Below are 540,512 nucleotides of genomic sequence, written 5' to 3' on the forward strand. Positions count from 1 at the left end.
TTCGCAATCATTTCGTTGGCGTATATGCAGCCAATGAATTACCAACACATGTTCCACTACCTGCATCTCTCATCATAAATACAGATCCCTCGAACAAACTTGGCACACACTGGATTTCCGTATATATTCATACTGATGGACGTGCCCACTACTTCGATACATTTGGATTTCCTCCATATGTAATGCAACATATTCAAATTCTACGTAGAAATTCCACATCTTATACATTTAATAATAAACAAATTCAAAGTGTGAAATCGTCCCTATGTGGGCATTATTCATATCTTTTCCTATGCTTCAAAGCTAAAGGAAAGTCCTTAAATGAATTTCATTACACTTTCTCATCAACTCCAGAAAAAAATTATCGTCGCTTGCTGTATTTACTTTTACAGGTAATCATGTCTTCATTCTTCTTCTTCGTTTGGTTTGATTACTTTCTTTTCATATTATTGCAGGTAGCATTTCCTTTTCTTCTTCTTCTTTATTATAATGTGTTTGTATGTATTATCATTTGTTGTTTTATTTGTTCATGATTATAGATAAAACAAATTTTAAGTTTGTTTTTCATTTTTTTTTCATTTCAGAGAGTAAAAGATCGTCATCGTGTGTATGGACATCATCATCATTGTACACTATGACTTCTATCTACGTTTCATCACCATCATGAACAGCAGTAGTATCAATAATTGAACTGTGTATAGTCATAATCAGTGAACAGTATATGGCAGTTGTGAAGTTATCATCACATGAAAAATGAAAAAAATCTAAGGTTCTTTTAAAAAATGTACTATTCTTACCGTCGTTTTAATTGTGTAAATAGTTTTATCAGCATTAAATACTTTGTATTCTTTTTTCTCTTTGAAAACAAATGTTTTATCTCTTATTTTCTCCGGTTCCTAATAAATGAATATGTTTTATGATCAATTATGTAATTAAATACACATATCATAAAACATATTTTTAAGTCATTGAGTTAAAGAATTTCATAGTTTTTTTAAAAAAAAGATTCTAAAACTGATTTTTAATTGAATGATATAATCACATAAATACATAATAATAATAATGAATTCAAATACTCAATCAGTTATTCTTTCGTAAATTAATTCAAGTATTTGAATTCAATATTATTATGATGGTAGGACTTTTGTTTTTAAAATTTTAATATTAATTACTTTAGTTCCTTTTTTTAAAAAAATAAAAAGTCCTATCATACTTAAGACAAAGTTTATAATAATAATATAGTAATAATAATAATAATAATAATTTCAAATACTAATTTTTATTTTAACATTCATTTCAAGAATTTGAATTCATTATTATTATTATTATTATTATTATTATTATTATTATTATTATTATACGTATCACTTATACGAGGAAAAATATATGTTAGGATTTTTTCTTATAAAAAAATTAAAAATCCTATCATATTGAGGTGTATGAAACGAACACCAATCACACAAATAAAACATTTCACTTTCACTATATATATTTTTATTACATTTCATATTACGTTGATTAGTATACATGAAAAAAAATCAATTTTCTTCTTCTTCTTTATGTAGAGACGTCCACTTCATTGATACCCTCCGAAGGTTGAGTATCGGTTTCCCCCACCATGGCTGTGTCGATACACTATCAAATAAATCAGCCATAATTGAATTAATGAGTTTTTGTTTGCAAAATACTTCCATTTCCAATTTTATTCGATCACCATCAATGTTCACATCACTGTTCTTATCAAGAGAGACACTTGGAAAACTGATGTTCATACCATTAAGAATACTCTGTTCGTCTACACAGGTATGGATTCCGGCAAGTCCTCTGCATGTAAGACACTGCAATTGTACATGATTACAAATAGTATCTGTACACAAGTCAAAATATTCACGTAGCACAACACTACAAACTTTACTGTTTTTCACAGCATGTTCAATACACGGTAATATTTCCAAGAAATAAAGCCAATCACTTGAAGTTAAGTACACAGTGTTTCGAGGAGCATGAAGTGTTCCTTTCTTCTCTAACATCAGTAATTTTTCACCCATTAGTTTTAGCACCAACAGTTCGTTTTTTTGACCAAGAGATTTTATAAAAATGTAATTTCCACTTGAGAATTTAAATAGCGTAACTGAATTTAAATAGCGTCACAAAACCAGTGACCGTAACAAATGGGGTCAAATGTACAAGTTTCTAACACTCTGCCAAATTTAACTCCACTCCAAACGCAAGTCCTTTGCCAACACGAATCACTGGTTCAAATGTATCACTATCCAGTCCAATACAAATTAATTTGGTTTTCATTGAATTATGTCCATATTCAACATTTAACAAGTACTCTTTTTTGGTATCCATAGTTGATGCACAAGCACTCAATGACATGTTACTCCAGTCTCTGTCCAGCACAGAATAACGACACTATGCATACAGATGACTGTGTATGCATGAAGAGGAAGGGGGCGAAGAGGAAAATTCATGTTTCATCTTGTTTGTACATGCTGCCATACACTTACGATGAGTAAACCAGTTTAGTAAATTCAAGATCGTGCATGTTACGTCCAGATACATTAATCTTCATTCCTTTATATATTAAACAGACATTCCCACTTTGTAAATACGTTAATAATGCACCATTATCTGCTTCCAATTTTTCAGTACAACGTCCAAATAAAATCACTTTTTCGCCTCCTTCAAATGTCACATATGCCTTCCTGCCATATACCGTTGTAATTATCTCACAGTTTACAATACGAAATGGTTCAATCTCCAAATCTCGCATTTTGTAAAGGGTACCATTGATGGCTTACTAAGCTTATCTAATATACTCATTGACGATGACATCTTTAAATTTTCACGTTTCTTCCTTTGCAACTGCCCCTAACAGAATGACTTACAAAAGCACATACGTTCCGCTTACGCTCTTCGCAGGAGGGGTGGGGGCTTGGGGATTAGCCAATAAACGACACGAACACGAAAAAGGCATGTTTTATCTTGTTTTGTACATCTGGTAGTCGTCCAAGACTATGAGCATAGCAACAGCAAACCAACATTTCACCACGGCCTTCTGTGGTAGCCGTAAAAGGCTATGAACATAGCAACCGAAGAGGAGTAGGGGTGACGGGGGTTCAAATAAACCAAAATTTTCCCACAGGGTTCTGTGGTAGCCGTAAAAGGCTATGAACATAACAACTAAAGGCTTGTTGAAACTTGCCTCCCAATTCCAGGAAATGATATCGATTTCTAGGAAAACAAGATAATTTTTTGCTGACTCGGCCGTCTATACGCCGGGACATCTACTGAAGTGTAGAAATGTTTGTTGGATTATAAAGTTTTAAATGTGGTCCGCGTCCAAAGAATCCCTCGCGTGGTTACGCCTTAATTCAATCCATTTTGTATACAATATCATTTGTTGTTTACATTTAAAGTAAATGATTAAAGGAAAGTTTTAAAGTCTTCATATCATAAACTAAACATAAGTTATTAAGCTCAGTGCTTTCTATTCAATGTAGAGCAGTTCATCATTCACTTACATTGGTAATGTCTGTAGAAAATGTCAAATAAAATATTAAATACTTTCAGTTTCCTACCATATTCTTCTAAATTTTCTTAAGAAAGTATTGAAATGTTTGTTGCATTATAAACATTCAGATGTGGTCCGCGTCCAAAGAATTCCTCGCGTTGGTACGCCTTAATTCAATCCATTTTGTATACAATAGCATATGATGTTTTTCATTTAAAGTAAATGATTAAAGATAAGTTTTAAAGTCTTCATATCATAAACTGAAAACAAGATATCAAGCTTAGTCCCTCCTGTTCAATGTACAAAAGTTTATCATTCACTTACATTGTTAATGTCTGTAAAAATGTCAAATAAAGTATTGAATATTTTCAGTTTCCTACCATTTTCTTCTATATTTTCTTAAGAAAGTGTTTAAATGTTTGTTGGGTTATAAAGTTTTAAATGTGGTCCGCGTCCAATGAATCCCTCGCGTTGGTACGCCTTAATTCAATCCATTTTGTATACAATATCATATGTTGTTTACATTTAAAATAAATGATTAAAGAAAAGTTTTAAAGTCTTTATATCATAAACTAAACACAAGTTATCAACGCTAGTGCCTCCTGTTCAATGTAGAACAGTTCATCATTCACTTACATTGGTAATGTCTGTAAAAAAATGTCAAATAAAATCTTAAATACTTTCAGTTTCATACCATATTCTTCTATATTTTCTTAAAAAGTGTTGAAATGTTTGTTGGGTTATAAAGTTTTAAATGTGGTCCGCGTCCAATGAATCCCTCGCGTTGGTACGCCTTAATTCAATCCATTTTATGTACAATATCATATGATGTTTTTCATTTAAAGTAAATGATTAAAGAAAAGTTTTAAAGTCTTCATATCCTACACAAAAAACAAGATATCAAACTTAGTAACTCCTGTTCAATGTACAAAAGTTCATCATTCATTTACATTGGTAATGACTGTAAAAATATCAAGTAAAGTATTGAATACTTTCAGTTTCCTACCATATTTTTCTAAATATTCTTAAGAAAGTATTGAAATGTTTGTTCGATTATAAACTTTTAAATTTGTCCGTGTCCAAAGAATCCCTCGCGTTGGTACGCCTTAATTCAATGCATTTTGTATAAAATATCACACGTTGTTTATCATTTAAGGTAAATGATTAGAGAAAAGTTTTGAAGTCTTCATATCATAAACTATACACAAGGAATCAAGCTCAGTGCCTTCTTTTCAACGGGCGACAGTTTATTATTCACTTACGTTGGCAATGTCTGTAAAAAAATTAAAATAAAATATTAAATACTTTTAGTTTCCTACCATATTCTTCTAAATTTTCTTAACAAAGTGTTGAAATGTTTGCTGGGTTATAAAGTTTTAAATGTGTTCCGCGTCCAAAGAATCCCTCTCGTGGTTACGCCTTAATTCAATCCATTTTGTATACAATATCACATGTTGTTTATCATTTAAGGTAAATGATTAAAGAAAACTTTTAAAGTCTTCATATCCTAAACTAAAAACAAGATATCAAGCTTAGTCCCTCCTGTTCAATGTACAAAAGTTCATCATTCACTTACATTGGTAATGTCTGTAAAAATGTCAAATAAAGTATTGAATACTTTCAGTTCCCTACCATATTCTTCTAAATTTTCTTAAGAAAGTATTGAAATGTTTGTTGGAAGTAGGGGATACATGTAGGTTCTGCATACACTTTTCCCCTTCCACCCCCTAACTGTCAAAAAATATGAACCCACCACTGACTATTGTACTTTAACACAGAAGGATAACACAAAGTGAGATTGCATAGGCTTTTATGACATTTAAAATCAAACAAAATGAACTAACTATTTTGAATATTTTATATTTAATGTGTGTAATTTGTGGAGAATTAAAACAATTCCAATAGTTCGCTAGAAATGGAAACAAGAGGTCTGATAATTTTAAAAGGTGTTATAGAGCAGAGAATATGAATAAAGAAATTGAACATGGTTTAAAATATTTTGGACCGTTGTTAGATTATTCACTCTTATCAAAAGAACGAGTGGTTGAAATACATAATAAAATGTTAGAGCATAACTTTATAAAAGTAATGTATCTTTTCTTTAAGGACATAGACACGCGATTTAAGATTTTAAGACCAGCTACATTATCAGAATGTAAGTTTGTAGATCCAACATATAACCCCATAGGTTTTACATTACCAGCACCAAAAGTTATTTTATTTAAAGATATAATACGTGTTGGTTTCCCACCATGTTTTACTAGAAGGAACGAAACTACATCTTGTTATGACTTAACTAATGAAAGAAATATTAATAATAAATGTGTTGTATGTGGAATTCCTGTATATTATAATGAGAACTTTTGTTCCATATCCCATATAAAACTTCATGATTGGATACAAAAAAGATTGTCAGAATTTTAAGAAAAGGGATATATCATCACTAACTACAAATCACCACTAGATGACTAACGTAATTACTAAACACTTTCTTTGAATATTTTTTTTGCTCTAACATTAGCTGACCATATTTTTGGTATATGAAAATTGATTAAAGAGTTGTTTATGTATAGAACTTTATAGCATTTAACTATAAAGAACTTGTATCTAAAAAAAAGTTACATCTAAAACTTATAACTTATAGCGCTGCCTTTTATTGAAAAAATAGTTTTTGTTTGATCGAAATCGGTCTACTAATAGCTCAGTAATACAAACTTAAAGGTAAGTATGTTGATTTGCTGTTACGTACATATATATATATACACTTTCGCCACAGAGAAGCAAAGAGTATACATACATGTACATGAGATTTATAGCCTCTCTCTTTCTTTCTCCTCACACCAACGCCACTTCTAGCTAGCAGACGTGAGATGGAACTGTATACTAATGACGTCGTATAATACCTGTTAGACAACGTCATATATATACATATTCAAGCACTCTTTTTCCTTTACCAGAGAGCGCTGTACCGATGACGTAGTATAATAGCTGTTAGACGACGTCACGGAATCCACAACAAAATATCTCTCGAGTCTCTTTCTCTCTTTCCTTCCCAACAACACTCAGTGATAAACTACATGATATGCAACACAATCTATTGAGTAGGTGAGTAACTTCTTAAAATGCCCACCTAGCTAGCAACTATAGCTAAAACATTAATGTTCAAAAAAGAAAAAATGTCAGTGTTTTCAACTCAATATTTTTTTCGGAACGTTCCAGGATTTTAATTTTTCAAGATATCGCTTTAAAATATATAGGGATGATGAATTCACCCCGTTACTAATAAATATAAGTGTTAAAAGTGAGTTGGCAACACTGCAACTTCACCCCCAAATAAAGTTAAAATTCAATAGCTCTGTCCGTTAATAACCTATTTCAAAAATTCAGCCGGCAAAAGAATCTAATATCATAACCAATTTTATAAAATGCATAATTGTTTGCATAACCTTCAGGATTTCTCCCTTTTTCAATATCTCTACAAAGTTTCATTATGTCGAAAAAATAAATACAGCACCATATACCACATTTAATTCTAAGACTTTTTTAAAGAATAACATTTTCCCGAAAACTCAAAAATAAACCCGTAAAAATTCCCGAAATTTTGAATTTGTTATAACTTCTTCAAATATTAACCGATTTTCAAATTTCAAACGACTATCTAGAGAAATAAATTTACTATCTATCGACTGTCTTATAAATAGCATAACTCTAAGGATATAATTATAAAAAAAAACTCAAATAAATCCCTTATTTAAACATATATCTTTAAAATTCAAATGACATTATGTTCAGTATATCCAAAGGTCTTAGTTTTTTAGTCTTGATACTATAAAAACACTTATACACTTAAAACATACTTAAAATTACAATTTCGGATATTGATAATGAAACCATAAACACACATGTACGCTTAAAACGTACTTAAAATTACAAGTTTTATTTTATTTTTTGGAATCATTTCTAAAGTAAAACTGATGTATTTTATAACCATTATCTAAATCTTTTAAACCCTCATACTTAACAAACAGGTTATTTTTTTTTCAAATCTTTCAACACTTGCTCAGTTTCATCATTATATGTTTGTGGTAATAACGTCTTATATTTCTCATCTAAATGTACAAAAACTCTTTGATCATAACGCTGTGTTTGAATCAATTTCCATAATGTTATCTCGTATGCTTTACCTTTTTCTAACTCATCTATGCGAAGAAATCTCAATGCTTAACGTCATTTTTAATTTAAATTAGTAGCCATAGCTTATTTGTTATAAGGAAAGTGTTGGTGAAATTCATAAAACCGCTCCACATTTACATACAGAAAATTTACATAAAATTTACATACAGAATTCAACCGTTGGATAATTATCTTTTAGACCAGTGTATTTGATTTTTATTACATCTTTAACGATCTCATCAATCATTTTATCTGTTAAGTGTTTTGTAAATCTAGGTGGAAGAAAGACCTTAAACTTCTCACACTCAACTAAAATGCTCTTTCCAAACTTAGTTTTAATCTTTTCCATTTTCACAATCTTATATTGTGTATTTAACTCTAATTCTCTTAAACCAATAACTTGTTTTTGCTCAAGACTTCCATGTTTATTTAAAAGTTCAATATGACTCGACATCGTATTTATTATATAGAAAATCAATGAACACTCTTCAATTTTTACCTTCACCAAAAATATTTAATCATTTTTATCAATTTCGTTTATGGAAAAACTTCCATAAAACAATACAAACATACATTTAACTATTTAAAACTCTTCTACTACTTTCTCATTCTTGGGATCATATGTAAATTTCTTTTGTCCAATTAAAATCGCATGACATATAGTATTAGCAGCCACAGCTTCTGCAAAGTCTACTAAAATCATTATGTTTGTTCTCTCACTTACCGATACATTTTTCCTCTCATTTACCGATACATTTTTCCTCTTACTACAATTAATCACATACATTGGTCTGTTATCTATAAACTCGTTAGGATCATAGTACATTTCGGTATTGCCACATGTTATTCTCTTAAATGCAGTATAATCTTCGTACATCTTAAAATAATCCCTGTTAGCAATATTTAAGTTTCTTGATTCTTTTGGAAATACCTCATTCCTTCCATTCTTAAGATAAATATTCTTTACCTTACAATGATCGAACTTACTTGCATCTGCTGTTTGTTTACCGCTTCTATCAGTTTGGAACATTACAACTACGAAATCAGGCATATCAAATTGTCTAGAATTAAATTGAGTAGTAACATCGAACTCCAAGAAATACCTACAACAGTCTTCTGAACACATTGAAAAGTATGGAATGAAAACATGATTTTAGGTTCTTTAAGAATATTCAACTTTAACTTGTTTTCATAATTGGATTCGTATTCAACAATAGGCATTCTTATCTCCATACTCTTTATTGTTATTTTTCCATCATGAGGAGCTGCTGCACCTGCTCATGTTCCAACCCATTTGTACAAGACATCGTAATTTTTGTTAGCTTTTGTAAATGTTATTCTCAATCCACCTTTCCACATAACCTCTTTATAATCACTTAAAAAGCCTGGAATCTTAATGGGTACAAAGCACTAAAGTCCTCTCTTAGACCAAGTTTATCATCTGTTTCAAATCCTGCTAGTTTTGGATATTCAACCTCTGGTTTGGAAATCTTTAATGGTCCAATAGCTGTAGATGCTATTCCTGGTAGCTCAATCTTATCTATAACACCGCCATGCTTTCTAACCTCAATTTGAGTAAAGAACAATCGTAAGAAGTTAACTGCAAGTTTTATAGTATCATTTGCACCAAATGTTCCTCCAACTGATGCACCAACAACTTCAAAAGTCATATGACAATCTGCTTTCTGTGGATGTATGAACCCAACCCCCCATATCGAAATCAAATTCAATATCTTTGATAGCTTCATTCAAATTATTAAATGTTCTTGTGTTAGCTTTAAAACTCTGTAACTCGTAATTCTCAACACTATCCATTTATTATAAAGAAAATCTTGAAACAACGCTTTCATGGGATATACCCATAAAATAATAACATTTAATAACATTTAAAAACTTATAATCCCCATCCCAACTTAACCCTAGCATTCATAGCAGTACCAACTCCAAAAGCAGCTAATCGTTCACCAATTAATCCCCTAGCATTCATAGCAGTACCAACTCCAAAAGCAGCCAATCGTTCACCAATTGATGCGTCACAACTAAATGCTCTTTTCCATGCTTTAGTTTCTAGTTCCTTATCTGCAATATGTCTTGACTCTGTATCTTTATTGTCTCTGTAGTACATATCGTGTTCTTTACAAGCTTCATCTAATGGGTTAATACCTTCATCACCTCTCTCGAACCTTTCTTAAAGCTTCGTAAAAGGCCCGCAAAATCTGAAGCCTGGTATATGTAACTCTGGTATTCCCTTCATGTTTAAAATCTTATTCAATAGTCCTTTTCCAAGCTTCTCATCATTCCAGAATCGTGGTGGTAATATATTTAAGATCTTAATCAAATAACCTATACCTTTTGGATCATTAGGAATAAATTCTGAAAGCTTATTATTAATCATACTCACTATAAATATTTTTCATTACCAGCCTTTTCTTCTGCATCTATAACTATTAGCCGATCAATTAACTTTCTCACATCATCCATTCATATATATTCTTTAGGTATCTCTGTATATATTTTAATTCCTTCACCAGTACTTTTAGGAGTTGGGGATAAATTTGGCTTAATATAATCATCCCAAATAGCCTTGATAATATTAATGTATTTAGAACCTCTATTAGATGGTACTTTTTTATCTCGATTATATTTTTGGAAGGCAACATCTGATTCTATTATTATCTCCTTGTACTGTTCAAAATCGTCATCATCATAATCTTCAGTGGTTTTATTAGTATTCATCGTTAACAATTCCCCAAGGCTTCTTTTCCTTTATAAGTTTTACCATTAATTATCAAATCATCACCACTCACTTTAACTTCTGAATTTCCTATCTTAATTATTCTTCCATCTTCTACAGCTCTTATACCAAATACACTATCATTTCTTTTACTATAATATTTCGTTGCAATCTTACCAAATGATTGTGCTGTTGTTAAAGGCTCTACTCCTTCAACTTTATCTTTAATTTGTTTTCTCATTTGTTTTATTTCTCCTGTTATAGGCGTATCACTACTACTTGGAGAACTATCATAAGTTATTTTTTAGGTGTTCCTAGTAGACTAGGATCTATTGAAGCTGCCTTATGCACAGCTGGAACAAGTTCAGTTATTAGATTTCTATTTTGTTCTGCTACTTCTTTGATTTCACTTCCTAAATTTTGAATAGCATCAATTACAGGTTGTTCTTGTGTCTTCAATTTTTCATATATACCTGCTCTTTCTTTCTTCAAAGCCTTTTATCAAGAACTCCTTTAACTTAATATTCTTATTAATTTCTTTCTCATCCGTTTATTATATAGAAAAAGAACAAACGTTAATAAACATCAAAGAACGTCAATAAACATCAAAAAACGTCAAACGTCAAACGTTTAAGAAGTGTTTTATCTTGTTCCTATACTTACCATTGTTTACCTTCCTTGTCATATCAATTACTATAAAACCATAATCTTCTTGCCAACATTTTGAACATATTTCTTTAAATTTATCATAAGACATATCTCCTCAGACAAACTCATTATACACATGTTTAAGATTAGTATCATCTTGTATGAATAAGCATATGAAGTTAACGTTATCTCTGATAAGCTGTTTAGGTACTTTTGAATATGTTTGTGCAAGATGTCTAAATGTCTGTCTACATCTTGTAAAGTAATTTCTAACTTTATCTTGATTCTCTAAAATGTAATCGTCAAACACAACGACAGAGAATTTTTCACATTCATCAGTAGGTACAATAGAATCATTACCACTTAAGAACGTTGCTATATGCTTATTGAACTTTAGTTCTGCTTTTTCAAATCGATCTTTTAACTGGTCATACTTTGGCAGATTCATGCTTTTAGAATATATATAGAAGTAATTATTGTTTATCCAACCTGGCTGTAATAAGAAGTTAAATAATAGAAATATTTTACCACACCCAAATGGACCCACTATAAGGCATCGAATATCATCAGGTATAAGTTCTCCATTTCTTTTCTTAGCTGTTGTTTCTTTTATCAACTCTTTTACATCCCAATTAATAGTTTTCTTACTCATTTGTTATAGAGAAAATCGTCTCTTTTATGATCTTATATCTTTAAGTTGTTCTCTGATCTTAAGCAACGTATCTTTTATATATTGGTTATCCATTTCACCATTTAATGTTATTATCATTTCTAACTGTTCTTTAAATGTGTTAATACAAGTGACAATGGTTTTATATTCATCTTTTCTTTTGCTTATGCTTAACTTGGAAGACAAACCTGTTATAATAGCACTTCCAGTTGCAAGAGACGTTGTTCATATTGAGTAAATTGTTACAGGTATAAAAATATTAATAAACCCTGTTGTTGCAGAAAGTATAACCGATAACCTAATCAAAGTGTAGTATGCATATTTAACAATTCGTACTTTTCTCTTTTTCTTCTTTAAACTATATTCTAACTTTTGAATGATATCTTCTATTAACTTGATTACTTTCTCTCTAGGAATATCTCTAGGTAAATCAAACTCATTCATTTATTATATAATAAATGTCTAAGGTATTTAAGTTAACGAGTTATACTTCTGTTTTAAAGAAGAAACTCCATAATGAATTTGACAACAGTAACAACTATTTAAGCATAGAATTATTTGGGTTTTACAGTACATATCTAACTCCAAATAGAACAACAGAAAAAAGCAGTTTCTCATATGGTGATAGACAAGTTTTTATACCAGAAGGGCACTATAATTTAAAATCACTTAATTAGTATTTAAAATCTCAATCCATCAACATAACATTATCAGAAGATCATTTAAGAAATAGAGTTAAAATTGAAACTGATAGTAATGATGTTACAATTGGGGGTATAGCTACTGTCCTCGGGTTTAATGTTCTTGAAGTTTTAGAAAAGAATAAAACACATATTGGAAGTAAGTTGCCAAAGTTTCATCAGTTCGATACAATTAATGTTCACTGTAATATAGCAGATGGTGTGTTTGTTATAGATACGGAGTACACACAGAGAAACGGGAATTATAGCATTATTTAAAACAGATGCTGAGTTTAAACATAGTATTATTTATGAGTCTACTTATCCATTATTTTTTCCTATATCTAAAGACAAGGTTGATAATTTTCAGATAAGGATAACAGATGAGAATGATTCCTTAATTGATTTTGGTGGAGCTACAACAACTGTACTTTTACAAACTAAGATTTTCTCTTAAATAAATAGGAAGATATGTTCTATTAAAGGTTGTATGTTTAGTGTTCCTTACAACGAACTAAAGGATTTAAATATTGATAATTTATTAACACAGAAACAACATAGTGATAAATCTAACAAAATTAAAGAAGGTAAAGGAATGGATTTAACTTTAACTACTACACAAATGAAAAAGATTAAGAAAGAACATATGGGTGGTTTTATTTTTACAATTCCGGCCATTCTAGCAGCTTTAGGAGCAGTTGGTTCATTAGCAGGTGGTGCAGCTGCGATTACTAAAACTGTACTTGATGCTAGGAAGAATAAACAAGAACTTGAAGAACAAAAAGGCACAATATGGCTATGGAAGAAAAGCAGGGAGCGGGTAAACCAAAGAAGTCAAAAAACTAAAACCATTGACCAACTTCGATATAGAGAGGTTGGTTAAAGAATTAAAGATAAAACGATTTAAAGGTGTATTTATGAGTGATAAACTTCCACAAAGACCTTATGTAAATGAGTGTGGTGTAGTTAACCTCCATATATCAGAACACATTGGTACTCATTGGATATGCTATTGGAAAGGTAACAAAATAAAATACGTGTTCGATTCTTATGGTGGTGTTCCTCCTAAGCAGCTAGTACAGTATATTGGTACCAAAAATTTATTTTACAATGACAAACGAATACAAGACTTTAATTCAGTTATATGTGGTCATCTTTGTGTTAAGGTTTTAAATCTTCTAGATCAAGGGTATTCTTTTAGTGATGTTATGTATATGATTAAAAATGATTAAATATTATTAAGTTTCAGTATTTTTATGGTTTATATCCATAAAAGTTTTGTTTTAAGATAAATATGGAAGCTATACACAATAGATTTTAAGATTATTTTGAGAAGCATGAGGATGAACTAGATGAACTAGTTAAATATATATTTAATTTGTTTTTTCGGGATGTTAGTAAGATAGACTTAAAAGATAAAAACAACGTATATAATGTTACTGGTTTATGGAAAATGTTAATACCTAAATTTTTGTACACGGAAGAAGAGTTGGCAAAGTTATATCTAATCACATGTTATCAAATTATAGTTCTAGACCATTCAAATGCAGTAATTGTGGTAGTAAGTCATTAACAAAATGTAGGGGTACATACATTTGTGATGATTGTTCTGTAGCGAATGGTTTTGTTTACAGTACTAATGAAGGAATGAGAGCTGCTTGTGTGAGAAAACCATGGTATGATACTACAAAAAGATTTAAGTTACAGCTATCTCGTTTGCAAGCTTTACAGGATAGAATTATTCCCGAAGATGTGTTCAAAGTGTTAAATGATGAATTTAGAGATATACCAAAACATTTAATATCAACAAAAGATGTTCTAGAAGTACTAAAGAAGAATAAATACACAAAATATTATGATGATGTCTATTTAATACACTATCATCTTACCGATCAAAAACGATTAAACTTACGACGTATGGAAGAAACATTTATAAGCAACTTCGAAAACTTATACGAAACCTTTAAAGAACTCTATCCAAAAAGAGTATTGTTTATTAACTTAAAATGTGTATTGCACAATCTGTTGAAAAAGCACAATGTTCATGTTGATATTGATTTTAAACACTCATCTAGACAAATAGAGATGTTAAAGAAATGTTTTGAAAAATTAGGATGGGGATTTTCTGTATAATAAATGAGTATGGATATATTTGGTAATGGTAAAGATAGAAAAGATAATGTTGATATTAGTGAAGAGAAATTAAAATTGTTGGAGATTTTAAATGATGTTGTTAGCGTAAGTCAACTTAGGTCAATAGAAGCTCAATTAGAGAACGATAGAAAACGATTTGAAGATGCATTAGAAACGTTACAAGACACATACATAAAGAAAGAAGATTTTAAAAAGGTTAGGATGGATACTACTAAATTGATTATGCAGAAAGAAACTATACCTCTATTGTATCGATTGAGAACTAAGAATGTTAAATACCCAATCTTTAGAATATTTAATCTTTCTAATGGTTACAAATTTCTCTATAATGGAAAAATAATGCACATAGAATTAAGTTTGGATAAATACTTTCTAGAGATATATTTAGGTGATACTTTGATCGAAAATGAACCTTTTAACTTAACAAGAATGATATAATTACAATTAAACCAAATAAAATTCAGCTATGGAAGAATGTCAATTATTGTTTGTTGTAATGTACATAGAAAGAGAACTTTCCTAAGGACGTTTGCTATATAATAAATATGGATATTTTTGGTAACATTAAAAGTATAAAAGAAGAATCTAGAAAAGCTTTTACATCCTGGGTTGTTTTTGAGAATAAAATATTGGTTTATGTATCTAATGCTATTGATAAACAAGATGTTGTAACATTAGAACAGCTTGAATCAGTGAAAGAAGAGTTTAATTTACTTGCAAGAAAAGAAATTGTTGAATTACCATGTCGATTGGCAGAAGATGATCTTGGGAAACCAGGATTTTTTGTATATAATTTGGCTGCTGCCCACAAATTTATTTATAGAGGTAGGTTAATGGATATATAACCAAGTCTTAATAAACATCTTTTAGATCTATTTTTAAATGACGCTTTAGTTGAAAGTTTTCCATTACACTTTAATATAAATGATCAGTTAACAATTAGACCAACCAAAGATTCTGAATTGAAAGAAGGTAAATTATTATTGCTTATAATGTATATAGGAATAGAAGATGAAGGTGAAAACGAATCAAGCGATGATGATGATAATGTTAAAAGTATAGTATTAGGTAGTGATAAATTTTAATTTTATGTTGATTTTCTATACAATAAATAATGATGATGTATTGTGTTAAGTGTAAGAAATTGACAGATACGGAGAAAGATACCATTAGAATTGAACAAACAAAGAATAGAAGATATCTAAAGGAAGGTATTTGTTCTGTATGTGGTGTTACTAAAACTCAATTTGTTAAAAAGAATGATTGACTATATGATGGTAAATGTGTTAGAGAAGACATTATAGAAGAAATTCACAAACCATCTAGAAAAAACTTTGACAGATTAAGTGTAGTTATAAAAGGTATCGATGATATTTGGCAAGCTGATCTTGTCGAAATGGATAGTGGAGTATTAAAAGGTGTTTCCAAATTAAATAAAGGCTATAAGTATCTGCTAACGATTATAGATGTTTTCTCGAAATATGCGTTTGCTGTTCCTCTTAAAGATAAGAGTGGTAAAATTGTTACAGAAGCATTCGAATACATATTAAGAATGAGAAAACCTTGTAACTTACAAACTGATCAAGGTAAAGAGTTTTACAATAAAGAATTTAAGAAGTTAATGGGGGAAAATGAGATTAATCATTACTCAACCTATAGTGGTAACAAAGCTTCTGTTGTTGAGAGATTCAATAGAGCACTTAAACAAAACATGGTGAAAAGGTTCACAACACAAGGAAATTATAAATGGATAGAGATATTACCAACATTGGTTAGTGAGTATAATAGTAGAGTACATAGGACAATTGGTTTAAAGCCTATAGAAGTTAATAAGAAGAATGAGCGAACAATATTGAAGAAAGTGTATAACAAAGAATATAAGCGTGTTAAACCCAAATACAAATTAGGTGATCATGTTCGTATAAGTAAATCGAAAAAGTTATTTGAGAAAGGATAAACACCTAATTGGTCAACAGAAGTATTTGTTATTAGTGAAGTTATTACATATAATCCGCCAACATATAGAATTAAAGATTTAGAAGAAGGAGATTTTCAAGGTAGATTTTACGAACCAGAGCTATTAAAGACGAAACGTAAAGATGAATACTTGGTGGAAAAAGTGTTAAGAAAGAAAGGTGATAAAGTATATGTTAAATGGTTGGGATTTGATGAATCACATGATAGATAGATGAAAGTAATGTTGCAGTGTAAATATAAATGTGTTGTCTTTTATGGTTATTATTCCATAAAAGGCTAGCGAACCTTTACTCTCTGTGTTAGATGATTATGTAAGGGTGTAACGATCTCGAAAGAGTTAATACTTGATATGACAAGATGGTGAATGAGAATTTATTTGTGTGCGTAAAAACTCCGAAAATGATTAAATCAACATTTTTATATAATAAATATAAGTACTATGGATAATTCGTATAGTTTAAATGATATTTGTTATGAACAGATTAAGGGTAATTATTGGTATGGTATTTTTGGTGATTTTAAATTGATTATAGATAAGAGTACAGGATACTTCAATGCTATTAAACTGTGTCAAGATGGTGGAAAAGAATTTAAACATTGGTTAGAAAATAAAGAATCGAAAGAACTCATATCATATATTTCCAGGGTCGGAATTCCGGCTGTAGAAATTGTCAAAAGTAGCAGGAGGTAAAGGTGAAACATGGAACGAAATAAGAGGAACATATGTATGTAAAGAGTTGATTTTGGATATATCTCGATGGGTTTCTCCTGAGTTTTACCTTAAATGCAATCAAATCATTATCGAGTGTTACACAAAAGACTTTAAACAATACAAGGATGAACAGGAACAACTAGAAGCAAGACTACAAGAAATAGAACCACAAATGAATGATTTACATATAAACAATGAAAAACAAGAAAAGGAAATAAATCATCTTAAAACAATCGCAGCACCATATACAAACGATAATTCAAAAGATAATTGTCTAATCATATACAAGAAGAACAAACCTAATGATCCTTTCCCATATTATGCTATTCGCTGTCAGAAAAGAAGCCTATATAAGCCTCTTAATGAAGCAGAAGAAAAATATCCAAATCATGTAATAATATACGAAAAGTTTAGAGATCCTAACAGTATTAAACTATTCAACCTAATGCAGCAAGAACTAGATATTCGTAAAAGTAAGGGTAATGAGTTTTGGACACCCCTATCAGAAGAAGAATTGGTTAAAGAAATTGATGGTTTATATGATCAGTTAATATCTGATAATTAAGGTTAATATTTAATAATTAATGTTAATATTAGATAATTAAAGTTACAACTTTTATGATATAATAGTCATAAAAGATAATTAAGGTTAATATTAGATAATTAAAGTTACGACTTTTATGATATAATAGTCATAAAAGGTAATTAGTTAAACATTAAACAAACCATCTGTTGTAACATCGAATGCTAAATTCAATATACCACCTAAATCGGGATTATTATGATAATTTCTTATTATAAATCTCCAATCCACAAAATGTCTAAATAAATATATAAACTTTACAGAGAGGTGTTGATAAATTGAAATGTTATGCCAATGAACTGTCTTTGAACTCTGCAATAAATCCTACTGTTAAACTTTGAAACATTGAAATTATTTCCCAATCTACTTTGTCAGCATAATCTCTTAAAGGTTTTCTGATAATTTCTGATAATTTCTGATAATTATCTGCATGTTTTCGTATAAAGGCTTCAGAGAGTTTGCTTCCATAAAATATAACATCAAAATCAACTTTGTCTATAAACTCATTAATAAATTCTTCAGATAGGCTTTGATTATACGATACTTCTCTCCAATGAATAGGTTTTGATTATACGATACTTCTCTCCAATGAACTCTATCTGCAAATTCTCTTATAAAGTCTTCTGATAAGTCTTGGCTTTCCGAAATAATCTCCCAATCAACTTTATCAGCTAATTCTCTTATAAACTCCTCTGATATTTTTTTCCATGAACATATTTCACTGAAATTAACTTTCTCCTGATATTTGCGTATGAAATCTTCTGTAATGTGATCATAGTTATATTCTTCCTCATAATCATTATAACGTATAGATAACCATTGTTCATCAGTCAGTGAATCTAACACCTCATCAGACTAATTCATAAAGTTTGCATAGAGAATATTTTGTATAAGAAATAGGTTTTTTTCTTTATTGGCTTTCTTGAACAAATGATCTAACATACCTATGCACACGCTAAAATTTATTTTGTCTTCATCATTATAACCACCAACATCTAGATGTTTACATACACAATCAAATATAGGTTTGTAAGATAATATCTTCTTAGCACTAGTCACATTCTTTTTTATTCTTAGATTTTTAAAATTTATCTCATTTTTGTTAGTTTTCTATATAATAAATATGGAGAAAGAATATCATTTATTACATGATAGACTTAAAATAATTCATCATAATCTTAAACTCTTAGCAGCACTATTAGAGAAACAAATACTGTTAAAGGAAAAAGAATTATTAATAATGCATCAAAAACATATGATTTGAGTAGTGATGATGAATATAAATATGGTAGTGATGATTATGATGATGATGAATAAGTTTACAAAAATGATTTAATTTTAATATATGTATATGTAACTTTGATGCGTTATTCTCATCAAAGTCGTGTTCTAATACATCGCGTAATATGTAGACAATGGCAGGAGTGTACAATGTTAAGCGTTGTATTAGGATAAATGGAAGTAAAAATAGTACAAAAATGAACAGAAATAATCCGGCGAAGATAAAAAAGATACTGATAAAAATTTTCTATATGGTAAATAAGATGAGTAATTATAGTATATTTACTGTAAAGAGTTAAGACGGCAATGTAAGGAGAAGGGAATCAAAAGATATTCCCGATTAAGAAAAGCAGAACTAATAAACCTTCTTAAACAGTATGATGATGAACAAAGCAGAAGACAGATTAGAAATATATTCCCATTTAAAGAAGAAGTAATTGAAGAACCGAAACCAGCACGTATACCTATAAAAGTAGAATTAGAATAAACAGCACTCAAGAAGCGTTTACAAACTAATAAAGTTGAAAACAAATAAAGTTGAAAAGAATTTGAATGTAGAGGATCAGGATGGACATTGCATCAAATTAAATATTTACAAATCAGATTAAACAAGTATGTACCAGTAAGAGCTTCTTCCTATATTGAACTTCCTAAACCAATTAAGGATAAGAAAGCAGTGATTAATATTAAAAATAAAGACAACAGATGTTTCTTGTATTCTATTGCAAGCTATTTAAAACCTATAAACAGATGTTCTCAGTATCAAAGACCTTCACATTATAAACAGCTTGTTAATGAGTTGCAAAAGAAGTATTGTGATAACATTGAATTTCCTGTACAATTAAAAGATATTCCAAAATTTGAAAGAAAAAGTAATATTTCCATCAATGTTTACAGCTATGTCAAAAACTATAATATATATATCCACTTCAAATCACAAAAAATAAGCAGGAAACTCATATCAATTTATTATATGTAAAAGATGAAAAAAAGTCATTTTTGTTGGATAAAAAACCTATCACGATTAATAAGAAGTCAAGTGACAAAACATGATGAAAAACTATACTTCTGCGACAGATGTTTAATGAGGCACATTCGAAATGAGAAGCAGTTGCAAAACCATATGCTATATTGTAAAGAGCATGAGGCTGTTAGAATAGAACTTTGAAAACCATACGACAATCAAATAGAGTTTCAAAACTATAATCGATCATTAAGAGTTCCATATGTGATAATTGCAGACTTTGAAAGCATCTTATGTAAGTTAAAAATAGAGCATAATTGTAGTACAACAGTAAAATAGCAAAAGCATGAACCAATGAGTTTTTGTTACTATGTCAAATATTCAAATGGGAACTATAAAGCCCCTGTTAGTTATATAGGTCCAGATGCTGCAAAAGTATTTATTGAAATGTTGCAAAAAGAAGCAATAGAAATTATGGAAATATATAACAGGGTAGTTGATATGACCCCGCTTAGTGAGGAAGAAATAGAAGCTTATAACAGTTCAGATACTTGTCATATATGTGGGAAAAACTTGAATTACTTACTACCAGCCGTTGATAAAAAATAAAGAAGAAAATACAGTTCTACAAGAATAAAGATGATATGAGTGAAAAAATAAAAGAATGGAAATACGAATTAAGAAAACGTTTGTATCAGAAAAATAAAAATAAAGCAAAAGTAAGAGATCATGATCATTTAACTGGAAAGTTTAGAGGTGCAGCTCACAGTTATTGCAATTTAAACTATAAAAATCCCAACATTTTTCCTGTATTTCTTCACAATTTAACTGGTTATGATACGCATTTGTTTATTAAGGGGTTAGCTTATGATACGCAGAAAATTAAACTAATTGCTAATAATGAGGATAGGTACATAACATATGAAAAATATGTAAAAGCAGGACCAGAAAAAAATGGAATAAATTTAAGATTTGTTGATTCATTTAGATTTATGTCAAAGAGTTTAGCAGAGTTAATTAGTAATTTAAAACCAGAAGAATTTCGAGAAACATTAAAGTTTTTCCCGATTGATAAATTTGATCTAGTTAATACTAAAGGTGATTATCCATTTGATTATGTTGATTCATTGGAAAAATTAGAAGAATCTGTTCCATTACCTATAGACAAATATACAAACAGATTAACAGGAGAAAAATGAGTCCTGAACGTCATAAGCTTCATGTGCGAGTTTGTAAAGAATTCGATCTGAAGTTAGTGAGGGACTTAACTGAACATTGTAACAAAACAGATGTCCTTCACTTACTGACATATTGAAAACTTTAGAGATGTGTGTTTAAAGGCATGTGGATTAGATGCTGCATGGTATTATACAGCACCGATAATCGTGGGACGCAATGTTAAAGATGACTAAAATTAACTTAGAAATGTTAACTGATTATGATAAAATACTAATGCTAGAAAAAGGTATTACGAGGTGGAATCTCACAATGCAGTAATTGATATGTAAAAGCTAACAACAAATATATGCAAGATTATAATAAAGATGAGTGTTCAACACCTAGCATATCTAGACGCAAACAACTTATATGGATGGGCTATGAGTCAATACATGCCTTATAAAGACTTTAAATGGATTAAACCTTGCATAGATATAATGAACATTCCAGATGATTCAGAAACTGGTTACATATTAGAAGTAGATTTAGAATATCCGAAGTATTTACACAACAAACATTCTGATTTACCATTAGCTCCAGAAAATATGTGTCCACCAGAATCTAAACAATCAGAATTATTAACGACACTTTATAATAAGGAAAGATATGTAATTCACTATAGGAACTTAAAACTATATATGTCACTTGGAATGATATTAAAGAAAGTGCATAGAATATTAGAATTCTAACAATCCGACTGGGTAACGAATACATTGATTTAAATACAAATATGAGAACGCAAGTTATAAACAAGTTTGAAGAAGGTTTTTATAAGCTGGTGAATAACCCGGTATTCGGAAAAACAATGGAAAATATTCGAAAGAGGCAACCCATACAATTAGAATGTGATCCTGAAAGAGTAGAAAAATTAATTGCAAAACCTAAATTTGATTACAGAAGAATATTTACAGAGAATTTGTGTGCCATACATATGAAAAAAGAGCGATTGACATTTAATAAACCAATATATGTTGGTATGAGTGTATTAGAACTATCAAAACTGTTAATGTATTATTTTCATTATAACATGATGAAGCCGAAATATGGAAACAATATAGATTTATGTTATATGGATACTGATAGCTTTATATATGAGACTGAAAGTGATGACTTTTATAAAGATATAGCAGAAATAGTTGTCCAATTTGACACGAGTGAATACAAGGAAAATAATATATATGGACTACCACTAATAAACAAAAAAGTAATAGGTAAGATGAAAGATGAGAATAAGGGTAAAATAATGACAGAGTTTATTGGATTGAGATCAAAGATGTATGCTTATAGAGTAGAAAATAAAGAAGAGAAAAAGGCTAAATGTGTAACTAAAGCTGCAATATCAAAAGAGTTGCAGTTTAATGATTATAAAGAAAGTTTATTTAAAAATGTAAAAACATATAAAGACATAAAAGTCATTAGGAGTAATAAGCACGATATATATAGCATAACCGTTCATAAGCTGGCACTAGATTCCTCGGACGATAAAAGATATATATTAAGAGATTGTGTAAATACATTAGCTTGGGGTCATTATGGGATAGAGTAAAAAAGTGTAATTATAAGTAGTGTAGTGTAGTGCAATTTTAGATGTAGGTTTTTAGATTGTAAGTTTTTATGATTTTAAATGTTATAAAAGCTTGCGTGCAGTGCAATTACCCAATCTACTTTGTGCTATTCTTCTTTGTTAAAGTACTATGACTAGTGGTGGATTTGTAATTTTTGATAGTTAGGGGGTGGAAGGGAAAAGTTGTCTGCAGAACATACATGTATCCCCTACTGCTGGATTATAAAGTTTCAAATGTGGTCCCCGTCCAGAGAATCCCTCGCGTGGTTACGCCTTAATTCTATCCATTTTGTATACCATATCATATGTTGTTTTTCATTTAAAGTAAATGATTAAAGAAAAAATAAATCCTAAACTAAAAACAAAGAATCAATTTCAGTGCCTCCTTTTCAACGGACGACAGTTCATTATTCACTTACGTTGGTAATGTCTGTAAAAAAATTAAAATAAAATACTTTCAGTTCCCTACCATATTCTTCTAAATTTTCTTAACAAAGTGTTGTAATGTTTGTTGGGTTATAAAGTTTTAAATGTTGTCTGAGTCCAAAGATTCCCTCGCGTGGTTACGCCTTAATTCAATCCATTTTTTATACAATATTATATGTTGTTTACATTTAAATTAAATGATTAAAGAAAAGTTTTAAAGTCTTCATATCATAAACTAAACATAAGGTATCAACTCTAGTGCTTCCTGTTCAATGCGGAACAGTTCATCATTCACTTACATTGGTTATGTCTGTAAAAATGTCAAATAAAACACTTTCATTTTCCTACCATATTCTTCCAAAACAATTATTTTTCTTCTAATGCAATGCTACTTAAGCACCAGTTCCTTCATATAGCATAGAAACAACTACATTTTATTTCCTAATATCAATTTATTTCTTAAAATGAAAACAACGCATAACTGACAATTCAGTTTTTGGGTAATTCACTATTTTAGCTCTAATTATTATTTAGGTGTATTATGCACTGTTACAATACAGTTCTCTTGCAGTTACGATAATATGAAAGAGATGCTATATACTAAGAGATTCAACTTCTATAACAGTTCATATACACAACTACTGCATTAAAGTCATTCCTATTGTGGTTCGGAACCCATATTACTGTTTATATACTGTTCTTTGTATAAGCTTGTTGTTATATAAAACATAAAATTAAACAAATAATCCAAACAGTAGTCGAAAACCAAATACGAAATAAATCTCAACACCGCTTTAAAATATAATTTACTCATTTGTTTATCAAAAGTACAAGATACAGTTAAAATAAATCTTGGTCTGAGGAATAGAAATTCAGTTCGTTGTGCAAACTTTGGTTTTCGTAATGCTGTCTTAAATACAGGCTACTTCTCATCTGCGTAAAAGGAAGTCCAAAATACCCAATAGATATACTTTCACGTTACAAGCATTAGTAATGGTTCAAATTCTACTTTAACAACAGCCCTCCCAAATCACTCATAGAACCAGCGAAACTAACTAAAAAATCCAAAAATAGTAAATTCAGTATTTCAATCCAATACAATTGCAGTGGGTAAAAGAGCAAAACCACAGTTCGTCTTTAATTACCAAATTTAGCTTAACTGCTAACTGCTCAATATAATCTCTTTAAGGTTTACGGAAATCTAATTTTGTGAGCGCAACACTACTGATATGTTATAACTGTATGTCAAGTATTCACTCACAAAAATATCTGCACTGTATATGCAAACTAAAACATTAAAATACTATTTTCTTATGCATTCGTAACAATTACAATAAAGTTTAAAATTGTATAAATTCAAAATAGTTTTTATTAAAGTTGAAAATTGACAGATATATATTTCAACTGTAAAAAAGACACGTTAGCTATTATTTAGCTTCTGGCGGTCATAACAGCATTACAAGAATATTTTCTTGTTATTTCTAACTTACAAACAAGACCTATAAATAAAATAACATTTTAGTTCAAACAAACATTCATCACACCTCAAGTAAAATACAAAATAGTATTAGACTGTCTGTGAATATAATATGCAATCCTCAAAACATTTTTAACTTGCCGGTTGCATCATGTTTTAGGTGCCAAAGTCAAATAGTCATAATCATTATTATTATATACGCAAAATGTGTATGTCTCTGCAACACGCTAATTCCCACCGTCCACAGTCCGGCTAATAGTTATTGCCAATAGTGTTGGTTTCCTTGTACTTAATGAGTTCTAGAGTAAAGCCATTTAACCAAACTATACGTTCAAAGTGCTATCTCTTGTTCATAGCAACTGTTTCCATCTGCATATGACTAATCCTAATAAACCAGGCCCACAATTACTATCACAACCTGCGCTACCAAGTGATTGTCCGTCTCTTGAATTGCCTTAAAAGTGTCGTTACCTAAATGTTTAAAAATGTCAAAATTGTCCCTAACGTATATTACGTGTTATTAGATACATCTTCCTTATTGTATGTATGAAGTTAAATAAACATCTAGCTTTGTATAAAGAGTTTCAAAAAGTATAATTTTCCAATAACTGCTACAGTAAGTTTCTTTCCTCGTTCATAGACATTAAATGGCACAGATCATAAAAAAGTCACCTCTGAAACAAAATGCTTTCCCTCATTCAGAGTGTATTTCTACTTTAAACATTGTGTGTAAAGTTCCCCGTTTCCACCTAGAATCTCGTTCCACCAAATTAAAAATGCGTACTTTATTCATTACTCTTCTTTATCCAAAATAAAGAATATAAAAACTATGGTGGGTACTCAATACAGCGTTCACATCTGTAGCATGAGGTCCTTGATTCGATCCCAGCTTGGGCCAGTCTCTTCGACACGCTAATTTCCATAGTTCATAGTCATGTTAATAGTTATATCCACTTGTGTTGGTTACCTACACTGTCTAAATATTGTCAAAATGTCCTTAACTTACATTACGTGTTTATTAACTATACCTTCTTTACTAGTACGTAAGAAGTTACATAAACATCTAGTTCTTTTATAAACAGTTTCAAAAGTATAATTCTCCAATAACTGAGTAAGTTTCATTCCTACTTCATTGACATTAAATAGCGCTGATCATAAGAGTAAGTCACTTCTAAAACTAAATGCTTTTGCTCATTCAAATGTATTTCAGTTTAAACATTATGTGTGGAGTTCTCACGTTTCCTCCAACAATCCTCCCGTTTCCACCTAACTATAAATACGTACTTTATTCATAACTATCCTTTATCTAAAATATAATACATACAAGAGCTATGGTTGCTACGCAATACAGCGTTCACCTCTGGTGCATGGGGTCCTTAATTCGATGCCAGCTCGCGCCAGGTAAACTTTGCGCTAAACAAACATGCTGTACGTGGGTTTTCTCGGAGTTCTCTTGTTTTCCCTACTTTCTTCATTTCAGTAATTTATAAATACGTACCTTGTTTAACCGATTCCTTTAGCTTAGCAAGTATATTCATAGAATGTAATATTTTAGGTCAATATATCAGTATTCCATATTCGTATCAAAAAATATCAAATATTTTCCATATTTCATAAAACTACGATTCGAAGGTTTCAGTAAATCCATATTTTAGATCCTATCTGTAGCTCCTTTACGTTAAAAAAACCCTCCGCTATATTTCAGCAACGAACAATTCACGACAATAGGTTTTATTCTCCAGGGTTTCTATTGAATATAACAGATTCTATTTGCTTCATGACCTGCAAAAGAAAAACAAAACTGCAATTAGTTACCGTATTACAACATTTCAAATTACAGAAATATGATATTCAAGGTAGCACTAACGTTCTCAACCATATTCGCTTTGCATGTTAGAAAGTCATGGTTCGATTCCCGTCGGGTATAAGTCTACAGTGCAAGCAAAAGTATTACCGTACGGCAGTGGTATGGCTTCCTACCCATGATAACTTCCTTCTGAACATATAATTTATAATATCAGTTATACGTCTTACACAATTCATAGCTACACACAAGTAACAACACTACTAAACAAAAAGTTTATCGCACGTTTTTAATGTGTAAGAGCCTTGGTTCAATTCATAGCTATATATATGCAACAAGTTCGCACTGCAAGCAAAAGGTTTAGCGTACGGTTCTCCACCTGGGAGAATAGTAGTTCAAGTCACAATGCAATGTATAATCCCCATTCCCACTACCCTACGTATTTCATTATAGTGTATCGTAGTCAAATTATAAGGCCATAAAAGTACACCGAGTCATATGATATTCAATGCCGGAAAAACCGTAATCTATTCCCGATAAAACCAACACTTAAGTCCCCTTATACTCCAGACAATTACAAAATGTTTACATGTATTTCATTTTCCAATGCCTCTTTCCCATATATAAAACTAAGTAAAATACAAGAAAACTACAAACTTAGTCACTTCCAATAATTTTCTCTTCCAGTGCCTTCTATGTATCAATATTCTTCTCCCAAGAGTATACTTGCGTTCCTTATCTCTTATACGTCGTACAAATCATGCAAATAAATAGTTATTTTTCTATCCTTGAATCTTTCCAGAAGTTTCGAGAGTGTTCTTTCCCGTTTTCCAATGATAATAACCTTAAGAATAGACCTGGAACTTTCCAGCGTTTTCTTTCACTCATTGCAACGACCAACATTAGCTGCCGCATTACGCATCATGTATATAAATGAATCCAACAATATATTACCTTGTTCTGCGTGTGTGATCTGCATATTTTATTTCCGAAAGCTCTCTCTGTATTCTGCTTGTCCAATTAGCATTTTTTAACCGGAAAACATTTATTATGTTTCATGCTCTCTAGTCCCTTTACAATATCCGTCCGCAGGTGCATAGACTATTGTATTTTTCTCTGTAATTTACAAGATCATTACTATATGGAAAAAGGGTGTATCAATTCTTCAAACTGTCAACCGCCCGTACATTAGGAACTGCTGAAATGTCAAAATTGGCCACTTATGAATATTTATGAGTGTCGATAGTTGTCCCAGACTCTACTATCTGGTTGATGACTAAATGCTGCCAAACTTGATTACGCTCATTCGTTCGAGGCTTCCTCTTGGTGGGTACAGCAGTTTTAAAATGCCCCTGGATTAACCAGCAGCCGAATCACGAGTCGCGTGACGAAGCCCTCCTTCTAAACATCAGGAGCTTTGGAATACGGAAGAAGAAAAATTTGCGACCCGCATCAGCAACACAATCAAAGAACAACGCATCCCTGCCACAAACGTTGTGAACGCCGATCACAATGGTGTTCGATATGAAATGACAGGAAATTGCACTCTGGTGTTCAAAGGATTAGATAGAGTTGAAAAACTTGTGCAGTCATCAAATGTTACAACCCACTCTTTCACTATGTTGCCAATAGTTGGGATGAGTGGAGTTTTCCATGACAAAATTTTGGTAATACTCCAAAAATCTAGCGGAAAATTTGGGCCAACGGTGTGGGAAACATTGATCGAACCCGAAAATCTAGTGCTGGATGCATCAAAAAGTGGCATCATGACAAGGGACTGCCGCGACAAGTTTGTTAAAGACTTGCTGTTTGCAGCGATTTCACCGAATTAAGAAAATATAGTTTTACTTGACCATTGGGGTCCGTTTACAGACCACACGCGAATTGCCAAATGGCGGAATGTTAAAGGTTGAGAATATCCAGAGAAACTGCACACGATTCTGTCATCCGTTCGACGTTTATGGGTTTGCTGTTTGGAAATATTATTAGAAGGAACTTTAACACTATGTGAAACTCGAACTTGTGCGTGTATAAAATATTTCAACGAGACCAGCGCGTTATATTTGCTTCTATTCTACACAGTTAGATGAGTTCTCCAAGATACATTGGGTTGTATCAATATGCATTAATAAGACTGGTGAATATCCTGCTTTTGATTAGCCAAGCACATTTGGTTTCAGGTTTCGTGACGCCAACTGTAAGCATTGTGAGAAACTTACGAGAATTTGTTGCTCTTGATGTAAAGTCATTTTTTGCTGGAACCATTTTCTTATTGATAACCCTGATTATGTGCTGAAATATCATTACTGCACATCTTATGTCAACTAATACATTTGGTTCTGTTATGCTCCAAACGTTGTTTCCTCAAATATGAGTATCGAAAACATTTCCAAGCGATTTCTAGTGCGTGAATTAGTCGTTTGTATGAGCTTGGAAACGATTGGAATTGAAATGATGTGAAATAGTGTAAAAACTGTGGAAAGTGTCAAATCGACATTAGTCTTTAAATACATTTATGTGAAAACTTTTTATTACAGATTTTTAATCAGCCTCATTAGTGCTTTCGATTAATGCATCCACAACGGTCCAACTCGATATCAATTCTTCCTTCATTCCCTTGTTAGTGCTGCCGAGGATGTATGGATATAATCAAATAAATTTACTACACAAAGTGTGTCAATGATGAATATGTAGTTAGTGATGCATAAATATATGTCACACTGTTTCTTAGTACGGAATAGTAATAAAACAAAACATGTCATAATCAGCTATGAACTTGTTAATCGATAAGTTCTTTCATCGTCATATCCTACGAATCATATACACGCGTCAAGAGCAAATACGTTACGGCATGATGATTACTCTGACATCGACGTAAAGACTTCATAATGTCAATCAGAACTTATTCCAGAGACGAAAAATACATTGTATTACAAGCTCTAGTAGATTATTGCAATTGCGGTTTTTGAAATTTGATTTGCTCTTACTAGTGTTTTTAAAACTGTCTTTAAAGACTTCATTGGGTAAAATTTAGATCTATTTATTGACGATATTCACATACATAAGATATCGAATTTCATCTTTGGAATAACCTTTTCATCTTCTTTACAAATACGGAATAACTGTATTCTCCCGAAAGGCATATCAATTTACGAAGCGGACCAAATACTTATATTATGAACTACATGCTGGAAATATGAAATGGATCAAGGTCGTGTAAAATAGATAAAACTTTCTTGTATCTTTGAAATAAGAGTGCCTTAGTACATGTTATTGCTTATTTTCGTGTTATCTGCGTTTTATTAAAGGATATTCTAAAATGCTAAATTTTTTATTCAAAATTAAGTGAAGTATAAGCTGGAAAGGACAAAATAAGAAACATATGATATAATAATGGAAGACATAACACACCATGTACTTTCGTCAGCCATTCGTGGTACACGTCAATTGATGCTGTAAGGATGATAGTGTTATAATAAGTCAATATTCCAAAGATGATAACTTACTTCTTCTTTATTTTTAATGAGAGGAAAGTTCTTAAAGGGAATGTTCAAAGAGCATTGGATGTTGTCTTATCTGAATTGAGATGTATCTTTAAAGAAATTTTAGGGTTTTCCTGGTGGCTGTAGCCTAACATGGATCTTTGGGAATCATAAGCGGCAAAGAATATATCGATATTTATTAGACAAAATTAATTAATATGAGTTCCTTTATGTTCCTGTAGTAACATTTGGCAGATTAATCGTCATGCATATTCCATTTCACAAAATTTACATCATCATAAAGAGACATGAAGAATAGAGCAACCTGATGGGAGTGTAGTACACATAATTTAATTTCTGACGAGAGCCATTGTTTAATGAATATCTTCTGAAATTGCTAACAAGGGATGATAAATAAAGGGAACTAATTGCTACAAATGAAAAAAGGGAAACAGATAAAGGTTATTCTATTTTTAATTCAAGATTCAATAAAACAAACATACGGGTATGTAACCAGTGGTTGAAGAGTAGTAGTTCCCAAAGCAAGACTCAAAGTGTAATAAAATTCCATCATAATGAAGTTGTGGATGTTTAACATTCAGGAATGGCCGGCCCATTGATAACATTACTGAACGTTCTACTTGGTCAAAAAAGTTCGGAATAATTCGTAGATATGTAACAAAATGAGAAATTTGTCAGAGGATGAATCATATAAATTACCAATTGAAAACTATTCAAAAAAGTTGGCGCATCCAGCGCATACTTACTATTTAGATACTTAGTTCAATTACTAGTAATACAGGCTATAAATGTCTGCTTCTGCATATCTTAGGTTCACAATATTGAAGCCTCTATGAAATTTAAATCCGAATCTTATATGTGAAAAGCTAGCTAAAATTTTCCTTTCCTTTGTGTATTGTACTAAGCTTATCGATGACAAGGAAACCCACTTTATAAGTAAATTCATTAAACATGTCAATTTTAGCAGAGGTTCCTAACTTAACTACCTTTTGCATTGTAAAATAAAACGACTTATTCTTAGTTCATACGCAATGAGAACCAAACTAAACGTTTTAATATCGTATACCAAGTCCAGTACACAATGAATGTGTATGTAAACTCTGAAAAAGGTAAGAACCCAAGTAAGAACTTCTTCGGGAAGTTTATGTCCATCCCATACGGTGTTATTTAATTAATGGAACTAGAAGTTATAGAATCCTGAACAAATAAGGATGAATTGAACCAAGGTAACTGAACTAAATTGAGAAAGCTTGATCGAGGAAAGAAGATTTTTCAATAAACATTTAAGTTGCCAGTGGGCGAATTGGTTCTTGTGAATATGATATTATATTCCTTTAATTGCACAGTGCACGTTATATGTATGTACTACTGTTCTTTTGTTTTGTATTTCTGCAGAAATATCCTGTCCTTGTTCTGTGTGTTCTTTCCAACCACTGAATCTTTATTTATTCAATTGTACCAAAACTGAGGGATAAAAGAACAGCCGTTTATCTTGTCAACATTGAATTGAGAATTAGCGTATCAGTGAATGAAAATATCAAACACACTTGTTAAAAGATTCAGTACAATTTAATTTTTATTTCTAATTTACGAAAGAACTTATAGACTTCCTACAGATTATTCGAAAATGATATACACTGAATATCAATATGAAGTTCGCATGCTTGATCTAACCTAATTTAATTTAGAAATGGGTACTTGTTATGAAAATACTAAGTTCATAACGTTTACGGCGAAGCATAATATATGTTCATTTGTGTAAGCCTACCTGTTGCATTGTTAAACTTTCATTTTTTTTTCAAGATCGTTATATAACCTAGCTTGTAACAATTTGCGATTGAATATATTAGAAATATTATTTCTTGTCAGTAGAAGTTTCTGGCTTACGGATATTATTGGTAGTGCCTGAAAGTCATGTACATTCAGTGATTGGGCTATGAAAATGGGCATTTATTACAAGAAATGTGGCGAATATTAATATAGCTGTTTTCACCTGACATTTACGTAACTGCAGGGATATTTTTGCATGTCAAAATAAAAAAGCTGTGGTTAGCACGAAAGCACTTCAATAGTCTTTTATTGAAGATTATGGTTCTGTTAAGGTATATTGTGTATAAAATGTTACTATTTGTGTGCCTTCAACGGTCATAACTTGCGGTTCCTTCTTCGGACAAATCTTTCTAAATCCATTTTCTTATGGCTAGTTGACATAGCACATTGTAATCGTTAGTTCGTCATAACGAGGAAGTGTTATGCCAATTTCTAAGCAATTTCTTGAACGACTAATATTTACATTGTTTCCATTAATTCTATATTATCAGTTATTGCACGGTATACAAAGATCTTAACTGTTAGTCAATGTAACAAACAGCATTGAAATTTATTATAAAAATAGATGAAATCAGAATACAAGGGACTAGACTATGCTTTAGAACAACTAGAATACAAAATAGTTTTTCGTTGATAAACCTATAATATACTGTCAGCTTTCTATGATTGCATTTAATATCACATATCCCATATGAAGACGAAATGTTAACATGCAACATTTCAATCTATGTACTTGTCTTTGTGAGAAGGTACGAAATATTAAATATTGTAGCTTAAAGCAAATATGAGCATTTATGTACATTGTAATTATTGCTTCAGAAAATTATCAATTGTTTATCGAAATCTTTTTTAAAGTCATTGTGATTTATAACAATACGTGACTGCTAGTACCACCAAACCTGTTCCATAAATTCCTTTCTGAATAATAAACAAAGAAAATTGTGGATTACAGAATTGACAAGTACATTCGGGAATAATTCTTCTTAGTATCGAATATTGACTAAAAGAAAGTGTTAAATCTGATTGACAAGCTACTTTAACCTGACATTATGTTTTATTTAAGTCTTGCAACAATTTTGTTTCTGCCAGCTTTCAGTAAGTTTAAACTTGTTGAAGATATTTTAATACATAATATTAAACTGGATTACTGTATAATCTTAAACGTATTGAGTCAAAAAGTGCGAAATTGATATCTAAAGAAACCAGCAGAAGTTACAAAATAATACAATTATTTGGAATGTCCATAATATTACAAATAACTCTTGTTCACAAACGATCTGAATCAAAAATGCTATTTGTAAGTCCATTTGCATGATATCATTACTAATCCATCTAATGTTAAAACAAGGATTGAGATTTTGCCTTATTCTGTAATAGAACCGTAGAAAAAAGGTAAACCCAAAAAATGGTATAGAAAGAATTTTTGTCTTGTTTAAAAGGTTTATGTTTCTACTGCAAAATAATATAAATCCGCTAAAATCCCTCTCGGGAATATCAAGATATGACGTCAACAAAATGCCCACCCGTCAGTTTCTCCTGAGTACTTTCAAAAGAGCATAAAATCTTTACCGTCTATTAGAAAAGTTAAATTTTCTGTTCATTTTTAGAGAGTAGATCTCGTTAGATCTTGCCTATTTTATCACCATTTCTTAAATATGGCATCAAACAATAATATAAATCGACTTTCCTAAGTGTGTTTTATTAAGGAGCATTTCTTTACAATGCTACTTATCAGAAATATAGTGAAAAATTCGATGTAATTTTTCTGTTCGTCACCCTTAGCATACATGTTATTCAGCCAGCATGATCCTATGAAAAATTTCAAAGTGGCGGAATTTGGAACTTTTCTAATATTCTTAAAATCCACAACTCTTAACCATTTCCACAGTTATTAACTAAGCCAAATTAGTATAAAGATGGATACATACAATGTCTGAGTTGTGCGTTAAAATCAACATGATTCTACAAATCTTATAATAGGACAGCTGTTTTAAGAAATATAGCCTTTCTATTCTTGCGGATTTGTGTCAAAAGGTTTAAGGATAATTAACGGAAATATCTACAGTAGTTCTTCATCTCTACCCGACAAAATATCACATAAGCTTTTAACAGCTACAGTCAAAGTACATTACTTACTATCTCTTTATATGCGTGACTGTTTCAGGTTGAGGTAGAGATTCACCGGTTGCAATTATCTTCATGTTATAGGTTAAATCGCCGGAACATGGGTGTCTGAGGAGCTACTTCCATATAATTTAATAAGAAATATTAGGCCACTGGATGCGTTAGTTTCTTGTGTGGCGTTAACTTCGCCAATCTCTGCATTGAGAATTTGATGATCCTTTAATTGTGCGAGCATTTTTAAACAACTTCCTTTCCCACATCCAAAGAGAGTGCTCTAACGTTTGGCGAACACTAATATGATTAGTTTAACATTTCCGTCTCGTTCCAGACATAAAGTATTCATTATCCCTTTGCCATTTTAGACGATCAAGTACCAAAATGACAATATCAGCATCATCAGCTGCTACGTGTAGTTCATGATCTTCTAAAATTATCTGAGGTGAGGCTACAACGATTTTGGTTGTCAGCTTTATCAGTAGCTTGGTTGTCAGCTTGTTATTGTTGTCTGCAAGAATCTTCCAGAATATGGAAATAAAATGTATTTTGTTGTATGGATTTGCGAGGAAATCATTTTGGTTTGTTTAGATTTTTGTGTCTTCAGTAACTTTTACGTTGGCTGGTATGACTTTAGATGTTTTAGAAGAGCCCCATTGAAGTTTAGGGTGTTTAATGGCAGACTAGACACTGTAGCCATCAAATACTACTATACTTTGATTGAACCTTCCATGTGTGCAAAAAATGTGCTGTCTGTACTGTTGGCAGATGTCTAAGTAGGTTTCAGTTTTAGGGCATTGAATGTGATGAAGGAAAGTTCAATCATCTAAGACTTATCTGTCACTCACTTTAGGTTGTGGAGCATCAGCATGTTCTTCAGTAATATTATTATTATGTTAAACTTGCCGGGCTTTCTTATGTAGCCCTCTTTGCAGGATAAGCAGTAAACCGTGCTGCAGGATAGGCAGTAAACCGTGCTGCAGGATAAGTAGTAAACCGTGCTGCAGGTTAAGCAATAAACTCATATTTGAGTTGCTCAGCCACATTTCCATTTCGTTCATAAACGATAATAAGGGCACAAAAACAGTATGGACCCAACAATGTGGAGCATTGTGTGGCCAACATTGATTCTTTTCTGCGATGTTATTGGTGTTTAACTGTTTTTGGAATTGGTGCTTTGTAAAGTTTCTCGTTGTCCAACGTCGTCTGTATTCTTGTGCCAACATCTTCATCGTCATCGCAAGTAATCACATCTTCAAAAACAGCACGAGTACCTGATTACAATTGTCGATGTGAACTGGGTCACATGGGGTGTGACCTTCAAACCAATCATATGACATATTTAGATCAGTTGAATGAAAGTTTATTCTATTAGTCCTCATTTCAACATATTGTTCTCCGGAAATGTCACGATTTACGCTTAATGAAGTCACGGCAACTTGGACAGCGGAGCACATATGCATACTGGGGACACAAAGCAATGTTACATTATCAGAGAATCTCCCTCCTTGAGTCAGACCACCTCTTAATTCGCGTTTTTCAATGATAAGGTCTGGCCATAAAGATGCCAGTTCACAACTAGATTGACGGAGTGATATATTAACCGCTCATATAACCAGGGATGAGATGCCGTAAATTTGTACATGAAGTACAGGCAACCATATTTTGCGTATTGTACATGCAAAGTTGTTGCAAAGAGATCGAACATACGAACTATTATAAGTGTCAATCACCAATACATTCAGCATTAACAAATAATTTTACAGTTTCCTCATACTCGAGAAGCTGCAATCACACTCATGAAAAAAAATCTTTGTACTTCTGGAAATGCTGTTTCACTACGAGTACTTTATTGAAGTCATTTTCGCTTAATATTTTAAACAAGAAAATACATTTTGCCCTATAAAACAGCTTATATTTCCGCCTAACTTAACGCATACAATACTGGTCGTAGGCTCGTTTGAACATTCATGATAAACTCAAATTTTAATATTAATGTATTTGCACATTTATAAGAATTTTAGATTTTTTAACCATTAAGCAGTGTAATTCAAACTATTGACAACCTGGCATTGTGCCTTAGAATCGGGGACGCGTTCATTATTACACAAGGAAGCCCCTTCCGTTAGTAATCCGGAATGAACGAGATTTTCTATCTGGTTTTAATTAGTATTTTGCGAGAGGATAACTAAGAACCCCAACGATTCTATGAGATCTGCGTATTTTCATTATTGGAAAGATGTGTAATGTGACCTGTGTGTATTAGTGGATATGACTTAAGCCTTCAGATCACAGTAAAAACATATCTGAAAATCTAGCTTCTCATATTCTCTCACTAAGACTAACCGGCGTAAACGTGGGACATAAAACTTAAAAAGTTCATTTCAAGTCTCATATTTTTTTTCGGTTTAAGATATTCGAATCTTAGCTTTAAATATTTGCTTCGTCCTACTGAAAATTACATAGCCTTTAAAGTTATCCAAATCTCAACCCGTTATTCTTAGAATTAATCAATTTTGCATATTACTTATTATCTACATGAAATTAATCGGACCTACCTAGTTGTTTGAATTTATTATATCTAAAGTATCCAATTGTATCATTGAAAGAAATATTTTAATTTAACTAATGCATATTTAGAAATAATATACATTTTTCAAATTCCCTGTTTAATCACAAAATACATAATTATGATTTCTTATTAGTTTTGGCAGAAACAATTGATTGAAATTAGAGTAAATCAAATTATTAAAATGAACGAATAGTTTAAGTGACAAGTGTGTAATATTTATCCTTCGTATTATTATTACTCAATATTTTACAGTTTTATATTTTCATTCGTTTTCTCCCTCACTTTATTATTATGACTATTGCATTTTTACAGTATCAGAACAATTCAACTTCCTCAGTTTTGCTACACCATTTTATAAAGGGCACCACACTGTTAACAGTTATTTTGAGCTCCCTCTGATATCGGATTTTCGAAACTTGAGTTAATCATTTAGCATCTGGTACCTTAATGCCTGACAGTAAAATCATAGGTAATGAATGAATATTTTTTAACATATTCGCACTGGAAAGCTAGTTTACCTATTTTTTACTGGTCTGTTTTTTACTGGTTTATTTTAAGCACGAAAATCTCATTTACACGCACATCGCTCCGTGTGAACAGTACTCAGTGCTAGGTGTATTCTTTCCTTCATAATATATGTTATTTAAGTGAAATTTGAGGGCTTTTACTTACGTAAACAACATTTCCTTTCTGATGTTTTATTTATGTGTTTAAATTAAGATTGGTAAAACCTTTAGTCACAAACTTAACTAGGGTACGTTATCAGCATAAAGAATATCATGAAAAGAGTAGGACTTCACCCACACAATTATTAAATTGCAACAATATTAATAAATCCAGCACAGTGAACAACATTCAATTTCTATTATCTTTGACAGTAGTATTCATAAAAGCAATCTGGGGCCACTTCCTCAAACCAGGCTTTTTTATATATGAAATCCCCCAGCATAGAATCTAATTATACACATCGAAAATTACATCTTCCCCACATTGACCCCATACAGGATACATCTTCAATCTACTTTTATGATATATAACCATAAAAGAATTTTACACCTAAACTTACATCTAAAACTTATAACTAAACATTTCTTAAACTTTCTATTCTTCGCTTTTCTTTTTCTTGTCTCCCTTTGATATAGCTACCCATTAGTTCTTTTAGCTTTGTTAGTAAATCTTCTTTCCTTAAATCTATCGAATAATGGCCCCAAGCTAGAGTATGTATCCCATCTTCTAATATGTATCTTTTGTCATCGTAAGAGCTTGTTTCCTTCTACTGAATATACATTATGTCTTTTACTCCTAATAGTATTTTGCATTTTATATAATTCATAATCTTTTAAGACACAATCTTCGTAATCTTTGAAGGTTATTTCTGATTTAACAATATTCGATTTTATTCCTTTTGCCTTTTTACAACATTTGTCTTTATCAAATTTACTTTTAAAGTCTTTATCTTCGAGATCTATTTGAGGTGCTTGTATTGAATACATCTTTGATTTGAGACCTACGACTATGATTTCAGTTCATCTTTGAATTTTTCTAATACTTTCTTGTTAACTTGTTTTATCCCATATTTGTTATTATCTTTGTAATCAGATGTATCTAGATGCTCATACATAGCTTTCATATCCTCATATACATCTTCTGTTTCTATATATGCTATAACCGAGTCTGTGTCACTCATTAATAGTTTGACTTTATCTCCATATTTATTCTTCAACACATTGTAATAGAAATCATATAGATAAATTTTAGATATATCCAGAACTGACATCCCAACATAGATAGGCTTGTTAAAAGTAATTTTTCTCTTATACATATGAATAGCAGCTAGATCTTCGGAAAATATAGTTCTATCTTTAAAAGTAGGTTTAGATATTAGTTTCTCTTCTAATTTTACATTATGTGCTAGTCTTATATCTACTCTCTTTCTTATGTTTTCCATAGTCTTTCCAAACACTGCATTATTCGCTAGTTTATAGAAGTCTCTTTCAAAATCATTCCTTGCGTGCGATCTAAGTTCTGTATTTAATTCTATATATTTCTTTAACCAGCCTGATTTTTTAAATTCTAATATTTTATGTATCTTTTTAATTTTGAGACCTTGTGACACATAGAATTTTAAATTTTAATAAGGCAATATATAGTTTTCTTTATCGTAAAGTGTTGTTAATAATTTTGGAAGTTTCTTGTTGTTTATATAATTTTCAGGAGCTAATGGCAAATCTGAATGTTTATTATGAAGTTCTTTTGGATACTCTAAATCGACTTCTAGTATATATCCAGTATTAGACTCATCGTCTGTCTCTGATATTTTATTTATCCAGTATTTATCATTTACACCATTAATAATATTTTTCCATTTGAATTCTCCATAAGGCATATGATGATTCATAGCCCATCCATATTCGTTATTTGCATCCATGTACATTATGTAAGAAATTTTCTCTTTAGGATTATAATTTTCTAGATACTTATTATTAGCTACTGCATATCTATTTGAACATTGGGAAATTCCACCTCTTATACCCTTTTCTATAAAGAGCAGTTTATCATAATTAGTTAACAATTCTAATTTTTGTTGTGTCATCTTTAACATTGCATCCCAGAAGAAGCCTGGACTTGTGAAATACCATGCAGGATCTAATTTATATGTATTAAGAGCTGTATCTCTGAAGTTTTCAATAATGTCTGTTAATTGAAGTACATCTGTTTTGTTGTAGAATTGAGTATATTCTCTTAAGGTTTTTAAATAGAATATCTTACAGATTAATAAATGATGGTTATAATCCTCGTCACTTATATCTTCTCCTGTTAATCTATTCTTAAACTTGTCTCTAGATAGTGGAACAGGTTCATCTAGTTTTTCAAGTGAATCAGCATAATCATATGGACAGATACCTTTTCTTTTTACTAAATCAATTACATTTTTAGGAAAGAATTTTCATGTTTCTCTAAATTGTTCTGGTTTTAAATTTTTTGCTAATTCAGCTAGACTTCTTGATAAAAATCTAAACGAATCTACAAATCTTAATTGGATTGATCGTTCTTTATTTTTTTATTCTTGTATCTTATCGTTTTTGAGAATGTAATATACTTTTCTTCTGTGTTAGGTATTATAGTTATCTTTTCTTCTAATTTTCCGCCTCCTAAATTTTTATAAATAGATGTGTATCGTATCCAGATAAGTTATGATTGAACACAGGAACAAATCTTGGGTTTGTATATTTTATGTTACAATAAGAATGAGCAGCTCCTCTAAATTTTCCAGTTAAATGATCATGATCAGCAACTTTGGTTATACATGATTTTATATTGTTTATAGTCTTTTTCAATTCTTTAGTACATTCATCAAGTATAACTTCTATATCCTCCTTTTGCTCTTTTATATCCATTAACATGTCATCTATATCATCAATATCATCATCATCTTTTTTCATATACAATTCCTCGTCTAGATGTTTATAACCTTCTTCGATTTTCTTTTTTAAATAACTAGTTAAAATATTTAACCTCTCTATTTTCTTTTCTAATAAGCGTGGAAGTTCTTTAAAAGTTCTTTCACAAATATGACATCTTTCAGATGATTCAAATATATTTCTTTCTTCTTCTGTAAGGCGATTCATAGGTTTATAAGTATCATAAATCTTTGCAATTTTAATAGCTTCTTCTTTTAATTTTTCTACAAATACATATGATACATTATCTCCTATATATTCTACTGGTTTGCTTTTATAAGAATCTAAAGTGCTTTTGACATAGTATGTAAAACTATTTGGTTTATGTTCTTGATATGCGTTTGAATAAGATCTTTCTGGATCAGGTTGGCATGTAATAATTTCCTTTAATAGTGATTCAAAGTCAGCAATAATTGTAAATGGAATTCTCAAAGATCGTTTATAATTAATAAATTCAAGTACCTTATTCCATTCTTTTGGTGAAACGATTTTTGCAGCTGAATATAATCCACAGTATTTTTCATGCTCTTTTAATAACTCTTCTGATTTAAAATGCTTAGCTAAACATCTTTCACATAGGAATCTTTTATGAACATCTTTAGTTATTTGACTGCCTACAAGCTTCCACAAGTCTTTAATCCAACAAAAATGAGTTTTCTTTTCACTTTTAAGATATAACAGATGAATATGTTTTTCTTTCTTTTCTTGTGCGATTCGAAGTAGGAAAATTGAATAGTTATTATCAAAACTAAATACACTAATGGAAATATCAGTTCTCTTTTCAAACTTGGCTATATCAGTAATTTGTACAGGAAATGGGATATCTTTAAAAACATCTTTAAACTTATCTTCATGTTTTTTATATGTAGAGACCCTGTCTGCATGCTGCCCATGTTTAACTGGATATAATGCAGATATGACTGAGTATAGGAAACACTTTTGATCATTATTCTTTATATTAACACATGCTCTTCTCTTCTTAATCATGTATGGAAGTTCTATGTAAGAGTAACCTCTCATTGATACATACTTATTAATTCTTAATTCTAAAAAGTCTATAGAATGTAACATCCATCCAGATCCTTTACTTTGAAACTCTCCCATTTCTCTTATGAGTTTGTATGAAGCTTTTTTTACAAAAGTCATCTAAATCTGTAAATTCGAGTATTATTTCATTTGAAGTTTTAAAATTATGTTCTTGTATGGTATTTTCTTTTTTAAATTTACAAATAAATGACATATTAACTTTAAGCGCATTGAAAAGTTTAAAACTGTCCTTGATTTTATTTTTAACAATCCTACTACTTGCATTTAAGAATTTCAAAGGATCTTTATATCCATCAAAGTTTTCTATTCTAAATGTCTGTAATCTATATTTCAATGATGTTTCTTTCAATTCAACTTTTAGCTTAGGTCTTTTCGGTTTTGGTCTTTCAATTACTTCTTGTTTAAATGGGAATATATCTCTAATCTGTTTTCTGCTTTGTTCATCGTCATATTGTTTAAGAAGGTCTATCAGTTCTGCTTTTCTTAATCGGGAATATCTTCTGATTCCCCTCTGTTTACATTGGCGTCTTAACTCTACTACAGTAAATTTATTATAATTATTCATCCTATTTATTATATAGAAAATCTTTATTACTCTTCAATTTTTATCTTCACCGGGTTATTTCACTTCATTTTCATTTGTCCTAGTACAACGCTTAACATTGTACAAATCTGCCATTGTCTAAATATTACGCGTTGTATTCGAACACGGCTTTTATGGGATTAACCCATCAAAGTCACATAAACACATTTAAAACTGAATCATTTTTGTAAACTTACTCATCATCAGCATCATCATAATCATCACTACCATATTTATATTCATCATCACTACTCAAATCAGATGTTTTTTGCTGTGTTATTAATAATTCTTTTTCCTTTAACAGTATTTGCTTCTCTAGTAGTGCTGCTAAGAGTTTAAGATCATGATGAATTAGTTTAAGTCTATCATGTAATAAATCAAAATGTGCCTCCATATTTGTTATATAGAAAACCATAAAAGTTGTTACCTTTACAAATATCTAAACACACAACTTATTGTTAATTGTCTCTTATACTCAAAAACAAATCAACAACAAACTCGTCGTCTTCTTCTTCAATATCCACATGGCAACCATACGAAACAACACAGCTGTATTTTTCTTTGACTTTGTTTAGGAGGTTGACCGAGTTTGGATCTTTGGTTTCTGATAGCACTGACATTCTTGGGTACTTTTCTTTGAGACACTGAAGTCTTGCTTTGATGTTTCGCTGCTGAACCCTTCCAACCCAATATTTGTATGACTCGTAACGCCGAACCTGATGGTGTTTGTCTGTGTCGTACTTGTCTACTATGTCTTGAAGCTGACCAGCCGTGAGGTTCTTTTTAATAATAACTAGTTTGTGTACTTTCCCTGGATCTTCTGTATATGGTGCTGCAACTGTTTTAAGATAATCAACTTTGCTTTCTAGTTCTTGATTGTGCAATCGTAATTGCTCCATTTGATGTTCTATCTCTTCTACTCTTGATTGTAACTCTTCATTGTTTACTTGAAGCTGTCTAAAATCTTGTGTAAAGTAGTCTTCGATTATATCATAACACTTATCGTAAAAATCTTTAGACAGCCAATGAGCAATAGCAAGAAATATTTTTCTATATACGTATGTTCCTGAGATAATTGTATTTGTTTCTTTATCTCCTCCTGTTATTTGATATGTAGAGCGCCCGATGGGATTCCAGCTACCGGTTTTTTCATTATAGTATTCTATCAATTCCTTGGATTGTTTATTTTGAAACCAATTTTTAAACTCTTTACCACCACTCTGACACAACTTAGTAGCATTGAAGTACCTGTACTCTTATTTATAATCGACTTGAAGTCGCCAAAAATACCATACCAATGATTGTCTTTAATCTGTTCGTAGCAAATATCGTTTAAACTAGAACTATCCATAGTACTCATATTTATTATATAGAAAATGTTGATTTTTAAGTTCATTTTCGTTACCAGCTAGCCGGCGCCAGATATCCCGCACCGGCTTTGATTTATGTAAGAGATCAACTCTATGCTATGTTTGCTACATTTCCAATCTCTGAACCTTTTACCACCACTCTGACACAACTTGGTAGCGTTAAAGTATCCAGTGTTCTTATCTATAATCAATTTAAAATCTCCAAACAGACCATACCAATAATTGTCTTTAATCTGTTCGTAGCAAATATCGTTTAAACTAAGAGAACTATCCATAGTACTCATATTTATTATATAGAAAATCTTTATTTTTTGCCGAAGCATATCTGCTCCAGCTAATTTTTATGTAGAGCAACAGAGCAAAAGTGCTCCATTGCTTTTTTCCATTATGTTGTTAATTTCTAATAATTTCTACAGCTGGCTGGCCCTGGAAATATATGTTATGAGTTCTTATGAATTTTCAAAGTAGCCCGAATTCGGTCCACTAATTTTGTTATTGTAAATCTTTGATCACTGTTTGTACCTTTTTTGGCTCTATATAATACGTTGAGTTTTGCTGGCTTGGATGTAGGCCAGCTAATTTTTATCAAAATATTCAAGTAGTTTCTTACTTCTTTCTAATCTTAAAGTCATCCCTACGAATTCGGTGCGATCACTTTATATAAGAAATTAACTCTTTAGATTTTTTATTTCGTTACCAGCTAGTTTTACTGTGTAAGATGAGTTTCTGAAGTTCCTAGAATTTTGTCAAATCAGCCTTTTACTAGATACTTAGAGCGACCCCTCGTATATTAGGAGTCGGTTATTTTTTGAAAGATTTGATCGGCTCGCATGTGAGCCCTTGAAATATAATCTATTAGTTCTTTTGATTCTTTATTTCTCAACAGTTATCAAGTCTTTCTCCACCTTTGATTGTGTGCATAGGGCGGTTGGCGGTTGTAGATAATTTCTACAACTGGAATACCAGCGCTGGAAATATATGATTATGAGGGGTAACGTTTCGTTACCCCCTTATCTCGTTCAAACCAACCTTTTATGGGTATTATTCCATAAAAGACAAACATTTATATTTACACTACAACATTACTCTTATCTATCCATCTATTATGCGAATCATCAAAACCTATCCATTTGACATATACTTTATCACCTTTCTTTCTCAAGACCTTTTCCAGCAAGTATTCATCTTTGTGTTTCGTCTTTAATAGTTCTGGTTCGTAAAATCTACCTTGCACATCATCTTCTTCTAAATCTTTAATTCTATATGTAGGCGGATTAGATGGAATAACTTCGCTAATAACAAATACTTCTGTTGACCAATTAGGTGTATATCCTTTCTCAAATAACCCTTTCGACTTACGTATACGAACATGATCACCTAACTTGTATTTGGGCTTAACGCGCTTATATTCTTTTTGATACACTTTCTCCAATATTGTTTGCTCATTCTTCTTATTAACTTCTATAGGCTTTAAACCAATTGTTCTATGAATTTGATGATTATACTCTTAACTAGTGTTGGTAATATCTCTATCCATTTGTAGTCCCCTTGTGTCGTGAACCTTTTCCACATGTTCTGCTTAAGTGTTCGATTAAATCTCTCAACAACAGAAGCTTTCTTACCACTATAGGTTGAGTAATGATTAATCTTATTTTCATCCATCAACTTCTTAAACTCTGTATTGTAAAACTCTTTACCTTGATCAGTTTGTAAGTTACTAGGCTTTCTCGTTCTTAAAATGGATTCGAATGCTTCTGTAACATTCTTACCACTCTTATCTTTAATAGGAACAGCAAACGCATATTTCGAAAACACATCTATAATCGTTAGCAAATACTTATAACCTTTATTGATTTTGGAAACACCTTTTAATACTCCACTATCCATTTCTACAAGATCAGCTTGCCAAAGATCATCGATACCTTTTATAACTACACTTAATCTGTCAAAGTTTTTTCTAGATGGTTTCTGAATTCCTTCTATAATGTCTTCTCTAACATCTTTACCTTCTTCTAGTCAATCGGGCTTTTTAACGAATTGAGTTTTAGTAACACCACATACAGAACAAATACTTTTCTTTAGATATCTTCCATTCTTTGTTTGTTCAATTCTAATAGTATCTTTCTTCGTATCTGTCAATTTCTTACACTTAACACAATACATCCTGTTTATTATATAGAAAATCAATAACTATCGCTGTTTAATATCATGCTATCAACATTCTCACCATCATCATCACTATCTTCGTCTTCTCTTTCTACATGCATAAGAAGCAATAGTAATTTACCATGTTTCAGATCAGAACCTTTAGATGGTCTAACTGCTAATTTATCATTTGTATTAAAGTGCAATGGAAAAGTTTCAACTAGAGAATCATTTAAATATATATCTATATAATACGTATTGTAAGATGATTCTATATGCATTAACCTACCTTTATAAAGAAATTTGTATGCGATAGATAGGTTATGTATTAAAAAGAACGGAGTTTCAACATTTTCTGATATTAATCGACTATGAAGCTCTATAACATAACTCCGTTTGACGAATTTAAGCTCTTCTTTTAACATAGCAATATCTTTTCTCACAACTGTATTATCTAACTCTGATGTCATTTTAACATTACCAAAGATATCCATATTTATTATATAGCAAACGTCTTTAGGAAATCTTTCTTTCTATGTACATTACAACAAACAATAATTGTCCTTCTTCCATAGCAGAATTTTTATTTGGTTTAATCGTAATTATATCGTTCTTCTTAAAGTCAAAAGGTATATTTTCAATCAAAGTACCACCCAAATATATATCTAGAAAGTATTTATCCAAACTTAATTCCATTTGCATTATTTTCCCATTATAGAGAAATTTGTAACCGTTTGAGAAATTAAATATTCTAAAGATTGGCTCCTTAACGTTTTTAGCTCTTAATCGATATAGTAGAGGCATGGTTTCTTTCTGCATAACCAATTTAGTAGTATCCATCCTAATCTTTTGAAAATCTTCTTTCTTAACGTATGTGTCTTGTAACGTTTCTAATGCATCTTCAAATCGTTTTCTTTCGTTCTCTAATTGAGCTACTATTGACCTAAGTTGACTTACGCTAACAACATCATTTAAATTCTCCAACAATTTTAATTTTTCTTCACTAATATCAACATTATCTTTTCTATCTTTAACATTACCAAATATATCCATACTCATTTATTATACAGAAAATGCCCATCCTAATTTTTCAAAACATTTCTTTAACATCTCTATTTGTCTAGGTGAGTGTTTAAAATCAATATCAACATGAACATCGTGCTTTTCAACAGATGGTACAATACACATTTCAAGTTAATAAACAATACTCTTTTCGGATACAGCTCCCTAAAGACTTCGTGTAAGTTTTCGAACTCATTTATAAGTGTTTCCTCCATATGTTGTAATTTTAATGGTTTTTGATCGGTAAGGTGATAGTGTATTAAATAGACATCATCATAATATTTTGTGTATTTGTTTTTCTTTACTACTTCTAGAACATCTTTTGTTGATATGAAATGTTTTGGAATATCTCCAAATTCATCATTTAACACTTTGAACACCTCTTCGGGAATAATTCTATCCTGTAAAGCTTGCAAACGAGATAACTGTAACTTAAATCTTTTTGTAGTATCGTACCATGGTTTTCTCGCACAAGCAGCCCTCATTCCTTCATTAGTATCGTAAACCCAACCACTCTCTACAGAGCAATCATCACAAATGTAACTACTCATACCTTTTGTTAATGACTTACTACCACAATTACTACACTCTAATGGTCTAGAGCTATACTTTGACAACAAGTGCTTTAAGGTAATTATTGGGCGTAACTTTTCCAACTCTTCTTCCGTGTACAAAAATTTTGGTATTAACATTTTCCATAGATGAATAACATTATATACGTTGTTTTTATCTTTTAAGTCTATCTCGCTAACATCCTGAAATTACTGATAAAAATTATATCTATCTAGTGCATCTAGTTCATCCTCATGCTTCTCAAAATAATCTAAAAATCTATTGTGTATAGCTTCCATATTTATCTTAAAGAGAAACGTTTATGGATGTAAACCATAAAAGCACTTAAACTTAATCATTTTTGATCATATACATAACACCACTAAAAGAATACCCTTGATTTAGAAGATTTAAAACCTTAACACAAAGATGACCACATATAACTGAATTAAAGTCTTGTATTCGTTCGTCATTGTAAAAGAAGTTTTCGGTACCAAGATATTGTACCAGTTCTTTAGGAGGAAAACCGCCATAAGAATCGAACACGTACTTTATGTTGTTATCTTTCCAATAGCATATCCAATGAGTACCAATGTTTTCTGATTTATCGAGGTTAACTACACCACACTCATGTACATGGGGTTTTTGTGGAAGTTCGTCACTCATAAATACACCTCTAAATCGTTTTATCTTTAATTCTTTAGCCAACCTCTCTATATCGAAGTTGGTCAATGGTTTTAGTTTTTTGACTTCTTTGGTTTACTTGCCCCCTGCTTTTCTTCCATAGCCATATTGTGTCTTTTTTGTTCTTCAAGTTCTTGTTTGTTCTTCTTAGCATCCAGTACAGATTTAGTAATCGCTGCTGCACCAGCTGCTAATGAGCCAACTGCTCCTAAAGCTGCTAAAATGGCTGGAATTGTAAAGATAAAACCACCCATATGCTCTTTCTTAATCTTTTTCATTTGTGCAGTAGTTAAAGTTAAATCCATTCCTTTACCTTCTTTAATTTTCTTGGCTTTATCGTTAAGTTGTTTCTTTGTTAATACATGATCAATATTTAAATCCTTTAGTTCGTTATAAGGAACACTAAACATACAACCTTTAATAGAACACATCTTCCTATTTATTTAAGAGAAAATCTTAGTTTGTAAAAGTACAGTTGTTGTTGCTCCACCAAAATCAATTAGGGAATCATTCTCATCTGTTATCCTTATCTCAAAGTTGTCAAGCTTGTCTTTGGATATAGGGAAAAATAATAGATAAGTAGGCTCGTAAATAGTACTATGTTTGAACTCAGCATCTGTTTTAAATTATGCTATGATGCCTGTTCTAAATGATCCCTGTTTCTCTATGTGTGTATTCTGTATCTTTAACAAACATGCCATCTGCTATATTACAGTGAACATTTATAGTATAAAACAGATGAAACTTTGGCAACTTACTTCCAATATGTGTTTTGTTCTTTTCTAAAACTTCAAAAATATTAAACCCGAGGACAGTGCCTATAATCCCAATTTTAACATCATTACTATCAGTTTCAATTTTAACTCTATTTCTTAAATGATCTTCTGATAATGTTATGTTGATGGATTGAGATTTTAAATATTCATTAAGACTGTTTAAGCTGTATTGCCCTTCTGGTATAAAAACTTGTCTATCACCATATGAGAAACTGTTTTTTTCTGTTGTTATGTTTGCAGTTAGATATGTACTGTAAAACCAAACTAGTCCTATGCTTAAGTTGTTGTTACTGTTGTCTAATTCGTAATGGAGTTTCTTCTTTAAAACAGAAGTATCACTCGTTAACTTGAATACTAAAGCCATTTATTATATAATAAATGAACGAGTATGGAGATAAGAATGCCTATTGTTGAATACGAATCTAATTATGAAAACAAGTTAAAGTTGGATATTCTTAAAGAACCCAAAATCATGTTTTCATTCCATACTTATCCATGTGTTCAAAAGACTGTTACAGGTTCTTTCTTGGAGTTTGATGTTACTACTCAATTTAATTCTGGACAATTTGATATGCCTGATTTCGTAGTTGTAATGTTCCGAACTGATAGAAGTGTCAAACAAACAGCAGATGCAAGTAAGTTTGATCATTGTAAGGTAAAGAATATCTATCTTAAGAATGGGAGGAATGAGGTATTTCCAAAAGAATCAAGAAACTTAGATATTGCTAACAAGGATTGTTTTAAGATGTACGAAGATTATACTGCATTTAAGAGAATAACATGTGACAACACTGAAATGTACTATGACACTAAAGAGTTTATAGATAACAGACCAATGTATGTGATTAATTGTAGTAAGAGAAAGAATGTATCGGTAAATGAGAGAACAAACATAAAGATTGTTGTAGACTTTGCAGAAGCTGTGGCTGCTGATACTATATGTTATGCGATTTTAATTGGGCGAAAGAACTTTACATATGATCCCAAGAATGAGAAAGTGGTAGAAGAGTTTTAGATAGTTAACAAAATATCAAAAACAATTCAAGGATCTAAGGACCAGTATCACTGGCCCTTTATCAGTTAGCCATAGGCGACTTTAAAGGGTATCGAAAAGATACCCTTGCATCCTCAAACTGTTTTCATTAACGATTGTTTTATGGAAGTTTTCCCATAAAACGAAATTGATAAAAAAAATTAAATATTTTTGTTGAAGATAAAAATTGAAAAGTTTTCATTGATTTTCTATATAATAAATACGATGGCAAAACACGTTGATTTTTTAAACAAGCTTGGAAGTCTTAAACAAAAACAGGTTATTGGATTAAGAGAATTAGAAGTAAATACGGAATATAAGATTGTGAAAATGGAAAACATTAAAACTAAGTTTGGAAAGAGCATTTTGGTCGAGTGTGAGGAGTTCAAGGTTTTTCTTACACCTAGATTTACAAAACACTTAACAGATAAAATGATTGATGAGATCGTTAAAGATGGAATAAAAATCAAATACACTGGTCTAAAAGAAAACTATCCAACTGTCGAGTTCTGTATGTAAATCCAAAAAAAGAACAAAAATGAACAAAAATATGCCGTTAGAAGTAAAAAATGGAGTGGTTAGAAATGGATCCTCAAAAAAAGTTCATTCTTACTAATAACTTTAATGTAATTGTAAAAAATGTGCAAACCGAAGTTCAAGTCGTTTTTGATATTAACGGCTGTCTATTCAGCTTGAATTATGATCAGTGGACAGAGTTTAAGAAGTCATTGTTTCCTATTGAGAACGAGGTTACCAGAAGGTTCCATTATCAGTATCCGAACTTGTAATTTTAAGTATGTTTTAACTGTATAAGTGTTTTTATAGTATCAACACTATAAAAGCTAAGACCTTTGGGCATACAGAATACAATGCCGTTCGAATTTTAAAGATACATGTATAAATAAGAAAGTTATGTGAATTTTTGTAATTATATCCTTAGAGTTATGCAATTTATAAGACATTCAATAGATAGGAAATTTATTTGTCTATTGATTGTCGTTTGAATTTTGTAAATCGGTTAATATTTGACGAAGTTACAGCAAGTTCAAAATTTCGGGAATTTTTTACGGGTTTATTTTTGAGTTTTCGGGAAAACGTTTTTCCTTAGAAAAGTCTTAAAATTTTATTTGACTTATGGTAGTGTTTTTATTTTTTCGATTTGTTGAAATTTTGTGGAGATATTGAAAAAAGATTAAAGTATCCTTTGGGTTATGCAACCATTGATGCATTTTAGAAAATTGGTTATGTTATTAGTATTCATTTGCCGTTTGAATTTTTGAAATCGGTTAATTAGCGACCGAGGTATTAAATAATAACGTTATTTGGGGGTGGTACTTCCAGTGTTGCCAACTCATTTTTAACAATTATCATATTTATTAGTAATGGGGTGAATTCATCCCTATATGTTTTAAAGCGATATCTTGAAAAATTAAAATCGTGGAACGTTCCGAAAAAATATATTGAGTTGGAGACACTGCATGGTAAAAAAGATCTAGTGAGAACAGCATGTGAAATTTGTGAGTTGTGAATTTCTTTCTTTTATTTGAGGAAATCATGTTGAGGAAATCATGTTGAGCTATATGTAAGTCATTCTCTCTCTTTCTTGCTGAAGGTGGAAGGATATAATGACGTGTATCAACTAACATCATAGTTATTACGTAGTCCCATGCGGTGAGATTATGTCATAGTTATTGCGTAGTCTCATCTCGTGGGATCACGTCATAGTTATTACGTAGTCCCATGCCGTGGGATTACATCATAACAGCTCCATCTGGTGTCCACTGCTAGCTAGAAGCTCTGTTGAATTCAAGAGGCTAATGCATATATATATGTATGTTGGTGTGAGGAAAAGGGAAAGCGAGAGACTGTATACTCTGAATTGAAACTGGTTTGTAAGCTGATTATATGTATGTGCGTCTGGTGTAACCAGCGAATCAACATACTTAACTTTAACTTATAATCATTCAGCCATCTGTGAACCGATTTCGATCAAACAAAAACTATTTTTTCAATCAAAGACAGTAAGTTTAGGTGTAAAATTCTTTTATGGTTATATATCATAAAAGTAGATTGAAGATGTATCCTGTATGGGCTCAATGTGAGGAAGATGTAATTTTCGATGTGTATAATTAGATTCTATGCTGGGGGATTTCATATATAAAAAAGCCTGGTTTGAGGAAGTGGAACCAGATTGGTTTTATGAATACTACTTTTGACATTTTTGTGAACTAACAAGGAAAAATACCTGACAACAAAATGAAATGAAAAGTAATAATGTAATTAAACATTAATTTTAGTTTTCTTTATTTTAATGATCCTAATTCTCATCCACTTGAAATTAATAAAAGTTTCTAATCAAACGCGTATGAAACAGATTAAATTAAATCATCTTACCCATCAATGAACAGCTGCCAAATGCATCGGATATCACTTGAATTCAAAAAGAAAAAGATCATATTTTAAAGGCAAAATATTGAATACGTTAAACCACAACGAGACTGCTTATGTTTAGAAAGGGTTGTTTGTCATCTGAATTTGATTTGAATTGTATGCAAAATGCTGAATTTCTTGTAGAAATTTGGGAATCAGTCTTGTAGAAATTTGGGAAATATCATCGCAGAAGTAGAGGGACTTAAAAGCGAGCGGAGAAATGTTGCTTCTTCAAGTTGCTTCTTCTACCAAACAAAAAGAGGCTCTATCCACACAATATCAAGTATAAAGATTAAAAGTCAACTTTTATGTAGTTCAGTACTGGTAGACGTTTTTTATATTGATAGAATGATTCTTTCCTTTTTTGGCAGAATACAGCAGGCGTACTAATACGCAATAAACATTATAGGGATGATACTCTTCATGGTTCTGCAAAGAGGGTAGTGATATTGAAGGAACATGTAATAAATAATCGCAAAAAGTGTATAAAATGCTAAAGTTCTCAAAGTTTGAGTTTTTTGCTATTTTCTGGTGTCCTAGGGGATTCTGTTAGTAAAGAAATAGACCACTCCAGGTTAGCATTATAAAATGTAACGTCATTTTATAGTATGGAAGGCATTGTAGGAAGCGTATATACCTTTTAACCCGGCACCGGGCGCGTGGTTACTAGGAACGCACGTGGGCGCGTGGTGAGATTTTCTCTCACCTATGAAAGTAATGGAAAAATCTTTCTTATTAACACAGTTTAAGATTTAATTATGAATTTTATTGTACATTTACAAATTTAGAATATTTTAGTCATATATGCAGGGTATTTTACATTGTTTATTGATATCAGTACACAATTAAAAAAATCAATAACTTTTCAACACTGTATAATGCAGTAAAGCTACAGAATCACAAGAAACAAACAAATGAACAAAATGGTAAACAGTTTATTCAAACCGAGCAAAATCCTTTCGGAATGTAACAGTTATCACTCACTGTCTTCATGTTGTTCACGCCCTCGGCACCAGCAACAGAGGACAGCTGGTGCGTGCTCCTTGCACACTGGGACAAGACAGTCCGCACAACATGTTTTGGTGTATCGATTTTTCTTCCTGGGACAGAAGCCACATTTCCTTTTATCACTATTCCCTGCTGGTGCCTCGGAGTGCACAGGTGCTGGAGAGTCACCCAGGATCCTTCTTATTTGTGATCGAAAAAGTGTAGGCAAGCATGGTATTGTTGCTCTTCTAGTGAGGTATGGCTTGCAGAGTTCCATTGCTAACTTTTTCTGATAGAGTCTCCTTGCGTCAGCATTTTCACAGTTAAATCTATATATGATGTAGCTGTTTAGAGCACCAATATCAAGGAGTGTGTAGAAGATACGTAACAGCCACCTGTTGGTTTTCCTTGCAACTGTGTAGAGACTCTTCAGCCCATCCACACAGTCTACACCACTCTTCGTCATATTATAAAATGTAATGATTTCCGGTTTAGCCTGCTCCTTTGTTGCTTCATCAATGTGTTCTCCTTCATGCATTGTGGAGAGTAATAGCGCATTTTTTTCTGTTTGACACATATGAACAAAGTAACATTTTCTCCATGAGCAAACATGCTTGAAAATGGCGGTCTTCCCTTTGTACTCAGGAACTCAACCGGAATTTGAGGTTTGTTACTTCTTAGAGTTCCAACCAGTGTTAAGCCGTGATTCTTTAGAAGATCTAGCGCTAAAGGAACTGATGTGAAGAAATTGTCTGTTGTCACATTTCTGCAAGATTTAGTAATGGGTTCGATGAGACGTTTGACAACTGCGTGCGCACTGTTGTCCTGAACATATGGTCCTCGCGGCTGTTGTGTTCCCGGATAAATTTCTATTTTCATTGTGTAGTAGACATGTGCCCCCACTAAGGAATATATTTTAATGCCACATTTTGCCGGTTTATTTGGCATGTAACATCGAAAAGAGCATCTTCCCCTGAAAGATTCAAGCATTTCATCAATAGTTACATGTTCATGTGGTGTCCAGTAGGCCGCACATTTCAATACGAATTCTTCAAATAATGCCCGTATTGGAGCTAAATTGTCTTCTTCTTTTCTCTGCTGTCTGGTGTTGATGTCATCAAAACGCAGGGCGCGTAGAAGCATACGAAACCGTTTCCGAGACATGACCAAACGAAACAATTCTGGAGCTGTTCCGCCAGTTGCCAATAAGTCCTCCAGATTTAAACGAGAACTCTTCATCATACCCGATAAATACAGCAAACCTAATAGAGCTAACATTTCTTCATAATCAGTGTTACGAATATCTCTTTCACGTGTTATTCCTATACGAATTTCTGCTAATTTTAGATTCGTATATTCCAAAATTTGTTTTATAGTGTCTTCAGGGAAAAATAAATGCAATGTTTCTATTGGCGATTTTACATTTCGTGCTTGTCCTCTGACACTTGGTAAATGTCTCACGAGATTTCTATGCCTAGTTTTATGTGTCGTGTTTCTGGAGTGAACATTCCACGTTGTAACTTCATCTTTCGCTGTATGTATAGGTCTATCTCTCACAACTTGATCAGAATTTACAACATCGGGTTCTGTTTCTATTCCCGAAAACTCACTTTCACTACTTTGTTCAACTTGCTCAACGTTATCCCCTTCATTGTCACTGCAACTGTTCATTATTTCACTTGCACTTTCGTCTGCGTCTTCCCTTATGTTCATCTCCCTTTCCACCTCATCCATCCATTGTAACACTTTTTGTACAGTTTTGTCATCCATAGTTTAATATATTTACCTACAGTCAATGTATTTGTAGTATTCAACACTGCCAGAAATAGTAACGTAACAGGGCGCAAGGTGAGATAAAATCTCACTGAATTGCAAAGCTTCTAACAATGCACTGCTAACAAAAACAACGATTCTTCATCAACAAGCTGTAGTTGCAGATTGAAGCTAAAAATAGTGAACTTGGAATACATAGAGGATATACACGTGCGCATAACCATTGCGCAGTAGTACATGGGGAAAGCAAGGAGTGAGGGATTGCCTCACCACGCGCCCTGTGCCGGGTTAACAGATTGTTAAAATAGATTACATATTCAAAAATGGAAGCGGGAAGATAATGAGGTGATATGTAAACATTATGAGCGAGTAAGAAAGCAATATGCGGTAGTACTCTGTTCTTCTTCGGATGGGTTTGTTAGTTAATTTATATAAGAGATATCATCTCCGCACATCGAATTTATATACACCACTGAGAATTCTGATGCCTGACAGAAAAATCATAGGTAATGAATGAATATTTTTTAACATATTTTCCATTTCGCACTGGAAAGCTACTTTACCTATTTTTTTACTGGTCTGTTTTTACTGGTTTATTTTAAGCACGAAAATCTCATTTACACGCACATCGCTCTGTGTGAACAGTACTCAGTGCTTGGTGTATTCTTTCCTTCATAATATATGTTATTTAAGTGAAATTTAAGGAGTTTTACTTACGTAAACAACATTTCCTTTCTGATGTTTTAATTGTGTTTAAATTAAAATTGGTAAAACCTATCGTCACAAACTTAACTGGGGTACGTTATCAGCATAGAGAATATCATGTCAAGCGTAGGAGTATCAGAAGTGGATTAATTTTATCCTCCATTACATTCTTTGGTATACGTAGTAATTCTCTATACCGTATCCGGCTTCCAACCTAATGTGCTACTTATATTATTTTAAATGTTGGTGCAAGGGTTGCTACTTTTAACTTAAATGTGACGAGATTATTAACCTTGCAAGCATGTTTCTTGATGAAACATTAAATAGTGCCTGCGAAATATCATAGCCTGCATGTTTGTTTTAGACTAGTATAGCAATCACATGCTCATGTTAACTTTTAAACTACTAATACACTGATAGTATGTCACATATAAACTACTATATTTAATATTCGGGGATAAGAACTAAATGGAATTTCACTACTTTTATATATTTGGAGGATTTTTCTGATGCCGTACATCTTTAATATATTGATACACAATAGTGTTATAATACCTTTCACCCACACAATTATTAAATTGTAACAATATTAACAAACCCAGCACAGTGAACAACATTCAATTTCTATTATCTTTGACATTTTTGTGAACTAACAAGGAAAAATACCTGAGAACAAATTGAAATGAAAAGTAATAATGTAATTAAACATTAATTTTAGTTTTCTTTATTTTAATGATCCTAATTCTCATCCACTTGAAATTAATAAATATTTCTAATCAAACGCGTATGAAACAGATTAAATTAAATCATCTTACCCATCAATGAACAGCTGCCAAATGCACCGGACACCACTTGAATTCAGAAAGAAAAAGATCGTATTTTAAAGACAAAATATTGAATACGTTAAACCACAACGAGACTGCTTATGTTTACAAAGGGTTGTTTGTCATCTGAATTTGATTTGAATTGTATGAAAAATGCTGAATTTCTTGTAGAAATTTGGGAATCAGTCTTGTAGAAATTTGGGAAATATCATCGCAGAAGTAGAGGGACTTAAAAGCGAGCGGAGAAATGTTGCTTCTTCAAGTTGCTTCTTCTACCAAACAAAAAGAGGCTCTATCCACACAATATCAAGTATAAAGATTAAAAGTCAACTTTTATGTAGTTCCGTACTGGTAGACGTTTTTTATGTTGATAAAATGATTCTTTCCCTTTTTGGCAGAACACAGCAGGCGCACTAATACGTAATAAACATTATAGGGATGATACTCTTCATGGTTCTGCAAAGAGGGTAGTGATGAACATGTAATAAATAATCGCGAAAAGTGTATAAAATGCTAAAGTTCTTCAAAGTTTGAGTTTTTTGCTATTTTCTGGTGTCCTAGGGGATTCTGTTAGTAAAGGAATAGAACACTCCAGGTTAGCATTATAAAATGTAACGTCATTTTATAGTATGGAAGGCATTGTAGGAAGCGTACATACCTTTTAACCGATTGTTAAAATAGATTACATATTCAAAAATGGAAGCGGGAAGATAATGAGGTGATATGTAAACATTATGAGCGAGTAAGAAAGCAATATGCGGTAGTACTCTGTTCTTCTTCGGATGGGTTTGTTAGTTAATTTATATAAGATATATCGTCTTCGCACCTCGAATTTATATACGCTACTAAGAATTCTGATCCATCGATTAATTAATCGAAATCTAAATTTATGATCTACTTTGACTCAAGTATTAATCCTGTATTATGTTGAGCGATAGACGAAATAATTACTCATGACGGGTACACGAGAAATTACACAAGTTTATAACATTTGCGCAAAATTCTGTTTGTTATTACGAAGAAGTCCAGAAACCATTGACTGGCGTTCAGATCGTGTAAACTACCGAATAACACAGTGGTCAGACGGAAATATTTGTTATTGTGGTCTGTCCCGCTCCCAAGTAAAAACAAAGGAAGATAAATTTTAATTCAGGTTTTTCTATCCCAATTGTATTGAACCAAATGAATACAAACACATTAAACCATTCTATCACTTTATCAGTAGAGAGCAAAATATAATCCTCTATACTGCTAACATCATACATGCCGCATCACGTCTACGATCAGTAGTTTGAGCAATATTTAACATCAAAGGATGTGTTCCCACCTTAAAACACCACATCACAACACGTAAGCGACGCGTTTTCCGATCTTTCGAGCCATCTTTAATGGAATTATTGGTTGCTTTGCTCTCAGCAATCACTCCGTTGCTATTGCACAATGAAGTTAGCGCTCTACTATATTATTACATCCTTTTAAACTTATTAACTTATAAACTTAGATAGTTGTTCAGTGCAACGCAAATTTCCCTATCGGTTTTGTAGCAAGTGAAATGTTCGAAAAGACATTTCTTTGGAAAGGGAAATTTTGAGGCCTATTTTGCTTTACGAGTACATTTTAGGAAAAGAATGATTCAAACGTCGCTAGAAGAATATGCTTCTATTTTAGAGAGACGTCAGTGCGAAAAATGATTTTTCAAAAGTGGTTCAGCCGCTTTTGTTCTGAGTTGAGTTCATTTTGAGTTTAAAGTCTCTTTAATCAGCAAGGCGACGTGAGACGGTACCTGCTGATTAACGTTGAATCCGACCCAAATCAGCTCCCGCCGGGAATAGAAAGCGTGTCTCCCACGCAAAGGTGCGTCCGCTAACCGCTTAGCCAAGAAGGAACTCTGTTCTTCTTCCAATACGACAGCCTTGGAGACAAGCATCCTGTTGGTTGTCCATTCACCCTCGACAAAGTTAAGCTGGAACATAGAATCAGAAGAATCCTTACCAAGCTCTACAGGAGATGGCACACAGGATTGGAGTATCTGAAGAATCATTTCGATCTTATGTTCATGAGATGACACAATAGTGTTGACATGAGGTGACATATACCTTGAGATGACATAAAAGCGAAGCAAATGTTTTCCTCATGTCGTGTCCTAGGGAAATATGCTCAACGGTAAAAAATCTTTCGCCCCATAATAAAGACTGAACCAAATCTTGACATACCACGAACTATTGATCATATATGTCAACTGGAAGAAATAAGCAATTACACGACTTGTGATTCGATTTTATTGGCTGCTAAAAAGGATATTCAACAAAACAAGGATACCAAATACTATGTGTTTGGTGAACCAGCGATGTCAGACCACTATGAATATCTAGAGAGCAGAAGAAAATACTTCAACCGCGATGTAGTTGTCGCAATTGCAAAAGAGTTTTAGCTTCACTCCTCCAGAAGCTGCCAGCACTGGTCAACACAAAAGGAGTTCTCCTTTTCCATGATTTTGCAAAATCTCATACGTGAAAGGGAATTAAAGAGGTGATCGAAACATTGAGATAAAAAGTTCACCCTCACCCACCCTATTCCTCGGACATCGCTTAGTAGGGCTATTACCTGTTTTTAACCATGGATAAACACTTCTGGAGACAGCAGTTCCGAAAACCACTATGAAGTCACATAGGCAGTATAACAATCTTGGTCTCCAGAGAAAAATTATTTTATTATATCAAGAAGACATTTTTAAACTTCCGTCTTGATGGGAACATGTCATTGAAACCAATGATGATTATTTTAGATGATATAATGGGTATTTAGGACTTTTGTGGGCCGTGTTTGTGTAACGAAAACCTAACGAACTTCCTTTGGTACCTGATATAATGCAAGGGAAAAGGAAAAATAAGCAATTTTATTAAAAACGTACTCGTTTCGTATCTATTGATATTTTAGAATGTGAATCTTGTATTCATGCTAATAGACTGACGTAGCTGTGAACTACGTTATTGTAACAATACTAAATAATATTCTAGTACGAAGAAAATGTTACCGCACAATAATAATATTACAGTTATACTATTTAAGTGAGTACTAAAACTACCTAAATTTAAAAACTCGTATTACCCCGCTGAATACAAACTTTCATATTTCTAGGTATTCTTAGGTTTGAGGTTTGCCTTTCTGATTGTGAAAAAAAAACTTCGCAGTCCACCATCACTTTTGGAATTTCACAGGCACATTATATTATTCCATTCCTTTGAGCAATTTTCTAGCTACGTACAAACCTTCATCTTCCTATGACTTAGGGATATTGGTCCCTATGTAAAGGACAGTGCAAAATATCACTACTTAATTTTTCAATATAAATGTGCAAAAACCCCTAATCATAACAAAGATCCTGAAATAAGGTTAATATTATCATTACGTATATTATCATTAGTTCTGTACATTTTTATTGTTTGGATCAATATCAACTCCTATATAATAGGACAATACTTAATACAACATTTAACAGAATTTTGGAACGCAATTATTCAATATAATTTGTTTATACGGAAAAGTGTTTGCATCTAACACAAATCTGCTAAATGGTCTTATGTTGCAAGCGAGTCAAACATTAAACCTTTGCGCTTAAGGAGTTTGACTCCGGAATTGTGTGCAGCCAACACTCACGTCGCGTCGGGAATCAAGTATACCTTTGTATTAAGGGGAACAAGTTATTAGCCGATGAAGGACATTTTCTTGCGGTTAGCCCCAACTAGTGACATCTCAGTTTCACATACCTTCTGCGTATAAGTAAGGTATAAACGCGCCCTCCAACATTAGCATTCCACTTAAAACTTTCTTTTAATTTGCTGAAGACTCATCTCAAATTTCAGGATTGTTTTGAGGAGCAACTAGATTACTAAGCGAGATCATCCCGGTAAACTTTTCCGTCGGTGCTAATCCTCCAAGTGCATCAATGTTATGAGAGAAGCATTTATAGTGAAATCTCAATTATAGTCTTCTATATACAAGTCAAAGTAATAAAGGGCTACAATATAGTGAAAAGTAAAGTACGATTGCGAATATAAATAATTATATAACTAAGTGTTGTTATATTTTCTATTCGTTCTTCTTTTAATAGTATTCTAATAAATAAGTATAGTGTCATTTAACCCAGTGTGTTTCATTGTATGTCTGAATGATGTTTGTGTGCGTTATGGTCTCGACGACGGTCTGATCGTCCGTGAGAATTTCGAGACGAGACATCCGAACCTCTAGATGCCTAATGCTCATCTCATCATTTTTTCCAGTAATCTGACTTAAAACCAGTAATCTGAAAAAAAATTTTTCAGGTGATTTTAATCATGTTTTTGTGATAGTTTATTATATTTTGATCGTACGTTTTAAGCTTAGTTTTGTCCAAGATGGCAGAGCAGGAAGAAGATATGGTTACTAAGATAAGTTCACTTTTTAAAGTGAATTTTGCTAGATTAGAACAAAAAAGTAGGCAAGAACGAAGAGAATTTTTCTAAATCAGAAAAGGGAAATTGAGAAAAATTCGCTAGATTAGAACAAACAATAAATAAAAACGAGGAGCGATTCGATAGATTAGGACAGAGAAATAAAGAGAATTTTATTGACTCAAATTGCTAATTAGGTCAGAAGTTAGACACCGTGCAAAAAGAATGTGTCGAAAATAACGAAAAATTAGAGGAGAGTATTAGGATTGAGGAAGCCGAAACTATAAGTAGGAACGAAATCCTCGAACAAAAATACGACGGCATAACACTTAAGATTCATGTCAAGCTTCATGAAGAATGTTATGTACGAAACAGGCAATCGAATTCGCCACACAGACATTGACGAACTCAAGCAAGAAATTGAAGGAACATGTCATCGTGTGGACAAGTAGAAACAAAAATTTGTAAAATTCAGGACCACTTACAAGGTTTTCACGAATACACACAATCCATTCAAGGCGAGTGGGAATCAGACAGAGATGTGCGCCAGGCTAAAAAGGAACACTTCGTTAGTTTACAAGTACGTGCAGTCGATAGATTACATGAAATGCATGACCGTATTGAGGACATTTGCGAACGCGTAAGAAGGCAAGGAAAAGATATTAAGATGAAGTACGAACAATCGAAACTCATACATTATAATACAAAAGTAAAAACTGAATCTAACGCAGAATGTCGTGCTAAAATATGGTCAATAGATAAGAGTATGAAAGAAATTGCGCGTGATGCGATAGAGCTCGATCAGAGAATAGAAAGTACTGGATATAGAGCACCAGGATTTGAGCTACTGGTAGAGAGGGATAATCCTAAACAAGTTAGAAATAGGCATTATAGTGATTCGGCTTATTCGGAATGTAAGGACAGCATTAGTAGTGATAGTGCAAGTAATGATTCAGGTTGAATACGACCAAAGGCGTAAGCGTAGTAAAACTGTTACTTTCACGAATCATCGGAGAAAGAATTCGAAATTTAAAGATAACATCACGCTTAAAGGAATTCAGTGTTTTCCTAAATTTCAGGTTCACTCTTCCACAAAGGCTAGAGCTTACAGCTCAATTAGCTAACCTTTCTGATAAAGCTCTGTTTAAACTCATTCCACATTTATTGCAAGGAGTTTCATTAAGTTTTTTATAATATCAGGAAGGACGAATCACTAACTATGAGCAAATTAAGCAAGCGCTTATTGAAGCTTTCGCTGGAAAAGCTATAGTAAAACACAGGCTATAAACCTGTAAGAGTAATAGGTTTGATCCCAAGGTGCATAGTTCCGTACGTGATTTCGCGCTTGATCAATTCAATCAACTTCTTAAATTGACACTGTAGTTCCCTGAATTTCTCATATTTACAGACGTAGTACAGACTTTGCCTAATAGACTTAAAACTAAACTGTTCCTTCATTCATGTAACAATATCAGGGAATTTTTGACCGTAATACATACAGGGTAATAATTATAATGGTAATCAAAATCTCACTTTCCAAGGTAACCAACGAAATTTTTCCTATAATAAGAATAATAATTAATGGTACCAAGATCAGCGTGTAAATGACATGAGCGTTAACAGGAAACAGATCCAAGGTCGTACGCGACTTGACAATAGTAGAAACAGTAGGTATCGAATCTCGCGATCACGTGATGAGAGCAATAATGAGGAGCGAAACAGGAGTCACCACTCTCGCGGTAATTTTAACACTACACCTGAACCTGGCCACACGGAAAACGATTAGAAGGCAGTACTGTGGACAGGGTACCGGCCAACACATACTATTCTACTGTAGGTCTAACTAAACATTTTCTGGTATATCATACTCAGATTTGCTGTGCAAATAATCCCAATTTGGCTAGAAGTGACTGTGAATCGGACACCGACTGTCTAGACCATTACATCAATGCGCAACCCAACCCCATTTCTGCTAAAATTAGTTTTAGGTTGGAATACTGAAGTTGAATGTGTGGCGGACACAGGCTCCAAACACGTGCCTCGTGTATTTAACGCTTTGTAAACGCATTAGTGCAGATGTGGCGTCGCCCAAACTCACTCCAGCTGACGATGTACTTTTGGTGGATTTCAGTAGGTCAACTAGAAGAAAAGTAAGAGGTTAAACATTAATCACTATTCAAATTGATAACATTTCGGTTTATGTAAAATCTCATTTTAGGACTTGATGCAATCAATATCTCGTTTTAGGACTTGATTCAATTAGTGCCTTGAGAAGCCAAATTAATCTATCGGGGGGTACGATTTCAATGGAATATAATAACTTCAAAATCGTTCTTAATCTTTTACCAGAAATTTTAAATTTCAGGATATCTCCGAAGATGAAGAAAGAGATACGATAAATATTTTTTTTTCTGTTTCAGCTGCCACCTTTGTAAAACAATGTGCTACAGACGAACAGAGACGCTTTTAACCGCACTTATAATTTAAACAACCAACAGAAAGGGAAATTATAATCCCTTTAATCACAATATAGGGATATTTTTACAAAATACTCAGGTATTTGCAAAGACTTTGTTTACGAGATGAAGGTGAAAACAGACAATCCATAGTACGTAAATATTATCCCATCCCGCATAAGTATCTCCAAGATGTACGAGGTGAGATTCATAAGTTATTAGAATTAGGATTAATTTGTCATTCAAATTCTGTTCACAGCAATCCTATCCTTGTAGTTCCGAAGAAAGATGGGAAACCAAGGGTATGTGTTGATATCGGTTTGTATTTGTAAAGTTGTTCTCTTGTCTCCCCTGATTTGACCTTATCTTATTATTTAGAATTGGATGCATCCCGCCTGGCAGTCAGTGCAGTCTTATATCAGTACAGTAATGGGCTGAAAAAAGGTAATCCAATTCGCTAGTCGAACTCTAACACCTGCTGAATCTCGCTATAGTGTTAGTGTACTGGAGTAACTTGCGATCCTATTGGCAGTTTGAAAATGACGTCAATTATTAATTGCTCACTATGTTAGTTTTATTACAGGTCACAACAAACTTAGTTGGTTAGATAAGAACCAGCCTTGGAACACTCGTCGTTTAAGATGGCCTCTGGAATTACAACATCTGGATTACGAAATACATTTTCTGAGAATCTTTGTGCAGATGCGCTTTTATGAAAATTCCCTTCCGAAGAATTACCAACTAAACGTGTTCATCTTTTAGAGGCTATTCAAGACATTTCAAAAACATTTCACTTAAATGCACAAAAGGAAAATCCTGATTATTTCCCCATTGTTTCTTTTTAGCAGGCGAGCAAATGGAAGACCTCCCAAGGAATTCACGTAATGGGGATGAATTTCTAAAACTCGATAACGGTATTCTTTTGTACAGAGTTTCATTTTCCAGACTGATATAATATTTGCATTCCCAGGTCATCAATGAATAATTTTCTCACAGTTTACCAGGACGATGTAGATCTGCCAGGAGGAAGCAAAATGCTCCAGCTCGTTTCTTGTCCACTAATCTTTATTCTGCACCTTGAGCTTTATTAGCCCTTGACTTTTTAGGTCAATATCCAACACTAAAACATGGCGATCGCTTCGCACTGGTTACTGATGAAGTGTTTACTCAATATTGTACAGCTTACACTTTAAAGAACGCCAACGCTAATTCAGTTATCAAGTATTTCTTTGATATATATATGCTTCATTTAGGTATCGTGTAAGCGATGATGAAAGACAACGCTGCAGTGTTTCATATCTAAAAGGCAGGAGTACAATATCTATGTTCATCATACAACACCTTATCATCCCATGAGTAACATCACAATACACTCTAATAAAATTCATGTTTCTACCCTTAGGTTATTATGTTGCCAGTCATATAACAAATTGGTCGTAAACCTGTCGCAACCAGTTCTATTACATAACTATTCCATCGTTGAAAGTCTTGGTGTTTCACCAGCCGTTTATATCTTAGAATTCATTTCTCTCGTCCCATTTTTAAGCATCTTGATTTACAGGTATCTGAACATTTCGATAATGAAGATGGGTTGGTCAAACAAATTAATTAAGGTAGACCACAAAATAAAAGCCAACATTGGAAAAAGGAACGCACGATGGAACGAAACTCAACAGCGACGACAGCAACAAGGAACTTTAATTTTTCTAAAGCAGCGTAATATTAGTAGTCTCTTAAAATGTGAAGAATCCATTTTGAAAATGTGAAGTATTTTTTATTTGTACCGATGGTCCCTTTTATTTGCTAAGGTTATTAATGACCATGTTGTTGAAGTTGTTGACCCGTCCACAGGTGAATACTTAGGACTTCATTCCATATATAGGTGTAGGGCAACCTACGCTACAAACCCGTAAAATTTGGTTATCCTTGGAACGTCGCCAACCAGTAGAAGATCTTCTACATGATCTTAATTTATCATCTGTTAACGCAACTCAACAATCAATCCCTTTTTCCCCTAGTGGAGAAATCAACTTGTCTAAATCCGAAAACATCAAGTGATAAGAATAACTCGAATCCTTTACAGGTCAAAAGTTATCAACTACCCGTTTGTTATCTCTTTATTTAGGATATCCGTGGTTACATTATTACCTCCATTCACCATATTGGGAGCCTACATGTGTTCCATTGATCGCACCCAACCTTACCGGTGGACTACAATCTTATGCAGGGAGAAGAAATAAAATCAGATATTATGTGAGGTTCAGCTCATTACAAAGGGTATCCAAGACTCTGTACATTGATACAAATTTTTCTTCCAGGGAAGCCACGCATTTCTTCTATTCTTTCTTTCAACTGTCAGGTGATAGACATGTATTCATTTTTCTTCCTTTTTGATGTAACATTTGATCAGAACACATGGATGCGGAAAGATGAACTACGCATTTCTTTTAAACTTCTTTCTTTCCTTTAGCTTGTAACTCTTCAGCGAAGAGCAGTTATTGCGTTTTTCTTTCTCTTTTATTTTGATAAGATAGCCATTGGATTCTCGACCATCTGTTTATGCCGACGAATAACGAGCGACAAGCCACTGATTCTTTTTCTTTTTTCTATCTTCGCTCAGTGTCGCACTTCATATACTCAATTATATACCAATGTTGCAAAGCTTATTAATAATTTATTTTTAGTTTAATATTAATTTTAAATTTCATATTTTAGTACATATTAATCCCTTTTAAATACGCAGGGAAATTGCATTTCCCCAAAAGCAATTTTAAGCTAGTAACGGAGTTCCGTATCCTTAGCTAGAGGGAAGATATTTTGACATTATAATACATTTTATTAAACGTTTTAAATTTCTATATTCTTTTTTAGAATCCATTTCCACTTTCCAAATTCTTAAATATGTTACTATATGTGATCTACAATTAATGTTTGATTCTTTTTAGAATCTTTTAAAAATGTATCGTGACACTCAGGATGAGAAAATTTTAGTTGTTAATTGAATATGTATTTATGTATTTGCAATTGAAAATCAGTATCTAATCTCATGCGTAGAATATGAAATGTTACAATTATAATTAATGTAAATTTCTTTTTTAGTGTTTCTCTTAGATTTTGGTTTACATTTTGGTGTGTTTGTGGTAATTCTGTTGAATCTTATTTACGTCATTTACCTCATTTTGACTTATTTTAATTTTCAGGATGTGACATGATATATTTCCTTTGCAGAGAAGAGCATAGAAAGGGAAGTAGGCTAAGCCTTAAACGAGTGATAACAGGCATTTTCTTGTTGGTTAATAGTATGAGCAGGAATGTTGTGTGTATAGCATATTCTCCGAACCAGAGCAAAACCTTTTTATTTAAGAAGGAACTGTATGAACAGGTATTATGACAGTGACCTTGTGACTAACCAGCCCTTCTTTTCTTCTATTGAAATTTGTTTCATCGCTAAGGTAAGTATAATCTAGCTACCAGATGATAATTAGAAATTTAGAAACAAATATATATAAACGAATATATATTAAAACTGAATTTCGATAACCAACATATTAGGGGAAGCTGACCGTGCTGCCTCAAGAAGAGTTGAAGAGAGGGGATAGCACCAAAAAATGAAATTGAATTTTCGAAAAAAAATAAATATAAGTCGAATGTGTCGTAAATATCAAAATCGAGTCGAGAAATTTCAAAGTAAACGAAATTTTCCGAAGCACATTTGCATTAACTAACGAGAGAACAATATTTCTAGAAACATCATTTCTAATAGAACCTTTGTACCACATCAGAGGAGAAGGCAGTGTCTAATATTTTTATACGTCAAATAGAATAGATTGAAATACCAGATATATAAGATTTTATTATATAAAATGAAATAAACCAACAAAAAACTAAACATAGATACGTTTATAAATATCGATACTTATAATGATACATCATTATGCATATATATTTATATGTATATATATTATTGTTTGTAACTGGAACAACATTAATTACAATGTTAACGTTTATATAGGTTTAGGTACGAAATTTAAATATTCATATACATTCTCGGAATACCTTTTGATATTCTCCACATATTTTCCTTCATCTCCTCAATATATATATAATCACTTTGTCCCAATTCTCAATTTTCACTTTGAAAGTGATATGGAAGAGAAAATCAGGCAGGATCAATGCTGGAGGTTGGCTCAATACCTCTCTTAGCTTATAAAAAGATGAAAAAGTCTCTTTGTCGAAAACAATTTTGGATATTTCTTCAGGAATTCGTGTAATTTGGATGTTAATTCTGAAAGTTATTTATGTGTTCTCTCTTCCAGCTTACGACGCATAAATTTTTTCTCAAGATTTTTCTGGTTTTAGGCACTGGGAAACATCAAATTTCTTCGTTGTGTTTAGCATCTTCTTTAATTAACTTTCCACTATCTATGTGTCCCAGGAATTTGATTTCGCGTAGAAAGAAATTGCACTTCTAAAAGTTAAGTGAAAAATTCGCCTTCTTAAAAATGTTAAGAGGCTAAGTGGTTCAGATGCTCCTTTTGTCACTGACTTTTGAATAAAATATTATCTAAATACAAAATGACGAAAGACCTAGTGTTGAACCAAAGAACTGGTGCATAACATGTTGGAAAATTGCTGGTGCGGATTTAATCCCTGGAGATAATAAAGTCATCACATACTTTTGACCTTTGTAGAGAAAGCTACTACAAGCGTAAGATTCGGAAAGGAAACTAATACCATAGTATCGAACTATCAAAACTACTGAACCACTCGGCTTGTGCTACTCGATTTAGAAGTTCCGTGATCGGTTCCACCTGCACCTGAGGAGAGACTACTTTCGGATTCGTAGCTCCAAGATTTAAAATAGGGCGTACTCCACCATAGGCTTTTCTGACCACATGAATTGCGTTTCGGTACGGAGACATCTGTTCCTTGGGCACTTATCGCAAGTCGAAGCCACTTATGGAGTTCAACTTCGAACTCAGAATGCATAGTCTAAAGTACGGGATAATAGGGACCTACCACCGGTTGTTTGTCCTAGAGTTGAATATTGTAAGGTGACGCATTAATCCTTCTCGGATATTCAGAAAATAAGTAAATTTATTAAAAGGCTTCGAAGGTCATCTTTTACCCATTTACTTAAATCATCTCGTGTCTTTAGGTAAGAATCAATATCCTCCTCCGTGACACTGCCTGCAGGCCTGGGTAAGGCATCAGTATTGGTATTCTTATTTTCCTCCTCTTGTGAGAATAAGTTTGGCGTAGCCCTCTCACACAATACAATGGGTTCAATTATAGGTTTCACTGGCCGCTCCTGTAGACTTTCTCCAATCTCACTAAAGGAAACTGTGAAGAGAATAATATTCGTTTGATCCATTAGGACTATTACGAAATTTCCGAAGCTATCTTGAAGCTTGATTTCTTTACGATCTCGTTCAATGACGGCTTAGCTGAAGGAAAACGCTTTTTAACTCATTCCAAACCTCCCAATCCATTATAAAGACCTCCGCGCAGCTATCTATGTGACACTTTAAGGATACTCCCCCTACAGGAGATGTTGAGAAATATTCTTCTTTATCGACTTTGGGTCCTTCCACCACGAAATTCACTTTAAAGTGAAAAAACGAATCCAAATTTAATTTCGAAAGTTGGTTTTCCGAAACTGTATGTCTTTTTCCAGTATCTGATCTACCTCACTATTGTTAGTATTATCGATGGGGATACTTCGTTCAGCGTAGTAATCTTCCTCCATGGTCAACAGAGACTGTACCATTAGTTTGGCGACTTAATTGGAAATTCGCTTTCACTATTCATGATGGTAATTCTAGGCTCTTCTCGCCTTTCCCTTCTGAGGATTGATATCGAACCTCGTCCATTCGACCTATTGTTACTATCACCATTACTTTGTTCGGTTTGATGATCGACATTTCGTCGGTCGAATGGTTTTTCACTTCTTATAACCCTTCCTCAGTACGAATTGAAACGACCATTACCCCTATTGAAGTTCGGGGCCGGCCTCGATCTACTATTATTACGACTTCTGTAATTATTCTGATCAAGGCTGAAATTGGTAGGGTATCTCAAACCAGCTTGAGTGTAACTCAAGAAATCCGTTTGACAATTAGTTTCTAGAGTTGAAGATGGCGCTTTCATGACTTTAGCCTGTCTAGCATAATATCGTCTTGGTTGGGGTCTATTTTCGAAACCTGTTTTCTGAGGCGAGAGTGCTGCAATTCTTGATAACAATTCATTAATATCAATACAGAGATAAGTATATATATAGAGCGTGCTTCGTCAGGTGGGAAGCAGTTCAATAGGATATCAATAATCTCAGTCGGGTTCGGATTATCAGTGATTGTAAAGTACATTTCCACTAGCTTCCAAGCAAAATCTAACAGTTATGAATGTTTATTCTTTTCATATCGTTGGGACTGAAGAGTTCTTTTCTTGGAACGTTTGATATGGTCGTTACAATACATCTTGAATAATTTCACAAAGTCGTCATAGGTTTTAATCTTATATTTTACAGATTGAAACCAGTCTTCGGCATAACGTAGTAAACATTTCTCTATCGTCTGAATTCGTTCAGCATCTCAGCGGATACATTTCCAAACAACATTCTAGGTTGACGTAAAAATCGAATGGGAACACCAGGAGAAATATCCCCACTAAAAACACGAAACTTATCTAAATCCTTCAATCTTACAGATTAACCTGGGTATTTTCATCCTGTACCATTCAGATATAATCGAGGATACCTTCACTGTAGATTACCTGACTCGACTCAGGATAGTCAGCGTGTGAAACGGTACGCGTAGTATAGACCGGACCACAATTTGAAGATTTCCCAAAACTGAATACCGAAGTATTCACGCTATAATTCTCTAATACTGGAGCTTGATTGTGAGGAACAGTAGAGTGACAAGTTGACCACACTGGTATACAGTAGGGCAAGAGAGCCATTTTGGGAGTAACTTCCGTTAAAGTAGGAGTACTGATTTTAGTATTGAAAGGTATATTTACATTAGTAGAATCACTAAGATTCAGAAAGAGAGTTTAGTTCTCTAAAGAAATGACAGTAGGTTTGCTTACACTAAAATGTGCTCACTTAGGGCGAATTCCCGAATGTCCAACCCTCTCTGGGTTGCTTGTTTTGACTTCAAGTTCAATAACATGAATTTTCGTATTCAAATTAACAAATGCAACTTTATTCTTATCATCGGATTCAGCCAAATGTCTACATATATCTATACGTGAATCAACTACTGGAAGTTTATTATTTACATTCGTTATCTCTTTTGTAAGTTCTTCAGGTGTTTCAATCTTGACAGCCTCAAGCTGAGAAAAAAGTGTCTGGAGAGAGGTCGTGATCGAATCGCATTTGGTACTAAGATTAGCACTACCCGTGTTGAGATTAGCACTGAAAGTTTAATATTTTTCCTTGGCAGTACTAATGTCCTGTTTCAGATTAGTACTAATAGTGTTAATGTCTTGTCTCTGTTGGTCATTAGATGAGGCAATCGCTGCATTCGTAGCAGTCAACATTTGTGTTATTCTAGAAATAACAATTTACATATCATTTCCGTTCAGCTTAGAACATTGAGTGTGGATAGGAGTCGATACTGCAGTGGAACTCACTTGGTTCTCTAAAGCGCCTGTACGACCCTCTATACTTTTCTCAAGTGACTTCTTCCTACTAGAGGCTTCACATAGGCACCCAAAAGAACTATCCTCTAGGATCGCATTGATACTGTTGTGTTCGGAGATATCAGACAGAGGTAATGATACTAACACCTATAGTCTATACATTCCACTACTGTTCCTCTGTCTATTGTACTTTCTTCGTTGTACGGGACGACACAGCATGCGTGCCTCCTTCCTTCACTATCGTGAGTTTCCCTACTTCCCGACATGCTATTATCATTTATAGCCATTTTTTCTATTTAATATACACAATGACAAAACTTAATACTAAATTAGTATGTAAACCCACCTTTTACTTTCTCTTACATAAGTGCACCTCCCCAGGCATTTCGAGGTACGTATACCCATGACGCAGTCGCAATATAGCATCCACATTTTTCACGTAGACGTAAAAATTAACTTATTACTTTAAAAAGTTACGAATTCTCTAATTACGCAGAAATTTACGACACATTTCTAAGATTTTTAAATCTCTATTTCTTTTAAGCAAGGTGCCCGTTATTATAGTAACAAGCACCGTTGCTAAGGAATCGCGTCCTGTACACGGTTGCTAATTTTTGTGACTAACCTCCCCCTTCTTTTCTTCTATCAAAATTTGTTTCATCTCTAAGGTAACGACAAACTAGCTACCTAAGGATAATTAGAAATTTAGGAATATATATATATACATTAAAACTGGATTTCGATAACCAAAATATTAGGGAAAACTGACTGTGCTGCCTCAAGAAGAATTGAAGAGAAGAAATGTTGTAATGTGTTTAAATATGGACTAAGTCGAGCAATTTCTTTCACACCTTTCTTATTCGCGTTCGTGGTTAAATAATTGATTTTGAATTCCAGTGGGTATCAAAATAAAACAATTACAAAACCTGAAGATACCCACAGAATAAACGAAGTTTTCCGGAGCACATTGTCATTAACTAACGAGTGAACAGTATTATTAGAAACATCATTTCTAATAGAAACTTTGGCCGACATCAGAGCTGATGGCAGTGTCTAATATTATAAAGTCAAGTAAAATAGATTAAAATACAATATATATAAGATATTATTACATAAAATGGAATAAACAAAGAAAAGGTAAAGTTATAATATTCCATGAACAAGAAATGGAATATTATAGTATTGCCTTGTCGAGGTTAACTTTAAAACCAAAATAGTCATTTCTTCTCTCTAGTTTAATAGTGTTATTTTACGAATAATTGTATCATTTCTATGAAATACATGTGTACCTTCCCTTTTCGATTTCATTTCACAATTTTCCTTTAGTTGCTGACAGAATGACACGTGCTTATGGTGTGAAAGCATTGCGTTTCATTACTAGTTACAAAACAGTTCGCTGCTAACTAATTCAAAGCTGCTAAGTTTAATAATTGCAGTATCAGAAAAGGGTCTAGCTTCACAAAGTTGTAAAGTTTCATTTAATCTCTCTCTCTCTCTCTCTCTCTCTCTCTCTCTATATATATATATATATATATATATATATATATATATATATATATATATATATATATATATATACTACATAGCGATGGCTATAGTCGAGAGAGCAAAGACAACGTGGTAGAAAATCGAGAAACTCACTAGGATCAGGTCTATCATTACAACTTTGTAAGGGCAACACAGATAAAATAAGAACAACATTTACAAAAAAATATCTCCATTGAGGCACAATAATTTTACAATTCTTTCTTCGTATTTATAAATATATGAAATACTACCTAGCATTTATGTTTTATCATCCGTGACTATAAACATATGGAGTTTCTAAGGAACCTGCCATTTATTAAGCGCTCTCGAAGTCTAATTTCCATTTTCAAACAAATGCAAAATTTAATAAATTATCATAAAACCCAAGATCTCAGGTCGACACTATCTGACACTGAATACTTACAGTTTTCTATTGAAATAAACATTATACACCATTGAACAAATAGTTTCGCAAACAACAAAGTCAACCTGACAAGTAACCTATTTGTAACCATAATAAAAGAACTTTTCCAATCATAAAATAAAAAAACTAGATTTTTCTGGTCAGACTATTACTTGAATATCTTAATTCTTAAATGACTGGCTGAATATTCAGAATTAACGTTATTTAATTTTAAATCCTTCCTTTGTAACAGTTCTGATGTTCGAGTGCTAATGTAATTTAGTTCCAAATTAATGGGAAGAAAGTTAATGAATTATTAAGACGAAACAATAATATGATAGAGACAAAACAAAAACGGGGGATTGAAAGAGAACAAGTTTTAAGGAAGTTTACCCGTTTAGGCAGTTCCGGTATCTTGAAATTCTTTAAGCAAAACTGCTGGTGAAAAAGGGAAGAGCTTCCCTAATATTATACTAACGTTTCAGCCGTCATCAGAACATCTTCCATATGGATACTCTTGCTTTTATTAACATCTAATGAATCATATAAATCTAGGAACATTTCTGAAACAGAGTGGTTCAGTCAAATCGTCAAATCGTGGTTCAGTCTCCACGAGCTATTTTCAGTATGAGTCATCCAGCGGAAGCAATATATTTTAATTCACAGAAACCTAAGAGGGGAGGGGGATATGACGACAAGACCTTCTCACTATCGGGTTATCTTATGAGACCAGTCGCTGATCGAAACTAACAAAGCCAACACGTTTATACAACGTAAAACTAAAATAAAAAATTAAAAGAAAATACACGAAATTGTTAATAACTCCTCGAATAGAGAAAACCATTGGTAGGACTAGTACTAATACACTAGAAATAGTTAAGAGTAAAAACGCATTGTCATGCAGGTATCGACCAGCTCAATGGCAGTAAACACGAAATAAAAGATAACGTAAACCTTTATCCATGCTTGAAATCCGAACGTCCCTAAATTCTAAATATCACGTGTAGGATTTAATTTTTACCACTTTATACCTCTGTATGTGTAATCACGTTTTATTCGCCAAAAGTGAATATTCGTGGAAAGGAAAAATAACATGAAATATCCATGTAATGTGTGTAATGTTATGTAATTGTTATTTAAAGTGTATATGATTGTGTTAAAGTGTATGTATTTACGTATCGAATGAGAAGAAACTTTTGATGTTGGTGTGATACAGATGATGTGTGTGTTTATGTAGAGAGTGATGTTTTGATGAGTGTGTGACAATATTTATGTACTATACTCGAATAATAAACTAAAACTATATTAATTTCCGGGGCTCATCCCGTACGCATAAACCAGTTATCAGAGGCTTGAGGGAGATTAAAACAAGCAATCCACTCTACTTGAACTCTGGGTATATTAAAAACAAACCACAGGCAATAAGGGGTGTTAGGACTCACAGGAAGATATAAGCGCGTTTATAAAAAAAATAAAAAGAGTAGTACGTTGACACGATATGACGACGACGATTAAGGAAGAAACTCGCGCCTTCACATGTACGATGTAACTAGAATAGTACATGTACGAAGTAAACGAGTGAATGTATGTATCAGTATTTATATAAAACAAATACTCTTAAAAAAGAAATACACACCCTTTAAATCTAGTGGAGTAGAAGTGTAGGTAAATAGAGAGAAAATAAGGGGAGATACAGAGAGAGAATAGTTCGTTAAGTAAATAAATAAAGGACATGATCGTAACTAACATAGAATTACCATAAGTTTTATATTAAAACTAAATTAATGTCCCAAAATATTTTCTATTTCCCCTCACCTTCTATGCAATAAAGTATTTTTTCTGGGAGATACTTAATTCCACAGGTGTATAAACTTTTCATAATGCATGCACAAAGATATAATACTAAACAATAAAAAAGTAATATAAATTTAAAATATTTCCACTCAGCATTTATACAGTGCACTACAGTTATATCGGAATCAAGTATCTTTCTTAAATAGGTCGTCAGGCCTATGCCTAAACAGGGCCTCTCCAAATTTAGGTACTACTTTACTGAAAAAGAAATTAAAGACAGGATTACCATCTTCAATTTCTTCGTCTTTCTATATTTGTAGGACGGCGAACGAAAGTGCACTAACCGGAGGACGTTTAAGACAGGAACTAATGTAATTTGTTCAAACAATCCGAAATATTACGTATTCTTTGGTATTTCGATTTTATTAACATTATGTTACTAACCAAATCTACGGCTAAATATTATAATCGGAACACTAATAAAGAAAATAACGCATTTCCTTTGGCAATGCAAGCTCAATAGTTGAAAATACATACACGTATGTTCTGATATGTATGATGTAACGTTGCATGCATACAAATACAACCGTGGTCCCGCGATTAACTTGTCTACAGGTAAAAGTCAAACCTTGCCTAACAACCAGACACAATTTCTTCCTTTACCTGCATACAAATCAATCACAAGCACACTTGACGGGATAGCCGTTCCCCGATTCTTGTTTTGGCATTGCAGAGTAAATTCACTGAAAAATGATTTCTTTTTTTCTTGTAGCAATTAGGCTTAATTTTGTGACCAGGAAATACAGGTAAACTCTCAAATTCCAACTGGAACAATTTGTTACAAACCAAATATATATCCAACAATAACAATAAATATCCAAAACCCGAAGTAATTCTTTTTAAATTTCCAACCTCTTCAAAAACATTAAAACAAGTAATAACTTGAAAGATTAACATGAACTTCCCAAATATTCAATAAATATCCAAATAGTTAAGCATTAATTTACCCGAAAAATATTATTACTTCCGAAGATCCAAATTTTTCCCGTACACATTGACTTACCGTATCCCAAAACTGAAATTAAGCTCTTTACGGTACTCATTGACGAACTGTTTCGAAATATTAAAATTAAGCTTTTGACGGTACTCATTGACGAACTGTTTCCAAATGTTAATAATTAACTATTCTCTTTCCCAAAACTTACAATATTTCTCTGGTAGGTTAGGAATTACCAGTAATACGTCCACTCGTGTATTAACTCGAATATTCATTTTCTGAGAGATCCCAACTTTAAAAATGAGTTCTTTAAAAATTTAATCTCTGCCATACTAAATGATTATTGGGATCCGAACCCCGCGTGGGAGATTCGAACCAAATATTATGGGATCTAAACCTTAGAATTGGGGATCTTATGCACTGTTCTGGAAAATAATGAGAGGGCGAATAAATTTCAAATCTCCTTCCACTGCCAGAAGAGGTTAAATAATTCGTCCTCCCTTCATTCCTCAACACCGTACCAAGTTCAAGCCCAATTCTTCAAATAGGAAGAATATAGCACTCTACTCACAAGAAACTGCAAAAAGAAAGATCACAGAAATCAAGATTAATTTCCATATTAACAACTATCCCTTAGCCATTCGAGTCTTCTAGTGGCGGAGCATCCGAACACTCCCACTTAGCAAGCTATCGCTTGCAACCACAAGTGCTGCCATCTCTTGACATTCGAGGGAACTCCTCGTAACTAGCACTTATAACTGAATGGGAAGGACATCTAACGAGTAGAAGTCATTTTACTTAAGTCCTACCTTTACATCCAATATACAATATTTCAATTCCAACTCAAATCTTTTTTTTCGACGAAAACGCTAATATACATTACATATAGATCCGTCTGCCCAAAAATTTTATTTTACATCCTTCAAAAGTATATGCGTTAAGGAGAAGAATTCTGTACTTAATTATAATTACAAATTCCATGCATTGCATGCTTATACAAAAATTTTAGAACTTACTGACTCCATCCCTCTATACCTTGAGGACGTGCTTTATTACAAGGGTGAGACAAATCCGCGTACATATCTGTATCCAAATTCGGGTAAATGCTGGAAGGTCGTCTTCCCTCATTCAATCGGATATACCCACAAAACACATTTGGACCAAAACCACGGACAGCTCCTGCAGGATAAAAAATTTAAGCGACACAAACAATTCATACAAACATATTATATACACAAACAAGATAAAATAATCTTCTTTGCATTTTTTCCTTACGGGTTACCTTACATATTAACCTTCTAATCTCTAACTTGATTCACGGGTTGCGCATTTCTTACCAGAATATATCGTTTACAATGCTGAACATGTCTTTTTATCTTAACCTGAAGGTCGCCCACCTTCTCCAACCACAAGGTATTCATTGTAGGTTGACCGACTACAAAATAAGGACCTTCCCAAATTTCAGCAAGTTTAGGGTTAAAGTGTTTTTCCAATGACGCTTTCATGAATCTTTTGGTCAAAGCCTGATCACCAACCTTAAAATTAACTGGCAAATGCCTCTTAGAGTAAGTTTTTTCACATCTTTTCCAGGAGTTCTCTAAATTTCTTTTATGATTTCATACTTCGTATTCTTGTCTACTTCGTCGTCTAAAATTCCCAGATCTACTAGCCACTTGACATCAAGCGGACTATACATGGTTCTTCCATAGTAGACCTAACATGGAGAGACACCCGTAGTCTCATTAAGACTAACATTGATAGAGAAAGCGATTTTCGGTAACAATTGGGCCCAATTTCTTTGATTCTTATCAATGTATGCCTTCAATATCCCTTTCAAACTACGTATAGTTGTCTCACAGATATTCGGTGATGGGTTATACGGCGAGGTTTTAGTGTCCTGTATCCCTAGGCTATACAGGAAATGTGTAAAGTACCCTGATACGAAGTATGTTGCACAACCGTGAACCACTTTAGAGTAACCCAGTTCTTAAAAATATATCCATTAATTTCTTACATATAGCTTGACTAGATAATTTCCTTAAAGGTTCAAGAAATACAAATTTACTACAGACATCTACAACAACTAATACATACTCATACCCCTGACTACTTGGACATTTTCCTGCAATATCAATAAAAATTGTGTTATTTGGAGCTTTTACATGTCTTGTATAATAGTTCCCTTGAGGCAAGATGTTCCTATCGCGTATCCTTTGGCACTTAGGGCACGATCTTGCAAATTCATTGATATCTTTAAACATATTCTGCCAAGTCATAAGTCTAACTATGGCGGCAGTTGTCTTTCTTACCCCTCTATGAGCGCCACTTATCAATTGAAAATGGAAATAGTATAGTATAGTTGGTACTAAACTCTGTGGAACTACTACTCTATAACCATCCCCAATCTGGCATTTCTTTTTATTTAACAAGATACCATCTCTTAAAATATATGAGTCTACACTTTCTTTCTTTTGTATTTTACCTATAATTTCCTGAAGATCTTTATCTGATTGCCGATGTGTTTTTAATGGTTCGTTTAACAAGGGCAATTTCCAAAAATTTACAAAACTTAAGTTGACATTTTTACCATTATCTTTTATAACCTCAGCTGTATTAGGTTCATTTGTATAAAACTCCAGATGATTTCCTATACGCGACAGAAAATCTGCTGCTATGTTAGTACTCGTCCTAATATGGAGAATTTTAAATTTAAACTGTGATTTTTTTTCCATTAATGTACCATATTTCCTTTGCCGTTTGTGATTATGTAATAACCAAGATAAAGCCTTCGAATCAGTGTAAACTACAAAGAAATTATGCAAATAATATTCAAAGCGTTCTAAGGCCAAAGATAAAGCCTTTGCCTCTAACGCATAAACATTCTTGCTCCAATCTGATGGTGGTATGGCCTTTGAAAACATGTGTACCGGCATTAAATCACCGTCTTTATTATATTGAGATAATATAGCACTGTAGTTTTTCAAAGAAGAATCACAATGACTAACAAAACTCGAGTTTATATCAGGAACCTTAAAGATTACCTTATCACAAAACGCATCTTTAAGTTTTTGAAAGGCATCATCGTGTTCTTTAATCCATTTAAATGGAACCTTTGCCTTTTAATCCATTTAAATGGAATTTTATCGTCTAGTAATACTCAAGTGATTAATGTTTATGATTCGTAACTATTTGATGTGTATTGGTATGGTAATACTTTGGAATATTTTTCATATTAATTGTGAGAAAGTTGTATATTATTGACAGTATGTTCTAGAAACTATTTGAATTCGATATAGGTCCCGAAAAATAAACTTATTTTATATCTTTCCAAAAGCGTGATGCCATAACAATTTATGACAGTTACTTTCTGTCAATTATTTCATATGCTCAATGACTTTGAATTTTAATGTGTCACTAAAACAGTTTTGAATACTTTTGTAGCGAAGATGAATAAGAAAGTTTAATTCTTGTGGAATGACATAACTGTCTTACAGGGAATTTAATTTTAATGCTTCAGGCCGACCAGAAAGTAGCAATGTCGTTGACTATATTCTTGTGTTTGTATCCCATGATTTAGGTCTGATTTATTTTGTCTTATAGAAGAATATTTTACAATACTACGAGAGCATTTATTTTTTTTTTGTTTTCACATCTTGTTCTAGATGGAAGACGTACGTTATGTGCTAGGGAACCTACGTGTATTATACAGAAGATGAAAGTGTTTATAATTCAGTTACGTATAGAAACGTTTTTATAAGTGTCTATGGTTGCAGGTCTTTTCACGTTTCAAGTTTTGAATCGCAGGTGTTGATTGCTTTTTTTGTCTAATTATTACATATTTTCCCCCACCTATAGTTATGTTGAATTCATTTTCTGTCATTCATTCAATGACCGTTCATTTTCTGGAATGTTTGTACTAGTGAGTCAACTTAATCGATTCAGACCTTCGAGAAACTTAGATAAACACTGTATAGGTTTCAACGCTTAATTAATTTTTTGGCAGATAATACCCAATGTTCTGGTAACACCACAATATTTACAGCAGAAAGTTCCAGCACGTAAGGGTTTTCGGCGAGGCGCTGTTTCCATAATTGATAGTTTTGCTCACATATCTGCAAGTATACTGAATTTCAGTTGAAATACCTGGGGGCTTTGCTCTCAGGCCACCAAGTTTGTTCGGCCTATGGCCTTGCACCAGGGACGGCGCCAGGAACGCTTGATAGGGTGAGCGGAAAGAGGCGGACCTAGTTGTTGGGTGGGCGGACAACGAAAATGAGAACTGGGCAATGTAGACATTTTTTGACAATAATTAAATTTCAATTTTTATATGCTTTTGTTAGCTAAGGCTCAGACCGAAATAGGGGAGAAACAAGGATGTGGAAAACAGCTGTGTTGGCCTTATAGAAGGTGCCATTCCAACATTCACCTGGTAAGATTGAAGAAATGCAGGACTTAGGATGGGCTGCGGGAGTTCGTGGCAATATGCTCGACCTACCGAATTCCGCGTGGCACGCACACTACCTCTAATTTCAGCTTTTTAAACAATAATAACGGTATGTTCTGTGTAGTCGAAGAAGTTCAAGACTGCTTTACCTCCTCTCCCTCCAAGAATGCACATGAATGCATAGAAATAAAAGAAGGTTCAAACAACGCAGACTAACAAATAATACTCTACTTTTCGTTAATAACATAAAATACACAATAAGTAGGTGTAAATGAATAACTTCAGAAGCAATGCTGTCGTCTTCGCTCTCTCCAACATCTAGTTCATTTTCATATTCCTCGAAATCGAACACTTCAAATTGCGAATCCTGGTTGTCACATGTATTTGTATTTTTTGTCTTTTTCCCCATTGAACAAGAAGGATTATCACTAACATCAACGGACTGAAAATCGCGCTTCTTTGAACACGAGAAAGACACCGAGCCTGAGAAGAAATCGCTAAATTTTTTCGACATATTAGCTGAACAAGCACCGACTGCCAAGACTTCTGAACGCAACAGAGATCAACTCAACAATGCTATAATACGGGTTTTTACAAATCTGTTTAATGCCACACGGGTAAGACATGTGGTACATTGCTGTAAACAATTGCAAGTTGGAACCCTCTTATAAGAAGCTATCGCGCCAACAAAAAGCAAGGGCGCCGATTTTTCTGTAAATTGGGGGGGGGAGCATTCAGATGCAGAAGGCATGCATGAGGATTTAAAAGACAAATTGAAATGAAATTATGCCAAATATTGTATATTCATAAATAAAATGCGGGGGCGCACATGGGCTTTGGGGGAGCCCGGGCCCCATGGGCCCCCAGGATCGGCGCCCTTGACACAAAGCACTACTCTCCTCCCTCTCTTTCTCAAAATGAGACAATAGATAATACTGGCCAGCTCTGTCCATTATTTAGTTGGCTTTTTAAAAAGCACTTTTTTTTTCAGTGCAGCACATACAAACACTGGCGTTTCAATAGCACGATTATGCGTGTGTGTTAAACTTCAATTCATTAATCACGACTTTTGGCATCATTATATTACTACAAGTATCTGTCTTAAAATCATTGTCCATTGAAGAGTTAAACAGAGTCATAGAACCTATTACATTACAATCGAAAGTAATACTATTGCTTGTGAAGTACAGGATGTCACCTTCAGTGCCGGATAAGCTAAACAAGCTATAGCTCTCTTGGGGGCCCAAAAAACTTTAAAGAAAAAATGGCTGTAATGTCATTTCCAAATAATAAGAAAAAGCAAATAAGATAAAACTCACATACAACAACGGTGTTCTGTACTGTTATGTATTAAGCTCTCATGAAGCAACAAATAGGGCCCTGGATATCCAACCAGCCTGCAATGGGTTTTTTGTTGCCCAGCCCCGCTTATAATGGAACCCTCGTTTCCCAGCTCCGCTTGTAATGGGGATTTTGTTTCAGAGCCCCATTTGTAATCGGGACCCTTTTTTCCAGCCATTACACTTAGCTACTTTAATAAGACTTCACAGCATATGTGATACAGTATCTTGTATGCGGATAGAAATCTAGTTCTACCCTTTCTTGTACTAATTGGAATTCGACAAGAAATTGAGTCTGGTAACAGTGGATGCTTAAGAAGAAGGCATGAAACGACAAGCTCGCGAAATAATAGTAAAATATAAAGGAATTACAGCCCTAAGCGGCAATAATCTTTACATCGCGAAATTATAGCTATTTTATTTCGCTGTACGTAAGTATGAAAAGTAGTTTGCAGAAGTATTTTCATAACTTTCAGAACTTGGCACTGCTTTTCATAGTGATCTATAGAGTTGAGTTGATTTTGAGTTTAACGTCCCTTTCAGCAGCGAGGCTACATGAGACGGGACCTACTGATTAACGTGGAATCCGAACAACATGAGCTCCCACAGGGAATCGAACCCGGGTCTCCCACGCCAAAGGTGCCTACGCTAACCGCTTAGCCACGGAGGAGGTCATGTAGTGATCTATAGAGTGCAATAATGGATCACTAAAGGCAGGGGCGGATCCAGGGGGCAGGGGCGGATCCAGAATTGAATATGTTTTTATTTAAAAAATAAAACATATCCTAAGAATTTTCTCCTTTGTATTATAAACGTAAAATAAAACCTATTGACTTCGAACGACTGCCCCCTAAACATTCAGAATGGAACCGCCCCTGACTAAAGGAAAGAATAGGAGCACGAATCGTAGTGATTTCATCCATTCGTTCTAGGCATATGAGTCCTTCGTTTGTATATATTAACAGTATTTTATGTATTGTTACGTTCAGAACTGCCCAAATTTACCTGGTGTAAATTAGTATGCAACAGGCTGAATCCATTAGGTTATCGGCACTAGTTACTACCAGTGGCGTATTTACGATTTTGTTTCGGGAGGGGCTTTGCTAACTTTTGGGGGGGGGGGCTTTGCCTGGAAATGTGAACATTCTGCAAGATATTTCATTTACTTTACTATACTAAGTGATTTCGGGGGGGCTTAAGCACGGAAGCCAACCCCTAAATACGCCACTGGTTACTACATAGCAAGGCAAGGTACCAACATCTTTTCACGTCGCAGTAAAAGGATGCTACCTACATTTATAGGTCTTATAATAATTTTAGTGCAACAGTAAGGTTTTTTAACGATGTTCCTATATGATTTTCAGCCAGAGACGTATCTAGCCAGGGGCCGGAGAGGTCTACGATCCCAGTTGTTTGAGTGACAAAAATAATTGAAGCCATTACTTACATATTTTTGAAAGTTTAGAGTAAACTCACGATATATCTATCATAATCTGGGTTTTAGTTGCCCCTTCTCCAGTTTTAACCTTCTAAGTTCGCCTCTGGTTCCAGCGAATTTGTGTCGTATTACACCTTGTGTAATCTTCGAGGGTTGCAATCCATTTTGAGTCACTCCAGTAACCTGACCTGGAAAAAGCTCACACGATTAGTTGAGCTTCAGGCAGTAATTACCAACCCTGGATGATATTTAGATTGCATTTACTTACACGGATCCCTTGAAACGTTTCAAACTTTACCCAACTGAATAGAAACAACTTGAAATGAAAAATGATGCGGTCTCCACATATTGTAGAAGCATGGCGTGGAGCGTTGATCATAGTTGGTGCAAAAAGATCGGCAAGTTACTTTATTGGTACCAAATTAAACAACCGCTAATTTTACAAATTTTACAGTTTTTCTGTAATCTATTCAAAACAGTAAGTTAAGTTAACGAAATATACACGAAAACGTATTTACTTAGTAGATATGTATTAGGTCCATAAATTACCATATAGCATATATTCAAACAGAAAATGCGAAATTTTGTCGCTGAAAAAGAATGCTAGAAATAAATTGGCCCCATTATCTTCAATACCTTAGGGCCCCATCAAACTTAAATCCGGCACTGGTCACCTTCATTATTCTACTTCTGTTGCAGGGGTGTCATTTCAGACTTCGCTTGAGGGGGCAAGAACACCAACAACATAAGACTTTCACAGTTTGCAATAGTACATTAGTAGACAATCGATAAAGTATATGTATTCCTCAAAATCTTGCGGGGGGCAATTGCCCCTCCTGTCCCCCCTTAATGACACCCCTGTTCTGTTGGGGTGGGCGGATGGGTGGGCGAGGCCATCCATCAGGTGGGCGGTTGCCCACCCCCGCCCACCCTCAGCGCCTTGCACTTTATATATCAGAAAGCATACCAATTTCAGTTCAAATACCACGTTTCATGTCTTCAACTTTACGGGATCCCGAGATATAAACATCTTAGTATAAAAGTAATTGTAATATCCACCTTTATTCTCTTCCAATCCCTTTTCTTTCTTTCTAGATCACAATGAAAAACGCTGAAATATGTATCTAATTATTGGGATTACAGAGTAAGATTTATAATAATATTGTAGAGTTAGTACTTTGGTCCATCCCGTCCGTTAATCCGCACGAAACTCTTGAACGAAATTGAATTTGACTTCTTTTTTTTGCAATTGATAGCTAAAGTAATTATCTCGAAAGAGTTCGTTAGTAGAGGATCACAAACCAGGAGGTTGTGGATCAGAAACCAGGAGTGGTAGACATCAACCATTTTTGTCTTGAACGTTGATCCTGTAAACCAAAAAGGGTAATAAATAGCAAGAAATGTTTTCCGGCAGTCGATTTAGCATCCCAAGAATACCTTTCAACTCCATCCTTAATACTGTATTGAAATAGAAAGTGGCAGAAATAAACAAGTTTCCGCTTTAACATTGAATGGGGAAAACGGTAATAAATAGCGAGAAACAGTTTTGGGAAATCGACTAAAAGATTCCAAGAACACCTTTCATTAATATCCTTAACACTTTAATAAAACTAGAAGCGGTAGAAAGCAACAATTTTCTGTTTATTTTTCACTACTGTGGAGCAAAAGCTGCAATAGATAGCGAGAAGCTGTTTTCGACAATCGACGGAGCATCCCAAGAGTACATTTTGTCTTTCCATAACACTTTAATAAAATCAGAAATGACAGGGTGTCTACTAAAATTCCTAAATGAAATTTCATTACCTTTTCTTTAACAAACCACTAAATTTAGTAACATTCTCAAAAGCGAATTTTAGTGCGACTTGGGCCAATTTTAACGCACGTGATAGTAGCGTGCTTTACTTGTGATTTGGTAGCGTCTAAAACTATATGCGTTTTTGGTGGTGAATTTTGACACTTTATAGAACAACATTTACAAGTATGTACTTATATTTGTACAGATAAAATGAATCGTGACCCAAAAGCAAACTTTCTTGACTTCCATGACCATTTTCTGATTTTGTGACTTTCTTTAATCCTTTTTGTGACCGATAGACACCCCGGTAATCCAGTATGACTTCCAGGTTCAATGTAATATACATAGAACATGACCTATAAGAAACAGCGAAAAGAGTTGTTTTTAATTAGTTATCGTTCTTAAAATAGGTAGCGTTCTTAAAATACCATCTCATCTTTTACCCTGTAATCAAACGTAATTATTAGAAATCAACCACTTCCGGTTTTAAAGTTCATCGTTGTACAGTCTTGTTCAAGAAATCTTCACCACTCACCCTGCTATGAAAAATAATATTTTGCAACCGCAAAATGAAATTATTATGGTGTGGCTCTAAATAAACTTCTTAATCGGCCAAACAAAATTCACATTTATTTGATTTAATTCTAACTTTAGGTAAGACCACAGGCCTTTTCAAAGAGAGATGAATGGCAAAGTTTTCTTGAACAAGAATGTATATGACAAACGGCAATAGATAGGCACGGTTTTTGTATTCGATTTAGCGCCCCTAGAATATATTCCATATCCACTCTAATCACTAGTAAATAACACTAAGTGGTAGATATCTACTACAACTTCTGGTTTCAATTGTAATTGAAAAATATTGGGTGGTCCTGTTTACTGTCTTTAAGTGATTTTGTTTTAAATGAGAAGTCCTAAAGTCAAATTTCATGTTTGTAACTTTCAGAGATTCTGAGATACCGATATGCTATTATATGAGTAATAATTCCTATTTTCACCTTTTCCTTCTCCTTTATTACTAAGATATAAAAGAAATGGTGAAACATGTGTTAAATTATTTTAAATTGGAAATCCAAATACCAAATTTTAAGTTCCCAGTCCTATACGTTTCGGAGATGAGGGTATCTTATTAAAATAACTCTCACCACAATTCCTCCTCTTTTCGTGATTTTTCAAAAATTTTTCGTACTGGTACCCCACGTCACAAATCCTATGTAGGTGTAAATTCAAAGTTTCTAGGTAGTCCGTAGAGCAGTGGCTCCTAATCTAGGGGTGCGAGTCTCTGACAGAACTAAATTTAAAATCACAAATATTACGAATGTTGTAACAAACATTAAATTAAATATTTAAACACGAAATAACTATTCTGTAAGAACTGTGGTTTCATTGACAAAACTGGTAAAATATAATATTCCACTGCGCTACAATGCTTTGCAGGAATCTTGCTGGAAATAAATATAAATTTGTGAGAATATGGCTATTATTATTTACTATGATAATATGCAAGCCCGTTCTTCGTACGGGTAGAATAGGTTTATGGGAAATATTTGAAAGTTATATTTGATCACTCTTTCCCCATTACGTAACTTATTTGAACAAAAGTGAAATAAAACCCCTAGCTCGACCATGTTCAAAAATGTGTTTCATACGATGCAGTATTTATTCTTTGCAAGAAATCTAAATTCTCTTCTGCTTTTACGATTCGTTTATTTCGAAGTGAGTTGATAAAATAGAAATGTCTCACATGCTAAATATGTTTAGAAATTCATTTCAGACGTTTCAAACACTTTGCCACAGTGTAACCTCTTTTGGAAGCAGAATTTTCGAAAACGCTGGTTCATGTCCACATGATGACCTCGTTAAGTAAAAATTTATATACCTAGTTTCATCTCCTTGGCTTGGAAGATATTTAATTTTCGCCGTATATATTAACTCCTCCACTCTCTTAGGATACGAATTTTAATGAAACTGACATGGTTAAGAAATGGCTTCAGCCAAGTGCTAACTATGTTCTAAAATTCTCAATCATTTCTCATGAGATGAGACGGAAGTGGAATTTCCTAGAACGCTGGGTTGAGTGTCTACTTGGTTTTTATATTAAATTTCATCTTCATATATGATAAATTTGAAAGATACTGTATTTTTAGCAAACATTTTAGACCTTGACCCCTCCCCTTAGGATACGCATTTCAGTGAAAGCGATATGATGAAACCATGCTCTAGAGTAGTTCTAAATATGTTCAGTAATTCTCCTCGAACATTCTATGATGATGAGACAGCGAACGCCGATTTGAATATCGAGAAATAAGTAAATTAATTCCACCCTCCTTCTGCTTAAAAGGAGAATTTCGAAAACTCTGAAATACGTATTCCATTATTTTTAGTTCAGAGTTGGTTTACGAAATTTCATATGACGAATTTAAGCGTATTTCACATTTCATGACATTTTCTGAATAAATAGTGGTAAATTTTAATATTATAGAAATCGTCTCTTTTCTCCATCTTTAAGAGGGGAATTTCCGGAAACATACGTTCAATTATTTATAGTTAAGAAATCATAGACAAAATTTCACACCTCAAACGTAAGCAAATGCAGAAATTTTAATAGGTAGACACTATCCTCCATTCTCATCGTAGGACAGAATTTTCAGAAAATCTAATCATGTATTGGTTCGTTTCTAATTGAGTTTAATTTTGAAATTTCACGTCTCCAATATAAAGAATTCTTACATTTATCAAGAGGGTATTATGATGACAGTAGAAAATAAGAATGGGAAGGTAGTCGGTGAGAGAAATGAGGTCATAGGAAGGTGGAAAGAATACGTTGAAGACTTATATGAGAGTAGGAATAAACCGTGTAGCCTAAATGCTGAAGTAGAAAATGAGGTAGGCGAGGATGATAAAGGATTTAGTATTCTTCGGGATGAGTTTGACTAGGCTATATCCGAGATTAGAAATGGAAAGGCAACCGGAATAGATAACATACCAATCGAATTCATTAAAAATATAGGAGACAAGGGAAAGAAAGAATTGTTCGGATTATGCAATGAAATATATGAAACAGGAGAATGACCAAAAGACTTTCTGAAAACGATCATGATACCGATGGCTAAGAAATCGAACCCAAAGAGATGAGAGGATTATAGAACTATTAGTCTCATATCTCATGCAGTTAAAATTCTGCTACGAATACTGAACAGAAGGTTATATGAAAGAACAAATAAAGAAATTGAGGAGGAGCTGTTCGGGTTCAGAAAAGGCAAGGGCACAATAGATGCAATTGAATTATTAAGGGCGATCGGTGAAAGATTTATAGAAAAAGGGAAAGAGGTGTATGTTACATTTATTGATCTAGAAAAGGCTTTTGACCACGTGAATTGGGAATTGTTGTTGGGAGTTCTAACGAAGATGGGGTTGGAATGGAAAGATAGAAGACTAATAAGAAACTTATACATGAACCAACAAGTAAGTGTTAGGATAGGGGAAGAACTGACGGAAGAGAGTGCATATGGAAGGGAAGTTTCACAAGGATGCTGCCTCTCGGCAACACTATTTAATGTCTATCTAGAAGAGATAGTTAAAAAGAGTTTACATGATGATGATGGCATTTCGGTAGGAGGTAGAATGATTAAATGCATAAGATTTGCAGACGATATGGCGCTTGTTGCAGAATCTGAAAAGAAAATCATTAAAATGATTGAAAAAATGAGAAAGGGCTTGAAGAATATGGGATGAAAATAAATGTTAGAAAGACAAAAGCCATGGTAATTGGAACAAAGGCGTCTGTGTCAAATATAAAAGTAGGAGGGGGAGAAAATAGAACAAGAGAATAGTTTTCGATATCTGGGTAGTATTCTTAGTAATAGCATGAAGTGCGAACTTGAAATAAAAGCAAGGATAGGAATGGCGAAAGAAGCTTTAGGAGGAAGAAAAGTCTGTTTTGTGGGACCTTGAATAAAGAGTTGAGAAAAAGACCGTAAAATGCTTCACGTGGAGAGTTGTACTTTATAGGGCGGAAACGTGGACATTACGTAAAGGTGATGAAAATCGACTGGAAGCCTTCGAAATGTGGGTGTGGAGAAGAATGGAAAGAATTAGTTGGGTCGAGCGGATAACGAATGAGAGAGTGCTAGAAATGGTGGGTGAGAAAAGAACACTTTTAGATATTATTAGGAAGAGGGAAAGAAACTGGTTGGGACATTGCCTAAGAAGAGATTGTATCATGAGGGACGTCCTAGAGGGTATGTAGGCGGGAAAGAGAGGGAGGGGGCGAAGGAGACTACAATCAATGGATTATATAAAAACAGAAGGATCATACGCGAAGACGAGAAGGTTAGCGGAGGACCGTGGAGCATGGAAGCTTCTCAGCTGCGGCAAGTGACCTGCCAATAAAGGCAAAGTACATTTGATGACAACATTTATAATTTTCTAAAAATAAATGAAATAAAAGACAGTTGAAAAATTAATGTTATACGAATTACTCCTTTCTTGTTTAGGTGCGGAATTTTCAGAAATTGTGAGAAACATGTTCATTTATTTTTAATGGTTATTTTATATGCCTAGTTTCATCTTCCTTACCTCAGGGATTAGCAGATACACTATCCTATTTACGCCCCTAAGGATACATATTTCCAAAAATCCTTCTTTATCCCTTGTTTTCGTCAAAAAGAGTATTCTTGCTAATTATAGCATTATGGCTTGGTCGGTAATAAGTAACTCACTTATGTTGTCTTATATATAGTATAGGTTATTATTATTGTTATTTTTTTGTTGCTATTACTGATAATTTGAGAATACAATGCTAAAACTAAAATTGCAAAAACCGTCAAAGACATCGCGAATGATGTAGGCGTGAATTATGTAGGGTTTAAGAATGTGGGCGCTTGTTAAAAATGTTAGAACAATTGCCCTAGAAGATCCCAAAACTTTAATTTAGAAAACACAGCGTCTTGTATCATTTCCTACTTTATAACATTACAACGAATACTCTATAAGAACATTGTACCTATGTTAAATTACCTCGCTGAACAGTACTAAATGATCACCGAAGGCTAACATGAAATGGAGGATTCACACAACTAGATCCGCTTTTTCTTGAGTTAACTAAACATTAAGTATAATACCAAAGTGAGACTGTAGAAAAAATTAACCTTTCCTCTAATAGTTAAAAGAATAACAAAATATAGACGCGATAATAATAATAATAATAATAATAATAATAATAATAATAATAATAATAATAATAATAATAATAATAATAATAATAAGAGACCACGATAGCTGCTGCGACTAACTTACTGCGCACGATAGCTCTTGAAAGAAAGCAAACTTTTATTTTATTTTATTTATTTATTTATTTTTTTGCAAACTATGTGTAGAGTAAGTATTTCGGAGGAGCTAGTTAATTGCAGTGATCCATAAAACGAACGTGGTAGAAATCAACCTTTTCCAAGTTATAACGTTCACCACTATAAAACAAAAACGGTTCTCGGCAATCGATTAAGCATTTCAAGAATATTTTTCATCTCCTTTCGTTACCAACCGAAAGTGGTAGAAATAAAGCATTTCCGTTTTTACGTTGAACACTATAAAGCAAAATCGATAAATAGTTACGAGCGGCTTTCTGTAATGGCAAATCCTTTAGATTGGAAGTGACAAGAGATTACCGAGAAATAAATTACCACACGCAAATCAAGCCCAAAACTTGGCCAAACTCGACCAGCAAATGTAGAGATCTTAATTAGGTTGAGGGCTGCCCACCACCGAATTTTGTTCCGATTCGGCCAATAGTTATCAAGAAAATGCTGCTGGCTAATTAAGTAGTTATCGAGAAATAAGGTATGAAATGCAACTCGCGTCCACCCTGTTCTTGGCCGCGTTTGACCAGAGAAAATGCCAGTACTTATTCCTTAGGGAATGGGCTAGTATCTCACAAAATTTAGTGAACATCCGGCTAGTATTTAATTTAAAAATAAACTCTAGTAAAAACCGTAAAGAGGATTTTATGTAATATGTTCTCAATTATTATGGATACCGGAATTTGTATCGTATTTCTTTCAGTTCTGGTATTAATACAGATGTTACTGTCGAGATGCTATACACTCTTGTGGTACTTAATGAATTACATAAAATCCCTTCTAGGTCTCCAATCTATAATACTCAATTTATAACCGGAAATGATTGATATCTGCCACTTTGCTTTTAGTATAAAGGTTAGAGTCGAGATAGAACATATTCTTGGGACACTAAATGATTATAGAAAACCGCTTCTCCTTATCTGTTATCTTTTCTAATATATTGCGATTAACAGTAAAACCGGAAGTAGTTAATTTTGCTACTTTCGGTTTGGAGTTTAAGAGAGGTAATAACTTTCCTGTTTCCACAACGTTAAATTGATTCCAAAAAACTGCTTCTCCCTATATCTTATAGTTTATGCTCTATGTAAATTAAATTGAAACCGGAAGTTATAGCTGAATTCTACACTTCCTTTTTACTAGAGTGTTAAGTACGAAAATGAAAGTTACTTCTGGAACGCTTTATTGATTGCCGAAAACTGCTTCTTACTATATATTACCGTTTTCGCTCTGTAGTGATCAACGTTGAAACAGGAAATGGCTCAATTATGTTACTTTCAGAATTTACTAGCTTGTTAAATGTGAAGAAGGTTATCCTTGAAAAGTTTAATTGATTGCCAGAAACATCATCTCGTTATCTATTATCGTTTTCGCGCTATAGTAATGAGTGTTAAAATCGGAAATGGCTCATTTCTACCATTTCCAGTTCTACTAGAATGTTAAGAATAAGAATAGAGATTCCCTTGAAACGTAAAATCGATTGCCCAGAACCGCTTTTCGCTATCCATTATCGTTTTTGTTTTTTATTGATCAACGTTAAAACCTGAAAATAATCATTTCTACCATTTTGTCGAATCACCTCTATTAATGAACTCTCTCGAGAAAATCATATTATCTACTTATTGAAAATAATAATAATAATAATAATAATAATAATAATAATAATAATAATAATAATAATAATAATAATAATAACAATAATAATAATAATAATATTATTATAATAATAATAATAATAACAGAAAATTCGCATCCTTTCAAGTGTTATCTTTTGAAGTAACGGGCGTATGTATATACGTACGTACTAGCATTACGATATTACAAGTTCCACTACGTGATCATAATAATAATAAAATCTTAAAGAGGATCATGTTATATTTTGTGTAGTGGTTTGGGAACCAGAAGCTCTAGTATGTTTATTTCACGTCCGATTTGAGTAAAGGGATCACTGCCGGGATGGAATATACTCTTGGAGCACTTAATGAATTACCAAAAAAAACCTTCTATAACGCTCAATGTTATAACCGGAAGCGATTGATTTCTACCACTTCAAGTTTTAGTAGAAAGATTAGAGTCAAGATATAAGATATTCTTAGGACACTTAATTGATTACAGAAAACAGCTGATCGCTAGTTAGTTTCTAATCTATAGCAATCAACACTAAAACCGGAAGTAGTTGGGTTTTGCTATTTCCGGTTCGATTAGAAGTTTAATAGATATGATACCTGTTCCTACAACGCTAAATTAGTTCCCAAAAACAGTTTCTATAACTTATAGTTTTTGCACTATATAGATTGAATTGAAACAGGAAGTTATAGGTAATTTCTGCCACATCTTTTTCACTAAGGTGTTAATTATGAAGAAGAAGGTTATTCGTAAAACTATTTATCGATTGCCGAAAACTAAATCTTACTATCTATTACCCTTTTCTCTCTATAGTGATCAACGTTAAAACCGGAAATGGTTCATTTGTACCAGTTCATGTTTTACTAGAGTGCTAAGGGTGAAGACGTAGATTAATCTTGAAACGCTTTTTCGATTGTCCATTCTCGATGGCTCACTCGTTCCTCTTCCGGTTTTATTATACTATTAAGAATGAAGATGAGAGTTGGCTATGAAACGTGTGATCGATTCCTAAGAACCGCTTTTCCCTATCTATTACCGTTTTTGTTCTATAATGATCAACATTAAAACCGGAAATGACATATTTCTACCACTTCCGGTTGGTGAATCTTCTCTATTAAAGAACTCCCTCGAGATAATCATTGTATCTTTCTATTGCTAAAACAATTTAAAAATTCGCATCCGTCCAAATGTCATCGTACGGAGTAACGGACGGACGTATGTACAAACATTACGATGTTACAAGTTTCACTACGTAATCCTAATAGTAAAAACAGTAAAGATTTACGTAATATTTTCTCAATTGATTTGGAAATCAGAAGTTGTAGTATATTTTTTTCACTTCCTAATTGAGTAGAGTGATTACTGTCGAGATGGAATACACTCTTGGGCACTTCATAAATTTTTCATTCTATTCCTTTTTCGCTATATATTCTATAACACTCAATGCTTAAACTGGAAGTGATTGATTTCTGTCAATTCCGGTTTGAGTAGAAAAATTAAAGTCGAATTAGAAAATTCTTGGAACACTTAATTGATTACTGAAAACCGCTTCTCGCTATTTATTACGGTTTCTAATCTATTGTGATCAACACTAAAACCGGAAGTAGTTGGGTTTTGCCACTCCCGGTTTATTTAGAAGTTTAAGAGAGGAAACGATACTTATTCCCACAACACTAAACTGATTTCCCAAAACAGCTTCTCCCTATCTCCCTATGTAGATTAATTTGAAGTCGGAAATTATAGTTAATTTCTACTACTTCCGTTTTACTAGGATGTTAATGATGAATATGAAAGTTATCCTTGACACGCTTTATCGATTGCCGGAAATTGCTTCTTGCTATCTTTTACAGTTTTTGCTCTATAGTGATCAAGAATAAAACCGGAAATGACTCATTTATACTACTTGCGGTTTTACTATAATGTTAAGAATGAATGTGGGAGTTGTCCTTGAAACGTTTAATCGATTGCCGAAAACAGTTTGTCGTTATCTATTACAGTATGTGTTCTACAGTGATCAACGTTGAAACCGGAAATGTCTCATTTGCACCACTTTCTGTTGACTAAATAGTCTCCGTTAACGAGCTCCCTCGAGATAATTACTCTATTTATCTATTTCAAAAAACAGAATTAAAAAAAATCGCATTCTTTCAAAAGTTATCGTGCGGAATGTGAGGGTAAGTTCCACTAAGTGATCGTAATAAATAATTCATACCCCCGACCCCGCCGCACACATACACACTAACTTATGTACACACGAAAGTATACGCTTTCACAACGTGTCATACGCTTTCACGCAACGCTTTCACACCATAAGCACGTGTCATTCTGTCAGTAACTAAAGGAAAATTGTGAAATGAAATCGAAAAGGGAAGGTACACATATATTTCATAGAAATGATACAATTATTCGTAAAATAACACTGTTAAACCAGAGAGAAGTAATGACTATTTTGGTTTTAAAGTTAACCACGACAATTCAATATTATAATATTTCATTTCTTGTTGATGGAAATAAGTAAGGTGAACTACGGAACTACTTAGCCATCTTTTTATATTTTCAACTTCTACATTCTTTTGTCTTACCTGAGTGTAAATGTACTTAAAGTACGAGAAGTGGAAAGTGTGACTAAGTTATTTATAACATAATAAGTTTCAAGCTATTTCAAATCCTGAAGAATTTAATTTTTGATACATAATGATATTTTCTTCAGTGATGTGACGATATGTTATAACTTAGATTCAGACGTACAAAGTCATTCGTTTTAAAGCCTTTCCATCTTGATGAAGATGTAGTAAACCACTTTCATCGCTTTTGTGCCCCTGAAGTGAAAATAAATTGATAGTGAAAGGTGTCCCTAGTAGTGACAAATATTTTCCAATCTTATGTTTCATCTCTAAATGTTCCAATCTTATGTTTCATCGCTTTATGTTTCATGTTATTCAACCTACGGTGAATAAGAATTAAAAACAAATAATTGCGACATATTACCGTTATCGACTAGAGATACTATTAACTAGTATTATTCTACAACATCCTAATTATCATACTGGACAAACTTATTACTTGATTACAAATTTATTACTTGATTTTATAATATTAGACACTGCCTTCACCTCTGATGTGGTCCAAAGTTTCTATTAGAAATGATGTTTCTAATAATACTGTTCACTCGTTAGTTAATGACAATGTGCTCCGGAAAACTTCGTTTATTCTGTGGGTATCTTCAGGTTTTGTAATTGTTTTATTTTGATACCCACTGGAATTCAAAATCAATTATTTAACCACGAACGCGAATAAGAAAGGTGTGAAAGAAATTGCTCGACTTAGTCCATATTTAAACACATTACAACATTTCTTCTCTTCAATTCTTCTTGAGGCAGCACAGTCAGTTTCCCCTAATATTTTGGTTATCGAAATCCAGTTTTAATGTATATATATATATTCCTAAATTTCTAATTATCCTTAGGTAGCTAGTTTGTCGTTACCTTAGAGATGAAACAAATTTTGATAGAAGAAAAGAAGGGGGAGGTTAGTCACAAAAATTGGCAACCGTGTACAGGACGCGATTCCTTAGCAACGGTGCTTGTTACTATAATAACGGGCACCTTGCTTAAAGGAAATAGAGATTTAAATATCTTAGAAATGTGTCGTAAATTTCTGCGTTATTAGAGAATTTGTAACCTTTTAAAGTAATAAGTTAATTTTTACGTCTACGTGAAAAATGTGAGACTGGTGGATACTATATTGCGACTGCGTCATGGGTATACGTACCTCGAAATGCCTGGGGAGGTGCACTTATGTAAGAGAAAGTAAAAGGTTGGATTTACATACTACTTTAGTATTAAGTTTTGTCATTGTGTATATTAAATAGAAAAAATGGCTATAAATGATAATAGTATGTCGGGAAGTAGGGAAACTCGCGATAGTGAAGGAAGGAGGCACGCATGCTGTGTCGTCCCGTACAACGAAGAAAGTACAATAGACAGAGGAACAGTAGTGGAATGTATAGACTATAGGTGTTAGTATCATTACCTCTGTCTGATATCTCCGAACACTACCACTATCAATGCGATCCTAGAGGATAGTTCTTTTGGGTATGTATGTGAAGCCTGTAGTAGGAAGAAGTCACTTGAGAAAAGTATAGAGGGTCGTACAGACGCTCTAGAGGTCAAGTGAGTCCCACTGCAGCATCGCTCCTATCCACACTCAATGTTCTAAGCAGAACGGAAATGACATGTACATTGTTATTTCTAGAATAACACAAATATTGACTGCAACCAACGCAACGATTGCCTCATCTAATGGCCAACTAAGACAAGACATTAACACTGTTAGTACTAATCTGAAACAGGACATTAGTACTGCCAAGGAAAGATATTAAACTTTCAGTGCTAATCTCAACACGGGTAGTGCTAATCTTAGTACCAAATGCGATTCGATCTCGATCTCTCTCCAGACACTTTTTTCTCAGCTTGAGGCTGTCAAGATTGAAACACCTGAAAAACTTACAAAGGAGATAACGAATGTAAGTAATAAATTTCCAGTAGTTGATTCACGTATAGATATATGTACCGGTAGTATCTCTTCTTTGGAGGAAAATATACAAAAGGTAGAGAACGATTTCCTGCTACAGGCCGTACCCGGTAGGTTTGCAAACATGATGAGAAACTACATCAACATGAGGAATCAATTACTAGTTCAGGAAGACATTTGGCTGAATCCGATGATAAGAATAAAGTTGCATTTGTTAATTTGAATACGAAAATTCATGCTTTTGAACTTGAAGTCAAAACAAGCAACCCAGAGATGGTTGGAGATTCGGGAATTCGCCCTAAGTGAGCACATTTTAGTGTAAGCAAACCTAACGTCTCTTCTGTAGAGAACTCAACTCTCTCTCTCTGAATCTTAGTGATTCTACAAATGTAAATATACCTTTCAATACTAAAATCAGTACTCCTACTTTAACGGAAGTTAGTCCCAAAATGGCTCTGTTGCCCTACTTGTAAACCAGTGTGGTCAACTTGTCACTCTACTGTTCCTCACTATGAAGCTCCAGTATTAGAGAATTATAGCGTGAATACTTCGGTATTCAGTTTTGGGAAATCTTCAAATTGTGGTCCGGTCTATACTACGCGTACCGTTTCACACGCTGACTATCCTGAGTCGAGTCAGGTAATCTACAGTGAAGGTATCCTCGATTATATCTGAATGGTACCGGTTGAAAATACCCAGGTTAATCTGTAAGATTGAAGGATTTAGATAAGTTTCCTGTTTTTGTGGGGATATTTCTCCTGGTGTTCCCATTCCATTTTTACGTCAACCTAGAATGATGTTTGGAAATGTATCCGCTGAGAGATGCTGAACGAATTCAGACGATAGAGAAATGTTTACTACGTTATGCCGAAGACTGGTTTCAAGCTGTAAAATATAAGATTAAAACCTATGATGACTTTGTGAAATTATTCAAGATGTATTGTAACGACCATATCAAACGTTCCAAGAAAAGAACTCTTCAGTCCCAACGATATGAAAAGAATAAACATTCATAGCTGTTAGATTTTGCTTGGAAGCTAGTGGAAATGTACTTTACAATCACTGATAATCCGAACCCGACTGAGATTATTGATATCCTATTGAACTGCTTCCCACCTGACGAAGCACGCTTTATATATATACTTATCTCTGTATTGATATTAATGAATTGTTATTAAGAAATGCAGAACTCTCGCCTCAGAAAACAGGTTTCGAAAATAGGATCCAACCAAGACGATATTATGCTAGACAGGCTAAAGTTATGAAAGCACCATCTTCAACTGTAGAAACTATTTGTCCAACGGATTTCTTGAGTTACACTCAAGCTGGTTTGAGATACACTACCAATTTCAGCTTAGATCAAAATAATTACGAAAGTCGTAATAATAGTGAATCGAGGCCGGCCCCGAACTTCAGTAGGGGTAATGGTCGTTTCAATTCGTGCCGAGGAAGGCCTAGAATAAGTGGAACACCATTCGACTGACGAAATGTCGATCATCAAACCGAACAAAGTTCTGGTGATAGTAACAATAGGTCGAATGGACGAGGTTCGACATCAATCCACAGAGGGGAAAGGCGAGAAGAGCCCAAAATTACCATCATGACTAGTGAAAGCGAAACTCCAAAGTCGTCAAACTAATGGCGCAGTCTCTTTTGAACCTGGAGGGAGATGACTGCGCTCAACTAAGGATCCCCATCGATAATACTAACAATAGTGAGGTAGATCAGAAACTGGAAAAAGACATACACTTTCGGAAAACCAACTTTCGAAATTAAATTTTGATTCGTTTGTTCAATTTAAAGTAAATTTCATGTTGGAAGAACCCAAAGTTGACAAAGAAGAATATTTCTCAACATCTGCTGTAGGGGGAGTATCCTTCAAATGTCACATAGATAGCGTCTTTATAATAGATTGGGAGATTTGGAGTCAGTTAAAAAAGCGTCATCCTTCAGCTGAACTTATACCACACTCAGGCCTGACTATAGGTGCTTTCGCTGGAACAGAGAAGTTCGCTGTACTAGAAGTACAAAATTTCAACATTAACGTTCAAGATCATATCTTCGAAATTTCTATGTTTGTGATAAAACACTTGAGGACTGATATTTTAGGTTGTCCATTTCTAAATAAGTTCAAAGCAGTGATTGAAGTAGATCGTAAATAGATCAAGCTTCAAGATAGCTTCGGAAATTTCATAATAGTCCCAATGGATCAAACGAATATTATCCTTTTCACAGTTTCCTTTAGAGAGATTGGAGAAAGTCTAGAGAAAGGAGCGACCAGTGAAAAGGGAGCCTATGATTGAACCCATTGTATTGTGTGAGAGTGCTACGGCGAACTTATTCTCACAAGAGGAGGAAAATAAGGATACCAATACTGATGCCTTACCCGGGGCTGAAGGCAGTGTCACGGAGGACGATATTGATTCTTACCTAAAGACACGAGATGATTTAAGTAAATGGGTAAAAGATGACTTTCGAAGCCTTTAATACAATTTGGACTTATTTTCTGAATATCCGTGAAGGGTTAATTCAACTCTAGGACAAACAACTGGTGGTAGGTCCCTATTATCCCGTACCTCAGGCTATGCATTCTGAGTTCGAAGTTGAACTGAATAAGTGGCTTCGACTTGGGATAAGTGGCCAAGGAACAGATGTCTCTGTACCGAAACGCAATTCATGTGGTCAGAAAAGCCTCTGGTGGAGTACGCCCTATTTTAAATCTTCGAGCTACGAATCAGAAAGTAGTCTCTCCTCAGGTGCAGGTCGAACCGATCACGGCACTTCTAAATCGAGTAGCACAAGCCGAATGGTACAATAGTTTTGATTGTTCCTCTACGTACTGTGGCATTAGTCTCCATTCCGAATCTTATGATTGTACCAGCTTTCTCTACAAAGGATAAAAGTATGTGATGACCGTATTATGTCTAGGGAGTAAATCCGCACCAGCAATTTCCCAGCATGTTATGCATCAGTTCTTTGGTTCAACAACTAGGTCTTTCGTCATTTTGTATTTTGATAATATTTTATTCAACAGTCAGTGACAAAAGGAGCATCTGAACCACATAGCCTTTTAACATTTTTAAGAAGGCGAATTTTTCACTTAACTTTAAGAAGTGCAATTACTTTCTACGCGAAATGAAATTCCTGGGACACATAGAGAGTGGAAAGTTAATTAAAGAAGATCCTAAAGGCAAGGAAGCGACTCGATGTTTCCCAGTGCCTAAAACCAGAAAAAAATTGAGAAAAATTTTAGGCGTCGTAAGCTGGAGGAGGAAACACATAATTATCTTTTCAGACTTATCATCTAAGTTACACGAATTTCTCAAGAAAGATCCAAAATTGTTTTCGACGAAGAGACTTTGTCATCGTTTTATAAGCTAAGAGAGATAATGAGCCAACCGCCAGCATTGACCCAGCCTGATTTCTCTCTTCCATATCACTTTCCAAGTGAAAATTGGGAATTGGGACAAAGTGATTATATTATTGTGTACCACAATGTAAAGAAACATAATATTTAATTGGATTTTAAAATTTGTATAAAACAGGCAATGTATGAAGTGGAGGCAGTTTGAATATTCTTTAGGATTCATAATCCAATGGAAAATTTAGAGTGCCTTGACTTCTACAATGCAAATGACCGGCGATGACTTCTAGAACTAGGAAGACTCAGAAAGAATGTGGAAGAATGTTGACATGACGGAAAAATCATATAAATACTACCGGATTCTCTTCCGGGTAGGAGAAGTTCTATTTTGACGTCGAAACTCTGCGAGTCAAATTATTCATAATTAGTTTCTGTCACTCCGTCATTTTGTCCATCAGAGGTTCTGCTCGTCATCGTTATCAAAAGTAAGTGATTATGCATTGTCTTCTCTAGTCTTTAAGTCATACCAGTCCACATCATGCTCTGTAGTTTTTCAGTCATGCAAGATCAGTTCATTAAATTCTTGTTCTAAATTATTTCTGTGTTGTCGAATTTTATCTTTGAAATTCTACTCCCATGTTTCTAATTCTGAGCTACGCTATCTACGCCCCCAAGACTTGCATTAGTTTAAATTACTTCTTGGAGGAACTGGGTGGATGTTAAGGCCATTCAGTAGTTTTCATTGTTTGGGGTTTGCGACCCAGACAAGAGGTCTCCGTTCGACATGCCTCCAGAAGTTTCTAACTGCCTTTTACGTCACAAAACCGGTCACGTTTGAGGTAGATTGCAAACCTATTTTTAAGGTTTTAGCATGGTGGAGTGCGCGGTCTTTTGGATAGTGTTACAAGCTATTTTGTATGTTGAAATTCACTGTTCAAATTGATTTCGGTATCGTAATGTTTCACCAAGAGCGGGAGTGTGCAATCATATTTCAAAGTGTATTTAAACGTTTTAGAATTTAAGTGCTAAGGTTGTATTTAAGGTGGTTTAGGAATTTAAGGTTATATTACATAGAGTACAATGTTATATTAGTTATTTAAGTTAAAAGATTATTTTTCTTGCCTTATTTTGCTCATGCCCATTGATGAGTTAACAGAATTGTTAGATGACATACATTTACATGTAGTGAAATTAAAGAAAAAGTCAGCGCAAACGCAAACAAGATTTCCACATAAATATAATACGAGACTAAACAGCAAAATGAATCAGGGAACGAATACAGAAACTCCGGCAAACAATTCGGTTAAGGTTGAGATTGCTCGAGATTTGTTGCCTATTCCGAGGTTCGATGTCAAAAGTGGTGATGATATACGTTTATTTATGGAAGAATATGATGACGTATGTACGATCAATGGTTGGGACGAAACTAAGAAAAAGGAAATGTTACCGTTAGCATTTACAGGGCAATTTAGGAAAAGGTTACGGGTATTTTTACAGAGACAAAGTGAAGAGCCACAATCTTATGACAATTTAAAGACACTTATTTTTAAGGAATTTGGTAGATCTACACTAGGTTTAGACATAGAAGATCAATTGCGAGAAAGAATACAAAAACCTGATGAACCAGTTACGAACTTTGTGTATGACATGCTTTTGCTGATTCAGAGATTTGATGACAAGTTGTCAGAGGAAAGGGTGATTGCTCTTATAGCCTCTGCATTACAACCTTATTATTTAGAGCGCATTGGAGTATATGAATTTACAACTGTAGAAGAAATGTTAGGTGTTTTAGTTAAGCTTGAGAAAAATAAAGCTCGTGTACAGAGAAGGGAAAAACGCGAACGTAATACTTCCGTTACGAAACAATCTTGGAAGTCCGTACTTCCAAAGTTGAAAACTTCATTAACAGCAGATTCTTCCGAGGTCGAGTCAGATAGTGAAGTAGAGGTGAAACCGCTGAACAATCAGGAAAAAAGGAAGAAAAAGAAAAAGTTAGTTAAGCAGGAGGCTAGTGATCCGAAAGTGCAGAGTCAATCAAGTAATCAGGCACAAAGTCCAGTTAGCTCCGATCAATTGCAGTCGTTAGAGAAAAAGTTAGAGAAATTAACTTTACAGATTAGTCAGCAACAATCTGATCAGAATAACAGTAATAGTAGTAATAAAAACAATGGTAATAAAAACAGACAGAATTTTCAAGGAAGAGGGAATAACTTTTTCAGACAAAATAGAGGAAATCAGAATCATAACTCTAGTCAAAGAGGAAATTTTAGAGGTCGATTCCGTGGTAACTATAGAAATTTTAGAGGCCAGTCGAGAAATCAATTTTATCCTAGAGGTAATTTTCATAATTACCAGTTCCAAACACCTATGTATGGTAGTAATTATCAACATTATCCGACTCAGGCACAAACACATCCCATTTGTTCTGTTTGTGGTCATGGTTTTCACACAGAGGATACATGTTTATTGCGGAAGCAGTCTTTAAACGCGTAATGTCTGTAAATCTGGGAGGTACATTTACAGATAACGCAGTATTCGGGAACAAGGGTCACGTTGTAAAATCCTCCATTATCACTCAAAACAATATGATTTTAATGCCAATACTGATAGAAGATAAGAATGCTCATGCTGTGTTAGATTCGGCTTCACAAATATCAATAATTAGAGAAGATTTAGTTTCACCAAAGGCTAAGATTTTGAATATTGATACACGCATAAAAGGAATTACTCAAAATTCTCTTTTGATAAATAAAATAGCAATTGTTCGTTTTAAGATTAATGGGAGAACATTTCATCATGCTTTTCGCGTGCTAAACAATTTTTCCCAAGACATGTTGTTAGGGAATGACTTTTTAGTATCCCAGAGAGCACAAATAGTCTTGAATAGAAATGTTTTGTTGCTACGTAGATTTGGAAAACCTCCTAGGTTTGTTATAAGTGATAACAGGGATATTTCAAAGGAATTATCACCACAGGCTAATAATTTAGTTTGTAATAGTATGAACCCTGCGTTTGTTTTGGTTAATGATGTTACTATTCCGCCTCGAACGAAACAATTTGTTGAAGTAAAATTAGCGAATTCAAAGACAGGAAAGGAATGGTTACTTGAACCAAACAAATCGTTACAAGACAAGACAGGAATTTTGATTCCTAGGACAGTTTTATCTCCCAAACAACACTTTGTACAAGTTATTAATCCTTTTGTGTCTTCAATTTCGTTAGCGAAAAATGAGATTTTAGGGTATGCCGAAGATCTAGCATATTTAAGTGATTTTCAATGTTTCAATGTACAGTCAGAGAATGTAGATTCAGAGCAGTTGTTGAAAGATCAGAAATTGTTTGATAGTACAAAACTAGATGTTGGTACAGAGGTTAAACCTGAGATTAGAGAACAATTGATTGATTTATGCTATAGGTATGCCGACGTGTTTGCTTGGTCAGAGGATTCTATAGGGAGAATTAAGAATTATGAGCATGTAATAGAGTTAAAAACACAGGTTCCTTTCTATAGAAGACAGTATCCCATTCCTGCGGCCCTTAGACCACAAATTAGAGAACAAATCAATCTTCTTTTAGACCAAAAAGTTATTGAATATAGTGAAAGCCCATATAACTCGCCCGTGCTGTTTGTAAAGAAGAAAAATGGAGATTTACGTCTATGTTTGGACTCGCGTCTCCTTAACTCTCACGCAGTGTTACAATCCGTCTCTTTGCCACCAATACATGACATTTTATCTACTATAGGAGGAAGACTGTACTATTGTTCGTTAGATATCAAGAATGCATTTCATTGTGTTCCTTTGGCAGAACAATCTAGACCTTATACAGCTTTTAATTTGCCTCAAATCGGTTCATTTCGTTATCGTTCGATTCCCCAAGGTTTCTTAAATTCTCCAGCAATATTTAGTAGAATTATGTCCATGTGTTTAGCGAACGTTTATCCTGAACATCTGATGTGTTATATGGATGACGTCCTGATTTCAACGAATTCTCAGGAGCAGATGGTTGAGATTTTAGAAAAAGTGTTTCAAAGATTACGTAATGTAGGTCTGAAGCTTTCTGTTGAGAAATGTAAGTTTATCCACGATAAAGTAATAGCGTTAGGACATGAATTATCCAGGTTTGGTTACAAAATTTCGGACAAGATCATTAATTCAATCAAAACATTTCAGACACCTACATCAACTAAAAAATTGAAATCATTTTTGGGACTTACGAATTATGTTCGGAAATTCGTCAAGGATTATGCCGAAATAGTGGACCCTCTTCAAAAACTGACGAGAAAAAATGTGAAATTTCATTGGACAGACGAACACCAGAGAAGTTTTGATAGATTAAAATCGGAATTGATGAAGACACCCATATTGAAGCCGTACGATGCGAAGAAACCTCTAGCTTTGTACAAAGATGCTTCCCGAAAATCTGTGAGTGGAATTTTGATGCAATGCGATGAAGATAAGAAGTGGTATCCAATAGCCTACTACAGCAGGAATTTGCGAGACAGTGAGAAGAATTTGGACATTTATTCTTTAGAGTTACTCGCAGTGCTAAGTGCATTCAAAGCGCTTAGAGTATTTTTAATTGGTCGAGAGTTCAAATTGCTTTGTGACAATAGGTCAATTACCTACTTGAAAAATACTCCTAACCTACCATCGAAGCTAGCGAGATGGCAACTACAGCTAGCAGAATATCAGTATATTCCTATTCATGTTAAGTCTTCAGACAATGTGGCAGATGTACTTTCCAGGGAAACAAATAATCAACCAACAAAAGAGGACTTTGATGTTGAAGACCTGAATACATTCATTTCATTCAAGGAGGACGTTGATGTCGGCAAACTTCAGAGGGAGGACTCTTTTTGCGGTCCAATCATCCGAGTTTTGGAAGGAGAAGAACCGAAGGACGCGAAGACGGAAAGACAATCGTACTACTTTGAGATCAAGGACGGACGTCTTTTTCGTAAACAAAAACATCCTGGAGGAATTAATTATTTATTATGTATTCCTTCTTCTTTAAGAGACTATGTTTTTGACTGTGTTCATTCTTCTAATCTAGGAGGGGGACATCTAAGTTTTTCAAAAACGTATTCAGCCGCAGTTAAGAAAGTTTACATGCCAGCCTTAAAGCAGTACATACAGAAACGTTGTCAGCAGTGTATATCTTGTCAGGTGAACAAACGAAGATCTGGTCGAACACCTCTACATCCACAAACCTATCCAGCATACTCTGCTATGAGTACAATAGTGATTGACGAGTGCGGGCCTTTTCCCTTATCGGCTACACACAGACATAAATACATTTTAACAATGGTGGATGCTTGTACAAGATATTTGGTGACTAAAAGTCTCCCTGACATTACGGCAGAAACGATAACTAATGCCATTTATGAGGAAATAATTCTCAAGTTTGGTATTCCTCAATTAATTTACTTAGATAGATTGACATCTCACAAATCGAAGATCATGGAAGAAATGGCAGAACGATTCAACATCAAGTTGAAATTTGCGAATACAGCTAGTAGCTATACCATTGGATTAGCTGAGAAATTTAACGACAAAATACAAACATGCCTTCGACATTTTGTAAACAAGAAATCAAATGACTGGGACACGGCTTTGGCAAATATAACATTTTGTATTAATACCCACAAACATGAAGGTACCCGTTTTTCGCCTTTTTATCTTCTTTTCGGATTTGAAGCGAGAACGATGTTGGATGCGAAGTTAGATCTTGCATGCAAGTTCGTGGAGAATGAAGTCCGAATCAAGAATGTACAGGATGCGAGGGAGATTGCAGCGAAAAATCTTTCTAAGAGATTTGAGTCGCAGAAACAATACTTTCAGAGAAAGTACTCCGATCAAAAATTTCATTTAGGACAGAAAGTCCTAATCCAAGATGTTAACCCGCAGAAAGGAGTTCCGGCTTGCTTTGGAAACAAATTTAGAACGCAAGGGACAATTGTTGAAAAATTGAATGAAAATTCGTACCGAATCCGCTATCGAAATTCGAAAAATGAAGAAGTCGAGGATTCATTTGACATTAGAAGACTACGTCCGTTTTACGAAGATTGCAATTGCCAAATGAGAACGTTAGTGTAAAAAAAACAGTTTATGAAATATAACATTATCTAGTATAGGTATTAACTGGTGGTGGTCTATCTTATTACTTTGCGTTTTGATATGCTTCAGCGAATTCTGGACGCTGAACCTCAACCAAGTCCAGACAATCGACGGAAGTTGACATAGAAATATGTTAACATTTTCTAAATTTCAATATCAAAACGTAATTTAATAATCTTCAATTGTGTCGTTTTCTATTCTATCCTTTTGGGTTAGATTAGGAATTATGGATTTTTCTTACTCACTTAGAGAAACGAATCAACATTAGAAAAAAAAATGATCCTGTAAAGTAAACATTAGATTAGAGAACATCCTATAAATAAATTTTAAATCTGAGATTTCATTTTCAACAAGCCGCTTAGTGGAAATTTTTATTCATTTCAGATGAATTGGATTTCCATGACTCTGATTCTTGTATGGTCCATGAGTAGCTACTGTGAGCTAAATCTTGACCCTCAGCAACAAATTACTTTACCAGAACTAGGCATTGCTATTTCGCAAGCAGGCTTTGCAGTTCATGATGCAGAGAACATCTATACTACTCTTCGGATTCATTTGGATATTAATTTTACGTTACCACACAATGATAGCTGTACAGATTGGACTCAATTCAGGCAAGAATTATTGGAACATGAAAGAGAATTTTTTGCAGAAATTAGAGACGTTATACCATGTGCTTTCCAATTTTCGAACAATTCAGTTCATTGTGTACCTAAACAACGTAATCGGAGATCAATTGTATCTTGGATACTTGGTCTTACATCTTTAGGTCTTTCAGGTTATAATTTTTATCAAACCAGTCAATTAAAGGCATCTGTAAATGCGTTACAGGAACATGATCATTTGTTAACAACTGAAGTTCAAAATCTCAAGAAAGCTTTTAATCATGAAGTTAAAATTGTACAGAATGTAGCCTTAACAGTCAAACACACTATGCTGAAAATGAAATCACAGATAGAAAAAGGATTTTGTAAAGTAGTTAGCATAGAAAACTATTTGCTTGCAATGTTTACGTACTATCAATCACAGCAAAGGATTATGAAAATGGTATCCGATATTCTTCAAAATAGAGTGACTCACGAAATATTAAATTCAAAGCAAGTTTTAAGTTTAGTTAAAAACCATGCAATTTTAAAAGATACTTTGTATGTCCATGATATAGGTTTATTTTATTCAATTTCATCTGTATTTTTGGTTAACTTCAATTTTGAAACACTGAATGTTGATTTAGTTTTGAAAACACCAGTAGTAACACCAAACAAAATTTCAAAATTGTTTCAAGTTTCCAATTTAGGAATGTTACATTCTGATAAGCTTGTGAAGTATAATATTCCAGAACAGGTATATGAAAGCGACAACAAATTCATGGAAATCAATAAGTTGTTATGCAAATGGCATTCATTTTTATTTTTATGTGAGACGTCTAGTTTACGAGTCACTTCCCCATCGAAATGTTTAACGAACATGGTTTTCAATAAATCATTTACTGATTGCGATGTTCAAACTATTCCACATAAGCTTGAGTATAGTCATCTTTATACTCCCGCAGGACTATTAGTTAATTCTCTAATACCAGGACACATTACAAAAAGAACATCTCATAATGTTCTTCATACTGAACCATTAGTCTATGGTAACAACAAAACACAATTCATTTTGTATGAAAACTTTGAAAACATCTTTATAAAACACACTGTATTACCCTCAAGGCAAACTATTAATGTGGTCAACACGAATGTTGTTTTGATAATAAATATCTCAGCTCCACATTTAAATGTAACGTATGCAATCAAATCTTTAGATCAAATCAGTGCTGAATTAGAATCACTCAAACTCAATGAAAATAGTTTGCATATGCTACATTTTGACAACTTGCATAGCATTTTTTCAATTGTAATCCCGATTATGTTAGTTTTGTTTCTTGCTCTATTGTTGTATTTATTTTTTAAATTGAGAAAACTAGAGAAAAATTACGCTAACTCACATGCAAACAATCTTGAAGGTAGTAATCATTGAACTACTTACCGAACTATGTATATTTATTTTATCCTTATCAATATATTTATGTATTTAAGTTTATTATGTATATCAGTAACAGCATACATACCTGGAAAATATATTTAAAAAAAAGAAAAGAGAAACAAAATATTAGTTTTCTTTTACTTAAATATTTCCAAATATTAGTAGAAATAAGTTAGTAGTGTAAGTTAATAGAGATAGTTCATAGGAATGTGGGCATTGTACCTTGCATGATGCACAAAGTACACTTCCACACCTCATTCCAAAGTTCAGTATTGATTTTGAGAATTTTTTTTAAGTTTCCTTTAAATAATTTAAGATAGAATGACTATGATAATAATTCATATATGTAATTAATTTTTATTTGAATTAACTCAATTCATGATCTAAGGCTACCAAGGTGTGAGACGTCATGCTAAATGTGTTAGTCTTATTTTCATGCAATCATGTTAAGAGTATGTTATTTTTGGTCTGCGTATTAAAGCGCAGGGAACATTTAGTTTTTATTGGAATATTTTATTAAGGATATACAATATTAATAGTAATACTAGTGTATTGAGGCACGAGATTCAACCTCTCTCCCTATTTTACAGGCTTGAGACTGTTCAGGATTTACACTATCCTGAGCTAGGTTAAGATTGAATAACGTACCTTTTGTATATGATGTTTATAGAAACTTCATAGTTGATCTCTAAGGTTCAGACAGACGGAGAGAACACAAAAGAAAGTAGTTGAGAAATAGGAAATAAGTTTTATTATTGCTTGTAGTTGTTATAGATATTATGTTATTTTATTTCGTTATGGCCAAAATATTTAGTAGTCCCTTCACTCTCTTTCTTTTACAGAGAATGGACGGACAAATTATTTTTATCATCGAAGCCACGACATTAGTTTGTATAATTATTGCAGTTATATTATTTATAAGACTGTTGTTCAAATATGATTGCACCTTCTCGAAATGTTGTATGCGAAACTTGGCAACACCGCAACCCACTGGACCTCACGTACCTCATTATGTTTCTAATCTGTCATTCGAGTCACGTGACAATCAATTTGTAATTGCATCTACGTCAAATTCATTACATTTATATGACGATGTCAATATTTCTATTCCTAGTAATTATGTTTCTAATATTCCTCTATCCAGTAATAACTTTACTTCAATTTCTTTGAATAAAACACGTTTAGCCATTTGCGATATGCAAATGACTATTATCTAAAACAGAGCATCCCTTTACCCTATATATCCTTCCTAGGCAATGCAGGTCACGAATTTTTTTTAACAACTAAAGCAACATGACTGATTGATTAGAGGATGATTTCTACAAGATAATTATAGCAGGACTAGCTATGAAAAGAAGTGAGGATGGAAAAAGAAAAGGGAAACAGTGGTTTCACTTTGATGCACAACACTTCTGAACTGTAATTGAATTCACGATTTTTTTTCACTTTTGTTCACAATCCACTAGAACTTTAAAAAACACAAAGGACCCATCACTATATTATGTTGAAAGCACCAATAACACAATAAAATAAGAAACACCGAAAACAGAAACTATTGTTTTAACAAACTTTGTACTATTAACTGACTTCACACACAGACAAATAACGACAAGATGCATTCAGCATCTCTGTAGCATCTTACGAGGGGATTCTACTAATCAGTGTTATTCTACGCATCTCCAGTTTTCCCCTCCTGCTTCCGCTGTCATTGAATACTACTACGCTGCATTTCCGCTATCAACTGTGAATATTAAAGAGTGTTGCTAACTCTAAATATCCTAGAGTTACTGAGTGAAGTGATTTAATTTACTTTTTTGTATTATTTACACATACTTAGTGATGAAATAAGTGAGTGAGTGCATGTCCCTAAACAATATATTTTAGTGTTGTGTGCAAGCGCTTATTCCAGTGATTATATACTTCTTAAGTTGTGTATATCCACATACTTTGAGTGGTTAAAACTTGGTGAATTTAAATGCAGTTGGCAACGCGCTGTGAACATTCTTGAGAACTTGGTCTCTGAGCCAACAACAGAGAATGGTTGTTTGTTCCCACAGACATAAAGTGATAAGTCGACAGAAAAATAATCTGTTATCTAACATGACTTCATACCATCTTTGCTTATTCTACGTTCCTGAACTGTTATGTGTCTGCTTTTAACAGATATTAACTGACAATATTGCAAAGACTTATTTACCATTACAATAAAATATTCTTTTTATATATACAGGATAATCCAATGTGGACAATATTTCAGAACATTTTTTTTAAAATTTTAATCAAGCATTATTTTTCTTTTATTTATTTTGATGTTCATTTTATACATCATGTATTACGTATAGGATATTTTATATAACATATAGGGTGTTTCATAATTTATGGGTCAATATTTTAAGAAGAATTGATTATTATTACTATTATCATTTTATGTAATTTTTGGTTTTGGTTTAACTTTTTATTATTATTTTTTTCTCCAAGCTTTTCTTTCAACCACCAAAGAAACAAAATATTTAATTAAAGCACAGGGAATATTGTGTACCACAATGTAAAGAAACATAATATTTAATTGGATTTTAAAATTTGTATAAAACAGGCAATGTATGAAGTGGAGGCAGTTTGAATATTCTTTAGGATTCATAATCCAATGGAAAATTTAGAGTGCCTTGACTTCTACAACGCAAATGACCGGCGATGACTTCTAGAACTAGGAAGACTCAGAAAGAATGTGCAAGAATGTTGACATGACGGAAAAATCATATAAATACTACCGGATTCTCTTCCGGGTAGGAGAAGTTCTATTTTGACGTCGAAACTCTGCGAGTCAAATTATTCATAATTAGTTTCTGTCACTCCGTCATTTTGTCCATCAGAGGTTCTGCTCGTCATCGTTATCAAAAGTAAGTGATTATGCATTGTCTTCTCTAGTCTTTAAGTCATACCAGTCCACATCATGCTCTGTAGTTTTTCAGTCATGCAAGATCAGTTCATTAAATTCTTGTTCTAAATTATTTCTGTGTTGTCGAATTTTATCTTTGAAATTCTACTCCCATGTTTCTAATTCTGAGCTACGCTATCTACGCCCCCAAGACTTGCATTAGTTTAAATTACTTCTTGGAGGAACTGGGTGGATGTTAAGGCCATTCAGTAGTTTTCATGTATGAGAATTGTTTGGGGTTTGCGACCCAGACAAGAGGTCTCCGTTCGACATGCCTCCAGAAGTTTCTAACTGCCTTTTACGTCACAAAACCGGTCACGTTTGAGGTAGATTGCAAACCTATTTTTAAGGTTTTAGCATGGTGGAGTGCGCGGTCTTTTGGATAGTGTTACAAGCTATTTTGTATGTTGAAATTCACTGTTCAAATTGATTTCGGTATCGTAATGTTTCACCAAGAGCGGGAGTGTGCAATCATATTTCAAAATGTATTTAAACGTTTTAGAATTTAAGTGCTAAGGTTGTATTTAAGGTGGTTTAGGAATTTAAGGTTATATTACATAGAGTACAATGTTATATTAGTTATTTAAGTTAAAAGATTATTTTTCTTGCCTTATTTTGCTCATGCCCATTGATGAGTTAACAGAATTGTTAGATGACATACATTTACATGTAGTGAAATTAAAGAAAAAGTCAGCGCAAACGCAAACAAGATTTCCACATAAATATAATACGAGACTAAACAGCAAAATGAATCAGGGAACGAATACAGAAACTCCGGCAAACAATTCGGTTAAGGTTGAGATTGCTCGAGATTTGTTGCCTATTCCGAGGTTCGATGTCAAAAGTGGTGATGATATACGTTTATTTATGGAAGAATATGATGACGTATGTACGATCAATGGTTGGGACGAAACTAAGAAAAAGGAAATGTTACCGTTAGCATTTACAGGGCAATTTAGGCAATTTAGGCAATTTTAGGCGTCGTAAGCTGGAGGAGGAAACACATAATTATCTTTTCAGACTTATCATCTAAGTTACACGAATTTCTAAAGAAAGATCCAAAATTGTTTTCGACGAAGAGACTTTGTCATCGTTTTATAAGCTAAGAGAGATAATGAGCCAACCGCCAGCATTGACCCAGCCTGATTTCTCTCTTCCATATCACTTTCCAAGTGAAAATTGAGAATTGGGACAAAGTGATTATATATTCTAGTTAATGTTATTCGAGTTACGAACAATAATATATATATATATATATATATATATATATATATATATATATATATATATATATATATATATATACATGTATAATAATATATCATTTTAATTATCGATATATATAAACGAATCTGTGTTTACTTTTTTGTTTGTTTATTCCATTTCATATAATAAAATCTTATTTATCTTGTATTTTAATCCATTCTATTTGACGTATAAAATATTAGACATTGCCTTCACCTCTGATGTGATTCAAAGGTTCTATTAGAAATGATGTTTCTAAAAATATTGTTCTCTCGTTAGTTAATGCAAATGTGTTTCGGAAAATTTCGTTTACTTTGAAATTTCTCGACTCGATTTTGATATTTACGACACATTCGACTTATATTTATTTTTTTTTCGAAAATTCAATTTCATTTTTTGGTGCTATCCCCTCTCTTCAACTCTTCTTGAGGCAGCACGGTCAGCTTCCCCTAATATGTTGGTTATCGAAATTCAGTTTTAATATATATTCATTTATATATATTTGTTTCTAAATTTCTAATTATCATCTGGTAGCTAGATTATACTTACCTTAGCGATGAAACAAATTTCAATAGAAGAAAAGAAGGGCTGGTTAGTCACAAGGTCACTGTCATAATACCTGTTCATACAGTTCCTTCTTAAATAAAAAGGTTTTGCTCTGGTTCGGAGAATATGCTATAAACACGACATTCCTGCACATACTATTAACCAACAAGGAAATGCCTGTTATCACTCGTTTAAGGCTTAGCCTACTTCCCTTTCTATGCTCTTCTCTGGAAAGGAAATATATCATGTCACATCCTGAAAATTCAAATAAGTCAAAATCGGTTAAACGACGTCAATAAGATACAACAAAATTACAATAAACACACCAAAATGAAAACCAAAATCTAAGATTAACACTAAAAAGAAAATTCACACTAATTATAATTGTAACATTTCATATTCTCCACATGAGTTTACATACTGAATTTTAATTACAAATACATAAATAACAACTAAAAATTTTCTCATCCTGAGTGTCACGATATATTTTCAAAGGATTCTAAAAAGAATCAAACTTTAATTTAAATCACATATAGTAACATATTTAAGAATTTGGAAAGTGGAAAGTTATTCTAAAAAGAATATAAAAATTTAAAATGCTTAATAAAATATATTATAAGGTCAAAATATCTTCCCACTAGCTGGGGATACGGAACTCCGCTACTAGCCTAAAATTGCTTTTGGGTAAATAGAATTTCCTTGCGTATTTAAAAGGTATTAATATGTACTAAAATATGAAATTAAAAATTAATATTAAACTAAAAATAAAATATTAATAAGGTTTGCAACATTGGTATATAATTGAGTATATGAAGTGCGACACCTTCCGAAGACAGAAAAAAGAAGAAAGAATCAGTCGGAAGACAGTTACAAGCTAAAGGAAAGAAAGAAGTTTTTAAAAATGCGTAGTTTATCTTTTTGTATCCATGTGTTCTGATCAAATGTTACATCAAAAAGGAAGAAATGCGAACATATGTTTATAACATGACAGTTGAAAGACAGAATAGAAGAAATGCGTGGCTTTCCTGGAACAAAAATTTGTATCAACATACAAAGTCTTGGATACGCTTTTTAATGAGCTGAACCTCACGTAATATCTGATTTTATTTCTTCTCCCTGCATAAGATTGTAGTCCACCGGTAAGGTTGGGTGCGATCAATGGAACACATGTAGGCTCCCAATATGGTGAATGGAGGTAATAATGTAACCACGGATATCCTAAATAAAGAGATAACAAACGGGTAGTTGATAACTTTTGACCTGTAAAGGATTCGAGTTATTCTTATCACTTGATGTTTTCGGATTTAGACAAGTTGATTTCTCCACTAGGGGAAAAAGGGATTGATTGTTGAGTTGCGTTAACAGATGATAAATTAAGATCATGTAGAAGATCTTCTACTGGTTGGCGACGTTCCAAGGACAACCAAATTTTACGGGTTTGTAGCGTAGGTTGCCCTACACCTACATATGGAATGAAGTCCTAAGTATTCACCTGTGGACGGGTCAACAACTTCAACAACATGGTCATTAATAACCTTAGCAAATAAAAGGGACCATCGGTACAAATAAAAAATACTTCACATTTTCAAAATGGATTCTTCACATTTTAAGAGACTACTAATATTACGCTGCTTTAGAAAAATTAAAGTTCCTTGTTGCTGTCGTCGCTGTTGAGTTTCGTTCCATCGTGCGTTCCTTTTTCCAATGATGGCTTTTATTTTGTGGTCTGCCATAATTAATTTGTTTGACCAACCTATATTTTTTTATCAAAAAGGAGGTTGCATTTTTTCTTAGAAATGAGGAATACAAATTCGTGACCAATTAAAGAGGCCAATTACAGATTGTAAAAATTTAATATTGGTGGGTCTGGGTAAGTTACGAACCGCTTCTATCATTTTGAAACTTTTTTGATGCCTTTGGGAATAATCAAGAAACCTAGAAAAGATATTAAATTAGTACAAAAAAACATTGTTCAACATTAAGAGTAGGGTTGTGTTCTCTAAAAGTTTCAAAGATTTGTCTCAGCAATGCAAGATGTTCTTCGAAGGTGTCTGTAAAGCAAACCAAATCGTCGATATATCATTAAATTTTAGCATGTAGCTGTGATTCTAAGTCTTTTTGAGCATACTGTTTAATACACTGCTACCATTCTTGTTGCCAAAGCATGTGACTCGATATTGGTAATGCTCGCCTTCGAAATAGAGTACTGCATATTCATGTGACTTAGGAGTAAGTGAAGCTTGATTATTGCTACTTACGAGGTAAAAAGATATAAGGAAAGGTTTACATTTTAATTTTAATGACAAGTTCTGTATGCCCTCAGATTTTGTTTGGCAAAGTTCCCCAAACTGCTTCGAAAAACCGATATCAACACATACCCTTGTCTTCCCATCTTTCTTCGGAACTACAAGGATAGAATTGCTGTAAACAGAATTTGAATGACAAGTTCATCCTAATTCTAATAACTTATGAATCTCACCTCCTACATCTTGGAGATACTTATGCGGGATGGGATAATATTTACGTACCATGGCTTGTCTGTTTTCATCGTCGTCTCGTAAACAAAGTCTTTGCAAATACCTGAGTATTTTGTAAAAATATCCCTATATTGAGATTAAAGGGAATATAATTTCCCTTTCTGAGGGTTGTTTAAATTATTAGTGCGGTTAAAAGTGTCTCTAAGCATCTCTGTTTGTTTGTAGCATATTGTTTTACAAAAGTGGCAGCTGAAACAGAAAAAAATATTTATCTTCGGAGATATCCTGAAATCTTCATCTTCTCTTTCTTAATCTTCGGAGATATCCTGAAATTTAAAACTTTCTGGTAAAAGATTAAGAACGATTTTGAAATTATTATATTCCATTGAAATCGTACCTTCCGACAGATTAATTTGGCTTCCCAAGGCACTAATTGCATCAAGTCCTAAAATGAGATCTTGATTAAGAGATTCTGATATATAAGCTTTTACATAAACCGAAATGTTATCAATTGGAATAGTGATTAATGTTTAACCTCTTACTTTTCTTCTAGTTGACCTACTGAAATCCACCAAAAGTACATCGTCAGCTGGAGTGAGTTTGGGCGACGCCACATCTGCACTAATGCGTTTACAAAGCGCTAAATACATGGGGCACGTATTGGAGCCTGTGTCCGAAACACATTCAAATTCAGTATTCCAACCTAAAACTTTAAGTTTAGCAGAAATGGGGTTGGGTTGCGCATTGATAGAATGGTCTAGACAGTCGGTGTCCGATTCACAGTAACTTCTAGCCAAATCGGGTTTATTTGCACTGAAAATGTATGATATACCAGGAAATGTTAATTGGACCTACAGTAGGTTAGTATGTGTTGGCCGGTACCCTGTCCACAGTACTGAATTCTAATAGTTTTCCGAGTGGCCAGAATTCCGTTCATTACGTTGGTTTGACCGGTTTGAGTTGTTCCTATAGCTATGATTTTGCTTATTGTTGTTATTTCTACTGCTATTATTCCTCCTTTAATTAGTGCTACTATTGTTTGTTCGATTCATAGAAATATTGTTCTTTCTCCTGTTGCGACTCCTGTTTCGCTCCTCATTATTGCTCTCATCACGTGATCGCGAGGTTCGATTCCTACTGTTTCTACTATTGTCAAGTCGCGTACGACCTTGGTTCTGTTTCCTGTTAACGCTCATGTTATTTACACACTGATCTTGGTACCATTAATTATTACTCTTATTATAGGAAAAATTTCGTTGGTTACCTTGGAAAGTGAGATTTTGATTACCATTATAATTATTACCCTGTATGTATGTTTCCTCTCTACGACTAGGCTGATCATGTAAAGATTCTTATTTTTGAATTACGGTCAAAAATTCCCTGATATTGTTACATGAATGAAGGAACAGTTTAGTTTTAAGTCTATTAGGCATAGTCTGTACTACGTCTGAAAATATGAGAAACTCAGGGAACTACAGTGTCAATTCAAGAAGTTGAGTGAATTGATCAAGCGCAAAATCATATACGGAACTATGTACCTTGGGATCAAGCCTAGTACTGTTACAGGTTTATAGCCTTTTTTGTATTGTAGCTTTTCCAGCGAAAGCTTCAATAAGCGCTTGCTTAATTTGCTCATACTTGGTGAATTCGTCCTTTCCTGATATTATAAAAAGTTTAATGAAACTCCTTGCAATAAATGTGGAATGAGTTTAAACAGAGCTTTATCAGAAAGGTTAGCTAATTGAGCTGTAAGCTCTAGCCTTTATAAATAATTGTGAACTGATTCACTGGAAGGGTGACCCTGAACTTTAGTAAAACACTGAATTCATTTAAGCATGATGTTATCTTTAAATTTCGAATTCTTTCTCTAATGATTCGTGATAGTAACATTTTTACTACGTTTACGTTTTCGGTCGTATACAACTTCGAATTCTGAATCATTACTTGCAGTATCACTACTAATGCTGTCCTTATATTCAGAATAAGCCGAATCATTATAATGCCTATTTCTAACTTGTTTAGGATTATCTCTCTCTAACAGTGGCACAAAATCTGGTGCTCTATACCCAGTACTTTCTATTCTCTGATCGAGATTCACTGGGCGTGGAAGATTATGGGGAAAGTACTGGCAACACTGTTTTCGGTGAACACTAGTCGCAATCAATAATTGAAACAATATTGATTTCTCACTAAATCACTAGGGCTAGTCGTTTTGTTTCAAACACTGTTGATCTACGTGGGTGACTATCAGCTGATTCCAGATTCCATGAATGGTTCCTGAAAATTATATATCCAGACGTCTTCTTTCTTCTGTGGTGAGAGTTCCAATTGGTAAAATCCAGTTTCCTCGACAATTGGGGTTATGGGGTGCGAAGACATTCGTAGCATATGAGTGAAGGCCTTTTTTTAACACTGAGGGGAAATATTCTCACTTCACAGTAAACATTTGCTTTAAAACAAGCTTTGGTATATTCACTATTCGTCTGTGATGTGTATATCACGCTGGGCTAAACTGATTACGTGAAGACAAATACGTGGTTTCACCTGTATGTGTGAAAATGTTTATAGAGCTATATAGTTTTATTTCTACTAATTTATTTTTATTTATATTTTTGGTTCTTTAGTTCTTTTTTCCTTTTGTTCTTTTTCTTTTTTCGTTTTAAGCATTAATGTTTGAACGGTTAAATGTTTTAATGAAATTGACAAATTAAGATAAAATGTAGTGATATAAAATACTAAATATTTTCAAAATACTGGAATATATCGAGTGAATATGTTAACTTCAAACAGATTTACAAAAGAGTTCGTTTTATTAATCTGGTTAATAATCGTAAGAATATACGTTAATTCACCTGGAAACTCATGTTAATTCGTAATAACTCTGAGGATTTAGACGAACAAACATTCGTGAGATTAATTGTGTGTGAACTTACTGATAAACAAAAAAATTAAATTCCCAAATATGGGTAGGATACACATGTATACTTCCAACAAAGAAGAATTATTTTGAAAAATATTTACAAGTTAACTCTTCATCAAGGTGTATCCGAAACACTTCACGAATTCACATGCCAGTACACATATATATTGTTGAATCATTTTAACTAATCTCATCCATTAACAAACGAAGATGCCAGGTTCGAAGTAAACCGTTCTTTGGTCCTATTAAAGTGAAGCTGGTTAACCATTATCGAGGAATGCGTGTAAAAGAATATTTTTCTTTATGTGGTAGTGAGATGTTACACAAGACGTCTGTACAAAATAATCAAGTTCGAAACAAAATATAAGAATATAAAGGAATACTGATCTTGAATACTTCCAAAGAGATTCTTGAAGTCTGACTCTTAATGCTTATGATAGGGTAGTAAAATCTTGTTTATACAAAATAAATAATGCATGACAACAATGTATAGGCATATTTATAAATATAATCATCTCTTATGATGCAAAATTCTATCGTAAACAAATGGCTAGCCTTGGCGTAATGGTTACATCAACATGCTCATTTAACGACACATGTATATTTATCATAACATTCACATATTCGCAAATCTCGAGCTGTGACTTAACGTATGCCTAAAATAAAATCTTATTAGCAATTCATTGCAATGATCTTGCATAGGAGCATAGTGACAAGTAATTTCTTAGGATACCAAGATAAAGACACAAGACGTAAACATTCCTCAAATATTCATCATCAATGAAAAATGACGTCGTAAATTAGACACTCTAAAATAATATAAAGACTTTAATAATATTTCTCGGATGAGTTCTTTCACTCTTCAGCAGTAAATCCAAATAAATTGTTAACAAGAAGAATATTAACATTAATATTATTTCACATTGATAGATTTTAAATTTTGGCATCGACAAAAATTAATGGAATTAGTTGGCATGGTATGAATAATTCGTTCTTAAAATTATATGCGTTCTTGTTTCACTAAATAAACGAAAATTACAGTAACTGCATAAAAGAAATATTTAAAATATATTACATGCAAACATAATCTTAAATTGCATGAAGTAAAATACCAATACACAACATTTCACAAAATTAAAATATCAGTTATACAGAAATATTTCATATTTTCGTAGAAGTCTGTTGAATAATGAAAATAGCATCAATTCGTATTACAAATTCACAAATATTGAAATATTCTTCAGAGCATAAAATACATTATAATGGCAATAGAATGAAACATCATTAAATTTTAATATTCAATATATACAGATTCGTATGCCTAAAATACAGGATATACATACATAAGTTACATTGAAATTTCAATGTGTGCGTAAAGAAGGAGAAAATTTCCAACAATTTCCGAATGATGGGTTAATTATTGGGGTGTCCAAGTATTTCATGGTTCACCACGCCATGTCTACTTAGAATGCAGCTTGGAAAATAAATTTAATAATCTCTTATTAATATACCCTAGAATTCCTTCCCGAAGAATCAGTCGCATCAAGATGCTAAAGAAGCAAAAAGAAATGTTGTTGAGGAGCCGAAATAGTTTGGATAGTTTCCAAAAGAATTGTTTGGCTACGGTAACTACCGCAACCGAAGGATACGACGCATGTCCTGAATACATGTATTCTTGTGTTTCCTATGATAATGAAAATCTACATAAAATCTTAATGTAAAATATCTTGAGACTTAACAGTCTACATTGTTTGACAGAACTAGATAGAGAATATCAACGTACCATTCAACAATATATATGTGTACTGGCATGTGAATTCGTGAAGTGTTTCGGATACACCTTGATGAAGAGTTAACTTGTAAATATTTTTCAAAATAATTCTTCTTTGTTGGAAGTATACATGTGTATCCTACCCATATTTGGGAATTTAATTTTTTTGTTTATCAGTAAGTTCACACACAATTAATCTCACGAATGTTTGTTCGTCTAAATCCTCAGAGTTATTACGAATTAACATGAGTTTCCAGGTGAATTAACGTATATTCTTACGATTATTAACCAGATTAATAAAACGAACTCTTTTGTAAATCTGTTTGAAGTTAACATATTCACTCGATATATTCCAGTATTTTGAAAATATTTAGTATTTTATATCACTACATTTTATCTTAATTTGTCAATTTCATTAAAACATTTAACCGTTCAAACATTAATGCTTAAAAAGAAAAAAGAAAAAGAACAAAAGGAAAAAAGAACTAAAGAACCAAAAATATAAATAAAAATAAATTAGTAGAAATAAAACTATATAGCTCTATAAACATTTTCACACATACAGGTGAAACCACGTATTTGTCTTCACGTAATCAGTTTAGCCCAGCGTGATATACACATCACAGACGAATAGTGAATATACCAAAGCTTGTTTTAAAGCAAATGTTTACTGTGAAGTGAGAATATTTCCCCTCAGTGTTAAAAAAAGGCCTTCACTCATATGCTACGAATGTCTTCGCACCCCATAACCCCAATTGTCGAGGAAACTGGATTTTACCAATTGGAACTCTCACCACAGAAGAAAGAAGACGTCTGGATATATAATTTTCAGGAACCATTCATGGAATCTGGAATCAGCTGATAGTCACCCACGTAGATCAACAGTGTTTGAAACAAAACGACTAGCCCTAGTGATTTAGTGAGAAATCAATATTGTTTCAATTATTGATTGCGACTAGTGTTCACCGAAAACAGTGTTGCCAGTACTTTCCCCATAATCTTCCACGCCCAGTGAATCTCGATCAGAGAATAGAAAGTACTGGGTATAGAGCACCAGATTTTGTGCCACTGTTAGAGAGAGATAATCCTAAACAAGTTAGAAATAGGCATTATAATGATTCGGCTTATTCTGAATATAAGGACAGCATTAGTAGTGATACTGCAAGTAATGATTCAGAATTCGAAGTTGTATACGACCGAAAACGTAAACGTAGTAAAAATGTTACTATCACGAATCATTAGAGAAAGAATTCGAAATTTAAAGATAACATCATGCTTAAATGAATTCAGTGTTTTACTAAAGTTCAGGGTCACCCTTCCAGTGAATCAGTTCACAATTATTTATAAAGGCTAGAGCTTACAGCTCAATTAGCTAACCTTTCTGATAAAGCTCTGTTTAAACTCATTCCACATTTATTGCAAGGAGTTTCATTAAACTTTTTATAATATCAGGAAAGGACGAATTCACCAACTATGAGCAAATTAAGCAAGCGCTTATTGAAGCTTTCGCTGGAAAAGCTACAATACAAAAAAGGCTATAAACCTGTAACAGTACTAGGCTTGATCCCAAGGTACATAGTTCCGTACATGATTTTGCGCTTGATCAATTCACTCAACTTCTTGAATTGACACTGTAGTTCCCTGAGTTTCTCATATTTTCAGACGTAGTACAGACTATGCCTAATAGACTTAAAACTAAACTGTTCCTTCATTCATGTAACAATATCAGGGAATTTTTGACCGTAATTTAAAAATAAGAATCTTTACATGATCAGCCTAGTCGTAGAGAGGAAACATACATACAGGGTAATAATTATAATGGTAATCAAAATCGAGTCGAGAAATTTCAAAGTAAACGAAATTTTCCGAAACACATTTGCATTAACTAACGAGAGAACAATATTTTTAGAAACATCATTTCTAATAGAACCTTTGAATCACATCAGAGGTGAAGGCAATGTCTAATATTTTATACGTCAAATAGAATGGATTAAAATACAAGATAAATAAGATTTTATTATATGAAATGGAATAAACAAACAAAAAAGTAAACACAGATTCGTTTATATATATCGATAATTAAAATGATATATTATTATACATGTATATATATATATATAAATATATATATATATATATATATATATATATATATATATATATATATATATATATATATATTATTGTTCGTAACTCGAATAACATTAACTAGAATATATAATCACTTTGTCCCAATTCTCAATTTTCACTTGGAAAGTGATATGGAAGAGAGAAATCAGGCTGGGTCAATGCTGGCGGTTGGCTCATTATCTCTCTTAGCTTATAAAACGATGACAAAGTCTCTTCGTCGAAAACAATTTTGGATCTTTCTTGAGAAATTCGTGTAACTTAGATGATAAGTCTGAAAAGATAATTATGTGTTTCCTCCTCCAGCTTACGACGCCTAAAATTTTTCTCAATTTTTTTCTGGTTTTAGGCACTGGGAAACATCGAGTCGCTTCGTTGCCTTTAGGATCTTCTTTAATTAACTTTCCACTCTCTATGTGTCCCAGGAATTTCATTTCGCGTAGAAAGTAATTGCACTTCTTAAAGTTAAGTGAAAAATTCGCCTTCTTAAAAATGTTAAAAGGCTATGTGGTTCAGATGATCCTTTTGTCACTGACTGTTGAATAAAATATTATCAAAATACAAAATGACGAAAGACCTAGTTGTTGAACCAAAGAACTGATGCATAACATGCTGGGAAATTGCTGGTGCGGATTTACTCCCTAGACATAATACGGTCATCACATACTTTTATCCTTTGTAGAGAAAGCTTGTACAATCATAAGATTCGGAATGGAGACTAATGCCACAGTACGTAGAGGAACAATCGAAACTATTGTACCATTCGGCTTGTGCTACTCGATTTAGAAGTGCCGTGATCGGTTCGACCTGCACCTGAGGAGAGACTACTTTCTGATTCGTAGCTCGAAGATTTAAAATAGGGCGTACTCCACCAGAGGCTTTTCTGACCACATGAATTGCGTTTCGGTACGGAGACATCTGTTCCTTGGCCACTTATCCCAAGTCGAAGCCACTTATTCAGTTCAACTTCGAACTCAGAATGCATAGCCTGAGGTACGGGATAATAGGGACCTACCACCAGTTGTTTGTCCTAGAGTTGAATTAACCCTTCACGGATATTCAGAAAATAAGTCCAAATTGTATTAAAGGCTTCGAAAGTCATCTTTTACCCATTTACTTAAATCATCTCGTGTCTTTAGGTAAGAATCAATATCGTCCTCCGTGACACTGCCTTCAGCCCCGGGTAAGGCATCAGTATTGGTATCCTTATTTTCCTCCTCTTGTGAGAATAAGTTCGCCGTAGCACTCTCACACAATACAATGGGTTCAATCATAGGCTCCCTTTTCACTGGTCGCTCCTTTCTCTAGACTTTCTCCAATCTCTCTAAAGGAAACTGTGAAAAGGATAATATTCGTTTGATCCATTGGGACTATTATGAAATTTCCGAAGCTATCTTGAAGCTCGATCTCTTTACGATCTACTTCAATCACTGCTTTGAACTTATTTAGAAATGGACAACCTAAAATAATATCAGTCCTCAAGTATTTTATCACAAACATAGGAATTTCGAAGATGTGATCTTGAACGTTAATGTTGAAATTTTGTACTTCTAGTACAGCGAACTTCTCTGTTCCAGCGAAAGCACCTATAGTCAGGCCTGAGTGTGGTATAAGTTCAGCTGAAGGAAGACGCTTTTTTAACTGACTCCAAATCTCCCAATCTATTATAAAGACGCTATCTATGTGACATTTGAAGGATACTCCCCCTACAGCAGATGTTGAGAAATATTCTTCTTTGTCAACTTTGGGTTCTTCCAACATGAAATTTACTTTAAATTGAACAAACGAATCAAAATTTAATTTCGAAAGTTGGTTTTCCGAAAGTGTATGTCTTTTTCCAGTTTCTGATCTACCTCACTATTGTTAGTATTATCGATGGGGATCCTTAGTTGAGCGCAGTCATCTCCCTCCAGGTTCAAAAGAGACTGCGCCATTAGTTTGACGACTTAATTGGAGTTTCGCTTTCACTAGTCATGATGGTAATTTTGGGCTCTTCTCGCCTTTCCCCTCTGTGGATTGATGTCGAACCTCGTCCATTCGACCTATTGTTACTATCACCAGAACTTTGTTCGGTTTGATGATCGATATTTCGTCAGTCGAATGGTGTTCCACTTATTCTAGGCCTTCCTCGGCACGAATTGAAACGACCATTACCCCTACTGAAGTTCGGGGCCGGCCTCGATTCACTATTATTACGACTTTCGTAATTATTTTGATCTAAGCTGAAATTGGTAGGGTATCTCAAACCAGCTTGAGTGTAACTCAAGAAATCCGTTGGACAAATAGTTTCTACAGTTGAAGATGGTGCTTTCATAACTTTAGCCTGTCTAGCATAATATCGTCTTGGTTGGATCCTATTTTCGAAACCTGTTTTCTGAGGCGAGAGTTCTGCATTTCTTGATAACAATTCATTAATATCAATACAGAGATAAGTATATATATAAAGCGTGCTTCGTCAGGTGGGAAGCAGTTCAATAGGATATCAATAATCTCAGTCGGGTTCGGATTATCAGTGATTGTAAAGTACATTTCCACTAGCTTCCAAGCAAAATCTAACAGTTATGAATGTTTATTCTTTTCATATCGTTGGGACTGAAGAGTTCTTTTCTTGGAACGTTTGATATGGTCGTTACAATACATCTTGAATAATTTCACAAAGTCATCATAGGTTTTAATCTTATATTTTACAGCTTGAAACCAGTCTTCGGCATAACGTAGTAAACATTTCTCTATCGTCTGAATTCGTTCAGCATCTCTCAGCGGATACATTTCCAAACATCATTCTAGGTTGACGTAAAAATGGAATGGGAACACCAGGAGAAATATCCCCACAAAAACAGGAAACTTATCTAAATCCTTCAATCTTACAGATTAACCTGGGTATTTTCAACCGGTACCATTCAGATATAATCGAGGATACCTTCACTGTAGATTACCTGACTCGACTCAGGATAGTCAGCGTGTGAAACGGTACGCGTAGTATAGACCGGACCACAATTTGAAGATTTCCCAAAACTGAATACCGAAGTATTCACGCTATAATTCTCTAATACTGGAGCTTCATAGTGAGGAACAGTAGAGTGACAAGTTGACCACACTGGTTTACAAGTAGGGCAACAGAGCCATTTTGGGACTAACTTCCGTTAAAGTAGGAGTACTGATTTTAGTATTGAAAGGTATATTTACATTTGTAGAATCACTAAGATTCAGAGAGAGAGAGTTGAGTTCTCTACAGAAGAGACGTTAGGTTTGCTTACACTAAAATGTGCTCACTTAGGGCGAATTCCCGAATCTCCAACCATCTCTGGGTTGCTTGTTTTGACTTCAAGTTCAAAAGCATGAATTTTCGTATTCAAATTAACAAATGCAACTTTATTCTTATCATCGGATTCAGCCAAATGTCTTCCTGAACTAGTAATTGATTCCTCATGTTGATGTAGTTTCTCATCATGTTTGCAAACCTACCGGGTACGGCCTGTAGCAGGAAATCGTTCTCTACCTTTTGTATATTTTCCTCCAAAGAAGAGATACTACCGGTACATATATCTATACGTGAATCAACTACTGGAAATTTATTACTTACATTCGTTATCTCCTTTGTAAGTTTTTCAGGTGTTTCAATCTTGACAGCCTCAAGCTGAGAAAAAAGTGTCTGGAGAGAGATCGAGATCGAATCGCATTTGGTACTAAGATTAGCACTACCCGTGTTGAGATTAGCACTGAAAGTTTAATATCTTTCCTTGGCAGTACTAATGTCCTGTTTCAGATTAGTATTAACAGTGTTAATGTCTTGTCTTAGTTGGCCATTAGATGAGGCAATCGTTGCGTTGGTTGCAGTCAATATTTGTGTTATTCTAGAAATAACAATGTACATGTCATTTCCGTTCTGCTTAGAACATTGAGTGTGGATAGGAGCGATGCTGCAGTGGGACTCACTTGACCTCTAGAGCGTCTGTACGACCCTCTATACTTTTCTCAAGTGACTTCTTCCTACTACAGGCTTCACATACATACCCAAAAGAACTATCCTCTAGGATCGCATTGATAGTGGTAGTGTTCGGAGATATCAGACAGAGGTAATGATACTAACACCTATAGTCTATACATTCCACTACTGTTCCTCTGTCTATTGTACTTTCTTCGTTGTACGGGACGACACAGCATGCGTGCCTCCTTCCTTCACTATCGCGAGTTTCCCTACTTCCCGACATACTATTATCATTTATAGCCATTTTTTTCTATTTAATATACACAATGACAAAACTTAATACTAAAGTAGTATGTAAACCCAACCTTTTACTTTCTCTTACATAAGTGCACCTCCCCAGGCATTTCGAGGTACGTATACCCATGACGCAGTCGCAATATAGTATCCACCAGTCTCACATTTTTCACGTAGACGTAAAAATTAACTTATTACTTTAAAAGGTTACAAATTCTCTAATAACGCAGAAATTTACGACACATTTCTAAGATATTTAAATCTCTATTTCCTTTAAGCAAGGTGCCCGTTATTATAGTAACAAGCACCGTTGCTAAGGAATCGCGTCCTGTACACGGTTGCCAATTTTTGTGACTAACCTCCCCCTTCTTTTCTTCTATCAAAATTTGTTTCATCTCTAAGGTAACGACAATCTAGCTACCTAAGGATAATTAGAAATTTAGGAATATATATATACATTAAAACTGGATTTCGATAACCAAAATATTAGGGGAAACTGACTGTGCTGCCTCAAGAAGAATTGAAGAGAAGAAATGTTGTAATGTGTTTAAATATGGACTAAGTCGAGCAATTTCTTTCACACCTTTCTTATTCGCGTTCGTGGTTAAATAATTGATTTTGAATTCCAGTGGGTATCAAAATAAAACAATTACAAAACCTGAAGATACCCACAGAATAAACGAAGTTTTCCGGAGCACATTGTCATTAACTAACGAGTGAACAGTATTATTAGAAACATCATTTCTAATAGAAACTTTGGACCACATCAGAGGTGAAGGCAGTGTCTAATATTATAAAATCAAGTAATAAATTTGTAATCAAGTAATAAGTTTGTCCAGTAGGATAATTAGGATGTTGTAGAATAATACTAGTTAATAGTATCTCTAGTCGATAACGGTAATATGTCGCAATTATTTGTTTTTAATTCTTATTCACCGTAGGTTGAATAACATGAAACATAAAGCGATGAAACATAAGATTGGAACATTTAGAGATGAAACATAAGATTGGAAAATATTTGTCACTACTAGGGACACCTTTCACTATCAATTTATTTTCACTTCAGGGGCACAAAAGCGATGAAAGTGGTTTACTACATCTTCATCAAGATGGAAAGGCTTTAAAACGAATGACTTTGTACGTCTGAATCTAAGTTATAACATATCGTCACATCACTGAAGAAAATATCATTATGTATCAAAAATTAAATTCTTCAGGATTTGAAATAGCTTGAAACTTATTATGTTATAAATAACTTAGTCACACTTTCCACTTCTCGTACTTTAAGTACATTTACACTCAGGTAAGACAAAAGAATGTAGAAGTTGAAAATATAAAAAGATGGCTAAGTAGTTCCGTAGTTCACCTTACTTATTTCCATCAACAAGAAATGAAATATTATAATATTGCCTTGTCGTGGTTAACTTTAAAACCAAAATAGTCATTACTTCTCTCTGGTTTAACAGTGTTATTTTACGAATAATTGTATCATTTCTATGAAATATATGTGTACCTTCCCTTTTCGATTTCATTTCACAATTTTCCTTTAGTTACTGACAGAATGACACGTGCTTATGGTGTGAAAGCGTTGCGTGAAAGCGTATGACACGTTGTGAAAGCGTATACTTTCGTGTGTACATAAGTTAGTGTGTATGTGTGCGGCGGGGTCGGGGGTATGAATTATTTATTACGATCACTTAGTGGAACTTACCCTAACATTCCGCACGATAACTTTTGAAAGAATGCGATTTTTTTTAATTCTGTTTTTTGAAATAGATAAATAGAGTAATTATCTCGAGGGAGCTCGTTAACGGAGACTATTTAGTCAACAGAAAGTGGTGCAAATGAGCCATTTCCGGTTTCAACGTTGATCACTGTAGAACACATACTGTAATAGATAACGACAAACTGTTTTCGGCAATCGATTAAACGTTTCAAGGACAACTCCCACATTCATTCTTAACATTTTAGTAAAACCGCAAGTAGTATAAATGAGTCATTTCCGGTTTTATTCTTGATCACTATAGAGCAAAAACGGTAAAAGATAGCAAGAAGCAATTTCCGGCAATCGATAAAGCGTGTCAAGGATAACTTTCATATTCATCATTAACATCCTAGTAAAACGGAAGTAGTAGAAATTAACTATAATTTCCGACTTCAAATTAATCTACATAGGGAGATAGGGAGAAGCTGTTTTGGGAAATCAGTTTAGTGTTGTGGGAATAAGTATCGTTTCCTCTCTTAAACTTCTAAATAAACCGGGAGTGGCAAAACCCAACTACTTCCGGTTTTAGTGTTGATCACAATAGATTAGAAACCGTAATAAATAGCGAGAAGCGGTTTTCAGTAATCAATTAAGTGTTCCAAGAATTTTCTAATTCGACTTTAATTTTTCTACTCAAACCGGAATTGACAGAAATCAATCACTTCAAGTTTAAGCATTGAGTGTTATAGAATATATAGCGAAAAAGGAATAGAATGGAAAATTTATTAAGTGCCCAAGAGTGTGTTCCATCTCGACAGTAATCACTCTACTCAATTAGGAAGTGAAAAAAATATACTACAACTTCTGATTTCCAAATCAATTGAGAAAATATTACGTAAATCTTTACTGTTTTTACTATTAGGATTACGTAGTGAAACTTGTAACATCGTAATGTTTGTACATACGTCCGTCCGTTACTCCGTACGATGATATTTGGACGGATGCGAATTTTTAAATTGTTTTAGCAATAGAAAGATACAATGATTATCTCGAGGGAGTTCTTTAATAGAGAAGATTCACCAACCGGAAGTGGTAGAAATATGTCATTTCCGGTTTTAATGTTGATCATTATAGAACAAAAACGGTAATAGATAGGGAAAAGCGGTTCTTAGCAATCGATCACACGTTTCATAGCCAACTCTCATCTTCATTCTTAATAGTATAATAAAACCGGAAGAGGTACGAATGAGCCATCGAGAATGGACAATCGAAAAAGCGTTTCAAGATTAATCTACGTCTTCACCCTTAGCACTCTAGTAAAACATGAACTGGTACAAATGAACCATTTCCGGTTTTAACGTTGATCACTATAGAGAGAAAAGGGTAATAGATAGTAAGAGGTAGTTTTCGGCAATCGATAAATAGTTTTACGAATAACCTTCCTCTTCATAATTAACACCTTAGTGAAAAAGATGTGGCAGAAATTACCTATAACTTCCTGTTTCAATTCAATCTATATAGTGCAAAAACTATAAGTTATAGAAACTGTTTTTGGGAACTAATTTAGCGTTGTAGGACCAGGTATCATATCTATTAAACTTCTAATCGAACCGGAAATAGCAAAACCCAACTACTTCCGGTTTTAGTGTTGATTGCTATAGATTAGAAACTAACTAGCGATCAGCTGTTTTCTGTAATCAATTAAGTGTCCTAAGAATATCTTATATCTTGACTCTAATCTTTCTACTAAAACTTGAAGTGGTAGAAATCAATCGCTTCCGGTTATAACATTGAGCGTTATAGAAGGTTTTTTTTGGTAATTCATTAAGTGCTCCAAGAGTATATTCCATCCCGGCAGTGATCCCTTTACTCAAATCGGACGTGAAATAAACATACTAGAGCTTCTGGTTCCCAAACCACTACACAAAATATAACATGATCCTCTTTAAGATTTTATTATTATTATGATCACGTAGTGGAACTTGTAATATCGTAATGCTAGTACGTACGTATATACATACGCCCGTTACTTCAAAAGATAACACTTGAAAGGATGCGAATTTTCTGTTATTATTATTATTATTATAATAATAATATTATTATTATTATTATTATTATTATTATTATTATTATTATTATTATTATTATTATTTTCAATAAGTAGATAATATGATTTTCTCGAGAGAGTTCATTAATAGAGGTGATTCGACAAAATGGTAGAAATGATTTTTTTCAGGTTTTAACGCTGATCAATAAAAAACAAAAACGATAATGGATAGCGAAAAGCGGTTCTGGGCAATCGATTTTACGTTTCAAGGGAATCTCTATTCTTATTCTTAACATACTAGTAGAACTGGAAATGGTAGAAATGAGCCATTTCCGATTTTAACACTCATTACTATAGCGCGAAAACGATAATAGATAACGAGATGATGTTTCTGGCAATCAATTAAACTTTTCAAGGATAACCTTCTTCACATTTAACAAGCTAGTAAATTCTGAAAGTAACATAATTGAGCCATTTCCTGTTTCAACGTTGATCACTACAGAGCGAAAACGATAATATATAGTAAGAAGCAGTTTTCGGCAATCAATAAAGCGTTCCAGAAGTAACTTTCATTTTCGTACTTAACACTCTAGTAAAAAGGAAGTGTAGAATTCAGCTATAACTTCCGGTTTCAATTTAATTTACATAGAGCATAAACTATAAGATATAGGGAGAAGCAGTTTTTTGGAATCAATTTAACGTTGTGGAAACAGGAAAGTTATTACCTCTCTTAAACTCCAAACCGAAAGTAGCAAAATTAACTACTTCCGGTTTTACTGTTAATCGCAATATATTAGAAAAGATAACAGATAAGGAGAAGCGGTTTTCTATAATCATTTAGTGTCCCAAGAATATGTTCTATCTCGACTCTAACCTTTATACTAAAAGCAAAGTGGCAGATATCAATCATTTCCGGTTATAAATTGAGTATTATAGATTGGAGACCTAGAAGGGATTTTATGTAATTCATTAAGTACCACAAGAGTATATAGCATCTCGACAGTAACTTCTGTATTAATACCAGAAGTGAAAGAAATACGATACAAATTCCGGTATCCATAATAATTGAGAACATATTACATAAAATCCTCTTTACGGTTTTTACTAGAGTTTATTTTTAAATTAAATACTAGCCGGATGTTCACTAAATTTTGTGAGATACTAGCCCATTCCCTAAGGAATAAGTACTGACATTTTCTCTGGTCAAACGCGGCCAAGAACAGGGTGGACGCGAGTTGCATTTCATACCTTATTTCTCGATAACTACTTAATTAGCCAGCAGCATTTTCTTGATAACTATTGGCCGAATCGGAACAAAATTCGGTGGTGGGCAGCCCTCAACCTAATTAAGATCTCTACATTTGCTGGTCGAGTTTGGCCAAGTTTTGGGCTTGATTTGCGTGTGGTAATTTATTTCTCGGTAATCTCTTGTCACTTCCAATCTAAAGGATTTGCCATTACAGAAAGCCGCTCGTAACTATTTATCGATTTTGCTTTATAGTGTTCAACGTAAAAACGGAAATGCTTTATTTCTACCACTTTCGGTTGGTAACGAAAGGAGATGAAAAATATTCTTGAAATGCTTAATCGATTGCCGAGAACCGTTTTTGTTTTATAGTGGTGAACGTTATAACTTGGAAAAGGTTGATTTCTACCACGTTCGTTTTATGGATCACTTCAATTAACTAGCTCCTCCGAAATACTTACTCTACACATAGTTTGCAGAAAAATAAATAAATAAATAAAATAAAATAAAAGTTTGCTTTCTTTCAAGAGCTATCGTGCGCAGTAAGTTAGTCGCAGCAGCTATCGTGGTCTCTTATTATTATTATTATTATTATTATTATTATTATTATTATTATTATTATTATTATTATTATTATTATCGCGTCTATATTTTGTTATTCTTTTAACTATTAGAGGAAAGGTTATTTTTTTCTACAGTCTCACTTTGGTATTATACTTAATGTTTAGTTAACTCAAGAAAAAGCGGATCTAGTTGTGTGAATCCTCCATTTCATGTTAGCCTTCGGTGATCATTTAGTACTGTTCAGCGAGGTAATTTAACATAGGTACAATGTTCTTATAGAGTATTCGTTGTAATGTTATAAAGTAGGAAATGATACAAGACGCTGTGTTTTCTAAATTAAAGTTTTGGGATCTTCTAGGGCAATTGTTCTAACATTTTTAACAAGCGCCCACATTCTTAAACCCTAACCCTTAAACCCTACACCTTATCTATTCACCATGTGATACTCAACCTCAATTAAATTACCTGGGGTTTTCAAAAATTGACGCAGAACTGCTGGCATCCAAACTCAAGAAGTGGGGAGCTTATTCTGAAGATCTAAAAGTGTTCGTGCTTTGAACACGTCAGAATCTACAAACAGTATTTTCAGTGGAAAGTGACATATTACGTTGTCACTATGTAGGCCTAACTGGTCTTATGAGTAAACTTAACATAGACGATAATCTCAATGAATGGCGGCTATTCATAGACACATCAAAATATTCTGTGTAAACTTCCACAAATTGCTGAAACTCAAATCAGGTAAGAATCCTTATTGACACTCAAATTCGCTAACTCCTCAATGATCCTGAATTCGATGCAGTGTTAGAAAATGAAGAGTGGATTGCATGAACCACGTGACAGGCGGAGGGGGCGATTGTCTCCCCCCCAAAGGTCTTCTACTTCCAGCATGTATCGTTCGGGAATACAAATATGGTCTTTTACCGGCCGATCCAATCTGTGTACCAAGAATAGTAGAGTCTAATCAAAATGTGTGGTATTTCTGTCCCTAGTTCCTTGGGACGGTTACCATAAGCCGCAAACGAGAGAGAAAGATTCATACGTTGAACAAAGAGCTCACTCTTGTTGTTGAAGAAGGAAAGACGGCTCACTCTGTGAACTAAAAATATATATTTTAAAATTGTGTCCTAGAAAAAAAAAAGATGTGGGGATGGAATTCAAATCCTGAAACTTCAATTACCTTTACCTTGAATAAAGATAAATATAGAATATTCAGCACTCCTTACTGTAAAGCTTTCTGAATCTGAGATAAGGCCTTTAGGTTGGTTTGTTGATTGATATGTATTTACGTCGTTCGTAAAAAATGGTGCTTTACAGAACGAGGACTAGAGTTTAAAGTTGGATCTGAACCACTGTAGTGTGTTCGATGTTCACTCACCGGGTATCAAACCACAGAACCTCATGCATCAAAGATCAAAGGTGCTCCCACTAGATGCTACATCAACAAAGAACTGTGATGTTCGAAGAAATTGGGGGTCTGGGAGCGAAAACCCATGTAAGCCAAGGCTACTATAATATACTTTTATAGTTGTTGTAAGCATAACTATAATTATACATGTTTCTAAATTCTGCTTTTAAGAAATTACCTAATAGAGCCAATTTCCAACCCCCTGTTCCTAATCTGGTCTAATGTGTTTTTTTCCTTACGTACCCAATTATACCACTGCAAAAGAGGAGTATTTGGACAAAATACCCTATACGGTGCTTATGGTCCCGGGTTCTATTCCCGGTGAGAGTATAATTTAACGAAGAAGGTGGTTCGAATTCCACTGTGCACGTCTTCTTCAGCCGTCATGTCATTACCGTGGAACGTTAAACTCAACCAACAAATAAAAATACCCTATGTATAGAGGTCTAAACTTTTGTAATGATGTCCTATATTTGTCTTCTTGCTCTCTCCTGTTTAAGTGAAAAATTCCTGGATGTACCAGAAATTGAATTCCTTACACAATCTTCTTTAAATACATCAATTGAGTACAGTTGGGAGCTTTGCTTGAGAAATGAACAATTCCATTTGTGTCAAAGTTTATTAGTCAGTGACTCCCCAACTTCTCGTGAATCCTGGGTTCTATACCAATCATAGCAATATTTTCTTCACCTTTGATACATCAGAAGATTTTGGTACGATTTATGAAGCCGCAATCTTAACGCGCAATTAAGAAAATATCAACAATGTTGACAAACTGAAATCATGGTGAAAAACGAAACGTAACGGAAATTTAACATCTTGCCCTCAGGAGATGTTCTTCGCATAGCGCCAGAGATCAAAGATAATGTCCCTCTCAGATAGGCATTGGAAAAAAATGTCATGGATACGGATCGACGATCGGAGCATATCCTCGCATTCTATTGGATAATGAAATTGATAGATTTGTTAAGCTTCGTGTTTTCTTACGATCACTTTAGTGAAACAAAGGGAAGCTCTATTTATATACACAGAGGACAAATGGGACAGGCTCCGTGGCAGATAACAGATAACAGGGTAACTACCATCGTCAATATAGCACTTTCTTTTGTGTAAGTACTGTCCAATACAGCGCATCTGATAAATCGCGGTGACTAAGTGAGAAGTGAATCATGATACCGCCACGCCTCCGAAACGGAAGTGAGTATTTAATTTAAATCTAGAGAAAGAATATAATTTCAGTTTTAAAGAAACTTACAAATTCGGGTCTTAAAATATAATCTGGGAATCAAGTTTACACTCCCCTCCAGTCCCGGATTCATATATGTCGTCTTTTTGCAAATTGAAATTCTGGTCACTTTGAGGGTACGCTCATCTTCCAGGAAGCAAACCGCCCCCTCCAAATTATTCTTCTGGATCCGCTAGTGTTTCCGAGAAGTGGTGACGAATGTTTTGGAAAACGAGTGGTCTCAGAACTATAAGAAAGTAGAGTGGCACCTAATACCTTCTATAGTTTATTCAAGGAACGTTCAATACCTTATGTAAACAAATACACGTGGGGATAGTTTCATTTTATTGGTTAAAGAGCCTTGGAACATCCACGCGGCATGAAAAAATAGTCCATTGTCAAGTAAGCTATTTTTCAATGTTTCTGTTGCTTGTAAGGATCATTACTAGGGATACAATTTCCTTACAATTAAATAACATGAACAACATTGTATCTAAGAACTAAATTGAATTAATGCAATAAAAGAGAATACGCATGCGTGGAAAGTGCCTTTGACCCACCTTACACGCGAATCACAGTTTACAATATGGCCGCGTGCGGGGAATATGTATAACACTGGCAGGGTACAAACACGTGCTTCTCGAAAGAAGCGCTGAACGATCGCCAATCATCCGATGACTGGCGGAGTAATATCATTCTGCAATGTTTACATCAGGACCAGAAAGTTCGTTGAATGAATTTTACCAAGCAATAGGGTGTAATGTATCACTAAAAAAACACATATGTTGCACTCCCACATAGGTTTCTTCCCAGAAAATAGCGGAGCAGTCATTGATGAACACGGGAAACATTTCTATCAAGTTATATCTATGATGGAGAAACGATATCAGGGCTACTAGAGCAACTCTGCTCTTGCCGATTGTTGTTGGACGGAAAATTTCCAATTTTACCCTAATAACCCTTTTCTCGTACAACACACACACATATATATATTATCATGATACCATTTGAAAGCCTGTTTTATTCTGAAGAGAATAACGTATAAGTCATGATACTCAAATAAATAATAGGGCCGCGGTGGTTCAGTGGTGGAGCGTTCACCTCTGGTGCTTGTGTCCCGAATTCGATCCCAGTCCCCGCCAAATGAACTTTGTGGTGGACAAATACCGTGTGCGTGGGTTTCCTCGGGTTTCTCCCGTTTCCTCCCACTTTCTTCATTCTATCATTCATTCATTACTCATCATCACCGTCTCATTTAGCCTTACTGGCATAACAGTTGGACGTAAAACTCAGATTTCATTTCATTTGAAATAAAAAATAATCTTCGGATTCATTTGATTTTATAGTTATCTCACCTATATGAAATTTGGTATTGTCTAGCAGAACTGAGAAATATTTCTTCCGTCACAACTATTGTAGGTATTACAATGAAACTTGTCACATATATTACTTATAAACTACAGTCGTTTTAAAGGTATATTATATTTGGGTGCCTTTAGTTGGGGCCGTACCAGGGGGCGCTACATTTGAACAAAGAGACTTTTGGACGGGAAATTCCCAATTTTACCATGAATTTCCTTCTTCTTATACATCATGTACACATGCGCATAGTACCATTTGTAAGCTTGGTTTATTCTGAAGTGAATGGCATATGAACCGAGATAATCGGATGAACAGAATTGAAGCAATAGCTACTTAAGTGAAAGACCAAATAGGCTTGTTGGCTATCCAACAGTTACAACAAACATTAGTCTTTTCGGGTTCGATTCCCAGTGAGAGGGCATTAAAATTCAAACGTGTTACGTTACGTCTCATATAGCCTAAGTACAGCAATGAGATGCTAAACTCCAACAACAAACATCAGTAAACATTCATTTTGAAACATAATTGCGAATTTATAAAAGTAACACACATTAAAATTAAAATACCCTTTTCCGCTCTTTCATAAATTCTCCTTCTTCTTCTTCTTTGTAATACTGTGGGACGATGATTGAAGAATACATCTCAAATAAAATGATAGTTTGGTGACTTATCCATTGGTAGATTTGTCCTTTGGCAGATTTGGTAATTGGCGGATTTGTCAATTGGCAGATTTGTCCATTTTCACAATTGGCGCATTTGGACATTTTCGCATTTGGCGCATTTGGTAATTGGCAGATTTGGTAATTGGCGGATTTGTGAATTGGCACATTTGTCAATTGGCTGATTTGTCCATTTTCGCAATTGGCGCATATGGTCATTTTCGCGTTTGATGCATTTGGTAATTGGCAGATTTGTCCATTTTCACAATTGGCGCATTTGGTCATTTTCGCGTTTGGCGCATTTGGTAATTGGCAGATTTGTCCATTGGCGGATTTGTCCATTGGCAGATTTGTCCATTTTCACGATTGGCGCATTTGGTCATTGGCAGATTTGTCCTAGACCCACCCAAAATTATGAAACCTGCCGCCGGAAAGACAAAAAAAGTGAACCGAAGTGAATGACATTGTGCAAGGACATTGTAGACATAAAATGAGAGGATATGGGTTTGCTATTTTCCTGGAAAAAAGGGGTCGGTGCGGCACGGACTCCCCACTATCTTTTTATCACAAAATATCAAAAAGAAAATCGTTAAGTTTTACGTCCCACGGTTATGCCGGTTAGGCAAAAGGAGACGGTGATAATGAGAGATGAGTGAAATGGTGGAATGAAGAAAGTGGGTGGAAACGGGAGAACCCCGAGAAAACCCACGAGCACGGAAATATCAAAAAGAGCTATCACAGTATGTCAAATATGTGTCAAGGACATTAAGAATTGCAACATAACTCAGTGTATGGACAATACGCAAAAAGTAAACGAATACGGGTTTTTCTAAGTTCTGCGGGAAAACGGTTTTAAGGGGCAAAAGCTCCTACACTAAATTTTGAAAGTTGAGCCCGAAAGGCAAACAGAAGTGAACCGATGTGAGTGCAAATGTACACAGATATTGTAGATATAAATGTGGATACGGTTTTCATATTTTCCTGGAGGAAACCGTCGTGTGAGGCTCGGACCCCTCCAAACCAATGATCACAAACAATTAAAATGCTAATAACAGTATGTCAGAAGTGCATACAGGACATGAAGAAGTTTAACAAAACGTTTTGTATGGAGAATACGCCAGAAATAATGCAATATGTGTTCTTTTAAATTCTGCTGAAAAATGGTATTAGGGAGCAAAAGCTCACACACAAAGTTTTGAAAATTGACACACGAAAGGGAAAAAGAATAGAACGAAAGTGAATGAATCTCTCCACAGATACTGCAGATACTGTAGACGTAAAATGAGGGAATACGGTTTAATATTTTCCTGAAAAAAGGGTTGGGTGTTGAATGCATAATACGCAAAAAATAAAGGAAAACACGATTTTCCATGTTCTTCGAAAAGACGGTATTAGGGGGCAAGTTTTGCAATTGGACGCCCGAAAGGTAAGAAGAAGTGAACCGAAGTGAAAGAAATTTTGCACAGATATTGTAGAAATAAAATGGGGGAATACGGGTTTAGTATTTTTCTGGAAAAATCTGTTTGGTGGAGCACTAACCCATCCAAACCTTTGATCATGAAATATCAAAAGTGCTAGTAACCGTATCTGAGATGTGTGTAAAGGACATGAAGAACTGCAACGAAACTTTGTGTATGGACAATACGCAAAAACAAGTGAATATTGTTTTTCAATTTCCGCGGGAAAACTGTATTAGACGGAAAAAGCTCTCGCCCAAAATTTTGGAAGTTAACACCCGAAAGGCAGAAAAAGTAAACCGAAGTGAATAAAAATTTGCACATATATTCCATACATAAAATGAGGATACGAGATTCGTATTTTCATAGAAAAAAACGGTTGGATGGGGAACGGACCTCTCCAAACCTTTGATCACGAAAAATCAAAAGTGCTAGTCACAATATGTCAGATGTGTGTAAAGGACATGAAGAATTGCAACATAACGTAGTATAGGGACAACACGCAAAAAGTAAACGAATACGGGTTTCTTTAAGATCTGCAGGAAAACGGTTTTAGGGGGCAAAAGCTCCTACCCTAATTTTTGAAAGTTGAGCCCGAAAGGCAAAAAGAAGTGAACCAATGTGAGTGCAAATGTGCACAGATATTTTAGACATAAAATATGGAAACGGGTTTCATATTTTCCTGGAAAAAATTGTCGTTTGTGGCACGGGCCCCTTCCAAACCTTTGATCAGAGAAAATTAAAATGCTAATAACAATATGCCAGAAGTGTATAAAGGACATGAAGAATTGCAACAAAACTTTTGTATGGGTAATACGCCAGAAATAAAGCAATATGGGTTCTTTTATGTTCTGCTGAAAAATGGTATTAGGTTGCAAAAGCTCAAGCACAAAGTTTTGAAAAGTGACGCACGAAAGGCAAAAAGAAATGAATCGAAGTGAATGAATCTCTCCACAGATATTGTAAACGTAAAATGAAGGAATACGGTTTCCTATTTTCCGGGAAAAAGGGTTGGGTGGTTCATGGACCCCCTCCAAACCCTAGATCACGAAACATCAAAAGTGCTACAAACAGTATGTCAGGTGAGTGTAAAAGACATGAAGAATCGCAACGAAACTTTTTGAATGGAAAATACGCAAAAAAATAAAGGTATACGAGCTTATTTTATTTTCTGCGGAAAAAGGGATTTAGGGGCAAAAACTAGCACACAAAATTTTGAAACTTGACGTCCGAAAGGCAAGAAGAAATGAACCGAACTGAATGAAATTAAGCACAGATATTGCAGACGTAAAATGAGGATACGAGTTTCGTATTTTCATGGAAAATACTGTTGGATGGGGCACGGATCCCTCCAAAACTTTGATCACGAAAAATAAAATGTGCTGGTAACAGCATGTCAGATGTGTAAAAGGACATGAAGAATTGAATCAAGTTGTGTGTATGGACAATACTCAAAAATAAAGGAAATTTAAAAAAAAATCTGTGGAAAAACGGTTTTCAGGGGCAAAAGCTCAAACCCAAATTTTGAAAGTTGATGCCCGAAAGGCAAAAGGAAGTGAACCAAAGTAAATGAAATTGTGCACAGATATTGTATACCAAATCGGGGAATCCGCGTTTCGTATTTTCCTGGAAAAAACGATTGAGTGGGGCACCGATCCCTCCAAACATTTGATCACGTAAAATGAAAAGTGCCAGTTACAGTATGTCCGTCAGATGTGTGTAAAGGACATAAAATATTGAAACGAAACTTCTTGTATGGATAATACAGAAAAAATAAAGGAAAACATGATTTTCTATGTTATTCGAAAAGACGGTTTCAGGGGGCAAAACAATTTACCCCCAAATTTTGAAATTTGACGCCCGAAAGGCAAGAAGAAGTGAATCTAAGAGCAAGAAATTTTGCACAGATATTGTAGATATAAAATGGGGGAATACGGGTCTAGTATTTTTCTGGAAAAACGGTTTTGTGGTGCACCAACCCCTCCAAACCTTTGATGATGTTAGTAATCGTAGCAAAGGTGTTAGTAATCGTATCTGAGATGTGTGTAAAGGACATGAAGAATTGCAAGGAAGCGTTTTGTATGGATAATACGCCAGAAAGAAAGCAATATGGGTTCTTTTATGTTGTGCTGAAAATTGGTATTAGGGGGCAAAAGCTCCCACCCAAAATTTTGAAAATTGACGTCCGAGAGGTAAGAAAAGTGAGCCGAAGTGAATTATATTGTGCACAGATATTGCAGACGTGAAATGAGGATACGAGCTTCGTATTTTCCTGGAAAAAACGGTAGGATGCTGCACTAATCCCTCCATATCTTTGATCCCGAAAAATCAGAAGTGATAGTAACAGTGTGTCAGATGTGTGTAAAGGACATGAAGAATTGCAACATATCTTTTTGTATAGACAATACGTAGAAAGTTAATGAATACATGTTTTTTCATGTTCGGCGGGAAAACGGTTTTTGGGGGCAAAATCTCCCAAATAAAATTTTGAAAGTTGACTCCCGAAAGGCTAAAAGAAGTTAACCGAAGTGAGTGATATTGTGCACAGATATTATAGACATTAAGTGAGTGAATACGGATTTCGTATTTTCCTGGAGAAATCGTTTGGGTGGGGCACCGACCCCTCCAAACCTTTGATCACAAAAACTGAAAATTGCTAGTAACAGTATGTCAGATGTGTGTAAAGGAGATGACGAATTGCAACAAGACTTTTTGTATAGACAAAAAATAAAGGAATATGTAGTTTTCTTTTTTGCGGAAAGACGGTTTTAGGGGCAAAAAACCCAAAACTAAAATTTCGAAAGTTGACGCTTGAAAGGTAAAAAGTGAACTGAAGAGACTGAAATTTGGACAGATATTGTAGACAAAAAATTAGGGAATACGGTTTGCGTATTTTCCTGGAAAAAACGGTTAGGTGGGGCATGGAGTACTCCAAACATTTTATCACGAAATATCAAAATATCTAGTAACAGTATATCAGATGTATGTAACGGACATGAAGAATTGCATCAAACTGCGTGTATGGACAACACCCAAAAATAAACGAATAAATTTTTTTAATTTTGGTTAATAACGGTTTTGGGGGGAAAGCTCCCGTCGTAAATGTTGGAATTTGACCACAAAAGACAGGAAGAAGTGGACCGAAGTGAATGAAATGTGCACTAATATTGAAGAGGTAAGGTGTGGGAATATGTGTTTCGTATTTTCCTGAAAAAAAAAAAACTTTTCAGTGAACTGAGGCGTTGAGTTGCGGAGGAGTGGACCGAAGTGAAAGAAAAATATTGTATATGTAAAATATGGCCTTTCGTATTTGACAAGTGTCGTGCCTCCATCTGATTTCTTCAAATTTGGCAGATCAAGTAACAGCAAACACAAGGAGTGTAGCTTATTCTATAGTAGTTCAGGAGGCACCATTGATCCTTGAAATGTTTTTTCCGCATAAAGAAAAACACGTGTCGATTTATATCCAGTTTGCTATTGATATGCCAAATTTGAAGGAAAACCGATAGGAACACTTGAGAAACACGAGAGTCCTTATTTTACATATAATATCTACACACAATTTGATTAGCTTGGGTCCACTCCTTCCTGATCTATTTCCATTTTTTCGGATGGGAACTAGGCCCCAACACTGTTTTTCCGCAAAAATTAAAGCATGTTTCATATATCGTTTGGCAAATAGTCCCTTTACAAAGTTTCGTTGCAATTCTCCATATTCTTTAGGAACTATTCCGTATGCTTATTTGCACTTTTGATATTCCGTAATGAACAGTTTAGAAGGTCCATGTCTCACTCAACCACTTTTTCCAGTGAAATAGGAAACCCAATTATCTCATTTTTCGTCTACAATATCTGCGCACAATTCCATTCAATTCGGTGCACTTCTTCTTCCATTTTGGGCCTCAGATTTCAAAATTTGGGATGGGGTTTTCGCCCCCTAAATCGTATTTCCGCAGGAAATAAAAGAAAAACCGTATTCGTTTATTTTATGAGTATTGTCCCTACACAATGTGTCGTTCAATTCTTCATGTCCTTCAAGCACTTCTGTTATAAGTTATGGATGGGGTGTGTGTCCCACCTAAACGGTCTTTTTTTATCAGGAAAATAAGAAAAAGGTATTCGGTCATTTTATGTCGACAATATCTGTGCACAATTTCATTCACTTCGATTCACTTCCTCTGGCCTTCCGGGCCTTAACTTTCAAAATTTTGGGTGATGCCCCTAAAATAAAAAAATCCCGTGTTCCTTTTTTGGTATATTGTTCATACACAAAGTTTTGTTGCAATTCTTTGTGTTCTTTACACATATTTGTTACTATCACTTTCAATATTTCGTGATGAAAGTTTTGGATGGGTCCGTTCCCCCCTTGTCGTTTTTCCAGGAAAATACGAAACACGTGTTTCCTCATTTTATGTCTGCAATTGTGTGTAAATTCTTCGGTTTACTTGGTTTTACGAAAAAGTAAGTAAGCCGAATCGTTTAATTCGGCTTACTTACGAATAAGAAACACGTATTCGTTTATTTCACGTGTAGTATCTACCTCCCAAATTTTATCAAATCGGAGTGTTACACTTCAGAAGTGTTGCTTCTTAATAATAATATTTCTTTAAAATTTTGTGAGAAAATAGAGTGAATTAAGCGAAAAATTGGGATCAATTGGAACTTTCCCATTGTGACTCTAAATCTCCCGAACCGCCCCACTGATCTTAATCAAATATGAAGCATGGATGAGTTTTACGGATGGACTGGTTTTAGGCTATTCACTTTGATTGTAGAACTTAGGGGGGGTGTAAAAATAAATAAAATGTAATCATTCCTGAACCACTTGACCGATCTTGATCAAATTTTCAACATAGATGAGGCTCAGGCCTGGGATCGTGTTATTTAAATTTGACGAAGCAACGTGGGGGCGGAGAAGGAGGAGAGATGTATATAAAAATCTATTTATATAGGACTGAAAGCCACTATTTTTGTAACTTAATAACTCTTGAACTATATCTTGAATATCCGACCGATCGCAATCAAATTTTAAAGATATATGAGGTTTGGATCTGGAAATATTTTTGTAATTTCACTTTAACGGTACATCCTAGGGGGAGGGGAGGGGGACGTATAAATAGAAACTAATAAAACCTAATAACTTTTGAACCACCCAACTAATCTCGATCTAATTTTCAACAAATAATAGGGTCGGACCTTGGGTGTTTTTTTATCGTTTCACTTTGACGAGCCAACGTAGGGGAGGAGAGAGGGCAGATATATGTAGAAAAAAATAAAAATAAAAATGTCTGTCTCTGTGACTTCATCACTCTTGAACCACCTGACCGATCTAAATCAAATTTTCAATATACATGAGTTTGGGAGCAGGCACTACTTTAGGCTATTCACTTCGACGAAGCAAGGTAGAGGACGACGAGAGGGAGAGAAATTTAAAAATGATAAAAATGACCGATATTAATGTTGAATCCATAGTTTTCGTGACAGATGAGACAAACAGTGACACTTCTGATGCTGTTTCAATACAGTTCAGCCCTAATAGTTGGGAAGGGGGAGGGTACAATGGAGGAGAGGGGGATAAGCGTTTAAAAAAGATCGAAACTGAGTAATATTAGTGTCAAACCAATAGTTTTAGGAGTAGCTGAGATTAACAGTGACAATTCTGATTTCGTGTGCCGCAGCACGGGGGAGGGGGAGCTATATATAATAATAATAATCGAAAATGACCAACATTTGTGCCTAATCCATAGTTTTCGGGATCATTCTGATGAACTGTGACATCTTCGATCCGGTTTAAATGCTAAATCAGCTCCGCGACTTGCGGGAAGGGGAGAAAGTGATATATAAAATGATCGATAATGGCCACTATCAGTGTCAAATTTATAGTTTTCTGGGTCGCTTAGATGAACAGTGGTACTTTCGATCATGTTTAAATTCAAATTAAACTCCACAACTTGGGGGAAAGGGAGGAAGTGATATTTAAAGATAATGGAAAATGACCATTAATTAGTGCTGAATCCACATTTGTGGGTGGACGCTGAGGCGAACAGTGACACTTTTGTTGCCATGGCGCGCAACATAGGGGAGGAGGAAATATATATATATATATATATATATATATATATATATATATATTTATAAATGACCGAAAATGACCATTATTGGTCGCCGAGATGATCAATGATCTTACCGATGCTGTTTAAATCGATGCAATTAAAAACGAAAACAGCATATTTCACGGGTACTAAACACATGAAATAAGGAGTTGTGCTTTTTAAATTTTCATTTTAACTTAGCAAAGCGGGTAATATATGCTAGTAATACTAATAAAGCTCAGGTACTGTCCTTTCTCTATTTCAAACCCACATATTTTTTAAATCTCTTTGCTATAATATCTATTACTGGAGCTATTAGTATATTTTTGTTTTTCGTCCTTATAATACAACACTAAGGTTATAAAGGAAGGTCTTTTTAATGTGGGTTCGGAACTTGAATCTGATAGGTCGTTCCCAACCATACTATCTAGCCTCCAGAAAAACTGAATTACAGGGCAGAGTCTAAAGCAAGAAATTTCTCTCTCTTTTGCTAAAAAGAACTTTAGTACGCATACTATTCATAGCACATGTTTAGAGGTTTTTCAACGAATCTGTATGAGAAGAGACCTGCAAATGACACAGGACTGAAGGTTGAGCTTACACCAGGAGTCGAAATGGTATCTTCCTAAAAAAAATGCTAATGGCTGACTACTTTAATGCTCATAAATCATTCTAATGTAAAACTTTGGGTGAGCCCGTCCCCCTAGACTCCCCGTGGATACGAGCCTATGTGACCCCCCACCCACGAACACAATTTTCTGGAAGAAAGCCTCTATTCTTCCTCTTGTCTGTCTAGTTTACTGAAAACATGAAAAGCAAACTAGGTCACAGAGCATAGAGTTGGAAATAATGGACATGTTGCATTGCAGACATATTTCGTACCGTTGATGATTTTGGGAGATTTTCCAGGGACAAAACACACCTCGGAGTTATATCTCCTATGGTGCTCAATATTAGTTGAGTTGATTTTGTCGTCCCTTTCAGCAGCGAGGCTATATAAGACGGGACCTACTGATTAATTGAGAAACCCGAACTACATGAGCTCTCACCGGAATCGAACCCGGGTCTCTTACGCCAAAGGCACGTACGATAACCACTTAGCCACGAAGAAGCTCGGAGCTCATATTAGAAAAGAAGAAAGCACATTATGGGAATTTCAGTGCAGACAACTAAGTACGACTACTGTTAAATGAATATTTTTCATCTTGAATATATTGCAATAATGGTCAATCTTATTCGATAATGTCATTTTTAAAAAAAAAATCATTCTCTTTTCTGTCTCTTACTACAGTATACAAGTTAAATTTCACACAGTGTGCAAAAGAAGGTAAGGGATTACAACGTACGATGTGCTTCGTTCGCTTCCTATCCGATGGACAAAACCTTTCTTGTAAAATATAGCGTTTCAAGGAACCTGTGTGGTTGACTGAATACTACACATAAATTGACAGAATTTTAGTACTGTCTGCCTGAGGCAAAGTCTGAATTTTAGTACTGAAGCTACCTGAGGCAAAAACGTAAGCGCACCTCACATGTGGTGGCTTCTGTGCCTCGTAACATTGTGTTTAAAAAAAACAAACACAAGGTCACTTTTCAGTGCTTAGTTCTTTGTAAAGAAAAAGAAATGAAATCTTTAAGTTAACGTCCCACGATTATGCAGGTTAGGCTAAAGGAGACGGTGATAATAAGAAATGAGTGAAATGGTGGAATGAATACAGTGGGAGGAAACGGGAGAACCACGAGAAAACCCATGTTTGTCCATCACAATGTTTACAGGGCGCGAGCTGGGATCGAACCAGGGACCCCAAGCACCGGAGGTGAACGCTCTACCAATGAGCCACCGCGCACCACTGTTTTTTGCAAATCAACTGATAAGGCTTTTTTTCTTTTATACAAATCATATTGTTGTGTGAAGCCTCTTTATTCCTTACAAAAACAATATAACCAGACTCATGGGAACCCACAGCAATTGTAATAAAAGTTGAGAAAATATCTGTATCATTCAGATATTTTATTATTATTATTATTATTATTATTATTATTATTATTATTATTATTATTATTATTATTATTATTATTATCACATAATATTTTTCGTTAGTCCTCCCAGCAATACTTAGCAGCAGGGGTTAAAGTGCGTCAGAACGCGGGGGACTCTATCCCCACCTCCAAAAACTGTGTACGGTGTCCTCCCCTTTCCTAAGCAATTACAATGGGCAAAGATAGGCATGGGGGACGGCGTGACGGCATGCCGCTATCTACCGTGCCCCTACCTTTTCAGATGATTCCATCCCATCTAGCCTAATCCCACCTCGCCTAACAATTTATCAGCCACTTATATTTCCAAAATAAGAATGTCTACCATTTTAGGCGAGATGGGAATTCCCATCTTACTTAATCCCATCTCGCCTTAAATGGCGGTAGGATGCAAGGACGGAATTTCTGTACTGAAGAGGGAATTCCTCTGATAGAATTTTAACCCGATATTTCAATCAATATTGGCAATCTCTGTCAATTACAATATAAAATATATAATAAGTACTATACAAGAAGAAAGCATAGGGGGAAGCCGAATTAATGAATTTAGTTCACTTTTGGTTTGTTTTGGGAATACTGGAAATTGATTGGCAAACAGAAGCTAATCAGAAACAGGATAGAAATATAGAGGGCGTTTCAAACCAACACAGCGTTTGAGAGCTCATTCCTGACACGATGATAAGACAACCTGGGTGCACAATGCTTCCTTCTGGCGCAATGACCAGTCAAAAACCAGTCGGAAAAATGCCCAAAATAGCCGTAACTCGAGAACAAAATGTCGGGTCGAAGTCGGGGGAAAGGAAATGTATATTATTCTTAGCCATGGCTTCCACTAATGCACAACCCGATCTGGTACAGAGGCACCTCAAATAAATTGAAGAATTATGGGAATATTTTATGAAACGTTGGCCGAGACAAGTTAACTACAATTAAATACGATATTTCAACTAACAGGAATACGGTCAAAGTTACAAGAACATCATTAAGATGATAAAAGAGCTAAGATGAACACATTTGATTGATCTACTTTGTCTCAGTATAGAATTAGCTATCGAGAAGAACTGAAATTATTTGAAGTTCATAAAGTTTAAATGTTATGCCTTATAGGCTAATGAAGACAGAGAGATCACGTTTGGCTATGGGGTAGCGTCTGCGACTTTCGCATAGAAGACCCGGCTCCGATTCGCGTCGGGAGCGCAAGCAGTTTGTATCTCACGTTAATCCGTAGCTCCGTATATCATGTAATTTTGTTACCGAAGAGATGCTAAACTGAAATCCTATCCAATAATAAAGAGAGGTAATAGATGGAAGCTAATTTTTGGGTAATAATTTGTGAAATGAGAATGTAGGAAAAAACAGGAAAATTCCGAGAAACCTCACGGGTACGATGGTATCCACCACAAATTTTATAGTCTGGGATCGAACAAGGTCCATCCCACACCAGAAGTAAGCGCTCTTTCACTAAGTCACCTTCCTCTACTCTGAAGGAAACACTATGATTCTGACAGATGTATCGATATTCTAAATAATGTGTGTGATAAACCAACATACCAGAAGTACAAACGGTCAGAATGTGGGATTCGTGGAGTTTCCTTTGTGAGAAAATGGTAAGTGCGTTTTTACATGTCAGTTATTCTTAACTGGATGCCCGCCTCTCTTAGGGATTGGGGGAAGACAAGGTTACTCAGTGGTAAACACTTGCCTCTGGTTCGATCCTCAGCCTAGAAATTTTGTGGTGGACACCATCATATCGTGTGTGGGTTTTCTTGGGATACTTCAATTTCCTTCCACATTCTCATTCCATCATATCTTCCATCAACATTCACTTGCCTTAATCATTATCTCCCTTAGCCTAAAGAGCATAATGGTGGTTCATTAAACGAAATACTTCATATCATTTTACAGGGGTTGCTTACAGTTTGTCGGTGGGTTACCGTTAAGATACTTTTTAATATTTTGTATTATTGATACTAATATTTGTAAGAAAGAAGGAGTCTATAAGGCTCATAATTTTCGAAAGGCTAAGAACTACATTTGTACGTTGATTGTAAGAAATGCTAAAGGTATGAACTAAATTTGATTTGTGAGTCTTTTAGCATTATTAGTCGTATTATGGACAAGAAATAACTCACATATCTACAAACCAAGAATACTAACAGTAAAATTTGATATTCGACAGTGAAATATAATAATATACAAATAGGATATCAAATTACGAGGTTAGTTTTCTTGGCTTTGGACTTGTTCAACGTACATGTGTTTTCGTGATAGTTCAAACTTTCAACATACGAGTATCAGTCTCCTAGATTTTCGTAAATAACTATGAAGATTATCCTAAATCTAACAAATAGGTACAGATAACGATCAATAAAGTTCATAATTGACTTTTGAGAGCATGCTAGCCCTAATTGATATGCCACGTCACTACCTTTTCATTTCCAAAATTATCACATATTTCAAAATGACGGATTTCAAGGTGCCGCCAGAGGTTCGTGATCTACTCTGCCCATTCTTCTTCTTTCAATATGTCTTCTTCTGTCTTCTTTCAGCGTTCGCATTGTCTATCTCTCACTATTTTCATGATTCAACAGTTTATTTGATGTATTTCAATAACGTAGCATAGCTTTCCTACCCGTCAATTTTGACCCCCTCCGTTTCTTATGACGTTCAGCCCTTATAATTTGGCAAATATAAATATTTCCATATCCTCTATCAGTCGCACTACGTCTCATCCCGCAACTCGATTCATCCATTTGGACCCTTTACTTGTCAGACAATTTTTATTGATGGAGAAACAAGGAAAATAGTTCTACAATGACTGACAAGTAACACTTCCCAAGTGTAACACTCCGATTTTGATAAAATTTGGTAGGCCGATACTACACATAAAATAAACGAATAAAGTTGTTTTAGGGAGCGAAAAAAACAGACCCAAAATTTTGAAAGTTGGCGCCCGAAAGGTACTAACAAGTGGACCGAAGTGAAATTGTGCACAGATATTGTAGACATAAAATGATGGAATACTGGTTTCGTATTTTCCTGGAAAAACTGTTAGTTGGGCCACGGACCTCTCCAAATCTTTGATCACGAAATATCAAAAGTGCTAATAACAGTATACCAGAAGTGCCTAAAGAACATGAAGAATTGCAACGAAATTATGTGTAGTGAAAATATGGAAAAAAATCTAATGCGTTTTCTATTTTCTGTGGAAAAACGGTAAAGGGGAAAGGGCCCCCACCCAAAATTTTGAAAATTAACGCCCAAAAGGCAAAAGAAAGTGAACCGAAGTGAATGCAATTGTGCACAAATATTGTAGAAGTAAGATGAACAATACGTGTTTCGTATTTTCCTGCAAAGAAAAAACTTTTGGGTGTACCGAGGCGTCTGATGGCGGAAGAAGTGGGCAGAAGCGAAATAAATTGAGTTCAGATATTGGATATGTAAAATAAGACCTTCTGTGTTTCACAAGTGTATCCATCTGATTTTTCAAATTTGGAAGATCAACAGTAAGCACAAACAGTATATGTACTATTTTATAATATTTCAGGAGGCAGCTTTAACGCTTACAATGTTTTCGTGATCAAATGTTTGGAGGGCTCCGTGCCCCACCCAACCGTATTTTTCCAGGAAAATACGAAATACATGTTAGCTTATTTTTGTGTGTAAAATATCTGTGCATATTTTCATTCTCTTCGGTTCACTTCTTTTCTTTCTGGCGTAATCTTTCAAAATTTTGGGTGATAGCTTTTGCCCTCTAAAACCTTTTCCACAGAAAATAAATACCGTATTTGTCTTTCTTTAGTGCGTATAGTCTAATTTTTGTCTATTGTCAGCACGTAAAGTTTCGCAGCAATTCTCCATGTCCTTTACACACATTTGACCTAGTGTTACTAACACTTTTCATATTTCGTAAACAGAGGTTTGGAGAGGTCCGTGCACCACCCAATCGTTTTTTCCAGGAAAATACGAAACCCGTATTTTTTAGTTAGATGTCTGCAATATCTTTACGCAATTTCATTCATTTCGGGCTACTTCTTCTTGTCATTCGGGCATAAAATTTCAACATTTGGAGGGGAACTTTTGCCCCCTAATATCTTATTTTTCCACTAAATAAAAAAAACCGTATTCATTTATTTTTGCGTGTTGTCCATACACAAAGTTTCGTTGTAATTCTTCATGTCGTTTACACACATCTGACACGCTGTTACTATCACTTTTGATATTTCCTGGTCAAAGGTTTGGAGGGGTCCGTGCACCATCTAACCGTCTTTTCCAGGTAAATACGAAACCCGCATAAGCACATTTATGTCTCCAATATGTGCAAAATTTCATTCACTTTGGTTCACTTCTTATCTTTCGGGCGTAAATTTTCAAAAGTTTGGGGTGAGTACTTTTGCCTCCTGAAACCGCTTTTCCGTAGAAAGTTAAAAAACAATATTCCTTTGTTCTTTGTGTATGGTCTATACACGAAGTTATGTTGCAATTCTTGATGTCGTTACACACATCTGAAATACTGTTACTAGAACTTTTGATATTTCGTGATGAAATGTTTGGGGGCTCCGTGCCCCATCTAACCGTCTCTTTCAGGTAAATACGAAACCCGTATACTCACATTTTATGCCTACAATATCTGTGCAAAATTTGATTAATTTTGATTCACTTCTTCTTATCTTTCGGACGTCAACTTTCAAAAGTTTGGCGTGGGTACTTTTGACCCCTGATACCGCTTTCCCCTAGAAAGTAAAAACAAAACGGTATGCCTTTCTTTTTTGCGTATTGTCTATACCTGAAGTTTCGTTGCAATTTTTTATGTCCTATACACACATTTGAAATAGTGTTACTAGCACCTTTCACATTTCGTGATCAAAGGTTTGCAGGGGTCCGTACCCCACAGAACCTTTTTTTTTTTCAGGTAAATACGAAACCCGTATGAGCACATTTTATGTCTAAAATATGTGCAAAATTTCATTTACTTTGGTTCACTTCTTATCTTTCGGGCGTATATTTTCAAAAGTTTCGGGTGAGTACTTTTGCCTCCTGAAACCGCTTTTCCGTAGAAAGTTAAAAAAACAATATATCTTTGGTTTTTGCGTATGGTCCATACACGAAGTTATGTTGCAATTCTTGATGTCGTTACACACATCTGACATACTGTTACTAGAACATTTGATAGTTCGTGATCAAATGTTTGAGGGGTCCGTGCCCCACCTAACCGTCTTTTTCAGGTAAATACGAAACCCGTATACTCACATTTTATGCCTAGAATATCTGTGCAAAATTTCATTCATTTTGATTCACTTCTTCTTATCTTTCGGGCGCCAACTTTCAAAAGCTTGGAGTGGGTTCTGTTGCCCCTGAAAGAATTTTTCGGCAGAAAATAAAAAAAAACGTATTCCTTTTTTTTCGTATTGCCTATGCATAAAGTTTCGTTGCAATTTTTCATGTTCTTTAGTCACATTTTACATATTGTTACTAGCACTTCTCATATTTCGTGATCAAAGGTTGGAAGGGTCCGTGCCCCATAAAACATTTTTATCAGGAAAATACGAAACCCATATCCTCATTTTACGTCTGCAATCTCTGTTCACAATTTAATTCACTTCAGTTCACATCTTCTTGATTTTCGTGCGTCAGCTTGAAAAATTTTGCGTGGGGACTTTCGCTCCATAAAATCGTTCTTCCACAGAACACAAAAACCCGTATTCGTTAATTTTTTTTCGTATTTTCCATACAGAAAGCTACGTTGCAATTCTTCATGTCGTTTCACACATCTGACATACTTTCACCAGAACTTTTGATATTTCGTGATCAAATAATCGGAGGGGTCCATGCCCCACCTAAGCGTCTTTGTCAGGTAAATAGGTAACCCGTATACCAATACTTTATGTCTACAATATGTGTGCAAAATTTCTTTCACTTCAGTTCACTTCTTTTTATTTTTCAGGTGTCAACTTTCAAAAGTTTGGGGTAGGTACTTTTGCCTCCTGAAACCACTTTTCCGTAGAAAGTAAAAAACAATATTTTTTTGCTTTTTGCGTATAATCCATACACGCAGTTATGTTGCAATTGTTGATATCGTTACACACATCTGACATACTGTTATTAGAAGTTTTCATATATCGTGATCAAAGGTTTGGAGGGTTCCGTACGAAACCCGTATATCGACATTTTATGTCTACAATATGTGTTCAAAATTTCATTCACTTCGGTACACTTCTTACGTTTCGGGCGTTAACTTTCAAAAATTTGGGGTGGGTTCTTTAGCCCCCTGAAACCGTTTTTTCCGCAGAAAATCAAAAACCGTATTCCTTTGTTTTTTGAGTATTGTCTATTCCTAAAGTTTCGTGGCAATTCTTCATGTCCTTTACACACATTTGACATAGTATTACTAGCATTTTTCGTATTTCGTGATCAAAGTTTGGAGAGGGCCATGCCCCACCCAACATTTTTTTTCAAGAAAATTCGATACCCGTATCCTCATTTTACGTCTGCAATCTCTTTTCACAATTTCTTTCACTTCGATTTACTTCTTACGTTTCGGGCATCAGCTTTAAAAATTTTGAGCGGTGACTTTTACCCCCTAAAATCGTTTTTCCACAGAACATAAAAGCCCATATTCCTTTGGTTTTGTCCTATTTTCCATACACAAAATTTCGTTACAATTCTTCATGCCCTTTACGCACATTTGTCATACAGTTACTATCACTTTGGATATTTCATGATCAAATGATTGGAGGGGCCTTGTCCCTCCTAACCGTCTTTTCGAGGTAAATACGAAGCCCGTATATCCACACTTTATGTCTACAATATGTGTTCAAAATTTCATTCACTTCGGTTCACTTCTCTTCTTTCGGTCGTTAGCTTTCAAAATATTTGGTGAGGCTTTTACATTAAACCTTAACATTATGTAACTATTTTCTTTTTTACAAGATTATTTTTTGTTGCGGGGGAAGGAGATAAATGCTTTCCTGTGATATGTGTTTCTTGCCATTCATCTTGTTTGAACTGCTTAAGTAAGATCATGTTGTAACTTTTGATGTCATCCAACTCCGCCACAATAATAAAATTTTCATTTTTAATAATTCGTTTTATTCTGTTATTTGCAGTTTGCCACACTGATATATTATTTACTAAATTGAGGTTTGGTCCAACGCCTTTCGAATTCGCAACCAACCCAATCGCCTTGCTTTTAGGGTTGCCTGCTATTGTAGGGAAAGGAAAATCGCAGGTGGTAATGCACTTTTGTAGTCGTGCATACATAAAAGAGCTTAATGTGAAATCAGTGTGTGCAAAACGGATGACAGAACTCTAGGATATGCTAAACTTTATCTGTATTCTCTGATTAAAATGGAACGATCGAACGAAGTAGTAGTTCGTATTTAGAGATAAAAGATTCGGCAACACGATTAATTAATGCGGTCATTGTGTTAACACTATGGAAAACTTAGGACAGACTGAAGTAAATATACACTGTAATTAACAAATAAATTACGAGATTTCTGAGCCAAGATTTAAACTCTGCACCAAATAACTAATTTTTGGATGTCTATACCACAATTAAAGTAAATGTTACCTTGTTTAGTGATTGCACTTTTGTTTTAAAGCTCATGGTATAGGCTAACGTAATATAAATTGTTACTCATATAGTGTGTCTAATGTTTAGAAAAATGGATTTCATAAAAAAAAAGTATTTAAATGGTTATGGTGGTCTCGAAGTTCTGCGTAGAAGATTTGCAACTTATTAACCTGTCTTGCAATCCACTATTTTTCTAAAGTTAACTTATGCTCCGAACGTGCCTCATTAACTTGCTTATCTAATTATTAGTACGTTTCCACTTACATTTTTTCGCTTTTTACTTCTTTAACGTGATTTTCCAGTAACGTAGAACGACTGGAACACGCACACAAAAACATCGGGACAGTTAAATTTCGAAAGCACTCCCACACGGATTCGAAAAAGGGACCCCGTATACCAAAGGCTCACGTGCTAGCTACTAGATCAGCAGGGAGGATACCCACGCGGCAACGTAGTTAGGTTATGCTCTTTACACATTTTCATGCTATCTAAAATATAGGCTAATTTTCAATTCATATTGCCGATTTGGATTTTTTACGAGAATTGTTATATTGGAACTTAATTTGGATGTAGAGGGCCGCGGTGGCTCAGTGGTAGATCGTTCACCTCTTGTGAATGGTGTCCTTGGTTCAATCCCAACTCGCGCCAAGTGAACTTTGTGGTGGACAAAGACAGTGTGCGTGTGCTTTCTCGGGGGTACCCCCGTTTCGTCCACTCTCTTTATTCCACCATTTTCTTCATTTCTCTTCATCACTGTCTCCTTTAGCCAGCCGGCATAAACGTGGACGTAAAACTTAAAGATTTCATTTCATTTAATTTGTATGTAAAATCCTGAGTTAATTAGCATTAGCAAGGACTATTCTTACTATGTTGGTAGGAGATGAAAGTTGCTACTGATTTTTATTTTTCGTTTAGTCCCTCTTTATTTCCTATTACTTCTGCATTAACATTTCAAGAAATATTAGTTATTAACTTCTTTCTCCCAAGAACACTCAAACAAAAAATATACTTAACGAAACGAAGTTATTGTGCAAAAATATGTTACAGTATAAGAGCAAATTTTGTTTTTAACACAGTTGTACCTGGAAGATATAAAATAGTTCCCATCAACATCGATAAAATTCTTTCAGCGTTCTGGAAGCCCATGGATTCCTTCGCGGTAGAACTTCGCGGTGGTCTGTGAAGCGAAGAGGGTATCGAGTGCGTTTTGCAACTCTATTAAAGATTTGAACTAGCGTACTCTAGGGTGATTGTCCAAGGAAAAGTCCTACTAGGTTAATTATCATGTATTTCGGATCAGTACGTTTAATGAACACTGCCGAATTTGCAACCAAACCACGCAGAAAGCAAGGGTGTGTGCTGAAATTTGGCATGATCCTAGATGTGTCTAAATCCAAAACATCACCATCTTCGGTTACTTTCAAGTAAGTGGTCACGTTGTGGCCAAACGTAAGTGATTATAGGTTGTGCCCATTAAGAACGTTTCTCAGAATCAGAATATCTACAACATATCACATTTTCAGTCATTTTTACCGAAATCCAGGGAATCAACATTTTCGGTTACTTCCAAGAATGTGGCGAAACGGTCAGTAATGAGTGAGAGTACGCGTTATGACCTTTTCTTGGAATCACAATATCTACAGAATATTAGAGTTTTAGTAATTTTTACCGAAATCCGGAACAACACCATCTTCTGTTACTTTCAAAAATAGCCCTGTAGTGGCCAAACGTTCAGTAATTATTGATTGTGGCTATTAGGACATTTTCTCAGAATCACAGTATCCACAACATCTCGCAGTTTCAGTCATTTTTACCTAGATTCAGAACATGACAATTTTCGGCTACTTTTGAAAATATGGCCTCGTAGTGGTCAAACGGTCAGCGATTACTGGTTGCGCTCGTTAAGACCTTTTCTCAGAATCAAAATATCTACGACATATCACTGTTTCAGTTACTTTTACCGAAATCCAGGCCATCAATATTTTCGGTTTTCTTTCAAAAACGTGGCCTCGTTGTGGCACAACGGTCAGTGATTAGTGTTTGTGCCCATTAATACCTTTTATCAGAATCACAATATCTACAACATATCACAGTTTCAGTCATTTTACCGAAATCCAGAACATCACCATCTTCGGTTACTTTCAATAATGTGGCCTGGTTGTGGACAAAGGGTCAGTGATTAGTTGTTGTGCCCATTAAAACCTTATCACAGAATCACAATATCTACAATAAATCACAGTTTCAATCATTTTTACCGAATTCCAGAATATCACAATCTACTGTTACTTTCAAAACATTGTCATAGTGGCCAAACGGTCAGTATTAGTTGCTGTGCATATTAAGAACTTTTCTCCGAATCACCGTATCTACAACATATAAGAGTTTCAGTTATTTTTACCGAAACCCAGGCCATGAATATTTTTTGTTTCTTTCAAAAAGTGGCCTCGTTGTGGCCAAACGGTCAGTAATTATTGGATGTTCTCCTTAGATCATTTTCTCTGTATCACAATGTCTAAAACATATTACTGTGTCAGTTATTTTTACCTAAGTCCAGAACATCACCATTTTCAATTTCTTTCAAGTAAGTGGACATGTTGTGGCCAAAAGGTCAGTAATTATTGCTTGTGCCCAATAAGACCTTTTCTCACAATCACAATATCTACAACATATCACATTTTCAGTCATTTTACTGAAATCCAGGTCAACAATATTTTCGGTTACTTTCAAGAAAGTGGCCTCGTAGTCGCGAAATGGTCAGTGATTAGTGGTTGTGCAAATTAAGACCTTATTCTGAAACACAATATCTACAACATATCAGAGTTTCAGTCGTTTTTACCGAAATCCAGAACATCACCATCTTCAGTTACTTTCAAGTAAGTGGGCTCGTAGTGGCAAAACGGTCAGTGATTAGTATTTGTGCTCATTAATACCTTTTATCAGAATCACACTATCTACAACATTTCACAGTTTCAGTCATTTTTACCGAAATCCAGAACATCACCATCTTTGGTTACTTTCAATAATGTGGCCTGGTTGTGGACAAACGGTCAGTGATTAGTTGTTGTGCCCATTAAAACCTTATCACAGAATCACCATATCTACAACATATCACAGTTTCAGTTATTTTTACCGAAAACCAGGCCATCAATATTTTTTGTTTCTTTCAAAAAGTTGCCTCGTTGTGGCCAAACGGTCAGTGATTATTGAATGGTCTCCTTAGATCATTTTCTCTGTATCACAATGTCTAAAACATATTACTGTTTCAGTTATTTTTACCTAAGTCCAGAACATCACCATCTTGAATTTCTTTCAAGTAAGTGGACAAGTTGTGGCCAAAAGGTCAGTAATTATTGCTTGTGCCCAAAAAGACCTTTTCTCACAATCACAATATCTACAACATATCACATTTTCAGTCATTTTACTGAAATCCAGGTCAACAATATTTTCGGTTACTTTCAAGAAAGTGGCCTCGCAGTCCCGAAATGGTCAGTGATTAGTGGTTGTGCCCATTAAGAGCTTATTCTGAAACACAATATCTACAACATATCAGAGTTTCAGTCGTTTTTACCGAAATCCAGAACATCACCATATTCAGTTACTTTCATGTAAGTGGTCTCGTAGTGTTCAAACCGGCAGTGCTTACTGGCTGTGCCCATTAATACCTTCCATCAGAATCACAATATCTACAACATATCACAGTTTCAGTCATTTTTACCGAAATCCGGCACATAACCACCTTCGGGTAATTTCAAGACAGAGGCCTCGTTGTGGCCAAACAGTCAGTGATTGTTGACTGTGCCCATAAAGTCTTTTCTCAGAATCACAATATCTGCAATATCACGGTTTCAAGCAATTCCAATGAAATCCAAAATAACGTTATATTCTGCTGTTTCAAAATGTGGTTCTGTAATTATGAAAAAGCCAGTGATTGGTGGTTGTGCTTATTGAGATTTTATCTCAGGATCACAACATCTACAACTTATCATAGTTTCACTCATTTGCATTGAAATTCAGGATATTATTTTCCTTGGCTGTTTCCAAAAATGTGGCCCTGTAATGGCCAAAAAGTCAGTGATTTGTGTTTATGCCAATTGAGACTTTTTCTCAGGAACATCATATGTACAACATAACACGGTTCAAGCAATTCCAGCGAAATCCAATTTCCATAATTATTGTTTGGGTCTATGTCATTTCGAAGGAGCATTGCCTCTGCAAATCTTTTCTTTCAAAAGCGATAAAAAGTACTTTTTACTTTGAAATCATCTTTGCATCGTCAGAGTTTCGTTTCTTTAAACTGGTCCTTTTAAATCAAGGGGACCCTTTTTTTGAAAACGGACCTTTGCCCCCTTAACCTCTTATCCGAAAGAAACAAAAAAAAACACGTGTCCATTTATTTTCGGTCTAGTATATATGTGCCAAGTTTGAATAGAAACCCTTGTGAAGCTATCTCCTTTATACTTTCACTTTTTGGACTAGACGGGGTGTTTGCCCCAAAGTCTTTAATTTCTTTATTACATCTAGTTGCATTGTAAATAAATGCACTTGCAAATTTGCAATATTATATACTGTAATTTCTTAGCCGACAGAATTTTTTGTCACCGAAAAACAAGAAAGCACCTGTCATAAGCAATTCTTCCATCTTTCTCCTAGAATTTATCATAAGAAAGTTTTTGGTTCTTCTCTCTCAAAGATTTGCATCCCTTTTTGCTTTTAGGGCAACTCGTTGACAAAAAGTACACATATAACCGCTATATGCAGATATGCTCTTAGGTAGGGTCAGAGACTTGGAAAGTGAAAGATTTTCTAAAGATAATAATAATAATAATAATAATAATAATAATAATAATAATAATAATAATAATAATAATAATAATAATAATAATAATAATAATAATATAACAATAAAGTTTACAACTAGGGTCTCATCTCTTTATCTTGTATGAGAAGCCCACTAGTCAGCTAAGCGATAGGTGATCCTTATTCTGTGTTTGTATCTCTTGGCTGTTGGCTGTTGGGCTTTTATATTAAACCTTTACCTTTTGGAAAAAGGAAAGAAAGTGCTTTCCTCTTATGTCTGTTTCTCACCACTCACATTGTTTGAACTGCTTAAGTAAGATAATTTTTCAATTTTTATGTCATCCATTGCCTTCACGATAATACAATAGTAAGTCTTTACAATATATTTTCTATTTTATTTGCAGTTTGCCACCCTGATATGTTCGAAACAAAATTGAAATTTGGTCCAACGCCTTTCGAATTCGCAACCAAGTCAATCGCTGAGCTTTTTGGGTTGCCTGCTATTGTAGGAAGGGGAGAATTACAGGTGGTAATGCACTTTGGAGTCCTGTATACATTCTCAATTAAGTGCAATTTACAAAAATCTTTCAGTATTACCGTGGATTCGAACTGGTAATTGTCTAACGCTAAGAGTATTGGCAGAATTATTATCTCCAAATTCTACTTATCCGAAAGTCAAAATGTAAGGCGAAATATTCACTTGAGTCCAAGAATAACAATGTTTTCAGACATACTTGTATAACATTAAAAACTGTGCTGGTAATGTATTCTAATTGCCAAACCTTATGCTATTAATATATCGTTTGTTCTATATTTCCTAAAGTTATTATAACCCTACAACGGCCAAACTATTTTCCTAACATAAAGAGGCAAGGTGAGTCCAATGGACTCACACTGTTCATTATGGGTTATAAGACCTTATATTGTGATACGAAGTGTAATTTCGTATAGTATTTCTAAGTGTTTCTGACGGAGCATGTAAGTAAAGCAACCACATATTTCTACAGTTTTTACAGGCTCGTCAGTGTTGTCATTTGACGTAAAAGTTTGGTGGAAATTTAAATTATTTTATTGTATTGTTTAAAAGATTCTTGTATTGTTTAATTCTACATTTTAGTAGGGACAACTTTTGAAAACTAACGATTTTCAAGAAACCTCTTTTTCAAAATTCTGTAAGTTGTTAGAAACAATGTAAATAATGCAATTGTTTGTTTGGAATGTTCTCATAATCTTCTGGAACTATGCTTCGTTTTTCTTGTTTGTTAGTTTACATTTTTTGCAGTATCTCAGTACAACCGAATGTTCAGAAAACACATGCTTTCTGCAGGTCATGAATGCTAGGCATTGCATTCGTCCTTTTCGCACAGTCATTTGAAGAACTGAAAACGTACTCTATACACAAACAGTTAATGGTTCTGAACTCGGAAAGCCTGGTACTTCTGCTTGTCAAGGTCAAATAGTGGGAGAAAAAAGCACGTGTAGAATGTGAAGAGGGTGCAACAGTGACTGATACTTGTAAGAAACACATTCACTTGTAGTTCGTGCACATTCCGCCTGTAGTGCTACTGTGGCACAACGTATATTGTAACTGTATAACTCTTGTACACCGCTTGTAGGTCTATTGGCGTAAGTGACGACCGAAACTATGTTGTCAGCTCTGATTTCGATAAGGCACTGCTATGCTGCTTTTGCTTTTCTTTTTTCTCCTTTGTCATTTGTGAGACGCCAAACATGTTGTTTTTGGTTGTTGCACGCGCTGAACGGGTTCCTGCGGAGCGAAGTATTTAAGAAGTTGACTACATATTCTTGTTTACGATAGAAATATGGTAAGTACTTTGAATTATAATACGGTTTTAAATTGGTTAACTGTTGAAAAAATGCGAAAATAAAGCTGTGCTTGTAACTGTATATTAGTCGAGGACGTAGCTACTGACAGTGTTTATTACAGATTTTCTCGTGGAAGAATTTCATTACATTAGAGGTGAAAAGCAGACTTCCATTTAGACAGCCCCCCCCCCCAACTTTTCAGACTCAATCGGAAATGGTCTCAATGGTTTGTACAGAAATGTGCAGACGAAATTTTCGTTCGTGCACAATTAGGGGCGCCGCCAGGACGAACACAAAGGGGGGGCTCTCTAAGTAGTAGCCCCCCATCATGTTTAATTCGATCACAAATTGTCGCAATCGTTTGTACATCGTTTCTACAGACATGTGCAGGCGAAATTTTTGTTTGTTCACAATTAGGGTCACCGCAAGGACGAAGCCAAAGTGTGTGGGGCTGTCTAAATGTTAGCCCCTCCCCCAGCATGTCCAATTCAATCACAAATTGTCGCAATCGTTGGCACATCGTTTGTAGAGAAATGTGCAGGAGAAATTTACATTGCACTTAATTAGACGCGCCGCCAGAACGAAAACAAAGTGTGGTGCTGTCTGAATGGTAGCCCCTCACCATGTCCAATTCAATCACAAATAGTCGTAATCGCATGTACATCGTTTAAACAGAAATGTGCAGGCGAAAAAACGATAATCTATGGGCTGTCTAATTGATACCCCTCTCTCCATATCGAATTCTACCACAAATTGTCGCACTTGTTTGTATGTATTTGTACAAAAATTTGCAGGAGAAATTTTCGATTGTACACAATTAGGGGTGCTCCAAAAGATAACAAAGTATAGGCTGCCTAATTGGTAGCAAATCCCCACGTCCGATTCAAAAGAAAATTATCTCAATCGTTTGGGCATCCTTTGTACTGTAATGCGCAGGCGAATGTTTTGTTTCTACGCTATCAGAGGCGTCGACAGAACGAAAACAAAGGGGAGCTGTCTAAGTGTTAGCCCCACCATGTTCGATTGAACCACAAAGAAAGTTAAATTTGAATATAAATTTTCTATTTTGCAATCATTTATTTGGCTATCAGAAGTTAAAGATTCAAAGTAAATTCTATTTTAAATTGGCATTTCAAAAGTAAGAAATAATGCAGACAGACTAATTACTAAATAAGATTTCATTATGTTTATGTTTTGTTTCATGTATGAAGTAACGACACAGACACGAGTCTGCACGTGTCATCACAATGTCAACAAACATTGAGAAAAGATTAAATTGTAAAACTTTTATAAAATTTTGTTAACGAACATATTCTAAAAGTTGGACAAAATTGTTGAAATCGCAAACGTAGACTGTTTGGAAATTTTATCACTGAGAGACAATGTAGAAACCAATGATTTCAGCAAAGAGATGAAATAACACCAAAATTAAGTAGGAGAGAAAACCACAACATCATAGTCTGGAGTACGACATAAAAGGTTATGTCGGAGAGAATTGGGATCAGTTGCTGAAAGAGCGGGATCAGTAGGTCAGTCAGGGGAGGTCCATACGACGATCAGTTGGATCAACAGCGAGTCTTTAACGGTGGAATTCCTTCCACTGTGAATCAACGAAGTACTACAGCGAGATCCAAACTAATAACCTTCAAGGACGGAACTAAGAGACCATGAGTTCGCATCTAACCTCTACAGGTATATGGTGTTACATCTCGATTGCTCTCAATTGATTGAATAGCCAATAGTCTATTTTATGTGATCTGACAGTTTAACTAACTTTATCTTTTACACACTTTACAATACACATAAATCATGATTATCTACAATAAATTCCTAATTTAATAGTATGTGGTCAGATTCTAATTTACTGCGTAACCTGTCGCAGGTTAATTCTGTTATTCCTGTCTATTACGGACAACAGACAGAAGCAACCTTATTCGAGCCCTTAGAGCATCTACATCCCGACAAAGCACGGCACGAATAATGTGTGTTATGTTGGAGATAGCTGAGGTTGGAATCCCAGCACGAGCAAGAGTCGAGTACTGTGTTGTAATTCGGTTTTGCTGTGCATTTCGAATAATGAGTTGTTCTGGCGGAGATAGCAGAGTTTCGAACCCAGGATACAACGTCACACTCAACTCACGTGCAGTAGCTGTTAGTTTACATATTAAGCTATAAGTTAACCCGCACTGCCCGCCCTTACTGGATTATAGAATTAGGATTACTACTATTAGAAATGTCACGAACGCGTCATTGATGTCACCATTGTTATTTATCCAGCGAAATGCTTGGATGTTTTGACAAATACTCCGCGAATGTAGAGATGTAAATAATTTATGTTAAGACTATAAAAAGTAAATAATTTTAGTGGTAATAGTTTAGATTTTATTTTAAGAATATGGGTAGATATATTTAGACATGTATAGAGTTAAGCACATTGTATAGTTAAATAGGTTTAATATTTTAGAATTAAGATTAGGAATTACTATATAGGTTTTTGTTAAGTTAATTAAATGGTGATGATAGTTTTTTTATCATTATTAGTATATATATATATATATATATATATATATATATATATTACATAGAAGAGAGAAATAATATGACAAAGATGTAATAGTACTATGTCTTGGTGGCATAGGTAAATAAATAAATTAGATTGGATTAGTGAATTACCAACATAAATATATTAAACTCTAAGTAAATTAAAATAAGTTATAGTACTGAGAAATGTGGTTATGAAGAAGAATATGAAGTTTATGCTATCAGGAGAATAACACCAGGACAAATGGGAAGAGGCAAGATAGAATAAAACTAGAATGAAAGATGGAATTAAGGTTTATTGATTAGCATGATAGAAAATTAGTATAATTAGTGATTTGACATAGAAATTTGGATAACAGCTCAACGGATCAAAATCTAAGTAGGTAGGAAGTCACATTGTCTAGATGTTGAGATGGGTCAGTCCACACCTCTCAGAGAATTTTTATTTATAGAAACACATGTCTTCGGTGATAGGATGAAGAAAAGACATAAAGGATGCCTCGTCTATCACTTCGTAAGGCAGTGATATTTTTTTTGTGAATCTAACCTATTTATTGTAGAGTGTGGCGAGGACTAAATTCAGATTTAAATTAGATTTAGACAATAAGATTGGGTATATTAGTGAAAGAAATGCTAAAAGTAAAAGAGATGAGTTTTAGAATTTAAGGAAAGTAAATTTTAATAAAAAGAAATATAGAGAATAGATTGTCGATCTAGCATCATGTTAGATTAGCAAATACCTAGCAATAGGTTACAGAGTGAAAAAAGTTAATCACGAACACGTAATTAAAAAAGAATGAGAGAAAAGAGACGGAAAGAAGAGAAAAGGAAAGATCTGGAAAGAAAAAAAAGAGTAGGAGGAATAAATATAATAATAGAGAAATAGATAGCAAATTAATAGACAAATAGAATAGTGACGATCTAAATAAGGATTAGACATTTGATTATAACTGGATTTGAAATAATATATTATTACTATGATTATGAAGATTATTATAATTTATAAATATTAGTATGAAGAAGAATAGAACATATATAAGTCTAGCTAGTAAATGATAGATATAGAAATATAAGTAAGCGCTAAATAGTTATACATAAAGAATATTAATAGAAATAAGTAAGCTTACAAGTAAGAAATAGTTTTGGGGGAAATAAATAAAACGTGGATAATTTACCAGTATGCAAAATACCCTAAACAAGTGAGAACAATTCGGAGACGGGATATAACATCTAGTTAATATAAAACAGATGAAGATACCGTTTCAAAAGTTGGGCCATTTTGCATATACATACATATATATTTAATTATTAAGTTATTTTAAGATATTTATGATATAACCGATCTAGACGATAGCTTCAATCGTTTTTGAGTTGAAAAGCCATAGACGTAGAATATTTAAGTGTATTAGACATGATTGTGACGAAGATACCGGAAAAATGACGTAAATACTAATTGCTTGACGCAGCGATTAGCATTTTAATCTACATGATATAGGATTTAATATCTACATGATATAGGATATCAACTTCGGTTGACAAATTAAAAGCCTCAATTTGTCTGAAAAGAAAGTTACACATTTCGGAGTATAGAGAAGAATATTATTTTGAAAAAAGTAATCATAGGAGTAAATAAAATAATGTTTCAAAAATGTTTAGTATGTAGGAAACCTTAGTTAATTGTAAACAAAATGGGTTTATTGATGGACTGCGATCAGGGTCGCAGTTTAACAACAGAAAGCCTAATCCAAAATCCAAGGAAATGTGGATCTTCTTCAGTGAAAACCCCTGAATCAGTAAATGTGTTTTTGTTACAGTTAATAGTGATAGGATACAAAAACAATTAAATAATAATAATAAATGGATAGGTGTCTGTACATATAAAAATATTATTTTAAACATATAGTTAGGTAATAAAATATTTAGGCTTGTAAATAATCGTGTAAATAGTAAATAGTAGTAAAAAATAAATATAAAATTGTTAGGTACTTACCTAATGATATTTTGCGATGAGGTGGAGTAAAGAATTTAAAGAAAAACACTTAACACTTTCACACATATATAACATATTATTTCAAAACACAGTAGCACTAAAAGTAAAGACATATCACACAAGAGACTTTTGGTGTACCACGTTGAGAGTAATTTACATGGAAAGATCACAGGAAATTAATTGGGAGCCTGATGGATCCAGTGAAACCGAGTGATGAAGAGATTGTTAATATCAGTCGATCACGATAGGAAGTCGAAAAGTAAAAACCAGTGGAGTGATGAAAAACATCGGAAAGTGTTTTAAACGATACGTGATTAAAATATCACGATTTAGTTTCGTGAAGTGCGTGTATTTAAAAAAAACATTGTGGAAAGATCTGATTAGAAGAACGTACTCGCTTAGAGACGTGGACAGGAAATAGACACGTTCCTAAACAAAATTCAAGGTTAATCGGAAAGGAGAAAAAGAAAAAAAGTAAAAACTCTAACATCAGCAGTGACAAGGAAAAAGTTGACGCATAGTTGCCAACTATATAACTTGAAGTTATTCAAGACCATAATATTATAGTGCATGTTTACTGTTTGTGTTATCAACTACAGCATGAAAATTAAAATATAATCAAGTGTGTTTAAAAACGAAAAAAATATGTGAATATGAAAAGTTTTCTTTGGAGTGTGTTTAAAAATTTTCTAAGAAAAGACTTAGAGTAGTAGAAAATGGATCGATCTGGCTCACCTTCGGACAACATCACTCAACTCACGAGTCCCTCGGAAATTGAGCACCGTACACCGTGAACCCACGGTCTTTTACGACCTCCATTTAGGGGTGAATTTATTCCCTTTTATGACCACTTTTTAGGGGGTGTATTCGTTCTCTTTTATGAGCACATTTTAAGGGGTGAACTCGTTCCCTTTTATGAGTATATTTTTGAACCCCTATTTTAACATAGCATAAGACTACGTAACATAACAAGGGTGTACTCGTTCTCTTTTATGAGCACATTTTAAGGGTGAACTCGTTCTCTTTTATGAGCATATTTTTCAACCCCTATTTTAACATAACAGAAATTACACTGAGACTATGAATACATAGAAGAGCACATAAGACTACTAACACACAGCAGAGGAGAAGGCTACGTAAGATAACAAGGGTGTATTCGTTCTCTTTTATGATCACTTTTTCAACCCCTATTTTAACATAGCAGAAATTACACTGAGACTATGAACACACAGCATTTTAGGGTGGACTCGTTCTCTTTTATGAGCATATTTTTCAATCCCTATTTTAACATAGCATAAGACTACGAACATAGCAGAGCTAATAACCCCTATTATAACATAGCACAGATTACATAGCAGATCTAATACAAGAGTATGGCTTATTTTCCAACCCTTATTTTACCATAACAGAAACTACGAAACATAACGAACATACAGCAGAGCGGTACGAAACTCCACCCTAATTGAACAGCAGAAATTACACTGAGATTACGAACACACAGCAGACCAGAAAATACATAAGATTCATTCCCTTTTATGAGCATATTTTTAGGGGTGTACTCGTTCTCTTTTATGATTACTTTTCCAACCCCTATTTTATCATAGCAGAAATTACATAAGATTTTTTTCAACCCCTATTTTAAGACAATGAATACCTATGTAACATAACAAAGGGGGTGTACATAGGACTACGAACACACATAGTAGGGCTGTATTCATTCTACCCCTATTTAAACATAGCAGAACTAGTAAAAGAGTATGGCTTATTTTCCAACCCTTATTTTAACATAGCAGAAACTACGAACACACAGCAGAGCAGATAATACATTTCCGATTCGATACGCTCTTTGAACCGATTTGGATGAAACTCAGCATATGGGGGGTTTTCGACCATGCTGATTACGAATATCATACTTATTTTTACCTGGGTCCTATAGTTTATGTGGCATACGCCCTTTGTATGACAATTTTAACCGATTTGGATGAAACTCGGTATATGGAGGTTTTCGGACATGCTGATTACGAATATCATATTTATTTCCACCTGGGTCTTATAGTTTATGTGGGATACGCCCTTTGTATGACACTTAAAACCCAATCACTCGTAAACGAAGCAACATATTAAGGTTCTGTTTCCTCATTTAGCAATTGGTCATCAACTACTACAAGTTCCAAAAATAATGACCATCGAGGTCAAAGATCAAATACATAAAACATAATAACTCAGAAACGGAGCAACATATTGAGATGGTGTTTCCACATTTAGTAATTGGTAATCAACTACTACATGTCCCAAAATTAGTGGTCATCGAGGTCAAAGGTCAAAGTACTTAAAACCTTATAACTCGAAAATGGATCCACATATTGAGGTGCTGTTTCCACATTTAGCAAGAGGTCATCAACTAGAACAAGTTCCAAAATAATGACCATCGAGGTCAAAGGTCAAAATACTTAAAACCTAATAACTCGAAAACGGAGCCAAATATTGAGGTACTGTTTCCACAATTAGCAAGAGGTCATCAACTAGTACAAGTTCCAAAATAATGACCATCGAGGTCAAAGGGCAATATATTTAAAACGCAATCACTCGTAAACGAAGCAACATATTAAGGTTCTGTTTCCTCATTTAGCAATTGGTCATCAACTACTACAAGTTCCAAAAATAATGACCATCGAGGTGAAAGATCAAAATACTTAAAACCCAATCACTCGTAAACGGCGCCACATATTGAGATGGTGTTTCCATATTTAGTAATTGGTCATCAACTGCTACAAGTTCCAAAATAATGATCATCGAGGTCAAAGGCCAAATATTTAAGCCTTAATAACTTTAAAGAAAGCCTGTGTGACCTATTCAGTTTTGTACCAAGCAGAGAGAAGTGAAGAATGAATAAATATGACTTGCTTACTTCGAGAAAGAAAGCAAAGATATGCCATTTTAACTAGCTGAGAATTTTAAATCATCTTGTATTATTTAAACAAACGAAAGGATAAATTTTGTACCAACGAGAAATACACTAGTAGGCCGTCGATTCAGTAAAACTCGTTATGCTTTAGAAAACAAATTCTTTCTTCTACGGTCTTCGGCATGCATTTTATACCAAGAGCAGCAAGATTAATAATTGTATTCCCTTGCTGGATAGAAATTCGATACTTGGAAATTGACCCAATAAGCATCTGTTAACTTTATCCATATCTTAGAATTTATGAGGTTACAGCTATTAAAAGAAAACGAATAGATAATTTTGAGACAGTTCCATATGGGTAAATACTGTAGTAGTAGAAACGATAGTTTTTTTTAAATTAAGTAGAGATAAAGAGAGAGTGTGAAAAATGGATAATTAAATTTTAAATCATTATTATTATCATTTTAGAGGTCAAAGGGAAGAATAAATGAATTTGAGTGGCATATGTACGAACAAGATATGCCATTTTATTATATTATCGTGTGCTGTTTATACAAATGTAGGGAAATGCACTACTCAAATAAACGAAGGAATTTAGTTTTGTACCGGGCAAAAAAGGAGTGAAGAATGAATAAAATTTGAATGGATTATTTTCTTTTGTACCAGCTGGGAAAAGTGAAGGAATTTAGTTTTGTACCATTGTAACAAACTAAGTATTTTGTACTATTTGTAAAACATTCAAATAAATAAAGGTATAAATTGGAATAGAATATTTAGTTTTGTACTAAGGCTTAGTATTGTAATTTAGATATTTTCGGTTGGATTATGTTATACAACCATGTTTTGTTGAACACAATGCCCACTATAACGATGTGGTAGACAATTATTTGATGGATAGATATTTGTTTAATAGTCGCTGTTATTGCTTCTTTCCCTATGGGAGAACACAGGACACTTTGGATGAGCTACTACAGTTTTGGAATCATGGGTGCGAGTTCAGGCCATGTATCCAGATTGCAGATTTACTTGCTTGCTTTACACGATGTGGTAAAACTGGCCTTCTTGCGGTATCTCCTGATACCTATCTGTTGAACCTCGCAGTATTTGAAAACTTGGTGAAAAAGAATAACAAATGGTTTTTCTCACAATAAAGCTATACATACAGAATAATCCATTATGGCAATAAATACTACTTTTTCCTTATGCTTATTTGGAGTAGACTTAAGAGAATTTTGGTGGTATTACATTATACTTCGATAACAATAATTCCCCGATTACTAGTAGGTTTTACAAGAACGATACATTGTGTAAGAATTTCCAATTAATAGCGGTATTGCAATGTGCTTATAAAATAATAATAATCTGTAATAGTGCAGTTTATTTTTCGTATGAGAGTAGGTTTTACAAGAACATTAAAACTTTTTAAATAGGTTACATTGCACAAGAGTTTTAAAGGTGTATTGTAGTGTACATTTTCTAGTCTACCAGCAATAATGATCTCTGAGAGAGTTATTAGGTAAAGAAAAAACTTACCCGATAACAATTACACCACCATTCAGCGACACTGTACTTGGGGATTATGTTGCGAAGGACAAAGAGTTAAGAAGGAAGCTTGTAGTTTTTTAACACATTTATACCATCTAATTTCTCAGATTTAAGGCTAAATTAAATGGGGAAGAGGTGTACCACAAATTGTGGAAAAGTATGTGGGAGATATAAGTAAGAAGTACTAGGATGGAATTAGCAGATATGCCAATAGAAAAATTTCAGAACATCTACAAACAGAATATTACACACACAAGATTTTGCAGGTATTATAATTTTTGAATGGAAGGACAAGAATATTAACACTATTTGTAACAACGATCATTCCGTGGGTGTAGATTGTCTTAGATGGAATACAGGTAATTCTTCCATTAATATTTACAACAAATTTATTTGCCAAATTTTGTTCACTGTTCAGACAAGACTTTACAGGGTATTACGAGATTGGAAGCAGTTATCTTTAACTACTATACTGATGAGTTTATCCAATTTTACACACCAAAGAATATTTTACAGATATGGATAAAGTTAACAGATGCTTATTGGGTCAATTTCCAAGTATCGAATTTCTATCCAGTAGGGGAATACAAAAAATAATCTTGCTGCTCTTGGTATAAAATGCATGCCGAAGACCGTAGAAGAAAGAATTTGTTTTCTAAAGCAGAACGAGTTTTAGTGAATCGACGTCCTACTAGTGGGTTTCTAATTGTTGGTTCTCTTAAGTCTGCTCCAAATAAGCATTACAAGAGAGTAGTATTTTTTTGCCATAGTGGTTTAATCCGTATGTATTTGAAAATGAAAGTCACAATAATACCACATTGTTTTTATTTTTTTAATCTATGTACTAATTGATCAACTCGCAACAGGATTAGTTAAAATGACCCTCCTTCAAGTTTGTTCCTTCGTTACAAAAGGCACATAAAATGATCTCTCTTTGCTTTTCCTTCGTTTATTTGTACATCGCAAAAAGTAGCCGGAAAATCTGAATACAAAAGATAAAATGGTCTTTCTAAAAAAAAACCAACAAATTTTCTGCTTAGTACAAAACTGAATGGGTTACACAGATTTATACCTTTTTTATATTTGAGTACTATAAAATTAAATAAAATGGCCCTTCTCCGTTTTCTTCTGTAGAACATTCAATTTTATTCCTTCGTTTATTTTAGTAGTACAAAACTGAATAGGTCACCCAAATTTATTCCTCCTTCGGTTTCTCTTTTTTGTTGGTACATAAGAAAATAGTCCATCCAAATTTTATTCGTTCTTCACTGCTTTTTCTTATTTTGCTTGGTACAAAACTAAATATTCCTTCATTTATTTGATTAGTACAAAATGTTAGTTCTTTCCTTTTTCTTCTTGCTACAAAATTGAATAACCACTCAAATTTATCCCTTTGTTTGCTTAAATACTACAACATGGTCGAGAAATTCTGAGCTAGTTAAAAATGGCATTTCTTCGCTTTTTGTAGTTATTACAAATTTATTCCTTTGTTTATTTGGGTAGCTTTTTTCTGTTTGGTAGAAATATTACAAAAAAGGCATAAAAATCTAAGCCTGTTATAAATGGTTCTCGTTGGAACAAAACGAAATAGGAATGGTAAAAAATTTATAAAATGGTCCTTCGCTTTTTTTCGAATGAGTACAAAAATTTAATAGACCACCCAAATTTATTCCCTCGATTATTTGAATAGCACCAAAAGGTATAAAATTAACCTTCTTCACTTTTTTCTGGTTCGTACAAAGCTAAATAGCTCACTCATATTTATGCCTTCGTTTATTAGACTAGTTTAAAATAATATAAAATTCGCAGCTAGTTAAAATGGTCCTTTTTTTGCTTTTTTCTGGTTAATATAAATTTATTCCTTTGTTTTGTTGAAATAATACAAAATGGTATAAAATACTCAACTTCGGTTTTTCAAATTAAATAGCTCACACAAATGCATTATTTCGTTTAATTCATTTTGTGTTGACACAAATTATAAGTCCTTTGTTTATTTGAATACTCCAAAATGGTGCAATTTCTTTGTTTTTCTCGGTGGTACAAAACTAAATACTCCATTGTTTATTTGAGCAGTAAAATTATAAAATAGTCCTTCTTCGCCCTTCTTCTTAGGTTGGTACAAAACTAAATATACCACTCAAATTCTGAGCCTGTTAAATGACTTTTCTCATTGGTTCAAAATTGAATAGGTCACTTAAATTTATTCTTTCGTATATTTGATTAGTAGAAAATGTATATAAATTCTGAGCTAGTTAAAGTAGCTCTTGTTCTCTTTTCCAGTTGGTACAAAAGAAAATAATTCACCTAATCTTTGCTTCTTTTTTACAGGTATTCCTTCGTTTATTGGAGTAGTACATAATGGTATTTCTCGTTGGTACAAAATTGAATAGGTCACTCAAATTTATTCTTTCGTTTCTTTAAATAGTTAAAATGGCATATCTTTGCTTTTCTTCTGATTGGTACAAAAATAAAATAGACCACTGAAATTTGTTCCCTCTATTATTCGAATAGCACAAAAAAGGTATAAAATGACCCTTCTTTGATTTTCTTGTGATTGATACAAAAATAAAATTTCGTTTATTTGAGTAGTACAAAATTGTACAGAAATACTGAACTAGTTAGAATGGACTTTCTTCATTTTTTTCTGGTTCATACAAAGATAAATACTCCATCCAAATTTGAGTAAAATGACCCATGTTCGCTTTCTCAAATTTAGCCCTTCGTTTTGTTTAAATAATACAAGATGACATATAATTCTCAGCTAGTTAATATGGCATATCTTTGCTTTCTATCTTCTTAGTCCATCCAAATTAATTTTTGCGTTACAGAAAGTCTGCGCTAGTTAAAATTGTGTTTCTTTGATTTCTTTCTCATTAATACAAAAGTAAATAAGCCACTCAAATTTATTCCTTCTTCACTTTTTTTCTGCTTGATACAAAATTGAATAGATAACACAAATTAACTAAATGAGGAAACGTTATCTCAATATGTGGTTTCATTTACGAGATTGACTTTGAACTCGATGACCATTATTTTTGAAACTTGTAGTAGTTGATGACCAATTACTAAATGTGAAACAGCACCTCAATACGTAGCTCCGTTTAAGAGTTATTCGGGTTTAAATATTTGACCTTTGACCTCGATGGTCATTATTTTTGGAACATGTACTAGTTGATGTCCTCTAGCTAAATGTGGAAACAGCACCTCAGTATGTCGATCCATTTTCGTGTTATTTGGTTTTAAGTATTTTGACCTTTGACCTCGATGGTCATTATTTTTGGAACTTGTAGTATTTCATGACCAGTTACTAAATGTGGAAACACCACCTCAATACTTTTCTCCGTTTCCGAGTTATTAGGTTTCAAGTATTTTGACCTTTGACCTCGATGGTCGTTATTTTTGGAACATGTAGTAGTTGATGACCAATTACTAAATGTAGAAATAGCATCTCAATATGTGGTTCCGTTTCTGAGTTATTAGGTTTCAAGTATTTTGACCTTTGACCTCGATGGTCATTATTTTTGGAACATGTAGTAGTTGATGACCAATTACTAAATGTGGTAAAAGCATCTCAATATGTGGCTCCGTTTCTGAGTTATTAGGTTTTAAGTATTTTGACCTTTGACCTCGATGGTCACTATTTTGGAACTTGCACTAGTTGATGACCTATTACTAGATTTGGAAACAGCACCTCAATACGTTGCTTCGTTTTCGAGTTATTGGGTTTTAAGTATTTTGACCTTTGACCTCGATGACCACTAATTTTGGGACATTTAGTACCTGATGACCTATTGCTAAATGTGGAAACACCACCTCAATATGTTGCTTCGTTTACGAGTGATTAGGTTTTAAGTGTCATACAAAGGGCGTATCCCACATAAACTATAAGACCCAGGTAAAAATAAGTATGATATTCGTATTCAGCATGGTCGAAAACCCCCATATGCCGAGTTTCATCCAAATCGGTTCAAAGAGCGTATCGAATCGCTATGTTACATAGATATTCATTGTCTTAAAATAGGGGTTGAAAAAATCTTATGTAATTTCTGCTATGGGAAAATAGGGGTTGGAAAAGTAATCATAAAAGAGAACGAGTACACCCCTTAAAATGTACTCATAAAAGGGAATGAATCTTATGTATTCTCTGGTCTGCTGTGTCTTCGTAGTCTCTGTTATGGTAAAATAAGGGTTGGAAAATATGCTCATAAAATTGAATGAATACACCCCTAAAATGGAGGTTGTTGTGTTTATTATCTGCTCTGCTATGTGTTCGTAACTGCTATGTTACATATTCTTATGCTAAGGGGTTGAAAACGAATACACCTCTGCTATGTGTTCGTAGGGGTTGGAAAATATGCTCATAAAAGAGAACGAGTCCACCCCAAAAATGGAGGTTGTTGTGTGTTACGTAGTCTTATGCTCTGCTATGTGTTCATAGTCTCAGTGTAATTTCTGCTACGTTAAAATAAGGGTTGGAAAATAAGCCATGCTCTTTTATTAGCTGTGCTATGTATTATCTGCTCTGCTATGTGTTCATAGTCTCTGCTAGTTGTTGAAAAAGTAATCATAAAAGAAAACGAATACACCCCTTCTATGTTTCATATTCTTATCTGTTATCTGATCTTCTATGTGCTACGTAGACTTATGCGTTATCTGCTATGTTAAAATAGGGGTTGAAAAGTGATCATAAAAGGGAACGAGCACACCCTTAAAATGTGCTCATAAAAGAGAACGAGTACACCCTTGTTATGTTATGTGTTATCTGCTCTGCTGTGTGTTACGTAGTCTTATGTCTTATCTGCTCTTCGATGTGTTCGTAATTAACATAGGGGTTGGAAATATGCTCATAGAAGGGAACGAGTTCACCCCTTAAAATGTGCTCATAAAAGAGAACGAATACACCCCCTAAAAAGTGCTCATAAAAGGGAATAAATTCACCCCTAAAATGGAGGTCGTAAAAGACCGTGGGTTCACGGTGTACGGTGCTCAATTTCCCAGGGGCTCGTGAGTTGAGCGATGTTGTCCGAAGTTGTTCGAAGGTGAGCCAGATCGATCCATTTTCTACTACTACTTAGGATGGATAGATCGTTAAGACATTGAGAAGATATAACGGCTCACGTAGTTGTGTGTTTTTGACAGTAGATGGCAGCAGGTAAATGCTGTCAGGAACGATTCTTGTTAATGACAGAATAAAGAGACTGTATGAACATTAAAAAAGAGAGCATTAAATAATTAAAGATTTTTTATAAAGCGATTTTGACATTAAATTTTGGCATTTGCTTTGAAATTTCTACATGTGGAAAATTATATATATATAATCAGTGTTATGAAAATAATAATATCATTTATGTGTTAATTTCTTATACAGGGTAATCTCAGAAAGACGATCTTAGGTATAAGATCTAACCGTCATCGGAGATGCCTCAGTTTAAAGAATGGGCGTGTCAAAGAACGTTAAATTTGAATATAAATTTTCTATTTTAAATTCATTTATTTGGCTATCAGAAGTTAAAGATTCAAAGTAATTTTTTTTAAAATTGGCTTGCATTTCAAAAGTAAGAAATAATGCAGACAGACTAATTACTAAATAAGATTTCATTATGTTTATGTTTTGTTTTATGTATGAAGTAACGATGCAGTCACGAGTATGCACGTGTCATCACAATGTCAACAAACATTGAGAGAAGATTAAATTGTAAAACTTTTATAAAATTTTGTTAACATGAACATATTCTAAAAGGTGGACAAAATTGTTGAAATCGCAAACGTAGACTGTTTGGAAATTTTATCACTGAGAGACAATGTAGAAACCAATGATTTCAGCAAAGAGATGAAATAACACCAAAATTAAGTAGGAGAGAAAACCACAACATCATGGTCTGGAGTACGACATAAAAGGTTATGTCGGAGAGAATTGGGATCAGATGCGGAAGGAGCAGTGTCAGTAGGTTAGTCGCGGGAGGTCCATACGACGATCAGTTGGATCAACAGCGAGTCTTTAACGGTGGAAATCCTTCCACTGTGAATCAACGAAGTACTACAGAAAGATCCAAATTAATAACCATCAAAGACGGAACTCAGAGTCCATGAGTTCGCATCTAACCTCTACAGGTATGTGGTGTTACATCTCGGTTGCTCTCAATTGACTGAATAGCCACTTTATGTGATCTGACAGTTTATCTTTCACACATTTTACATTACACATAAATCATGATTATTTACAATAAACTCATAATTTAATAGTATGTGGTCAGATTCTAATTTACTGCGTAACCTCTCGCATGTTAATTCTGTTATTCCTGTCTATTACGGACAACAGACAGAAGCAACCTTATTCGAGCCCTTAGAGCATCTACATCCCGACAAAGCACGGCACGAATAATGTGTTGTTAATATATATATATATATATATATATATATATATATATATATATATATCGGGATTGCTCAAATTTAGAGATATGAATATTGTTATTTCGACTTCTCATTTCAAATGTTAAACTAGTGTATCGTGTTTTAACGTTTTTTGATACTTAACCTAGAAAGTAAGAAAGGAGGTGGGGCTACAGCGAAGTATTACCGTTTTTGCTGTTTAGCGATCAACGTTAATCGGTTTGAATAACGGTTGCTGAGATTGAAAATGGTACATATTACGCTAGTCGACAAAAAATCTTTTTCTGTGGCACACGGAACAAAATACTCGATTCTAAGCCCTTTTTAAGTAGAATTCGAATTTGCAATAAGTTTTTCTCCATCACTCCAGTTTTTCCGTGACAGAGGGCTTTTCCGGAAATTTCCCCTCAAATTTTCTTTTTTTTTACCATTTAAATACCTGTTGTCGGGTACCTTACATATATAAACGTACAAATTAAATTGTAACTTAGCTTGATTTATACCTAGTAAGCCCTGTAGGTTTCATAAGAATAGCCCCTAAGCTTTTAGTTTTTCTTTCTAGAGAAATAAACATATTTATATAAAAAATATGCTATGTGTACTGTTCGTTTTACCATATTCATTAGGGCAGATAACATCACATATAACTTCCACGAAAATTTCAATAGAAGCACGGTTTATATCTCATTGCATTTGAAATATACAGCGTGTCACCATTTTATATCTACTTAATAAGTAATAAAAAAGAAGTGAGTGGTATCTTCTCAATAAATGAAGACTTACTTACCTCAAGTAATATGTTTTAGTTGTTGGCTTTCTTCTGTGTTTGGCTTCTGTAACATCAGTTTTGAGTCCAACAGTAAACAGATAGCATTTGTGAACTCCACTGTCACTGGTATCTCTTCTCCATGGAGGAAATATCCTGATGAAAACGTTCCCCATACTCATCACAAACAGCACCAAGGTTTTCAGGAAAGAAATGGAGGTGGGAGTCTAGAAAGTGAACTTTAAGGGACATGATTCAACCCATTTCTTTGAATGATTGAAAAATTATCATGCAACCCATTTATTTCAACCCATTCTTTGAAGGAAATCACTCACAATTTCACGGTAATTTAGGGCTTTCTTGTTTCCTAGAAATTTCTCTTTTAAACGTTTAAGTGAACACCAAGCTGCTTTCTCAACCAGAGTTAAGAGATCGTCAAATATTTTGTCACGAATCAAACATCTTATTTGGGGGTCTACAAAAATCCCTAGCGTTACTAACCCGAGGAAATTTTTCCTTCAGGTAACAAAATCCTGCATTACTTTTGTCCATTGCCTTAACAAAGCTTTTGAAGAGCCCCAACTTATGTGAAGAGGAGGTAGAATTATCTTATCAGGGCTCACCAGTGAAAAATAAACAACATTCTTCTGTCCAGGAGCTAAGACATGCGTTGGCTATTCCTTCTTGATGTAATGTTCCGCTTTGTTCCTGCTGTCTCATTCGCAGGGGAAACAACAATATTTCGTATAACCAAGCACCAAACAAATTAACAAAGAAATGAGTTTTAAATCAGAGCAAACGGCCCACTTCTATTTCTCGTACTGAATTCTTTCTAACACTATTTCGATGTTTTCATACGTTTCCTTCTTATTAGTTGCATAAGCTAAAGGCACTGAAGGAAATTTGTTGCCATCTTGCAAAAGGACTGCCTTAAAACCAGTCTTGGAAGAGTGAATAAACAACCTCCACTCTGTACTTATATGTGCATGTCCAAGTGTATCCATGACAGCACAAACACTATTACAATACACTTAAACATTTTCTTGAGAATAATAGTTTTGAAACTTTGTATGAAGGCTTCGAAAAATACAAACTTTAGTGTCACGATGGAGCAGATTACAGCCTTTAAGTCTAGAAGCAAGAAGTTCTATCTGTATCTTGGAGAGTTTTATATCCCGTACGAAGTCATTTAGTTCACCCTGAGTTATCAGATGGGGATCCAATGTAGATGTGCTTCCTACATAAGTAGGACCATCTTCTTCATTTCGAACTTCAGTAGTTGTCTCATGTATGTAATCCTCATTTACCGTAAGATGAGGGGGATGTACTGGTACAGATAATTCTGCGCTATGTGGAACTGGTCTAATTGCTGATGGCAAATTAGGGTACATTACTGTGTGGTTAGATTTACTGGTTATTTCTGAACTCACCGACACGACAACTCTAACCGAGCTGATCCGAGTTGCCCCGAGTCACCCGACCCAATCGACAACCGAATCGAGTGACCTGGCCTTACAATCTAACCAGTTTGAGAGAACTAGAACCTTACAAAGCTACCACCAGAAAAATTGCTGTTCAATTCGTATGCATAAACAATTGTGTCGGCTTTTTTTATTTTAGTATAATTATCCTCCTCCTCCTCCTGCTCCTCAGTGTTCTGCCATTAATGACAGGCCAGTTTCCTTTAACTAGGTAAGAAGCTTATATTTTTGTGATTTCCCGTTAATATCTTCCTCGCAACCCAACATAATGTACCACCCTACTTATTACAATCTATCAATTGCAATCCAAGGTTAAAATTTACTCAATCAACTTCAAAGGTCAAAATAAAATTTGAAGTTCTGAAGACAACATGATTTTGTAGTAAGGAAAGTATATAGAACTTCTTTTACTAGTTTTGCTGTGTAGTAAACAAAAATTTCATCACGTTACCATTCTGATTTTTCTATTTAAAACAGCGTTGCTGTCTGATATAATTATAAGGAACTACTTGCACTGAAATATAATTATGTTAGGAATTACCTTTTAATTTTTTCTTGATTAATTTATCTAGAAGATATTTGCAACGTTATATAAAATCAGCGAGTAATTTAGCGCCGAGAAAGTCAAATCACTACCCCAGTAATAATAATAATAATAATAATAATAATAATAATAATAATAATAATAATAATCTGAAGGTTACCAAGAAAGTTCTGTCTCTTTTTGTGGAGGTTTTTTGTTTGATTGGCCCTCACACCGTGAGTTGAATGCGAATGGACACAAGGTGAAGGTCAGTTGTTGGACGAGACGAGACGAGACAGAATTTTCATGAAGGGGTAAGAGATAAGACAGAGTTGTTTCAATACAAACATATGTCATTTTCGAGACGATACTACATTCACGACACATTTTCGAGACGAGAATGCCACAAACCTGGTCTCGTGAGCAACAGTAGTAAGTATATCCAACCTACTACCTGGTTGTGCCTGTTCAGATACACCGTGAACGTGCGTAAGGACAGGGTGAACATGGGACCTTCAGAGAGCGTCATAAGGGCTTGTTTGCTGTGCGAGTTCAAATTGCAAGTTGTTGCTCCGCGGGGCGGAAGATATGACAGGCCTTTGTTGAGGGTGTCGTGACTACGCTGAGAGTGCACCGGTAGGACGGTTTGAGGACGGTGACGAAACACTCGAAGACACACCACGTGCCGGAAGACAAACATATGTTCAAAATAAAGATCTTCAGGAAGCAATTATGGCGAAGACACACACGTGAGGAGCTGGTACTACAATTCAGTGTGAGTCGAGAAACCATTTGGCAGCACCGCCATCAACTTGGGAAGCACTGCAAGTTGAGTTGATGGGTCCTACATGATTTGACTTGCGGCCAGAAGGAAAGGCGAGCAGTTACCTGTGATTCTCTTGTGTCTCGTCTGTGGAAGGAGCAATTTCTGGATAGGGTGTTGACGTGTGATGGGAAATGGGCCCTGTACGAAGCTCCACGGCGCCGTCATCATTGGTTAGCACCCCATGAACCGATAGAAAATAGCCCAAGCCAGCACTACTCCAGAATAAGTTTCCCCTGTGCATTTTGTGGACTGCTCGAGGCATCGGGACTGCTACCAGCACGTCACAGCATCAATGCAACGGTGTAGTGTCAATCTCTGGACCCAGCGCTTCTGAATCGCAAATTTGTCCTCCTGCTAAGCCCCACGTGATTAATCTGACCCAGGACACCATTCTGCGCCTTGGATGGGAAACACTATTGGATCCGCCATACTCCACGGCCATTGTACCGTACGATTATCAACTGTTCCATTCCTTGGACAATCACCTTGGAGAACGCTAGTTCAAATCGCTAGTAGACGTTCAATACACATTTGATACCTTCTTCGCTTAACATCCCACCAAGTTCGACTGCGATGGAATCCATAGCCTTCAAGAACGTTGGCAGAAGGTCGTCGATACTGACGGAGACTATTTTTGATATTCCAGGTTCGTCTTAGGTTACATATCAATGTTCGAAGGTGTTGGTGAAAATGCGGCGGAACTTTCTTGGTCACTTTTAAAGTAATAATAATAATAATAATAATAATAATAATAATAATAATAATAATAATAATAATAAAATTAATAATAATCTGTCCTGCCCAAAGGCAGATGTTTGACCAGAAGGTCCATGGGTATTGATTCAAGCTCGTACCAAGTAAGTTTTCTGATGGACAAACACCGTGCACATTAGTTTTCTCGGTGTTCTCCCATTTCCTCCCATTTACATAATTCAATCGCTTCAATTATTTCTCATCATCACTGTTTCTCTTAGCGTTGCTCCACAACGTGGGACGTTAACTAGATATTTCCTTTTAATTTTACTTAACGTGACATTTAACTTGACATAAAAACACTGAAAGGAAAAAGTCAGTCTTAATATTAATTACAATTACCATGCCAATTAGTTAAGATAGGGTTAAATTAAAATTTTATTACTATTTCAGCTACAATTAGTCACAATTATTATTCCCTCAGCAACTTTGAATTGAATTCTACAACAAAGCTGCTAATAGTATTTCAAAATAAGTGAACAATGTGACGATCCGAGCCGAGTGACCCGACCCGAGCTGACCGGACTGACCGACCCGACAACCCGACCGGAGCTCAACCGACTGACCCGACCCGACAACGAAACCCTAGCGGATTCGACCCGTTTCAGAGCACTATCACAGGGGTACAATTTACAGTACAATTTATTTTGTATGGTTTAGCATACTTTAAAGCTACCATATTTTTTGAAAACAGAAAAAAACGGGTCATCTTACAAATTAATAGTAAATAATTCCTTTTGTATTAATTTTATCTTTCGAACTTTCCTACAGCATCGCACTGATTACACAACTTGATATAATGTATTAATATAGTCCATACTTAGTCATTAGTGCTAAAAATTATTATAGAAGCTAAAAGCTGTTATACAATATAAAAGCAATCACTGAACCTACAATATTTAGGCAAAAATTATATTTTCAATATTATTACACATACCACCTCACATATTCTACATGTTTATAAGAAAAAAAAATCCAGAGTTACAAAGTTGTTTCCAAATTTCAATGGACTGATTTATTTTTGTTAACCTAAAATGCGAACTAAAAGAAAGCAATTTGATTAATTGTTTTTCTGAAGCAGAAACAACTGTTTTTTTTCGGTGCTGATCTGCAACGTCACAATAATTTGTTGCCACCTCAAAGTATACATTCTTACTTTTGGTGATAAGAGTGCCAGTTAGGAGGATTTAAACATTGCATTAATATCCGGGGAAGCAGCGATTGGATTAATAATAGATTAGAATGAAATTAGTTCCATAGTATTGTCGGAATAAAAAACAAAAGGATTTAGTCGGTTTTATTATCTTTTCAGAACCTTTGATAATTAATTCATAGAAACAAGAGGACAAGAATGAAAATCTCTGCTCACCGGAACTAATTTTTAGAAACCGGAACGTATCGTAGCCTTACATACTTATTTGCATGCGGAGTGTCAGTACAGATCCACTACGTAGCAGAGTTGAAACTTAACCTCGTAAATAGCTTTCCAACTCAGGAAAACAAAACTACCTGCACAACCTCAAAATTCTCCGTACAAATGAGAAACTGATGACAATATTGATCATTATTGTATTTACCAGCAATTGCCACTTCTTTAAAATTATCGAAACAGATGAATAAAACTGGATATTAATCTTTACGTAACAATTGTTGATTCACAAAATGAAATTTACTCTATAAACGTACATTTAAAACAAATAAAATTGTTTTAAAAAGTCATTTTGTACTTTCAATAAATGTATAAACTTCTTTTACAATAAAATCTAAGAGTTATGAAATTTCTTATGTTAAATAAAAAAAAATCCATAGATTAAAAAATATCGATAATGTATAATACAACGGAAATTAGTTTTCGTAAAGGCACTGTTGAAAAATTTCGATGTTTAATGTTATATTCTGGATTGCGGATTTCAAAACACCGGTCAGAAGAGGGCTAATAAAAAGTTTGTACCGGTCACCGGCATTAATCAAAATCACAGCAATATTCCGGACAGGTTGGGGAAATACCGAACAGTTAGAAACCCTACTCGTAAATCAGAATGCTGATTGCACCAAAATACTTCACCATGCATTCTATAGTTTCTGCAAAATGAGTTTAATAAAGATGTTCAAATAAAACAAAATACTGTGTTATAATTTTCCGTTTAACAGTATAATTTGTTTATTTGTTAAATCATCACTTATCAATTCCCTGTACGAGATAAGAATAACGGTTTCTGCGCAAGTTAGAAAGAAAAAAACTCATTTTTGTCACAACGATTCAGTTCACGTAATAATCAATAAGTTTAAAAATAAGAGGAGAGGAGTGATTAACTACCTCAGGAATAATGATTGTAAGTATAAATATAAATATAAAAACAAAAAAATAATTCCATCATCGTTAGAATAAGATCAATGTAGTGAATCACACGATAGTGTGAACCTACCATTCGACACAATTGTGTGTACAAAGTCTTGTTAGAAAAGTACTCCATAGTTTGTGACACATTTTTTTAATGTTTCTACCAGATAGACTGTCCCCAACATTGTTTTAATTCTGGCGGCGCCCCTAATTGTGCACAAACGAAAATTTCGTCTGCACATTTCTGTACAAACGGTGTATAAACGATTGTGACGGTTGGCGACTGAATTGGAAATGGTGAGGGCTACAATTTCGACAGCCTCCACTTTGCTTTCTCTCTGGCGGCACCCCGAAATGTGTACCACGGAAACTTTCCCCTGCAGATTTCTGTGCAAACGATGTACAAACGATTGCGCCGATTTTTGGTTGAATCTTGCATGTTAGGGGGCTACCATTTAGACAGTTCCCTAATTTTTTTTCGTTCTGGCGGCGCCTTTAATTGTGTACAAACGAAAATGTCGCCTGCACATTTCTGTACAAAAGATATACAATCGATTGCGAAAATTGTTGATTGAACTGGACATGTTGGGGCTACCTTTTAGACAGCCCCCACTTTGTTTTCGTTCTGGCGCCGCCTCTAATTGTGTACAAACGGAAAAATCGCTTGCGCATTTCTGTACAAACGATGTACAATCGATTGCGACAATTGTTGATTGAACTGGATATGGTGGGGCTTCTTTTTAGACAGCCCCCAATTTGATTTCTTTCTGACGGCGCCCTTAATTGTGTACAAGCGAAAATTTCTCCTGTACATTTCTGAACGAACGATTGTGATAGCTTGTGATTGAATTGGACATGGTTGGAGGCTATCAATTAGATAGCCCGCCCACTTTGTTTTCTTTGTGGCGGCTCCCATAATTGTGTATAAACATAAATTTCGCCGGTACATTTCTGTAAAAGCGATATAGAAAAGATTGCGACGATTTGCGATTGAATGGGATATGGCGGGGGCTACCATTTGGATATCACCCCACTTTGTTTTCGATCTGGCGGCGACCCTTAACGTGTACAAAGGAAACTTTTGCCTGCAAATTTCTGTACAAACGATATGCAAACGATTGCTACGATTTGTGATTGATTTTGACATGTTGGGTAGCTACCATTTGGACAGCCCCAAATTTTTTGTTCTGGCGGTTCCCCTAATTGTGTACAATCGAAAATTTTGCCTGTACATTTCCATACAAAGAATGTAAAACAATTGCGTCAATTTGTGACGAATTGAACATGGCGGGCGGAACATGGCGTATTATTGAGACAGGCACCTCCTTTTTTTCGTTCTGGCTGGGCTCCTAATTGTGTACAAACGAAAATTTCGCATGCACATTTCTGTGCAAACGATGTACAAATGATTGCTCCGATTTGTGGTTGAATTTGTCGTGGTGGAGGGCTACCATTTGAACAGTTCCCTCTCTTTTTTCGTTCTTGCGGCGCCTCTTCTTTTGTACAAATAAAGATTTTACCTGTACATTTCTGTACAAACGACATACAAACGATTGCGACAATTTGTGACTGAGTTGGACTCGGTGGAGGACTTCCATTTAGACAACCCTATTTCGTTTTCGCTCTGGTGGCTCCCCTAATTGTGTACAATCTAAAATTTTGCCTGCACATTTCTGTACAAACGATGTACAAACTATTGCGTCAATTTGGGATTGAATTGGACATGGCGAGGGCTAGGCTACTATTGAGATAGCCACTACTAAGTTTTCGTACTGGCAGCGCCCCAAATTTTGTACAAACGAAAATTATGCCTGGAAATTTCTGTACAAACGATGTACAAACGATTGCACCGGTTTGTGGTTGAATCTGAAATTGGAGTGGGGCTACCATTTGGAAAGTTCCCCACTTTTTTTCGTTCTGGTGGCCCCTCTAATTGTGCACAAATGAAAATTTCGCCTGCATATTTCTGTACAAACGATGTACAAACGATCGAGACCTTTTCCGATTGAGTCTTGAAAGGTGCGAGGGCTGTCTAAATGGACGTGGAAAGCAGTACAGCACAAATACATGTAATTCATATTGAACACGATAGGAGGCAATGTTCATTTCAGATTTTCCAGGGCGGGATAATTGAATTTACGATGGCTGAATATAGTGATCTTTAAATTCTAGTAACTCAGATTGTGCAGGCTCGAGAAATTCCATAGAGGGACTTTAGAAGCTCTAGGCCCAAGAGCCACCTCTATAATCATAACTGACCGCCATTTCAATAATGTGTTTTATGCTTTTATGTCTGTGTTCCCATCCTTTCCCTCCCCTCCAACTTGATACTTGATACTTTTTTCTATTGGAAACTTTTTGCTAGTTTGTTTGCCGAAACCATGAGTTCTGTACTCTGATCGGTTTCGAGTTAGTTTATTATTTAAGTTTAGGATTCCCTTTCTCCATCGAGGTAATATGAGACGTAGACTCAAAGATTATGATGAAATTCAAACCCAGTAATCGTCCAAATTTTGTAAGCTCTATAGTGATCAACGTAAAAATCGGAAATTATCCATTTCTACCACTTCCAGTTAGCTAATCACCTTCATTAAGGAACTCCCTCGAGAGGAATCGCCCTACGTATTTATTGCAAAAACAGAATTAAAAAAAATCGCATTCGTCCAAAGTTATCGTGTGAAGTAGCGGCCGCTCGTATGTACTTACTAATATCAATAAGTTCCACTACGCGATCCCAATTAATATTCCATATACCCCGCCACACAAACACACACTAGCATACCTGGTGGTATCCACACGATTACACCGGAAACTAAAAAACACACATTCAGACAGACAGAGGAAGAGAGAAAGAGAGAGTAATATTTTTGTAGCTTTGTAATGAATGCACTATTACTCTCGAAATCAATTTAAAAAGAAAAAGGGAAAAAGTTGGAAATGAAACTTTCAAAGATTGGTACCAGCGCTGCGTCTAACACATAAAATTGTTCCATAATGATTGATTCGTAATATGATGTATATGGGTTCCTTAATGGTAGTATAACAGAATGCCTTCAAATTGACCACAAAATAAAAAGTGAAATTTACTTCAAAAATTGTAAAACCGAAGTCGGTGGGCATTATGGGAACAGTCTACAATAACAATATATGCAAATAAATATTAATATTCTTCACGTTTTCGCGTGGGTGCAAGAAAGCTTCGAATAGTGTTTGGTTTCATAATCATTAGCGGATGTATATATATATATATATATATATATTTATATATATATATATATATATATATATATATATATATATATATAGTTATATATGTATATATCAAATTTAGAAAGTCGGTGTTTTTTTTTTTTTTTTGGTTTTATAATATCTTAAGCAATATCGGGTGAGACTGTACCGGAAATTACACAATATTCTATTCGGCTGGCCATAAGTCCCTGAATAGTGTCGCGATAGCAATGGGAAACGAAAAAGCCACGAGAGTAACCTAAGTGGAACGCTGCATAACAGCATGATGTTTGTAAAACTAAGTTCAAAAACAGTGGTTATTGTCATAATGCAAGTATATGTGCCAACAAGCTGTCATGATGACAATAAAGTAGAAGTACTATATGATGAGATAAGCGACATATTTCATCAGGAGGCAAGAGGTAAGTTCAAGGCCTTAGTAATGGGAAATTTCAACAGCGTAGTAGAAGAAGGAGCCGCAAATAAGGTGGTAAGAAAATTTGGACTTGGTAGAAGAAACTAACGAGGTCAAATACTTATCGACTTCTGTAAACAAAATGATAGGTTGGTGACGACCACGTGGTTTAAGAAAATAAATACCGTTGAGTGGAGATTAGTAGCGGAGTGAGAAAAGGATGTAGTATGTCGTTCAAATTATTCAGCATCTATACTCAATGGTTAATGAATTAAGTTAACGGAAATTAGAAATTCTCAGATTGGAGAGCAGATCATTAACAAGATCAAGAATATATATGATTCGGTTATTATAGCTAGAACCGTAGAAGAACAACATAAGATCATTGGGAAAGTAGTTGACACTGGGAAATTATATGAAATGGACGTGCACATCGAAAAATCGAAAGCCATTAGGCTATCACGTGAAAATTCTCCCTTTCGGGTCAGAGTAGAACAAAGAATACATGAAGAGGTAGACCAAATCTAATCTGGGACCAGATTTCAAATATCTGGGAAGTATTTCAAGGAAAGACATGCATAGCACCAGAGAGATCAGGGCGAGAATTGTCATAGCCAAAGAAGCATTTAAGAAGAAAAGGCCACTCTTAACTAGCAGCATTAATGTTGGACTAAGGAAGAAATTGGTCAAGTGCTATTTATGGAGCAATGGACTTTATGGTTCAGAGACTTGGACATTACCGAAATGAGAGAAGAAATATTTATAGAACTTCGAAATGTAATGTAGGAGGAAGATGAATAAGGTAAAATGGACAGAAAGAGTAACAAAAGAAGAGATTTTAGAATGAATAGAAGAGAAAAGGACGCTTCTAGCCGCCATCCATCGTAGAAAGACCAATTGGATTCGACACATCTTGCGGAGATATTTTCTTCATATCGCCATACAAAGAAAGATGACAGCAAAGGGAAGAGTAGGGTGAAGAAGAACACAACTGATCAGTAAATTTAACGTTTCATGAACGCATTGGAAATGGAAAAAATAAGCATAAAATTTAGAAACGTGGGAAAACATTTTCAGGTCCAAGCTGAAAATTAAGAACGAAAAAAGTCTCATTAGTCCCAGGAGCTGTGCGTGCGGAGAATACTTAATAATAAAAATAGAAGCGAAATCGTAGTGGCGTTAGAGGACACCTGTGTATGCACTATGATAATCTACGTGTTTAATAAGAGGTTTTCAACAATGACATTAGCTATGTCAGTGGCGAATTTATTAATTTTAATTTGAAGTTATCGCGGGTAACGATCTCCAAACATGCTGCAAAATTGCTTATTAAAAGCACATCTGCTTACAAAATAGGGGATAAGTGGATTATTATATTAGTTGTGCAGACACACACACACACACAGACACTCATATATATATATATATATATATATATATATATATATATATATATATATATATATATATATATATATATATATATATACAGGGTGACCGCGTGACTATGTTACAAAATTTAAGGTATGATTCCTGACACGGAAACAAGAAAAAAAGTTCAAATAAACTTTTGTCCAGCGTACATAATTTCGGAGCTACAACGTGCCGAAAGCGTGGGAAAATGACATTCAAAGCTCTATAGCTCGACTATGGTGAATGATAGAGCTAATGCGGCATGGTCAGGTCAAAGACACCGAAGCTGCTGTATTCAAAAATGCTTAGGTCAAGATCGTGCAATTTGTGCACAAGGGATTCCCCAAAGGAGCGTAGGGATTCCCGGATAATCTGTCAAGAAAGATGGGTCGAAAAGGATATGGATGAATAGCTGTCCAAACTGCTAGCAATAATGCGTCTGTACTAAGTCGATATCTCGCACAAACACAAAATGGCGAACAGTTTTATACCTGCCATGTGTGGTTGCATAACGCGCACTAAATAATAGTGGGAAAATAAAAAGGAAAATGTGAATAAATTGGTACAAATGGTAAATACATGATAGTACACTGTCCTGTTCATTGTACGTATAGACGCGTTTAATAAAGGGAATAATCATGAAAAGTACTAAAATGTTATACAAACATCACACTAACATTGTTTTCTTCCATGTAGTTTTGTCATTGAAAGCAAGTAAAACTAGGGGGAAAAACCGGGGGATATGGGTGCTTTCTTCCAGGCAGAAATCTTATTTTATTTGATGATACGAGCCGAGGATACTTTTTACGAGAGGGGGATTGTTCCGCCATCCCATGTTAATGTGACCACTGCCAGAGAACAACAGTAAAATATCCGTTTCTTATCATTAGCCGTAATGTGCGTTACCCGAACATTGAAAAAGAACAAGGAAAAACAATTTATCAGGACGTTTGTTTTAGTCGCTGCTTCCGATGTTTTGCAGGACTGATTCCGAGATTTTGTCTAGAATGCTTAGCATGTCGTCATATTGTTATCGTTTAGAAGATATTTTGTTTTCACAGACGGTGTTATCACCTGAAGTACGCCACAGTTTTCAGGTTCGATCACAGGCATTTGTTCTTCCTTCTGTCGTAGAAAACAATCGAAGGTAAGGAAAGTATAAAACAACCCTACTAGAAGGCGTTGTGGAAGGTGGAAGGTCATTCTTCATGTGGTTTGTTCGTAGCGTACGAGTTCCTTAGTGTAGTTTGTGCTTTGCTTGTTCGAATGTGAGATCAAATGGAGTATTCGATAGCAGAACTTGCGGACATGATATTTGTATACGGTCAAGCAAATGGCAACAGTCGAGAAGCTGATAGGTTATATCGACTGAAGTATCCACAACCCTAATATCAAGTTGGTTTGCAGCAAGTCTTTCACTATATTTGATTTTAACTTGCTAGACTTTCCGAGCACTGTACACCTGCTGCAGGCGTTTTGAAAGAGTTACCCGCAAATGTCGTAATTTGATTTTCACTTGATACATTTTACTTGCCTCTGAGGCTTGTTGCAACTTTGTAGCAAGTATGTCAGTTCTAGTTTCTACCAACAGGTGGCACAAAGTCTAATCTTAGACTCCTCGCCAGGCCGCCACTTGTAGTAAGTGCGAAGTGTGTGAAGCATTGAAACAAATGGATAATTAAGATAATTACGTAAGTATCAAGTATGTAGAGACAATTTATATTTTAAACGTGTATTGTTTGACAAAGTTGTTGAGAAAAATATACTGTTGATTATTCGTAAACAGTAAATGTTAGGTTTGTAAAAGGCATGAAATGCAATGCGAATATATACCTGCAGAAGACTTACTACACTCACTTGCTGAAAACCTGGTGTAGACTTGCAATGCAAGTATATATTTACGGAAGACTTACTACAAACTCGCTGTAAACTTGCAGTGCAAGTGGTATCCTTGCAGGGACTTGCGTCAAACCTGCACTAACTTGCTGCCGACTTGCTTTGCACTTGCACTGCAAGTGGAAACTTGCAGTAGAGTTGCTGTGCAAGTAAACCCCTTGCAGAAACTTGCTCTGCAAACTTACAATATACTTGCACTGCAGGCGTGCTGCAAGTTCGAAGAGCGTCAACTAGGAAGTTTGCATTAAACTTGCATCAAACTTGCAGACTTGCATCACAATTCTTCTGCAAGTTTGCCAGACTTGAATTGCAAATCTGCTGCAAGTTTATTGCAAGTCATTTTTGCTATCTGGGAAAAAAGACATCCAGCCCATACTATGTTTACCAGACTTTTTCAACGCTTACGAGACACGGGGAATTTACAACTTCAATACTACGACCAAGGAAGACGAAGAACCACAAGGACTCCGGACTTTGAAGAACAACTGCTTGATCGTTTCGCCCAAGACCCAACAGTAAGTACCCGGAAAGTAGCACGTGAAATGGGAGTAGCACAAGATACTGTTTGGAAAGTAGTACACGAGCAACAGTTACACCCCTATCATCCGCAGAGGGTTCAGGCCTTACGTCCAACTGACTTTCAACCTTCGTTCAGTTTTGTGAGTGGTTTCTCCAACGCTCTGTAATTGATCCGCAGTTTGCTTCCTACGTGCTTTTCACCGACGAAGCTTGTTTTACGAAAGACGGGATATTTAATAGTCACAATATTCATGTATGGGCAGACGAAAATCCTTATACAATTGTGGAAAGGGGTCACCAAGACCGATTCGCCATAAATATGTGGGCGGGTATCAGTGATCAGATAATAGGTCCATATTTACTACCACCACGATTAACTGCACCAGTGTATACGAGATTCCTACAAGACATACTTCCAGAGTTATTAGAGGATGTCCCTCTCGGTGTTCGTCAACGGATGTGGTTTCAACATGATGGCGACCCAGCCCACTTTTCAGCTAGTGCTCGAGAGTATTTGAATCAAGTTTCGTGACAGATGGATTGGAAGAGGCGGTCCTTGTAATTGGCCTTCACGTTCCCCAGATTTACTTCACTTGATTTCTTCTTGTGGGGTCATGTCAATACACTTGTCTATGAAACGCCTATAGACAACGCAGAAGAACTTAGCACGGATACTCGCTGTCTGTGATACTATAAGAACAGATCCTGGGTTGTTACAGCGGATGCGTCAGATCTTACTGCGACGCTGTAACGCCTGTGTTGAAGTAGAGGGACGCCATGTCCATCACCTATAGTAGGATAATTGGGAGATTTGTCTCGTTTACAGGTAATTGATGATGTTCTTGGCTGCATTCAATCCTGCTGTAAAATGTTGATTGAAGACATTATTCCCATTCTTGTGACTTTTGTTTTTAGGAAACAACCTCTTTTGCATTATGGTTGTTTCGCTCAGTTTTGTTTATTTGTTTTCAATGATAACAATACATGGAAGAAAGACTTTAATAGTGTGATCCTTTTACAACATTTTAGTAAGTTTCATGACTATTATCTTTTATTAAAAGCATCTGTTGAATAATAGGACAGCGTAATATCACGCATTTACCATTTGTACCAATCTATTCACATTTTTCTTTCATGTTTCCCACTCTTATTTAGTGCGCGTTATGCAACCACACATGGCACGTATAAAACTGTTCGCCATTTTGTGTTTGTGCGAGATATCGACTTAGTACAGACACATTATTGCTAGCAGTTGGGACAGCTATTCATCCGTATCCTTTTCGACCCATCTTTCTTGACAGATTATCCGGGAATCCCTACGCTCCTTTGGGGAATCCCTTGTGCAGGAATTGCACGATCTCGACCTAAGCATTTTTGAATACAGCAGCTTCGGTGTGTTTGACGTGACCATGATGCATTAGCTCTATCATTCACCATAGTCGAGCTATAGAGCTTTGAATGTTATTTTCCCACGCTTTCGGCACATTGTAGCTCCGAAATTATGTACGCTGGACAAAAGTTTATTTGAACTTTTTTTCTTGTTTCCGTGTCAGGAATTATACCTTAAATTTTGTAACATAGTCACGCGGTCACCCTATATATATATATATATATATATATATATATATATATATATATATATGTATGTATATGTATATGTATAAGAAAGCTGGATATTCATCCAGGTTTACTCGGACGTCATAATTTAAAGGAAAACTAAGTCTATTCACAATTTTACAAAGCTGACATGAATTAATTAGAAAATTATGGTAGTCTGTAATGTGTTCTTTCGTCAGATCGAACATCTTTGTATCTTATCAGAACATTTCTTCATGACTCCATTCAAATGATGGTTCGCTCGTAAATCAGTTCCATACTGCAACATACAAAAATATTGTCAATAATCAATGAGTAATTCATTTACTCTAATTAGCTCCAAGTGCATTGATCGTAAGACAAAATATTCACAACATCATGTTTATTGTTTAATGATCAGTAAAGGAGAGCGAGCTCAGTTACCTATGTCTTAAATGTTATTTTTGTTTAATGAACATCTTACTATCTCAAACACTTAATTCCCAATAATTTGTTTCGAAATCAAATACTAGCATTTTTCAACTTTCCTCTGTGTTGATATTCCTCTCTTAGTTTAACATGTCATGCTACTTAAAAGGTTTTATGCATCCACATTCAGTTGACGTATATGCTTAAATTAAAGTCAAAATCTAGATACTAAGATGAATTACATAGTATATATGTCAAAACATAGTTGCACAATATGACGAAGGTTCGTATTTTTAAATCTGACTTTTTCAGACATAAAAAAGAAATATAGTTCCACAGGGGAGTAAAAGTTAAATGGGCAATAATTGATCGTGTACTTTACATACATAATTTATTTTCTAGAATAAGTAACGAGTTTTTACATAGAATCGCCTGAACATACGGTTTAATCCTCAAAATACAAAAGGTTTCTCAACTGTTTTCTGTAGTATCAAGTGTGCTGAATGACATATTTACAGTTTACCAAATTTTGGCCAACGGAAAGGTTTAATTTTCAGGATGGCGTCTAAAAGTGTCATTTACACGTTCACAATCTTTGCTTTTCATTCAAGTAGCTACTGGATCATCACTATTTATCCTAGGATTATGATTTATCTTAGGTAAATCGTTTTCTTCACAATTCATCAAACATTCGTCTGGCGCCAAACAAACATTCGTCTGTCCATGTGTATATGAAGCACATAGAAAGTTACATTCAGAATAATTAGATAACGTTCCCGCTAAAAATCACTTTCCAAACGTTTTGAGCCTCTGTGGAAGCCCCGGATAAGAATACACGACCCAAATGATTTTAGGGAATTACTATGAAATATAGGTAATGTAGTGCTAAATTACATTGTGAAATCTTTGAGAGTTACGACGAAATAATACATTTACCAATATCCTACTCTGTGAATACACCTAACCAAATATATAAGTAGCCAATAAATAGGATAGAACATAAAATTTTTAACACAAAAAATTAGTATTAATAATACTGTCCGGGTATGAGCGCTCGTACTTCATTACACTAGTTAACAAAGGTTTTGTTACATAAAAGGAAATACCTGTTCTAAAAGGAACTTTTTGCGCTGAATTCGAATATGCACTCGGTTGTTTTCCATCACGTACGATTTTTCCGTAACAGAGGGATTTTCGGGAAAATCCTTCAAAAATTTCCCTTTTCGTTTATTTTACACCCCAAGATCTCGTCCCCTTGCATATATTAACATAGAAAGTATACCTAAGTATACTTTGATTCATATTTAACAAACCCTCCAAGTTTCGTAATAATCGCTTTATTCTTTCTAGAGAAATAAATATGTTTGTATGTATACTGTGTGTACTGTTTATTACACCTTATAGTAATGCTTTCAGATCTCTTAAGTTGAGGTAAAACGTTTTGCTTTATTACCACAAACATATATATAAAATATAATACAATATAATTTACAAGTGTGACAATTTACAATAAACAATAATACAAATGTACCAAAAGGTCATGAAAAGACAATCAAAACTATCACAATATATGAAACTTCCATTGGGTTACAAAAACGTACACTACTTCCTTCTTTTGTAAGAAATGTTACATTCTCTAACAAGATCCCAACAATACTCCCCCATCATTGAAGGATCCCATCGTCCCTGGTACCTTTTCTCCATTGCCATTATATCTTGGTGGAATCTCTTCGCTGAGAGCACCTAGGTTAGCAGGAAAGAAGCTGAGGTGGGAGTGCAAAAAGTGGATTTTTAAAGACATCCTACAACCCAACTCTTTGTATTTCTGTATCATGTCCTGTACGATTTCTGTGTAACTCTCAGCTTTGTTATGGCCCAGAAAGTTGCGCACAACACACTTAAATGCTGTCCAGGCAGCTAGCTCATCACTGTTTAACTTGCTGTCAAAGCTATCATCAAGCATTAATTTCCTAATTTGGGGACCAATAAACACTCCCGTTGAAATCTTAGTATCACTCAGGTTAGGGAACTTATCTCGCAAATACTTGAAACCTTCACCAGATGTGTCCATGGCTTTGACAAAGTTTTTCATAAGTCCTAACTTGATATGAAGTGGCGGTAGTAATATCTTATTAGGATCTACCAAAGGAGCGTATTTGACGTTGCATTCTCCAGGTACGTAACTCACTCTAGGTTCCCATTCCTTCACTTCATAATGTTTGTCATCAGCTCGGCTATCCCATAAACATAAAAAAACATTGGTATTTCGTGTAACCGCACTGCAGTCCTAATAAAATACCAACTACCTTGAGATCACAACATATTTGCCAACAATGGTCCTTGTAATTTATAAGATTTAGCAAAGTTGACATGGTGTCATAGGATTCCTTAATCTTCACTGAGTGCGCAAGTGGTATAGAAGGTTTTTTATTTCCATTATGTAAAAGGACAGCTTTAAGGCTGACCTTTGACGCGTCGATAAATAACCTCCATTCTTCTGGAACGTAAGGAATTCCTAGCTCCGCCATCAACCCATTTATATCCGTACATACGCACACATTATCTTGCATTGAGAAATAGCTTGAAAATTGAACATGCCTTTTCCTGTACAATGATATGTTCGTTTCTGCATCCAATAAGTTCCACTGCTGGAGCCTTGATCCCAGAAGTTCCACCTCTTGTTTTGTCAGGTGCAAATCACGGACTAGGTCATTAAGTTCACATTGCCGGATGAAATGTGGCTCGCGAACACAGTCAGGGCTGAACGTTGGATCCTTGGATGTACATGTTGATGTCGATGGTTCATCAAGATCATGATCATCATCAGAGTCTTTTGGCCATATCTCTTCCCAGTTGGTAGGGGGTTTGGGAAGTGGAAGTTCATCCCCGTGCGGAATAGGTCTAATTGCGGATTTAACGTTCGGATAACTTATTGTGTATTTGCTTTTTTTTAGAATGTCCCTTAACTACTGTGAGACAAAAATAACAATCATCCAGATGGTTGGGGGGTTCTCTCCACACCATTGGTACAGCAAATTTCATGAACCTCCGTTTCCCTTTGGCCCATGCAAGTAAAGTGACGTAGCACGACGCACAAATTATGTTGGGTGCCCAAGTTTTGTCCTGATCTCCCACACGACATCCGAAATATATATAATATGCTAGTTTCACCGATGGCGTAATGGATCTACACTGTCCTTTAACTACAAACTGGCCACACACATAACAAAAACTATTTGGTGAGTTAACACACGAACGCCGTCCTCATGACGCCATTGTACTGATCACAAACTAAACTTCTGGTCTTAATTGGGTATAATGCCGTTAAGATCAAACATGAAAGCACTCTTAGCAGCAAAGACAACTTTGAAAGTGAAGTAGTGTTAAACCACACGTCAATATAAAAATGTACAAAACTCCCTAACCAGGTGTCAAGAACACAAGAAAGAAAGAAATGCGCGGGGGAGGGAGGAAACGATACCGTAGTGGAAAATTCAGACTGCATTAGTTCATTGTTGTCAACAATGAGTCTGTATTCCATTCTTTCTTTCTTTTGCATTCTGTTACATTTGATAACAAATATTGATAACCATTTCATTAACAAAACGAAAAAACTTGGAGAATTGTATATATATGTATTAACATATACATATACTGTATGTTTAAAAAAATATACGTTGGAAGTACATTCTATTTTTATACACGTTTCTAATTTACAGAGAGCAATACAAGTGTGTTGTTGACTATTGTAATTATTCATTTTTATGTCTGTGTTTGTAGTAATAAAGCAAATCGTTTTTACCCCAACTCAGGAGATCTGAAAGCATTACTATCAGGTGCAATAAACAGTGCACACAGTATACATACAAATATATTTATTTCTCTGGAAAGAACAAAGCGATTTTTACGATACTTTTAGGGTTTATTAAATATAAATCAAGATATACTTAGGTATAATTTCTATGTTACTATATGTAAGGGGACAGGAGCTAGGGGAATAAAATATCTGAAAAAGGGAAATTTTTGAGGGAAATTCCCGAAAATCCCTTTGTTACGAGAAAACTGTACGTGATGAAGAGAAACCGAGTGCATATTCGAATTCAGCGCAAAAAGTTCCTTTAAGGTCAGATGATTTTTCTCATGCAACAAACAAAAAGTTTAAATTTGTTAACTAGTGTTATTTTAAGAATGAAGCAACCTTTCCTATTTTATCATCACCATGTGCGCATGTTGTACATGGAAAGGTAAGTTGTGGATAATTCGGAAAAATCCCGCCTAAATATCCTTTTGTTTGAAGTTTTAGGTCTACTAAAAGCGTACCCGGATAAGAGCACTTGAACCTAGCTTCTAGAAAATTACTATGAGCTTCTAGAAAATTCGGGTATGTGCGCAAGAAATTAGATTCCAAAGTCTTCAATAGTTACAAGAAAACAAAATATTTACCAATATCCTACACTGTGAATATGCATACCCGAACCTATAAGCAGACATTAATTAGCACATTCTACAGTTTTTATCTTAGAAAATTTATTCTAGTGGCTACTTATATATTTTTATGAACTTAACATACATTTTCTACACCAAAATGCTAAACAGTACTTTCTTTATTATTGTTTCACAAAAAGAAAAAGTTAGCAGAAACTTTGTTTAACATTAACGTATTTACAAACATTTTCATTTCATTGATGTCATTTGCGTTATTAAGTGTGAACTTGTCCGAACGAAAATATAGATTTTATTATGAAAGTGAGCACAATAGAGGAAGAGGATGAGTAAATCCGAATTCTTCCCAATCTGGATTTTGTTCTGATGACGGGTGCTTTGAAGATCTCCTGATGCATTATTAATACTGCAGCTCCTTTCCTGAAATTCTTCTGCCACCATGTGTATAACTGCATGTTTGTTGCTAGATACGGCAAGAAAAGCAAAATTGTGCCTTTATAATGCGTGACCTATTCCTGCTACCTTTTGATTTATATTTTTAACACTGCAGTGGTCGCGTGTTCTACTATTACAAACAGGTGTATTTTTAGAATCCTGAGCAATTGGCAACTCTCTCGACCTTGAAGGGTTACGTACTTTTCTCCGAAAATTTTCTGTACATCCCAGTCTATTTTCACTGCTTGTTCTTGAATCTGCTCCGATTTGTTACATGATTTCATTTGTGTTGTACTATTGTAGATCGCGCGACTATTGGCATACTAGTTTGTTTCGTATTAGTGATTTATTTCGTTTTACATTTTCACGTTATTTTTGTGGAATACCTGCTTGTATAGTATACATTTGAAATGTCAGAACATCAAAGAAAAAGTTGTGCCACAACAGGCACAAAGTGACTGTGAAAATGTATTTGGGATCGAAGACATGGAGGAGCTCGAGGAAAATTTTGTTGAAGAAACAGTTGAGTGGGTGATACGGAAGATGTACGAGACAATATTCTGGAAGAAGAAGAAAACATTCTAGTACAAGTCAGTGTTGAAGATCCAGCCACACCAACTTCTCTGGACACATGTGCGTTTTCTACTCTTAAGGGTTTGGGGCCGCGGTGGCTCAGTGGTAGAGCGTTCACCTCCGGTGCTTGGGGTCCCTGGTTCGATCCGAGCTCGCGCCATGTGGACTTTGTGGTGGACAAACACCGTGCTTGTGGGTTTTCTCGGGGTTCTCCCGTTTCCTCCCACTTTCTTCATTCCACCATTTCACTCATCTCTCATTATCACCGCCTCCTTTAGCCTAACCGGCATAAGCGTGGGACGTTAAACTTAAAGATTTCATTTCATTTTTTTCTACTCTTAAGGGGAAAAAAGTAGAATCTTCTTGCTGGTATGAGGACCCCACAATGACAAGAAACTCATGAATTCCCAATTTGAATATAATAGCAGTTTGTTTCACAAGGCATCATTTTTAAGCCTAATTGATGATAAATTGATTATGAACGTAGCTGGTGTTAATGTTCTTAATATATTTAGAGCAAATAAGAACGATGAGAATGTCAGACGGAAGGATTTCCTACTGGATCTAAATTTTGAGTTGATAAAACCAGCAATATGCCAACGTTTAGGCACAAAATCCTTGCCAATAGTTCTTTGACGTTAAGGAAGACTTCTGCTCGGCTTCAGCGAAGGTGTTCCATTACTACAAGACAGAGATTCCGTTTCATTTGTAGCCGTTCTCGCAACAAGTCAACAAGAAATTATGTGTGGAGAATGTTAAAGATGGGTTAGCCCAGTAGGGTGGGCCGAATTTTTTTTTTCAGATATTCAGAATTGAGTAGTCATCAAAAGTTGTGCATTGGTACGAAATGAAGCCATGTCAAATATGTTGATTTTAAAACAATATTTAACTGGGCCCCCGTGGCCCTAAAGTCCCAATTTTTTTTTGGTCAACTAAAATGATTTTAGGTAATAAGAATATTTTACCAGACAATACTATTAATACCTGAAACATGAAATACATGGTTTTAATATACGCAAATAACTATCAAGAGCTTAATAACTACCATAACTTAACTTTGAAAACTACCATATTAACACACGGAAAACCTTCGAATTGAGCCCAGCCCAGAACTCTCAAACTTTAAGAGGATATCACTTTTTCGCATCTGGAACACTAGCTTTCCGAAGGCGGCGCTTATAGTGCTGACTTCAAATAAACTAGAAACGATATGACTGCGAGACTCTCTTCCTGTATTGTCTTGCCTACGAATTAAGGATATGATTTTGAATTACAACTCAAAATGCAAAACGATCATTAACCCCATTAGGAAACAAGATACCTCCATTAAAAGCCAAATTAAAGAAATTTAAGAACGGTGCTCAGAAGCTATTTGATATTTTCTCTTGGAAATGCTGCGATAGATTAACCTGTAAGTGCGATAAATCAAATTAAAAACCGCTTTTGGAGTGGGAGCTCATATTAGATCAGATAGATCAGAGATAAATGACGAGTTGAAATGTAGATAAAGCAGAAACCCATAGGTTCAAAAGAAAGCATGACATACAGATAGATTATGATGCTGCGGTACGAAATACAAGAGGGTTACAATCGTTAGCCTCAATCCCGCACTTGGAACATACATTAAGTGCTTCCACCCTGAATTCAGCCGATGAAGAGTTCGCATGGAGCTATCATTTAGAGAATAAAATCTAAAGTAAACCTAAATAAACAATAGTGAGCCCTAAACAAATGAGTACCGCAAAAGATTTAACAGGTGTCTTGAATAGATCGGCTGCTAAAATTGTAACCGCTGTTTTAGAATATATTAATTTACTGAACAAAACTAACCAAGACAAGGTAGTAGATACAAACAAAATCCGTAGGAAACTAGGGAAAAAAAGAAAGAAAGAGAAAAAAAGAAACCATCTACAGTGTAAAGCTACTAATTTTAAGGGTCTATTTTGATGGCCGAAAATACCAAACTATAGCTCTAATTGACAACTGCAGTAGGCACAGCACTGAAGAATATGCGGATTATATCGATTTGACCGATTGGTCAGAAGTAATAGTAACGAAACCTCTAATTTTGCCTAACGTTTCAACAGAAGAACTAACCGAAATGATTGTGGAAAAGAGGAGGTTTCACAGTTTGTCACATTCCCCTTCCACACACAGGCTTTGGAGAGGTGTGTAGAGGTAGTAACAGAATCTTCTTCAGAAGTACACGAACACAGAATCTTCGTGTTGTACGAGACGGTTATATTTGCGCAAAACTGGAATCACGATGGTATCTACCAAGCTTCGAACAAATCTCAATATTTTGCGACAAGATTCAACTAAGAAGCTTTAAGTAAGAGGAAGGTGGGTGGGAGGAACTCGCTGTATAGCCATCTCCACGTGGTGAGTTCTGGGCTGGTTTGGTGTTTGTTCGTCAATTTTTCAATCTTACCTTATGTATTTGTGTCCGTACTATTATATCTACTAACCACCAAACAGAGGAAGAGCTGCACATCAGATCAGAACATTTAAAATCCTGGGGTCAAGTTAAAGTAATAAGAATCTTAACCAATTTTCTATACATACTTAAAATAATGGTATATATTTAAAGAAAAAACAAAATAACATTTTTCAGACCCGCAGGGCGTGGTGAAATATTTTTATCTGCCTCTGTTTTGGGGAAGAAACATAGAATTATACAACTTTTGCACGGTACTCAAACTTAATTTTCCGAAAACAAATATTTCAACAATATTTTCACTATTTACAACTATGACTTTTTAAAATAAACGTTCTTTAGGCCCCCAGGGGCGGGGTTATATAACTTTTATTCCGGCTCTGTTTCTGTGAAGAAACATAACATTATAGAACTTTTGCACGGTACTGAAACTTAACTTCCTAAAAATATATTTTAATAATATTTTCATTGGTCGCTCCTTTTTTTGAAAAAAATATCGCTTTTTCGGCCCCTGGGGCCCGGTTAATATATTTTTATCCGGCTCTATTTTGGTGAAGAAACATAACATAATATTATACAACTTTTGCATGGTACTCAAACTTAACTTTCTAAAAATAATTATTTCAATAATATTTTCACTACTCGAAAGTATTTCTTTCAAAATTAACGTTCTTTGGTGCCCCCGGGGCCCGCTTAATATATTTTTATCCGACTCTATTTTGGTGAAGAAACATAACATAATATTATACAACTTTTGCATGGTACTCAAACTTAACTTTCTAGAAAGAAGTATTTCAATACTATTTTTACTACTCGAAACTATTTTTTTTTCAAAATTAACGTTCTTTGGGGCCCCCGTGGCCAGGTTAAATGTCTTTTTTATATTTTAATGATGTATATCTTAATAATATTTCCATTGGTCGCTACTTTTTTTCAAAATTAACGTTCTTTGGGGGCCCCGGAGCCCGGTTAAATATCTCTTTATTCGGTTCTATTTTGGTGAGAAAACACAATATAACATTTCAACTTTTGCACGGTACTCAATCCTGAGTTTCTAAAAAAAAATCGGCCGTTTTCCGCCCACCCTAGTGCCCAGACCACCGGAAAAAACGTGTGTGACGATTACTTTGAGTAGATAATCATTCACAAAGAGTACATCAGATCATTGTACCTGTGTGATCTATCATAGAAGAAAGTTTATCCTGTTATTTGAACACTTATTCCCAAACACACATTTGCTTGTCTGTTTAAGGTTGTTGTATGTTGAATAGGATGTACTTAATGTTTAGTTTTGCCAATATTCTTGCATTGATCGAATACAATAATTTTAAAATATTTTAAAACGTGTATAATACTTAACTAACATACCCAAGACCAAATACTTGCTAATAATCAGAATAATATATAAAAATATTGATGATCTACAATAGTAAAACGCGCGACCACTCACGTAACGATGAAGGAGCGACCAACGCAGTGTTAACTACAAAAATACAATTTAACAATCTTTGAAGGAAATGAGGTATGAAAAATGTGTATATTCTAGAATGTTTCCCTTCGATGCTGACCTGTAAGAGACTTAGTGGATGACGTAATATCACTGTTAATAACACGAGCTACTGTTTCGATTATAGCTGTCTCCTGTGTTTCTTCATCTTCTCCAAGAGTGCTGAAGTAATATCTGAGAATAAGTTATGTATTTTCCCTCGCCGTCACAATACCATGGAGACCATCTTGAAAAAAAGATAAATATTTTTGTCATATTTTATAAACTTCTTCGATATAACTCTTTTCAAATTGTTCTGAATCTTCTCTTTACAGAAATTCCTTCAATTTGTCTTTTTAATGTGATACTGTCAATTGTTTGTCGTCATTGTTTTCTAGATAAGAGCAAAGTTTCATAAATGATTGGTTTTTTTCTCTGTTTTAAGTATCGGCCAGGCCTACTACGTTTCGCCTCTTGTATCTGGAACTGCAGCGGTATGCCAAGCTCAGAACGAAAATTGCTTCTACAAGAGTAATGGTAAACATAATCACCGGCGTGCAGGTCATGTCCATAATATTCTATTCTTCCTTTCACATTACTCGGCCATTCATCTAAACGACTATTACAGCACTCATTAATACTGTTCATAATACTTCTGTTTTCACATAAATAATACCAGAACTACTAGTGTAACTGCAATACAACAGAAGGGACAACCTGTTTGATTGTTAAAAGGACCTCGACAAACTAGGAGATACCCACTTCTCTTTGGTGGTTCAGATATTTTTTTGTTGTTTACTTTTAATATCTTTTGGATTGAGGTAGGGCCGCCTGCATTTTGAGTGTACATTTTCTAGCGCTGAAATGAACAACTTATCCTCTTTACGAATTGGCTGTGTTCACTCCTTCAACTACCTTCTGTCGAAGTTGTACAATGTCTGAACCAAGTTTAAATCTCCGTGACAAATAGGACATCTTCCTCGGGTTGCAATTTAGCATCCATACTAAAGCCTGACAGCAACAAACTGAAACAATATTGCACTGTCATACTATGTAAATTAACACATTAAACTAATAACAAATAATATATTAAAATATAAGATATCGGGATGAAATATAGCACACACATGGCCAGTAGCATATACTGCAAATTAGTTCCCTAGAAACATTAATTTATTGTACTCTTATCAAGGGCAGCTTCAGAGGGCTCAAAATGTTAGAAAAGTCAATTTTAGGTAGATTTATCTTTAATTATCTACAACTTATCTTTCCACGTACATCATGCACACATGATGATGATAAAATAGGAAAACCTTATTCATTCTGAAAATAATACCAACGATGATTCCCGAATTAATAGTACTTTGTTAGAAACTTTTATTTTCTGTTCTATTAATTGGCTAGTTGTATATTTGGTTCTGCATATTCATGGTACTACGATAATGGTAAATATTTTACTTCGTCGTAAATATTAAAGAATTCACAATGTAATTTCGCATTACACAGCCTTATCCCTTAGTACTTTTCTGGAAGTATTTGAGTCGTGTATTCTTACCCTGGGTAGCTTCATAGGATGCAAAACTTTTGGAAATGAATTTTTTAGAGGAAAATTTCTCGAATTAATCTGTATCTAACTTTCCAAGTACGTCATACACATATTTGATTCGCACCACTCTAAAGCTTGTTTTATTTTAAAGAAACGATACATCTAGAATAAATCATAATCCTAGGGTAAATAGTGATGATCCAGTAGCTACTTGAATAAAAGGCTAAGATTGTAAAAGAGTAAAGTACCATTTTGGACGCTATCTTGAAAACTAAACCTTACTGGTCTTCAAATTTTGGTAAACATTAATATGTTATTTATAACACTTTATACTAGAGAAAACCACTGAGAAACCTTCTGCAGTAATTTTTGAGGGTAAAATGCATTTTTTTCATGTGTGCAGCGGACTAATATTCAACTATGTTTTACTGTCTACGTAATTATTATGTCATTCTTAATATTTGAAAAAGTATTATTTGAGACAGGTCGATGTGCTAAATTGTTGTATGTAGTCGTTGAAATTACTTTTCAGTAATCTTTCAAAACTACAGAGTTTAGTACTCCCCTTGGCGTAAAGGAGAAACATGAATAAGAGACAAAAATGGTTATTGTCAGAACACATTATCACTACTAATTTCTCAAATTATTATGTTATGATTATGATGACATGAAAGCAAAAGCTAATTCTTGAGTCACCTTGCCAAAAGACGGAGCAGATCAATTGGAAATTCAGTCTGAGGCCTACACCAGGTTGAAGAGAAGAAAGACAAATACGTTCAGTAAACAGTGCTTAAAGCGATTGATCCACTTAACGAAATAATTTGTTAAAAATTCCTTCTAAATTGAAATACTAAACGTATTACTCATATTGCTATTACTTTAGATGTTAGCTACTGAAACAGAAAAATACAATGCTTGTATGTGTATTAAAACCTAGTTCAATTAACATAAGACTTAAAATAAAATACAATACTTATTTTTTCTCTATGCACGAAAATGAAAACACTCTCTTTGTGCAAAGTGTTCAAATAATAATTCGCCTTTCTTAAAACCTTCAATCTTCTTTTAAACACCCTATAATGCATGACAGGTAAATTAACTTAAAATCCTCATTACCCACTGTTACTTGAAATTTGAGAGAATATTTTTGAAAACATAGCTTATTAAGATCTTGTACATTGTTTGTTCTGCAACAGAATTGTGTCGGTATTAGAAAGCATGTTTTATTAGTCTCTTACTAGTCAAACGGTTTGAAGTTTTAAAGTGTTAGTATGTTTTAAGGTAATTGTTAAATATATAGTTATATAATTATTGGTACTTTTATTGTCGTTCTGTGTTTATGTTACGTTTGTGCTAACGGATTTCAATTCCAGGCTTGGAAAGCTGCCAGTCATTTGTTATATGGAATGGGTTAACCAATTCTTATATGGGAACGTTTATTGTAAATTCAGTAAATCATAAGGAGATTGTACCAATTTAACTTTCGAGCAGGCAAACATCATGTCATAACCTAGTGGGCGCATTCAGCACTTTGTGAGATATCGAGTAATACTGACAATATCTAATAATTGTAGCAGAAAAATGTGTGGAGGTTTCAATTATTTGTATGTTTCTTCACAATATAAGCTGAGAAACATTACACTTGACATTGAAAATTAGAACACAAAATATATTAAGTACTTAATACAATATTATGCTTTGAATGGAGGTATGCTTCGCAAAACAGAAATATTTGCTTAGAAGGTGTTACAATATGATAAAGTTTACACTTGATTCAATATGCACTACTTCTTAACTTTACTCGAAGACATGTAACCTATTCCACACATCTCTCAGATTATAACACATTCTGTTGAATATCAGTATTTATGCACAATCAGAATCATTTGCATTGCATTCAACGCAAATAATATTTTTTGCTGAGTGATTTTGCAGATGAAACAGCACATACTACATTTCATTGTTGTAGATCTTTGCTCGTCGGTAGCGCGCAAAATCTATAGATGTCCAAATTTCATATTCAGTACCAGACATTTCTTATTCTCAATTACTGTCATATTGATTTATTTATATGTTTTCATCACTTAGGTCACTAATACTATCAATTTCATGCTCTATGTCATCATCTGACCTTACCTTAAATATCCATCAAACATCAGTCGCCTGTAAATTTCTTCCGCCATCATGAAAACGTATTTACCTCAGACGGAAAACAGAATAATACGATCCGGTGAGCTGCGCATTTTGTGCGAAACGTCCAATAACATGTAAAAACAAAGTAGACCCTCATAATGACAACAATGACTATTAGAATATGCAACTAAAGAACCCCGTGAGGAATAGAAAGGAGCTATGTTTCACTCAAACTGATCAAAGAGGTTCATTTTAGAACAATATTATTCGCACATTTCTCGCATAAGTGCCTGCTCGTAGGTTAAGTATTTCATGCGAGATTTTATAATAAAGAAAGAGCTAATCATGGTAACTCATATTCCGATGCACTTGCATTATTTTTGTCAACCTGTGGACATATGAAGTAAATTCCTTATTTAGTTGTATTATGTTCACAAAATACAAAATGATGAATTTTGAATAATATAAACTTTTAAATTTCTATGGGGATATGACAAAGGGACTTGTTGAGTACTAATACTGGTGAATGATTGTTTTTGGTACAGTTGGTGTAAGTCAGTAAGAATGAATTGTCGAATGATTGGATTATTTGGGGGAATATTTAGTTTCTTTGATTTCTTTTGGAATGATTGGTTGGAGGTTTAGAGTACTAGTATTTAGTTACAGAGGTTTCTTGAAATATAGGATTATGGACAATGACAGTCTAATATTTCTCCTCGGAAAATCATAAGATTGTAGTGTGGTATAATTTTTTAGAATGAATTAAATTAAATTAGGATTCACTTAAAAACTTCTATCAGCTCTTTTGTACGATATATTAGTGGCACCATTACTGACGACTTCAAGAGCTATTGTGAACACGTTGCGCATTGCAAGACGATATTGTCATAACAGTCCAGATATACTAACTGAAATAAGCTATCTGGGAAAGCCAACTAGGGAGCTAAATGTAGAAGCATTAAATACGTCGATATTGCAAAGAGTTACTTCGTACTTGGTTACGTTGTTATTATTTCCGATATATACCAAAATTTTGTTTGAAATTTTGAAAATAAATGGAAATTGAAAACGATAAGTGATTTCGAAAGAGAGTTATAAGGAGACTAGTTCCACATTACTATATGTTTACTTATTCCAAAATAGCGTGTTTGATGTGCTTGTTATAACTAAACTTGATAGTGGCTTGCATAGACTTTGAAGTGATTTTGTTAACATCCTATCGGTATGCTGGTGTGGTATATTCTTTCTATTTAACAAATTTCGAATTACTTGGATGTATCCTATTATACCTGATATTAATGGTAAAGATTCTACAGTTGGTAAGTTTGAATTCCTTATATGCTCATTTTGTATTTCTAATATAACTATATTACGTATCACCATATTTGAATTTTGTATGGCGTATAGCTGAATTGTAGCATATCTCGTCATTTTGGACTTTGCTTTATATAATTAACGAATATAGTCTAAATCCATTCTGGCAATTTATAAGGTTCAATTAAATCAAATATTTACTTCCTTTTGCTTCAATTTTTTTGTCGCATCTATTTTTTTTATAAATTGTTATTAATGAGAGAGAGAGTTCTTATACTCTCTTTGGCAGTGACGATATTGAAGTGCAAGTAGTTAGGAAGTAGGTACCTTACATCACAATGAGTTAGTTAATTATTAGTCAACCAAAGAGTTAGTTGTCTGCGTAGGAAAATAAAACAGGATAGAAATTTTATAATTTTATTTATATCGCTAACTCCCGTTCATATTCTACTTTTCAACGTATTTTCAACGTAACCAACGTGATTTATTTAAGCATTTGCTGAGGCATGGTGGAAGCTTTTCTATCTTTTCCTTTCCTGTCCTAACTGCAAAGAAATTTCCTACAGTGCCCGATGCCAATTCTTTGGCTGCAACTTTCACCCTGTCGTGTAGGTGGTATAGCAGCATTGAAAGTTCGATTTTCACGGAACGATACACATCTAAGTCATAAGGCACAAGGTTGGAATATAAGGAGGCTAGTTCCACATTTCCGCCAAATTTTGTCAGAAGTTCCTACATTTGTTTCGTTTCATGCGGTCTTCAATTATCCTGCATGAGCACAATGCATTTGGACAGTTTCTCTGGCTGTCCATTTTAAGTCCCCAACGCAATCATTTTAGTGCCTCACAATAAGACAATTAATCAATTGTGACACTCTTGGCATTGAAGTATGTATGCTCGAAGCCTCCACTGTGTCGAAATGGAGGATCAGCATCACCTTTCTTTCGTGGGAAAGTTCAACACATGTTTTCAGGTCAGGGAAGTGAAACGTTTGCAGTCGAGGGAGGTACGTTTTGTTTAAAGTGAGAAATGGTGAAAACAACTCTCATCTCCAGTCACAGTTTCGTCCAAATACTTATTTTTCTCCTTCTGGTAATGTTGCAGAAAGTCAAACGTACTTGTAAAACGGTTCCCTTTTCGTTGCGCGGTCAATATACGAGTCACCTATTATAAAGAATCTTTACGAAGTGTCAGCTGATCGACAATAACATTTTGCACACAACCATGATGAATACTCAGTTAACTTGTTATTTCGTCTATTATTATGGGTATGTTAGCAAGAATGCTTTCATTGACGCGAGCAATAGTTTCCAGATTCATCACAGTTAATGGTCTTCCCCTGCACTTGCCATAGTAAATATTTGTACATCCGTTCTCAGATATGTTGCACCACATCGCGATAGTTTGACATAGCTTTCCATTTGCAGTATACAATGCATACTACAGTCGGTAAATTTCAATGAAGTTACATTTTTCCTACAAAAACAATCATGGCACGCATTTCAAACTTCCACGCCACTTGGAACAGTTTATACATGTTTGCGACTAATTATCAGAACACCTTCACTTCCCTAGTGAAGGTCGCTAAGTCACACGATACAACATGTTTGCATTGTTGCCTCACAGTCTCAAATCATTCATAAATTTTTTTCTTAACCAGCCATTTACCTTAGCCCCGTTGAAAACGTTTCTCCTGCGAACTCAAATTAATAGCACATTCATGAGAGAAAAGAATTGTATTTCCGAGCAGGAATGGCGACGAAGTCCTTAACAATATCTTAAATGCTTCTTGCTGGCGGTTTAAGCAATTGTAGGTTAGTTCATTGATAGTCATTGGCCTGAATACGTGATGTCTTAAGACATTTTCATCGGGTACTGGATGTGCTTTTACATTCTAATTTCTGCAGGATAATTTGTGGTTGTGTTTCCGAGTGAATGCGTTACTGTCCCTTTAACTATCGCACACACATATTTCGGGTTGATGAGAGACCAGAATGATTATCATCCAAAACACTGCCCTGCAGAAAATCTTTCTTTCTTCCTCACATGATAAAACTCGGACGATTTCTTAGCTCCTTATCGAAACATCTCGAAAACAATGATTATCTGCCGCATATTTGGACGTTCTGCTCACAAGCATGTATCCATACACTTTCAAATAAACTCTCGTCAAATGGAACTTACTGGTATCTGCCATTGTTGTTTAACAAACACAGAAAACCAAGATTATCTATTCAACCTACAGATTTATTCTCATCCTTCTTCAAAGTAGTTGAGTTGTACGTATTCGACAATCACGTTTCAATTCACGATAGCTGAACTGTTGTCATAACAATGTTCAGAACAGTGGGAGCAAGTGCTAAATACCTTAACATTTTGCAGTGTTGGACGTATTAATGCGTACGTAAAACGAATGTTTGCCACTCTATGTGTTGATAATGGGCAACCAACAAATAACAATACGTAATTTTATGTAAGTTTATATTTAGGGGCATCCTAGAGACAGTTTACATAGAGTCTCGTTATCCCGTTTGCCATTTCTTGAAACCTATTGCATATCTGCGAAAGGTCTACAATCTGTCAGTCGTATTAAAAGTAGACGGTATTAAAAGTATGTGACATATGTATAACATTATTCCCAGCGTTAGGTTATTTTGACAATTTTTTGAGTACTATTTTCCTCGAATAGGTCTTTTTGGGTCCCTAACTTGATCATTTGATTTATAGACGAATGTTCTTCAAGCTGTCAAGAAGACAATGAGAATATAGATGTTTAAAAGCACATATCTTATGTAAAATGTTATAATACTCATACATTGTCTTCTGTTCTCATGTTCTTTAATTATTATATATACACTTGCAATAAGTAATCATCTAACATTAATTATTGGTCAGAATTAACGTCTGAATAAGACATTAATAATAGTTGAGTTTAAAATGGGCACAATACGAGCAAATAAGGCCATTCCAATGCTACAACCGATTAGGACGTTTGAGAGAAGTAATAAAGGAGCTCGTAGCAATTCCATTAACACTTAGACTTCCGTTTTTTCCACACCGTGGGCTACCCCTGTATTATTCTAGGATGACGGACAGCCCACCATGTTGGTACATATAGATGTTACTGCTCAAGCCAAACTGCCCTAGGTGTGTGCACACCGATCAATATTATCTTGTTAATGTTATGAGTTTGTAATCAGGTTGCATACTGCTGCATCAAAGCCATTGCATAATACGGATTAGGTCATGAAAGTTTATGCCTCTCCTACCAATTGTAACCGCTTGTTATTGTAGTGCTGTAAATACCTTAATTGAATAAACCTTGTTTTCAGCATTAGAAAGAACAACTGTAATGCAACAGTATAAAACATGTATTTACGAGCACAATGAAATGTGTATTCAGAAATAGGAGACTCTCGATTTTCCTTCTGTCACGGCAGGGAAAAACCAAACATGGAAATTCTAGTTCGGCTTCGAGTCATTGAGCATTTTGAGCTTTCATTAGTTCCAGAAATGTAATTTAGTTCCAGCACCTGTCATAAATTTTTGATTTTCAATTGCACGATCTAAATAACTGACATTTTTCATTTGTTTTATGGTGACTTCTTTAATCTTTAACGAGTCATCGCTCTCGGCCAGAAAAAAACATCCCGTTTTACAACAGTTGGCTTCAACTGACTAACTTTTTCTTTGATTTACTAAAAAGTATTGATACTTAAAATCATTCAAAACTTGTCCTCACAGTCCTAATGGATAATTGTCCTCACACTTACATAATTTCTGATACTCTTTCTGATTGTCATGAAATTATCACTTTTGAACATTTAAGTTACAGATTTCTGGGCGTACGAAATCTGGCCTTTCTAAGGACATTTAGCTCGTCGTGTTTCAGGGATGACGTAACTCGGCAAGCATAGTATTCTGGGAAAACGAGAGAAGAAAACATTGAGGAAGGAAAGAAGCTGAATGGGAACTATAAGTTAAGTACCAATTGACATTTCTCTTTAGTTAATGAGGAAAACGTAATTCAGGCTGACTGGCCTGAAAAAGCGTGTACATTGTTCGAGCGAGTGCCCTCACCACGAATCGAACCCAGGACCGCTTTTACGGAAGGCAAGAGCGTTATGCGGGGCCCTAATAGTTTTGATATGTTTGCACAAATTATACTTAGGATATTCCTATGAAATCTACAAGAAATAACCGTATTTTCAAGAAACAAAAGCTTATCAAAAAATGTACAAATACTACTTTTGTCTTTTCGGGCAGACACTTAGAGCCTTCTCCATTTCTTAAATTATACTAGTTTTGATGGAAACAAGATAATGAAACGAGATACAACGGAGAGATAACATTATATATACTGGATGATGAATATTCATATTTTGTAATATTTATAGTATTTGTAACTCTTTGGGACTTCTCGCTTTGATCATTGAGTTTTAATTAGTTTTTACCTCAATATGTATCATTTCATCTCATGAAATCTTCTTTTTTATAACGATGAATATGATGTATTATTAATATGCATTGCAACATGTAATTCGCATTATATAACCAGACTTGTAGGATTAAATGCAATATTAATTTACTTTCTTCTATAATAAATCGTCAAGAAGGTCGAAATGTCCATGATTAAATACAGATGCATTATCTCTGGATAATACTATGCACAATCTCAGTAAGAACTTCCGAAACGATGCGTTAAATGGAGTTTTAACACCGCGGATACCTGAATGCCGAAGTTCTCCGCGTCTGATTGCACGTTAAATCCTTGCTTCTGTGTACCTCTACCACCTTCCACAGAACGACTTACAGCTAATGAATATGTCGAGTTCGATGTTTCTGACGCGGGTTTTCCCATGTTTATGTAAAGAATTTGAGTTCTCGTACCTCATGGAATGTTAGAGTAGTTATGGGATCTAGAAACCCATTGTTCATAGTCTTCTCATCTTAACTGGGCGTCAAGTAGGATTTTGTATTACAGACACATATCTTGTGCGTCCTAATTAGACGCGGATTTCCCCCTCTAGTTTGAGAATTAGAGTAATAGGTCTACAGTTATTGTCTTGTTAGGAAGACTTACTTGATCTACAAAAATGGCTTCCTATTCTATATCCGAATAATCTTCATGCAGTAAATTAAGATTATTACGATTGTACATGAGATACTAAAACCCTGTAACGTATGTCACAATTTTCGTCAGCTTTCTTGCTGGAATTCACCCAGCGATAGGTGAATTCTCCGAATTATAAAACCACATTATGACATTTATATACTTTTATTGTTACATGATTTTAAAATAACATATAGTCCTCATTGTTACTGTTCATGTGTATGGCTAATTGTCTGTGGTAGTTGGATTATTTCTTTCCATCTTAGCACCCAATGCGAAACATACATCTACAACTTAACATGAGATCCAAAAACTTGAGCTGTGAACAAGAATGTTTGTTTCATTTGCAGCGAAACCTGTGCTAGTTATATCCTCGGAATTTGTGGTAGAGGTTACCTCAGTATTATTTTTTATTTCCCTCTTTTAAAGTTTTACTATTCTTTTGTTCAGATTATGAAATTATTATGAAACTGTGACTGAACTCCTTCTTCAATATTGATCAAGAAGCATATTGATTGTTAGTTATTCCGCCAGAAGCAATTCTGATTTTGTTCTTGCAAATAAATATATGCTAATTGAAAGAACTTGTTTTACGCTAATAAGTACTCACTGGCGCATCAGTAGCGTGAATTTCATTCAATCAGTATGTATAGACTTTGAAGTGAATTTATTGAAAATTACGAACTAGATAAAATTATTTATCTTTCTTTCATAATGTACACTGAAATTCTAATATTTACGAAACTAGGAATTTAGTAGCTAATTTAAGGCTTGTCATGGGAAAGATACTAATTGATAGCCTTAATTGAATTTTCATCCCTTTATATGCATACGCTATAATTAAGAAGTATACCTCCATTTAAACATGTGACAGGAACAAGCAATTTTCCAACAATAATTGAAATCTACTCTATATAGGCGAAAAACTATACGTTAACAATATGTTCACAAAAGAGCTGAAAAATATTAATAAAGGGTATAACCGGATAAGACGGTGAAAATTGTGATTACGCTCTTTACTGTGATAATTGTACTAAAGATACAGCTTATCAAAGGATTACTTTGGTCAGAAAATCAACTTCTAATTCCTTTGAAAATGAAAGTTATTGTAAACTATTCGAAAATTAAATTGTGGTACAAAAACGAAACGTGAGATGAATATACTTTGTTTGAGGAGCCTTACCGGAAACAAGAAACAATGTTATTCGCCCTTCAATTTTCTAGTCGGAGGCGGAAAGCGAGTCGATAATATTCAAACTCAAACATATTTGCTTTTTGTTGGAATGACCTCCTTCTGATTTCCACCATATATATATTTTTTGCCTGTATAAATACTGTCAGATGTCAAAGATGGTTGAATTGCAAGTCCTGACTCGTCATGAGTGGTTCTACGTGGGGATATAACTCATAATCGTACCTCTTTCATAAACAATGAGAGGGCACTAGTGTCATTTATTAGTAGCCTGCTGTAGTAGGATACCAATATTTTAGTCGTGATTTACGGAACACAACGTTTTTTTATCCTTACATATAATATTTACCCATATACAGTATAATGTACAAAATATTATAATGCAAAGATCATAATAATACAAAGATCTTCAAAATGTTTTCCAATGTCTTTCCTGTATTAGAAAACATTACACAGAGAAAGGCTTACACGGTATGTAGAACTTTCAACTTCCATCTCTATGTTTATTTATTACTGAGTCACAAGTTAGGCAACACAAAATTGTCTTCAAATCTCTGTAGACAGAAGAATCTAAACAAAGTATTGATCACATGTAATATAATAAATGACTGTAGCGGAATATGAACATCAAACTGTTCGATTCTTGTATGCTCGTTCACAACAAAACATCTTTAGAAGCGAACATCCTATTATATTTTAAATAGAATCAATATAACACCTGTATGTCTTCCTACTAATATGTCAAGATTTTACCTCAAATTTAAATGTGTGAGCATTTTCTTTCAGGTAATATATATTGACACTATCTTCATTCGTCATTGCATGATTAGGGTTGAGTTTGAGTTTAACGTCCCTTCCATCGGCGAGACTCTAAGAGACATAGATCTACTGAGAAACGTGGAAACTGAAGCACATGACCTCCCGCCGGGAATAGAACCTCGCGTATGCGAGGCAAAAATGCGTACGCTAAGCGATTAAACACAAAGGGAGCTCAAGTTAATCATTTCAGGAGAGGAAGAAACTCCCTAAAAGAACTGATAGGAACATGTAGAATATTCATAAAGAATTTTTAGGTTTTTCTGTGTTAACACCGTGAAATCCAGGATGTATTCAAATGTGACGTTTGCGAAAGAGTGTTCATATCTGTCCTAACATTGCTCTTGTACTTCTAATCCTAATGTGATCTCTGCGATGTGCTGTCGCTTAATATGTCGCACTTCCTATTCGAGGCCATCCTCAGAAGAAAGACGATAACCAAAGGTATTATGTAAAAGAGAAGTTATCCGGCATAAGGATACAACTTGAGGAAGCAATTTCTTGTCCAATTATTGATGTAGAAGACAATACTTGTCCAAAAATACCACGAACTGCCTCAACATCTCATCTAATATTTATAAAGTAACGGGACAAGTTTACTTCAGTCGAGGTCAATTGATTACGCTTACTTTCAGTGTAGGTATTAAAGCTGGAAATCCTCATTCTTCCAAATATTCAGTTGTAAAACAAAATCCTCGGTGAATCACTAGCCATTTTGGATCTTGAAACACAGATTTTACTACTGATGTGTCATTTGTGATTGCAATATATGGCCGTAGCGTAACTACAATATCATCGGTCTTAGAATAAATAATAAATGTTTTAAATAGAAATATTTTGTGTCCGGGTTACGATTTTCATTCATACTCATTATTGGACTTCTTGCCATGTCGAATATAAATTCCACAAGAGATTAGTGCCAAATGCTCAAAAGTTGTACCTGTTTTGTAGTTTGTCACAAACGGGAATTAGTGACATTTTTAAAAATTTTATATACACTTCTTGATGGGAATTATAAAGTTTCATGTTGTCAAGTTAATTCGTATATGTTCAAGCTAATTCATGTTATATTGTGTAACTTAGATTTAGATCTGTGTAATTAAATATCAACATTCTTTAAATACAAAGTTATTGGAAATTATTAGACGGGGAATCAATGTTGAATGTTACTGTTTTTTCTTCAATATGGTTACAAAATAGTGGCAGTATACAATGCACTACTCGAATGCAAGCGGTGCTCGAATTTCAACACTCATACGCACATTAAAGCACACCGACAAACTTCCGTTGCTATCCGCCGAACACAATTAGTTTATTTTCCCCTATCACTACCTTTTCTGTCGGTAAAGTAGCATTATTCTTCAACTAGCAGTATAAGAAAATAAAAGAAATAGTGCAGTCTATTCCGTAAAGAATACAAAGCTCGACGCACGTGAGAGATTGATAGTACATTTTGAATACTGTTTTACTCAGTGAAGGAACGCTAAGCGTCAGCGTGTGTATGGGTTTGAAATTTAATAAAAAAAACAAAGGGGGGAAACCAGGAGAGTTTAGTCGTTGAATTTCATTGACACTTTCTTGCTCTATAAAAGGTACAAAAATTTAAAACATATGTGATCCAGCAAAGAGGAATGCTCATTAATTGCAGCATCTAAACTATAACAAACCAAATAATTTGCATAATTATAAATGAATATTATTATGCGTTTTGCATGTTTGCAACACAATTTCAAGTTCATAGGAAAATGTGGAGTAGCGTATGCAGTTATTTGTCAGTAGATATTTTAAGTGCGCACGTGTAATTTAAGTCTAGTGACAGTATCAGAATCCATGCCTATTTTTATTGTGGGTTTAGCCTTTCCAAAATGTACAGAGAACCTTCAGCATGGCGGGAAAGAGGTAATCTCGATGAAGTGACCCAAAGTGTTTTGTTCCGATATCCCATAAAGGATTATCGCAATTTATTTAATGTCTGTCACACCGGTGGGAACAGCTTCTCAGTAGTAGAGTAAACAAGGTGACCCCTCAAAGCATTCCCCTACTAGCTCGGTCATAAGTGTCGTTGCCACAATAGCTTTTTCGATTTATTCATAAGCTATCCTCGCAAACAGGCCGTTACTCCGAACTTAAAGTATTAATTAATTTTCTTCGACGGATTCATGGCGGATGGACACGTATACGAAACTTGCTGTTCCCCTTCCACACCTAGAATTGAAGCACAAACAGTGTTCGAATTCGAAACCGTGATCAAAATATATTACAGGCGACTTGATGTTGCTTGTATGGCGTAAAATAGAATGTTGTCACTCAAAGATGTAGCACTGCTTTTTGCTAGAAATTTGAAGAGTTTCTTCTTGTTGGTAGGGCAATTCATATTTTACTTAGCATCGTAACTTAAGTTGCTCCCCAGATATGAACACTTTTTCATTTTGGAATTTTCAACAGTTACGACGAAATCAATGAAATCACAGCAATCCTTGTAAGGCATTTTTCACCGCCATATACCTTCAAATACTTTTCACGCTCAATGGAAAAAAGATTCTTTTATAATTCTTCATAGCAGATTGTGCTAAATTCGCTAAGCGATTTACGAAAAATGCAAATGTACATATTATTTTTGTTATGCATAACGTTAGTGCAAATCTCAAGAATTTGTTGGTATTAGTAAACTCACTCTGTTTTTTGAACAGTGCCTATATATAGTAGATTTACTTTCTTAATTTTGTATTTTGGAAATTTTGAATAAAGTCCGATATGTTCTAGAATGCATTTTCTTGTGAAAAGAAGATCTACAGATAAATGCTGTGGAAACTGTATACTAACTTTTACGTTACGCTCTTTTAAAACAACGACAGTTTTACCAACGACCGCTTTAGAAGCGTTAAGAACAAGTTATATTTCAAGTTACCAGTTGGTAACCATAGTGTTCTTCTCAGGAATACATTAGAAATGATAACCAGGTACCAAAGAGTGTGAATTATTAAATACAGTGATGCATTAATGCTAAATATACAATTTTTGCCTCAGTGAATTAAACAAATAAGAAAGAAGTAAATATAAAAATTAATTAGATAAAAACTATCTAACAGCAGCAACACATTTCAAGTGTGTTTGCTTCAACTGTGAATGTAAACTACGACTAATTCAAGAATTATTTATTTTATTTATATATATGATTAAACAGTGTATAGTATTGATACTTGTTAAATCTCGTATTATACCATTTAACGTTTACTTTTAGGTGCACTACCTTGGGAACGCAATCTAAATAATACATTTTCACCATTGATTTTTGGTGGCGTACCTGCTCAGAAAGGAGACTTTCCATATATGGTAAGAACAATCTTTAAATTATATAGAGAGTTATAATGAAATACCCAGGTAAACTTAAAGGTATCCCTCAGGACCCAAGAGGAATTATATCCTACAATCTAAAGGATGTAAACGTTCTATTCAATCACGAATTTTGCTTCAAATACTAGTCTTTACATATTACAACTCAAAATAGAAAAGGAGAAAACATTTACTGAAAATAATTCATCATGCCAACGTTGGCTTTTTTGAGTCTCAATTTTTTTTACTGGACACTAATACGTTGGAAACTAACTAATATCTGGATTTTTAATATTGCTCATAAACAGGCATTTATAGTTTCAGCATTATCACAGTAAACTCAATCTCATATTCGCCCTTATGAATGGCGTCTCATTAGGTAAAGTTGTGAATTATATTAAAAAATGTTTTAACATATTGAATCTTTTCTGCATTGATATGCTCTCAGTCAATCATTACATCTTATAGGAAGTTAGAGTAGTACAGATCTCTTACCATTTCTGTACCAATGTTGATTCATAGGACGAAAAGGTGTAAGTAAATGTGAAGTGTTATTTCAGTAGAAATCTTGCGACACAATGAACTTTTACAGATTTCTTCTTTATACCTGAAACACATACAAATGTAGTAATATACTACATTTTAAGGATTGTGTGTTATATAATGAAACGGAAATCAGACGAAATGGATGTAAGTACTGTCTACGAATCTACTGTGACGACGCCTTTTATCAATTTAGACGCCGTAAAAGGACCCACACAAAATTACTAGAAAGTAAACATTATAATGGAATTTGGGTGAGTGTTTTAGAAATACGAAAAACGTGGTTCCGATAGAGATATTAAAATTTTAATGTATTTTGCACGAATTTCACTAATTCCACTAGTACACTAAAACTTATGACTTTGTTCAAAATTTTACTAGAGTATTCAATATGGTTATAACATTTACACCAAAATCTGATTTTATAATCCATCGATGAATCATGATAATTAGTGTCAAATGTTTCCTTGGATCACACGTTGCCATATCTTTTTCCACATAATTTCTTAATGTTAAAAGTTCATTCAGATCACACATCGTGGTATTTAGTAAACTTCTTCATAATTACTGGGATTATTATATAGTCAGTCAAAATAGGAATTGAAATTGCGAATTACACTCGTAGTTTTAGAACACAAAATGCCTCGAAAGACTATTCAGATATAACTCCTATTCAACATCAATTGATTTCACTAGTCACTTTTCAGAAAATACTAAGAATACTTATCAATATAATAACGAATATATGACAAATCATCAAATTATAATGATGTTGAAGACAAAGTCCTGTAGTTTGTCTGAAAACTGCACCAATTCGAAGCTTAACAAGAGCATGTGGTCTCCGTCTGTATTTGAATTTTCCAATTACCACAAGATCTTCTGTTAACTACCCCCAGAACAACACTACTACCTACTCATACCACACATTCGAAGTGGCGCTAGTATTAAATGATTTTTTTTTCGAATAGAATTTTAATTTTACAACATACTACAACATCCGACTCTCTGGGTAAAAAATTGATATTATCAATTTTTTTCTATTTTATTAAGAGATATATTAATGTAAACAACACTGTTTCCACTCAAATCAAACTTACAAAAAAAAAATTAATAATTGAATGAAAAGAAAAAATTCCCCATAATGACATTCATACAACATTCACGCTAATCATTCTAACCATTCAAACGTTAGAAACATAATTTAGTACTTTATATATATATATATATATATATATATATATATATATATATATATCTCAAAACATGATAAACCATGGAATTTATATATATATATATATATATATATATATATATATATATATTGTTACACAGTTATGCCTCGAAGTCCTAAGCCGGACTCAAATTATGGGGCGAGACGCCCGCGCTTTTTCTAATGGTGTGTGTTGCAAAGAAAAGAGAGAAAGAGAGAACGGAGTCAGGTGAGGCTTTGATTGTATTAGCAATCTGATGCCTCATTGACACCAACCCACACGCATGTAATAGTGGTATGACCCTGGCTTTGATTTACTCAAATCACAAGTGCCAGGTAGCGGATGTAAATTTAGTTAACACCACGCAAGCGATACTTACATAAAAACATTATGTATTTGGAGCTATGCGTGAAATAAAAATATATTAGCAAATGTAAAATAGATACTTCAGCCCCGGCGTGATGGGGGAAAATCATAGAAAAACTAGAAGTCTTGGCCGCTATTGAGCATGCGCGTGAAGAAGCTTCTCCAAGCTCGTCAAGGCTCGTGACGTAGCTTTCGAGCTACGTCATAACCAGCAGAAAATGCGTGGGACGAAGTCCCTATAAAAGCGAGGCTCTTCGCCGAGTGCTGGTTGATCGTTTCCGGACTTCGTATAGTGTACTTGGATCTTCGACCCGGACGCTCGTCGTAAAATCAGGTATGTGATTATCTTTCTAAGTCCCCCCTCGATTCGGGATGAGCACCTTGAGATTGTTTAGTGATAAATATGAAGTTTAATTCCAACATGAAACCAAATTCCCTCTTCAAGAATTAACACTTTTCCTTTTGGGCCAATGCAAGTTGCGAGTACGGATTATCAAATTCACTATTTTCAATAAATCGCGGCTTAGCATGAAAACCTTCTAGCTCCCATTTGGTAATGAAGAGGTTGTGCCCATAAATGTAATATAGTAATAAGTTCAAGTTGTAATCCCAAGTAACCGATTTGTAAGATTCTTTTGTATTTTCGTTTTTATTTTTTTTATTCTTATAAATAAACCGTACAATGAAATGGCCTCTTTAATTTAGTCAAGCTATCCCACCCTATCTAGATTCAGCTCACAGTCTTCATATGTTACCTGGGTTTCGATTTCCAGTACAAGCTCTACCTCTGAAATACGAGTCTCCCCCCACTATTGAGACTTTTAGTGCACTTTCTCATCATCTTCGAACCAGTAAGCCAAAGACGATTCAATACTGAGGCTAAAAGGGAGTTGGACTACGAACCAACTTTGACATACTGGGTGAAGAGTAGAAGAGTGATCTCAAATACGATTTCACAGAAGAAAGTGTATACAAATATATAATGCCAATCTCAGAATAACACATAACAGTTTTATGGTGTTCGGTGTTCGCCGGGTAACGAACTGTGTGTTCTTAAATCTCTAAACAAATCTCTGGTGCTCGCTCACTTTATAGGGGAACCAAAAATCTCAGTTGCGTTTCAGGGCAAATCGCGAGTGATTTTATTTTTTATCAAAGAGTTTTCAATATATAACCGTGTAAAGTGTACGCGGACTTTTTTCTTTTGACTAGTCAAGTGGTGTGTCTGTACTATGTAAAGTCAGTAAAGTTCAGAGGCGTACTTGGCCTGGGCGGTGTTCAGCTTATGACTCTGATATACAAGTATAATTTTTCTGCTCTGAGTAGTGAGTTTTACAAGGAGTGAAGTAGAGACGAAAATTTTCTATTCTCAACTTTTCTCGCTTGAAGTTGTTATAAGTCAGCGGAATAGTTGCTAGGTTCCGCAGAGGAAGACTCTGTTTACCTCACGACGTTTACTTGTGTAGTGATGGAAATGTAAAATCGGGACGCGAGTGTTAAGACAGAATTCAGCTTTTGTCTCATGTACTTGCAAAACCCTAAACCTGCTTATGCTTCTGCTAGCTTTGGTGGGTTAACAGTCAGTTTTATTTCCGGGCAACAGAACCTCCCGTTTTACGGGATGAAAGTTCGACTCGTTTGTCCGGCGATAAGTGGCTAAAATCCCTACCACTTAATTGGGAAGGATCACAGGCAGTTTATCTCTAGACAGCAGAACCGCCCGTTTCACGGGATGAAAGTTCGACGGTCTGTCTGGCGATAAGTGTCTAAAATCCTTTCCCATGCAAAGCTTGGGGGGTCACAGGTATCTTATTCTCTTGGTCCAGCAGGGCCCCCCTGCACTAGGGGTGCATGTCCGACGGCTGCCTGGGAATAACTGCCTAAACTCTCATTTATGCAAATGCAACAAACCCAAAAATCAAAATGCAGGTACATGATCCAATGCTTGGATGTTCGTAATCCCCCCTGTGTGAATTAAAAAATATAGTTTTTAAAAAATGACGTTAAAAATGATATAGTTTAAAAAACAAAACAAGTTAAAGAATAGAAGTAAAAAGTAAAATCATCATAAGTGAACAAATAAACATGTTCTGTTATAAACAGCTGTCTAGTCTCTTTCCGTTTCCCGTTCTAAAGAGTAAAGCAAAATTTATAAAGAAAGGGAAGTTGAGTATTCAAGTTCAAAGGAAGTTAAATGAAGATATCAAAATAATAATAAGTCTCATAATACGTAAAAATTTGACGTAGCATTTCCGAGGGAAGCAGCTATCTGAGATTAAATTCCTATTATATCAGAGGAAATAGGTTGATTACCCACTGCCCTGGTTTAAGAGGCCACTGACTTGGAAAACAGATTTATTAATCAAAAATGAGTTTCGCGCAGAAAATAAAAGAAAAGCTATTAGATTTAGGGCAATCCCATTGTCCTAAGACACCCACGCTAAGCACCGTTATATTTTGGATCGGTGGAATAATTATTATTGTATTGAATGCAATAAAATAAAAGTACATGGGCATTCTCCTCCTCAATTTGGCCATTGGAAAAAGAACCCATTACCGAGATACTTGGATAGTGGAGTCAGCCCAGATATCTTGAACCAACGACCGCTAGCCCGCAAACTCCTGACGCTCCGGCGAGTGGTTACGACCTAACGTGCTTGCCGCGTCTAGTCCTATCCCGACTAGAAATGATACAGAAATACTAAGTGCTGGTTCGAGTGATAAACCAACACCAGCTCCTAGAACAATATATGTTAATTCAGATACTGACGAAACCCCACCGGGGGTAGATCCAAAGACTCTAGTGAATGAAGTAAATTTAAAACATGAACTAGAAATTGCAGAGCTAATAACTGCAGGTCAGGAATGCCCTCAAGCAACAATTGAGATAGAAACAGCAGCAGGTGTAATACCTGATGTCCCCTCGAACCAAAGACCCTTAGATAATAAAAAGTTAGGTGGTAAGGAAAATAGATTAAGTAACTTAGTGTTAAGTTCAGGAAATAAAGATATTGGTGTATCAAAAGAACCAGATAGCCCAGTAGCGCTATATTTTCCTATTAAATACGAACGGTCAGATACCACAACGCGGTTAGAAATACAAAGACCGACCTTTCTATCCTTTTATGCTGGTAGTAGTGATGAAACACTTTATGCTGAGATCGGTCCTAGAACTATGTATGCTAACTTAGATACTGAATCACGAATATCAATGAGTAGAGCCAATTTACGAAAATATTGGTCTCGAACCCCAGACTTCAACGAATAAAGAGCCAATTTATGCAAACATAGGAACCGAACCAAGAGCTACGAGAATTGAGAGTCCTGACGAGAATAATGAAAATAAATTGCGCTCTCCGACACAACCTAACGATGAAGCGTTAATAGACCAGATTATGCATTCATTACAAACAGAACTGTACCCGGCAGTAGGAAACTTAATTCGACCTTTGACTAAACAACTACGGAACAAGAAAGTACAGGTCACAGTTATTCGTCGCCAAGATGATGACGAAGAGAAATTATGTATTTTATTTCAAGCTGACCCCTCAGCCCCCTTTGAGGATTTTTTACCTGAGGAAAATGTAGTTGGAAATTTTGACATGGAAATACAGACCGACGTTTTCCAAAAGAAAGATGTTAGTGTTCAGACCGAATATAAGTTTCCTAAAATGATCCGGAATGACACAGATCGTGAACGTAAGGTTCTTCGGACAACAGCTACCCAAACCAACCCTGTTATGTTTGAAAATAGCCTTACCCTCCAAGAGAAACTGCAATATTTGGACAGTATAGATAACATACTCAGTGTAGTTACTAAAGTTAAATGGTCGAGTGGAGATATTAGCAGTGCAGATTCAGATGGGGGTGAATCTTTGAAAGACGATTGGTTGGGATATGAACTACATAAATTACAAAACGAAGAAATAGCGTAATTACAAGAAGATAACCCGGAGTCTCCTCCTGCGTCATCCCTGGAGGATGAGTCAAAACCTTTTTGGGAATCCGAAGAAGAACTCCGATATGACCATTGGGATCCTCCCACGGTTTCTACTCCCCGAACAGCGAACCAAGACCCTCCCACAGAGGACGCTGACCAGGGAAATGACCTCGTCGCCCCTGCTCCAATTGAGAGGAGGTTAGACGATGAGAAGAAAAGTGATGATATTTTTCCCTCAGTTTATTCTCACCACCAGAAGCAAATGGAAGAAGAAGAAGAAGACAACGATTCCTGGTCTGAGAGTAGAATAAACGAAAACATTGGTAAAATATTTGATTACGCTGAATTCGGTGCGTCAGTAATTTGCTTAGATAAAGTAGAAAATAGAGACGATCCCTCAACCTCTCCAACCCAAAGTGAATCTAACATACAAACTGATAGTGTAAAGGATATTGGTTTACAACCTTCAGATAGTGCTAGTTCTAAATTTAGTTCCTATAATGAAACTGGTGAATCACCTGCGACCAAGGAAATGAAAAAGTACCAACAAGAGGAAAAGTTAAATCCCTTACAGATAGTGTTTCTTTCGCCACCTAGTAGCGTATTTACACCCACGACCCCAGAGGAGATATTAGAGTTTAGCGAAGGGGAAAAGATAGAAAAATCAGTACTTAGCGAACAAGATAGATCTTATACATCAGAATTTAGTCCAGAACAAACCTCCGAGTTAGAAAATAGAAGCGTAACTGATATCGACTATAGGTTCGTTTCTGAAAATTTCAACACCTCGGCTTCTTTAGACAGGTCCTTAGATCTGAAAGATGAGCCCTTTTCACATTCATCAAGTGAAGATAAGACCTCTGACAAGCAAAAATCAAATTTTTCGTCCTTTTTAAAATTAGATCCTGAGGATAAGCCTCATATAAATTTAAAATCTGAGCAAGAAATTAAAACTAGTCCGGTTACCGAGCCATCTATACCATATAGTTTTGAGAAACCTAAATTTACAGATACTGTAGTAACAGGCAAAGTTAGCAACCCTCCTCCCGAGGGAGACAATCGAAATTCTACTATCAGTGCTAAACCACAAGCCTTTAATATCTATCCAAATGTTGAAATTCCCTCCTTCTCTGGTAATAGACATGAGTGTGTGGAAATTTTCCTGCAAGAATATGAATTAGTGGCTAGCATATACGAGTGGTCGACCCTAGAGATGGTAAATTACCTCCCTTATTGTTTGAAAGGGGAAGCTCTCTCCTTCTATTTAGTAGACCTAGCAAACCTTTCACCTTTAAACTATAACGAGATGAAGGAAAAACTTAAAAAAGGCATTTTTTAGTATTGAGTATACTGCAAGATTAGAATATGACGTTGATACAAGAAAACAACAACCCAATGAGAGTACTTTAGCGTTCATTTATAAGTTAATAAAGGATTTGACATTCTTACGAGGTTGGGTTAATGAAAGTGAATTGATGAGTGAGCTTAGAATGAGTTTGTTACCAGACGTCCTAAATAAGCTGATGCTTGAAGTGGATGATTGTGATAATCTCGAACAGTGCATGCAATATCTTAGAAAATTTCACAGCACAATTATCCCTATCTCTATTTATGCGTTGGGCCATCCGTTTACAACCTTACCAATTTACGATTGAACACGTAAAAGGCCGCAATAATGTGACCGCAGATTTTTTGTCGAGGTGTCCGCTAAAGGATGAGTTACCCTCAAAATTTGGTCAAGAAGAAGATTGTGCAGATGTGTGCAACCTAGTGCTATGTCCCAAAATAGATATAAGAGTAATGCAAAAAGAGGACGATAAAATTAGAGAACTAATACAAAAGAAGAAAGATAACCCTACTGATCGTGCTCTAAAACCCTATGTTGTAGTTGACGATGTTCTATATCGAGTCATGAACAAAGATAAGAAAGTAGTGATACCGGAAAAGGCAATTCCCGACATATTACAAGAAGCCCATTCGTCTCCGCTGTGTGGAGGCCATACAGGATTTTCTCGCACTTACTCTAAAGTGAACGAACGTTACTACTTTCCTAACATGGGGAAAATAGTTAAAGAATATGTCCGCTCTTGTGACGAATGTCAGAGGGTGAACATCCCTCGAGAAAAGAAACAAGGTTTTCTTCATCCTTTACCTGTGAAAGAGGAATTATTCTCCCGTTGGAGTTTGGATATTTTTGGCCCGCTACATAGTAGCGCAGGCTACAGTTATATCCTGGTTATGATTTTTTAGCCATTTCGCAATATTAGTACCGCTGCGAAATATGAAATCTCGGACAGTGGCTAGAGCCATGTTGGACGAATTAATCACGCGTTTTGGCCCCCCTAAAGAGATATTGACGGATAGAGGAACGAATTTTCTCTCAGCGATAATGGCCGAACTAAATGACTTATTTGACATTAAACATGTTCGAACTGCAGCATTCAAACCGTCAACAAACGGGCTGTGTAAGCAGTTTAACTCTGTCATTGCAAATTTTCTAACTAAGTACACGGCAAAGCAGCCTACTAAGTGGGCGGAATATGTCCGATTGTGTGCATATGCTTACAATATATCGACCTCCCCTATTAGAAAATACTCCCCATACGATATTGTTTTTGGTCAAAAGGCAAGATTTCCCACTCAGTTGGACACCCAGTATCAATTCACAAAAATACAGGAACATCAGAAACAACTAAAGTTAATCCGTAAGTTAGCCCAGCAGGCTATGGCGCATGCACAGCAGCAGACTAAATTACGAGTTGATCGCACTAGACAACCTATTAAGTTAAAAGTTGGTGACTTAGTATTGTGTAGAGATTATCTACCTAAGAAGGATATTTCTTCTAAGCTGACACCCAAGTTTATGGGACCGTATTACTTAAGTAGTATTTCTCCCACAAATTCCTGTAAAATTGAAGGAGTAGCAAACCCTAACCACAATCAGATTGTAACCATTGAAAGGTTAAAGAAGTATTTCCCCCGAGACAACTCACTTGAGCTGGAAGTTTCTAGCGATAGTGAGGACGAGGAATGTTAGGCGTAACGTATAGGTTGACCATGAGGTTTTGTCGCCTCAATTTAGACGGACTTATGAAAAAAAAGGGGGAACACTTGGAGTATATTATTTAGTGAGTGTGTTGAATATCTCATATATCGTATAGACCTCTAAAAAGTGGAGTACACGTAGTCAAACATGACCTCTGGCATACCGGAACACGTGCATACAGGGCTATAGATAGAGCCTAAAGGTATACATTGTGAAATTGTAAAAAAAACTGTTTAGTATACTCTTCATCAATCAGAAACAAGAAGTTGATTCTCCTTTTACCTCCTGGGATCCATCCCCCTCTCCCTTCGATGCTGTAAAAGGCATTAGTAGGCCATGGATAACAGGCACTCATATTATTCGGCGGCGCTAAAATTGATCTGAGGAGCAAATAAGTCATTTTTAGAATCAGGTCCCTACCATAACTACCATACCAAAGATGTTAGACGCGTCATAGGAAAAGTTATGTCGAGATGATACCTAAATGAATATTTTGCCAACATATTGAGATAAGTATTTTTTTATTCTTTGTGTGAATGTGGCCAGCCACGAATGAGTTACCCTTCTTCTTCTCCTATAAGACTCCCAATATGCTGACAAACATGGAAAATATATAAGGAAAACATATGTTGACATGTGTTAACATAGCTGAAAACAGAAAATATTATTAGTGATCACAAACATTTATATGTACAAGTGTACCTTATTGTATACTCAACTCCGACTTTAAGTATACGTCGTTGCAGCTGCAAACTCCTCATTCACAATATAGGAATCCTTCCGTTGCCGCCGCCTGATTATTTATTTCTTTCTCTCAAGAAACTCGCCGCTCTCCCTCTTCGTGCCTAGGAATGCATTAACCTGGAAAATAAAACAGAGTCAATATTGCTTGTTTTTCTTGCACAGCTACAAAAACTCCCTCCTACTTATGATAAACGCGTTAATATTTACGTGTCGCTTTCTTTTGACCTGAGATGTCTGCCCGTATCAAAAAAAGGGAAGCTTGATTTTCCCCACCAACCATTTCTATAGGCGTTTCTCATGATGCCTGTTGTTCCTTTCCAGGATATCATCTGACTCTTACAAATATCCATGGTCATGGCACAAGGGCATCCCGAAGAACATCACTTACCCCTTGGTAACGTTACTTCCGTTGCTAAGGCTTATTTTCTTTCTGTTGCAGTTGTCACTCTGGACCCCAATCTATTTATTCCGTACGAGCTTTCTTTCCTGGTAACCAATGAAGCCCCCATGGACGGCCCTGTCGTCCATGCCATCGATAACTACCTTCTTGCTAGTCCTTTTTCCTCTGTATCAGATCTGTCCTACGCAAACCAGCTCCGTGTTGCTATACACGAAGCAACTACCCAGACCGTCTTCAATGCTGGTCACCATCACTTAGAAGACGTACTGGGGAGATTGATGACCCATGTCCCTTATGGGACAGTCATTTTTACGTTCGGAAAGGCCGCCACCGAGCTCCTCCAGGTCAAGCTCCCGAGGCGCCTGTTCATGGACCTGGCGGTGGTGTGCCTAATCCATGGCATCATTGGCTTGCCCATCCGGCGTTGGGGCTTGATTTTTCCTGCTTGGTAGTGGCACACCACGGGATCGATCAAACCCGGTGTAGCCACAGCATCTTGGAGCGAATGTGTAATACCTATTTGATTTGGAATCTGCCCTCCCCTAATCCCAGTGACTGGGATCCGGATTCGGAGGCATCTGATGCATAATCTATCCCCAGTCTCGCACCCGGAACCATTTGCACTCCAGATGGGTACGACCCCATTGGTTGCTAACAAGTGTCGTTTGGAGGCGGGGCGCCATTGCAGCCCCCTTTGCTATGCAGCCCCTTGGATCAGGTCAACCTTGCGACCGCCTTGGAGGTAAATCGGTACATGACCCAAAGATACTGTTAACCATCGACGAAGGATATTATCCAGGGATCTTGTCCATGGTGTGGTTGTCGTGCCCAACTGGTACTCCGATGGGGATGGCCAGCCTCCTTCTTCCCCTTCCCCCCTTCTGTTTTCTTTCCCTCTCTCCTCCTGCCTCATTTTATATTACCGCTTTGCCAGAGGCACTCATCTCTCTCTCGCCTGTCATGAGCTTATGTTTACTCTCCCCCTTCGAGTGCTTCTGCACTCCCCTGCCTTGCGTACTCGACACGTGCCTTCCCCGTTTGTTTGCTTTCGAGCTTCGTTCGCAATTATCCCTATCTCTATTTTATTTTTTCCCGCGTAGTTTGGGCGGGAAGAGTATTGATTAAATTTAAAAAAAACTGTAAAAAAATTAAAAAAAAATAAATTAAGTAAAAATCAAAACAAATAAAAATAAAATAAAATAAAAACCAAAAAAATAGGGAGAAATACGCCTTCGTCTTTCTTTATGCTTTCTGCTGCTGTTGTGGACTTCGTATACACGTATATACGTGCAATTTTCCTGCGACCCTTCTGGGTGAACAAAAGTGTCCTTATGCTGCTGTAAAATTGCGCATATTGTACATCATGCATTTACAATTATATATGTATCGATCATTCATTTTTTTTAAAGAATGTAAATAGCTACCTGTGTACTATACTTCACTACCTTTAGTTAGTAAGATTACATTACCTTTAGTTATGTTCAGTTCATGTTGAATTATGATCAAGTATTAACAGTGATGCTCATTCTAGAATAATGTTTTCTATTATAAGAGCATTAATAATATTTATCGAATTAATTGGTAGTATCATATTGTATCACTATCTCTTGTTCATTTTGGCAAGCTGAACTTATGTATGACGCCCTTTTGATCTCATTGCCAACAGTCTAGTTAAATAGCTAATAAGGGTGGTAAATAATTAAACATGTTAGTTGAACCATTAATGCTAGTATACTTAGTGTTAAGATTACTATATGTATTTCGTAAGGACATTGGGTGGAGATCTAGCCCCCCATTTTTTTATGTCCTCCCATCATTGGGTAACGGGAACCCGCTTATTGTAACTAACTTGATTATAATCCTACCGACATGTTATGTAAAGTAACGGTTAAAAAAATGACATCATTGTGGGCTATAGTAACTTCCCAGATGTTATCCTACCACTACACCACTATACTCATGTTTTTCAAACATCCCTGTGTAACTGCCCTGATACAAGTTAAACTCTTAGCTTAGTTTGAATTAAAAGGCACATAACGCTGTTAATATATCGCAGAGTGGTATTAAATCACGCTATCACTTGTATATTAATAATAATAATAATAATAATAATAATAATAATAATAATAATAATAATAAACGTTGGAAGAAAATCATTACGTGTGCATCATGTCGTAATAAGGTTCCATAATCGAATAATATAATCCTTCCTAATTTACATGACACATATTAAGGACACTCAAGCTCTGTCACCTTGTTTTTAATGAATCAGTTATAAAATATTTTAGTTTGAGTCAGAATAAAACTTATGATTATACCCAACAAAAGATTTTAAAAAAACTACAAGTCATGAGACTTTCAAAATTTGGTGGCCCCTTCCATAAGCGGCCCTGTTTAATAGATGGAAAACACCGCATCACAACAGCGCACGGCGCACACGAACTTTAAGATATAAATATAAGAACGTGACGGTAATTATAGTTTTAAGTGAAATAAACTGTCAAGAAACAAAAGTAGTACTCTTTAAAAACTTAAAGGTTAATCAAATATCATTTGCTTATTGAAATTTCTTAAAATGTTCGCGGATAGTTCCTCAAAACTCGCCTCTCATTCAGCGTTAAAACTGAAAGCAAATCACCTCTTATCAGGTTACGGAAGTGAACCCAGCTGCTACAGCTGCTAACAAGGACTCAGGATGTTGTTGCGCGTAGCGTCAACATCGAAGAACACACCAGCATTTATAACGGGAAAATAGTTAAATAATTAAAAACAGGGGAATGAAATTACAACGAAATAAATAATAATAATAATGTTGCCAAACAGATAATCACGATTGGAATACACCGTAGTCTCGGATGAGCAATTGGTTCTTAATGACCTCTAGTTCGATCCCCCGATGGATGGACCCTATATCTAAATTATCGCTCCTCACGAGCTCAAGTTTATATTCGAATTGGTTATGTGAAAGTAGGTTAGAATCAAATACTTTCAATAGACACTTAGTTTACCACATATGATCCCTATCTACACTAGGGGTCCCGAGTTCGAGACCCGGAATACTCCTATCAAAATTAATATCGTTGTCAAAATGATCTCAATTCCCGGTGATTATTGGCATCTACGCAATTGTATCCAACTTGGAATTTTAAATCTTGGAAAGGATACAGATAAGTCTGAGATCGAATCCCGATTCACGCACTTTCTGTATGATTGACACGCACAAAACATCGTTTTTGTTTTTTTCCTTAGGGAAACACTTACTAAATTCATAGGTAATGCAAAACGCACTTCTTATAATCACTGTTAAACTGTAACTTTGGTCACTATCTTTCGTTGCGGTTTTCACTTAATTCAGTGATAACAATAATCGGTATGAGATACTCCCAGGATACGAACTTCGATTTCGTTACACTAGGGTTCAGCAATAAACTATGTTAACACTCAATAGCTAAACGAATTGGTAACTTAAAGTGAAGTAATTGAAGACACATGCTTCAAGGAGAATACAGAAACAATTCAGGGAGATAGTACTTACCCCGTAACCGGAGACCTCCCCACATTCCCTTTGGAAACGTAAGTCTTTCCTTCTCTTTCCTTTGCGTTCTTCGAGCAAAAGATGATACGTATACCCCAACAAGCTGAAAAATATGAACCACAAAGTTAAGAACTTATTTAAACTCGTTCCTTATTATACCTAATAATTAGCATAGAGTAGAAATTAGATAAATGTAACTATTAATTAAATCCAGTAAAGTTTTAACTACCAAGTTCTTTAAATTACGACTAATAAGTAGTCGCGACACTACGGACACACTCGAGTCCGCGGGTTCAATCTATAATACTATGTTTGCGTGTGAGAATTTTTCGTTTCAGAATTTTCCTTTCAGAAGCCTAATAGCAGAGCCTGCCCAGGTGAGAGAAGTGAATGAACCTGCGCATTGGAAATAACTGAGTATTCAATTTCTTTTTCATTTTTTTGTTAAAAATTGTTGATTTTTAATCATTTAATTATCAATTTACTTCGAAAAAAAATAAATTTGACATTTTTCTTTGTCATCCTTACTAACCTACCTACAAAAACATGCAAATATAATGAACAAATCATAATGTGCACAAGATAAGACATCCTCCTCTGAGGGCTTAATTATCAATAATTAACGTTATAAAGGTCAAAACCCTAAAATATTAATTCAAGAAATCTGTAACAATTGAGACACCATATCCTAAAGGATCTAGTGAGACACTATAGAAAAAAGTAAAAAAAAGAAAAGGAAATCAGCATACAATTGTGAAAAAATTTACACGTTAACTGAGAAGTTCTCAATGATTCTTATGCCCTATTGTGAGATACGTCTTATCTTGAACACTATAAGTACACAAGTTGTAATAAAGCGTAAAACTAGAAATGAATTTCAATTATGAAAGATTGCATGTTTAAAATTTATATCAATTTGCTTGAGTTTGTTTTAAATTTTTAGTTCAATTAATTAACATAAATTTTGAAGATACTTTGGAACTAATTCTCCTAACTGGCATACTTGCAAAGGTATAAAGAAATTTAATTAAATCTTGTTGAATCTAAGATCTGTTTAATAGTCCTGTGGTTCACGAAGTTACTTAAAAGCATTGCATCAACTTGTTAAATTTTTTTATCTTTGTTAAAATTCAATTTAAAAAAAGGTAGATAATATTAACATTTCAAGGTATAAAATCCCTTTTACAACACACTTTTTGTACACATGCATAGCCATCCAAACGAATAACCACTCCTATCCTTTAATTTAGAAATAAATACAAAAATACTTATCTGACAATGTTAAGATGTCCCTGGTCTGAAGCCGGCGTCTGCAACAGTATACTAGATGTTTTCTCTCAGTTGCAATGCAAAAACCCCCCTTTCTTTCCTCTCTCCGAACATTCGTCAGCTGAGCTGATAATTTACAAGCCACATATCATTATACCAAGCTGTATAATTAGCTAACTTCCGCCACGCTGGCTCAATTCAGATTTCCTCTTAACACTCTATTCCTCAACCTAACTACATCTGAAAACAAAATATACGGCAAATGTATGTCAATAAGGCCATGTATGTCCCAACGTTTTAATAACAAACAAGGTATTGTCCATCTTTTAAAGTACCTTGGATTTAATCACCATATGATTCATCACCCATTAATCACTGCAGTAAATGAAAAGAATATTTTAATAATTCGCTTTCCTCCATCATTATTTTTCCACCCACGAAGAAACAAACCAAATAGGTAAATCAATCATATTGTGAAGAACTTGTTCTACCATGATGTTATCTTTATCTTCGCACCATCACAGCTCAAACACAAGAGGCATTCTAACAATAATGCGTGGTCAGCGCACATACACTTATTTCCAGGCTTCCGGGTTTAATTTGTTCATGGTACGAAATTGATTCTTAACTTCATCGTGATATTAACACAATCACATACATTTAAACAGGTATCTATGCCTAGACTCTGACGATGTGTGGTCAGCACACTCAGGACATCTGAATGAAAAACATTTTTCTCATTCGACTCTCATTTTCAAATAAGCCTCACTATTGGTAACCTTCGCAGGTTCCATCGATCACTATACCTTTCCTAAACTGATGTGTGGTCAGCCCCATTTAAAAAAAAACATAAGGAACAATTACAAGAAGGATACAGTGGACTTCCTATATAAACAAGTACTCTGCATAAGCCAAGGTTACTATGTAAAGCATTAATGATAATGTAAGCTAATAGTCTCTTTGATTGCAGATCTCTATCCATTGCCTTCCCAGTGTGATGCCTAGAGTAAGCCCCCTCCCACTGTCCTGGTATCTGGAGGTACCCAAGGATCCAGATCACAGCCTGTTGGCCCCATCCAGGGCTGAACCAGAGGGACGATATGGAAATCGATTATTGTTATTGTTCGATCCATCACTGTTTATCAGTGGACAACAGTTATCTAAAATCTGAACTTCCCCCGTAACCGTATACAGAACTTTCTCTGTGCCACAAAATTCATAAACTTCTGCAGTGACAAGGAAATCGCTTTTATCTACGGACAGACTCCCATTTACCTACATCAGTTCATTGCTTACAGGTGAAAAACTCTTCTCGTACCAGTACAAACCCAAAATGTGGACAAGTGATAATACTCAAAGTAAAAGGAATAAAAACTCTTTCAAATCAGCGTTGTGACAAATCATAAGAAGATTGTAACCAAACAAGCAACGTCAAGAGACTTTAAAACTTTCTCAATATATAAAATATCTCAATTTCATTGTGATAGCCACGGTCTAATGTACCAAAAACCATGGAAAGTTATTGTCTGAATATATAAGTTTAAATTCCTATTATTGGTCAAATGTAAGCACAAGAATTCGTTTCAGGCAATTAAAGAAGCGTATATGTGAGCATGGTAATCGACTCTCCACATTCCCATTCCACTACGTTAACGACTGTAATTTTTGGAACCTCTGTATATTTATCGTTTGGCAAAACCCGAAGCGAAGAAGAACAAGGAAGTATTTTATTAAATTATCCATTGCACATTGAATTTAATCATATCTGCATTCAATTGTTGCTCAACAACAGGATATATACATGTCACCATGTATTTCGTCTCTATGTAGAATTATTCTCCGAATAATTAAATCACTTACACTATGTGTTTAAGATTAAAAAACAGGAAAGTTCACCACAAACAGAAACCTATGGTTGTTATCAGTCAAGGTTAGTTGAATTGAAAGAAAGAACTTAACATACTTCCGGCGTTTTAAAAAAAATTCTCCATCTCAACCATAGCTTATGTTGTGGTTAACCTTTGTGTTTAAAATCTATCCTATAAAACAACAAGAACCACCAACATGATGGAACATGATGTAACTTTACTTCGTAAATTTTCTTTGTACCCACAAAGAAATCCCTCTCGATTTCGTTTGTATTTAAAAAAAGACAAAAAAATTACGAATGCTAATACCAATATTACTTTTAATAATAATAAGAATAGAAATACTAACAATACTAATCTATAGACCCCCCCAAACATCCCCGGTAATTACGAAGAAACTTTATACCGTCCCCTGCAAAACATGTACTCTAGTATAGTAAATGTAACTGCATCCTTGAATATTATAATTTGTATCCGTTACTACCATAGGCCATTAGGGCATAAACTAACACACTAACCATAGGGTCAATTCTTCAACTATTCAGTCTCCCTCTTACTGACAGAACCTCTCATGGAAAAGGCATCTAGAGTTGTTTGTATTTAACCCCTAGGTGCGCTAAAGTGCGCTCATTAGTTTGTAATTTCTGTATATTGCCAGTATACATAAATGTCAATGTGTCTAGCGTAATGCCTACCACACGGGATGAGTAGAATTTAATAAAATGAGTAGAATTTAATAGCGAGTACAGCTTAACCAAGATGAGTAGAATTTAATAAAAACAAATATATATATACTTTGATCACTAGTACAGAACAGAGTTATGCAGTAAAATTGTCATATATTACACTTATTGCAAACAATGTAGAGAGTAATAGCTAATAATGTTAGTTATATTCCTCAATAACATTATGATGAGTTTTAATATCAAATGTTTATAGACGCACTTGAAAATAGTTATTAAGCATTGTGTTTAATCGCTAGTTGCTCATTATTCAAGTTATGTTACATACGCGATTTAAGCATTTAGTATGCAATCGCTTCTAAATTACAAGAAATATATTACAGGATATGTAATGTTGCACTCAAATACTTTCCAAGTTATATTTTCCTTATATGCCATAAATAGTCAATATTCACTTAATTCTTGTTTTGTAGGAAAGTAAAGTATCGCCTATGCTTGCTTAATTATATGGATATATTGAAACAACATATTGAATTTTGTTCACAAATTGTAAGGCACAATCCCGCAAGATTTTACGAAACAAGGCAAAAACGATCGAGCGTACTACTCTATATCATTGTATGTTTCCCATTTGGCTTATACTATAAACAAGGAAAACTGCTCTTGTAATTTTATCGTCCATCTCAGCCATACTTTAAAGCGCTTCACGCTATATTTTTTTGAGTGTATTTAATGTTGATCATTTTAATTTTTAGCTGAATCATATTATTAGCCTGAGACAATCACATTTAACACGTATGACTATAATTGTACTTAGTACAGTAAATATAATTGTACTTAGCAAATCAGTAAACTCACAAAATCTTAATTTTCTTTATGATACTAAAAGTTGAACTCGTAATTGGTTCAAAGTCATGCTTGATACTATGGTTAGAAATTGGTTTTAAAAAAATCTACTATTTTGAGTTCACACGAAACCTCTTGACAATTATAAGCTAGAAGGATACCATGATTGTAAGGTTTCATCCTACAAATTTCAAATCATAAAGCTTCGTACTAAACATGGTTCTTTAATCTACTATTTTGTTAGTGGAACTGTCGTAGCATTTAAACGTAGTATAGTCAAAACACATGAAATCTTACAATCCCGCTCTCTTGCAATTTATTAGTTCATAATCTCCAAACTCTCAGGAAAGTTAGTTTTTAGTTCCTTAGCGCCTTAGGTAAGGCCCGCTCTATACTAACCCTTTAAACCCCAGCAACTTGCCTTGGTTAACCGTTTCCGTATTGGATTATTTTATTAGGAAAATAACATTCGACATTTTTTATTTTTTTTTACTGAGGTCGGCGGATAATTGTTACACAGTTATGCCTCGAAGTCCTAAGCCGGACTCAAATTATGGGGCGAGACGCCCGCGCTTTTTCTAATTGTGTGTGTTGCAAAGAAAAGAGAGAAAGGGAGAACGGAGTCAGGTGAGGCTTTGATGGTATTAGCAATCTGATGCCTCATTGACACCAACCCACACGCATGTAATAGTGGTATGACCCTGGCTTTGATTTACTCAAATCACAAGTGCCGGGTAGCGGATGTAAATTTAGTTAACACCACGCAAGCGATAATTACATAAAAACATTATGTATTTGGAGCTATGCGTGAAATAAAAATATATTAGTAAATGTAAAATAGATACTTCAGCCCCGGCGTGATGGGGGAAAATCATAGAAAAACTAGAAGTCTTGGCCGCTATTGAGAATGCGCGTGAAGAAGCTTCTCCAAGCTCGTCAAGGCTCGTGACGTAGCTTTCGAGCTACGTCATAACCAGCAGAAAATGCGTGGGACGAAGTCCCTATAAAAGCGAGGCTCTTCGCCGAGTGCTGGTTGATCATTTCCGGACTTCGTATAGTGTACTTGGATCTTCGACCCGGACGCTCGTCGTAAAATCAGGTATGTGATTATCTTTCTAAGTCCCCCCTCGATTCGGGATGAGCACCTTGAGATTGTTTAGTGATAAATATGAAGTTTAATTCCAACATGAAACCAAATTCCCTCTTCAAGAATTAACACTTTTCCTTTTGGGCCAATGCAAGTTGCGAGTACGGATTACCAAATTCACTATTTTCAATAAATCGCGGCTTAGCATGAAAACCTTTTAGCTCCCATTTGGTAATGAAGGGGTTGTGCCCATTAATGTGATATAGTAATAAGTTCAAGTTGTAATCCCAAGTAACCGATTTGTAAGATTCTTTTGTATTTTCATTTTTATTTTTTTTATTCTTATAAATAAACCGTACAATGAAATGGCCTCTTTAATTTAGTCAAGCTATCCCACCCTATCTAGATTCAGCTCACAGTCTTCATATGTTACCTGGGTTTCGATTTCCAGTACAAGCTCTACCTCTGAAATACGAGTCTCCCCCCACTATTGAGACTTTTAGTGCACTTTCTCATCATCTTCGAACCAGTAAGCCAAAGACGATTCAATACTGAGGCTAAAAGGGAGTTGGACTACGAACCAACTTTGACATACTGGGTGAAGAGTAGAAGAGTGATCTCAATTACGATTTCACAGAAGAAAGTGTATACAAATATATAATGCCAATCTCAGAATAACACATAACAATATATATATATATATATATATTTGGTTTTGCTACTATTGTGCGTCCATACATTACGAAGAGTGCATTAGATGTGGCGTGCAGGTATCTATGACGTCCGTATACCGGACGCCAGGTGATAATCCTCAATATGTTTCTTCCTGTGTGTGTTTCATGGAAAGTAACGCTTTTTCTGACTGTTGGTTGGAAAAAATAATATATTTTATTTACCGAAAATGTTCATCGACGAGTAATAACTTCGATATTTAAAGTTCGTCGGACGTTGTATGGATTGCATATTGGAAACCTATATTCTGATTTTAGATCGGCCGTTTACCCCCTTGGCGGTCAAGTCACAAGGTTTGTATATTTTGTTTGTATACTTCCTTTGGAATTGCTGACTATATGGCGTCCGAAGTGTGGCAACAGCTCAAAGTGAATGAATGCTTGTATCTCCTGCGTTTACATGCATTCCTTTGTAACTCTTCCGCGCTTGGGAGTGAAAGTGACGGTTTAAAAGTTGGATAGCCTTTTCGACAACTGTTTGAGTTGCGTTTTATAATCTTTCTTTGATTTGCAATAAATAAATCCTTAAAATTTGTTTTTCGTAAATAGATAATGCTTCGATAATTTCTGATAGAAAATAGGAAAGAAGTTTATGATTTCACTGGCCATAACTCGTGTTTGTTGTTTGGTCCCCCACGATTTTCTTTTATATTTTTGAAACGATTTTGATATGTCAGATCAGATAGATGGATCGATATAGGCTTCTCGTTTTCCATTTTTTTAAACTTTCAGTTTCTGAAAACAAAGTGACGACCTTAAAAACTTCCAAATTTACTAACACCTAGGTTCCTTTCTCTTCGAGTAACTCCTTTGCATCTCAATCAATTTTATCGAAACTTGAACGATAGCTAAACAAATTAAAATCCTTTTGTAACAATGTGGTCCCATTAACGTGACTTTGAAACAGAACGACAATTCTTAGAAAATTAAATGTTAATAATAGTCCTGAGAAACTGATTTCCCTACCGGACTAAATTCGTACGAAAACAAATCTTCCGGATTATGTGTAAATCTGTACTTGTCATAAATGCTCAAAGTTTGTTTGAAATTTAAATGTCAGTCGTGTTGTCCACTATTTTGATTCAAAATCGTGAGTAACACTTTCTATCATAGTTCAGGTCTACTGTGCGAATTGAATGAAATTTTGGAATATGTTCAGAACTTAGGAAAATAACGTAATAAGCACAGGTACATTACAGAAATGTGACTACGTTGGGGCAACCGGGGTAGTGTCCTGAGGCTCAATAGTTGAATCCCAAATAAACGCAAATCATAATTATTTAATTTACAGTTTAATGTTTTTGGGAGCTTCGTTAGACTTCTGCTCGGTTCTCTGCTGGGCCTAGTTATGCCATTGTAACTTCTGGCATTCTCTGTGGGTTCTTAAACCAAAATGGTGTGCATCATAGTCATAAATATTTACTATTGTATATCCCGTAACTCGGATAATAATTGTTATATGAAAATCAAATTGGATAATGTATACAGATAGATGCAATAACCTATAGAAATGTCAGTGTTGTTCGTTATTTTGGTTAGAAATGGTAAACATTATTTTCTGTCATAATTGATTAGTCATTAGGGTCCAATTGATATAAATTTCTTAGAACATGTGCACCATTTCATTTTAAGTTTTATAAGTATTGATGCGCACGAGTCGAGACATGTCTCGAATCTGAACTCAACTTGATTCCAATTCGAGTCGAGATTCGAGTCTAGGCACATTTTTTATAATTCGAGACAAGTCGAGACAAATTTATTTCTCGACTTGTATTTCGAGTAGAGGCTGATCGTAAAAGTCTCGACTCGACTCGAATGTCTCGAAAATCTTTCTATAATTTTTTATATTATTTTGAAAAAAGTATATGAATGCAATTAATTCTTCGTAAATAAATACAACTATATTGTATCTGAAAGGCTCGAGTTGGATTGGATGAAAAAGTGAACATGTATTCGAACTGCGCCATTTATTGTTAATTATCGTGAATTGGAAAAAATGAAATGAAAATGGAAGCGTGTCTGATTAGCACCAAACAAGGCATGAAATATTTGTTGATACCAAAGCCGCACATCTCAAAAACCTGAAAAAAGATTGCCTCATCAACTATTCTTGTCTTGTCCAAGTCAGTTGCTTCTTGCCATAACTTGTGAAATTTCCTGCCAGTTAGTCAGAATGTTGAAAATTTCCTACGTTTTAAATTTATTTCTTATACTCCAGCCGGAACATTATGACCATCTACCTACTATCGACATAAACCCATTCAGGAGAAAGCAACGTCACCTCCCAAGGAATGCATGCTAGTCAGGCACACGTACGGTGCATACAGTGAGAGTGCTGGCCGTGTGTAGAATTGGATAGGCTCGCAATCTATCTTAGTTTGGATGAGATTAGGTTGTAATGATCGGAGACTCGGCATGATAATTTTGTCAACTGCAGGATTTGTCGGATGTTCGAGGAGAGCTATGGTGAGTGCCTTCAACAAGTGGCGATACCAAGGGGAAACAACCTCGAAACGTCGAGGAGTTGGGCGCCTCACTTCAATACAGATGTTGGACATCGCAAGTTGGGCAGAGTGGTAAAACAGAACAAGCAGCGAACTGTGACGGAACTAGCATCAGACTTTAATGCTGGGCAAAGTACAAGTGTGAACGCACAATTCACCGAACGCTCCTAACGAGGGGCCTCCGCAGCCGACGACACATCATGTGCAAATGTCAACACCACACATTGGCATCGACGATTGAAACGAACACGTTACTATGGCTACTGAACCTTGGCGCAGTGGCACTGCGTTGCATTGTCTGATGAATTCCGAAACCTTCCTCATCATGACGATGGAAGGGTGCGAATCCGTCGTGTTTCGAGGGAACAGCTTCTTGACACCTGTACCTCGGGACGGAGACAGGCTGGCAGCGGCTTATTTATGCTCTGAGGAACATTCATTTGAGCATCCATGTGTCCAGTGTAGGGATGCTTACGAGTCGAGATTTAAGCCTGTCTCGAGAAAATGTCTCAACTCGAAAATGTTTTTCTCTTAACTTGACAGTTTTTGTTTCTACTCGACTCGAAATCGTGACGTCTCGAAATTCGATTCGAGACGAAGTATACGAGTTAAAATATACGTACACATCAGCCAGAATTTTATGGATACGTACCTAATTGTCAGTATGTCCACCTTTGTCACGGATAACAACGGAGACGGGACTTGGTAGGTCGTTGGAGAGATTTTTCACCACATGTGCACACACAGTTCACATAAATCCCGTAAATTCCGGGGAGGGGTTCGGTGCGCTCTGACGACACGTTCAATTACATCCGAGATGTGTTCGATTGAGTTCAAATCCAACGAGTTGGGGCCAGCACGTTACTTGGAACTCGCCCCTGAGTTTCTCGAACCACTCCATTACACTCCTGGCTTTGTGACATGGTACATTATCTTGTCGAAGAATGTCACTATCGTTGGGAAACATGGTCGACATGCTCACGCGAAGGTTCCCCAGAGCATAATTAATCCTAGAAATACCAAGGGGGGTCAATTTTGCCCACGCGTCTTTTTTTGTACAATTTGAATACCTTAAAATGCTTTAGGGATTCTCATTTTTTGTTATTGTTACTTTTGATTAGTAGATCATTTTGGAATTTTTCCACCTATGTTTAAAGCAGTGTGGTTTCATTAAAAAATATACATGTTGCGCGGGCTGATTTGACCCCCCCCCTTGGTCATAGGTGCTACCCATTCTTTTACGATGATTTCTTAATTTTGATTTTTTATGTCCAAAATTTAATTCTTTTAAACTATATTGAATTTTCCTTTATATAAACACTTAGCCTTACATAGAGCCGGCCCTAAAATACCACGATATCTTTCTGATTGGATAAGATAACCAAATGTTCATGAAAGTAAGTATCGCTTTTATATAAAGTGATACATTACTTACAATATCACAATGGACCGATACTATACTTCCATTGAGTTAGCTGACGAATTATACACCAACAACAATCTGACAGTCGTTGGAACTCTCCAATTGAATAGGAAAGGCATACCAAATGAACTGAAGGACACTAGAGATCGTCCAGAACATTCGTCAAAGTTTGCGTTCACTGACCCTTCAACCGGTAAGCCACCTGTTACGCTAGTGTCATATATTGCTTCGAAAAAAAAATACTACGAAACATACTTATGCTTTCCACCCAGCATAACGACGATCAAGTGAACCCAAGTGAATCCAACAAACCCGATATAATTATTTACTATAATGAAACAAACGGTGGGGTGGACATAATTGACCAAATGGTTCGACAGTATTCATCGAAGCGGGGAACAAGAAGATGGCCTCTCTAGCTTTTTTACACACTCATGGATGTTGCTGCTCTAAATAGCTACACACTATTTCTACTAAATTTCCCCGAATGGAATAGCAACAAAATGGAAAGAAGACGACTGTTTCTGCTACAACTTGGGGAATCTCTTTTAAAACCGTACATTGAAGAACGGGTCTTGAACATAGATGGCCTCAAAAAGCCAGTAGTATCAGCAATGGAAAGCGTTCTGGGAAGGAATGTTCGTCCTAAAGAATTTAGGAAAAGAATTGCCCCAACTGAGCTTCCTTCAAGGAAACGTTGTGATCTGTGTGTTCGGGAAACTCAGACCAAGAAAAAGAAGAACAATCTCAAAAAAGTAAAAACGAGATGTGAACTGTGTGAACATTTTATTTGTGAATCCCATTGTACCCATAAGATCTTGTGTTTGAAATGTGATGGTGGTGATGACACATAGAAATAATTTTTCTTTTGTAACACATACACCACAACAGTGCATATGTAAAAGGTCTACGGGCAAAATCTAGAAAAGACCACTGTGTTTACGTCTAGAATACACAACATAAAGTATATATATTAATCCTTTGTTATATAGTGAGAAAGACTAATAGATAAATGTTCAGAAGTACGCAAAAAGTATTAATGGGACAGCATATAAACGAGAGTAACTTACATCTCAATAATTTTAAATTTTTGCCTAACCTTATATAAACTGAACTTTATATTTTAATAAATCAAACAAGCATTTTTCATAATATATCAGTGATTTCACGCTTTTTTGGTATATATACACTACCAGTGCTGGAAATATTCTCGGTTTTCAAATTTGTTCAACAGTTTAACCATGAGTCAATAAATAAGCTCTGCAAATTACTTGAATCGTGCGCGGGCAAATTTGACCTCCCGTTGGTACTTCACGTAGCTGTCGCGAGCGAGTTCTTTCTAGGGTTAAGCCGTCACCATCTTGTCTCGGTCCCTCAGTACAGGAGCCAAAGCGCTGTTCCCTTGGAACACGATGGATTCGCACCCTCCTATCTTCATGTTGAACAAAGTATCAAACAATGCAAAACTCCGACACTGTGTCAAGGTCCAGTGGCGATGGTCATGTGTTCATTTCAGTCGTAGTTGCGGATGTCGTGATCTTAACATTCGCTCATGGATGGGTCGTCGGCTGCGTAGGCTCATCTTTAGGAGTTTTCGGTGCACTGTGTATTAAGACACACTTGTACTTTGCCCAGAATTAACGTCTGAATTATAGAGATATTTTTGACATTCGAATCGAGTCGAAATTTTTACGAGCAGCCTCAACTCGACTCGTATCTCGACTCCAAAATTCAAGTGGAAAAATACGTTTGTCTCCACTCGTCTCGAATTTTATAAAGTGTGTCTCGACTCGAATCTAGACGCGGATTCGGGTCGAGTCGAGTTGAAACTCGAGACATATCTCCACTTGTGCGCATCCCTAGTATAGTCGAGCTCGAGCAAGGCAGCATGACGGCCAAGGTGTATTCCCCAATTCTTACAGACTACGTATACGCCTTCATGACAACCATGTTTCCCAACGGTAGTGGTATTTTTCGACAAGATAATGCACCATGTCACAAGGCCAGAAGTGATTTGGAGTGATTTGCGGAACACAGTGACGACTTCTAAGTGATATGCTGGTTCCCCAACTCGCAGCATCTCAACCCAATCGAACACGTTTAGGATGTGATTGAACGTGACGTCAGAGCGCATCGCCCACCTTCCCGGAATTTACGAAATTTCGGTGGATTGTGTGTGCACATGTGGTGCCACTTCTCTCCAGCGTACTACCATGCCAAAAAGCGTGAAGTTCTTATTCGTGCCAAAGGTGGACATTCTGACAATTAAATTAGGTAGTCATAATGATTTAGCTGGTTTGTGGGTATATTTTGACTCTTATTTTCTGCCTGAACTCGAATTTCGAGACGTCTTGAATTCGAGTCGAGTGGAGACCGAATCATATTTTCGAGACGAGATAACGTTTTCTCGAGAAGAGTCGGGAAAGTCTTAGATCTCGTCTCAACTTAATTCGTGTGCATCACTATTTATAAGTATAATAATAATTATTAAGGTACTCCAGAACGAAAATTACGACATTATAATTGGGCAAATATTCAATATTGTATACCCTGTTACTCTGACATTAATAGTTGAATATTAATATTGTAAATTGTACAAATACACAGGTAAGAACATTAGTTATATTAATGTTCGCTCCATGAAAGAAAATAGGACACACTACTTCTATAATAGATAGACCAGTGTTAAAAGAATTCACGAAGTATGTATACGTTCGTACATTTATTTAATGAAGATTTTATCAAATTGGTACTGTTGTTTTATTTTTTTCTAAAACAAATTTTAGGGTTATTTTTTAAAATATATGAAGCAGTACGAGCATTCAGATATATGAAGGAGAAAGTCCACTGGAGACGACGACATACCAGTAGATTTGCTCAAGGGATTAGGAGACAACGCAATGAAAATGTTGACTTTTCTTATTAACAAGATTTACCTGAGTGGAGAATGACCAAAGAATTTTCTTGATGTTACAGTGATTGCATTGCCCAAGTAGAAGGGAGGAAAATATATAATAGAACCATTACTTTGATTTCCCACACTGGAAAGATTATTGCACGCATACAGAACAGGAGGCTGGAAAGTAAGATAGATGAGAAATTAGAAGATCAATTTGGATTCCGAAAAGGAAAATGCACAAGAGATGCTACTGGATCTTTGAGAACTATATCAGAAACATTTCTTGATGTAAAGGAAAAGCTGTGATTGTGCTTCACCGACTGACGAAAAGATTTCGACCGGTACAATTGGACGAAACTTGTGAAAATACTTAAACAAATCAGAGTCAACTGGAGAGGTCGACGACTCATTCAAAACCTTACATAGAACAACGAGTGAAGTTGCACCTGAATAAAGCAGAAACCGATAGTGTGTACATTGCAAGAGGAGTCGGGCAAAGAGATAGTATATCACCCTAATTATTAAACATTTACAGCGAATGGTTAATGAGGGAAGCATTAACGGGAATTGAAGATTTCAAGATTGCAGAACAGATCACCAACAAGATCAGGTATGCAGAAAATACGGTTATAATAGGTAAAACCGAACGAGGACTACAGGAGATTATTTCAAAATAGTTGACACTGCAAAACCATTTGGAATGGAAATCAACATCGAGATGTCAAAAGTCAAAAGAATATCCCGTGGAAACACTCCCTTGTGGATCAGAGTAAAAGAAAGAGAACTTCAAGAGGTCAATAATTTTTAAGTATCTGGGAAGTATTTTGACAAGAAGCCCGTACTGCACCAAAAAGGCCAGTTCAAGAACTGCCATAGCTAAAGAAGGATTCAACAAAAAATATCACTGTTAAATAGCAGGCTCAATATTGGACTCAAGAAGAAGTTGATCAAGTGCTATATATGGAGCATTGGACTGTATGGCTCAGAGACTTGGACGTTAAGGAAGTGAGAGGAGATATACTTGGAGAACTTTGAAATGTGGTTTTAGAGGAAAACGGAGAAGATTAAGTGGATAAAGAGAGTAACAAACGGATATGTTTTAAAATGTATAGGAGAGAAGAGGACACTTCTATCAAGCATCCTTCGTAGGAAGGCCAATTGGATTGGACACATCTTGAGAAGAAATTATCTTCTTTACACTGTCTTAGAAGAAAACATGGAAGAAAAGCGAATAATAATGAGAAGAACCAGCCGATCGATAATTTGAAAAATAGTAAAAATTATTGGGAGTTAAAATCGGAAGCTGTAGGTCGAGGAACGTGGAAGAAACATTTCAGGCCCAAATCTAAAACTGAAAAAAGTTCTCATTAGTCCCAGGACCTGCTGAAAGGAAGAATACTTAATAATAATAATAATAATAATAATAATAATAATAATAATAACTGAAAAGAACGCACACATTAGTTATACCCTCTGTCCTGTTTATAAGTAAATATTTGAACAGTCATTACACTATAGTTATGAGTAGGATTCGTTTTGCGCAAAAGCTAGAATTACGTTCGGAATGTTAAGGGTTCTTCTAAAGTTTGCTTTCGAAGTTTGCCGAACTTTCTAAAGTTTGCTTTCGAAATTATGCAAGTGTTTAAAGTCACAGCCAGGTTTAAGGGTACATTGCCATTCTGTTTTTTATTCTAAATTTCGTAACCTTTTGTTTTGATTTGAACAACAAAACCTTGTGGAAACAAAAATTCTTAAACCCAATACGAAAGACAAGCCAAAATCTACATTTGTTATTTCTTTTTTCCTTTTTAATAACAGTTAATGAAGAGCACTAACTACGTCCATGTTTGTAGTAAGCTTTATCATTAGGGTTATAGGCAAGTCTAAAATTATTATTCTATTTTGTTTGCATTATTAACAACATAAAAAATAACTTGTCTTCAAGTGTTTTCTTAAATTTGTAGAATTCTTAACAGTTGATAATTTATTTCTAATACATAATAAACATCTCGCTTTGAATGGTTTTTCATTTATTTCTTTCGCGTTGAAATAATTCTTGAGATATCCAAGCCAAAAAAAGGGTTTCTTCCATTATTTATAAATTACAAGGTCACTGATGGACAAAGTTCAAAAGCAAACACAGTTTAATCCACAACTCTTACCTCGAAACTTTAGAGTAAAATCGCTTACAACATCTGCAAGAATTCCTCAGAGAGGCTGAACTAGATCAATTCTTTTCAAATATTGTATTATGAGAAGTTGTGCGGTTAATCCACGCACTAGCGTTACTCTCTGCTTTGTGTCAGAATATCCCTTTGGCGCTTGGCTGTCTATTTTGATCTCATTATTTTTCTGAAGTTTACGTTGGAAAAAATCAAAGTTGTATACTAGTATTTAAGAGTAAAACGTGGAAGCAATGCCTTACTTATGATAAAAGTAACTAGTTATTTTATAAATTCTAATAATTTGCCAATAAAAATTAATGTGTTACTCCTAAAGACTGATGAAATGTGAATGTAATTACCATTTCACCAATTTTTCGTCATTAATTTTCTGTCACTTAGTTTTCTTGTAGTCTTTGTCACATAATTTTCCAGTGTAGTGACACTGACAATGTATTTGTATGTACACTTTGAACAAAATCTGTTTGAGGGATGGGTGAAATCGATTTCAAGAAAAAGAGGTTATACTCTGTGAAGTTTGTGCATCATGAAGTGCGAACCCGAATATATTTTATTATTGTACTGTCACGGACAATGATGTCTTTGGCGAGGGAGACTCGTGTTCGATCCCCAACGGAAGCTCATGTGATTTGGATTACACGTTAATCCTTAGATTTGCGTCTCATATAGCCTCGCTGTTGAAAGGACGTTAAACTCAAATCAACTTAACTCATCGACAATTAATTTTAAGCAAAACCGGTTTGATGGAACTGAGTAAAACCAACCATTAGAAATGGGTGATGACAAACAAATTAACTTAAGCAAAAGCATTCAAATAGTAAAAGAATAAATATATAGTTCATAAACTATACTGTTAAACTGGTGGGAGATAGTGAGATTATGACAAAACTACAATCTCAAACGAAACCAATAACATTCTCAAGTTTCTTTGACGAGACGTTTTCGTCTATTTGTGCAACAACAGCTGGCTTCCGATAATTCGAGAGCTCGTTGGGTAAACAGCTTCAGTATCTTTATTCACCTAATGGAAAGACATCGTAATTTTCTAATATTGATAAGAAGTTGCCATTCAAAATTAAAAAAAATTAAATTCCTATTTTTTCCAGCTATCAAAAGTATTTTCATTAAACTTTTACGAAGTTAGACTACTTATTCAACGGCTTTCCGAAGATATAGTAAGTTATTGCTTGAATATACTTCAAATACAAATTATTGTTGTGCTAACAGGCAATTAAAAAAGTCTTTATCTTTAGAGTAACTGGAAGACAGGCATCAGAACAGAAATTTATCAACATTGAATGCTTTAGTGGCTTGGTTTCTGGTTATACTTTCCAAACTTTTATTAACTGTATTTCTTTATCATTTTCGTGATAGTTTATCCAACATGCACAGGTCTATAGCCAACTAAAACCTTGAGATTTGAAAGGAAATAATGTTACCCAGGAGACGAGACGAGAAATGAGGTTCTCTCGTCTCATCCCATAAATATTTGTTGCCTTTTGTCTTGGTGATCTAAACAGAAGATAGATCGGTGTGAAGCCCTCACATACCAGCATGGAACAAGAGCAAACTACTTTTTATACCAATCGGAATATTATAGTTTTAGGTGTCGAGTCAGCCCATCATTTCCTGTATGAATGAATACCATTGATTCATGTTCCGTTACTATTATCTCGGGTTCGATATTTGCCATTTTCCTCAAATGGCGCACAACTATTTTACATCATCCATCATAAAAAAATTGACATTAATCACAATCATTTAAGTATAAAATGAATCAGTGCATAGGCACAGATCACTGCTGAGCTACATTGAGGAAATCATTACTTTGGGATTCAAGGAATTAGTTTCACACAGAACTTAGTTTAATAAAACACTTATTGAACATATTAGTGGCTCATTCTACAACCAGATTTCTAAACATTTAGAGTAATGCACGGTAGAACGCACATCTCTGGTGCCTGGGGTCCCTGGTTCGACTTCTGGCCAAGTAAATTTGTGGTGGACAAGATCGTGCTCTTGCGTTTTCACGATGTACTCCCGTTTCTTCCCAATTTCTCATTCTACCAATTCTTCCATTATTATTCACTTGTTTAATCACCGTCTCCCTTAGCCTAACAGGCAAAGCCTTGGGGCAAACTCAAACATTTCATTTTCTATAAATTTGCACATAGATGCAAATTTCATACGTGGTAATTAATATGAAAAAAGTGTAAGCATTATATGAACCCACAGATTAAGATAAAAATAAGTTAATGTGTTATATAATCCGTCTTTCATGCTCTGAACTCGCGATAAATTATAAATAATTAACACATGAATATGGAAATTAATCGTGTTTGTCAGAGCTGAGGATGGTCAATGGGGGTGCAAGAAAGGAACTTGTTTCTTTGAAATTGCCCGAAGTACTGGAGAAATCTCATGACTTTTGTGTAATCAAGCATATCAGAATATCTCAACTAAAAACATTTGTTCTTTAGTCATTAAAGAAAGAGAAGAAGGGCAAAGGTGCTCAACCTTAGCAGAGTGATAAGGATCAAGATATTTTGGGTGCTGGAAGCATGGTAATGTGTTGTCAGCTTAAAATACATACGCAAGTAACATGACAAGCAAACAACAACTAATACCTTTTTCTAAAGAAAACAAGTACACTATGAGTTAAATATTTTTTGTTTTTCTTTTGTTCGAACGGCGGATTTCGTTATACTTTTGCTACGTAAAATACACTTTGTACTGAGTAATGTAATAAATTGTTGTGTATGTTAAGGTTCAATAAAGTGTTCACTGTAAGATCGAAATGTCCTGAAATACATTAAAAAGGAAACACGAGAAAATATTGGTACACTTAAAATTGTATTTTTAAAAATAAAATATGCTATTTATATTGTAAAAGCATCGACGAAAAATCATCTTGAACAAACGAAAATCTGGGCCATTTATATGAAACATTAATTTGTTCCTCCATTAATACTACTACTACTACTATTATTATTATTAATAATAATAATAATAATAATAATAATAATAATAATAATAATAATATTTCACTAAAGAGTACGACTTCGTAAAACTATTGGATGACATTCCAGTTCTGAACAATTTACTTATTTTCATAATATGGAATGACCGGGCTGAACAGAGTGATATTCTTTTTACAATTTTGTAGAAGTTATGTACAGCAGTAATGTTTCGTAAAAGTCGCAATGTTTCTTTTTATTATAGTTGAAAAGAAGACAGATCCAAATCTTTAACCTTTAAGTAAATTAGAGTGGGAAGGTAAACATGTACAATTAAAGTGGAGCTTGAAATATGTTGGCTTAAGTAATATATACCAGAATTTTCAGGTTTCTCTTTTTATACACAAAAACTTACTCTTACAAATTTCAACTAAGGAAGACAAACTTTCAGGCCCAAGGGCTTCATTCATAGGGACCGCGGTGGCTCATCAGCTCGCCTCTAGTGCATCGGGTTCCTGGCTAGATTACAGCTCGCGCCAAATGAACTTTGTTGTGGACAAAAACCGTGTGCTTGGGCTTTCTCTTGGTTCTCCCTTTCCTCCCACTTTCTTCATTCCACTATTTCATTCATTTCTCACCATCACTGTCTCCTTTAGCCTAGCGTGCATAACCTGGGACGTAAGACTTACAAATTTCATTTTTCATTTCCAAAGTCTTCATAACTCTTTGAAGAGTGCAATCCGTGCTAAGTTCTGATTTTGTACCTTTCAAAATATAAATAAAACAATCTCTTTGTTGAAATTAGTGTACATACATACATACATAATACAGGGTATGTATGCGTTCACCGAACATTTTGTGCGGCAAAAAATACGTGGGATAGATAGGGAGAATTCTGATTCCATCTGTTGATACAGGCTCCCACGTTTCGCACAGCTTCCGATTATACTAGCACTCTTTAAATAGTGTGTTTTATACTTGGACATCTACCACTGACTAGACGTACATGATATTTTATTGTTATAAAAATAAAATCATTTCTGATAATATCGGGTGTACTTTTGATTGAATGACAAGAGTCACAGATAGAATGTCTAATAGTTAAGAACAGTAGCAACTTGTGGGGACACCTTATCATCAAATTAACACACAGGTTACAAAATAAAATATTTGTGAGGTTACTATCAATTCGCAGAAATCAAACTTTACGTATCATTCAAGGAACATTCAAAGAAAAACAAAGAATGTCTTTTTGAGGTTATATTTTCAAAACAATGGAAGTGGAGTGTCTTCATACATTGAAAGGACCAACTAACGCAACTCCCTGGCTTTAGGTAACGAAAGGGCCATCGCTGGCCACAACTTTTCGTGAGAAGTGTGTTCAACACATCAGATTACTTCATCCTGCTCTGTTTACCAGAGTTGCAAAGTATTGTGGAACGATGTTCAATGATAAATGTGTTAACAACAACAATTCTCGTTCCCATTTCTAGAAGAAACACTAAGTTCTCGCTGGTAATAGCTAGCACCGCAGGCAAGTTTACAATATAACCTGTTTGAATGAATGATGTGGCATTGACACGGGTGCTTTTCCAGGTATTCAGACCTAAACATTTTTTGACTTTTCCACCCCTTCAACCTTCTTCAAGTTGCTCCTAGCAAAACCATTGTACTTTCCGCATGAATAGATAAATATTTCAAGAAACCAAAGAGTATGATTCTAACGGCTACGAAAGGGCTGAGAACCGAGATGTTTAATAAAAAGTTTAAGTTCGTTTAAAAGTGTGTTATTAGTTTGGCTAGTCAAAATAAATCATTTGATATATCTTCGTAACCATTCGAAAAAATGTAGACAAGGGAAAGTTATAACTGACAGAGATGAAAATTTTCTTCTCCAGGGAGACATATTTCCTGTAGGGGGAAATTTCTAGCACCTCAATTAAGTTCCACAGCAAGATTTTGTCCTCCATAAATTCACATAAACTGAGATCCAACTAGGAGGGAACCTCGAATGAACACCCTACCTCTGAGCCACCATATCCCCAATACCCAGTCATTCCTACCACCAACTGTTGCTAATAGATGAGTTTATTACAAAGCTCCCTCATGGCTATATGGTTAGCATGAAAAACTGGGTTCGATTTTCGGTGAGTGCTCATGTAGTTCGGATCACATGTTTAGATGTAGGTCTACATCTTATATAGCTCCGGTGCTGAAAGGAACGCTCAACTCAAAAAAAAAATGCCAATCTTAGCCTAACATTTCACACGAAACTATATGAGATTTGATTCTAAATATAGATGTGAAATCATACTCTTATTAACTCCCACGAAAGACAAGAATACTTATCAGTTAACCACAATGCAGGTCGAGTTAGTATTTCTAAGTATTGGTTTTAGTATTCTATTCATCCTATCTTCTTAGAAAATTCAATGTATTTTTCAAATGTAATAATAATAATAATAATAATAATAATAATAATAATAATAATAATAATAATAATAATAATAATAATAATAATAATAATAATAATATGTTTCATTTCAGATAATGGTAGATTTCCAAACTTGAAAATTTATGCAATTTAATATTAACTTGAAGTAGAACATCTATACTATAACTACTGGTTGTTTATTTATACTTTATTTATACATATTTCTGGGTATTACGGATATCTATGGCCTTAAACTCGTCACTTAGTAGGGATGGCCTCCAATGATAGCTCCAATCTATGCCTAATATTGTTTTTGATTGTACAACGTAACTAATGAAAATAAGTGCTATAGGAGCAGACTTATATGTAATGTTTAAAAATGCATTATAAAAATGGTTAAAAAGAACGAATCGCGTTTAGACTCCAGAGCCGAAAAGAATATAGGTTTAAACACTTCTGGAGAGGGGCTTCATTTGGAGAGGAAAAGGGGTATTTGCATCCTTCTGAGTTTGAAGAAACCTTATATTTTAATCAATCCGATAAGGATTTCGGAGTGCATTTTAAAATTTATCGGATTGACAGCTATTGCCTCCTAGAGATGATGTGTGTGTAGTTCCGAGGAACTATTTGGTTTATTTTATTCAGTTGATTTACAATTTTATGGGCATGTTTTGTTTAGTTAATAAATCTTAAATTATATTTGCTTTTCATGTAATGTTTATTTATCTTGTTTCCTTAAAGACCTATACAGGTAGCCATATTCTGTTAATTATATACAGCATGTAGCAGGTGTGCACACGGATTTTTTTGTTGGGAGAAGTCCAGTATTTTTTTCTGGGGTTGCAATATGTTTATGTAGTATTTAACCTGTGGTTTTCTGCACCCGAAAAAACGATAAGTAATTGTTAGTTACTGCCACCTATTTTCACAGAAAATCTGATAGAACTAGATTTATTTTTACGAGGAAAGGAAGAGTAAAGATGAGGAGTATAATAAAGTCATTTCTCTCTGACAAATGTGTACAAATGATAGTCGAGGTACGAGGTTTAGGTGAGAAAATGAAATGAAATCTTTGACTTTTGGGATCTGGACCCGGTGGACACCATGTGGGTGCGCCGCTGGCGTAGGTCTTTTGGCCTATAACCATTGAAAATCCGGTGTTTGCAAATCTGGCACTCCAAAGATCGGAGTTTTTTGCCAACCTGTACTTACAAGATGCACTAATATTTGTTTCCAGGAATGCCTTATAATGTTGGAAAACCCGACAATTATGCCGTGACTGGCCATCCTCATTGATGCCTATAAGAAAAGACCTACAAATTGACGGGTTTTGTGGTGTAATTCCTTATGCCACAATTGGAAGTCCTGTCTGTCATAGTATTGAATCCCGCTTAAAGCATGGAAGGTATGTATTATCATCGTTTCCTTATCCATGTATAGTCCGGGTCACGGACATAAGCTCACCGGACATAAGCTAACCACTAATAATATAATTGCATTATAAGATAGTTAATGCAATAAACAATACAATAATGATAAATAATTACATTTATAGGTTAACTAATTTAATTACAAAGGAAAATAAACCTGAATAAAATAAACACGCAACGGAAAAATGGCAAGCGGAAAATATGAGAAAAATGAAAATTAGATTTTGAATATTAAAAAAATAATTGAAAACAGATTTGGTCAAAACAAAGAATACTACTTTCTTTTAATAGAGAGAGCAATCCAACCCCCTCCCCTCTGCTGAAACGTTCGGTGCAGAGTATTTTGCAGCAAAGAAATATGGGGAAACGAAATTTTGATGTAAGGGATCTCCTTGTTTTTTTTCACTATGGCTGAAAGTATCTGAGATATATATTTGATTTTGCTTTAGAGAAACGTATGATGGGTATGAAGAGGTATTAAAATTTAGACTTTAACTAGTAGTAGGCCTAAGTCAGTAGAAAATAGAGCTACTATTGCTATATATCAGTTGTTAGAAATAAGGAAATAATAATAAGGATGTAGCAGGGTTTAATGTGTTAAACGTGGGCAGCCTTTGAGGAACTTGTAATAAAATGCTCAGAATATTTAAATCTGGGCTTTGACTGCTATTGTCCGTCCACTCTAGGATGGGAAATTGTTTACAAACAATAATTGTAGTGCGAGCGTCAAAACCTTGCTTCTCATGGTTAATTCATGGTTGCCAGGCACATGAATCGCCGAACCGAATGTACCTACATCTGCACAGTCGTATACCAAGTGATATTACTACATAAATTGCTGCATTTGAGATTACTGTGATATTAACGTTACGACAAATCGAGTTAGTTATTATGTAGTACAATCTTACATATAATTCACACTCAATGTTGTACAAGTGTTCTTGTTCGAAAGTGTGCGAAAACCTTGTGCGCCTGGCAATATTGGAAGATGGCAGTTTGTGTTGTAAACAATAAACAGAGAAAGAGAGAGAAGACCGTTAGGTTCGCTGGACAGCGTTGGTTTCATGATAAGGCGATAGAAACATATTGTACTGATTGTAAACAAGGGCTGGGAATTTCGATGCGAGTATACGTGGAATATTCTCGCCACATATTGCCTGTTCGTGAAGGTTTGCAATGTTGCAAACTGCTAAGTCTAGAATTTCATACTAATTGAACGAACTTTGAGATGTATAAGAATGATGCAATAATTATATACTAACAACCATAGACTTAAAGTATTAGGAAATAAACCGTGCTGCTGTAACAAGAATATAATACACATTGAATTACGTGTTCAAAGTGCAGTATAAAGCGAATTTTAACATTTAAACATTACAAACTTGTACACATTTGCCCTGTTTGGGTGCCCTTACCATACAGTGTGCAAAACAAAAAAGGCATTAAAATAGGTAGATCGAGCGTGGGCATGAACCAGACTCTGACCGGTATTCCTTATTAAGGTTTTCAGTCCCACGAGATGAATTCCTAGATGGTAGCTTCTGTAAGACAGGGACGGATCCAGGACGGACTTCTGGGGGCGTTTTAATATTGCTACTTAGAGCTCCAAACTCCCCCATGCCGTAAGAGTCGCTGAAAACCAGTGGGCCACTGGCAGGGAAATGGTCGACTTGTCGTCATAGCGACGTATCGAAGAGTATCACCAGTGGGCCGCTGGCGGCGGAGTTCCAACAAGTCGGATAGAGATATGTAGCAGCGGCATAGTGACGGTGCCACCACGTGATAAATCCATTAAATGTTGTGCGTGTAATCCACAACACACACAGATATAGGCGGGAATTCATGTCACTTAAGGACCTCCCCATTTTAAGGCGGTAATAAATGCGAAAATTGTCGATAAGTGATTCGCCTACTTTGCTTTGCGAATAGTTCGTACTATGTGCGACTTTGTCCATGCGGCGTCTAAGGTATGGTCGACGTCGATAAGCTAATAAAACGAAATACTTCAAAAGTTGAAACGGTGGGTGCTTAGACGTAAACATCGTGTAGCTTAGGTATAGGCTGCATAATTACTTTATTACATCAGTGTTAATGTGCATCCTTAAATTGGGATAGAGCAGTTTCCGCAGTTCAGATAATACGTGGACAAATTCATATTAGTTTGAAACCCACATTTCTCGATGAAAATAGTGTCATCACGCCTTCTAGACTGTATATGTGTTGGCGCATGGCAGTGATCTACCAGGAACAGGTAAAATTCAGGGGCGCTACAAGAGATAATTGTTCAGAAGTTACATTAAAAAAATAAGTGCACACTTAGTAGTAGTAATAGTAGTAATGATAGTATAGTAGTAGTAAGGCAGTAGTAGTAGAGTAGTACTTTAGTAGTAGCTTGGCCCGCAACCAGAGGGGGGCCAGGCCCCTCTAAACTTTTTGTGGCCCCTCAAAATTTTATTATTAATACAAAAAACACAATTTAGATACTTATAAGATAATTTTAAAGACTTGGCCCCCCGTAACATATTCACTGTCCTCCCAAACCTTTGTAGCTGATTTACGGCCCTGGTAGTAGCAATGATAGGCTAGTAGCAGTCATAGTAATAGTATAGTAAGGCAGTAATGGTAGTAGTAATAATAATAGTATAGAAGTAGTAGTAGAGTAGCAGTAGTTCGGGTTAGGTTAGGGTGGGTTCAGGCAGCGAAATAGTCATATTTCAAGTCCCTTGTACATTAGTTTGCAGCCCTGGAATAACGCCCTTATGGAGAGTTTCATAGAATTAAAGCAACATCTTATTGCGGTATCTATGTTCACAGATGACTTACATATTCTGCGCCTTCATAAATAAATTCCCTAAACATTTGTCTTTTGTTCTGAATTAACACCTTTTACCTGTAAATTGTAATTTTAAAAATGTCCACGTATTCTTAATCCCGTTTCTGCCACTCCAAAACACTTACTAAACCTACAAGAGTTCATTTGGTGCTAAAATAAATTGATATATGATGAATGTCAGTACACTTATAAAATAGAACATAACTGAGGAAACCTGAAATTTCAATCTTGATACACGTGTCAGTGCGCAGCACGAAATGAGATTTAAAAAAAATCCCGGCGTTCTTCCCGCCTTTGATGGGACAAGCCGCAATTATTTACGCATTATTCAGTGCATTGTTTGTGTATAATCTTGTTCGTTTGTTGAATGTAAAACGCAACTCACAAAACCGCTGTAACAACATAATGTGTTTTTTATTGTCCACCAGTACACGAACAAATTCTAGGTATGTCTTAAATTATAATACACCTTGGCATATTATCTCATCAGTAATACTGTCAACAGAGCTGCCTTGCTTATGGATACACTGCGCATGAAGTGCTCCGGGGAAGTGACGACATTGAGTGACGTCATGTCCTGTTGCTGTGGTTATGTCAACTTAAGAACTCCCGTACTTGGTTGCAGTTCGCGCTTCTTCGATTCGCCGAGAAAGGAACGCGTCAACATCGCCGCGCGCATGCGGAAGGAGGTCTTCATTTGTGTTTTTACAGAAGGGTCTGAAGTGTGGCGGGCAGGATGTGCAAATTATTTTCGGTTCTGTTTAAGAAAGAAGATACACTTGCCATGGAACAAAACGACACGACAGATAATATTTCATGAAGAACCAGATGAGGGAACATGGGATACCTACGAAGTGGCAGTAAACTACACTAAAGGTAAGATTTTTAAATTTACTTGCTATACTCGCTGGATCAAATCGAAGGAAATTACAAACTTTGCGTAGAACAGGGTTTAGAGCGGCATTAGTGCCGTATCGCAGGACCAGTTTGAAAACTGAAAAAAGCACCAAAACGTGCTGCACTCGGTTATATTTTGTTGGATTACATTAAGTTACGTTAGATGACGTTACTTACTTATCAAAAGTATATATTAAGTTACTTACGTGTACTTACAAAAACTACAGTGCAAAAACACCAACCATCCTGTGCTAAGTGGCCACTAAAAATCACGAATGCTATCCAACCGAGTTAGGGCAGGAGCACAACACAGGGGCGCCCGAAGGGAACAGGCGCGTCAGTGACGGTGGGTATCCGCGTAAGCGAGGGTAGTGACAACATGTGGGTTTTGGCGATCATTAAAATTTCAGTAGCACTTATCATTTACCTGTAGTCAGTTGAAAGTCACTTACCTTCTAAACTGAGGCTTGTAAGATTTCCCAATTTCAAGAAGAAAATCGTGTATAACAGTTCCCTGGGGTTTCCTTTCATTAAATAAATACTCCGCTAAGTAGCCCTTGAAACGCTCTTTCTTCTTCCCCAACGCCATGCCTTTCGCGCTACTATATCATAAGTAATGTACGTCTCCGCGAAATAATCCTTCCGCCTCCACATACAGTGCCTCTTACAACATCAAAAACAAAAAGTTTCTTCACTTTTACTATTTCACTTACCTCACTTTCACTCATTCCTCCTCACAAACTTAAATAAATTCTCTAATTGTCCCGGTAAATTTCTTAAAATTGGTTCGGCGATACGGCACTTAACTCTTTAGAAATATACTAAATTGTTTGCAACGTACTAGTAAGACACTAAAAAAAGTTATAGCCTCGAAATAAAAATATGCACATACCTCCTGTATATTGTGAAGCAAATAAAGGCGAAGGGTGTAGATGCCCGACCCCCATGTATGATCTGTCAGGAAAGTAAATGTACACCTATTTTTCGAGTCTGGCATTCCTGCGCTCCATCCGTGGAGAGTATGAGAATTAAATCAATCAAATGTTTACTGAGGGGCAAAAAGAAAAGCTTAATCTGAATAAGACATTGCAGAGAGGCACAAGCTGTGAATATGAATAGTGCATTTAGTAAATAAAGGACGACACCGAAAGAGAATGCCAGAAACAGCTGTTAAACTTACAAAAAAAGAGTAAAAATTGTCGAAGTGGGAACATAAAACACAAATACAACAAATACGCCGACAACTAAACATTCACCATGCCATGATCTTGGTGTAGTGGTTAGGGTACTGGCTTACAAATGCAAAGGACGCAAGTTCCAATCCTCGGCAAGGACATTTTTAAAAATGTCTGTTAATAATACATACAATTCATGAGAGATGGTAAAAGAGGTCGTATTTAGTTTTTCGTAGCAATTATTATTGGTAATGTTTAGTACTGATAATACTTTTTGTCATTGCGTATTGCTTTTGTTCTTGTCTTCATTTCGAAAGAGAAGAATATCCGAACAAATGCCACCAAAATTCCTCATATTTTGAATGTAAACGCCATTTGCAATTAGTAAAGAATAAAAATTGAACGTTCCGAAGTAGCTGCAAAAAGTAAAAGGAAAAACATGGAAGTCGACCATACTCATGGTTACTAAAAATACAATTTCTACATGCCTTACACCTCCCGACCACGTTTCTACGTTAGCAAGTAAGAGGCTTGTGTTTAGGTTAGGTTCGTCAATACGTTTTGGAAAGGGGCCCGGTTTAGCTCTGACGCACCACAGGTGCGAGAAGGGAGAAAAACACTTTTTCTCTCTCCCTCTGTGTGTCTATTTATCTATCTATTTGTATATATATATAACGCTATTTGTGAATGCCATAACCACCCTAATTTTCAGCGGATTGAGACGAAACTTGGCACAAACATTAATTGTTGAAATATCTTGATGAGTTCGTTAACCAGAATAATCAGATGAAAATGTTCAAAATGGTGGCCCTTCAAACTCTTAAAAAGTTCCAAGGGAACCAAATTTCGTCCACAAATAGGTATTCAGAAAGTTTGAATAAATTTTCCTCTTTTACTGAAATATTTGTGTGCAGAAACTTATTGAAATATTGGACCCGATTAATCGCCTAAAGAAGGTTCACGCCCTTTCGCTACAGTCAGTTTTTTTTTTTTTGCAGGAGGGGGTTATTTTCCTATTGGAACAAGATGATTGTTAGTGATGATATGAAATTACACATTAAAAGTGAAGTAACTTGTGTAACGTGTTATTTGAAAGAATAATATAATAAATGTGCATTCCTCTAACACAGAGAACTGTAAATCATGTATTTCGAGTTCGGGAGCCTGAATGGCGAGGAGTGTTATTTGATTTGCTTTTTAGTAACACATTGCATTGTAAATAAAGGTAGGCAACATTAGTGGTAAGTAAAACAATAATAATAATAATAATAATAATAATAATAATAATAACAATAATAGGAGTTGTTTGTGGCAAGGCAATATCTTCCTCAGTTCTTCTTCAAACGTAATGATTGTAACGCCATATCTCCCTTGCAAACAAAATATTAGCAATTTATATCGAGAGAACGGGAAACTGTAGAGCGATGGGACCAACGCTGGACAGTATGCACTCATAGTACTCAGAAAAGTAAGCGATTTCAATGCAAAATGAACGAAGAGTCATTGTCATGGGTACTCATGGGGCCACGGCAGAGCCCTCTTTAGGCAAAATGTCGATAGCTTATATCCAGAAAACAGAAGGTGATACTGGGATGGGACCAACGTTGGGCACTGTGGACCCATAAGGCGCATCGAAAAAATTAGGGAGGCGGGCGCCAGCCAGCCTTACTTATTTCCACATAATAATATAAAATTATATTGTCGAAATACACACACGAGTTAGCTACTAATATTTCATATTATTATTATTATTATTATTATTATTATTATTATTATTATTATTATTATCTACAGCGTCTTTTCATTACGTGAACATGTTTGACATGAAACCAAAGAGAAAATCCATCCTGTAGCGAAAAGAAACAATACTTTCTCTCAAATGGATAAAATATCAAGCCGAGATTGATTCGAACTCGCATGGACGGCGCGAAAAGCCAGTGCTTTGTCCACTATTTTTTTAACTGACTCACCGAACGCGTTTCAGTAACTTAGTTATTGCTAATTTTACTTGCTTCACTCGTTTAACTTGCTTTTTCTAATAACTTATAACGACAGGGACACGAACACAGAAACATCGAAAACAGTTAAAGATCGAGCCCGAGAATCGAACCCGAGACTCCATACACCCAAGGCTCACGTGCTAGCCTCTAGACCAGCGGCGATGGCAACGCTCACTTCCTGTGTCGTTAGGGATTACAACCACTGTATTGCCAGCTATCACTTCTGTGGGTTGTATACTATGATCACATGTTTCTTCTTTGCTGGAAGAGTAAAACCTACATTATATGTAATACATGAGGTATTTAGACCTACATGCTCTTCATATAATGTAATAAAAAGGTCATGGTGTCGGATTTTAATACATGACGTATTGCAGTATACAACATGCTTTGCATTACTTGTTTGTTTGTAGACAGCTACTAGCTTAGTATTCTGAAAGGTTGTGTATAAATTAGGGATAGCCCGTTCCGGAATTATTAGTTTTCGGACTCCCGAAAGTAAAGCCGGACAAATTCCGGAATTCGGAAAATTCCAATTTTGTAATAATTTCGGAATTCGGAAAAATCCGGAATTTAGAAATTTCTGTTTTCGTTAACATTCCGGAATTCGGAAAATCCGGATTCTTTCCGAGTTCCGAAATTCTTCTGAATTCCGGAGTATAACTGAATTCCATAATTTTGCGAAATCCGGAAAGTGAAAGTTCCGCTTCCGAAAAATGAATTTATTTTGGTTAATATGAATCGTGGCGGAAATAAGTCTTTGACCAGGTAATGGCGACTGCTTTGAAAGAAATGGGGAGTATGAGAATTCAATCTGTCATATTTGTAGTTTCGTGTGGAGAAAGAACGAACTTGTGAACCAGTGGTTTAAGAAAAACTCAAGTTATTAATATAAACTTTGCCGACTTCATAAAAGAAATACGAAAGACATTTTGAATCGAAAAATATAACATACAAGTTTGCAAGCGGAGACAAAGAAACCTAACGTAACCAGACTAAAGACGGATCGTTTACCGCGTAACGATCGCGGTTCAGTGGTCAAGGTGCTTCTTCGAATGCACGTTGCAATTTTTTTTTCTTATTTTAGATTTTTTGATGGCGATTGATCAGCGATAACATACGTTTTATTATATTCAGATATTTGAATACTCGGATGTTTCAATACTTGAACTATCAAATCTTCAGGAATAATAATAGTAATAATAATAATTATTATTATCTCGTAGAAGATTAAAAGCTAGAAGCTAAATTATCGCTCAGGTCATACCATTACGAGGAGAAACGTGAGATTTGGAAAGAATATTTCGGTTTGGTTTAATGTTGCTCACGAGAAGAGGAGTTTCTCATTTCGTTTCTAAAACAAATAAAATAACATGAGAATTAACATTTTACATTCGAGACGGGTCAGAGCTAAATCAAAATTTTCGTCTCTCTTTGGAGATGAGAATCGAGACGAGACGAAAAGTATCGTAAACATTTCCCGTCTTGTCTCGATTCTCGAAATAGTGTATGTCCATTCTTTAAGTACAATTGCTCTGTAGACTGAATCTCATAGGCTATTTCGTTACATTGTATTTCAGAGCTAATTGAATTATGCTCTGTGTAGGTATTTTTGTAGCAAAGCTTTTATATTTACCTCTGCATATTCTACAAATTAGTTTATTATATGCCTTACTGTCGCGTGATATTCAGTTATATTTATTACAGTTATTTTCCTCAAAACATACTTTCTACATGAAACTTCAATAAAAGGTACTAGTTTATGATGTTGGTAGTTTCAGAGGTGTGTCTTGAAGGTACGGAACCCTTTCCCCGAAATCTCTACTTTTAAGTAAGTTTTGCCAAATTTCAGGGCAAGTTTAAAACTATTATTATTATTATTATTATTATTATTATTATTATTATTATTATTATTATTATATCAACTGCATGTATAATCTTTAAGTACGGTTTGTATCTGAATAGTAAAAGCTAATTGACTGTCGATCTCGGTCGTCTGGAAGTCTTAAGGAGGCAAGGACATCGGTCACGTTCAGGGTTTGAGTTCCGAAGGGGCAAGTATTCGGGCTCGAGCAAAAAATTGTTAAAAGTTATAGGCTTCATCAAAACATATTCAAAACAGCTGAGACCGGGTTTGGGCTTCTCAACGGCTCGAGCGGCTCGGCTTACAGCTCATTCAATATCGAACGGAATCGAGAAGTGAGCCGAGCCAACAGCTCACCACACCGAGCCGATTTGAGCCATCGGCTTACTTGAGCTGAGTCGAAACGTGCTGATGAACTAGTTTCAACTTAGCTCGCTCGAACCGGTTCACATGAGCCGAGTAGGTGACCCATCCCAACCGAGAAAGCTCGAGCCATCGGCTCAATTGAGCTGAGTCGATGGCTTGTTCCAACTAAGCAGGTTCGGGTCATCGGCTCATCCCAACCGAGCCGACTCGAGCTGTTCGCTCAGTTGATACGAGCCGAGCCGGTTGATATCACTACCCGAGTTGGTCTTCTGCTTGGGCTCAAGAATTCGACCGTGCAGATCTCAGCCTTGATTTTAAGAACTACAGTATATACTTATATTGGTGATTACGACATTTGAGGCTGTCTCGTAATAATAATAATAATAATAAACTCTTGTCTTCTCGTTATCTAGACGAGACGAGATACACTAAAATTGCCCCACGAGATGCACTAAAATTACGAGATGAGACGCATTTCTGTCGTGAGCAACACTAAAAGTATTCCACATTACTGCTTACATTTCTCATGGCTTTCGGTTTCCAGTCTGATCAGGCCAATATTTCAAAACGAGTTAAAACGAGCTGAACGAGCGAGAGAGCCATTATAAAACTCAACTCAACTCGAAAGTCGACCTCGAAAACAGCGACTTGGCTCGGAACTCAATTCAAGAAAAATACCTTTGACTCGACTCAAATTGTACTCTAGTCGAATTGAATTTTGGCTCGAATTGTGCTCATCCCTATTCGTGTTTGTATTTTATGTTTCCACTTCAACAATGTCTACTCTTTTTTCTCCTTTTACCTGCTGTTTCTGGATTTCTCTTTCGGTGTCGTCCTTTATTTACACCGTGCACTATTCTTATTCCCAGCTTGTGACCCGCTTCAATGTCTTATTCAGTTTAGGCTTTTCTTCTTATATTGACTTCACATGTGATTGATTTAATTCTCACTTTCCGCGCACGACTGATGAAAATGTTTTATTATTATTATTATTATTATTATTATTATTATTATTATTGTTATTATTATTATTATTATTATTATTATTATTATACTATTGAACTTGCACGGCGAAATTAATGTATAATACGATATCATTTCTGTAATTTTACTCCATTGTATGTTATTTAGTTTATTAATGTGCACTAAATTGTCTCCAGATCAACGAATATATTAACTACGGCATGCACTTTGGGGGAAATATCATTACAATAAGATTATTGGTTCGTTCCAAACATGTTCATGTAATGATATTTCCACCAAAGTGCATGCCGTAGTTAATTTATTCGTTGATCTGGAGACAATTTAGTGCCGATTAATAAATTAAATAACATACAATGGAATAAAATTACTGAAATGATATCGTATTATACAGTAATTTCGCCGTGCAAGTTCAATAGTATAATAATAATAATAATAATAATAATAATAATAATAATAATAATAATAATAATAATAATAATAATAATAATAAAACATTTTCATCGGTCGTGCGCGGAAAGTGAGAATTAAATCAATCACATGTGAAGTCAATATAAGGAGAAAAGCCTAAACTGAATAAGACATTGAAGCGGGTCAGAAGCTGGGAATAAGAATAGTGCATGGTGTTAATAAAGGAGGACACCGACAGAGAAATCCAGAAACAATAGGTAAACGAAGAAAAAAAAGAGTAGAAATTGTTTAAGTGGAAACAAAATACAAATACGAATAGGGATGAGCACGAGTCGAGCCAAAATTCGCTCGACTCGAGTTCAATCCGAGTCGAGTCAAAGGTATTTTTCTTGAGTTGAGTTCCAAGCCAAGGAGCTGTTTTCGAGGTCGAGTTTCGAGTTGAGTCGAGTTTTATAATGGCTCTCTCGCTCGTTTAGCTCGTTTTAACTCGTTTTGAAATAATGGCCTGATTAGACTGGAAACCGAAAGCCATGAGAAATGTAGGCAGTAATGTGGGATACTTTTAGTGTTGCTCACGGCAAGGGTGCGTCTCCTCTCGTAATTTTGGTGCATCTCGTGGCGCAATTTTAATGTATCTCGTCTCGTCTAGATAACGAGAAGACAATAGTTTTTTTATTATTATTACGAGACAGCCTCAAATGTCGTCATCACCAATATAAGTATATACTGTAGTTCTTATAATTAAGGCTGAGATCTGCACGGTCGAATTCTTGAGCCCAAGCAGAAGACCAACTCGGGTAGTGATATCAACCGGCTCGGCTCGTATGAACTGAGCGAAGTTGTTGTATTACTATACATCTGCTTCCGCCCCTGTCAAATCTGGTCGATCTCGTTGACGCGACATATTTGCTTTTTTATACCCCTTTCTTCGTTTACTGAACAAAAAAGTTACCATTCTGAAATATACTACTGCGCATGCCTCGTAGATAAATATTTCTGATGCCAATAGTTTCCGTTTTGTCCAAGGAATGTTCTTTTTCTTATTCCCAGTATGACCCTTTTATTGCATTATATGAAGAGCATGTAGGTCTAAATACCTCATGTATTACATATAATGTAGGTTTTACTCTTCCAGCAGAGAAGAAACATGTCATCATAGTATACAACCCACAGAAGTGATAGCTGGCAAGACAGTGGTCGTAATCCCTAACGACACAGGGAGAGAGTGGTGCCCTTCCCGCTGGTCTAGTCGCTAGCACGTGCGCCTTTGGTGTATGGAGTTCCGGGTTTGATTCCCGGCGGGAGAGCATCTATGATTTTTAGCTGTTTTCGATGTTTCTGTGTTCGTGTCCCTGTCGTTATAAGTTATTAGAAAATGCAAGTTAAACGAGTGAAGCAAGTAAAATTAGCAATAAGTGAGTTACTGAAACACGTTCAGTGAGTCAGTTAAAAAAAATAGTGGACAAAGCACTGGCTTTTCGCGCCGTCCATGCGTGTTCGAATCAACCTCGGCTTGATTTTTTATCCACTTGAGAGAAAATATTGCTTCTTTACGCTACAGGTAGTCCACTCTTTTCGTATTTTTCGCTGTCGTTCACAGTTAAAGTAACTGACTATTATTCTTTCTACGAATGATGGATCTTCTCTTTGGCTTCATGTCAAACACGCACACGTAATGAAAAGACGTTGTCGATAATAATAATAATAATAATAATATGAAATAATAGTAGCTAACTCGTGTGTGTATTTCGACAACATAATTTTATATTATTATGTGGAAATAAGTAAGGCTGGCTAGCGCCCCCCCTATTTTTTTCAATGCGCTTTATGGGTCCACGGTGTCCAAAGTTGGTCCCATCCCAGTATCACCTCTCGATATAAGTTATTGACACTTTGCCTAAAGAGGGCTCTGCCGTGGCCCCATGAGTACCCATGACAATGACTCTTCGTTCATTTTAACCTAAACACAAACCTCTTACTTGCTAACGTATAAACGTGGTCGGGAGGTGTAAGGCATGTAGAAATTGTATTTTTAATAACCATGAGTATGGTCCACTTCGATGTTTTTCTTTTTACTTTTTGCAGCTACTTCGGAACGTTCAATTTTTATTCTTCACTAATTGGAAATGGCGTTTACATTCAAAATATGAGGAATTTTGGTGGCATTTGTTCGGATATTCTTCTCTTTGGAAATGAAGAAAAGAATAAAAGCAATACGCAAAGAGAAAAAGTATTATCAGTACTAAACATTACCAATAATAATTGCTACGAAAAACTAAACACGACCTCTTTTACCATCTCTCATGAGTTGTATGTGTTATTAACAAAAATTTTTAAAATGTCTTTGCCGAGGATTAGAACTTGCGTCCTTTGCATTTGTAAGCCAGCACTTTAACCACTACACCAAGATCATGGCATGGTGACCGTTTAGTTGTCGGCGTATTTGTTGTATTTGTGTTTTATGTTCCCACTTCGACAATTTTTACTCTTTTTTGTAAGTTTAACAGCTGTTTCTGGCTTTCTCTTTCGGCGTGGTCCTTTATTTACACAATGCACTATTCGTATTCACAGCTTGTGCCCCTCTGCAATGTCTTATTCAGATTAAGCTTTTCTTTTTGCCCCTCAGTAAACATTTGATTGATTTAATTCTCATATTCTCCACGGATGGAGCGCAGGAATGCCAGACTCGAAAAATAGGTGTACATTTACTTTCCTGACAGATCATACATATTACTGGCTTAGGTTAGTTAAATTTAAACGAGTTTGGTTTACAAATGATAAAATGAACTTCTGGAAGTTCTAGAACAGAGGTCCCCCATATAGGTTAATAGTTAGGTTGTATTTTTTTTCTGTACGAAAGTAAAATATCTAATTCATTATTGGAGAGCGAGCGTCAGCAACTGAAGGCGTGTTAGAGCCCCGTAGCACATGTTATTTTCTGTCTTTATTACAGATAAATGGGAAATTTATACCTGTGTTCAAGAACCCTGAAGTTCTTCATGGTGTAAAGATTATTACTTAACACATTTAGGCCCTTGTATTTCGAAAACTAATAAAATTCGTACTGGTGCATATATGGGGGGGAGTCAGTTTATTTTACACCCTTGTCAAATAAAAGTTAGTTAAAGCTGTTTTAGAACGCAGGGCACTCATTATAAACTCATGAAAGGGTTGCAATTGTGGTTCGCTAGTCTTACGCAGGAGCGTTGGCCAATTGGAACTGTGCCTTCCTGTATGCAAGGACTATGAGAGTTCAAAAGAAGGTGCTAAACCAAGTGAAACGTGAGTCGAAGGGGAGGATGGATAGTATTGCCCTCCTGTTGCAACAACACTTAAAGGGAAGGTTCAAGATCACTGGTCCGCAACACCGTCACAAAATTGTAGTCCGTGCAATTTTTGTTGAAACTCCGTAAATTTACCTTTTGGACCTATAATTTCTACTGCTTTGTTTTGAGTTTTCTTTTTGTTGGAATTTTTAATTTCAACATAATGGTAAGTTGCCACAATGTTGTATCTTCATTAATAACCGAGGTATACTTTTAAAAAAGATAAGTTAGCGCCATTTCTTTAACTTATGTCTGGAGACAGGTAAAATCCTCGGATCGTTCCCTAAGAATTCTGGCTTGAATACAGTTAAAATTAGGTTCGTTTGCTTTAGTAATCGTAAAATACAGATTCTTATGATGCGAAATATGGGATTTACGCACTTGTACTTAAAAATACAAGGACTGTTACAAGATATAGCTTATGGTAAACGCTGACACTAAGCTGCAAACTGAACTTCAAAAAACGATATCTTATTTGTTAATAAAGGTACAACATAGTGGCAACTCACACATTATGTGAAGGTGCAAATTAACATTTCCAAGTGGAAAAAAAATAAAAACAGTTAAAATTGCAGGTCCAAAAGGTCCCGTTGAAACTCTCACAGCCCTGGTAAAACTATAGAACTCCTCTAGTTCTACCGTGAAGGAAATGCATGAAATACCTTATTTTCAAAATGTAGTTTCCTTCCCACTGCCATCAGATTTAAAAATTAGGGTTCAGTTTACCGGACGGTCTACCAAATAGGAAATTTGGTAGAACTTTAATTACACTTGCATATGTAAACAGATAGGAATTCATCCGGACATGAGTGCAGATTTTGTTTACCCATGAAAATGTTGTCAGAAAAAAATGATTTTTATATTACTGGATTGGCCTTGAAAAGTGCAAATGTCCGGAATGCAGACATGCATATTGGGCTAACAATATACAAATTAGTGGTTTTTCGTCAGCAGGCAACAGTGTCCAGATGACAAACATTACTTTTCAACATACGTTATGTATACATCAGTGGATGCATTGTGAAGTGGGTTTCCTCGTAGCCTGATACTTAGAGTTCTTGCCTTCAGTGCGCGTGGTCGCGGGTTGGATTCCCGCTGGGAGCTCACCGTAAATGGAGTGTTTCGGAACCCACTTTATACTGTAGGTTCACGTCTGGTATGGCCCTCACTGCAAAAATGGGACGTTAAACTCATAATAATTTTAATTTAATTGTAAAGCGTAATTGCGTATCACAATTGCGCAGGGTTTGAGAAGACCCGTTTTTTTTTTAAAAAAAAAAAACAACCCACCTGGGCCCATATGTTTTTTTTCGGATTTTATTGTTTTTTCCGGGTTTAATTGGTAGACCGCGGTAACAGCATTTGTATCACTTTAGATTCCAATGTCAGAACGCTTTTTTTTCTTTCTTTCTTTTTACAGTTTCTCGCTGTATCACTGTTGCTTCAAGCTCCACTCGCATCAACAGTCATGATCAGAATACTCCAAGTTGCGAAGGTGATACAACATCGAGTGTTAAAAGCAGTCACACATCCGGTGCAGTTTCACCAGGGGAATCAGGTATGGAAGGTTATATATTTTTGTGTTCATAGCACTTTTGATAAATGTTAACTTTATTCCGATATTGTGTGCTCTCAATTTACATTAACAGAGGTCAAAATATCCTCTAAGTTGGTAATCACAATTGCGCTACTTCTACCGGAGCTTCTAATTTGTTTAGAATTCCATATTCGCGATTTGGTGAGTGATTATACAGTTTTTCTTTTTAATAATGAGCATATTCAGTTTTCAATTATCCTTCTTCTCATCTAGTGCGTACCATACATGCACGAAGCACCGGAGTTTTCGCCTAAGGTGTCACTGAACGTATTACTCATAAAATAACCAGTGATTGCATTAAAAAAAAAAAACTTTCGGCTCTTTGACATGGTCATCATCGGTTATCTGTTTAAGAAAGATACATAGGAAAAGCGTTAATGAATAGTTAAAACACACTGAGAAGGAAAAATTAAGAAGATATTTAATCCACTTCATATCACAACAGTATAAAATTCTTAATTCTCTTCGTAATTTTTTATTCCTTCAGTGTGTTTTTAAGCGTACAAACTCGTTTTACTTATATATCCGTTTTCAACAGATGATGACAATGTCAAACAGCCGAAATTGCTTTTGTATAGTTTTTACATTGATATTAGTAGTTACCTTTATATTTTTATTTAATACGTAGTACGTTCAATGATACCGTAAGCGGAAACTCCGATGCTTCGTGCATGTATTGCAGACACTAGATGAAAAACATTTTATTTTATTTTATTTTTGTCTTTTTTTTTTAACATTGAGGTGAGTAGTGATTAGTATATTATCACCCGCTCTGAGTTGGAGTGTTAGTATTGTTTTCAAATTGTAACATTTTTTTTTCAGTAGCACCCGTTCCATTATACGCGCGTAAACACAATTTATTTTCTATCACTTTTAGCCAATTGCATTTCTGGTGTTACTTTGTCTGAGAAGCTCACTGGAAAGAGAACGAAAATATAAATGAATACTAGAAAGTGATCATCTTTTACTGTTAGTTAGTCAATACTAATATTTAACAGTGCGCCATTTTTGCTCCACTTTTGTACTTCTAAATCAAATTATCTGCATTTTCCAGATGTTGTCGCAAAGTTCTCAGGATATAATGTCACAAGACATCGAATTATACACATTATCCATTTGTCCTATTTTATTCACCGTTTGGCTCTAAGCTTAAAGTTCTTGTTCACACTGCATTGCATTTAAGCTTTCCGTTCAAATGTTTGTATATAGGAAAAGAGTACTTACGAATATACACACGAAGATATTGGAGCAATTTTCGGTGTAAGAAACCAGAATCATGCGGACGAAAACCCGTAGGACTTAGAGCCTCAGTTGAAAATTTCCTTCTACTCTCACCGGTAATGGAAAACAGGTCGCCAGATTGGCAGTAGGTCACTTTACCGACTAGATTACATGTCAGCCCAAGGTCAGAAAACAGAGATTATAAATAGTTATTTTATTTTATTAATAGTTTTTTAAAATAAAGAAGCCATTTTTTGGGAAGAATTTAAATGTTGGAAACTTAATTTTTTCGTTTGCAAATTTACTGGCTTATAATGTCAATCTTTTTTTTTTAAAAAAAAACTGTGCTATTCAAAGGAAAAAAAGCAGCTTTTGGCACAAGGCCGCAAAGGACATGTAGATTTCTTTGAAGCATGTATTTTATTGATGCGCGACGTATTGCACGGACTTCTCTTGATAGATTGAAATATACAAATACTGAGAAATAACCTTCTTCCCTCCCGAGTGGAGCCACCTGCGTGGCGGTGTGGTTAGACGCGTTCGGCTGCTGTCCGCACGGTTGTGAGGGTAATGGTTACGATTCCCGCCTTGGGCTTGGGTGTTGTTGTCCAGTGTCGTGGTTGTGCTTGTGGAATGTATTAAGCGGAAATCGGTAATCAGAAATTAGTATATGTGGTATGAATGTGTAACAAAGATTGGCGTGAAAGTTTAAAAAAAAGTGGTCTAAGGCATAGGTTCAGTTATGCAAGAGTCCCTAGTTCGATCATCGTTCACGGGAAGATAGCTTTTTCTTTCTTTTTTTATTTTGTTTCTTTGAACGGCCGCCACTTTGAAATTTTCTAACTGCTCGTTCTGATTTTCACACACATCTAGTGTTAATCTCGACATTTTGGTCAAATATGGAGCAGATCGGTTCATAATTGTAAAAATTATGAACTTTTTGAAAGTTCAAATGGCCGCCGTTTTGAAATGTTTCATCCGATCATTCTGGCTAACGAACTCATTCGAGCTATTAATACGACCAATTTTTGTATCAAGTTTGGTTTCAATACGTGAAAAATTACGGCAGCTAGAGCGTGCACAAGAAACTATATATATATATATATATATATATATATATATATATATATATATATATCTATATATGAACTTAGGGTGGTTTTAGTGTCAGGTAGTCATGATCGACAAAATATATAGAAATTTTCCGGAAGTGCCAACATGATAGTCTCCGTAATAGGCAATTTTTAAAGAAAACTACCTAAAAAGCTAGGGGAGGGGAGGATGGTAAAAATAAAACTTTTCCGAGTACAAACTAAGAAATTCTTCAAATATCTTTTTTCATATGTCTCAGACTTTCTAGAACATGCTTAAGGAAGCTCATGTACACAATTTCTCCTAGTGTGTACTAAGAAAAGTTTTTTTTTCATCTTCATGAAAAGTTTTTGGGCAATGGTTATTATTATTATTATTATTATTATTATTATTATTATTATTATTATTATTATTTTAATGCTACGTCCTGGGTAAGGAGTTACGTAAAGGACTAAAATATGATGCTGATGATGATACCGAAAGGTAGCTACATTTTCTTTGCGAGCATATTCGTAAAAGCTATTTCCCCTATTTGATTTACCAATTTGCCTTTAGACGCCTTTTGTTGTTCTGTATGTACATATAAGGAATTTTAAAAACAGTTTAAAATTTTCCTGTCGTAATAATTGTCCAGAGTAAGCGCAAAAAACAAAGAAGTTTGTGTTAGCTGAGTCAACGAGACAGATGCACGGGTTTGTATCCGCTTTTCACAGAATACCTTCTAATTTTTCAATAACATAGGGACAGTCTGAATTCTGGTTAGCCCTCTGTAGTTCAATGTATTGTTGATGTTCGTCACCAATCATGCAGGATGTAGAAGATAGATAGATTAACTCTGTATCTGTCATCACTATTTATATGTACTGGGATATTTTCCTAAGAATAACAAGAACCTTCATCTTATTTTAATTCGGTTTATAATAATAATAAATCACAGCCATATTCGATCCACTACTGGATGAGGCCTCTTCCTAGAGGGAGGAATTGGTCTACTGCTAACACGTTGACCAGACGGGTTGGGAGAGGAGAGCCGAAGCTTCACTGTGATCGTCACTATCTTCATTCATAGCAGTTCCCCAATTGCATTACGATGCTGGGTGGGCACCGTTCCAGACCCACGCCTCGGAAACCACCGCAGCGTCGGGGATCGAACCCGGGACCCCTCAGTCCGTAGTCAGCGACGCTAACCACTAGACCACTATCGGGGCGGTCTTTAATTCGGTTTATTTGATAATATATTTTTAGTAGTTTCACTGCTTAAGCACCAGGTTTTAATTGAAAACTAAGTCCTGAGAAAATGGCTTCTAATCTTGCTAAATGTCTAAGTTTCTCAGACCTTTACTTAGTTTCACCAAATCAGTGTTCAAACACTATCTTCACAATTTTTTTCTTGGTACTACTTCTTAATCATTGCAGGGGAAAATAGAATTTTCTGAAGTTCTCATGCACGATAGAACTGTACAAACCTCAGTAGTGTTCTTATATTACTAAAAGGTTGTAAATTAATTTGAGAAATGTCCAACGAACATTTACTAATACTATTTTAGCCCTAACTACTTTCAAACACTTAAAATTTTAACAATACATTTCTGATACAAAAATGACAATTTGATTCCGAAAATTAGACAAGTAAATTCAGGATTGCTAATAAAATTAACTTTTGTAGCACTTCCAGTAAAATCTTATGATTCAGCACCAGTGGCACCATGAATTGAAAGGGTACATGATGTAACAAATGAGGGCACTTATCCAATTAGCCAACCCTTTTTAACATTATTTTTAATTTCTTCGTGATTGAGGTTTTACAAGTGTTAGTTTTTATCCCGATATGAACTCCCATCTTTCCATATACATATACGTCCGTGTAACGGCATGCTATCCTATTTGTTCTCTTGTATTTCTGATTTTCTAAATACTCATTTAAAAGCCCCATCTCCGGTTTTCTACTGATCTCAGGGTACAAAAGTCTGCAACACTTGCTGCCAGTGCTGCTGGTTTAAGTGTGGGTTTCAAACTTGTTTGGATAAACTTTCATTCCCTTAGATGATTTAAAGAAAAAGTTCTAATACACAGAAATTACAAATAACTGGTCTTGCACGAAATTTTTTTGCAAATCTATCCCTAATGAAATCTAGAGTTATTGTGTAATAGAAGCATTTATATTTCTTTTACAGACAAAATCCTATTGAATATAGATGCCTAAGAGTGACCACCGTGTTTTATCTTCAACTGCATACGAAAGAATAAGGAGAGAGGTCAACCGACAGTTTGAAGATATAGTGGCAAGTGTTGAACTCTCTAGAAATAATGAATCAGACAGTACTATTGTTTGTAACAAAGATGAGTTTCATTAGGTACAAGGAAACAGCACATGTACACCAGCACATGAAGTCAGTGTTAGTGACATCGAATTAATGAATGTAGTGAATTCAGTATTACTGATGTTGAAAGTACTGCACAAAGTGACTGCGCGATATATATTGAAGAAACAATTTATTTTTCCAACTTTTCCGTAGAAAAGCCAGATAGGCATATGCACGTTCTACACCCGTAAATCTTGTATTATTTTTTCAGTCGTAAAAGACCCTGCCCTTTTCTTATGGAAAATGGCTCTCGGTCAATTTATTATTTCTAACTATGCCACGGTTCCCACCCACCTCAAAAACCGGGAAAAGTCAGGGAATTTCATGAAAATCTGGCAACACCTTGAAAAGTCAGGGAATTTCAATGTGAGTTTATGACTTTCAAATCTAATTTTTAACTTTTATAGTGCTAAGCAGGAATTTCTTCTGGTTCATTGCAAGACGAGCCAGTACTTTGACATTTCTTTTTTAAAATGATGTTACGGCTTTTAAATGACGAATATAAATGTACATGCACAGTATACCTCTGGTCCGAAGAAATAAAGTTCCTTCTTTATATTATATATAGCCCTGGAAATTTATAAATTGTGCCCTGGAAAACCTGCTAAAGTCAGGGAATTCATGCATGCCAAATAAGTAGAAACCCTTTATGCACAAACGAAAGGTCTTGATGTGTAAGTAGAACGTCTCCATGGGCACAAATCTCTAACAATTATACTTCTCGAGTTGTATGGGTATAAAGTCACGCGATGTCATGAAATCCGCGTGAAATGAAACTGCAATCTGCGCGTACTCCACTGACATTCCGCTTGATACATTATTCGCCAAAATATTACTTCGGAGGATGCGATGCCAGTTAGTCAATGACATCAAAGCTAGCAGAAACTCATAAGCATTGGCTGACTGGCTTTCGATCCCCTCGAAGCTGCATTTTCGCGAATAATGCATCACGCGGGTTGTCGAAGTAGCTTGTAGTTCACGATGCGATCACAGACGTTGCGCAGTCCCTCGTCTGTGGCCATATTGTGAACTACAAGCACTTAGGCAAGGTCAGTCCGGTCATGGGTACATTACAGTTTTATTTCACGCGGTTGACATCACCTAACTGTAAACCCATATAACTCAAGAAATATAATATTTAGAAATTCGTGCCCGTTGGAGATTTTTATGGACACATCAAGGCCTTTCATTTGCGCAGAGTTAGAAATAATTTGACCGAGAGCCATTTTCCATAAGAAAGGAGCGGGGTCCTTTGAATTAAACACATATATTTTCCTTGTGATATAGCTTGAACATATTGACCATTTGCACTTTTCTTTAGATTTCCTCTAGTTTTGTGTTTATAAATAAGCGTTTGTTTGAATAAAGTGAGATTTTAGTTTTAATTACTTTCTTTGGTTCTTTCCAGATTTTATGCCTTCGTATATTTACTTTAAAATTCATTATTAACTTCTGTAACACTGTCGTAGTGATGCACAATCAATGCATTATTTTCTAATAAGGCTAGTTCAATTTGCCACACAAATGGAGGTGAGAACTCGTGGTTCGTAAGTGCAGGATCTCTCATAATTTATATTTACAGTTTGTGCACTTTAGTCCCTACAGTCAAACATTCCAACAGGTAATAGCTTACCAACATGTATATTTTAAATCTAAAATCGAAGGATGTATGTCACGATTGGAAAGGGTTTATTTTTTAACTCTGCTTGGCAACACATGTCTTAATTCTTATCTCCTCGATGTATTTTTTACACTTATTTGTTGCTTCAACCAAGGTCAGTGCAAGAAGTTTAATTGTTGAAACTTTGCATTCAAAAATGATAACGCAAATGTAAAGTAAAAAAAAAAAAAAAAGAATCATCAGACAATAATAGCAAAATATAATCTTGTGGAATTCACCATGTCTGACAATTTTAACATTCTCGGTTGGCATTTTTATCGACTGCGACGAATTATATTTTAGAGTAAAAATATATTCGGGAGATAGAAAGATGTAGGAGCGATGGAGGAACGCCTATATGTTAATTTTTTCTCTTATTGGATCTTTTTAGTTGGTGTCCAACAATTCCCCAATATCCTGAATAGTATAAATAATTCTTGAATTATATTTTGCTTCAAATTATGTGAAATTCTTTGTTATCGTTAATAATTGTCAAAACTCCTTCGTCAGTTTGTTGTCCACGTCCTCGTCCCACTCGCCATATTGTCCGCCTCCTTGATTTTCCACCAATTAGCAAGAAGCTTCTGCCAACACAGAATACTGTACTTTGTAGTCCCAACATGCCTGACGTGATTTAATTTTTTAAACAATAGCTATAGTAAGAATAAAAAAAAATTGCTTGTTCTTAATGCAATTGTTTTATGCTTATAAATGGTTATTCAAATGCACTTTCTTCCATTTTTATTCATAGAGATTTTGACTCAAAATCTGCAGAAACAGAATAAAGCAGATGATATTCCTGCAGATTTTGAGCCAATGCTGTGAAACCTCTATGAATAAAAATGAGAGAAAGTGCATTTGAATACCCATTACTTCAACAACAAGCAATTACTTCTTTTTATTCTTAGCTATGGTTACTATAATTCAATCACATCAGGTAATGTTTGGACTACAAAATACGGTGTTCCATGTTGGCAGAAAAAGCATCTGCTAATTGGTGGAACACAGGCGTTTCGTGGCGGCGGGACCGCCGATTTCTGTCACTGGTGGGCCACCCAACAGTCAAATTGGAAAAACGGAAACCGGGCCGCCCGCGAGCGTCGCCACTGACCCACCAATTTCTAGCGACGCGACGCTAGTGGGCCATCCAACTGTAACATAACAAAAATATATAAGCGAGCCGCTGGCGATTGTCGCGGCGGGACCACCGATTTCTGTCACTGATGGGCCACCTACCAGTAAAATTGGAAAAACGGACACTGGGTCGCAAGCGAGCGTCGCTTCGAGGCCACCACTTCTTAGCGACGTGTCGCAGGCAGCCCATCAGTGGCCCACAGGCGTTTACAGCATGGGGTCTGCGATTGGGTTTTATTTAAATATATAAAATGAGAAAGTTTCCTTTCCTGGGGGAGCAATCGCCCCCTGGATCCGCCACTGCTTTAATGTCAGAATTGGGCCAAACACTGAGGCACCAGAATTGGCGGGAAATATATTCCTTCAGAATATTATGTTGCCAACACTTCTACAAATATTATCGTAATGGGTTCCAATATTAGTTTTTCGTTTATATGTGCTTAAATTCATTATGAAGTAAATGTAGAAGTGTTTCTTTCATTTTCTTTCTTTCTTTCTTCTCATCTTTCTCATCCTCGCTCTCCTTTCCCCACCGTCTTAAAATTTGAATACTATCCTCCTGTAAGGTTGTTTCTCTCCACAGACCAATGTTTAAAGAGACCAACCTGATATAGCTAACTATTAGCAGAACTGTACCAATACATTAGGAAGAGCGCCGTAACATAAATTTTTTTCTGGGGGGCAAGCATTAATACGTGTATTTGGGCCTCCTAGAGGCAGTTGCTTTTCTCATTCTTGGACTCCCCTCTTTCTATCTTTTTCTTACTATTTATCCCCCCGGACTCTGTGGGCCCTCCCTCACGGCAAGGTTAGCAGGGCATAGGTGTCCAAACTCGCGAGCCCGGCGCTCATGAGCTTGGCACTCGCGCTCAAACGGGCTCGAGCTCAATAATTAAGCGCGGGCCCGAGTAAGCCTGAGCATCAATGAAATAAGTGAGCGCGAGCCCAAGTGATTGCGAGTCCAGTTGAGAGAAGTGAGCGCGAGTCCGAGTGAGCTCGAACCCACTTGAGATTAGTGAGCGCGAGCCCCAGTGAGCGCGAACCCAATCGAGAGAATTGAGTGCGAGCCCAGTCAAGAGAGGAGCGCGAGCCCGAATAAGTGCAAGCTCAGTTGAGAAAAGTGATCGCGAGCCCAGTTAAGACAGGTGAGCGCGAGCCCGAGTGAATGCGAGCCCAGTTAAAAAAAAACGATCGTGAGTGCGAATGAGCGCGAACTATGCTGAGAGAAGTGAGTGCGAGCCCAGTCAAGAGAGATGAGCGCGAGCCCGTGTGAGTGCGAGCATAGATGAGAGAAATGGTCGCGAGTGCTAGTGAGCGCGAGCCCAGTTGAGACAGATGAGCGCGAGCCCGAGTGAGTGCGAGCCCAGTCAAGAGAGAGGAGCGCGAGGCCGAATAAGTTGAGAAAAGTGACTCAGTTGAGAAAAGTAATCGCGAGCCCAGTTGAGATAATTGAGCGCGAGATCGCGTTCACTTCGCACTCACGTGGACTTATTCGGTTCAGAGCCAAAAAAGATAGGAAGCGCATTCCATGTGCAGAATTGGAAAGGAAGATTGAAACAACTTATAAAAAGAAAATGCACATTCTTGAGGTCTGAGCTGCCATTTTATTCTTCAAAGAACTTCAAATATCTTCGATGATTAAAAAACACATTTATTTTTCATGGTTATTATGAGGAGATGGTATTTGTTTGAGGCAGGTGTTTATTTTTGTTGTTTTAGTGGCAACTTCCATGACTGAAGTTTTTTTTTTAAATTAGGATTATAAAGTAAGGAAACTGATTGAGCTTCCAAAGTAGGAAATTTATATACAAGCAACTAATGAAGCTGTGGCTTCATAGAAAAGTCGAGCGAAATATGTATTATCTAATTATAGCTTCTTTAATTCAAAATAAACAAGAATAGCTCTTAAGAATGTTGAATACCTGCACCATCATGGTTCGTTGAAATTTAGCTACTGTATTATATAATTTTAATATTTATAAATAAAAACTAAAACAAAATTACATTTAGACATTAGCAAAAATCCCAGGGGGATGAAGAAGGTTATGTCCCCATCAATCTTAGAATTGGGGTGCTGTCCCCCCAATAATCCAATTTGAAAGTGTTTTTGGGGGATAAGTGAGATTTGTATCCGTCTGCCACAAAAGAAAGTGAAATGAAATTGATTTCTCTTGGCTTTTCCATTTCACCTTAATGATGTAAAGATTTGAAACTTCATTACATTAAATTTATCATTAATTAGTTACTTTGTTTCAAACTATTTGTTTAATTCCTGTAGCGATTGCTATAATGCTATTGAGATCACCATCATATTGTTGTGTCATACATAATTGATTTTCTTTCTTCATAGTTTCAGGGAAATCGTTATTTATATTATTATAAAACAAGTGTAATAAAATTTTAATGTGGATCATTGTGGATGCCTGAGTAGAAACGTATCAATTATGAATATGCATATATTCAGATTTCAGAATGTGTTCACGACACTGATTTGTACCACTACTTCATGTAGATCGCCTGATATATAATACAACAGAGTTATTAGATTAATCTACTGTAATATGAGTCTCATCTCCCCCTCCCCCATTCCCGGAATAAGCATCAAATCTGCCAGCCTTCTAATGTTGACGACAATTGTGCTCCCTTCATCTTCCATTGTGCATTGTTTTTCAACTTCATAAATATTTGAACATCGCTATATATAAAAAACGTTATGGGAACATTCTTACCCATTCCCCGGAAAGTTGAAGACAGATTTGCGCCGCTGCGTTTATATATAAGAATATTTTAAAGCAAGGAATATTTATAGAAATATTAAATGTAATTCGGAATGGATATTTAAATAGATCATTGCAACTTTTCACAACATAAGGAGGAATGCTATCAGGACTACAATATGCTTTTGGTTTAAACGCTCGTATAGAATTTTCTATTTCTTCGAGGTTTATTTCATTTCATTCAAAATTATTTAATATATTACATTCGATCCGATTAGAAAGCGGAGTCAACGTTTTATGTGGCGGGTACATTGTTGTAAACTATATGAAAATAATGTGCAAATGCCTGTGCTATTTCATTGGCACGTACGTACGTAAGGGTGCTTGATAACAAATGTGTTTAGCGTTTAAGAAAACAACAGATCTGGTTTGGGTCTTTTTCGATAGAGCATTCTAAGTTTAAAATAAAAGTATTGTAGGTTAATTTTGTCAGATTTTATTTCTTTAGGCAGTATTCCAAATCGACCGCGACGATAAAGTGCATTTATTGATCTCTTTTTCCTCTTGTTAGGGTAGTATAATGAATGTTATTTTCCTAATTATAAGTAAACCAACATATGGATAACTTCCGCTGATATGTCTTTTGGTTGGAACACATACAGAAAATATTTTGTTAATCATTTGATAGAAGTTTGTTACTGCAATATTTACGTCATCCGATTGCAAAAGGCAATGCCAGTTTACTTGAGAGTTATATGCACATCTTTTCGAAACCTGCTTTTCTGAAATTAAAACCCGATTCGTTAACTTATTTCTTATGTTTCTGGAGGTGTTTAAATGGGAAAGAGATAAGTAAAGCTGGGAGATGAAATCACTAGTAACAAGAGAACACACTTTTATTACAGAAACGTCGTTAACATTTAAGAGTACTAAGTCTAAGATTCAACCATTACTATTTTGAATGTCATTATGGGACATTTAGTCACACAGAGACATGAAGTTATTTAATTATTTACATTTATTTGTTGAAAGTAGGCCAAAATTATAACATGTTATTTGATTTATATTAAAGTCCCCTATGCAAAGAACGTTGCTTCTTATTGGAACATTACTCTCAATAATTCATAAAACAATTCATATGTCGTTACTGTTGTATTCGGAGGAATGTATACTGCACAAATAAACATCTTTAATGAGTGACTGGAAGCTTGACAATTACATATTCAAAATTTAAATCACAAGAATGCACATAGGATATATTGTTATTTTGATACTGTTATTATTACAACCTTCCTTTGTAATTATTTGATAGTTCAAGATTTCTGTCTTGACGAAAAACTAGATATCTTTTATCACAGAATTATCCATCAATATGAAAGTCTGTTAAAAAAAACTTTCGATGATTGTGATTACATCACAATTATTTGATAGGGCTTTGGCCCATAAGCCAAAATTAGTTTGATAAAAGACTGACAATTTACAGGTATGATTTTGAAACGTAGTTTCGGATACATTGCTATTACCTACAGAGCACGACAATGAACGTGCCTCGAGGCTTGGCAATACATAAGAACTTGAAGTTGAAGGTCTGCTTTAAAACATCTGGGATTTACTAGTTTTGTTGTATACTTACCAACTGAAGCAGTTACTGACCACAAAATTCGCATCCGTTGTGGGTCGATTTCCGCTTCACTGACTCGGGGTTGGGTAGTTGGTTTCTTAACAATGAGGATGGGACGAAGGAGGGTTAACATTCTTCAGAGAACTAATGCTTTCACTTTGAATGCCTTAGGCTGATTTGGTGACAGAATTTATGAGGCTGACAAGAAAGATGTAAGCTGGATTGTCGACCACATAATGGTTCAATTCTTGCACTATCACATTCACAATAGTTTATCATACTCTAATTTCGACACCTTCGTAACCTTGACTAAACGATAATAAATAAAATCACATGTAATTTATTCCTAATAAAAAAATAAACAACATTATTGCAAGCCTTTCTCACTGGTCTAAGTGCTAGTAAGCGTGCCTTTGTTGATCGATTCCCGGTGAGGGAGCTTTGAACTACAGTGGTTCGGATTTCACGTCAAAACTGTGTACCACGTCCACGTCTCATAAGGCCTGGCTGATGAAAGGAAACGCTAAACGATAATCAACCAATCAATTAATCAGTTAGCAGTAGGCCTATTTCAAATTTTAGCTGCGTAAACATGTGTTGTGGGACAGGTTAAATTCATTTTGTTGAAGCAATTGTTTTAACAAAATTTCAAAATGCTCCGGATTTTTAAATGTTCTTTGGTTACTAGTAGGCCTAATTCCTCAATAGAAAATAGGCTATATGACTAGGACATATCAGAATAAAATATTAATAATGTTGCAAACTTCAAGTCTTTAGACTGTCATCATACTTGCAGACATATACTCATCAAATGAATCTCTTTCTTATTTACTAAGAACAAAACAACAACTTATGAGCCAAAAAAATCTGTGTTGGTAAATAAGAAAGAGATTTCTTTGAGAGTTGGTCTGCAAGCACGACGGCAGCACTAAGAAGCAAGGCCTAAAAATATCTAACTACAATGAATTCGTAAAAAATATCAGAATTCCCAATCCTGTTAGCAAGGAAGCAAATTCTATTATATAAATATTCATGCCTAATCATGAAATTATTTTAATGCAGCAATGAATTGTCCGGCCTATAAGAAAAATTTGGTCCCAAAATTTCCAGGGCCAATATTAGGCCTACTGTCGCCCATGCTTAACACATTAAACTTGCAACATCCTTATCTTCTGGTATCTGGAAATTACTATACGACATTAATAGCTCTACTTTCTACTAAGTTATTAGGTCTATTTACAATTACAGTCAAAGGATGGATTTTAATATCAAGGGCATATTATTAGAAGTTTTTCAAAGTCTGCCCTGTTTTAATACAACACGACTACGCAACATCCTTATATATATATATATATATATATATATATATATATATATATATATATATATATATATATATATATGAGAAGTGGTATAAAATAGTAGCTCCATTTTCCGTTTAGGAAGTAGCCAAAGCCTAGATTTCAATATTCGGTGAATTTTATTACAAGTCCTTGAAGGGAGTTCATGTTTGCTAGCGGTAAGCTTTTGTCCGCCCTGTAATATAAAACTGCCAGTGAGCTTATATCCGGTAAGCTTTTTGCCACTGAACTTATGTCTGACACCCCATTTCATAGATGTCCAAACTCCCGAACCCCATGCTCGTGAGCTCGGAACTCGAGCTCAACCGGACATGGACTCAATAATTGAGCCCAAGCCCGAGTAAGGAAAGTAAGCCCGAGTGCAAGAGAGCCCGAGCCCAATTGAGACAGGTGAGCGATAGCCCGAGTGAGTGTGAGCCCAGTCAAGATAGATCAGCGCGAATCCGAGTGAGTACGAGCTCAGTTGAGACAGGTGAGCGCGAGCCCGAGTGAGTGCGAGCCCAGTCAAAACAGATGAGCGCGAGCCCAGTTGTGACAGGTGAGCGCGAGCCCGAACGAGCCCAGTGGAAAATGGCCATCTATGCTGTAGGGACGTTACTTAGCTTCCTGGGTCCGTTCCATACGTGACAAATTAATCAAGGGGACAATATTGACAAATCTGAAAGCCATACGAATAAATGTTACTTCTAGGGCCCCTAATAATAGAAGTTTCTTACTGAAGTTGGCCCACGGCTCACTTTTGTTTTATTTACCTTTTGCGCGCCGCTTTATGTAATGTAGTGAAACTGTTAGATGCTTTATTTATAATTTCATGTTCGCATTGTATATGGATTAAGAAAATTTTGAACGGCGGGGAACCTCCCTGGGGAGCAGTTTCCCCTCCCCTTATCCACACAAGTGACGGTCCTGATTAGAGAAAAAGTAAACTCTTTCGAAATTTACGCAACTTGCAAATACCAAACCCTACTAGTGGTAAAATTGATGAGTTAGTGCCAGTGTTATCACTGCTATAAGGGGAAAGTGGGAGAAGGACTGCTAAGATTCGCTGGCCAGGTTTTGTGTCAAAACACAGCGCCAAGCTACAGTAAACGGACAATAGTAAGCCTAGTTCCTCAATAGAAAATAGGCTATATGACTAATGTCTTATAGGTGTTATCAGACATCAGAATAAAATATTAAGAATGATGCAGAGTTCAAGTCTTAAGCCTGTCATCATACTTGCGAACGAACACTCATCAATTGAATCTCTTTGTTATTTACTGAGAACAAAACAACAACTTATGAAACAAAAAAAGCTTGGTGTTAGTAAATAAGAAAGATATATTGTTTGAGTGTTGGTTTGCAAACACGGAGGTAGCACTAAGAAGCAAGGCCTAAATATATCTGAGTGTTATGAATTCGTAAAAAAAAATCACAGTCCAGAATTACCAGTCTTGTTAGCAAGCAAATTCTATTATGCAAGTATAAATGCCTAATCAAAAAAATATTTTAATGCAGTGATGAATTGTCCTGCCTATAAGAAAAATTTGGCTCCAACATTTCCAGGGCCAAAATTAGGCCTACTGCCACCTATGGTTAACACATTAAACTTGCAACATCCCAATTTCACTCTGATATCTGATAACTGCTATACGACATTAGTAGCTCTACTTTCTATTGTTATTAGGCCTACTTGTAATTTTAGTCAAAGGTTAGATTTTAATATCCAGGACATTTTATTACAAGTTCCTCAAGCTCTGCGTACGTTTAATGCAACGCAACTCAGCAACGTCTTTATTATTTTTTATACCTGATAAGTAATGTAAGATAGTAGCTCCATTTTCTGCTTAGGACATAGCCAAAGGCTAAATTTCAATATTCGGTGAATTTTATCACAAGTCCCTCAACTGAGCTTGTGTTTGCTATCGGTGAGCTTTTGTCCGCCCATGTAATATAAGACTGCCAATAGGCTCTTTGCCGGTGAGCTTTTGTCCGAAACCCGTATAGTGCCTACACTGTAAAAAATCGTTTTGTTATTTTAAGGACATGCCTATGTGTTAGAAGGGTTGTGTTAAAATATAACAGAAACAGGTGGTTAGAACAATTCACTCTCCATTTTGAGTTGTGTGTCAAATGCCGATAGTTAAAATGTCGCACAGCTTGTGTGTTAAATTAACACAAATGTAGAATCTTCGGTATTGTTTTCTGCGTGATTTTCCAATATGTTGGGCATCTAATTATAAAGGCTTACGTAGAAGCTACAGAAAAACACAGTAGAAAGAAATACTTATACAAATCCAGGTATTCGCAAAATTTCAACATGCAAAACGCGATGTGTTTTCAATTGTCTTACATAATGTTTCTGAAGAAATATGTCAACAGTGAGAAACAACACCATATTACTGTGTCACTTATTACACTGCACCATATTACACTGCACTAGAGCTCACAAGGCAACAACGTGGACTGTGTTTCAAAAATGGAGGAAAACAAGTAGAAAAACAATTAAGAGGCAAGCATATTATAAGGATATAGATAAGAGTTTCCTATCATTCTTTAACAAGATGTTGTTGAAGGTTGTATTCGCAGATTGTGTGTTGAAATAAGAAACTGATGTTGAAATAACATAGAGACCGTGTTATATTGATACATGACATGGTATAATATTAAAATAAAAAATTAACACACTACACATTGTGTTACGTTCAGCGTATTGGTGCAACATAGCCACAAGTAACATTCAAAACGTTTCCCCACACTACCGACCCTGATATGATGTCGAATCAATACCGAAAATACTAACACATCCGAGTTTAACACCGCTCAACACTGGTTGTGTGTTAAAAACGTAACACACCTCCTGTGTTAAACACTAACATCGCAGGCTCTGTGTTGAAGTAACATCGCATAGTGATAGTCACGCTGAAACCACTGCTCTGTGATAAAATTCAGTTCAATTAACACAACCATTTTACTGTGTGTGTATAGTCTCGTTTAACCAAAAAGGAACATTCATAAGAAGTAAATTTAATACTATGCAAAGTTAAAGGTATCGGCAGTTGTTACTTACTCATTTACGTATGTATTTTCTGTTTGTGGTTGGATCTACATTCATTACGAACCTAGAAATTGCTTGCTTGACCAGTTTAATGCTTGTATTGTCATTAATACATTTGTTTAAATATTACTGAATTTTGCGTTTCACAATTATGCTCTGTAGGCCAAAGGAGATGGATGATTGATAAAAGTGTGAATCGTATTATTGAAACATCTGTAGAATAATAATCTGAAAGGGTATGGGAGAACACGCCGAAAAACATGGAAACGATGTTATCTACCACAATTTTACATTGCCTTTGACCGAACTAATTACTTTTTGCACCAGAAGGATAAAAGTACGAAAATACGTAACCATTACGAAAGGAAGAATTATAAAATACTAAATAAATGAGGATTGCTCTAAGTCTTCTTTATTTATTTTTGTAAGTAGGTAGGCGCTATATTCTTAAAAACGGTCAGGAGTCGAGAGTACTCATTACAAATATTAGCATTATAATTCTTTTAAATCCAGAAAGCATGTGGTATCTAAACAAAGTTATTTCCTTATTATTTTTCTGCCTGCGACTTAAAAAAAAACTTCCCACTTAAATTCGAAAGAATGGCATGTTAATAAGGCGTTTCAAACAGTTCAAATAAAACTTTGAAGTAGTTTAAAGTTTAAGGCCCAATTCAGCACAAGGGATATGTTAGATATCTACGGAGATCGATAGCTTGTCATGTAATTCGAACACATGGATTCCTATCAGGGACCGAAGCCGATCTCTTGTAGGAAAGGCGCTTAGGTAAGTTACCATACAGCTACGAGTAACCTATGAAATAATACTTACTGCAGAAATAATTTACCGATATTTGTCAATGTAATGTTCTATGGTGAATACATCAATCAAAGAAGAGAAAGAAGAAGGAGAAGAATGAATCATAAATTAAAATTTCAAGCGTAAAATTTGCATGGTGCTGCAATTCAATGCATTTTGCTTTCATCTATAAGTTGGTTATGTGGAATTGAAGAGCAGTGATTGATTTTGGTCTCAACAGTGTAGATCTACTGCTTAGAAGGAGATCAGATCCTAAATTTAGATTTTTATTGAAGGTTTCGTATTTTCATAGATATCGGTTGTGCATAAGGGTGCTTGCAGCTTTTAACTCACCTTTGACTGAGATGATATGCAAAACTAAAAATTTACCATGTTAAGATATGTACACAAACACCTGGAATTAAAATTTGGGAGATTGAACTTTCTTTGATGAATTGCTGTGTCCGTCACTACACATGAGATCGAACCTGTAATCACATGCACAGAAAGCACAAAGAGTACACACCTGGTGATGAATTGATATATAAACTACAATGATTCTGCAATAAAGAATAATGTGAAAAAATAAGAGAAAACGACAGATTATAAAAATTATACTGCTTTTTCTACACGTTTTTCTTTATTTCACACAAAAATTGTGAGGCTTTCGGGAAAAGACGGAGATCGAAACGGCGATTTTCGACTCGGGATGTGACAAAGACCAATAGAACTATTTGTCAATTAAGAGAGAATGAGAACAAGTAGAAAAAAGACCAGACATAACAAGTTCACCTAGTTTATATGCGATTGAAGCAGGGATTCTTTGATGTGGGTAAACCTTTTACCACTTTCCCCTGATAAGGGGATCGTCTCAAAAATGGAATGTAATGAAGGGGTGGATAACTTAATTCTATGCGCAATATTTGAAATTCATTGTCCCTTTCCGTTTCCTAATCCATTTCTGCACACGGTAAATAACGTTATTAGTCAGTGTAACTTCTAAAATGGTATCTCTGAATAACGTTATTGGCCGGAATATTCTTTAGTTTGGTACTGTAGTTGAGTTGATTTTGAGTTTAACGTTCCTTTCAGCAGCGACACTATATAACATATGGACATACTGATTATCTGTAGATAGTCACCAAGGTAATAATGTTATTTTTAAAGCCACCTGTGTCCTAATAACGTTATTTGGAGAGCTACCCGTGTCTTATTTGTTTCTGATTATTAAAGTAAAAGTGATTACATTAAGTACCATCTCTCTCTCGAAAACACGTTGTTTTGTTCTTTCGTTTAACGATATAAAATGTATTGAATTTTCAGACCCTTTTTTGTGCAAGCAGACATATTTTCGTTATGATGAGTACCATTTCTATGTCTTTCTTTTCTTTTTCGATTATCTTTTATAATTGTATTTCTTTTTCTCCAAATTCTGATGCTCTTGGTGTTACGTTTCAATAATGTTAAAAACGTAAGACTCTCCATTTTGCTGGTAACCTACAAGTTTTTTAGTTTGCTTTTTTTCATACTGAAGGTTGAATTAGTACACTAGGACCAAGGCACATGTCTTATTCCTTTGAGAATAGAATTATTTTAATTGTTAAAAGAGAAAAGATTATCAAGCAGGTTAACAGTGAAATTTTTAATTCAAACTTGTTAATAGGACTTTTATTTCCTTCTGATGATAGTGCCGGTAAGGCTTGAGCTGACTTAACACTAGGAATCGAATCCGGAACCACACACGCCAAACGCGCACGCACTAACAACTAGACAAGCCGCTAGGGCTTTTCATTTGCTTGTTCGTTTGCTTGCTAGCAATTTTATTTATTTTTACAACACTGTCGATATATCAAATATGTTCTACATCTTAATGTGATATCATAATAACAGAAACCTAACGCGTGTATCATAGTTTGAGTACTAGCTACTTAGCCACAAGGTAGTCTTCATCATGATTCGCATAGTTAGGTAAACTGTTCATGTAAAAAACCAAATAGTTACAAACATTCTAGAAGAATGATATCTAACCTGAACGACGGGAGCGTGAAAATCGAAATGATCTGCTAAAATATTATATTTAAAAATATATACTGAAAAAATACATAAGCAAAATTTAAACAATTTATAACTGATTTACAAAGAGCCTAGAATGTAAATTAAAATTAAGCTATTTCCTATGATTATTCAACTCACAAATATTACGAATGTTGTGACAAAACGGTTTTAAATACCAAACACAAAGTAACTACTGAGTAAAAACTGTAGTTTCAACAAAGCTGGTGTATCATAATAATAATAATATTACTAATACAAATACTAATAATACTGCACTATAGTGGTATGCAGAAAGAAGTCTTTATGGAAATAAAAATAAATTGACAAAAATGTGGTTATTATTATTATTATTATTATTATTATTATTATTATTATTATTATTATTATTATTATTATTTAAGATTAGATAAATCATGTTCCATCTAAAATCGTAAAATGAGTCGAACAAACACATATGAACAACGAGCGAGAGGAGGGTGCATAAAGTAGGCAGGATTTATTGAAGGGAGCGCGAGAGTTCAAGCTGAAGAACTTCGTGAATAAGAAATGATTGTCTCTGTAAAGCTAAACTGAACTAAGGTTTTGAGACGGAAATATTCTTTACTGTGAAACCGCCGGACACCAGCATGAGAATTTAAAATATTTGCAGGGAACTCTGTAGTCTATTCACAAGAAGAGTTGAAACCGGTTGTGGAGTTGATTCACAGGTTACAAGGTCAGCCCTCGTTCAAACCACTGGAATTCTGGCAGAACTAGTAAAAATATATTTTTTAGAAAGATAGCCAGCATCGGATGAAGACAGAAGGCATATTTGACAACTTTGCATAATAAAGAAAATGTTATTGCTGCTCTAGAAGTGCTTAATTAGGGTTGTTATAATAATAATAATAATAATTTTATTTTTATTATTACTACAACCAGTGATGCTATGCTAGAAGTAGGAAGCGATACTTTTCCTTCATCCCACTAATTAGAACCCGAAACTATAGGAGTAAATCTTTAAGCAGGAACAAAACAAACACTATGTTTTATAAAAAATATAAGCTTTTTGCTTTTAAAGAAAATTTCATTGTGGCTTGCTTTATCACATTACTGACGTATTTCAACTCTAAGCAGAAGAAATGGTTGGAATTCCTCAGAAAAAAATATTCCACCAAAATACATTGATTATGGAATATTTCAACAGGGGGCATTCAATGTAATAGTTGCAAGGCATGTGTGGCTTTTGCGTCCATATCTTAATATAACAAATAATTATTTCTCCGTATCATCTCAAGTATTGAAGGTTAAAACCAGGCACTCTCCCTTCTTACACCACCGGTGGAATGTGTATTTCTTAATCATACGAGTAAGGTGATAAACTAAGTCCTCACTTTTGACTGACTACCAGCATTGCGAATTTGGGAAAGCCTCGTATTGTGTCAAAATCAATTTGATTTTAACACTAGGGGTTCGCACGAGTCGAGTCTAGTCGAGTCGAGATTTAAGCCTGTCTCGACTCGTCTGGAGAAAATGATGTCTTGACTCGTGTCTCAACTCGAATTCGACTCGAGACGTCTCGAAATTGGAGTCGAGACAAAATATATGAGTTAAAATATACACAGACACACATCAGCCAGGCTATTATGACGACCTATCTAATTGTTAGTATGTTCACCTTTTGGCACGGATAACAACGGCGACGCGTCTTGGCATGTTCGCAATGTTCCTCGGTGGGGGCGCTGTAGAGAGTTGGCACCACATATGCACACACAGATCATCTAATTCCCGTAAATTCCTGGGAGGCGGTGATGCGCCCTCACGTTACGTTCAATCACATCCCAGATATGTTCGATTGGGTTCAAATATGGAGAGTTTGGGGCTAGCGCATCACTTGGAAATCGATCCTGTGTTCCTCGAACCACTGCATTACACTCCTGGCCTTGTGACATGGCGCATTATCTTGTCGAAAAATGCCACTTTCGATGGGAAACATGGCGGTTATGAAGGAGTGTACGTAGTCTGCAAGCATCGTGCGATACGCCTCGGCCGTCATGGTGCCTTGCTCGAGCTCCACTAGACACTTGGATGCTCACCTGAATGTTCCCCGAATAATAATTAAACCGCAGCAGGCTTGTCCCGCAGTACAGATGTCAAGGAGCTGTTCCCTTGGAACACGACGGATTCGCACCTTTCACCGTCATGATGAAGAAGATATCAGGATTCATCGGACAATGCAACGCTCTGCCATTGTGCCAAGGTCCAGTGGCAATGGTCACGTGTTCATTTCAGTCGTAGTTGGCGATGCCGTGATGTTACATTCGCACATGAATGGGTCGTCGGCTGCTGAGGCCCATCGTTAGGAGTGTTCGGTGCACTGTGTGTTCAGACTAGTGTTGTGAAGGCCTATGAAGAAAACGAAAATTTTGGGTAAACAAACAGTTTTTTTACGGATTTTCCGAGCTAGGAAAAAAACGGAAAATTTGAGTATTATCAGAATCATCATTTTAGTTAATCACAGAATCATTTTAGTTAATATGTTCAATCAAACATATATTTCATAAAGATATTTTCCTTGTTCTGTTTATATGAAAATATAGTTTTAAAACTATTTCTTGGCTTGATACTAGTAATCTTACTTGGTGTAACATGTCTGAAACATATGCAGTGGAAAGTCTAAAATCCGAACTATTTGGGACCAAAGGTAGTTCGGATTTTCAAATTGTTCGGATTTTCGAAAATGCCCAAGAAAATGCCATTTAGGCTTACATATACTGTACGGTATGTTGTTCTATCAATACAGTGGTTATTCAGTACATAGAGTAATTACAATACATACGTAAGGCTACTTACATTTAATGTTTCTGAAGAACCTGCTTTTGCTCTAAATAACACTCATCTTCTAAGTCACACTCAAAACTTATAGGCCTAAGAAAAAATAAAAATATGTATGACAAACAATTACATGTAAACTAACTTTTGTAAAAACCCTGACTTGCATTTAAGCAAGATTATGTACCAAGTGACGGCTTTAGATTGTGAAGATTATATTAGTGAAAATTAAACGAATATAATTTTACAACTTAATATACATATTACTAAATGTTGAGCTCCCCGCTGCTATGTAGTTAGCGTATGCACCTTTCTCGAACAAGGTTTGATTCATGGTAGGAGCTCGTGTGTTTCAAATCCAACATTAAACTGTAGGTTCACGTTTTGTAGAGCTTTGCTCCTGAAAGTGACGCTAAACTATAATGTAATTTAATATTGCTAAATAATAAAAAATAATGACTTACAAATATAACGTCAATTTGGCAGTCATCAAATCCATTTTATACTTTCACTTAATCCACTGGATATTAATATAACAATTACAAGAGACACTCACATATAAATATTCAGAAACAAGCACATACACACGTACAATATACAAATATGAACACTTCAAATATATTTACATGTGGTGGACTGCGCGGCATCAAGCACTGTTACCTTCGTCATCATCTTCTCATGTACCTGCATTATTTGACTCACCCACAGATTTGTTATTTGTACGCATCATTCATTTTAGCATTTTCGGGAGGGTTCAGCGTTCTTTCTTCATTTAAAAAGTCGGTTCTCTGTATTGGAAAGAGAATTAGTGGTGGAAGGGGGAATTTAAATTTTATGAATGGATAACATTTTAAGAAATATATACAAAATATGCCGCTTCCGACGCAGTACTGAAGAATTTCTTTTAGCGGTATATTACTAGTGGTCCCCTGACGATCATACCCCCTCCCCGCTCAAGTTGTAAAGTGAGAAGGATAGAAACATCCTAGATAACCTCACACTCAGGGTCAGTTGACAATAATAAAACTATGGGTAAGTAAACAACTTGTGCAGAGTCGCGTTTTGCTTATTTTTGAACATTTCTGTGAATTCAACAATACAACAGCGGAAATACTAACTTGTTTTATTACTCCAACCATCGCTTCAACTACGGTCAGTGAACCATCTAAATTTTCGTTACTTTTCTGTTCTCCAGAGAGAAGAATATAATTATGCTAGATTTTGCCAAGATGCTAAAGTCAAGACGTTAGATGCTAAATGGGAGTGATTTATTTTAGATCTAGCACCAAGATGCTAGATATGGTTTCAATGGCGGGCTTCGATATCTACAGAAGTTTCTGCCAAAGCCTACAAAGGAACTATAGCACAATAGTTTCAATAACATCTGTGTGGTCATTCGGTAGGCTACACATCCGGTAAGAAGCTCAATGCTAATTCTAAAATAGGTAGGAGAAAAGGGTCCGTGGCCAAACCAACACTCGTAGCTGCCTTGTATAGATAATTGAATTCAAATTTTCAAGTATCCATTTACTGAGTGCCCATATCGTGTATGCATGCATTTGTATGCATTATTTGGTAAGTTAGTAAATTACACACACAATTAATTAAGCCAGTGATATACGGTGTTTACACTGAATAAATGGTTATCCTTCGTTTTCATTATCATTTGGTAATGAAACAAACGCCTCACAGATATGCAACTCCTATATACAATTATTTGATGTTGGAATATATAACTCGTAGAGTATGATGCTTTACTTTTTCAAAAATTTGAGTACTTCTAGTGTACCCCTAAAAACGTAATATAGAACTAATGGCCATGTTTTTGTAATATTCAATTAGAACTGGACAATTTACACAAAATTTGGAATCGACAAATGAAAATGGAACGTCACTAGCACTTGCGGGTTCGATATCTCAAAGTTGAAAGTACTGGAGACATATAAACATTTCTGTGAAGAGAAATATATACGCGTAAATCTAGCATTTTAATATATAGATAATAATTTAAATAGTTTTATTTTCGAGTGCTCTTTTTTAATATTCGCATTATTGAAATTTTTGAACTTACATTTTTCACGTGTTTGAAAAAAAAGATATCATTACTAGTAAATTAACCTAATACAAACATTTTTATTTTGTTCAATTTTTCCAATTTTCCGGAAATAAATCGAAAAAAAACTTTTTAAAAACAGGTACAAAATTTCTGGAAATTTCACAATAGTTCAGACACACTTGTACTTTGTCCAGCATTAAACTCTGATCTTAGTTGCGACGCAGTTCGGTGCGTGTCCTATTTTACCCGTCTCCCCAGCCTACGTCGTCTGATATCTGTAATGATGTGGGGGCTCCCAACCCCTCGACATTTGGACGTCTTTGGTTTCGCCACTTGTTGAAGACAATCACCACAGCACTCCTCGAACACCTGATAAGTCCTGCAGCTTCCGAAATTCGCGTGCCAAGTGTTTCTGAGTGAGTACTTTCTTCAAAATAATATTAAAAATTATAGACAAAATTTCGAGACATTAGAGTTTTTTCGAGATTTTTACCAGCTGTCTCGACTCGACTCGAGTCTCAACTCGAAAATACGTTTGTCTCGACTCGTCTCGAATTTTACAAAGTGGTTCTCGACTCGAATTCGCGACATGTCTCGACTAGTGCGCATCCCTATTTAACACGTTTTTATGTAAGATGTTTTTAAACTTGTGTGGAAGAATAACTTCAATCTCTCGCTTTTGATTGATGTTATATTAATTGAATGATTATGAAACTAAAAAAAAAAAAAAAAAAACAGGACCCTTGTCGTTGAACAGGAACGCATGAAAGCATGCCATGGAGAGCTCATAAATGCGACTGGTGTTTTCTTTTTAAGCGTTCAGTTGGATTATTCTTCACATCTTGCTGCGAAATACAAACAGTGCACTTTGTCCAATAGTGGTGACTAAGCGCACTATATGTTATTAGCTTTTAAAATTTCGTGCCAGTGACAACATTGAAAAATGAACCACGCGGACACTGACCGACAGCAGTTCTGTTGAACTCCTTAGTAACATTGTGAAAGCGTACCTTGAAAACGTTTTCCTGAAATTGCAGACAAATTAGATACATGTCATGGTTATCGTCCACGGCTCCACGCAATCGGCAAGCAGAAAAAGTTTGACTCTTGCTATGTGAGTTGATATCGGCTAATGAGGGTCACCAACAAAAGGTATGCGATTCTCTGAGTATATGGAATAACCTGGAAAGTTTCTTGCATTTGATTGTCACATTTATGAAATATAGATCTGCAATTGTAAACGATAAGGGCTCTAGACGACAATCGTAAATGGTCAGGACAGTAGTTGCATTATGATCCAGTAGCAGTTCCCAAAATCACCATCCACTCACAGGTGATTATGTAATGGTTTGTGATGGGGGTAGGAACTGTACACATGAAATTTTATTATTGATAAAATATCTATATGAGCAATTTTCTTTTCGTTTCGGAAATCCTTGAACTCGATCTACACTGCTCCACGGCACAGATTTCTCCCCGCAGGATATTCAAGTCTAATGTCAACTTCAGAAGTTTTGTTGTCTTGTCACTTAAATTTATAATAGAATCAACTGACTCTAGACGCCAAAAGGCACAACCTTTTATAAATCTCAGAAAAAATACTTTCTCATCTCTTACCCGCAATTTTCAAAAGCATGTAAAGAAAGCAGAAAGGGGGGATAAGAGTGTTTCCAAAATAGGTCCAGTTCGTTATATTTTAGTACAGATGCATAGATAGAAATTCGATTGAGTAAATGTTTTAAGTTAGATCATGTGGCACTCAAACGTTGAGCTACTTTCCTTTAGCCAGCTTTCTAGAAATGGTTTATCACGTTTGTTGATGAATGATTAGGTCAGTGATAATTTCATGACTTTCTACACACCAGTCTTGATTGACTATCACCAAAAGCAGACTTAAAAAAAACTAACTAACTAACTCTATGGCCTATGGAACCCGGAGGTTCAATGCCGCGTTCACAAAAGCTCTCCGCTGACTTCTATCCTTAGCTAATTGGATCCAGTTTCCACTTTGTACTCCTATCTCTGCGAGATCCATCTTAATATTATCCTCCCATCTGCGCCTAGGTCTTCCTAATGGTCGTTTTCCTATGGGTCTACCAGTCAAGACTTTGAAAGCGTTTCTACTTTCTTCCATTCTAGCTACATGACCTGCCCACCTAAGCCTCCTAGACTTGACGACCCTAACAATGTTGGGTAAACCGTATAAACTATGTAGTTCCTCGTTATGAAGCTTCCGCCATTCCCCATTCTCGTACCTCTTGGGTCCGAATATTCTTCTCAGGATCACCAAAAGCAGACTTATACATATTTTCTTTAATTTTCGCCTTTTGTGAGTTGAAATTTGGACATCAATATTTCTAGAATGAATCCACCTGAAACGTCTTTAGTTTCTTGACTTGTCATGAACAATCTTTCGGTTGGCTTTGATAATTGATCTTACCCATGAACATACAAACTTTCTTTACAAGCCTGCGCACATTTGCGCCTTTATTGAAACAAAATTGTAAGTTGAGGCACAGTTCTGTTAGAAGTTCATGACTTTCATGGCATAATACCATAAATTTGACTGCAAAACATCTTTTCTTTTTGCAATCTAATAGCATCAAATGTCACCTGTCAAATTTCGTTAAGCTTAACCCGCTTGGTCCTATATACTCTAGCATTTTTGGGACACTATGGTCATCTCGTGTTCAAAAAGGTTCAAACTTTTACACTAGCTGATACCTCTATTTAGTGATAAGAGGAAACTAAATATATGTAAGGTAAAAGACTGTTAGATAATAGCGTTCTTTCTAAGCAACTTAGAGAACAACGATATTTTTTCCTAGTGAAGGGCAAGTCATATCAATGTAAACACTAAGAAAATTACCTATGGTAAGCTAAATATATATTGTCACGTTTTAGAAGGTTTTCTACAAACTATACATATGTAAGATGGTTTAAATAATAACAATATTGTTTTTCATACAGGAAATTAAAATTCTTAGGACCCTTTAACATAGATAATCAGTCAGCATTCTCGTTTCACAATTGAAAGTAGTGCCGATCAACTCCTGCACTAGGTTATTCTGACATGTTTTCCTTGGATTTATCTTCACAAACAAAGACGAAAAAGGTGCGGATTATACTATAGAAACTGTTTGTCTATCCAAATTAGTACGCCAGGGATGTATGAGGGTTTAAATACTCTCTTGAATGAGATATTATGAAAAATAAGCATTTGTATATTACCACATGAAATGTGCGTTTTTTACACGAGCTAAATAGATTTATGGAAAACATTTCAGTTTCACCTCTACAATACTGTTTTTCAGATTTAAGTCATATGTACACCAATTTGGTTGAAATTGCTTCAGGTGCTTCAGAGCTATGTTGGAGCATACACACACAAAGCGAGACATATTCGTCCACATTTTCATTTATTCCCTTCGGTCCCAGACTCCCAACCTTTTAAAACCATCTTTCAATTGTTCGTCTGCTGAATCATTTGAAATCGTAATTTTCAATTTATTTTTCAGAATTTGAATTTGTTAATTGTTTTACAAAAAATACTATGCCCACGTTTGTGCACATTGGTTCAGTAACAAGCAATTGCATATCTAAATATTTGTGAAAAATTATGATACATTTTATTCCGTTTCTTCCTATACTACACCTTTCTTCTGACATATTATTACATTGTTCTGACACAATAAAACAACAGTTGCATTTCTATACTCAAAACAGCATGAACGTAATACTATACTACTTTATTTAGTAATGTTGCCTTTTACATTTTTCTCCTTCTTGAGAACATAACGTGACATCAAATTGTTTGTTGTGTTTCTCAATATCCATTTTCTTATTTTTGTGGAACAAATAAAAGCAATTTCCATCTCTACTTTTCAAAAACAAACACACATTCAATGTTTTCGTTCTTTTCATTCTAAGGAGAGTTAATCACAGATGGTCTAAATTTGCTTTAGGGTTCAGATATCGGCAATTCAGATAATGATCCACATTTTATGGGTGATGACTCCAATAACTCTAGCAGTGAAGATACCGATGTCGGTGTTGCAAGAGACAAAAAAGGTAAACAATAAATTGTACTCTATTCTAAAGAAGTGAATTATCTACACAAAGTTATTTGGTCAATCACATGCCTGTTTATTTAGAAAATGGCACACTATAGTAATTGAAGTGGCCAAATGGCCCTTCGTCTTTTATTTAGATTGTACAATTTTTTTCTTGGTTGAACAAAAATTGGACAAAATTCTGAGGTAGTTAAAATTCAAATTTTAACGTGTAGCAATAATATATTTGCGCAAAAATTATACTAAATGGACCCGCCTCTGATTGACCAAATAACCTCGTGTATGTAATTCAGTTCTTTAGAACAGGTAACGAGTTCAACAATTTATTGCTTGCCATTTCCGTCTGTTACAACACCGCCATCGCTATCTTCACTGCTTGAGTTGCTGGATTCATTATCCATAAAATCGGAATACCTATCTGGGTCGTCGATATCTGAACATTAAAGCAAACCTAGACCATCTTCTGTGGTTAGCTCTCCTAAGAATGAAAAGAACGAAAGCATTGACTATATGCTTGCAATATTTGTTACAACAATAATTAGCACAAAGGTAGAAATTATTATAGTTACGAATTTTCCTATACTTTCTAATAATGAAAATGAAATAGTGGTATCGTTAAAAATAGCTATTTTACTTTTTCAATGCATTTATATCGTGTTTCGTTTCTAACATGTACAATTTTGTAGCAAAACAAATCTAAAAATATACGAAAGAATATAGAGAAACAATTATCTAATATAAAACCAGTGTACACAATTGGGGACATTAAAAAATAAGTTCTCATTATTTTTTTGTTCTCCAGAGATAAAATTAAGCTAATAATTGCCAACAGGTCTCTGAAGCTTTAATTGTTTATCACAACAATACCTTGATTGTAGCAACAATATATTTGGGCGAAAGTGGTACTTGCTTTTTGTACTATAAAAGTCTGTGTTCCACCAACACCTGCCATCTAAAAAGAATTGAAAGGCAGTTGACACTTGCACTCGAGTATACCGGGAAAAGATCTATGTGGTGTTCAGACTTCCACGCGTGTGTACGACAGGAATTAATCGAGCAGATTTAACGAAACGATCAAGAAAAATATATCAATTTGTGTCCACAAATGTGCACATCGGGACCGAATTGGTTAAATGGAACAATGATGGCCAGTTTCTAACGCACCATGGATCAGGACATAATAATAATCAAACCTGGGGACCTTTTCCCACTTTCCTTCCACCCTGAAGCCAGTTTACTAAATGTGTGTAAATTGTACATTTTCTGATTCTTCGTTGTTCTTCGTATCTTGCTTTTTTTGTGAGTAGGCCAACTAAAACCTAAAGAGCGAACATATGAAAGTACCTATATGAAACTTGCTTTTTTCAAACAAACTGTCCAGTTCCAACTTGCAGCATGGCTTTAGTAACTGAAATGTTACGAAAATATTTTCACAATTAAAAATCAATTCGCGATTCAGATATATTTTATTGGTCAGCTACAAACATCTTCTTACGTCTGGAGTTAAAAAGTTAATAAATCATACATTATTCAATTCATTTGCGGGCCGAATCTGGTCTGCGGTCTGCCACTTGGGAACTGGTGAAATGCAATATTCCATTCTCTTCTCATCATGAGGTAACGAAAGCCTGTATTACTGAAATAGATAACCAATTTTAACTTTCCCGTGCTGCATGTTGGTGATAGCAGCCATCCAAGCTGGTTTTAAAAATACCAAGACAACAAAAGTATTTAAAATCCACTCCCCTCTTTTGAAGTTGTAACCAGCAACCACAACTTGATTCGCGAACTGTGTTAGGTACAGTTGATTTCGTATCCCAACACATTTTAGGAGCTAAGCGTTGTATTTCTTATCTTGTAGTGTCATCTCGCACTGGTTCTCCTTCTGCGACTAGTAGCTTGATGATTCATGTATAAATGTGGTCGCAAGATCTCACGCTCTACCAAAAACATCAGAAAATAGTCTATTGTCGGGAGCACGAAAATTCGGTGTAGGAAATTTCCGTTTAGTCAAATTCGGTGTAAGAAAATTCGGTAGGAAAATTCGGTGTACGGAAAACTCGGTGTGGGGAATGTTAGGTATAAAGAAAGATTCGTTGTAGTAGGCCGTATGATTTATTAAAAACTCAACTTTGAGGATAAATTAGTGTATTAATTTGAAGTTCAAATTTTGTGTAGAACGTACCTTTACTGTCTACTATCATTTTTACTGTTTACTGTCTACTTTGTATGCCTTTATATTGAATTGTGTTCCTGAAATTATTGGAATTCTAGATTTCGAGGGATTTTAACATTTTATGATTTTTATATGACGAGAAATTTGTCCTGCAATCAGACACTTTAATTTGCTTACCTTAAGGCAAACAAACTAAAGTGTCTAATTGGAGGAGAAGTCAACTATTTGTACAATTATTATCTGATAAAACCAACCTACTTTATATTGCCCTTTCCACTAAGACTTTTTTGATCAATACATTTTTGCATCTTTCATATGTATATACAGAGTGATTATTTGAAAACTCACGGATTTCATTTGGCTCTAGAATTTCTAACTGAAGTCAGATTTTCATGTGGTTTGCTGCAGATCATCAAAGAGGGATGGGAGATTTATGGGACTATGTTTACTGGTTTAAATTCAGCCGGGGTAATATAGAGCAGGCCGCAAGAAAAACAGCAAATATTCGTCATTGTACGTTACAGTTCGAATGAGATATTGGATATTTGAAGCGAAATCACATGTTGAATAGAGATTTCTTTGGTGACTTAGAGTCGGTACCTGCCATCTTTCACAACATCCGCCAGCGAGGTTCGATGCTTCTCTGTTCCCTCAAAAGCGATCCAGTTTCCAGCAATTTATTCACTACCGACCATATTATGTTCCTGTCTGGGGCAGAACGTGAGGCAAAGAGGCGTGTAAATGTCATTTGCGTAGCAACAACCGATCAAGTTCTCCAAAAAGTTTTAAACGATAAAATCACGTTGCTCCAACGAGTACATTATTGTAACTGTGTCCTGATCATATTGATACAGTAGCACAAAATAATTCTCAATACAACGGCTCAGTTTCTTGTTTCTTATTGACCGTCGCGAGGTTGACATCCAACGAAGAAACTCAAATCTCCACACCACACCTCACCTAATTCCAATTCGATACAGTGGCGAATATTTGCTGTTTTTCTAGAGGCGTGGCCGATATTACCTCAAATGAATTTAAACCAGTAAACATAGTTCCATAAATTTCCCAATATTCCTTGATCATTTGTCACAAACCGCATGAAAATCGGACTTCAGTTAGAAATTATAGACCCAAATGAAATCCGTGAGTATTAAAGAATCACCTTGTATATGTTCTATGATGTACTATAGGAAAGATGTTTTTAGTTGTTCCTATAACTATTCTTTGAACTTATAATTGTTTTATTTCTGACAAAAAGTGTCAGCTTCATTGTGTGATGAAAAGTAGTTTATAGTAATAACCCGCGAAAGACATGCAAGAGATAGTGAAATGAAGGCAAAAAATAAATTTACTTTTCTTGAAATAGAAAATAACATTTTATTCGCTACAATTTATGATTTTCGTTTTCACAATATGAAGTGTCGTAAATTATCGTCAGTGGTAATATTCAATATGTATTAAACCGAATCTACCTTACACCTAAATTTCCCCACACCGAGTTTTCCGTACACCGAATTTTCTTACACCGAATTTTCCTATACCGAAATTTTCTAAACCGAATTTTCCTAGACCCGTCTATTGTCATTTATTTAGATTTGGGAAATTCACGGTTAGATGTAACATTTTATTTCTATCATTGTTTGATACTTGTCACTGAACTAAATTCTTGTAAGACAAACGTTTTGTTAATGACGAGAGTACATTTTCTTAAAATTTGAGTTATATAGAAACCCATTCAACACAATACGAAATTACGGAATAAGGCGTATTGAGTTTTCCGAATTAAAAATAAATGCCTGGAACAATAATAAAGCTAGATACAGTTAAAATTATTTTATTCTTGACAGTATGTAGAATGCAATTTTGTTTCAATGAGTTTTAAAAATAACACCTTTCAAATACTCAGCTCCGTTTTCAATATATTGAGAGCCTGTTTCGCAAGCTAGTCATGATCGCGAGTCGTATTCCATGGGAAAAGTTTATTTCTTCAGCAGTCTCAGACTTCAGTTTTCGATAGTTCCGTTGAGGTAACCCCACATACAAAAATCGCATTGTGTGAAATCAGGCCATCTACGAGCCTCACTCTTATTACTCCACAAACAGAAAAAATAATCAATAAACATTTGTCTTAGTATTTCCATTCAACGACAAGAGATTTAGGTCGTAGTATCATCTTCTTGGAAGCAGATATTTTGTAGGTCATGATCTTACAATAAGTCATCCAACTTCGGTACAAGAAAAGTTCAGGACCGCGATAATGACCTCCCTTGTGGGGTTCCTCAAGGTAGTGTTTTAGGGGCTCTTATTTTCTGCCTTTATATTAGTGACTTTGTACAATCTCTAAAACACTGTAAGTATCACATGTATGCGGACGATGTTCAATTGTATCTATCATCTTACCAAAGCAAATAGTTACTTGTATAACAAAGATAAACGAAGACTTGAGTAATTTGGTTAAATGATCAGCAAATAATTGTTTGATTACAAATCCAGTCAAATCAAAGTCCATTTTAATTACTTCCAAACGTGCAACGACGTTAATAGATGCTTCACTTGTTCCCAATATAACTTTGGAAGGCGTAGATATTTCCTTCTCTTCCTCTGTGAAAAATCTTGGCGTCATACTTAACAAATATTTAACTTGGTCCGATCAAATTAATGCATCATGCAAGAAGGCTTTAGGAATTTTTCATTCTCTCAGCAAATTAAAAAACTTTTTACCAACACAGTTGAAAAAATTGTTGTTCAAACCCTAGTGGTACCACATTTGGAGTACTGTGACACCGCCTTACCTGACGCTGACCTTTACAAAAGCGTTTGCAGCGAGTACAAAATGCTTGTATACGTTTTATTTTTAACTTAAAATTCTCAAATCATCTTACGCCATTCTTTAAAAAGCTGCAATGGCTGAAGATGCAGCAACGGCGAAAGTTGCACTTGTTGGTACTGCTGTATAAAACACTTACTTTTACAGAACCTTCCTATCTTCTAAAACACCTTAATTTTTTAAGCGATTTCTTGAGAGGGACACAAGATCAGGTTTTAATAGCCAACTTGCAATTCTTATTCATATATCAACTTATTTCTCCAAATCATATATAATTTCAACGTGTCGTGATTGGAATACAAGCCAACCTCGGTACGTGAGTCAAAATCTTTAGCATCTTTTAAAAGAGCAGTTTATAATTTATTATTATCGAAGCAGGGTAGAATGGTCACGGAGCCTGAAGAGCCAATAGAGAAGCTTGTCATAAAGATATGAAACTCAACATTTATTACATATTGTAACATGTATGTACTTTCTTGTAGCACTATATTATATTTGTGTGTGTGTGTGTTCAAGTGACGGTCTGTTTCTTTTGTTTTTTTTTACTTTCTAACTTTTCCTTTTGCTATTGTTAGCTATATTCTTTGATTTTTCAATTTTGTGTCATGTTTAGGTGGTAGATAAGGATACATATAGCCTTAAGCTCGACATGTAAAGTAAGTCGAAATAAATAAATAATATTGAACAAAAGTCATTGTAATGACTTCATGTTTTCCAAAGAAGTAGGGACCTCGAACACCATAATCGAAAACAGCAAACCACACTGCCAGTCGAGAACTTCAAATGAAAGTTCTGAAGGTAATCCGCAGATGAATAGAGGAAATCTTGTTTATTTGCAGTATCGGATAAGTGAAAATGAGCACCATCACTTCAGATTAAAATAGAAGTGGAAGGGATATTCTGCAGAATAGCTACATAAATTTCTTCATATTCCAGTCTTTCTCTTTTACTTCACTTTTGCACCACCTACATCTTATCAGGCTGGATTTTTAGAGCTCTATGAAGGATTCTTCTAACACTGCTGGTAGATAATTCAAGTTCAGAAACATGCTTGCGTGTAGAACAATCGGGGGATTGGAAGACTGAAAGCCGCACTCTAGCCACAATTGCTGCTGATAAAGTCCTGGTTCAGCCTGAACATTTTAAAAGGCCATGTTGAATGCAAATAGTGCATTGTGAACTGTGTACTCTCTGCCATGTGAAAAATGTATTTACTGACATTCGGTTATGGTAGAATGTGTCTCACATGTTCGAGTTTTATAAAGTTACCTAAACAAGTCCACAGCAGAGCTCCTTCGTGGCTAAGCGGTAAGCGTACGCGCATTTGGCTAGGGAGACCCGCGTTCAACTCCGGGCGCGAGCTCATGTGGTTTGGATTCCACGATAATTAGAAGGTCAACATTTCATATAACCTCGCTACTGAACGAGGCGTAAAACTCAAAATACCTTACAAGTCCACAGTGTAATTAATTTAGCTCCTACGGGAGATTTTCCTTCACAAAGGATTTTTAGGAACCCGCTATAGAGCTGTCCCTAATTATTACCTAGTATTATTGGTTATCAGTAATCATTATCGTAATTAGCGAGCTTACATGCTCAACCCTTTCACTGGTATTTGTGGCTCTTGGTTAGAACCTATTTTCAAAGTTAAGAATTCTTTATGTTTAGAATGTAATGCTTTTACAATAAGTTTATGGCATGGTTGCGTAACAGGGGGAGATCGGGAAATACAATTAAGGATGGAAACAACTCGAGTCAAAGGTAATTTTCTCCAGTCGAGTTCGAAGTCGAGTCACTGTTTTTAATGTTAAGTTTCGAGTCGAATTGAGTTTGATATATGGCTCCCTCGTTCAGCTCGTTTTAGATCGTTTTGAAATCATGGTATGATTAGAGTGGAAAGCGAAAGCCATGAGAAACGTAAGAAGTAATGTGGAATAAGTTAGTGTTGTTCACGACAGGAGAAAATACTGGCATATCTTCTCGTCTCGATAACAAGAAGACAGCAGATGTTTACAAAGAGACAGTCTCAAATGTCGTAAACACCAATATAAATATATAATTACTGTAGTTCTTACCATCTAGGCGGAGACCGGCACGGTCGAATTTTTGAGTTGAGTTGATCTTGAGTATAACGTCCCTTTCAGCAGCGAGGCTATATGAGACGGGACTGGTTAACGTGGAATCCGAACCACATGAGTTCCAGCCGACAATCGAACCCGAGTCTCCCACCCCAAAAGCGCGTGTTCTAACCGCTTAGCCACGAAGGAACTCCGGTTGAATTTTTTAGCCCAATTAGAAAAAGAACCCGGCTAGTGATGTCAATCGACTCGGCTCGGTTCAAGTGAGTGAACAACACGAGCCGGCTCGGTTGGGATTAGCACTGGCTCGGTAGAAGCGAGTCAATCGACTTGGTTCTACCCGGCTCAACTCAGCAGCCGATGGCTCGAGCTGCCTCTGTTGGGGTGTCATTAGCTCGGTTCGGTTCGGCTCAAGAGAGTCATCGGCTCGATCCGGCCAGTTCTGTATACGTAACATGTTGAACCTTCTGAGCTCGGCTCTGTGGTGAACAAGTCGTGAATCGACCCTTTTAAAGCAATTGCACCATTAGAGTAGGTAAAGTAGTCTCAGGTCAAGTAACATGATCAAAAGTTCGAGTTAGTTCGCTAGAGGTCAGATGTGGCTATTGTGAAAGTGATTGTATATCCGGATCAATTGGTCTTCTTGTATCTGGGGTGTAGTTTAAAGAAATCATTGTTTCGGCTGTGAAGAAGACTATTACGAATCTAAGTTCTTGTACAGTCAGTTGTAAATTTCCAACTTGGTAAATTTCCTATATATCTATCTTGATGAATTAATGGATTGAAGCTGTATTTAGTAGTTTCCATTGGCTTAGGTTGGTGGGTCCATGGGTCCTTTTCCCTTCCTTTGGGTATGACACTGGTGCTCTAAATGGTCTCTTTCTGCGCACTAAGAAAATTAAAAAAAATAAGAAATTTTCTCCTACCGTTTGTTGGAACCGAGGCAACAAACTTGCTGAGAATAGACAAACTTGATGCAAGGTAATGCGTTGCAATTTAAAAGTAACTTACTTAACAAATATTGAACTCTCTCTAGACAAGACATTTCATGTTTCTCTCAAATTATCTTTTAATATCAATAAATTATTTTTATTATTTTGCTTTTAATGTGTCCATATTATTAAAACTTATCCTATTTCTAAAAAAAGAGATTGGCCTACCTTTTAATAAAATTCATTTTATGATAACTTATAAATATTCTCGCCTACACTTTGAAGGTTGAAAGAACCTCAGCATGTCGCTGGTGCCCAAATTGATACTGAATGCACAGTTTTACTGATATCTCCAACAGCAAAATCCAAAAACAATAAATAAAATGTGAGTTGAGTTGATTTTAATGTCCCGTTCAGCAGCGAGGCTATATGAGAAGTGGATGTATTGATTAACGTTGAATCCGAACCACAGCACCCTCCACCGACATCGAACTCACTTCTCCCACGCCAAAGGCGCGTATGTTAACTGCTTATAAAGAAAATGTGGGTTAATTGTCATTGGAATACCTTATCTATATGGAAAATATTAACAAATCAAGGCACTCTCTAAGATTTTAACGACTACAATTATAAACCAATTATTTTGCCTGTAGTGCTGTATGAGTGAGAAACATTGTCTCTTACGTTAATATATATAAACGCATTAAAATCTCTCGAGAGAACTTTTGAGGGCTCGAGTCGGGTCGGATGAGTGAGCTGTTGGCTCAGCTCACTTCTCTGTTCGGCTCGATAGTGAATGAGCTGTGAGTCGAGCTGCTCGAGTCGTTGACAACTCTAAACCCGGGCCGAGCACTTTTGAACATATTTAGCCCGCGACCTATGGCTTTTAACAAATTTTGGCTCTAGCCCGAATACTTGTTCGTCCGGAACTCATACCATAACCTCGTGAACGATGTCCTTGCCTCTTGAAGACTTCTAGACCACCAAGGTCGACAGTCAATCAATAAACAAATTTTGCAATTTTTACTATTCAGATATGTTTATACATTTTGTTCTATTATTATTATTATTATTATTATTATTATTATTATTATTATTATTATTATTATTATTATTATTATTATTATTATTATTAGTATCATTGATAATCATGGCATTATGTAACTAAAAAAATCGTTTCATATAACAAGATGTGCGGTATCATATGGTCATGGTCATGTATGCACAACACGATGCACAATATTTAGTGTTGCCATGTTGAGGAATACCGCAGTGTAAGGATTCTTGACGTGGTAAGGGATTGTGGGAAGATTCTGCTAAAGCTTCTGAAGTACAGGTTGAGTTCAGTTGATTTTGAGTTTAACGTCCCGTTCAGCAGCGGGGCTATATGAGACATGGACCTACTGATTAACGTAAAATCGGAACTACATGAGCTCCCATCGGAAATTGAACCCGGGTCCCCCATGTCGAAAGCGCGTACGCTAACTGCTTAGCCACGAAGGAACTTTCAAATATAGGGATTTTCTGGTTACCTTACGCTTGAAGCATGTATTTTACTTCAAGGAATTCTTAAATCGAGTTTATTTTTGCTTTCGGTTTCTGAGTGGATTTGTTTTCACAATTTCCTCTTCCTGTTTGTAAAGCCTGTGCACCTCCCATTGGAGTCACTTGCCCTCCTCTTCACTACAAAAGAAGGAGCGGTCGGTGGTCATGTGTAATAAACCTGCATTCGCAAAGACCACTGACCTTGACAAACCCGACCATTCCCACCTTTCATTGAAAGATACTAACCTCTCTTTCCTTCCACCACTTCCGTTAGAATAATTCAAACAGAAATATAAATAAATTAAAGCATATGGGGCCAAGGCAAACGAAAAAAGAAAGAAATTACGTATTTATTCCCTTTTTGGCCGGACAAGTAAGTAGAGATGCAAGGGCCCGAAAAAAAGGCTTTTTGGGGAAAGAACTCGTTTTTTTCGGCTTCGCTTTTTTGCTTGGGAAATTTTTGGCTTTTTTGAAAATTTTGCTTTAAACTGATAAGATAGACTTTGTTTCGCTTCTCTACAACAAAAAACTCATTTAAATAGTGGTTGATGCAGATAATTGTTTGAAGCCTCGAAAATAAACCATGATTTTCAAAAATATATTTTAAAATTCTTAACATATTTACGCTATGAATTCCAAAGGATTAACCTATATATGTAATAATATTTTAACCTCTACAATAAGTACTTTAAAAAATGATATACAAATAACTAGCAAAATTGTATGTAGTATTTTTACTTCAAAATATCACACAACCTCTTTTTAAAGCAAAATAAAGAAAAATATGAGAAAAATCTGCACATCAAGAACTTCGTTTCGGGTGGTTTTGTACATTTTTAAGTTAAATTTTAACTTTCATATACATTGTATGAATATTTCGAACAAATTTTTCACTGATTGATCACATACGTAATAATATGTTACCACCTATCAGGTGCTTCGGATCTGCAAAATCGGTAAAGCTCCAAACTCTGTAATGCACTGACTGCTCCTTAAGCTTGTTCAGAATCGGGAAAGTATCGAATTTTCTGTTCATGGATCATATAGGTAATAGACGGTTCATCTGAGCGTATGGTTTCCTAGGCTGTAGAATCACCATCACAATTTACCCAATGCTGAAGGTTTCTGAATTTTTAACAAGAAAATTCAACATAGAGTTACGATACTTTTTTTTATAAAAAAGAAAAACTATGGAATACATTTAAAAAGAGTGGAAGAATTAATCATTTTTCCAATTCACAAGGAAGACGACAAATTTGATTGTAATAATTACACTATGAAATACTTTATTTTTATTTTTTATTTTTTATTTTATTTATTTTTTTTGTCCTTCGGTTGCTATTGTTGATTCCTTAGTCATATTCATTAAACATTTACGAAAATTTGCATAACTCTCATGAAATTTCACTTTTGTAAGTTTAACATCGATTTGTTTCAAAAAACATAACGCTATGAAATATATTAGACATTGCATTTAAATTGATTAAAGGGGTTTGGCAGTAAGTTCTCAACACCCATATTATAACATCAAAAGAGTAGGCTACTTAAATACTTAACTTGGGTACATAGATATCAGGGGCGCCCCAAGAAGTTTTTTCAGGGGGCCATCACCATGATTGTTATATTACATGTGATATTTCTGGTATTTAATATACATGGTTTGCTATATTACGTATACATTGTCGTGAGTCAGGGGGACTCTCTCTGCCCCCTTCTTGTGACCATGATAGATATCCATGTGTACCTTAGAAATGTGTCCTTTTCCTACATTTTCGTTTATGCGTATCATCATTTTCATGAATTAGCCCCTCATCATGTTCTCGTTATATTGTCCTTGGTAACCGCGTTCGAAAGTCATAATGTCTTGGTGAGATCGCTCACCGTCTTCCTCTGTACTCATATTTTCCTTAAAACTGTCCAGAGGAGAGGCAAGAACATGTAACTTAAGTGACATCCTCCAACCCGTTTCGCCATGGTTTGTCATCATGTTCATAATTTAAACACAATTTTCAGCTCTGTAATTTCCTAAGAAACACTGAACAACTGCCACACAACTGCTCCAGGCTTCTTTTTCAATCTCAGTTAGCAACGTGGAGACCTCAGTGGACTGAATTATCATCATCATATGCGGTCCTACAAACACTCCAGCCTCCATCTTAGCATGAGATAGCTCCAGAAACATGTCTTGTAAAAACTTGAATGTGTCAGAATCTCTATCCAAAGCTTTCACAAATTGCTTGATAATGCCAAGTTTAATGTGTATAGGTGGTAACAATACCATTATATGTTGCACAAGTGGCTCGTATTTTACGTTATGTGTCCTCACAGTGTTTTATTCCCGTTGTGCTCGGCATCACTACTGTCTCACAAACAAAGGTAACACGAGAATTTGGTGAAACCGCCCAGCAAACCCATTAGTAGGGCAATAATTTTGAAGTCCCCTATTACTTGCAACCCATATTTTGTATACTCTAAATTGTCCAAAAGGTCTTCAAGCTGTTAGTCTTCCTTCATAGAGACGGAATGGATCAAAGGAATAGACAGGTGCTTATTTCCATTGTGCAAATGCACAGCCTTGAGACTTCTATACGAGCTGTCTATAAACGAAACCCACTCTTTCAGAATACAGGGTATCTTTAAAGCATAAACACTTATAACCACAATCCAGCTTTCATACAAAAAATTTGGAAAACTGTTCGTGTTGTTTCCTTTGAGCTGTTGCGTTTACTGATTTATCAACTATGTTCCAACCTACCATCTTTACTCAGACTTAGATCTCGCATAAGATCATTTAAATCTGGTTAGGGTGGTAGGGTTGTCTATTAATAGTTCATATCTGCAATGTTTAATAATAAAGGCATGCTATGACACAATTGCAGTATAATAGGATATTCTTTTGTTATAAATATACAAGGTGGCTCAAAAGTAGGTATATAGTACCGTAGTGATCAGCTCATTGCATTTTATATCATTTCTTATTGTTATCCAACATGTAGACTTAGCTTCTTTATTTGTTCTTAATGTGCTTTACTTACATCTTAAGCTCGGAAGAGCCGAAGCAAATACACCCATAAATTAGAATGTTATACTTGATCAATGCAATACCTACTTTAGGGCACCCTGTATATACATATACCTTTAAATCCTTAGCCATAAAACACTCTGCCATAATGGCCATAATAAATAGCCATAAAACACTCTGCCCAATGCATGTTGATTCTATCGCAAAACTCTCCGTGTTTGCAAGTTCTTCAATGGAACTTAAATGACACTTAACGCAACGAACATTTTAAGATGCGTTATATAAATTAATTATATAAATTAATTAATATAGGACAAAATTCCATATTTTCGATGCTACTATTTACATAAGCGAAGTTTCATGGAACAATACACCATTTCTAGTCACATTCAAGGTAACAATACAGGAAATCACTATTATAAGACAAGGACCAAATGAGTGTTGCATAGTGTTTTCGAGGCACTTCCTTTAACATTCTATTAATAAGATTGACCACATACGCAGATGAAATTATTGGAGATTATCAGTGTGACTTTAGTCGAAATCGACCAGATATTTACCATTCGACAAATAAATGGCCTATATTACCAAGTACATCAACTGTTTATTGATTTTAGAAAGGCTTACAACTCGGTAAGGAGGTAAACATTGTACAACATTCTTACAGAATTTGGAATACCGAAAAAGCTAGATTTATTAAGTGTTTAAATGAATTCCAGAGTAAAGTCCGAGTAGAAAAATGCGAGTTTCTACGTCGCGATTGGCCTGAAACAAGGATATGCGTTATAGCCGTTATTATTTAGCTTTGTTCCGGAGTGCGCTATAAGAAAAATCAAAGATAGGAACCAGGGCCTAGAGCTAAATTGTATTCACCAGGTTATCGTGTATGCTGATGATGTAAATCTAATAGAACGATCGAAAGAAATGCAAAAGCCTTATTAAACGCTTACTGGGATATGAGAAAATGCAGAGAAATGTGAATACAAAAAAGTTCACAAGGAAGTTACGGCAAGTAATGAATGCGTTAAAATATCAATGAATACTTTCGACACAGTGGATACTTTCAAATCTCTTGGATCAGTATTACCAGACCAAAATCATACCCACAAAGAAATTAAATGTCGACTAAAATCAGGAAATTCTTGTTATTATTCAGTTGAAAATATTTTGTCGTCGCGAATTCTGTCAAGGAATTTAAAGCATAAAATATATAAAATGATAATCATGCCTGTTATGCTTTATGATTGTGAAACATGGTCGCTTACGCTGAGGTAAGAACGCAGACTGAAATTATTTGAGAATAAAATTTTGAGAAGAATTTTTGGACTCAAGAGAAACGGGAATGGGGAATGGTGGAAACTTCATAAGGAGGAACTACATACTTAATACGGTTTACCAAACTTCGTTAGAGTCATCAAGTCTAGGAGGTTCAGGTGAGCAGGTCATGTAGCCAGAATGGAAGAGAGTAGGAACGCTTTCAAAGTTTTAACTGGAAATCCAATCGGGAAACGTCCATTACGAAAACCTAGGCCCAGATGGGAGGACCATATTAAGATGGATCTAGCAGAAATAGGAATACAGAGTAGAAACTGGATTGAATTGGATAAGGACAGAAGTCAATGGAGAGCTTTTGTGGCCACAGAGAAAGAAATCCGGGATTCTACCCCGCATTCGACCATTTTGACAAAAGTTTTTCTTAATTCCATCTGTCAATGTAAAGATAGTGAGTCCTGGCCGACTTACTTTATAATCAATTTTAAATTTTTGTTATTATTAATTACCAGCAGTGATGGGTTTACGAAGAGGGTTAGGGTGGGGATGTCTTTCGGATTGAAACCCCTACCCAGTTATTAGGGGATTTCTAAAACAAACTAAATATTAGTTTTGCCTTTACTCATAAACTTCAAGCTGTCCTCAAATAAAAAAAGAAAAATAGCAATTTTTGGAAAAACTAAGGATTAATAAGAAAAGCCCCTCCCAAAATACTTTTCTAAGTCCGCCACTGATTATCAGTATAAAATGGTCTTCAAGGTTGTATCTGGAAGATTATAGCTCAATATACAAAGGAAACGAAATATTTGTTATGCCTGTACTCATAAACTTAAGCTCGTCTTAAATAAAAGTTAGGAATTTTTAGAAAAAACAAACATTATTTAGAAAAAATCTTCCCAAATATGTTTCTAAATCCGATACTGATTATTTCTATCAAATGGTATTCAAGGTTGTGTCCGGAAGATTATTCTTAAATCATTGCACAGCTACAGTATAACGGAAATGTGGAAGTACGCTCTGACAGACATATTGAAAAACGTACGCTCTGATGGATATAGTGAAAAACATAAGATTAATAATGTGCTAGAAACTAGAGTACTAAGCTCTAAGAAGTGAAACAGGGATGACTAAAAAGAAATGATCTAGAGAAGAAAAAATGTCGATAATTCAGAAGTTAAAATAAAGTTAAATAGCTTCTAAAATTGCCCTCAAATACTACGTACTTTATATTTACTTTAATTCATAAACCATGTGCTCCATCCATCATGATGGTGAATTCCAGAGCGAAATATGGCATTCAGGTCATGGAATCTTATTTAACTTTAGAGTATACTACAAGAAAGCTATTTAAACAGAAAAATCATGAAAATGAAAAAAGCCAAAATTTACAAAATTCTAGTTTTTTTCCCCAAAAAAGCCGGATTTTTATGTGCAAAAAACCATCGATTCAGAAAAGCCGGCTCTTTTCCATCTCTACAAGTAGGCCTGCCAATTCCCCTCAGAACGAATAATTTTAAATCTTTTCTTAAACATATTTTCATTTGCTTGCTTGTTTCATTATCAATAGGATATCCACGATTGTTCATATTGACCTCTGAGAGACAAGATAAGGTAGCTCTGTGATAGAGCGCTCACCTCTGATGCGCAATGACCCTGGTTCGATCCCAGGCATGCGAATTTGTGGTGGACAACACTGTGTTTTTTGGGTTTACTCGGGGCTAGGGTTGCGCACGAGACGAGTAAAGAAATGATTTTTCTGAAAAACTTCGAGTCGAGTCACGGCTCTTCCAATACAGAAATATACCTTTTTCAAGTTGAGACATCACTTTTACAGCACATTTTCCAGTTGAGACAGCCACAAATCTTGTCTCGTGGGCATCAATACTCGGCGCGCTCCCACACTCAGTTCCCAGAAACTCTTCATAATCATTCACTATCTTCATTCAGTCGTTCCCTTTAGTAAAAAGAGCATAATCATGAGATGTAAAACTAGAAGATTATTTCTTTCTTTCTTCCCTTCTTTATTTATTTCTACTTTGAGAACTCTGAGTTCATGGTTTTATCAGACAATACGCAATGTTGATAGTAACAACAATTTACAAATGTTAGTATTCTTGGTATATTCCACTATGCTATAGAACAGTTAATTATGTATCAATAATTTTGTCAGTATTTTTAAATTCGGAATTTGTCATTTTTAACAGAAATCAGAAGTTTATTATACAATTTTATTCCTATGTGGGGTGTATCCAATTTTGATTTTTTGTTAACCTAATATTTTGTATATAAATATGGCATTTGTGTTTTCTTGGAGGAGGGGAAAGAAATTAATTGCACATTAATTTAAAATGACGTTGTTTTCATCTTTATATTAATACGTAGTACATATATGATTGAAATAAAGCTTTATTTACAATAACTTATAAAACAAATTATTGCATAACCCACTTTCCAGTTTGTCAATTATTTGCCTATTTCTGATTACTTGCGTGATAGACTCTGTATCCTAAATATACTTTCTCAAGTCTAGAGAGAGATTACATTCCTTACGCTCAACAGAATACAGGGAAAGAATTAGATACAATCGTATGACCTGCTTAAAGCTACCAAGTCTCCTAGACTTGACGACTTGACAAACGTGGGCTTATATGATGTAATAAGCCAGTGCTCATTAAGCACAAACTTCGGAAACCCCTTTACCAGCGGTCCGAGGGAGAGCTGAGACCTCTTGAATCCCCGCACTTCATGTAATATGCTTGTAGCCTTCACAAATATTCCTATTGTATGTATATTACTTTAATATAGTTTTCAACAGTTTTACTTGCAACGATATCGCACGCTTATATTTGATTCTTTAGGTGAACGGACAAATGAAAAAAATACATGGTGTATTAAACGACATTTTTATTCGTGCTTCAAACACAAAGGTATATTAGAAAATTGTTGGAAAATTGCACTATCAACATTAATGTACTTTATTGCCACAACGGATCACTTAAGTCATGCCCTATATTTTTCTTTTAAACGAATTTTTAAGATATATGAGAGAAAGGACCGGCGAGTACAACATGAGCTAGTCTGTGGGATCGAATCCTGTTTAGAGCATGATTTATGATTTTACTGTCCCATGTTTGCACTATTTTTTACCTTACACAGCAGGGCCGTGGAGTTTAATTTAATGAGATCAAATTTAATCCTCCTGTTTTTCAGGTCAACATGTTGTTGCGTATGGTAGCATACAGCTAGGCACGCGCCATTTTTTCTTGAAAGGATCCAAAGTCAAGACATTTGAGGTGATCCATACCGGTTGGACCCCCGTGAATGCATCCCTGGTGCAGACAAAATACAAGTAGACCTATATCATTCAAAAAGTGTTGTAAACTTTTGATGTGGAGCGTCCGGACACAGTGACCCCGCACTCCGCCCCGCCGTGAATGCACTGTACATGATATCTTTCCATACTAAGTGGAGGGATATTTTTCCAATATGAGGAATATTTGACATTAGTTAGAAGTTTTTTTTTTAAATTATCAGTGAGACCCCGGCAACACACTTGGAACATATACTACAATTGCCGCATTCACGGAATGTTTTAAGTGGTAGGTGACTTGTACTGCACTAACAAGGTTTGGTTTGGTTCCGCATCATTTTGTGAGCTTTACATACTTTACCCTGATACCATTCATTTGACATAGGAAAAAAATGGTACACTGTTTTCATCTACGAGGCGATGTCGGGATGGTATAAGTATTATAATAGCCCTGACCAGTCTTCTTCCAATTGCATATGGAAAGCTGGAATACCTAAATAGCATGTTGCTTGAACAATGAACCTAGATATTAAAACAGTAAGATAATCAATTGAACGATTCGAAGTAGAAGAGGAATAGGAATTACATATTAAACAGAAGCTGAGTAGACCGCAAGTGACAGAGGAATACGAACATGTTTCGATTATTATTGAAGCTAACGCTTCAAGTCCGTTCGCTGGTGCAACAAACCTGAAAACAACAATAGATCTGAAATGCAGTGCAGAGACCTGTAACTGTACTCATATTATTTGTTCCGCTTTGCAGGTCAAACTAACAGATGCACATAGACATGCTGGCTTAAAGTTCGCAAGGAAGCACATCAACAAGCCACAGGAAGCATGTACTCGGGAACAGTGTTGAATTCAGGCATATTCTCACGGGGGAAATATGAACTCCTGGGAAGAGGGGAGTTTGGGTGAAGTAATTTCTACATTTTTGATTGAAATTTTGATTTTCTCCGGGGGGCATTTAATTTTCTTCGGGGAACAGATTCCCCCGGGCTACCCCCTGAATCAATCTCTGATCGGGAGTGATAAGAAAGAGTTTACTTTATACAAACGAGGGTACCTGTTCAGCAGGGTTGAAAAAAACGTTTTTTTTTTTTAAAAAAAAGAAAAGAAACGTTTTTTTATTTTTAAAACTTTTTTTTTGTTTAAAACGTTTTTAACGTTTAAAACTAAGTACTTTGTTTTAAAAAAACCTGTTTAAAATGTTTATTTTGTTTACAACAATAATCTAAATATATATATATATATATATATATATATATATATATATATATATATATATATATATATATATATTACATTTTTACACTCTTAGGTATTGCTTGCCTTCTATATTCAACCGCTAGATCAAATTTCGGGAACTTTCCTAATCTCGATCCGCCCAAATGTTCAATTCTGGAGAAAGAAATCGGGATTTTCCCGATCTCCGTTCACAGTATATGCAGTTTAGTTTCTTTGCGGTACGTTCTACTGGTCATCTGCATTCTTAATTTTTAAATGCCCATTGACGCAAATGCTGTGCCAGGGGGCTTTAAACCTCAATGGCTTAGTCTTAAACCTCAAATTAAGGCTGGAAGGTAGTTTTGGTACCAATTTATTCCTGAAAGATGCAGCTTTGCTGGTATGCATTTTATGTATGTGGGAGGAGGGAAAATATCGTGTTTTGTTAATAGTTTTTTGCGGGCCATTCCCCCTCTTTGGGAATAGATTCATAAAAATTGTTACGTGGAGCAATGAAGTAGGCCACTGAATGGCAATATCGTGTATTTGTACTTCTTACTTATATGGGGGAGCAGGGAGGGGGAAAGTTAGCAAATGTTTGGAGTTTAAGTTTGTTGACGTAAATTACATTTATTTTTACAACAAACATCAATAGTTCAGCCCTTAATTAAGCTAGAAAGATGATTTGGTATCAAAGTATTTTTGAGGGATAATGCTTTCCGTCAGTTGCATTTTATGTATATAGGGGGTACCTATGTACGGCCGAGAGAGGGAGGATGAATTTTTTTTTAAATTTTTCATCAATTTTTTTTGATCAGGTTTTGGTGGGTATTCCTCTCCCATTTGTGTTACATCCATAAAAAAAGTATGTGCAGCAATGAAGTAGTCTCCTACATGATAGCAACCTATATGTGTACTTGTTGTTTATAGGGGTAGAGGGGGTCAAATTTGGTTAATTTACATTTATTTTCGGGACGGTCCCATATAACACAAGATATATTTCACTGAAGTGGTCTAGAAGCATAATTCTTGTTCATATACTTGATGTGTGCAGGAAAAATTCTTTGCATATAGACATGGTACTATAGTAGGGGAGGGGAGAGAATGTCTAATTCAATGAATGTTTTTTTTTTTAAATATTTCCTACATAAAACGAATTCATTACGCAATGGCAGCAATGACTACCATTTCTTATATTATTATCACAAGTATGTGGCCTACACATTAGCATCATTTTGTCAGCGTAGGGTGACTGCAAGGGTTGCCAGGCCACCGCAAAGTCAATATTTTCATATTTTTAATGATATTTTATGTCTGTTCTTTTTATACGAATACGACGATAATTTCACGAATGTTACTTCGTTGGAATTTGTGGTCTATAAGCTTTCCAATGGTGTATAACTCATATCTCTGTGATAGTCAGGGGGTCACCAGAGCCCCGAACGTGAGAGTCCACCATTTTGTTAAAATCCCTGGCGGGTGTCTAGAGTTAATTGTGCTGTTGCGCCGTAGACACTTGCTGCTTGTAGGCTAGTCACTGCTCTTTTCTATGAGTTGTATTGTATTTGTCAGAACTTTTTTCTCTAGCTTATGATGTGAGAACTGTTCATTATTATGGAAATGATAGTGATAAAAAAATACCCAAGTTTTCAATTTGTGAATTTGAATCTTAGAGTAGTTAATAGTGTGTTTAACCTCCGTTTTTCTTGGAAATTAAGAAATGTTCAAATACTTCACTTAAATTTCTGTTGGTTTAGTTATACGCACACTGATGTGCAGAATTTCGTTCAGTAATTGCTGTTATAATAAGAATATAGCTCTGCTTGTAATTTACTTCATGCACAAATCCTACGTACGATGGGTTGTTTGTTAGCAAATTAAATTAGCTTCTTCAATCTGATATTTTAGTTGTTTTAACCATGTCCAACCAGCATCGCAAAAAAACACGTTCAAAACAGTTTGTTTAAAACCTTTAAAACAAACTGAATAAAACAACATCCCTCGCTTTAAACATGTTTTAAACATTTGTTTTAAAAGTTTTGTTTTAATCATATCAACCCTGCTGTTCAGACGTTCTACCATATGTTTTACGCAGACACGCTAAAAACAGATGAAGTGCGTCAGTGAGTCAGTGGGTCAAATTTTCTGTGTAGGCCTTTGGGTCGTGGGTCAACAGCATGTCAGCCACTGTGTCCCACTACCCACCGTGACCCACTGGGACCCACCACCCATCATGACCCACTGCGACCCACCACCCATCATAACCTACTGCGACCCAGCGACTCAGTCTGATCTACCGACCCACCTAGCTCACTGAATTATAGACAGTATCTTCTGAAGACTGGTAAATTTGTTTTTGTTTTACTTTCAAGACCTTAATTTCCCTTCCTTTTCCATTTGTTTCTGTCTACTTACCTGAGGTGAGTATATCTAGCCAAGTGAAAAAAAGAACTTCAGCACTTTTGGATATTGATATTTGTAGTTGTAATAATAGCAATAGGGCTTATACTACTGCTTGGCTTTCGAGTCCTGTGAGCTTTTAGAGGAGCTAACTACTGGCAAAAACACATTTTTGAATCACTGTAATATATAAATTATTATATCAAAAATTAAATGTAACTATGTGTGTCTGACCAACACGGTCAAATTGCAAAGTCAATTGAAATTTCTTTTGGTATATAGCTAGATCTTAATCCAAACTGGGATGTTATATTGCTTTCATTATAATACATAATACCCTAAGCAGGTAGTGAGGATCCGAATATTTGCGAAAAAATAAGTATGTCTCAAGCCGTTAAACTTACGGAACTGAAATTTAGTGTATAAACTCTTTATTGAAAATAAATAGAGGGAGCCCTAGCATTTTTTAAAATTCTCCTCTCTAGAAGGGGGCACTTTCTATATATGGATAATTGGTAATGAGTTGGTTTGTAAAGCTCATCAAAAACGATGGTTATTAGTTAAGAATTAAAATCAGAAACACTAAATACCGTGCTTTGCTTCATATATCTATTGCTTCCTACTATAATAACTGCTGAAGCTGTCGTTTATTATATGGAGCGCTTACAGCACAGGATAATCAACCCATAAAGTTGTGAGAAAAATAGACAAAATTTGTACTGTAAGCTTAATTACACGGAAAGTTTAAGTTTGGATTGTACGCATAATTATATGGAAAATTTTACTCTTTTTTTCCTTTACGTTGGTCTATTTACCTTGATTTGGGACTTTCATATTTCATCCTTTTTCCACTGAAAACTATCGATAATGTATTAAGGAAATAATTATACTATGATAATTTAATTGAAATTCATCGTAATTTGGCCCATGGAAAACAGCAGTGCAGTAATTGAAGGGGAAGAAGGAGGGAAATTCCCTTTCACCTCTGAACACTTTGCAGGAACCTCTTTCCCTTTTACTTTCTAGATGGGAGAGGATCTAGAAATGGCATCAAACCTTCATGTGTAATTACAAAAATTAAATTTATAAACAAATAAGAAATCATCCGTTTATCGGTCTTTAATTGATAATTTATGCACATGATTTCCTATCGGAGGTGTGGTAGATGAAGTTTATGTTCTGTATGAGTCGACAGTGCCAACTGACATGGTCGATACAGAAAAGATGTACGGTAATAAAGAGATGATACCTCTTGCCGAGTATTTCAAAACTGACCGAGGAAAATCGTTATCAGATTTAAGTTTAACTAGGAGATTGTCGTTGAGGACTTGCAGAAACCCGTTAGAAGTAATACCAATTTCCACGACAGAGTGCGAAATGGGATTTCCCCTTATGAATTTACAGATGGCTGATATTAGAAATAGACTATGTGCTCAAACATTGTCCAACTTGTTGTTCATCAATGTTAATGGCCCACCGCTAGACAAGCTCAAAGTAGACGAGCTAGTTATTTCTTGGCTGAAGGATGGACATCATTTCACTTGCGGATTAATAACCACGAAAAAAGTTCTGGAGGCCAACAGGAAATAAACCCGATTTCAGATTTGTTTTAAGGTGGCAAATTACGAGTTATGGACAATGTATACTTGTATTAGTAATGGCTTATTTGTGTTATTCAACTTTGAACCTAATTTTTAATAAGTGTCTTCTTTGCTTCAGGTAAACTACTTTGAATAAATATTAATAATAATTGCAATTATACACATTTGTAACTTAAATTTAATGTGGTGTTTTAGTAATTACAAAAATTACAATTATCAGGATACTTTATGGACATGCTCCCACAGAGGGTACCCGAGCACCTTCATACACTATGAAAAACTGATTTTTCAAGTCTTTTGTGAGAAAAATACTGTGAACTGAGAAATCACAACCTTTTCCATATTGTACACGGGTATTTTCCTGTGAATAGAAGTTTCTTTTGGAATGCATTGAGAAATTAACACATTCAAGAATACTCTCTTAGTACAAGTATATTTTAGGCACACTCTAATTTCTCCCCACCTCGAAGTGCTTCAATTTTCTCACTGTGTTAAACACTTTACAATTTGATATTATAAAAACCAGATCCAACAGAGTGGTTATTGTAACAGAGTGGTGCTTGAGCGATTGACTAGAAATTCAAACTGCGAATAGTGAAAATTTCAGAATCTTGTTTTATTACAAGTGTAAACTCTTTAGTCCGTATGGAAGAGGCCGTGGATTGTATTCAGAGTTGATGACGATGGATTTTGGTGAGTCATAGTAGGTCACAGTGGATGAGAGTGATTCATTGTGGGTGGAGGGTCAAGATGGGTGGTGGGTCAGAGTGGGCGTCGGTCATGGTGGTTCATAGTGGGTAGGGGTCAGTGCGTCGTGGTTCAATCTTCCATTAACCCACACTAACTCTGGCTCAAAATAGAGTGCTCCAAATTTAAGAATACGCAAAATATAATCTATGACTTACGGTTCCCTAGATATGGCTCCTTGAATGACCCGAAAGTGGATTTTTTGGCCAATATCTCGGGAACAGTAAGAGTGACAACAAAAACGCCATCACTTCCTCAGATAGGTTTTGATGCTCTAACGAACAGATTGCTCAAAATTTAAAAATTCACAAATAAGACACAGACATGGAGAATTCAGTAACGAAATTATGTAATACTTATAAGACTTTCAAATTTAAGAAAGGAGTTCCGCTGGCAGCCATATTGATGACGGCATATCTGTTTCGCCAAGTGGGATTCCTTGTGAATTTTATTATGATTATTAATAAGTACAATGGAATTGATACTGCAAACTTCAATTTGTTATTCCAAATTTCGACATTTAACCACACGTGATCTAACTTTACTGGACTAATATATGGATAATACCACTGGCGGCTCAAGTATTTTCGGCCAGGAAACACAGAATTCATGAGTGTGCACCCCGCCCCAAACCATCATCATCTTCTTCGTTACCGTAATCAATGTTGTACAACTAGGGGTATTTGCGAAATACTGCAGTGTATATAAATATAATATAATATGTAAATTTTAAGAGATAGAACAACCCTACAAACAAAAACACGAAGATTCTTCTTAGGTCTGCAGATAACAAAAATGCTCTCCTTAGATATGTATTTGATTTAGCTTCTCAAATTTCGAAATTTTTTACGATTTCTGCGTATAATTGGAAAGCACATTCTTAATGTAATTTAATTACTTGGTACATGAACGAACTAACACTCGTTACTATTTAGTGAAAGACCAGTAAAGCTCGAAGCTACGGTAGCATACACAGCCATCTACGACAAGGAAATTCTTTTTTGTGATGTGAACTAAGGAAATAACATTCATATATATTCCCAACAAATCCAAAGAACAAGACACAATACAAGTATAATATTATCTTTTTGTACATGATTTACACCTAGTAATTGGTCTAATTCGGGAGACTTACTTTTATATTTTCAACCAAATCGTTTCTTACTCTGGCAACCTGAATTCGTTTTACCAATGCTTTAACTTTGAAATATAAATCAAAATATCGCGTTTGTGATTAATTTACGAAAGAATATGGCCAACCTGATAGTAGTAACCTGCAAAAGAGTGGTTATACGCCAGTCTTCTTTGTCCGTTAAACGATAATAAATATTATTAGTATATATGAAAATTTTCTGATATGGAGCTATATAACGTCTTTCAACAACCGCTGTCTCCAACACACCTTTCCCCAGCACAAGAGAATAATGTAGTTTGGTCGTATAAGGCTAGAAAATATTTTGTGGAAAATATTCCATGGAACTCTTACATTTACTGTGAGTTAAAAACTACATTTCGCCATATTTGAATTAAAAATATCTTCTTTTGTTCTTCCTCCCCCTCTTCTTACAAACGTGAGTTAAAGCCTCGTCAATAAGTCTACAATATCTCCCAATACATGTCTGGCTACATTAATACTTGTACCTAACAGTTCGTTGCCAATAGCTTTTGAACCTTGTTTTATTAACGGAGATACACTACGAAATATACCACCTAGAGAACTTCCAATACCATACCCTAATTATAAGGGCGCACCACGATATGCATTAGAACCACTAATATTCTGGTGAGAATAATATTGAAAATAAGGGTCGTTTATTTCGCTATATACTGTAATATATTACAATACTATAATTGTTGGTGTTGATAAACGCTCTTAAAATACGAGACATCGATCCTTGAATTAAATTATCAAGGTACCCACGCCAACAAACAAGCAACCGTATAACTTTTACCTTTAAAATTTCATCTATTTCATATACACTGGGTAAAGGTACCTGTTATAATTCCTCTTCGTAAAATATAAAGTCAGTCTCTTCACCATTTAAATCAACTAACACAAACCATATTTTTCTCCTCATATTGGACGTGCTTTATTTTAAATATTTCCATGATCCAATTTCTTTCGTAGCAATTTTCCAACTGGCGTTTACTGTAGTAACGAGCAAAGTATCACCTTTATATTTTGCAACTTTAACAACAGTAGTATGCAGTGATATTAATTTATTCGATACTGGTTCAAACGTATATGGTTTACTCTGACTGGTAGTAATTGATACGTTCTATGTGGACAAGAATTATATGCCTCAACCCACTTGGGCAATGTGTAATTGTAACGGTACGTCTTCTTCGTTGTAAAATATTTCCACACTCACTGCTTAAGAGAGCGATTAAGACGTTCCACTATCCTTGACTTAATATCTGGGTATCTTGTTCTGAAAAACGGAATATTTTTCTTTTTCAAATACATTTTGAATAATTTGTAAACAAATTTTGTTCCTTTTTCTGCTTGTAGACGTAGAGGTTTTTGCCCGGTAGATAAAAATATATTTTAAAATCCATTTTAATAACAGCGCTAGTTTTCATACGCACAGACACGGCCCACGCATGCCATCTAAATATATTTAGCACTCTTAAAATATAACTGTACTCATTATTTTTATGTGGACTTTGCATATCGTTTAAATGAGCTTGCCACTGATCATAAATATTAAATACTAGATAGGAATTATGTGGATTTTTTTTTTGCAGGTTTATGCAATTATATGTCGGTTGTTTCTTTAACCATTGTTCCTCAAGGCGTAACGGTACTGTTTCTTTTGTGGTTTTGTATAATATCGATGCAGTAGGAAATGAAGAAAGGTTTGAGGGGTTATAATAAATGGCATCAAGCTTCTTCATATTTTATAGTTTTACCATTTACGTTTATGTAGGGGCTCCTCATGCTCTTCCTCTTCCTTTCCTTCTTGTTCCCCAATTGTTAGTTTAGGAATATAAGGTATTCGATGAGCGTTAGCTATGAACTCTATGGGGATAGAAGATTCTGCAAATAGTATAGCAAAGTGGTCCCAGCCGCTGGTTAAAATACTTTTCTTACGAAAGTTTACAAAATCCGATTTTAAATCTACTATATTACCACCTGGAATTAATTTATCATAAATATTAACATTCCCATTACCATCCCATTGATTATGATTCTGTTTTGATTTACGTAAGCGAAATTCGGTTAGTGTAGATAGTATTTCCTCATTCTTTACCTCTCCCTTCTCCTCCTATCTTTTAACCGTGTTAGCATTAGCTGATATTCTTGTTCTATATTTCTGCAAGATGTGTAACTACTTTTGAAGTACCTCTTTATAGCGTACTTGTTTTTCTTCAACGCTTGTGCTCTTATTGTTTAAAATGTTTTTCATTTTGTCGTCTAGATTAGATATTGTATGATAATGACGCAATTTTTCTGTGGAATTACAACAAGTTTTTTTTAACATGTTACACATTTATTTAATTAAAGCAGAAAGCGAACCTCCTACGATATGTTCAACCAATGCACTGAGAAAATTACCTTTTTGTACAATAATTCTTTTTTTCTTTTGTTTTAATCATTTCACTTTTTCACTAAATACCTAAGATCCTTTTTAAAACTTCTGAACCTATTTTTATTTTTTTTTATTACCGGAGCACTTTCTTAGAATGCGTTATATGAACATTCGCAAAAGGAGCGAATTAAATCGAGTTCTTCATTCTCTAATACTGCTTTACTTACTTCAAGTTTTGCTGTACATAAACGCCTCAGTGAATGGGCACTTTCTTTAGTAATGATTTTTACATGTTTTATTAAAATTGGTTATTAAAATATATACACTATTGAGAATATTGTTTTACTGGTACATAAACATAATTGTAATAATCTGTGGTTAAAATATTTGTTCATTGGGCTATTCTGTTTTAAGTCGAAAAGTAAGTAACAACCATGACCACGAGTTGCTTCTTGGTAGGCTTCCTGCAAAAATTTTGTGTTTAGTGGATACAATTGACGTGCTAGATAATTAATCTGAGCCTGATCTGAGCATACCAAATAATGACTATTTAACTATATATATCACACATATCTCTGCACTGACGAAAAACATTTTGCGTTGTAAAAACGACACTTAAATTTCAGTTGTTGCTACTTTTAGTAAAAAAGTCTACAATCAGATTATTACACTCGTGCATTAAATAGTCAATTATAATAACAGCGGACCATGTTCGGCTGAAAATTCATCTAGCTAAGCAGACTCTTTAAATGTACAACCTGAGGAGAGAGTTTCATACAGAGGTTGCCATTTATCATATGAAGATGCCATACAATATTTTCCATTTTTCAGCATTTTATACTAAAAATTCTTTTACAAACTATGATTTGCCACAACCGCTAGCATATAAGACATGTTGAAACTAAATATTCTACATTACAAAATTACTGAGAACATAATAAATTATTATTATTATTATTATTATTATTATTATTATTATTTATTAATGTGAATACTTACAGTGCAATACGTTTAGATGATATTTTAGTAGCAGTGGTAGTAGTAGAAAATTCTCGAATAATAATAGTACTCTGTTTCAGATGTGTTAAAACGTACTTTGTGACATCCGAATATAATTGAGAACTGGTAAATAGGACCTTCTGAATGCACAGTAAATAGATGTGGGGTTTTCTTCATGTATAAACAGAAAAAATTGCCTCACCATTACTGTCATCATCTGATTAGAGAATAAAACACTAATGAATACCTATAAGAGAATCTGACAAAAAATACCCCATAATAATCACTAATGGAAAATTGTGCAGGTAATGAAGAATCTGTAGTAGCATTAAAGTAGTTCTCAATATATATATAATTTGAAAGTTATACCACTCTTCTGGACATAGACGAATACGATAATACTAATTATGTAAAGTGATAATTATCCATCATCTTCGTATGCTAGACCGACACATATCTAAATGTCATTGAAATAATTATAATAATTAAAATTGGATTATCAATTTTCTCTCTACTTAATTAAAAACTACGTTTTCCGCTAATATTGTATTTACCCTATGTGTTTTCTTTTATAGCTTTAGGGAAGTGCGTCAAAATTATATACTCGCTTTCTCTTACTGGAAGTAACCTGGTATGTTTTATAAGCCACCGGCTACAATTTGGAGTCGAAGAGTAACGCTAGGATATGGTGAATTATTTAAAGTATACATTTAATTTGAACAAAGTTGACATTTTTTAACGTTTTATTAGTCAGTGTGATTCCCCCTATTTTACGTATTGTCCTCGTTTTATTGTTTACGGTGTTACGAAACAATGTAGCCATTACATTTGGGCCCACCAACAGAAAATTCTTCGATGTATGCATCCGGCCCAAACTCTGCTAACTAGTTTATCCAATCTCCTAAATACACTCATATTTTTAACTTAGGCTCACCTGGAGATTTGGTGTAAATAATACTAACGGTGTCATAATATAACACACGCTAGCCGAGTAAGACTTAGTAACAGAATGACTCGAGGGGAGCGTGAGTCTTGGTGTAAGCGGCAATTACTACGTTTATATTTTTTGCTGGAGGAACGGCGCTATCACTAACACTCCAGTCGATTTTATTGAAAATTGGAATGCAACATTTAACGACAATCTTTGGAAGTGTTAATTTATCAAATCAGTCTTCGGTATTCTTAGTGATAGTGATTGGTCCACATTTTCCCTCTATGCGAACTTACACCACATACTGTTTACACCCGGGTTTGAAATACGTTTCTTAGGCTTATTACGCATCATCCTTTTTGGATCTAAGTGAATGCCTTCTTTTCCATAATATCTTTTTGTTTTTCGGAGTCGCTTCCTGCTCGCAAGCCATTCAGGCTTGACCTTGAGTAACAGTCGGCTCTATTCTCTCTTCGTCGTAATATATATCGACCTCACAGACATACCTCGTGCTTTCTATCACACTCTATCCTTTTTCAACAGCCACCAGCACCTCGCCTACAACTCAAACAACGGTAAAAGCTCTTTGTTCATCCGAATAATTGCACTCTTTTTCATTCAGTGTGTCCGCACATGTTAAGTAGAGTGGAAATGATAACTTTCCACCACTCCGATAGAGCCACACAGGGTGCTAGAGATTTCCTGGCGTTAATAACGTACATTTTATTATCCCCTCGAGTTCCAAAATATCGGGACACTCGCTGTCTAATACATAATTTTTCGGATGATTTGGAGATATCTTACTCGTATTGTGATTTTCAAAAATGTATTTACAATCAGATGTTCTTTGAGAAACACGTCGCTACTGTCACTCTCTTATTTCATGCACTATACTCCAGTTCTTTTAATTTATTAACTTTATTTATAGTATTCTCATCGCCCACATTAAAAGTAGTGTATGAGTCGTGATATATTGTGTTGTCACAACCTGTGGGGTAACACAGACAACAACCATTAAATAGGCACCTCTGGTCCTCCCAAACATGTTATGCGTCATTATAGCTCACATAACCTTTCACTGATAGCTTTAGCGCCTATTTTGAATTCTCCCTGTATGTTGTTATTGTTTTTCAAACAAGAAATTATAATTATTAAATAATAACGAAGGGACTTTCTTATGTTGTCACCTCATCCCAATACAAATTCATGTTTACCTTTCTCTTCCTAGTTTACGTAACTTCATCAAAACAAACATTTGTGCAGAAATGCAGCTTCTGTGAGACATTGTTATTATAAATTCCGAACCATAAGACTTTCAAATTAACGTCAATCCATCGATTTTTATCATATCATTTTTTGTTACAATTCTGTTTCATCAAACCATGTCTTTCTTATTATTTATTTTTTTGAAGTGATGCAAAGATTGGGTTTATTTTAACTTTAAGTATGTAGTGTTGACACTGATTTTATGCATGTTTACCTTGCATTTTCTGCATGCTTCGATTATTAGAAGAACAGATTCTACAGCCTTTTGATGATCTAAACGATATTTCCACTACGCAGTATTTTGAACCCATAATTTGTTCATCACCGATTGCCATTCCGGTTACTAGAAAATTTTATACCAATCTTAGAGACAATTTGCATTTATCTACCCCAGTTTCAAGTATTTCTTATTCTTTCACACCGGACAGTATAAACATGGCTCAGAATAATAGTGAGAATGTAGAAGGTTCATTAACCTCGATAAATACGATAGTAAGGCCCGAACCATTTTATGCTAAATTAGGAGAACACATCACGCGGTATTTGCAGAAATACGAGGCTATTACCTCCATCAATAATTGGACAGGCATAAGAAAAAAGCTAATTCTATGTACATTGATGAAGGGTCCGACTGAATTTTGGATGGACATTCTTCCAAAAAAACCCAAATTTGCCAATTGGACTTACGATGAGTTCAAAGCAAAATTAATAAAAGCTTTTGGGAGCAATACCATGCCTCAGTTGACAGAAAGTGAAATGCGTGTTTGCGAACAAGGAGAAACTGAGAGCATATCTGATTATGTTTATTCTAAACTCAACCTCGTTTTGAGTGTAGACCCTCAAGCCCCCCAGTGAAACAAACACAATTAATCATAGAAGGGTTGCAACCTGAGTATTTTAGGGCCGTTATTCGCAAGGAATATGATTCAGTTGAAAAACTGATATCAGACTTAATAACTGAGGAAAAAAACAAAAATCTTATTAGAACGGAAAACCATCGAGAAATACATTAAGCGTAATTTCTCAATATTGCAGTCTTCATTAGTTTCTAGTAATACGAATGTTTACCCTATGAATACGCATTCTTGCTCTCAGCCTACCACACAGTCCAGAGCTCTTGAGAAAATATCTGCTCAGAAAAATGCTGACGCGCATGTAAATTCTCATTTTCCTGGCTCCAATGCACTGCAGCAAATACAGCACCAGTTAGAGAAACTTTCTTTCAATATTACGTCTCTCACTGCAAATCAAGGTCAATCGACAAACACAGGAAATGCAAGTTCATCTTTTCGTGGTAATAACAGAGGAAGAAGAGGCCGAGATAGAGGCAGAAACCAAGCTCGCTACTACAACAATTATGCTCAAAATCAAGGGAGTAATGGTGACAGTGGTAACGTAATTGACAATAACTCGAGTAACCAGGGTTCAAGCCCCGCTGCGGGGACTTCTAAACCACCACGTTCTCCTATTGTCTGTTGGCGCTGCCAAGGATTAAACCATATAGCCCGAGATGGTCGTGCATTTTTAAACGAAGAAACGGAATAGTTGGTCGGGACACAACTATTCGTCATTCTGTGTTACAAGTCCCTATATACAAGGAATCAGAACTCCCATACGTTAATATTAGAGCAGGGAGCGTGTATACTCCATTGTTATTCGACTCTAGATCACAAGTTTCTTTTCTCCCTGAAAATTTAGTTCCTAAAGGAGCAAAGAAAATAGCAATTACTACAAAATTAAAGGGAGTGACGGGCAACACAATTGAAGTATCTCATATTGTATTTTTTTGCGTTTCTTCATAGGTAAAAAGAGCTTTACGCATCCGTTCAGAATAATTCCTCTGTTTCAATTTAAGCCTCTGCTTGGTCAGGATTTCTTAACATCCCATAATGTTTTCCTGGATTTTCAAAACAATATTTTTTCAGTTAATAGATTTGGGAAACCTCCTCTAAACCAGCTTCCACGTAATAACATTGAGGGTGTAATTTCTGAAACTTTAAAAGAGAAATGATCGTCTCTTTCTAAAGCTATTTACACAATTTCTGAACGAATAGTGCTTCCAGCGAAAACGCATACTCGAGTTTCTCTCATTAAACGTTACGATATAGGAGGGAATAAGAACCTTTTAGTGCCAAATATTTCTTTGCAGAGTAAATTAGAAATGTTTATTCCTTTTTGTGTGTTGTCACCATCTCAGCCTTGTGTATGGATTTCGAATCCTACTATTAAAGACATAACGTTAAATGACGGTAACAAGAAATAGGGTTAGGCGAAGAATTTGAAGAAATATCAAAGGAAGACTCTGCTTATCTAGTAGGTCAAATTCAGGAGGAATTGTCACCCGAAATTTTAGAAAAAAGAAACCTGTTTGACAGGTCACAAATTCAGGTTAACCCCTACCTTTCCGAAAGTGATAAAGATACATTTTATGATCTCGCTGATCGTTATAGTTATATTTTTATGTGGCACGATCAAGATTTTTCTTTTGCTAAGGATTATGAATATCAAATCCAGCTCAAAGAACACACACCTATTTGCAAACCAGCTCTAACTATACCGTATCATTTGCTCTCCGTAGTAAAAAAAAAACAGCTGGACAATTTATTACAAAGAAGGATCATTTCGAGAACTATATCCCCATGGAACTCACCCATTCTCTTAGTTAAAAAACGAACAGGTGATTATCGTTTTGTTTCTGATTTTCGAGCTTTAAATGTCCAATGTAGGGTGGATTCCTTTCCGATTCCTAGCATGGAGGACGTGTTAAATCGTGTTTCTGGAAAGACATTTATTACAACGTGTGATCAAAAAGATGCCTTCTTCCAAATACGCATCACAGAAGATAGCAAACCAATCACAGCATTCTCTGTTCCGGGGGAGGGATCCTTTCATTATAATGTGGTTATCCAGGGATTACTTTGTTCTTCTGCGGCGTTGAACAGGCTCATAAAACTGACATTAGCCGATAATCCATCGCCCCATATATTGAATTACCTAGATGACTATTTTATAGTATGCGACACCATACCGGAAATGTTAGATTTATGCACATTACTTTTTCATGCTTTTCGCAAGCGAGGTTTAAAATTGTCTCCAGAGAAAACCAAGTTTGCACAGACTTCTGTAGAAGTTCTTGGACATAAAGTAAATAAATATGGTATTTCTATTTCTGACAAAGTGATTGATACTATAAAATGTTACAAACGTAATAAAACTAAGAAACAACTCAAGTCATTTTTGGGCACTTGTAGTTTTGTGAGACGCTTTGTAAAGAATTTCAGTGAAATTTCAGCTCCTCGCTTACAGTTACTTAAGCGTGATGGTAAATATAGCGGGAAAAAGCCACAACAGGATGCTTTTGAGAAACTCAAAGAAGCAATAATAAATTCACCAACTTTAATGAACTATCACCCCAACAGACCATTATTTCTGTACACGGATGGATGTAAATCTGGAGTGGGGACAGTTGCTAAGTAACCAGTTGATGATAACCCTGACAGTGAATTAGTTCCTATTGGGTATTGTTCCCGGTCTCTAATCGCCACAAAAAAATTACACTATATATGAGATTGAGCTTCTTGGGGTGCTGTATGCACTACGTTCTTTTCGTTACTGGCTCATCGGAAGACATTTTTTCTAAAAACGGACTGTAGAGCGATCACATTTCTGAAACAATCTAAAAATGTTAGTGGCAAGCTAGCTCGGTGGTTTTCTCAACTACAACAATTTGACTTTACAATAGCCCATGTCTCAGGAACCGCCAATAAAGAAGCTGATACTATCAGTCGTTTTGCTTCCAATAAAAGAGATCTCGAAGATGAAAAGTTAAGTTCAGAGGACCCCAGTGTTTTCTTTCTAGAAGATAACACCGATATTAATATTAGCGAAGCTCAGAGAAAAGATAATTTTCTTAAGCACATTATTTACTGGCTTGAGGGCAAATCTAAAGACAATCAGTATGAAAGACAAGCTTCCTGTTACGAATTGCGCAATAACATTCTTTACAGAAAAAATAAAACATCTATGGGTATGAACTACTTGCTTGCAATTCCTTTGTCATTGCGGGAAACAGTTTTTGAGAAGTGTCATGAGGAGAATTTTGGAGCCAATCACTGCTTTTAGTAAAACATATAAATTATTAGTTTACAGTGTATATTTTCCTGACATGAAACGTTTTGTATATAGACGCTGTAGAGAATGCCTTCAGTGCCAAATGTTAAAGAAAAGAGTTGGTTTGAGTTATGTTAAGCTGCAAACTCACCCTAGTGTTATCCCCTTCTACAGACTGTTTTTAGATGTAGCTGGGCCTTATTGCACTAACAATATTTTGAAACACAAATATTTTGTAGTCTGTGTGAATGGAGCCACAATATTTTTTATAAGAGCTAGTATTCCAGACACCACTGCCAATACTTTGGCATCATTCCTTTTTAATGACGTCATTTTAAAATATGGGTTATTTTATGAACTCTGCCTAGACAAGGCAGCTGCTTTTACAAGCGCTATATTTAAGGAATTGTGCAGTATTTGTGGTGTTACGTTGAAACTCGCAGACGTGAAAGCACATTTTTCTATTGGGCTTGGTGAGGTTACAATACGTAATTTGGAACAAAAATTGAAGCTAAATATTGACCCAGATAATTCAGGAAACTAGGTGGAGTTACTTCCCAAGGTTACATTTAGTCATAATATTTCCATTAACACAAGTATGGGACACTCCAGTTTTGAATTACTCCATGGTTTCAAACCAAGGTTAATACATCAAGCTATGTTTGACACACAGTGTCAATTTCAAGACAACGCAGTCAGGCTATCTCATCTTAAGGATATTCGAGAGCAGGCTGCTGAAAAATTATTCAAAAGGTTCCAAACTTCTGCAAAAGCATATGACAAGCGTCATAAACAAGTGCAATTTCAAAAGGGAGATCTTGTTTGGATATATATATAGATAACATGAAACGGGGTCAGACACGTGCTTTCACTGGGAAATGCATTGGAGCAGGTGAGATACAGGGCAAGAATAACGAAAATAGTTACTTCGTTAAACTCACTACTGGCACAGGAAGACAGAAAATATACTGTATTACGGTTGACCGTCTTAAGAAATATTACCCTCCGTCGCCTCTAGACGAGTTAGGAGATCACGACCATCAACGCAAAAATCCTCCCACCAGTGACGATAGTGAAGCCAGAGACTCAGCCATTCAAGGAGAGAATGTACCCCCTGAAGAGAACTGTTCAGAAGATGAGGAGGAACGGAATCAGCTGTCTCCACGGAATGATGAAGACGAAACAGGCTTACCAACATCTAGGTTTATTATTGAATTCCCTGGAAGGAAAGAAGGAAAGGAAGAAAAAGATGATCAAACTGACAATTACACGTGCCTAAATATCGTTAATGCCATTTCTATGCTCCATTTACCGGCGTGGGACGTCACAGCCAGACGTACGCTACATAATGTACCTAAAGTTCCTTCAAAATTTGGTGTGAACACTGAGATCAATTCTAAAGTAGCTTTGTACCATGGAAGCATTGTAGAACTCCAGGGCGATGCCATTGTAAACCCAAGCAACACGGATTTATTACCCATAGGGGGCGCAGACAGGGCAATACACTTACCGGCAGGGCCACAATTAAATCAAGAATATGCACGCATTGGGAAATTAAAAGAAGGTTCATGCATAATTACAGAAGGCTTCAATCTTCCAGCTAAACACGTAATACATACTTGTGGACGTAAAGGTGAAAATAGCAAATCATTACAGTCTTGTTACGAGAAAATCTTATTTAGTGTTTTAAACAATGATTTTCGTACAGTTGCATTGCCCACCATTTCAACAGGTGCATTTTATATCCTAAAACACCAGCATGTTACATAGCCTTAAGAACTGTTAGAAATTTCTTGGAGGAAAATTTGGATTCCATAGATAAAATTATTTTTTGTGTTTACGATGTACAGAATAAACGAATCTACAAACATTTGATGCATGAATATTTTCCTGTAGTGTAAAAAAGTTAACTTGAGCATATGAGTGAATTATGGAGGAAAAGCAAATTTTACAATTTGGCATTGGTGTATAAACTGCGTTAAATGATTTAGTGCACATCATGGCAGCCATTTTGAATTCCGAATATTGTATACCACACAATATTTTTAAATAGAAAGAGGTATGTGTTGAGTTTTGATTTAGAGTTTAACGTCCCGTTCAGCAGTGATGTTATATGAAAAGAGGTATGTGTGTCACATATATTGATGCTATAATCTTCGTACAAGCTACATTCATCGTCCGTTTCAAAAGCATCTTAGTCTACAGTATTTATTATTTCCATAATTTCTCCGGACGAAAATGCGCCACTATCATAAGAACCATGACTTTTCGCGGTGGTATACATTAGGGATGGCCTTTTTCTAAAAAACTGTTTTTCGATTTTCGGAAATTTCATTTCTCGTTTTTTCGTTTGTTTTTCGAAAAAAATGTTTTTCGTTTTTCGGAAATTTTTCAGTCTTTAATTTTTCGAAAAAAATTTTTTTCGTTTCTTCGAAAGATTTTTCGAAAAAAATCGTTTTTCGTTTTTATAAAAAAATTGTTTTTCGAAAAAAATTCGTTTTCCCTTTTTCGATGATTTTTCGTTTCTCGAAAAGTTTTCGGAATTCGTGGAATGATAATGTGGGAGGAAATGGGAGTATCCCGGGAAAATACACGGGCACGATGTTGTCTGCCACGAGCTTACTTGGCCTGGGATCAAATGCACAAGAGGAAAGCGTTCTAACACTGAGCTACCGTGCTCCTTGGATTTGGATCTAATGAAAGAATAGTGTGTAGTGCCTACTATTGATGAAACTCATCCAATCACGACCAAAATTAGCATGGTTATGGACTGCAAAGTATTTAGTACACACGTTAAATATTATGGTGTTTGGGACTTTGGTTGCAGAGTTATTGATAATCAAATTTTTGTTTTAAGTTAGTGATATCAAGAAATTTCACTAAGTAGCATTTGATTAAACTCAAATGATCTTGACGAAAGTTGGAAGGATTGTAAATATTGACAAGCTTGGTATGCATGGAAGCTCATGTAAGCTCATGGTATGCTGGAAGATTATGATGTACAGACTTTTTGTTCCTGAGTTATTAGCTATCAATGTTAGGTTTGGAATCAGTGAAATCAAGAAATTTCATTAAAACGCGAAAGATGGAACTCATCCAATTTTTACCAAACTTGGTAAGGTGGTAGATCTTGACGAGCTTAGTAACTATAAAGGTAACCAAAAAAGATCTGTCGCTTTTTCACCCAAGACCTTCAAACATCGATATTTAACCTAAGACATACCTGGAAGATCAAAAATAATCTCCTTCTGCCAACGTTTTGAAAGGCCATGTATTCCATTGAGGTAGAACTTGGTGGGCCGTGAATCGAAGAAGGTATCAAGTGCATTTTGCATCTCTACTAGGAATTTGAACTGACGTCCTCTAAGCTGATTGTCCAAGGAATGGTACAGGTGGTAATCGGATGGTGCAATGTCCGGAGAGTATGGCGGATGCAATAGTGTTTCCCATCTAGAGTGTAGAATGGTGTCCAGGGTTATCCTAGCCACGTGGGGCTTAGCGTTGTCCTGTAAGAGGAGGACCCCTTTGCGATTCAGAAGTGCTGGCTCCAGAGTCTTGAGTTTTTTTCTTCAACACAGCTCAACTGCTGACAGTACACAGTTGCATTGATGCTCTGACTAGCCTGTAGCTGTATTTTTTCTCAAAATACTGTCCAGAAAAATTGGACTTGAAATTAGTTAAATCAATAAATTTCATTACAACGCGTTAACCTCATCCGATATTTGCCAAAGTTGATATGGTCATAGACTTTAACGAGTCTGGTACGCGTGAGAGCTCAGCATGAAATATTGTGATCCACAGACCCTTGGTTCTCGGTTCTTGAGGGATATAAATTAGAAATAAGAATTCACAAAGGTAAACAGTGTAAAACTTATATTTTACAAAATATTAAAAAATAATTATTTACTAATAGTGATTATTAATGTGTTATCGACAATATGGTATTACTGCTGTATCGCCGGACCAATTTGAAAATCGAAAAAATGGAGCAAAATATATTGCATTCGGTTATATTAGGTTGGATTACATTAAGTTACGTTAGATTATGTTATTAGATGCGCAGTTTTACTATACGGATCCATACTATAAGTAGGAGTAGTAGTAGTAGTAGTAGTGGTGGTAGTAGCGATAGTGATAGTAGTAGGAACGGGTTAGAAGCCCCACAGGGGTTTGTTGGTTTCTGTTCTCGACATGAAATGGGCAAAGTAAAGATTTGCTCAAATTTATCTATAAATTATACAATCTATGGATCCGTATAGTAAAACAAGTGCACCTCTCCGCGAAATAGTCCATCCGCCTCCACATACAGTGCCGCTTACAACATCAAAAACAACCAGCAAATACAATCACTATCTGAGCTTTTGCTATTCCCCTTACCTGACTTTCAATCACTCTTCCTCATAAACTTAAATAAATTCTCCAATTGGCCCGGTAAATTTCCTAAAATTTGTCCGGCGATACAGCAATTAGCCCGACAGTATATTTTATAATGTAAAAAAAAAGACTAACAAATTACCAAATAGAATTATCCTGTATAAACTGATCGTGATAGTGTCAGGCAACTCTGTAATAAATTCACTTTTAACAATTGATTTTAACAGAATATGAAATATGAAGTGATTATATGTACTGATACTAAAGACTTCTCACTAAGATCCCCCATTAATTTCTCTTATTTTCTATAACTACTTAAGTCAGTATCAAAAACAATTTGATTCTTTCAAAAATAGGCAATTTAATACTAACAAAATACTATTGAATGGTTTATGTTCTAAAGATGTTTTATACACGGTAGAACAAAGAACTAAGTATCTGACTATAATAATCTCATCAAACGAGAATTCAAATTTTAAATAGGTGGGTCTTCTTTTTCGAATTAGTTTTTACTGCTACTAACTTCAGTAGAAGAATACTACTAAGATGAAATTTTTTTATTTAGTTGTTTGTTGAAGTTCAGTGTCCCTTTTCAGTATCGAGCAAGACTATACAAGACGTGGACCTACATTTTAAAGTGGAATCCGAACCACCATAACACGTTCAATGTTTTCCCACTCGGGACCCTGAGCATCAAAGGAATACGCGCTAGCCACTAGACCAATGGCAGGGCTTGAAATCTTTTCTTGGAATAATGAAATTATATATTTAAAAGAAACGTTTGTAGCTTCCTAGTACTTCTCTCGTTCTATGAGAAAAAAGATTGTAACCAGATATATAGCAAGTATTTATCACTTTCGGTTGCATTAAACTTAGAGATGGAAACTACCATTACGGCACAGAATCCATATCAAAAACTGCTTCCGGCTATCGTCTTTTCTTTACTATGAAATCGGAAATGGTAGTTTCTCACTATTTCCGGTTTACATAGAGGGATAGCGATCGATATGACAATCTTCGAATCCTGGATTCATATATATAAACATCTCATTATCTCTTATTATTTTTGCTCTATGGAGATCACTATTGAAATTAGAAGTGGTAGTAAATTTCTACCAAAGGATAAAACTTGGACATAGTCTATTGCGAAGGTACTGAATTCATGCTTCTCGCTTGCTCTATGGTGATCAATACTGAAACCGGGAGTTTTGATCAGGGGCGGATCCAGGACGGACTTCTGGCGGGGGTTAAAATACTGCTACTTAGAGCTATTTTTACGAGCTCCAACTCTGGGATGGGTTTTATTTATATCTAAAATAAGAGTGTTCTCTTCTGGGGGGCGATCGACCCCTGGATCTCCCCTGATTGTGATACATTTTTCCTACTTCCTGTTTTTGTGGAGAAACAAATGAGTTTCGTTTCACAGTGTAAAACTTAAAAAAAAAACTAAGACTTGCGATCCATGCGAATTGAATATTCAAACTTCAGTACAACAAGTAGCACAACTAAAACTCTTGGTTGGAATAGATTAATAAGATCAAAGATAGAATCTGTTCCTCGGATGCTGAATCCGTATCAGAAAGCCATTATTAGCTATCACTTATCGTTTTTGTTCTATGGCGATAAAGATTGAAAGCAGGAATGGCTAATTTGAACCACTTCCGGCTTGAATAGTGAGTTAAGGGAGGAGACGGAATCTATTTTAGGATGCTAAATCGATTTTAGAAAACTTCTCGATATCTTTTATAGTTTTTGTTCTATGAATATAAGTATTCGAACCGAAAGTAGTAGTAAATTTCAAGCATTTCCGTTTACAACAGAGTGAAGAAGGTTATGACGATATGTTCTCTTAAAATCCTGAATTGATTCCAGAAAATTGCTTGTTGCTACCTATTACAATTTTTGTTTTATCGCGACAAGCGTTAACACCGGAAATGGTTAATTTGAACACTTTCGGTTCAAATAAAGTGTTAACGAAGAAGGTGGAATCTATTCTTGAGATGCTGGATTAATTTTAAAAAAATGCATCTCGATATCTCTGACCGATTTTGCTCAATGGAAATTAGTATTAGCCCTAACTATAAAATCAAAAATAGTAATAAACTTCAACCATTTCTGCCCTTGTGGAGTGATGCAGATTGTAATTGTATTTCCTCTGGGGAACCTGAATCGATTGTAGGTGAACCATTTGTCGCTATCTATTACCAATTTTGTTCTGTGGCGATTAATGTTGAAACTTGTAATCGTTAATTTGAACCACTTCTGGTGTGAATAGAGATCAAGGGAGAAGGTAGAGCCTATTCTTAGGACGCTTAGTCGATCGCGAAAAACCGCATCGCTATTTCTCCAAGCTTTTGCTTTATAAAAATCCGTATTGAATCCCTATTGAATATACTAGTAAATTCAGCCACTTTCAATTTCGATAGTATTGTGCGCTGAGATGATATATAGCTTATATACTCTTGAGACGCTGTATCGATTCGTTTAAAAAAAACACACTTGTGGCTATCTATTACTATTTTTGTTCTATATCGATCAATGTTAAACCGAAAATGATTATTTTAAACAACTTCTAATCTGAATAGAGGATTAATAGAAAAGATAGAGCTATTTCTAGGTAGTAGAATCGATTTCAAAAATCTACATCTCGATATCTCGTAATTCAGTATTTAAACCGGAAATAATAGTAAATAAAACAATTTATGGTTTTGACTGAATGTTGTGGATAGTTGTATGTTGTCTTAAGACGCTAAATTGTTTGCAATAAATCGCTTCTCGCTATCTATTACTCTTTTCGTTCTATAGCGATACAAATTGAAACCAAAAATGGTATTTGAACCACTTATAGTTTTAAATGGAGGGTTAATTTAGGAGATCGAACCTATTTTAGGGGCTCTAAATCGACTTATCATTTTAGGAGCAAGAAACGACTTCTCAATATTTGTTACTGTTTTGCTCTGACACCTCTCGACAGACAGACGGACAAAGCCATTCTAAAGACTTCCGACACTTATGCATAGCATAAGCTGCAAGTATAATAAAGGCGAACATTGAATATATTCTTGGGACACTGAATTGGTTCTGGAAAATCGCGTCTTTCTATATGTTACCGTTTGTGTTCTGTGTTGATCAACAATGTAGCAGAAAGCGATAGATCTCTACCACTTCTGGATTAAATAAAAGTCAATTGCATTAGATGAATCTATTCGTGTTGCAAACCTATGCTTCTCGCTATTTCTTACCGCTCTTGCTCTGATACCAGCTGACAGACGAACGGATGGATAGGCAGACAGATGAACATAGCCGTTCTATAAGACTTCCTATACGTATGCATAGTATACTATATTTTGGAAGTACTATCTAATGAAATAAATTCAGTTTGTTTTACAAAAATTATCCGTTTTACGTTTCTCGGTAGTTTTCGTTTTCCGTTTTTCGAAAAAAAATTCGTTTTCCATTTTACAGATTTCGAAAAATTAATTTTTCGAAAAAGTATTTTTCCAAAAAAAAAGGCCATCCCTAGTATTCATAGCCGAAAGCTCAACCAAAAAGAGGAAGTGAATGCTAAGCAAACTACAAGAAGGATGTTCAAACAACGCTTCCACTGGCTAATAGAAAAAGGAAAACAAAAGTAGCTACCGATTTTTGCCTTTTGAGTACTCATATCTTTTGGGGAATATATACTTGCATAACATGCCTTTTAAATCTACGCCATATGTGACCTGTACGCATGAAGGTAAAAATATTCGTAAAAGGTAAACAAAGGAGACTAGTTTTATGCTTCTGTTTCCTAACAGTCAACTTCGTGTTCAACTGCAGGAACTGACCTTGAAACCTACTGCTTGACTCAACGCCTTGTAACAAGAGGGCAACTATAATTACCCATAGGTCCCTTGCAGCTACACAGCGAGCTGTGTGTGTTATGTGTCACTCCCTCTCTGCCCCTGGCTGTGTTCGCGTAAATATTGTATGCTTTTCATGCTTTGAGGGAAGGGGTAAGACACCCTTGCACACTTTCGAACATAAAATGATCGAAAGACGACCAATGTTAATGTAGAGTTCATAGTTTCAAACAATGGCGTTTACTGGTTTGAAGGCATGGGCTACCACTGACCTTGCATATTATTAATAATAATAAAAATGGTAATAATAATAATAAAAGTAATATAATAATAATAATAATAATAATAATAATAATAATAATAATAATAATAATAACAATCACAATATGCATAACAATGAAGAAAAGTGGTTGATGTGTTTTGCTTGATCTTTTGTTTTGAGACCGTTAGTGCGTTTGCACACGGCAACGATAATATCGGTGGAACCACCGATATTGTCGGCGGTGAAATCGACTTAAATGAATTCAAATCGTAGCTTGCACACGCCACCGATATTATCGGCCGATCCTCGGACACGCAGATGCTGCCGGCGAAGGCCCTGAAGGCGGTATCGCCGACACCGATTTTGTCGGGGGCAATGTTTCCTTATGATTGGATGCACACGCCACCGATTAGGTTGGTCTGCCAGCGAGTTAGATGAAGAGAGTGAGTGATAAGGCGCTGTGTATTTTTGTTTCGTTTCTTGTTTTTGAAATTTTGTTGTTTCCATTTTTTCTATTACAATTGTATATTATTATTATTATTATTATTATTATTATTATTATTATTATTATTATTATTATTATTATTATTATTATTATTATTATTATTATTATTATTATTATCTTGTCCTATAAACAACTTCGGAACAGCTTACTATTTTTTTACAGTCTCTGTTTTGGAGTAGCTAATTCTCTTTATTAAATAAATATAAAATGTGGGAGGTCTGAAGAGTACTGGTTTCCCTCTAAATAGCTATTACCAAATAGAATAATGGAAATTTAGATAACCAATTTCTTCATTATTTTCCACTGCTTTTTTTATTTTTGTTCTTTCTCTCTCTCACTCACACACACTCTTAGATGGGATATTTTATAATCTATTAATACTTTTAAATTTTAATACATTCTGAAAATTAACTTAATCGTAATTTTCAAAGTTTGATACACTGTGAACATAAGCATATGGAAAAAATCCTGATTATTATTACTTTCTTTTATTTTCATCAGAATTGTGTGCAGATTACTTTTCCCGGTTCCACTCAATAAGCAATGATTGAATAGAATATTTGTTGACAAGTCAAAGTAGAATTATTATTATTATTTTGAAACGAAACCAGCAAAATCAAACACTCTTTTCAAAGCTCCAAGGACAAGTTACTCATTTGGTATTTTCTTGATTGAGATCTCAACAATAGGGATGTGACTTCATGCTTCACTTGTTGCAGAGTTTTCCTCTCATTTCCAAAACTATCACAACCCCCCTTTTTAAAAAATAATTTGTGGAATGGCAATTGAAAACAAAGACCAAAGCTATGTATCCAAGTTTCGCTCTCCCCTTTGTACCGGGATCGACCCCCTGATAGAGTTCTGCAGTTTAGCTACAGTGACTGAATGAAAAGGTTGTGTATTATTGCATTCGTATCTTTCTAGTTTTGCTTAGATGGCAGGATTTTTTTTCATTTGATATTTTAACCCTTATTGAACTTGTGGAATGTAGACCTTGCATATGGGATAGTATAACAGACTCTTTCAAGGACAGAATTGAAAAGCAAAAACATGGCGAAAAGATTATGCACGACTTGCCCAGGATTTTGAGTTTATGGACAAAAAGAAACGAGAAACGACAGGTATGTATGCAACAGCGCAAATCTGTCTTCAACATTATGGGAAGGGGGGTAAGATCGTTCCCATATTATATATATAGCAATGTTCAAACTATTTCTGTAGTCGAGAAACAATGCTGTGGAGGATCAGGGGAGCAGAGTTGTCTTCAACATTGGGAAGCGGGCAGATTTGAGGCTTATTCTGAGTGGACATTAATTTCATCTCATTTTCCTTTCTGGCGATCGGACACAATCAAATTTCTCTCCCAAAAAACACATTTCAAATCGGATTATTGGGGGGAGACAATCTCCCCAGTTCCAAGATTGGAGGAGACATGTCCCCTTCATCCCCCCGGGATTTGCGCCAGTGCATGTATGGAGCAATGTAAAACAGAATTATTAATTTGAATCTTATCATTTAATCTACTATGACATTAATATTAATTGCATGGAAAACAAAATAATATACATACAATATATAACAGTGTTCCAACAAAAATTAAAACTAATATAGTTTGCAATGTACAGCAGCATCAATTCTCATCGAAACGAAAATAATATGTTTACAGCATCTATTTAAAACGGCACTGTTAAATCTAAACATGTTTAGGCATAGGACTATTTTTTCTAAGTTTTGTACCGTCCTCCACACCTCTTCACAACAGTTTTTGTAGTCCTTGTTTTAAAAAAGAATTTTCCCAATTATTATTTTTTTTATTTGTTTTCATATATGGAGAAGATTTTTTGTGTATCGCTTACTTCGCTCATCACCGGCAACGATATTGTCGGGGTTTCCACCGATATTGTCGGCGACGTGTGCAAAGTACGCCGAAACCGACATCGACATTATCGGGGCTTCCTCCGATTTTGTCGGTATCGTGTGCAAACACGCTTAATGTTTTCCACCGTAAATGAAATTCCACCATACATTTGCGCAGTTAACTTCTTGTGGATTGCGTTAAATGTTAATTTTTACCAATGTCACTTCTCTCAAGAGTCGCCTCTGTTACTGACGTTGGTTGTCATTCCGTACCAGTCTACACAAAAATTCTGCAGACATCATTGTAATTGTTATGTTTATTATCCCATCTAAATCTCAAATTTTTGCGTTGTGTTAACAAACGATTCTCGGGCCCTTTTGTTGCGGAGACCGTTCGACCCTGGCCCTTTTGATGAGGGGCGTTTTGATTCGGGCCTTCTGGCTCGGGCCTTTTGTTGAGGAAACATTTCGACCCGGGCCCTTTTGACCGCGGCTTTATTTGAACAGGGTCCGTTTGACACGGCCTTTTGACTCGGGTCCCTTTGTCGTGAAACCCTTTTGACACGGGTTCTTTTTATGAGGGGCGGTTTGATTCGGTCCCTTTTGACTCCAGCCCTTTAAACCCGCGACCTTTTGACGCACGGCCGTTTGGCTCGGGCACTTTTGTAGGGGGACCCCTTTGGACTCGGCCCATTTTTATGAGGGGCGTTATGATTCGAACCCTTTTGTTGTGGAGACCTTTTAAACCGATCCCTTTTCATGTGAGGCCGACTTCACTCGGTCCCTTTTGTAGCGGGGCCCATTTCGATCCAGGCTCGTTTAATGCAGGGCCTTTTGACTCGGGTCCATTTGCCGTGGGATTCTTTTGATTATGGTGCTTTTGATGAGGGGCGTTTTGATTCGGGCCTTCTGGCTCGGGCCCTTTTGTTGGGGAGACCTTTCGACTCGGGCCCTTTTGACGCGAGGCCGTTTGACTCCGGCTTCATTTGACCCGGGTCCGTTTGACGCAGGGTTTTAACTCAGGTAACTTTGTCGTGGAACCCTTTTGACCCGGGCTCATTTTATAAGGTGTGTCTTGATTTGGCCCCTTTTGACTAGAGCCTTTTTAACCCGCGACCTTTCGACGTGCGGCTGTTTGACTCGGGCCCTTTTGTAGCGAAGCCCCTTTTGACTCTGCTCCTTTTTATGAAGGGCGTTTTGATTCGGGCCGCTTTAAACTCGGACCCTTTTGTAGCGGAGCCCCTTTTGACCCGGGCTAATTTGACTCAGAGCCATTTGACTCGGATCCTTTTCTCGTAGGCTCCTTTTGACTATGGCTCTTTTTATGAGGGGCGTTTTGATTCGGCCACTTTTGACTCGGTCCTTTTTGACGCAGGGTCATTTGACTCTGGCTCTTTTGTAGCGGAGTCCCTTTTGACTTGGGCCCTTTTTATGAGAGTCGTTTTGATTCGGGGCCCTTTAACTCGGACCCTTTTGTTGCGGAGACTTTTCGACCCGGGTCCTTTTTATTAGGGGCGTTTTGATTCGGGCCCTTTTGACCCGAGCCCGTTTGACCCAGGGCCTTTTGACTCGGGCCCTTTTGTTGCCGAGATCTTTTGACTCGGGCCCGTCTGACGCAGGGCCCTTTTTGACTTGGGTCTTTCTGTCTTTGCCCTTTTGTCTGGCCCATCTGACATGGAACCATATATATAACGCAGCAGCTGAAATACCTGGGGCATGGGGCCTGGGGAGTATGAGTAAATCGATGTAAAATTAGTTACACCACTATTCATATCTATTTCTTTCTATTCTCTCGACATCATGTCTGGAGATGAATGTTCTGACTAATAGGCTACAGTGGCGAAAGACGATATACGCTATCAATGATAAATGTTATGACTGTTAACTTAACATATATAGGGAATAAAACGAAAAATTCTATATGGGACGTCCCCTCCACCCGTTGGAAAAAAATCCTGCGGGCGTTAGTGATTATGATGTTGCTTAGTTACTGTATTATATTGTTCTTTACACGGAATAAATACTTATGTGTTTTATATAATAATGAGAACCTTATTTACATTCATTACGGCCCTTGCCTTACGAGAAACATATTCACGTTCAGCTTAATCAGTTTCCATTCTCAAATAATTACAGTGAGGCGAATGAAATAATTCAAGCCCGAACATGTCGTAGTAGATTCCTGAAGAGTAACAGCGCTAGTAGCAGTTGTTAGCAGTTTTTAACTTAACATATAAGACAATGATTTGAAAAACTGAGAATACGAATCTTTTCAGAGATGACAGTGCACTGATGCTTTAAATCTATGCCATTACTCCTTATACCTACGTTATTTCCCTAGTCAAAATAAAAATTCTTCAAAATAATCAAAATTTCTTATGCAATCATCCCTTTCTTAGAGTACTGCGTGGTCACATACCCGTCACGACGATGTAAAGGCACTTTTGGCGACGAGGATACATAATGAACTTCTTGTTCAGAACACTTTTTAAGATAATGAAATTTGTTACTATTGTGTTAATTAGGTGACATTTGATAGAACCATCTGATAAAGTAATGCCAAACGCTGTGCGTCATGGTCTGGTAGGTGAATGATTAATTTAAGTTACTCCTACGTGTATGGTCCGAGCTACGAATCTTATTGATTATTTTTGAGCTTCGCTCACACTGTGCATTCCATAAATTTAAATTTGAATTAATGTGGTTACACCTAGTTTAATTCGAAATTATTTTTAAATATGATATTTGTTCTTACATACTTGTCTTTAACTTGCGATGTTTCAAACTTGGTATTAATACTTACAACCTTAATGAAACTGATTTCCCTACAGCATATCATCATGAATGTTTGCACAACGATGACAGTCAGGCGTTAATACAAAATTCAGTTCTTACTGTAATGTATGTTTATATATTTAGAAAGTTTGACTCTGAAAAAGGAAACGTACTGTGCCACTTTTGCACTTGGTTGAATTTCAAAAGAATTTACTATACGTATAAATTACCATCTCAACAATCTACTCTGGGGTCTAAGACACTGAAATCATTTCAGGGAGGAAAAGGTTAATAAGTAAAAAAAAAAAAAAAAAAAAAAAAGAATACAAAAAATATTGGTGTCAAATTCATAGTTTTCTGGTCCGAAGATATGAATAGTGGCTACCACATGACCCTTCTCACTTGCTTGTAGCCTCGCATAAATGGAAAATTGTTTTAAAAGTATATTTTGCATTCAAGTATGATCGTTAAATAAAATGCTTGTCCTTCAAAATTAGGTTTTATAATTATTTTCTATTGTATCTCATATTTACAATAACATATTATATATATATATATATATATATATATATATATATATATATATATATATATATTGTATTCTATGTTATACGTTTCTTAATTACATTTTACGTCTTTCATTTGAAGGAGAGATTATGACAATTCAGAGCAGCACGAACTTACACAGAATGCAGGCCTTGGCAATCCGGAGCTCCTGCCCCACGAAATCACTACTTTTCTGTAAGTTATATCTAAGTTTAGAGATGATGATAGACGTTTTAGTAAAACATGCCCTCAAAAAGTCTTGCCTACGCACCTGCAAAACAGTGAAAATCTTAAAGTGCGAGCAGTTAGTAGTGTTTCCCCAGAATTTATATCTCCGATAATTCCGAGTGTGATATCAGTATTTGTGCATTATCACTTTTGAAACGCACTAAAAAGGAACTATTCTGAAGTCTTCGCTGGTTCCTTCTATGACCTCATGCCAATAGGGTCAACCTTGGACATATCCACATCTGAAATACCACCTTTTATGTCAGAGATCACGAAAACTATTCATTCGACACAAATATAGGATGTTTGCGATTCTTTTTGCCTGTCACTCTCCCATTGTCAACTCTATGCCAACCATGGTTTGATTTGGACTTACGCAGCATCCACAGTGTCTCTATTCATCTTTGCACATGAATTCGACACTAATATCGTTCGTAATTGACGTCTTTTACATGTCATCTACACCTCTTGGTAGGGGTGGTTTTAGTGTCTCGCCCCCATAACTATGGAGAAATTTCAACCAACGTATGTATAATTATAAACTACCATTTGAAAAATAACTGTACAGGTGCTCTGTTTCCGGAGAGGCATTCGTTAACTACTTTTTCGATATCAATGTATTGCCTTTTATTGCTTCGCATGGTAAAAATTGCCAAAGGGCTCAACTTCATCTACACAATTGTGCTATGAATATTCACTGAATGATTTAGTGATTTAATTCACTGAATGCTCGCTTAGATGTTGCTCTCATTAGAGGAAAAGTGAGATACTATTATAGAAGAAAAATGGAATGAAATATTTAAGTTTTACGTAACACGATTATACGGGAAGGGAACATTACTATCAATGAGAGTTGTATAAGATTAGATATTTAGCTATTTCATTCTAAGGTAAACTTTCAATCAATATTGTTCTTCATAACTGTTCGAAAACTTAAAGTTGTGTCAGCAAGGACGTGATAATTCTTTTCAGTAGACTTGACAGTCTATAGCTCCTTCACAACCTCTTTTTCATCTAAGACTAAAGTAGTTGCATTTTGGACATTGAGGAAAAATTCTAAAATTATATAAAACCCTCCAAAGTAGAATTATGAAACTTCAGTGGGCCCCTTTTCGCTGTAGGACTATCTCACCACACTCCCGTTAGTTACGCTATGTGCATGATACAGTTTCGCCCTTTTAGGAATATTTTCTAAAGCAGTACGAGTTTTTTTTACTACTGTGTGAATTGAGTTGTATTTGGTGGAACTGTTTTTTAAAGGAGACGGAAGATCCTATACTGAAACGCAAATCATGTGTTTCAAAGCTCTAATGGAAGACCAAACTAATCGTCGTTTACATGTTACGTTCTTGAAGAGAAAAAGAGCAAAACATTGATTGCACAAGCGTATAATGGTATCATTTGCATGCAAATTTATAACTTATAAAACGTGTTGGCTTGATAGATGAGGGGTTAGTAAATGGGATTTTCCTTCTGGTGGACCTATCTTCGAATCTCGTCCATTCTTGTTGCGTTTTTCTTTTAGCTACACTGAGTTTGTGCATTTCAGATCTCCAAGCTTGAACCAAATCTAATACCAGTTAGTGAATTAAAGGTAGCTGACATTATCTTCAAAAACAAGACGTTATTACATGCTTTTCATTAGCTTACAGTACTCAACTTTGATATCAACTTTTTAATCCTTCATTCAACTCATTTCTTGACATGTTGTGTTACAAAATTCATTAATCGTGACGGAAATATTGCTTTTTCAGTTAATGGTGACTGCTCTGAAAGCAAGTGCAAAATCTGAGAATTAAATGTCATATCTGTAGTTTCGTGTGGAGAAAAAACAAACTTGTGAACCAAAGGTTTAAAAACAACTCAAGTTAGTAAAAAAAACTTTGCCGAAGATAATTCACTTATATCATCATAAACGAAACACGAAAGACGTTCTGAAACGAAGAAGTACAACATACAACTTTGCAAGCGGAGGCAAAGAAATCTAACTTAACAAGACTAAAGACGCATTATTTGCGATGTAATTTCGTGTTTCGTTTTAGGTGAAGGTATTATGAGTTTCACTTTTGAATTTAATTATGATTTCCCGTTCCTTTTGTACACTTTTTTTCTGAGAACACGTTAATGAGCAATATTATACAACTGTTTTTCGATTCGAATTGGTTTGGGTTAACAGCTTGAAAATATAATCTTTAAGTTTAATGTCCCACGATTAAGCCTGTTAGGTTGAGGAAGATTATGATTAAAGCAAGTGAATTATTATGGACGAATTGGGGGAATGAAAAAGTGGGAGTGTCTCGAGAAAACCCACGAGGAGGATGTTGTCCGCCTCAAGCTTACTTTTCTTGGGAACGAACCAGGGACCTCACCTATCAGACAGTTTAGTAGAGGGTCTCAGTTACGATTCCCAGTGGGAGAGCCTTTGAAATATTAAATGTCCTCGATGCGTCTGTGTTCGTGTCTATCTCGTTCAAGGTTACCGTAAATAAATGTAAAACGTGAATAACCGAATATAATAGAGATAAGTTACGGAGACACTTTATCATGGACTCTGTACTATAACATTTTATCATGACGGAAATCAGTGTTTCATCTTTAATAAAATATTGCAATCGTAAACGTTTGCAATTTGTTCTAAAGGCGAGTATTTCTTCACTCTTACTTAAAAGAACAGTCTTAGGATAGCGGTTTGAGCATTCGTTTCGTGAGTCACGGATCCGCGGTTCGAGTCCCTCCGCAAAATTAAGAAATATTTTATAATTTACAAAGTTGATATTTCTGATGTATAATAACATAAAACATAGTCAATTTCTCTCGTTCTTACAAGTTAGAGTTGAAACGACTTCCTTCACAGAGGGAAAACTAACATGACGTCACAGTCTACATTCTCGATTCCTACTTTCTGAATACTTGGCGTTTTTCGCAAACCATTCATGAATACAAAACGGTCATCTTTAAGGTCTAGTATGTCATAAATTTGTCTGAAACAACTTTGTGGAATTGTTTCTAAGTTCTTCCACTCTTACTAAAATAATAACAATATTTCCGTTCGTTATTTTCAACACGTTCCATATATTAGTTCAATCAAAATTGGTAAATACGAACTATTTTCTTTTGTATATATATTTTGTTAAAATATCAATATAACGCAAACATAATCCAATGTGCCTTTTTTACCCAAAGAAAGGGTATTACTATGTATCGTGATGAAGGCAAATCCTACTTACTTTCTGTTAAGGCAATTGAAGATTTGATTTTCATATTGTCCAGTTGCTGACACCTTCTTTCCCCCCCTCTTTTCCTTCCAAAGTATCTCTTATTATAATCCAAAGTATCTTTTAATTCATCCCTTTAGAGAGTCCAAAAATTTCTTTTGATTTTCTTAACTTCAGTATGCTTATTTTCATTGGAATAGGACGTAATATTTAAATCTTAAATAGTCAGTAATAATAATAATAATAATAATAATAATAATAATAATAATAATAATAATAATAGTAGTAGTAATAATAATAATAATAATAATAATAATAATAATAATAATAATAATAATAATAATAATAATAATAATAATAATAATAATAATATGGAAGACAAATTCCGGATGAGGACAGATTATATTAAAATCTGTAAGTATTTTTATTACTATTATTATCCCAGAAGATTTGATAGTTCAAGTATTGAAACAACCGAGTAATCAAATATCTGAATATAATAAAATGTGTGTCATCGTCGATCAATCGCCATCAAAAATCGTAAAGTAAAAAAAAATGCCCGACTCTGATTCGAACCACGTACGTCTATACTACCGATCCAGTACCTTGACCACTCAAGCACGATCACTACGCAGAAAATAATCCGTCTTCAGTCTTGTTACATTAGGTTTATTTGCCTCCGCTTGTAAAGTTGCATGTGGTATTTCTTCGTTTCAGGACTTCTTTCGTATTTCTTTGATGGTGATGTAAGTGAATAATCTGCGGAAAAGCTTATATTAATAGTTTGAGTTGTTCTTAAATCTTTGGTTCACAAGTTTGTTTCTTCCCCACAGGAAACTACAGATATAACAAATATAATTTTCATACTTTGCACTCACTTTTAAAGCAGTCGCCATTAACCGGTGAAGCAATTTTTCCGTCACGATTAATGCATTTTTTTTTTAAAAAAAAGCACGTCAAGAAATGAAATGAGTTGAAATCTTTGAGCTTTAGGTCACACGCATATGGCGGTTAGTCTATAGGAGACGGTGATTATGAGAAATGAATGAAATGGTGGGATGAAGAAAGTGGGAGGAAATTGGAGAACCCCGAGAAAACCCGCGAGCACGGTGCCCACAAAGTCCACACTGCGCGAGTTGGGATCGAAACAGGGACGCCAAGCACCGGAGGTGAACGTCAAGAAGTGAGTTAAATGAAGGATGGAAGAGTTGATATCAAAGTTGAGTAATGTAAGCTTATGAAAAGTATCTAATAACGTCTCTTATTAGAAAATAATGTCAGCTACCTTTAATTCACTGACTGGTATTAGATTTGGTTCAACCTTGAAGATCTGGAATGCTCAAACGCAGTGCAGCTAAAAGAAAAACGCAACAAGAATGGACGAGATTCGAAAATAGGATCACAAGCAGAAAACCCAATAACTAACGCCTCATCTATCAAGCCAATACGTTTTGTAAGTTAAAAATTTGCATGTAAATGATACCATCATACGTTTGTGCAATGAATGCCTTGCTCATTTTCTTTTCAAACACGTTACAGGCATACGACGATTCGATTCCATTAGATCTTTAAAAAACATAATTTGTGTTTGAGTATAGGACCTTACTTTAAAAAAAAAGCAATATATTGATGTCGAAAAAGTAGTTAAGGAATTCCTCTCCGATTAAGATCACCTGTGCAGTTATTTTTCAAATTGTAGTATATAATTATACTTACGTTGGTTCAAGTTTATCCATAGTTATGGGGGCGAGACAATGAAACCACACCGACCAAGAGGTGAAGATGGCATGTAAAAGACGTCAATTACGAATGATATTAGTGTCGAAGTCATGAGCAAAGAAGAATAGTGACACTGTGGATGCTGCGTAAGTCCAAATTAAGCCTTGGTTGACATGCAATTGACAATGGGAGAGTGGCAGGCAAAAAGAATCGCAAACATCCTATATTTTGTCGAATGGACCGTTTTCGTGATCTCTGATATTAAAGGTGATATTTCAAATGTGCATATGTGCAAGGTTGACCCTATTGGCATGAGGTCATAGGGGGAATCAGTAAAGAATTCAGAACAGTTCCTTTTTAGTGCATTTCAATACACTGCGGGTGAAAAGTGATAATGCACTAATACTGGTATCACACTCGGAATTATCGGAGATATAAATTCTGGGGAAACACTACTAACTGCTCAAAAATTAAAATTTTCACTGCTTTGCAGGTGTGTATACAAGGCTTTTTGAGGGCATGTTCTACTAAAATGTCTATCATCATCTCTACAATTAGATATAACTTACAGAAAAGTAGTGATTTCGTGGGGCAGGAGCCTGGATTGCCAAGGCCTGGATTCTGTGTATGTCCCTGGTGGTCTGAATTGTCATAAGCTCTCCTTAAAATGAAAGACATAAAATGTAATTAAGAAACATATAACATAGAATACAATATTTATAGAAAATTCATTATTATATTATAAATAATTAATACAGTAGAAAATAATTATGAAACATAATGTTGAAGGACAAGCTGATTTTAAAACAATCATACTCGAATGTAAAATATACTTTTAAAACAATTTTCCATTTATACAAGGCCACAAACAAGTGAGGAGTGCGATCTGGTAGCCACTATTCATCTCTTCGAACTAAAAAACTATGAATTTAACACCAATATTTTTTATTCTATAACATTTTTTTTACTTATAACCCCTTTCCCTCCCTGGATTCGTTTCAATGTCTTAGGCCCCAGAGTAGATTTTTGAGATGGTAATTTGTACGTATAGTAACTTCGTTTGAAATTCATCCAAGAGTCAATGTAACACTGTACTTTTTTTCTGAGTCAAACTTTCTAAATATATATAAATACATTACAGTGAGACTGAAGTTTGTATTAACGTCTGACTGTCGTCGTTGTGCAAACATTCATGATGATATGCTGTAGGGAAATGAGTTCCATTGAGATGGTAAGATTTAATATCAAGTTTGAAACATCGCAAGTGAAAGAAACACATATTATATTTGAAATTAATTTCGAAATAAACTAGCTGTGAATACATTACCTCAAAATTGAATATGTGGAATGTACAATAAGAAAATAATCAGTAAGAACGGTCTTGATTCGAAGCTCGGACTACACACTTAAAAGTAACTTCCATTAACCTTTCACATAACAGACAATGACGCATAGGGTTTTGCACAGGTTTTGGCTCAATCAAATGTCACCTAATTATCACAATAGTAACAAACTTTACTGCCCTAAAAAGAGTTTTGAACAAGGAGAATTTCATTATGCAGATTGTAACTAAGTTACAGGAAGTTTATATCCTATAAAAATGGCGCATCCACCTACTCAACTTTTGGAATATCCCATTAAGTTAGTTTTCAACGTAGCTAAAGGAAACTTATGTGCATGAGTACAGAATTCTCCGTAGACGAATGCATAAAATCATCGTTCGATAACTACAACGTTCGCGGTTAAAAACCCGTCTTGGAAGCTGCAGTTTTATAAAATTCTTAAATCCTCAGTTCTCAAGATCTTTCACTTCATTCGTAATCATCTGATGCTCTCAAAAGTGTTCCCTACCTTAATTCGACAACTGCCTAATGTGATCCTCCCAATTCGAAACCTTCCCTTCTTCTGTTTCACAAAATCACAATTTTCGTCATAATACGAATGCTGTCCGATCATTTTACCCAGTTCTTAATCTGTGTATATAAATCATCCTCTCTTTATCCATATTTCAATCTCTCTGCCTCTGTGTCTCTCTCAATGTCGCCCAGGAACTCATATGGATTGAGATCAAACATTCGATTCTTGAAACCAAATGTAAGCTCGCTAGCAATGTGCTATCATAACTCTATAGGTTTGTTGCTAAAAGCAGAGTCATTTTAGATTTTATTCGGAGGGAGTCTCCGCGGACAATTATTTTTTTTTTAACTTTTTTATTAGTGTATTACTATATATGTGATCAAACATTATGTATTTATGAAGCTCAAGGGAGGGGAAATTATACCCTAATGTCCTGCCCAAATTACACTCTGTGCGTGCATTGCAGACTTTAGGAAGCACAAAACTTACTGGTGTTATTTGTAATTTCCATAGATTTCTTAGGGAGCACCTTACTAGCTTGCAGTCTTTAAAGAAGGGAAAGAATGAAACTAAAGGTATTAATGAAGCTATGGGAAGATTGTGTTTCCTTTTTTTAAAATAAATAGGCTCTTAACAGATATTTCAGAACAAACGAATGAAAAAGACTATTTTAGAGCCATAACATTATAATCTTGATTCCTGCTTTTTTTCGTTTAAATGGAAAGAGCTTACTACGTCACACACACTGTTTAAACAAGTAGAAGTGGAGGATGGGAGGAGTTGAAGTTGGATTGTAGTAGAAGCAACTAATCGATTGAAGCATGCATTTATGGATGCATAAGAAAACGAGGTAAGAGTTTTTGTTATTAATTTGGACTTAGGCTTTTTGCAACAATTTCTATGCCGCGAACTATACAACCCGCTTCTGTATATAATCTTGTTTCTATTTTCTCTTCTAATTGAAAAAGAAAAAATACGTTCAAAATGTAATACTTTACCTTCTAAAATAGCTGATCGTGTTTTTCATTCCATTTGCCAATTTACTAAAAAATTGTTGAAAAGGATCTATCTTTCTTGTGATGTCGTTAATGTGATTCGCACACAGAAAAGTTAACTTAGTAGAAGGTTTTGGTATTCGGTTTCTTAAATATATATAAGTGATGACCAATTCCCAAGCAGCCAGAAGGAGTGGAAGTCTGATGAAGATACAGTTATTGTGTTGAAACTGTTACGTTATACTTTTTTTTTACATATTATCCCATAGCCTTGCTCAGTGTGTTATAGTGTATTAGTTAAAGACTTCATTTAAATTCTTCTCCCTACAGTTTATTCTGTGCTGAGACAAAATAGATCAATCACACATGTATACCTCTCTGTCTTTCGAATTCGAAGTATTCTTCTAACTTGAAAGATGTACTATTATTTTTGATTGATGGAATCTTGTACTTGATTGTTGGAATCTTGTAGTTGATTGTTATTCGTTTTCCTCTTTCAACCTTTGATACGATACTCGAAGGAATACTCCAGTTTCTTTGGGAGTCACCCTTCCGTTGCCACTGCACTATATCCTTTTGTACACTAATGGGATCTACTACTAAAAATTATTGGCATTCTATTTCACCCGCCTTCGATCCGATGTTCTGTTTTTGAGTTATGACTGTTTTTACTTTCTTTGCGACAAATTTTCGCATGATCCAGGCACCGAGAGGAGGCATTTTTCCGTGTCAGGAGCCATCTTCCGAAGTTTGATCTGTTAATTAAATTACACCCTGTATATGTACGGGCGCCATTTTATGTATTAAAACCCAAGTTTTTTAAAAAATAATTTCAATACCTATACTGTGAAAATTTCTTTGCTAGAGAAACAATTTTAGTTCTTGTAAGATTTTTTTTCAAACAAACTGAAACTAAATATATACCAATAAATTAATACAGCTATATTTTAGAAACACAATAGGCACTCATTATTCTAACACTGCTGTAAAATATACAGGAAAAATAACATGACAAGGGCGTCTTTCGTACAGGGAGCACTATACCCTTCACGGGTTCTTTACAACAGGAACAGCATGCACTCATTCTACACAACTGTGCAATATAAAAAAGTAAAACCGTTTCTATTCGATGTGGTTTCTCAAAAGCGCTTTAATTATACAAAGGGCAAACTATACCGTTAATTTTCTTTGCAACAGTAGCAGTATGTATTCATTGTACAGAACTGTGCCATACAGAAGAATAAAACGGTTTACTTTTGATAAAATGTCGCAAGAGTGCCTTATGCAAAGGGTTCACTGTGCCCTTCAAGGGTCCTTTACCAAGAATAACAGTAATTTTTAATTGTACAGAACTGTGCTATACAGAAGAATAAAACCTTTTTCTTTTGATAAAGTGTCGCAAGGGTGCCTTATGCAAAGGACGCACTGTACCCTTCACGGGTTCTTTACCAACAGTAACAGTACGTATTCATTGTACTGAATTGTGCCATACAGAAGAAGAAATTGTTTATTTTTCATGTGATTTCGCAAGGGCGCCTTATGCATAGGGCACACTGTACCCTTCACGGTTCTTTACCAGCAATAACAGTATGTATGCATTGTACAGAACTGTGCCATACAGAAGAATAAATTGTTTATTTTTGATGTAGTTTCGCAAGGGCGCCTTAAGCAAGGAGTACACTGTACCCATCGCGGGTTCTTTACTGACAGTAACGAATGTATTCATTGTACAGAACTGTGCCATACAGAATAATAAAACCGTTTTGTTTTGATAAAGTGTCGCAAGGGTGCCTTATGCAAAGGACGCACTATACCTTTCACGGGTTCTTTATCAACAGTAACAGTACGTATTCATTGTACAAAAGTGTGCCATACAAAAGAATAAAATCGTTTATATTAAATGAGGTGTCGCAAGGGTGCCTTTTGAAAAGGGCGCACTGTACCTTTCAGGGGTTCTTTACCAACAGGAACAGTATTCATTGTACAGAACTGTACCATACAGAAGAATAAATTGTTTATTTTGATGTGATTTCCCAAGGGCGCATTATGCAAAGAATCCACTGTACCCTTCACCGTTCTTTACCAACAGTAACAGCACGTATTCATTGTACAGAACTGTGGGATACAGTAGAATAAAACCGTTTATCTTCGATGTGGTGTCGCAAGGATGCCATTTACAATAGGCGCTCTGTACCATTCACGGGTTCTTTACCAACAGCAACAGTACGTATTAATTGTTCAGAACTGTGCCATAGAGAATATTTTTTTTTTATTTTTGATGTTGTGTGGCAAGGATACCTTTTGCAAAGGACGCACTGTACCATTCACGGGTTCTTTACCAACAGCAACAGTACGTATTAATTGTACAGAACTGTGACATACAAAAGAATAAAACCGTTATTCTTTGATGTAATGTCGCAAGGATGCCATTTGCAATAGGCGCTCTGTACCACTCATGGGTTCTTTACCAACAGCAACAGTACGTATAATTGTACAGAACTGTGCCATACAGAAGAATAAATTGTTTATCTTTGATGTGGTGTCGCACGGGTGCCTTTTGCAAAGGACGCACTCTACGATTCACTAATTCTTTACCAACAGTAACAGTCCGTATTCATTGTACAGAACTGTGCCATACAGAAGAATAAAACAGTTTATCTTTGATGTGGTGCCGCAAGGATGTCTTACAAAAAGGACGTACTGTACCCTTCACTGGTTCTTTACCAACACTGACAGTACGTATTCATTGTACAAAACTCTGCCTTACAGAAGAATAAAACAGTTTACCTTTGATGTGGTGTCGCAAGGGTGAATTTTCCAAAAGGCGCACTGTACCCTTTACGGGTTCTTTACCAACAGCAATAGTACGTATTAAATGTACAGAATTGTGCCATACAGAAGAAAAAAGCTGTTTATCTTTGATGTTTTGTCGCAAGGGTGCCTTATGCAATGGGCGCACTGTACCCTTCACGGGACCTTTACCAACAATAACAGTTTGTATTCATTTTACAGCACTCGGCCATACAGAAGAATAAAACCGTTTATCTTTGATGTGGTTTCGCAAGGGCACCTTACACAACGGGCTCATTGTACCCTTCACGGGTTCTTAACCAGCAGTGACATTATGTATTCATGGTACAGAACTGTGTCATACAGAAGAAGAAAACCGCTTATCTTTGATGTGGTGTCGCAAGGGTGCCTTATGCAAAGGGCACACTGTATCTTTCAAGAATTCTTTACAAACAATAACAGTAGGTATTCATTGTACAGAACTGTGCCATAAAGAAGACTAAAACCGCTTATCTTTGATGTGGTGTCGCAAGGGTGCCTTATGCAAAGGGCACACTGTACCTTTCACGGTTTCTTTACCAAAATAACAGCACGTATTCATTGTACAAAACTGTACCATACTGGAGAGTAAATTGTTTCTTTGATGTGATTTCGCTAGGGTGCCTTATGCATAGGGCGCACTGTAACCTTCACGGTTTTTTACGAACAGTAACAGCACGTATTCATTGTACAGAACTGTGCCGTACAGAAGAGTAAATAAAATCGTTTATCATTGTGTGTTTTCGCAAGGGCGTCTTGTGTAAAGATCGCACTACATATCATGGGTTATTTATCAATAACAACTTTAAGTGGGTATTTCAGAGTGCGGACGTGTCCCGGTGTCGCGGTGAGCCTGCACGGGCCTGGGTGGAATTATGGTCTCACCCAAAATATTGAATCTAAACACTGATCGTTCTTTATGAAGCAACTGTGTCCTCTTGGTATTATCGCTAAGTGCATGCTTCCGTAGGTTTTAAATAAAAGATCCAAATCGGAAAGTTGGGTTCTCACGTATATGAACCGATGACGTGATCCTCCACAAACCTTGTAATGTTCTGATAAACCATCTAATATAATTTTAGAAAGATGCTCAAATTTACACTACTCGAAGTATGACCAATTAATACATGTAACGAATTTATAACTATTGGATATGGATGGAACTTTAGGAATTCCATCTTTAGTTCATGTTGAAATTACATTTTTCCCTTTAAAACATATTGTACATCTTCTGTAAACTGAGACAGAATGGGTAAATACTTTGTATAACTATTACAGATTGAACGCTTAATACGAGCCTAAAATTTAAACTTTTTGGTTTGTTGATTGTAATAATAGGATATGAGTAACTACTTGTTTGTTACTCTGTTATGATTTTAGCATCTAACAGTAGTTGTATCTGCTTGTTGATTTGTTCCCGTATTCCTAATGGAATGGGTGGGAAACGTTGATGGAATGACACAAATTCATCTATGCATATTTTATGATCGTGGTCCCTGAAGTAACCTATAACTTCCGGGCAGTATGAGGAAGCATCATTGTATTCGTACAATAAATTGCTAACACGTATTTTCTGGTTTTCCGACAAGCCAGAGTTTAAAATGGAAGTATCAATGCCTTGATTTTTAAATAATTTTGTTGTTTTTCTTCTATTTTCAAAGAACATTTTTCCACGTCTTCTGTATACACCACAGACGTACTGCTTCTTAAGGTGATTATTCGGGCAGTGCGATTTGAAATTAACAACGGACGGACTTTACATTGTATTCTTATGGTCATTGCGTCAAATGCGTATCTATCTAGTAGGAATTGTGGTAGAGTAACAATGCATCATGGGTTTTCTTCCGAATTGAAACAGGAAAGTACAAATGTGGTTTTTCTGAGGTTCATAGCTGTGAAGATATTTACGTCTCTTTGGGGTACAAAGAATGAGTAATTAATTTTGTCATTTGTTCCGTCTCTGAAAAGCAGCTTTCCTAGGATTTTGATATAATGATATAGATTTATTCTGTATGTCGATTTGAGAATGTAAACATATAGTGGTGAACAGGTGAACATATAGTGGCGAAGTTTTAAAGTATCATAAGATCTATTTCCTTTAAAATCAGGACTTTGTTGGCAGCACTAAAGGCTAAGACTCGAGCCTGTATAAATAAGTACTGGTAAACTGCTTGAATTTACTTTGGGGTTAAGTAATAACATATTATTATTAATTCATATATTGTATTTGACGTGTTGTCGCCGATCGTTGTATGCCGGCTAAGAACAGAAATGTACTTCTATCCATTGAAAATGTCCCCTACTCCATGTTCTTTCTGAATATAATAGACCTTTTAGTTTTATGATGTTGGTGGTTTCTGTGTGGCCCGTGCCTACTGTTCTGGAATGGCCTACGATTCTTGACTTTATAATGTAAGTTCACCTGCATATTTTCCGTATGGAAATATATGGCTATTCCAACACAAAGATGTACCATATTTTCTCTTATTGCAAAATAACGCAGGTATATATTTTTTCGGCTTTTCAAAAATTTTATTCTACCTACAACTTTTACTATCTTCGGTGCTATTCTTTCCCCAATTTTAGCTCATTTTGCTGCCGACGTTTTCCTACATTGTACCGCCTAAATTTTGTTCTGATAACGTTTTGTACAACAACTTGCGAACATTTGGCCATTTGATTAGCTAGTTTACTAAGTTAAGTATGTGGAGATCGGTTGCGGTGCGGATTTGAAACTTCAAGTTGAGTGGAAGTTAAAACCTATTAGTGGTCCTTGGCAACTAAATTGGCCACGGGAATATTTCGTCATTACGTTGAATGTATTGGTCTGGTACCACTGATTTTTACTTAGAAGCTCGCCGGAAATTTGTTTCGTCATGATTTGGTGGCCTTTGCTCCGTTTGTCTATTTTGTCCGCTGTTAGGAGGACTAATTGGATATAATGTGAAATGTGTAGCAAGACGACAGCAGATTGAAGTGTAAAATGTAAGTATGAAACCAACTGCATGTAGGACAGAGGAATAATTTTTAGTGTTATGGTAATTGAATGTTTACTTCTTTATACATTACGCTCTCCGGAAATGTTTGTTCAATCTGTTCTATTAGAGGCACGTATAAATAATTGTGGCAACTTTAGTTGCCAAGGGGGAACTGCGAAGTCAAAATCAGGAACGTTATATTTATTTTCGTACTTCTGTCTACATAAAGCGTTATAAGAAGTCAGAACTTTTCACAGCAGACTGTACTGACTGTCAATGCTCCTTGTGTATAGTTCGCTGCTTGCAGTCCATTTGTAGATGGAACTGTCACAGGTCGGAACTGGTTTTGTATACTATTACACTGTCAGTTTTGTTCAAAGAAATACAAGGGGATTAATCCGATTTTCCACTTGCTGTAAGCGTATTTCATTATTATAAACCAAACAAACCTAACTTTCACTAACTTGAAGTCAGAAATCGCAAGTTACCTTTGCTTTCTACAGGAAATTTCCGTTAGAAAAATTAGTATCGATACTTTTCGTTACTAACAAAACTTTTATACACTGTAACATATTCGATTCTGATTCATTATGAATCGTTCTAATGAATTGCAAGAAGCGGGCTATACTCAATCCGTCGCTTCTTTTGGTATCGATTACGCTAAGTGATATTTGTAATTGCTAAGTAGATTATGGAAATTTAGGTTAGGTTAGGTTAGATTCCAAACCGAATGCCAACTATCTCCTGGCTAACGTAAGGGATGCTACTGAGGAACCAGTTTACTTTATAGGGTACATAAAAAGGTTTAAAAATTATGCGGGATCATGAAAAATCCAGTACCTGGTTTTTCTGCTACAATGTGTGTTCTGCAAATTGCTTCGAAACACTGCGTTGCTGATGGTTTGATGGAACGAATATTCTTTCCTGATATTTTTGCTGGACCAGTAACGGATTGTGATAAATGTTTCAAAAAACACACACACGGTGCTTTTGGAAATAAATCTTGAATTTGTGCTGGTCCATCAAAATCTCTCTTTTTTATCTTAGGTACAAATACGTCCGACGAAAATGCCACCAAACTGCACAAAGATTCTACTTGGTGCAGTTTATGCCGTCGTATTTGGGCTTCTTTTTTTATTCAAAATTTCCCCTTGCTTGTAAACACAGCTTGCAAAACTGGGATCTTCTATCGCATTCGAAATATAGTGACTGAAACATGAAGCGACCCAAGCTGCTAACCTAACCTGAACTAGCATCAAATATATAAAATGTAGTACTGGAGTACTGTTCTCATTGGATTTTTTAAAATATATTTTTGTAGGTTTCCTGGAAGACCACGTGAAAGATCCCGGAACCTTCATGAAATACTTGAAGCGCTGGAAGAAGATGATGGTCCCATTCCAGACAGCATTGCTGTATGTCCTCCAGATAAGCAACACGTAGGAGACAGCGATCAAGATTCCGATTTATCTGATGCTGATGGTAATTTCGATCGTCTTCCTGCTCGTCTCCTTCGATCTGAAGTGCTTATGCGTTACTCAGATGAAGACGAATTTACAATTTGGTGAAGATCCTGGGCCTAGTACTTCTACTTCTGCCAAGATATCAAAATCAAACAAGTGCGGCAGAAGTGTAAGCAGTTAAGTTGGAAGCCCAATTCTTCTAGTGCGAAATTCAGAATTGGTGAACCTCACGTAACTTACCACAATAATGCCGAAGATTATTTTCGTGAAAGTGTAAAATCTCCCTTTGAGGCCTTTAAAGTGCTCTTCAATGATAGTGTTATAGATCATATTGTTCAGGAGACCAATCGTTATGCTGCTCAGCATCATGTACATAATTTCAATGCACAGTCGTGAGTGACATGTAGTGTTACGAGTTATGTTATTATCCGGTTATCATTCGCTCCCTTCAAGAAGGCTTTATTGGAAAAATGAACCAGATGTGCACGTTTCGATTGTGTCGGATGCTCTACGCAGAAACCGGTTTGACGAACTCCTGAAGTACTTACATTTGGCTGATAATGACAAAATAGACGATGATAGATTGTATAAAGTTCGACCTTTGTTTGACATGCTGAATTCTTCTTTCAAAGTAGTGGAGCACGGTATTTCTGTCAGTATTGATGAGAGCATAATTCCATATTACGGAAAACATGGATGTAAGCAATTTGTTAGAGGGAAACCAATACGTTTTGGTTTCAAGCTTTGGGTAGCGGCAGATTCTTTAGGATACATTTTTCATGCTGAACCTTATGCTGTAAAATCCACAAGAATCCCAGAAACAGGTTTTGTACTTCAAGAAGATGTTGTGCTTGGATTAGTAGATCATGCTAACTTTCAACCTGGTACAAAACTCTATTTCGACAACTTCTTCACCTCAGTCCCATTACTCCAGGAACTTAGTTCAAGAGGTTTAGGTGGAGCTGGAACGTTACGGGAAAACAGGTGTTCCCGAAACATGAGCTTACCAGAAAGAAAGGTGATGAAAAAGAAACAACGTTTTGAGGTCGCTACAAGCTCATGAGGTCACCTTTTGTGTGTGCGTCGGAACGACAACAACCTGTTACGGTTCTGACAAACTGTGATCCCATTGAACCTAGAAAGTCATCAACACGATACTCACGTGTCGGAAAGAAAAACATCAGTGATCAGATACCAGGATCTATTGCCCAATGTAATTCAAATATGGGTGGAATGGATTTGTCAGACCAGTATCTGTCAAACTATCGCTTGATAATTCGTACAAAGAAATGGTGGTGCCCATTTTTTGCTTGGACTGTGGAGGTATCATGTGTTCAAGGTTGATTGCTTTACAGAAAGTTTGGCCACGACATACCACTGCTAGATTTTCAACGTCAAAGTACAGTGTTCATATAGAAATCATTTGACACACCACCAGCACGCCCTGGTGTTCGCCCTGCTTTTGAATTTTCCCCCGCCATAGATGACATAAGATTGGATAGAATTGATCACAAGATAAAGGCAGGAACATCTAAATAAGGCGCTGTAGAGGGTGTTTCCATCACATCAAGTACATATGTATAAAGTGTGACTCGCCTTTGCATCCGGATGAATGGTTCAATGTTTTCCACGAAAACTAAGGAACTAAAACCTAGACCTGTGTCATGAACATTGAACAATGAAACCTACAAATTACTTTTTACATTACATGTAATAATTGTGTTCCCAGAATGTTTCTTTCTAAGTAACTGTAACATTACATAAAAATATTGCCATTTTTGACTACGTATGTTCCCGTTGGCAACTTAAGTTGCCAGCTCAGAAAACAAAGAAAATATTAAAAAAATCAAAATAATTGTAATGTCCCTTTTCAGAGTACAAATAAGATTAGGTTAACGAAAAAAAATCTTTTCAAAATAGCACTGTGGACTTATGGGCACTAATAAGTTATTTGCTTAGGGAATATATTGTGCAGTGGAAGTGCAGAAGGTAAAGATTGTGAAGAATGAGGTAACAGTTGAGTGTGGTGTAGTAAATTGGGCTGTTGTGTATAGTTTTTCTTTAACGAATTATGAGACGCTTGGTAGCTAAATTCATTTAAGAGGAATGATAATGCGCGCTTGGGATGAACTGCCGGAGACAACTGCACATTTTTCCTCTCCTATTTGAGATCCTGAGCCTTTTTTAAATCATGGAGTAGATGGTGCAGCTAAGGTACTTCTTGAAAAGATTCAGCAGCTTTCTTATGATAATAATAACCTTGCAATTGTAAGTATAGGAAATAATTTTCTATTCTTCCGAGGCCGAGTTTTGAGTTCGTTGTAATCAATGTTACTAAATTTCTTTTGGTTTTGAATTGTAGTACCAAATCGAGGACTACACCTTTCAAATACATAGGTAATATTTCTTCTTTGTTTTCGGGGCTCAATGCAAGGAGAAAGGCTAAATGACCAAGTAACATAAAAACTGTTGCGTTTCATCTAGTTATTTGGTGAATGCTATCAGGTATTGGGGATCTACTTCAACAATATTATTTAGCTTTCTCTATACGTTTTCTATTCTGATCGTGTTGCAATCATAAGTAGGTGGCAGCCTCGAGCGAATCAATTTCCGTTAAGAAGTGTTATGGGAGTGTTACTAATATCCAGATAATATCTTTATACAATTGTCCCTTATTATCACTAACGTTAATACATTGCATGTTTGTTAGAAGAAAAACGTTTCTAAGCCAGTTTCTGTTAATAAAAATTTGGTTCCATCGTAAACTCCAGAAAATTGTCTGTCGGATAGAAGGTGAATTTTCTACTATGTACTCTTTGTCAGAAAAGTACCTGAACATCTCTTTTATGCGTCTGGCATTCCTACTCTCTAACCGTGGAGAATATGAGAATTAAATCAATTAAATGTATAGTCAAGGCTAAGAAGAAAAAACTAATTTGAACAAGACAGTGAAGATGAGAACAAACTGAGAATACGAATAGTGTAAACAAGGTGCAAACAAGGACGGCGCCAAAGAGAAATCCGGAAATAACAGGTAAACGAAGGAAAAAGAGTTACAAATTGTCGAAGTGGCCACATAAAATACAAATGCGTTCAAATATGCCAACAACTAAACACTTACCAAGCAGCAATCTGTGTCTAGTGGTTAACACGATAGGTTAAAAAACCAAAGCACTTCAGTTAGAATTAACTCCCAAGAATATTTATTTTTTCTTAATAATACATACAACACATCAGAGGTTGTAAAAGAGCGTATCACCATTTAATATGTTAAGTGAAAACGATGAAAAAAGTCCAGTCACATTTATCAGAGAAATGAAATAATGAAAACAAGGAAGCAGGTATATCCAATCATGAGTATAAACTAATAAGGCCGGTGGTCGAAAAATATTTTTCCCCAATTTCGCACATGGGAGTCTTTACAATAGTCAAATTTCTTCAGAAACGTCAATATTGCAGAGGCCTTCATGTCAGAAATGCTGCAAAGTTTCTATGCAATTTTGCCTATTATCACACTCTGAGACGTAAACCACCCTCAGCTCGTAAGTTTTTCTCTCTTTCCTGCTCTCTGTATATACGTGTATACAGATATTGAAAAACAGAGACAGAGAGAAATGCTCCCGGAACTGAGCATGAGATGCATCCTTCAAATTGATGAGATTACAAATAGACGCTTTCATAATAAGAATGCCTAATACTAACAGCTATAAAACATCAAACTCATTACTGCAAGCATCCGTTCACGTAAAGTGCCAAGATCCGAACCACGTGCCACTCATATCCCGAATGCCAAACATTTTGATTCACACAACTCCCTCCTCCCCAAAAGTGCTCTGTGTAAGGAATCACAAGCTTATTGATGAGAAACCTTATTGAGACGATAACGTTAACCAATATAAGTACACTCTAACAGATTCTTATTCTGTTAGAGTTACTGCTTTGCCTTACTTCTATGAAAATTGAAAGTGCTCGAAAGTTATGCTTCCCATCTAAAATACCAAATCAAGCTTCTGAGTCCAATCCAGTATTTGAATGATCGCATACATTTTTCTACCATTCTTCCTCACATCGTAAATTACGGCTCAGACTCATTACGAAACGATTTCAGGAGCGTCGCCTCTACTGAAACCCCACCTACATCTACTTCTCCTCTACTTCTGGACACGGTGGACATTGAACGCAGCTTCGTTACCTGCTTTCCATCTCTAGTCTTCTCACTTTATCTCAAAACTCTTGTAGCTGACCACCCCGACCATTTTGACGCTTCTGCCTATTCTTCCGATCATCTTCCCAATCACATTTCGCCCATATATGCTCAATTGTAAATGGTTAATACTAACAGACTTTCACTCGTCTTCATCACTGTCTAGAGTAGCCCCTGGACAAGAAGATAACCAGCATTTATGTTTTTAACAACTTGCCCTGTAAAGTGCACTTCACTGTCATCTTTTCCTGCCCTAATGAATATGATCACAATATCGTAATATCCAAATGGAGTTCTCAATAGACTGAAATAAAGATGTAATCTAATAAAGTGCTATCTATTAAATGATGTTCCAGATTTCCTACTCATCTCATAGACCAGCACCAATCATCTTTCTGCAACAGTATTCTCACCTCAAGGAGGGTATAAATCTCGAAAGGGAGCTCGCTTTCTGCTAGAAAAAAAAAATTACAGGCATCTCCTTCTGGATCGATGGTGATATCGACCGTATCAACTGTGACGTACCAAACGTCGGAACAGTTGCATTTTGTTAAAAACTTACCCACTTTCTGGTCGAAGAAGCTCAAAACTGTGTGTAACCGCTGAGAAACACATGAAGCCCAGCTCAACTGATATCAACGCAGTTGGCAAGCATCTTCAGGCATACCTAGAAAACTATCCGAACGGGTAGTCTGTAAACACCTTACCTCAATTTATCTCCGGCAACTTAACAAGCTTGAGAAATGTATCACACTTGCTTCCAAAGGTCCTTGCGCATTAAGTGAATCATCCTCTTCATTTAATGAACTCATGGACACGGACTTTCTGCGGCTCAAGGAACCTCATAAGCCACAGATTTATGACTTCCTTCTAAAGAACTATGCCGCTACGTTTCAGGGTCTTCTCAACACCAAATACGGATTTTCAACTATCTTCTTGAACTAACATGAAATAACTCATCCATACCAAGAATAGTATCGTTAGCCGCTCCCCAGATTCGAATCTAGCTTCTACCATACGTAACACATATTCTTATGAAATATTCTTATCATCTGCAGATCTCAAGAAACATTGGCGAACAAGTGAAACAACGTCCGCCTCCTCGTAAACCGCCGGTACTTTCTTCTGTTAAACAAGGTGTGGACCCGTAATTCCGTGAAAAGGTAGAATTACAAGTGAAGGGACATTCATTATTAAAGTGCATCCGTACTAAGACCGCTAATGTGTCTACTGGTATGGTGCGGTTTCTTACAAATTCCCAAGACGCCATAGACAATCTTCTTACCGATGGTGCGAACACCTATTTAAAACGACATAGAGTAGAAACCTCTCGTTCCTCGCCTCCTCTGAGTGTTGGATGGGAGCGCTGCCAGTTGTATATTTCACACTCAATTTCTGAGTGTAAAAATCAATTAAAGGTCGACTCTTGTACCGCACCAAAGGCCTGTACGAATCTCCACAAAACTCTTAAATGCTCGACTTGTAACACGCAGCTTCCCACCTGCAGCTATAGGTGTAAAGCAAAGCCGGGAGCAAAATCTCTCAAATCTCAACTCATTGTACCTATTCGTCGGCACGAAACGCCAGACAATAAACCTGCTCCAGCTTCAGCTTCTCAACCTGTCACGATAAATCAATTTCTCTCATTTCTTACAGTCTCTTTACAAAATATCCATCCGTTTCTCAGACAACATATCTTTCAGCAAATTCATCTCGCTGCTAAGAGCATCTTCAACATTAATTTCATTGGTACATACTCTGGCAACTATGTTCATTTTCACTCAACTCTCTACGAAACTGCCGTTTAAAACCTTGCGACTCCACTGTTCATCACACCGATTATGGCCATTAAGTTATTCTTTCTAATTATTTCCTTTTTATCTAAACACAAACTCTTGTTTGAACAACTACTTTCGGAGGAACACATGAATGTCTTCTATCTGAATGAAACCCATCTTACTTCTCTGCAAAGTATCCTCATGCTATATACTCCATCACGACTGCCTTATGCCATGTCATCGTGCCATCGGGGGTGTAGCTATTGGATTTTCTCCTTCAATTTCCCATAGACTCCATAGCTCTGGGATTAAATCTTTGACAGAACACCTGATAACTACTTTATATTTTCAACAATGTCATGTAACAATGGCCATCATATACATCCCATGCCTTTGGACATCCCATTCCATTGCAAATCTTTCGGTTTATTTCAAATTCCTTTCGCAGGTATGTTAAAATGTTGGACATTAACTTCCACCGCCGCTCCGACAGACACACACATGGAGCACATAATCCAAACTCCTACTATTGGTCTTATCCATAACCTCTCAAAATCTACCAGACTAAGCAGTAACGCTACACCTGACGTCGTTATTACACAATCCAACTTACCATCTCAGATACAAGTGGACGTATAGAGACCAATATATATAAAATTTATGCCTATAAAATTTACCATTACTTCACACGGCCAGAACCATCCAGTTCTTCCTGCCATGCTTCCCAGATCATTCCTCTTTACGATAGAAACATTGGACGAACTACCGTAATTATCTTACCAGCTACTTAGAAAAAAATATCGCTCCCACCACCGAATAAGATTTATACATCACTCTTCATAAGATCAATCACAGCATCAAAAAAGCATCCTCTAAATATATACCGCACACACATCTTCATCCATAACAACGTATCTTACCGCCTGAATACTTGCCTTTGATTCGTCGCTTGCGACAATTCTAAAGGAACTACAAACGCACCGGAAATTTGGAATCGCTTCGCTTATCTCTTCAATACCAACAAACTGTGAATAATTACATTGTAGCATACAAGAAACGAACCCGGATCAAAACATGTAACAACTTATCAAAAAATAGGCAGCCCACAAAATTCTGAAAGCGATCTAATCAACTTATTGGTAAATCTTCTACCACTCCATAACCGTTAATTGTAAATGACAATTCTATCCATACAGATCCTGAGAAAAAAATGCGGTTTTGCACATTATCTTCAGGATATCTTCACTCCTCTCTCCCCCGACACACTGAATTATCTCCATCCTTCCGATCATCTTATTCGTCATACATCTGCCTTAAAATCAAATCCCGATCACACTCTTCCACCCACGTCACCGCTGACGGTATTCATCATAGTCACTGAAATTCATAATACCATTTTTCGTAAAAGCAATACCGCTCCTGGTATTGACACTATCACCTATCGCCAGATTAACGAGGGTCTCTATGTTCTGCTCTACTTACGCCCTTGATTTTCACATGTTTTCTCAGTACAGGAGTTGTTCCTGCCGACCGGAAAACTTATGATACCTTACTGTTTCTAAACCCCGGTAGGCCAGCAACCTGTGTTTCATACTACCGCCCTATAAAACTTACTCTAGTTTCAGTTAAATCCTTGAAATAATATAAGTTTCAAGTCTTCATATCCATCCCACTACTCACGCCTCCATCCCTATTCATCAAGTAGGCTTTAGACCACCTTTAACTACTAATGATCAATTTCTTCTCCTCACAGCACATATCACTAACTAATACAGACTCTTGAAACCTTTTTCTCTTGTGCTTTTTTATTTAGAAAAAGCATTCGACAAAGTGGACATGTCGGACTCTTGTATAAACTCTTGCCATTCCACCTCCATATTGTTATATTAGCTAGGGGCGCGGTGGTTCAGTGGTAGAGTGTTCACCTCCGGTGCTTGTGGTACCTGGTTCAATCCCAGCTCGCGTCGTGTGGACTCTGTGGTGGAGAAAAACGTGCTCGTGGGTTTTCTCAGTGTTCCCCAGTGACTCCTATTTTCTTCATTCCACCATTTCATTCATCTCTCATCATCACCGTCTCCTTTAGCCTAACCGGCATCATCGTGTGATGGAAATTTAAAGATTTCATTTCATTTCATGTTATATTCACTTCATCTTTCACTTCCTTTCCTGCCACATAACACCATTAACAACAATCTCTCAAATCTTGTCATCATTCGTTCAGGCGTTCCACAAGGTTCCGCACTCTTCCCTTTACTCTATCTAATGTACATGGTTGACTTCTATCGCCTTCAATTAAATATCAGTCTTCTACTCCAATACGCTGACAACACGGTATTCCTAGCCAGTGGAAACCCCATTCATCAGATTTATTATACTTTCCAATAATCCATAAAATGTTTTTCACCTGTTGTCAATATTGGCTTCTCAAAATCAATTCAGAGAAGACATAGGCAATTGTGTTTCTTCCTTCACGCACACGCAGCCACATCCATCGTAATCTTACAAGCCTCTGCCTCTAGACAAATTATTCATCTATTTCCGCAAGTAAAACAGCGACATATCTCGGCTTATACTTCCATTTACAGCTGAAATGGAATGCCGATAATAAACACATTAGAGCCAAAGCCACACACCGGTTCAACCTACTCCACACGTACCATAGGTACCACTTGAGGTATTCTAGCTAATACCCTTTTAAACACATACAAAGTCTTCTTGGGTCCAGTCCTGACGTATGGGTATACAGCTTGGGTCAATGCCTCGATTTCTATTTCCAAACGTTTGCTCATTTTAGAACGCCATGCCCTACGTCTTACTTAACGTATCAGGCTTCCTAGTCTACCATAGATCTGTATGCTCGGACCCACTCCGCCAACCTTCTGTAACACCTCGAAGTTTCTCATCTCGGCTATATTACGAAGCGATTTCAGAATCACCATCCTATGCTTTTCGACACAATGCATCGTGCTGCCACAATTCCTCAGTACTCTTACGCCATACAATATTATCTATATTATTCATACTCTATCATTTCTCTCTCCCAACCAACAGTCCCTTCCTACCAACCATCGAAGATTTGAACTCACCTCACATACTTCCATCATATATCGCACAGTCTGTGATATATCCTTCCGTTCTACCAGGGCTCTCCATTATATCCAGAGCACCCCTGGATAAGAAGAAAACCTGTATAAGTCTGACTAACATTTCCCTCCTGCTGTGTCGTCAATAGCACCTCACACTCATCTCATCATATGCTTACTCCATTATTCTCATTTTCTATATTATAGCTCACAAATGCTCTGTATATTAATTTGTATCGTAATAGTTGTATTGAAATCCTTTCTCGCTTTCCGTTAATAATGATTATCGCCAAAATGCCGCAATGACGATTTTTTGGATTTATTGACATAAAGATAAATAAATAGACAACACCTTCTATTTACCAACTACATGTACCGTAACGTCCCCATCTTCCGTCACTCTCTCATCCCGAAAAAAAGGGAGTAACACTTTGGGTGACAGGTAGCTTCGGCTAGCAAAAAAAAAAAAAAAAAAAAAAAAAAAGAAGCAATTTGTTAAATAATAATGAACTCAGAGGTGTTATCGCACTGTTCTTTTTTGCTGGTTCTCGCAATATTTAAGTGTGTTAGAAGGGACAATGCCAGCTTAAAAATACTTTTCAAGCTTATGGTAAGCGAAGCAAGAAGTAGATTCTTACAAAAGCAAGTGCAAACGTTACAGCTGCCATTTTGATATTGTGAGTATGGTTAAAACAACATGTCTTATATTGTTAGAACAGGCTCTAAAATATTTTGATCGTCTCAACAACCATTCTATATGGTACTTCCAAATATATAGCAGCTCTATAGTTGCAAGCACAATAATTGGCATAATTGTTAATATCATAATTATGTCTAGGAAAATCATGATTTTCATTGACACAGCTAGAGTTTATTGACAATATAATATTGTACTCCAAGTGATAATTCTTGCTGGTGCTATATTAACAATACTGTGTAGTTGGATATACGGTTGTATAATTATGGTTGAATATAACAATACCGTTTTTAGTGTGTATCTCGTTGTATAAAAGAACAATAATTCTATCGCATTATTGTTACGCGAATTATTCATATCACAAGTAAATAATCCTGTTTGAATAATAATTAAGTTCTTAAACAATTTGCGACTTTTCGTTGATATGCAGGGTGTTTTCATGAACACCGGAAAAATTAAGTAAGAATTTTAGTCAGAACAATATATATAAACAATTATCAGAATCTACTGAACTGATTTCAAAAATTATTTCGTTGTAATAAAATATATACAATGCAAAAGTGATTCAAATATATGGTGCCTCCGCAGAAGGGGACCATATATCTTGAACGTTTCCATATCCTCAGTAAATTTAGATCATGGCTTATCTGTGGAAGAGTTGAGACAATTGCAACGCTACTTGACCAATTACTAAATTACCATTTACAACAGCCTCTCCAGAGAGAATATTCTGTATGAGGAACAAAATTCGTATCAATTTAATGTGTATAAATTCTCATTATGACATCTTCACGTCATTAACGTCCGTTTCTACCAACTACTATTGTGTTTCATGCCACAAAAACTTTTATCATCGCACTGCAAACGTCAAGAACTGTTCGACTATGTGCGGGAAATGTTTGCAGAATCTACCATGCAGTACGACCAATATGCAGAAGCAGTCACCAGAATCCAATAAATACAGTGTGTCGTAAATACTTTTCATGGCCACACCAATGTAGCACGATGCTTGGTACGACTCAATTAAAGCCTGAAGTTGCATCTATGTTACATACCAAAAGCCCAATTTATTGGTGGCACAACAAGTATAATACAACTGTATTCAAGATGAAGATATAGAACATCACTTTGGCGAGTGCGTCTAATTTAGTATTTCGACGAAATTTCTTAAAACCAAATACTATTAGAGCTCTTCCTGCACGAGGATACCGTCACAGAAATAATCAGTCATTGATTGCATTGCAGTGGATTGCCTACTTGGAAGAAAGGTGGGGGGGGTTGTACATGCAGCAGAAAGAAATGAAATTTTTGTTGCTGCTTTTCCTCTGGACGGTAACTATAAACACACCGACACTGAAAAAGAATATGTGTATGAGCTCGAGGATGAACATTGGATGCCTGACCTTCTTGTGTCCCTACAGGCCGTAAATAGGCCATTTATGAAAATTCCGAAGCGACTACGGACTATCGCAACGACAGGCCACAGCGTAAAATGAAATTATTTCGCTCCATGGGATTTAAAGTACATGAAATGTGGGAATGTTGATTTCCTCAAGTCTTAAATCCAATCCAGCACTGGCCTCTTGTTTACGCACACATCCTTATACTAATAAGACACCATTAATCCAAGATAGATCATTCATAGTGGTCGTGATAATGCCTTTAAATTGTAACACGTCGGAGATGAAAATGAAGGCGAAGACATTCGATATTTGGATATTGTTCTTTGTATTGGTATATAAAAAAAATGTGGACGATATTCAATAGGGCACCCACGAAATTATTTACAGAGAGATTCAGAAATACCTGACGTTCAAGGTGTGAAAGGCTTAATCAAGTTAAAGGTCTTGATTAGCAGAAATGTCATCCAACCAGTGCTTCCATTTTGTTGAAATAAAGACGTTGTTCGTCCCACTTTGTGCTGCTTCTGCCACAGCATTAAATCAAGGTTTTAGATGTATGCATTCCGACAGTGATCGAGGTCTGACGGGAACATGAGTGTTCTATTAAATGCAAAAGGCCATCAAACTTGAGTATCAATTAGTAGAAATCTGCGAAATTTGGAATTACGGCATCACAGTATACGGTCATAAAAACAAGATGCCAGATTATCAGCGCATATATCGATACATTTTTGAAATCCAAGCTGGAAGCTTCAGGATGGCCGGCCAGTTGCGTTACCGAAGAAGAAAAGCATCAGTATACTCAAATGGTACAATCCGCGGCAAAAAACCTGCAACATGAGCATATAAGTTTATTGTGAAATGACGAAGTCTTTTGCTCCGAAATAAGTGTGCACCGGAGGAGGCCGAGGTTTATCCTGGCATGATTCGAGCCACTTAGACGTTATGTTAATTCCCTGTGCTGTTAGGCGTAGATTCACGATACACTTACAACCTCATGTTGCAGGTTTTTTGCCGCGGATTGTACAACAACGTGAAGCTATAACCTTGGATGCAGCAAATATAGTAATAAATTCTGCGCGTCGTATTGCAAAACTCTGTTTGAATGCGTTTTCGGGGCGACTCGCCGTAAGGGACAATTTCACTAAAACGACCATCTTTAATGACCCCAAGGAATAGTATCAAAAATTAACTGCTCCAGATATATAAGTCAACCAAATGTTACGTGTCAATGATTCGTTCTTATACCTTTACTGGCAGTATGAAGATGACGTTCCAGTGCAAAAACACAATGCCAATGTTGTCTCCGGCGCATTTACGGCGCCTAGAACTCTAAAAATATATAGAACTGCTGCAAGAAAGAGTGCTATATTTTGGTAGAAATTCTGTGTTTTAAGAAGCAACCATCAGAGCCCACAACAAAAACCAGAAGTATTTCTTGGTTCAATGTCAAATGAACTGGATTCAATTGGACCAAAAGCATACATTAAAAAATTCGTGTCTCTCGGGCCAAAACAGTATGCTTAGATACGATATCGACACGAAGTCAACCTATTCTGCATCCAAAATTTATTGATTCACGCTAAATTATATAGCAAGCCAAAACCTAAATTTCAATAGTTTGGAGCAGATGGTCGTCAATCAGTCCTGTAAAAAAATATCCATTAGCACGTGACAAAAAATTTACAGAATCATAATATTGTCAAGAAGCATGAAGAAAAGAAGTACAATCTCAACCATAAAAAACGCCGACTAATACACTATACATACGAGACATTGCCCTATGGTTATAAGAAAGTGAAAATGGAACAATAGCCATATTTTCCTTTTTCTTCCCCAATCACACTAACCCCCCCCAAAAAAAAAGACGGGCCAAAGAGAAAGAAACAAAGAGTCAACCGTAACACAAGAACTCCTAATGATGCTTCAGTATACATGAGTTTCTTCTCCCTTCTGATGCTTCAGCGGAGACAGACTCATGTGCAGAAAATGACATCACATTTACATCTCGCAGAAACCCGTAGAGAAAACGAATTCAGGTACGAAAACTCTTAATGATTTTGTCAAATGTTTAATGCTCATTTGTTTCTCTTTTCTTACATCTCTCTCCCTCTCTCTTGATCAAGTTAGTTTATGCCCTTGTTAGATGTGAAAACTAGTTTCCTTCTTTCTGAGGAAAAAATAAAAAAAAAATACCACGTATATTCATGTTTTATTTTCTCTTAACAAAATTTGTACCTGTCAGATGTGAAATCAAGAAACGCCTTTCTTTATAGATTGTTTCAAGATTTGAAATCAAGAAAAATATAGATTGTTTGAAAAAGTAAATCTGTACTTTATTTCACATCTTAAAGTAAACTTCTGTACCACGATTTCAGTTTACTTTTCTGAATAAGTTTCCAGGTAAAATAAAATTTCTGAAATTGTTGCTTTGCGAAAGAAAATCGAAAAAAATCGTTTCACAAAAATTCAGTTTCATAGCATTTAAAAAAAACGTTTCGTGTAGGTAACGAAATTCTCTTTCAGAATTGCTTTTTTTTTTTAAAAAAGTATTCTTTACGAAACCAAATTCTGTTTCAGAAAAATTTTAACAAAATTTTGTGTTCGAACCTAATTCTGTTTCAGGAAAATTTTGGAAAGTTTTGTGACGAAATAAAATTGTTCCATAGAGAAATAACAGAAGTGTTCTGTACAAATCAAAATTATGTCTCAGAAAAAAATGAAAAAGTTTTCTGTACGTAACAAAATTCAGTTTTCGTTACGAAGCTGCTCCGAGTAAATAAATCGATTCATTCTGATAAAATATAATGTAGTGTTGGCAACACTGACAAATAGCGCTACAATTTTTACGATTCATTATTGTAGTATCGCTAAGATGCTTAGTTACGGAGAACAATATCAACACAATTAGACTCGAACCAACAATCAAGCATTCGTAAAGGTCTGATACATCTTTAAATACAGCCAACTAAACAATGAGATTATGTTTATGTCATTGTTGTTAGTTTAAATGGCAACGCTTAGCAGTACATTATGAGTAAGAATGTTTTTTTTTTCAAGGTCAAAGTCGTACAGGAAACAAAAGTAAATAGTAAAAGATGATAATACAGACCTAAAAAGTTCCTATTCTCTATGAAACTTAAACCTATTGTAAAAACTGCTCTCGCCTAAAACGTTTCAATAAGTACAGTGGTTCAGTGGTAAAGCGATTACTTCTGATATGTGTGGTCCGTGGTTAAATCCGCAAAAAAACTTTATGTTGTTTTCTCTCACTTTCTCAATCCATAATTTCTCATCATCATCGTTTCCTTTAGCCTCGAGGGGGACGTTAATCTCAAATTATCCGGAAACTAGCACCAAAATCGAACTCAGGACCATATTAGGAAAAATGCAATGTATATAACATAGTATCAATATTAAGGGGAGAGAGCGATATAAATCCCGAGGTCCTACATTAATCTAAAATTAGTAATTTTGAACAATACGCATTTAATATATCCATGTTCATGCCTGAGGTCTGTAACAAAGAATGAAATACATATACATATGCATATCAAATCTAGCAGAATGATGTCAAGTACTCCTCATCTCTGGCTCATCAAAGTCCATATAATCATATAACGTAATAAGGTCGCATCATAGGAGTGATCAATCACCTCCAAAATCAATCATTGTTACTCATGAAAGGGAACGACAAGAAATTATTAATACACATACACCCTGTACTCGAACAAAAGTAAGGAATAACGATAATAATTTCCAAATGTTATGTCCATAAAAGGGAGCGAAATAGACCCTCTAAGTGGGAATTCCTCATAAATGTGGCCAGTGTTGCCAGACACGACAAGCAAAATTACACACACCTTCCGTGCAAATTGCACAATTTTACATAGAAGCTGTAAGACAGTGCATACAGCATTACACAATACATAAACACCTATCTATATGTATATTATGTCTAATGACGTACATATCTATACGTACACTCATTTCCAAAATGATTGTCGCATATCTATAACAGGCTTGTTGAGCAAATATATTTGGATAATGATATCGCAAGGTACATTTAACACTCTTACTATGTGTATAATCGGCAGACAGGTATGTGGTAAATTTCATGTTAAAAGATCTGTAAATAAGAACAATATAACGAAAAAACTTTTCTTGTCCATTTAGCAACATTTTGATGTACTCATTTTAATTTTCGTATTTATATTTTGGGGGGCTCGGTGGCTCAGTGGTAGAGCGTTCACCTCTGGTGCTTGGGGTCCCGGGTTCGATCCCAGCCTCCGCCAAGTGAACTTTGTGGTGGACAAACACCGTGCTCGTGGGTTTTCTCGGGGTTCTCCCGTTTCCTCCCACTTGCTTCATTCCTCCATTTCACTCATCTCTCATAATCACCGTCTCCTTTAGCCTAACCGGCATAATCGTGGGACGTAAAACTCAGAGATTTTCCTATTTATATTTTTTCTATGAAATTTAGCACAAACATACATGTCCCGATTATACACATAGTAACAGTACTAGAAGTGCCTTGCGAGTTTATTACCCAATTATATTCGCACAACACGACCGTTATAGATATGCGACAATCATTTTGAACATGAGTGTACATTGACCAGCCATTGTTCAAGGATTCAGCGTTTGATTTACTATTATTATTATTATTATTATTATTATTATTATTATTATTGTTGTTGTTGTTGTTGTAAAACCGTCACCTTCCCGCCCATTGTCACTTTCATTTTACTTTCAACCATGCGCGCCGGCTACGTGGGTGCTCCAGGGCTCCGGAACCCACATAAATAATCTTATGGGTGCGGCGCATGGTTGAATCCGGGTTTGAACCAGTTTCTCTTGCGTTTAAATCAGTCGTGTTACCGACTAATCTATGGCAGCCCCAATTTATCCTTATAGTACCGATAAATTTTTCTTTCTCACAACACAGGCCTTTATGACAATGTTCATAAAATATTTTAACTAAAAGTAAATCAATCAACATCGAGACTTCCCTGAAAACATATAGGCTAATATGACCCGCCATTGATATGCACTCACACAAATCTTGGAAAGTCTGCGCCATTGCTTTTAAGGTACTTAATATTTTTAATTGGACATCGGCCACTCTGTCGTTCATCTGTTTGCAAAATGGCATTTTCTTCACAAGTGGTGGGGAGACCTCCGCCTCATGTTTTGGCCAACATCGAGGGTCAACATTCAACAAAGCATCTTTGCTTGGGGATGTCATGACACATGCCTCTGAAAAACAAGAAGTGAGGTACCAAGGAAGCAAGATAGGTTTTATCATACTGTAGAGAAAATAAGAGATTAACAATAGGCCTACTAACAAATAACTTGCTATTTTCTCTGTGGTTTTATTGCGCTGGCCTGGAGTCAGGCGTTGGAGTTCGTAGTTTTTGGAAGGCAATTTTCAGAAAAAAAATGGTGGAAATAATGAATATTTGAATGAAAGAAACTTCGTAAAAATCATCAATGACCAAAATTTTTAATTGTGCCAAATTACACACAAAATGCACACAGATTGGCATTACACACAAAATGCACAAACAGGCTAGAATTGCACACATTTTGTGCAATTACACATACATTGGCAACGCTGTGTGGAACATAAAACCACGTGATCCACAGGTTCGTGGTCTAATACCACGTGACCCTCTGACGTCATACCATGTTGCGGAGCTAAGATGGGTGCTTGGCTACAGGGGCCACGAAATTGAGTTCAAGTGCTGACAGTACTACTCCATGGACGCAGAAACAAAATTTTTGTTGATTTTCTTGTTATTAAGATCAAGAAATAGGTGAAGGAAATAGTGGTAATCCCATGTGGGTATGAGATACACCTATCTTGCCTCTCCACACTCGAATTAAACGTATAGTTAAAAACACCAGAAAATGTGTGCAGTTACATTATTGCATGATAAAGAAAAGTGACGACCATGCTTCTACGTTACTGACACCATCAAATATTATTGAAATGATATACCTCAATTTACAATAAAGTTTAGATAGACGAACTCCATTATTGTTTAATAAACAACACCATCAAGGGAGAAAAAATAACCATCGCGGGGGACTATAGAGGACCTCATCAACTTCATGCATTACATATATCGTTTTAAACGTTTTTTATTGTATCAACAAGGTAATTGTTTATGTTTTTGTTAGGAGTGAATATTTCTTATTATAATAAGTTTTACAGTAGTAACTATTAGAGAAAGCTACAAATAGACATTTTTAAAACCCTTATTTGGCATAAAATATGTTTTCCTTTGTCACATATCTTGCTAGATAGATAGTCTATTCTTTGGTTCATTTAAAATTAGAAATGCTATAGTGACTTAGTAAAATAAATATTTTCTAAACATTACTACAAAAGAAATCTTCACAGCGTATTTACATTCAATTAGAGCTCAATAGTAGCTAAGCAGTTAGCATACGCGTCTTTGACGTGCGATTTCCGGGTATGATTCCGGTGGAGGCACTTGTGGTTTGGATCCAATGTTAAGCAGTAGGTCCACATCTCATATAGCCTCGATGATGAAAGGGACTATAAATTGAAATAAAATAAAAACCTACTATACATTGAATTATTTTCCGGTCCTGTTATTTTGAAACTTCACCTATACAGCAGTACATTGAAGTATTTTATTGTATCCACAATATTCACTTTGTCGTCTCTTATTTCGGCCTCTGTTGTTTTGATAACATTCGGGGAATCGCTCTTCAATTTATGGGTTTAAGGTCTTCAAACTCGCTTGCAGACCCATCACTTCCACTTTCATGTTCACTCCTATAATCCTTATCTTTTTTATTATGATATTCCTCTGACAAAGCTTCCAGCAGATAACCTTAGCTCATTCATCCAAACAGTCCTTTCCTAATATTTCCTTCCGTTCTTTTAACCTGTAAATTTCAAATTTCGTCTTTTTTCCCACTTTGTATTAGTTTGTTAACTCTGTCGACCTCTCCTCAGTTCATTAACAAAATATTTATGTTTATAAAGCTTGAAACAACTCCAAAATAAACGTTACATGGGGAGCGAAGCGCTGTAAAAAATAATCCACGTTTAGTCGCGCGCGGTGGAAATCACCACAGAGTCATTCAACAATCACTAGTATTTAAACTAAAGAACGGATAACGGCGTGATTGAGCTGGAATGTTCGGGAAGGTGAGGGGGAGGATTAGGTAGATGGTGGATTCTGTCTGACAAATAGAGTGAACAGACGATAAAAAAATAATTTCCTTGTGGTGCTTTCGACCGCGGTATGACTACTCGAAGGTTAACAAATTATATACTGTATATAGTATACGCTACTAACTATGTGATAGTAATATTAAGGTATATGCTGAATAATAATATAATGCACATTACATAATAATATAATGTAATTATATTGTAATGTATTGTATTGGATATTTTCTTGCCTAATAGATTTGAATAGATTTACCTTTGCGCTATTCTAATATTTGAATATCATTATTGTATGTAGTTAAAAGAAAATGAAATTTAAATATATTTAAATCCATCCTGAAAAGGGATCAGGAACTAAGTACATCATATCAGCGCTTACATAAAATAAGCTTTATAATAGGGAAATAATTTCGGGAATCGGTTCCATAGGCTGTGATAATTTCTTATACATACTGCCACCCTTTGCACCAAAGGGTTTTTATTCCAAGATAAAACAGTATATCATCACTGGCATTAAATAAAATTTCCAACAACGAAAGAGTTTCTGAAATCGTTTCAGTATGTTGTGAAAACTTGTTATGCATAATGAAACAAAAAAAAAAAAAAACGAACACGATGTATCACGTTTCGAGTTGAAATACAGTATGCAAACACTCGTTATAAATATTATTTTCAATGGTGAAAGAATTTTCTGAAATAGGATCAGGATAGTTTATGAAAATTTCTTAGACATAACGAACCAAATGACGCCCCATGCGCACGAGAAAAGATATAACAAGATCGAAGATTTATATCATCATTTCTTTTGACGTGCTTTCCTGCAGTGAAAGAACTTTTGAAATCGGTTTCTTAGATTCTAATGTTTTAATATTAGAAGGATCCCCACATCACAACATGATTTCATGTTTATGGATGACACATGCTAACGTTTAAAATCAAGAAGACGACACACTGAACAGTATGACATGAAGAACAAGACTTGAACCGAAAAGGACGGGTCATCCTAACAGGCCTATACAAGAGGAACCCCAAAGGAAGGATATATCGGTTTACCTCTGATCGTCTATCCAAAACAGCTCTGCATGTCCTACTGGACTAAGGGTTTCTACCTATCCTAATATTCGTGGAGGCAGCTCTGAACTGAAGGGGATTTCCCAAAACACAAACCATACCTCACGAGGCTGTTATCAGCCGATGAGTTTTCCTAGGACTTGAACCTGAAGTTGGTAGAAGACACCGCGTTAGTTGCCATGAGCGAAGAGTTTCCCAAATGAAACGTTACTTCCTTCACCCTTGGTCAAATAGGAAATTGTGATACCTTAACTTTGTAAAACACAATGACTATTTTGTATTGTTATTAATAAATCGGTGAAGGGCTTATTTCTGTTTCGATTATTGACTCTACCTACACAAAATTTTGTAGGATGCTAGGCGCGGAAATGTTCTGCCGAACGCTTTTTCTATTAAATTTTTATCAGGATCAAAAATCAAATAAGTCACTATCAAAATTTTTCTAAATTACATTTTTCTCCTCTCTTGTTTCTTTCATTTTGATTTTCTTGAGTGCGACTCTATGCCGAAAACAAAGTATGCTAAACAAAAATATACAGTAGGTCAGGGGAAAACAACAATACAACTTTTAACATGGCAGAGGGTGCATCTAATATGTCTTTTAGTATTTTTCATCACACTAAATAGTGCGGCCACATACATGAAAACCTGGATAGACTTTTCATGTTGTACTAGCATATGGCTAGCATGCAGTCGTGGTCAGCAGCCGAGAGCAAGGAAATTTTACTGATATATTTACTGCATACAACATGAGCTCTAGTATTGCATCTTAAGAATTAGAACCAATTCGGAACATTAACCTATTAAATTTAAAATCTAAATTAATTGCATTAAGCAAAACAAAGTTTCCGTCATATAAGGCAGAACGCTAAATATTCAAGTTCAGCAGGGACCAGAGCAACTTACAAATTCATATTTCTTGAGTAAACTTAGTGGAATTACACAATTAATTCCGGACTCGTCAGAGGAGCAGAAGAGCCATCACTTATCCCTAAGATTTCAACGAAATTTTCTCAATAAAATTGCGTTAGAAAATTTGAAACGGTTGACGCATTACAAAGTTGAATACGTTAGATGCCACCAATGATCTTTTACGACCATGCAGAATTATCGCAGACACTACACTCGTTATATGGCCAAAACTCTATACTTAATCCTCCGAATCCGTCGTATACATTAGCTACCGAACCAAAGATTAAAAATCCTATTCAATAACTTTGTCATCGCACTTCTCCTGTACAAACGTAATCTGCTATGTCTTCAGTGCATATTTGTCCTGTACTTCTACAACTTAACAACTAGCAGTCTGGGCTATCTTTAAAAACCTCTAAACCACTAGCGCCTAATCCACAAAAACATATTATAGTTAGACAAGAACCGAAGACCGGCCACCAACTGGAGCAATATCACCCTCTACCTGATTTTTCCAGTTTGGCAAATAAAATGGTGCAGATGTCATTAGTAATAGCACAATTAAGTCATAGATACCAACCAAAGAATAGGGGACTGGGACTTAGATGGAAGAGTAACTAATATAATTATAATAAAGGGAAGAAAGAACAAGGAACTTCCTAGACCATTCAACAGGATACACCTACGGAGGACCGCATATTTGTTTGTTCCGTATGTCTGAAGCGTGGACACGGAACTTGTACATGTTTTAGGCGTCACATAATGCGCCTCAAGGTTGCAGGCGGTGAAAACTATAAAGATTCCATGGAGCAAAATGTAGAAATTAGCAATTGGAATTCAAGACACATAAATTATGACATTCCTGCTTCAGAAAACCAATGAGAAAATTTGATACCACGCTGTGATAGCTTCACTTTAGAAGATAACACTAATAGATCAAATCTCATAACAAATTCCAAATTATTACCACTAAATGCAATATTGGATACTTGGTGGACCATTTCAATCTGGCCCTTGAATAGCATACCACCTGGAACGGATATAATTTCATTCCAATCGGTAGTAAAATAAGTATCAAGAATACACATTTCTTTGAAGCACATAGCCATAATCAAACTCAAGATAGAACGACCAAACATTCAGCCACTATTTTCGGATAATTGATAGGCGAATGTCAATCGTTTTCGGAATTTATTTCCTACAACTTACTTATACTACAAAAATTTAAACAGCATAATTACTTTCTTTCAACGGAAGCCAACATTACCAAGCAATGAAGAAGCATTATCATCTGTTACAAATCGAGTGATAATGAAACCTCAGCAAGATTTTTATTGCCTTAGTAAGGACAAAGCATTTCCTGCTAGTTCGCATTTATTCATTCCTGACGTAACAGACACAAAAAATGACACGGAATCTTTGTATGTGTCATTGCCCCCTGAAATACTTGAGTGACATACATTACATGACATCGACAAGAACATAGACATAAAGAAAATGAGAATTTTAATCTTGAATAACGGCACACATAGCATTACAATAAAGAAAAATACAACAGTAGCGGTTCCTGAGGAAGGTCACGAAATTCCTTTTAAGGCTCCAGAAAGACCAATTCCCCTAGAAAAATTGCAGCAATTCACAACAAAAAGAGTTTGAGGAACGACTAAAATACACGGAAAGCTTTTTAAAGGAAAAAACTCTTTGGCTTAAAGCTGACTTAGATAATCCAAATACAGGCGTTTTATGACTTATTGTTCAATCATAGAAACGTTTTCACATATGTTCCTGATGTCATTGGATATTTTAGAGGATGTCTTCATAGGATCAGAATTTCAAACAAAGCTGCATTTCATGACTTTTCACCTCCCATTCCTCTACATATACGAGACCAAGTACATAAACAAATTCAAGAACTCATCAATGTTAAAATCATTGGACCCACAGACAATAGTAATTTCAGTGCTTCACTTTTGGTTCTTAGTAAGTTAAGTACAAAAGAATTTGGAATGTCCTCAACTTGCAAAACTGTAATTGTTACCAAATATCTATGTGTTCCTTTCCAGTGTACAGAACACGTATTATGATAAACTAAATGAAAGATATAACAATGTTGGATCTCTCGGCTCGTTATCACAAAATTTTGCTTCATACTAAAAGACAAAACTATGTGACTTTTGAGTTCAATTACACGATAAAATCTACGAATTTTTCAGGTGTGTTATGGGAGATACAACAAGTTCCTAATCATTATCAATCGCGACGAGAAAGATTTTGAACAAATTAATCAATAGAATTACCACTTATGTTGGTCACATATTAAATATTTTACAAAAATGAACCATTTAAACAATTGACAGCTACTAACTCTAAATTTAAATGGACAAAGGGACATGACTCTCTCTTTGAACAACTGAGAGCGGACATATTTCAAGCCCCCGCTCTCTCATTTTGAAGATTCCTTAGTAATCATGGTATATATAGATAGCAGCGAGATTCATGGAGGGGATATACTACCTTGTTATAAACTGACAAAGAGAGGTTAGTGGCGTATTGCAGCAGGAGATTGACGAAATGGAAACAGAAAAGCAGTAATAGGCAGAGAAATATACATGTTCTTCTATATACCTTAGCAAAATGTCAATACTTTCTACTCAATAGAAAATTTAATCTTTATGTGGACGTCAAATGCTTAGACACACTAAATAAACAACCAGGTAAGGTTGCAAAATATACAATGTATAAATTATTTTTAGAAAACTATGACTTTAGCGTACAATATTTACGATGCTCTAAACAACCAGCTGACACCATTAGCAGACTGGAGCAAACAAAACACACATTAAGAGTCAAGCAAATAAAAACAACAGTAAAAAAGAGAAGTATGGCATGCATTTTGATCCAATAGTCTTCACAGCAAAGGAACACCGTAAATACAATAATTATAAAGATATTATCTCAGTCTTAGAAGGAAAAGAGTCAGACAGATTTTCTACAGTTAGATCAGCAAGACTTTTTGTTTTGAGGATGGCATACTTTACAGAAAAAAAAAACTATCCCGATTACGGACTATTGCAACTTTTATGCAGCCCGAAGTCTTTAGACAACTTGTGGTTCAAAACCTTTCACAGGCGACTAAGGAAGGAGCAAAGCTTTTAAATCTTCAATAATGAAATTTTGAATGCATCTATCTTAAGAATTATCTTGATCACATGATATGTCAAGGCCAAGATGTCAGAAATTAAAAAGGCTAACGGAGAAGAAACGCGCTAAGCTGTTACATCATTCTGTAACAAACATTGCGACATGTTGAGTCTATGATTGTTTGGACTATTCCCAAGTGCGGAAGCACGAAATAATTACGTATTATTAGCAAGAGAACCTGCTGCACGTTACGTCAGTGTGTAAAAACAAGCAAAAATTTGGAAATTAAAATCATTTTAAGAATGTGGAGTTTTACGACATTATACTTGGACCAACGTCCAATACACGGAGCCTCTCGTCTACATTGTTTTGCACAGAAGAACTACCTAGAAATATTCTCCAGCATAAACCACTCTTCGATCGGATTAGTAAAACAAATTAATAAAATTGTAGAGATTTTTTTTTTCAAATTTTCCTACAAGTGTATCACACTTATTGGGAAAAATGGTTAATGCAATGATATTTTCGTTATTAACGAAGCACGTTTGGTTCTAAACAAAACATACAAGATACGAAGAATAACCTAATAGCTAGTAGAGAAAAGGTGCAAAGTAATTGGAAAAGGCGTACATTAAACGAAAGAAACTTTTGACAAATGTCATAAACAAACATCCTACAAGAAAGGAGATATTGTTTTAGTTTATTTACCTACAAAAAAACAAGTTTACGCAGAGCGTTTCGCCAATCATTACTCGTGGCCGGCGGAATTAAAATAACATTATCCAAATTTTCAATAGTCGAGTTGCCTGCCATATTTAGGAACAAGATACAGGATATTTTCATAAATCGTTGAAACCGTTCTACGCCGAATGAACATCAATTTTGTCATCATGGGCATATATGGGCATAAAGAGAAGAAAAAAACCTTTGAGTTTTACGTCCCACGGTTATGCCGGTTAGGCTAAAGGAGACGGTGATGATGAGTAATGTATGAAATGGTGGAATGAAGAAAGTGGGAGGAAACGGGAGAACCCCGAGAAAACCCACGCACACGGTGTTTGTCCACCACAAAGTTCACTTGGCGGGAGCTGGGATCGAACCCGGGACCCCAAGCACCAGAGGTGAACGCTCTACCACTGAGCCACCGCGGCCCCTAAAGAGAAGAAGAATACTACGAAAGTACAAGTACTTATCAGTAGCAGAAGGTAAAGCAGGCGCAGAAGGAAAGGAAAAGCAACACAGGAGTTGCACTATCACGGTTAAAATCGCAATTTCTTTATTTGTACCATAGGAAGTACATGATAATCTATTGCGTCATTTTTATTTTTCTTATACAGAGTGTTTATGAAATCAGGCATCTGGAAAGAGCTACCAATTCTCTATTTCCTTCTTCTTTAAGAAGAAAATTTTCAATGTCTGATTCCTATTACTCTTTTTTCCCTAATTCTTATAATAATAATAATAATAATAATAATAATAATCTATTTTTAATTCATATATAATGAGCCCCGTTAAAATGCCAAAAACAAATTTTCTAGACATCTCATTATTATTGAAAGACTTAATTCCTCGGCGCCTGCAGTTCAAATAGATAACACAGTTCACACTGAAAATACCGAATGTGACATTAACATTGATACCGATTTTAGTAAAAATAAATCTCGACCATTTCTAGTATAGTAATAAATGTATACTAGTTCTACATCTTAATGAACTAGTATACATTTATTAAATACAGTTATGATACTTTCTATCCGCTCTGAGGCAATGATAATAAAAATTTTATCCTACGTAGCCGGAACAGAAGTATTAACGAGCGCTATTAACATTTTTATTTTATATATTTCTAAACAATTGTCTTTAGTGATTTTATAGTGTTTTACGGTGTCTTTACCAGTGTTTACAGTATAATGTGTTTTTAAGTATATCAGTGTTTTTGTGAAACCTCATTTCATTTCATCACATTTTTTTCAATATTGTTGTAGATTATATTTCTTTCCACTGTGATGGTGTAAGGATCCTCTCATCAAAATATGATCACATGTTTATGGACGTCACAAACTAACGCTTATAGACAAGCAAACGATACACTTAACTGGAAGACACGAAGATCAACTCGACGGGAACTGAGTGAGGACGAGTCATCCGGAGAGTTTCTATAAAATAGGAACCAGAAAGGAATGAGATATTAGTTTACCACTGATTGCCTACCAACAAGAGCTCTGCAGGTCCTACTGGACTAAGGGTTTCTACTTATCCTAATATCCCTGGAGGCTACTCTGAAGTGAAGGGGATTCCTCAATACAAACCATACCTAACGAGGACGTTATGAGCCGAGAAGGTTTCCTAGGACCGTAAACTGAAGTCGCCACAAGACACCCCATGTTGGTTGGCTTGAGGGAAGGGTTTTCCAAGTGAAACGTTTCTTCCTTCACCCTTGGTGAATTAGGAGATTGTGTAACGTTGTAAAACAAGAAGACTATTTGTGTTTTTATAAACAAGTCGGTGAAGAGTTAGATTTCTGGTATATTTTTGACTCTACCTACACAAAATATAGAATATGTAATATAATATTCCGGCTAAAATTATTACTCAATTTTTCAGGTTTTTAAGTAACACCCTGCTTATCCACAGGAAGTCGCAGTCTATATTGTTATTGTTTTATTACTCAGACAGGATTATAGTGATATGAATAGTTATTTTTTATTTTACTCTATCTCTTAAGAATTCTGTGATAGAATAATATTTCTTTAAGGACAACAAAATACATAACAGAATCTGAAAGTTATGCGTTCGATCCTCTGTGTTGACGATAAGTAGCGCTTGTCTTAACTCGTTCCAGATATCTCTCTTAACTCATCTTCTCTCGCTCTCCCTCTCTCTTTCACCAAAACGATCTTCGTTCAAGATTTAAATATTCAAGTTTTGATATGATAAGATTACTTTCTTTCATTCTGTCTTTCAAAGAAGTGACTGAATTTAGCTCCCACTAATCACGCATTACATTAATGTTAATACGACCTTTCACGTTAAGATTTGGAATTCGTGGCATACAACACTATACATTATATTCCATTGAAATTGTGTCAAATTCTTAAAATACAAATTTAATTTTCTTCTACAGAAATTGAGAAATTACTTCGGTAAGTGTCAACTGTTTTAAAGCTATTATGTGAAAGCTTAAAGGATGCAACACATGCAAAGGATGCAACACATATAATTGGAAAAATTGTGTATCGAGAACGGTGCTCTTTGATGTCCATTGATCTTATTCTTTTAACTCACCATTTTTTATTTGTGGAAGTTTGCATTTGTAACACCAAAGTTGATGAAATCATAAGGACATAACCAAACTTCACTCAGTAATCCTATCTATGCACCCAACTGTAAATTAGTTCCGGCGTTAGTGAGTCCCTTGTTTTCTAGTATCGTCTAACAAACTCTTACGAAACTTGCTCTTCATTTTTTTTTCGTTCTGCATTTTTCTCAAAATTCCATATTATAATATTCGGCTATTCTAACTTTCTATTAATTGGTGATGCATCGCCCATATCGCAACTGTTTGTTCTGTTATAACAAAACCTGACTAAAGTTACCTTTCCTTATACCTAAAATAAAAGTGTAAACCTTTCGTACATTGGTCTCTAAAACAAATCTTCTGATTAAAACATGTCGGCAACCAAATCGTTCCTCACTCACCTACATCAGTGAACATAACGGACCGCTTATAAAAGCATTTTTTGCTGTTCTATCTGGAAACGCCTCATTTTTTGGTACACACTATATGTTTATCAACTATCAATGAAGTGTCCAATCCCTGGGAGCCGAGTTTTCAAAACTACTGGTTTGTCTTCGCATCCCAGGGCACATCTGGAAAAGAACGATCGCTTCGATTTTCTGCTCTTTTCTGATTCCTCCTCTCCAATCTACCGTCTCCGGTAAGACATTTAGTTACAATTTGTTTACTAGATTCGGAATACAAGCTTACGCCACCGTATCTCATCCCTCTTCGAATGTTTGTTAAAGTTGTGATAGTTAGTTCTATCTTCGTGCTAATGAAACGTGTGTTCTTTATTTCAGTGAAAAGCTCATTTTGAGGATATAAGTGATTCAGGTGAATATTTCCCGCCAACACGGTAGGAAGGCATCTCGTTAAAATGTTTATTTCTTTTGGTCACCACTTGTTGTCCTATCCTTCTGTTCACAAATGATATTCTTATTAGCGAGTTTAATAATAATAATTAAATGGAGTCACTTTCTCAACTGAGCTTACGCTTCAGAGTTTAATGTAAATTTCCTTAACTCTTGTATATATTATTTATTAAGATTTTCGTGTTTTACTGATAAATTGTTTCAGTGCCTAGTTTTAATATTTTATGTATTCACCTAGTACTTCGCACCCCGTCACTTATGGCACAGGCGTATTTTTTATGTCTTGCATTTCAGTCCGCCTGTTAATGAATTTTAGGAATTTGATACAAATCCTCATGTTTTGCGTGATGCTATACTATTTATCTTTTCACATACATAGTGGGACCAGCGCCTTATTGTCAATTTTCCGGAATAAAATATAACGTTTCTCAGTGACAGCAGATATACTTTTCTACAAGAAATAATCATTGAAATCGGTCCAGTAGTTTCTACAAATGTCTTCTATATATATTAAGGAAAAAATCTCCCAGAACCAGAGGGCCAATTTTCCGGGATGAAATAAAGCGTATCATAACAGGTATTAGACAACCTTTGTAGCTTCTGAAATTTCCTTATATATGTAATAAAGTAAACAAAAGACACACGACGAATTATATAAACCGTACAACAATTCACATGTTTCTGGATATTTTTATGTATTTGAATCAAAATTGACACCCCAGCGTCTGAGGGCCGTTTTCTCGAAATAAAATATAGCGTATGTTAACTTTCATTTGATAGGCATTAAATCATGTAAAGAGTATTTTAAATCGATCTAGTAGTTTCTAAAAATTTGGTACATATAATGAATTTTAAAATAGCTCCCTACAGCACGAGGGCTCATTTTCCGGGATAGACTTTAATATACTGCAATCTTTATTAGCTGATCTCTCCAGTGGTGATTTTATTTAGAATCGAGCTAGTAGATTTTGAGAACTCGTGATATTAAAATTAAAGTCGCGAGTTCATCTTTTGTAACAGGTAAGAAATAACGTAAATTGACATTTTTTTTCGGTGATCACCCAACTCGAAAGCTCGTGTCTTTCGTAAGACAGGATTCATCATGATATAAAGTCACAATTAGCAACTTTCAGCCAGCTACGTGCTGTGTAAGGAAATCAAACACACGCTCTAAGACAGATGAAGAGAGAAAGCAAGTGATATAGAGAGCATCGTACACATTTGTGCACGGGAAAGCTTTTAATTGGTTCCTGTTTCTCCCTCCGTATATTGCTCGCCACTAAAGTGTGGATGACATTAAATGTAGTTTTTAAATATAAGGAGAAAACTGTATGAAATGTTCCACATGTATTCTCATTATGTTGGGTAAATCCACGTTTCTTCTCTACGTGCTTGTAGCAAACAGTCACTCTACAGACGATAGAAACAAATTCGGTAACGTCCACCATCGCCAGAAGTCAGTAAGGCACAGTTCAACGCATTAGTCGATATGTGAGGATAAAACACTACATCACATCTTAAGAGGTATCAACTCCCTAAGACTCCTACTCATTGAGAGCACCATACCCTACTGTAGGAAACTTGGTCTTTGAGAGTACCTTTCCTACCTGCTTTAAGACGACTAGTCATTGAGTTCCTTTTTCCTCTCTAAGACTCTCTGAGACTCACTGAGAAGCACATAATCAACAAACTCTCATTTCCTTCTAAAACGCCTCTTCTAAAATCATAATAAAGAAACACTGGTAGTTACTCATACCCTATTATTGCTGTCAAAAAACTTAACAGTTTACCCTCACATTAAACGTTCAAGCTTGTAATAGCTATACAAAATATCTTTCCATACTACTTCATTTTAGAGAAGTTGTAAAACACCTTTTTTTTTTAAAAAATGTAATTAAACATTGAATATTTCCCGAAGTTACTTTCAAATCCTATTGCACCCAAAGAGCACAAAATACCTGCCTTTTGAGGAGGTCCATACAATCCGTAGTTATAAATTCGTAACATACGTTAATTGGTCACGGTACGAGTTGTCAAAGTTTGTGCATTGTTCTAATAATAATAGATGGTTTACTAGAACGCATTAAAAATTTTTGGCGGACCAAGTTTTCATCGATTCATATACATAAAACCACAACTTTCCGATTTTGAACACTTATTTCAGAAACTAAGGGAACAAGACTTTAGAGCTAATCTTAAGATGACACATTTACTCTATAAAGAACTATCGGTGTCGAGGTTACAAGTTTCGGAAAAGAAGATCACCACGTAACCGAAAATAGGAAATAAGATCAGAAAGATACCACTACCAAAAAGACTTCTGAGAAGTTAATCTCCTGTCTTCGAAGTCACATTAAAGACTTCATCACCTACAACATCCGAAACGACTTGTTCTGACTGGCCAAAGTTTTTACATGAAATTATGTATGCTCTATGTAAATTTGATTTTTTACTTAGTCGTAAATTTAAGCTGTTTACAGATGCAAAATGTGTCACTTCTCTGAACTCGCAAACACACACACTAGGCATGTATACAAGCTTTACACTTATATTAGCCGACTACAAATTCGACATCTGCCATATTAAAGGCAAAAAATCATACGGCTGACATAAGCCGTTTAGAGCTTAACGGGTTAAACCGTCCTACTGAACCAACGTTTGTGTGCTTGTTCGTTCGTCTGCTTCATGACAACTTCTCAGAAAAGACATTTCATTTTAATGAAACAAGTAAGTGCATGCTTTTAGCTTTGCGTAGTAACTATTGCTTGGAATTTGAATCTGCAAAATATAAGAGGTAAAATTAACCGAATGGTGCAAGTTTCCACTCATGTATACAAAACAATTTTGCAATATCAACTACGTGAACCTTGTCCCATAAAGAAGCCGAGACCCTTACACCGAAGAGCCCTCCGAGATTTGATCATTGTCCACACGGACTGAAATTGTCATTTGAAGCCAAGACTGTAATATGAAGCCAATAATTTCTTTAAAATAGACAAAAAATTCGAAATTTATAAACGTTTTAATATTTTGGCTTTTCTCATAAGGGGGTCGTATTAGCCTACACTGAAGAGCCCCACGAGATTTGATCATTAACCACTTGGACTGAAATTCTCATTTGAAACCAAAACTTCAATATATAATGAAGCCAAAAATTCACCTTTTACAGCAATTTAATCAGACTGGGTTCCAGTTCATCCCACTATTATGTTCATTTTAGGTAAGTGGTAATTTGTGACAGCTACTCATCAAAAGAAACTTTCTCTTCTCCGCCCCAAAAGTTCGTGCTGGATCCGCCACTGGAATCAATAGACACTTTTTCTACTCTTTTTGTCACCTTTGATTGTGTAGGGGCTCCCTCGTACAAATAAAGATGTTGTAATATTACAATTAGGGGCGCTATAAGTATATTAGGTATTTCTTTAGTTACCTACCCCTAACCGCATAGGGCCTTCTTCGGTAGAATTCCAATTCTACGTGATATTCCAATGAAAGGAGAGAGAATGCTGTAAATATATTTCTTATTCATTTTGTCTGTCCTGCTTATCAGAAATTACTTTCTGTTGGAAGGGTACTGAAATGAGAGGTACAAAATAAAACGTCGTACCCCCTCCTATATGGTTGCTCAAATAATTACTAAAGAAAGCATTTTAAATTAAGATATCTACGATTTAAACTAAGAAACTAAGATATCCTTACATTATGTAAGTATGGCATATTCAGGATTATTATTATTATTATTATTATTATTATTATTATTATTATTATTATTATTATTATTATTATTATTATTATTATTATTATTATTATTATTATTATATGAATATTTTTGGAGCACCGAAATTTTGTAAAACGAACAATGGTATGTAGAAGTTTAAGATGGGTGGTCATAGGAGAGGAAAAACATGATTTTTTCTGCCTGACTCTCTAACGTAAAGATTATGTGCTGAAGGTAAGAAGCTTCATTATTATACAATAGGTTGCTTTTACGTAGAATATCAATTACTTGAGTTTTCCTCCTTCGGGCTACTTACCTCATGCAGTAAATTCAAAAAATTTCAATTTAAGACAAATAAATTGTAAAACTTTTCCGTAATTAAATATATATAGGGAGAATTAAACATTTAATTAAGAAGTATGTTATCAAAGTGTCCAAAAAGTAGATAGAAGACTATCTAGTTATAAACATTGTGAAACTTTATAAAATTCTCCAAATTAGAATTAACATTTACTGGGAAACATTCGTTATGCGCCAGCGAGCATATAGTGAGCAGTAAGCACAGGAGAAATAATTACGAAACTGTTTGAAAACAAAAATTAGAGACACTAATACAAGTGCGTCGACATTTTCTCTTTTTTTGGTATCATCATGAGTTTTACACATATGTTACAATTTGATGCTTTCCCAGATAAAAAAAATAAAATAAAATAACCATAATAGAAAAAAATGATAACGACACTTCCATGGGGTTCGAACCCACTACCTTCGGTATAAAGACTCGTTGCTTTAATTAACTTACCTATTTGTTTTCTTGCGTGAACTGAGCCTGTTCCGGTAAAGACGAGTTTTCATTACGGTCTCGCTACCAATACGTCCTTTTCCATTGATAATTTCCACTATTTGCTCTATCTATACGTTAATACTTGGCGTACATTTATATATGTGGAGTTTGCAAATAATGCGCGTAATCAGACATATTAGAAATATTTCGTTACAAGTTTCGTTTGCAAATTTAATCCAAATTACTTTCAATGACATAGATGTCGCTCCTTCATGTTGAACTGCAGAATTCCCTCGCGTTCTTGAAAATTTCCCACTTTAACAGAGTTGGTAATTCTAGTGATTTTAGTCGATTTAATGATTTTGCTTCTAATTTAATTATTTTAAGCTAATATCTAACACAAATATTAAAAACGGGTTTGTTATTAACCTGTCCTGCTGGGAAAACCATCCGAAATTTCGAACATATAAACAAAACAGAGATTTTTTTCAAAAAACTTCAAAATACAGAGACGCGTCATTTATTTTGCTCATAGTAGTGGATTGTAGCTGCTCCCCCTTCAAAAACGACCGGCCCCTCCAATATAAATTTCCTGGATATACCCGTGAGCGCAGATGAATTCAGAAGGGCTCAGTGTAAATATAGTGGCACATATGGCATAAAAACTACAGCGAATAAACATATACCAATTTCTGCTAGGCTGCCACTAAAAAGAAGGAATGATATTTTAACCGATTCAGGACAAGAGGGTAGCACGATAGCCCGAGCAGCAGCGAGGGAAGCATCGGTAGGGAGCAGGCGCGTCAGCAATGGGGGGTATAGTCATAAACGAGGATAGTGAACTTACACATGGAAGAGGAATTTAAAACTCAAGTCGTGGTTCTTGAGGAAAGTCACATCGGAAAGTATTAATATTTTTTCACACCGTCTAATAGAATAAAATATACCGTACTAATATTTGTATAATACATTGACAATGAAATGTCTACCAACTCCCTTAGCTTATACCAGTAAAACGTTTATTTTTAATATTGTGACTTCTCTCGAGAACCACAAGTTCTCAATTGTTTCTTTTATTGTGGCTTATTTGAATTTAATTTTATTTATAGATATATAGTTCGAGTTCCTTACCTCCTACTCAGAATACTAGGAAAAAGTTTGTTTTCCTTTATACTAAGGATACATCAGTTTAGTTTCATTTGAAATTATTTCTACCCTCTGTGGTATCTTCGTACGTAACTTTCTCTCGCTGAGACTCTTCTATTTTTTATTTCTTGTTAAAGGACATACTAAAAATATCAAAAAGGGGCCACCGTTGGTGAGTAGTAGAGCTTTTACCTCTGGTGCACGGGGCCCCTGTTCCGATACCAACTTGCGCCTATTAATCATTGTAGTGCACTAACAGTGTGTGTGGGTTATCTCGCGGTTCTTCCGTTTCTTTCCACTTTCTTCATTCCACTACTCCATTCATTCTCGTAAACGCTGTCTATTTTAGCCTATACGCATAACCGTGGAACGAAAAAACTCATATTTAATTTTTCAAATATCCAGTTGAGTCCAGTAATATTGACATCCACTTGAGAACAGCTCAGAGTAGGAATGCCTAAGAGGAGAGTACTACGAATTACTGTAGTTTTAATGAATGATTATTTTTTTATTCTTTTATAAGTAGAGAAACTACTAGTTAGAACTTCCCTATAGTCACAAACCACAGAATGTATTTAGGTTGACGTTTGCTTTGCAATATTTGTGTATGTATTTGAATATGAATTTGGTAGTATGAGCATTTAAATGCATGAGCTAACGGGGTGTTTTTAAATCAGATTTCAGTACCTAACTCTGTTAATGCTTGAATGACATGTTATTAAAATATGTCATCCATGTAGCTTGCTAAAATAACCATACGGAAGTTTTTGAGAATGATCAAAAGTGAGTTTTAGGAAGGTCTGACCTAAACAAGAATTTGAAATTACGTTAAATTTATTAAATCCGAGTATTAATTCAGCCATTAGAAATCTAAATTTCGGTGCGCGTTAGTTGTTTGTTTAATAGTTCGTTGTGTTTGTCTGAGTTTTGAGACAAGTTCGTTCGTGGTGTACCATGTTCTCTTATTGTGGCTTCCTGTGTAATCCTGTGCACGTGTCAAGTTTTAGTAGTGTCGATTTTATATTCTTTTTTATTGCACAAATAAAATGCTCTCTACTTTGCAATATGCATTAAACGAACAATTACACTAATTCATACTTAACTAACGTGTCTTTTATATGTAATTTAGGAGGGTGCAGTGGTAGATCGTTCACTTTTGGTGCATTGAGTCCCTGCTTCGATCTCAACTCGCACCATGTGAAATTTGTGGTGGACAAGCACAGTGTGCGTGGGTTTTCTCGGGGTTCTCGAGTTTCCTCCCACTATTCATTCCAGAATTGTATTCGTTTCTCATTATCACAGTCTCAGTGACGGATCTAGAAGATAAAGCTGGGGGCAGGCAAACACCAAACTATGATAGATATCATGAATGTACCATAAACTTTGAAATATATATAAATAATTATTTTTGTCATTCAAAAAACTGGCGGACCTAGGCCTCCCCGACCAAAGCCTATATCCGTCACTGCACAGTCTTCTTTAGCCTAACTGGCATAACCATGTTATGTAAAACTTAATGATTGAATTTCATATGCAATTGGTCGTAAACTAGTGTTCAGAGGTTTAACTCCTAATATTGCATAGGTTTACATATTTGAATGCCCAAGTATGTGTAGAATTAGTATCGAAACGTATGCAATATTATGTTTACATTATTGAATGCCCAAGTACATGTCGAAACCTTGCACTGCAAAAGTCCGAAGAGCTTTTTTTTTTCTCCAGTCCTTCAGCCTCCAGTGCTTCCGCCACTTCGAACTTCCATTTCATGATTTTGGACTCTGGGACTACATAACGATGTTGAGTGATTAGCTGTATTCCATAGTGCAAACTTTTGTTCGCATATAGTAATAGAGTATTTAAAGATGGCAGAGCCCCTGTTCGTACAGTTCACATCGTCCAGGACTGGTGTGCTGATCACGAAGGCGAAGTTTCACATCTACCATGCCATCCGGAATCGCCAGACCTCAATATCATTGAGCCTTGGTGGTCAGTTTTGGGGACCAAGGTGCGAGGACACTACGAACACTCTAAAACAACTTCCAATTACTTTGGCGGAAAAATAGTACAACATCCCAGTGACAGTGGAAGATCTATAAGGTTAAAACTGGATGTTTGTGCCAGAAAACAGACTATAATAGGTATACTATAAGTTTACTATAAACCTTTTAAAATATATAAATTATATCTTAAATTAATCTCGTCACTCAAAAAACTTGGGGCCTATCCCCCCGCCCCCGGCCTAGATCTGCCACTGCTTTGTAACAACAATGCATGACCTGAATTGGTGGTCCTGCTCACTATTAATACAGATAATGTGCAATTAATCAGGTGTTTGCATATTTTTGTCCATTCTCTGAATATGTATCACGTTTAGTACTACTACCGTTTAGTGTAATTGCACAGTAGTATTGTTAAGATTTATTTATATTACTCTTCGTTTAATATATATTGCAAAGTATTGTAAACCGAAGCTTCAAAGTACAACTATTGCAGAACCAAACTCGCCCAGTTAAATGATTACTAAGCTAACGTAAAATGCTTCGTCAAATAAGAGCGGAGGGGAGAATAGAGAAAGCATGAAAAATAAAGGACCACTAAGTAAGAAGGATTCCATACTCCGAAAAATAATATCGCATCCAACTATACGTAATTCTGTATTTTGTCCTTTGGAAATTTTCTTTTTTCTGCCTAATAAAGTGACCATCAACGCTTACGGTATGCACTTATGACATTTTTTTAAAGTAATGCCTAAAACTAATCTGTTGTATACCCTTTTCAGATTCGGGCGATGAAGATCAATATGAATATATGCAGTGGTTACAAAACAGTGTTGAACCATCGCATAAAGTTTGCAAACTTTGGGAACTAACGTCTCAAAAAAGGCAAAGTGAACTAAACAATAGTAATATAACAACCAACCAATATTACATTGAATATTCACCATTGAAGCAGTTACTAGGATATACGCTTGTAAACATGGTTTCACACTTTAGATGAGTCACGGCTAAAAGCAGGTTTGAAACATTTTTATAGCGGTAATAGTTTAAATGCAAATAGAGGTTTGCGCTTTCTTATATTTTGTGCACATTTAAATACGCACAAATATTTAAGATGTCAAAAGGATAGCGCGTGCATAAATAAATAACGAGAACTTGAAATTTTACTACTGTTAAAGTAACGTTGTACACATAATGGCCGTTAATGGATTTAACTTTGAGTAATAAACTTATACTATGATCTAATAGAGTATCTGAAACTGATAATATAGTATTTCAGGATAGGGATTATGCTTTTTTGTCTGCTAGTTTGAATCTTGAGTCCGTACTTCACAACTTGCATTTGCTGGCCACTAGTAAGATACTGGTTCAATAGCGAATATAGGCAACCAGCGGTAGACGGACAGGATTCAAAAGTACTGTAAGTTGTGAAGATACTTGTTTCATTTGACAATCAAGTACAGGAAGATGAATTTCGTACTTGAATAAAGAAATCATAAAAATGTCAGATAAGCTAACATTTCCATTTTACCCCCCAAAATCTGTCTTCTTCACATCTCTGTATGTAATTAGAGTGCATGATTAGAAAGATTGTATAATATTTTCAAACTATAAACGCGCAGAACATGGATATTGAAAGAAAAGTTGTGGGAAAATGTTACGTTGGTAACACATAATGCAAAATGTTTTATTACAACGTTTCGCATAGTCATGCACTAAAAACCTCAAAATATAAACCAAATATGTCTTCTTTTCTGTATACATGTCGAACTGGAATCAGACAGGGATAGCTGCTAATTAGCTTCCTTATCTCTTGCTGGAGTGTTATTATGAATAGATCAAGGTGGCCCCTGTTTGAACTGCACTGATCTATAAAGAAGATAGAAAACATGTGCAAAAATAGAATTTCCTTCCTAGCAGGGGTGATTTGATGAGACGAATCAGCGATAAATGAGTCATATTTCCATGTTGACTTAGAAATTATTGTCTTCTTTGAAGCAGAATCCATTGAATGTGCATTAGAAAACAAATGTAAAATACGCAGTGTTTCGTAAAATACGATAAATATCCATTTGCATAAGAAACACGCAAAATGCATAACTATTCGAAGCCTATTTGTTATATAGCCCACTGAAATTCATTTATTTTGCTATGAAAACCAATGGTTCGTGAATTAAACATATCTACTTATTACTCCTTTATTTTTCCGATAAACGGAGATTGATTTTACACCTAAATACAGCAACAAATAATTGTGTCTCTTAGCGAAGTGGCCAAACCTGACCACAACACTGGAGAATATTTTGGTAAAGAAACCAAAAAGTCTGCCAGAGACACGAGATTTAACAACAGCACTGAAGAGAAAATCTTGATTTAGGCTAGTATTGATAATGCTTCCCTATAAGGAGAATGTGTCTGCCTTTGCTTCGTTTATAGCAAATAAATGTAATATATTGCTGTAACAGCAGAATTGCAGGAATACTAATTGATTTATTTCCGTGTATACGATACAATAATGTTAACTACTATTATTAATATTTCTGCTTTGGTGTGCTGCTTATTTGGGTGAGTCAAAATGTATTGAATACAGAATATTCACTAGCTGTACACTAGATACCATTCAGGCATTTGTCTGGTGTGATTCAAATATTCCAAGTTAATCTTCAGGTATCCATATTATCACAGCAGTGCAAGGGGGATTTAAAACTCCAGTGGTGGCTCTTGAGGGAAGTCACATCGGAAAGAATTACGATTTTATCACAACCGTCTAATAGAAGAAAACTTAATGTGGCGTATTAATTTTTGTATAGTACGTTAACAACGAAATGTCTATCAACTCTCTTAGCTTATACCAATAAAATGTTTATTTTTAGCATTGTGACTTCCTTCGAGAATCACCAGTACTCAATTGTTTCTTATATTGTAGCTTATTTGAATTTAACGTTACTTATGAATAGAAAGTTTGATTTCTTTACCTCCTACTCAGAAGCCTAGGAGAAAGTTTGTTTCTGTTTATATTAAGGTGCAGTGCCATCTTGAAGGAAGTCACATCCGTTTAGTTTTATTTGAAATTATTTTGACCTTCGTTCGTATCTTTCTCTCGCCACTACACTTCTTGTTTTTTTTTCTTATCAAAGGAGATTCTAAAATTGTTAAAAAGTAACTACGGTTAAACAGTAGTAGAGCGTTCATCTATGGTGTGTGTAGCCCTTGTTCCAATACCAGCACGCGCCTATTGAACTTTGTGGTTTACTAACACAGTGTGTTTCTGGGTTTTCTCTGGGTTCTCCTGTTTCCCTCTACTTTCTTCATTGCACTCCTTAATTGATTTTCGTAAATGATGTCTACTTTAGCCAATGCGCATATCCATCGAACGTAAAATACAGATTTCGTATCTTTTGAAATATTAAAATTATTTAAAATAAAACTACAGTTTGCGTTATCAAGAGCAGTATCTCAGTTCATCAGGACTCTGAAACTCACTAAAGGGTTAATAAATACTTGTGACCAGACTATATACACTTATTTATTAAAAACTAACTTACAGTCTAACTATTTCTATATATGTCTGTATTCTGAAGATATCTCTTTCAGTTAGTGTCTGATGAAGACAACGTTAAGTAATTTAGTTATTAATAAATAAGTGTATATACTCTGGTCGGAAGTGTTTATTATTCCAAGAGCTATATATAATTTTTATTTAGAATTATCTAATAGCGTTGATTAGCAAGTGTGTCCTGTTTACTGTTTCCTACTTCGCACCATAGTTTCTCTAGGTACCACTTTCAGCGGGAGAAGCTCAGTTAGAGTAGTACAAATTAACACTTTTCTAATGGCAATTCTACTGCTAAGAAGTGCAAGTACCTCAGAACATGCTTTGCAGGTCATTGACTTATTATTGAACATAAAACATGCTAAAGATTATTGCTTTATTGCTAAGTAGTGTTAAACTCTAATAGTTCTAGTTTAAAATGGAAAACAACATGGTCTTTATTCTAAGAAGTTCATACTTTGTCCTCAAAGATTATCAAGCAATCGTGACATTTTTTCAGTGACTTGGCTTTTTTTCTTTTGTAGTTATCCATGCCTTGTACTCCTGGAACAAATGCCTTTACGATCATGGTGACTTGCATTTAAAATATATACTTACAGTGTCCTACTACTTTTGAATCTGCCTTGGGAATAAATTTTATTCATGGGAAGTCTTCGTTTTTTTTAGCATGGTAACACATACTACCGAGTAATTTATCTTTTGTCATTTGTGCTTTTGTCGTTTTTGCTTGTTGCACGCGCTGAACGAGTTCCTGCGGAGCGAAGTATTTATGAAGTTAATTACATATTCTTGTTTTGCGATAAAAATATGATAAGTACTTTGAATTATAATACGGTTTTAAATTGGTTAACTGTTGAAAAAAATACGAAAATAAAGCTGTACTTGTAAATGTATATTGGTCGTGGACGTAGCTACTGACAGTGTTGCAGGCACGTAGCCAGGATTTCGTGAAGGATGGGGGGGATCCGTGACATGAAATACTGTGGTCATCATAAAAGGGGCTCGATCACTCTAAACTATTTTACTGGAACATATATTGGTTCATTTAGCCAACATTTCGTAACGGTGAGAGGGAGTGACCTGAAATTCTGAAGACCCAGTACCTCGATCAATTTAAACTATTTTACTACCAACATATATTGCTTTGTTAGGACAATAAAATGAGGATATTTTGGCAAGTATTTTAATAAACTATGAAGACATTTCGAGCAAAATAATAAAAAAAAAGTATTGTAAAAGATTTTGCAATATTTACGTCCTTCTCCTCTTTATTCAAATATAACAATTTTCCTTTCGTTATTACCTCAATTATTATAAAAAGTACATACTGAATACTGTCTTGTAAACTATCTTTTAATATAAATAAAATAAAGAGTTTGTTTGTGTGTTTGTGTCTGTCTTTTTGTGTGCGGCCTGGGAACCAGACGAGTGGACCGAAAGTTACTAAATTTTGGTCAGGGGTACCTTGGCCCAGGTCCCAGATCAACACGCAGCGATTCTTTGCAAATTTCGAAGCAGTGGGGTCTCAGGGGTCTTTTACCGGAACCTGCTTGGGAACCAGACAAATTGACCGAGCGTTACCAAATTTTAGTCACGAATATCTTGGTCAAGGCTCCAGACCAGAGTAAAGGATTTTGTCGAAATTCGAACCAGATTGTCTCAGAGGGGCGTTTACCGGGGCATGTAAAGGTAGTGGAAAATGACCGATATTTTACTATTTATTTATTTAACAATCACCAGATACAGCTCAGAGGCCATTTGGCATGGAATATTCAACAACATTAACAATGGAAAGGATTTGGGAAGGTATCGCCCAGGGCCAGTTTAGTAGCTGCCATCCCTGCATTTGCCTGGTAGGATTGAGGGAAACCCTGGAAACTTCAGTCAGGATGGTAGGCAGCGGGATTCGAAGCCACGACCTCCCGAATGCGAAGCCAACACTCTACCACTTGAGCTATTAGTGTCGAATTCTTATTTTCCCGGTCGCTGAAGTCAATGGTGAAACTCCAGTCGCATTAATTTCCAAATTCACGCTATTCGGCTCCGGGCCGGGAGTCACCGGAGGGGGGTGAGATACCAAGACATATAAAAGTAATTGAAAATGACCGATGTTAGTGTCAAATCTTTAGTTTTCGCGGTCGCTGAAATCAATGGTGACACTTCCATTAGCGATGACTTGCAAGTATGCGGTCCGGGAGTCAGCGGGAAGTGGATACCGAGGCATGTAAAAATATCCCAAAATGACCGATATTAATATCAAATCCATAGTTTTTGCGGTCGCTGAGATCAATGGTGATACTCCTACAGGCGTTGACTTCCAAATACAGGCATTGACTTCATGTCTTCAACTTTACGGTATTCCGATATATAAACATCTTAGTATAATAATAATTGTAATATCCACCTCTATTCTCTTCCAAACCTTTTTCTTCCCCTCTAGATCACAATCAAAAATGCTGAAATATGTATCTAATTATTGGGATTACAGAGTAAGATTTTTAATAATATTGTACAGTTAGTACTTTGGTCCATCCCGTCTGTTACTCCGCACGAAACTCTTGAACGAAACTGAATTTGACTTCTGTTTTGCAATTGATAGCTAAAGTAATTATCTCGAAAGCGTTTGTTAGTAGAGGATCATAAACCAGGGTGTTGTGAATCAGAAACCAGGAGACCAGGTAGAAATCAACCATTTTGGCTTTTAACGTTGATCCTGTAAACAAAAAACGGTAATAGTTAGCAAGAAACGGTTTACGGCAGTCGATTTGGCATCCCAAGAATACCTTTCAACTCAATCCTTAATAATAAATCAACAATTTTCGGATTATTTTTCATTACTGTGGAGCAAAAGCTGTAGTAGATAGCGAGAAGCTGCTTTCGACAATCGACGGAGCATCCCAAGAATACATTTTGTCTTTCCATAAACTCTAATAAAATCAGAAATGACAGGGTGTCTACTAAAATTCCAAAATGAAATGTCATGACCTTTTCTTTAACAAACCATTAAATTTATTAACATTCTCAAAAGCGAATTTGGGTGCGAATTGGGCCAATTTTCACGCACGTGATAGCAGCGTGCTTTACTTATGATTTGGTAGCGTTTAAAACCATATGCGTTTTTGGTGGTGAATTTTGACATTCTATAGAACAACATTTACAAGTATGTACTTATATCTGTACAGATAAAATGAATCGTGACCCAAAAGGAAAATTGCTTGACTTTCATAACCATTTTCTGATTTCGTAACTTTCGTTAATCATTTTCGTAACCGATAGACACCCTGGTAATCCAGTATGACTTCCAGGTTCAATGTAATATACATAGAACATGACCTATAAGAGACAGCGAGAAGAGTTTTTTAAAAAATGAGTTAGTGTTCTTAAAATAGGTACCATCTCCTCTTTTACCCTGTAATCAAACGTAATTATTAGAAATCAACCACTTCCGGTTTTAACGTTCATCGTTGTACAGTCTTGTTCAAGAAAAGTTGACCATTTACCCTGCTATGAAAGATGATATTCTTGCAACCGCAAAAGGAAATTATAATGCTGTGGCTCTTAATAAACTTCTTAATCGACCAAACAAAATTCACATTTATGTGATTTAATTCTAACTATAGGTAAGACCACAGGCCTTTTCAAAGAGAGATGAGTGGCAAAGTTTTCTTGAACAAAACTGTATATGACAAACGGCAATAGATAGGCACGGTTTTTGTATTCGATTAAGTGTCCATAGAATATATTCCATCTCAACTATAATCACCAGTAAATAACACTAAGTGATAGATATCTACTACAACTTCTCGTTTCAATTTTAATTGAAAAATATTGGGTCGTTGTGTTTACTGTCTTTAAGTGATTTTGTTTTAAATGACGGTTTCGGTTTTGTCCTAAAGCCGAATTTCATGTTTGTAATTTTCAGAGATTCTGAGATACCGATATGCTATTATATGAGTAATAATTCCTATTCTCACCTTTTCCTTCTCTTTTATTACTAAAATATAAAAGAAATCGTGAAACAAGTTTTAAATTATTTTAAATTGGAAATCCAAATACCAAATTTTAAGTTCCCAGTCCTATACGTTTCGGAGATGAGGGTACCTTATTAAAATAATTCTCACCACAATTCCTCCTTTTTTCGCGAATTTTCAAAATTTTTTCTTAGTGGTACCCCACGTCACAAATCCTATGTAGGTGTAAGTTTAAAGTTTCTAGGGACTCCTAATCTAGGGGTGCAAATCTCTGACAGAACTAAATTTAAAATTATATTTATTACAGAACTATTCTGTAGGAATTTACAGAACAATATTTAAACACGAAATAACTATTCTGTAGGAACTGTGGTTTCATTGACAAAACTGGTAAAATATAATATTCCACTGCACTGCAATGCTATGCAGGAATCTTGCTGGAAATAAATATAAATTTGTGAGAATATGGCTATTATTATTTACTATTATTATATGCAAGCCCGTTCTTCGTTCGGGTCAGCGGCATAGCGAATGGGAACTCCGGTATGCCCGTCATCCCCTGTTAATAAGAAAAAATACGTATTTCATTGTATATAAATTGTTTGCTTGTAATTATTATCACAATTTTTTCCACTGCAATCTTTTGGATGTCCTCTCTCGCCTTACTTTGAGAGGTGGAACCTACGCATGCGCATCACTCAGATGCACATTTTCTCTCTTTTCTCTTGTCGTATGCTATGTTCCTTGGGCATCCAGGCCTACTGCAAGCAACGTGGTTTTTGTCTGCTTTCTGTCGAATGCGCATGCCCAACTACTACTCTCTTCATTCCTTGCAACTCTACATTTTGCTTTAGATATGCGCTGGCGTATTCAAGTATTTCCAACTCTATATATCTTGAACTAAGTTATAGTTTCTGTACAGACCGTACGAGCGCTAACATCAAGAAGATAGAACAAAACAAAAGTGGTTAATTCAATGTCTTTTTGAAGCATACTGGTTATGTAAATAATAGTATAAAAATAGTTATGCTTTAATCGTAATTAAATGCATCGTAATTGTAATCGTAATTAAAGGCAAATTATTAATCTTCAGCATAAATACATAGTATGTCCAGTGGCTTGGCCAGAAACTCTTTCAGGAAGCTCACACACACAAGCATAAATATAAAGCATTCTGTAGAATCACGGTCACTGATCTGGTAGACCAAGAAAGCCAGTACCCCTTGCCCCTCGTAAGGATTGCTTGGGACCTTCAGCCACTGGCACGTATCCCGAGGAGATGAGGAGGCCTCCAATCTTGGAGCAGGGAGACTGTCCCCCCCAACTATCCGATTTGAAATTGTGATGATTTGTATCCAACTGCTACAAAGGAAAGTAAGATGAAATTGATGTCCCTTGACTTGGTTTATTTTTAAAATAGAATCGTATTCTTTAATATTTCATTGTCATTAATTATTGTTAGTCTATTTGCAGCTACTTGTTTAATTCCTGCAAAGATTACTATAATGCTATTGTGATCATCATAATTTTGGTAAAATAAGAGTATTGTTGCGCCATACATAGTTGTCTTTCTTTCATAGTTTTGGGGAAGTCATTATATATATTATTACAAAACAAGTGTCCTAAAATGTTAATGTGGATCTTTGTGGATGCGTAAATAGAAACATACCAATTATAAATATGCATGTATTCAGATTTCAAAATGTGTTCACGGTACAGATACGTACTTAATTTCATCTACATCCCCTGGTATATAAAATACAACAGATTCACCTCAGAAATCAGATTCATCTACCGTAATATGAATCTCATCTCCCCTCCCCCAGGAATAAACCTCAAATCTGCCCTCTGGTCCTCTGATCCTACACAGCATTTTTTTCAACTTCATAAATATTTTGAACATCGCTTTAAAAAATAGAAACGGTCTTACCTGTTCCCCGAATGTTGAAGACAGATTTGCGCCCTTGCCTTCAGTATCTGGATATCTGATAATGAAATACATACACAGAAACAGGCCCCCTGAGTTGGTTTAAGTGCTTTCTATTTGCATCTTCAAATGATATACGTATACACTAATGTCTATATTCACGAATGAGCGTCTGAGTTCCGGACTCAAGATGACAAATTTCTAGGGGCGACTTTTTAAAGAAAGAGATTGAAGTATGGTATGCGAATAAAGAAGCTGCCCACGAGAAAGGAATAAAGGGAACTATACTGGAAACAATGTTCATACAACATCGGGGCCGAGTTTTCTTGTCACATGGTAGTGGTAAGAAGGAACTGAGACAATTGCTTATTGACTTCTAACGTAATCGACGTATTTGCTTCTGTATATCACACTAGGCCACAAATTAGGGGCCTCCCCCCCTAAATTTTTTAATAACCCTATATTTCCCATCGGTATAGTTATGTATTGCTGATTTTAGTAGTATTGTATCGTACAAGTGATTAACTTTGGCATCCCCATTTCGGAATACCACGCTACGCTACTGGTACGGGTAGAATAGGTTTATGGGAAATATTTGAAAGTTATATTTGATCACTCTTTTTCCATTACGTGACTTATTTGAAGAAAAGTTAAATAAAACCCCTAGTTCGACCATGTTCAAAAATGTGTTCATACGATGCAGTATTTATTCTTTGCAAGAAATCTAAATTCTCTTCTGCTTTTACGATTCTTTTATTTCGAAGTGAGTTGATAAAATAGAAATGTCCCACATGCTAAATATGTTTAAAAATTCATTTCAGACTTTTCAAACACTTTGCCACACTGTAACCTCTTTTGAAAGCAGAATTTTCGAAAATGCTGGGGCATGTCCACATGATGACCTCGTTAAGTAAAAAGTTATATACCTAGTTTCATCTCCTTGACTTGGAAGATATTTAATTTTCGCCGTATATATTAACTCCTCAACCCTCTTAGGATACAAATGATTTTAATGAAACAGACATGATTAAGAAATGGCTTCAGCCAAGTGCTAACTATATTCTAAAATTCTCAATCATTTTTCATGAGATGAGAGGGAAGTGGAATTTCCTAGAACGCTGGGTTGAGTGTCTACTTGTTTTTTATATTAAATCTCATCTTCATACATGAGAGATTTGAAAGATACTGTATTTTTAGCAAATATTTTAGACTTTGACCCTCTTCTTAGGATACGCATTTCAGTGAAACCGATATGATGAAACCATGCTCTACAGTAGTTCAAAATATGTTCAGTAATTCTCCTCGAACATTCTATGATGATGAGACAGCGAACGCCGATTTGAATGTCCAGAAATAAGTAAATTAATTCCTCCCTCCTTCTGCTTAAAAGGAGAATTTTGAAAACTCTGAAATACGTATTCCATTCTTTTTAGTTCAGAGTTGGTTTACGAAATTTCACATTACGAATTTAAGCGAATTTCACAATTCATGATATTTTCTGAATAAATTGTGGTAAATTTTAATATTATAGAAATCGTGTCTTTTCTCCATCTTTAAGAGGGGAATTTCCGGAAACATACGTTCAATTATTTATAGTTAACAAATCAAAGCCAAATTTCACACCTCAAACGTAAGCAAATGCAGAAATTTTAATAGGTAGACACTATCCTGCATTCTCATCTTAGGACAGAATTTTCGGAAAACCTAAACATGTTTTGGTTCGTTTCTAATTGAGTTTAATTTTGAAATTTCACGTCTCCAATATAAAGAATTCTTACCTTTATCAAGAGGGCATTATGATGGCAGTAAAAATAAGAATGGGAAGGTAGTCGGTGAGAGAAATGAGGTCATAGGAAGGTGGAAAGAATACGTTGAAGACTTATATGAAAGTAGGGATAGACCGTGTAGCCTAAATGTTGAAGTAGAAAATGAAGTAGGCGAGGATGATAAAGGATTTAGTATTCTTAGGGATGAGTTTGCAAAGGCTATATCCGAGATTAGAAATGGAAAGGCAACCGGAATAGATAACATACCAATCGAATTCATTAAAAATATAGGAGGCAAGGGAAAGAAAGAATTGTTCCGATCATGCAATGAAATATCTGAAACAGGAGAATGGCCAAGAGACTTTTTGAAAACGATCATGATACCGATGGCTAAGAAATCGAACCCAAAGAGATGTGAGGATTATAGAACTATTAGTCTCATATCCCATGCAGCTAAAATTCTGCTCCGAATACTGAACAGAAGGTTATATGAAAGATCAAATAAAGAAGTTGAGAAGGAGCAGTTCGGGTTCCCTCTCCTTCTTGAAATAAAAGCAAGGATAGGAATGGCGAAAGAAGCTTTAGGAGGAAGAAAAGTCTGTTTTGTGGGACCTTGAATAAAGAGTTGAGAAAAAAACTCATAAAATGCTTCGTGTGGAGTGTTGTACTGTATAGGGCGGAAACGTGGACATTACGTAAAGGTGGTGAAAATCTACTGGAAGCCTTCGAAATGTGGGTGTGGAGAAGAATGGAAAGAATTAGTTGGGTCGAGCGGAAAAAAATGAGAGAGTGTTAGAAATGGTGGGTGAGAAAAGAACACTTTTAGATATTATTAGGAACAGGAAGAGAAACTGGTTGGGACATTGCCTAAGAAGAGATCGTTTCATGAGGGACGACGTAGAGGGTATGGTGGCGGGAAAGAGAGGGAGGGGGCAAAAGAGACTACAATTAATGGATTATATAAAAACAGAAGGATCATACGCGAAGACGAAGAGGTTAGCGGAGGACAGTGGAGCATGGAAGCTTCTCAGCTGCGGCAAGTGACCTGCCAATAAAGGCAGAATACCTACGATGATGACATTTATCATTTTCTAAAAATAAATGAAATAAAATACAGTTGAAAAATTAATGTTATACGAATTACTCCTTTCTTGTTTAGGTGCGGAATTTTCGAAAACTGTTCAGATATTTTTAATGGTTAGTTTATATGCCAAGTTTCATCTTCCTTACCTCATGGATTAGCAAGAAACAGTATCTTATTTACGCCCCTAAGGATACATATTTCCAAAAATCATTCGTTATCCCTTGCTTTCGCCAAAAAGAGTATTCTTGCTAATTATAGCATTATGACTTGGTCGATAATGAGTAACTCACTTATATTATTGTTATTATTATTATTATTATTATTATTATTATTATTATTATTATTATTATTATTATTATTATTATTATTATTATTATTATTATTATTATTATTATTATTATTATTATTATTATCGCTATTACTGGTGATTTGAAAATACAATGCCGCAACTAAAATTGCAGAAATGGTCAAAGGCATCGCGAATGATGTAGGCGTGAAGTATGTACGGTTTAAGAATGTCGGCGCTTGTTAAAAATGTTGGAACAATTGCCCTAGAGGATACCAAAACTTTAATTTAGAAAACACAGCGTCTTCTATCATTTCCTACTTTATAACACTACAACGAATACTCTATAAGAACATTGTACTGTTAAGTTACTTCGCTGAACAGTACTAAATGATCACATGTCTAACATGAAATGGAGGATTCACACAAATAGATCCGCTTTTTCTTGAGTTAACTAAACATTAAGTATAATACCGAAGTAGATAAAGTGAGACTGTAGAAAAATGAACCTTTCCTCTAGCAGTTAAAAGAATAACAGAACATAGAGGCGATAATAATAATAATAATAATAATAATAATAATAATAATAATAATAATAATAATAATAATAATAATAATAATAATATTTCAATTTCCTAAAAATAGTATTCAAAAATAGATAGAGGAAACTGCAGTCTGGTAATAATTATAAGGAACCTGATTAAAACGTATTAGCTTTTCTCAACCCACTGAGGAAGAGAGAAGTTGAAAGTAAGAGATGAAAGATAAGAAAGGAATAGTAAGAAAAAGAATGCAGTTGGTCGATGATTTGAAAAATGGTATCAAATATTGGGAATAAAAAGAGGAAGCTGAAGACCGAGAAAGGTGAAAGAAGAATTTCCAGACCAGAACCTAAGAAAACACACAATCACACTCACATCTCCCATTAATCCCAGTACCTGCCAACAGGTAGAATACCTAATGTTAATGATAATAATAATAATAATAATAATAATAATAATAATAATAATAATAATAATAATAATAATAATAATAATAATAATAATAATAATAGACAACGATGCCTGCTGCGACTAAGTTACTGCGCACGATAGCTCTTGAAAGAAAGCAAATTTTTATTTTATTTTATATATTTATTTATTTTTTTGCAAACTACGGGTAGAGTAATTATTTCGAAGGAGCTAGTTAATTGAAGTGATCCACAAACCGAAAGTTGTAGAAATCAACCTTTTCCAAATTTTAACATTGATCACTATAAAACAAAAACGGTTTTCGGCAATCGATTAAGCATTCCAAGAATATTTTACATCTCCTTTCGTTACCAACCAAAAGTGGTAGAAATAAACCATTTCCGGTTTTACTTTGAACACTATAAAGCAAAATTGATAATTAGTTACGAGCGGCTTTCTGTAATGGCAAATCCTTTAGATTGGAACTGACAAGAGATTACCGAGAAATAAATTACCACACGCAAATCAAGCCCAAAACTTGGCCAAACTCGACCAGCAAATGTAGAGATCTTAATTAGGTTGATGGCTGCCCACCACCGAATTTTGTTCCGATTCGGCCAATAGTTATCAAGAAAATGCTGCTGGGTAATTAAGTAGTTATCGAGAAATAAGGTATGAAATGCAACCCGCGTCCACCCTGTTCTTGGTCGAGTTTGACCACAGAATATGCCAGTATTTATTCCTTAGGGAATGGGCTAGTAGCTCACAAAATTTAGTAAACATCCGTCTAGTATTTAATTTTAAAATAAACTCTAGTAAAAACCGTAAAGAGGATGACGTAATATGTTCTCTATTAATATGGATACCGGAATTTGTATCGTATTTCTTTCACTTCTGGTACTAATACAGAGATTACTGTCGAGATGGAATACACTCATGCTGTACTTAATGAATTACATAAAATCCCTTCTAGGTCTCCCATCTATAACACTCAATTTATAACCGGAAGTGATTGATATATGCCACTTCTGCTTTTAGTATAAAGGTTAAAGTTGAGATAGAACATATTCGTGGGACACTAAATGATTATAGAAAACCGCTTCTTCTTATCTGTTATCTTTTCTAATCTATTGCGATCAACAGTAAAACCGGAAGTAGTTGGATTTTGCTACTTCCGGTTAGAGTTTAAGAGAGGTAATAACTTACCTGTTTCCACAACGTTAAATTAATTCCATAAAACTGCTTCTCCCTATATCTTATAGTTTATGCTCTATGTAAATTAAATTGAAACCGGAAGTTATAGGTGATTTCTACACTTCCTTTTTACTAGGGTGTTAAGTACGAAGGTGAAACGCTGGAACGCTTTATCGATTGCCGAAAACTGCTTCTTACCATTTATTATCGTTTTCGCTCTATATTGATCAACGTTGAACAGGAAATGGCTCGATTCTGTTACTTTCAGAATTTACTAGCTTGTTAAATGTGAAGAAGGTGACCCTTGAAAAGTTTAATTGATTGCCAGAAACATCTTCTCGTTATCTATTATCGTCTTTGCTCTATAGTAATGAGTGTTGAAACCGGAAATGGCACATTTCTACCATTTCCAGTTCTACTAGAATATTAAGAAGAAGAATAGAGATTCCCTTGAAACGTATAATCGATTGCCCAGAACCGCTTTTCGCTATCCATTATGGTTTTTGTTTTTTATTGATCAATGTTAAAACCTGAAAAAATTCATTTCTACCATTTTGTTTGTCGAATCACCTCTATTAAGGAACTCTCTCTAGAGAAAATCTCAAACTATCTACTTATTGAAAATAATAATAATAATAATAATAATAATAATAATAATAATAATAATAATAATAATAATAATAATAATAGAAAATTCGCATCCTTTCAAATGTTATCTTTCGAAGTAACGGATATGTATGTACGTATGTACTAACATTACGATATTACAAGTTGCACTACGTGATCCTAATAATAATAAAATCTTAAAGAGGATCATGTTATGTTTTGTGTAGTGGTGTGGGAACCAGAAGCTCTAGTATATTTATTTCACTTCCGATTTGAGTACAGGGATCATTGCCGAGATGGAACATACTCTTGGCGCACTTAAAGAATTACCAAAAAAAGCCTTCTCGCTATCCATTCTCTAACGCCCAATGTTATAACCGGAAGCGATTGATTTCTACCACTTCAAGTTTTAGTAGAAAGATTGGAGTCGAGATAGAACATATTCTTGGGACACTTAATTGATTACAGAAAACAGGTTATCGCTTGTTAGTTTCTAATCTATAGCAATCAACACTAAAACCGGAAGTAGTTGGGTTTTGCAACTTCCGGTTCGATTAGAAGTTTAATAGAGATGATACCTGGTCCTACAACGTTCCCAAAAATAGTTTCTATAACTTATAGTTTTTGCACTATATAGATTGAATTGAAACCGGAAGTTATAGATAATTTTTGTCACATCTTTTTCACTAAGGTATTAATTATGAAGAATAAAATTATTCTTAAAAATATTTATCGATTGCCGAAAATTACCTCTTACTATCTATTACCCTTTTCTCTCTATAGTGATCAACGTTAAAACCGGAAATGTTTCATTTGTACCAGTTCATGTTTTACTAGAGTGCTAAGGGTGAAGTAGATTAATCTTGAAACGCTTTTTCGATTGTCCATTCTCGATGGCTCATTCGCACCTCTTCCGGTTTATTAGACTATTAAGAATGAAGATAAGAGTTGGCTATGAAACGTGTAATCGATTGCCAAGAACCGCTTTTCCCTATCTATTACCGTTTTTGTTCTATAATGATCAACATTAAAACCGGAAATGACTTATTACTACCACTTCCGGTTGGTGTATCTTCTCTATTAAAGAACTCCCTCGAGATAATCATTGTATCTTTCTATTGCTAAAACAATTTAAAAATTCGCATCCGTCCAAATGTCATCGTACGGAGTAATGGACGGACGTATGTACAAACATTACGATGTTACAAGTTTCACTACGTAATCCTAATAGTAAAGATTTACGTAATATTTTCTCAATTGATTTGGAAACCAGAAGTTGTACAATATATTTTTTCACTTCCTAGTTGAGTAGAGTGATTACTGTCGAGATGGAACACACTCTTGGGCACTTAATAAATTTTCCATTCTATTCCCTTCTCCCTATATATTCTATAACACTCAATGCTTAAACTGGAAGTGATTGATTTCTGTCACTTCCGGTTTGAGTAGAAATATTAAAGTCGAATTAGAAAATTCTTGGAACACTTAATTGATTACTGAAAACCGCTTCTCGCTATTTATTACGGTTTCTAATGTATTGTCATCAACACTAAAACCGGAAGTAGTTGGGTTTTGCCACTCCCGGTTTATTTAGAAGTTTAAGAGAGGAGACGGTACTTATTCCCACAACGCTAAACTGATTCCCCAAAACAGCTTCTCCTATCTCCCTATGTAGATTAATTTGAAGTCGGAAATTAAAGTTAATTTCAACTGCTTCCGGTTTTACTAGGATGCTAATGATGAAGATGAAAGTTACCCTTGACACGCTTTATCGATTTCCGAAAATGGTTTCCTGCTATCTTTTACCGTTTTTGCTCTATAGTGATCAACAATAAAACCGGAAATGACTCATTTATACCACTTCCGGTTTTACTATAGTATTAAGAATGAATATGGGAATTGTCCCTGAAACGTTTAATCGATTGCCGAAAACTGTTTGTCGCTATCTACTACAGTATGTGCTCTACAGTGATCAACGTTGAAACCGGAAATGGCTCATTTGCACCACTTTCTGTTGACTAAATCATCTCCGTTAACGAACTTCCTCTAGATAATTACTCTATTTATCTATTTCAAAAAGCAGTATTAAAAAATTCGCATTCGTTCAAAAGTTATCGTGTGGAATGTTACGGTAAGTTCCACTAAGTGATCGTAATAAATACTTCATACCCCCGACCCCGCCACACACACACACACTAACTTATGTACACACGAAAGTGTATCTGGAAGTTCCCATATGCCTATGCCGGTAGTTGGAAACAGAGAGAAAGAGAGAGAGAGAGAGAGAGAGAGAGAATCTTAATGCACATTTACACAGAACGCGCAATTCCTCAGAACATCAATTAAAAAAAGAAAAAAAGGAATAGTTGTTAATGAAACTTTCAAAGATTGGTACCACTGCTGCAACATACACATGCAATTCTTCCATAATGATTGATTCATAAGATGATGTATATGGGTTTCATAATGACAGTGTAATAAAATGTCTTCAAATTGACCACAAAATAAAAAGTTAAATTTCTCTCTCAAATTTTATAAAATCTAAGTCGATGGTCATTATGGGAACAGTCTACAATAACAATATATGCAAACAAATATTAATATACCCCAAGCTTATATATATATCTGCTAATGATTATGACACCAAACACAATTCGAAGCTTTCTTTCACCCACTGGAAAACGTGTAGTATAATAATATTTATTTGCATATATTGTTATTTGCATATATTGTAGACTGTTCCCATAATGACCACCGACTTCGATTTTACAAAATTTGAGAAATAAATTTCAATTTTTATTTTGTGGTCAATTTGAAGGCATTTTGTTATACTACCATTAAGAAACCCATATTCATCACATTACAAATCAATCATTATGGAACAGTTTCATGTGTTACACGCAGCATTGGTACCAATCTTGAAAATTTCATTTACAACTTTTTTCCTTTTTCTTTTTTAATTAATTTTGTGATTAATAGTGCATTCAGTATAAAGGTGCAACAAGATTTTGTCTCTATCTTTCTGCCTGTGTGTGTTTTTTCTAGTTTCCGCCGTAAGCGTGTGGATACTACCAGGTATACTTTCGTGTGTACATATGCTAGTGTGGGTGTGTATGTGGCGGGGGTATTTAAGTATTATTTGGGATCGTGTAGTGGAGCTTATCGATATTGTACGTACAAACGAGCAGCCGTTACTTCACACGATAACTTTGCACGCATGCGAATTTTTTAATTCTGCTTTTTGCAATAAATAATTACAGTGATTCCTCTTGAGGGAGTTCCTTAATGGAGGTGATTCGCCAACTGGAAGTGGTAGAAATGGGTCATTTCCGAATTTAACGTTGATAACTATAGAGCTCACAAAATTTGGACGATTACTGTGTTTGGATTTCATCATAATCTTTGAGTCTACGTCTCACATAACCTCGATGCAGAAACGGAATCCTAAATTTAAATAATTAACTAACTCGAAACCGATGAGAGTACAAAATTCAAGGTTTCGGCAGAAAACTAGCACAAACATTTGGAATAGAAAAAGTATCAAGTATCCAATTGGAGGGGGAGGGAAAGGATGGGAACACGGACATAAGACCATAAAACACATTATTGAAATGGCACTCAGTGATGATTATATACGTGGCTCTTGGGCCTAGAGCTTCGAAATTCCCTCTATGGCATTTCCGGAGCGTGGACAATCTGAATTCCAATAATTTTCACAGTACTATATTCAGCCATGGTTTATTCAATTCCCCCGCCCTTCAAAATCTGAAATGAACATTGCCTCCATAGTGCTCAATATAAATTACATGTTTTTTTGCAGTACTGCATTTCACGTCCATTTAGACAGAGCCCCCCCCCCCCAGATTCAAGACACAATCGGAAATGGTCTCAATCATTTGTACATCGTTTGTACAGAAATGTGCAGGCTAAAATTTCGTTTGAACACAATTACTTGCGCCGCTAGAACGAAAAAAGTGGGGGATGTCCAAATGGTATCCCCCACCATGTAAAATTCAATCACAAATCGTAGCAATCGTTTGTACAGACGGTGCAGGCGAAATTTTCGTTTCTACACATTTAGAGGCGCCGCAAGCACGAAAACAAAATGGGGGGCGGCTCAAATGGTAGCCCCCCACCATGTCCAGTTCAATCACAAATCGTTGCAATCGTTTCTACATTATTTGCACAGAAATGTGCAGGCCAAATTTTCGTTTGTACATAATTAGGGGCGCAGTCAGAAAGAAAACAAAGTGGGCAGGCTGTCTAAATGATAGCCCTCATCATGTCCAATTCAATCACAAATTGTCGCAATCGTTTGTACATCGTATATATTTAAATGTGCAGACGAAATTTTAGTTTGTACACAATTAGGGGTGCCGCCAGAACGAACAAAAGTGGGGGCTGCCTGAATGGTAGCCCTCCCACATGTCCAATTCAATCACAAATTGTCGCAATCATTTGTACATCGTTTGTACACAAATGCACAAGCGAAATTTACGTTTGTACAATTAGGGGCGCCGCTACAACGAAAAGAAAGTGGTAATGGCTGTCTAAATGGAAGACCCCCCACCATGTACAATTCAATCACAAATTGTCGCAATCGTTTGTACGTTGTATGTATAGAAATGTGCAGGCAAAATGTTCGTTTGTACACAATTAGGGGTGCCGCCAGAACGAAAACAATGTTGGGGCTGTCTAAGTGGTAGCCCCCCACCATGTCGAATTCATGCACAAATTGTCACAATCGCTTGTACATCGTTTATACAGAAATGTGCAGGCGAACATTTCGTTTGTACGTTATTAGGGGCGCCGACAGAACGAAAACAAAATGGGGGACTGTCTAAATGGTACAAACATTCAAAAACCTTGTCACACACTATGGAGTATTTTTCTAACAAGACTTTGTACACGCAATTGTGTCGATTGGTATGTTCACACTATCGTGTGATTCACTACATTGATCTTATTCTAACGATGATGGAATTAAATGTTTTTTTTATGTTCATATTTATACTTACAAGCATTATTGCTGATTTAGTTTATCACTCCTCGGCTCTTATTATTAAACTTATTCATTATTTCTTACGTGAGCTGAATTCTTATGAGAAAAATGATTTTTTTCTTTCTAACTTGAGCAGAAAGCGTTATTCTCATTTCGTACAGGAAGTTGATACGTGGATGATATAACAAATTGACAAAGTAGACTGTTAAAGGGAAAATTATAACACAATATCTTGTTTTATTTGAACATCTTCATTAAACTCACTTTGCAGAAACTATAGAATGCATGGTGAAGTATTTTGGTGCATTCAGCATTCTGATTTACGAGTAGGGTTGCTAACTGGCCGGTATTTCACCGGCCTGGCTGGGAATATTGCTGTGATTTTGATTAAGGCCGGTGACCGGTACAAACTTCTTATTAGCTCCCTTCTGACCGGTATTTTGGAATCTGCAATCCAGAATATAACATTGAACATCGAAATTTTTCAACAGTGCCTTTACAAACACAAATTTCGTTGAATTATATATTACCGATATATTTTTAATCTGTGGCAGCTTTTTATTTATTTAACATAATAAATTTGATAACACTTAGATTTTATTGTAAAAGAAGTTTATACATTTATTGAAAGTACAAAATGACTTTTTAAAACAATTTTATTCGTTTTAAATGTACGTTTATAGAGTAAATTTCATTTTATGAATCAACAATTGTTACTTAAAGATTAATATCCACTATTATTCATCTGTTTCGATAATTTTGAAGAAATTGCAATTGCTGGTAAATACAATAACGATCAATATTGTCTTCAGTGTTTTCATTTGTACAGAGAATTTTGAGGGAGTGCCGGTAATTTTGTGTTCCTCAGTTGGCAACTTATTAACAAGGTTTTGTTTCAACTCTGCTACGTAGTGGCTCCGTACTGACACTCCGCATGCAAATAGGTATGTAAGGCTACCAGACGTCTAGGTTTCTTAAAATTTGTCCCGGTGTGCAGAAATTTTCCTTCTTGTCCTGTTTTTTTCTTTTAATTACATATCAAAAGTTCTGAAAGTATAATAAAATCGTCTTATTCCTTTTGATTTCGATTCTGACAATACTATAGAAACAGCTTCATTCTAATCTTTATTATTATTCCAATCGCTGCTTCCCCGGATATAACATGGAATGTTAAAATCCTCCTAACAGGCACCCTTATCACCAAAAGTATGAATGTATACCCCGAGGTGGCAACAAATTCTTGTGACGTTGCAGACCAGCCCCTACACATTTGTTCCTGCTTCAGAAAAAAATAATGCAAATCGCTTTCTTTTAGTTCGCATTTTATGTTAACAAAAATAAATCAGTCCATTGAAATTTGGAAGCAACCTCGTAAATCTGGATTTTTTTCCTTTTATACATGTAGAGCATGTGAGGTTGTATGTGTAATAATATTGAAAATATAATTTTTCCATAAATATTGTATATTCACTGATTGCGTTTATATTGCATAACAGCTTCTAGCTTCTATAATAATTTTTAGCACTGTTGATTAAGTATGGACTATATTAATACATTATTTTAACTTGCGTAATTAGTGTGATGCTGTTGTAAAATTCGAAAGATAAAATTAATACAAAATGCAATATTTAATATTAATTTGCAAGATGTCCCGTTTTTGTCTCTCTTCAAAAAAATATGGTAGCCTTAAATTATGCTAAACCATACAAAATAAATTGTACTGTAAATTCTACCCCTCTGATAGTGCTCTCAAACGGGTCGGGTTACGGGTCGGCTCGTCACATTCTTCATTTATTTTGAAATACTATAAGGAGCTTTGTTGTAGAATTCAATTCGAAGTTTGTGAATGAATGATAATTGTGACTAATTGTAGCTGAAATACTAATAAAATTATAATTTAACCCTATATTAACTAATTAGCATGGTAATTGTAATTAATATTACGACAGACTTTTTTCCTTTCTGCGTTTTTGTCAAGTATAATGTGACAGTAAGTGAAATTGAAAGGAAATATCTACTTAACGTTCCACATTATGCACCAACGCTAAGAGAGACAGTGATGATGAAAAATAATTGAAGTTGTTGAATGAAGAAAGTGGGAGGAAATGGGAGAACACCCAGAAAACCCATGCACAAGGTATTTGTCCACCAGAAAACTTACTTGGTACCAGCTGGAATCAATACCCATGAACCTTCGGGTCAAACATCTGCCTTTGAGCAGGACACATTATTATTACTATTATTATTATTATTATTATTATTATTATTATTATTATTATTATTATTATTACTTTAGAGTGACCAGGAAAGTTCCGCCGCCTTTTCACAAACACCCTCGAACATTGATATGTAACCTAAGACATACCTGGAATATCAAAAATAGTCTCCATCAGCATCGACCTTCTGCCAACGTTCTGCAAGGCTATGGATTCCATCGCAGTCGAACTTGGTGGAACGTGAATCGAAGAAGGTATCAAGTGCATATTGAACCTCTACTAGCGATTTGAACTGGCGTTCTCTAAGGTGATTGTCCAAGGAATGGAACATGTGATAATCGGACTGTGCAATGTCAGTGGAGTATGGCGGATCCAATAGTGTTTCCCATTCAAGGCGTAGAATGGTGTCCTGGGTCATCTAAACCACGTGGGGCTTAGCGTTGCCTTGTAACAGGAGGACCCCTTTGCAATTCAGAAGTACTGGATCCAGAGAGTTACAGTACACAGTTGCATTAATGCTCTGACCAGCTGGTAGCAGTTCCCGATGGACGATGCCGCGAGCAGTCCACAAAATGCACAGGAGAACCTCATTCTGGTGAAGTGCTGGCTTGGGCTGTTTTTGAACCGGTTCATGGGATGCTAACCAACGATGACGGCGCCGTGGAGCTTCGTATAGGACCTACTTCCCATCACATGTCAACACTCTCACCAGAAATTGCAAATATCTTCCAGATAAATTAATCAAGAAAAAATAAAAGGTAATTCAATACAGAATGTTATTTCCTTGCAATTAGTTCCTTATGATTCTATCAGACAGCAACGCTGTTTTAAATAGAAAAATCGGAATATTAACGTGATGAAAAGTTTGTTTATTACACAGCAAAAAATAATAAAAGAAGTTCTATATACATTTCTTACTAGAAAATCATGTTGTCTTCAGAACTTCAAATTTTATTTTGACTACAGAAGGTGATTGCCTAAATTTAAATGGAAATTTGGATGTGGAGTAAAATAGAGAAGGTTAGCAGGGTAGAGAGAAACAATGTATAAAAGATTGAGATAATTTTCTTTTGAATCGGACGTGGGGAGGTGCTACCAATTAGTCACTGTTCCATGTTTGTTGCATGATATATTAGATTTGCAACTGCGGATGTGGCTTCTCTATTAAAAACAAAATTTAAAAATGGCCATGTAAATGAAAACAAGTATTTAATCAAATCTAAAACATATGAATCCGCATTCGAACGTAAATGTGGCTAATTAAGTTTTATACAAATATTTCTCGGTTTTTTCTTCAAATGCCACTAATCAAATACCAGTAATCTTCCACAGTATAGTCATATAAAAATCAAATCACCACTTCACAACACTTTAGTACTTGTCGTTTCCAATCGTTTTCCAAAAAGTTCATATGTAATTTTGGTTTAATCAATTATTGCGAAGAAATATATGTTTAATTTATGTCCGACTAATAGTTCCATTATTATATAATTCTGCAAATAATTCCAAACACTGGTCACATAAGTTCAATTTAACGCAGTCCACATTAACATTGTAAATTACAAATTTCAAAAAGATATTCAATTTAGATCAGGTCGGTTCGTTGTTCCTCCGTCGTATAAAGTTTTCGTTACCTACTTAGCCCAGATTTTACATTATAGATGTCAGCACCTGTTGGACTACCACTACTACCCACTTGACCGCCTGGAGGCCAAGGTCAAGGCTGGTTACTATGGAACAAAAGCTAATTAATGAGTAATCTACAACTATTTTTTAAGAGTAATCCACCACTTATCCATAGTATTATCTAACCTTACGTAGATTCCTGGGCCCAGGCGTACGAATCGAACAGCTCTGACTTTTGTTCATTGTAGAATACTATGTAGGACTGGCTGGTTTAGCCTTTTCTTTCAAATCATCAAAGAAGCCAATTATTCTTAATAAGATGGGATAGTTACTGTGAAAAAAAACTACTACACAAAGTACAACATACATCTATATATATATATATGATATCAACTTGTTACACCTTTTTTTCTTTAGATGACCTAATGATATTTACAATGAATTTGTACATAATTACATTTACATTTTACGTGCTTTTCTCATTCATTTTGATTACGTTCCGATATCTTTTAAATACATAACGTGTCTTTTTAATTTTACATTAGGATTATCTACAAGTTTACCCAAACAACATTGGGTGTTGCAAAACTGATTATATCGAATGGACCAGAATAAGTTCTTGAGATCTTTGGGTTTACTTTCTTAAATAATGAAACTTTTAAAATTCTTTTTACCATTACTTTATCATGAATATTAAAAGGTGGTTCTATATGCTTATTTTTATAAGCCTTTTCTTTCCTTACCCAAGCTTTACAAATATTTTCAGCAGCTCTTTGGGCTAATTACTCTTTTCTTTTTTCTTTTCCTAACAAACCTAAATTAATTTCCCAATCACAATCTAAGGGTGAATAGAATTTACGCCCCATAAAGCTTTCAGCTGGAGTTAACCCCGTTTCAGATATCACATTTGAATTCAGATTAAATTGAATTTTAGGTAATAAGTATGACCATCTAGTTGATTCTCAGAAACGTAACATTTTAATATTGTCTTAATTAAATAATTTTGTCTTTCCGTTAAATTCGGCAAGGATTGTATGGGGAGGTTATGATATGTTTAATACCTTGACTGAATAGAAAATTTCCCACATATGCCCTACGAAATATGACGTACGGTCTGTCAATAGAATATTTATCCAACCATACCTGTATAACATATTCTCTAGCTTATTTATAATTACTTGTGAATTTAACTGTTTTATAGGTTTCGAAAATTGTAAACCGACTAGTATTATCCGTGGCTACCAATATATATTTATAACCATTGCATGAAGGCAAAGGGCCTTGTACATCAAGAAGCCAAACCTGATTGGGTCTCGTATTACTTACAAAATAATAATTTCCATATAATTTTACATTTCTACCTTTATTTTGTTGACAAATTAAACAGCAACGCACATATTCTTTAATTTCATCAAATAAGCCAGGCCAAATAAACTTTGAAGCTATTAATTAACTAGTTCTTTTAATCCCTTAATTAGATCCTAATCCCAATTGATCATGATGATATTGTAATCACATGATCAACTACCACATGACAGGGACAACTTTAGAATAGAAATATACAGATCTTAAAATTCCTTTTTCATCGTATTAGCTTAAAATTGAACTATAAATTTTTGTTGAAGCATCAGTATGAATTACAAAAGTGCATTTAGATCTGGAACCCTCAAGATAACATGATTAATTATTGCTTCTTTAATTTTACTCAAAGTTTCACACGAGCCCATTTAAATGGTATTTTATTACTACGTAATCTTTGTAAAGGTGCTAATAGTTCAGCATAAGAGTCTAAATATTTCAAGTAATATCCCAGAAAACCTAACAACTTGTTTAAACCACGCCTATTCTTGGGTTCAGGAAGCTCAGTTATTACTTTTACCTGTCATCATCTATTTTCATGTTCCCATCACAAAATTCATAACCTAAAAAATTGATTTTGCGTTTAAAAATTTGAGCCTTCTTTGGATACACTATTATCCCCCATTCTTTAATTGTCTGTATTACTTTCTCTAATAATATAAAGGCCCAAAGGGGTATTCCCAGAGATGGTAAAAATTTAAGCATCTTAGGAACCACTTTGACCCCCCTCTTATCTTTATTCAGTTTTAAAAACCAATATATTCATTTAAAGTAACACACATTATATATACAAAAACAATAGTAAAATGCAATAGTACTTCGTAAAAGAAATTTGTATAGTAATAGGTGTATGTATAACTCTATTCAGTTCCCCTTCTCTCTCTTACTACCTTCGTTCTGACTATTACAACACATATCATACAACCTTTTAATACTCATAGTTGTGTAATCCTCAATAAAATACAAAGTGTTAATTATCCAATAATACCCAAACTGACAAGTCAAAAGCTAAAAACATTATCAAGTACACCACAGACCAAGTTATGAAAGATAAAGCATAAATAATAACAATAAAAAAAGAACTATCTAAAATTGTAATAAATTTTTCCAAACATTTATATACATCAACAACACCATTATAACAACAAGTAACATAATAAAATTATCCAACAAACATTTCTAGTATAAAAAGGCAATAAATAAATATAATATACAAGAAACCAATTATTAAAATACCTAAACTCATTAAAAGCCTTTGATTCTGTTATATATAAACAATCGTCTCAACACTACATTAAAAGTTTCAAAATCATCCATGTTTGTAAACTAATTAAACTAGTTAGTATAATATAATTGCGCATTAAGAATTTCAATATTTGATTTCAGAGCTAGTACAGCAATACGCTTGACAATAAAATTAGGCACATTAGATTCTTTAAAAAAATTTTAGCACTTTTACTAATTGCTCCCCTGGAACCAATAATCACCGGTATTACCTTGAATTTCTTGTCATCATTAAATTTTTCCTTTAAAACTTCATATTTAGTAATTTTCTCTAATAAAGCGGTCTCTTCCATATTACCTTCTTCAAATCGAATAGTAACATCAATGATATATCTATGAGTGAGATTTTCAACTACGAGATCCGGTTTCAGTTTACCCTTACTGGTATCGAATTCTAACTCTTTGCCAGTTCTAAACCCCTTAATCTGACAATGCTTCTCCAGGATATTAACCACTTGATTGTGTCTAAATGGTTCTACGCCCGGAGTGTGTATAATAAAATCGTCCCAATACGAATCAAAATGTTCCCCAATGGGATCATGGAATATCTTATTAAACAAATTAACTAAGACAAAACTACTTTCACAATAACCCAGTGGAAGCCTTTCAAAAGCAAAAGGACGTGTCGGAGTAGCAAAAGCGGTATATTTCTTACATCATTCTTTAAGTTTTGTTTGGAAAAAAGTTTGGCGGGCGTCAAAAACGGTGTAAATTTTATCTGTTCCTATGTTTCCTATTACGTTTTCCCCATTAGCAGCCGGATATTCCCCCGTTAACACCCTCATGTTCAGTTGAGAGTAATTGATCACAAGGCGCTTAGATTTATCCTTGTTTACAACTAGAAAACAAGGAGAAACATATGGTGAAGAATCTACTTGTTTAATGACACCCTTTTCTACTAATCCGTCCAAAGATAAATCCAATTCTTTTATCTTATGTTTTTGAAGTGGGTATGGCTGCTGAAAGCAGGGACTATAATCAGTTAATTGAATTTGATATACATAGTTTTTTATAGGTTCTAATTCATTGCTAATAACATCTGAATAGCTATGTACACAAATAATCTTTTATGTTTTTATCATAAATATTAGTGTGTATATCTACTGTACCTTTTAAATTATAAGGTGATTCAATTTCCGGATCATCAAATGGCTCTGCATACACTGGATTCGGGTACCACTTCTGGAACACCGCCAGCTGAACCAGTTCTTTGGGTCTGCATGAAGGATGAACTATTATCTCGCTCGTGACTCCGATTGTACTCTTTCCCTCCGTCTTCTTTCTTCTGTTTACTGACTACTCCACGGGCGTTCTTCTTCCCCATAGGTTCTTTGACGGCAGATAACCACTAAATGTCACTGTATTAGGCTGAGAAGTATTAAGTTCACATTGATCACTTTGTACTGTCACACGAACGATGTTTTGTTCTTTCATAAAGTTAATTGTTCGTTTCTTATAATCGATACATGCTTCATGCGCACTTAAAAATTGGCCGCCGAGTAATAACTGCACATCAGGTATATTCACCGCATAAAACCAGTCCGTATACTTTTTCTTATTTATGAAAAAAGTAAGTTGAACTGATTGGGTAACCCAAATGTTACACTGATTCAAAACTTTTACTTGTATCCTCGTCGCCAAAAGTGCCTTTACATCGCCGTGACGGGTATGTGACACCGCAGTACTCTAAGGAAGGGATGGTTGCATAACAAATTTTGATTAATTTTGAAGAGTTTTTATTTTGACTAGGGAAATAATGTAGGTATAGGGTGTAAGGGCATAGATTTAAAGCATCAGTGCACTGTCATCTCTGAAAAGATTTGTATTCTCAGTTTTTCAAATTATTGTCTTATATGTTAAGTTAAAAACTGCTAAAAACTGCTACTAGCGCTTTTCACTCTTCAGGAATTTACTACGACATGTTCGGGCTTGAATTATTTCATTCGCCTCACTGTAATTATTTGTGAATGGAAACTGATTACGCTGAACATGAGTATGTTTCGTTGTTGTAAATCAAGGGCCGTAATAAATGTAGATCAGGTTCTTATTATCATATAAAACACATAAGTATTTATTCCGTGTATAGAATAATATAATACAGTAACTAAGCAACATCATAATCACTAACGCCCGCAGGATTTTTTCTAACGGGGGGGGGGCGATATAGAGTTTATCGTTTTATTCCCTATATATATTACGTTAACAGTCAAAACACTGATAACGTATATCGTCTTTCGCCGCTGTAGGCTATTAGTCAGAACACTGATCTCCAGATATGTCGAAAGAAAAAATAAATTGATATGAACAGTCATGTGATTAATTTTACTGCGCCCTGGATCGTTCTATCTTCGATTTACTCATACTCCCCCAGGCCCCCTGCCCCAGGTATTTCAGCTGCTGCGTTATATATACGGTTCCATGTGAAAAGGTCCTGACAAAAGTGAAAAGACCGAAAGGCCAGAGTCAAAATGGCCCGCAACAAAAGGACCCGAGTCAAAACGGCCCTGCTTCAAACGGACCCAGGTTGAAAGAGGCCCCGCTACAAAGGGGCCCGAGTCAAAATGGCCCATGTGAAAAGGACCCAGGTCGAAACGTCTCCGCTACAAAAGGGCCCGAGTGAAAATGGACCATGTTACAAAAGAGCCAGACCACAATGACCCCGCAACAAAAGTGCTCGAGTCAAAAGGTTTCCGCAACAAAAGGGCAGAAGTCAAAATTGATCGAATCAAAACGACCCTTATCAAAAGGGTCCATGACAAAAGGGCCCGAGTAAAAAGAGACTTGGCTCAAACGAGCCCGGCTGAAAAAGAGCCCTACTACTAAAGAACCCGAGTCAAACGGCCCGGGCTAAAAGGCCTCCGCAACAAAAGGGCCCGAGTCAAAAGGGGCCGAATCCAAACGGCCATCATAAAAAGAGCCCGGGTCAAAAGTGACCCACGACAAAATAACCCGAGTCAAAAGGCCCCGGGTCAAAAGGTCTCCGCAAAAATGGGCACGAGTCAAAACGCCTTTCATTAAAAGGTTTCGAGTCAAAAGGGTCCCACGACAAAAGGGCTTGAGTCCCAAGCGACCTGCGTCAAACGGGCCAGGTTCAAAAGGTCTCCGCAACAAAAGGGCCCGAGTCAAAAGGTGCCGAAACGAAACGCCCTCATGAAAATGGCCAGGATCAAAAGAGTCCCGCTACAAAAGAGCCCGAGTCAAAACTGTCCCACGTCAAACGGGCCCGGGTCAAAAGGTCTCTACAAGAAAAGAGCAGAAGTCAACAGTGGCCCCTCTACAAAGGGCACGAGTCAAAACGGACCCGCGTAAAAGGGCTTGGGTCAAACTTCTCCGCAAGAAAAGGGTAGGAGTCAAAAGGGCAAGAATCAAAAGGGCCGCGTCAAAAGGGTCCCACGACAAAAGAGCCCGAGTCAAAAGAGACCTGCCTGAAATGAACCCGTGTCAAAAGGTGCCGCGCTACAAGAGGGCCCGATTCAAAATGGCCCTAGTCAAAATTACCCGGGTCAAAACCTCTCCGCAATAAAACGGTTTGAGTCAAAAAGATCCGAATCAAAACGCCCTTCATTTAAAGAGCCCGTGTCAAAAGGGTCCCACGACAAAATGACCCGAGTCAGAATGCCCCGCGTCAAACGGACCCGAATCAAAACACCCCTCATCAATAGGGCCCGAGTCAAAGGTTCCCAGTACAAAGGGGCTCGACTCGCAAGGGCTCTGCGTCGAACGGGCCCGAGTGAAAAAAAGCCCCGCTACAAAAGGTCCAGAGTCAAATGGCCCCCTATCAAAAGGGCCTGGGTCAAAAGGTCTACGCAACAAAAGGACCCGAGTCAAAAGGGGCCGAATCAAAACGCTCCTCATAAAAAGGGCCTGTTTCAAAAGAGTACCACGACAAAAGGATCCGAGTCAAAAGGGCCCTGCGTCAAACGAATACGAGTCAAAAGTGGGCCCGCTACAAAATGCCCGAGTCAAAACAGTCCCGCGTCGAAAGTTCCTATTTAAAAAGGTCTCCGCGACAAAATGGCTCTGCGTTAAAAGGGTCCGGGTCCAAAGGGTTCTGCGACAAAAGGGCCAGATTCAACAAGAAACTTCGTCAAACGGGCCCTGATCAAAAGGAGCACCATTACAATAGGGCAGGGTCAAAACGGCCAGGCGTCAACTGGGTGCGAGTCAAAAGGGCCCTGCGTCAAAAAGGCACAAGTCAGAAAGACCCCGCGTCCAAAGGGCCCGGTAAATACGGTTCCACGTGTAAAAAGCTTGAGATCAAAGAAAGAGTGGAGATCAATCATGCAAAAGAGGATTGTGTCCCCTTAGTAAGTTGAAGTGTTTATGCATATGAAGGAAATATATCTGTGGTTATTAATAACAAGTAGGAAATTTGAATGATAACATTAGTTTTGTTTGCTTGTTGATTGTTTTGGAACAATCGCTATCGCTTAAGTCGTTCTCCATGAAAGTTTGCTTGCACTCCCGTCAGAGGCGGACGGGGTGTATTAGGGCCTAGGCCGCGGTTACTATGGAGGGAGCTCAGACTATAACACCAATTTCTAAAATAACGTACAATCAGTGGCGCAACGAGCTATGAACTCGGGGCCCCATGCCCTCTCCAAAGCAAACCTGATCTATCTTATACAGCAGCGTTGCAGACAAATTTTGGTGAAATTTCAAAATAGATCAAAGCATAAATGAATATTGAATTAAGTCAAAGCACTGTACGAAAGGAGAAATACCCAGTGAAAACCCCTACATTAATTTCTTAGAGTAATAAATGTTAGTAAAGAGTGCGTTATTTTATGCAAAAATAAAGATGTTCAAAATATTTATTATAGCGCAAATTTTAAAACTTGTAACCGTTAATAATAGGGAATTTGTGAATTGGAATTTTAATTTTAAGGTTTTTTTAGCATGTTAATAATAAGGAAAACTAAATTGCTTGTAATGAGGAGAATTCAAAATTTCAATTTTGTCCACATCAAATGGTGCAGCACGTCGTTTGCAGACTACTGTACTGGATATTCTTGGCCCCTCCCGAAATAAAATCCTCGTTGCGCCACTGCATACAATGAACATCTGCGATGAGCCATCGCGTTGTGCAGTTGTAAATTCGTTGTTACTTGATAGTTTTTGCAAGCTATAATTTATCATTGGTCGTTGAAAATTTGATGTCACAGCAAGCACAGAATTTCCAGAAATAAACTTTCAAGAGAATATTTTATAATTATTATTGTATTGCCACACGGGGTGTCTAAAAAGTCCCCTGACATGGATAACTCTGTTGTTATCAGAGTTACAACAAAATGTAAGAGGGGAAACCGCCTACAAATATAATGTTTTTAATAGACAGTAACTTCATTCATTTATGTTGTGGGTCCGTGTAAATGGTAACGTTGCATTTTCATGTAACATTGGGCGCATATAGAGTGTACAGCCCAAACGGCTTGTCCGATTTTAAAAATTCTTTCACTTTAGATTGAAAACATCATATTTGGAGACCGTTTCCCCGCCTATATTTCTGATAATAAGAGAGTTACCGTATGTCACGGGACTTTTGAGACACTCTGTATGGTAGCTGAAACACTAAAAAAATAATAGCGAATAACTTTTACTATGGAATGAACAGGGCAGCTTACTAAAAATTGTAACACTAAACAACTAATAATAACTTTTGACTGCGGAATGAACACGACAGTTTTACTGAAAATCATAAACACTGCTGAACCACGAAACAACTAATAATTTTAAAAAGTTAAGATTCTTTGCAGTTCAGCTTATGAATCGCGGAGTTCCTGAATAACTTCGTTCACAGAGACTAAATTTAACATGTCTCTTTCCATATTCATTAGCAAAAATGTGTCCAAATGTCTTCACACAAACTAGCTCTGAGATTTGTTTACTCTAACTAACTTTGAGAAGCACCTTCCACGTGTCACCTCTGTGCATGGTAGAGACAATGCATGTTTGTATACAATGTATAAATTATTAAAGCAACTAGACTGACGGAAATTTGTGCAAAATTTCCCCTGCACATGACAAACAATTTTTATACAAGGTGTTTGCAGCGTCATTACCACTGTTACCGTGAATCCCGTCCAAAGATGTTCCATCTTCCATAGCATGCTCAGATGCATAATCATCATCATCTTCTACGGATTCAGGGGCATCATTCTCTTCAGGATCATCAAAAACAAGAACGTTTTGTGACAGTGAAATACACGACAGAGAACTGCATATTTTCTCCTGTATATCTTTGTATATTTTCTCCTGTTTTATTTTAGTTTTTTTTCGGAAGAACTCTGAAAGCTCTTGCAGATACACCATTCTTCTTGATTTCTAAAAAGTCCTTAGGTTCCAGTATTTGGAGTTCTTTCGGCTGCTGATATCTATCACTGACACATGTAACAGCTGTATTCAGAATTTTCGTTGAAGTTTTTTTTATTCTGAATAAATTATTTTCACTTATATTTAAGTTCTTTTCCAGTTTATCTGCTCTCCTGGCATTTTCTTTTTCTTTAAGATTCTTCTGTGCAAAAAGTTTTTTTCCATTGCTATCTCTACACCAGATTGCGCAAGCTGTTGATTTACTTTTACACAAAACATTTTTGTGTTTTCGTAAAGCATTAAACAGACATCTTTTGCCTCTATTTTCTTTTGAAGCTGCTGCTGCAAATTGTCTTGAAATCTCCAGGCAGTAAGATAGTCCAATCCGTGAGACTGCAGGTATTTTGAAACAGGCTCCGTTTCCGTAAATAAGTCCTGAAACACAGAAGTCCTCATTACAGTATTAAATTCTGTCCATTTATTCAGCAAAGTTTAGCTTAAAATTTTCATTTCGCATTAAAACCCCTGTTTTGTACATCATCACTGAGGAACAATAAAAATGAAAGAAATCCTGATGATAGACAGTCATCCTCGTCTTGGTTTCATGTTTCGTAGCGAAATTCATTAGTGTCCACTACTGCATTCAGTGCCATGTTTCTGCTCCATTATCGTGTTGTACCAACTTGTTGAACTTTTCGTAGTCTGTCATGTCCCTCGTGGCTTGCATCAATCATTTTCTTACAAACATCCTTTCTTTTGTAGTATTCAGACAGAACATGGCACTGGTTTCAAATAAATTTGCAGCTTCAGGTATCTACTCAGTCGAATTTGTCATAACGAAATCAAGAGCATAAGCCATGCATTGGGTGTAAATGATTTCAGGATTATCATTCTCCAGTAATGCTTTAACTCCTTAATAGCATCCACTGAAGTTAGCAGCTCCATCAAAAAAGCAACTTACAATATCATCACAAACATCAAAACATTTTTGTCACAAAGTACTCTTCTGACTTCATTATAAGTTAGTTGTCTTGTAGTGTCATTGTTTACCACTGGCGTCTCTGGCATATACAATTTGGGGAGGACATCAAAGAAAGTTATTTAAATGGTACTATCTAGCCCAACCTGTTAATTATCTTTAATTCCATTTGTTACATTTCTGCTTACCTTCACGGACCCCGTGAGGCATATCAAGAACTCTGTTACACAGCCTGAATATTATATGACAAATAAATATAATTATTATCATTTATATGTTATTCTGCCGTTAGTAAATAAATTAAATTAAAACAAAATTTGAATATTTTGTACTTCAAAATATTGGAGGGACGCGTCCCCATCGTCCCCCCACCAGAGACGCCCAAGCTGTTTACGATAACTACTAACAGCCGCTCAAATACTTGACCGTTTATAACGCAGAGAATTACTATAGCCAGCTGATTAAGCCCTGAAACATCTTGGATAGAATCAACCATTATGTTGAAATGCCCGCTTTCTTGGCGTCTTCCACTGTTTTCTCCTGTTATTTTGTAAACTTTTTGATAGAAAATAAATTTTTAAAAATGCGTTGTTTTCCCATTTTTGAATTATCAAATATAGACCTACAAGGTGTATTAACATCCATAAAGAACCAATCAGCCTGTGGTTAAATATGAACCCAGCTACAAACCAGGCACCAGTCTTCAACCTTGAAAGGGATGCAACTACCCTACATTATGAAAAAAGGTCCCAGGTCCCAACAGCTCAACATGATGAAAAACATGCCAGGACCGCAACTGCTCAATGAAATGAAAGAAGGGTCCCAACTGCCCAATATAATGAATAAAGGGCGCAGGGCCCTAACTCTCAATGTAATGAAAGAAGGACCCAACTGTCCAATATACTGAAAGAAGGGCCCAATTCCCCAGGTACAAACTAAATCACATTTTCTGATAATAAAAGACCATAGTGAAAGATGGACCTAGCCACAAATCTAGTAACGAAAGGACCCTATTAAAAAAGATAACTTACTGATTGATGGAAGGGTGGAAGAGGAGTGTGTGTTGGTAGCATAATAACACTGAGCTACCGAATTATTTAGCTCTCTTTTGTTTTAGCTTTTCTTTCTCTTTCTTTCTTTATTCTTTCATCATTGTTTTCTTAGAGGGCCTAGGCCGCGATTGCGACCTAAGGGCCTTGGCCAGTCCGCCCCTAACTACCGTCTTTCTGAGTTTGTATTCTCGTGACATAGCTCAATCAAACTTTATCTATTGCTGACTTTTCCCTTACTTCTAGAATTCCATTTCTACTCCTGGATCAAAGTATAAAAGTACATATTAGTATGAAAAATATTCTGTGGAAAACATTAGTTTAATTTTGCTGTGAGAAGACATGTGGATTTGTATACAGGGTTATTGAAAAGTATTGGGACAGAACAATAATAACGACATGTCAATTGCATTGATTTGGAGTGTGGTCACCATGGAAGGCATCTTGAATTCCGCCATATTGCATATCACACAATATTGTTTTAAATATAAAAGGTTATGATTTTACACTTCAACTTAGATTTGAATATTCCCACAAATGAGAATGTGAATTCATTTTTGACACTTCATCTGTTTGAGACAGGGTGTGCTATGTTTTACATATGTATCAAATAGGGAAAGTATTATGAGAGGGCTGTAACAAAGAGACACATAGACGGACTAAAAGCAAATGTTAGAATTTGGCATTGGTGTATAAACTGTAAATGATTTAGTGCACATCATGGCAGCCATCTTGAATTCCGAATATTGTATACCACACAATATTTTTAAATAGAAAGAGGTATGTGTTGAGTTTTGATTTAGAGTTTAACGTCCAGTTCAACAGCGATGTTATATGAAAAGAGGTATGTGTGTCACATAAATTGATGCTAGAATATTCGTACAAACTACATTCATCGTCCGTTTCAAAAGCATCGGAGTCTACATTATTTATTATTTCCATAATTTCTCCGGACGAAAATACGCCACTATCATAAGAACCACGACTTGTCGCGGTGGTATTCATTAGGGATGGCCCTTTTAAAAAATCTGTTTTTCGATTTTCGGTAATTCATTTCTCGTTTTTTCGTTCGTTTTTCGAAAAAAAATGTTTTTCGTTTTTCGGAAGTTTTTTTTGTCTTTCATTTTTCGAAAAAATTTGTTTTCCGTTTTTTCGAAAAGATCTTTTTTCGAAAAATTCGTTTTCCCTTTTTTGATGATTTTTCGTTTCTCGAAAAGTTTTCGGAATTCGTGGAATGATAATGTGGGAGGAAATGGGTGTACCCCGGGAAAATACACGGACACGATGTTGTCTGCCACGAAATTACTTGGTCTGGGATCAAATGCACAAGAGGTAAGCGTTCTAACACTGAGCTACCGTGCTCCTTGGATTTGGATCTAATGAAAGGTTGAATTGATTTTGAGTTTAACGTCCCGTTCAGCAGCGAGGCTATATGAGACGTGGACCTATTGATTAACGTGGACGTTCACCTCTGGTGCTTGGGGTCCCGGGTTCGATCCCAGCCCCCGCCAAGTGAACTTTGTGCTGGACAAACACCTTGCTCGTGGGTTTTCTCAGGGTTCTCCCGTTTCCTCCCACTTTCTTCATTCCACCATTCCTTACTCATCATCACCGTCTCCTTTAGCCTAACCAGCATAACCGTGGGACGTAAAACTCAAAGATTTCATTTCATTTCATTGATTAACGTGGAATCCGAACCACATGAGTTCCCGCCGGTAATCGAACGCGGGTCTAACACGCCAAAGGCGCGTACGCTAACCGCTAAGCCACGGAGGGAGCTCGATCTAATGAAAGGATAGTGTGTAGTGCTACTATTGACGAAACTGATCCAATCACGACCAAAATTAGTATGGTTATGGACTGCAATGTATTTAGTACACTTGTTAAATATGTGTTTGGGACTTTGGTTCCAGAGTTATTGCTAATCAAATTTGTGTTTTAAGTTAGTGATATCAAGAAATTTCACTAAGTCGCATTTGATTAAACTCAAATGATCTTGACGAAAGTTGGTAGGATCGTAAATATTGACAAGCTTGGTATGCATGAGTAGCATGTTGACCTAACTTCTGGCCCACTTTTCCCCCCACCCCCTAACTAACAAAAACTATGAAGCCACCACTGACCATTGTACTTTAACACAGAAGGATAGCATAAAGCCCCCTAACTAACAAAAACTATGAAGCCGCCACTGTGCACTTTAACACAGAGGGATAAACCAAAGTGAGATTGAATATGCTTTTATGACATTTAAAATTATAATAACTCTAACATAAATAAATTTTCAAAGTAAAAAGCAGCAAAACCTGTGCACAGGTGGACCTGAGAGGACTTACGCCTTTCTCTTATTTGTTTGTTTGGTTTGCTTTGGGCTGCCTCTCAGGCTCCTTTTTCTGTTTGTTTCTCTTTCTGCTGCTGCTTCTGCTGCTGCTGCTTCTGTTGTGCCTCCGTTTCTCTTTCTGCTGCTGCTTTTGCCGCTGCTTCTCTTGTGCCTTCGTTTTCTTTTCCCGACTAGCGCTAGTCTCCATTCACGTCAACTCAATCTGATTTGCTGCTTATAGATGAGAGAGTGAAAATCCTTCTTCTGGCTTGGAGGCGACTCGAACCTGCGACGTCCACGCCGATAACTACTTACAGCTGGCCAGACTGCAAGCGAGCGAGCTCGGCTAACACTACGCTCAAGAAATCAAGTGAAAATTGGTCCTTATATATGAACAAATACTTCTACAAGCAACGCCATCTATTAGCAAAGTGATAAACTACATGATATACAGCGCTATCTACTGAGTAGCTGAGTAACTTCTTAGAATGTCCACCTAGCTAGCAAACATCAATGTTCAAAAAAGAAAAAAATGTCAGTGTTGCCAACTCACTTGCCCAATATTATAGTGTTTACCCAAAATATTTTTAATAGGGTAGTCTTACGTCCCCATAGTTATAATGTGCTAACTCATCAAATAAAAAAGTTGGCAAATTTCTGATAAAAAATTATGAGTTGGTATACACTGCAAAAAATAAAATTCATAAATTTGAAAAATAAAAAATACTAGCATAATCTACATAAAATTCTAAGACTTTTTTAAAGAATAACATTTTTCCGAAAACTCAAAAATAAACCCGTAAAAAATTCCCGAAATTTTGATTTTTTCTAAAATTCTCTGTAACTTCACCGAATATTAACCGATTTTTGAAATTCAAACGATATTCGACAGAGAAATAAATTTGCCAGCTTTTGACTGTATTGTGGGTTGCATACCTCTAAGGATACTATTCCGAATTTGTTATATCTCCGTTGTTTATTAACCGATTTTCAAAATTCAAACGGCAGTCAAAAGACAAATAAATTTCCTATCTATCGAATGTCTTATAAGTTGCATAACTCTAAGGATATAATTACAAAAACTCAAATAAATCTCTTATTTATACATGTATCTTTAAAATTCGAATGACATTCAAAAGTACTGCTTCTCCTTATGCATTGTGTATATCCAAAGGTCTTAGTTTTATGGCTTTATCACCATAAAACACTTAGAACATACTTAAAATTACAAGTTCGGATATTGATAATGGAATCTTCTGTTAACCTCGTTCTCAATAGGAAACAATGACTTCTTAAACTCTGTCCACTGATCGTAATTCAAACTGAATAGACAGCCGTTAATGTCAAAAACCACTTGAACTTCGGTTTGCACATTTTTCACAATTACATTAAAGTTATTAGTAAGAATGAACTTTTTTTGAGGATCCATTTCTAAACACTCCATTTTTTGGTTCTGACAACATATTTTTGTTCATTTTCATTCATTTTTGGATTTACATACAGAACTCAACAGTTGGATAGTTTTCTTTTAGACCAGTGTATTTGATTTTTATTCCATCTTTAACGATCTCATCAATCATTTTATCTGTTAAGTGTTTTGTAAATCTAGGTGGAAGAAATATCTTAAACTCTTCACATTCAACTAAAATGCTCTTCCCAAACTTAGTTTTAATCTTTTCTATTTTCACAATCTTATATTCTGTATTTAATTCTAATTCTCTTAATCCAATAACTTGTTTTTGCTCAAGACTTCCAAGCTTGTTTAAAAGTTCAATGTGACTCGCCATCGTATTTATTATATAGAAAATCAAAAATATTTAATCATTTTCGTCAATTTCGTTTGATGGAAAAACTTCCATAAAACAATCGTTAATGAAAACAGTTTGAGGGTATCTTTTCGATACCCTTATGCCCGTTGATATTTTGCTAAGTAACTAAAACTCTTCTACTACTTTCTCATTCTTAGGATCATATGTAAAGTTCTTTCGCCCAATTAAAATCGCATAACAAATAGTATTAGCAGCTACAACTTCAGCAAAGTCTACAACAATTTTTATGTTTGTTCTCTCGTTTACTGATACATTCTTCCTCTTACTACAATTAATCACATACATTGGCCTGTTATCTATAAACTCTTTAGGGCCATAGTACATTTCGGTGTTGCCACATGTTATTCTCTTAAACGCAGTATAATCTTCGTACATCTTGAAATAATCCTTGTTAGCAATATCTAAGTTTCTTGATTCTTTTGGAAATACCTCATTCCTTCCATTCTTAAGATAGATATTCTTTACCTTACAATGATCAAACTTACTTGCATCTGCTGTTTGTTTACCACTTCTATCAGTTTGGAACATTACAACTACGAAATCAGGCATATCAAATTGTCTAGAATTAAATTGAGTAGTAACATCAAACTCCAAGAAAGAACCTACAACAGTCTTCTGAACACATTGATAAGTATGGAATGAAAACATGATTTTGGGTTCTTTAAGAATATTCAATTTTAACTTGTTTTCGTAATTAGACTCATATTCAACAATAGGCATTCTTATCTCCATACTTTTTATTGTTATTTTTCCATCGTGAGGAGCTGCTCCCGATCCAGTCCATTTGTACAAGACATCGTTATTGTTGTTAGCTTTTGTAAATGTTATTCTCAATCCGCCTTTCCACATAACCTCTTTATAATCACTTAAGAAGCCTGGAATTAATCTCAATGGATACAAAACACTAAAGTTCTTTCTTAGACCAAGTTTATCATCTGTTTCAAATCCTGCTTGTTTTAAATATTCAACTTCTGGCTTGGAAATCTTTAATGTTCCGACAGCTGTAGATGTAATTCCAGGTAGCTCGATTTTATCTATAACAACCCCATGCTTTCTAACCTCAATTTGAGAAAAGAAGAATGGGAAGAAGTTATCTACAAGTTTTATAGTATCGTTTGCACCAAATGTTCCTCCAGCTGATGCACCAACAACTTCAAAAGTCATATGACAATCTGCTTTGTGTGGGTGTATAAAACCATCCCCCACGTTGAAATCGAACTCAATATCTTTGTTAGCTTCATTCAAATTATTAAATGTTCTTGTGTTAGCTTTAAAACTCTGTAACTCATAACTCTCAATATCCATTTATTATAAAGAAAATCTTGAAACAGCGCTTTATGGTAAACACCATCAAGCTATATAAATATTAGCATTGTCGTAAAGTCGACCGTGGAAAAATTTTCTGAAACTTATAACCCCCATCCCAACTTAACCTTAGCATTCATAGCAGTACCAACCCCAAAAGCAGCTAATCGTTCACCAATTGGCGCATCACTACTAAATGCTCTTTTCCATGCTTTAGTTTCCAGTTCCTTATCTGCAATATGTCTCGACTCTGTATCTTTATTGTCTCTGTAGTATATATCGTGTTCTTTACAGGCCTCATCTAATGGGTTAATACCTTCATCACCTCTTTCTAACCTTTCTTGAAGCTTCGTAAAAGGCCCACAAAATCTGAAGCCAGGTATATGTAACTCTGGTATCCCCTTCATGTTTAAGATCTTATTCATTAGTCCTTTTCCAAGCTTCTCATCATTCCAGAATCGTGGCGGTAATGTATTTAAGATCTTAATCAAATAACCTATACCTTTTGGATCATTAGGAATAAACTGTGAAAGCTTATTATTAATCATACTCACTATACCTACTTTCTCATTGTAAAAGTTATGATTTCCAGCCCTTTCTTCTCCATTTATAACTATTAACCGATCAATTAACTTTCTCACATCATCCATCCATACATATTCTTTAGGTATCTCTGTATATTGTTTAATTCCTTCACCACTCCTTTTAGGCGTCGTGTTCTTTTTAGGAGTTGGGGGTAAAGTTGGTTTAATATAATTATCCCAAATAGGCTTGATAATATTAATGTACTTTGAACCTCTACTAGATGCTACCTTTTTATCTCGATTATATTTTTGGAAGGCGGCATCTGAGTCTATTATTATTTCCTTGTACTGTTCAAAATCATCATCATCATAATCTTCAATGGTTTTATTAGTATTCGTCGTTAACAATTCCCATAGACCTTCTGTTCCTTTATAAGTTTTACCATTAATTATCAAATCATCACCATTCACTTTAACTTCCAAATTTCCTATCTTATTTATTATTTTTCCATCTTCTTCTACAGTTCTTATTCCAAACACAGTATCATTTCTTTTACTATAATATTTCGTTGCAATCTTACCAAATGACTGTGTTGTTGTTAAAGGTTCTACTCCTTCCACTTTGTCTTTAATTTGTTTTCTCATTTGTTTTATTTCTCCCGTTATAGGTGTATCACTACTGCTTGGAGAACTATCATAAGGTATCTTTTTAGGTGTTTCTAGTAGACTAGGATCTATTGAAGCCGTCTTATGTACAACTGGAACAAGTTCAGTTATTAGATTTTTATTTTGTTCTGCTACTTCTTTGATCTCACTTCCCAAGTTTTGAATAGCATCAATTACAGGCTGTTCTTGTGTCTTAAATTTATCGTATATACCTGCTCTTTCTTTCTTCCAAGATTTGAAGCCCTTTATCAAGAACTCCTTCAGCTTAATATTCTTATCAATTTCTTTCTCATCCATTTATTGTATAGCAAACGAACAAACGTCAATGAACGTCAAAGAACAAACGTCAATGAACGTCAAAGAACAAACGTCAATGAACGTCAAAGAACGTCAATAAACGTCAATAAACGTCAAAGAACGTCAAACGTTAAAACGTAAAACGTCAATAAACATCAAACGTTTAAGAAGTGTTTTATCTTGTTCCTATACTTACCATTGTTTACCTTCCTTGTCATATCAATTACTATGAAACCATAATCTTCTTGCCAACATTTTGAACATATCTCTTTAAATTTATCATAAGACATATCTCCCCCAACAAACTCATTATACACATGTTTAAGATTAGTATCATCTTGTCTGAATATGCATAGGAAGTTGACGTTATCTCTTATAAGCTGTTTAGGTACTTTTGAATATGTTTGTGCAAGATAGAAACAGTCTAAATGTCTATGCCTACCTCTTGTAAAGTAATTTCTAACAGTATCTTGATTCTCCAAAATGTAATCGTCAAACACAACAACAGAGTATTTTTCACATTCATCAATAGGTACAATAGAATCATTACCGCTTAAGAACGTTGCTATTTGCTTCTTAAACTTTAGTTCTGCCTTTTCAAATCGATCTTTTAACTGCTCATACTTTGGCTGATTCATGCTTTTAGAATATATGTAGAAGTAATTATTGTTTAACCAACCTGGCTGTAATAAGAAGTTAAATAGCAAAAACGTTTTTCCACACGCCGAGGGACCCACGATAAGACAACGAACATCATCAGGTATAAGCTCTCCATTTCTTTTCTTAGCTGTTGTTTCTTTTATCATCTCTTTTACATCCCAATTAATAGTTTTCTTACTCATTTATTATAGAGAAAATCAGGGGCCACCAGCACTGGCCCCCTTTCAAACAGTTTGAGGATGAACTGTAGGGTGAGCGTTTTGCTCACCCTTTAAGAACATTTTGGACCTCCGAATACAGCGGGGCAAATCTTATGATCTTATATCTTTAAGTTGTTCTCTAATCTTAAGCAACGTATCTTTTATATATTCACCATCCATTTCCCCATTCAATGTTATTATCATCTCTAACTGTTCTTTAAATGAGTTAATACAAGTGACAATGGTTTTATATTCGTCTTTTCTTTTGCTTATGTTTAACTTCGAAGACAAACCTGTTATTATAGCACTTCCAGTTGCAAGAGATGTTGTTAATATTGAGTAAATTGTTACAGGTATAAAAATATTAATAAACCCAGTTGTTGCAGAAAGAATAACCGACAACGTGATCAAAGTGTAGTATGCATATTTAACAATTCGTAGTTTTCTCTTTTTCTTCTTTAAACTGCATTCTAACTTTCGAATGACATCTTCTATTAACTTGATTACTTTCTCTCTTGGAATATCTCTAGGTAAATCAAACTCATTCATTTATTATATAATAAATGGCTAAGGTATTTAAGCTAACGAGTGATACTTCTGTTTTAAAGAAGAAACTCTATTACGAATTAGACAACAAGAGCAACTATTTAAGTATAGGACTAGTTGGGTTTTACAGTACATATCTAACTCCAAACATAACAACAGAAAAAAACAGTTTCTCATATGGTGATAGACAAGTTTTTATACCAGAAGGGCAATACAGCTTAAACAGTCTTAATGAATATTTAAAATCTCAATCCATCAACATAACATTATCAGAAGATCATTTAAGAAATAGAGTCAAAATTGAAACTGATAGTAATGATGTTACAATTGGGAGTATAGGCACTGTCCTCGGGTTTAATGTTTTTGAAGTTTTAGAAAAGAACAAAACACATATTGGAAGTAAGTTGCCAAAGTTTCATCCGTTTGATACTATAAATGTTCACTGTAATATAGCAGATGGCATGTTTGTTAAAGATACAGAATACACACATAGAGAAACAGGAATTATAGCATCATTCAAAACAGATGCTGAGTTCAAACATAGTATTATTTACGAGCCCACTTATCCATTATTTTTCCCTATATCCAAAGACAAGGTTGACAATTTTGAGATAAGGATAACAGATGAGAATGATTCCTTAATTGATTTTGGTGGAGCTACAACAACTGTACTTTTACAAACCAAGATTTTCTCTTAGATAAATAGGAAGATGTGTTCTATTAAAGGTTGTATGTTTAGTGTTCCTTATAACGAACTAAAGGATCTAAATATTGATCATGTATTAACAAAGAAACAACTTAACGATAAAGCTAAGAAAATTAAAGAAGGTAAAGGAATGGATTTAACTTTAACTACTGCACAAATGAAAAAGATTAAGAAAGAGCATATTGGCGGTTTTATTTTTACAATTCCAGCCATTCTAGCAGCTTTAGGAGCAGTTGGTTCATTAGCAGGTGGTGCAGCAGCGATTACTAAAACTGTACTGGATGCTAAGAAGAATAAACAAGAACTTGAAGAACAAAAAAGACACAATATGGCTATGGAAGGAAAGCAAGGGGCAGGTAAACCAAAGAAGTCAAAAAACTAAAACCATTGACCAACTTCGATATAGAGAGGTTGGTTAAAGAACTAAAGATAAAACGATTTAGAGGTGTATTTATGAGTGATGAACTTCCACAAAAACCTTATGTAAATGAGTGTGGCGTAGTTAACCTTGATAAATCAGAAAACATTGGTACTCATTGGATATGCTATTGGAAAGATAACAACACAAAGTATGTGTTCGATTCTTATGGTGGTGTTCCTCCTAAACAACTAGTACAATATCTTGGTACCGAAAACTTCTTTTACAATGACGAACGAATACAAGACTTTAACTCAGTTATATGTGGTCATCTTTGTGTTAAGGTTTTAAATCTTTTAAATCAAGGGTATTCTTTTAGCGACGTTATGTATATGATTAAAAATGAATAAGTGCTTTTATGGTTTGTATCCATAAAAGTTTTGCTTTAAGATAAATATGGAAGCTATACACAATAGATTTTTAGATTATTTTGAGAAGCATGAGGATGAACTAGATTCACTAGATAGTTATAATTTTTATCAGTATTTTGAGTATGTTAGCGAGTTAGACTTAAGAGATAGAAACAACGTATATACAGTTATTGATTTGTGGAAAATGCTAATACCAAAATTTTTGTACACAGAAGAAGAGTTGGAAAAGTTACGTCCAATAATTACCTTAAAGGACTTGTTGTCGAATTATAGCTCTAGACCATTAGAGTGCAGTAATTGTGGTAGTAAGTCGTTAACAAAAGGTTACATTTGTGATGATTGTTCTGTAGAGAGTGGTTGGGTTTACGATACTAATGAAGGAATGAGAGCTGCTTGTGTTAGAAAACCATGGTACGATAGTACAAAAAGATTTAAGTTACAGTTATCTCGTTTGCAAGCTTTACAGGATAGAATTATTCCCGAAGAGGTGCTCAAGGTATTAAATGATGAACTTAGAGATATACCAAGAGATTTAATATCAACAAAAGATGTTCTAGAAGTACTAAAGGAAAACAAATACACAAAATATTATGATGATGTCTATTTAATACACTATCACCTTACCGATCAAAAACCATTAAAATTACAACATATGGAGGAAACACTTATAAACGACTTCGAAAACTTACACGAGGTCTTTAGGGAGCTGTATCCGGAAAGAGCATTGTTTATTAACCTAAAATGCGTATTGTACCATCTGTTGAAAAAGCATGATGCTCATGTTGATATTGATTTTAAACACTCACCTCGACAAATAGAGATGTTAAAGAAATGTTTTGAAAAACTAGGATGGACATTTTCTGTATAATAAATGAGAATGGATATATTTGGTAATGTTAAAGATAGAAAAGGTGATGTTGATATTAGCGAAGAAAAATTAAAATTGTTGGAGAATTTAAATGATATTGTTAGTGTAAGTCAACTTAGATCAATAGAAGCCCAATTACAGAACGATAGAAAACGATTTGAAGATACATTAGAAACGTTACAAGACACATACATAAAGAAAGTAGATTTTCAAAAGATCAGGATGGATACTACTAGATTGGTTATGCAGAAAGAAACCATGCCTCTACTATATCGGTTAAGAGCTAAAAACGTTAAGGAGCCAATCTTTAGAATATTTAATCTCTCTAACGGTTACAAATTTCTCTATAACGGGAAAATAATGCACATGGACTTAAGTTTGGATAAATACTTTCTAGATATATATTTGGGTGATACTTTGGTTAAAGATATACCTTTTGACTTTAAGAAGAACGATATAATTACGATTAAACCAAATAAAAATTCTGCTATGGAAGAAGGACAATTATTGTTTGTTGTAATGTACATAGAGAGAGAGCTTTCCTAAAGACGTTTGCTATATAATAAATATGGATATCTTTGGTAATGTTAAAATGACATCAGAGTTAGATAATACAGTTGCGAGAAAAGATATTGCTATGTTGAAAGAAGAGGTTAACTTCATCAAACGGAGTTATGTTATAGAGCTTCATAGTCGATTGATATCAGAAAATGTTAAAACTCCGTTCTTTTTAATACATAATCTATCTATCACATACAAATTTCTTTATAAAGGTAGGATAATGCATATAGAGTCATCTTACAATACGTATTATATAGATCTATATTTAAATGATTCTCTAGTTGAAACTTTTCCATTGCACTTTAATACAAATGATCTATTAGCAGTTAGGCCTTCTAAAGATTCTGGTCTCAAACATGGTAAATTACTATTGCTTCTTATGCATGTAGAAAGAGAAGACGAAGATAGTGATGATGATGGTGAGAATGTTGAAAGCATAATATTAAACAACGGTAGTTATTAATTTTCTATATAATAAACAGGATGTATTGTGTTAAGTGTAAGAAAGTGACAGATACGAAGAAAGATACTATTAGAATTGAACAAACAAAGAATGGAAGATATCTAAAGAAAGGTATTTGTTCTGTATGTGGTGTTACTAAAACTCAATTCGTTAAAAAACCTGATTGACTAGAAGAAGGTAAAGGTGTTAGAGAAGACATTGTAGAAGAAATTCACAAACCATCTAGAAAAAACTTTGACAGATTAAGCGTAGTTATAAAAGGTATCGATGATCTTTGGCAGGCTGATCTTGTAGAAATGGATAGCGGAGTATTAAAAGGCGTTTCCAAAATCAATAAAGGTGATAAATATTTGCTAACGATTATAGATGTGTTCTCGAAATATGCGTTTGCTGTTCCTGTTAAAGATAAGAGTGGGAAGAATGTTACAGAAGCATTCGAATCCATATTAAGAACGAGAAAGCCTAGTAACTTACAAACAGATCAAGGTAAAGAGTTTTACAATAAAGAGTTTAAGAAGTTAATGGAGGAAAATAAGATTAATCACTACTCAACCTATAGTGGTAAGAAAGCTTCTGTGGTTGAAAGATTCAATAGAACGCTTAAGCAGAACATGTGGAAAAGGTTCACAACACAAGGGAACTACAAATGGATAGAGATATTACCAACACTAGTTAAAGAGTATAATCATCAAAATCATAGAACAATTGGTTTAAAACCTATAGAAGTTAGCAAAAAGAATGAGCGAGTAATATTGGAGAAAGTGTATCGAAAAGAATATAAGCGTGTTAAGCCCAAATACAAGTTAGGTGATCATGTTCGTATAAGTAAGTCGAAAGGGTTATTTGAGAAAGGATATACACCTAATTGGTCAACAGAAGTATTTGTTATTAGTGAAGTTATTCCATCTAATCCACCTACCTATAGAATTAAAGATTTAGAAGAAGAGGATGTGCAAGGTAGATTTTACGAACCAGAACTATTAAAGACGAAACACAAAGATGAATACTTGGTAGAAAAGGTGTTGAGAAAGAAAGGTGACAAAGTATATGTCAAATGGCTAGGGTTTGATGATTCGCATAATAGTTGGATAGATAAGAGTAATGTTGTAGTGTAAATATAGATGTTTGTCTTTTATGGTTATTATGCCATAAAAGGTTGGTTTAAATGAGATAAGGGGGTAACGAAACGATACCCCCATAACATAGTTTAAACGATATTTGCTACGAACAGATTAAAGACAATTATTGGTATGGTATCTTCGGTGATTTCAAGTTGATTATAGATAAGAGTACAGGATACTTTAACGCTACTAAGCTGTGTCAGAGTGGTGGTAAGAGGTTTGATCATTGGTTAGAAAACAAACACTCTAAGGAGCTTATTGAGTATTACAACAAACTTCGAAGTTCCCGGGGTTCTGGGGACTTCAGAAACTCATTTTACACAATAAAACTAGCTGGTAACGAAATAAACAATCTAGTCTCAGGAACGTATATGTATAAAAAGATATTTCTCGCTATTGCTTTATGGGTATCACAAGACTTCTATGACAAGTGCTATGATATTATCCAAGACTATTTCGTTTCTAATTTTAAACAGATTCAAGAAGACCAAGAAGAGTTACAATCAAGAGTAGAAGAGATAGAACAACAAATGAACGATTTAAGAATAGAAAACACAAGACTTAGAGATATAGCAGCTGAACATACAGAAGATCCAGGGAAAGTACACAAGCTAGTTATTATTAAAAAGAACCTCACAGCTGGCCAGCTTCAAGACATAGTAGACAAGTACGACATAGACAAACACGATCAGGTTAGGCGTTACGAGTCATACAAATATTGGGTTGGAAGGGTTCAGCAGCGAAACATCAAAGCAAGACTTCAGTGTCTTAAAGAAAAGTACCCAAGAATGTCAGTGTTATCAGAAACCAAAGATCCAAACTCGGTCAACCTCCTAAACAAAGTCAAAGAAAAATACAGCTGTGTTGTTTCGTATGGTTGTCACGTGGATATTGAAGGAGAATACGACGATGAGTTTGTTGTTGATTTGTTTTTGAGTATAAGAGATTCGTAAAGGTAAGGGGTATGAGTTTTGGACACCCCCTATCAGAAGAAGAATTGATTAACAGTATAGATTGCTTGTATGATAGGTTACGACTTTTATGGTTTAATCCATCAAAGTACAATTTCAAGCGTTAAACAAACCATCTGTTATAACATCGAATGCTAAATTCAACATACTACCTAAATCAGGATTATTATGATATTTTCTTATTATGGCTCTCCAATCTACGTAATGTCTAAATATATATATAAAATCTACAGAGAGGTCTTGATAAGTTGAAATGTTATACCAATGAACTCTGTCTTTGAACTCTGCAATAAATTCTTCTGTTAAATTTTGAGACATTGAAATCATTTCCCAATCTACTTTGTCAGCGTAATCTCTTATAAGGTTTTCTGATAATTGACGAGTTCCAGATATGTACCACCAATTAACTCTGTCTGCATGTTCTCGTATAAAGGCTTCAGAGAGTTCGTTTTTGTAAGATATAGCATCAAAATCAACTTTATCTATAAACTCATTAATAAATTCTTCAGATAGCTTTTGATGATACGATACTTCTTTCCAATCAACTCTATCTGCAAATTCTCTTATAAAGTCTTCTGATAAGTCTTGGCTTCCTGAAATAATCTCCCAATCAACTTTATCAGTGAATTCTCTTATAAACTCTTCCGATAACTCTTTCCATAAACATATTTCACTCAAATTAACTTTCGACAGATATTTGCGTATGAAATCTTCTGTAATGTGATCATAGTTATATTCCTCCTCATAATCATCGTAGCCTATAGATAACCATTGCTCATTAGTTAGTGAATCTAATATCTCATCGGATAAGTCCATAACGTTTGCATAGAGAATGTTTTGTATGAGAAATGAGTTCTTTTCTTTAGTGGCTTTCTTGAACAAATGATCTAACATACCTATGGACACGCTAAAATTTATTTTGTCCTTATCATTGTAACCACCAATATCTAAATATTTACATACACAATCAAATATAGGTTTGTAAGATAATATTTCCTTAGCACTAGTCATGTTTGTTTTTATTCTTAGATTTTTAAATTTATTTCATTTTTGTTGGTTTTCTATATAACAAATATGGAGAAAGATTTTGATTTATTACATGATAGACTTGAACTAATTCATCATGATCTTAAACTCTTAGCAACACTACTAGAGAAGCAAATACTGTTAAAGGAAAAAGAGTTATTAGTAATGCAACAAAAAACATCTGATTTGAGTAGTGATGATGAATATAAATATGGTAGTGATGATTATGATGATGATGATGATGAGTAAGCTTACAAAAATGATTCAGTTTTAAATGTGTATATGTGACTTTGATGGGTTAATCCCATGAAAGCCGTGTTCTAATACAACGCGTAATATGTAGACAATGGCAGGGGTGTACAATGTTAAGCGTTGTACTAGGATAAATGAAAATGAACTGAAATAACCCGGTGAAGATAAAAATTGAAGAGTAATAAAGATTTTCTATATAATAAATAGGATGAATAATTATAGTAAATTTACCGTAGTAGAGTTAAGGCGCCAATGTAAAGAGAGGGGAATCAGAAGATATTCCCGATTAAGAAAAGCAGAACTGATAGACCTTCTTAAACAATATGACGATGAACAAAGCAGGAGACAGATTAGAGATATATTCCCATTTAAACAAGAAGTAATTGAAGAACCAAGAATCAAAGTTGAATCAGTACCAATCAATGTAAAACTTAAAAGCACAGCATTCAAATCAAGATTAGAAACATGGAAATTTACAACAACTTATAAAGAACATGATCCTCTAGAACAATATATCAATTCAACATCAAAAGCTTTAATAAATAGATTGAACATCAGCTTACAAAAACATGGATCGTTAAAGGCTAATCTCCTAATAAGCTGTCAATATAAGAAAGGTAAAGAGATTCAAGACATTTACTTCAACATTAATAACAAAGAGGTATTCCAATCAACCAATCTAAAAGAATTCTTAAGTGATGCTAAACAAATATTACGAGCAAGAATGGATGAGTTCCAAGCTAGAGGTTCTGGATGGGCTCTTACAAATATAAACTACTTAGAGTTAGCTCTTAATAAATATGCGCCATATAGAGGATCATCATACATAGAACTACCAAATGAAATTAAAAAGAAAAAAGCTGTTATCAATGTAAAGAACAAAGATGAAAAATGTTTCTTGTATTCAATTGCCTCTGCATTGCATCCTGTTGAGAAACATCCACAACGACCACCAAAGTACAAGCAAGTTGTTAAAGACTTAGAAACAATATTAAAAGATATTCATTTTCCTGTAAAACTAAGTGACATCCCAAAAATTGAAAGACGGCTCAATATATCATTTAACGTTTATACATATAGTGATGATAGAAAATATACAATATACGTTTTATATCATACTAAAAACAAGAAAGACATCCATGTGAATTTATTATATGTAAAAGAACAAAATGAAGACCAAGTTAAAACACACTATTGTTGGATTAAAGATCTAAGTAGATTAGTAAGCAGCCAAATAACTAAATGGAGAGCTCGAAAATACTTATGTGATAGATGCTTGTTATATTTTTACTCACAATGTGCATTAGATAAACACGAAAAAGATTGTTCCACTCACGAAGCTGTTAAGATAGAAATGCCACCGAAAGATACATACGTTGAATTTAAAAACTATCAATTTACGATGAAGTTGCCATTTACGATTTACGCTGATTTTGAATGTCTGCTACATAAGGTTATGGGATGTAAACAATGTTATCCGGAAGATGAATCATATACTAAAAAATATCAGCAGCACAAACCATCTGGGTTCTGTTACTATATTGTAAAAAGTGATGGAAGTAAAACAAATCCTGTTGTGTATAGAGGTAAAGATGCAGCTAAGAAGTTCATAAGAATGTTAAAGAAAGAAGCCAAACAAATTTCGAACATATATAAAGAAAACAACGAATTACCATTAACAAAAAGTCAGAGAAAAGAGTTCAACAAATCCGAATCCTGCTCTTACTGTAAAGTAAAATATACGCCAGAAAACCATAAAGTTAAACATCACGATCATATAACAGGAGAGTTTGTAGCTGCATTATGTAACAACTGTAACTTAAAAGTTAAAATGCCTAAGTTCGTACCAGTGATTATACATAACTTATCTGGATATGACTCTCACTTGTTTATAAAAGAGCTAGGATGTAATAAAGAACCAATAGAATTAATACCTAATAACGAGCAACGCTACATATCATTCAGTAAAAAAGTTGGAACTATTAAATTAAAATTCGTAGATTCATTTAGATTTATGGCATGTAGTTTAGACAAATTATCATCAAACCTAACGAGAGAACAAATGGTGCACACACAACACTTCTATCCTGATGAAGAACAATTTAACCTTGTAACAAGAAAAGGTGTTTATCCGTACGATTATGTTAACAATTGGGATAGGTTTAGAGAAAGAAAATTACCACCAAAGGAAGCATTCTACAACAAGCTTAACAACACACATATAAGCGATGAGGATTATAAGCATGCAAAGAAAGTGTGGAAAACATTTAAAATTAAGAATCTCGGACAATACCATGACTTATATCTAAAAACCGATGTGTTGTTATTAGCAGATGTGTTTGAGAACTTTAGAGAAACATGTCTTAAAGCTTATGGTCTCGATCCAGCTTGGTATATGACAGCACCAGGTTTAGCTTGGGATGCAATGTTAAAGATGACAACTATAAAACTAGAGTTATTAACTGATTACGATATGGTATTAATGGTAGAGAAAGGTATAAGAGGTGGGATTAGTCAATGCTCAAAAAGATATGTGAAAGCAAACAATAAGTATATGGAAGATTACAATAAGAATAAAGAAGATTCTTACTTAATGTATCTAGATGCCAATAACTTGTATGGGTGGGCAATGAGTCAATATATGCCGTATAAGGGATTCAGATGGTTAAGTGAAGATGAGATAAGAGAAATAGATTTCACAAACATACCTGATGATTCTGATACTGGTTACATATTAGAAGTTGATCTTAAATATCCTAAAGAATTGCATGACTATCACAAAGACTACCCATTAGCACCTCAAAACATGTGTCCACCTGGTTCAAAACAATCAAAACTCTTAACAACCCTATATGACAAAGAAAAATATGTAATTCACTATCGAAACCTAAAACAATGTCTTTCACTTGGATTAAAACTTACCAAGATACATCGAGTAATAGAGTTCGAACAATCAGATTGGTTAAAGAAATATATTGATTTAAACACGCAGATGAGAACTAGAGCAACAAATGACTTTGAAAAAGACTTCTATAAGCTCATGAACAATTCAGTTTTTGGAAAGACTATGGAAAATATTAGAAAGAGATGTAAACCTATAAAAATAGAATGTGATCCAACAAGAGTGGAAAAACTAATTGCTAAACCAAATTTTAAAGATAGAATTATTTATACTGAGAATCTATGTGCGATCATAATGAATAAAACAAAATTAACTTTCAATAAACCAATATATGTTGGAATGAGTATCTTAGATCTATCCAAATATTTAATGTACGACTTCCATTACAATGTGATGAAACCAAAATACCAAGACAAAATAGAAGTATGTTATACAGATACTGATAGCTATATATACCATATTCAAACAGAAGATGTGTACGAGGACATGAAAAACTACATTGATTACTTCGATACCAGTGACTACCCTAAAGATAACAAATATAAGATACCGCAAATCAATAAGAAAATACTTGGTAAGATGAAGGATGAGATTAAAGGCACAATCATAGAAGAGTTTGTGGGTTTAAGAAGTAAGATGTACAGTATAAAAGCACCTCAAATAGATTTAACAGATAAAGACTTTAAAGGTAAGTTCGATAAAGAAAAGTGTTGTAAGAAAGCTAAAGGTGTTAAGAAGAGTGTTGTGTATAAAGAACTCACATTTAACGAATATAAGGACTGTTTGATTAGCCAAAAAGAATATTATAAGAAGATGAACTTGATTAGAAGTTATAAGCACGATTTGTACAGTATAGAAGTAAATAAGCTAGCTTTAAGTTGTGTGGATGATAAGAGATGTGTTTTAAAGAATGGGATAGATACTCTACCATGGGGACACTATAAGATAGAAGAGAAATAGTTTTAGATTGTAAGTTTTTAGATGTAAGTTTTAGATGTAAGTTTAGGTGTAAGTTTTTATGATTTTAAATGTCATAAAAGCATATTCAATCTCACTTTGGGTTATCCCTCTGTGTTAAAGTGCACAGTGGCGGCTTCATAGTTTTTGTTAGTTAGGGGGCTTTATGCTATCCTTCTGTGTTAAAGTACAATGGTCAGTGGTGGCTTCATAGTTTTTGTTAGTTAGGGGGTGGGGGGAAAAGTGGGCCAGAAGTTAGGTCAACATGCTACTTGCATGGAAGCTCATATAAAATATTATGATGTGCAGACTTTTTGTTCTTGAGTTATTAGCTATCAATGTAAGGTTTGGAACCAGTGAAATCAAGAAATTTCATTAAAGCGCGAAAGATGGAACTCATCCAATTTTTACCAAACTTGGTAAGGTGGTAGACTTTGACGAGCTTAGTAACTATAAAGGTAACCAAGAAAGATCTGTCGGTTTTTCACCCAACACCTTCAAACATCGATATTTAACCTAAGACATACCTGGAAGATCAAAAATAGTCTCCTGCCAACGTTTTGGAAGGCCATGTATTCCATCGCGGTAGAACTTGGTGGGCCGTGAATCGAAAAAGGTATCAAGTGCATTTTGCACCTCTACTAGGGATTTGAACTGACGTCCTCTAAGCTGATTGTCCAAGGAATGGTACAGGTGGTAATCGGACGGTGCAATGTCCGGAGAGTATGGCGGATGCAATAGTGTTTCCCATCCAGAGTGTAGAATGGTGTCCAGGGTTATCCTAGCCACGTGGGGCTTAGCGTTGTCCTGTAAGAGGAGGACCCCTTTGCGATTCAGAAGTGCTGGCTCCAGAGTCTTGAGTTTTTTTCTTGAACACAGCTCAACTGCTGACAGTACACAGTTGCATTGATGCTCTGACTAGCCTGTAGCTGTATTTTTTCTCAAAATACTGTCCAGAAAAATTGGACTTGAAATTAGTTAAATCAATAAATTGCATTACAACGCGTTAACCTCATCCGATATTTGCCAAAGTTGATATGGTCATAGACTTTAACGAGTCTGGTACGCGTGAGAGCTCAGCATGAAATATTGTGATCCACAGACCCTTGGTTCTCGGTTCTTGAGGGATATAAATTAGAAATAAGAATTCACAAAGGTAAACAGTGTAAAACTTATATTTTACAAAATATTAAAAAATAATTATTTACTAATAGTGATTATTAATGTGTTATCGACAATATGGTATTACTGCTGAATCGCCGGACCAATTTGAAAATCGAAAAAATGGAGCAAAATATATTGCATTCGGTTATATTAGGTTGGATTACATTAAGTTACGTTAGATTATGTTATTAGATGCGCAGTTTTACTATACGGATCCATACTATAAGTAGGAGTAGTAGTAGTAGTAGTAGTAGTAGTAGTAGTAGTGGTGGTAGTAGCGATAGTGATAGTAGTAGGAACGGGTTAGAAGCCCCACAGGGGTTTGTTGGTTTCTGTTCTCGACATGAAATGGGCAAATTAAAGATTTGCTCAAATTTATCTATAAATTATACAATCTATGGATCCGTATAGTAAAACAAGTGCACCTCTCCGCGAAATAGTCCATCCGCCTCCACATACAGTGCCGCTTACAACATCAAAAACAACCAGCAAATACAATCACTATCTGAGCTTTTGCTATTCCCCTTACCTGACTTTCAATCACTCTTCCTCATAAACTTAAATAAATTCTCCAATTGGCCCGGTAAATTTCCTAAAATTAGTCCGGCGATACAGCAATTAGCCTGACAGTATATTTTATAATGTAAAAAAAAAAGACTAACAAATTACCAAATAGAAGTATCCTGTATAAACTGATCGTGATAGTGTCAGGCAACTCTGTAATAAATTCACTTTTAACAATTGATTTTAACAAAATATGAAATATGAAGTGATTATATGTACTGATACTAAAGACTTCTCACTAAGATCCCCCATTCATTTCTCTTATTTTCTATAACTAATTAAGTCAGTATCAAAAACAATTTGATTCTTTCAAAAATAGGCAATTTAATACTAACAAAATACTATTGAATGGTTTATGTTCTAAAGATGTTTTATACACGGTAGAACAAAGAACTAAGTATCTGACTATAATAATCTCATCAAACGAGAATTCAAATTTTAAATAGGTGGGTCTTCTTTTTCGTATTAGTTTTTACTGCTACTAACTTCAGTAGAAGAATACTACTAAGATGAAATTTTTGTATTTACTTGTTTGTTGAAGTTCAGTGTCCCTTTTCAGTATCGAGCAAGACTATACAAGACGTGGACCTACATTTTAAAGTGGAATCCGAACCACCATAACACGTTCAATGTTTTCCCACTCGGGACCCTGAGCATCAAAGGAATACGCGCTAGCCACTAGACCAATAGCAGGGCTTGAAATCTTTTCTTGGAGTAATGAAATTATATATTTAAAAGAAACGTTTGTAGCCTCCTAGTACTTCTCTCGTTCTATGAGAAAAAAGATTGTAACCAGATATATAGCAAGTATTTATCACTTTCGGTTGCATTAAACTTAGAGATGGAAACTACCATTACGGCACAGAATCCATAACAAAAACTGCTTCCGGCTATCGTCTTTTCTTTACTATGAAATCGGAAATGGTAGTTTCTCACTATTTCCGGTTTACATAGAGGGATAGCGATCGATATGACAATCTTCGAATCCTGGATTCATATATATAAACATCTCATTATCTCTTATTATTTTTGCTCTATGGAGATCACTATTGAAATTAGAAGTGGTAGTAAATTTCTACCAAAGGATAAAACTTGGACATAGTCTATTGCCAAGGTACTGAATTCATGCTTCTCGCTTGCTCTATGGTGATCAATACTGAAACCGGGAGTTTTGATCAGGGGCGGATCCAGGACGGACTTCTGGCGGGGGTTAAAATACTGCTACTTAGAGCTATTTTTACGAGCTCCAACTCTGGGATGGGTTTTATTTATATCTAAAATAAGAGTGTTCTCTTCTGGGGGGCGATCGACCCTGGATCCCCCCTGATTGTGATACATTTTTCCTACTTCCTGTTTTTGTGGAGAAACAAATGAGTTTCGTTTCACAGTGTAAAACTTAAAAAAAAACTAAGACTTGCGATCCATGCGAATTGAATTTTTAAACTTCAGTACAACAAGTAGCACAACTAAAACTCTTGGTTGGAATAGATTAATAAGATCAAAGATAGAATATGTTCCTCGGATGCTGAATCCGTATCAGAAAGCCATTATTAGCTATCACTTATCGTTTTTGTTCTATGGCGATAAAGATTGAAAGCAGGAATGGCTAATTTGAACCACTTCCGGCTTGAATAGAGAGTTAAGGGAAGAGACGGAATCTATTTTTAGGATGCTAAATCGATTTTAGAAAACTTCTCGATATATTTTATAGTTTTTGTTCTATGAATATAAGTATTCGAACCGAAAGTAGTAGTAAATTTCAAGCATTTCCGTTTACAACAGAGTGAAGCAGGTTATGACGATATGTTCTCTTAAAATCCTGAATTGATTCCAGAAAATTGCTTGTTGCTACCTATTACAATTTTTGTTTTATCGCGACAAGCGTTAACACCGGAAATGGTTAATTTGAACACTTTCGGTTCAAATAAAGTGTTAACGAAGAAGGTGGAATCTATTCTTGAGATGCTGGATTAATTTTAAAAAAATGCATCTCGATATCTCTGACCGATTTTGCTCAATGGAAATTAGTATTAGCCCTAACTATAAAATCAAAAATAGTAATAAACTTCAACCATTTCTGCCCTTGTGGAGTGTTGCAGATTGTAATTGTATTTCCTCTGGGGAACCTGAATCGATTGTAGGTGAACCATTTGTCGCTATCTATTACCAATTTTGTTCTGTGGCGATTAATGTTGAAACTTGTAATCGTTAATTTGAACCACTTCTGGTGTGAATAGAGATCAAGGGAGAAGGTAGAGCCTATTCTTAGGACGCTTAGTCGATCGCGAAAAACCGCATCGCTATTTCTCCAAGCTTTTGCTTTATAAAAATCCGTATTGAATCCCTATTGAATATACTAGTAAATTCAGCCACTTTCAATTTCGATAGTATTGTGCGCTGAGATGATATATAGCTTATATACTCTTGAGACGCTGTATCGATTCGTTTAAAAAAACACACTTGTGACTATCTATTACTATTTTTGTTCTATATCGATCAATGTTAAACCGAAAATGATTATTTTAAACAACTTCTGATCTGAATAGAGGATTAATGGAAAAGATACAGCTATTTCTAGGTAGTTGAATCGATTCAAAAATCTACATCTCGATATCTCGTCATTCAGTATTAAAACCTTAAATAATAGTAAATATAAAGAATTTCTGGTTTTGATTAAATGTTGTGGATAGTTGTATGTTGTCTAAGACGCTAAATTGTTTGCAACAAATCGCTTCTCGCTATTACGATTTTCGTTCTATAGCGATACAAATTGAAACCAAAAATGGTATTTGAACCACTTATAGTTTTAAATGGAGGGTTAATTTAGGAGATCGAACCTATTTTAGGGGCTCTAAATCGACTTATCATTTTAGGGGCAAGAAACGACTTCTCAATATTTGTTACTGTTTTGCTCTGACACCTCTCGACAGACAGACGGACAAAGCCATTCTCAAGACTTTCGACACTTATGCATAGCTTAAGCTGCAAGTGTAATAACGGCGAACATTGAATATATTCTTGGGACACTGAATTGGTTCTGGAAAATCGCGTCTTTCTATATGTTACCGTTTGTGTTCTGTGTTGATCAACAATGTAGCAGAAAGCGATAGATCTCTACCACTTCTGGATTATTAATCAAAAGTCAAATGCATTAGATGAATCTATTCGTGTTGCAAACTTACATGTATGCTTCTCGCTATTTCTTGCCGCTCTTGCGCTGATACCAGCTGACAGACGAACGGAGGGATAGGCAGACAGATGAACATAGCCCTTCTATAAGACTTCCTATACGTATGCATAGTATACTATAGTTTGGAAGTACTAACAAATGAAATAAACTCAGTTTGTTTTACAAAAATTATCCCTTTTGCGTTTCTCGGTAGTTTTCGTTTTCCGGTTTTCGGAAAAAATTCGTTTTCGTTTTCGTTTTTTCGAAAAAAATCGTTTTTCGTTTCTCGAAAAAAATTTCGTATTTTCGAAAAAATTTTCGGTTTTGAAAAATTCATTTTTCGAAAAAGTATTTTTCAAAAGAATGTGGCCATCCCTAGTATTCATAGCCGAAAGCTCAACTAAAAAGCCGGATGCTAAGCAAGCTACAAGAAGGATGTTGAAACAACGCTTCCACTGGCTAATAGAAAAAGGAAAACAAAAGTAGCTACAGGTTTTTGCCTTTTGAGTACTCATATCTTTTTGGGAATATATACTTGACACAGCATGCCTTTTAAATGTACGCCAGACGTGACCTGTACACATGAAGGTGCAAAATATTCGTGAAAAGTAAACAGATGAGACCAGTTATATGCTTCTGTTTTCTAACAGTCAACTTCGTGTTCAACTGCAGGAACTGACCTTGATACCTACTCAACACCTTGTAACAAGAGGGCAACTATAGTTACCCATAGGTCTCTTGCAGCTACACAGCGAGCTGTGTGTTCTGTGTGTCTGTCTCTCTCTGCCCCTGGTTGTGTTTGCTTTTCATGCTTTGGGGGAAGGGGTAAGACACCCTTGCACACCTTCGAACATAAAATGATCGAAAGACGACCTATGTAAATGTAGAGTTCATAGTTTCAAACAGTGGCGTATACTGGTTTGAAGGCATTTGGCTACCACTGACCTTGCATATTATTATTAATAAAAATGGTAATAATAATAAAAGTAATATAATAATAATAATAATAATAATAATAATAATAATCACAATATGCATAACAATGAACAAAAAGTGATTGATGTGTTTTGTTTAGTGATGAGCAAATGCAAGGTTTTGGTCTGAGCTCCTCCGTGGCTAAGCGGGTAGCGTACGCGCCTTTGGCGTGGGAGACCCGGGTTCGATTCCCGGCGATAGCTCATGTGGTTCAGATTCCACGTTAATCAGTAGCTACACGTCTCATATAGCCTCGCTGCTGAAAGGGACGCTAAACTAAAATCAACTCAACTCAACGCAAGGTCTTGGTCTTGGTCTTGCACATCGAGCCTTCGTCTTGGTCTTGCATATCGAGTCTTGATCTTGGTCTTGCACTGGAACCCTTGGTCTTGGTCTTGGTCTTGCATGCAAGAGTCTTGCAAGTCTTGCATTTAAGAAATCTCAAGCTTTTCATAGGTAAATTTTACTATGGATATAAGGGATAATAAACTCTACAACGGAAATACAATGTATGTTTCTAAATGTAATATAATTTAACGTCGTGTAAGTATGATAGCGTACAACATAGGTTATGACCTTTATTTTTTTTTAATGGTTGCCCATGCTTCACTACTGATAAGATATGCCTAAATCACAGGGTTTCGTAATCTGTTTATATATATATATATTTAACAGATCCAACATTCCACTGGTTCCCAAACTGAGGAGACTACCCCTGTTTCGCATGAAAGAAAATCAGACGGCACAGATTATTGAAATACCATGAATTGCAAAATTATTTTTACACTCTAAAGGCGTCAGATTTTTCTTTCCAACCACGATTAGCTAATGCTTGTATTAAACAAACTTCCAATTAAATATTGAATTTTTGTTTTACTGATTCCAATATGTACTCTATGTGGCAGAGACATTCACATTACGCAAAAGAGATGAAAAAATTGCAGACTTTCCAAACATGGGCATGGAGAAAAAAGGAGAGAATTAACCGTGTTGAACAAAAACGAATGAGGTGTTAGAAATATTAGCAGTAGGAAATAAAAAAGAAGAATTTTAGATATTGTTAAGAGGGGGAAAGGGAACTGTTTAGGATATTGGCTGACGAGGAACTGTATTACAAGGGACGTGCTAGAGAGTATTGTGGAAGGAAAAAGAGGGAGGGAGCGAAGCAAACTAGTTGAAGGAAGGTATTGAAACAGAAAATTGCCACGTCAAGACGAAGAGACCAGCTGAGGACCACCGAACGTCAAACCTTGTCTGTTGAAGCAAATAACCTGCCAATAATAGCAGAATAGCTATTATGATGATGATATGTTTAGCAATATTGACACAAAAAAAAGGGAAAGAAAGTTAAAATAATAATTATTATAATCAAACCTCTTAATATTTTAGAATAATTTGAGGGAAAACTGAAAACGACTCAACTGTTTATGTCTTTTGTGTAGACTCAATTTATACAAATACTGTTGACCTGTATTAGAAATACAAAATAAGGGCATCAAACTCCAAGTTATTTGAAGTCTCACTTGGCAATATGCATTACTAGCATCAAGTATCTACTTTGTTGGGTTAAACTAAAATAATAATAATAATAATAATTATATATATATATATATATATATATATATATATATATCGTTAGTCAATCACTTTTTTACTATTAGTAAAGCGCTCTCTAATATCGGTCATCTTCGATTATTTTTATGTTTCCCTCTCTTCCTCCTCCCCAAGTTGCCGGGCTGAATTTGGATTTAAACGGCATCACAAGTGTCACTGTTCGTGTCAGAGACCACGAAACTATGGATTCGGCACTAATATTTGGTCATTTTTAATCATTATTACGCATCTCCCTCTTCCCCAAATAACGAGGCTGTTTTGGTCGTAAATGGTATAGGAAGTCTCAGTATTCAACTCAGCGACCTCGAAAACTATGGATTCGACACTAATATTCGCCATTTTCGATCATTTTTATATATCTCCCCTCCCCTCCGCCAAGCTACGGGGCTGAATTTTGATTTAAACAGCATCGAAAGTATCATTGTTTACTTTAGCGGTCCCCAAAACTATAGATTCCATTTCAATGTCGGTCATTTTCCATCAGTTTTAAATATCTTTCCTCTCCCTCTCCCCTAAACTTCAATATCAAAGTGATATGACAGAAATCATCTCAGGCCCGATCTTCATCTATCTTAAAATAAGATCGAGTTCGGTCAGGTGGTTCAAGTGTTATTAAGTTATATATATATATATATATATATATATATATATATATATATATATATATATATATATATACCCTTTCGCTCTTCTCCCCCTAGGTTCTACCATCAAAGTGAACTGACATATAACATTCCAGGCTTGAACCTCATCTATGTTAAAATTTTGATCGAGATTACTCGTTTGGTTGAAGTTGTTAAGTTTTATTTATTATTATATAACTCCCCCTTCTCCCCTCTCCTAAGCTTACCGTCAAAGTGAAATGATGAAAACACTCCCAGGCTCAAACTCCATCTGTGTTGAAAATGTGATCGAGATCGGTTGGGTGGTTCAAGAGATTAGGAGTCACAAAAAACGTCACTTTCAATTTTATAACATAGATTTATTGTTGTAGGATAATGTTATATCGCTCAACCCTCGATGTGTTGTATACCTAAGGATGCTAAAAGTTATATTGATAAACAATTATTCAACGTATAAGCATCCACCCATGAAATCAAACTTGCGGTTACATGCATTAAGTTTTTTCAATGTCATGAAAATGTTATTTCGATATTAATTTTATGAGCCAAGGCCATACCCATGTAGTCGACACCTATGGTGTATGGTATCACCAATGTTCAATACTACATTTCACTTTAGTTTTGGAAGAAAAACACCACTAATATGTTTTAAAACGGAACGAAATATCTAGTTTAACGTCCCACGATTATGCATCGGGGCTAAGGGAGACGGTATTCATGAGAAATAAATGAAATAGTGGATCGAAGAAAGTAGGAGGGAACATCAAAACACCGAGAAATAGAGACCTACACGGGCCGAAGTTTTCGGCCCGAGCCCAATCCAGCCCGAATGTACGTAGGCGCGGCCCAGCCCGGACCCGAAACGTTTTGGAGATTTTCTGCCCGAGCCCGGCCCGGCCCTATAAGTTTTTTAAAATTCTTGGCCCAAGCCCGGCCCGGGCCCTATAAATTTTCGAAGTTTCATTTTATAACATTTTTTCAAGGGGAAACTTCTTCAACGTTTGCCTTTATTCTAATTATCGTTTAACGAATGTCAATAATTATTAACCCTCGAGTAGTCGCGCCGCGGTCAAAAGCACCACAGGGAAATTATTTTCGATCGTGTGTCTATTCTGTTTGTCCGACAGACTTCTCCGTCTAGCTAATCTTGCCCCTCACCTTCCCAAACATTCCTGCTCAATCACTCCGTTATCCGTTGTTTAGTTTAAGTACTAGTGATTGTTTAGTGATTCTGCGGGGCTTTCCACCGCGCACTACTAACCGTGTAATGTTTTTTCTCAGTGTTTCGCTCTGCACATGACCTTTGCTTTGGAGATGTTTTAAGCTTTATAAACATAAATATTATTTTAATGCACGGAAGAGAGGTCGACAGAGTTAACAAACTGATACCAAGTATGAGAAAAGAGAAAATTAGAACTGAACAGCTTAAAACAACGGAGGGAAATATTAGGGATTGACTATTTGGATAAATAAGCCGACATGATCTCGTGGAAGCTTTGTCTGAGGAAGATCATAACAAATATTTATATATATATGAGTGAACACGAAAGGTCAAGTGAGGAGTCTGAGAGCGAATCTGAAGACCTTAAACCCAGAAATGATCAGCGATTCCCGGAATGTAGTCAGAGCAAGAGGGGACGAAATAAGCGACGACGAAGTGTAGAACAGTGTAAATTTGAAGATAACCTAAAATAATTCAATGTAGTGCTGTATAGGTGAAGTTTCAAAATAACAGGACCTTAAAATAATTCAATGTAAATTTGATTTGATTTCAATTTAGCGCCCTTTTCAGCATCAAGGCTATGTAAGACGTGGACCTACTGCTTAACGAAGGATCCGAACCACATGAGGTCCCACCGGGAATCGAGCCGGCAGTCCCACGCCAAAGGCGTGTATGCTAACCGCTTAGCTACGACTGAGCTCTAATTCAATGTAAAATGCGCTGTGAAGCTTTGTTTTACTGTTATGTTTATATAGTATATTTTTAACTAATTTACTATTGCATTTCTAATTTTAGACGAACCAAAGTTGACAAAAACAAAAGATCATCATCAGGTTTAGAATGTTCAATAAAACCAGTGCGTAGCTATCTATCTAAAGAAATATGTAACGACAAAAACATTTTATTCCAAATGAGAAATAAAAAAATAACATGTCTAGTTGTAGGTTTTTCTAATAGTTATTACTGTAAAACTTATTATAATAATAAAAATGCTATTCCCTCTTAATCAGAAAATATACAAAATTACGTTTCTAATACAAGAAAACTGTTTAAAACTATTTTTGCAACACATTATGTTCGTTCGGTCCATTTGACCGCGCGCGACTACTCGCGTTACTTTTTCAGCGCGACTTCTCAAGGGTTAAAGAATTGCAATTAATCGGCCCCAGCCCGGCCCGACCTGAAAAAAAATCAGTGTCGGACCGCCAAGCCCGGCCCGACCCAAAGAAATAATAGAATCGGCCCGCCTAAGCCCGGCCTGCGAGCAGGGCCGGGCTTCGAGTCTCGGCAAGGCCCGGCCCATGCAGGTCTCTACCGACAAAACCCACGCACACGATGTTTGCCCACTAAAAAGTTTCCATGGCGCATGCTAGAATTTAACCAGGGACCCGTATAACCACATGTGACTGCTCTACAACCGAAACGGTACTTGTGCAAGACTCTTGCGCAAGAGTCTTGGTCTTGGTCTTGGTCTTGCAGGTGTGGTCTTGGTCTTGGTCTTGCACCCCTTGGTCTTGGTCTTGGTCTTGCATCGGGATTCCTGGTCTTGGTCTTGCATGCAAGACTCTTGCAAAAACTGCAACACAAGACTCTTGCGCTCATCACTAGTTTTGTTTGATCTTTTGTTTTGAGACCGTTAATGTTTTCCACCGTAAATGAAATTCCATCATACATTTGTGCAGTTAACTTCTTGTGGATTGGGTTCGTAAAGTGTTAATTTTTACCAATGTCACTTCCCTCAAGAGTCGCCTCTGTTACTGACGTTGGTTGTCATTCCGTACCAGTATACACAAAAATTCTGCAGACATCATTATAATTGTTATGTTTATTATCGCTATCTAAATCTCAATTTTTTGCGTTGTGTTAACAAACGATTCTCAGGCCCTTTTGTTGCGGAGACATTCCGACCCGGGCCCTTTTGATGAGGGGCGTTTTGATTCGGGCCTTCTGTCTCTGGCCCGTTTGTTGAGGAAATATTTCGACCCGGGCCCTTTCGACGCGGGCCCGTTTGACTCCGGCTTTATTTGACCCGGGTCCATTTGACGCACGGCCGTTTGACTCGGGCACTTTAGTAGGGGACCCCTTTGGACTCGGCTCCTTTTTATGAGGGGCATTATGATTCGGGCCCTTTTGTTGTGGAGACCTTTTGAACGAGTCCCTTTTGATGTGGGGCCGATTTCACTCGGGCCCTTTTGTAGCGGGGCCCATTTCGACGCAGGCGCGTTTAATGCAGGTCCTTTTGACTCGGGTCTTTTGTCGTGAGACGCTTTTGACTATGGCCCTTTTGATGAGGGGCGTTTTGATTCGGGCCTTCTGGCTCGGGCTCTTTTGTTGAGGAGACCTTTCGACCCGGGCCCTTTAGACGCGGGGCCGTTTGACTCCGGCTTTATTTGACCCGGGTCCGTTTGACGCAGGATCTTTTGACTCTGGTAACTTTGTCGTGGAACCCTTTTGACCCGGGCTCTTTTTATGAGATGCATTTTGATTTGGCCCCTTTTGACTAGGGCCTTTTTAATCCGCGACCTTTTGACTTACGGCCGTTTGACTAGGGCCCTTTCGTAGCGGGGCCTCTTTTGACTCTGCTCCTTTTTATGACGGGCGTTTTGATTCGGGCCCTTTTGACTCGGGACTTATGTTGTGGAGACCTGTTGACCCGGGCCTTTTTGATGTGGGGTCGTTTTCACACGGACCATTTTGTGGCAGAGCCCCCTTGACCCGGGCTCATTTGACGCAGGGCCTTTGACTCGGATCCTTTTCTCGTGGGCTCCTTTTCACTATGGCTCGTTTTATGAGGGGCGTTTTGATTCGGACACTTTTGACTCGGTCCCTTTTGACGCAGGGTCGTTTGACTCTGGCTCTTTTGTAGCGGAGTCCCTTTTGACTCGGGCTTTTTTATGAGAGTCGTTTTGATTCGGGGCCTTTTGACTCGGGCCCTTTTGTTGCGGAGACCTTTCGACTCGGGTCCTTTTTATGAGGGGCGTTTTGATTCGGGCCCTTTTGACCTGAGCCCGTTTGACGCAGGGTCTTTTTACTCGTGCCCTTTTGTTGCGGAGATCTTTTGAGTAGGGCCCTTTTGTAGCGAGGGAGCCATCTCGACCCGGGCCCATTTGACGCAGGGCCCTTTTGACTCGGGTCTTTCTGTCTTTGCCCTTTTGTTTGGCCCTTCTGACATGGAACCATATATATAACGCAGCAGCTGAAATACCTGTGGCAGAGGGCCTGGGGAAGTATGAGTAAATCGATGATCGATCGATCCAGGGCGCAGTAAAATTAGTTACACCACTGTTCATGTCTATTTCTTTCTATTGTCTCGACATCATGTCTGGAGATGAATGTTCTGACTAATAGGCTACAGTGGCGAAAGAAGATTTACGCTATCAATGATAAATGTTATGACTGTTAATATATATAGGGAATAAAACGAAACATTCTATATCGGACTTCCCCTCCAACCGTTGAAAAAAATCCTGCGGGCGTTAGTGATTATGATGTTGCTTAGTTACTGTATTATATTGTTCTATACACGGAATGAATACTTATGTGTTTTATATAATAATGAGAATCTTATTTACATTTATTACGGCCCTTGCTTTACGAGAAACATTTTCACGTTCAGCGTAATCAGTTTCCATTCTAAAATAATTACAGTGAGGCGAATAAAATAATTCACGCACAGATTTAGGACTTAGAATAATGTTTTGCGAACATGTAGTAAATCCCTGAAGATTAAAAAGCGCTAGTAGCAGTAATTAGCTTAGTCGTTTCCTATAGTCCCTTAGTGAATTACATAAATCTTACAGATGTTGTATCTCTTTCTTTCTCGCCTCTATACATCATGTCTGGAGATTAATGTATGGACAAATAGGCTACAGAGGCAATTTTAAAAAAGTAAGATGATCTACGCTATCAGTGACAGATGTTGTGGTGTTTAACTTAACATATAAGGCAATAATACGAATCTTTTCAGAGATGACAGTGCACTGATGCTTCAAATCTGTGTCTTTACTCCCTATACCTACTTTATTTTCCTAGTCAAAATAAAAACTCTTCACAATTAATCACAAATTCTTATGCAACCATCCCTTCTTTAGAGTACTGCGCTGTCACATACCCGTCACGGCGATGTAAAGGCATTTTTGGCGACGAGGATACATTCACAGATTTAGTTTTGGGTTTACACTTTTCACTTATTCGCCCAAGATATTCAGTTCCGATTAAATTCGAAGAACTTGCTGTATCGATATAACAAGACACAGGCATATGGCAAGCAGATACCACTATTTGCATTATATTACTTTTACTATTATCAGATGTCACATAACACTTATCTAACAAACTCGATTTATTAGCACGAAAAGAGGATTGTTCAGGTTGAACTATACAATTTTGCCATAAATGTTCCTTTGACCCACATCTATAACACTGTTTTACTTTTTGAGTTTGCTTTTGTTTACTTATGCCACTCACAAATGGTTCACGCGCTATTTTCTGATAATCTCTTTGCTACTGCCGATTAGAGTCATATAATTCTGCAAAATTTAACAGTTCTCTTTTTATGTTAGGCACAGCTGTTAATACTAATAGTTGTCTAATTTCCGGAGTAATTAATTTATCACCAAAGAACAGAATTAATTTTCAGGCATTCCCATACCGAACAAGTTTGCTACACTACTCTTCTCATGTATAAATTCCGTAAATGATTGTTTAATGTTCATCATTTGATATAGTTTATGATTTATAATTTCCGTCCTAACCACACTACTAACATATTTATTAACTAACGTGGCCAGAATATTGGTCCGGCTGTACCGTATAGAACTAACTGTTTTAAATCTGTGAACACTTTTCCCGTTACACGGTTTAACAAAAGAGTTAGAATAAGATGTAAAGGTGCCAAGTTTTGTTCAATAAGGATATTGGCCTTTATTAAGAAATCACACACTGCAAAACCATCTTCGGAAGTTAACATGGGATAGTGTTCACTTGAGTCTCTATTGCCTTAAATGCAGTATTTGAAATATGTGTTTCAAAATTAAATCGTGGACCTCTTTGCGCCATATTTATTTCAGTATAAGAGTCGGGTGGAATTGTGGCGCCAGCGAAATCAAGCAAATCTTCCACAGGTCTTATTTCATTGATATCGCCCCTCTCAACATTACCACAAGGACCCAGATCTATCAACTGACCGGTACTTTCCCTCGTAACACGCCCAAAAGTAGAAAAAGAAGACTGCATAGGATTTACATGCCCCCGATTAAATATGCGTTTGTTATATGACATTTTACACTATATATAGGCCTGAAAACACAATGCTTCTCACCATTAAATGACCAAAATGGTAATTCTAAAGGTTTAATTTGGTAGGTTAACAAGTCCAAAAGGGGTTACGACAAATCATTAATTTCTCACACTCCACCGTTAAATATTACTGTTCCCATTAACACACTTATTTATGGCCATATACAAAATGCAAAATTTAAAAATGGCCATGTAAATGAAAACAAGTATTTAATCAAATCTAAAGAATACAAACGAAACATATGAATCCGCATTCGAACGTAAATGTGGCTAATTTAGGTTTTTTACAAATATTTCTCTGTAATTTCTTCAAATGCCACTAATCAAACAAATACCAGTAATCTTCCGCAGTATAGTCATATAAAAATCAAATCACCACTTCACAACACTTTAGCACTTGCCGTTTCCAATCGCTTTCCAAAAAGTTCATATTTAATTTTGGTTTAATCCCTTTTTACGAAGAAATATTTGTTTAGTTTATGTCCGACTAATAGATCCATTATTATATAATTTGGCAAATAATTCCAAACACTGATCACATAAGTTCAATTTAACACAGTCCAAATTAACATTGTTCCTCCGTTGTATGAAATTTTCGTTACCTATTTAGCCCAGATTTTACATTATAGATGTCAGCAATTGCTGTACTACCACTACCACCCACCTGACCGCCTCGTGGCCAAGGTCAAGGCTGGTTAATATGGCAACAAAAGCTAACTAAACAGTAATCTTCAACTATTTTTTTATGGAATTAAATAAAATCGCGCAACAGCAGCCTATACTTTGTTATCCTTTTGGCGCGCCACTAATTGGGTACAAACGAAAATTTTGCTTGCAAATTTCTGTACAAAGACGTACAAACAAGTGTGACAGTTTGTGGTTGAATTCGACATGCTAGGAGGGCTATCAATTAGACAGCCCATAGTTTCTTATCGTTTTGGCGGCGCCCCATTTACGTGCAAATGTAAATTTCAGCTGCACATTTATGTACAAAGTCGTACAAACAAGTGCGACTGTTTGTGATTGAATTGAACATGGTAGGAACGCTACCATTTAGACAGCCCCCAGTTTGTTTTCGTTCTGCCGGCGCCCCTAATTGTGTACAAACGAAAATTTCGCCTGCACACTTCTGTACAAACGATGTACAAACGATTGCGACAATTTGTGAAGAATTCGACATGGTAAGGGGCTACCACTTAGATAGCCCCGCTTTGTTTTCGTTCTGGCGGCACCCCTAATTGTATACAAATAAAATTTGGCCAGCACATTTCTGTACAAACGATGCAGAAGCGATTACGACTATTTGTGATTGAATTTGACATTCTGGAGGAATACCATTTAAACAGCCCTCACATTTTTTTTTCTTTGTTCTGGCGTTTCCTCTAATTGGGTACAAATGAAAATTTCGCCCGCACATTTCTGTACGAACGATGTACAAACGATTGCGACAATTTGTGATTGAATTGGACATAGTAGGGGGGCTACCATTTAGACATCCTTCCCCCCACTTTATTCTCGTTATGGCGGCGCCCCGAATTGTGTACAAACGAAAATTTCGCCTGCACATTTGTGTAGAAACGATTGAGACCATTTCCGATTGAGTCTGAAAAAGTGGGGGCTTGTCTAAATGGACGTCTGTTTTCACCTCTAGTGTAATGAAATTCTTCCACGAGAAAATCTGTAATCAACACTGTCAGTACCTACGTTCTCAGCTAATATACATTTGCAAGTACAGCTTTATTTTCGTATTTTTTCAACAGTTAACCAATTCAAAACCGCATTATAATTCAAAGTACTTATCATATATCTATCGTAAACAAGAATATGTAGTCAACTTCTTAAATATTTCGCTCCGCAGGAACCCGTTCAGGGTGTGCAACAACTAAAAAGATGTTTGGCGTCTCACAAATGACAAAGAACAAAAAGAAAAGCAAAAGCAGCACAGCAGTGCCTTATCGCAGTGAGAGCTGACAACATAGTTTCGGTCGTCACATACGCCAATAGACCTACAAGCGGTGTAGAAGAGTTATACAGTTACAATATACGTTGTGCCACTGTAGCGCTACAGGCTTAATGTGCACGAATTACAAATCAATATGTTTCTTACAAGTATCAGTCACTTTTGCAGTATATTTCTGATTCCTGCAGCACTAGCGTATTAATTTTCATAGAAGCTGTTGGCATATACTTCAAAGTTTCTAAGTATCCAAACTGCTTATATAAAAATTGATGTTTATGTTCCGCAAGACTGAAAAATGGATGTTTGGATAGAGCACATCCTACTTCCTAAATGATGTCTAGACACAACTACAATCGGTCTCATAACAGTGGAGGTATTGACCTTTAAACGTCCTTTTTTTAACGCTTCCTGCAGTCTATATGACCTTTATCATATTTTAATGTGAAAAATTATCTCGGAAATTTTTATCCCTGAATTCATTGCACCTTGTATAAAGATAATTATATATAAATCCTTATTACAATGATTACTTAGTTTCAAGACAAGTATGTTCTGGATATACATCACTTATGTTAAGTTGTAATTTAATATAAAATATATTGTCTTGTTTATGAAGGAATAAATACAATTAAATGGATTCTGATAAAGTCTGCTTTGTGCGTTCATTAGCCACTCCCTGCTATTCGAAAAGAACTAGGAATTACGATACATAACAAACTATTGTATATAAAGTTGATTTACACTGAATGGTAAATTTACCTCATGATATTCTGTTTAATAACTTCTGATGGGTTGTAGTAAGTTTCATTCAAAGTATCTTAACAACTTCATATTTGCGTACTTTTCTGTAAAATAACAATATATATGAGACAATTTTTTTAAACACAATTTTCGTTACTACAAGATTTCTGGTAACTTCCTCTCGGGTTCAAGTTCGCTTAATCTGAGTTATCTTAGAGCATATTATGACAGAAATTCAACATTGGTCTCTGACGTACCGTGCAGAGTGCGAATTCCTTCATTCAAAGAGTGAAAAGATGAACAACTGGTTCGAGACTCGAACCCAGGTCTCCGAGGACAACCAAGTCTAATCTTATGCTTTTCTTATCCCACGAATGTGACTGAATTCGTTCCTATAGAAGGATTGGTCAGTTCTAAAGTGTTATTTTTTCCATTATAATCTAAGAACTCTGTTATACTTATCCACAACCACTATAATAATACTGAATAATTTTAAGGGTTTCTCCTTTCAATGTAACGATACAGGAAAGGAAAAAGAATTATATCATCATGTGGACATTCATATTTATATGAGAATAGATGTACTTGACAACAACTTTCCCTGAAGATTTCCAGTATACAGTCATGTACAAAATATCTTGAACATCCACCCCGGATTCTAAAAGCCCTAAGTTATTAGTATTAGTATTGCACTAAACAAAGTCTATATTACTATAATCCGCGTCACCAGAATTAGCGTGTGGCATCAGCCAATAAGGTCGCAGTGCGCTGTTGCTGAACCCTCAGGAAGGAATAACTCATAATTGATTTTGTTTATATTTGTGAACAATTATGAATGAATAGATTCCTCCCTGAAGGTTTAGTAACAGCGCACTGCGAGCTTACTGGCTGATGCCACACGCCAGTTCGGGTGACAAGGACTATAGTTAGTATGGGTATTTTAATGCGAAGCTATTAACCGAAAATAAGATGCACAAGTGCAAAAAAAGTTCAAAATAAGGTAAGTGTAACATCACTATATAGCTAATAATGAAACGCTAACTTTCAATTTCATTTAAGCATGTTTTCTATTAATTTTATCATATACATTTTGAAAAGTTCTTATCGTGAGTACGTGTTACGATCTCTCAGAATTTTTTTTTTACATTTTTTTTGGTAAGAAAGAAACACTTATTTTAAAACTTAGTAAACAATTTGAATGATTGAGGAACTTTCGCGTCCGTGGGCTTCATTCACATTTCCAGCAAAATAATTCGTAGATGAAGAGTCAATCCTTCCAAACGCAGATCCCATATTCTAAACGCTTTCTGAGTTCGAATTACTATAACAGCAGTTGCTCCCTCTTTAAATTCTTAAATTTTCGGTTCGATGATATTTGTACAATGATTTTCTTCTTTAAAAATCGCTGTTGCACTTTCAACTTTAATATTTGCTGGTAAGCCATACAGTAATATTTCTGTGTAGCAATGAATTGGTATTCACTTAAAGCACCTTTCGTAATTTTAAATATAGCTTAAGAGTGTATATACTTCATACAATGACGTAAACAGAAAGTTACGTATTGTATGACGTCGAAGTTGTACACTTCAAGTGGTTCATTCAAATTATAAATCCTTAGTCGTGGTTTCTGTTAATGCAATATAATAGTGTTTCTTCTTTCTAACGACTGAAAAATTTACCATTATGTGAGTTCGTTAATATAAATATTCATTAAAAGTCATTTCTTTGTTCAACGCCGCACGATTATGTTTCTAGGCAAATGGAATCTATGATGGTAATAATGGACTACATGGTGGAATGAACCAGGTTTAACGAAATGGTAAAATCACGAGAAAACACACGTACACTCATGTCCAAAATGATTGTCATATATCTATAACTATCTTCTTATAAGAATATAATTTGATAATGATTTTTCAGGGTACTTTTAATACTGATACTATGTGTATAATCGGGAAATGTATATTTGTGGTAAATTTCATAGGAGGATAATTATAAATACGAAAATTGAAATGAGTAAAACAAAATGTTGCTAATGTTGCCTTTTTATTGTTCTTATCTACTGCTATTTTGAGATGAAATTTCCCACATACATGTCTTTGCCGATTATGCACATACTAACATCATAAGAAATATGGGTCGAATTCATTATCAAATTATATTAATACAACATATTTATGGACATACGACGATAATTTTGGACATGAGTGTACATAGTGTTTATCCAATAAAACTCTACTTCATGTAATCTGGGATCGAACCAGAAACCCCTCGCTCTTGAAGTGAGTGCTCTATCACTTAGCCACGGATGATGATGAAGGAATCATCGAAACGTATAAGATTAAATTAATAAAACGGCTGCTTAAGTGACGTTGGAAAGTTAATAAAATTATTATAAGAATTCTATCAACTCATTTAGTCTGAACTTTATTCTTACAGGTTTGCTGTACAATTTTACTACTGCTGTTCGTTGTACCAATTCTAGTGCTGTTGCCGAACTGTGGATTTTATCTATATTGCACCGCATTGCTATTATGTAACACGTTTAAGAAAGAGGATACCATTGTGGATCGTTACCATTTTAGATACATTCTGCCTATATGCAATATTGGTGTTGTTGTAGTCTGAGAGCTGCTGCACAAGATTGCATTTAAAATGGTAACTATCGTAACCAATTCTTATGGTTGTGCAGTGTGGTATGGATGTCAACATCCTTTCTTAAGACATGTTACAAAATAATAATCCCACGCAATATAAACCAGTCGAAAAAACTCCGGATATCATGCAATTTTTCATGAGAAAATTATCTAACTTGGTAGACAGCATTGTTTGGTTTTGTAGCGATCGAGCAGTAAATGTCAGAAACCACATATGCCCATATGTAAATATTTCCGTCTTCAAAATTAAACAATTATGTCTACCAGGTCAGACAATTTTCTTACGCGTTAGCCAAAATTGCATGAAGTTAGCGGTTTTTTTTCGGCGAGTGTAACATTCACAGTGTGGCGTTACTCACTATAACAGTTCCCAGCGGGAGCTCATGTGGTTCGGATTCCACGTTAATCAGTAGGTCTATGTCTCATATAGCCTCGCCGCTGAACGGGACGTTAAAATCAACTCAACTCAACTCAACAACATAACAGTATCGTTAGGGCAACTATACTACTATTGTTACGGCAACAATAATAGTTTGGCTCTAACCATACCAGTATTGTTGCCTTAGCAATACTGGTATAGTTATTAACATGATACACATAGCACAATAGCACAAAATTATGGCTGTGATAACAATACCAGATTTCTTGTACAACAATATTTATGGTAAGTGCAGCACAACAATATAGTTTTACTAACAACAAAGATATTTTTGGTGACCATAAATTATAGTCGTGAAAGCATCAAGACACATTACGTCAACTATTTTAGCACTTCGAGTATGGTTACAACAATTATACAAGTCGGTATCACAACACATATTGTAGGGACAAGCATAATACATTTCTGGATAGTTCCAATGACCTTACTATGACACGTAGAACCTTAGTATTTCCAACTATATAGCAGCTGTAAAGTTGCAAGTACAATAATTGGCATAGTTGTTAATATCATAAATATGTCTAGGACAACCATAATATTTGTTGACCCAGCTAGAATTATTTAACATTATAATATTATACTCCGAGTCATAATTATTGCTTGCGCTATATTAACAATTCTGTATAGTTACATCCAACTATAATTAGGGTTGCATATAACAATACCGTTATTATTCTGTATAAGCCAAATCTAAAAACTAAGTGCTCCATGGTCCAAAGTTTCCTTATTTACATCAAAATACAAGCTTCACAACTACTTATCAATTCAACGCCCTGTAAGCTTAAGCAATGTTGCTTACTACTTGACAAAGGATGTTTACAATAATTACAATGTATGTTTTTCCTCACTGAATTCTCAAGGTACAATTTTAAATAATGTGCATCTAAAATACAAATGCAGAAGATTTAAATTTGACGAGAAAAGAATGTGTCGTAATCTCCGTCAGAATCTCCAGCTGCAGCCAAATTTTCGTTATCAGACAATGAATAACATTCACTGCCAAGAACATCAGATTCGCCTAAAGGTCCTATATCTGTGTCGATGAGTGCTTTCGTAATATCGGTGGATCTTAGTGGCTTGTACTGGCCATTTCGGGATGCATACAAACAAAGCCATTATCATGATCAGGTAACCTGAAAGACATTACGTCTTGTGTTGAATTTTGACAACACACTAACAAAGGAGTAATAAAGTCATTCACTTTTTGAGAGTATAAATAGGAGACAGATATAAATCAGAAAGTCCAAATATATAAGGGAGAATTAGTGGTTGTGTATAGTTTGTCTCCTTTTCTAGATCTTAAAAGGAAGTGAAAGAAGAAAACAAGCTTAGTGTGATAAGATTCCATGTGAAACAATTTTCTCTTTCATTTTAAAATATCGTCAAGACAATAACACCATTCTATTGATTTTCTACAGCCGGAAGTAAAAATTTGACAGTTATTTTTTGGGAGAAGTTTTTCAATGCGTGAAGAACTCTTCGAAACGATAAAAAAGACGCGGTGTTCAAACGAAATATCGAGGGTTACGCAGTAACCACGGACTCAGAATTCCATGAATTTCCTCAATACCGTTCAATACACAATTTCAACATCGGTCGCCGTCCTCGGTCGTTTAAAGTTAATTAGTAAAATTTTACACTATTAATCTTAAGTTTATACTCCTGTCATGAATTGCACGGTTGAAGTCATATAATGTAATTAACGCATTAGACATGTAGACTACGTATGCTGCCTCCGGTAATAGAACGTTCTTATGATTTGCAGTTTGCGAAATATAATAGACGGTATAGTCAAATAGGAAAACATGTGTATTTCAATTGTTAGTGTGTCGTTAACGACAACTCGGGTAAATATCACACAATTTCGGTTCGAGGTTTGCAATTTTAATTTCTAAATGTGTCTTATTATATATATATTCTTAAAATAACTGGAAATATGATTGTGTTACCAGACAATACTTAACAAAATCTCGCTCTATTTGTATGCTTCTAGCCTGCCATCAGTTTAATCATATTTTAGGTACGTTTTCTGTCATGATATATTCTTAAAAGTCCAGATAATAAATATATCTTTCTTAGATATATTTCGTTCTGTTAATATCACTGGTCTAGTTGGTATAATCTCACTCAAGAATCAAAATTTGAAATGCATGTTCTATTTTGGACAAGGGTAAAAAATTATTATATGCATTTTGACAAAATAATATTTTGGCACATTCAAAAAAAATAGTGTTCATGAAAATAAATTTCATGCATTCGTTCCAGCTACATGGAACTCAAATATTAGTTTCCGATTAATCTTAGCTTACAAGCAACTGTAAATATTCCAAATGTAGTAAGATAATCAAATCATAAGACCCTAATACACTCACGGCAAAACAGGTAATGATGTAATAACCAAACAAACAAAATGATACAATAAAGGAAATGAGAAAAATAAACAGCGTATATGTTAAGTTTCCTCCCATAAATGTATGTAAAAGTCTTAACCTGAAAGGGCTCAATCAGTTCGTAGAAAAGGAATATATTAGATAAAATTCAATACAAGAAATTTATGAATTGATATCAATATTTAGTTTTCGAGACTGAATTAAAACCTTTTTTATTTTACATTATTATAAGCTATTTACAAAGTTTAAGAGACAAAAACATATTTTGCATGCTCCTTTCTATTAGCACTACTATAATGTTACTAATTGTATGTTAATGGGGATACTAAGTTTGACATTTTAGGATTTTATTCAATGTATTCACTGGAGTGGCACGGGTTTCACACACTCATGTTTAATAAGAGAAAATTTTAGAAACACCTCGGTTCAATTTTTTGTATAAAGAAACCCTAAACGTGTAGTATGTTTAGAATTGAACAAGATTAGAGATAAAATGTTACAGGGAAAATAGGATAAATTCTATTAACTTCCATATATTGTTTATGACGTAAGAAAATTTTCCAGGATTAACGATAGTATAGATCTTTAAGAGCAGAAAATACTTCATACACTCATATGCATTTAAAGGAAAATAAGTAGTTGTGTAAGTAGTACTTTTAATATTTATTTCATAATGTGGCAAATTATTAATAAATTATAGCAAAGTGCAATATTGTAAATACAACTTGAAAATTTTAGTTGCTCTATTTTTAGTAATGATATTTTCGTCAACATTTTTAGTTTTGTAATACTAAAAATATTATTTGTTACAGGTGTCGGTGCAGCGTCAGAGGTCGCACTATTGTGGAGGAACTATCATAAATGAATATTTCATTTTAACCGCTGCTCATTGTCTTGAGTAAGTGTAAAGTTAAGTAACATAATATCGTTTATACTTTAAAAATTTTCCAACTTCCACACCAAATATAATTACAATTTACACAATGTGAATCAGTAATATAATACGTGGTGGAGTGTTAGACGACACGAGTCACTTTACCAACTCACACCTCTCTGGGTGACTGAATAGGGAGCGGAAGAGAGGATGTTGTGGACACAATTCTCTCTGATTCTAGAGCCCTAGGAGGTTCGAAAAATAATGTTTTTCTATTAGCTGCAAGCTAACTCTCAAAGCAGTCAGTCTCTCTATACGGGGATTACTTTCTCTATGTCCTCCTCATGGGTCTCACTCGGAGATACAAATGGATGGTCGAGAACTTCCTTCTGAAATTGAGAGATGATTATTGCCTATGACTAGAACTCATTCGCTTTTTCTTCTTTACTGCACAGTGTTTTGATGGTGTAGATATTATTGTTCTTCAACGGAATTGACTTTAAAATTTCTACTATGAAGGATTTATTACATTAACATTCAAAATCAAAATGATACGTGTGTGGTTTACCTTGATATATGAGTAGAATCATAAGAATTACTTCTCCAAGTACAATACTCAAATCCGAAACCAACATATTGTTTCTCAATTTTCATTCCTTTTTAAAAGGAATGAGAAATTCAGAATTGGTAACACTGATTTAGTGCAACTGTACTCCCATGCGCAAAAAAAAAAGCGCGTATACTGTAACTCACTATTTTTGGCATTTATTCCATTTTCCTTACGTTTATGGGTAAAATTGAGTTATTAGTAGGTGGAGATAATATAGAACAATCCATCTAAGGAGTTATTTCCAAAAAAATATAATAAAATAATAAAAATATAAGCAAAAAACAAAATTATGCTTGGTTTTGTGTATACTGGCAACGATAATTTCTAGGGATTTTTTCAGTAGCACACCACGATTGCGGAGGGAATTCAGTAGGGGAGTCGAGGAGTTGGACGAAGGAACTGGATAGTGGACTAAAATGTTGCATTTATTGGTTAAAACCTAGTGTGTAGATTGCCTGCCAAATATAAATTAGCTTCTGTAACTAAGATGTCGTACGAATATATAGAATTAAACAGAAAAACATTTATATTAAGGTTCGAAGCGATACGCACCATGGTTATGAATTATTTCTTAAGAAAAAAGAACAAGCACAACGTAGCCTCTGTGGTTAGGTGGATAGAGTGGCGGACTCGTAGTTATTTCATTATTTTGACACCATATCGAATCCCATCCCATCCCATCCTTTTTTTTACAAAACATTATTGGAAGTGTATAATTTTGATGTTATTAAGAACCGAAACAGTATAATAAGGAAATAACTTATTGATAGTATCCTTTAATCGACGTATTTATTCAGTATTAGAATACGTGTACTATTGGAAACAGTTATTGTTTTCAGTTTATGGTATTGTATGTTACCTGCCCGTTCTTGAACAGCAGACAACTCACTTCGGATTTGTGTGTCTGGAACAGGATAAAGAACATACGCGACCTTGACAGTTTTTCCAGCCTTACTCCTTGTTATATCGACATGATGTTACATCGAATGATGCTTGTTGTCGTGAAAAAAGGAAGAAAGGAAAAAGCTAATGTCAAATTATCGTTTGTGTGTGTGTATGTGTGTGTGCTTGTGTTTTTTACGTTTTAGAGTATTGACTTTCTCCCTCCCTCTCTTTTTTTTTCATATCCACAAGTGCAGGAAATTATGACCGACCTTTGTGGGTTTATCGGGAATAAGACGATTTATTTTGGATTGCTAACAGACGACATTTTTTTATCCATTTGCTTTAAACTTTGGCTTTGTGGCTTTTAGCACCCACAAAAGGTCATTATAAACTATATAAGCAGTTCCCGTTTTTACCTGCCGCTGAAAAGATATTGGGGAAGAGAAGAGTGTTTACCGTAAAGATTAATGAATAAAACAAATTAAAACAAATAATTTATAATTTTTTATAATACACTGTAAAGTTACGAGCGATTACGGCTAAGAATTAAACGTGAGATTAAAATTGCGAGTATTATGTATTATGATTAAACAAATAATATACAATAAGTAAACTACAAGCAAATTATATATTTAACAACCTGAGTGCTTAAAAACATTTATAATTAAAACAATTATTTTTAATTTTTATTTTTTAAATTATTTATTTTGATTAGATGGCTTTTTTGATTTATATTAATGATTTTGTAAAAATTTTATTTATAATTTGCGCTAGCAGCAACGAATGAGAGTAGGGGATAATTTACAGGGTGTCCGAGAAGTCCTTCCCTGTAACACTTGCGTTTTATTATGCACTGCACAAGGATGGTGTGGATTAAGTCAGCCGCAGTTTTTTTCTTTTGGTTTTTTTTTACAGAAATTTGGCTTTCTGTAAAAGTAAAAAACTAATTTGAGTGTTATGTTTATATTTACTAAATTCTAACGACGACAAAAACTCGATTTCAAAATGCAATCATAAGTTTGTGTAAGGAATGTTTGCTTTGAAAGAAACTAAATTATACAGATTTATGTATGCGGAACACGAATATTTCCAAAAGATAAGATATGATCCAATTTTGTTCATATTTCATAAATAAATGTTACATAAATAACCTAACGATATGGTATAATTCCATAATAATAAAAAGCCAGAAGTGGTATATTTCGGAGCAACTTTTACCCTACGATTTTGTCGAGAACGACTCAGGCAATTTTGTTCGTATTTCATAAATAGCATAACTCGTTTGTCCTGAAAAGATATACGAGAGATATTTTATTCTTGGAGATGATTTTTTAACGATTTTCTCAGAAAGTACTCAGACGCTTTTGCTCATAGTTCACATACAATTATCTCCTTAATAATTCTAATGTATGGCATAAGTTACTTCTAACAGAAATATGACGAATGGGTACTTTACTTTTGGACGTAAGTTGCTTTGAACGAAGTTTTCTAAAACACATTATTTTATTCGCATTTCCCAAATAAATGTTTCAGTAATAGCTGCAGCCTAACACGAGTCAGTTTAAGAAATTCGAGCGAGAAAATTCAGTGCGTTTCATCCGTACCCATTCTTAAATATATTTTTAAATGTTACACCCAATCACAATTTTCGTAACAAAATCGAAACTTCTTTTTAAATGTGCCTTGTTGTGGTCAAATGGTTCAAGTGCATTGGTTCTGGATTTGAATCCCGGTGAGAGCTAGTGTATTTTTATCCAACGTTAAGGAATAGGTGCAAAGAGAAAAGTGTTTAAACGAGCCTAACCAAGCTAATGAATAATACAAAGAAATAACACAATACAGGGTGTCCGAGAAGTCCTTCCCTGATTACAGAAATTGATAACTCAGGCTAGAAATAAGATAGAAATATGAAACTGTTGTTGAATTGTTTACAAACTATAAAAGTTTTTGTCTGTGTTAGGTTTGTTCTGTTTTACCAAATCTCAATTTTTTTTTTGTTTTAGGTTTGTAGTACGTAAGTAAGAAACCCAAGAAGCCATGCCAACCAACCAGGAGAAGGCACAGTGTGTCCTGTGGTACCATGAGACACGATCACCAACCACGGTGCAGAGACAGTTCCAGACAACATTTGGGAGGACTCCACCTGATGTCAAGAGCATTAAAGCTTGGTATGAGAAGTTCAAGAACACAGGGTCGGTTTCTGACAATTCCGAGGTCTGGTCGACCAAGAACCTCAGCAGACACGGTGGAGGCTGTGCGGCAGTCTTTTCTGAGAAGTCCTAAGAAATCGGTGCGCAGGGCCTCACGTGAATTACAGATGCCAAAAAGCTCTATCCATGACATTTTACACAAACGTTTATTGTTTCGTGCTTACAAAGGGCAACTCGTTCAGGGCTTGTTGCCCGACGACGGTACACTTCGATATGACTTTGCGGTCGAAATGCTATCACGTATTGAGGACGATAATGGGAAGGGTGCTGATGTGGAAGTGTACTGATGTGACCGAAACTTTTATAGTTTGTAAACAATTCAACACCAGTTTCATATTTCTATCTTATTTCTAGCCTGAGTTATCAATTTCTGTAATCAGGGAAGGACTTCTCGGACACCATGTATTACGAAATTATAGAAGAAACGTTGTTAATATTAGATATTTGCGTGTAAAATGTCCAACCGATGACTGTCAACTCCAAAGGTAAGAAAGTGAAACATCCAATACCAGGTTAATCAGTGGTCTCTAGTTAAAGCTATCCTACCAGGAAGTGATTGAAATACCAAACAATGTTGTAATCGCTGGGAGACATGTTAGGAGAATACATTGGGTGAGAGAGTTTAATACTGGAACTCATGAATAGTCTGCACCTTCGTTGAGTATTGAAGTGCGTAGGTCTATATAGGTTTGCATTGAAATGAGCATTAATACACAATATCTGTTGAACATTACGGGGGGCTTGCGGACAGGTTTGCAGTGCATTTTACGGGGTTCGATATTGTAACGATCCTAGCAAACTCCTGAGCCTTTCCGCACTGTACTCTATAAGTTAAATTTGTGCTTAATTAAAACTATTTGTTTAAATTTAACTCTGTTAACCGTTATCACCTGTGCACTACGGGCTACAATCCGCCAGTAATTCTTTATTTTTGTCCTTTGTTTTAGCGCCATAAATGTCTTTATTCATAAATTTCTTTGTCTATGGTTTTGCATATACGTAGCGTGGACATTAAATTTTGACTTCTACGCCATATGCATCTAATTACAAACACAGCTATAGAACGAACACAACGAACTTGGAATATATAGTTTGTCTATGGAAAATCATACACGAGGCGCTGCACGGGAGAGCAGTGTGCATACATATGGCAGTCAACTTCCTAAGAAATTATATAATAATAATAATAATAATAATAATAATAATAATAATAATAATAATAATAATAATAATAATAATAATAATAATAATAAAAATAACAACAGAAAACGAAACAGTTATTTACATAATGTATTTATTTAAGCATGTAACTGCAATAGACTTAAGTTATTTCTCTCTTTCTCTCTCTTTTTGAAGGCAGCTATCCTTAGGGTTCCAAGACGTAGAAAAGGACTTGTGGCACTCACGACTATAGGGTAGTGTGTGTTTAGCACATCGGGTTCCTTCGTTGTTAGCCCCAGCTTTCTAGACCGGATGCAGTTATTCCCGGTAGAAAATACAAGAAAATATACCTTTCTATTACTATTAAAGTAAATAATTACACTCATTCCCTCAATGTGATACTTGTTTGTTTAACTGTATACAGACAGCTGATCCATGGAAGAATCGTTGATAATAATAAATAAAATAAACTCGACAAATATTCTTGTAATTTGCTGGGCACGCCAGCGTGCCTGTTATCCAGTTGTGGCACACTGGAATATAGGGTACGGCTTTCTAATTTTTACCAACTATTTTAACTGCTTCAATTGAAATGAATCTACAATAATAAGAGAGTGAATTTAGTCTTCTTACCCTTCGATTTAGAAATAAGGTCCGCTAGAATTGTATATTTAAAAAATAATAATACTCAGAATTTTATATAGTAGTTTGTTTTATTCGAAATAACACACTTCCTGCAACTTTTTGGGTTGGAATTATTTGAGATCAAATCTTTTAAGTTTTACGACCCACGGCTATACCGACTAGGCTAAAGGACACAGTGATGATGGGAAATGAATGAAATGGTGGAATGAAGAAAGTGGGAGATAACGGGAGTACCCCGAGAAAAACCATGCACATGGTGTTTTTCCACCACAAAATTCACTTGGTGCGAGCTGGGGTCGAACCAAGGATCCCATGCACCAAAGGTGAACGCTTTATCACTGAACCACCGCGGCCCCTTTGAAATTATTTATAGGAGAGAATGACTACTTTATGAAAACTAGATATCGAACACATTTGTTTAAAAATACCAGCTTTTTGTGAAATATTGCTTAATATTCAGGAAAACCTAAGTCAATAAAATAATAATAATAATAATAATAATAATAATAATAATAATAATAATAATAATAATAATAATAATAATAATAATAATAATAATAATAATTTTAAATTAAAATCTCTCTGGACCTAGTGCATTGGCACAATTCCATGAATTAAACAGAATTTGTTTACTTCTCATGTAAGTGTAGAAGGACTTAATCCCTGTTGCCTTCAATATACGAAGAAAGTGTCCAACTGTCAAATGATATGCTACATAAAATGCCCTATGCAACATAATGTAATATAGAGTCATCATTTCAGGTTGTCTAAAGAACACTTTCGTTTTAGCTAGAAAGGAAGAAAATAGAAAATACTCAGTTTTAACCTAGTAGAAAGTTTGCAGATTTAAGAGAAAATGTACAGAGTTGTTGGGTATTAAATGTAGTTCGGATTATTGGAGTAAGACACCGTAGTTTATTCTTTGAAATATACTGTGAGTGACCAAGCCATTACATATGGAAATATCGAAAGTAATACGTTAATGGTGTTAGTTGCAAACTGTTGTAGAAATGAAAAATTTAAGAAAATCTCTAAAACTCTGAAATCACAGGTCCAAATTGACTAACTGCTAAGTAAAACTGCTAAGTCTGACTAAAGCCAAAAAAAAGTCTTAATGACCTGTGTTACAGTTTCAAACATATCATTCTCATATCAAAACTACGATAGAAGTAAATTATGAATAAAGGTGAATTTACAGTTCTGGAATACCACCAAATGATTTTGCTAGATGTAAATTTTGAGAAAACTTTTTTATAAGGCTTTAGATTTATTTATTGGTTTGTTTGTTTATTAGCTTTCCCATGCCATAAACGTCGCCAACACCTAGTGGCCCACTTGCTGGTAAATGGCGATCGTCGATATAGCGACGCGTCGAAGGATTGCCGCTAATGTGCCACTAGTGGCAGGGATTCCTCGAGTCGAAGCAGATATCTAGAATCGGGGGTATTGAAGTTATCACCACGTAACAGCGAGGTCTTCATTTTGATCCACGTTCCTTTGATTTGTCACGGAGAATCGCAAAAGGACCAACACGAACTATCGCCAGTCATGTGCATGCGGTTATTATTATATATTATTTTTCCCTGACGAATTGTTATTATAAGGACAATACTTGAGCTCTGGGGGTCAAGAGTAACTCCTGCCTTTACATCATGAAGTGAAACATCTTGGGATGGGTGCGTATAATTGTATGAATTTAGTTGGCAACTGTCGCCGATCACTAGCAAGTGAATATGGGAGAACTATGAAAAAAGTAAATAGACGCTTGTCATTTTGTTATAAAATTACATGATGAGTGCATTTGATCTGATTCCAAACAATTATCGTCAAATATACACGGTTAAAGGAGCACTCTGATTAGAAATATTAAAAAGACTTCAACGATTTATCACAATACGAGCTGTGTCTTCATAATCGGCTCTTTGGCGAATTCGGAAGAACACGCACCTAGTAATCCTAAGGTTGGTGGTTCACGCCCAGCTCAGGGCACTTTCTTTTTACTTTTTTAAAGATGTTTGTAGACTCATCTTAATGCAAAGGCGATTTAGCGTATTTTAGGGGAATAATTTTGTGGTTCGTTGGCGTTCCGTCGCTTCTCTGTCGGTGGTGGTATAATTTTCAAAACAGAAGTGGGACCAATTTTTGGTTGCGGGACCACCAATTTTTGGGGGCATGTCGCTAGTTGCCTATCGGTAGTCCACTCACGCTTACGGCATGGGGTTGTCCCCTCACAAATGAGGCAGATTGTAATCGACCAAGAGTGTTTTGGAAAAATGAGAAAGATCTTCCGACTTCGACTTCTGAATAATCCGTTTAGGATCAAGTCGAATCAAGGCAGCGTCACGGGAAGGTAGAACAAGTGAGGCAATCGTTCCAAGCACTACGCTGAAGAGCCTCCGTCTCATTCAAGACTTAGACTCTCCAGGAAAAGTAACAAATTTATTACTTGTAACTTATTCTTTGAGTCAAAGTATTTTGCAATAAACCATCGTTTTGTAAGATAGTTTTACGATTGTATACTATTAATTTCGAAAATTGTACACATAATGTAATTTACCATCATAGATTTCAAAAAAATCAAAGTTCGAACAAAGAAAGATCTCCGATCCACATGTCTCTTTCATTATTCACCCTTAATTTATTTTAGTCCTAGGCAAAGCGAATAGACGGGATGGATCTAAGTGAAAACATTCATTTAGATGGTTAAGTAATCAGGAAATTCCTGATGTTATTTCACGAAACACAACATATCTTGAGAAAAAGAAAACAATTTTGCTTTCCAGGGAAAGGGAGTAAATCATCTGCTTACGTTTGCTTAACTAGGAAGAAGGCAAAGGCGCCGATCCTGGGGGACCGGGCCCCCCAAAGCTCATATAGGCCCCCTTTGTATTTATGAATATACAATATTTGGCATAATTTGAGTGTAACTTGCCTTAAAATCCTCAAAAATATCTTCTGCATTTGCTTGCCCCCCCCCCAAAAAAAAATTACAGAGAAATCGGCGGCCTTGAAAGAAGGTCTAGTGAAATGAATAAAAATGTGATAACGTAATACTTGAACAACTCTCTCTAATGGAGGAAAGTAAATTAGTATTCAACACTTCTTTCAATTTTAAGCATTTCAAAGATTCTCGTAATTTAGTAGCGTCCCGGATTTGCATCTTTGAAGTGCGGGAACTCTATCTATACCTTAACGTGGGAATCTGTTTCAGACCACGCACTTAAGCCGCTTTGCCACAAGAGGCACATGGGAGTTTTTCTTTCGATTTCCTTAGGAATATTGTGAATGGTATGACTTATAAGCAGTGTTTAAAAAGGAATACATATCGACACAATAAGATGACAATCTGATACCTAGGAAATATATTCAATTGTTTTTAATTTGTTCTCACGCTACCAAAACAGTACTTATTTATTATTATTATTATTATTATTATTCCAGCCTTTTAATATAAGCATTTCACACTATTGTCTGTTCTAGGACAATACAATTCTAGTTCATGTATATGCTAGCTTTGGAAATACAGTAGAATTTCGCTTATCCGACATAAACAGGCAGGCAGAACGCTGGATAATATGGATGTGTTAAAAAAAGACCTATTAAAAGTAAAACTTATGATAAAATTTTACATATTACGCATGTAATAATAATGTTTTATAAGGAATAACTGCACTGCACTGAATCAGGGACGTATCCAGCGTGCGGGCCTGAGGGCTGTTCCCCTCCGAAACTCAAGCACTTTTTAATAAACATGTTTTTACCCTTTTGAGATTCTTTTATATCAGTTTACTTGTAGTCAGTGTCCAAACTTTGGGCAATGTGTTGTTGTCTTGTTATAATTCTAAGAACATACCATAATGCCATTATACCATTTGGAATTAAAGAACAGTTTTAAATAGGATTAACATTTTGTTTCCGGTCTGTTTTTAACTTTAATATATTAGAACGATACACTCAATGTCTTCTTGCTATTTTTGTTATGTGATATACGTAGCAGGCAGTTTTCTTTAGTTACATTTCTCTCGAAGATATGTTTCATTTTGTTTGTGCTATAATGCAGTTTCCAAAGTAAACCGGTCTATAAATGAAAAGTAGGAAAAAGTTTAAGAGAAATACAGAACTGTTTCATTATTATTATTATTATTATTATTATTATTATTATTATTATTATTATTATTATTGATATTTTTAAAATATTCTAATTACGTGCTTACGAGGATTCGTGTTGGGCTCCCTCCGAATAGAAAACCTGGATACGTGTCTGCACTGAATGATAGATGTATGAGTCAACGTGTAGAAGGGCGCGCTAGGAGATAGACTCCAGAGCATGAAAAATATATTAAAACCACAACTTGCAGTTCTTCTTGCCGATTGGTGCTTTCTGCAATGATATATCGGATCATACGGTATGTGAAACAAAGTATGGTCGGATACGCGAGACCATGGTGTATTGGTGTTTCACGCACCTAAACCTGTAAAATGTTTGTATAAACAATTATCTTTCACTCCCTAGCTAAATTTGTGGGTATGATCACACACCTTGCCTCATAAAGTATAGTCTTATAAAGAGAAAAATATTTTTTTAGCTAAAAGCTAAAGGGAAGCTAACTTCAGTAATTTACTTTATTTTATTTATTTTTTTAAATAATGGCAAACTAGTACATTTCATCACGATAAATCACGTTTGGTACTAAGATGTCTTTTTCTGTCCGTATATATCCTTCACACTTTGTTGGAGACAAAATTGTTATTTTCCCAAGAAAACAGGATGAGATAAGCTACACAACAATATGAACTGAAAACAATAGCTATTACCAATAGTACTGTAATCCTGGATATCAATAAGTTGTCCTTATTATATTGCTTCGGTTCTCATTAACATGAAAATTATAATGTTTTGTACAAAAAAAGGATGGAATGGGATTCGATGTGGTGTCAAAATAATGAAATAACTACGAGTCCGCCACTCTATCCACCTAACCACAGATGCTACGTTGTGTTTGTTCTTTTTTCTTAAGAAATAATCTTCATAACCATGAAGCGTATCGCTTCGAACCTTAACATAAGAGTTTTTCTGTTAAATTCTATATTTTCGTATGATGTCTTAGTTACAGAAGCTAATTTATATTTGGCAGGCAATCTACACACTAGGTTTTAACCAATAAATGCAACATTTTAGTCCACTATCCAGTTCCTTGATCCAGCTCCGATTCCCCTACTGAATTCCCTCCGCAATCGTGCTGTGCTACTGAAAATATCCCTAGAAATCATCGTTGCCAGTATGCACAAAACCGAGCATAATTTTGTTTTTTGCTTACATTTTTATTATTTTATTATTATTTTTTTTTTGGAAATATCTCCTTAGATGGATTGCTCTCTATTATCTCCACATACTAATAACTCAATTTTACCCATAAACGTAAGGAAAATGGAATAAATGCGAAAAACCGTGAGTTACAGTATACGCGCAATTTTTTTGCGCATGGGAGTACAATTCTGCATATTGTGTTCAAGATGATAAATAGAATCGCGGTGAATAATTCTATTACCCGCAGATGTCTGTGTATACCACCTAATGTCAAAGAGTTTAATAGAATAAAATCATCTTTGTGCATGATCATTTACAATCAAAATAGTAACATTTTGATAACGAGCAGAGCTCCCGTTAGCATCCATCACAGAGATTCGATTTTAATAGAATAAACAATTTTTGTGGAAGCTTCCATACACGTGAAAATACTCACATTTGGGCAAGGGGAAGGCATTGAGTGAAACATATATCAAAGAAATGCGAGTTTAATAGAATAAAACCATCTTTATAGACACTCCTTTACATCTGAAAATAGTCATAAATCATCAACGGAATGATCTCGGTTGAAATATCTATCAAAGTGATGCAAGGTTGATAGATAAAACCTTCTTTCCTGATGCTCATTTACAGGTGAAGATAGTGAAACATGGTCAGGGAAGAAAGCTCGGGTGAAATGCCTCTCAAAGAGATGCGAGGAAAATAGAATGAAAGCATCTTCGTGGATGCAATTTTCATGTGAAAATATTCAAGTCTGGGCAACGAGGACAGCTCTACTTACAGGTGAAAATAGTGACATTTGGGCGAATGTTACACCTGCAGTGAAAGATCTATGAAAGAGATGCAAGTTGAATAGAATAAAATAATTTTACCGGTGACTCATTTACAGATAAAAAATAGTGAAATGCGCGCAACGGAGAAGTGAAGGATCCATCAAAGAAATGCCAGTTTTATAGAATAAAACTATATTTTGTTGGCGCTTATTTACAGGAGGAAATGTCCACATGTTGGCAACTGGAAGAGCACGTGCGTAAGATCTATCAAAGAGATGCGAGTTTAATAGAATAAAACAATCTTTGTGGACGCTCATTTACAGGGAAAATGGTCACATGTAGGTAATGGTCAGACCCCTATTGAAAGATATATCAAAGAGTTTCTAGTTTAGTAGAATAAAACCATCTCTGTGGACGCTCATTAACATGGTTGCAATGACGGCAGTTCGAATCAAAGATCTATCAAAGTGGTATGAGTTTAACATATTAAAACCTCTCCGTTGACGCCCATTTAGAGGCGAAAATACTCACGTGTGGTCAACATAAGAGTTCGAGTGAAAGAGATACCAAAATATGCTATTTTAATAAAATAACACCATCTTCGTGCATGCTCATTTATAGGTAAAAAAAAGTCAAATGTGGGTAACAGAAAGAACACGAATGAAAGAATCACGAAAGACATGCGAGTTTAGCAGATTAAAACTAATTTTGAGGGCACTTAGCTACAGATGAAAATAGTCACATGTGGCAAACAGGAAAAGCTCGAATTAAAGACGTGCGAAAGTGGTGCGAGTTTAATAGAATAAAACATCATTGGTGATGGACATTTAGAGGTGAAAATTGGCACACGTCGGAAACGAGGATAGCTGTAGTGAACCTGCTATCAAACAAAGACATGCGAGTATAATGAAAAAAATAAAACATTCTTGTGAGAGCCCACATACAGCTGAAAATTGTCATATGGTGCCAACGGGGAGATTTGAGTGAAAAATGAGTCAAAGAGGTGCGTGTTTAATGGAATAAAAACCTCTTTGTTTGCGCTCCTTTACAAATGAAAATGTAACATGCTAGAAACAGGCAGTAGTCGAATGAAACATCTATCAAGAATATCCGAATTTAGTGCAAGAAAACCATCCTTATGGGTGCTTATTTACAGTCGAATAAAGTAGCATCTGGGCAACGAACAAAGATCCAATGAAAGTTGTTTTAAAGATGTGGAAATTTAATTAAAAAATCATTCTTGCGTTTGTTCATCTGAAGGTTAAAATAGTCACGTGATTGCAACGGGGAAGGCTTGAGCTGAAGACCCAAGAAAGAGATGTTAGTTTAATTGAATAAAACCATATTTGCAGATGCTCATTTAGAGGTAAATATAGTAAAATATAGTAAAGAGTAGAGCTCCAGTGAAACATCTATCAAAGAGATGCGAGGTCAATAGAATAAAACCATCTTTGTGTGTCCTTACTTACAGTTCAAAATAGTCACATATGAGGAACGATGAGAGCTTGAGTGAAAGATCAATCAAAGAGATCGAACACGGAATAAATCCACCTTTGTGGGCCCTCCTTCACAAGTGATAATAGTTACTTGTTTGCAACAGGGAGATATCGAGTGAAAGAGTTATCAAAGAGATATGAGTATCATAAAATTAAGAGCTCTCAATGGACGCTCATTTACAGAAAAATGCTCACATGTGGGCTACAAGGAGAGCTCGAGAGAAAGATCTATCAAAGGAAAGGGAGTTCTAGAGAACAAAGCAATCTATGTTGGCGCTCACTTGCGGGTATAATAGTCATATGTGGGTAACGGCGAAATTTGAGTGAAAGATATATCAAACAGATGCGAATTTAATAGAATAAATCAATATTTGTGGACGATCATATACACGTGAAAATATTGAAATATGAACAACGAGGAAAGTTCGAATGAACGATCTTTCAAAGAGTTGCGAGATCTATGGAATGAAACCATTATTGTTGACGCTAATTTAACGGTTAAAAACGTCACGTTCTGACAACGGGGGAAGGTTGAGTGAAAGATCTATCAAATACATCCAATTTAATGGTATAACTGTATATTTGTGGACGATTATTTAGAGGTGGCAATACTCAGATGTGGACAATGAGGAGTACTCGAGTAAAATATAATTCAAAAATATAACTAGTGTAGTAGAATAAAACCATTATTGTGGACCTCACTTACCGGCAAAAATAGCGAGATTTTGGGCAACGGAGAAACTTCGAGTGAAAGATCAGTGAAGGATATGCATGTAGAATAGAATATAACCATTTTCACGATCGCTCATTTGCTGGTGAAAACATTAAAATGTGCGCAAAGATCTACTGAAGGATATCTCAAAGGGATGTCAGTTTTATAGAATAAATCTATCTTTGTGGGCGTCTGTTTACCGTTCATAATGGTCATATGTGGGCAACGGGAGGAGCAAGAAAGTAAGATCTACCAAAGAGAATCAAGTTTAGAAGAACAAAACCATCTTTGTGGATGCACCTTTACCGGTAAAAAGAGTGACATGTGAGCAACGGAGAGAGCTCAGGTTAAAGATCTTTCAAAGAGATGCGATTTGAATAGTATGAAACCACCTTCGTGGGCGCTCATTTAAATGTGAAAATAATTACCAAACAGGTGTGAGTTTAATAAAACGTAGCCATCTTTGTGGATGGTCATTTAGAGGTAAAAATAGTCGCACGTGGGCAACGAGGAGAGATCGAGTACAAGATCTATCAAAGAAATGCAAGTTTAACAATATACAACTTTTTTGTGGCCGCTCATTTAACCTAAAGAAAGTAAAAAAATGGACAACTGCTAGCTCAGGTGAATGATCTATCAAAGAGATTAGACTTTTATAGAATAAAACCATTCTTGTGGGCGCTTATTTGCAGGCCAGAATAGTCATAGGTGTTCAGAGGTGAGAGTTCTGTTGAAAGATATATCAAAAAGATTTGAAATTAGTTGAATAAAACCATGTTTGTGAACGCTCATTTGTAAGTTGTGTAGTGACATGTGGTTGTCAAGTTCTGTCAAAGATATGCGAGTTTTTTCGGAATAATAGCATCTTTGTGAGCGCTCATTTACAGGTGAAAAATGTTAAATATGTTCAACGGGGAGACAGTCCTTGGTGAATGATGTGTCAAGGAGATGATTGCGGTCGCTGAGCAGGGAGAGGGAGTTCGAAGGAAAATTTGTCAAAGAGTTTAGAGTTTGATAGAATAAAACTATCTTCTTAGGTGGTCATTTACAGGTGCAAATAATCACATTTTGGCTATGGGTAGACTCGATTGAAATGTATATCAAAGTAATGCAAGTTTAACAGAATAAAGCCACGTTTGTGGACATAAATTTAACGGTGAAAATAGCCACATGTGAGCAACGAGAAGAGCTAGAGTGAAGATGAGCTCTCAAGATGCGTTTAATGGAGTCAAAGAGAACGAGGATGAGAGTTTAGTAGAATAAAACTGTCATTGTGGGCGATGGTTTAGAGGTGAAAATGTTCAAATGTGGGAAACAGGGTAGCCGGAGTGAAAATTCTATCAAAGATATGTGAGCTTAATATACTAAAACCATCACTTTAACGCACATTTACAGGTAAGAATAGTCACCTGGCAAATGCGGAGAACTCGAGCGAAAGATCTATGAGAGTGATGACAGATTAATAGAATAAAACGGCCTTTGTGAACTCTCAGTTACAGTTGACAATAACCACATGTAAGAAAAGAGGTAAGCTCAAAAGAAAGAGGAATCAAATTGATGATGGTATAATGGAATAAAACCATATTTTTTGCATGTTCCTTTACGAGTGAAAATTTTCACATGTGGTCAACGGGGACAGCTCGAGTGAAAGATACAGCAAAGAGATGTAAGTTTAACAGAATAAATCGATCTTCGTGTACCCTCAAATAAAGGAAAAATAGTCACACGTGGGCAACAGGGAAATATCTGCTGAAATATCAATAAAAAAAGTTCGAGTTAGATAAAATCAAACCATTTTTTGGGTGCTCGTTCACAAGAGAAAATGGTCGGATGTGGGCAAAAGGAAGAGCTCTAGTCGAAGAGCTATCAAACAGTTGCGAATTTAACAAAATTAACACCATCTTTGTGGACGCTCATTTACATTTGAAAATAGTGATATATGGGAAACAGGGAGTGTTCGAGTGAAAAATCTATCAACGAAGTGTTAACTACATAGAGTAAATCTATACGTGTGGACGCTCATTTACAGGGAATATGGTCACAGGTAGACAATGGTGAGAGATCTATTGTAAAATATGTGAAAGGGATTAGAGTTTAGTAAAATTAAAACATATTTGTGGATGCTTATTTAAAGGTGAAAGTAGTTTTATGGGAGCATCGGGGAGAGCTCGAGTCAGAAACCTATCAAGGAGATGCTAGTTAATAGAATAGTGTGCTCGTTTAAACATGAATAGAGCCACATGCGGGTAATGGCCAGAGCTAGCCTCAAAGAGCATTTAAATAGGTGCGAGTTTAATAGATTAAAACTATCTTTGTAAAGCTAATTTACAGGTGAAATAAGTCAGACGTGAGCAACGGGGAGAGTTCGAGTGAATGACCTATCAAATAGATGTAAATTTATAGAATAACACAACTTTTATTTGACGCTCATTTACTTTTGAAAATAGTGATATGTGAGAAACGAGGAATGTTCGAGTGAAAATCTCTGAAAGAGGTGTTAATTTTGTAGAACAAACCCATCTTTGTGGACGCTCATTTACAGATGAAAATAATCACATGTGGTCAACGTTGAGAGCTCGAGTGAAAGATATATCAAAGAAATGTAAGTTTAATAGTATTAAGCAATTTTTGTGGACGCTCATTTACAACTGAAAATAGTCCCACGTGCAAAACGGTGGGAGCTCTCGTGAAAGATATATCAAAGAAACTAGAGCTTAATTTGATAAAACAACATTGCGAACTTAATTTACAATACAATAATGTCATGTGGCCAATTCGCAAGAGCTCGAATTAAAGAGAAGTGAGTTTAATGGAACAAAACAATCTTTGAGGATGACCATCTAGATGTAAATAATAGTTACATGTGGAGAAAATTGACAGCTGAAGTCAAAGATCTATCAAAGAGCTGCCAGTTTTATACAATAAAACCATCTTTCTGGACTATCATTTAAATGAAAAGGTCGTCAGGTGTAGGCAACAGAGGGAACTCGAGTGGAAGTTTCATCAAAGAGACGCGAATTTAATAGAATAACTCAATCTTCGTGGACGTTCATTTACAGGTGAAAATAGTCACATATATATGTAAGGGGAGGAACTGAAGGGGAAGACATATCAAAGGGATCCGAGTATAATAGAATAAAACCAAGTTTGTGGACGTTCATTTTCAGGCGAATATACTCAATTTGGGGCAACGGGGAGATCTGGAGTCATATATCCATCAAAGAGATGCGAGTTTAACAGAAGATAACCATCTTTTTTTGGACGCTAATTTACAGCTGATAATATTCATATTTTGGCAACTTTTAGAGCTCGATGGATAAATCTATCAAAGAGATGTCAGCTTAATTGAAATAAAACCATCTTTTCCTTAGCTCCGTTAGCGGTGAAAATTGTGGCATGTGAGAAACTGGGGCAGCTCGAGAGAAAGATCTATGAAAAATTTGCGAGATTAATTGCAAGAAATCAGTTTTGTGGACACTCATTTACTGGTTTAAGTTTTCACGTTTGGGCCAACGAGGCGAGCTCCAGTGCAAGATCTATGAAAGTATTGCGAATTTAATTGAATAAAGCCAACTTTGTTGTCTTTTATTTTCAGGTGAAAACACTCACATATGGGTAACCGGGAGTGCTCTATTTGAAAATCTATGAACGGGAGTCGAGCTTAATAGAATGAAGCTATCTTTGTGGACGCTCATTTTTCGGTAAAAATAGAGAAACCTCTAGTAGTTGATCTATCAAAGATATGCAAGTTCAATATAATAATAACCATTTTACCGGTGGCTCATTTACATGTAAAAACATTAAATGTCCACCTCGGGGAAAGCTCTAGTGAAAGATATATCTAACAGATGTGAGTTTTATAGAACAATACTATCGTTGTAAACGCTTTTTTACATGCGAGAATGGTCACACGTGGGCCCCGGAGAAAGTTCGAGTGTAAGATCTTTCAAAGGAGTTTGAGTTTAATAGAATAAAGCAATCTTTATGGAAGATCAATTACAGGGAAAATGATTACATGTAGTGAGTGGGGAAATCTCTGTTAGGAGATATATAAAAGATATTCGATTTTAGTAGAATAAATTCATTTTTCGGGTACTCCTTTAAAGGTGAAAGTAGTTTCGTTTAAACATCAGGGAGAGTTCGAGTCAAAGACCTATCAAAGAGAATAAAATAGAATAAAATTTTCTTCAAATGATCTCGTTTATACTTGAAAAGAACCCTTTGCCGGTAATGGTTAGAGCTCCCTCAAAGAGCACTAAAACAGACGCGTGTTTAATAGATTAATTCTATCTTAGTAGAAGTTCATTTACAAGTGAAATAAATCGAAGGTGGGCAACGGGAGACCTCGAAGGGATGTGAATTTAGTAGAATAAAACACACTTTGGCAAAAACACGCTGGTAAAAACTTTCACCATCTGTTGCGTATAATTAACAGTTTTCCCAACAGATTATGGACAGGAAATGATTTTCTTAGCACGCAAAAATCACAGATTGATTGTGGGAGAAAAATCATGAGTGTACAGAGGTTTGGTCGTCCACCATTAGCGTTTGCCAAAACAAAGCGGTCAGTAAGGAATTTGGCACAAGTAGAAAGTCACGATGAACCTACGAGCATTTCAAATGAGACTACGAACATTCTGAAAACATGTTTAATTCCTGTTTTTATTACACCGCAAAAGTGTATTATTTATCGAAACCATCTGTAACCATTCCAATAAGGATTAGGAATGCTTCGTCCGGAAGTGAGATGAAGTTGGAACCCGATATGGAGCTTCAAGCAAAGAAAGGAATTATTGCTCCTCGCACTTTATTTGGGAACAAGGATGACGTCATACAAGTGACGAATTTTACATGTAATAAAGTTGTGTTAAAACAAGGCACCGTCTTAGGAAAGGCAGAAACCTGTGTTTTAAGGCAAGACCTACAAGACCAGGGTCTGACAGAGAATGAAATTGAAGAAATAGTAAACGCAAGGAAAGAATTTGATAAATGTAGGTTAGTAATCGGAGACAAAGCCGAACCCGCGACGAAGAAAAAGCTAAAGATCTTTGATAAAGTTCTTCTTGGGCAATCAGCCAGGTGAAAACTGATGGATAGGCCAACGTTTCGAGAATAGTCATCACTCTCATCCTCAGGACAATTATGTACAGATCAGCGGATGTAAGTAATATATACTCTGGACTGGCGAAAATGCTGGTTCCTGATTGGCTGAAAATGCTGGTTCCTGATTGGCTGATTCCATCTGAAGACTGGAGATGTGGTTGGCTGGCTATGTTCCGTAGTCCGTGGTACTGATAGGCTGAGGGTTATCTGGATGTTTATGTGTCGTTTTCTTTGCAGTGATACTGATAACCGGGTTCCACAGGGGGCTGAGTTGAAATCCAGTGTCTCTATTAACGTTGTTCGGTTCATGAACTATGGCAAGAGATTCGGTTACTATCCTGGTCCAGTAATTGGTGCTCTTGGTAATGATGGATGTGTCCTTAAATAAAACTCTATGTCCTTCAGTTAGGCTATGTTCAGCTAAACCTGATTTTTCTGGATGGAATAATCTAATGTTATTTTCATGTTCTCTGCAACGTTATTCAATGGTGCGTCCTGTTTGTCCTATATAAGCCTTTCCGCATTCACAGGGTATACGATACACGCCTGGTGTCTTTAAGCCCAAGTCATCTTTGATCGGGCGAAGTAAGTTTCTGATTTTTGGTGGCGGCTTGTGTATGGTCTTAATGTTGTGTTTTTTCAGAATCCGGGAGATCTTTCCAGAGAGTTGTCCAGTGTATGGTAAAACTGCTATAATCAATGGTTCTTCGGTTTCTTCTTTGAATTTCCTGTGTTCAGCGAAGTTCCTTTGAGGGCCAAACTGATATCACGCTTCTTGTAATTATTCTGGAGTAGCGTCTTCTTGAGATGACATAGTTTCCGAGGGAGGGATTCTTCGTCTGAGAGGTCTTTCGTTGTATGTGCTAGTGTGCTGATGACGGTGTTTCGCTGTGACTTATGATGAAAACTGTTGTCATTAAGATACAGGTCAGTGTGAGTAGGTTTCTTGTAGACGCTATGGCCGAGATTACCATCGGGCTTTAGGCGGATGAGAATGTCCAGGAATCGTAAGCATCCGTCCTTTTCAATCTCCATTGTGAACTTGATGTTACTATGTTGTTTATTAAGAAATTCTAGGAACAAATGCAGTGTCTTTTCCCCGTGAGACTAAATGACAAACGTATCATCTACGAATCTATAAAATCATGACGGCTTGACTGGTGTCAGTTCTAATGATTTTGTTCAAAATCTTCCATAAAGAAATTCGCTACTACTGGTGAAAGTGGTGATATCACGGCGACTCCATCCGTCTGTTCATAGTACTGTCCATCATATAGCAAGTATGTTGAAGTTAGGGTGATTCTGAATAATTCCACAATTTCCGGAATAATTCCAGATTTTGAACAAAAAGCATTAGAACTGACACCTTTCAAGCCGTCACGTTTTTATAGATTCGTAGATGATACGTTTGTCATTTGGCCTCACTGGGAACAGACACTGCATTTGTTCCTAGAATTTCTTAATAAACAACATAGTAACATCAAGTTCACAATGGAGATTGAAAAGGACGGATGCTTACGATTCCTGGACATTCTCATCCGCCTAAAGCCCGATGGTAATCTCGGCCATAGCGTCTACAAGAAACCTACTCACACTGACCTGTATCTTAATGACAACAGTTTTCATCATAAGTCACAGCGAAACACCGTCATCAGCACACTAGCACATACAACGAAAGACCTCTCAGACGAAGAATCCCTCCCTCGGAAACTATGTCATCTCAAGAAGACGCTACTCCAGAATAATTACAAGAAGCGTGATATCAGTTTGGCCCTCAAAGGAACTTCGCTGAACACAGGAAATCCAAAGAAGAAACCAAAGAACCATTGATTATAGCAGTTTTACCATACACTGGACAACTCTCTGGAAAGATCTCCCGGATTCTGAAAAAACACAACATTAAGACCATACACAAGCCGCCACCAAAAATCAGAAACTTACTTCGCCCGATCAAAGATGACTTGGGCTTAAAGACACCAGGCGTGTATCGTATACCCTGTGAATGCGGAAAGGCTTATATAGGACAAACAGGACGCACCATTGAATAACGTTGCAGAGAACATGAAAATAACATTAGATTATTCCATCCAGAAAAATCAGGTTTAGCTGAACATAGCCTAACTGAAGGACATAGAGTTTTATTTAAGGACACATCCATCATTACCAAGAGCACCAATTACTGGACCAGGATAGTAACCGAATCTCTTGCCATAGTTCATGAACCGAACAACGTTAATAGAGACACTGGATTTCAACTCAGCCCCCTGTGGAACCCGGTTATCAGTATCACTGCAAAGAAAACGACACATAAACATCCAGATAACCCTCAGCCTATCAGTACCACGGACTACGGAACATAGCCAGCCAACCACATCTCCAGTCTTCAGATGGAATCAGCCAATCAGGAACCAGCATTTTCAGCCAATCAGGAACCAGCATTTTCGCCAGTCCAGAGTATATATTACTTACATCCGCTGATCTGTACATAATTGTCCTGAGGATGAGAGTGATGACTATTCTCGAAACGTTGGCCTATCCATCAGTTTTCACCTGGCTGATTGCCCAAGAAGAACTTTATCAAAGATCTTATAGCTTTTTCTTAATCGCGGGTTCGGCCTTGTCTCCGATTACTAGCCTAGATTTATCAAATTCTTTCCTTGCGTTTACTATTCCTTCAATTTCATTCTCTGTCAGACCCCGGTCTTGTAGGTCATGCCTTAAAACACAGGTTTCTGCCTTTCCTAAGACGGTGCCTTGTTTTAACACAACTTTATCACATGTAAAATTCGTCACTTGTATGACGTCATCCTTGTTCCCAAATAAAGTGCGAGGAGCAATAATTCCTTTCTTCGCTTGAAGCTCCATATCGGGTTCCAACTTCATCTCACTTCCGGACGAAGCATTCCTAATCCTTATTGGAATGATTACAGATGATTTCGATAAATAATACACTTTCGCGGTGTAACAAACACAGGAATTAAACACGTTTTCAAAATGTTCGCAACTCATTTGAAACGCTCGTCGTTTCATCGTGACTTTATACTTGTGCTAAATTCCTTACTGATCGCTTTGTTTTGGCAAACGCTAATGGTGGACGACCAAACCTCTGTACACTCATGATTTTTCTCCCACAATCAATCCGTGATTTCTGCGTGCTAAGAGAATCATTTCCTGTCCATAATCTGTTGGGAAAACCGTTAATTATACGTAACAGATGGTGAAAGTTTTTACCAGCAATAGCAAATTTTTCTTATTGCGACCTTATCTGTCGTAAGTAAATTTTGTGTTATTACTTTTACTTTTGTTTCCTAATTTTTTATCCTGGCCGTTGGTGGTACAAGTTCATTAGAGATGATTGATATCTGAGACCCAGAAGAAATAACAGATTTTACTGACATTTCGTGTATGTTAACAGGCAAAAGAACCATGTTATTTTCACAGAAAATAAACGCTAAAAGTTTTCTACTTCTACTATTTTTTATATACAGTTAATGTGCCTCTTCCATTTACTGTAGAATTCAGTTTACAGAGATATTACAAGGACTCTGATGTTGCTGATATGTATTGTTTAGTACAAACGGTTTGGCATTTAGGTTTAATTGACTATTTGAACTTCCCTGACATGAGCTGTATTGCTGGTTATTACAGCAGGGTGTATGAATATTCTGACCATAGTTTGGCTGATATTGATAATTATGGTAGGGACAAGTAAACCCTTAGATCTTGACCTTCGAGGAAAAATTGGTTATGTTTTGTCGCGTACTATAAATGAGCATCTGCGAAAATCGATCTATCCTATTCAACTGACACTTCCTAGATATATATTTCAGTCGTACTATCACCGTTTCCCAAATAGCATTATTTTCATGATGAGCGCCGAATATGATGGTTTTGTTCTATAAAGTCGAATCTCACGCGAGTTCACTCCGTTGCTTACATGTGACTATTTTTTCCTCTAAACGAGCGTCCACGAAGATTGTTTTATTTTATTAAACACGAAACTCTTTGATAATTATTCGCTTAAGCTTTCCCCGTTGCTCAGATTGCAACGAGATCTTGTATTTTCAATGCAATTTTAAATATCGGGGAATGTATGATTTTAAAATATGTACTAACGTGTTTGAAGAATAAGAAGAAAATACGGAAAAGAATCAAAATTGATTCTAATATGGTTTATTAATGGGCTTTTGTCTTCACTTTGTCATAACAACGTTTCTAAATAAACTATATAATCCAGGAACCATTCTTAAAAGCAGATGTACGAGTAATCATGAGGTTTATTTAATTCAATAAGTCTGTGCCAGAATAAAAGCCAGCAAAGCTAAATACAACATAATCTGTTTTAATTGAGTTTAGTAACAGAATCTAGATGTAATTAGACTGTGGACCTGTATATAACGAGTTCCATTATATAATTTTGGTGGTTCCGCCCAGGACTCTTTAGGTGATTTTTCGAAGTAAAGTAATCATTCTCGTAAATTATAAATTCTATGTGTACAGATTGACTTTAAGGTTACATAGTTATTTTATCAAAACGGAGTATACATTATTAAGGAGTGGCACATTTTTTTAGAACTAGCAAAATGAGTACTACTGATGTTTTAAATACATCTGAATCACCTGGCAACAGGGAAATGAGCTTTTAGCCGATCTGACTTGTTCGATCACGTTAAGCAACAAATGGAATATATGAACATAATAAACCAACATATAGGATACCTAAAGCAAGATTTTTGTGATCGAAAGGATCAACAAACGAATAAAATCGACCAACAGGTAGAACAATTAAAGCAATATTTTGGTGTCCGAAATGATCAACGAATAACTTGACAGTAAAATTGATCAACTGATAGGGCAATTAAAGCAAGATCTTGGTGAATATATGACATAACTCAATAGTAAAATCGACCAGACAACTCTAGATATTGAACAAAGTGATCTTACAATGAAACGAATTGTATCCTCGTCGCCATAAGTGCCTTTACATCGCAGTGACGGGTATGTGACCGCGCAGTACTCCAAGGAAGGGATGGTTGTATAAGAATTTGTGATTAATTTTGAAGAGTTTTTATTTTGACTAGGGAATTAACATAGGTGAAGGGAGTAAAGACACAGATTTGAAGCATCAGTTCACTGTTATTGAAGCATCAGTGCACGAAAAGATTCGTATTCTCAGTTTTTCTATTTATTGTTTTATATGTTAAGTTAAACACCACAATATGTATCACTGATATCGCAGATCGTATTATTTTTTAAAATCGTGTTTGTAACCTATTGTCAAAACATTCATCTCCAGACATGATGTAGAGAGAAGAGAAAGAGATACGACATCTGTAATATATGTATATGTGATTCACTAAGTAACTGTAGAAATTAGTTAAAGGTCACATAAGAGAGCGAAAAGGAGGTCTAGAAGTCTGAACTTTTTAGAAACGTCCTAGATAGGTGAAAATATAGTTAAAAATTGCAAAGGGTATTACGTAATTTACCTCTCTTTTCTTATATTCTAGTATACTTTTTCTTTCACATCCAAAGATCCCTATTCAGATTTACGAGATAAAGGTGAAGAGAGAAACATTTCCATTTCAAGAATTATATAAGGAAAAAAATCTTTTGACTTAGACTAGATTCGAACTCGCAACCCTTGAATCCATGGCTCAGCGCTCTACCGATTGAGCTAACAACTTCAGTTGGAAAAGCCTGATTTCTACAACTACTGGTTGCTGAATGATGTGTATTAACCAAGTTTGCCGAGATAATTGCTTCATATAGCTATTGCAATAATAATAATAATAATAATAATAATAATAATAATAATAATAATAATAATAATAATAATAATAATAATAATAATAATAATAATAATAATAATAACAATAATAATAATAATAATAATAATAATAATAATAATAATAATAAAGCTTAAGAAGAAGATCAGAATTTAAAAAGTCGCATATGTTAAAAGTTTGACGTGCAGAGTAAGTCCTAATATGAGATTTTATTAATTATATATAATAAATGTAAGCGTGGTTTATTCGTGCGTGCTATTCAAACTGCGTAATTCACAACCTAGTCCCATAAGGGTTGTACAGTATGGTACAGTAGCCTTGCGTCCTCCAACCGTGAAGAATGTTTCGGTTTGAACCTATGCGTGTCCTAAGAGGAAGGAGGGGATTGAAAGAAAGAAAAGTGGTTTAGAAATTATGCAAACGTAGAATATCTCACGAAGTGAGGTGATATAGAGTTCAGCGTGTCTTTCAGCTACTACTCTATACAAGACGTGCATCTACGACTAACGTCGAACCCGAACCACACGACTCCTGACGGGAATCGAAACCCGTATCACCTCTAGTTCTATTATGGGAGACACAGGAACATATAAAAATAATCGAAAATGAACGATATTAACGTTAAATCCAAAGCTTTCGACGTCCTAAAAATTCGTAATTGAAAGATATGAGTGTCTATTCAATAGTTTTGGGGTCGCTGAAGTGAATAATGACACTCCAGATACCAAGAAAGCCCAAGGCTTTATTCTTCGTTAGCGGCAAGTTTATTCAGTTGTTCCTGCTGGAAATGGATTCGTACTATTTCATTCCGATTCAAATACGTATTCTACTGGGAAAACTAATCTCAAATATATCTAATGGTTATATTTAATGGAAATAGACTTATGCATTTTTGAATATTGTATATGAATTGCTAATTCATACTTTATCTAGTAGAAAATGGTGCATCCAGGATATATTCTGAAGTAATAGGGAGAACTTTTGGAGGTATATTTTATTAATCTACTGTCGAATTTAGTGTGCAATAATTTCACACAATTTACTTCGGAACTATCGAGACGAGACTGAGATAGCTATTTGTCGATTGAAAGGGGACTAATACTGTAAGTAGTCTCGTTTTGATACCAGTCTTACTTCGGGGCTTGTTCTCTAGTAACTGGTTGCGTAGTGCACCTACATAAGACGTCGTATATTTAAATGTTTGAGAACTTACCCCACCTCCAGTTGACGGATCGTTCTAAAACTACCAGACCGTTTATGTAATTTTTCGTTTAAGTACAGGTCCTATTCTTATGTCAATTATTTTCTTGCAACAGAGAATGAAAAATGTAACAGTTATAATGTTGATCGCGCATAATCCTGTATAGATAAAAGGCACTTTATAGAGTGTCGGACTCCGTGGAGTAAACTGCCTTGGTGAGTTCATCACTGAACGCGTTTCTGTCCTACTCGTGCAATGACGTCACCTTTGACACGCGCTCGGGACAGAACCACAGGAGAAGTAACGCTGTTGTCTGCTTGCTCGCTTGCTGTTGTGTATTCTCTTTGGAACCTGATGTGAAATTGCTGTTTTCTTCTTACTTTCAGCTGTCTTTTGGTATTTCTAATTTAGATGTCTATTATATTAGTGGAATTTTATTCCGTCATGGAAATATATTTTATTTCTTTTTAAATGTCAATAAAAAGAAAAGTCTATTTGGACAACTTTCCCCACAACTCTAGAGTTATTGTCTGTGGTGCGCTTTTCTTTCCTTTTCCTTAAGGGCCCCGGTGGCTCAGTGGTAGAGCGTTCACCTCTGGTGCTTGGAGTTCCGGGTTCGATCCCAGCCACCTTCAAGTGAACTTTGTGGTGGACAAACACCGTGTGCGTGGGTTTCCTCGGGGTTCTCCCACTTCATTCATTACTCATCATACCAACCCCCTTTAGCATAACCGTCGGAAGTAAAACTCAAAGATTTCATTTTTCTTCTTTTTTTTCCTTAAGTTGTATCCCCAGTTGGCCTAATCCAGTTGCGTTTGTCAATCAGAATTTCTTTCGAGAACTTTTAATTTTCTCACTTCATCACTTTCTTCATTTGCTTGTAAAATGTTCTTTCGGAGGAAGAACTTTTCAGTTGCTTGTTTAGTTAATTTATACTTATGTATGTTCTAAATGGGATAAAATATTAAAACCTCCGGTTCACACTTGCTAACAAATTCATTTCTTTATGATGCCTGTTAATTTTCTAATGATGTTCTTTCCTTGGCTCACTTTTCGGCTCGGCTCGGTGGTTACTGAGCCGTGATCCGATCCGCTCAAGCCGTTGACAACACTGGTACTGTTGTAAATAATTCATCATGTAGTGCCGAGTTTCTCAAGTATATATATCTTCAATTAATGCAGATGTTACTGTTCCCTGCTGTGTATAAGGTTCTTCAATGGCTTCAATATTTTTAGGTAGAATGCTTTTCCATTATATACCCTCTTATCTGTACTTAAATCTTAGAGAATCCGGATGGTCATTGCTTGAACTCATTAGTTTTCTAGGTATCAGGACATTTGCGGTAAAACCAGAACACCAGTTTTTCTGGGATATTTGCGGTACTGTTCAAAACTTTCCCTTAAACAGTAGGACATTTGCGATACACACCGTGGAACGTGCGCCGAAATCATCCGTTTCAGCCCCGTTAATCTAAATTAGAATGAATACATTAATAAAGAGGTTGGGTATGCAGATGCAACAGCCTAATATATGTGATTCATTCTGTTTGGCTGATTTTAGTAGGTCATGAATATATAAGAGGAGATCACGCGGGCTGCTTAATGGAAACTATCACAATAATCGAAACATCTAAGAAACCATGCGTTTCTCAGCAGGGTTTTCAGTACAGACAATATTGAAATTTCAAGAACGGGAACATATCTTGAAGGAAACAAATATTGTCCCTTGGATCTTCGTCCTTTTACCAGCAAGAGATAGTAAGAGATATCAGAGTTTTTGAGTTTAGTGAAGGTTTATATTATGATTGGAATCCGAAATTAAGCAAATTACGTTTCGAGCAAAAAGCAATAACATCTCGAAGAACACTGTTCCAGGAAACGCACATTACTTGGTGTAAGTTCCATTTTAATCAGTGCTTGTGGAGGAAGGTTCAGGAATTAGGACTCAACTATAAATCAGTTCCAGAGGTGAGGCTCCGCCTCAGAATTTCTTTTGCCCTACCATTTCTCCCTGTAGATGATATTGCTATTGGGTGGCTTTCCATTATCGAAGATGCATCACATCACGAAAGACTTTAGGTTTTTAGATTATCTTGCAGAACAGTGATTAAGAAATAATGCCGGTTAAATAATACTGGTATTGACATATTCATGTGAAACTACTTGAATCAAGAGCACAGAACGAATAATGCTGTTGAAGGTGGAATTACAGAATCAAATCATTAATAAGTAAATGAACTCCTAAGTGTGTTGTTTAGAAGTATCTAAAAAATGAGGCTGTGTACAGCAGCTAGCTGTATCAAAGAAGACCTTTAAACATTGAAGGGAAACGTAGACAACAAGCGTACATAGAATTGGACGGAAGAATAGAAAAAGCATTAACTGATTATGTATCCTCAAAAGATGTCAAGAAATTCTTGAGGAAAATGGTACACATTCAAAAGTTGGAGTAATTATTGTTTCTTCCAGAATAGAGGCTACGTTGTTTATTGTTTTTATTATTGTGATTGTAAGTTGTCTCAATCTATCCATCATAATTATCTGTAGTTCTTGGAAAAGTGTTAATGAAAGCTATGAAAGAAAACAAAAATATAAACATTTCTAGAAGTTTCCTTTAAATATTATGGACAGGCATTTGACCAATGAGAGATAAGAATTTGTTTACATTTTCCAGTTTTGGCCAATCACAAACAAGCATTTGTTTACATCTTTCGGATGTGTTTACCATGTATCCTAGTAAATGTTTTTCTTTTCACTTTTCTGTATAATTGATCCTTATATTTGAGTTTACATGTTCTTAGTGTTCTGAGAAAAGTTTGTATGTATGTATGTGAGTTAATAATGGTTTCATATTCTGAAAGAAGATTTTTAGTCTGCTTTTAGTATGCAAAAACCCGAGTCCCCTAAAACAGTCATGTTATTTTCCCCTAAAACAAAGTGCTAGCTACACCAATGTTATAAAATTTGGTCGTTGTGTAGCAGTTGATACTGCGTGCTTATCCTGTAACTGAACACTCGAAAATATTTTCTCTTAGCAAAGAGAATAAGAAGTTATTTCAAATAGTACCGCAAATGTCCCAATACCACAAAAGTCAATACTCGAAGTACCGCAATTGTTGCAGTATCACAAATGCCGATACCGCAAGTGATTCCCTTTCAATTTTCTAAACAATCTTCATTTAATTCCTTTCTCAAAAGCAATTTTCCTGCACAATTCTGTACTTTGATTTTTCTACAAAACGAAAGGAACAAATAGCAGCTGAAATACAAACGGATAAGGACGAATTTTACTTCTTTCTGTTCCTTGTTTGATCTACATAAATAATTTTAGAAAGAATAGGATTATTTTTTTTTAACGATACATGTAACATTAGGGTGGTCCAAAATCAAATGCAAAAATTCAACTTGTTCAAAATAATAGTCCACAAGGCTTATTTTTTCCTCTAGCCATAACCTATTTACTTGCTTAATTTCAGCTCTGTTGCTTAATATTTACAGGTCGCTCCATTTTAAATCTTTTTGTATATGTAGTATTACCAATGAAGTTTTCTGAGGTATACGCTGGACCGTTCTCAAAAATATAGCGTATACCCTTCTCCGTATATACTCCTTCATTCGTAAATTTAAGGTAAATATATGCTGCACTAGAAAAATATTAGGTTCCTAATGGGTATTATATTCATGTATACTATATTATAGGCGTCAAGACTACAATGTAATTTAACACAGTTGCTGTGCTAATAGCCGGATAGCCGGATAAGTTCGTAGCTTTCATTGTGATCATTAGATGGTGTCATCATGTTATGGAGGTAGTCCTCTCTAGTGTCTTAAAAAATAAAATGAAATTTTTCAGTTTTACGTCCCACGGTTATGCCGGCTAGGCTAAAGGAGATGGTGATGTTGAGAAATGAATGAAATGGTGGAATGAAGAAAGTAGGAGGAAACGGGAGAACCCCGAGGAAATCAACGCACACGGCGTTTGTCCACCACAAAGTTCACTTGGCGGGAGCAGAATTTGAACCCGAGACCCCATGCACCAGAGGTGAACGCTCTACTACTGACACACCACGGCCCCTCTCTAGTATCTTCAAATGTTTGTTTAGTCCGGCAGAAGATCTATCAACTTCATCGTTCAAACAATTTCATAAACAGTGGTCATCAGTAAATCAGGATGATTTACAAAGATAACTGACGACCTATTTGAGAGTCCAGTGATGCACAGATGCTATGCACGAAATCCATTGAAGCACAAACATATCAGATGTTAAAATATTTACCAAGTGCTCCTTAAGCCAAGAAGCCTAGAGATGATTATAAGGAACTTTTGCGTTTATTTCTCATATTTCTTGGTGGATGCAACGACAATCAGTCATTTCGAGCTCGAGACCCAAAACATCACGCTAGATGGATGGGGAAAGGCATTTAAACAATGAATTTTTTTTAAGTCTCAATTTAGGATGACTGCGCGAAAGTAAATTATCACATGTTTAGCGCGGTTTGGGTACAAAACCTCGCGGCCAGAACCTCGCGGCGACAACCTCGCGGACCAAAACCTCGCCTGGCCAAAACCTCGCCTCCCAAAACCTCGCGGCCCAAAATCTCGCCAGGCCGAAACCTCGCCTGGCCAAAACCTCGCCGCCCAAAACCTCGCGGGACAAAATCTCGCCGGGCCAAAACCCCGCCTGGCCAAAACCTCGCCGCCCAAAACGTCGCGGGCCAAAATCTCGCGGGGCCAAAACCTCGCCTGGCCAAAACCTCGCCACCCAAAACCTCGCGGGCCAAAATCTCGCCGGGCCAAAACCTCGCGCCCCAAAATATCGCCATACCCAAAATCTCGCCTGACCAAAATGTAAATGTTCCAACAGATGATAAGGATGACGGTATAAAAGACGCTGTTTCAGAAGAAGTATCACGGGTATTTGACCAAGTCCCGCGATACCATATGAAAATTCTATTTCTGTATTAGAGGATTTCAATGTGAAGGTAGGGCGACAGGATGTTTTTAAACTGGTTATAGGGAAAGAAAGTCTGCATAAGGAAAGTAATGACAACTAACGAGGTTAGTTTCGTGCAATTTGGAACATCCACAAACTTAAAATTTTAACAAAAATCTAATAATATTTATGAAAATATGAAACAATATATGAGTTTTTACGACGTCCCTTGATTATGTCCTATAGGTTAAAGGAGACGTAGATGACCAGGATGAAGGAAATGATCGAATAAAGAAAGTGGGAGGAAACGGGAATAACCCGAGAAAGCCCACGCACACGATGTTATGTATATTATTATTATTATTATTATTATTATTATTATTATTATTATTATTATTATTTGTAATGTGGAATTGCATATTAGGAAACACATTGGGTAAATTTTAAAGAAAAGTTTCATTCGCGGCGAGGTTTTGGCACGGCGAGATTTTGGGCGGCGAGGTTTTGGCCCGGCGAGATTTTGTCCCGCGAGGTTTTGGGCGGCGAGGTTTTGGCCACGCGAGGTTTTGGGCGGCGAGGTTTTGGCCACGCGAGGTTTTGGCCCGGCGAGATTTTGTCCCGCGAGGTTTTGGGCGGCGAGGTTTTGGCCACGCGAGGTTTTGGCCCGGCGAGATTTTGTCCCGCGAGGTTTCGGGCGGCGAGGTTTTGGCCACGCGAGGTTATGGCCCGGCGAGATTTTGTCCCGCGAGGTTTTGGCCGGCGAGATTTTGGGCGGCGATGTTTCGGCCGCGAGATTTTGTCCGTATACCGTTTAGCGCTGTTTGTCAGCCTTGTTTATGTGAAAAAGTGGAATGAAGCTCCCCTTGTCAACCAAATCCCTCTCAATGACTAACTTTATGTCAGTTTTGAAAACTTACTCAGAGGATTGCATTTCTAGTAGTGCATGTGCAGCATTTTCAAGATATCTCTAGTTTTTGTCTGCACGTTTATCAGAATTAGCTTTTTTTTTTTTATGAGAGAGTATCAGAAGAAAGAAAGGAAAAGATGGTCCAAAGCCTGCAGCGGCCAGCATAACCAAACATTCCACTACGACTTAAGTTGACAAAGAAACCCGAAGATCTTAATTTGGAGGATCTAGTAACAGCAAGAACACTCAATATTTGATGTCCTAATGAAAAAAGGCAAAGAGAAGTCTCAATCTTTCCTCAAACAAACACTACAACGCTGGCGAGATAATGCTTTTTTTTTCAAGAATTTTGTAAATTATCAAAATAAATGGCTGTGGTGAATAATGTAGCTGAAAGAGGTATCAGTCTCATCCAAAAGTATAATGAAGCCTTGACAAAAGACTAGGAACAGAAACAGTTTATTCTTCGATTGGTCGAAAACCTTAAACATGTTTCCACTCCACTGAAGAAAGCGTTTTTTAAATTGAGGATACAAATAGTGACATTTTTCTAAAAGTTTTGGCAACAAATCAGGGGTAAAACTGAGGGGGAATGGGGGGACGCCGTTAGCCTCACTTCAAAAAATATACATGGCATCTCCTACTTCCTAAAATATTACAAATGACAAAAATAGGCACGCGGGACAGCGTGACCGAATGCGTCCCCATGCCTTTTCAGATCCACTTTTAATCCTACAATAACTAAAACAAGGCAAAAATGAAGCGACCTGTAAATATGACTTAATTGTACTGAAATTTCGTTGGTTATTTGTATACATCACAAGGAATAAAATAAACCTTGTGGACAATCGCCTACTGTTCGTTTTATATTTTGGCCCACCCTAATGTGACATATTAAAGGAGAGTGCTTAAGATTGACATTACTGTATAACAAAAGCCTCAACTATGAAAATATTCTAATAAATTATCTTCTATCTTTCTGATAAAGAAAATAAAGTTGATACCAGATATAAATAACGAAAAAACATATGAATTTAAATGTAAAATTTGAGTCCAAAATACCCACTTATAAACAACTGCTGAATTTTAGAAAATAAACACATGTAAATTGAAGTTATGTGATTAACTTGGAGCTTCAAAAACCAACACCCAGAAACCGCCGTGTAAAGTTTAACTGATGCAAATTTTTTAATTGCATAACTTGCTTTCGGCTAGGCGGGGAGTCCGACTCCAGACGCTTGCATTTGCTCTTTCTCCGGCCTCTCACTTCTCATATCCCTAAGATCTCTGATCTTAAGTGGTTTCGAGATATGGCATATCTTATTCTAACAATTTCAACCCCCAACTTTGTCTTCCTGCTGTTTTTCTTCTAACCGTAATATCAAAAAACTGAAATACATATTTAATCAAGATGTTTCTACTCTTAAGGGATTTTGGAATATGGCCATTCTATTTTACCAATTACAATTTAAACCTTTTTTTTCTAAGGAAAAATGAAAAAAACGCAGAAACATGTCTTTAATTGTTTTACTTGCAAAACCTAAACACCAATTTTCATTCCCGGTGGGAGCTCATGTATTTCGAATTCCGCGTTAATCAGTAGGTTCACGTTTCATATAGCTTCGCTGCTGAATGGGACGTTAAACTCAAAATCAACTCAACCAATTTTCATGTCAATAACCTTAACGATTTTCGAGTTATGACCATCCAATTATAACAATTGTAACTTTACCCTATTTTCTTCCTTCCTAGGGCAAATATCATAAAAGCGCTTACATACATATCTAATTATTTTAAATGAGAAGTCCATATACCAAATTTCATGTCGTTAACACTCAAAGATTCCAAGGTATGGGCATTTAAAGATAATTGCCACTCCTCTTTCTCCCTTTTCCCTTCAAATTTCCAAATATTCTTCTTTTAGTGGGACCTTACATTACAAATCATATGCCCTTTCTAAACTTCAAGTTTCTAGCTTAAGCGGTTTGGCCTAGCGTTGATCAATCAGCCAGCCAGAACTAGTTATTTTATATAGAAAGATACATAATAAGCAAATTAATGACAAAAATATTATTACAGAAGCAGTATAGCAAAGAACTCATATACTGTGTTAAAATATGTAGATATTCATTAATTTGGTAAAATTAATAAAACTAACGGCACAAGCTTAGCGTACGCGCGTTTGGCGTGGGAGACCCAGGTTTGATTCCCGGTGGGAGCTCATGTGATTCGGATTCCACTTTAATCAGTAGATCTACGTCTCATATAGCCTCGCTGCTGAACGGGACGTTAAACTCAAAATCAGCTCAGCTCTGCTAAGGGCATAAGCAGCGTGGATCTACGGCTTTTTGGGTCCAACCACAGATGACAAAATTACACCCCTATTGCTTTACAATTGCTGTATATCTCCCTGCTTTGGAAATGAACGGAACTTAACATTCTCTTCACCAACTTTTCTATTTCGTGTGTTCATTTTAAAGCCGTACACAGCGCATGAGGGCATTGCTAAAGTTTTCAAAGTCAATGTAAGAAATACAGATGAGTTCTATTTACACAACGTGTACAGTACAAAATATACAATAATATTCCACATAGAAAATATCATACACAACAGTGTGTAAGAAATTCATCAAATGTTTAAAAACCAAAGAAAACGTACTTCAACACAAATGCAATTAAAACCTGACTCTGAGAGCGCGACAATATTATCTTGTTCGAAGGGTCAGTGATTTTTTGTCGAACAGGCTGAGCGTGGGCTTATCTTGTCTTATGTTTCGCAACATTGCTCTTGGTCAAGTGGCCTATTGCTTGTGCCTTTAGGTATTTGCCCTAAAGCTATACAGCGAGTTGTGTGCGTTCTGTTACTCCTTCCCTGCCCCTGGCTGTTTGCGAAAATATCATTTGCTTTTCATGCATTGGGATAAGGGGCAAGACACCTTGGAAGGGAGTAACATATAAAATGATCGAAAACGACAACCGATGTTCATTTAGAGTTCATAGTTTCGAGGTCGCTGAGATGGTTAGGCGTAAAGCTATCAGCTATTTTCTGTTAGTGATTTCTTCATATACGTCTACCAAGTTAACGAATCAGTGGTAGAGCGTTCACCTCTGGTGCTTGGGGTCACGGGTTCGATCCCAGCCCCCGCCAAGTGAACTTTGTGGTGGACAAACACCGTATGCGTGGGTTTTCTCGGGGTTCTCCCGTTTCCTCCCACTTTCTTCATTCCACCATTTCATTCATTACTGGACCAACGATATAAAACCAAGTGAGCATTTTATAGTAAAAGAAAGCTACAAAACGTGAAAGAAGATAAGAGGCAACCGAAGGCTCTAAAAAGTTTCTTTCGAGTTGAGTTGATTTTAGTTTAGCGTCCCTTTCAGCAGCGAGGCTATATGAGACGTGGACCTACTGATTAACGTGGAATCCGAACCACATGAGCTCCCGCCGGGAATCGAAAAAGTTTCTTTCGAGTGCTGGACAAAATCATACAAATATTGAGGTGGGGAGTTGTCAATATCAGTCACTGTTAACGAAAGAATTTGCAGGTCGACATTCTTTTGACTCTGTAAATTTATTTTACCTGATTACAGTAATTTAATTGTTGAATTAAAATGGAACGATACGGTCATTTCGGTTACGGGTCTGAATTAAATTTCGTGTATTTCAAAATTTGTTTGAATACAATTAGTTTTCCCGTGGCATATAAGTATATAACTTGAAAGGATAAAATCGAAAGCGACGAAAGGTCATTTGGATGACAAGTATTATTTTCAGTACTCTCACTTTCAATCACAGCAGCGTATACAGATGCTCGTTTTATTATGACAGATAACAATAATTATTAGCGTACGCGCCTTTGGCGTGGGAGACCCGGGTTCGATTCCCGGCGGGAGCTCATGTGGTTCGGATTCCACGTTAATCAGTAGGTCCACGTCTCATATAGCCTCGCTGCTGAACGGGACGCTAAACTAAAATCCACTCCACTCCACAATAATTATTAATCCATTTTCTGCTAATAAATTTAGATGGAGCTATATTTTAAATTAGTAATAATTCTAATGCAAAGTAGAGTTTTGATTATTAGTTACTTGTGTTCAGGGATGTACCGACATAGGTGCTACGGATGTGCACGAGACGAGTCGAGACAGGATTTTCCAGACTAAATTCGAGTCGAGACACGGCTCTTCCAATAGAGAAATATACATTTTTCGAGTCCAGCCATCACTTTTACAGCACATTTTCGAGACGAGACAGCCACAAATCGTGTATCGTGCGCATCCCTAATAGGTGCAGTTTTCCATTCAGAAAAAATCTTCCGGGGGGCACACTTAGTATTCAGAGGGCCACTGCTGGTACTCTTTTATTTATTATTATTTTATAGACGTATTATTTTGATCTCCTCCCGGGGGGAGTGGCCCCCTAAAATATGTGTGGACGAAACACTGAACAGGTAGTCTGAGAGTCTGGATCTCCCAATTAGCACAATTTCAGGGGGCAAATACACAAAATTATTTGCATTTTGTAGGCTATTCCGAAAAACTCTTCGGACCCCAAAGAAAAATCTTGGGTGCATCATTGTTTGTGTTTACATAGTGTTACTGCCTGATTTCGAACGTCTATGTTGGAAAGAAACATGAAAGAATTGAATTGTTCTATAGGCATAAAGGGCCCTGAAAAGAATTTTTGCGGAGAAACCTGATTTTAAAGTTCTGCCACTGATCGGGGACAAATTACATATAAATTAAGACACACACTTTTGTCATTTGTTGTGTATTGAACTAGTTTAACTAAAATTAATAAAGAATTATTTGAAATCAAGTATATCTCAAGAACGATTAAATGGACTAGCTTTGATGGCCATTGAAAATGACATTCTGAATGAAATTGATATGGATGCAATAATAAGAGATTGTGCCAAATTGAAAGCCAGAAAAGTGTCTTTATAACATGAACTTTACAGTAACAAAGAAAACGAGAAATTAAGCTAATTACCATATTTGTATCACTAGAAAACACTATTTAAATATACTTTTAATGAAGTGTAAGAGCATATCTCTTTGTCAAAATCAAACCTGTGATAATGTTAGACTTGAAGCTCATTAGTTTTATTCTATTTCGACTTTTGTTTCAACTGTATTTGTCAAAATACATCTTAGGTATACATTTTAGTTGTTTCCTGTGCTTATTTAATAAAAAAAGATATAAATTATTAAAACTGGAACTTTGGTCATGATTCATCCAGAGTTAATTAGGTTTAATTTCGCCATTTTCCTTTAATACTCACAGGAAGACTGAATTATTATATATTGAAGAAATTTCTAATTGTAACAATTATCTGAAGAATTTTTGTCCATTACAGCATTCTATTATTTTATTATCATATATGAATAAACTTCCTGCTAACGAAAGAGTAAAGTTTTGGGCTTTAATAGTATCGGGAGTGTAATTATTCATTTCAGCGACCCCGAAAGCTATTGAATAGACAATCATATCTTTCAATTAGGAATTTTTAATTTTCACCCCTCCAATTAAACCTCCATGGCGATAATGCTAAACTTTGATGTGAACGATATAGAGGGTATCATACATACTTCATGTACTCAAAAGCTATGGATTAACATTAATATCGTTCATTTTCGATTATTTTTACATGTTCCTGTGTCTCCCATAATAGAACTAGAGGTGATACGGGTTTCGATTCCCGTCAGGAGTCGTGTGGTTCGGGTTCGACGTTAAGTCGTATATGCATGTCTTGTATAGAGTAGTAGCTGAAAGACACGCTGAACTCTATATCACCTCACCTCGTGAGATATTCTACGTTTGCATAATTTCTAAACCACTTTTCTTTCTTTCAATCTCCTCCTTCCTCTTAGGATACGCATAGGTTCAAACCGAAACATTCTTCACGGTTGGAGGACGCAAGGCTACTGTACCATACTGTACAACCCTTATGGGACTAGGTAGTGAATTACGCAGTTTGAATAGCACGCACGAATAAACCACGCTTACATTTATTATATATAATTAATAAAATCTCATATTAGGACTTACTCTGCACGTCAAACTTTTAACATATGCGACTTTTTAAATTCTGATTTTCTTCTTCTGCTTTATTATTATTATTATTATTATTATTATTATTATTATTATTGTTATTATTATTATTATTATTATTATTATTATTATTATTATTATTATTATTATTATTATTATTATTATTGCAATAGCTATATGAAGCAATTATCTCGGCAAACTTGGTTAATACACATCATTCAGCAACCAGTAGTTGTAGAAATCAGCTTTTTCCAACTGAAGTTGTTAGCTCAATCGGTAGAGCGCTGAGCCATGGATTCAAGGGTTGCGAGTTCGAATCTAGTCTAAGTCAAAAGATTTTTTTCCTTATATAATTCTTGAAATGGAAATGTTTCTCTCTTCACCTTTATCTCGTAAATCTGAATAGGGATCTTTGGATGTGAAAGAAAAAGTATACTAGAATATAAGAAAAGAGAGGTAAATTACATAATACCCTTTGCAATTTTTAACTATATTTTCACCTATCTAGGACGTTTCTAAAAAGTTCAGACTTCTAGACCTCCTTTTCGCTCTCTTATGTGACCTTTAACTAATTTCTCCAGTTACTTAGTGAATCACATATACATATATTACAGATGTCGTATCTCTTTCTCTTCTCTCTACATCATGTCTGGAGATGAATGTTTTGACAATAGGTTACAAACACGATTTTAAAAAATAATACGATCTGCGATATCAGTGATACATATTGTGGTGTTTAACTTAACATATAAAACAATAAATAGAAAAACTGAGAATACGAATCTTTTCGTGCACTGATGCTTCAATAACAGTGAACTGATGCTTCAAATCTGTGTCTTTACTCCCTTCACCTATGTTAATTCCCTAGTCAAAATAAAAACTCTTCAAAATTAATCACAAATTCTTATACAACCATCCCTTCCTTGGAGTACTGCGCGGTCACATACCCGTCACTGCGATGTAAAGGCACTTATGGCGACGAGGATACATAGATTCACTGAAATGCAATGTTCCATCGAAGTGGTAGAAACTATAGTTAATGATCACTCCGCCCGAATAAATGAACACAATAACGATATTAAATAATTGCAAGAGGAATTGAATTCTATTAAAGAAAATTTTATGATGGCTAATGAAAATCATGGTAATGTGTCTATGAACGGTAATATAATTCCTATTGATTGTATACGGACATCTCATTATCATCAAAGGAACAAGAAAAATGAAAATTCCGCTGAATATTCGTCAACTAGCGGCAATGAAGTCTGTGTGTGTCGGCGACGAAGAACTAATCCTTCTACTCATCGTAGCATAAATTATCTTGAGAATTCGAATAGAAACAGAAAGAATTTTAAGCGTTAGCGAAATTAAATCTTTTACCAAGTTTATTGGTAGATTGAAGGGCATATCGGCTAGAGCGATTTTAGAGAAATTTGAAGACAAGTGGTACTTAATTGGTGGTGGTTCAATGTTTTTTAAAAAAATGCCTCATGTGTTATTCCCTCGTTGCTTAATTTGGTTTAAGGTTATTACAGGTAACCTACATAATTATTCTGATTTCAAAATTGCATTGTTATCGAATTATGAAAATGATTTTATGCTAGCCAACTGGGATTACAATCCTAAATTGGATAAATGTATCACGGATTTTGTGACAACTACCTATAATGAGTTAAAATCTATTACCCCGTTTTACCCCGAGTCCCGAATAATTGAACCTCGTCGAATTTTACTTACCTTTAAGTTATAGCAAATGTTTATTTCGGCCCAATGTGTCAACTTCAATCATCTTGTTACTTTTGTGCAGAATTTTGAGTCAGTCCATGATACAAAATAACAGTAAAGGGCAGGCTAATTTTGTTTGTAATCAAGATAATTATGCTTCTTTCCTAACTTTAATATTCAACAAGAAGGTTTTCAAATGTACGAAACAAAACCAATTCTTATTACAACACAAGAACAAATGAACGGGATGTTAATGACACCCGAACTGAACCTAAATATAGAAACTACAATAGAAATAATAATCGTGTTCCTTTTTCACGAAATAGGTTCACAGGTAGTACGAATTACACCAATAGAAATCAAGATACCGTAATAGCATATAACATACATGAAAACATTCAGGATTGTGGAATACAATGGAATCTATCAGAATTAGCAGATTGCCGTAATTTAAACTAGATCCGGCTAACGTGGAGGGGGTCAAAACCACGCCAGTGCTAAATGCACTAGAACCTTCTTCCGAAAATGAATCTAATCTTAAAATTTTAGATACAAATGATAACTATCAATATATTATAATTGTCAAATGTTGTTGGATGTTTCTTGAATTAGAGGCGGTAGATACTTCAGAAAATTATTTTGTTTTTCTACAAACCTTTAGTGCTGCTAAAATACACGTTAAAATTAATGGAATTACTCTTCAAGCTTGAACCTTCCTACTACCGTGGGGTCCTATATGATCCGAAGCTAAGTTTAACAGTGTGTAACTCGCGTAATATATACATGAAAAAAATTAAAAACATTGGATTTTCATGCTTGCTTTGGAACTATACTTTGGTACAGTGTGATATTTTTTGTGTGCGTGTGAGCGCAAGTTTCTCTACTTCCTGCACCGAGTACCATTGGGGTCATATAGGACCCTATCAATTATTAATAACTTTTGTATTTTTCGATACATGTCACTGATTATTCGGAGTGAAATTTGAAACAAATCACTCTTCAATTGTTTTTTCGAATGTATGAGAAACACCATGGCATCAAAAAATCTTGCGAAGACGAACAAAAAATTTTCATGAAAAAATCACTGATTCTGACTTTTCGCCAGAAGATCCTGCAAGTGATGATGTTTCATCTAGTGACTATTGTGAAACAGATGAAATTTTGGCGTGCGTAGTACTGGCCCCCCCACCATCACGCAATTCTTCGAAAACAATTTCAATCGTTTGTACTTCGTTTGCTCCCATTTGCTCCGCAGTAGCTCCGTTTGCTCCCTTAATGTTCCCGAGAAAATGGAATCTTAAAGTGGGGGGGGGGGCAGAACAACGTCGTCCCAGCCCCCCCAACTAAAAATAATCGCTGAGGGGAACGGATGGTGGCATTCGTTTGTACTTCGTTTGCTCCCATTTGCTCCACAGTTTCTGCGTTTGATCCTTTACCGTTTCGGAAAAAATTGAAATTTAAAGGGGGGGCAGAACAACATGGTCCTAGCCCCCACCCTATAGCACAGAGGAATGAATGGTGGCATTCGTTTGTACTTTGTTTGCTCCCATTTGCTCCGCAGTAGCTCCGTTTGCTCCCTTACCGTTCCTGAGAAGATAGAAATTTAATCTGAGGGGCCAGAAAAAGGTGGTCCCAGACCCTCGAATTAAAAACAGTCACAGAGAGGAACAGATGGTCGCATTCGTTTGTACTTCGTTTGCTCCAATTTGCTCCGCAGTAGCTCCCTTTGCTCCCTTACCGTTCCCGAGAAAATGGAATCTTAAAGTGGGGGGGGGGGCAGAAAAACATCGTTCCAGCCACTCCAAATAAAAATAATAGTTGAGGAGAACGGATGGCGACATTCGTTTGTACTTCGTTTGCTCCCATTTGCTCCACAGTTTCTGCGTTTGATCCCCTACCGTTCCCGAAAAAATAGAAATATAAAGTGTGGGGGTCAGAACAACATGGTCCTAGCCCCCCCACCCAATAGCAGAGAGAAACGGATGGTGGTATTCGTTTGTACTTTGTTTGCTCCCATTTGCTCCGCAGTAGCTCCGTTTGCTCCCTTACCGTTCCTGAGAAGATAGAAATTTAAACTGAGGGGCCAGAAAAAGGTGGTCCCAGACCCTCGAATTAAAAACAGTCACAGAGAGGAACAGATGGTCGCATTCGTTTGTACTTCGTTTGCTCCAATTTGCTCCGCAGTAGCTCCCTTTGCTCCCTTACCGTTCCCGAGAAAATGGAATCTTAAAGTGGGGGGGGGGCAGAAAAACATCGTTCCAGCCACTCCAAATAAAAATAATAGTAAAGGATAACGGATGGCGACATTCGTTTGTACTTCGTTTGCTCCCATTTGCTCCACAGTTTCTGCGTTTGATCCCCTACCGTTCCCGAAAAAATAGAAATATAAAGTGTGGGGGTCAGAACAACATGGTCCTAGCCCCCCCGCCCAATAGCAGAGAGAAACGGATGGTGGCATTCGTTTGTACTTCGTTTGCTCCCATTTGCTCCACAGTTTCTGCGTTTGATCCTTTACCGTTTCCGAAAAAAATTGAAATTTAAAGGGGGGGCAGAACAACATGGTCCTAGCCCCCACCCTATAGCACAGAGGAATGAATGGTGGCATTCGTTTGTACTTCGTTTGCTCCCATTTGCTCCGCAGTAGCTCCGTTTGCTCCCTTACCGTTCCCGAGAAAATGGAACCTTAATTGGGGTCCAGAACAACGTCGCCCCAGCCCCCCACCCAACGAAAAATAATCGCTGAGGGCAACTGATGGTGGCATTCGTTTGTACTTCGTTTGCTCCCATTTGCTCCCCAGTTTCTACGTTTGCTCCCCTACCGTTCCCGAAAAAATAGAAATTTAAAGTGGGGGAGCCAGAACAACATGGTCCCAGCCCCCCACCTAATAGCAGAGGGGAACGGATGTTGGCATTCGTTTGTACTTCGTTTGCTCCCATTTGCTCCGCAGTTTCTACGTTTGCTACACTACCGTTCTCGAGAAAAGAGAAATTTAAACTGAGGTGCCGGAAAAAGGTGGTCCTAGACCCTCGAATTAAAAACAGATGGTCAGAGAGAGGAACAGATGGTCGCATTCGTTTGTACTTCGTTTGCTCCCATTTGCTCCGCAGTAGCTCCGTTTGCTCCCTTACCGTTCCCGAAAAAATATAAATTTAAATTGGGGGGCAAAAGAACATGGTCCCAGCCCCCCACCCAATAGCAGATTGAAACTGTTGGTGGCATTCGCTTCTACTTCATTTGCTCCCATTTGCTCCGTAGTTTGTCAATTTGCTCCCCTGTTGTTCCCAAGAAAATGGAACATTAAGCTGGTGGTTTAGAAAAACGTAGTCCCAGCACCTCGAATTGATAATAATTTCAAAGTGGAACAGGTGGCGACATTCGTTTGTACTTGGTTTGCTTCGCGGTAGCTACGTTTACTCCCTTACCATTCCCGAGGAAATGGAACTTTAAAGTGGAGACCAGAACAAAATTGTCTCAGCTTTCCACTCAAATAATCATAATGTCATAGGGGAGCGGATGGTGCCATTATTTTGTACTTCGTTAACTTCGATTTGCTTCTCAGTGGCCTGGGTTGCTCTCCATTAATATTTGGTTTTAGTAGTTTGGGTGTTATGACAGTTGATGGCAATGATTGCCATGATATATGTAGATAATATTAATGACATACATATAGAGAAGGTAGAAATTTTGTTTAATACTAATTTAGAACCAGTGACTTAGTTTTAGTACAAAGGATATTTTTATAGTTATTGTTGCAGCGGATAATGTTAACGAATTTTGTTGCACGTTGTCACACTTGCAAGAGGTTCCTAAAAATTATGTACTTTACCTTTTTAGTCAGCCAGCCAAGCCTCGGAAATAAAATAAAAAACTGAACGGATGGCATTTGTGTGTTAGAAGGTATCCACTGTAGGGTCATGGTACATTGATCCCTGTAACACGCCTTGCCGGATTCGAGGCTGACTTTTTGGGGGAAAGTGCCTAAAATGGTGAAAACAAAATGGCGGACTCTTGGTGAAATTCTTATTCTATACAAGAACTTCCATTTTTTGTGGTGGATTTCCAATATTTTGACACCAAATTTAGGGTTTCCGGATACGAGCTATTCGTTCATATCACTTGCTCTACTCTGAACATTTTCATAATGGCGGAAAGCAAGATGGTGGACACAAAATTTGCATATATGTAAAAACTATTCTTTCCCTTTAATGATTTTCTAATATTGTCATTTGAAATATCGACTTCTTTAGGAAAGAAACTTGTTTCTATAAAGTATTTAATTCTGAATATCTTCAAAATGGCGCAAAACAAGATGGTTGAATCGTAGTTCGTATGCATAGAGCGCCATCTTCCGTTTTTATAGACTGACGTGTTTTCAAAACTACTGATTTTCCAGATTGTATTTTACATTTCTCTTAATTTTTATTTTGTCCTAAGATTCTAAAGAATTGAAATAGGAGGAGGCATCCACCGTAGAGCTATGGTACATAGGTTCTTGTGACATGTCTTTTAGGATTCAATGCTGATTTTTTTTCGAGGGAACGAACACAAAATGGCAGACAATACGTATATTCCTAACCTTCAGGGAAATGCCCTCTTTAGCTGTGTATTTTTCAATATTTTGGAGTCAAAACTCACGTTGAAATAATACATGTACAGGTATGTCATTAATATTTCATATCCCATGACAATCGCTGCCATTAAAGGCCATAACACACAAATTACTAAAATCAAAAATGAAATGAAAAGTTTTACGTCCCATGGTAAAGGAGACGGTGATGATGAGTAATGAATGAAATGGTGGAATGAAGGAAGTGGAAGGAAACGGGAGATCCCCGACGAAAACCACATACACGGTGTTTGTCCACCACAAAGTTCACTTGGCATGGGCTGGGATCGAACCCGGGACCCTAAGCACCAAAGTTGAACGCTCTACTACTGAACTACCGCGGCCACCTACAAAAACAAAATAAACACAAGATCAATAGTTGCCAGTTGCTTTGCATGTAGAGTAGTAACATAAAATTGCATTTTCTTGGGAACATTAAAGGAACACACAAACAACTTCGGAGCAAATCGGAGGATACGCAGCAAAAACAAACACCAGCTTCCATTATTTCTGACCTACATGTAGTGAGATAGGGGCAGGGCTCAGAATATCTTATTCTAGAAGAAATTTAAAATTGCATTTTTTGGAGAACTATAAGGCAGAAAAAAGAGGAAAGGTACTCTAAATCGAAGCGAAGGCAGTACAAAGAAACGCCACTTTCTATTCTCATCTGGGATTAATTTTAGTAACGAGGGGCTTGGGTCAATGTTGTTCCACCTCCCAATTTGAAAGAGCATTTTACAAGGAACAGTAGGGAAGAAAGTGAAACAATTCCAGAGCAATTCGGGGCAAATCACGTAAACAATTGTATCTTACTTCAATTTTTAGGAGCTTGATGACTGGGATCACATTAACAGACCAACCGCTTGAAAATTTTTCTTTCTTAACAACAATCGGAGTAGACGAGTACTCAGAGCAATCGTGGAGCAAATATGAGCAAACGAGATATAGCCAACATCCACTCCCCTCTGCGATCAAATTAGTTGGGAGGGTGGCTGAGATCACGTGTTTAAGTTCTGTTTACTCGAGAACGCTAGGAGAGCAACCCATGCGACTGAGAAGCAAATCGAAGTTAACGAAGTACAAAATAATGCCACCGTCCGCTCCGCTATGACATTATGATTATTTGAGTGGGATGCTGAGACAATTTTGTTCTAGTCTCCACTTTAAAGTTCCATTTCCTCGGGAATGGTAAGGGAGTAAACGTAGCTACCGCGAAGCAAACCAAGTACTGGGACGCCATTCGTTCCTCTTTGAAATTATTTTCAATTCGAGGTACTGGGACTACGTTTTCCTAAATACTAGTTTAATGTTCTATTTTCTTGGGAACAGCAGGGGAGCAAATTGAGAAACTGCGGAGCAAATGGAAGCAAATGAAGTAGAAGCGAATGCCACCATCCGTTCCTCTGTACCATTGGATGGACGGCTAAAACCAGTTTGCTCTTGCTCCTCCGCTTTAAAATTCTGCTTTCTCGCGAACGGTAGGTGAGTAAACGGAGAAACTGCGGAGCAAATTGGAGCAAACGAAGTACAAACGAATGCCGCCATCCGTTTCTCTCTCTATTGAGTGGGGGCTGGGACCATGTTGTTCTGTCCCCTCCACTTTAAATTTCTATTTTTTCGGGAACGGTAGGGGAGCAAACGTAGAAACTGCGGAGCAAATGGGAGCCAACAAAGTACAAACGAATGCCACCATCAGTTGCCCTCAGCGATTATTTTTCGTTGGGTGGGGGGCTGGGACGACGTAGTTCTGGCCCCAAATTTAAGGTTCCATTTTCTCGGGAACGGGAAGGGAGCAAACGTAGCTACTACGGAGCAAATGGGAGCAAACGAAGTACAAATGAATGCGACCATGTGTTCCTGTCTCTGACTGTTTTCAATTCGAGGGTCTAGGACCACCTTTTTCTGGACCCTCAGTTTAAATTTGTATTTTGTCGAGAACGGTAGGGGAGCAAACGTAGAAACTGCGGAGCAAATGGGAGCAAACGAAGTACAAACGAATGCCACCATCCGTTCCTCTCTGCTATTGGGTGGGGGGCTGGGACCATGTTGTTCTGCCCCCCCTTTAAATTTCTATTTTTTCGGGAACGGTAGGGGAGCAAACGTAGAAACTGCAGAGCAAATGGGAGCAAACAAAGTACAAACGAATGCCACCATCAGTTGCCCTCAGCTTTTATTTTTCGTTGGGTGGGAGGGCTGGGACGACGTTGTTCTGAACCCCCCCCCAGTTTAAGGTTCCATTTTCTCGGGAACGGTAAGGGAGCAAACGGAGCTACTGCGGAGCAAATGGGAGCAAACGAAGTACAAACGATTGAAATTGTTTTCGAAGAATTACGTGATGTTGGGGGGGGGGGCAGGACTACGCAGGCGAAATTTTGGACTATAATGATATAGATGAATATTATTAAGATTCATATCTAGATTCTGAAGATGACTGTATGCTTGAAAGAAGCAAACCTCAACATCTGCACTTACAAAAAGGTATATTCTAATGGAGTTCTACTTTTGTTGCATTTGTATTTTTGTCAATCATTGTTGTCAATTGATTTTATTATTTTATGGAAATGGAAAAATACAATGCAATATACTTTCATGTAGTATAAAAATCTAAAATAATTATTTGCTTTGTTTTGAGTTTGACGTCACTCGATTATGCTGTGTAGACTAAAGGTGGTGTAGGGGAATCCGAACCAATTTCTTCCTTCAACTGTACTCCTACCGGGAATAGTACCCGGCCCTGGGTCGAAGGTAAGTGTGCTAGCCTCTAGATCCAGCGGGGTCCTGAAAATAATGAGAAATAGCTCCTAGTTGAAATCGTAGCCTTGCATTATCTGCTGTATTTCTTGTCCTGATCTATTAGTTCTCTGAACTTTCATGAAAGACATATTTCAGGATTCTCCTTTTCGTTATTTCCTTTTTCCCATCCTTATACAATATTGTAGGAAAAGGAATTGGAAAAGAGTCCACGGTTATTCCACCTAGTCTAAAGGTGACGACGATAATGAAAATAAATGAAATGGCTGATTGAAGAAAGTGGGAGAAAACGGGTGAACTGCAAGAAAACCCATGCACACTGCGTTTATTCACCACAAATTATATTTGGCGCGAGCTGGGATTGAACCAGGAATCTCAGGCACCAGAGATGAAGGTGCTACCAATGAGCCACCGCAGCATATTCAATGTTATGTTTCTGAGTAATCCACTAAAATTGTTCCTAATGAGCACGATCAACTACGATGATAAACATATTTCTATCCTTGTTCTGAATTTCATCCTGATTTCTGTTAGTCATCTTATGTTATTGCAATGTTGATTTTCCCTTTCTTTTATCTTATGAATCCGCATTTTCTTTTCAAGTCGGACAATGGACAATAAATCTACAGTAGTAATCCACTAAAGACTTCTCAGGACTTAGTTTCCGTCTCTAAGAATCCGTTTCCCAATATTATCAAGACTGGAAACAGGGCTTACGCGTCATAGTATCAGGAATGTGGAATATTCTGGAATGTGGAATGTTCAATCTCCTTTGTGAGACCCAATATTCTTGAAACTATTTTGAAATGGACACACAAGGAATGCTCTATTACATATGGATACAAATGAGCGTATGTTGATAAGGGTGAACCTAGGTGTTTCATATAGCTTTTTATACTGGAGGAAGTATAAAAAGCACACAATGATTGTATTATACATTTGTGGAATAAAGAAGATGACAGGCCTATTTCCAACAAATCAATGTGGAGAAATAGATTTATACAGATATATCGATGTTTCCGGTTCAATGACACTCAACAACGAGTCAAAAATCATAGTTCGAATAAATTATTTCCAATTAGAGACGCTTTTGATGCTTGTGGAAGTACGTTAGAGGACGCATATATATAGTGGTTAACAGTACTATTGATGAACAACTAGTGTCATTTTGAGGACGATGACCCCTCCGTCATTAGCTTCAGTGCTCCAACGTTTTCATCATTTGGTTTTCATTCAATCCTGAATGGAACAGCAGAAGTAATTACAGATATTTCTTCTTGAACTATCTGAATATTTCTTCTTGAACTAGCTAAGTCTCTAACTACGCAAAACCGACTTCGGCGTTCAGAGTTCGCATGTATATCTTCAGAAGCCAATAAATATCAAAAACGTGGTCATTGTCACTTCTATGAGCGGTATGTTATGCAAGACATATGCAAAGATGCCAAACATACGTGTATAAGCAACACTCAGCTATTCTTTGTGTAAAATGTGACAACGACTAAAACGACAGTGTAATTTTGTACAAGTTCTCTTGTGAGCAGTTTGTTTCTTGGAGATCAAAATTTCCTGAACAAAAAAAAAAAAAAAAAAAACTTTACTTCACAGGTAAACAAAAATTTAGAGAACTGTTTTAGAATCGAATTGTATGTCTAAAATAGGCAATTAGACTGGAAAATTCAGCTATACTACTAATCATCATCCAAATTATTGTTTCCCTATGTGCACACCTGTACATAATTTATATAAATGCACTATGTTATCAATTTATTAACACATTAAGCATATTACGTGACCAGAAAAGCCAGAAAAGTTAATAACAATGTATAAACAAACACGATAGAATGTAAAACTCGACACCGTTAAATGATTTTATAAACAAAGAAGGCTGTGGCTCTTCAATAAATGAAATGGGGTCACCAGTGACCCCAACGGTATTCAGTGTAATGAAAAAATTCCGGTAGTAGAAGGGTTATTTGATATAGGAGGTACAGTGTCACTGTTGTCATATTTATTTTGGCGTGAACTCACAAAAGATTATTCTAATCCTCTACTGCCAAAGATGGATAATTTGATATTAATTGATTATACAGATAAACACAAAAGGATTATGGTTAAAACACAAATTTTAATTAATACCCAAGATTACAAAATTACCATTCCTATTCTAGTTATCAACGAATTAATTGAAAATGTATTAATGGGATTCGATTTTTTAAATCCAATTAGGTCCTGTTTTGGACTCTCAGAATAAAACATTTGCAATACGTGCACTAGATGACAGAATTATTCAAGAAATAATCCCTGTTAGTGACAGCGTTGCTTGCCAATGCCAACCATTTATTAATAATGTTTGAAGTATCAACTCAGATATTTAGAAGAAACCCAATGTTAAGGAAATTGAAAAGGAACAATTCATGATAGGAAACAATGATTATTCGTTTCAAAAGAGTGTGGATAATATTATAAAGCACATAAACATTACTGATAAAGATTTTGTATTACAATTTAGAGATATCCGTTATAAACATGAAAAGGTATTTTCACTTAGTCCTGGAAGTTGCAAAGATTTTGTCTATAATATTGAAGTCTATACCAAATATCCCATTGTAACCAAGCCTTGTATCGTGCATTGCAGGTTTAGAAATAATTTGCGCCAACAAATATTTGAAATGCTGAGAGATGGTATAATATCGATCCTCTCAGAGTATCCGTTTGAGTTCCTTGCATGTGGTCCCCAAAAATGATGGCATACGTCTGAGAATAGTTTTGGACTTAAGAAAGTTGTATTCCAATATAAAGTTACAACAAGTGAGATATCAACTGTAAACGAAATTCTCTACTTAGTACAAGGAAACACAATATTTGGGAATCTGGATCCCGCAATTGCGTATTATCAAATCCTGTTGAAGGAAGTTTCACTGCCTTTTCGTTCGAAGGTCAATTGTACAAGTATAACCGTGTTGCCTTTGGATTACTTAATGGTACGGTTGGTTTGGCTTCATGTTTAAATCAAATATTAGGGCCGGATTTACGCAATTGTGCAGACGACATTTTGATTATGGGGAGAACACTTAATGACTATTTGAAAAAGTTCGGATACTGTTTTGGAGTGATTAGAAAATTCAGGTGTGACTGCCAATATTGAAAAATCAAAATATTCAATTAATCAATCGAATGTCTAGGATATTTTATTGATGCCAGTGGCATATGTTTTATTGAATCCAAAGTACAGACCATTAAAGATTTACGTGTTCCCACCAATGCTTGTAGTGATTGGTCGATTGAGTTGGAGCTATTGAAACGTCCCCTCAACGAAAATCAGATCTTGCTTTTACATTACGGAATGCAGTGCGTTGATTTCAACCATTAAGTGTGACACTGCAAAATTTTGAAAATCCATCAATGGTGCAATATAGTACTAACCTGAACCAAACTAACCTTAATCGAAATCAAATTCGAAACATTCATGTGACATTAAAGATTCAGCGTGTAATATTAGTAATATTCTTAATAAAGATTCAGCCGGTTTCTCTGCTCTGCTTGTAAGTATATTATTTCTAACTTTAAGATATAGTTATACAGGTCAATATATAATTGATCAATTTCTTTCTAATGTGATTCGTCATGTGTATAAAAACTAGACAAACTACAAATTAGAATACTATGTACAGGAAATTAAAAATGATAGTTTTATTACTCAGACATAAACCTGCATACATTAAAGATATGAGGATTTAGGTACTTAATAGAATGTTTTTTAATCATTTCTTTTTTTTTTATACATAAGGGAAAGCTTTTTAATCATTTCCTTTTTTAAAGAAAAAAGTTTTAAATTGTCATTACATTCATTATGGCATGTCAAATAACAATAATAATAATAGTAATAATAATAATAATAATAATAATAATACTAATAATAATAATAATAAAAGACATTAATACATAACATTTATAAATGCTCAAATCTAAATCATTCCTTTATATTAGTGCATCACGTTAACTCCTAATAGTAAATCACGTTGATGCTTATTGCAATAATATAAGGCAATTATTTAGATTTGAGCATTTATCCGCAAGTTTGTTGGTCGTCTAACTGAAAAAAAAAAGAAAAAAGTGAATGGAAATAATTAGAGCTCTTATATGTTGACTTTAACCTGTAATTAGTCCTTGAACTTTTCGGGTAAACTGTACACTCCCGATAATCATTGCGTTTTTTTTTTACTCAAACCTTAGACCTAATAAAAATGTTTGACCCGATAGACTGAGTGCCGATATGAGTTCGTACATGACAATTAGAACAATTTGTGTTATGATAATAAAGTGAAATAACACATCATTTACAATAATGACAGACTAACCTAGTTCTAATAAAAACGGGACTGTCAGGTCATCCCTATTAATACGATTCAATCCGGCAAACCCTATTCATACGGGTAAAAATACAATATCGGTCCAACGTGCAGTCCAGGATCTATTCTATTTTACGAGCATTACCAAAAATGCATAGCAGCCGGAAACGGCTCGGACGTAAAAACTTCTATGCTAGACACAACAGCCGTAAAATAGGATTTTAGGGAGCAATTACCCTTTCTCCTCTCTCCTTTCTCCTTTTCTGTCTTCAGTACGTTAACCAGAGTAATATTTCTGAGTTTCGTGTTGTTTGGACAATTTGTGGATTCTGGCCCGTCCCCTCTTTATGTTTGCAAATAGAACAATTATCTTTTTCGCAGTTTAGTTGCTGTGCAAATTACTAAGAATTTTACAAGTTTCGGTCCGATCGGTCAATTTCTTCTAGCCTAGTCCCAAAATCGGAACCATAACCTTTTATGCGTGAATATGCTCCCTCTGCTCGTTCCAAATGGCAGAAGAAATATTTTAAAAGTAATTTATATCTTCAGTACGATACCCTGATTAAAAATTATGAGTTTTGTACCATTTGGAAAATTTGTAAGCGTTTAGCCCCCGTCCCCCTTTGTATTTGCAAACGGAAAATTACGTTTTTTTTGTTTTTGTTTTTTTTTTTTTGCTGATTGGGTTTGCCCCGTGGGCTATGAATTCTACAAGTTTCGATCCAATCGTTCAGGTTCTTCTATGCTAGACCCAAGAGCTGAACCATAGGAATTTATGAAGGAATATGCCAGCTATGCTCCCCAAAAAACAGCAGAGAAATTTTGAGATTTTTCTCTCCTCAGTTTGCTACTGTGATTAATAGTTATGAGTTTTGTGCCACATGGACAATTTTTTATTGTTTTGCGTCACGTTTTTTGTTTGCGTTTGCGAATGGAACATTTATTTTTTCGCAGTTTGATTCCTCTGCAATGCGCTAAAAATTCTACAAGTTCCGTTCCAATTGTTCAATCCCTTCTATGCTAGACCCAACAGCCATAAAATAGAATTTTAGGAAGGAATATAAGGAGGAATATATTTTCTCCTCCCTCCAAATAGCAGTGGAAAAATATAGTTTTTTCTGTCTTCAGTACGTTAATCAGAGTAATATTTGTGAGTTTTGTGTCATTTGGATAATTGTTGGATTCTCTACTCTTTATGTTTGCAAAAAGAAAATATATCTTTTTCGCAGTTAGTTGCTGTGCATTTGGCTATGAATTCTGCAAGTTTCGGTCCAATCGGTCAGCTCCTTCTATGCTAGTCCCAAGATCCGAACAATAGCCCGAAATATTTTATTTCTTCATTATGTTACTCTGATTAAATATTATGAGTTTTGTACCGTTTGGATTATTTGTTAGCGTTTAGCCCCCGTCCCCTTTGTATTTTCAAATGGAAAATGAATTTTTTTGCTGATTCGTTTGTGCACCGTGGGCTATGAATTCTACAAGTCTTGATCCCATCGTTCAGATCCTTCTATGCTAGACCCAGGAGCAGAAACATAGGATATTATGAAGGAATATGCCCCCTCTGCTCCCTCCAAAAATAGCAGATAAATTTTGAGACATTTTTCTGTCTTCAGTTTGCTACTGTGATTAATAGTTATCCTTTTTGTGCCATATGGACATTTTTTGGATTCTGCCCAGTCCCCTCTTTATGTTTGGAAATAAAACATTTATCTTTTCCGCAGTCTTAGTTGTGTGCAATCGGATATGAATTCTAGATGTTTCGGTCCAATCGGTCAGCTCCTTCTACACTACTCCCAAATACCGAACCATAACATTTTATGGATGAATATGCCCCCTGTGCTTCCTCTAAATAGGAGTAGAAAGATTTTAAAAATTATTTCTGTCTTCAGTACGTTAATCTAATTAATATTTATGAGCTTTGTGCTATTTCGACGATTTTCGAGGGTTTTGCCTCCGTCCTTCCTTTGTATTTGCAAATTGAAAATGTACTTTTTCGCGGTTTGGTTCTCATCCACTGGGGTATTAATCCTGCAAGTTTCGTTTCAATCGCTCAACTGTTTCTTAGCTAGACGCAAAAGCCGATCCATAACATTTTATGGAGGAATATGCCCCCTCTGCTCCCTCCAAATAGCTCTAGAAAAAATATATTGTATACCTTCAGTACATTACTCTGATTAAAAATTATGAGTTGTGTAGTACTTTTACAATTTGAAGCGTTTTGCCCCGTCCCTTTTCGTATTTAAAAATGGAAAGTTATTTTTTTTTTTTTTACTGTTTGGGTTTTGCGCCGTGGACTGTGATTTACACAAGTTTCGATCCAATCGTTCAAATCCTTCTATGCTAGATCCAAGTTCCGAATAATAGGAATTCATGGAGGAATATGCCAACTCTGCTCCCTCTAAAAACAGCAGATAAATTTTGAGACTATTTTCTCTCTTCAGCTTCCTACTGTGATTAATAGTTATGAGTTTTGTGCCATATGGACAATTTTTTATTGTTCTGCCCTCTGTTTTTCATTTGTGTTTGCCAATGGAAAACCTGTTTCTTTCGCAGTTAGATTCCTGTGAAATGGGCTATGAATTCTACAAGTTTCGTTCCAATAGTCCAATCTATTCTATGCTAGACAGAACAGCCGTAAAATAGAATTTTAGGGTGATATTCCCGTTTCTTCTCCCTCGAAATAGCAGTAAAAGGAATTATAGTTTTTTTTCTGTCTTCAGTACATTAATCAGAGTAATGTTTGTGTGTTCTGTGTCATTTGGACAATTTTCGGATACTTTCTCGTCCTTTTTTATGTTTGCAAATTGAACAAATATCTTTTTCGCAGTTTAGTTGCTGTGCAATTGGCTATGAATTCCACAAGTTCCTTTCCAATCGGTCAGCTCCTTCTAGGCTAATCCAAAGATTCGAACCACAGCACTTTATGCATAAATATGCCCCTCTTCTCCCTCCAAATAACACTAGAAAAAATATATTTTATATCTTCAGTTCGTTAATTTGATTAGGAATTATGAGTTTTGCACTATTTGGACAATTTGTAAGCGTTTAGCCTCCGTCCCCTTTTGTATTTTCAAATGGATAATTATTTTTTTGCTGTTAGTTTTTTGCGTCGTGGACTACGATTTCTACAAATTTCGATATAATCGTTCAAATCCTTCTTTGCTAGACCCGAGAGAAAAAACATATGAATTTATGAAAGAATAAGCCCCCTCTGCTCTCTCCAAAAACAGCAGAGACAGTTTGAATCTTTTATCTCTCTTCAGTTTGCAACTGTGATTAATAGATATGAGTTTTCTGCCGCACGGACAAGTTTGTATTGTTCTGTCCCCGTTTTTTATTTGTGTTTGCAAATGGAACATCTATTTTTTTCGCAGTTGGATTCCTTTTTAGTGGGCTATGAGTTCTACAAGTTTCGTTCCATTGTTCAATCCCTTTTATGCTAGACCCAAGAGCCATAAAACAGAATTTTAGGGAGGATTATCCCTTCCTCCTCCCTCAAAAAAGCAGTAAAAGAAGTTATAGTTTTTTTTCTGTCTTCAGTACGTTCATCAGAGTAATATTAGTGAGTTTTGTGTCATTTGGGCAATTTTTGGATACTGCCCCGTCCCGTCTTTATGTTTGCAAATAGAACATTTATCTTTTTCGCAGTTTAGTTGCTGTGCAATTCGCTATGATTTCTACAAATTTCTGTCCAATTGGTCAGCTCTTACTACGCTAGTCCCAAGTACCGACCAATAGCATTTTATGCATGAATATGCCCCCTCTGCTCACCCAAATAGGAGTAGAAGAATTTTAAAAATTATTTCTGTCTTCAGTACGTTAATCTAATTAATATTTTTGAGTTTTGTGCTATTTCGACAATTTTTTAGGATTTTGCCCCCTCCCCCCTTTGCATTTCAATTGGAAAATGTACCCTTTTTGCGGTTTGGTTTTCATCCATTGGGCACAATTCCTGCAAGTTTCGTTCCAATCGCTCAACTGTTTCTTAGCTAAACGCAAAAGCCGATGAATGAATATGCCCCATCTGCTCCCTCCAAATAGTACTAGAAAAAATATATTTTGTACCTTCAGTATATTACTCTGATTAAAAAGTATGAGCTTTGTATTATTTGGACAATTTGTCAGCGTTTAGACTCCGTCCCCTTTTGTATTTTCAAATGGATAATTAAGCTTTTTTTTCCTGTTTGGTCTTTGCCCCGTGGACTATGATTTATACAAGTTTCGATCCAATCGTCCAAATCCTTCTATGCTAGACCCAAGTGCCGAACCATAGAAATTTATGAAGGAATATGCCCCCTCTTCTCTCCAAAAACAGCAGAGAAATTTTGAGACTTCTTTCTCTCTTCAGTGTAGTATTATGAGTAATAGTTATGAGTTTTGTGGCATATGGAATATATTTTTTTTTGCTCTGCTCCAGGTTTTTCTTTTGTGTTTCCAAATGGAACATCTCTTCTTTTCGCAGTTTGATTCCTGTGTAATGGGATATGAATTCTACAAGTTTCGTTCCAATAGTCCAATCCATTCTATGCTAGACAGAACAGCCGTAAAATAGAATTTTAGGGAGGTATATCCGTTTCTCCTCCCTCGAAATAGCATTAAAAGAAATTATTGTTTTTTTCTGTCTTCAATACGTTAATCAGAGTAATATTTTGAGTTTTGTGTCATTTGCACAATTTTCGGATATTATCTCGTCCTTTTTTATGTTTGCAAATTGAACAATTATCTTTTTTGCCGTTTAGTTGCTGTGCAATTGGCAATGAATTCTACAAGTTTCGATCCGATCGTCAGCTCCTTCGAGGCTAATCCAAAGATCCGAACCATAGCATTTTATGCATGAATATGCCCTCTGCTCCCACCAAATAGCACTAGAAAAAATATATTTTATATCTTCAGTACGTTAATTTGATTACAAAGTATGAGCTTTGTACTATTTGGACAATTTGTAAGCGTTTAGCTCCGTCCCCTTTTGTATTATCAAGTGGAAAATTAAGTTTTTTTTTTTTGCTGTTTGTTTTCTGCGCCGTGGACTACAATTTCTACAAGTTTCGATATAAACGCTCAGATCCTTCTATGCTAGATCCAAGAGCCAAACCGTATGAATTTATGAAGGCATAAGCCCCCTCTTCTCCCTCCAAAAACAGCAGAGATATTTTAAGACTTTTATCTCTTCAGTTTGATAGACAGTCGCAGAAGCCGATCCCTAGCATTTTATGGTTGAATATGATCCCTCTGCTCCCTCCAAATAGCAGTAGAAAAATATTTTTTATCTTCCGTACGTTACTCTGATTAAAAATTATGAGTTTTGTACCATTTGGACAATTTGTTAGGGATTAGGCCCCGTCCCATTTTGTATTTTCGAAAGGAAAATTAAGTTGTTATTTTTTCCTGTTTCGATTTTGCACCGTGAGCTATGAATTCTACAAGTTTCGATCCAATCGTCCAGATCTTTATATAGTAAATCCAAGAGCCAAACCATAGGAATTTATATAGGAATATGCCTCCCTCTGCTCCCTCCAAAAACAGGAGAGAAATTTTGAGACTTTTTCTCTTTTCAGTTTGATACTGTGATTAATAGTTATGAGTTTTGTGCTGTTTAGTTGCTGTGCATTTGGCTATAATTCTACAAGTTTCGGCCTAATCTGTCAGCTTCTTCTACGTTAGTCCCAAGATCCGAACCATAGCACTTTATGATTCAATATGCCCCCTTTGCTCCCACCAAAATTAGCAGAGAGATTTTGAGGTTTTTTCTCTCTTCCGGTTGATAATGTGATTAATGGTTATTAGTTTTGTGCCATATGGACAAATTTTTATTGTACTGCTCCCCGTTTTTTTTGTGTGTGTGTTTCCAAATGAAAAAAAATTCGCACTTTGATTCCTGTGTAATGGGCTTTGAATTCTACAAGTCTCTTTCCAATTGTTCAGTCCCTTCTATGCTGGATCCAAGAGCCGTAAAATTGAATTTTTGGGGAGGAATATTCGTTTCTCCTCCCTACAAATAGCAGTAAAAGAAATTATTTTTTTTTCTGTTTTCATTATGTTAATCAGAGTAATATTTGTGACTTTTGTGTCATTTGGACTATTTTTGGACTCTGCCCAGTCCCCTCTTTATGTTTGTAAATTGAACATTTATCTTTTACGCAGTCTAGTTGCTTTGCAATTGGCTATGAATTATACAAGTTTCGGTCTAATCTATCAGCTCATTCTACGCTAGTCCCAAGATCCGAACCATAGCATGTCATGTATGATTATGCCCACTCTGCTCCCTCCAAATAGCAGTAGAAAAATCTTTAAAAAATATTTCTGTCTTCAGTACATACATTTAATTAATATTTAGGAGCTCTGTGCTATTTCGACAATTTTATAAGGGTTTTACCCCCGTCACACCTTTGTATTTGCAAACAGAAAATTTACATTCTTCGCGGTTTGGTTTCCGTCCATAGAGCTTTTAATCCTGCAAGTTTCGTTCCAATCGATCAACTCTCTCTTAGCTAGACGCAAAAGCCGATTCATAGCATTTTATGGATGAATATGCCCCTCTGCTCCCTTCAAATTGCACTAGAAAAGAACTTATATCTTCAGTATGTTACTCTAATTTAAAATTATGAGTTTTATAGAATTTGGAAAATTTGTTAGCGTTTAGTTTCCGTCCTCCGTTGTATTTTCAAATGGAAAATTAAGTTTTTTTTCTATTTGGTTTTTGCCCGTGGGCTATGAATTCTACAAATTTCCATCCAATCGTTCAGATCGTTCTATACTAGACCCAAGAGTCTAACAATATGAATTTATGTAGGAATATGCCCCCTCTGATCCCTCCAAAACAGCAGGGAAATTTTGAGACTTTTTCTCTCTTCAGTTTGATACTGTGATTAATACTTATGAGTTTTGTTCGATTTGGACATTTTTTTTTATTGTTCTGCCCCTGTTTTCATATGCGTTTGCAAATGGAATATCTATTTTTTTCGCAGTTTTATTGCTGCGTAATGGACTATGATTTGTACAAGTTTCGTTGTAATTGTTCAATCCCTTCTATGCTAGACCCAAGAGCCATAAAATATAATTTTAGGGAGGAATATCATTTGTCCTCCATCCAAATAGCAGTAGAAGAAATTATAGTTCTTTTTCTGTCTTCTGTACTTTAATTAGATTAAAATTTGTGAGTTTTGTGTCATTTGGACAATTTTCAGTATCTGCTCCGTCTCCTCTTTTTTTTTTTTTTTTTTTTTTTTGCAAATAGAACATTTATTTTTTTTTCAGTTTAGTTGCTGTGCAATTGGCTAGGAATTCAAGAAATTTCTGTCCAATTGGTCAGCTTCTTCTACGCTAGTCCCAAAATCCGAGCCATAGCATTTTATGCATAAATATGCCCCATTTGCTCCCTCCAAATAGCAGTAGTAAAATTTTGAAAATTATTTCTGTCTTCAGTACGTTAATGTAATTAACATTTATGAGTTTTGTACCATTTTTTATAATTTTTTATTGTTTGTCCCCTGTCCCCCTTATGTATTCGCAAACAGAAAATGTGCCTTTTTCGCGGTTTGGTTTCCAACCATTGAGCTTTTAATCCTGCAAGTTTCGTTCCAATCGCTCAACTCTTTCTTAGCTAGACGCAGAAGCCGATCCATAGCATTTTATGGTTGAATATCATCCCCCTGTTCCCTCCAAATAGCAGTAGAAAAGATATTTTATATCTTCCGTACGTTACTCTGATTAACAATTATGAGTTTTGTACTATTTGGAAATTTGTTAGGGATTTGCCCCCGTCCCCTTTTTTATTTTCAAATGGAAAATTAAGTTGGTATTTTTTCCTGTTTCGATTTTGCACCGTGAGCTATGAATTCTACAGGTTTCGATCCAATCGTCCAGATCTTTATGTAAGTAAACCCAAGAGCCGAACCATAGGAATTTATGTAGGAATATGCCTCATTCTCCTCCCTCCCAAAACAGGAGAGAAATTTTGAGACTTTTTCTCTTTTCAGTTTGATACTGTGATTAATAGTTATGAGTTTTGTGCTGTTTAGTTGCTGTGCAATTGGCTATAATTCTACAAGTTTCGGCCTAATCTGTCAGCTTCTTCTACGTTAGTCCCAAGATCCGAAACATAGCATTTTATGATTGAATATGCCCCCTCTTCTCCCACCAAAATTAGCAGAGAAATTTTGAGACATTTTCTCTCTTCTGTTTGATAATGTGATTAATGGTTATTAGTTTTGTGCCATATGGACAAATTTTTATTGTACTGCCCTCCGTTTTTTTTGTGTGTTTCCAAATGGAACATAAACTTTTTTCGCACTTTGATTCCTGTGTATTGGGCTTTGAATTCTACAAGTCTCGTTCCAATTGTTCAGTCCCTTCTATGCTGGACCCAAGAGCCGTAAAATTGAATTTTTGGGGAGGAATATTCGTTTCTCCTCCCTACAAATAGCAGTAATAGAAATTATAATTTTTTTTTTGTTTTCAGTATGTTAATCAGAGTAATATTTGTGACTTTTGTGTCATTAGGGCAATTTTTGGATACAGCTCCGTCCCCTGTTATGTTTGCAAATAGAACATTTACCTTTTTCTCAGTTTAGTTGCTGGGCAATTGGCTGTGAATTCTACAAGTTTCGGTCCAATTGGTCAGCTCCTTCTACGCTAGTTATAAGATCCGATCCATAGCATTTTATGCATGAATAGGCAACCTCTGCTCCCTGCAAAAACAGCAGAGAAGTTTTAACTTTTTCTCTCTTCAGTTTGACACTATGATTATTAGTTATGAGTTTTGTTTGATTTGGACATTTTTTTTATTGTTCTGCCGCCCGTTTTCACTTGTGTTTGCAAATGCAATATCTATTTTTCTTCGAATTTTATTGCTGCGTAATAGGCTATGATTTCTAAAAGTTTTGTTGGAACTGTTCGATCCCTTCTATGCTAGACCCAACAGCCAGAAAATAGAGATTTAGGGAGGAATATCATTTTCACCTCCATCCAAATGGCAGTAAAGGAAATTATAGTTTTCTTCTGTCTTCAATACGTTAATCAGAGAATTAATGGTGAGTTTTGTGTCATTTGGACTATTTTTTGGACTCTGCTCCGTCCCCTCTTTACGTTTGCAAATTGCACATTTATCTTATTCGCAATCTAGTTGTTGTGCAATTGGCTATGAATTCTACAAGTTTCGGTCTAATCTATCAGCTCCTTCTACGCTAGTCCCAAGATCCGAAGCATAGCATTTTATGTATGATTATGCCCACTCTGCTCCCTCCAAATAGCAGTAGAAAAATCTTTAAAAAATACTTCTGTCTTCAGTACGTAAATTTAATAAATATTTAAGAGTTTTGTGCTATTTCGACAATTTTATAAGGGTTTTACATCCGTCCCCCCTTTGTATTTGGAAATAGAAAATTTACATTTTTCGCGGTTTGGTTTCCGTCCATTGAGTTTTCCAATCGCTCACCTCTTTCTTAGCTAAACGCAAAAGCCGAGCCGTAGCATTTTATGGATGAATATGCCCCTCTGCTCCCTTCAAATAGTACTAGAAAAGAACTTATATCTTCAGTACGTTACTCTGATTAAAAATTATGAGTTTTGTAGAATTTGTACAATTTGATAGCGTTTAGCCTCCGTCCCTTTTTGAATTTCCAAATGAAAATTTAGGATTTTATTTTCCTGTTTCGTTTTTGCCCCGTGGGCTATGAATTCTACAACTTTCGATCCAATCGTCCAAATCTTTATATATTAAACCCAAGAGCAGAACCATAGAAATTTATGAATGAACATGCCTCCCGCTGCTCCCTCCAAAAACAGCAGAGAAATTTTGAGACTTTTTCTAACTTCACTTTGATACTGTGATTAATAGTTATGAGTTTTGTGCAATATGGATGATTTTTATTGTTCTCCCCCACCCGTTTTTAATTTGTGTTTTCAAATTGAACACCTATTTTTTCGCAGTTTGATTCCTCTTTAATTGTCTATGAATTCTACAAATTTCGTTCCATTTGTTCAACCCCTTCTATGCTGGTCCTAAAAGCCGTAAAATAGAATTTTAGGGAGAAATATCTCTTTTTCATCCCTGTAAATAGCAGTAAAAGAAATTATAGTTTTTTCTGTCTTCACTACGTTAATCAGAAAAATATTGGTGAGTTTTGTGTCACTTGGACATTTTTTTATTCTGCCCCTTCCCCTCTTTATGTTTGCAAATTGAACATTTAGATTTTTTTGCAGTCTACTTACTGTGTAATTGGCTATGAATACTACAAGTTTCGGTCTAATCTATCAGCTCATTCTACGCTAGTCCTAAGATCCGAACCATAGCATTTTATGTATGAATATGCCCAGTCTGCTCCATCCAAATAGCAGTAGAAAAATTTTGAAAATTATTTCTGTGTTCAGTACGTTAATCTAAATAACTTTATGATTTTTGTGCTATTTTTGAAATTTTTAATATTTTGCCCCCGTCACCTCATTGTATTTGCAAATAGAAGATGCACTTCTTTCGCTGTTGGGTTTCCGTTCAATAGGCTTTTATTCCTGCAAGTTTCGTTCCAATCGCTCAATTCTTTCTTAGCTGGACGCAAAAGCCGATCCATAGCATTTTATAGATTAATATGCCCCCTCTGCTCCCTCCAAATAACAGTAGAAAAAATATTTTGTATCTTCTGTACTTTACTCTGATTAAAATTTATGAGTTTTGTACCATTTGGACAATTTGTTAGCGTTTAGCCTCCTTCCCCCTTTGTGTTTTCAAATGGAAAATTATGTTTTTTCACTGTTTGGTTTTTGCCCCGTGGGCTATGTGTTCCACAAGTTTCGATCCAATCGTTCAGATCCTTCTATACTAGACCCAAGAGTCGAAAAATATGAATTTATGTAGGAATATGCCCCCCTGGTCCCTCCAAAAACAGTAGAGTAATTTTGAGACTTTTTTCTCTTTAGTTTGATAATGTGATTAATAGTTATCAGTTTTGTGCCATATGTACAATTTTTTTATTGTTCCGCTCCCGTTTTTAATTTCTGTTTCCAAATGGAAAATATATTTTTTCGCAGTTAGATTCCTGTGTAATGGGCTATAAATTCTGAAAGTTTAGTTCCAATTGTTCAATTTCTTCTGTGCTAGACCCAACAGCCGTAAAATAGAATTTTATGGAGGAATATCTCTTTCTCCTCCCTCCAAATAGCAGTGAAAGAAATTATGTTTTTTTCTGTCATTAGTGCGTTAATCAGCGTAATATTTGTGAGTTTTACATACCTTCCAATTAGCAGTGAAAAAATTATTGTTTTCTTCTGTTTTCAGTACATTAATAAGAGTAATTTTTGTAAGTTTTGTGTCATTTGGACAATTTTAGGATTCTGGCCCGTCCCCTCTTTCTGTTTGCAAATAGAACATTTATCTTTTTAACAGCTTAGTTGCTGTGCAGATGGCTATGAATTCTACAACTGTCGGTCCAATCGGTCACCTCCTTCTATGCTAGTACGAAGATCCGAAATATAGCATTTTATGCATGAATATGTCCCCTCTGCTCCCTCCAAACAGCACTAGAAAAAATATTTTATATCTTCAGTACGTTACTCTGATTAAAAATTGTGGGTTTCTTCTGTCTTCAATACGTTAATCAGAGTAATATTTTGAGTTTTGTGTCATTTGGACAATTTTTGGATACTGTCTCGTCCTTTTTTATGTTTGCAAATTGAACAATTATCTTTTTCGCCGTTTAGTTGCTGTGCAATGGGCTATGAATTCTACAAGTTTCGATCCGATCGGTCAGCTCCTTCTAGACTAATCCAAAGATCCGAAACATAGCACTTTATGCATGAATATGCCCTCTGCTCCCACCAAAGAGCACTAGAAAAAATATATTTTATATCTTCAGCACGTTAAACTGATTAAACATTATGAGCTTTGTACTATTTGGATAATTTGTAAGCGTTTAGCTCCGTCCCCTTTTGTATTATCAAGTGGAAAATTAAGTTTCTTTCTGCTGTTTGTTTTCTGCGCCGTGGACTATGAATTCTACAAGTTTCGATCCAATTGTTCAGATCCTTTTATGCTAGACCCAAGATTCGAACCATATGAATCTTAAAGGAATATGCCCCCCTGGTCCCTCCAAAAACAGTAGAGTAATTTTGAGACTTTTTTCTCTCTTCAATTTGATACTGTGATTAATAGTTATGAGGTTTGTGCCATATGGACAATTTTGTATTGTTCTGCCCCCGTTTTTCATTTGTGTTTGTAAATGGAACTTCTATTTTTTCGCAGTTTGATTCCTGTCTAATGGGCTATGAATTCTACAAGTTTCGTTCCAATTGTTCAATCCCTTCTATGCTAGACACAACAGCCGTAAAATAGAATTTAATTAAGGAATATCCCTTTCTCCTCCCTCCAAAGAGCAGTAAAAAAATTATAGTTTTTGTATCTTTAGTACGTTAATCAGAGTAGCATTTGTGAGTTTTTTGTCATTTGGACAATTTTTGGATTCTGCCCCGTCCCCTCTTTATGTTTGCAAATAGAACATTTACAGTTTTAACAGTTTAGTTGCTGTGCAATTTGGCTATGAATTCTGCGAGTTTCGGTCTAATCGGTCAGCTCCTTCTACGATGGACCCAAGATCCGAACCGTAGCACTTTATTGATAAATATGCCCCCTCTTCTCCTTCTAAATTGCGGTAGAAAAATTTCTTTTTTTTTCTGTCTTCAGTACGTTAATCGAATTAATATTTATGATTTTTGTGCTATTTCGACAATTTTTTAGGGTTTTAGCCCCGTCCCTTCTTTGTATTTGCAAATGGAAAATGTTCTTTTTTCGCGATTTCGTTGACGTCTATTGGGCTATTAATCCGGCAAGTATCCTTACAATCGGTTAACTCTTTGTTAGCTAGGCGCAAATGCCGATTCATAGCATTTTATGTATGAATATGTTCCCTCTGCTCCCTCCAAATAGCACTAAAAAAAAAATATTATATATCTTCTGTACGTTATTCTGATTTAAAAAATTGGTTTTGTACCATTTGGAGAATTTGTAAGCTTTTAGCCCCCATCCCACTTTGTGTATTCAAATGGAAAATTATTTTTTTCTTCTTGTTTTTCCCCCGTGGATTATGAATTCTACAAGTTTCGATCCAAATGTTCAGATCCTTCTATGCTAGACCCAAGAGTCGAACCATAGGAATCTATGAAAGAATATGCCAACCTCTGCTCAATCCAAACCAGCAAAGAAATTTTTAAAGATTTTTCTCTTTTCAATTTGATACTGTGATTAATACTGTGGTTCAAAGGACATTTCGTACAAAATAAAATTGGTCCAAAGGACATTTTATCCAAAGCACAATTGGTCCGAAGGACACTTCGTCGAGAATACAATTGGTCCAAATGACATTCCTTCCAAAACACAATTGGTCTAAAAGGCATTTCGTACAAAAGACAATTGTTCCAAAGGACATTTCGTCGAAAAGACAATTGGCCCAAAGGACATTTCATCTAAAGATATTTAGTCCGAAATGTAATTTTTCTAAAGGACATTTCGTACAAAGGACAATTGGGGCAAAGGACATTTCGTACAAAAGACAATTGGCCCAAAGGACATTTCTTACAAAACACGATTGGTCCAAAGGACATTTTGTCCAAAGGACAATTGTTCCAATGGACATTTCGTCCAAAAGCATTTGATCCAAATGGTATTTTGTCCAAAAGACAATTACTCCAAAGAATATTTCGTCCAAAAACATTTCGTACAAGAGACAATTAGTCTAACAGACATTTCAGCTAAAAGTATTTAGTCCTAAATACAATTGGTGTAAAGGTCACTTTGTCCAAAAAAATAATTGGTCCAAAGGACAAATGGTTCAAAGACATTTCGTCCAAAACCATTTGGTCCAAAGTACATCTCGTCCAAAGGCGTTTGCTCCAAATTTCATTTTGTCTAAACGACTATTGGTCGGAAAAGTACTTGGTCCAGAAGACATTTGTTCCAAACGACATATCATACAAAGACATTTGGTCCAAAGGAGATTATCTCCAAACGACAATTGGTCCAAAAGATATTTCGTCCAAAGGCATTTGGTCCAAAGGACATATCGTACGAGGACATTTGGTCCAAAGGAGTTTATCTCCAAACGACAATTGGTCCAAAAGATATTTCGTCCAAAGGCATTTGGTTCAAAGGACAATTGGTCAAAGAGGCAATTAGTCCAAAGGACAATTGGTCGACAGGACATTTCGTCCAAAGACATTTGGTCCAGATGGCATTTTGTCCAAAAGACATTCCATCTTAAAACCTTTGGTCCTAAATTGAATTGGTCCAAAGGTCATTTCGTCCAAAGGACATATGGTCCAAAGAACAATTCGTCAAAAGACATTTGGACGAAAGCACATTTCGTCCAAAAGACAATTGGTACAAAGTACATTTCGTCCAAAACGCAAAAGGTACAAAGGACATTTCATCCAAAAAACAATTGGTCCAAAGGACATGTAGTCCAAACGGCAATTGGTTCAAAAGACATTTCGTACAAAAAACAATTGGTCCAAAGGACGTTTTATCCTAAGGACAATTGGTCCGAAGGACATTTCGTCCAGAATACAGTTGTCACAAACGACATTTCCTCCAAGAGACAATTGGTCTAAAAGGCAATTCGTACAAAAGACAATTGGTCCAAAGGACATTTCGTCGAAAAGACAATTGGTCCAAAGGACATTTCGTCCAAAATACAATTGGTCCGAAGGACATTTCGTACAAATGACGATTGGTCCAAAGGACATTTCGTGAAAGAGGCAATTGGTCCAAAGGACAATTGGTCGACAGGACATTTCGTCCAAAGACATTTGGTCCAAATGGCATTTTGTCCAAAAGACATTCCATCCAAAAACCTTTGGTCCTAAATTCAATTGGTCCAAAGGTCATTTCGTCCAAAGGACAACTAGTCCAAAGACATTGGTCCAAAGGACATATGGTCCAAAGAACATTTCGTCAAAAAACATTTGGACGAAAGCACATTTCGTCCAAAAGACAATTGGTCCAAAGGACATTTCGTCTGAAAGACAATTTGTCCAGCGGACATTTCGTACAAAATACAATTGGATCAAGGGACATGTAGTCCAAAGGCATTTGGTCCAAAGAACATTTCGAAAAAAGGACAATTGGTGAAAATGACATTTCGTCCAAGGACATTTCGTCCAAAAAGACAATTAGTCCAAAGAACATTCCGCCCAAAAACATTTCGTCAGAAAGAGAACTGGTCAAAAAGACAATTGGTCGAAAGGACATTTCCTCCAAAAGACAATTAGTGTAATGAACATTTTGACAAATGATATTTCTTTCAGAGGACTAGTGATCCAAAGGACATTTCATCCAAAAACATTTGGTCTTGAAGACAATAGACCTAAAGGTAATTTTGTCCAAAGGACAATTGGTCCAAAGTACAAATAGTCTAAAGACATTTCGTAGAAAAAGACGTTTGGTCCAAAACACATTTCATCCAAAAACAATTGGTTCAAAGACATTTCGTCCGAAGGCATTTGGTCCAAAGGACATTTTGTCCAAAGGACATTTTGTCCGAAGGACACTTCCTCTAGAAGACATTTGTTCCAAAGCATATTTCATCCAGAAGATAATTGGTCCATAGGACATTTTGTCCAAACTACAATTGGTCAAAAAGTCATTTCGTCCAAAGGCATTTGGTCCAAAGACAATTGGCCAACTGGTCAAATGGACCATACGTTATTTCGTCCTAAAGACATTTGGTCCAAAGGACTTTCGTCCCAAGAAAATTGGTCCAAAGGACATTTCATCCAAAAGACAATTGGGGCAATGGACATTTTGTTCAAACGACAATTGGTAAAAAGGAAATTTGTCCAAAGGACATTTCATCCAAATAAATACAATTGGTCCAAAATTCATTTTGTCTAAATTACAATCGGTCCAAAGGACAAATGGTCCAAAAGACAAATGGTCCAAAGGATATTTCGTCCAAAAAAGATTTGGTCCAAAGGACATTTCGTCGAAAAAGCAATATGTCCGAAGGACAATTCATTCAGAAGACAATTGGACCAAAGAACATTTTATACAAAGAACAATTGGTCCAAAAGACATTTCCTCCAAAAGACAATTCATTTAAAACGCATTTCGTAGAAAAGCAACTGGTCTAAAGGACATTTCATCTAAAAGACAATTGGTCCAAACGACATTTCATCTAGATATTTAGTCCGAAAGGCAGTTGGTCTAAACGACATTTCGTACAAAGGACAATTGGTCCAAAAGACATTTCGTCCTAAAGACAACTGATCCAAAGAACATTTCGTTGAAAGGACATTTCGTCCAAAAGACAGCTGGTCCAAAGAACATTTCGTCCAAAAGACTATTGGTAATTAGTCCAGAGGACATCCCGTCCAAAGACATTTGGTCCAAAGGGTATTTCCTGCAAAAAACAATTGGTCCATGGGACCCTTCTTCCAGGGACGTTTAGTTCAAAGCACATTTCGTCCAAAGGACCTTTGGTCAGGTAACGTTTGGGGGTCCGGAGTTTGTTTCTACTACAAGACTAACAATGTGATTACTATAACATTGACTTGGTTATCACTCTTTTTGTCCAAAGATATATCTTTCAAAGGACATTTCGTCCAGAAAGACATTCGGTACAGGGACATTTGGTCCATAGGGCAATTCGTCGAAAGAACATTTCGTACAGAAGGCAATTAGTCCAAAAAACATTTCGTCCAAAGGAGAATTCATCAAAAGGACAATTCGTCCAAAAGACGTTTGGACTAAAGGACATTTCCTCCAAAAGACAGTTGGTCCAAGGGTCATTTCGTCCAAAGAGATTTGGTCCAAATGACATTTCGTCTAAAAGGCAATTGGTCCAAAGAGCATTTGGTGCAAAGGGATTTGGTTCGAAGGACATTTCGTCGAAAATGCAATGGTCCAAAAGACATTTCGTCTAAAGACATTTCGCCCAAACGACATTTCATCTTAAAGACAATTGGTCCAAAGGGCATTTCGTCCAAAAGACTATTGGTCTAAAAGACATGTCGTGCAAAAGACAATTTGCCCGAAGGTCATTTCGTCGAAAGAAATTTGGTCCAAATGACATTTCGTCCAAAATACAATTGGTCCAAAGAACATTTGGTGCAAAGGGATTTGGTTCGAAGGACATTTCGTTCAAAGTACTTCGGTCCATAGGACATTTCGCCTAAAGACATTTGGTCCAAACGACATTTCGTCTTATAGACAATTGGTCCAAGAGTCATTTCGTGAAAAACGCAATTGGACTAAAAGACATTTCGTACAATAGACAGTTGGTCCAAA

The 540,512-nt window shown here is 35.4% G+C and overlaps 1 pseudogene across 1 annotated transcript; it reads left to right on the forward strand.

Moving 5' to 3' along the window:
• Positions 1-32,857: 32,857 nt before the first annotated feature.
• On the forward strand, positions 32,858-472,041 carry LOC145682827 (mite allergen Der f 3 pseudogene; annotated as a pseudogene). Its single transcript, XR_014130956.1, has 3 exons — positions 32,858-33,013; positions 215,840-215,931; positions 471,952-472,041. The product of XR_014130956.1 is annotated as a mite allergen Der f 3 pseudogene (transcript).
• The last annotated feature ends 68,471 nt before the right edge of the window (positions 472,042-540,512 follow it).

This window comes from Thermobia domestica, chromosome 4, assembly GCF_964235325.1.
Source record: "Thermobia domestica chromosome 4, izTheDome1.hap1.1, whole genome shotgun sequence".
Lineage (NCBI taxonomy): Eukaryota > Metazoa > Arthropoda > Insecta > Zygentoma > Lepismatidae > Thermobia > Thermobia domestica.